At 40.8% G+C, this 503,064-nt stretch overlaps 11 protein-coding genes and 2 long non-coding RNA genes across 25 annotated transcripts; 7 read left to right on the top strand and 6 right to left on the bottom strand.

Moving 5' to 3' along the window:
- The first annotated feature begins 47,790 nt into the window (after positions 1-47,790).
- On the top strand, positions 47,791-241,413 carry LRP8 (LDL receptor related protein 8). Of its 2 annotated transcripts, XM_075759371.1 has the most exons (19): positions 47,791-47,954; positions 48,775-48,894; positions 162,254-162,376; positions 195,159-195,287; positions 212,583-212,945; positions 219,382-219,504; positions 219,850-219,972; positions 222,851-222,970; positions 223,100-223,225; positions 225,107-225,278; positions 229,072-229,299; positions 229,825-229,943; positions 231,401-231,540; positions 233,980-234,121; positions 234,550-234,702; positions 235,293-235,523; positions 237,525-237,593; positions 237,829-238,001; positions 239,017-241,413. In XM_075759371.1, the coding sequence occupies exons 1-19, from the start codon at positions 47,885-47,887 to the stop codon at positions 239,053-239,055; spliced, it is 2,763 nt and encodes a 920-aa protein (XP_075615486.1). In that variant the 5' UTR covers positions 47,791-47,884; the 3' UTR covers positions 239,056-241,413. The 2 variants fall into 2 exon arrangements, with proteins under 2 accessions (XP_075615486.1, XP_075615488.1); XM_075759373.1 differs by lacking the exon at positions 219,850-219,972.
- Positions 241,414-247,702: 6,289 nt separating this feature from the next.
- Positions 247,703-263,266, bottom strand: LOC142602723 (uncharacterized). The gene is made up of 5 exons (XR_012836494.1): positions 256,952-263,266; positions 253,685-255,910; positions 249,080-250,431; positions 248,180-248,346; positions 247,703-247,760 (listed from the first exon to the last, which is right to left on the bottom strand). It is a non-coding gene; the product is annotated as an uncharacterized LOC142602723 (long non-coding RNA).
- Positions 263,267-263,372: 106 nt separating this feature from the next.
- Positions 263,373-265,324, top strand: MAGOH (mago homolog, exon junction complex subunit). The gene is made up of 5 exons (XM_075759377.1): positions 263,373-263,562; positions 263,734-263,792; positions 263,964-264,074; positions 264,373-264,455; positions 265,040-265,324. Exons 1-5 carry the CDS (start codon positions 263,475-263,477, stop codon positions 265,137-265,139), a joined length of 441 nt encoding a protein of 146 aa, XP_075615492.1. The 5' UTR covers positions 263,373-263,474; the 3' UTR covers positions 265,140-265,324.
- Positions 265,325-266,494: 1,170 nt separating this feature from the next.
- Positions 266,495-273,744, top strand: CZIB (CXXC motif containing zinc binding protein). 2 transcript variants are annotated; one of them, XM_075759376.1, is made up of 8 exons: positions 266,495-266,629; positions 266,851-266,934; positions 267,390-267,446; positions 268,212-268,293; positions 268,767-268,798; positions 269,236-269,313; positions 272,600-272,665; positions 273,500-273,744. In XM_075759376.1, exons 3-8 carry the CDS (start codon positions 267,444-267,446, stop codon positions 273,575-273,577), a joined length of 339 nt encoding a protein of 112 aa, XP_075615491.1. In that variant the 5' UTR covers positions 266,495-266,629; positions 266,851-266,934; positions 267,390-267,443; the 3' UTR covers positions 273,578-273,744. The 2 variants fall into 2 exon arrangements, with proteins under 2 accessions (XP_075615491.1, XP_075615490.1); XM_075759375.1 differs by having other exon boundaries at positions 266,526-266,769.
- A 1,795-nt stretch (positions 273,745-275,539) lies between these two features.
- On the bottom strand, positions 275,540-282,696 carry CPT2 (carnitine palmitoyltransferase 2). The gene is made up of 5 exons (XM_075759374.1): positions 282,213-282,696; positions 281,179-281,259; positions 280,963-281,069; positions 277,474-278,778; positions 275,540-276,538 (listed from the first exon to the last, which is right to left on the bottom strand). Exons 1-5 carry the CDS (start codon positions 282,347-282,349, stop codon positions 276,207-276,209), a joined length of 1,962 nt encoding a protein of 653 aa, XP_075615489.1. The 5' UTR covers positions 282,350-282,696; the 3' UTR covers positions 275,540-276,206.
- A 1,174-nt stretch (positions 282,697-283,870) lies between these two features.
- On the top strand, positions 283,871-338,492 carry SLC1A7 (solute carrier family 1 member 7). Of its 2 annotated transcripts, XM_075759386.1 has the most exons (11): positions 283,871-284,230; positions 285,308-285,387; positions 301,362-301,577; positions 313,780-313,822; positions 314,719-314,938; positions 318,810-318,909; positions 320,499-320,732; positions 328,079-328,273; positions 331,439-331,573; positions 335,723-335,822; positions 337,937-338,492. In XM_075759386.1, exons 1-11 carry the CDS (start codon positions 284,090-284,092, stop codon positions 338,171-338,173), a joined length of 1,701 nt encoding a protein of 566 aa, XP_075615501.1. In that variant the 5' UTR covers positions 283,871-284,089; the 3' UTR covers positions 338,174-338,492. The 2 variants fall into 2 exon arrangements, with proteins under 2 accessions (XP_075615501.1, XP_075615502.1); XM_075759387.1 differs by lacking the exon at positions 301,362-301,577.
- Positions 338,493-348,408: 9,916 nt separating this feature from the next.
- On the bottom strand, positions 348,409-376,162 carry PODN (podocan). 5 transcript variants are annotated; one of them, XM_075759382.1, is made up of 12 exons: positions 374,828-376,162; positions 373,852-374,215; positions 371,086-371,345; positions 369,243-369,336; positions 367,578-367,642; positions 363,379-363,488; positions 361,311-361,467; positions 359,358-359,473; positions 356,684-357,341; positions 353,907-354,055; positions 351,862-352,063; positions 348,409-350,533 (listed from the first exon to the last, which is right to left on the bottom strand). In XM_075759382.1, the coding sequence occupies exons 2-11, from the start codon at positions 373,883-373,885 to the stop codon at positions 351,895-351,897; spliced, it is 1,812 nt and encodes a 603-aa protein (XP_075615497.1). In that variant the 5' UTR covers positions 373,886-374,215; positions 374,828-376,162; the 3' UTR covers positions 348,409-350,533; positions 351,862-351,894. The 5 variants fall into 5 exon arrangements, with proteins under 5 accessions (XP_075615497.1, XP_075615498.1, XP_075615493.1 ...); XM_075759383.1 differs by lacking the exon at positions 373,852-374,215 and having other exon boundaries at positions 374,860-376,162; XM_075759378.1 differs by lacking the exon at positions 373,852-374,215 and having other exon boundaries at positions 374,828-376,161.
- A 6,647-nt stretch (positions 376,163-382,809) lies between these two features.
- SCP2 (sterol carrier protein 2) lies at positions 382,810-404,593 on the bottom strand. 2 transcript variants are annotated; one of them, XM_075759384.1, is made up of 16 exons: positions 404,462-404,593; positions 402,322-402,376; positions 401,667-401,738; positions 400,085-400,216; positions 399,061-399,125; positions 397,035-397,161; positions 396,114-396,177; positions 395,771-395,857; positions 395,009-395,159; positions 393,969-394,116; positions 392,060-392,167; positions 390,307-390,460; positions 387,265-387,358; positions 386,425-386,554; positions 384,936-385,015; positions 382,810-383,709 (listed from the first exon to the last, which is right to left on the bottom strand). In XM_075759384.1, the coding sequence occupies exons 1-16, from the start codon at positions 404,501-404,503 to the stop codon at positions 383,614-383,616; spliced, it is 1,605 nt and encodes a 534-aa protein (XP_075615499.1). In that variant the 5' UTR covers positions 404,504-404,593; the 3' UTR covers positions 382,810-383,613. The 2 variants fall into 2 exon arrangements, with proteins under 2 accessions (XP_075615499.1, XP_075615500.1); XM_075759385.1 differs by lacking the exon at positions 404,462-404,593 and adding an exon at positions 404,087-404,301.
- A 23-nt stretch (positions 404,594-404,616) lies between these two features.
- On the top strand, positions 404,617-412,185 carry ECHDC2 (enoyl-CoA hydratase domain containing 2). Its single transcript, XM_075759388.1, has 10 exons — positions 404,617-404,888; positions 406,553-406,620; positions 407,245-407,332; positions 407,852-407,938; positions 409,022-409,114; positions 409,727-409,783; positions 410,167-410,354; positions 410,806-410,856; positions 411,186-411,233; positions 411,918-412,185. The coding sequence occupies exons 1-10, from the start codon at positions 404,768-404,770 to the stop codon at positions 411,993-411,995; spliced, it is 879 nt and encodes a 292-aa protein (XP_075615503.1). The 5' UTR covers positions 404,617-404,767; the 3' UTR covers positions 411,996-412,185.
- A 670-nt stretch (positions 412,186-412,855) lies between these two features.
- LOC104629868 (protein zyg-11 homolog B) lies at positions 412,856-434,568 on the bottom strand. Of its 3 annotated transcripts, none has more exons than XM_075759393.1 (14): positions 434,496-434,568; positions 428,205-428,370; positions 424,989-425,743; positions 422,236-422,376; positions 421,146-421,322; positions 420,914-420,978; positions 420,177-420,276; positions 420,044-420,094; positions 419,238-419,399; positions 419,083-419,130; positions 418,197-418,394; positions 418,051-418,103; positions 417,310-417,407; positions 412,856-414,857 (listed from the first exon to the last, which is right to left on the bottom strand). In XM_075759393.1, exons 2-14 carry the CDS (start codon positions 428,254-428,256, stop codon positions 414,667-414,669), a joined length of 2,091 nt encoding a protein of 696 aa, XP_075615508.1. In that variant the 5' UTR covers positions 428,257-428,370; positions 434,496-434,568; the 3' UTR covers positions 412,856-414,666. The 3 variants fall into 3 exon arrangements, with proteins under 3 accessions (XP_075615508.1, XP_075615507.1, XP_075615506.1); XM_075759392.1 differs by lacking the exon at positions 434,496-434,568 and adding an exon at positions 434,378-434,477; XM_075759391.1 differs by lacking the exon at positions 434,496-434,568 and adding an exon at positions 434,149-434,305.
- COA7 (cytochrome c oxidase assembly factor 7) lies at positions 433,661-438,399 on the top strand. Of its 3 annotated transcripts, XM_075759394.1 has the most exons (5): positions 433,661-433,807; positions 434,701-434,794; positions 435,672-436,617; positions 436,697-436,837; positions 437,805-438,399. In XM_075759394.1, the coding sequence occupies exons 3-5, from the start codon at positions 436,512-436,514 to the stop codon at positions 438,251-438,253; spliced, it is 696 nt and encodes a 231-aa protein (XP_075615509.1). In that variant the 5' UTR covers positions 433,661-433,807; positions 434,701-434,794; positions 435,672-436,511; the 3' UTR covers positions 438,254-438,399. The 3 variants fall into 3 exon arrangements, with proteins under 3 accessions (XP_075615509.1, XP_075615510.1, XP_075615511.1); XM_075759395.1 differs by having other exon boundaries at positions 433,685-433,807; positions 434,701-436,617; XM_075759396.1 differs by lacking the exon at positions 436,697-436,837 and having other exon boundaries at positions 433,699-433,940.
- Positions 438,400-450,820: 12,421 nt separating this feature from the next.
- On the top strand, positions 450,821-468,445 carry LOC142602725 (uncharacterized). The gene is made up of 4 exons (XR_012836495.1): positions 450,821-450,935; positions 452,457-456,389; positions 456,958-457,074; positions 467,988-468,445. It is a non-coding gene; the product is annotated as an uncharacterized LOC142602725 (long non-coding RNA).
- A 6,886-nt stretch (positions 468,446-475,331) lies between these two features.
- Positions 475,332-495,866, bottom strand: SHISAL2A (shisa like 2A). Its single transcript, XM_075759390.1, has 4 exons — positions 495,449-495,866; positions 487,079-487,218; positions 480,656-480,734; positions 475,332-475,787 (listed from the first exon to the last, which is right to left on the bottom strand). Exons 1-3 carry the CDS (start codon positions 495,628-495,630, stop codon positions 480,703-480,705), a joined length of 354 nt encoding a protein of 117 aa, XP_075615505.1. The 5' UTR covers positions 495,631-495,866; the 3' UTR covers positions 475,332-475,787; positions 480,656-480,702.
- Between the last annotated feature and the right edge of the window lie 7,198 nt (positions 495,867-503,064).

Here is a 503,064-nt window from a genome sequence, read left to right on the forward strand (position 1 = left end):
ATTTTTCTTGTTTCACGAGAAGCATGTTTAGCAAAATGCAGACTCCTCAATCATGTATAACAAGCCACTGCAAAAATTGCTAGGACTTCAGTTTCCAGGAAAAAGAGAAGAGGCTGCTTTTACTGAGACAGACTTGCATGCACAGGAATTTCCAGGGACCCTGTCCCTCAGACAGCATTTTGCAGCCCCTTTTCACTACTTTATCTCAGGTTTGGACTGACAGTACTACTGGAGTGGTCTGGGAAGAGTTTGTCTATGTGCAGTGCTTTTACCTGAAAGACCATTATGTCTTTTGCAAGCACATCATTTGCAAATGTTAGTGCAACAGGAATGCCTTGAAAAGTGCTCATCAGTATGCATTCAGTAGTTTCTGTGCACAAATATGTATGAAATTTTGATCATTGCTATTGAAGTGGTGATCCTGAATATAAATTAGGAGGCTTCTAAATATATCAAATTTCAGTTAAATGGGAGCCAAGTAAATACTGCATTTTAAAATTATAGCTGTCTTCCATTTTAAAAAGGGAAATCTGATGTTGGTTCTTCAGGCTAGCTAAAGCCCTTTAGGGAATGTAAAAAAATTTATTAAAATAACAGAGACATTTAAATTTGAAAAATAATTGCCTAGGCATAAGCAAGCCTTTTATCATGCATGTGAAGCTTTTAAATCTTTAGATGTTGTTGAGATATGGTAGATAGGACATAAAAATGCTTACCTGCAAAACCTTTCTATTATCTGCTCAGGGAATAAACTCCCAAATAAATTTTTTATCCCAAACAAACAAACAAACCAACCCTAAACAGAGAGAGAAGGTACTGTACCAGGTTCCAGCTACCACTTGTGAGGAGTTTGTCTTTACAGCTTGCTTGCTATGGCACCTCTCTGAAAACCACTAAACCATTGGACATCTTCATCTTCCCCCAACATTAAAGAAGAAGAGAGAATTCCTGTCATCAGAGATGTAGAAAGGCCAACATCAAATTTTCCTCAATTCCCTTTGCACAGGACCTGAAATGGACCTTCCCTTTGCGTTGTCAGCTGTAATCCTGCGAGCACCTCTTCATGCAGTCAATATAGAACCCCACGTAGGGAAGACACCAGTAATTTTTCCTTGCTTTACCAGCCCTCATCTAGCAAATTCTATTTAATTGACTATCTCTTTATCAGAAGTTTTTAATTCAGCCCGTGAGAAACACATCGATCTATAGTGCAATCTTTCACGTTTGTAAACAGTACACTTATTTATGGGTTTGAGGCAAATGTTTTCTATTAAGAAAATACCAAGAATTTCTAGTAAGACCCCAGTGCTTCTCCCTATTTAGGAACTGCTAGTGCCTTCATTCCAAATTGCACTTGAACAGCAAATTAGCTATGTGATATGACTTGCTGTGTTCAGTCATGGTCTGTCATTTCTGTGCATTTTCCTTGTACAAGAAACACACAGTATGTTAGTATTGCATATGTTCAAATCACCATGATGTAAATATTTGATTAGTTATCTGTTTATCTTAAGCCAGTCTATGCTTAACACATCAAATAGCTATGCTTTAATTGTGGAAAAAGAGAATGAAATAAATAGCAAAAAAATAATGGGAAAGCATGTCAAAAATTCAAAAATCAGTTGAGAGTAGCAGTTCAGAAGGCAGTACATTGCTGATAGAGTTTTATCTCAGTCTCCAAAATAATACTGGTACAAGGTGCATCTATGAAATAGAGCCACTATCTTTGTGGTGAAACTGTAAGTGTAGCTACTTCAAATATTTATAGTGTAGCATTGTTTGAGGTGTATTAGACTTGTTGTACAGCACACTGTTCTGCTGCTGTACGTTTTCAGTTGTGTACAAGCTGGGCTTCTCAAAAATTACTATTGCTTTCTAGTGTTTCACCATTCTAGAAGCACAGAGGATGTTGAGCATCCATAGAAGCCCAGGATGGGAACACAAACACTAATAAATCCAACAATTGTAGTTATCCTGACAGTCTCAGATACAGCCCATGGATCTGCTTTCAGCCGTATTCCATATTCCATTCTGGGAGAAGGGAGAGTGAATGCATTTTCATGCTCTGCTGGGTCCACACTTTCCTCTTACACTGCATGTTATTGTTGTGACCTGCTTGTGTTTTCTCTGACTTCCTGCAAACTTACTGGGGCCTGAGCATATTGTTTGGTGTTCACATTTCGTGCCATATGTCCTGCCACATGCATGTAATGCACATTAAGCGATGTGTATTTTGTATTCTGATACCTCCAACATGCCCCTGTTGTAGCATTTAACTGTGCAATTACAGTGAAAGGAAACTTCTCATTTTTGGTTGCCTCAGAAATCTACTTGTATAGGTATAGTCAATAAAAACAATCAATCAATGACTGACAACTGTCAATCAACAATTTTGACATGACAAATAGTTTTGAACCATATGGAGAAGAGTGAAGTTAGTGCTCTTTTATGTATCTTCAGCTGTCCTCCCAAATCACCTTTATCAGATGTCTAAATAGCTGTCCATACCAATTATATTGGAGACTTTTGACCTGACATCATCTTCATTTTATTCCCACCACAGCAAGTTACAAACTACGATCCTGACGAACATTCTGCCCTGGCTGCCAGTGCAAACATGGCATCTGAGACTCCTTATGTCATCAGTGTAGGTGGAGCAACTCCACTGAAACCAATGAAGTCATGTGAGTGCAAAAGTTGTGCTGGATTAGAACTGGTCTGAGAGCACTGCAAAAAACAAAAGGCAAGTTTTCCTTAACCTGATGCACCTGCTTAACCTCATGTCCTGTTGTATACTAATGTGTAGCTATGCCTTTCAATCAGGATTGTTATGTACACCATCACTTCTGAACAAAAGTCCTTTTTTAGTGACATGTAAATGACTTTTCAAAGGTATTAATTCTGTTTCATGACAGGGACTCTTACTTGCAGCATGAATGAGACTTCAAATAAAACTTTACTTGATATTATGAAGATTTAACAAGCAGCAATTGAAAACTTTTTTTTCTGCAAATCAGTGGGGCTGAGTTCTGATGCTGAGTATCTGGTCGTTGTAATATTTAATTTCCCAATATTTTATGACAATATATTTCCTCTTCCTAGTTGGTGCATTTCAAAAGGTGAATTACTTTGAGTTGGTGAAAATCATCCCTCTAAAAGACAAGTACTTACAAGCACAAATCCCACTCATGCCCTATTGAAAATTAGGCAACGCTGCAGACACCTCATGCTAGCCCTAGGAGAGCGTCTGATATGTATTTCTATGTGATTTTTTTCTTTAATGATGATAATATTTATACAATCTGTAAGCATATATAAGAAGAGAAGGCTTGGAAAAAAAATAACACTTCAGTGGAATGGCATTTCCACTTGCAGCTGACATAGTTAATGTTTTATTGATAAGATGCAGGTCTGGCTGACTATTATACATATCCTTCACTTCATTTTCTTTGCAGGCAGCAAGAAATCTATCATTCACATTTTTCTTTTAGCCTACATCTGTCTTAGGCAGCATTCTCAGTATATAGTACTCTAACAGCATCATCTCTCATTAAGTTGATGGCTAAATGCCTGGTCCTGTTGTTCAAGCTCTCTCAGTGGGCAGAGGGCTTTCACAAAATATTGGAGGAGCATGAACATGTGACACTTTTGAGTTAGGAAGGAAAAACTGCAGATAATCTGCAAAAGCAGTCAATTAATTTTGTACCCTGTCCCTTTTCTTCCTTACCACAGTGCAAGAGTGAAGGTGCAGACTGAACAATGATACAGGTGATAAAAATGTTCACATACAAAACACGTGCTTCTTTCCAAAGGTGCTAGGATGGACATCTAAAAAACAATGAAATAGTGCATTCACAATCTTCACTGAGTTAGCATCTATTCGCTTACAGTACTATTACTATTTCAGTATCCCTTGGGCTCAGTGTTGGCCCTTTCAGTGGGAATAAATATGTTCTTTCGTACAGTTACTTTCATTCTAATTTATAATTCAATGACTCAACTCATTGGTCACAGTCATCTTTTGTTTCTGTCTGGGCATCAGAACTATTCCTTACTCGTATGACACTCCTATTAACTGATCGCTTTTTGCAATAATTGTAGAAAATAACTTGTATTTTTGATGTGGGCATAAAGAGAAGCTTGACTTGAGGTACAACATGGAAAGTTGGGAATGGAGACTTAGACTTCTGCCACTGATGGGTAACTTGATGAAACTGCTTAATGGATTTTTCTATTTGTTTGTATCCCTGTCACTCTAAATCAAAACCAACAATGGTAAATGTACAGACTCATATTTTGGTTTTTCTTTAATTCATATATGTTATAAAGTTAGTTACTAATGTTGTGTACTTTAATATCATATCCTATATCTCACACCTGTTTTTGAGGATGTTAGAACCAACTCCATGATGCATAAAATCATAAGTAGAAATAGTTCGATAGAATACAGCAATGATTACTGCAATGTACAAACATGAAAGTGCCCCAAGGAGGTCCCTTAAACACATCGTTATAAGAAATGCATACAAATTGAGTTTTTCATGTCACTAAAGTCTACTGCTACAAAATATGCCATCACTCAAAGCAAAACTGGAAAGACACCTTCTGGCAGAGTGGAATCGCTCAAGAGCATGGGGATCGATTGTGCCCAGCCAGTGAAAGACAACAAAGAAAGATTTCTGCGTCCATTCTTGGTCACTACTGTTTTCCGATTAGCCAACAGCTCCAAAACTCTTACTTACTTTCATTAGAACTGCTTCCACTGTAAATTCTGTCTTTAGTCACATGTGTAATTTTAATTCCATATTTAAGAAGTAGATCTTGTGGCTCTGTCTTTGTTCATTGCTTTAAGGGTACAGTTGCTGAGGTCTTGCCTGGTTGGTAAATTTTTTCTCCAGTGTTGTCTTCGTACAAGTTACGTGTGAGTGTGTACGTGTAAGAAAGAGAGCAAAAGAGCAGATAGGCAAGAAAAAGAGAATGAACAAATGAGCATTAGTCCTTTCTTTAAATTACATTCTCAAAGATGCCTGTATATCTTCAATTTTATTTTTTTTCAGAAGTATAGCTCCTTTCTCAATAGTTTTTACCCTGCTTTACAAGTAGCTGAATCTTGTTTTCCCCTTCAAAGAGACAGAAAAATTGACAAACACACAGTTTCTCACAGTTATTCAGCAATTTCCCTGTTTTTTTTAAATTGTCTTATTCACCAAAAATATTCCCTCATCTAAGTCATATCTCTTAAAATTTCTACCTATGAAATATTTATTTTTGCATGGTTTGAGCTGTCTGTTGGCCTTAAAGTGTAATTCCTTTGATGCAGGGACTGAGTCTTTTGCAAAAAAACACCCAGGTGAACTGCCCAGTCAAGACTCAATATGATAATACTGTCTGAGGGAGACTTTGAAAAAAAATAATTAGCTGTCCTTGCTCCTAGATTTCTATTTGAATCTATACATTCCCATCTTCAGAAGTTGTAGGAAAGTTTAGTTACAAGTTTTGCTTTTCTATTGCAGCAGTAACTTATCACAAATTGATATTTTAAAGCGGGTCAGTAAAACTTTGATCTCAAATTTTCAAATATAGCTATCTTTTGCCTGACATACAGTAACTTAGAAAAGATATGATTTACAGACGGTGCATGCTCAGCACTTTCTGAAGGCGAAGTTCTCCTCTTGTCTTTCAAGTTGAATGTTCAAAAAGAGAAGCATCCCAAAACATCAGACATGTTTTGGAAGTCAAAGTGAATCTTTGCTATAGCATATTTGGTGTCACTGACTGATTTACTTTTTTTCTCTACTTTTTTCAGGCATAAGATATAGAGATTACTAAGTCTCTCTTGTGTCGCACATGTATGCAGAGTAGAATAGGTGGTCCTATAAAAAGAACTCTCATGTTTATGTTCATTATTTTCAAGAGCTCAAGCTATTTAGGTCTCTGAAAATAACCATTCAGCAGCATTAGAAGTTCTCCATGTAGCAAGTCTGTTACATTACACTAAAACACCCAGCCTGAAGGAAGATGCTCGATCAAACTGTCATCTGCATCTTTCAGACTTCACACCTGCTTGGAGTCAAGACAGTTTTCCATTCATCGACTTCCCCCTGCCCCCATCACGCTGGCCAAAGCAATTCTTAATAGTAGTACTGAGCTGCAACAGCAGGTAATTCATACTTGTAAATAAAGAACCAGCTTCTACTGATGCAGATGCATGCAAAACAACACAGTTCTTACACTGAAACCTTTTCACTGCTAATGCAGACTCAAAGACAGAATCTTACTTCCTGCCATAATATGCATTTACGCATCTCTTTATCACCACGGAGCAAAAGTGGTTTTCACATGTCACAGAACTACTGGAACTCATCTTCATGTGCCACTATCATAAGGGTTTCTTTGAAAATTTCATGGGAGAGCCATTTGCATGCAGTACGTTGTGGACATGCTCGAAATGCTGCTGCACCAGAGGCATACAAATGTAGAAGTCTTATAAAATAGTTTGTCGTGGCTAGTACTTGAGAGGCAGCATATTGGAAAGAGAAAAATAAATGTATTAATTGAGACCACAGCTATTCTTTCTTTATGAGAAGTGTGTCATCTGCCCTCCATTGGCAGTGCTAGTCAATGCCAACTTTAGAGACCTTCTCATGGAGAATCTCTGAAGAGACAAGTGGGACTGTACATGGACTTAAGGACTGATATGGAGTGACTGCCACATTTGCAAATAAAATTGGTAAGACCCTTTATTCAGGAGATGTAGATGTGCATATTAGGGCACTTATAGCTTAGTTTACAGCTAGTAAGTAATGAAGTGACAACAATGGGCAAAAAAGGAAAGGTCTTTTGTGACACAGAAAGAACTTGCATAACCATGTTACAGGACCCAAACAAATGCAGGGATTAATGGACAGAAAGACATATAGTTGAAGGGCATACTGTACATTTTCAGCATCTTGCTTTTTTGCAATCACAGATCCTGTAGCTAACAGAATTAACCAGCAGTGAGATTAATAATTTTGCTTTGTAGTATATCCTTTGCTTCATCTTCTTTCACTGATGTGATATATTAAAACTTGGTGATTCCTGGATATTTTGTTTTCTATTCAATAAAATATGCTTACTGTAGTCTCAAGGTATGTGCAACTTATAAGCAACAATTAAAACATAAGGAACTGACATAGCAGTTCAAAATATAACTTCCCATACAGCAGGGAAGACAAAAACTGTGTTCTTATCAGTTATCTAACTGGCATAAAAATATTTTGAATCTTTCATTGCCTACTCCTTGCCTATTTGAGCACAAATTCACTATGGAAGTGCATCAGTGGTTCCACTAACCACCAGTCAATAGGAACTAAGACTCTGAGATTGAAAAGGAGACACTATTACCTCTTCATCAGAAGAGAAAGGACACACGTATGGGTTGAGAATAGAGCTCTGAGTCAGAAATCCTGCACTGTTTCCTGTGGAATACGCTTCAGCTTGGGAGATCAGAAAAGGTAGTTAAAAAACCCGTTTTATCAGGAAGCTTAAATTTGCTGTACATGGAGCCACATCCCAATGTCAACCAGGGCTACTCAAGCTGAATATGTTGTTTAATAACTTCATTAATGATTTCAATGAGGTATTAGAGAACATGGTGATTAAATTTGCAGATTAACACCAGGATTGAAGGGCTGCAAGCATTTTGGACAATAGGATTAGTATTCAAAGCAATGTTTATAAATTAGAGAAATGAACTGAAAAAATGTGAAGACAACTTGATAAGAACAAATGCAACACAGGTAGGAATGATTGCTACAGCATCAGAAAAACAGGATGACTGCCTAGAGAGAGTTCTGCAGAAAAGAGTCTAAAGGACTTCAGTGGCTTATAAATTGGACTTCAGTCAAGTGGTGTACTATTGTGCAAATAACAAACATCATTTGAGCTGTCCAGACTGAAGCACAGCAGGTAAGGTATGTAAATGCTCCATGCTTCCTTCTCCTCTACTGCAACAATTTGACCCATTTGGCACATTGCACTTCAAGAAAGATTTAGACCAACTAGTCCTGAACAATGGTAGTCAGAAAGATCACAGGTTTAAAAAAAACGACTTTGAGGAAAGACTGAAGAAATTGGAATAATCCAAGGATGTCAGGGCTGATGGGGGTGGGGGAAAGTGAAAACAAATTGCTGTGTAGTAATAAGAATCTTCTTTCTTATATCTGTGTTCTGTCAGCAGTGTTCTATTATCATTGGACTTCTAAGGAAATATCTCTAGACAGCAGCATTTAGCTTTTTTAGCTCACCTACAGTATTAAAATATTTATATCAGTTTTCTTAGCTGAATAGATAGGATGATGTCAAATCAGTCCCATTTTTCTAGGCCAGTTTGACAGAAATAATTCAAAATTGCTGTTTATTGTTAGCCAGTATGGTTTTAAAGTTGAAATTCACTAAAAATGACTGACTTTGTGGTGGAAATATCAAAGTTGGAATTAAACTTTGTATTTAGCTGCCTGTAATAAAAGAGGTTTCCTGTACTTACTTTCAAGTATCTAGCTCAGCAGCAACAGGAAAATTATTAATGTTGGTAGTAGATGACCTGTTACCATTTCACATTTATTTTAACTGTTTATTTTATTTTATTGCTTAGATCATTCTGGGGTACACACCAACTAGGGCTTTAGCGCCCTTTCATTGTCTTTTCCAAAACAGGATAGAATTGGGGGACTTTTACAGACATCAAAGTGCTAGGCAAGCAAAACACACTTTGGACAGTAGCACTTAATTCTCCTCCTTTAACAAAAAACACACTTATTTTCCTTGGTTTATGTCTTTAAGTACAGAATGAAGAAAAAAGGGGGGAAAAAGGGAACACTGCTGCTCTGAGTCTCCATTACCTTGCTGATACTAATTTTCAGATTAAGATAAAAGATTTTTTTTTGGCAGGAGATCATGCCATTCTGTAGACATAGGTGGACTTTTCTCCCAGAGCATCACAGTCATTTTGCCCTTGACCATTTGTGTTGGCATGGGCATGTGGAAACATCTATGATTGTGCAGCTATGTAATTTTTAACTATTTTTAACAGAGTGATATGTAATTCATTTAACTATTTTTCAGCTGTTTCAGCACCAAATCTCTGACACTTATCTAGCATTTGAAGTATCAGCCCAAGCAATGTGGAAGGGCTGCAGAGCCAGCTTGTGTCTATCAGTGTCTATGGATAATCCTCAGCCTCTTCTGTATTCACTCACGTTACAGTTATTTTCCCAGCAATTAATTTGGCTTGCCTTCTCTTTATCTGATGAGCGCTGGATTGATGTCCGGGGTATTTAGAGTTGACTTGTCTACACAGAGATAGACAGTGCCCTTCATTGACAAACTAGTCATTTATTTTCAAGGTCACTTATTAGGGGCATAGATAACACTTCTACTTAGGATATTTTATTAAGAGCTGACTGAGTTAAAGTTTTAAGATTCAAACAGCTAGGAATGGATAATACTTTGCAGGGCATCTCCAGTAATTACAGCAGTTTTCTTAGAATAACATGCTCTTCCATGAAGTGCATCTGTAATTATTTATCTCATTAATTGGATAATCTGCTTTTATCAGCATGACCATGTGAAAATGCATTTCAACATACAGATACAATGCTAATGCCTTGTGTGTGTGTGTTTATTAATTTTTCAGCCTTGGAAGTATTAATGTCTTAAGAATGTGCAGCAAAGATACTAAAATAATTTTCTGTCACTATTCTGGGACTAGTATGCATACCATCATTACAGATGCCTCTGACTTCATTGTAGTATACTGCCGTGATATCTTTCATGATGCATTTACATGACGAATCTTTCTTTTCCCCAGTGCTCTTTTTAGGAAAATTATTCTTTTCTTGCATTATGTTCTGGTTTGACCTTTCCCCTTTTTTAGTCTTCCATGTTGCTCACTAAATAATCTTCAAGGATGAAATGAATCTAGATCTCGACACTGGATTTTGCCTTCCTGTAGCTGAATGAGGTTTCAAAATTTTACATGAGCAATTGCTAGTTCTTCGGTTCTTCCCTGAGACCATGCTCTGATATTTTCAGACACTTAAGTGAGGCTGACTGCCCTATATTTCCCTGAATCCTCCTTTGTCTTTTTTTATAGGTGGGTTTTGCCTTTTTCAAATCATTGGGGTCATAGGACTAGTCCAGCTCTTCTCCCAGTGTTTCACAAGAGGTCCTGGGAATCAGGTTGGCAATGACAGGCTATTGATGCCTCACAACAACTAAGGACCCTTGCTGGGATGATCTGGGATTACCCCCATTTTATACAGTGGGCCAAAGGAAGACTGCAAAAGAATCTGAATCTTTATTTTAAATTATAAATAAATTGCATCCATCTGGGTGTAAACAATGGACTCATGAAACTCCTTTTTGCTGTGCTTTAGCTGATGATCCAGCGAAGGCTCACTATGAGGATCTGGCCCAGGACAAACTATGTTTTCTTCAACCAGAATAGTAAAAAGGAGATCAATGTGTATTGGTGTCTGCTGATAGGGATGATAAGGCATGAAAGGAGATAGCAGCACCATTGGAAAAGGATATGCAAACTGCAAAAAAATGATAGCAAAAGGCAGCTGTGTGTGAACTAATTTCTTTTCAGGCAAGTACAATACTATGAAGGCAAGTTACTGAATGGAATAGTAATATAGGGAAATGTCTTGGCCAGTTACAGAAGGTAAATTGGAAGGAATGTCCCTAAACTATGGTGAACAATTTCAAGCAACTGTTTGTCTCATGTAAGATGTATTAATGTATTCCAAGGATTTTACAGCTTTCTGTATACATGAAGTAATTTGCTGGGAATAGCAGTACAAGGGGAAGCCATAGCTACATAATACCAATGTGAGAAACTGCTAAAATTGCTGGAATCACTTTGCCCCAAGGTACAGAGGAAATGAGACTTCAGCACCAGTGTGTGGTATCGTGCTCCTTTAGGAGGTAACTGTCCTTTGCTTAAGGTTTTGTCTTTCAGAGGAGACAGACAATACCATGAAACAGAGACTATGGAAATTTTTAAAATAAATTAGAAGAAATTGAGAATGGGAAGAGCTCGCTAAGAATGTGGTTATCTCTGGTTGTCACATGGGTCCCTGAATGTACCTACAGCCTCAAGGATCTGAGTGGAAGAGAACGGAATCATATTTAGTTGTGCTGACTTAAGCAGAGCAAGCAATTTCAACTCCTATAATAATCAATAATAATTAAACCATAAAAACTGGAATCTTTACTCAGCTCAATAAACTATTAGTTGGACAGCTGTGAACAAGCAGATTTCTAAGACATTCTGCTTTACGCAGTGTTATATTCTGACTTGTTATATACATGAGCAACTCTAAGGCCGTCTTAAATAATGTGCATAATCTTAGAACCTGTCTATGGTTCTGTGTCCAGCTCTACAATATGAAGTTGTGCAGACAGAGCTATGACAACATGGCAGTGTTACTAACTTTATAATTTTGGTTGGCATACTCAGAGTAGCAAAATCCCTAGTGTGAACACAGCTATTCCAGGAATGATTTTTTTTAGCTGACCATGTTGTTTAGAGAGGTTGCATAACTTTCCCTAAAAAACCCCAAACCCCTTCCTTCTGCCGTGATATGCTGTGCTTCTGGCAGCTCTATGTGCACAGTGGCTGCAGTAAAGGTACAGCTTGAGTCCATATGGGTTCAAGAAACATGATCCTGCTTCGTGCTGCTCTTAGTTTTCTGTGTAGCAACTTTTTGTATGTGTTCTCTGCATACTGCCTGCCACAAGAAAGAGTGAGAGTTCTCTGTGTACTACCTGCTATGAGCTGTTTGCTCACACTTATTGCTAATTCCTCTGTTCTCTGACCATTAATCCTTGCAGTTGTTCATCCTGTAACATAAATCAGCTGGTTTTAGGTCAGCTGTAAGTGGAATGAGGACAAGAGAGTGGGACAGCAGCCAGCTTTCACTGTAAGCAGGTTAACCATGTCTTCTCATTGCATAAGGCTCCACCAACTGATGCAGGTGGCCAGCTGGAGTCACTGGCCCCCAGAGACTGGCAAGAGAGTATGAGGGAGAAATAATTAAAGAATTGCTCACTCTTCCCTTTCAGCAGTGCTTGCAGGCAGCCTAACCAGGTCTGCGTGGGCTCAAATAGTGCAATGGCCATTGCACTTCATGTTACTGTAGAGATTGTTCTGGGCAAATACCTCAGCTGCCTTAAACTGAGAGTCAGTGGTGCGGGAGTGGAATCCTGGGAATTTCCCTCCAGCAGGATTCCTGCTATAATGCTGCATAAACTTGCTATTTGTCCGAAGAGGGGCTTATATTTTTGTTGCTAAAGACTGAAGAAATGCACAAAAACCTGTTTTGAAGTATTCTACTCTTAAGTACTTAACTGCCACTTTTTAATATGGTTAAGTCTGAGTAAGTAAAATGTCCTTCAACAGGCTATTTAGCCATCCAACAGCAAAGGAATAATATTTGCAAAGAGCATTAGAGCTGTTGCTCATCTCCAAGAGCTGCTCCTAAGGGAAGCTCTGAATTTGTATACTGGATGCTTGTCCACTTTGGCACCTTCTCATCTTTCCCTCTTTCCTCATATCTTTATCCCACAAAACTGATCCTACTGCAGATCAGTTCCTGTGAGGCCTATGCAAACCTGTCTCAAATAACTCAGGAACAGGGATTGGTATAAGAGATGAGGAAGATGCGAGAGTGAATTGAACGGATGTGACATCTCTATTCTCCACTTCTGCATTATGGCTCTTATTTTCCTTGAGGAAAGAGACAAATGGGGCTTGTTTCCAAGCTAGTGAGTATAAAGTTGAAGTAATTGCATCCACAAATATGTGGTCATGGTTTATACAGTTGAAATAAATGACATTATGTCTCAGTGTTCAGTGATGTAGGAAACACAGAGACAGAAACAAAATTCTTTTTTTCTTCTCCTTGATTAACCAACATGTCGCATCTTCCTTTTATCTGAACTCTACCTTATGTGATGATAAGCAGCTGTGTGTTCATTGGGGTAGAATCTGCAGCAAAACACCTGTGACACGGACATTTGCAAGGGATTTTAATGGTGCTCCTCCAACATTAAACATGGTCTGATTTGTTATTCACTTTGTGAAATCCTGAGTATACAGCACAAAGAAAAACATAAATTTGTTATGCTTTAGCAAACAAAGTGTTTTTGTGAAAGATTCAAAACAAGTGTGCTGCTAGCCATGTCTTACATATAGCTTGCTATCTCAGAAAGTATGGAGCTTTCCATCAGTGAGCTCCTGTAGAGTTTGAGTTAATACTTTAGTAGGTAAATTTTATTAATATCTAATACATACTTTGGCATAGTTCAATTAAGTTAAATTTCAAAGAACATTTACCTCAGTTTGGTTTGTTATTTTAAAGGAAAATTATCCTCATATTCACAATTCATTACTATACTTCCTATTTGATTCATGGCTGTGTTTTACGAATAAAAGCAGCGTTTCTCTCAAACTATATTTGGGTTGATCACCAAATTTAATCTTCCTGTTGTATACATGGGAAGGAGCCCTTAGATGCTATTGTAGTAAGATTGACGTGACACAGGGCAAGATCTGCCTGCTCTAGTAACAGGCTGGACTGATCACACCTCTTCTGTGCTCTGTAATGGGGACAGAGTATATCCCTTAGTGCAGGTATTTTCAAATCTGCTTGCTTATTTGAACTGGTGCCTAGGGTCTCAACTGGAGATTCAGAGTTTGCTGCCTGCTTTGAAACGCAAAGTGAAAGCACTGCCTGTCCCAAAGAGGGACACACATGGGACAGAATGTACAAATGGGGGACTTGGATACATACAGAGATGTAGTGGTATGTCCATGGATTGCTTTACTGAATTGCCAAACTGCTCCTGTAGACAAGCGTGCTCTGGGGGACAGTGGGGGAGAGGTTGGAAGGAGTGGTTTGGAAGGAGGCTTTTGAGGGAGAATTGCAGAATCCGTGTCCCCCTGCCAGTAGTAGGAGTGCCGGTACAGCCTCCTTCATGGTGCTGGCAGCTTCTAGCCAAAAGGAAGAAGGCAGCAAAAGGAAAAAGTAACAGAGAACAGGAAAGCACACGGGATTTGGAAATTGCTGACGGAAAAGGCAGGAGGCTTGTTAGGATTTAGGAGACATTCCCAGATTGGCAGAGCTGGGGCTGTCAGGAGAGAAAGTGCCAGGGCCTGGCAGAGAAGGCTGTTCAGGAGAAGAACAAGGAGAAATCGTAGGGCAGCTGAGACTTGAGTGCAGTGCTGGTGGTGGAGAGGGACACAGAGCAGATGATGTGGGGAATTCTCACCCCAAGAAGGAATGGTGGAGTGCAGCAAAGCAGAGATTGTGGGAATCAGTATAGGAGAACGAAGGGGAAAAAAGGATTAGCAGAAGGAGAGACTCATTTTTTTTCTATGATGTGGATCCTGCCTTGTTGTATTGAGAAAGCTGGGCTAAACTCCAGCAGGGATTCTGTGTTACAGGCCTTGCACCATTCTCATCCAAACTATGGAGTGATCTTAAAGCCTTCGCTAGCATCACAGCTGAGAAACTTTGTGGCCTGGATCAAGGAGGTGTATAAAAGCCTGTGTAGGGGTGATATATGATTTACATTCTTTCTAACCTTTAGGCCATTCTCTTTTCATGAGATGATTTAAACTCTGACCCAGACAAAGAAGGCAGGTGGTACCAACCAATGCACAGTCATTCTGTGAGACGCAAGTGCACGTGAGGAAGTTCTGCCATCAAGCTCAGGTGACTGCAGATTCACTTATTCAATGGAGCTTACTGCTTGGTTTGTGCTGGACTGAGCATTTGCTCAATACAGTTGCTGCCTGACCAGTGAGGAGGAAAACCCTAAGCAGCCAGAATTAATCTTTGAAACCATTTTCCCGGTTGCAGACATTTGCCACCTAACATACCCTCCCTGGATTGTGGGTTTATTCCTCATGCTGTCTGAGCACCTAGGCTTCAGCCCACCCACGTGAGCAGAGGTCCCCACTGGTGAGAGCAATGGGAAGTGGAAGTCTGCACAGCTAGCTGTGTAACAGTTACTTAAATGACTGATTAACAGTGAGTCTGGCCAGGAGGAACAGAGGTTTAACAGTGAACAAGAGAAGAGGAGAGCAAAGGGGTATCCTTTCTCTTTCTCAGACCGGTGCTAAAAATCCAGATGTTTTTCCTCCTCCTTCCCACCTGCCCTCTTTACAGCAAATGCACATAAGTCTGCATTCTGGAGAATCTTCTCTTTGCCTCTGTCATTTCTCACTCAGCAGTTCCTCCCACCTGGCCATCTGAGTCAATACAGTTTTGCTTATGCTAAAGTATACTGCTTTAACTTCAGCTGAAGAAATGGCTCTGTTTCTTCTCAGTCTTAGATTTTGACAGGAAATAAAGCCACTGTAAATTTATTCAAGTGCTACTATATGTGCTCAGGTTTATGGAGACTAGGAGGAGGAGAGTTGTGCACAGGTAACTTTAAAACCTCCTGCTTTTTTAGACCGTTATCATTTGGCACGCTATACTGCACATGCAGTTTTTATAATATCTTACCAATGAAGCTCAATGCAGTCTTGCATGTGGTCTAAAAAGAAACCTAATCTCAAGAAATGCTGTTTTTCCCATCACTGCTGTAGCATTATCTAGTGTGTTGGAGGTGCTGCCATTAACAGTGGTATATCAGCTTAAGAACTATGTAACTATTGAACTCAGATAGTGTGGGATTCAGGGAAGGTTGCGCTGAATTGCATTTATTTTTTGGACACAAATTCACCATTAATTCTTGAACCTTATACAGTAATTAATTAATGAGGATTCCCATCAGAATCCAGATTGCTCCATGTACTTAACAAAGGGGATTTCTGAGTCTTAGAAAAAGTTGAGGCATAGTTCTAAGTTTTTCTGCTTAAAAAGGAGCTCTTCAAGAAAATGTGTATTGGTAGCTAACCACTACTGACTCTGCCCTTAGGATCTGTCATAACTTCAGGTTATAAACAGAAGACTTTTTTGAGAATAATAGGGAAGAGCATCTCCATGTGGGCACACAGTTTACTTCTACACCTGTATGGTTGAAAAGGATTCATTGGAGTATCCTTCCATATTCTGTAGGAAGTAAAGGGTCATAATGTTCTGGATAAGAGATAGATGCACAGACAGTAATAGCTGTAGTGAAAGTACATTCCTCCATTTTCCTAACCAGTTTGCTAAAGACAGCTGGAGACAGTGCAGCCTGGGAACCCTGAGCACTTCTGCATAATTTTGCATTTAGTAATGATTAAAAATTTTCTCTTTTCCTGATTTTCTAAGGAGTCAGTTCCAGTTCAGCTGTGGTTATTTTTCCAGCTGCATCTAAATGATTGTTTTCATATTCAGCACCATGATTAATGATTTCAGAAACAATAAGAGAAAGTATAGTTTTCATAGGCATATTTCTAATCCTTGTGAATCTGAAAGTTCCTGTAAATAACCTAGTCTTATCTTTATTTGTGTTGGTTTCTTTCTCCTCTTTGTTGCCTTACCTGACCACTGTAAAAAGGCTTTTAGATGAGTGCCATGTGTTTAGCCAGTGTCCTAGTTTATACTGCTCATATATGGTGTAGTTTAAAGGAAGCCTGCCTTCAATGCAAATCTGGAGTAATCCCACTATTGTTAATGAAAGTACTCCAGAATTACACCAATTCAAATAAGAATAGAATATAGTGCTGTGATACAAATCCAAAGCAATCCAATTGAACTCAGCCCTTAAAGTAACCACCGTAAATGTACTATAGAGCTATGGCCACACAAAATCACTTCTCAGTTGTTGATTTTAGACCTGTTTATTTTTATTCCCAGCAAACCTAAGTGCTGTCAAATTGTAAATAAAATTCTTTCCATCAGAATGTGAAATCTTGAAATATTCAGCATTGCCATTTTGCATTCAAATACTTGATCCCAAATTGTTTAATTCTTCTTGCATTTTTATGAACAGGTGAAACTAGTGTCATGAATTAAAGCACCAGAGTTTGGTCCTGCATTCTTGGATTGCTCCTCTAAGTTCTGTGTGCTATGCGTCAGCTTGTATTTTGGCCTGGGCTGGAGAACTACAGCAAGCACATGTGAGGACATTCATATATATGCTTTGGACTGTTAGATTAGGAGGAGGAGATAGGTATATGATTAACAATGAAGACTAGTGAGAGCATTTTATTAAAGAATTGCCATTGTTTACGCTTTAGATTTGCTGAAGTGTCTCTCATAAAAGAAAGTGCATTCAAAATGGTGAGCCATTTGCTGAAGCCAATTTGGACCGATATGTAAGTTCAGACCCAGTGATCCAGTGATTCATTGGCAACTACACTGAATTTGATCCACAAAAGGACAGAACCCTATATGGCTCCCTGCAAAACACGGTTCTTCCTCATGTCTCAGAAGCTGGTTTCAAATGTGTTTCAAAAGGCTTTTACCAGAGCTGATAACTTCTGTCATGTCTTGTACATGGGCTTTTTCTAGTTATGGAGGACTTTGACCATGAGTTTCATTTCCAGGACGATTTTATCCTTGGCTTTTTCTGAAGATAATCTGAGTTCCTAGCACCATATTCATTATTGGTGGTATTTTGGGGATAGTGTGTTACTTTACTTAACTTTTACCTTACCAGGCAGTCATCATTAAAATAACTTGCCATACTTGGTTTTGTTTTAATAAATGCTTATTAGCACATGTATTAACATAGTAAGTTTTTTGGGCAAGCTGCAGGCTAAGTCTTACTTCTCGGGCACCATTCCTTTATTTGAAAGCTGTCCACTGCTACAGACTGAATTACTCTGTTGGCAGAACCACTTCCTTGAGCACCCTAGATAAAGGAGTTGTGGTTGACAATTTGTCTTCAAAATTCCCAGTTTTCTTTAGGAAGGCTTGTTATTAATAGATCCCTTAGCAGATAGTGAATCTTTTTATTGCCAATTTTCAGTCTGTAAAAATACTTCACCATAGCAATAGTCATCATATTACCTTGTAAAGACCTTTTGTTTGCTCCTGTCATGAGCTCATTGTCATCGCACCCATTAATCTGAATAGACTGCATGTTTTTTATCATCTCCATCATTTCTGCAAGTTGGTGATGAGCTCTGTCAGTCCCACAAATATCGAGATGAATGGGTTTCCTTGGAAAACCAATGCCAGGACAAGGAACAACAATGACAATTAAAAGAACAAAGCGCTGAATAAAAGCAAGGTGTAAAATTGAATCTCATGGATTTAAAAGTAAGATTAAAATCTCTTTGGCTAAACTGCTGGTAGCTTGACTTTGAATTCTTTGAAGTCAGTGGGAATTTTGGCTGTGTTCCAGGGGAGCAGGGTCCCATGTGAAAATGGGTACATATTTCTTACCAGGTAATTTCACAGCAGAAACAGAGAGAGAGTCCTTTGAGTTGGTTGAGCTCATTGATTAAGCTAAATACAAAATGAGCCTGCAGACCACTCAGTTGATCAGATACATGTGACAGCCAGCGTGGTGAATGAGAGCCCAAGGCTCTAACCCAGATCTATTTTCATCATGTGAGCAAAACCAGTGTGACCGATTTTCTGGTGAACCTTCTCCATTTCGACAGAATTGTAACGGGGCTGTTTCTTTGAAATGCACAGCTATGAAAGGATATACATTTTAATCAGGAAGGGAAGAGTGCTTTGTACACTTTTATAGCTATGTTCAGTGTGTATTTGGAGAGAAATTACAAATCAATAAATTATTACGTTAGACTGCACAAATTATTTCAGTGCGTCACTTTAAGAGGAATGGCTTTATTTTTGTTGTTACACTGACAGTTTAAAGTGTTTAATGCTGATGTGGAGTGGCTGTGAAGAGCCATTGGCACCCACATGCTCTTCTAAGTCTCGTTGCACTGAAGCACCTTTTAATAAATTGAAGCCCCTTGTAGTTGCTATGGGAGAATCACTGTCTTGATTCTTGCTATGTAAAGTGCAATGGAGGAAAGAGTGGAAGTGCAGTACAAAAATCCTTTGTTGAGGTTGCTGTGAATATGCAGAGATCCATCTCTAGCAGCAGAGAGGGAGAAAAGCTTCCAGGTTTAGTTTTAAGGATTGAATTGTGTGAAAAACTTGCTAAAGCTGAAAATCTTTGGATTCAGATAAGCTTTTCCCATATATTTCTTATCTCTCATGGCTGCTGATAATGACTGGCCTTTTCACCTGTGGAACTGCTCAAGAGCACATTAGAATGTAAAGTGCTAAATGAAAGCGGGCGGCACATACTCATGAATGCAAGCGATAGCTTATGTCCCAATTTCCAATGAGCAGTTTTATTTGATGTGACAGAAAGCATGCAAATTGGGATATTGGCAAGAACAAAAAAAGTTTTTTGTGCATACAGTGTTACAAAAGAAAGCATCGGTGTCTACATATATTAAAACTAATCTGTTTCTAAGGTAGCTGTACTGTGAGGAACAGCTCTTCTTGCATTCAGTGTTTTAAAAACAGAATTGGGATTACACAACAATTTACAGAGAGGGTTTTCATACCAAAGAAAATGTAATTCCTGAGGGTGACTGTGTCAAGTGGTAAGCCTACAACTGTAACTCCCAAACCACAAGTCAGATACAGCAGTGTCTGGTCATGTGCCTAATGCTAATTAAACACTTAGCTTTCAGAGATTTCTGACCTAAAACCTTAATTGGTGTTAAAAAAATTAAAAAAAAAATAAAAAAGAAACCCAAATCCTAGAGGTCAGGTAAATTCAGAAGGTTATTGGGTTGATTTTTTTTTTTCCTAAAAGCTTATGTAAATTTAAATGGAAAATGCCACTGTTGACATGTTTTCTCTCTGGGTTGTGAGGTCTTTGACTTAATGTTATAACTGACAAAGCAGAGGAATGAAAGCTCTGCAGAACAGTTTTGCAAAATATTGGCAGTAAGGAAATACTGAGGAGCAGAAATATAGGCAGATTTCTTAGTCCTCCTTCCTTTTTGCCTCTTTTCCAGCTCTATTTGCTTGGCCTCTTTCCTTCTTCCTTGAGGCACATTTTCATCTCATATGTTGTTGCTCACATTACAAAGCTCCACGTTGCACGTCAATTATACAAGTAGATCTTACAGAGTGAACCCAATGACTTGGAGAGAGAGGGATTTTCTTTACCTGTGCAGTAGCTGCTTTCTTTTCCTTTGGCACTGATTGAAAACCACATGATTGATCATGGTAGTATGTTCTCTCTCCTGTATATAGGTCAGCTGCAGGCATGTGTGGTCAGTGGTTTTGTGGTGGTTCTCTCCTTAGTGCTGACACTGTTACCAGTGCTTTGCTGAGAGGTTCATCCCTTTGTCCCATTGTTTGACTGCATTTTCAATTTCCTACTAAATGGCCTACTAAAAGCAAATTCCATTTATCAGTAGAATATCACTGCGACTTCAGATGTGACTTCTGGAGTAGGACTTGTGATGACAACTGTTTCCTCATCTTGGACTGTTGACTATTTGGTGATTCACTCCCCCAAATAAAGTCTGCCAACTCCATATTCAGACATACTTGATTACATATACATTGCTCTGTCTATCTCCAGACATCTGGTATCTGGTCATATCTCAAAGGGAGCCTCTGAGATGGAAGCTAAGCAGTGGTCTTATTGGGGAGGAGGTTCTTCTACTGGCTAGTTGCAAGATGATACGGTTGAAAAACTGAGGTTTTGTCAGTGTTCAAAAGTGGAAGGAGCTGGAGACAGAATGGAACTTTACCTTTTGATAGCTTATGTTCTGCAGATGAGTATCTTGGAAAAGGCTAATCTTATATTGTAATGCTGGACTATGTTCCAGATGGAGAGAATAGATTGAGCTGGCAGAAGGTATGAGCTGTACTTTGTTTCTATAACTGACTTACTGGCCTGAAATGAAAGACAGAAGAGCTGGCATGTGTGTACTGCAACCCAAGCCTCCAGCAATTTAGGGACACCTATTTCCCTGCAATGACTATTAAAGTTGTATGTGCCATGCAGGCAGGGCATGTTGAACTGCCCCTTTGTTAGATGTCTGCAGCAGGTGAAGAGATTTCCACCTCAAAAAGACAGGCTGTAGTCACAGCACCTGGAACAGTTCAGAAAGAAAAAATGTTGGAAATATTTTCTTTTCCTATTCCTTTTAACCTAGGCTGCTGTTCATGAGGACTTGATCCATGCCCACTGTCTTCCTCTCATTCCTGGCAGCTTGAAGCTCTTCATGTTTCTGAAATATTTGGCCATCTTCTTGCATCTCAGGGTTTTTTTCCCCTTTCTTGTTCCTTGAATAGTTTGTTCACAATTTTGATAACTGAATAGTTTTATAGCTAGTGTCTTTTCTTCACCTAGCTTCTCACTCACAGTATTCAAAAGGCAAGTAAAAATTTTGCAAGAAGTTTGGTATAGTCTATCCTGGCCTGTAGGACTTGCATTGTCTTTGTGTTTTTCTCTCCTGAGCTCATTTACACTTTCAAATGGTTTCTGGCTGTCAGCTTCACTATTTATCTCCTCTATTTCTCCTGGTTGCTTCTGCCAGCATTCTTGCCTGCCACCTATCGTAAGTTTGGAGATGTCATCGCTTTTCCCTAAGCCATGTTTGCACTGAGCACACACATTTAAATATGGATGAGCCTGGATAGATTCCACTTTGTCTTTTGCCTGGCACTGTTATAAGCTTGTCATAAACACTTCCTAAAGGATTGCCACATTGAAATATTTAAGAAGCTGTTTAATCTAGTCACACTGATTAAAATTATTTAGTTCTTTAATGCACCTCTTTTGCATGCTTATATCTGTTATATTTACTGTGTTAGTTTGCTGAGAAAAAAGATCAACAAATAATGATACTAATCTTAGCAACTTAAATGGTTTTGTCATGAAAGGCTCATTTTTTGCCACTTTCTGCAAAGGAGGAGTTGGCAGGAAAGAAATACACAAAAGAAATATAAATATAAAATATTTATAAAATATAAAAGAAATATAGTGGTGGGGGTGTTCAATAATTGCTTAGGCAGGAAAAAAGCTGCAATTGAAAAGACTTTCAAATCATTTGATTCCAGGACTTCAAGCCTGAATTATACTGTCAGTGGCAGCTATGCCACTTCTGTCATTAGGGAAAACTTTTTACTGCCCTTCAATGCCTGGCAAAATCAACAGTCATCTGAGAAGTGTCAAATTATTCGTGACTTTGGTTCTGAATGCAGTAAGCTCCTGCTTTATGTGTCGTTAGTTCAAAGCTGGTAAGAACGACCAGGTTTTGTCTGTTCTTTGTCGGTGATTCCCCTGGATAGCATGCCATATCTAATTAATATTTTGTCAGCGATCACTATATAAAGTTCTCAATGCTGTCTTCCATATGAAATGTTTTAATCTATTTTGCTCTTTGTACCATGTGTTGTATAACGGAGTCTAGCCAGTAGACAATAGAAGCAGCTGCCTCTGGTGCTAAAATGTGTGGCAAACATGGCCTGGTCTTTGCTGTGCTGCTTTGAAGCTCAAACCTCGTGGTAAAGCTCAAACCTTAGAAGCATGAAATAAAAATTAGTCTACAGAGACAAAAATCTCCTGTTATCACCAGCAAGTAGAAAGAGTTCACGTTACCTTGTTCATTGTTGTACGAGTCAAATGAATTATGTATGAATTGTTGGTGCTGAAGAAATAAATAATAGAAAATAATAAGTTAAAAGTATTTTCATGATACATATTTGTAAAAAGACAAAGCTCTAGGTTTGTGGAAGCTTTTATGAGTTTGGAGATAACCATCAAGGCTTTTTGGGTCTTGAAGAATTGGTCCAGGAGTCTCTCAAGGAAGAAGCTGCTAGTGAAAATTTTAATATTGTTTTTTCCTGATTTTTTTCAGAGGTTTATCTACTTGCTGCATATTAGCACTTCTCTTTCTGGTATAATATGACAGAGGGAGACACAAAATGTTACCCTGACTTATGGGAAGAAATAAAAGAGCTAACCTTGATCAAGGCTTTTGAAAGGTGCCTGTACTAATTTTTTCCCCACTTCGGTTAAATTTGGCAGTTTCCTGCTCATTCATAATGGTTCCAAAGATCTCTCCAAACGTCTTCCAGATGCGTCATGAGATTAAGGTGGGTGCATGAAATGCAAGTCTGCAAAAGTCATATGATTTAGCAAAGCACTGAGTGACCACCCTTTAAAATTGTTTAAGGTGTCATAAATTAGTCTTCTATTTTTTTTTTAAGTTTTATTCTAACATGATGGCTATAATTATTCTAAAATTATTGCTGATTTCTGCAAAATCTTGACTGACATGACTTTGACCAAATTAATTTCTAATTCTTTAAATATGTTACAGTGTTTACACGAATATTCCTGATCTACTTCACAGGTTTTAACAATACTGAGCTTGTTACTCTGGTATTTATCTCAGCACTTCCATGTAACTAATATTTTTGGAGCCAAATCCTCTATTTCATTTGAGAATGGGAAAGCAGAATGATTGGAAACAACTTACAGAGTATTTCTGCATTGTCGGGAAGCCTCAATATATTGTAAAGTATCTCAGAAGTGTCTGTGTGCCAACACTCTCTCTGCTTCTGTCATTGCATGGGTGATGGCGCACAGACAAGCTGTACTGACCTCTTAGAATAAGATCATTTATCTTTTTATTTATGTTGCCTACTTTGTGCCTTCTATTGTAGCACTTTACAGGTGGAGATATAGAAGCTTAACTGACAGTGAATTGACCTTTCCCTGTCTCTTATGTGGGTTTCCACAAGATGTTTGTGATTTAGCAGAAACCTGAATCCAGACATTCCACAGCAAGCTCAGTACTTTTTTATCTTTTTTGGGGGGGAATCCAACAGCAGAGGATAAGCCAGACTGGCATTTAGGCTGATGTTGCCTCCAGGGAGCACTTTGCTCAAGACGGCATAGTGCAGATGAGTGCTGGTGCACCTGCAGCTGGTTTTCCCAAGACTTACCTCCATGCGTTCAACTCCCTGACTCCTGAGCCCCATGAAGATGCCAGCATGCATGGGCTGCCCTCCGTGCTGTCCCCTTTCATGTATGAGTCCTGTGCCATGGAGCTCCCTGGGAGCCACTCAGCCTGCAGAGGGGCCAGAGGTAGCCTTCCCTGCTTGCCTACCAGGCATTTGTGCAGCTGCCTCTGTGGCTGGCTCCAGCAGGAGTGCTCTGGCATCACTGCAGGAGCATTTGGCGTGGAGCTGAGGCAAGTGTGGCAAACCAAACCTTAACTTAACCGGTGCAGTACTGCATGTGGCGTGGGCATGATCTAACCAATCCTGTGTGCAACTCAGCAGTCATTTTCAGCTCCCTCCTCCCTCAGTTGACTGAAGGAATTTTTTGTATTTTAGTTTTCCTTGGGAGAAAACTCCTTCAGAACTGAAATCTTGGAATATACTGTTTTGCAATTGATACAAATGTGCTTACATACCTTGGGCTTAAAAGGCACACAGACTGCGGCAGTACCTATCTATCGACTCTAATATATTAGATGACTAAAGTACTTTCCAAGAAAAAAGCAGCAGCAGTTTGACCTCTAAGTAATGCTGCACTCCTATGCATCCTGTGAACTAGGCATTTTCATTCCTATTGCTCAGAGACGCAGATGCTGGAGCGTGCAAAAGCAGAGAGATAAGAATTGCACCCTGCTGCTTCAGCCATCAACATTTTTCCTTGTCTCTCCAGCCCCATTTCAGCCTGATGTACATCTTCTATGTAACTGATAAACAGAATTGGAAATTGGTGAAAATAACTGGGTCATTATAGTATGAAAGCCTTTCCCTTTTTTAGTTGAGGTGTAAGAACTGCAGCCTTTGCTTGCCTGAACAGCTTTTATTTGGGGAAAGTCATAGTAAGATAATAAATTGCAGTTGGAGCTTCAGTCTAAAGGGGGCTAGAATGCCAAATCTCCTGCAAAAGGTGGCCATGGGGCCAGCTGCTCTGATGACCCCAGACTGCTTCTGGCTGAGGGACAGAAGGCAAAAACCATCAGGAATTTTTTTTGTTTGTTCTTTGAGGTTCAGATAATGCTTTCCTGTGGTTCTTTAGGCCCGAATTCTATTTGAAGCTTTTTTTTTTTTTTTTTTTTTTTTTTTTTAGGAATCTGTGTAGCAAACAGTGACCTGTATTATTGTTGTGTCACAAAAGCTATCAATTGACAGTGGGGCTATAATGTGGGTCCTACCATATTTACTGATAGTTGGTGGGTAGGTTAAGCATCAATGACACTTTAAAGCAATCTTTAGCTTTCAAAAGGCTTGGATGTCATTGGGATTGAAGAAGGATTTAAACTTTTAATGAAGATAGAAGGAACATTTAAACAAACCGGGTGATAACATAAAAGTGAATTGAGCAGGGTAAAGATGTCAAGCCATTGCACTGGATGAAACCCTTTTATACTGAAAAATACAACTGACCTCTTGGTTCTGTATGTTAGAAGCTGGGGTCCTGCTAGTGTGCTATATTAATTTTCTGGAATGAACATAAGGGTCTTTTTCTGAGCATAAAGAATCTTTCTTTTGAAGCCCTTCCTTGCTTGGGAGAGAAGGGCATTTCTTTATGCTTATGAAGCCAGATTTTACTATGCATACTACATAAGAAGTCCCACTAAATCAATTAAAGATTATATGTCATAAGTGACCATTCAGTATGAGTAAGGATGGCAAAATCTGGTCTTTAGATAAAGCACAGGAGGAGAAAAGTCTGTCTTAATATTTTACTTTTATAAATCCTGAAGAAAACACAAGACAGATTGGTGCAAACATGTTGCAGAAATTGAGGTGAGCAGGATTTCTTCTAAATAGCCTGATAGCTGGGTTGCACACTACAAGATTGATCTGGCGATGAATACAGAAATAAACTAATTAGCAGCATTTTCTGTGAGAGAATAATATCCTGCTGTATTAGCCCAAAGTACTGGGAACCAAAGAAAAAAGAGACAGATGAAAGGATGGAAAATAAAGGCCTTTAAAGGAAAAGACAAAAGGGCAAAAAAACCATTTCTGCCTCTGAACAGATTCCAAATGGATGATTGACATAAAGGATCCTGGTATTGTCTCTCACCTTCTGTTAGGGCTGTCTTATGGCTTGAACTGAGGAAATCTTAATTTTCTAGACTGGTGTAAAAGGAAAAGCATCTTGAATTCCCTGGCCTGATGCCCTATTGAAGCATCAATTCATATGCCATTTCAGACTGGGCCTGGCTACAAGTGCTTCTGTCTGAATCCTGAAAAGCTTTCTAGGATATGCAGTGGCTGTTGCCTGGCAAACAGAGAGGAGCTGTCTGTTGAAACCCATAGCAAGTGTACATCTGAAGAGCTGGACCAACTGAAAATCATACCTGCTCTACTTGTATGAAGAAATCAGCAGGTTGGTGTGGAAGGATGCAATACTAAGACAGAATTTGTGTAGGGTACTTAATTATGGTTAGTAACAGCAAAAGACTGACAAAGGGATGTGTTCACTTGTCAGTTAACAACTAAAACCAGAAAATGTAACTAAGTTATTTCTGATTTAAATTTCTTAAAAGTGACTGCTGTGACTATTGTACATCTGGATGACTTTTAAACAAAAGTACATAGTTGTAATTAAAATTATTATATTTAAAAGAACAGTTGTTCTTTTAAGAATATTTAAATAAAACTAGAGAATGCACATGCCACACTAGGAAGAGAAATAAAGGAGAAAAAAAAAGAAGGAAGAGAAGGAAGAAAAGGAGGAGGAGGAAAAGGAGGAGGAGGAAAAGGAGAAGGAGGAGGAGAAAAAGGAGGAGGAGGAAGAGAGGAGGAAAAGGAGGAAAAGGAGGAGGAGGAGAAGAAGGAGGACCAGTGCTAATGTAGGAAAAACACCTAACGCCCCACGAAATTCCAGGCAACCTCAGCCTTATGTTCTTTAAAGTGAGACAGCAGAAGGGAGCGTGACGTCCTAGTGTGTACCACGATGAGGTTACCAGTTATGGCAGTGTAAGGAACAGGATGTGGAAATGTTGAAGGAAGTGCTTTGCTCTGCTGGGTTTCTGTGCCCTGGCAGGGGTACCTGCACTTGGATCATGGTTTATACACACAGAAGGGTGTACTGAGATGTAAAGGTATCATTTTGTTAAAACTATACATGGCTAAATGTAATGAACTGCTGGTAGTGCTCTGTTCTAATGACAGTGCCTTTCATGTTCAAAGGATCTTTGTTCCAAAAATTTCGAAGTATTTCAAATTAATCAAGGACAACCTTAAATCTGTTCAGTTTTCTGTGATGCTACTTATGCAGGCTCCTGTGCCTCCCATGGTGAAGCCATCTCCGTTCGCTCACTGATGATTCCCTCAGATTTTATTGATCAGGCCAGGGCAGAGGACAATTCTTTAACTACTTTCCTCTATATGCTGCTTGGAAAGTTCAGGCTGCTCTTGGCTCCTGCAGCCACACTGGCAGATGACCAGAGCAAGGAAGCTAATGGTTCTGAATGGGAAAATGGGTTCTCCCCTTTGCTTGGGGAGTGGTGGGGAGGAGAGGGAGGAGGGATAAATTCCCAACTTACTAGACTCACAGATGTAGTCATTTCTTTGTAGTTTGTTTCTGAGATGTCTTTCTATAAATTAATAGGAAATAGACTGCAGCAATTTTTTGCATGATTAATAATGGTGCATATTTCATCTACAGTTTTAAACTCTACAACCTTATGTCCTGAGCAGTTTTTCCATATCACTTTTCATAGGACAGATAAAAATTACCTTGAAGTCTCCTTTGTGTGTTTTATTAGCGTTATTACTATATTTTGTTTCCAGTTCAGTCCCATTAAAGAAGTCATAACTTCAAGCACATTCACTGCTGAATATCTCATCAGAGAGAGCTGTATATTTATAATCCGTGGTAAGAGCTTGCCACTCATACAGTCTCACATTTTTCCTCCTTCAGAACAATTTCATTTTTCAGTTTATCAATAGCTCTGACAGTAGAAGTAATGGGTGCTCTATTCTGGACTGTTTGCTTCTACATTACTGCTCCTTAATGTGTTAGACAGTAGTTTCATCTTTCTGTCTCCTCCATTCCTTTGCTTATGGCATCACTGTAAATGTCTGTTCTATAACCTCCTGTTTTGTACAAGTCTGGGAAAAACATCAGCAATAAAAGTCCCATTCTCTCCTCTTCAGGGGGACATGCAGGCAAACTGTAGTGGTTATTAGTAAAGAGGACAAAAAGAGATTTAAAATGTACGTAGCTGGGTGAAAAGAATGGATACTTTATTATTCCATTAGGTAATTTGTGTGATAGTCACATTGCTTTATCATCCCACTCCTTTATCACTTCTATTAATAATCATGTTTATTTTCTATTAAATTGTTCCTGGAACTTACATCCCTGGAGCCATAAATTGTGCTGAAATATGTTGAGATTGTGTACTTGTTTATGCAATTTTGCTAAAGCCAAATCACATAACAATGGCTGAAAGTGATGCTCAGGATTTAATTCCATTGAATACTTTACCAAAACCATAAAATAATAGATAGCAATTAAATGGTGCAAGCAACTGATTAATGCTTTGTGAAGCTGCATATGTAGTCTGCCCTACTGCTGCTGGTTTCAAACAAAGGGCTATGACAGTCACTCTATGCTTCATTGACTTGCGTGAAAAAAACCACTTGTACAGCAAGGCCACTTGCATGGTCATTTCACTGTTGACGTCTTGATACAAAGCCCTTAGGGGTCTAACAGAGATCAGTTTATCAGTACAGTAATAACCTCATTAAGTGCCAGGGAAATCATAAAGCATTAATGCTATAATGTGTTCAGATTTTGGTTAGTATTGTGGTAGGCAAACGTTATTAATAATACTTTATGCCTGTTCATAAGAATTCTTATGAGCAATTTGAGATACTAAAAGGCAGGTGGGTGGGTCATGCTCTCTTTAGTCAGTGAGCTTTTGTATGAAAAGACAGGGACTCTCACACTCTCCTGTTACTGCAGCCCTCCTGTGCAGCATGGGACTAGTGACCTGAGCCAGTGCAGCAGCACTGACACTGCCTTACCTTGTAAGTCTCTTCATACACACATCGAGCATTCCTATCTGTTCAAAGCTCTGTTAAGAACTTCAGCTTTAGTCCTTTAAATATAACTGTTAAAGACATCCATAGCTGAATAGTATTGTCTTGTGATTCATGCATAGCTAAATTGCACCATAGGAAAGATGACTCATCCAAGTTTTCATAGATAAGGTCCTCCTCCATTTCCAGAATTGTTTTAATTCCTCTAAAGCTCTGTGACAGGTGAGCTGAATCTAACGTCAAGTATCTTAGCTGCAAGTGTGAGGGGCAGCTGTGTACTTGCATCCCCTCAGGAGATGTTATAGCTAGTATTGCTACCTATGGCTTTAGTTAACATCTGATGCCAGCTGGCACCTAGGGAAATGGTGATCAGTATCAGTTTCTTCAATTCTTCAGGAAAATAGCATATTATTTTATGCATATAGTGGCTCTTTTCATGATGTTCCTGGCTGATGGTGATTTCCCCTTAAAAAGGCATTGGAATGTGTTGCTAATTCTGTCAAATTAATGGGGGCCAAAGAAGATACCTTCTGGAGATTAACAGTGTTACGTCATTTTACTAATGGAACTATAAGGCACACCAAAAGCATTTCCAGCTCTTCTTCGCAGTATAACATTAGGAGATGTCAGAACTATGGGAACTGACATACTAAGCTTTACTTAGATTCCTGATACCCAACCAGGCTTTGTGTTTTAAAGCACACAAATGCATATGATACTCAGAGGTTTAAAGTTGGACACACAGGTACCCAGGAGCTAGTCACATCATCGAAGATGCTTTTTAGGACAGAATGCAAATTCTACTTAATCTGCTTTTGGGTTTTGGGTTTGGTTTTTGTTTGTTATTTCTTTTCTTTTTTTTTTTTTTTTTTTTTTTTTTTTTTTTTTTTTTTTTAATGAAGTGGTTTAGTGAATAAGGAGAACAGAAGCAGACTCTTCTCCCTGGTCCCCAGTGACAGGGAAAGAGACAATGGGCACAAATTGAAATTCCATACAAATGTCAGAACCTTTTTGTTGTGAATTGGTTGAACACTGGAACAGGTTACCCTGAGAGGCTATGGTGTCTCCATCCTTTGAGATACTCAGAATGTGACTGGACACAGCCCAAGACAACCTGCTCAAGCTGACTCTGCTCTGAGCAGGGGGTTGGAATAGAAAATCTCCAGAGGTTCCTTCCCACTTCAACTATTCTGTGATTCCTCAGAGGACAAAAATTTGGTGCAGATTATGTAATGTTGTGGAAATAAGGAAATATTAAATATAGCTATGGGAATACGGGACAGAAGATAGACTCTCCAAAAGGTATAATGAAGAGAATTTATACACTTATTATCACAGCTGATGTATATTAGCTCCTGGAGAGAATGTAGAGCTTACTATCACCTCTGAGAGGAAGGCCAGGATGTGAGCTAATACTCAAGTCAGTGCTTAATTAACCAAGGAAAAAATATCAATAGAGGTGCATCTGAATGTCACAGATAATATGGAAATACAGTTTCTAATTTAATGCAGTAAAGTCTCTAGACATGCCCAGCCCATATAAATGAGATCTAGGCCATTATTAAATAGAAAGGATGATAAAGCACAGAAAGAAAGGCTAATCTAAACCAGCTTGCTGCAACTTTATCAGAGACGTACTGATACGGATCATCTGTGTTTCTGAACAACTGTACTTTTAGTTTCATAAATAATTGTTTTAAAGGGGTTAATTTTTCGTTCGGACTTCTGGTTACAAGTCAGTGCTCCACTATGGTTCAAACAAATAAACAAATCTACCATCATTTTTTAAACTGAACCCACTGGATTGGTAATATAGTGTAGTTTGCAGAGTAGGAGCATCTCTTTCAGAGCTGCAGCAAGGCTTCCTAGCCAAACTGCAGCTAGAGAGGGTGCCCAGACCCTGCCTGGTATCTGAAGTATCTGAAGCAAAACAATCCCTTGCCTTTTCACTGCAGATCCTGTGCTGCTCCGTTCCTGAGAGTGGTGCTGGCATATGGATTTGGCCATATGCATTTACTTTGTGTTACTGGAACATCTGGAAGTAATGTACCTGGAAGTAGAGAAAGGTGTTTTCTCTGCTATTGTATTGGGAAACCCAGCATGGCAGATAGCTGACATTGTCATCAGCAAGAGTACCTGCTAACTGTTGAATCATTCAAACTGAGCTCAATCTCGATGTGTGTAATGCAGAGCTTTGTTGCCTTGAACTGAAATAACTCCAATAAATTGTGTACTGCTGTTTCTTAGGAGGTCTGTAACAGCAGGTTATTTCGAAGTCAGATATGCTTCAGTGGCATGGATTTACACTGAATTTCTGGGATGTCAACATTGCATTCTGAAAGGAAATTATTCTAAAGTAATATCCAAGATGCTATGTTTTCGTTTTCTTCTGCTGCCTAAATAATCTATCCTACTTTAGTTGTGTCCTTATTTTCCTGCACTTGAGCTCTAAGATTTGCATAGCAGCCACAATGCTTTCTGCACAGCGTATCAAATGGGTTGTGTAGTCCATAGCAACATAATCAGTTTCAGTTCTTGCTGTAAGCCTCCTGCATTCACCCAACTGCGTCCTTCACTGTGACTTTTGGGGACTTTTATGACAACAAAATAGTAAATCTTCTTTGATTTGATAAACCTCTCTGTAATCATGTGTTCTGTTCATGAATGGTTCTGGGTAGTCCTGGAAACTGTACATCCTTTCCTTATCAAACAAAGATAGCGCGGACAGCGATGATGGATATTCTTCTCAACCTCTTGCACAGTGGTCCATAGTCTTCCAAAAATAATGTTAATACCAACTAGGGGCCAAAGAGTTTCTGTAGTTTGGGTGCTTTTCTAGTATCAGTGGGAACATCCGATCTAACACTATGTAAATTAACAGTTTTACTTAAAAGTAAATCCACTGGTGGTAGTAATTATAACGGTCTAGGGAAAACCTGTAGACCGGGAATTCCCTGAAGTATTGTTTCTCCAAAGCCTATGTCAGAAAAGGATCTCACAGGTTATACTGTTTCCCCAAGGATCTGCTGCTGACCACTGCAGGAAGGGGATACTGTGCTATGCAGATTCTTGCCTGGCCCAGTGCAGAAGCAATGTCCTCAAATCAGCTGCCTGCTGAGGGTAACTTCTTGTTTCAAGTGATCTAAATTAATATGAGCCAGCAATTTAATTTTTAAATGCTCCTTTTTCCACAACTGTAACACATAGTGCTGTGGTTGTGTTAATGATGACTATATTCAGTAAAAAGAGTAGCAAAAGGAAATAGCCATGGAGAATGGAGAAAGCATGGGAAAAAAATCAGTATTTGTCAGCAAGAAGTCACCAATATTATAGAAAAAAATGTTATTTTTCAGACCCACTAATAAGAAACACAATAACACAGAGAAGCTTTTGCTCTCTTTTGTGAAGAGAGGAAATATATAGATGGCTGAATCCATTCAGTTAGGAGAATAAGTAAGCAGCATTGTCTTTCACAGCATGTAATTGATTTTTAACTAATTCTATACCCAGAGAAACTAATCCTTGTGTGAAAAAAAATCATTCTTATTTGAACAAGCAGGTCAACATCTGTGCAATCAAATATTGTCCCAGGGAAGCATATACTATAATACCACTGGACAAGGACATTAGTCTCCACAATTTTGAGTAAAGAGTGATTGTGTGCTGCCTCCACTGAAATCATTACAATTTTGTAGTGAGCTCACTTGACAAAATCACACATATGAGGAGAAGCATGAGCAGCAGTTTAGGGATGCCCAGTCCTGAATGTTGCTTTTTGTGTCCTTTTCTCTGACTGCCCTTGTCTGAAGATGTGACCAAGTTCCTCTTGGCCGTGACGGGCTCTGTGCTGTTTGGTCACTGATCCTGTTTGCTCTCACTCTCCAGACAGAACATGGCAAGCAGGCTTTCTGGCTGTCATGTTGTTTTCTGAAGACCCCCTCTTCTGATCTTAACCAACAACACCAACTTGCCTAATAAGGTGTCCTGCTGTGTGTTCCCTTTTTGTGCTTCGTGCCAGCTACCGGCCAGGAATATTGCATCACTGCACAGTAATGTTTCCATTAATATAAGTGTGATTTCCTGGTGCTCCATATCCCTTTATCTTGTGCTCATATGCACAACAGCCTGTATCTGTGCTGTGCAGAAGGATACATCCAGAATTCATTTTCTTTCTCATGTAATATGAAAGGTATTTCTGAAAGAGTAACTAGTGAAGCGATGAGAATCCTTCAGGCTTTGAAGTTTAAGCTTTGCTGGTGTGATTAGTTTAAATGACTTATTTGCCATATAGGGAACTGGTATTGATGGGTTTGGGTTTCTTCACACCCCTGTTCTGTTTTGAAATTTGATATCTCCCAACAAGTGCTATTTGGAGCGAGCTCAAAGCTGCTATTGTTTCCCAACAGAAGCTCTCCAATATATGTGCAAAGAGGAAATTATCTGCCATTTGTGAGCTGTTCTTTTGGTTGCCCATGCACTACTTTACAATATAGTATTTGAGAAGATGGTGGTGGGTGTATAATACAAGCTTAGTTGGAATCTTTCCTCTTCAGAAGCCTAGGGCACTTCTCAAGATACGTGTTTGTGATTCATAGAGTTAGACAATTGCAAATGCTTACAAGAGCAGATCCAGGTTGCCTATGCACCCAGCTGGACCTTTTCTGTAACAGCTATTCAGCTCCTCAGACAGTCTCCCATAATAAGGATTTATCTTGGTGCTTGTTGCCTCAGTCTCATCTCCTCCTCATTAAGATGAGCTCTCAGCCAACATAACCAAGACACATCTGCCATTTATGCGGTCCAAACTTCCCTCTGGCTGGATATTAAGATGGATGATGAGAAAACTCATTTATGCTGAAGACTGACTTGATTTACCAACACACAAACCAATCAATCCTAGAACTCATCATAAAAAACATTTTAGTCTCTCAAACCCTCTTGTTACTCAACAGCTCTGTTTCTGTGTTCAGCCTAGGAACAGAGAGGACAGTAGGATCCAGAGATAGCTGTAAGCTGTGGAGGCACTGAAGGACCAGCATATTTCTGTCATCAGTTAAAGTCTGGCTGGAGTGTTACATTTACACGTTTGAATTTTCGTGTGGATAGTCATCTGCATGCTGACAGCCCAACATCCGTATGGACTGGGTCCAAAAAGGCTTGCCAGAGCATCACTGTTGAAACCTCCTATGACTCTGTGTGCAGTGAGCATGGTCTGCTCTAGCTGAGCAGAGTTTAATTGCAATCATAGGATACTTTAAGTTAGGCTGGGCACTCCTACTCCTTCTTGTAGCCCAACAACTGCAAAAGCAAGCTGTCTGACTGAGAGTCTGAAGAAATAACAGCTCTATGGTTTGTGCTAAAAAAGAGCACAGACTTTACATACATGTTTAGAAAACCTATGACAAAGGAGTGTTAAAAATGACACAGTTAAGTTCACAAAAGTTGAGCTTTCCTATGTTTCCTGTGCAGCCTTGATTCAGCTATGTTACACACTTGAATTTAGTTAATCTGTAATTAGGAGATTCCACACTATATGGTGAATGAGCACCAAAGCCTTTCCTGTTGCAGAAACTGAAAGCACATAGCCAGTGATGCAATGATCTCTGCAGAAGGAAAAATGATGGGTTTGTGATGACGTTCTCTTGTGGCAAGTGAATAGCAGAGAAATGGATTTTATCTCCACATGTGCCAGAGAACTCTTGATTCTGAGCATCCTACTTGCATCAAACGAAACTTTTCAAGGCAGTTTTCTACTTGTGAGTTTGTCTTTTTTTGTGGTACACAGCTCAGATCCCTGGGTTGTAAACCGGGTAATTGTTGAGCAATCACAGTTCCAGCTGAAGCCACTGGGATCTTAATCTTGAATATATGAAGTACTGTATAATCATCTGAAAACATGGGTTTTAAATAGCTTGTGTTAGGTACCCAAGCTCAGCTGGTACTTTTTACTCAGTTCATATTCTGTAAAAATGGCAAAAACCATAACCTTAACATCCCAGAAAGTTTATAGAAATGAATGCATTGATGTCTGAAGCATTCACAGTATTCTGATAAGCACCACAGAAAAGCCTATGAAGAAATGAATAATTCTGTTTTCAAACCAGAATCTGAATAGCGTGCAATAAATAATGCCTGGTGTGAGTGAATAATGAAGGCAAAATAAACTATTGAAAGCTACACATTAGTTGAACGTTGTTCATTCTGTGCACTGAATGAGGTAAGGGTCTTAAGGAAAAGAGCATATGTGACAGCGTCATTTACAGTGCTATCGTGGTGCCTGTGCATGAAGCACATGAATTACTGTTTCACAGGCAACCACACCATTTTATGTGCTTGATTAGCAGCCTTTATAATGTAAGGATAGCATAGTTTTTGTGTGCAATAAATAAGTTACATGGTTTTTAACTCATTTGAAGTCCCTATTTCAAGATCTGAAGGCTCTAAAGCCTCTTCAGTTAAATAGTACTAGGGCTATTCTATTCTTTCATGTGGGGGAACAATATATTCTCCCTGCTTTAGTTCTCTGAAACATGTGAACTATTTTGTCTGAAACTAAGAAAAAAAAAAAAAAAGAATCAGCCCAGTGCAGGTATTTCACATGATGAATTTTATTAATATTGTAAGTGAAAACAGAATTCAGTCATGGAAAGTACTAGGCAGGGGCTAAGACATCCATTGGGGACTTCAGTGTTTCCTGTTCTACCACTGTTATTTAGGAACATGGTGGTGGTTCATGCATTTCACAACAGTAGTGACTGGAGATGCCAGACTAGTGTTTTCTTTGGCGAAGTTACCAGTCTTGTTTATATTTATGTCCTATGCTGCTGTTACTCACAGAAAGAAAAACGTGTAATTATCCACCTTCAAGGATAGAGGGTTTGGTTAGTTTCCAGGTGGTGAGGATGAATTGCCTGATTTTATAAGTGGTTTTTGTAAACAAATACTGGTCAACACTGATGGGCTTTCAAGGAGACTCTATGTGGAAGACAGCAACACAGTATATAGAGATCTGAACTAGATGGAAGTGAATCATGTGAGGTGTTCAGGTTGCTCACAAGGTTGTTGTGAGGTTGGATTTATATCAAGTTCACTGTTGCCTAGATAAATATTACTGCTGATGATGAAGGTGTCAGAAGATGGTGGTCAGTCTAACTTCCCATATGGCAGAAGACAGAGAATTTGGGATTTGCTGAAAGCCGTGAACAGCCTCAGGTCATTATGTAATAAGCTCCTCTGCCCACAGCAATAATTAAAGGCTACCATTCAAGTTAAATTTTACTTTTCCGCCTTTTTAGGGGTATTCTTCAGTTTTTGTCCACTGACAAATTCCCATTCTGCCATGCAGGACTCAGACACTGGTTTATTTCAAAACAAATTCTCTTAAGTAGTGGTATCTCTTCTATCTGAATCCTTGTGCACTTGGTTTAAAAAAAAAACAAACCACCATGTTGTAGTATGTTCATTGTTTACTCTTGCATTTAATCACAGGAACTCTGTCTTGCCCTTTGAGTTTCATTTGAAGATGGATGAATTCCCAGAGATGTCTAAAGCAAATGAGGGGACTTTAACTTAACATGAGAACAATGACAATTTAAAAATTTTATGAGGGTGCCAACCATGATGGTTTAATTTTTGATAAGGGATGATACTATGTTTCTGCATTTTTAATAAAGAGATTGACAAAAGAATCGTTTAAGCTACGTAGAGAGACAAACTTTTACAGCAGGACTGTAACCAATTCAAATGTTAATGGTAAAGATATTAGGACAGTCTGTCTTAAAAGACTGTAATGAAATACTCACTAGTGTTGCTGCATAAAAGTCAAAAGATATTACTTTTGATTTGCAGACACACAATACAATGCTTTCAGATTCTTAAAATTGATTTAGAAATCATGTTGATATTGTGAAAAACTGACATAGTAAAATCCGTGAAAATACCACCCCACACTGCAGGTAAAACCAGAGAGAACTTTACTGGATTTCTACTTGTTAAAGGAAGACTTTGATTTTATATTACCAGATTTTTTTAATGTATTTCAGCAAGATAAGTAACCACAGGTTACTAAACTCTGAAGATTATAATGTAGAAGAAAAGATTACTGCTGCCATTGATACAACTTTCAAGTGTATGATATGTGTTATGATCAATAGATCATAACACAAGCATACAAGGCACAGTAATATTTAATTAGTGGGTTTTTTTATTTGCACAGTCAAGCTTTACAGATTATCCTTGCTTAAGAAGAGCGATGTTTATCCATGAAACATTTATACCATTAGCACCAGTGCAAGAAACATGACTGGACACTTGTGCTCAAGATTGGATTTGTGCACTTTGGCTATTTTGGGGGGAAGTTGAGTCGTGAACTGAGACCTATCATCCTCTGTGCATCAGATATGGGTTGAATGGTAAGAAGAGTGGCTCAGTTGATGGGGAATAGGGCTTTTGATAGAGCTTCAGTGCCTGCAGAGCCCTACTACCTGCTACACTCCCTAGTTGCAAGGCAGTGCCATGGTCTACATACCAACTATGTCTTCTCCGCAGTGGATCACAGAGCAGTCTGACCATCTGCATCCTGCATATGTGACCACGGCTGGGGAGAGAGAGGTCGTGCTGCAGAACTGCATGTGGATTTGATGAGCCTCACTGTGGGGAGTGGGCAACAGGAGATAACTACATTGCTCTCAGCTCTGTGGGTAAGATGTAAAAAAGAATAGAATAGAATAGAATAGAATAGAATAGAATAGAATAGAATAGAATAGAATTTTAGTTGGAAGGGATCTACAATGATCATCTAGTCCAACTGCCTACTCGTACAAGGCTGTTGGTTGCCTTTTGTGGGCCTGTTCAGCCCTGTCTCATTTTTCTTCCCTCTCTAAAACAGGTCCTGCATAAATTTTCCTGGCCTGGCAAATTTTTGAGAGGCCAATAATGCTGTTAGACCCTAGATGAACATGAATAATAGCCTGTTTGCACAGCTGATAACTGAGCTGTAAAAACGAATCTGCTCCCAGATGAAACTTGACATGCAAAATTTAAGCTTGGGGAGCAATTCTTTGTATGATTTCTGAGAAAAAAAAAAAAGAAAAAAAAAAGGCTTGGACTGCTTAATTTTTATTCATCCTTAAAATAAAAAAAACACTACAGGAGGGTCAGCAGAGAAAGCTTCTGTGTTTTGACATAGCACTTGGAATTAGCTTTAAACATAAAATACAACAAATGTTTAATCTGTAATAAAGTTGAATCTGCTCATTTTGGAGAACAATGGCCGAGGGTCGAAGCTTTAGGTTCTGCAGTTGCCAGATGGGATCATTTCCAAAAGGGAATTTGGATGGTAATCAGTGTCCGCTGGGATCCATGCCCACTGCTCCGAGTTCATGTGCCACAAAGGAGAGATTAGGGGCAGAATGAGAATGTGCAGGGCTGGCATGAATCAAAGGGACTCCCTGTAAAACCTATTACATCTGTGCTCTAAAAAATGCATAGAGAAACTGACAGTCAGGAAAATGCAGTTTTGATTGTGCTTTGATGGCTGGGAAGCTCAAATTGTGTGGGTGGGTGGCTAAGTGTAACTCCATGTCCATGCCAGCTTTATTCGACTGAGACAGCCAGAGTCAGGCCAGTTTTCGTTGTCCTTTCAGGACTTTCAGAGCAGCAGGATAAATAAAGGAATGAAATAAGGAAATGAATTTATAGACTTTGGTTGTCAAATGATTAACAAAAGGCCCAAAACTTGGTGTTTTGTTCTATTGATTTTGTTTTGGCAAGGCAAAGATAAGATTGTGAACCTGTACAAAGGGAGGTGGCCTTTACTTCCCTCTGTGTCTTTGTGATGGTTGGGTGATTTGCTGAATTGAAGTTTCACTTTCAGACTGAAAGCAGGTGTTACTCTACACTGAATTACGAGCTACAAACACTATGCCACATTTTTGGGACCCACAGAGTTGGCTAGTATTAAATCAAAACAGACTCCAAATGTTTGGGTGGGAATATCTTAATTCCTCCAATGTCTGAACTGTAATGGTAAAAGAAACAATCCATTTCCCAAATCAAATTTCAGGTGAACTACATGCACTTGTCATGATCTTTGGGAGCCCATGTTAGTCATTGAGACCTGTGCCCTCTAGGAGGTGAGTGTGCCCATGGTTTGGGCCCTAGCCCTCTAAACCAGCTGAAGAATACGAGCTGCTTTAACCTGATCTGGCCACAGGATGTATCATTTTCCAGGAGAAAGGGAACAGCTATGCAGGGCTGTGATGTTGGCTGCAGCCTTTCAGTGCTCTCCTCCAGCTCTTTGTGTTGGCCAGGTGTTGCCCTTCTGTCTTCCTAGGGATCATGGGCCTCCTTCACAAGTACCAAGACCAGCCTTTGATGACTAATGGGCAACCAATATCTAGCAATCCTAGCAGGTGGCACAGGCTATATTGAAATAGAAAAGTTATTTAAAAAATAGTAATTCTGACATTAGTTTGGACATGTTTCAGCTTTGTAAAGAGTGAATGAAAGGGAGACCAGGTCTTTCTGAGGCAACAGCAGAACTGTCATGAGGAAAAATTAAAGTGCTTTGCGGTTGTGGAAGTCCAAACTGTATGAGTCTGACAAGATCTGTGCAGACATACAAATGCATAAATACTGTGCTTTATCAGAGCCATAGGAGAACCCAGGGCTGAAGCACAAGAGGTGCAGCAAATCAAGGACCAGCTGAATTAGTAGGGGTTGGTTTAGATTGGTTTAGACTACAAGTATCTATATGCTTGTGTTCTTTCAGGCTTAATCCATCTTGGTTAGAACTTAACATCTGTGGAACTGAGAGACACTTTTGCTTTTGAAGAAAGAATTGGCCATAGGGGAATATTTTGAAGGGTGTACTAGTAAGGGTAGGAGGAGAGCTGTTTTGTGCTTCTAGAAATGATGTCTCTAGGACATGTTACTCTGAAGTACATCTATCACTTGATGCTTTATGTGATATGACAAAATGCCACAGGGATTGATCCATCAACTGCTGTTGTTGCAACATGGTATTACAGGCAGGAAATCTGAAAGGACGTGTTTGCTGAAACTTTGTTTAAAAGAACTGTGGCTCTGTGAGTGCACATATGCACGTCTATCACTCATACAGGCATGGATTTTACACATGGTGTGAGCTCTGTCCTAACATTTGTGAGAAAAGGTTTCTCAACTTCAAAGAAACAAGTTTTTCACAACTCAGTTACATGAATAACTCTTCTCAAACGTATGTAAGCAAGGCTGCATTTGTGTGACTCTAATGTATGTCTAATGAAGCTATGCATAGAGATATCCAGAATAATTTTATCATTGACTAAGCAAAACACTGTGGAAATTGAGGAGATATTTGACCATCAGGTCTATATTTGCAAGGTAATAATCACATTCTTCTTCCCTCCTGGAAAAAAGATCTCCCAGTGTTTCCCTTTTCTTCCCCTACCCCCATTCCTCTTTCAGGGGGATTTTAAAAACTAGTTTGATCCGCCTTGAAAAACAAATAATTTCAGTCTAAACTCAAATCTTTTGGTTATGCACAAGACTCCATACATTCTCTTTTTATTTAGGAATTGAAAGTGACAAGATGGCAATATCTAATGGGACAACTTTGAATAAAATTATTAAATACAAGCTAGTAAATCAGAAGAGAAAGCAAGGAAAGAACATTCAGAATCCGACCTTGAAAATTTTGCTTTTAATTAGCTTTCACTTTAAAAAAGAAAACAAATGTTGGGTTCATATTCCTTCATAAAGAAAGACAGCCTTGTCAGGCAGCTATAAGAATTTACAAATTAGACAACTTAGGCTCTGCCTGCTGCTTAGCATGAAGGCAGTAGATCCAGCACTAGCTTGAAAGCAAGATGGGTTTTAAAGTGTTCTGCTGTCATACAAAATCCATACAAAAATAATGAGAAACGTTCCATGCAGACATCATCCTAAATTCCCATTTGGGTATTATTTTCTCATTGATGTTGTAATTAATGCTAAATAATTTGTGAGCCTTCAAGATGCTTAGAGCTTTCCAGAGGGCTGCTAGGAGCTGAGGGAATTTTGCACCTCACAGAACCAGGCCTTGTCTTTGCTTCCTCCATCCACACACAATATTCCACTTCTTTGCAGCATTGGGCCTAAACAAATAAGGTGTGGGAGAAAAATGGAGCAAGCATCTAGCTCACAGAATTTTTAAAGAGGAAGAAAAAAACCCCAGGCTTGGTGCTGCTACTAGGTTTCACTGTTTGTGTCTAAGCCCTTTGGGAGCCATAGAGCAAACAGCAGCCTGTGGTACTAATCTGCTGCTTTACAGCATTCGTATATGGTCACTGTAGAGTTACACGAGGACACTGTCAACTTCAGTTTTGCTCCAATTCATGATTCCTTTGTTAGTAGTAACAGGATAAATAGTTAGAAGTGAAACATCTTGAAAAAATCCCACTGTACTTGTTAGTAACTATGGCCTCAAGTCTGCATTTCTGTTAGCTTTCACGGTGATTAGTCACTGTACGACAGCAAAGAGTAGATCAGTCTATAGTGGTGCTCCTCTAGCATGCAAAAGATCTTGCCAGACACCTAATCCTCACTTTTTTTCTTCTTGGTCCCTTCATTCTTATGCTCATTAAAATTAATGGGAAGGATCCCTATTGTGACTGTAGGTTTGGTTGCACTCAAAGATCTATTGTCTAGGGATACTGCTACGGCAGGGTGTTCAGCCTTGGGATGGGAAAGAAGGGTAGAAGCCTTCTCTGTTAACTCCTCTTTAGCTGAATGAAAACTTAACCAATGGACTGCAAAGAATCTCTTATCTTCCCCCTACTCCCTTGAAAGAGCTACTATAGAGAGGCAGGAGTGAGAGCATGAAGTGGAAGAAGATGGATTTGAAGCCATACTGGACAAGTATTGTGAGTAACTCAGCACTCTCCAGGAAGCCAGGTTCGCAAAGAGTGGCTCTTCCCAGCTGCTTTTACACAGCCAGAATACTGCTGAATGCTGCTAGGTTTCAGTTGATTTGCTAAGGAAAACCAGGAGGTGGTAGTCAAAGTGGACTAACTTGGGTTTGCAGTTAGATATAGACAGACAGACACACAGATAGATAGATAGATAGATAGATAGATAGATAGATAGATAGATAGATAGATATAAAAAAAAGTTTAGGAGAGTGGTTGTAGTCAGAATTGCTCAGGGACAAGAATCCCTAAGTGTGAGATATGGACTGTTATCTGTGCATGTGTACATGCAATTAGTGAATGTGTGATGCCGTGTGTTTTACATTTGAATGGAAGCTTTGGTCACTAAATGTTGCAGTCTCATACCTGGACAATAAGTACCACTGAGATTTTGTTTGGCCAGCAGTGTGGCAGTGTTCTATCATACTGCTGCTTATGCTTGAATAAAGGAGAACTGAGTGACAGTTTTAGGACAAAGAAGAATTATGGCTATAGAAGTGATTCTGGCTTGTAGGAGAGACAATTCTTGGATGATATAAACTGATGGGGTCTGTAGTTTGATTTAAATCCAACTGTGTGATGTCCTCCTTTCTTTACTAGGCCGTGAGCTAACTAAAATAAGGATATCATTAGAGGACTTTGAGTGTGCTAAGGAGTTTAAATTGACCTTTTAGGCATGAAACAAGCAAAAGGAAAGTCCCCATGGCTATGAAAGGTCCCTAGAATGTGAAAGGGGAAGATTTATCCAAGAGACAAAGTAGTACAGAGCATAGACTTAAATAAGAAATACGAAGAGCAAACCAGCAAACAGCTGACTTAGGGGATTGGAGTCCTCTGGAAAGAAGTTGAAGTTAAAAGAGAATAAAATTAAGCTAAGAAACAAAAAATTATAGAAGATATTGAACAAAGCATTTTAAAACAATAAAAGCTGCAAAAATAAGAGCACAGAAAAGGGAGATCAATGAATGGACACCATTTAGTCAGATACAAATAAAAACATGAATTGGAAAAAACCTCTAAGAATCAGAGCCCTAACTTGCTTTCACACGCAAAAGAGGATTTGTGCAAATGAAAGGTAATATCACCTGTCATTAAAAATGCCTTTACAAAGAGTCAGATGGGAATGGCCACAATGATGTAATGGGGCTGGAGGGTAAAATGTTAATGGACACTGATTCTACAGTAACAGTGGTCAGATGCATGAATTAGAAGAAATTCCTATAGCCACATGGACAAGAGTAGAAGTATTTAAGGAAGTTAGTAGGGGAAAACTTTTAATTGAGTTGGAAATCAGTCTAGGGGAAGCTATGAAAAGAGGGGAAGTAGAAGAAACTTTTCTGTGCAGTTTAAAATCGGCAGATTTTGAAGAAATTCATCAAAAGTGAAAGACTAAAGTATCTTAACAGATAAAAACAGTAAGTAGAACATTTTAAAACAGAGTATTAAACAAGGTACAAACAAAAGTAGGTTTGGTAATCCCAAAAGTAGGAAGGAAGGTTATGAAAAGAGTCTTAAGGACAAGTCCTGATCAGAAGTGAACCTGTATTTATGCTCCGCTGAGTTTGTGGTGTGTTTTGTGCCTCACTTAATAGAAGCAGGAGAAAAAGAATTTTAGCTTTAAGAGTAATATACAATAGTACATATAGCTGAAAACTCACAGTAGTTATGGGAAAAGAATTTTATTTTAAAATGTAAGTAATATTGCAGGTATATTTGGCAGTTTAAGGAATATGGCTGCTAGTACATTGGTTCAACTGACTTTAATTAAAAGGTTTAATTTAAATATGTTTGCAAAATGTATTACATTAGCATATCTAAAAGCCATGAGGGGATTGAAGGAATTAGATTTGTCTAGCTGAAAGACAAGACTGAAAAAGTCAGCCTAATGGACAAGCAGTATTTTCAAACCTTATTATACAAATAGAAGAGGACAGTTTTTTAAATGTCCATTTCAAATGAAAAAAAAAAAAAAGATCGTAGAAAGACATTAAGTTGTTTTGGGGGAAAATGAGGCAGAGGGAGGGTGTTAGTACAAATAGCTTAGGAAACCTGGTCTCCGTGTGGCTTGAAGAATTTCAGCAGACAGACTAGAGACTTCCCAGTGGAAGTACACTAGTCCTGTTCTTTCCCTTCCCTGACTGACTTTTTTTTACATTTAGCAAATATTTTATTGACAAAAAAATGAAGCACCTTCCATTCTTCCATACTTGAGAGAGCTCTCTTTAGCTAGGGCTGTTTCTCTGATGGTGGTCACAAGGCAGGGGAGGTCCACAGCTTGTTGATATTGCTGATTGTGAGTGGCAGTAAATAAGCCAGGGTAAGTCTGATACTGCTCTAACGGCACCAGCATGCCCAGGTTATCAGTGTTAAAACTAGATGGAATCTGCTGCCCACCTCTAAGTCAATGTGGATGCTGTTGGTCATCTCATCTTGCACAGCTACTCTGTGGCCTCTTCAGTTGCTATGTGGTGAACGCTAAAATGCTCCTGGGTATTGTACACCCGGTGGAAGTGCTTGTAGCATATTACTCAGGGTGGACTTTGGTCCAAACCTATGTAGTGTTCTTCTGCAAAACAAGGGAAAGTGTACATATAGTAGACAAAAGCTGGAAACACCAGATGAACTTTCACTAAAATAAGTTTCGTGCATTGCTTTTGATATGCTTCTGGATGATTTTTCCAATTCAAATACAATCTGTGGTTGGGAGGGTGTGTGTTTGCACATCAGTGTAAGTAAACAACAGAAGAATCTGATATACTAATAGAAGCCTGCAGAAGATCCAGTGTGCAAGGTATCAATTATTCATCATGACACCGAGGAGACTTCTCTGATGTAGCTATCATGAGATACATAAGGATCTAAGTGACCAATTGTTGAAAAACATAAGTATGGAAAAAAGTTCTGGGTTCTGTGATAGGAAAAAAAAAAATCCAGCTATAAAAATCAGTTTGTGAAATAGATCAAAGAAGTGGTATGGATGATGAAAGACGCAGAGCTAGCTGATGGGAAGCTCTGTCTGAGTGGAGCTCTATCTATAGAGCAGTGTTTCACTGTTTTGATGTACCTGCTTGCTGTGTTAGTGATGGGCTGATTTGTGTTAGTGTTGTTTAATGTGCAGTGGTATGTGACCAGAGGTAGACGCAAGTTAGTGAATTACACATAGAGCAGGTTATTGAACTGTCCCTTCCTTCACAGCACTTTGACATGGTCTGAGCACCTTCTGCCCTCATCTTCTCTGTGCCCTGAGGCTGAGGCTGCCCCAGTGCTGGTTGGTCTGCCTGAACTTTTGGGATGACTTTGAATGTTTAGCTAGTAGAGAGAGGTAGAACTTACGAGTCACTCAGATGGAGAGAAAAAAGAATTGACACAGCAGCCTGAGCCTAATTCCTAAATAAAAACTATACATAACAGCCAGCAGATAACCAGTGTGCTACAGCAGGAGCCCTATAGTAGCTTGAGAAGTGTTGAATAAAGCTGGCTCACCCTTATGCTACAAATCAACCAAAAATAAGGAACATGCAGTTCTGCTCTGTGCTGGTCTTCTGAAAAATCCCTGGAATGGCACTGTGTTCCTAAGTTTTCGTACGGTACTTTTAAGCTGAAATATTTCCATCCATGCCAAGAGCACACATACTGTGCTATACACCTGCAGCCAGTAAGGACCAAGCAGTGGCAGAGCAATATGAACCAGAGGTACTTCACACACTTGTATAAGCAAATTCAGTTGCCAACTGGCAAATGCCGTATATTAGAATGTATTTTGTATATAATGGTTACTAAACGTTGCATATTAGCTGTTGGAGTCTGTTTGGCCAAATATGTCTGTGCTGTTGCTTTACAGATTTCCAGAGAGTCTGGATAAAAGAACCGTGAGTTCCTGTTCCAGTTTCTGACTCGAGGTGAGCTCCTGGAAGAGACACACTTTGGGAGGTAAATTAACAGTCTTAATTAACTATTGGAACATAGCGGATAAAACTAGATTTAATTTCTCTCACATACCAAATGGTTTCCCTTGCCCAATTTACTTCTTTAGCACCTCTAGTTTCCTTCTTACCTCTACAATTCCTTTGAGACACACATGTCCACAAGATGGTACTAGGCTACAAGTAGCCCCTACAATGGCTGGTCGGTGAAGGCTGTTGGGTCAGGTGTCATCAGAGTAAACCACTCAAAAAAAGCTTATTAATGTTGTTTTCTGTGAGAGGCATTCAGGCCAAAATACTTGTTTGGGTTTTTTTAATAAAACAAATTTCTGATAAGAATCGTAACAGATCATTGCTGTGACTGATGCTCTGCACACTCACACCTGCTTCATACCGGATAGCTTTGTTATTGCCTTTGGAGCCACTTTCAATTTATACTAATTTAGGAAAGAGAAGAATGAGGCCAGGAATTAGAGTAGCTTTAGGAATCTGTGTTTTGGCACATTTAAAAAAGAGAAATTTGACCTAATATATTATAAATACCTCATTTGCTTTAAGCAATTATTGTAATCTATTACATTCATCCAGCCAAAACAAACATGTGCTATGTTTTGCATGCTAAAAAATTGTTCAAAAAGGCTTGAATAAATTGTTAATACTCTATAAGCTGCTAGTGAAATAGCTCAATGATTAGCTCTTCTCCTCTTCACATGATTCAAACGCATCAGTGACACTACTGACTAATGACTTGCAAAATTTTTGTTAAAGGCACAGGTGCATTTTTAAATGGCAGACCAGTTCTGAAGTCAATGGTATTTCAGGGTTTGAAACAGAAAAGTTTCATTACATAGGTTTATATAAAATTAGTGCTTGATTTTTTTTAAAAAAATAACATTCCACATATAATCATGTTAATACTGTTGTGATGTTAGATTCAAGTTACTCCTGAAAAATATCTTTTCATGATTACTGAAATGCTCCTAATCCTGGCTGTATGAACAACACTGCAGTGTTAATTAAAAGACAGTCAACCACTTTCTCATCAGCACTGTGCAAAGTGATAAACACAGCCCCGATAGCTTGTAAAACATTTCCTTTGTACTTACTGATCAAACTCCATGTGTTTAAGCAGTACCAAGGGCAAGCCATTCCTGTGACGGGAGGTTGCCACTTTAGCATACTTGTTTCTTGTTTCACTAATATGAACACGATTAAGTGGAGATGACCACATCAGTATGGTCATAACGAAATCCCTCAGTGGGATGCCTGAAGTAATGAGGAGAGCACACAGTTTGTGACTCAAGGCCATTTAAACGAGTTCACGTGTTTAATTGACTTAATAAAATTAAGGTCATGAATGAGGCCGTCATCGTAACTGGGCATACGGAGAGTGGCTCACGACCGGAGGGCCTGACCCTGTGCGCGTTGTTGAGAGCGGCGCAGGCCAGTCTATCCCAGTACGAGCTCCAGGGTCACGGCAGCGAGGCCCGGGGCTGTCCAGCTCTCCCGGGGCGCTTTCGCTGCTGGCTGCCCAACACCGCCGGCCCGTCTGCCAGGAGGTGCCGTCATCTCCCGCAGCTGTGGCGGGGCTTCGCCCCTCGCCAAGCGGCAGCAGGTGAGACCGGCCGCCGCCGCGGCGAAGGCCACGATCCTCCGCAGACAGGCCTGGAAATGCGTGCCCGAGCGCCGCGGGTGCCATCTGCGGGGCTTCCGCTGGCCGCCGCCGCCGCTGCGCGGGGACTGCGAGGGAGGTCTCCCCCAGGTGTCCCTCCGGCCCCTTCGGTGCTCGTCCCTGCGGCGGCGCTCGGCGGGAGGGGCGGGGGCCGTGCCGAGCGGCGGCGCGCGGGGCCCGCCCAGCGGGGCGCGTCACGGCGCGGCGGCGGCGGCGCGCGGCGGGGCGGGGGCGGCGCCGGCCGCAGTCAGCACGGGGCAGCGAGCGGCGCGCCGGCTGCGCGCACCCCGCACACGGCGCGCTGCCACGGAGGGAGCGAGCACCATGTGCCGGCCAGCGCTCGCCCGGCTGCTGCTCCTCCAGCTGCTGCTGCTGAAGGTGCACCTCGGCGAAGGTGAGTCCGGCGCGGACCGGCGGCTTCTCCCTCAGCGCCGGGGCGGCCGCGGCGTGCAGCAAGTGCGCGCCTCGCCTCGGCGCTCCTGGGGAGGAGGGCGAGCGTCCTGCCTGCCCGGGCACCCAGGGGTGTGCGGCCACGGGCACCCGCTCGCCGCGGTGCCCCGCACGAGGGTTGGGGCCTGCGGAGGGCCGGGCACGCTCTTCAGTGGGCGAATGCAAGCCGACCGCTGGTGACAGGAGCTGCCACCTTTAATCCCTTTCTGAGGAGATTTGTGGCTCATGAAAGCAGCGCTGCACCGTGTCTGCAAAGCAGATTTGCTCCGTCCCGTTCCCCCCCCCCCCCCCCCCGCCTTCAACTTTAGTTGAGTCAGTTCCCTTTTTCCTGGGACCGCGTGGTGCCTGTTCCCCCCCGCGTCCCCGGGTATCTGTGCGTATTGCCCCGATAACGGACACGCGAGAGGTCCCAGCATCGGTGTACTTTATAATTTTTCTTTGTCTTTTCGGGTTTAACCATCTTCTATTTCCAGGCTTCTTTCCCCTCGCTGTTAAAACAATGCGGGGAAGCACGGAAATAGTCCCTTTTATCCCTGCACAAAGCAGCTTCGGGATCACCGCCGTCCTCCCGCGGAGGCGCATCTCCCCCAGCCCCGCACTGAGTCCCTCTGCCCTGGCGAGCCCAGCCCCAGCCCCCACCCTCGGCTGGCGGCTCCCGGCGCCCAGCTCGGCTTGTGCGCAGCGGGGAGGCGGCCCCAGGATGCCCCCGCCGCCCGTCGGGGGAGCGCGCCCCGCTGACCCAGGCGCGGCCCCGTGTCTCGTAGGCGCCGTCAAGGAGTGCGAGGAGAACCAATTCCAGTGCCGGAACGAGCGATGCATCCCCGCCGTCTGGAAATGCGATGAGGACGACGACTGCTCGGATAACAGCGACGAGGCGGATTGCCGTGAGTGTCCGTCCGCTGGCACGGTGGGGCGGGGAGCCGGGGACGGGGGCCCTCCCCGCGCCGAGCCTAGAAGGGCGCGTTTCCCAGCTGCGCTGCGCCTCTTTTTTTTTATGAATGAATGAATGAAGTCGCGCCGTCCCCGGCTCCGGCGCCGATTGGCTGCTGGGAGCAGCAGATCCGTGACGCGGCGGCCGGGCCCGCCGCGGGGTAGCGCCTTCTCGTTGCCGGCCGTGGCCGGGCTGACTCGGCCAGGGACACCCGAAGGGCCGTGCGGCAGCGCGAGTCCGGTGGACGCGCGGACCTGGCAGCTCCCTGCCCGCTCCAAGCCCGCCGTGAGGTTCCGCCCTTGCCTCCAGCAGCGTTTCTGCTCTGAGCGTTTAAAGGGAGCGGCACAGTTTGTGTTCTCAGGGGAGCTGGGAGAAATGTTTAACCCCGGGGGAGCTCCGTGTTCAGGGCCAGTGACAGGTGCTCGTGTGAAACACTGCTTACTTTTAAACATGACCACAAGATGTAGGATTGGTGTGGGTTTTGCATTTAAATATATGGTTGCAGTCACGGTGAGGAGAAGGGAGATGAACAAGTAGCACTGCTTGGCAGTGGCAGCCACGTAACACTGATTCCCTGGTAGTGTAAGGAAAGAGAGAGCAAGGAGATACGTACTTTCAATCCTGGGAAGCTGGCAGTCTTGCCTTCTCCTGTGATGTGACTCTGGTGCATGTGAGTAGCACCCAGTAAACTTTGGGTAGTTTGTGGGGTTGTGCTGTTATTACCTCTCTGTTATTTTGCTTGCAGCTTCTGACAGCCTAGGAGAATTTGTCTCAACCATGGAGTGTAAGAAGCATCTGTAAAAGACGTTATGAAGCCTAAACCTTAAAGAGAAGTATCTTGAATTCGAAGTTTAAAGTTGAAAATATTGTAGCAAGTATCACGTCTCTTGAATTATCTATGTAGGATAATAGACATTGAATGTGCATTAGGTTGTAAGTTCATAGACCAGCAGGATGTATCAAGAAAAGAAGAGTCATTTTTATGTGTGTTTCAGTGTGTGACTATCCTGTTAACAGCTTCACCTATAAATCTGTGTCAGATGATACTCAGAGTGAAGTCTAAGGAGTTTAAGGAGAGCAGCAATTCCCAAACTCTTGTTCATGGGAAACATCTTGATGTTGTAACAAAACATAACATTTATTTCTGTTGCTTTTGTATTCAGAACACTTGATAGGCTTTATATATGCCTAAGTTTATCATGTGGGGAGTTAGCAGCATTACTTAATTCAGATATACAAGTTCCTGCTTATGCAGGAATTATATTTGCACTAGTTAGAGGTAACTTAGACTTGAAATGTTTCAAATTACAAAAGACTCAGGGAAGCCATGGCTGACTGAGAACTAGCTAGGCCTTGTGTGTAGTCATAACTGGGCAAGTTTTCTCAGAAGTGAATGAGTTTGAGACATTAACCTGGCAATGGCAATGGAAGCAATGGCAATATCTGAGCAGACTGATAATGGTGTTCTTGAATACTTCTATTTAGAAGTCCCTCTGTGTGCTGTTATACAAAGGCTTGGTGAGCTGCAGGTGATCTATGGGCTGTGCTTTGGGAACTGCTGTTTCAGAGGCTGGCATCATGGCTGGAGCAGCATCCTGAGGAACAGATTCTGCACCCCACACTCCACACTGAAGAGTGTGTTTGTGGCCTGAGCTCCTTGCCTAGCACGAGTGAGTGGGTCAGTATCTGGCCTCCTTTTTTATCTTTCTCTTTTTGTTGTGATCCACCCTTTAAGCACTGTGTCAGAAAAGAGAGTGTGAAACAACATCCTGTTGAATATCAGCTCTGTGTGAATTGTGCTGTGTTAGAATGGTTAGATGGACAATTGCACCTGACTTAGTTTTATTTCAGAGGGTTTTTACAGTTGTTGGTTTTGGGGGTGGTAAAAAAACCCCTATTTATGTATGTAGGCGATGAAAGAAAGTGTTCTGGGAAACTCAGCATGCTGGAGCGGTGATGGAGAGGGAGAAGAAAATTCAGGTAGCCTGCTGGTAATGAGTACTGATATGGACCCCAATAACCCCTGTGATTACTTGCTAATGCTTTTTCTAGAGTTGGTAACGTATTTGTAATAGCTTATTGCTGCTTGTATGTATCCTCCCTTGTTGAAGAGACAGGATGGTCTTCTGCAATAAGAACTGGTTTATGAAACAAGCTTGTCCTTGTGGTAGACAGTCTATATACACTGGGAGATTTTGTAACCAAGAGTGTCTTAAACAGTTCTGGAAGGAGATAATTTTTATTTTGTTTGTGCAAAACAGGGACTTGATGACCTGGCAATGCTGTGTGCTTCCTACTAGAAGCCATCTTTTCATAAAGACTAACATTGGGGTTTTGTGGGGTTTTTTTGTTTGTTTCTTCCCCCCCCCCCCTTCCTTTAGAGCTTTGCTGGTATAATGTTGGCTTTTTAAAAGGAGTTTTGACTCTAAGGAGAACATCTCAGTAATCATCCTGTATCATCTCCTTGGAATTTGTTTTCTGTTCAGTAATTATTTTCTGTTGTGGTTGGTAGTTCAAGTTATCTGCCATAGGATTGATGTGTGAGTGAATATGGCAAACGTAGGAACCGAAGCATGAAAAAGTAGTGATCTCCACTCTTACACAAATCAGATTACCCAGCACTGGTTTGTAAGGTGTGTTAAGTTTATCCTAGGTTGCTCTATAACCTCTTGTATATCATAGGGTCATATTCTTTCTTGGTATGTGGCAGTTGACTTTAGAGGTTTTACTTGTGGGAAATGAATGAAATGAAAGGAATCTAGTTTGGTTTTCTTTAGAAAAAAAGAAAGGGGAAAAAAAGCGGTTTAACACAATTTTTTTTTTTAATATTAACTGATGTTGCTGATGAATTTATGAGCTCACTGGCCACATGGTTCACTTGTGATAGCAGTCAGTAGAGACTAGATGCGTATTAGAGAAATGGGATTTGTTGCTCGTGCTATTTGGATTATCATGCATTGGTTGGTTTTGTAAGATACCCACTGCAGTACAGACTAGACTATGTATATCACTTTCGTTCAATTTAAATTATTTTTACAATTTTAGCATACTCCAAGAAACATCTTTAGAGTTGAAACTTAATGCCTCTTTGGTCTTCCTCGTGAGCAAGTATCGGTTCTGCATATGGTACATATTTCATATCACATATTTCAATGTTATCAAGTCCTTTTAGTAATGTTCATGATTTAAAACAGAAAAAATAGATGACTCTCGCAGTATCAAGACAAAGTGCTGAGGAATTAGGGAAGAGCAGGAAAATAGGGATTGCAGAAAGTGCCTCACCTGTTGGGGAAAGGTAAAAAAAGAACCAAATAGGTGTAGGTAGCAAGCAAATACTAATATAGTTACTGCCTTTCAAGAAGTAAAAGGAAACAAATCCTGGTAGCAAAGAACTATAGCAAAGGAGGCTTCCAGAAAGAAAGGAGACAGTGCTCATTTGTCTGTAGGTGTGCGGCCTGTGAAGAGTTAACAAGAGAGGAGGAGGAGATACTAATTTGTGTGCATGGCGGAAATACATAAAGCTGTATGCAGATTGTTTAATTATGAGGATGCCTTTTTCCTGTCATGTTTTCAGAAAATTATAGTAGTTTATGGGAAAGAAAAGAAAAAGGGAGTAGGGAAGTTCCTTAAAATTTTCCTCTGTTATCTACTAAAAGGTAACTAAACTCCCAAGAGAAAAATAGTGAAAGTTACAGTGTTTGGACTGCTGGGGAAATAAATTTTTAAGCTCTGGAATTAGAAATCTTGGGTACCTGTTACAGAGTTTAAATCTGTAAAAGACTGTTGACTCTGCTCTGTGCAAAATTATTTGCTTGAGCTCAATCCAGTCTGCATAGGCCTGACAGGATAAAAACCCAGTCACAATTTACAGCTTGCACTATCATGGTCTGCACTATGTGTGATCCACACGATGAGGACAGGGCTCCAGGGCAGTTTTGAACATGATTTTTTAGATGCATTTTACTCCTCCCCTGTACAAGCAAGTGATGCTTTTTTCTCTCAGGAAACTCTGGAAAGTCAAGACTGACTTTTATAACCTATTTCAGAGAATATTTGCAGATACACAGTCATCGAGACTTTTCCCTAACGGTTTAGCAGCGACGTTATAAAACATCAAAGCTGTTTTTATAGTGGGAAAAATGTCCATTTTCTGAAGCACAGTGTTTTGGCAAAGGATTGCTCCTTGCTGAGATACTCAGAACGGAGGATACTGGGGTTTGTTCTGTCTCCCTGAGGATAGGTGGATGCTGCAGGGCGAGGTCAGGGGCCCGCAAGCTGCGTGCTCAGGGTGTCCGCTGCTGTGTGACATGTCACCCAGAATGGAAAATCCTAGAGAGCTGCTTTTATGGGGGAGTGGCTCTTGGAGACTTTTTGCCCAGTTTTGCAAGTTTCTTCTTGCTTGCCACTGCAGCCAGCAGAAAACAAGGAATAACTTGCAAATTGCAGCCAGACATGATATATTTGACACAAAATAAAAGCTCTTAGTTTGATGCTTGTGTTTTGATAGGATCTTCTTTTTCTGCTGCAAGTAGGGTTCACATGATCGTAACCCAGTCCTGAGAGTGGGTAAAAGACTGGAAGACCTCTGCTTAAGTGTTCTGCTGTCGATTAATCCTTAAATGTGGCAAGGAATATAGTGGCAAAAAGTAAGCAGTACCTTAACCAGTTTCCTAAAATGAAACAAGCTGCAAGGCTGCTTCAGCTTTGTAATACCTGCCTGCAGGGGGACACAGCCAAATGCAGAATTACTGTTTCTCTTTTAAAGCTCCATTTTCCATCTTTCTATTGGGATCCTTTCTGTGGTGTTGCTTTCTGGTGAGCACTATTCGTAGCGATATCTTATACTGGACAGGATTGAGGCTGCCTCAAGTATGAGATGCAGTCTGAAAGGAGTTACTGTTTCAAAGACTGTTCCTATGTGCCCAAAATTCAGGGTAAACATGTGGTGTCAGCAAACTTCCCCCTGCCTTGGGGCCACAGTATGTGACTGTATAGCTGAGACACACTTCCTTGCTTTCGGGAGGAAGACGGACTCCTGTTCTCCTGCTGGCTTTGTGCAGAGTTTGACTCCTGATGCCTATGTGGAAAGTCCAGGAGGCAGCCTAATATTCTCCTTGCTTTTCAGTTCAAATTTCACTGGAGATGGAATTTGGGAGTAAAAATATATCAAAAGACTATTTAAGAACTAAAATCTGGATGCTGTGAAGAGTTAAATATTGCCTGAGTGGCTTTGAAATGCAGGAGTATAGTGGTGTGCCATGCTTGCAGGTTTTGGGACGTGACAAAATGAGACGGCAGGCAGTCACAACTGCCAAATATATTCTGTAACTTTGTCCTCTGTTATCTGTTGCTCCAATTTTTCTTCATGTTCAGTGTTGAGACAGTATTCTCTGTGCTGAGGGATAGCTGCATGTTACTCTGGAGATGCCTGTGTCTTTTTGATGTGTACACATCACCATGTGGAGAGTTTTAGGTTTCCTTGACATATGCATGCTCATGTGCTCTTGATTACATCAGTGATAGTTCAGCTGAATTGTGTGGCCAGCTTGCATGCTCATCCCCAAACTGGAAGCACTGGGAAGAGTGGTACAGATAGGCAGGGCTCGTTTGCTTGCCTGTGTGCCTGCTGCCTGCCTGTCCTGGTCTGTACTGTGTTCATGTGCAAGTTAGGCTCAAAACCAGTTTACTGTTTTCTTGTGTTCCACCGTGAATGTTGTTATTCGCTTGTCCTCCCTTTTCCATTATGTTCCTATTGTTTGTTCTGAGAAAACTAACGCATATTTTTTGGGTTGGGGTTATCTTCCCTGTGCTACATCCTTTATGTAGAAAACTAATAATTAAGTACATATGGGAAACATGCCCTTCTCATTTCACATTCACTTGAGTTTTATTATCTCTAGATACAAACTGCTTTCCAGGAGGTGGTGTTTTTCCATCACTCCTGCTAATGGTCTGGGAAACAGAGAGAGAATAGGAATAGGACTGCTGAAAAGACAGAAGAGGGAATTTGGGTGCATGGGGTAGCCACTGGGGGCATTATGGCTACAGAGGGAGGAGAACTTGATTTTATGGAGTGCTGCTGTGCTGTAGCAAGAAAGCACATGGGTTGCTTTAGATACAGTTACAGGAACAAGGTGTAATCTGAAAAGCTTTCCTCAGGTCAAGGAGGATGGGAAGATTGAAAATAATGATTAAGAACAAAATGACAAAAGTTCAGTCAAAACCAACAGTGATTTGGTTTGTTAATCAAAGAAGTCAGACCTCTCATTTCAGAGGATATAAACATATTCTACATTTTGAGCCAAGGTAGGCAAGCTTCATCCAGAGCATTTTAATGTATAAAAAGATAAAACAAAAGTCAGTGTAGATCAGTTCTCTTTTGTCTGCAGTGTTACAGACCCAGGATTAGCACAGGTTTGAGATGTGATTTCTTATTGGTTGATGTTAGAGTGGAAAATACTTAGGAAAATTTAATATTAATCAGAAAAAGTTTAGAGATTAACTAAAATAAACAAATTACAGTGATGAGACTGGAAGAACCAAATGTAATGTGTTGGTGAACACATTAATCTGACATACCTCGACTAAGAGATTGCCAGTGCTAGAAATAATGAGTTTTCTTGACTCCATTGTCCACGTAAAGGACCGTTAAACACTCCGTAAGGCTTGAAAGTATCTGACAATTATTGATTCTCTTAGCTGTTTCTAATACAGCAGACACCCAGCTTTTGTTTCTGCTAGTTTTTTTAATGGCACCAGCTTTTTTTAATTCCTTGGCAAATTTACCCTGTCTTTGGTGTGCCTGAGAGATTGTGGTGGTGTATTAGAGATGTGTTTGTTGTGGGCTTGATTTGGCATGAAGTTCTCCTGCTCCTTGTACTGTTACTTCTCTGATGGTATTTTCCTCTACACAACTTTACCATTTACCTGCAGCTTTTCCCCGGTAATTCCAAGGATATTCCCAAAGCATGTTACTGCTCAGCTTTGCTATTCAGTGTCATTACATGCCTTATAAAATGCAGTAAGATGTCAATTTTTCTTTCTCTGCTTTGCCCAGGAAAACAAATCAGTAAGATGAAGTTGAGTGATGGGAATGAAAATTTGTGTTGCTGCTTGTTTTCTTATGCAGTGGCATGGCCTTGATAGAAAAACAGAATGCCTGCTCCAGCGTGCTCTGCTTCCAGTGCAGACAGCTGGTTCTAGCCAAAGGGAAGCCTACACTATTTTACAGTGCGTGTGCGGGAAGTGTTGAAAATGTCAAGTGTAGTTTTTCTAACTATTTCCTGTTAAAATTATTAATATTTAGAAGCCACAAGGGAAGGGAAGGAGGTAAAAGGCCCTGTGATAAAATTAACGCAGATTTTCTGCTCTGCCAAAAATTCTGGCTAAAATACAAGAGATAGCAAACCGATTAGACTTTAAAAGTTATAATAATGCTGTAAGCTAGTTGAAAACCCATCCAAACTGAAGTATTTTCAAAAGCCAGATTTTAACCTAGGAGAAGCCAGAAGACTTTTGAAGTGGGGATGTGAGAGTCTCTCAGGGTGAGATACACTCTGTGTCTTGCCCTAATGATCATGCCCTGATAGACTGTGGCTCTGTTCCTGGCAAGCACCATGACTTTTTCTCCAGAGCTGAGGCTGATCTGGCAGCCCTATGCCTTGCTCCCCATGAAGAGGTGAAGAAATGGTGTTAGAACTCTTCTGCAGGCAGGAGCTGGCCCTGAGTGACTTGTGGTTGTACAAGCAGTCAGCAGCAGAGCCAAGAACAGAAATGAGGTCTCCCACCTACCAGTCCAGTGCTCAATACGCTCAACCATATTGCTTACAGCAGAGGTACCTGTCGGACTAGTGGAAGTGTTTCAATTTTTCCTCCAGGTTTCCTGGCTTTTTCTAGTCTAAGCTAAGGCCTGGCGGTCAGTTTAACCTTACAATTAATGCCAAGAGCAAGTGTTAGAAACTAGGAGAGAACAGGATTTATAGTTGGCTTCGAGTAAGGCTAATAGCCTTTGGGCTGCAGCCATGTAAAGCGAGCTTTATTGCCAATTTTTTTTCCTGAGATGTTCTGTTCTTGATATATCAATATTATTTTTGCATTATTAATATTTATTAAATGCTTGAGAGCATGTGTGGCACTGTACCAGGACCAGAGCAGTCAGGGACTCAGTTTCCATGGCAGCAGGAGCAGAGTCCTGTACTTGCAGAACCAGAAGGGCTCTTTTTGGCAACTGCTCTCTGTGCTGTGATTACTTTTTCTTTTTTAAAGCTAGATATATATAATTTAAAATCTAATTCATTAGTGCTGCAGAATCTTGTCCATCCTGGGTGAGAATTTTGCCTGCTGTAAGTTCCTTTATCTTTTTCGGGAGTTCTACTTGATTTCTGTAGCTTCTGGGGGTGTAATTTCTTTTACTTGCAAAACACTGAAAGGGGGGAAAAAGAGTGTTTAAAATCCATTGAAATGGATGGAAAATTCCTCTTGATTTTGATTAAATTTGGAATATGTTATGTTGTTGTAGACTCCTCTCCCTTTCCAAGTAGCCTATAGCACAGTTTTATCCATTTAAAAAATGATTGTTGAAACTAGTGTGTACAACTGACAGTAAACTATTAGCTGTGCTTTTCTCCTCATCTAGATAACTGCTTCAGTTCCAGGTTTTAACTTTTTTTTTGGTATTTTAACTGGCCCTGTTTTGTACTTTTTTCATGCTTCCTTCCTAGAGACGTAATGTGTTGTATGGTGTACATTGAGGTGACATTTTACTTAATGTCAAAGGGTGAATTAAAATTTTCTTTTGATCCCACGTCTTTGTTCAGCTCTGCATTACGCAGTAGAGGTTTTCAGTCCGTCTTTGCTTTCCATGTATAAAGTTACTGCAATTAATTTCTTTGGTGGCTTTTCAGGATTTTTCTATTTTTGTTGATCTAGATGAGTAAGGTTGTAGGTATCTTTCCAGATGCGTTACATGGGTTCCCAACAATACCAGCTGCTTAGCTTGCTGATATAGCAGTGATTGTATATCAGTAAATCTTGCTGGACCTATGCTGTCCAGATATGATGCTACTTGGTCTGATCCGGGGAGTAGTTAAAAGCATAAAAATCAGCAATAGCAGGAGTAGTGAATATACTTGCACTGAGAATAAGTGACAGATGATGGCTGTTTTAGATGTAAACTTACAACTGTTCCTGTAGTCTTCTCATCCTGAATCACAATTGCATCTATGCAGCTACTTATAAACAGAGAGAAATGCCCCAGTTTCTTTGATAACAAACGTCAGTGTTGACTGATATAGGCCAAGAAATACACCTCCTGTCTCTGTAACTGAGTGGTTCTATTGTTAGTGTAGTTGTGTTATGCTGATTACACATTTGTCATCCAGTGGCTGGTTAGCGGTTTAGCTTTCTGTAAATCTTCGCCATACAAGTGGACTAAATATTATCCTTATGGATGTGAAAACTGATGCTTAGAGAAGTTATCCTTTGCCCAAGGCTGTAGAGTGATTCAGCAACTCATTGTGAACATTAGTGGCTCATGAAGAATGTTCCGAATTTCTTGTTTTCTGGTCCATTATCGCGTTGTTTTACACAGATAATCGTGTTCCTTGGATTAAATGACTGCTCAAGGGCTTGCTTGGCCTTTGTCATATACAGTTTGTAAAATACTCAGAAAAATCCCAACATCTAGATAACTCACTGTTTCAAAATTTTAGTGTTGGGTCAAGCGCAAGAAATACTTCAAATGAATCACTTCTTGTAGTTAGTATAAAGACACATAAAATACAGGCACTTGAGGAGGTATTAGCTTTGCTTTTCAAAATTGACTTCTGTTTGTAACAGAATAACATATCCTGAAGAACAATAGAGCGCAGCCTGTCTACAGGCAGTCATCCCTGCAGCCACCTCTTCAGCTGGCCAAAAGTCCCCATTTTGAAACTGCACGTGACAGATTTTTTTCAGCGCTAAAGAGGCTCTTTCCATTTCACATGGGGACACTGCCTCTCCTTTACCTCCATGCCCACACCTTGCTGTTACCTGAGCACTTACAATTGAAGTAATTTATTGTTAGTGCAACCTTGCCTTGATAAATTATTTGTAACATCTCCTTGGCTGGCAAGAACCAAGATGATTAGGGATGTTTAATTTGCTATTATATATTTTATTGCTGCCTCTCTTTTTCTTCTTTTCTTGTGTAAAACAATAAAGATACAGATACTCATTTCTGCTAGCTTGATAAGCAGGGCTGCATCCTTACCTTGGTGGCAATAACAGGTAGCATTTAAATTAGCTGGGCACTATTGGGTGATCCTGTTGGGCTCGTTACACAGTTTAGAAGGGGTAACCTATATGGGCACAATTGTTTGGTGGATGATAAATAATGAGTTTCAAAGGGATGCTCTGGAACAATCTCTGCTAGGATCACATTAGTGTATTGACATTGCATGCTTTACTTCAAGGAATTGCTCTTTGCTGGGCGATTTCTGCTTCCCTCTACACAAGAGCTCTTTAACACAGAATTTTGTCCTATTTTTTATAAAATAATGTGTTATGTATGTTTGCCCAAGGTGCCGGTGCATGTTGATCCCTTGAGTTAAATAAGGATTAAGGAGCTGTGTTGACAGGTGCCGAAAAGAATCGCATCCATCCAGTTCTTGACTGGAGGGATTCTGATTGTGGCATGGCACTTCAAAGAGTGTGAGTGCGGAGCAGAGGAGGAATCCAGGGGCCTGTGGTATAAATCCAGGCACCCTCTTCTAGAGGGAAATGATAAGTAATGTAGCTAATTTTTCTTCATGGTTGTGGATGAGCATGTGCGGCAATGTGGAGCCTTTCTGAGGCTTGCACGCAGCATTTCATTTGCCTTGCGAGAATTCTTTTGCTTCAAGTCCTTGCACATGAGTTTAGCCATTACTTCTTGTGGCCTTGTTTCGCAGAGTGCCTGTCCTCAACAGCAACACACAAAGCCTTTGTTAACACATTCTCTTGCTCAGGCGTTGAAGAAGACTCTGCAAAGCTTGGCTGGGAGCAGCAGGCATTTCTTCAAGTTTGATAATGCACACAAGCATGTGAATGCTGACAGCCTTATTTTGTGCAAATACGTGTTGAAAGGATTAATAGCTCCTGCACAAATGCTGTACTTCAGCTGGCTAGAAGCTGCTAAGTTCACCCTGCCTGGATCTATTTAGTTCATTTACCATATTTTTAAACTTTGAGACTGAAATCACCGTTGAGGCTGCTAGGGTGATGATGCTGGAGAGACTGGAGCTGACGTGGAGCTTCACACCTACCTACTGTTGACTATAATTCAGTTCGGGGCAGTTTTGCACCAAATTGTTGGGCATACTGTGAAGTGTATTGGCAAACGATAACCCAGAAGATGTGTGTTCACAGAACAAAAGCCATCACCTGTCACTGAGCAGTTCTGATCCTCCAGCTTTCAAGGTCAGGACCGAGTTATTCAGCACCATGGGGAATGTTGCATTCCTGCAGTGAATCAGATTTGTGCTGGGGTTTACAGGGTCCTCAGCTTACAGGGCTGTTGCCTGCTCAGCACACTGTAGGAGTGTTTGAAAAAAAACTCAAAACCAAAATATCCTTTTAGGAGACTGTGTTTTCTTTCCTTCCTTCTCCATGCAAGCTGGATAGCTGTCAATGGGTTGTCCATAATAGTAAGGGTTGAGCAGTGATCTTTGTTACTAACAGGTTCCTTTTCTGTACCGTGTTTTGCAGACTTCATTATCATATCACAGGGTTAATTTTAGAGTGCAAAAAAGATGCTTCTCTGGCAGTGAAAACCACAGAGGGGGAGGAAGGCAGCCAAGTACAGGACCTAATTTGCCCCCTTCCCACAAGAATTTTTTTTTTCTTTCTGTGGAGGAGTGTGAGTTTGAGCGTGGCATTAGAAACATATTCAATGACTGGTTTAAGGCAGAATCTTGCTGTATCATTTTTGAATAGTGTTTTCTCCCTGCTCCTTGTTTTTGCTGAAGTCTTATGGAATTCTTAGGTTTCTTGAGGGGAAGAACAAGCCTGATGAGACCTAGAACAACAAACTGAAATTTCCTAAAGCTTTTCTTTAAAAATTATGGCAACTTTTTTGTGACTGTGGTACCCTTGAAAGCTGGTGTCATCTCTCCTTGAGCTGGTTGGGGGTGAATTTCCTGTAGATGAAGTCTTTGGTGCATCAGCTTGACCTTTACCATAGAAAAAGGGCATGTGTAAATGTCATTTTTCTACAGTAATCAGTTGGGATTATGTGTTACTGTGTTGGGTTTGTTTTTTTCTCTGCTTTTATAATAGCAGAGATTTTTACAGCAGTTTGACATACAAGAATGATGCAGGTTTTACTGTCTTACATTGGATAATTTCTCATCAATAGATGTGAAAGAGAAGATTCATACCTGTTAGTGCTCTGTGTGTGTGAGAGAGAATATTTCTCATTGGATATGAATTGGAAGATCAAGGATCTCATTTCATTCTGAATTGTCAAAAATAAAAATATTAAGCGATTAGTATCCTGGGATTTGGGGAAGATACTTGCTGTGTATTCTGCTCTAATTAATTATGGCGTTTGGTGGGGTTTCCTTATTACTTTAATCTATGGACAGCACCATTCCCTGGTGTTGAAATTTGAAGAAAGAAAACATCTTACCTGTATGATGTCTCAGCCTGATCTTGCTGCTGCAGAAGTCTCTGAGGAAATGCTGATCCATTATTTGAGATTGCTGACTAACAACTTGGCCCTATAGCTTCATAGTGCAGGCCTGACCTTCTCCCTGCTGGCATAGCTCTGTTGAGATTTATGTCTTAGCTGGAAAAACTGCTGCCGTGGGCCCAGAAAGGCTGAAAGGAGATGGGTTTGTGTGGTCCATGAGGTTCTGCTGTGAGAAGAGCCCTGGTTGGCCTCACTGTGCCTGCGGGGCTGTACCCACGTAGCCGTGCTGGCAGGGACTCCTCCAGTGCATGCAGGGTCACTGTCTCCTGGCCAGGCAAAGTTTCACCTCGGGTAGGTTTTGTCTCTGAGGTGAGCCTTGTGAAATAACGGTGAGGGGAGCAATGTTGTCAGGGGAATATGCTGGATAAAACATCACATCATTAAGTGATGTTTGAAGGGATCTTTTGTCCTCCACAGTTATAAAGTCACAGCTGACAATGAGGAACCTTTCCGAACTCAAAAATCAATAGTTTCAGTCCTATTTTGTTCACAAAAATGTTTTCTGTAGCAGTTTTCACTAGGGTATTACCCTTTTTTGCCTCCAGAAGGGCATGGAGCATCATCATGGACCTACAAAAAAAATCAAGGAAGGTCCAATCCTGGTCCATGATGCATGCTTTGTAATGGTACAGATTGAAGTGATTTTTGCAGTACTGCAGACAGGAGTAATTGGCATGCAGAAAGAAGAGCAGGCTTGCTGTGGGGAAATACCGTGTTTGATGACTACTCCTTGATCAGTTCCCACCTAGTTATGTGCAGAGTAGACTTGGCAGTAATTTCTGGGCTTGGACCACTGTTTTGTTCCAAGCGAGGATTAACTCTTCTGTAATTCTGTCTTGGAAAAGAAAATACTGTTTCATCCCATTCCTGATCTCATGCATCCCCCAGCTACATCGTTGTGTACGGCCTTGCCATAGGCAAGCCATGAAAATAGAAACCATCCATATTTTGTTGACCATTCAGTCTGTATCCAGTACTTATTTTGCCTGTGTTCTCCAGTGTCCTGCTGAAGAGAAGATCACAGGCATACCTCTAGTTGAAGAATGGTCTTGCTTTTAATTTGGAGATTGTAAAATTGCCCTGTCACCTGCTGGTAGGCTGCATAGTCTGCATTTACAGCTCTGCTCTTTTGTGGAAGGGGCCAAGCTCACTCCAACAGATGGTGTGTTATTCCTACAGCTAAAGCAGGTTCTTCGTGTGCTAAACTTCAGGTGTCCCTGCTTTTTGGAGCAGAACGACCCAGAGTTCTCAGTGTAGTATATGTGTAGTGTGTAGGTCTGAAGTTTAACACAGGAAAGCTAGAAGATCAGGAAATCGCAAGGCTTGACGTAATATTTACATTGTATTGAGAGCCTGCTTGTGGCACTAAAATCCTCAGAGTTGCTTTGACTTGCTAGTGCCTCTGGTGTTCACTCTGCCTGAGAAAATGAGCATAGCAGTAGCTAAGGTTTCTCCAGGCTTGGCCCACAGTTTGCAGCCTTATCTGTCATAGCAGGGATAGACCTGAGGGAAATAAGTGGTGTTTCTCAGTCCCGCAAAGTGGTGTGCAGACTGTGCTCCTACCACCGCTTGGGTTGAGTATCCTCAGTTGAAATTCTTTCTCCTGCCTGACAGTCTTGTATCTTGGCCTGAATATGGCTTGCAAAGCCTCAGTAGTATTGCTTTAATCCACTTGCTTATAAAAAAACCTTTAAGTTCATGTTCTGTTTTGGATATTGTGCAATATATTCAACTGACAAAAAAAACCCCAAAACAACCCAACCCTGAACCATTTGGAGAGGTGGTTTCTCCTGCTAAGCCGCAAGCTATTAGGTTGCACAGCAGAACTCTTGTTGAGTTCAAAGCGAGTTTATTGTTGCTGTGTGAGTGTTTAGTGAGTCACTGTAAACCTCTCTAATTCTGTTACGTCAGTATTGTAACTTACATCCGGCTTTTTCCATACCCATTCCTCAGCTAATATTAATAGGATTTTCCTGTAATGTATAGATACTAAAACACCTGCAGAGTATTAGATTTTTAGTTTGACTGCAGAAAATGGCCAGGAAGAATTGCCAAATGTGAGTAGGCACTCTACATTTCTGTCCCTGATGTGCACTTGTTTATAAGTGTATGAACTTGATGGAGATTTGTTTTGATGAGTTTTTGCCAGGTTGGACTTCTGTTCAAACAGCATTATGTCTGAATAAATGAGTCAAATAAACTGCCTTTGCATTTTCCGGCATGCTGTCTCTCCTGCAGATGAAGAACAGGTAACTGTGGTTCACTCCTGCCAAATCTACTGTACTACAAAGTTTTTCTAGGAAAGTGGCTATAGAGTAAAATGGTACTGCTCTTGGCAAGGATCCTTGCTTGCGAAGGCTTCATGCAGCCCCTCTGGGGACAACATTTAGGGGCTGTGTTCTGAGGGAACATGCAAGTGAGAGCCAGGCCTGCTGAAGGGTGATCTGGGTGCTTTGGACAGTTACGCCTGCAGTTCTCCACCAGAAAGGTGCGTCCCTGTGCAGAGAGCTTGTACTGTAAGTTTGCCTGATCGGGAGCAGACACTGAAAGACAAGGGAAATGTGAAGAGAAATAAAATGTCACCAGGGCTGAGAATGAAACCTCTGTGCAAGGTCTGGTGAGCCAGCTGGAAACTCAGCCATGCTTGAACTTTGTGGTTTTAATAAATGGAGCTTGTGTGATGTCTGTTGAGAAAATATGCCCAATGTGGAGAAGCCATAAAGGGCAGAAAGAGGATGCGATGGGAGAGGCAGACTGAAAGCTTGACAAAACATGTCCCTGTTTCAGCAGGCTCTGTGGCAGGCTCTCCCCTCCTCACCCAAAGAAACTCTGTAAACTTAACCTCAAATGTCATCGGAGGAAGTCCTCATCTGGAAATGAAGAGCTGTTTGTGCTCAGGCTTGTTCATTCCTTAGCCTCACATTGCTGACAATAATTGTGACGGTGTGTTCTGCATCGCATAGACCTCACCAGCTCTTGGGGAGTGGATAGCTCCCTTCCAACATCAGATGATGCTAGTTTGATCCCAGTTGTCATGTTGTAAACGTGAGTGGCTTTGCCCATCTCATGACCAAGTGTGATGGGGTGACAGCACAGTTACTGAAACTTGTCGAGCAGCAGATACAAAAGAGGAAAGCAGGAGACCTTTGTGTTGATTTATTGTTGCTGTTTCCTGCGGACCTGGCTTTGCATACAGAAAACTATTGCTGTCAGTGCAGAGAACTGGAAGGGTGCAACTGCATGTCAGTAAGGTGTTTTTCTGCTGCAGTAAGTAGCAATAGGAAAATAAAAATGCCTGTCTTACCTGTTTGACTATTAGTGGGGTAGATAGGCCCCCAAAGTAATATTTAGGTTACCCAGTAAATGGCCTATTTTTTAAAATGAAAACAAGAAGTCTCATTATAGCCATCAAGAGATGCAGGGTACTTTGCTCTATTAAAATGTGGGCTATTTATTCGGGCAGGGACTTGGTATAAAATACCTTTTTATTTTATATTGGTGTCATTCTCAGTTTGCATTGACAAGCCCCTTCAGCTCTCATTTTCCAAATTTACCTACTTGTGAGATAGGGAAATGGTTTGTCTTTATTTTTGTAAAATAGTGCAGTTGATATATGGTCAAAAGAGTGGAATAGGAGCTTGGTATTGCTATTTAGTTAAATGTGTATGCTTGCAAACAAAATCAGCAAATTGGCATTTGGTCAAGAGAAGCAGCTTTCAAGTTTAGAGGGACAAATTTCTGAATCCAGTAAGAATATTGAATGCAACCCAGATGGCATCCTGGAGGGAAGTTTTGTGGCATCAATTAGCTTGTAGGTGACCATGCTTCTAGCCAACTGTGAGTTATTTGGCAGCTTGCCACTTGACTGTTAGTGAGAATTTGAGAGCAATGAGATGAAATAGAGTTCCTGAGAGACAAAGAGAAAGATGTCTTCACTTGAGAAAAGAGATTTGTGGATACGGTTTCCTAAATGATTTAAGCTATCTGCTCTTGTACAGCCATGTATCTCAGCCTCATTTATATACATTTCTTTGCCACGTTTGTATAAATAAACCCATTTAAAACTTCTCTCAAATTTCACATGTAATTTGTTCTCAGGAAGGAAACTGCAAATAAAAGGGCCTCCAATAGCTGCACCAGTGCCCTTGTAGCTATTAGAAGGTGAGCTTAATTTAATGTTTCCTTCTGGAAATGATGCTCTTATCTAGACTTCAGGACTCGGGTATTTCTATTGCACGTTAAGACTACATGAAGTTGTTGCACTCTGGACTCAAAAGGAGCTGCCAAATCCCTGAAAAAGTGGTTGCATTGTAGTAGATTATAGTACCTCAGTTTTGTAGCATCCCACTGAGAACTGAGTCTAAAGAGCAGTATGAGTAAACACCCATTATGGGACAGCTGTGGGAATGTGACTTATCTGATATTGGAATGAAATGGGATCAGGCTTTGTTGACTTACAGAATGTGCATCAGCTTACAGGAATATAGCTGCATGGCTTTCCTTTTTTTTTTTTTTTTTAATTTAAGTCCATTTTAAAGGGACTTAAAATCATCTCCATGTCTCAGGTGCTAACATTTCAGATGGCTTTTGCATCTATGCAATGAGGGATAATTAGGTTTGTAGAGCAGATGTTCCTGAAGTCTGCACTGCAGTATGCCTGGCTGTTTCTGGCTACAAAGAGTCACTCCTGGGTGCACTTGTTTCCTTTTTATGTGGGAGAACGGCAAATTCCCTAACAGTCTTCTGTATCCAGTAAGGACTTCAAGATCTCATACCAGATTTAATCAGTAAATGCTTCACTAAAAGCTTTGGAAAGGAACAGTTTTGCTCCCAAGACTTTATTTTAGCTGTTTAGTACTGAGTTTTTACTCTGCACTGAAATGTGTTATGGCTTTTTCAAAATGAGCAGAAGTGTTTCCAAAGAAGTAATGATGGTGAGATTTTTCACTCTGTTCTCCTGAGGCATAACAATTTAAAAAAAAAAAAAAAAGCCCCCAGGGAAAATAGAATTATACCATTATCCCAGAATTGCATTCTGTTGTGTACTACATTGTGCTGTACTGCCTGTTGGAGGAAGAAATGGGATTTTGTAAATAGCCAGAGAGGAACAAGGATATGAATTGTGAATATGAATGTATGCTAAGAGTGACCTAGGACTAGCTTTATAAAATACAAAATGTTCTCCATGGCACTTTTTGGTCTGGAGATGTGGTTTTGTTCAGTTTTATCACATAACACAAGGTTGCATGCTTCTCCCAGCGTAGCTGTTACAAAAAAGGCAGTGTTCTGTTTTTGAAAAGCATTAAATGCAAAAAACTATTAACTGGAGATAGCCTTTTTTATCAAGAAGTTACATCTGACTTTTTACTGAACAGATAATATTTATACGCAGCTGTGATTTCCCTCATCATTCCATCATGTATTCCCGTTTCTCATAGACAAGGGCTTAGGCAGCTGATCTTCTGCCTTTCAAAGGCCACCAATTTGATTCTGTTTCAGAGACGACAAGTCTCTTTCGAAAGTTACTTTGCTAGGTCATTCTTTCTGGCATTAGTCCAATACAGTGTGCCCGTTTGTTTTTACAACTTCAAAAAGATGTGGTACGAGAAACAACAATAGCTTCAAGGAAGGACCTGGAGACACAGCACTAAAAATAAAAGCTTTCAAAGCTTCACAGGAGGGTATGTATGGGGGAAAAACACTACGCATTCAAAGCGATACAGTGGGAGATGTTTTGGGGGGTATGTTTTCAACTGAGAATCAGAAATGGACACTAGTTTCTTGTTTCCATCTTACTGCTACTGAGTTGGGGTCAGTTACATAGCAATTCTGAGCAAACTCATCTCCAGTTTGAAATCAATGGAAATTGCAGGGATTTCCTCGGTCTAGTTCTTGCATTTTGTAGTAACTACTGAAGAAAGAACCACAAGCATGCACTGTCAGACATTGTACACGTAAAGCTAAAGCATAACGTTATTTTTAGATCTGATTTTTAGAAATGCATGCTGAAAGAGCTTTCTCTCTCTGCTTTGCATAAGAATGAACCTGGCAATCAGATCCTTATGTAAATAAATCTTGCAGCTCACTCAATCAATATTTTGTTCTTTACTTGGCACATATAGAATAAAACCACAGAAGAGCTAGTTAATTTTCACAATTAATGCTGATCTTGCAACAGCAGTCACAATTTTAAGAGTCACCTGAAATCTGTGTCTCTGCAAAATCCTGGTCAGAGAATTTTTTTCTTTCTCCAGAGGTCACATTGTCATGGCACTCTTCTGAGGATTTTAATTTTCATATCACTTTTGGCAGAATCATGTTTGAGAGCTGCACGTTTCTCCTCTCTAAATACTGCAATAATTAGGAAGACATCCTGACAACTGAGTCATCTGAGTGACTCTCCTCTCATCCTCAGTACAGGAAGAATCCTCCTCATGCCTGATGCACAGGAAGGTTCAATTCCTTCCTCTCAATTACCTCCAGTAGTTTATGCAGTGATCTATCAGCTGCTGTGTGCGCGAGAGAGGAAGCAATAAATATGGCAGAGGTTGCTATGCATATACAATTTCTGTTGCTAGCAAAGTTTCTTTCAATTTTCCCTTGATTCTTTTGAAAGAATCCCTCCAAATTGTTCTAATAGCTTGTCAGGGCTGTGCTCCAAGGATGCTAGATGAACTGTCAAAACCCAAAGTGCTACAGTCAGTGTTTCCCGTATGCAATGGCAGCTGCTGCAAGAAGAAAAGGGAACAGTGCACTGTTCCCTTCTGCTAGCAACAGCAGGAATATCTTGTAAGGGGCACTGTAGTATTTTAGTACCTGCTGGGACAGTTTATTTTCTTTTTATCTCTGAGGCAGAAAAGTCTCACCAAGCTGTATGGCACTTAAAATTTGAAAACTCAGCAGCTGATCATCAGCACTGAGAGCTGAACCTTAAATCTGATGTAGCCAAAGGTGTCTGAGGCTAACGCAGTGATTTTGAAGACATTGGGATGTTTCCAGACACAAGATCATTAATCTTAAGGGTAGACAAGACCTTGATTTAACCCCTGGGCCTTCTAAAATGTCTGCTGTTGTGTTGATGTGTTATTGGTCAGTATAATAAGTCCAATTTAATCCTCAGTCAGAATTTGAACTTCTGTGGCTTTCCTGTTTTGAAGTCAGCATGGTTACTCCTGTGGGATCATCCGGTGGGGGTTTATACAGGAGCTGGAGGACATTAGTTTTTCCATTAACATGTGGCAAATGCTCATGCTCTTCTCTCTCCCCAAGGTTTTTGGCATGGTACTGCATTCCTATCAAGTCATTGCTCTTTGGCTCGTGACTTTCCTGTACTCAGGGGACATTTTTAATTTAGTTTTTCTATTTCATCATGGTGGGTACTATTGGGTGGTTATGTTGAATGTCTGGTCTGAATTTTTTTTAAAATGCTTTTCATATTTTGTAGAAATGACAGAGGGAGAGCTCGCTTCTTACCCTCTGGTCTACTGGTGACTCAGCAACTTAGCAAGCTTGCACGCCTGCCAGGAATACAGGTCAGGTGGCCCAGTGTGTTTTGTGCTGGTAGTCCCAGGTGTAGGAACACCAGAAAGGATAATGAGTAGCCTGAAGAAGGACAGCTGTGTTCCTGTTCCCTGCTTAATTCTTACATTTAGAATTGTCTGGCCTTTGTGCCATCTTTGTCTTGATGTCAAATAGAGTGGTGACAAAATCTTCTCTACAGACTTGTTTTGGCAGCACCAAAACCAGAGGGAAAAATGTGGTTTGTTTTCTTTGCCTTTAAAATCCTCCTGCAGAAAGGGCACAAGCGTGGTGGCAGAACTTGTGAAGTGAACAGCTGTTGGGTGAGTTCAGGCTCTGACCATTCCTCTCCCAAGTAGGAATGCTATTTTTTGGTCACTGCTTGTGTTGACTTGAGATAAAGCAGGGATTTAAGTGTGAAATATTTCACAGGTAGTTACCGAATCAGAGCTCCAGCTATCCCTTTTGGGTGTTTTCTTAAGTCTTCAGTATGTGCTCCATCTTTCCAGTCCAAGTTGTATCACTCACAGCAAGGTTGCTTTTAAGATTTCTAATGGCTTTCTCTTCCATTTGATTTTTGTATTTTGCAATAAATTATACAAAAGTTTGATCTGCTGCCTCATCTGATTACCTCCTGTTCTGTATTTTTGAGATGAGCACCTGAAAAGCACAACCAATCCATGACACTAATGCCACTAATTATGGCTAATGAGTGTTTTTTAAAGCGTTCTCACAAGCAAATCCAAACCAGCCTAGCAATGTTTCAGGCTACTGCTTGGTTTTTATTGCTTTTTATATTTTTATTAAGTTTTAAAATTTAATGTTTCAAAGTTTGGCCGTAGACAATTGTCTTTTCTTTAGGTCTCTGAGCACCCTGGTCCTGGCTGGAAGCATAAAGTCTTTATGCCACACATCAACACAGAGTGAATCTTTTCCATTTTGCAAACTGAAAAATAAATTGTTTGGGTACCTACTCTCACTGTATCTTTGAAATTCAGTGCTGAATCTTCCATACTCAGTTTATAAGTCTGTCCCTAGTTTTGCTTGGTTTATTTGGTTTGGCCATTTATTCTGTTAGCTCATAGTTGCCAAGATCAGTGAGGTTAGGGTTTTTCTTAATCAGGAGGTATTTATTAAAGACAATTGCAGTTAGACATACAGCACAATATCTTGCATAAACACTCATCTTAACAAAATCTGAGCTACGTATTTTTGTCCTGTATGTTTTACATGCGATTTCACCCTCCTAGTCCCCAGCAATCAGCCTGATTTCTGTGTCCTGCTCTGAAGAGAGCAGAAAAAGCCAGTTACTCTATGTGAAGTTATGGATACTTGGATTGGGTTGTCAGTGCATCACTGACTGCCACCAAACAGGATGTGTGCACAAGCCGAGATTTGCTTTCCTTCAGTGAGGATGCTAATTCAGAGCTATCTCACACAGCTGTCATTTTCTGAATCTTTAGTAAAGTTCCTATAATCATCTTTGAGACCTATACTTTGTTTTCAGACTTGATTGAAATTAGTCAGCTAGTTTGATTAAACAGAAAACCAGCATGATCACAGAATCATACCAGTCTACAAACAGACTAGACTTCATTGGAGTTCCAGCTTTGTCTCTGCCAGTACCAGGGGTAAGTTACAGATATATAACACAGACATCTAGTGGCTGAATACCATACTGCGAATAGAGGTGCTACTGGCAGATCCTGGCTCCGTGTGGATGCCATACAGGAAAGATACTTCCAAAATATAAGACCTATCAATGCTCACAACTCCAGAATAACGAAAAATTGGACCTGCTTCATGGGTACAGTTGGTTGCACTCCGCAGAGTGGGAATCAATGCAGAAAAAATCCCCGTCAATACCCATGAAGCTGGTAGATTGCCAATAAGAGCAGATTTATTGCTTACGTTGTTGGTATTTGTTATAGAGAAGTAGACAGGTTAAGTTCAGGGCTTAAGGTCGCTGTAAGAAATGGAGTTCAGAATTGGAGGAAAGTGATGAGGTTTTGGCATGGGATATTAATTGGTTTACACAGTGCTGCAGATATCCTTTTATTGTTCATCTTTCTGTAAACCACAGGCATTTTTCCTCCTCTGATTTGATTTTATATTTTATCTTCATAATAGATACTTTTAATGTACATTTGGATGACATTTTACTTATCCCTAAAGTGCAGTTGTCACATATTGGCCCAAGGGTCACTTGTCAGACTGCTGTGAGGTAATCCAGACTTGACTTTGTTCAAGTTTGGATAGAGCAGCTTTTAGGCAGTTTCTGGCCCTTAATCCTGGAACATTTGCCCTGAGGCTCAGACTTGGTGTCTGTGACACACCTCTGGCAGCAGAGGCCTTGACAGGGCTTTGAAATTGGTACCATTTCATTGGTACCAAGTCTCAGGCTAGTGACTGTTCCCTTGAACTACATTTATTCCACTGTAAAGATCTAATTTATTTTCTTTTGATTCTGTTGATCTGGATTTCCTCATGGCAATGTGACTTCTTCAAGCTGTTTTTCCTTCTCTTTACTGTGCAAAAAAGAATCATCATCTGCTCTCCCCTGTGCTCGGTTTGGTGGATGTTTGCTAGAGGCCTCACTACTCCGCTTCTTTCCCAGCCCTGGGGGGCCTTCAAAAGTGCAGCCTTTGGTAATGGGGCCACAGTGCTGGCCAGGATGCGTCAGCTGTAGGTAGAGAAGATCTCTAACCAGTCACGGCAGGGAACTGAACATGCTGACCTGGTAGTTCAAGTGTTTTCTAGGATTCCCACCTGCCTACTAATGATGATGACAGTACATGGATGGCTTAAAATACAGTAAATTTATTGAAGCTTTAGTGTAGGTGAGAATTCTAATTCTAAAGGCTGTTTTATTTTCTTCCCTAATATTCCGTAGCTACAATGAAACTTGGACACATTGACTTTGAAATAGGCAACCAGCAGTTTTTCTTACACTTGGATATCAAGTTGAAAGGCTGGAACAGAGGACTATAAAATACTCTTTATGAGCAAAATCTTGGAATGTGTATGTACTTATTTCAAAAAATATAATTCGGCATGTTTTATATTTTTTTTTGTTCTGATTGTGTAAACTGCTGAACAGTTCCTCCTTTCATGTTGGTCTGATGGAGCCTTTTCTTCTCCAGGAATCTGCAGGACAAGTCTGTGTCTCCCACAGTAAATGCGATTCAGGGGTATGGGGTGTTTTGACACTTGGTTTCTGTGACACACATGTGTTAGGAATACCTGCTCATCAAAGCAAAGGGGAGAAAAGTGCAAGGATGGTAAAATCGCAGTAATCTCAGAAAATAAGTATACGTAGGACTCTGATTTCAGATTAAAAATGTAAAAGTCCAGTCTGCTCATTGAACAGAAGATCGAGTTGTATTTGAATCTGAGACAGAGGCCCTGGCAATTAAAGACTGTAGACTCTAATTTAGCCTTGGGGAAAAAAAAAAGGCTGGATTGGCAGTAGTGTTTGGTAGCTTGGGTCCGGGGCTGTGCCTGTCTGCTGCTAGGCTCCATCAAAGGGGACTGGTAACTCCATGCTGGGATTTTCTGGTGTCTGTCAGTGCTGAAACGTGTTCATTAAAGGAGATGGTGCTGGTGTCAGACGTCCACATGCAGGGTTGTCACAGTCTGGTTATTCTGCAAAGATTAGTTCTTTTATTGATTTTTTTGCTGAAGATTGGCATGCATTTCCTAAAGAAAATCTGGACACACAGCCCTAAAAATAGCTGAAGACAACTGGCTCCTGAGTAGTGTGCAGCCAGTCTGTGGCCTTAGAGGAAACAAATCTGTTCACGAGCTTCTGGTGAACCAATCCAATATGTGACTCTGTCCAGTCTTTCACATGTTCTTTTTGCCTGAGGTTTCAACTAGTTCACAAAATCACGCAAAATGCAACCTCTGTCACAAATTTGGGTAGAATTTAGGAGGTTGGTGTGGCGCTGTATCCTTGTGCTGGATATGGCTGCTCCAGGAAAAATCCCACAGTGGGATTTAGGATATGCAACCTATAGTAGCCCATGGCTCGGCCTGAGCTATCAAGCAGTTGAAGCTTTGCTGGACTGGGCTGTGTTCACAAAATTGTGATATGTCCCTGTAATCAATGAGGAAAATCAACAGGACTTGGTGTGTGTACACAAGTGGATAGGATTGATGGTTGTATAACTTGCTGTCCTGTAACAGGTCTGCATACCAGGGAAAGATAATAAGTAGCAGTATGTACAGTGAGATGTAGAGGTGTAAATCACTTGCAAAGTCTGTATCTACTAGCTTTTGGAAGAAGCGGGACTCCAACTGAGTGGGAATGGCTGTGATGTGATGGCAGAGTGATTTGAGGCAAGGTGTCTGTGCTTCGCTGCTTTTCAGAAACTGGTCTGTCCTTGGCTTCAGCTGCATTTTTATGTGACATCAGACAAATCGCTTAACCTCTCTGGGCATCGTTGCCTAAAATGGAAATGTCAATATTCTTGCCAACCTTTGTGAGCTATCACTGGATTAATGGATAAAAATTGCTGTATAAAATGTAAGCATCATTTATGATGTATTTTATCTCGTTTACTTGCAAAGCAGCTGGGCTACCTTGAAGTGTCACAACTGCCAAAAGTGTCAGAGGAGACCTACCATGTTTGCCTGAGTCAAGATAGCTACAAAACTAAGATTGGCTTTAAATGCTTGAGATTGGTTTAGAAACTCATTTTTAATAGGTTTTATTTAGTGTTTGAAGTTTGATGTAGTGCAGAACTCCATTTTCTCTAATGGACTCTTTGAGTTCCATGCTTTCAAAACTTGTTTAGGAAGATGACAGCACTGACACTGACAACCATAGCCGTCATGAGCAAACCTGCGTAGGCAGAGGGATAGAAAATAAATTGTCATACTTCCAAATAACCAGCCTTCTGCTTTATTTGTTTAATTCCTTGGATCTTTGTCTTTAGCCTCCTGTTTTTAAGGAAACTTTTCCTGTGCATTTTCATTATAATTACAATAGTTAAAATTACAATAAGTATAATAAATAATATATAACTACTTAGTTGCCTCTACGGAGAAAAAGAGCCTTAATATGAAAAGTGCAAATTGTTACAAAGAAAGAAAATGGGTTTTAAATGGAAGGTAATTCAGAGTCCTCCACATAGGAGGAACAGCATACACATGGACAGGTACTGAAGGTCAGTTGATGTGCTAGCATTTCCCGATGATAAGGTGTTTCTTTTCCCAACTCCAACATGCAAATTTAAGACAATAGATTTAGATCCTTAAGAAAGGAGGGGGGGAGTAATCTTGGATTCTGGTCAAGATGACATGTTTCTTTATGCACGTGTGTGCTTAAAATTAGTAGTCCACACTGAACCCTGTCCATTGGACTTTCTTGTTTCTGAGGGTGCCCCATACCCTGTTTTTCTTGTATGTAACTCTATCCTCTTGCTTTGCTGTTGTGGAATCATCACCCGATCCTCCTGCTTACTGCTGTGCTGTTTCAGTCCCTGAGCTGATTGATGTTCAGCCCTTGGACAGTTCTTGGAACCAGTAAGTTTTGCTGCCAGGTTGTTTCATGTCTACAGAATTTGTATTGAAATGGTTGTTTGCTGTGCTGTTCAGACACATCCTCCTATATCAGACAGTCACTATTTCAGAGTGACTTGAAAATCTCGCAGCATTTTTCTGGGGCACGGTTACACTGGAAAAATTGCATGGCCTATGATTGTCAGCTGTTCTCAGCCAAAACAGCCCATGGAAATAAGGACCCAGTTGGGGAGAGTAGTAAGCACTTGTCGGGGCAACACATCTGAGAAATCTGGCTCGTACGGTACCACTTGGCAGTTCTGCACGGATCAGGGCACCATGGCGTTGGGCACTTTACAAACATGTAGCAAAGACCTGGCTCTGAGGTTTTTAATTCTCTGCTAGGTGCTGATAGCTGAGAAGTGAGAAGCGGCACAAAGCTACAGTGTCTTGTAGGAGTAGAGTACAGTAAGGGCAGAACAAATGTCTTTGAGTCTCAGTCCATCTCCTTGTCTGCATGACCCTTTGGTATTTCTTCTTCAAACCTCTTGGACGTACTGGTAGGATCACGTGTTTTCACTTCTGGAAAAACTTTGTGTGGCAAATGTAGTGTGACTCGAGCTGTGATCGGCAACAGCTGTCTTGGATTGTCCCTCAAAAGCTTATTGAGGTTTGCCTAGGACTTGGAGAAGAATAACAGGGAAGAGTTGGTACAGGAAAGACTCAGTAGCCAGCAGTGTTGTCTTAGGCCAAGAACTGTCATTGCAAAACCCTTGCACTAAGCTAGGAGGAAGACATTGGGGTGTTCGTTTTGATTCCTTAAGCCACAACGGCTGTCTGCTTTTGTTAGCAAGCTTCCCTGTTACCCCGTAATCCCTTCAGACACTTGAATTTGGCTGGTTTTCTGCCTAGATGGTGGGGGGGGTGTTGGGAGGCTGCTTTTTTCAGAGACAGTAGTGGTCTTTGAATGCAACTTCTTACCCTAATGTGACAAAAAGGAGGCACAAAGCCAGAAATAGCATGCTGTGCTGTTTATTGCTTGATTTATTTGTGGCCATGTCTGTCACACAGATGCCAACATGTTTTATCTTCATTTACAATAGCCCAAAATGTTTCACCTGGATTGGTATACAGTCCTAGGCCAGACAGGGAGGTTCCATAGGGAGATTTTTCTTAGTGTGTAGCTTGTTGCTGTGTTTTTGGTTTTTTGGGGTTTTTTAACCCTTGTTTCCCTCTCCGACCTTAAGTTCACTGGTAAAGCTGTGCATGTTTTCAGTGCACAGTTTGGATAATTAAAAATAGCTGCTTGCGGCGCTTGGCTTCTGTGCAGTGTTTTATCAATAGTGCCTCTGAGAATACCTTGTGTTTGGATGAGTGATTTTAAATAGAGTGGTGAGAACTGCATGGAAGACAAATCAAACAGGCCTCTTTCACAGCAATCTTTTTTACTTTTGAATGCATAGAAATTATTTTTAAACTGAAAACAAAATATACCAATATTTGAAATTTAATGTATCCTTGTTAATCTTATTTTCTAATTACTATTGTCATTATCTTTTTTTTTTTCTCCTTACTGGTGGAAAAGTGGTGTTCACAGAAATTAGTCATTAGTGGGTCATTCTAGGAGTGGTGCAGGACATGCAGGACCTGTCACAGCAAGTCTGCCACAGGGGCCCATCCTCATTATTCTGTCTTGTGAAGAACCCGGTATGGTGGGCTTAAAGGGATGGTGCCAGAAGCCAGTTAGAAAACCATCTGTGAAAGCTCCTACATAATCTCCTTCACTGATTATCTTCGGCTCTGAAACTGAAGACATTATATCCCATTAAAACTAGAATTCCCATTTAAAAAAACCCTATGAATGTACTTATGGTCAAAATAATTGTCTAACTTCTTTTCTCCCTTCCCACAGAAACCTCCTTCCTCTCACCCCAAATCTCAGGGATATGTGGTCATGATTTCTACTGGAAATCTATATGGTATTTAAAATCTTTCACTGATTCATTTGTAGCTCTTCAGCTTCATAGTCTGTCATGATCCATCCATTGTAAGAGCCTGCAGAGTTCCTAATTTCCTTTTTTTCCTGTGCCATTTACTTTATTAAAATACTTTCCCATGCTTTCTCTTCTTCATCTCCTCTCTACATTAAACAGTTCAGGCTTGCTGGAGGAAATGGGAAGATATATGAATTGCTGTTGTCTGAGGTGTACTTAGCCTGTGAACTTCAACTTTCAAAGCCTTTGTTCTGGTACCTTTCATGAGCAATGCATAAATAAGGGCATGTAGATGTAAAGGAAAAACATTTCACCTCTTTATACACAATTTCTGGAACATACTGATTCTTGTATGTTACTTCTCAGAAAAATCTCATGTGGGTCTCAGTATCATATTTTTAAAAAAAAAAAAAACCAAAAAAAGCCAGGTGAGGCTCTTCTGAGCATGCAGAACATTGCACAATTTTTTTTTCTTCTTTTTTGAAAACAGGAATAGCCTCCTAATAGAAGTGGAATAAACCTGTGCCCCAGTAGTGTTGCATTGTAATCATGACTTGCAAATCTGCATGTGTAACATTGTCCAGTGGAAAGCTTACTGAGTTTCTAGGGAGCGTCTGTCCTGAAGAGCTTGAAATCAAAGGTGGTAGGTTTTCTTTAAATGTGTACACACACTCAAAAGTAAAGAACAGTGTTAGGTGTGTGTGTGCCTTTGTACGACAGGTAATTAAGTTATGTGTTACTGCAATATTGATTTTTCATCATTGACAGACTTGGTGATGTCTAAGCCATTGATACTTTGAGTCCTGGAGTTATAGATGGGTAACATAAGTTTGATACTGTCTGAAGTCATCATGATAATGCTTTCATTTTGGGTATGGTGAATTTCTGATGCTGACTTAGTTGACTTACTTTTCTCTCCCGAAGTATAATGTACATGGACTGAAGAGTGTTTGTAGAGTACCTGTGAAAGCATTGCTATAAAGCATGAAAGGGAAAAAAATAATGAAGCCATAGTGACATTTTTGCTTCATTTTTCTTCCCTGTCCTCTGTTTTGCACTCATACTGGGGAGAAGTGAAATGAGAATTTGGTTATGGGGGAACAGCTGCAGAAACAAATTCTCAGGGAGGGCAAAGTCTTCGTGTGTGTACAGATACACATGAGGATGTGGACCAGGCTATCTCTGAAAGTTTGCTTCCTAGAGAAAAGCTCATTAAAGTATATATGTACTCACTGATGGTAGGGCTTCCTTTCAGAAGTATCAGCTTCCCATTACTGCTCACATTCAAGAGCAGACAGTAGAATTTCAGGATGCCTGTGTTGACTCTTATTCTTGTGTTAATTAGCAGATAGCAATCAGTCTGGTGTGTATGTGGTTTTCAGTGTCCGTCTTTTTTCTGGCTTCACTGTTTATCTTTAATTTAAATGGGAATTCAATATATAATCAAGACCTAAAACCTGCTAAGAGCTGACATAGCAGCAATGCCCAGCTCTTCTCCTGATCTGACTGGCAGCATATAAGAAGCTAAATTAATATTAATGCCTTCCTGTCAACTAGCAGCTTGGTTTACTTGTCCCTTGCATCATGTGCAATGAAGTATGAGCTTTTTGGCTGGGTCATTAATAAAACAGCTAGTGGGTGATTTACTTCTCCCAAAGTACTAGTTGGCCATTGTGTCTCCAGTGTCAGCAGTGAATGGCTTTTCTGCTGTTGTCATGGTCTCCCCCTTAGTAATCACAAGGATTCAGGAGAATGCGAAGGACTAGTATCATGGGGAACTTGCTTACCACACGTCTTGCTCCTGTTTTTCTCATTGTGCAGTTTTCAGCTGAACATGAATCCTCTTTTCCTGGGAGACTCCAAGACCTCCTAGGCTTCTTGGTAAGAATGCAGGGACCTTGTCACATCCCTCATGGTGCAGGGCAGATTAGACTGCTGTAGTCTATACAAAAGAATTATTTTTTTTTAATTTTTTTTTTCCAGACTGCTGAAGATAGATGGTGTCTGCCCTTCCTGGTCTGGAGGCTGTCTTACCAACCATCTCTGTGTGTCTGATGTCTTCGTGACTCCAAGTCTTGGCTTGTTTGGGCTGCCATGAAAAAAAAATGCTGATTACCTGTCAGTCTTAGGAAAACGTATTATTTAGAGTAATGAAGTTGCTCTATAGTCTCATTTAAGTGTAAACCAAACAATTTTGATGCAGTGAGCAGAAGAACTTGATCACCTATTCTGAATGAATAAAAGATCTATTAAGGAGATCTCTAAAGCGTGTCAGGAATGGGCTTAAGTTAATTGTTCTGGATTTGGACCGCTGTTCAGTTCACTGAACTAAGTTAACTTCTTAGTTAACAGAAGAATTTGGTTCAAAGCTAAATAAATAGTACAGCAGTGAAATACAATGTGGCAAAAAGTGTCCTGGCATATCTAGACACATAAACTGAAACAGATCTGAAGACTGTAACATACATGTGGCTTAGACCAGCAGATTTTATTAGAAAAATGAATGGGCTCCCTTCCCCTGCTAACTGTGGTATGTAATAATCTTTATCACTTGTTTGCAGCCATTAAAAAAGGTCTGGAATGAGTCCTGGTTCTAGGACATTCATTCTCTCTTCTGTGGTTTCAGTGGAAGCTGCATATACGTATACTGGTTACTGCTGAGCTAGCCCTAACAGTTGTGCAAATTCTTGCTTGTGGATACACTCTTGCAAGCAGGTGGTTACAGGTCTAAAAAGACCAGTGTATACTCTCAAAGGCTTCTGTACAATGTGCATTTCCATGCATACAGATGATTTTTTCTGTTTTCTCCTTGTTTCTCTTCTCCTAATTTTTTTTTTTTTCCCCAGGCATATTTTGGCATCTGCTGTCAAAAAATTTGCCCCTTCATTAAGATGCCAACTTTAAAAGACACTGGAGAGCTGAAATAACTATTTCAGCTGGTATAAGCAATTACAGATATTTCCAGACAGCAAAATGACAACCTTGGTGAAGCTTGGACAATTGCTACATAGACGTTAATCAAGAGGGACACAGGCAGATTCCAGAATTATTAAAAATGCAATAACGTTTCTGAAGCCTTGATATGCCCTGATGAACCCTGCTTAGGGAACAGATTTTGCCTGTCCTAAGTTCTCTTATCTGGTGCAGTGGAGTAAGAACTGAGCAGCCTCCTCTCGTTGCCTTTCATCAGTTGGAACATCTTTTCAGCTTTGAATTTCCGAGGCTGTTTCATTGCTTGTGCTGCCATTCCCACTCGCACCCTTCTGCTTTGTTTGCTTGACAAGAAGAAAAGGCAGAAAGTGAAGCACACAGCCACATTTCCATAAGCTTAGACAAACTCTTTCTTTCTTTTTCTTTCTAGTCCAGACAGGGTGCTTATAATTAGTCATCCCTGCTGTGGTTGAAGCAGAGTTTTTAGAAGAAAGCTTTGGTGGTTTCTTACCAGCGAGAGTGAAAAATAAAATGAATGCAGTTCATCATTGATTTGGGGAATACTTGTTAGCCTCATAATCCAGGCAAATAATTTTCTTCAGCCATGTTTGTTAGAAATACTGGAGCAGAGACCTAGTGGTACTTTTCCCTGTCATGCTGAGATCAGAGAGTGCTGGCAGCATTTGGTGTCTTGAAGCTGAATACAGAATTAAAAGCTGCTTAAAAAAGCAGGCTGTTGAAGTGGCACTAAGAAAACTTGTTACACTGCTTAATGGTTGGGTGGGATAATCTGAGCTTCTGCTTTTAATTAAAAGTGGACCCACATTGCAGAATGCAGGCCTGGGTTGAGAGGGTGTTTTGTGTGTGTATTTTAAGTCCTCCTGAAACTGGCAGTATTGAGCTCTTGGGTTTTGGCCAATGAGCAGTTCTAATGTTGAAACAGAGAAGAAAGAGAAGTGATGAAATAAAATTTACAGGAAATTTTACTTCCTACTAGGGAAGTCTCGAGTGTAAATGGTATTGCAGACTCTTCCTGGTAAGAATTGTAAAGCACCTGTTTGGTGGTAAGATGTGAAATACATGATTATTAACCTCTTAGTCTAAATTATCAAGAGAAGTTTTATTTCTGTCACTGTTCTTAATACTTGCTGTGTCATTATCCTGTCTTGTAAGGAGCTAAGATGTGATCTACCCTTCTCTAACCCTGCGTAGCTCATTTTCTCATCCTTTTTTAGTAGAAAATGAAAGAAAAACATATACTGAAAAACATGTACATAGACCTGGGTATGAAAGTCATATTATGTTGGAGCAGCTAAAGAGACAAGTTCTTGTAATGCACAAAATTTCCCTTTGATTTCATTTAGACAGTTGGGTGTACAAAGTTGAGTGTACAAAGCTGAGCTCTAGATACAGCTTGGATGTAGTATGAATTCAGGTTTGTTTGCACATTGCAGCAGCGACTAGCGCATTATAATGTAATCTTTTTGTGCAAAAATTGGGCCCTCACTGCTATTTTTGCTATGCAATGGATTCTTAGAACTGTCGAATCCCATTTAATAGATGTAATATGAACACCAATTCATTAATCGTATTCATTAAATTAATCTTATTTCTTCCAGAAACCTGAGACAAGTTTGGTTATTTCCTGTTGTAAATATGAAATTGCTTTTTTAAGTTCTATTTAATTATACTGGAAAACCAGTTCTTTCTGGAAATTTATACCACTGTTGAACTGAGAAATGGTTCAGAATGGCTTGGTCATTCGGGGGGGGAGGAAAAGGATATTAAAAAGTATTTGACTTTCTTCAGCAGTAGAGAATCAGAATTTGGAAAGGTAACGAGCGCTATGCCCAGTGTTACTCAGTTTTAATTGAAGTAACTGAAATTCTCTTTTGAAGTCAGTCCACTACACAACAGATTTACCACTTAACTGAGTTTTAATTGACCTTTTTATTATTATAATGATGGGAATAATGCTCTGGTAAATGTATTTACCAGTTGCTGATTTTGGTAATAAAAACCAGCCTTAGATTGCAAAAGACAGAGAAACTCAGTTTCATGGAAATAGGTGGCACTTCCATTTTCAAGATAACAGGGTCTTCTTTTAACCTTGGATGGCACTCCCTAACTTGTTTCCTGTCTTTTCTTCATTATGTTGGCTCCTTGCCTTGAAGAGGAGATGGCTTTTTAATACAGCTACTAAATTCCACCAACTCAGAATCTTTCAATCCAATTACTATGGTAGATTAGTTCTTGACTTTCTCCCTCTCCAACTAGAGCACTTGTGAATCAAGTGTTTGTTTTTTATTGCAAGTTTTTTGCTAGAATCAAAAGACTTTCTTTTTTTCTTATGACTTAGCTCACATTGTTAGTACAGCTCTCAAATGTTAACGATAGCGGTTTTACATAAAGCATCAGCTAGGCACTGGCTGCTGTGCTTTGTAAGATAAAGCTTGTTGTAAAGTTGTGCTCGGAGACAAAGCAAATGTTCACATCCTGGAGCTGCGAACATGACTGGAAAAGGGGTAATCCTAGCTGGTGTTTAGAGCTGTCCAAAAGAACAACCCCTACACATCCCCCCCCCAGCAATAGTAGTATTAGTATAGTATAAGATTTTGTAGCGTATTCACCAGTTTGAGGACAAAGCATAGAATGATAAACATAACAGTTGTTGACCTTAGTTATAATCTAGGGAATGTGCCATAAATTCTGAGGAAAATAATAATCTTGTCTGGAAAGGATAACAATCCTTTATTCTAGAAATGCCAGTTTTAAAATAGTCGGGCTCAGGCTGACGTGGCTCGCTGATGAGCAGAAGGTGCTTATTAGAAGTTATTGTGGGATTTGTTTTTGAATTCTAACCTCTGAGCATTTCACTGAGTGCCTTCAGCACAGGGTGCAGAAGTTGGATTTGACTTACAGCACTTTTGTTCAGGCTCTGGGAAGAGAGGGTTTAGGCTTTGTTACGCTGATCCTCAAGTGGCACCAGAGCCTGGCTGGCTCCTGGCATGCCTTTACGGTGAGGGCTGCTCTGCTCTTTGCCATCTAGAAAAGCCAGTCTGCTGGCCAGAAATCACTGTAGTGCTATCTAGTGTCACTCTTGCACACCTCTGGTGTACCTGGTCTTCTCGTTTCCTTCTCCAGCTGGTCCCCTGCTCCTGAGGGGACTCCACAGCCATTGCCATAGTATGCATCAGCCTGAAAATCATTGAGCTGTGCTTGGACATGACCAGTTTCAAGATGTAATACTTGTTTTCTGTGACTCAGTCTAGTTTAATCTGTAAAGTTTAGCAGAGTAAACTGTCACTGTGACAAATTGTTTACCTACCTAGATATTTCTTTTAGCTCAGAACATGGTTTGCATTTAAGTGGGCAGATTTTTGCCTCCCAAGTACCTTGCTTTATGCTGGCTTCCAAATGGGAACTTTATTTCTAAGCCAGTTTCTGCTGCAACTTATATTGAAAAGTCTCGGAAGTAGTTGGGGCTGGATGCACTGTGAATACATTAAATCAAATCCTGTATTTGTACTCCATTCCCTGGTAAAGGAATTGAGCATCTGTTTTGACTGGCAAGTGCCCCTCAGCTGTATTCACACTTGTAACATGGGAGTGCGGGCAAGAGAGATGTGTGCAGACAAGATCTCCTTTACGTTCAAAGATGTGCAGATGTCTTTAATGCTGGTAATAGAAAGAAATGATCAAAATATGCCGAAAGATAGAGAATAAATTCCAGGTATGGTGGCAACTTTAGCAAAAGGAATATATCAAATTTTTAGCCTTCTGATGATAAATTGAAAGTTTTGAAAATCTCTTTTAATACATAAGTTGGAAGCTATCAGAGGGGACCTGAGTTCAGAGTAATGGGCTATTCTGCACTGAGGGCAGTCGGTAACCACTCGATGCCTCACAAAACGGCACTGCTCATTAGCGCTGTAGAACTACTACAGACTTTGCATTCTTCAAAGTGGAGTTTTGAAATCCTTCATGGATTCTGCAGTGGATTATACCATTAAAAATGTAATGGGAATAAACACACTTAATACTTGAAACCAGTAATGTGTATTTGAATCACTAAACATCAAGTAAATCTTAAAAATGTCTAGAAACAGATTTGGAAAAACTGTATAAAATTGATGCTTATGTTGTAAATGTACTGCAGTAGTTTCAGGAAAATATTTTAAAGTAAAGACTTAATTTAAAACTAAAGAAGTTTAAAAAAGATTGTATTTAACAAAATAAATCTTAAACTTTGAATATAACAAAATGTAAATTTAAGATAACTCAACAATGTTATTCCAAGACCTTATGTATAACTTAATTTCCAGTCTTTACACACATTTAATGTAGTATAGCCAGAGATCTATACGCTTCTAGTGTTCGCTGTTTTTGAGCAGTATGCTGCTGCTTTGTTGGATGAACTAGCGCACGCCGTTAGCTCACTTATAAGCAACCTGCCCAAGCAGGCCTCCCTGAGTTTCCTTTGAGGCAGATTACAACTTAGTACTGTCTTTTACTCCATGTCTGCATCACAGCTGCAGAAAAGTGTGATTTCTTTGCTAGTCTTTTGGGTTTGGATTTTTTTAAATGCAAGAAGGCACGATTCATTTTTATAGGGAAGCTTTATGTATACATGCAGTTAATCTAGCTCATAGGAAAACAAGCCCTTCGAAATTTTACGATGAAATGTTTCATCTGTTAACCATCTTGCATTGCAAGGAAAAAATATACCAATCATCTCACCTTTACTTTAGATTTTTTTTATTGTATTTACAGTGTGGATTAAATTCCGGTTTAAGCTTAACTTTCTGTGTTCCACTGTTTCACTAAAATTGAAAGGTTGTATGACATACTTCAAATACCGGTATCAAACTCTGTCCATTCTCCCTTTATGAGGGAGAAGACTATCCGTATATATATACACATACACACGTGCACATATACATGTACTAATTACCTAATCAGTCTGTTTTCAGAGTGATTTTGAACATGTGCTTTTCCTTGTTTTGCTTTCATTTAGTTTGTGTTTTCTTCTGGATATTCATCTTTACTGTGATTTTTCATTATTTTGATTTTCCTAAGAGCAGTTATAAAGAGAATGGCAGTAGCACACTGATCATTGAATTCTTTTTAAAAAGAGCTGTGAAAAGAAAGATGAACAAATGAATGTTTGCTCATTAAGTTTATTTTGTAGATTTTTCCAGGTTTTTAAGACCAGTTCAGCTCCATCAGCTTCTCCTGAAACTGGGAATTTTTATGTACCCGTTGTTTGTATTATACCACTTATTTAATCTTGCTGCTTGATGCTTAAAATATTAAGAGGGAGCTGGTACACTAAGGCTCTCAACATTACTAACGTGGAATTTTGAACAGTTGTTGACAGCAAATTGCACTAAGTTTCCCAGTTTTATTTAAGCCTATGAAGGGAAGTGTGGTTTAAAATAATGGGAAGCAAAGGCAAATATATGTTGGAGAGAAATCTGCTCTTTAGATAGAATTTTATTACACACTTTGTGGTAAAGAGAAGATTGGAGGGTCTGTGAAATCTCTGAACAAGTGTCTCGCCAGGTTCTGTGTCATGCTCAGATTTCTTTACCTTAGGGCATAAGCTGTCAATGCGTCATGGAGAGAGAACATATTCACATTTGAAAACATCCAGGAAAGAAAAACTTCTGTGGATGCATCACTATGCAGTTGACTTTATAATTTATGCCTCTTGCTTCATTTTAAGCTGCCTTCAGCTCTGGTGGTGGTGAGGAGCTGAATCCCATTTTGCTGCTTCTGTCTCGTTTGAGGCTCTGCTTTCAGCATGCAGTGATGGGGTGACCCAGATTCCCAGGGGTGTCTTGTGAATGCAGTGTTGATGCACTTCTTTCAAAGTCCTTGGTTAGCAAGTGTTATCCCAGCTAGACAATGTTATTTTCTTTCCTAGTCATCAGATTTTGACAGGTGCATCTACCAGTAGTGGTTTAATATAGTTAGCATTAACTAGCAGCATGTGTGCCTGGGTATTTGTATGAATACAAATAGAAATAACAGTTGGATGAAGGGGCAGACAGGTGTGTTTCATAAAATAGATCAGTGGGAGGGGGGAGAGAGAGGGGGGGAAAAAAAGCCCACAGGCATAGGAGGCTCATGGAGGAGCCTGAGGAGCCATGGAGTCAGGTAAGCTGGAGATGGGTGGAAAAGCCAAATGGAAATAAGGTGAGGGGGATGGCTTCTCCCTGGTTATGAGCAAAAGGAAGACGGAGTGGGAACAGATGGCTCTAAATTGTATAGCCCCCTGATGGTCTGTGCCTTTCTGGGATCAAACTGTGATTGACTTCTTATTTAAAGGTGGAACTGAAGCTTTTACAATTGATACATAGAAAATCAGATCCTGAAAAGGCAAGCCTGCAATTTTGGTAATTCTTGAAAAGGAGCTTGTAGGTGTGTATCTTTGTTGCAAGAGAGTGGGGCATGAACAGTCACGAGCCTTTTCTGATGAGTCATCATGTTTAAAAGACACAAATCTGTTCATCTTAGGTGGTCTTAGTTCATTGTGCTTTTTTTTCTTTTTCTTTCTTCCTTCTTTTTAGCAACAATAAAAGCAAGGTAGCTTGAGGGATTGTTTTCAGCAGCTTTCTCAGGTTAGGCACTGTATCTAGTGCTCTTTTACCAGGAGCCCTACTGCTGCCTGTAGGCTCAGTATGTTTAAAAATATTTTTTGTTGTTGTGGGTTTTTTCTTTTTGCTTGTAAAAATGCTTGAATCCTACAACAGAGACATATAATGATGTTGCTCATTAACACAGCAGACTGAGTTTATAGCTTAGCAGAGGAATGCCATGTGAGTGGGGCACTGCAGGGATCCCCAGTGAATCTTGAGATCCCCAAGCAGTTTTTAGTTTTTCTGTGAAGTAAATTATTAATGCTTTTAGGAAAGCCCACCCTGACTCAAGAGAGGGTAAAGGTGCCTCCCAGTCTGTATCTGGCAAGCAACTAGGAGAGCTGGAAAAAGAACTTGTCTGAAATCTCCGGTGACTGAGATCCTGGGAGGAGAGTCCTTTCTTGGACCCCAGTGCACAGTGTGTCCTATGGTCTGTCTTTTCTGTGTTCTACTTATTTCTGTTAACCAAAAAGACAACTTTTAGCAACTAGATTGTTTCCTGACTGTCTGTTAGGCAGAAAAACTTCTGCTTAAGTTCCAGGAACATACTGTATGATGCATTGCTCTCTGTGGACACTGCAAAACACATTCTTGTTCTAAAAAGCTTTTAATAGGGGCAGCTACTAGAAAAAAATGAATAGCTTTTAGTAAGAGACTGTAATCCTACTAGATTTTATACTGCTTCTCAAATATTTTCGCGTATCCAGAAGAATGACTTTTCAGTTTCAGGCTTCACCCCCCAGTCTCAGACATATACCTACTCATTTACTGTATGAATTTAGAGGCTGTGTAGGTCTTGGAAGCAGTGTCCTTTGGCTTTGGGATCTCATTGCATTTTGTGAGTGCTTCAAAACAAGCCAGTAACTACTGAATTTGGCTTCAAAAGCGTCCTATTTATTGTATTCCTTTTTTTATCATACCTTCTCTGGCCAGATCTTCATACCTATATTGTATATCCTGTGTTCCCCTGAAATATGTTTAATTCACTTGAGTCATTTTTGATGTGTATTGTTGAGACTGTAGTCAAGCCAAGAGGTTTTGTTTGTTGAGGAAAAACAAACCATGGAGTTTCAAACCCCACTGTTTTGAATGTACGTGGCTGAAGGGCATAAAAGCCTTACTGCTGTACAAGCAGCCCTGTGCTTGCAGCTGCACAGAAACATGGGTGTGCAAGGTATGAACTCTCAGGCTTTAAGACAATCCCGTATCTTCAGGCCATGCTGGGATGAGTTGGCATAACTACTAAAGTGTTGCTTTTAGATGGGCAGAGTTTTGTAGTCTGTATTGCAAACTATAAATATAGTCTGTTTGCAGGATTGCTGGTCTCTAGGTATTCTTTCCCTTGGCTGTCTTACTCTTTGCCCTTTCAGGGAGGGTTAACATACACCTGTCATGATAATCGGAGTTGTGAGAAATACTGAGGGAATTTCATGTCCTTCTTCACCAGCTGCTGCTTCTGGAGAGAACAGCAGCTTTCTGGGCATCCCTAGGATGCAACCTGGTGTTCGACTGTTTTGGCAGAGCCTAGTTGGTTGGAAATGGGATAATGATGGTTTTGGAAGAGCAGCATGAGAGGGCATAAAGTGCAGCTTGGTTAAAAATTAAGAGGACACCTTGGTTTCAGTTCATGGACTCTGTCACATTGGATTGGTGACGGATAGAGTGAATGGAAGTTGGCTGTGTCAGGAGACTGTTTTGGCAACCAGAAAGAAATCTGAGGAGACAGATACAGCCAGATAGGAGCTGGGGAAAAGGCAGAGGGTGTTTCACGTTGGAGAGGAGGGAACGGGTAGAGCACTATGGTGTCTGCAGCTCTAGTTAGGCATCTTGATGTTCCACCTTCTTGTGAAGTTCTTTGAGAATTAGAAAAATTGTGTTTGTAGTACTGTGCATTTGGTACAACTCTTGACCAAAATTTGAAAAAACCCTTGCAAATATTAAGTTAGCTGTTAAAAGCCAAAGGGAACCTGCTTGCTGTTGAGTTTCTGGGACTGAGTTACTTACTGTTCACTGTTGGATTGCAGTCCAGCCTTAGGATTTACTGAAAGGAGTTTATTCCAGGAAAATGCAGACAGGTGAAGGCAGTAGCAGTGACAGTGTGAAACACCTGATAACTTTGGATTGCGCGGAGTAACACATCTCAAGCTGTGGCCTACAGAGAGCTGTATAGTACTAAACTGTAAGAGCAAAGATGGAGAAACTATCGTGGCAGCTGGACAGAAAGGCTACAGAACACCGCAAGTCCGCGGAAAGCTAGCAGTAGTTCCTCTGTTCTGAATGCCTAATGCTTTTCAACTCAATTTAAAGGATTCCTGGGGTTTGTGGGAAGGGTGCTAATGACCTTTCCCTCTTCCTCCGTTTGTGGCAGGCATTTGAAATCTAACAGGAAGAAAGCCTGTAGACCAAGAAAGTCCAACTATAAAATTCTTTTCAGGTTTTGTTGAGATAAAAGTTGTATTTTCCTTTTGTTGCGCTGTTTTATAAGACTAGCAGGATGTTTCAAAAATGCTGGCCTATGTTACTGCCAAAGGAACAAAAACATGCAAGAATGTCTGTGTGCTTGTGAATGCTGCTTGCAATTGCATGTTCTCTTCTGGGACTATGTTCTTCAGTTATATGATGTGTCTTGATCTGCGCCATAAAATTCCTCTGTTCACTGGTGAATGTGTTGGATGCGTAAGAGGGCAGAACTAAGATTGTACAACTCTTCTGTGTGTTTGATGCTGCCACATAACTATTTTTTTTTAAAATATATTCTCTAGATAATGCAGTGTGTACTATTTATGGTAACACAAATATTTCAAGATTATGCCTGGAGCAATGAGAGCAGGAAGGCTTACTAGAATTTGCAGATTGTAGTATGCAAAGGTAGAAGATACAGTCATACCTATTACACTTAAGGGAAGCTTCATTGCTGGCACAGAGAGCTGAAAATTATAGGGACAAGATAGGGGTGGACCCTGATATCCCTTGAAATTGGTACTTGAAAGCAGTCATGTGTGAAAGGGAAAAGTTACTGCATCCTTGCCGGGAATGACAGAATGGGCAAACGTCACTGCTACTGACAGATCTGGAAGATGCTGGTGAATTATGAGGAAGCCTGTGGTTAGAGGTGAGTAACGGGTGCTTTATCTTCTAGTTAAATTCAGTTTTACATTAATTAATGATTAACATCAAGCAGTTGCTTCTGTCAGTGATGAGGATCTATCATGTAACTTCATTGGTCTAAGAGAAAGCTGTAGATGGTTCTTTTTTGAGGAATAGCTCATCTTTCACTAGTGGTCTCTGGTTGGACAGGAGAAGTTCTGTTCTCTGTTGGCGTGAAAACTGCATGAGGAAGGCAGAAGGATGTGAAGATGTGAATAGGTATCTTTTTTCTGTATCCTCCTGTGCAGGCTTGAGGCAGGATAAAAATTACAGCTGGGTAGAAGAAAATGATGTTGGCTTCCATACTATCAAGTCTTTGGTATATAGTGTTGAACACTATAAAAATAAACTTGAACAAATACATGCTCTTCTAACTGTCAAAAATTGCAAAAACATGCGCTGGGTTTGATGAGCAGTTGTCTAGGCATTGTAAATATATTCCGAAGAAACTGGGTTTGACAGACAGGGGAGGACATGCAAGCTGCAGGATTTCAGCATTTTTGAAATCTCATTTTCATTTCTGGACTCTCAGTCGTCTTTTGTGTGCACATGCACAAATACTCATGAAGGCAGCGATCCCATTGCAAACTAGTTTTCAACTTCAATAGTGTAGAAGTCTAAAATTGTGCTGTTCGCATTTCAAACAATATTAGATTTGCTGTAGCATAGGGGTACGTGAAGCAACAGTGTGCCCGGAGGGGTATCTCTTGACTGCTGCTGCTAGAAGAGGCAAGTTTTCGAGGTAACCCAGAGTTTGCCCAGCTAAGGGGCAGATTGTGTTTTAAAAAATCATTGCAGTAATTCTTCTGGTATAAGTGTTTTGGGAGCGCTGTTTTGGTAAACTTCCAAGTGCAGATTACTTCCAAGTACCTTATTTTCCTTCTCCACTAATTGCCGTAGGCTCCTGCTAACAATTGCCCGTCCCTTGCATATGGAAGGACGGGTGGGGGTGGAGGGGACGGACAGTGCACAGATCTGGTCGGCATTGCAGCCAGCCTGTCCGGCTGCTGTGCCCCGCAGCTCCCTGCTGTGCAGCTCTGCAGAAGGATGGGGAGGGGACCCCACTGGGAAGCTCCATGGGGCACAGACGGTGCTTTGGTATCCAATTCAGAGGATTAATACCACTTTCTGTTTCTTGGACACTGCAGCCAGTTGGCCTAGTGTTCATATTCAGTTTGCCCACTTCTTGAGTGCACTTACTTGTGTAAATCTGCTCAAGCGTTTAAGTCTGAAAGAGCAAACAAACAGGGAAATGAACAGACGGCTTTGCTGGCTCTAGAGGGGTCGCTTGCTTCTCTTCCCTTGTTTCCATGAATGTAGCCCCTTGCAGTACATACAATGCCGTCTGTCAGCTCTCCTTTCCCAGATGAGGGCTTTGCTGTGAAGTGTAAAGCGCCGTCTGTGCACCCAGCATCTTTGCTCCTTTAGAAATGCTCGTTGAAAACTGGACACATACTCGTTCCTCTCCAACACTCAGTTCCTCTGCTGCTGCCTACTTGTGCCCCAGTGCCAGGGGCAGGATGGATGACTGAGCCGCCCCAGTGCAGGCTGGCTGCCTATGAACACATGCACACATACAGAAGCTTACGTGTGGGAAGAGATCGTGTGCTCTGTACAAAATGGCATGTAGGGTTTTACCAAGGGAGGACGGAGGCCTTTGGCCATGCATATTCAAACACCATGGCTTGTCCCACAACTGACAGACCTCTACTTTATTAAGTAGCGTGGTGGGGATTGGCCTGCTTCACGTGCTGGCTGTACCATAGAGCCATTAATCAAGTCAGACTCATATCATCTAATAGTTTTGGGTTTTTTCTCATAAAAGTACCAGTGCTGTTTTATTGTAGGTTGTGGCTTGATTGGATACATGCATACACTTTTTACTGAAGAAATCTGACCATGTTTGAGATTCTCAAGGTTGTTTTTCCATTCTTTATTACTTCCGTTAGATTGCAACGGTTTTGTTAATCCCTTGCTGGTCGCTCAGTGAATCTCAATTTTTTTTGGATGCTTTGGTCTCCCAAGTTATTGCAGGGGTTCTTACAAACACCCTTCTCTTGTAGAGATCCTGTGGTAGACTTTAGTGTGTGCAGTATTGCACCTTCTGCATTTTGGCACAGTGCTTTCTGCATATTAACCTGCACACTTTGTCGCTTGTGTCCTCTTAACCTTCATACTTTTCAGTCTTGCACTGAATGCCTAGCTCCTGATTTGACTAAATTAGACAAAGCAAGTTTTCTGACCAAATTCAGGTCAGAGTCTCAGGTTGGATTTCTCATGGGTAATTTAATTTTGCCTATTTTAAATTTCCATGCAACCACCTCAGACATGACACTTATTGCTGTCTCTCACTCTTCTATGGCAAAGTCTGTACTGTTTTTAAAGGCTGCTGCAGTCCATCCTTGAGTATCTGGCATTATAAAGGTTAAAGAACTGACTTAGTGCAGAATGGGTCCTGACAGTATATTCTCAATTGAAGGAAAACCATAGTGACTGTAATTCTGTCTTGGAAATTCTGTGTTCTTCTTGTCAAACAGAGGAATGCCATCAGGCAAAAGGGAAATAAATCTAAGATCTGCCACATATTTTAATAGTAATTTGTAATTAAACCTGGTTTTACTCAGTTTAGTGCTATATAATGTATTTTGGGTGTTTGGTGACAGTGTCTCGTGGGAAGAAAAAGCTTCTTGTTCTTTGGTGCCAGCCAGATGTGTTAGGTACCCCCAGACAGCAGTGTAAGAGAGGGAACCAGGCAGATTCTGGACATTTCTGTATCTAGGGTCCATTTGCCCTGTCTGTGCTGGTCCTGTAAGTATCTGGTTTGGTGTGCCATCCATTTCAACATGTGCTTCCCTAAGCTGACTGGTTCATTTAAAATCCAAGGCTTTGTTGGGAAGCCGGTTCCCCAGGCTTTTTGCAGTGAAATATGTTTCAAAAGCTGATGGATTTTGCTTTTTTTAATTGAGCTATGATGTTAGTTTTTTCAGTGGAAGGTTTGTACAAAAGCAGCTCTCAAACTTCTTTGCTTATGTCCCCATTTTCTGTTGCAAACTCGTCTACTGCAGCTGAATTTCATCCAACTTGTGATCCCACCTGGGATTCTTGCCCCCCATCTGGGGAGCTGCTTGCCTAGACACTCATAAAAGTGTGTTGCTTTCTGCAGGCTCCAGCAGGAGCTGCTGCTGCTGCTCAAATCTTGAAAGGCGTTCTTTTGGTGATACTTATTCTTGCTTTAGATGCAGAATACTGGTCCAAAATCATTCCTGGCATGTCTGCATCGAAAGCAGGGACTTATTTGCTACTCTACTGATTTTAGTGTTATTACAGAGTGTTTGGCTTTAGTTTAAAATGTCAGTCCTAATCAAACACACAGATGTTCCTTGTTGACTATACCTAAGGTTTCCTACAAGAGGAGTTTATTTATAAACAATATTTGCAAGTCCTGTGTGAACTCCAGTGAAGATACAACACCACTGATTCTGTTAACTTTCCCTTTCACCAAGGTAACATGCTTTCTTTCTCTCTTTTTTTTTTTTTTTTTTTTAAAAAAGTGCTGTCAGACTCAGTCCTCCATCCAGGCAATGTGTTCTGCTGCTTTGTAAGACATTCAGGTTTCTATCCCTTGCTCTTAAACAGATGTTTAAAATGTCACGGAACTTACCAGCCTGCCTCTTGCACAGTTAATTTATGATTATTTATTTGCCTCCTGGTGATGACCTGCTGCAAGACTGGAGAGGAAGGGAAGTGGGTGAATTGCATGAGGCCTAAGGTCACCTCCCAGATGGAAGGTCACTAACACAGTGAGAGCATTGAGACACTTACTGATGGGAGCTGCAGGAGAACCCTGCTAGCATGAAGGCTTGTCTACAGTTCTCTCGGTGAAGAGGAAGACTGAGCCTCAAGGCAGACTGACCCTAAGGCCAGAGGCTTGTCCGGTGAAGATTCATCATGGGTAAGACATCCAGGCAGAGGTGTATGTTGTGGGACACCAGGAAACCTTGTCACAGAAGCTTTTATGGGTCAGGATAGAGGGCGAAAGAAGGTGGAAGACTTCAGGAACTGCCAGTGTGGTGGTGGTGCTTGCTATAAGAAGCATTCTTCTTAAGCCCTTGTAGCTCTTCAGGGGATAACCAGAGTGCAGGGTCCTGGGACAGAGAGATTGGTGGTTTGTTCCAGTCTGACCCTTTATCTCTTGTTGATTGTCATTGCTGTGTGAAGTCCGGTGACTAATTGCACCAGCAATACCTCCTATTCCAGATCAGGGAATTCCCTTGTGCTAATACATTGTTTGACTCATGAGTCATGTTCTTTTTTTTTTTCTTTCTTTGTTTTAGAGTAGAATTTTACATCCTCATTAAATGGGTTGCCAAATCCAAACTTGCAGTAAACTGAAGCTGGTTTTCTTTGGCTAAATTCTGCCATTGATCTTGGGTCTTGACTTGCAGTATCCTAATCCTAGACTAGGTGCTGGCGTTCAGTGTGCTGCAGAAGTGGCCTAGATTACCTCTTCTGCTTATCTTTGAGATAACTGGAACTACATCATTGCTTAACTGGCCCTGAACTGTGTCTTTGGGAGATCTGCCAAGGCACTATGTACCCCTTCTTTGACGTTTGATCAAATTGCTTCATTGTGTGTATGGATCTTGGATCTCACTTGTGTTGAAAAGTCTACGTCCTTCTGAGTTAGGACACTTTGGACAAAAATAAAAAGACAGCAGCATTAAAGCAGCTCAATTCACTTACATTTCATCCTGCCTCAAATTCAGGCTTCTTTCTGTCAGAGGAACACTAGTTCATTACCCCAGTGGAAGTCTCTGTACTTCTGCCTACCTCTTCTGTATTTTTTTCTCTGGGCTGCTCTGAAACAGTAATCAAATGTGTGATCCTCCAGCAGCATGCCAGTGCTCTTGGATCTTTTTTAGTTTTAGTTGGGCTTGGGGGAAAGCAAGATGCAGAGCCGATTCCTGGGAGCCCTTGGGAAAAAAAATATTGTGCCTTGTAAAAATGAGTGATTTTACTTATTGCAATTGAGGAGTCAATTAACTGGCTAATTAAAGCAATTTCTCATTACATAATTGAATTCTGGTTCATCGCTATTTCTACCCTGCAAGACTGCCCCAGAGAGCAAAGCCATTTCTCAGCATTCTGTCACAAACAGAAGAACCAATCACTCTGTCAGCGTTCAGAAGTAGCACAGAGCCACTCATGAGCCTGGGAAAGGGAGAGATGGTTGGGTGGGACTTCCCTTGATTGCTTGTGGAAATAAACAATGGGATGTCATCCAGATGGTTAAGAAAAAAGCAGTTTTCTCAGACATGTTTGTAGTGCCAAAGATAAAGGAAGAAAGGAGGTGACCAATAGTGCAGACCCAGTGCAGAAAACATGAGGTTTAGGGTGCCCAGGGTTGTGGGACTCAAGGTTATGCTCTAGAATATGCAGAATGTCTCAGTCTCAAAGCATTATGCTGGGTTTGGACATGCCACTGCTCATCAAATATACTCTTAAATTGGCTGAGAGGAGAGAGTGCTTTTAAATTCTGGCAGCTTCCTCCTGTACAGAAAGATAGACTGAAGATGAAGTTATTTTTTATTGAAGAATGACTTAGAAAAGTGTTGATGTACTGAAATGTTGTATGGTAATGGAAGGTATATGGAAAAAGCGAATGATAAGAATTTGAAATACTTTAAAATCTACAATATGTGATTTTAGTGGGCATAGTTAAAACCAAGCATGGTGTCAAGCCATGCCATCTGAAGAAGAGAAGGGGAGGGCCAGGTTAATGACACTTGTTGCTGGTGAGTCATGATTTGACAGTGAGGGATTGTGGCAGAGATATTTTTGAAATTAGGGTATAAGTACTTCAAAGCTCAGAAGAAATTTCATTTGGCAGCTGATGTGGACTTCAAAGACTGAATGAGACACCAGTAAAAGAGCTGCATTTAACATGTCCAGCTTCCCTCACTAGTGTGATACCCAGTGACTCTAAATGCACCTGGTCATGTTGTACCTTGGAAACAGGACCCAGGTGGAGCAGAAACCATCCTCTTGCTGAAGGAGGAAACTAGTTAAAATTAGTGAATGTTGTGGATTTAGTTAGCATTCAGGTATTTCAACAGATGTCTCATTAGTGAACACAAAGTACATGAGAGGAAAATTATCATGTGTTTTGGTTTCTTGGGGGGGGTAAGGGGTGTGTGTGTGTGTTTTAAACATTTTTTTCATGCTACAAACCTGGGCTCCTTCCTGTGTGTGAGACACGGATCAGGTACCTTGGTCCCTGAGCCCCAGTTTCTCATGTAGAAACTGAATGCATTGCCCCTGTGTCACAGGAGCGCTTTGCAGCACAGTCACTAGTGTTTGTGAATCCCTCATACCTTGTTGATAATGACCTCTAATAGAAATAACTAGGCTTCTAAAACTCAATGGGAAATTGTGTCACGCTTAAAACAGAAAAGGTACTATACTTTGAGAACTGCAAAATTTACTGGATAGGGAAGAGTGAGAGCAGAATTTTAAAAAACAAATAAAATTGGGGCCTATTGGTAATGTTAAACATATCCAGAGTATGATGAAGAGAGAAAGAAGGGGGTAATGATGGCTTTGCAAAGTGGAGTACTTGTTTCCTGTACTTTGAGACTCCAAAGTGGAAGAAAGAGAAACAATAGAGGCAGATTGCAGCATGAAAGCTGAAGGAAAGAAGAGGAACATTAGGAGGAATAGAAAATGCCTGTGTTAACATATGTTGTGAGGAGGGAAGGAGTGGCTATAATGCTGTGAAAGACTACTGTGAAGTGGGAAAGAGCATTAGACTGTTAATGACTGAGTTATATTTGATAAATATATTGCCAAGAAGAAACAGAACAGAAGTTGGGAAATAAAGTAGGCTGTTCTCATGGATTTTAAAAATATTCAGCCAGAAGCTGAAGTGTAAAAAGCCCTAGAATGTGTTGTAGGGAGCTGCCTAGCACTAGGGGAAATAGATCACCTGTAGAAGCAGATCTTTTGTGGGCTCGGTTTAGATCAATGTTGCTGTGGGTTGAGTGTGGTGGGATTTAGTTTTGTGGGTTGGGGTTTTCCTTGTTTGTTTTCCCTGTGGCTAGAGTATGGTAGGAGGAGAAAATCCAGGCAACTTTTTAAAAAAAAAAATAAAAAAATTTCACTTCCAACTGCCACTGCTTGGTATCATGACTCCAGTGGAGCTCAGTTCCCACCATTGACTAGCGGCATCAGCCTCCATATGTTCCTGATATCATGGGTGAAATGAGCATTCCTAATTTTGTACGGTCTGACAGATGCTGAGTTTTACAGTGGCAGTCTCTTCCTCTCTTGATCAAGTTATTAGTGTCATTGTCATGAAGCACTCAACATCTTTCAGCCCTTAGGGAAGAGGAGCCCAGTTTGGAACAGCAACCTGTGCATCCTGACAGCACACATTGAAGCACTGTGAAGTTAAAACGTACTCATGTTCGTTGTCCCTTAGGAAGCACTCTTATTCCCAGGCTGGCACTTCTGACATAATTCAATTATGGAATCATAAATAAACAATTGACATAGGCCACAGAACTTCAAAGCAATCAGTACAGTCATAACGGGTTCTACCTTGATAAATAAACCATGCTGATATAGTCTAAAGGATTCTTAAATTTTATTTTTTATCTTCTGTCTTAGATCAAAGCTTCTTCCTTGAACTGCAGCCTGGCAAGTCTCCCTAACCTCTTTCCTTCCCCCACATACCCTGCTGATCTCTTGGTACAGGCGTCATTACCCATGGGACTGCTTTCTTAGCAAAGTATATTCCATCTCCCCAATTAATTGGACCCTGATACACACTTGCATGTGAAGTAGTTCTTAGAGAATGATTCTTGGCCAGTGTTTTGTTTTGAATTTTTTTTTTGATTGAATTGACAAGCATAGCCTGGCTTCTTAGGTAATGAGGATCACTTTTATGTTGGTCATAAGTTATGTCCATGTTGTGGGCTCTTAGTTGCCTGTGTTGCAGCTTTGTACCTACATAGTGGGATCCTGTTCCCAAAAAGACCAGGACACCGTGAGGTGGTGGCTGAGATGGTGTTGCTTGTGCAGCTTGAGGGAGTTGCTGGGGCCCTTCCCCAAACCATTTATTACACTTAGAAACAGCCCGTTGATGCTTCTTGCCTTCACTGAGCCCAAGACTCTCTTTAAGATATCCCATTGTTACCAGACTGAAAACATCATGGGATCATCTGAATGACATGTGAATCAGTGGCAAGTCTGGTGATAAACTTGCTCCGAGTTCAACACCCTGTTTTTGTGACAGCCTTTTTCTTTGTGTGTCGTATGTGGCAGTATGAGGTGACCACAGGAAGGTATGGAGGAGAGCAGGTGCCTACTGCGCTGCCTCTGCCTGCACTCTGCGGCCTTTGCAGGGAACATGTTATGTAAAAATGTCCAGTCTAAAATACAGTGAGTCATATGTCTGAATTCATAGTTCCAACTTAATTTGTGAAGTGCAAACCCTGTTCATGACTATATCGCTAACAGCTTTTCCTGTTCGTATCTAGCAGTGGCACGATGCTGGCTCCAAGGAAAAGGTGCTTTTTGCTTCTGTGTCACAGTGCCTAATCCGGTGCTGCCTCTGGGACGGTGAGGGGGCAAAGGGGAGAGGGGAAAGCAGCAGGCACAAGCAGGCTCCTGCTGTGAGCATTTAAATGCTGACATGTCAGGGGCTGGGAAATTATGTGATAGACAGTTTTCCTGTGAGCTGGATCCTGAGAGCTTAAGGAGGTCTGCAACTTTTTTTTAACAAGTTGATGTATTAACAAGCCTATTGTGCATATGTGGGAGGGTGGCAGGTTTTTGCATGAGATGATCTTACTTTCTCCAAAATCCTGTGTGATGCCCGGGTGTTGATGCGCAAGACCACGTATTGCTGTGCTGCCTCCTGTCCAGAGGAGAAAGTTACCAGAATTTTCTGAGAACCACCCAAACAAAAAACCCCTGGTAACTCCAGATAAACAGAGTAGAAGTCACTGATGTTGTTAGCTTCCTAACAGCTGCATTTACAATGAATCCTGTCAGCGAGGACAAATAAAATCTCTAGTTTTGGATTAACAAAGAGAGTCCAATCTGCAAGGAGCTAATCTTTTCGGATGTACCAAGAGCTCCCTGGCCTGCCACGAGAGACCCATGTCAAAATAGTGCAGAGCCTGTGCCTGGGTCTTTGGCCTAAAATTACTTGATAAATATTTTATTGTTTTGCACATCTTGTTGCCAAAAACTCAGAGTCTAAAACCCTCTTCCAGGGAAAGAGATCTTTATGCATGCTCATGTTTGATTCAAGCACTTGTTCTTACTGTGTGTGTTGCAAAAAGGCAAGCTTTAAAATCAATTCTCTACTCCATTAGCATCCTCAAAGGATGTCTCTGGTCACATCAGAGGCAATCTGCTCTCTCTGTCTTTTATATTATTATTATTTGTTTTGTTTAAAACTTCATTGTCTATGAAATCATCTGACACCCTCTGCAGAGACCTGTCAGGGCACTGTGTGCGTATCTGCCTCTGCCTGGGAATAACAAAGAAGTTTCTCTGCTGCAGGCTGCCTGTCTGCCTCCCCTTCGACGGAGGAGTGGTTTGCTGAATTTTCCTGGCCCATTTGGTCCTTGGCCTCTTTGCTTGTGCTGCTGTTAAGGATGCCGATTAATGTTGACGTGAAGGTGTACGCTTCTCTGTTAGATCCTGGAGTAATGCCATCAGCTAGTCTTGCATAGGTCACCAAGCAGCTGACCAGCAATAATGTTTGTTGCATTTTTACTTCATATCCTTTACTTTGTTATTGATCGCCGTGGCTTATATAAAACGAATATAATTGACAAAATTTTAAACTATTGTGAAAGCCAATAAGTGAAATGTGGGCATGAGAGCAGAGAGTTTCTAGCCAGACACTTTTGACAGTCATTGGAAATACAGAGGAAGGGGAGACAGTGAAATTAATGGTAAATAAGGGTGTGTTTTGTTTAGACTTCAAACAGGAACCTTGGAAATTTTCCTTGTCATGTAAGGACGTGATATTTAGTAGCATGCTTTTAATTAATGTATTTTTATCTTTTCCTTAATGATGTTGTATTTTCTGTCTGCCCTTGCACACTCACCTCTGGATAGGAACAATTCTCAGGATAATATTTGACTGCTTAGGGAACAGTAAGATATGCTGTCATATTTATGCTGATCCTTAGGGGGTTTATATTTGTTTAACCAGTGAGCCGGACAACTTGGATCCAGTGCTGGTTAATTGCTCCCACATCATAAGTATCCAGTTCCTTATCAGAAGTATTATAGGGTAAATAAGGTAACTAAAGTGAAAGCAGGATTAGCCTGGTCGACATGGGAGCTCTGCTGTGGTGCTGATGTCCTCTCTGAGCACACCACAGCTTGCTCTAGCAAATCTCTGCAGCATGTGCCTGGCCATAAGTGGGGGTATGGCCCCGATAGCAGGCTTCAAGCTTAAATGAAGTGCTCTGTTGGACTCAATCCACAGGCCTCATTTTAATTGTTTACAATTGAGTAAGTCTGGCCTGTCCCCGTGGATGTTAATGGGATCAGTCCTGGAGTGAAACCTTGCATGCTTAAATCTTGCACGCTTAATACAGTCCATTTTTTCCTGTTTCAGATCCTTTACTCATGTGTCTTGCTTCACAAATGCATTCCTTTAAATGTGTCATGGATCAAAACTATAAAATACTATCTCTTAGCATGGGTGAAATCTGTAATCCCTGAGCTGTTCAGGTAACCAGCAAATTGACATTCACTTATTTGGAAATGGGATGCTTAGCCATCATACTGATGTTATGGTTTTGTGGGGTTTTTGGTTGTTGTTTTAGTTTGTTTTTTTCTCTTCAGATTAGTACTTACATAATGTATGGACTAATAGTTGCTGTATGGTTTACATGTAAGTTGCTTTCTAGAAGCCATGTGTAGGCAGGGAGCTCAAGATGACATAATGTAGGATTAAATAATTGTAATATTATGTTGTGGTGCAAAAGGGGGGGGGATGGCAGCATGTGAATGATGCTTCCATTTAAACCGCATCCAGGCAGGAGTGGTACAGGGTACAGATGGATGAGTCCTCCTTGACTTGTGTTCTCTGCAACTAAAATTCTTCCTGCCGTGTGTTGGATAGATTTGGGAGGACAGAGCTTTCCTAGTGATGCCACTGTAAATTGAGACTGAATTTATCCCAGCGTTACTGAGCTCTGAGCCTAGCTCATTGTACTGGTGTTTATCAGTGCCTTGTGATTGTGCATACCTTAGTTCGGTATCCCCTATCAGTAAATTTTGCTAATATTTCACAAAATAAAAATGTTTTGACTCCATTTTCTTCCTAGTCAGCACCAACCTTTTGGATCAATGGTTTGTAGCTTTAAATAAGCATCAGAGATTTTGTTGTTGGCTTTGTGCATTTGCTTTAATTCCACTTTGGAACCGTTTGTACTTAAGCTTGCTGTGACTCTGTGGGGTCTTGCTGCCTTTGCTCAGAAATGTATGTTTGCTGAATTCAGCTGGAAAAGATTTTTGTCGGTGGAGAGGTGCTGGAAAAATTCAGTTAACACTTCACTGCAGTGTTTATAGCCCAGCTATTAGCATGTCTTAGGGATGTGAAAATGTGTAGAGTATAAACAGCACAATTTTGTAATATCCAGGACGAGCCAAAAAGACTGGAAGCGTGGTCAGGTAAGTAACAACCAAAAATCACTTCCCTTACAGATACCCAGAAGTTCCTACTAAACACAACAAAGAATTTCTTTTCCTCAAGGAATCCTTTATCATTATTTATTTATTTAGCCAGAGAAACCCTTAAGGAATGTTGCTATGTCTTTGTTTCCATGAGGGTTGCAAGTTTCTGCTATGAGAACTGGAAAAACTCAAGCCCAGACAAATCTACAAGAGAAAATACAGGAGCGGAGACGCAGGTGTGCCTTGTCTCTACAAGTGTCTGCAGGCTCTTCCTGTGCTCCTGTCACTATGTGCCATGAAGTAATATGTTCGCTATCAAACTAAAGCGGTTGGAGTGGCAGAGCCTTTGGGCTCATTATCCTTTGCGGACAATGCAGTGTGACAGTGAAATTGCTGATGAAATCTAATGCTGTCTTCTCAGTTAAAAGGCAGCGTGATGATTACAGCCATTCATTTCCTGAAGGCAGCTGAGTAGCAGGGATTAACAAGAGCGAGGCAACTGTACTACGTTTAATGACCAAAGGTTGTACTGCAGCGTGGGGCTGACTTACCTCCTCAGCTGGCCTGAGCCCACGGGGTTTGTGGTGGCCAGTCCCTTGCTGTGATGAGTTGAGGTGTGAGAGAAATTCAAGGGAAAAATGGTTAATGTATGCAAAAAGCAATTAGGTTAACAGCACAGGATGATGTGTAAATGAATGTGCGTGGTTAATGTAACTATTTATTCAGGCCAGTTACTACCTTGTGAGTTTCTGTGCATGCAGGAGTGGTGAAGTTTCCCTGGCCTTTGATGCTTGTTTTGTTCTGCAACCTAGAGAATGCTGCTCTTGTATGGTTTGTGGCTACTGTTTCTTATGTGAAAGTGTCTTTATTCTTGGGAACTGGAAGGGTTAATTATAAACATTAGTGGCCATTAGAAGTCTGAAGACCAGCTGAAGGTCTGCGGGAGAGTCTTGCACTTGGTGCTGAGACTGTGCAGTGGGTTGTGGGGGGCATGCTTAGTAAGGTGCGCCTGGAGGCAAGATTGAATTTTTTTCTGCATTTGGTTGCGGCTATGTCACCGGTGCTGTTGGAGGGGGGTAGATAAATATATCAGCTTAAGTCATGTTCTTTCCTCAGTACAGATTTTCCTGTGCACTGATTAATCTGCTTTAGGATGTATTGCCAAACTGCAAATGGCACTGTCTATAGAAATGATCAGAGCTGGACACTGCACTGTGACTGGAAGCAGGTATGTGAAGTTAGCTAAAGTCCTGAGTTAGGGCTTCTCAGGCTTACTGTTGAGCATCCTCTGCTGAGGCCCCAGTGGATGTTCCTTGGGATCTGGTTTTGTCACTGGTTCTGTGCAAGATGGTCACGGGCAGTGTCTCTTATGCTTGAAGCAATTAAATCTTTGGTGATTTTAAGGATGCTTACATAGTCCAGTGCAGATGCATGTTAACTCCGCATCCAGCACTACCAGGGTGTCCTCTGATGAGCCAGTGCTGACATCTCCAAACAGCGAAGCGTCTGCATAGCTGCTGTAGTCACCTGGTGCTGCCATGCTGTCAGTCAAGGGGATGCTGACTGCTGAAATAAATGGTGAAATAAATGCTGTCCATCTAATTAGTATGTGTAGCAGCAGAAGGTTTTAATTATATGGTTAAATACACAGAAATACAGGATCGTCATATGGGATTGAACTATTGCCCTTTGTGGCTGACATCCTGCCTCCAGCAGTAGCCAGTGCTGGATATATTAGTGCATAACATATTTCTTTTTCCCTCAGAGTAATATGCACAGGCTGTTACAGGAAAACTTCCCCTCTTGCTTTGTTGAAACCAGTTTGTGTCCAGAAGAGTAATTCCTCCTCTGTGAACCCTTTCACTCTGCTGTGGTTCAGGTTAACCCAGGGACTTTATATTTTGTGTTTTCTAGGCAAAGTATGTAAGACAAATGGGATCTTTTATTTTTTAATCCCCCCCCCCGGCTTTAACAGGAGACTTGGTCTCTGCAGAATTTCCTGAAGTTTGTGGTTTCTCCAGATCTTTCAGTGCTTTCTTGCGCCTGGTGGAAATTCATTCGATAGGTGACCAAGTGGTGAGCTTCCAGAGTATTTATGCTCCTGTTACTCTTTCCTTCTTATATTATGAATATTCCTCATACAAATCAGTCTTGCAAGTTTTGCTAGTAATTTTAGGTTGTTAGGTTTTTTCTTATTATTTTCACTTTCGATTTAATTAGGCGTTAACTGCTGGCACCTAATTGTACAGTTCTGATCTAGAGATGTGTAAAATGGTAAACTAAAACTGTGGTTTGGTTCATATGGGATGTGCTGTGTGGTCTCTCTGAGCAGATGACTGTGACAAGTATGAAGAGAGCAACGCATTCTTCCTGGTGGCAATATCCATGCAGGGGATGCTCCACCATGTGGATGGTGTGTGATGGGGGGCATTGTGACTCTTCTGCCTTCCTCCTATACAGAAAGAAAGGTGTGAAGCAGCTATTGCCAGGTGATGTTGGAGGATCCTAGTCCACTGAATTTTGATTTTCTCCAAGTCCGTCTCCGGCCGTATGGAAGGCTTGCCCATTCAGCTATATTGGTGTTAGCAATAATGGTAAACTCACTAAGAGTCAAGAGGTCTCAAAATTTCATTCACAGAGGTTACTGAGCGTGTGAATACCAGTCTGTATAATAAATTTTAATCTGTGGCCATCTGGGAGCCTCAGACCACAGCTCTGTAGAGTCCAAATGACTCATCAGCTGAGCCTGGGCAGCCTTTGGTATAGATGCAGCTGTTGTCAGCAAAGGAGTCGCAGTAATTCTGATATCTCTCCAAGAGAAATTGGTGACGCCTGCAAAATTTACAGTCTTATGTGAGTTTAAGTGGCACAAGGGTTCTTCCAGAATACAAATATTACCATAAAGCCCCCATGGCCTTGGCACTTTGTGTTTCTCAGGTTAGAGACCAATAAGACATTTATCTTGAGGTGAGGGGGTCATACACCAGTGGTTGAAATGCAGATATAAAAAGGGTCATAGAAGGTCTCTGGAAACTGTGAAATGCTGTTGCTCCATTGGATGCTTACACACAAAATTCAGCACAGTGAGGATGCGGGAAGATTCTTGGGAAACTGAGTTCCTACAAGATGTAAATTCTAGTCACTCGGTGAATGCGTATCAGAGTATGTCGTAATCTGGGCTAAACAAGTGTGGGTGTTATCTAATTTTTCATTGTGAATGCTGATAGAGGAATTAGAGATCCCACTGGACCAAGAGATAAGCCTAACAGGAATTTTCCTGATTACTTTTTACTCTTTTGACACTAACTAAATTGAAACAAGGAGGGTGGAAAGACATTTCTCTAATGGTTTTTAGATTTGATTGGTTTAGATGTGGTTGTGGGGGTTCATTTCCCCTAATTTGGGAGATGTTGTTTAGGACTTGAGGTAATGGATATTCTCTATGTGTGTAATACACTGGAGGCTACTTGATTTATGGGCAAATTAAATGTTACATTTTCAGAGGTGGAAAAAATTACCTTCAGAAGTTCCCATCCTCCCAGGTTCCCACCCACTGTGCTAACCCCACACCTTGGTCCACAGCACCCTCCCTGCGGCTGCTGCAAGGGGCAGTGTTCTAACTGGCTCATCACAATGACTCTGTGTTTGGGGTTTTGTGGTTGGGATTTTTGGTTGGGTTTTTTTTTTGCTTTTTAAAGAAACAGCACTGGAGAAAATGTAATGTAATGCAAGACCATATCCTTTGCTGCATGAGTTTACGTGAGATCTCTGATAACAGTATTTCGTGGGCTGTATGTTGTGTAAATGAACTTCTCATCCAGTAGTGCAACAAACACATTGGTTTAATAGGCTAAGGTAAGTGGAGAGGTAGTATTTAGGAGTTGTAGTTTGTGGTCTGAGAGTAAAGGAATACAAGCATTTGTTATATTGATACATTTCTTTCTTCACAGGGATGGCGACTTTTCCTAGGTGGTGCATGTTTATACGTAGAGGTATTGGTGCATGCTTATACGTAGAGGTATTGTCTATCCAGTTATCCTGCTGGATATTTACAGAAGCTCACAAAATACACAGCTGCCTGTGTAAGTTTGAGGTTTTTATATGCAGTCTACATACAGCTCTCCTTGCGTGCCTTCACAGGAAGGGAATGATGAGAATGAGTGTAATGAAAGTAGCTGGATACTCTGTTCTTATTCACAGCATTTTTCAGTGGTAATTCACAAAAGGTATAGGAACTGTTTACCTTTCAATTTATTCTTTCTTTTCTCACAGATTGTTTAACAAAGCCATATATTCCTTTTCCCTTTTGTAGAGTTTGGCTTGGAAACTCTGTATCACTGCCACGGGAACTGTATTGGGATAAAATGGATCTAGCAGAAGCTTAAAACCCTGCTTTCAGTGTCCTGACTGAAATATACTTTGCATCTGCTTCAGACAGGTTTTGTTGATAAAGCGAAAGTTGAGCTATTTATTGGAGAGACCTAAGGAAAATAGTTTCACTTATGTGTGTGCGTTTGGTCTTCACTGAAGAACTTGAGTCATTAAGGGCTTGAAATCTGTCATGCGTTTGTGTTGAGGATGTGCTTTCAATAGCCTGATTAAAATTCAGCTGGGCATGAACCTTTATGTACATCTCTGTGGATGCATTTTAGCTTCCATCCTGGAATTGTAATTTTTCTGTCTGATTTTTTTTCTTCTTTTCTTTCCAAAACCTGAGAATAATCTTAAAGGATTTCTATTAAAAGAACATTGAAGGCATAGTCAAGCACTTAAAAATTAGATATTGTCAGAACTGACAATAGGAGCTGGGTTTTGCAACCTCTAATACTATTTTAATCTGACTCTTTATCTGCACGTTAAATATCTTAGATGTGATCTGAACCTGGAGACAGAGTTCCACAATTTCTGGCTCCTTAAAAGGAATTGTACTTTGCTACAATAGAGAAAATATGACAGATGATTTAGGGGGAAAAAAACATACAGTTAGACAGTTAGAAACTTTTGGTGACATTTACTTAAAAAACTACACTGTAAAAGGAAACATACCTCTAGCTTGTGGTAGCATGTGTTGGGAACCAGCAAGCTGCTTGTGTCTCTGGCCTGGTAATGAGATGGGCTCAGAGTCCAAAATCTTGTGAGTGGGTCAGAGTTGTAAAGAAACTTTTTAGCAATTCAGTCAATGTCTTTGCTTTTTAATAATGGATGATGTTATTTAAAAGCTCAAGCAGAGAACACATTGAACATAACCTTCGTATAATTTTGGCTAGTAATCGTTTACGAAGGGTATGTCTAAACAAAGCTATTGTGTTATTTGGCTTTATTTTATTTTTAAAGTACAATATCTGTTTTCTTTTTGAGAAGCACTGAGACAGCTATTCATAAGATTTTTTTTGTAACACCTGCTAGAAGGTATCATTTACTACCAACAGAAGCGATTGTTTGCTCTACCTCCCGTTGTAAGTGTAGGCACTGCCACAAATCTTGAAGCAAAATAAGATGGAGCAGCAAAGATGTTGTTGCCCATTGATTCACAGGTGGTACAAACCTAATTCTGTTATGAACACTTTTTATTTGCAGTGTGATTACTCTGATTCACTGTAACTTTTTATATCACTGTAGTTGAGAACAAAATTAGGCCCCCTGTGTTTACTGATGAAATAATGATTCCAGAATACAGCTCTTCAGCTCTGCTGGTATCCCCACAGTTACCCATATTCCAATTGTTTAGGAATTCCCATTGCTTTAGCGTGTGTTTCTGAGCATCCCCTGTTGTTGCCATACTGGGGGACTGGACCGCACCAAAATCCACTTCACAGTTGCATCTGCCCCAGGAGATGAGGCTTTGGGCAACATGGTCTAGCAGAGGGTGTCCCTGCCTGCAGCAGGGGGGTTGAAACTACATGATCTCTAAGGTCCCTTCCAACCCAAACCATTCTATGATTCTATGAACGTGTCTGTCAGACAATGAGGATTTCTCATCTGCACTCATATTAAAGGAACAACTCTAGCTATGTGTGATGCATACTTAAATGTCAAATCTGGCTGCCAGCAACAATTGGCTTTGTCTTTTTTAGTTCTAATGTCAGTAACAAGTTAATTTGTATATCTTATCTACTATTATTAATTTGTTTCACACTACATTTCATTTTCACATGGGGTACTAGAAGTAAAAAATCTTGCCAAGAGAAGCATTTGCACGGCAGGAGAGCTGGAGCAGTAGCAGACTACAGAGGCATTTTTGTAGCACTTGGAACACAGCAGAATTTCTAGCCAATCTGAAGTAGCCAGGGAGAAATTTCCTTCAGCAAACGATGCCTGGTCACAGAACTTGATTTCTAAGGTGGATTGTGTTTGTACTCTGCAGAATGCTTGGTCAGATGATTTGGATTTGGGAAAGCAGCTTAAGTGCTGACTTGACTTGTGAGTCATGGATCACATGCCTGTGGGGCTGGTGTGCATTTTGAGCCGCTGGAAGTGCGTGGTACGGGAAGGACTCAGGTGAACTCGAGGGGAAGAGAATGCAGTTTATGCAAGTGGAAGTGAGCAGCTCAGTGCAGGAACAGCCAAGGAAATGTTGCCAGGATCAGAGTGAATACAGGTTGTGTAACCCAAATTTAGTATTATCAAAGATAACACTCTGGAAAGTGAGGAGGAGAGAAGGGGGTGGCATTTTTGCATGTCCCTATCGAGCAGGATTGTGGAGGGCTAGAGGGCTGGAGTGGAGCAATAAGAAAGATGGGGATGTGGGTGAACTTAAATCATCGTGATTTGTAGGAAGGCACAGAGGGATATGTTGTGGAGATCGAGGGGCTTTGTGAAAGAGCAGGAAAAAAAAAACATCTTGAAAAGGAGTGGTAATCTTTTGAACATTGAATTTAATCTGAAACCAGCCTTCTAGACTTTGAGGCTCACTTTCTATGATCCCTTAGCTTTAGACTGAATACAATCAATTTTCTTTTCCTCAGAGAAACCACCAGGTTTTGTGTTGTGTCATGGAAAGCTGGCCCCTGTGCCCACTCCAGAGTCCCAGCATTATTTGGGCTGTAATGTCTAATCAGTACCCTCCTTAGGGTCTCCTGTCATGTTACGTCTCCCTTACGCTGTCCTACAGGTTTGTCTGCTGGTTCTTGCTTTTGCTATTTTGACTGTTTCAGGGGGCTGGAAAGAAAGGGAGAATGATTTTCTTGCTTAGCTCTTGAGAAATATTCTCCTGTTTTACTGTCTTGTTTGTTATATGGAGAATAAAGCAGGTGGTTTCTGCTTTCTGTTCCTTGCCTCTCAGTGCAGAGGACAGCTGGACTTGCCTTTCCCCAGTAGCTGGGCTTTGAGATGTGTACCTTTCACACTACTTTAAGTGACTTCATGACAACAAACCCCAGGTACCACAATGAAGGATGTGAGCATCCCTCCTCAAAGCAGAGACTTGTGTTGCTGAATTGCAGTTCCTGTTGCTGCATTAGGTGCCATCCAGACTTCACGAAATCATGTCATGGGAGTGTTTTGTAAGGTAGAAATTGTCAGCTTGCTATGAAGTTTCACTGAAAGTAGAAATAATAGGCTAAAAATGTATTATTAATATGAGATTCCTGGATACAAATGGAAACCATTTGACAGATTTCAAGTGTGCTGTGAGTTTTAGGTAGAGGAAAAGAGCAGAAAGCTGCCAGGGAGGGAAATGGGGGGAGACGTATACGAATCAAGGAGACATCACAGGTTGTGGTGGTTACTGTGAGACAGAATTAAAGATGTGCTCTTTGCTTCAGGTGACAGTGTGGAAGACTTGTCTTAATGCATTACAGACTCTTGTGCCATGGCCAGTGACCCTTTTTTCCTCCCAACTGCCCCCTTCCTGCCAAGGAACTGACAGCAGAATGCACCCAGCAGGCTGACCCCACTGAAAGGGACACAGCAGATCTGCGGGCGAGTGAGATACAAGGGCAGCGCTGCAATATACGTTCTGGGAGAGGAGGACATGAGCCTACTAAAGACAATAGCAGGCCTCCAGATAAAGAACAAATCTAGATTGTGATAGAAAGTGTTGGTTGCCTCCCCAGCACCCTCCCTTTGGAATCTGTCCTTTGGTGATGCCTGTGAAATATAGAAATGACCAGTTATAACCAATGCTGTGTGCAGAAAGGAGGGCAGTGGTTTTAATCAGGGAGGTGAAGACAGTCATTGTCCCATAGAACAGCAGCAAGTACCCTCCATGCAAGCTGGTAAAGCCCTGCCTCATAGATACATCTTTCTGTTTCATTGTCATGGCAACTCTTTCCTATTTTAGTATCTGTAAGACTCCAGTAAAAGTGCAGACATCCCAGTCAAAGTTCATTGCTGTGTTCCTGGTATGCTAACAGCTCTTGTGAGGTTCTCTTCACGCAGTTCACATGCTCTGCTCTTAGCTTTTGTTTTAATGTGGATCAAGGTTGCATGGGGTGTTTTTCTTGCTGTAAATTTTGATATGATAATATCTGATATGAATGGGAGACCAGCCTCTTGGGTGGATGAGTTGTTTTCATTGTAACATTTGAGTTGGCACTAGTGAATGCTGAGTACCCTTAGAAACTGAGAGCTGGATTTCTCTTTTGTTGGGGTATCACTGTTGTCTTCACTGGAGCTTGTTGTTGATTTACCCTGCAGCAAGTGAGAACAGCTCCCAGCCCGGGAAAGCAAGCTGAGCAGAAACAAGCAAGAGAAAGAAACCCTGAGAGAAAAATGCTAATTATATATTTTGACCTTGTTGCGTTAGAGATGGCATCACCCACATTAGCCACTATTCATGATCATTCCCCAGGGCCTGAATTGCTTCTGGACAAGGAGAGAAGTCTGGGGCTTTTATTGTGGCTGCCTAGTTAAGTTACAGAATGAAATATATACCATGTAATGCTTTTGGACAAATTCAGTGGTTCTTAGCTTCTTTTGCCTGCCATTTGTCTTCTGTAGCTGTAACTAACTTCTGTAGCAGACAACAATTACCAGACAAATAAAATCCTGGGCAGAGGATGGGAGTGAGCTGCCCAAAGAGGGCAGGGGTGGAGCACAGCATTCCCTTTGTGGAGGAGGAGGGAAGTTGGTCAGTAAATTCACAAAGAAATTTGTTCTACTCGTTTGCTTTAAATGTTGGCAGGTGGCTCAGTTGTGTGTGTGCACGGCTGGGAGCCAGAATTTGTGTTGCAGTGTTGTCCTGCTCAGTGATCCTTTTAAAATGTTCTTGAGCCCCCAGCTCTTACTCTCTGGTACCTTGTGCAAGGCAAGATTTCTCCCAAATGAGAGTTGGTAACAGATCGAGTTAAGTCTGCTCGTGCTCTAAGGGTAGGAAGGGAGTGGGCAGAGGCAAGTGGGAAAAGAGGCACACTGTGAAGAAAGGCGAGAACAAGTTATTTTCTGTAAACCTGCTTAGATTAAATCAGTGCTGTATTTGAGAGAGGTAGAAGAACTCGGTGGCCAGACATTAACATAGTTGGCATCATACGAGTGACTCAATATATGCTACAGCTTCCCTTCTTGGGAGAAGTGGTCTATCAACTATGAATCTGATTTAGGATTAGGTCCAGTTTGTCACAAGGTATGTTCAGCTGCCTAACTTCATTTTCCTGTAAAAACAAGACTTGTGTATGCTTAGTCTTAGCATATAGGTGTCTGGCTTCTTTTAGTTGTGGACTGATTTTAATGGCATTTGAGTGAGCGATGGAGGTCTCAAAGCTGTAAGGAAGTAGATCTCCTGCCTTTTAAATTTCTTGGGTTTTTTAGGGGATTGGAGAAAGGATCTTATGTAACTGTATAAGACATTACAAAATCTGCATAGAGTCGTCATGTTCTAGTCTCAAAAAACACTTTGTTATCTCTTGAACATCTTTTACACAAAATCCATTGAAAACTGAGCTTGAAGTGCAGGAAACTAATTTGCTTTCCACAACCAAAACCAAAGTTGTTCTTCCTGAGCAATGATCCATGTCCCAGTGGTAAGCAGTCAGCTTGACCTCAGGCAGCCACCAGCTCATCTTGCAGTAAGGAATGATGAGATTCACCATGGTGGTCAGTCCTTCAGCTCTGCTTCCACAAATCACAAACTGAATGAGCAAAACAAGTAGTTACACACAGGATGGAATACTGGGCTTCCTTCTTTGGGAATGTCTGTCTGAGCTTCCCAGACTTTGGAAAAGAAACACATGCTAAATATAAATTTTAAAGTAAAACTGTAGCTATATGGATTATATCTGCCTTTATCTTTTACGTGATACCCTTCTGTGCCAGAAGCCTGTTTCATTTTCATACATTAAGCACGCATTGTCCATCTGCATGGTAACAGTGTCACGGTCCAGTCTCTTGTAAGGGTACTGATGCTGTCTTCCCTGCGTGTAGAACAAGATGCCTCGCAGAGTGAGCCCACATCTAATTTGTCATCAGTTCATTTTGTTTTCTAAGACTATATTTTATATTGTGTTGTTTTCAAACCCGAACAAAGCACAGACACAGTCTAAGTTAATGCCTCATTTTTATTTATTTAAGTCCCATGCTGCCAACTTGACCCATTTTTTCCATTGTACCGACTGTTCAGATTTTACAGATTAATTAGTCAAGGAAGACGCAGCTGATCCTGGAGCGAAATCTATACCCACACATTCTGCCTCTCTGTGATCCAACCCTCTTGGTTTTTTCCCCATTCTGGGATGTAGGCTGTCAATATTACACTGCACTGTAATAGACCTGACTAGCCATTATCATTAGCAGTGGGTACCAGCTTAAAAACCCAGTCATCAAAGAACAAAAATGCTGGCAGCTAAAGTGAAAAATCCAGCCAGGAGGAAAACTACCCAGAGCATCAGCCAGACGGCTGCTACTCCCTGTACAGAAGAGGAGGACCGTGCAAGACAAGTCAGCTAAACGTTGTCTGACATTTAAAAACAACTGTTCTGTTGTATTTGAGAATGCAAATTGCTGTTAGCATTCCTCAAAATGACCACAAATAGGATGAATCCCCCTTTCCTCTGTGTGTGTATACATGTAGGCAGTTGTGTCATGTATTGTATGGGGGCCATGTCCCTTGTATATTAGAGCCCTAGGATGTCTTTAAGCTTGCTTCCTCAAACCTTGGCAAATCCTGTTACACCTGAGCGCCCCGTTTGTTCACATCCTACTGAATTTAGTTTTTTCTCTTTTTATCTCCCTCTCCTTTTTTTTTTTTTTTTCCTTCAAAAATGTTATTAACTAGAGCATTAAATGCTGGCCTCCAGCAGAGCCTCTCCATATGTTTACAACAAATGTTTCTTCCATAGAGGGAGGATGTATGTGTGTGAGAGAGCATGCAGATATAATGGGGCAGCTCCCAGATCCAGCCTCCCTGGGAGGCGAAGCTCAGGCACTTGAAAATGCTTATCAGTTCAAGTAATTCAGATGGAAACAGATTGTAATGTCTCCTGATGCACCTTTCACCCGTGGTGCGGATAGGACTGCAAGCACAACGACCAGATTTTTCTCCCTTGTGATGCGTGAAGATTGGCCTATCTCCTGGGGGAGCACAGACCGTTATTTGGCATGGCAGAAGCTGCTTTATCAGGCAGGTCGGACTTCAAAGCCAGTCGGACTGACTTGCCCCTCTCCGCTCTTCTTTCAATCCAAGTTCTGTGCATAAAACATGTTTCTTATCAAGCCATGACTTGCTTCCCCTGTGAGTGATTGGGAGGATGTAGAGCATCTGCCTTCAGTGTTCCTGAACATCTTTCTTTGCTGCTGGCTGGTGCAGCATGGAGGGCTGTGAGGTTACGTGGCTGCTGCTAGCCCTGAGCTCCAGCATTCTCAGAAAATATCCCTTTCTTGTAGGAGGCAGGGTTAGAGCCGCTGTTGAAAAGTGGCTCTTTTAATGCAATTCCCATGGTTATCAGTTGGAACTGGGCATCGCTGCATTGTTCCCTAGCGTCAGTACTTTGTAGATTAATTGTTCAGGTAATAGCAGAGTTAATTACAGCTGTTTTGAACTGAAAATAGCAAATAATATTCATCAGTTGTATCACCCTTTTGGCTGATAAATAATTCGTAAGCTGACCCTTATTTTGTAGTGGTGTTCACAATGATGTACTTTGAAGGACTTATTTTTATTTAGTGTATGCTCATCAGCTCCTTCACCTTCATAATTTGTTCTACTGTGTCTGTCACCCAACAGTGAAGGTTTTGTTTCTGCTTCCCACTCAGCAGTTGAAATTTAAATGGGGAGAAGCAAATAGAGTAACAAATAATATGCTTTGGTACACGTTTTCATGAGGAATAATTGTTTGAATAAAAGCTTTCAGGATTCATTAACTACTGGGCATTTGTGGAAATGCTATCAGAGCATTTATGAATAATGGAACATGAGTGACTATTGCATGCTGAACTCTGCCCTTTTAGATTATGCAAATATTTGTGACCCTAATTGTGTATATTGTAACATCTCCTGAATCAGCTCCTCACTGCTGCAAGGAGAGGAGTAGAAGCAAGAAAATCTGATTTTCCTCCTTTGTTAGTTCATAATTGTAAACCCACAGAAAACAGTTGTTAAAATTGAATTTTTAAATGTTAATTTTAAAACCTTTTTTTTTTTTCATTGGGAGAACCACACTTCCTCTAACTTTGCAGACTGTTGTAGCTTATATTTATGTTGTCTGACTTCAAAGTGGGGGAATAAAATGTGCAGCCTGTGCTATAGATGATATGTAGGACACTTTAGTTAAAATTATTTGTTTGGAAAAGTTGTAGATGATAGAAAGTCCAAACCACTATATACACACTGCACATGATGAAACATCGAGGTTTTATCAACATGCCTTTGGGAGAGTTACAATAGTTAATACATTAGCTGTAAGTTATGTAGGCCATTTCAAACAAGTTCAAGTAAAAATAACTCTATACTGTAACATACACACTTGTGTTCACAAGTTTTTATATATGTTACAGAGAAACTGCCTTAATGTTCCAAACACATTGAAAGATGAGGCAAAATGTAACCTAAAGCTAGCAAAGCCTCAAACATGCCTTTGGCTGTATTTCTGTATATCTGGGCACTGTTGATACCTATGGGTAGTTTTATTTATTTGGTCTTTCCCCAGAAATTCTTCATGGTTACCTGGCTAGTAGTTTACAAAGGCTGTTTGGTCTTTGTTCTGGAGCTGTGTGGCCTTGTTCTCGCAAAAAAACCCCTGAATTTTGCTAGGATTGGTGTCTGAGGACATTTTGCAGCATACCTGGTGAATAAACAAACATTCTGGAGGAATTCAAGTAGTCTGAAGCTGAAAGAGCGGCAGTGAAGCAGCTGAGAGGTGGTATAGAGACAATACATCTTGCTTGTGTCTAACCCAAAGATGTGCTTATTGTCATCTTTGTAAGTAGGCAGAAGGTATGTAACACTCACCGGTAGTGATTGTGAGCCTTTTCCCGCTGAAATCGATGGCAAATACCATAGTGGCTTCAGTGGAAGCAAAAATGGGCCGGTCCTTTGGAAACTCGTGTTCTTGAAGAATGATCAGGAAAGCGTAACTAAACTAAATGCATCATCTCTTGAATTACTGTCAGATGTTAACACTCTTGCTGTGTTGCTCCCTTTGCATGAGTCTGCAAGTATCTTAAGAGATCTCATTTCACTTGGGATGCAATGCTTCTTGAGCCTGATTCACTCCGTTGGTTTTATGGTTTATGGTCTGCTGCGGGGGCTTTCTGCCTCCTGCCCAGCCTAACATAACTCCAGCTTGGTCTCTTCTGCCTTTCTAAACATCACAGGGTGTATCAGTGCTGCTCTGCTTGATAATGTTTGATGGAAAGTATGGCAGTCACGACTATCATGTGTGATTCTCATGGAGATGCGTTTTCACCTATTTATTTCCCAGCTCATGTTTCCTGGGCGTTTCGATGCAATAGATGGTGACTTTTGCTTGATGAGGCTAGCTGGCTACTGCTTTGTGTAATCAGGGCCTGGGCTAAACAGTTGATTAGTTTATTTTCCAGTGATTGTTTCCTGACTACTTTGTTACATCTCAGTATTTAATGGCTTGTGCAGCATGCAAAATTTTGTAATAACTTCAGGACTTATCTTCATAATACCAATTTGCAGTAGCTAGGTAACTACTCATTTTCATTTTATTGCTTTAATAATTGTTCTAGAAGGTTAATACCAGTAGTCTGGCAGCACTAGTGGTGCATTAACATCTGTTCCTCATTGAAACGTGTGTCTTTCTGTCTGCAAGGGGCTGTTCTTGCCCTGAGTCAGAGTGTGAGCAGTCTGCAGAGGAAGTGCTTGTGGAAGTATAAATCTTTCTTGAGCATTTATTCTTATGTTTTGAAATGAGTTTGGGCACAGGTGAGAGCAGAGCTGTCGTCTGTGTGATTGCCCGGGATTTGCTCTTTGCTTCATGGACAGGTAGTTCCCCTTTCTTCTTTCATCCCTTCAAAAATCAGAATTTCATTTAACAGTTTATTGCTGCAGAACCGGCAGTGGGCTCTGTAACACTGTTCAGAGATTTATTAGCTCCTAGAAATGATGTTACATTTCAAGTCTGAACTTACCTTCAACCTAAAGTCACTGGAGCACAGTAGACTTTCCTTCTAGGCTAAATGAACCTTCCAGTGCTTCATTTTTGTTTGCTAGGTAGGTGGTCCCAGTCAATAACCAAATAGCTCTTCCCATCTGCTTTAATAAGCTACAAAACCTGATATTTCTGTAAGGCTCGTAGTGTGCTGAGGAAAACAACTGGTTAATTTGACAAGATCTCGTTTTTATAAGTTTATGTTGATTGTCTTAAAATTAAAGGCAAATGTAATTCATTTCCTTAGATTAGCTAGAACCGATATTATGTTGACAGGTCGATAAGCACTCACTCATTGTATTTAAATTCTGACATAACATTAACTTTCTTTTAGTCTCCTGGAATGACATGAGTATTCTAAGATTTAATGAAAATAAACAGGGGGTTTTTTATTGCCTCCCCTCAGCCAGCTCTTTTAAACTCTTGAGTGCAGGTTACTTGCCTTAAACAGCAGTTATTAAATTTAGACTTTTTAACAGCCTTGTGTTACTTGTTAAAATTGAAGCATTTTGTTATCTTCTGCTGCAGAATGGAAACTATTTTTGAGTGCTTTCTACATTATTACTGTCACTTTTAGCGTATTTTAAAATGTCTTTAGTTTTGCTGCCTGGAGAATTTCTTCTTGTATCATCTAGTTTGAACATTGCTTTCAAGAGCTCCTGCCCTGTACTTAGTGCTATCAATTCGCTTTCTGGTTTTCCTCTCTTCTGTATATATTGGATTTTTTCTTTAAAAATTCAGCCTGGATTTTTATTGAGTATGGAATGAGCATCAGGCAAAACGTTGTAGCCTTTAAGTGTGAGGCAAAGATTTCAGTTCATCTTTGGTTTCTAGCTAGTTTTCAAGCAAAGGGTCCTGTGTATTCTGAAGCAAGTTAATATGCATTTACTGCATGAGTTGGCACAGGGCTAAGGACCACTTTATTATCAAAAACATGCTGAGGATGGCATATATGTCCAAGGGATGCTAATAACTATTTCATTGTTAGTAATTTTCCAGTGAAGTGATTTAGTAACAGACCTTTACCACAAAGATAATTTAGCTGCTAAATTATACCTAAATTACATGTGCACTTCCACTCTGTACACAGCCTATTAGCACTTCTGTTGAAAACAGATAAAGTTGGAACACATTTTGTAAAGGAAAGCATATTGGAGAATAGAAATTAGTTTACTTCTGCTTGTGATTGGAGGAAAAAACACACCAACCCTTTGAATATTTTATATGTTTTCTTTTTTCTTTTCATTGTCTGACTTTATGCGGCTTCCCCCCCCCCCCCGCATGTCGCCTGAACTAGCAGGGCTGTTGCTGGTTCATCTTTTCTTCGTGGGATCCGTGGTTATGGATTAAGAGCTTTCTGAGCATTACTGACAGAGCAGTGTTGCTGAATACTTAGCAACAAGCTTTTTCTCTCAAGTGTTTTTAATGAATCAGAAGTTTCTTGTTGCCATCTAATAGGTTTAAATACTATTAAAAAGAAATCCCCTCCATTTCAGTTAATCAGATTTTGTTTGCTCCGCGTGATAGCATAAGCTTGCTAGCTCTGACATGTTCAGAGGGAGATGAGACTTGAATGTTTAATTTTACGAAGAAAGGCAGAAAAAAATGGGGTTTGTGTGGGAAAACTTCCTTTGGAGTTCATAAAACCACAAAGAGGGAGAAAAAGGGTGCAGTAATAAATTTTCTTCCTTTTACAGCTCATCTTAAGGCAGAATGCATGAAAAATACTTGCAAATCTATGCACAGTGAATGTGATTGTTTTTCAAAACACTCTTTATTACAGAAATTTGCTTTCTGTTTTTTAAAATTTCTTTAGAGTCCTATAGCAATGATATTGTTTGCCAAACAGTAGGTTTTTTTAACTACATCCCTAAAGAGCAGCTTGGTAACTCTCCAAGGATTACCATACTGCTGACTTCAGGAAAAAAAATAGAGAGCACAGAAAGAAATTCATATGCAACCCAGGCAGTAAGAGAAGAACAAATCCCAAGTGATTGTAGGAACTGCTGACACTGTATTGCCTAGAAACAACGTTTGGTGCATTTTGGGATTCTGCTGTTGTGTGACACTGAGAGCCTCTTGGGTTTGAAGGTAGAGTGAGAGTCCCTGAGCATCTCCCGTTGCAGGGGGCACAGCCATCTCAGCCAGGCAAGAGGTGCCCAGGAGGCATCTGCAGCAACAGTTGAAATTGTCTCTGCCTTGAATGATTAATAGCGCAAGCCTCAGGTCATCATTTTTTAAAATTACACATAGCTGGTAGTAGTTTTATGGCAAGGATTTCTCTGACACTTCCCATTTATACAACAAGTTGTTGGGGTGGTTTTTTTTTTTTTTTTAACATTTGTCAAACTGTGACCTTTTAGTCTGACCTTTTCTGTGTGCGGTTGATGCGTTTTTCAAGCAGTTTATTATTTATTTATTACATACACATTTGGGGTTTAAATGAGTTAAAGGCTGTTTGGGAGAGCACTATAAAATGTCACAAGGGAATTGCCAGCTTTGCATTCAGTGGAGAGGCTGGATAATGTTTACTGGAGATTGAATAACCAGATATAGAATTAAAATGGTGAAGAGAAATATTCAGTAATCCCTGCTCCATAAATGAGGCACAGCTGGTAGGGAAGGAAAATAGCCCAGGAATATATAAGTCTGTATTATACTGTAAATACGCAAGGGAGCTCAATTAAGGTTGAGGAACTCTTGCTTGACAGTTTGCTTTGAATGTGTGATTTTTATAAACTTAATGCTCTTTTAGAACAGTGGTTTCTAAATTGCTGTTTTCTAAGAAATGTTCCCCCTGAAGCAGGTATAGTATACCCACAAGCAAGAATTGTGAGATAGTCAGCTCACGTGAGGACTGCTCTCACAAAATGCTGATGTTGCTAACAGAGGAGTCTGAGTTGTGCTGGAGGCCAGTGTGTCCAAAGTCAATACTGATGTATGCAGGTCTCTGGCTGTTGGGAAAGGACCCGTCATGTGCTCTTTGATCATACCTGTTTCCTGCTGAGTGGAGAAATCTCGGCACTGAATTTATTCAGGCATGTCATTGTTCTTAGAAGCCTATGTTTTGTAGGCAGTATGGGGAATGGAAAGTGGATGTGAAAGGGACTTGCTGTGTAGACCTTTGGTGGTGGCAGCAATCAGATGGTTAGAGTAGTCCAGCCGCTGCTGCTGCTACCCCTGCTCCGTCCAGGGGATGTTTAAAAACCTTATGTAGATGAAAAATGGAGGCCTGGATTGTCGCTGCCTGCGTGAAGGCAGCAGTTTAAGGCACTCTTGATGCTGCAGCTTTGGCAAAACATGGCTGGGCACGGCCCAGAAGATCTGTACGCATGACGGTTGGCTCCAGCTTCTCCGTAGGAGCGTCTCTAGACACTGAATGAGGACTCTGGATGGTTTGTTTTCCAAGGCTCTGCAGTGACAGGTATGTTGGGCTATGTCTGTGATAGTTGCAATTGTGTGGGTTGTTTAAAGGTGACCCTGCCCTCTTCTTATGGGTTTCCTTCACCTGTTAACTGGAGGGGTAGTGAGAGGTGATACCATTCAAATCATTAATAACAGAGTTCTGTTACTGTAGAACAATACAGAATACCATGAAAGTATCACACGACCAAGTACTGTGCTATTGTCTTTTGGACACAGGATGACCAAATTGTCCAGATTCCTGCCTTTGGTACCCAGTCTCTGAGGTCACATAGGTCTTGGCCACAAAGGGAAAGTACACACACACATGTAAATATTTACATGTTTATACATGCGTGTTTTGAAAAAGTAGATGATTGCTTCCCTTAAATACAGTAGAGTTTTCTTCCTTTCATATTCCTGCAGAGAGAAGTGATTTGCTTGTGATCCAGTTATATGCAATGTAGTCTTTCAAATGGTTGATTTCTTTATTCTTATTTTGGTTTGGTTCTTTAAACTGGCATTTTGGAACTGGATGCCAGTTGGCATTCTGCATAGAATCATCTGCTTTGTCAGTATTTTACCCTAATGTATCTTGTTCAATGTAAGTTGAATTAATTGCCTTTTTCTTTCCTCCACAAAACCAATTACAATACTGTCATCTATTTAGGATTAATACTACTCAATGTATCCCTTTTTGCAGATAAATATTTCACTTAGTACGCAGGTATTCTACTTACCCTAGGCTTATGCATAGGCAGAAGTCGCATCAATTTCAATTAAATTCCTGTAGCCAATTGCTATAGAATTTTGTGTTTGTCCTTAATTTGAGTTAAATGTGGCTTATATTGATTGAGTTTAAATAATTTCCTCACTGAACATAATTAAAATACTGCAAAAATCAAGATTACGAACGTCCAGTCAAGTGATTTCCACACCACCACTTTTATACTGAGATATTGATACTAGATTCATTTAAACTTTTAAAATGCATTAAGACAGCGAAAAGGCAAGAACCTTCAGTGAAACTGAAGATGATGGGGATGGGAGGAGGAGGGATGAGGAATCTACTCATGCAAGGAAAGATGCTCTTACCTAGGTTTTGAGTACCTGCTACTATTTGAATATTTTGGGTGTTTTGAATGGACTGACTTTACTGATGGTGGGAAGGACAAGTTGACTAAGTACTCTTCCCCCCTCCACTCCCCCAAACTTCGTGTTTGGTTATATTTTTAGGGTAAAATTTTGGGAGCAGTGGGGTGGTAAGATAGTAAAGCTAAGCAATGGCCATTGAAACCAGACATGGATTTCAAATGTTGCTCGAGTCTGAGGATGCTTGGCTTTTCCTAATAATATGAGAAATATATGCAAGCCCCAGGTTTTATCACTTCCAGAGGTATCACAGCTTGTCAGAACTGCCACTAATTATTGTTCTCTTGTCCCATTGCCTGCTGTACTGTCTCACCCCAGGACCTCTTCTGGTCCTGAGACCTGTGGAGCACTAAGCAGGAATTTGTTCTGATTGTGCAGTATTGATCCATACGAGCAGGTAAAAAGGAAAATGCTGAAGGCTTTTGCAAGGGCTCACATCTGTCAGATTCTGTGGAGTTCTGTGATTCATTCTGTTTTAATTTTGACTGATTTTAACTCCTTGATAGGTTACCTTTTTTGGTTTAAGCTAAGTAAGTAAAACATTTGGCCCTCAGCCCTGAGTACTCTCCATTCAAGTGGACTGTGGTTTTTACAAGGCTGTGGTGTGAACTCCACAGTAACTGGTCTCAGTTACCAATATGGAAGATGTTTATTTTTTTATTTCCTCTCATGCTATGGAATGTCAGCCCTGGAGATTTTCCGTTTATTTTTAGTGTGGTCAAACAAGATGCAGGTAAAGTTTGCATGAAAATAGCCATATATAAATTAGCTATCTGCTGCTAAAGTGATTAAAAAGTCATCTAAATACTGCTGTGGAGGAAAAAAAAAAGTATTCTCTAATTTGTGTACACATTGGAGAATACTTCTGTTTGGCTCAGGAAAGCACTCAGCATGAACTCTATCCTACCCAAATACTCTTAAGAGCTGATGTTACACTGAACTATTCATGTGGCAAATTAAAAAGTCTTGTGGACGGATGATATGGTTCTGAGAACTCAATAAAACTTATTACCTACAAGAGTGATCTTTCTGTTCCAGTGACATATGTGCTGGTAGTTCTGCAACAGCAGGAATAATTTAAAAAAAAAAAAATTTTTTTTATTTTTAGGCTTCATTTTAATGGAGCAAAAGAACTAATTTCTGCCTCAATTTGTGCAGGGTTAAGTGGAAATCTCCCCTCCATTGCCTTCCCAAAAAGATGTGAGCTTCCTAATCGAAGTCATACTTGTTAAGCTAAAATGGTGATGGAAGCATGAATATATTAAGGTAAAACCTTGAGAGGGCTGAAGTAAACAGGAGTGATTTAACTTGCATTGTCAGGGATATGAATTTATCAGTTTAATCTGGAAAATGGTCTTGTTTTATTTAGACATAATGGCATCTGAGAAACATGCAGTTGATCTTCCCTGTGAGTTAGCTAACTTGTAAATCTTGTAAAAATTCTCCATAAGGTGGTTTAAAAACAGAGCAAGTAGCATCATGCATCTCTTATCCATGAACTATTTGGTGTTTGCTAGTGATTCTCCAGGATAGGAAACAATAAGGAAAACCTTCATATCCCAGCATCCAAAGTCAGGCAGGTTCCTGAAGAAGAGTTGTTTTGAACATTGAGGTAAGTATAAAGAGCAGCAATGTAGTAAATTGCAATTACTCTTCAAGAGTACTTGTCTGCCTCTTCTGCTGATCTGTCTTCCACGTGGCCAGAGGTACCAGTGAGAGCTGAAGAGGCAATGCTCTTTCTCTTCCATTCTGAGGGGGCATTTGGAAGTTCAGCCTGGAATAGGAGCACCAACATAAGCAGTAAAAACAGACTAGGGTGCCTACTTGGTCAGCCACTGTCTGAGCAGTGAGAAGGACCTGTAAGGTTGGTCCCTGAAACCACTATATCTCTTTCTATACTTTTTTCACAAGTGAATGTCAGATAACTCCTTGAAGTTGAAATTGCAGGCTATCTGTAGTGGAAACCTGCAGAGGCCAGCTGGCAGCCTTACAAGTACTACAAGCATCCTCCTGTTTCTGGGAGAGTATCAAATCATTTTAGCTCCATCTTTTTTTGATATGAGGGGATGTGTGTGTAGATCATCAGTGCTCTGAACCACAAATCTTACTGGATAGTTCTGTGATTGTTTGTGGGAATTGCAGAATACTTTTAGATCCTAGGGAAAAAAACTATTTTTTGTGTTAATATGGGCTTAGGCCTATGCTGGAGCATGTGCTTCTGCACAAGTGAATTCAAAACAATTGTTATTATTTGGTCTAGGCCTTAAAATCAATAGGTAATCCAAACTCTAGGCAGAATTCCTTTTTATTTCCATATGCAGCAGTGTTAAGTATACCAAGAGAAATTCTCCTTATACATTACTCCTGTTTCAGCATTTTGATGCCAGCAGCACAACTATATGTGTCCTTGGTCTTTTTCTTGCCTCTGAGCCAAGTAACTTAAGAAACATTTTGAGCTAATGATAACCATGCAGTAATAGTGACTCTGCAGTTGCAGGAGTTCTCAATTACACACGTAAAATCCCAAAGTGGACTGTAACAAATATTTTGGGATGTCCTTTTTTTTTCTGTTCACTTAGCTTTCTCCCCTCATTTGCTTATGTTGTCTTTGGAAGGATGTATTTTCTTCATTTGACTGGTTGGGAAGGCCTTCATTGCTGGATGTGATTCTTTTTATAGTCAATTCTGCTCTTCAGCACAATTTGCAGATGGAGTAATTGCCGTGCACGTGGCACTGACTGCCTTTGTTACTGCCCTGACAGGTTGCTTTTCGGTTGACTTGACTTTGAAGTTCTGAGTTCTCATTTCTAAGAAATGTATTGTGGTTTTTTTGGCATTATTTCTTCTATGTTTACGAAGCTTTCCATTCATATTCCTTTCTTGTCACTGCTTTTGCACTGACTGGTTACGAGAGAGATTTGGGGTGTTATAAATAATAGAACAGAACGAGACAGATCTATTCCTTGTTCAGTTCCACAAAGCTCTTGGGAAGCAGCATTCTTATTAATTCTTGTCTTTCTGCTGGTGACACGAGAGGGGGGGATGGCATTGTTGTGTGTTCATTGGTTTTGTCTGTGTGTGTTTGTGTTGGGCAGGGACTGGTGTGAGTTTTCCAGCTCTTAGACAAGATCATTGTGAAAGCAGTTCATGTCTGTTAGTTGTGAACAGATGGTAATGCATTATTTTTGGCACAGGGAAGGAAGAGAAGACCTCACATTGCATATGAATAGATGTCTCTGGAGATTGTCCTACCAAAATGAGGATGCGAAAGTAAAAGCAAAATGAAACTTACCTGGGCTTTCGTGCTCCACTGTATGGGACTTCTGTCAGTTCTGGCCTTATCTGTTGCTTCTGGAAAGTCTTTAAACTTACAGCGGATGCAAACATAGTAGGGCTGACAAGCATATTTCTTTTAGCTAGTCAAAAAGATATTACTTGTAATTTTTGGAGTAGTATTAGAAATGGGTAGGTAGATGGGCCAACGTGTTGCATGAGAGACATAAGAACTAGCTTGACTATAGTAACATAACTTCTGTCATTTGGGGTTTTTTATTGTTAGTCTGGTTGAGACTGTTGTATTTGCTGTTGTATTACTGCAGAACAAAAAGACTATTTCTGAAGCCCAGAAGGGCTTTCCCCCCAGAAGAGGAAGTGTAAGGAGATGCTACTCTGCTGAGGTCAGTGTAATAACTGCTAGAAAGAACACGTTACAAACTTACCTGTATTTAGTTTTTCTTAGGTGGTGTGGCAAGTGGCAGCTTCAAGGAAGTATCTGAAAACAGTAATATGGTTCCTAACAATTATGGCAGCTCCTCTGAAATGTTAGTGACCGTGTGAGGGAAAGCAAAGAAAGAGACTGCTTTGAAAATAGGCTGGAGAAAAGTTTGTCCCCTGCTGCAAGATGAGAGGAGTGTTAGTTCATCAGTGGAGGGATGCACAGAGAGGGTTGATGTGTCAAAGTGCTGGTCAATTTTTCATGTCATTTGTACAAGTCCTTGGCTGGACGTAGGTAGCCAAAACAGAAGTCTGCATGTATTCAAGGACAGAGAAAAGGATCCTGCAATGACTGGGACTGATGAGACAAGACCTGTACCTGTAAGTGGAGGTGAGCTCAGGGTGTGCAAGGTGTTATTTGCATGGGGAAAAATAGAAAAAGGTATCAGTCAAAAAATGGGCATAGACTACAGGTAAGTAGTATAATGTGAAGGTAGTTGCTGACTGAGGAATGAGTTTATGGGGAGTTTGGAGTGAAGATCAGAATTTTGTTTTAGACACACAGACTCTGGTGAAAACCCAAATATCTGCAAGGAGCAACCAAGAAGGAAGCTGATTCCCCTTCACCATAGGAAGCTTTGTGATTCCTCCATCCCCACACACATTTGCTCCATTTCCTACCCTGTTCACTCACTGGTCAGCATTCAGTCTAGCTCTCAGGCTGCATGAGAAGGACTGTAATAAAGCTGCCTCCAAAATAAACTACACAAAGCTCTATGGTGAGGAGCAAACCTAGGGAGTGAAAGAACAAGACCAGGAGATTTCAAATTGGGGTCGTTGAGCATTTAGGATGAGTGCTTGAAGGGCCACATCTTAGGAGGTGAGTGCTGGCAGCAGATGGAGGAAAATCTAAGGAGCTGTGGAATTTCAAGAGATAATACATCCTGGGTGACATGTGGCACTAGGTTCATGCCATCCAATGCTGGACTCTGAGTACAGGGCACTGATACCTGCTGATATCTGCATGTGCTGGTTTGGCTGGGTTAGAGTTACTTTTCTTCACGGTAGCTAGTATGGGGCTATGGTTTGGATTTATGCTGAAAACAGCGTTGATAACACAGGGCTGTTTTCGTTATTGCTAAGCAGCGCTTACACAGACTCAAGGCCGTTTCTGCTCCTCACACCATCCCACCAGTGAGTAGGCTGAGGGTACACAAGGAGTTGGGAGGAGACACAGCCGGGACAGCTGACCCAGGCTGGCCAAAGGGATATATTCCATACCATATCATGTCAGGCTCAGCATTTAAAGCTGGGGCAAGAAGGAGGAAAGGGGGGACATTTGAAGTGATGGCATTTGTCTTCCCAAGTCACCATTACGTGTGATGCAGCCCTGCTTTCCTGGGGACAGCTGAACACCCGCCTGCCGATGGGAAGTGGTGGATGAATTCCTTGCTTTGCTTGCGCGTGCAGTTTTTGCTTTACCTATTCAACTGTGTCTCAACCCATGAGTATTTTACCCTTCTGATTCTCTCCATCCTCCCTGGGGGAGGGGTGAGCAAGCGGTTGTGTGGGGCTTAGTTGCCAGCTGGGGTTAAACCATGACACTGGGGAAGCAAAGTATGAACTAAGACAGAAACCCAAGTATTAGAAACCTTTATTTTCTTTGTGTTTAATAACTTGCATTTGGCTTCGAATGCCAATTGTTTAACCTCTTAACAGCATTGTCTCAGATTGAGGAATTCAGGATTTGTGAGGGAAGTGGAAAGCTCTTTGCATTCTCATGGAGAGTCCAGCCCAGGCATTCAAGGCTGAGTGATTGCTCTCTAGCACAAAGCTGCACAGATTCTGAGATGTGTGTGGTGCCTGGTTCCCTGTGGTTTCTTAGTTGTCTGGCTTTTAGTTTGTTTAAATAAAACTTGACTTGCAGCATGAGAAAATTGTTTATTGGATGCATTTTTAATGAGCTCTTCTACAGTTGGTGGGACCAGAGGTAGTTCAGTGTCTTCTGCTCAGCGCTGCTGATCCTTGTCAGAGATGAATATTTGACAACACTTGGTGATTTTAAAAATACTAAGACACTGATTATGTCTTTTTGTTTTTAATTCTATTTTACGGTGGTAGGTTGGGTTTGTTTTGAGTCACTGCCACTTTGGCTTTGTGCTGCGTGTTTCTTCACAGAGCTGATGTGATAGCAAATGTTTTCAGGTCAGATCAGACTAATTAAATGGCAAGAGACAATTGTATGTGAGTGTCTGAGAAGGTTACCTCTGAGGCTTGCCTTTAGCCTTCTCCTGAGAGGGTAATTATATCGTATCTCACTCTTCGGGCTAAAGAGTGCTGCTCTGTTACCCAGCCCAGTCAAGTTAATCATGCTGCTCTGAGCAGACATGTAAACAAGGGTTGTACTGCGTATAAAAGAAAATTTGGCTCTTCTTGTGAAGACCACTTAAATATAACAGTACTTAGTACATGCAGATGTCTATATTAGCTTTTGACACAAGTGTGCTATTGCCTTTTTATTCTCTTGGTCTTAATGTAATGTACTGGATCATTGCAAGGCGTCGATATGCTGAGATGGTAAAAAATTATGCTTTCATATTTTTATTACAGTGTAATAAAAAAAGCTATAAACCAATAACTTCTGGTTAAGTTGCTTTTATAAATTACAAAAAATATGTACTCTAAAAATAATCAAAATTACAGCACTAGCACAAGAGCTAGGCACGTGTTTTAACCCTGTGATGAATGCACCTTGCAGTTTAGTTTGTGTTCAAGTGATTTAAGAGCTGTAATAGAGGTTTGATTTAGCTAGATTTCTTTGTAGCAGATATAACTTAACTTGGTCTTAACAATAGATGGGTAGGGGGAGAGTTGATTTCGAACCATGGGCAAAATTTTTTTGGACTAAAAAGACTCATTTGGGATCAAACTGGAGGGCTGGCAGCTGGGGGCTGCCAGAAGGGGCTGAGGTTGGGAGCTCCAACATCACCCTGAAAGCTTTCAGCAGCAGAGCTTATCCCAGAGCTGGGAAGCCACGCAGGCCCTTCTGGAGGCAGGTGGAACCCACGTGGGCAGCACACCCTTTTCCTACACCAGAGATAGCTGTACTAGATGACCTTTAAAGGTCCCTTCCAACTGAAACCGTTCTATGATTCTATGATTTTATAATATTGGAGGAAATGAGAAGAGAGCTCCCTTTGGTTTCAGAATGTCTTAACTTAGGAAGACTTGCTGGCAGTCAGATGGGCTGAACACCATCCAGCTTTCTAACCAGCCATTTAAAGTACTTCTGCACATACATATCTTTATTTATATCTTTAATTACTTGCTGTTGCTTGTGGCAAGCTTGTTTCTTCCCTCCCTGCTAAGTAACGCGTGATCAAGAGGGAGGGACTGCATGGTGATAGTTCAGAGTGATTTGGTGCTCTGAGAGAAATCTGGAAATCTCTGGGATGCTGCAGTGTAAATAAACGCAGCCTTTCACATCTCCTCAAAGTTTAAGAGGGCTCTGTGTCTGCTGATGTGCAGGGCGGATTTACACTGACATATTCTGCTTTCAGAAAACATTTAAAGTTTCAAAGCGGTATCACTTCCATGCAGATTTTGTTCATCTATTTTGGGTCTGCAGTTGGCCCAGGTCAGAATTTTGTACAAAAATTGCATGACACTTTAAGTAATGAATTAATGAAATGCATGTGTTTCTATGGCTGTCACTGGTGCTGTCTGGACAGAGATATGTGTTTATAACTTGTCCATTTTTTCTATGATAAATGTGACAAATGCTGGTTTTCAAGGGAGAGTTGATTGTTTTTAGCACAAATTCAGCTCACTCAGCCAAGTGGAAATATCAGGAGAGCCAAGGTGCACAAATCTTTGTCTCACGGCCTTGGAAGCAGAAGCTCTGTGCTTTTTGTCTTTCCATTGGGCAAAGAAAGAGTCAAATTCTCACCTGGTGTATGTTGACACAAGCTCTGAAGTCAGTGAACCTTTCCAGTGATCTCTGATTCATACAGTGTGACTCTGTAATAACTGTAGGCAAACACGGATGGTCGTCATCAGTTCCAGGGGCCATGATATCTGGGCTCATCAAAGAGTAGAATGATAAAGTTGGTTCTTGATCTCTGGATCCTAAAGATCAACAGGAGTAGTGACTGTATCCAGACCCCTTGTGACATTGGGGAGCTGTATGGCATGGAAAATTTCTCCTGGGTGGATGTGCCTATGGCTTTGTCGTTGCATCAGCAGAATTGGGCGCTATTATTTGTTTCTGTAGCAAAAAAGACATTGAGGTCTTTGTTATGAAGACCTTGGATTCTAGGAATGTAAAGCAAATGAAATAAATGAGTAAGATAATAAAGATGATGCAAACATAAACTGATATGATGGGAATTGACCTTAAGCAGATCAAACCCTCTTTTTATTTACGTGAAAATACAGCGACCAATCACTGTCACTGCATTTGTCATGACTGATGCCATGTTTATTTCAGAAGGTGATATTGTCATGAGTGCTTCAAGGAAATATCTGTTGTTGCAGAGTTTGGCTTCAGTGTCGGTAATTCAGCTGCCCTCCAAAGGAAAGCCTTTGGAAATTTCCTCTCCAAATCTGGAAGCAGCAGCTCTATGTGCCTTGCCTGCCTATAGACTAGCTGTGACTGTGCTGCGGCTTGTGGGGTGGTTTATTTACCCTGTAGAGATGACTCTGTAGGAGACATTAATGGAAGAAGACCTGCAGGAACAGTTTTGTGCGTGGGATTTGCAGGAGATTTTAAGTTTTTATTGGTCAGAAGTGGTCAACTGCATTGCAGAGGTGACTTTCTGAAGGTAGGTGGAGAAACACAAGTCAGTTAGTGGCTGCCGTGGAGCAGATGCGGTTATTTCTGCTCGTCGATGGCCTCAGCTGTAGGCACAAGGATGCGAGGCAACGTTTTGCAAAAACCTCCGCAGTACATCACTTGGCAGGTTCACGTGCTTCCTCTGAGTAGTTCTGCTCTCACTGAGCCCAGACTGACAGTTCCAGCTATTATTTTAATGCTGTGCATTAGTCTTTGTATTTCCAAGTGGGTTTTAGATTTTTAACAACAGTTCTTTCTGCAAGAGCTGATATTTCTCAGTGTTCTCGTAGTATCCAAAATGTCAAGCCCCTTGGGAAACAGCAACCCTAATGTATGGTGGTCAGTGCTAATTAAACTTCTAAATATTTTTTTGTGTGTGTGTCAGGATGTTGAAAATTCTTTGCTTTTGTTTTAACCTGCTTTGTGATTTCCGTGCTCTGGTTATTTTTATTCTTTCCCTGGTTGCTTAATGCATGCCGTAACCAGAACACTTGTTTCTCTATGTAGAAAACTAACTATTTCAGGGCAGGGAGGGAGTGCAGAACTTGTAACCAAAGTGCTTGCATCTTCTTAATTATACTTGGTTTTTATTTTAACTATTGTGGTCTCAACACTCACTGCTTAAATAGTGAGCTTTTTTGTGTTGTGGGAGAGGGTTGCTTAACACAAACAAAAAAGTAATTCTTTGTAATCCAGTGTTAGCTTTGGAAGTCAGTTTGTGCTTGTGGAATTGGCAGACTAACCTACAGCTTTCTATCGTTTCTTTTTGGTGTTTTGGCAAAGAACGCATCTCTGGCACGCTGGGCACCCTGTCCTTCCTGTACAGGAGGCTGATCTTCCTGAGAAATAGACCTTTTTCTATTCTTCTCTACAGCTGCTCTCTGCCTGACTTGCTCTTAAACTTGTGGAGACTCTTTCAAAGATCCAGTCATGTTGTTCAGAGCCAGTGGCATGGGGGTTAAGGTCATCCTGGGCAGCTGTGAGAGGCAGCCATCTCCGCATCCTTCTGGTAGTGCTGCTGCTTTTCCGTGTCTGCGATTCCTGTGAGGGTCTGGAGGATGTACAGGTTTCCTTGTTACTCCATAAGGATGCAGGTACTAGAGCCTGGCCATGTTTTTCTCTCTTTGGAGACTTCGAGGATGCAAGGGTATGAGTGTGTCACTGGTATTGGGAATCTGCGTGTCAGTGCTGTGGGATGACTCCTTGTGTGTGTATGCCTACTCTGCAACAAATATTTAATAAAACATTGGCTTAAGTGTCAGAGGAGGAGCCGTAGGCACCCACAGTGAGTTTCAGTACATTAGGACAGGTGCTGTATGTTAGCTGGAGCTGCGTATATAATGGGTAATTTTCATGAGGATATTTGAATGTTTTTCAAAGGCCTTGTATATAGCCCCAGGCAGCTTTTACTGAAGTTGTGTTTCTTCATGCAACTTTATCTCAAATAAGAGGATGACTTCTTTTGACGGTGATGGCAGCCAGCACTCGTGGGAAACTCCTACCCTGTTGCAGCACAGGATCTTTCTCTGGGCCTTTACATTTTGTTCCTGAGAGGTCTTGTAACGTGGCACTGAAGAGAGGAGGCAACAGTGAGTGCAGATGCTGCCAGGCTGCTGGTGGTTGCTGCTGGTGTAAAACCTGCTCATCTGAAGCATGAAGGTTGGCAGAAAAGACATTGAAGTAGGAAGCCAGGGAATGATTTGGTCTCCAGAAGTGGTGTTGATGGAGATCCGCTAGAACTAATGAAGCTCTTGCAGGATCACAGTGAAACAAGGTGAAGTTATCTTGGCTAAAAAGACTGTCGCTTATCTGATGAGCAGATATGGCATCTCTATGCTAATTTGGCCTGTCCAGTTAGGTACAGAAATGCTCTGGCATAAAATGCAGCAAAAAAAGCCTGTGTCTCAGCCCATGAGACCACAGTGGCTGAGCAGTTATCAATATCATTGTTCTTTATTTCTGTCCTTTCGAACTTCCAGAAGGCATGACTGTTAATTTACAGAACCTTTGTCCCATTTGTTTATGTCTGATATGCAAACATGTATATGTTTGAAGCAAAAAGGAAAGGGAGAATTCCAGGAGGAAAAATCATCCTGGGTTTTGACATTGGGAAGTTCAGCGTCATGGAGGATGTCTGACTTTGAGCAGTGAGTTCTGTTGTGACCCAGCGCAAACAGCAAAAGTGTTGGCCTTGTCATGGCTTCTGTAGTACTTTCTGAATTAGTCCTCAGAACTCTTCAATCTGATTGCTAAATGAAAATTTTCTGGGCCCTTTATGCATGTCACTTAATCTCCATCTGTTTCAGTTCAAAAGTATGGAAATCCATTCCAAATACACAAATGGTATGGGGGTCTACAAAATCTTTTTAGGGAAAGGGATATATTTGAGTGTGGAAGCTTAACTGCTCTTTTAAATCCCTGAATAGCTGTTAGAAAATTTGTCACTGCCACTTCTCTGGATTGAAAGGAACAATCTGCATTTTCTGAGATTCAGCAAATGCAGAAGATCGAAAGTCTTCCTTGTCACTGTCAGGGAAGTGATGCAACATTTCTCCAAACAAGCAAACACTGCAAGCAAAGCATAATCAGGATCCCAGTGAAAGTCGGTCATTAAAATCCTTTTGCATCTTGGGATCTACTTTATCACTGTTTATTTCCACAGTGCTTATTCCTTCATGCTGAAAGATAGCAAGGAGGAAAACCCCTCTGGTCTGGGACTGAAAGTCTGCAGGCAGCACCACCCTGGTTAGTAGATGTTTCTGTCCTCGTTCCTTTCCATCTTTCTGTTTTGTATATGACCCTTTGACATTTGCATATGGCAGGAGTCAGAGAAAAGATGGTGAAGGATTTAGCCTGAAGGAAAATAGACTCTGAAAAGAAAATGAGACTTTCAACCTGGGATATGTGCACACAGTCTGATGGGGGAAGACTGGCTGGCCCTAGTTATTATTCACTGTGGATATGCATGACACAGAAGTGATGGTCCCTGTCTTAGGCAGTGACAATGTAGATGGTCCCTGAAAGACTGGGAGATCCCTGGCATAGGAAAGAGTTTGTGTAGAAGCAAACTCTTCTGTGTGAAAATAAAGCATTTGAGACAGTAAACAACGTAATTCCCACTGCAGTTTCCAGCTGTCATTTCCTAGAAAGTAGAATTTTTTTTTCTTCTGCTTCCTTCATGGGATGAGGAGACATCCCCAGTGTTAGACTTGTTCAGATAATGACTCAGTGCCTCCATACTTCTGTTTTCCAGTTGGTTTTGTTCAGATAATTCAGAAAGCATCCCTGTTAGTGTTACTCTGTTGAGATCCCCTCAGGCTTTATGAAGTCTCAGGAACCATTTTCTGGGTCTGAGTCAGTAGTGCAGTTTTCTATCTGTTGATCTTTAGCACTTCCTTCCTAAAATCTATGATTTAGACTATTTTAACATTTTCTGCAAGAAAGACTCCATGACATTGCTAGGGTTCACTTAGCTGCAAAGTGACACTATATATTAGAAGAAAGAATTGGGAAAAGGATTAAAAACTACAAAGAGTCAGCATGTTTGCATTACTTGATCTTTTGTCTTAGTGCTTCCCAAACAGAAATGTCTCCAGTGGCTATGTCTCAGCAAAGAACAAAATCAGGAAATGTTTTTCTTAAAGTCTTTTTCTGATGTACACACACATGTGTGTGCCCATACGCATGGGATCTAGAAGCCTAGTAGATTAGTTGGTGACAATAACTGTTAATTTTATGGAGGCAGCCCGCAAGGGAACTGTCATGAAGTATGAGGACCCTGTAGTTCAGGGCTTCACGCAGGGATGTGATAAGGGTAATCTTCGTCCCAGAGCTGTGAGTGTGCTGGGGTGGGAGAGGGTGTAGGGACCGAATGACTCAGGCAATGGTGGAGGAGAAACAGAAGAGAACAGAGAATGAGGCTCACATTAAAACAGAATTCTCTCCTAATCCCTGTGTTTCTATATTGGTATGACAGAGGGATTTAAAGATAGTGCAGACATTGCTAATTTTGAGCCTTTCCATGTAAAGGAGGCAGCCGGGAAGATGAACCAGGTGGCTGTTATCCTTGCTTTGAATCCCCAGCTAGATTGTTCCTTTTTTATAACTTGTAATAGCTTTTCCTTCTAAGATCAGCTCTTCCTCTTCACTTCCAAATTGAGCAATGCGGCTGTTTTTGAAGCCTTTATGCACCGCTGTAATGCGTTAATGCAAGTCTTCTCCTCCATAATATCCCTATTACATAATATCACCATCCATCAAAGTGGTGGCAAAAGCAAACAGAATTGCGTTATGTTTTTGTGGTTGGTGCAGAAACCGAGTTTAAGTTAAATAGATTTAGCCAATACGTTTTTTTTTCTTTAAATTCTTTATTGCCTGTCAGCTTAATACATTATACAAATAATCATTAAAACAAAACCACAGGAAAAAGTCTTTGTGTAAGCAAAGAATGGAAAGCATTCCAACCATTTAATAAATTAACCTGTTCAAGGAATAATTTCCAGAACCATATAGCATATTAGGAAAGGCTTTGAAGTGCATAATAGTGCTGCATATTTGAGAAAATGTATTTTCCTTGCATCAGGGCTGCATGCCTGGTGGGATTGCTTGACATGGGTATGAACACAGGACTGCTCTACGGGAACGTACCTCAACTTACATTTGTAGAACTGCACCTGCCACAGTGGATCTGATCCATTACACCTCCATAAATGTGCTTTTTGTTTTGTTTCTCACCCAAACCTTTCCTTGGAGTGGCATTCAGGGCTCCACCAGGTACCTTGTTATTGTCCTAGAAGTATGTCTAGTTCTCAAAAGCATTTTTTTAGTGCTGGAAGGGGCCCTGGTATCTAGACTGAAGTTCACTTATATTTTCTTGCTCTTCTGTTCTAAAGAGGAAGGGATTTTGCTTGGGCTTTTCCTTTCTCAAGCAGCCCAACCACCACTTTCTGGATTAGGGGAGACTCCACAGCAGTAGAAGAGGAGGAATCGTCTCTTCCCTGAGAGAAGAGCTGTGATTTATTTTCTCCTTGCTTCTGAATGGTTTTAGGGATAAAAGAGCTGAATCCTAAAATAACAGTATCTACCTAGAGATATTCCATAGTTCCATTGTACTTTGAGAGTGAGTTAAATCCTGGTTCTAATGCTTGGTATCTTGTCCCAACATTAGATACAGCACTACCTTGATTGTGCAGGACAGGTCAAACTGGAGGAGATATGTGGAAGGGTGAAGAATTTGACCCTTTGTTTCTATTGTCTCACTTCTCACATTATTTCATTTAAACATGAAAAATAGATTCCTTTTTGCTTTAACGGTCTTCCTACGCAGCTGTGAGTCCATGAACAAGCTGAAGCATTTTGGCTAATATTTTAGTGAATCTCTCTGAAACTCAGGATGGAGCATGAGACCTGAGAACTGTCAAGGAGAGGTGACCAGGCTGGTTATGCATAAAATACGCAGGTACCTGCCTGTACCTCAGATAGCCAGGAACTGGAGCATTAAAAGAAGCTTGCAAAGTAACACAGAAGTCAGAGGCTGAAATGACTGTTGTGATAGAGGAAAAATGCTCTGGGGGGAAAAAGGAAAGTGTGTTAGGGGCAGGAAGACTACTGAAGGAGAATTAACACCCTGTGAGATGTGAGAGCAACTCAGGTTACTGGGAATGAAGTGGGCTTCTCTGGTAAACTTGCCCCGGTGTGACTTTTACCATTGCTGAGCTGTGGATGATTTTACAAAAATACAGCACATATAGTACACGTGCTTGTTATCTATAAGCTGGCAAAGTTCACATACTGCTTTTGCATGAATGATGTTGTCTGGTGATTGTATTAGAAGCTTTTATGATGACCATTTTAAAGCTTGTACACCAATAAACTTAAACAAGTCCTGTAGTGCTGTATGTTGTAAAGTCCCTGTTCTCAAACTGATAAGATATTAAAGGACTGGATTCTTAGCAGCAGTGAATGTAAACAGCTGCGTTGATTTCTGTAAAGCTACGCTGGTTTACACTGACTGGGGTTACGGCCTAAAATACTTAGGTATGTTTAGCACAGTGCATTTGTCCAAAAAAATATGATGATGAGTCTCTTTGCAGTGCCAAGAAAATTGTCCCACAAGCAGTGGAGCGCACTCAGTACATCATGCCAGTTCGGTCAAGGCTGAATAGGAAACGACAAGCCCCAGAACTGGGTAAATGCCTCTGTAATTTGTCTCCTGACATTGTACTGCTTGCAGCTCTGCCAAGGAAATGGAAAAATGTAGAGAGAGCCCTGAGCAACCCGTCACAACACAATGAATCCAGCTTCCAAAACTATTGTAACTGGGATGCTGTTCTCCTCACACATGCCAGGAGCTACAACAAATTAAACAAAACAAAAGCAATCCCCCCTTCTTTGAAAGGGGGGATTTCATTTTTTGTGAAAGTAGTGTGAACTTGGCAGTTTGTGCAGCAGGACTGGGTCAGTGTATGGAAACTACAGGCAAGTCTAGATCCATGTGGTCTCCTTGCTTCAGGCCCCAGCTGTCATATGACTCTGACCAGCAAGAAGTCAAGGAAGCATATAAGATGTTCCTTTAGGTCACGTTCTGCAACATGCACTTTATTATGGCAATATGTACCAATGCAGCTTTGATGAAGTGGAACCTACTTAAGGAGCAAGAACTGCTCATCCAGACAAAAAAAAAAGTCTGTTGACACCAGTAGATGAGGTTCTGACTTCACAGGGAAGGGTCTACTATGTTCTCTTAGGCATGAAGTTAGGGGATATAAGCAAAAGGCAAACCGTTCTTGAAGCTTAGGACCTCCAGAGTTTTGATGCAATACAATTGCTTGCTCTGGCTTGTGTCATGGACATGTAGAATCACTCCAGCGATCCCCGAAATCTCCAGGGTGCTTTGGAGAGACAATGCAGCTTTCTGATCCAGCCAACATTTAATGTCCAGGATCTTTTCCTGTTGTGCCGTGTTTCCTCTTTTTTTTTTTTTTTGGCAGACATGTTATTAAATACAATACTTCATAATCATATAAAGTAGATTTTTTCCAGATAAATACATTCTTCAAACAGAACTAAATGGCAGAAATTTCCTGGGCAAAAATAAACCACATCTCTCTGAAGTTGTGCTAGTGACAAAACATAGCCCTTTTCATCTTCAAAGCACTGTGCAAACTTGAAATAGTGGAATTGTTTTTATCAGGGCTGTGAAGTATGTATTAATGTTCCAGATGAAAGATGGGAAACCAAGAAGTAGAGGTTAAGTGATAAAGTTGTTGGGATCAGAGCCAGCTTAGAGTGGAGACTCTCTAGGCCACCTGGACCTAGAACATGAGATTCATGCTTTTTCACACTTCTGCCAGTCTGACATCTAGTTATAATAAAACTTAGTAAAGTCAGTGGAGATTCACTAGGAATAATTTTTTTTTAGTCTTATTCATGTGCTGTGGTGCTGCACCATTGAGCAAATAGTCTTAATTATTCAAGGGTAGGTAATAAAATGCAGATAAGAAGCTTTCTACCTGTTGGAAAGAAGGTAAACCACAGAAGCTTCCCATGTGCTTTACTCTACAACCTGAGACAATCTGCACACTCGCCCTGACAGACGCAGAATTTCATTGTAGTTTGTTATAGATTCTTGTGGTTATATTTTAAATTCAGCTGTATTTTAAATTCATGCTCATTGCCATGTACAGTATCATAAAGCTCCCACTGCCTGTGTACAAGTGTGTACTGTATGTGCTGTGTGGCAAGGGGGTAGGGGAGAGAGGTGAGTGGCTCCAAACTTGAGCTCACGTGCATCAATAAGGCTGGATCATCGAGGGGTCTGATATTGTCTGTGAAACACACTTATCTGCTTGATTTCATTAAGAAAATATTTTTTTATTGCTTTCATATGAGATGCTGTGCTGTCCTTTTCTACAGCAAAGACATGAATGTGGCCTTGGTGCTACATTAATGATCAATTTATGCATTGACAAGTGCAAGAACATGATATGTTGTGTACAAGAACTCATAATTGATGTTGGTACTTAGTAGAACATGAAAGTCTAAATGTCACTCATTTCTGCTAGCAGCATCAAACCATTACTCAGAACATCCTGTGAGTTACAGGGAGCAGTTCAGTAAATGTTTTCAATTAACATCTTAAAAGGGGAGAATGTGCTTGGGAGTGCAGTTAAACCTGTTTGGCTTTGCCATTGGTATTGACTGTTCATAGGAAGTGTTTCTAGGACAACGATGTCTCAAGGGACTTTAAGAAATAGAGTGTGTTTGGAATTTTCAGGCTTTGGAGGAACCTCAGCCTGTACACTTAGGAGTGGATGTGTGATACTGCAGTGTGGTGAGTTTATGATGGTCTTGATGACTGCTAGGGTGGCTCAGCGTGTTGCAATGATAAGGTCTATTTATTCCAAGCACAGAAACACAAGTAGCATTGTAACTTAACAGTTTTATGTATTTCATGATTCATTCTTGTGAACGTTACAATGCAAATGAGAAGGAAGTACAACATTAGGATAAAACCTGGGATAGCTGAAGTGAGAGATTTTTTAGTTCGAAATACTACGTAGATGCCAGATAAATATGAAAGCATTTGAACCAAGTGAAAAAAATGTTGATTTGTATAAGCGACTGTTGTTTATACACAGGTCACCAAAGGAGCACATTATGGAAATAGGCAATAAATTAAGATGAACTGAAAGCAAGAGATGGGTTGAAAGGGTAAGCCTACCAGAATAATTCAAGCACAACCCAGTCTAAAGGTCAGACTACTGAGTGGTAGCTACTGTTCCCATGAGATTAGGATAGAGGAAGGCAGACCAGATGCTTCCCCGTTCCTCATCGTTATCAAAAAGATTTTTCTTACTAAGGAGCAGGATTCCTATCTGCAATTTCAGATGGATGAGAGCGTGGTCAAATGCAGTACATAGTCTGAAACTTGCTTCAGATATTACTTGTTTTCATAAAGCACTGCCCACAGCTGCAGCTGGGCTTGGCTGTCCTTGCCCTCAGCACTGAGTGTATGTCCATTGAGGGGAGCGAGGAAGGAGGAAGCACTAACCTCAGGTCTCCCTGAATTCACCAGATTTGCAGCGAAATCTGATTTCTTTGGTGCTCAAATACCTACTGCCATTAGCAGCAGACCGAGGCTTCTGGCAGCCCTTTTAAAAGGTAAGTTTTAAAAATGTGATGTGTCACTTGGGTTCATTTGTGGTGTTAAAAATCAGGCTGTTCACTGCCTTCAGTGCTGCAGAAGGATGGCCTGCCAGCATGGCTCATAAGACCCCAGCAAAGTTTTTAATGGGCTGTCACAAAGACTGAATATTCCTACCTGCTGAGTCCTGACTTGTTTTGTGTGCAGCTGTTTGAATGAGTTTTGAAAACTCAGAGTGGAGCACAGGTTTCTGTTTGTCAGAGAATGATATTGCAGGAGTGGCTAGGAGGGTCTTCTGAAGCTTGGGAGCTGTGGGGTAGCAGGGAGGTTCGTTGTGTATCCTATCTCCGTCCTTTGGTCATAAGGTTGCACTTCTTGTCTGCTCAATCTTTGAATCAATAGGGAGTAACAGGTAATTGAGCATTATAAGCAGTGACCACCTATGTGTTTATTGGCTTGTAAGTAAATCGTATCTCCTGGAAAACAAGGAGATATAACCACGTAAGTAATGTTTCTGAGTTTGAGGATGCTTGGAAAGGTGTATTTCTGCTGGATAAGTGGTTGTAGCAGTTGAAGAGTTGCATACTTTCTGAATAACTGAGGATGGATAGTTAAGGCCGCAACAACCATGTTATGTCTGTGTGTACGCATATGTGCGCATGTGCAAACGTGCATGCTAGAAGACTGATTTCCAGCAAGCAGGTTAAAACTCTGCAGGAAGTTTTGTTTTCTGTTAACGGGTTGTTCCCCTTACAAGGTGTAGACAGTGCTGTCGCACAAAATGGTGACCATCCTCTGTGCTAAAGTTTGCAGCATTTAGTACCTGTTAGCAAATGTATAATGCTATTTGGATAAGACATTGCCTGAAAAGTTGGCATATTTTTTTGTTTGTTTGGGGGTTTTTTTTGTTTAAAGTCAACATCTGATTTGCCATGCCACCTTCTGCCACGTTTTGAATTAAATCTTTCAAACTAATCAGGAATGAACTAGTTACTGGATCTTCAAAGGGAGTCTTAAAAAAAAAAAAAGTCTTTAGGAAATGCCGTTAAACATTGTTTATGTGTTTCTGTTTTTCTCATCCTTTCCCCTGGGCAAATATCAATATTCCTTCCTTCTGGCAAGGGGGTGTAAGCTGTGGCAGGTGTTGGCTCTCCGATACATACAGCTGGAGGAGGAAGGAGGACTGAATATTTGGGATCGATCTTTTCTCAGAGTTTCAGATGAATGTGGTATTATTCCATCTCCACAGGCTGTTTGGTGCTTTGACCTCTCATAAATAGATTAGAAGCAGCTGAATTTCTTGTGCAGGTAGATTGATTTCTTTCTTGCTCCTTACAATTCACGTGAGAAGGTTTCTAGAGCATCTTACTACTTTCAGATAAAGGGCTGTATGTGCTCAAATGAGAGAGTCTGGTGTTAGTTGTGTAATGCACAGAAATTTAAATAAAAATTATTATTTTGGAGCTAAATTAGAAATATTAAGATATTACCTTTTTTAGCCTCTTTCTCTTATGTTCTTGACTTTGAGTTGTTGTCCTTGACATGGAATGTATAATAATTCCCTAGCTAGCATGCCGTTGATGCCCAGCCCTGTGGGATGGCCTAGAGCGAGTGGTTCCTAAAAGGTTTTAATAATGTATGAATAGCATTAAAGTAAATGCAGGTAGAGTTTTGACCTTTAGAATCTGTAGAATTATAGATGCACGCATTCTGGAAAAGAGGTTGTGATTTATAGGTGCCCTGGGGGCAGGTTGAGAGCATTGTCACCGTTGGAATGCAATGTTACGATGCTCTTGATTTATTATCTTGTCATAATATAGATTGCGAAGTGCTACAGTGTGGGAATGGCATCTCACCCCGCTTCCATCCAGCACCACAGAGCATTTGCTTGGGATGGGAGAGCAGCTGAGCGTGGCTGTGGCTGTTGGCAGAATGGTCAGCTTGGAGACATCTAGGGTATAGCTGCTCCAGAGGAGGTTTGTCCATGCAGAGAGCAGATTTTGTAACCCACAGGTGACATATGAATCCTGGCAAGGAAAGATGTGGGGGGAATGTGGAGACTAGCCTGACTCCTTTTCTTTTCCACCTCTCCCAGCTTATCTTGGAGCTGGCAACACATTGCTCCAGAAGAGCAGAGGTTGTGGGCTGGTGTGTGTGTGTGTGCTCACTCACATAGTTGTTCCACCTCGTTGGGAGTTCTTCCTGGGGACGTGTGGGGCCCAGAGAAGGAAGGAAGCCACGGGGCAGTGCAGCCACAGAAGGGGGGTTGGGCCAAATGTGATGCACCTCAGCTGCCACTGATTCAGGACTCTGCTGTGTCCTTGCAAGTTTAGAGGGTGGTTTTCATTTTTTCTTTCTTTGTCACTTTAATAATTATTATATTTTATATATACATAATATATAATTATATATAATATATAATATAATATATTATTATATTAAAAATATATTTTATTGATTTATAAATGATCATCACAAAAATGTAGACTAATAATAAAAGGACTAAGCTACAAATTAGAGCTTCATCCTGGCAGCCTGTGCTGCATGAATAAAAAAAGATTCTGTAGTGTGGCAAGTTATACAGTAAAATCACACTGAGAAACAGCAGTGAAAACAACTAATAAAAACTGACATTAACATCCAGTTTTAAGAATGAATTCAAATAAAGCAGAAAACAATACATACTTTTCAAGGTGGTGATTGGGAAGGGGATGGAAATATCACTGCAGGCTGTATATTTTCCACAATTTTATGTTTACATAAATCAAATTTAGTTTCTTATTGCTGACTATGGAAAAATATTTCAAATTGTAATTTTGTTGCATGCGTGTGTTCTGAATGTTTTTATTAGTTTTTAGATAATATGGAATCTCTAAGGACAGGCCTGAAGCTGAAATAATTGCAGATAAAAACTTGTTAACCATTCTGGTCTCAAAGCAAAAAAAATGGTCCAGAGAAAAATGGACTGTGACTGCAAGGGCAACAGCAAGTATCTGTGGCTTTCCACCTTTCTTCTTGTTTTACTGCAGCTAAAACACAGAAGACCAGATTTTGTTCTCCATTTGAGTTTACGTAAATTCAGATTAACCCGTTATGAGAGCTCTTCCAGGCTATGTTTGAAAGCACAGCATGACTCGGGGAAGCAGGAGGTTTCTATCTTATGACTTGGATTTTGATCCGTGAGGATTTCTTGAGACGGTATATTTTTTGAACAGTGGCCTCTAAGCAGCCAGTAGCCATCATCAGTTAAGTTTTAAATATTAGCAACTGGTCTCTATTTGGCCTTGGATGACTTTTGGAGAGGACAATGAGAGTTTGATCTAAATCATGAGCCTGTGTTTTTGAATTGAGTTAGCAAGGGACTTTGTGTTTTCACAGAAAACTGGCATGAGCCTGAAGACTTCTAAGCAACTATTTATAAATTCATCTGTCTCCAAAATAACTTTGTACCCTTGTACATAGTGCATCTGGCTTTAGGGAAGAGTCAAATTTAGTCTTCAGGAGACTGCCAGCAAACCAGTAAATTTTTGCTACACAGGACTGGTGACTGCTAGCAGTCCTTAATTTGGATTTGGGCACTGCTGTGTGTTGTAGCCTTAGACCTGTGGCTTGTCCTTATTCACTATGCAGCAGCCTTGTAGGGATGTGAGAGGCCCCTGTCCTGCACGTGCAAGGAGCACAACCCCTGTGGGGGGTCTGAGTTGGGTGCATAATTCAGATGTTGTGATTCTCACAGCCTGAGAGTCCTGCAGGGTTTCCAGGCATTGTATGCATTTACCAAGTTCCTCCTTGATAAACAGCTAATTCCACTGTTGGCAAACCTTGACATAGTGGCTTCCATGGAAAAGAAAAAAAAAAAAATCAGTGTAAGGCAGCTCCATTACATAAGAAAGGTTATCTGAAGACACAGATACTCTGAAAGTCCCCTCTGTTCTTTTTTATTCCCAGGGACAATCAACTTATTCTCATTTTAACAGCTTACTATCAGTTCTGACCCATTTAAAATTCACCTGCCAATTGAATTGTATGACAGGACCTAGCTGACCCAGGAACAAAGTGAAATGTTCATATCTTGTAATGAACTGCCACGGAATGGGAGCTGAGAAGAAAAAAAGGGAAAGAGTGGAATCAGCTTTGTGAGAAACAAAATGTCTTTTCACAAGACAGGGGATAGGGGCTTTCTTACTAAAATATTGTAAGTGGTTTTGTTCTGCTATCCGTTGGCACCTTCACATCCTTGAATCATTAATCCTTTCATGAGAAAGGAAGTTTGCAAGTTGGTGTACGTCCGTGCATAGGCCCCTTTCCTTCTTTAATTATTCTGCCAACCCACTCCTGCTTTCTCCCTCTCTCCCAATAACGAGCCAAAGGCAGAGGAGGGAGGATGGGTCAGGCTGTGCGTTACCTGCTTCTGCTGGGCATGTGAATGACTCTGTCCATCAGAAGGGAAATGCCCACTGGCCAGTGGCTGTAGTCTCAAGGAACAGGACTGTTAAGCATATGGCCATTTGGAGAAACTTCCGCCTTCTAAATTTTGCAGCTGCATTTGCTCCATGTTTGATGTCATTTGGGGTTTGGGTTTTTTGTTTGCTGGGGAGGGAAGTGGTTGTTTTTAATCTGTTTTCATTAATAATTCATTTCATGATGAATTGCCACGTGCATGTCCAGGGATACCTGTTAGGTGATCACCTGACCTGGAATTGAGCTGCTATTGACTTGGCAATGGGTTTAACAGCCAAGTCAACAGCCAAAGAAATGTGTGAGAAGCAAAGAGCATCAAAGCCAGTGTGAAGTTATTTCCCCTCCATGCAGATACACCCTTCCCTCTGTTCCTTTACCAGTTCCCTTTCCTTTGCTGGAGTCACCTAATGGCGAAATGTGCACATAGCTGAAAAGGGGGAAGTCACCCGCTGAGTAACGATGTTGGGATTGAAATTCCCAATGCCGAGTACTTACTGTAGGGCAGTGTCATTAGAACAAAATTATTTCTAACAATAGTAGTTTGTGGTTCTTGACTTCTTTAGGCTGAGGGATTTCTTTTTCTTTATTCCCATTTTCTGCTTTTGGGAAAACAACTACTTGGTAGTGGAGGGATGACATGAACCACATCACACAGCTTCTCCCTAACAGCTGTTCCTTGTAGCTGTTGCAGAGTAGGGAATCATGAAGATCTTTTTATGCTCTCTTTATTTTTCTTTTCAGAATGAAGATTTTAATTGATTCTGTTAAGTCTCGCCTTTATTTCTTAGTTTGCAGGAAACCATTGGTGCTTTGTACATCAATTCCAACTGGTACTAAAGTTAATCACATTCTTGCTGCGAGCTTATGAGCAGGGCCAGGTTAATATGTTACACCATGTCATAGCCGTGTTCGCCTCCCAGTGAGTTAGAAGTGTCTTTGGTTTGTGCATGTGCAGAAATAGCATCTTCTTCCCATGATGTGAAGCAGCATGTATTGGAAAAATCCTTCCCTCTCCGCTCTCAGAATAATTAGAAGGGGCCGTGGCCTTCAGGTAATGGCTGGTGAGCAGGGAAGTTATGGCTGAGCATAGTGCTCTTTCATCTTCCCACTTGACTTTGATTATTGTAGTTTTTAAGGACTGACAGAGAAGTGAGGGAGTCTGTATTGTTTTCATGTACTGACTTGCAGAGAGAATGTGCAACAGAGGTGCTTCCTGCCTCCATCGTGCCTCCAGTCTGAGAATGAAGGACTTGCCAGCATAGGGGGAAGAGGCGATTCCTCTGGTTAGACTTCTGTGTCCCTGTATCACACACCACTGAGCGTTTAATTACTGCATTGCTGTGACTTCAGCGCCAGCTGCCAGCATGCACTCAGCCTCCTGGAATATGACAAGTACTGTGAAAACAGATTTTGTTTTATTCTTGCCTTCCAAGATGATGCTGAAACCATTATTTTTTATTTTGGTTTTAGTGCTTCAGTAACTTTATGAAGGACTCTAGCTAATTATTGAAGAGCAGTATGTTTTCTCCTCAGAGCTACAAACACTTAAGATTTTATGATCTGAGGCTCTTGAACAAGCAAGCGGGAAAGTACACAGAACCTCAAACTGTAAATGCCTGTAATTGAGAGTGAAGGAGCTAAGAAAAATTCTAAGGAAGCTAAGTGTTGGGAATTCAGTAATAAGCTGCTAGTCTTTAGCAGTTGTTTCTGCATGTATCATTGTTGACGGGATGGCGTAGATAGGGCTAGATCTAAGTCTTGCTGTGTTTTTACTGAAGTTGGAGTTATAGTGGTTGTGCATCAGGCCTAAGGAGTCTGGTGGGAATTACTGTTCATCAAACTGCGTTTTCTCTTCTGAGTTGGTCGCTGTTCAGTGCTCTTGAGCTCCCCTGCTCCTGCTTGCTCACAGTGGCCAACCACTCCAGTAGTAAAGCATTTCTGAATGCAGCTTGATCCTTGGACCTGTTTCAAGCTGCTTCTCCCATATTCTAGGTGACCAAAAGGTTTCAGGAAGTCTCATTTCGCTCAGCTGGCCAGGAACCACAGCAGAGCAGAGTACTGAGCTGCATCTGGTTGGGAGTTAAGAGTTTTCTATTTAGACTCAGTTCTGCTGTAAAATGTAGTGTCTCATGAAACCAGGCAGAAGTGAGATGATCAATGCAGGTGTGAGATTTGGCCAGACTGTATTGCTTGGGCTAAAACTTACAACTTGATTTGAAATGGGAAAGGAGGGAGAAGGAGCAGATAAGTTGTTTATGAGATGGAAAGACTGAGGGAAATTCTGAGGTTTATCACCTCAGTCAGCTGCCAGATTCGTTTGAAGATGAAAAGATGGTGAAAATGATTGGCAAGTTCTGAATATCCTACTGATCTAGATATTCAGCCCCTTGAAAGCCCTGCAGATGGTTCTGGTAGGGCTTGTCCATTCAGTGGGCAGCTTCTGACAGTGACGAATGGTTGGGAATGATCTTTTGGGAGATTGGAGTTCCGTATCTCCAGGTTTTTTATTAGTTTTAATTATAATGTTGCCATCAAGGAATGGGTGATTGCTCAGCAAATTTGCCCTGAAACCTCCATTCATCTCTCCTAGCTCTGGTGATCACACGAAATAAGCCATAGACTGGAGTAACTGTGGGATTTGCAAAGGAAAGCCTGCATGGCGCAGCCAGTTCAGCACATTGTCATTAGAATTGATGACTATCGTACTCTGTTGTACTCCTCTTCCCCAGTTGCGCTTACCATCCAAGTAGTACTGGGTTCATGTAGCCCAACGTGGCAGTTCGATCCCATTTTTATCTTCTCTTGAGTTGTCACTAAAAACCTAGGTTTCCATCAGATCCAGCCTTACTGTCATGATGACCGCTGTGTGCTGGCACAACTGCTTTTCCTGGCTCCTTCCACAAACAGAAAAGAGTTTACAGAATTTGGGCAAATATAGTCTACTTCTTTTACTGTCAAGTTGAGCATCCAATAAGTTAGATTTTAATTGAAAACCATTTTTTTTTTCAGTATCTGTGACATCTCTTTGACCCAAAGCATCACAGACTTTCTGATGACTGTGTGCTGTGACCCCTTGGAGTCCTCTCTCATTAGCATACTTCATTATCTTTAGGCCAGCCAGCCAACATCTGTGGTAGGCCATACAAAATATTTTTCTGAGTGCTCGTATACTATAAAATGTGAGGGTTTTCTAATGCACAGACACAAAGAGAGTTCTCTTCATTTTTGAAATAGACTCTTCTGGGATTTAATCAATTGCTCCCAGCTAGGCAAGGAAAGGCCTAATAACAGGAGATCGTATCCCACGTCATCTTCTGTGGAATGATCAACATCTCAAGTGATTGTAGCTGCACCGAGAGTCCCACCAGGCAAGTTGGTCATACAGACTATCCAACAGTAATTTAACCTGGCAGGAGAATGAGAATATTTATTTAAAAGCTGCACTTTATTAATCTGATAGAAAGGACTTTACCTTAGCAAAAGGAAAGTGGAACAAAGCAGTCGAACTCACGTTGCCTTGCTTTTGCCTTTCCACAGTTGAGCTGCTTGCACTTCGTACTTTAATCAGTAAATCCTCTTGTAGCCGAGCACTTTATCAAGTGTCACTGTAAGAGGAAAAATAAAGGCGTGTGAACACTTCAGCAGCACCCAACCAGCTATGTGACTGTGGACAGCAGGACTTGTGTGCTGGCTTTCATTTGTGAGGGGGGATCTGCAAAGCTGCCAGAGGGTCCAGACCTCCTGTCAGGAATATTTCAAGAGTCTTGCTAGAGGAATATGGAGCCTAATAATAAATTTTATTTATTTATATATCTAATGTAACAAGTAACAACTTAAATCGCTGTTGATGCTCTGGTAGCTGAGTGGTTTATTTCGCTTACCTTTCTATCTTTTTCACTCTTCTTGCCCCACTGCTTGCTCTCAAGGGATCCAGTTTCTCATTCTCCCACCAAAATGCAGGATTTCGGGGGGTTTTTTGTTTGCTTGCTTTGTTGGTTGTTGTTGGGTCTTTTGTTACAGTCTGCATGAAGATGGGATGGCAGAGTGAGGAAGGAGTTTGGCCAGAAGTCTCTTGGCTCTTGCTGGTCATGAGAAGCTTCAAGTGAAGTTACCTCCTGGTAGAAGCCTAAAATTGAGGGCACTGGCAGTCTCCTCCTGAAAATCTCACTCTAATTTTTCTGGTCGTAAAGTGTCTGGGACTTTCCAGTGAAAAATGTTCTGACAGGATAAAAAAATTACTGTGTTAGCTTTAATGGGGAGTGCAGCTTTCAGTGTTTATCACCCATCCTTCCTTCTCAGATTTTGGTCTCTCAGCTTGTCATGCATCTTAAAATTCTTGAAATTATGTTACCTAAGTCCTTAGTTACACTTGCTGAAGCTATTTACTAACTTAATTTTTCAGGCCAGTAACGTAACTACTGCCGTGCTTGTTTTATCAGCATTTTTGCGGTACAGTTTGTGCATCCAGAGCATTTCTTTAGCTCTCTGAGTTTTAAGTTTGCCTCACACATCAGTGCCAAAGGCAAAAGAAGGTGTATTTCTTTTTTCTTCCTTTTTTTGCAGTTGTCAGAAATAAAACAGTTGAAATGCACAGCCCCAGGGTTGTTTATAACCGGGCATCTCTTGGCACCCAAAGCTGCCTGGCTTTCTTACATGTAAAGTTTTGCCCCAACATCAGGACTTATTTATAGTTGATATCCAGGACAAGAAGAAGTCAAAGAAAAAGTGATGTTTCCTAGGGAATGAGAAGCCCTTGCCTGGCACTCGTGAATTACAAGGCTGAACTTTTTAATGTGTGTCTCCTCCTCCTTCTGCTCCGTTTTGTTGCTGCATCCAGTAACATTTTTCCTGACTATAGTACCATTGACTCCTGTGATAGTTTCTGCTGTTTACACACTTGTCATTTAAATTGCTGTGATTTAAATTTGCATGCAGAGTTGGTAAGTGCTCAGAGTTTACCGTGGTACCCCAAAGGTAATTTGTATTCTGGTCGCTGGAGTTGTCTTGGTAACACTTAGGTGACTGGAAACCATTTGCAGAGGGGAAGTTTAATTCTGATATTGCTCACCGGTCCCAATTCTGGTGGTGACGGGCTGGACGGTGTTCAGTAGTAATGAAACCTTGTAGTCATAGTCTTCATAGGGTCTTACCTATGCTGCTATTGAGAAAAGAATTTGGAGGAATATATGAAAATGATTCCTCTGCTTGTTCTTTAATTTCTGGCATGATGAGTGTGGGAATGCTGTCCCTCCTGCTGGAGGCAGAATTCTCACCCCTGGTTCTGATGCTACTTTTTAGTTTCTAGAGGGTACTGATTAGCTGGGGGCTATAGATCATTCACTGCACTGAGGTGGTGGCCGCACAGTATTGCCAGTATATGTGATGTAACAGACTTATAACTAAAAAAAATCATTTTGAATTAAAATTGTACACGTAGATTAATGGGTTTGGTGTGTGTTAATGCTGGGGACCCAGAAAATTACTGAACCATTGCAAGTTTAGGACTCCATACTGTAATTGCTGGGCTTTTACAAACTCCTCTTTTGAACAGTCTAAACAGATAATGCTGACTTTCTTGTTAAAAAGTGTCTGGCATTTCATTCTGGCTGCCCTGGATAGAAGATGCTGGTACTTTATCATGTACAAGGACCCAGTACAGAATGGGCAGTGCTGGAAAAGAGAAAAAACGTAGTACAACAGTCATCTTGGAGACATTGTTATGGTCACTGATCTCCTATAAATCCGTTCGTAGCTGTTCTTATGAAAATCACAGTGACAAAAGACTTAATCAGGAGTCAACTATTGATACAAACTCCTGTGTTTCAGGGCTTCTTTTGGTAAAAAATGCCTCTTGTCTAGTATGTATTTAAATCTGGACTTAAATAATACCAATACACTATTGCAGTGCATCCTGTTGAAAGAGGCTTTTAGAGCTAATCTGAATTGGAGTGGCTACAGTGACTTCGGAGCAGATAAGCTATTTCTCACTCCATCTGAGGGCATGGTGCAGGCAGGTTGGGTATTTGGAATTACAGACTGAAATCTGCCGAGTTGCTTCTGCATCATGCAAGAAATGCTTTCTCTACTTTTTGCTTTCTTTCCTATTGTGAATGAACCACAGGAGAATAAGGCCAAAATCTACTTTTGTATTGCTGGAAGAAAGCTATTAGGCTTTGATAGCTTACTTTCACAGTTTTCTCCCTTTTATGTCTCATTAAATATGGTTTCATAGGTTTTACATAGGTAAGTCACTGGCCTCATGAAAAAAAAAGGGGAGAAACACATAGAAAAAAAAGGTAATAATCATTGGGAGAATTATATGTATGGATGTCTTGGGCTTACGGTACTTGATCTTTGAGCAGTGTTCACATGGGATTCCTTCAGCAGTAAAAAGTTCATGGTTCCGTAGAACTTTATGTTCCCTTTATTCTCATAAAACACCTTTGGAAATTGGTTCAAAGACACAGTAGACTTTGTTATGCTTGTCAGTCATACCTTCTAATGTATGTTTTAAGATGCTTTTTTCTTACAAAGTCAAGGGAATTGCTGATGAGCGTGACTACTTAATAATGGAGTAAAAAAAGAAAAACTCTTTCTGAAAGTAGAGATCTGTCTGCAGCTGATGCTGCCATACGAGTGACATGGGGATTGCTTATTAAGTTAAACTACACATCCTCCAGGTTTGCTTAGGGATTACCTTGTTACTGATGTTTGCCACAAAGCACTAACAGATGGACTGCTGGGTAGGACTGAAGGCAGAATGCTCTGTCCACTCAGCCTGGTTGCGTTTGGCTGGAAGGGGCTTGGTTTCTTAAATCAGGGGAAAACCTTATTCATCAACATCTCCTTGCACAAAGGGGGAGGGTTGTTTGTGTTTAGAGGCAGCAGGCAAATTGGTTTCTCTTTGTCTTGGCCTTCCTGCGCTATCGCCTTGCAACTCCTCCATCTCCAGTGAGAGACTCGCAGTTCTTTTGTTGCCTCCTGCCCATTTCCATGGCAGCCGCTCGCACCGTGGCAGGCCCGGGCCGAACGGCGCCGTGTGGACAAGCCGCAGGGAAAGAAATGGCCGAGTGTGGGAGCAGAGGAGAGCAAGAGCAAGAATGGAGCCTGTCACTAGGACTGACTGTACGTAATTGCATAAATTCCATCAAGTGCATCCCATGGTTTCAAGCCCCTGGAAGCTGTAAATAATGTGTTTTAATTAACGGGTTGCCAGGAGCTTTAAAGGAAATCAGATTGGACCAAGGGTTGCAGAATTCTGCAGCTGTAGTGGCTGGAGCATACGTGCAGTTTGACTAACTGCTGGTTGTTCATTTTATTTTAATTAAATGACTTACGGACCTGAAAGCTCCTGCCATCCTCACCTGGGTACCATTGAAATCCATGAGGTATGGAGCTGGGAAATTGGGCAGAACTGGTTGACAATAACACCAGAGCAGGCTTTGTGTGAAGGCTCTGCAGGGCTGTTAGTTCAAAGTGATATGAATCTCAGTGTTTCCTGTATTGTATTTCTTTGTGTGATCCTTCTGGTTTGGGTTTTACATTTTCTGTGCATCCAGTGCAATTGGTGGTGGACAAGAAACCTTTCATTCCTGTCCTGTGTTAGCTGAGCTTTAGGGCTGGTGAGTGAGAAGCATCAGAGAAGCAGTTACTCTTTGCAAATGTGTAAAGTACGTTGGAGTGACCTGTGCTGTGGCTGCGCTGTATGAGTGAATCGTACAGCATTTGGTAGCTCATTCTGCTGCAGAAATGAGCAGAATGAGCAGCGTAAGGGCCACCGAAGGTGTATTTTTTTTTTTTTAATGCCTTTCCCTGTCAGCATCTCCCAGCACAGCCAGGGTTAGAGACTGTTGTCTCTTTGCCTCGGTTTTCCTCTGTGTGCAGTGAGGTTAATGGTGCTGCCCTGCGGCATGGGGATGTGGTGGAAAGGAGGTGTCTGAAAGATGGGAGCTATGCCAGTAGAGGTGGGAGCACACGGGTACCTCATGCGAGTAGATAAAAGGGTAATGTTGATCCCTGGTGTGGTCCGGCGTATTGACAGTCTGCCTGCTGCTCCCCCATGACCTCAGTTCACAGCAACTTGAGAGTAAGGGGCAATGTGCCCGCTAAAAATGTTGACATGGTTCCACCATCTGCTTCTACTGTATTAACTTTCCTGACTAATTGCATGTGTGATGCTGTGCCACATGGTAGCTTTGTTCTTTACATCAAAAGAGAAAGCCTCTTTATGTTGCCTGTGGACCTTTGAACCACGCTTGCCATTGAGGGCCCTGTCAGTGTGACACAGTGGCTGTTGATGTCTTCTTGTCTTGATGATTGTAGAGCTCAGAATAAGTAAGCTTGGTCATACTTGTTAATAGGTTAAAGGGTATTGTTGCATGGATCATAATTTCCATGTTGTGCCTATTCATTTCCCGTCCCCAGGGTACTAGTATTTAATATTGCAATGCACAAAAGCATTTGACAACACATGATGATGGGTGAAGAGGTTTGCGCTTGAATGGAGGAGCCGCGTGACTGATGCCTAACTCTTAACCTGCCCGCTTCACTTAATGTAATGCAAGAGCCCATCCGCTCGTGCTTCCTGGCAGAATATTAATAGACGTTTGTTTGGCGCTGTTCCGCCGTAACAGACTTGGATCAGAGGATGAACCTGCTGTTCAGTCTGAAATAATGCTGGCTTTGGAGACGTTTTTGAAAATGCTTTTGTGTGTGATCCCTTACAATTCCCAGAGCTCTGATTCAGTGGTCTTAAAAAGCAAGATTCCTGGCAAATTAGTCATTGGATGCAATTCATGTCGTCTTTACAGAGCAGCTAACAGCAGTAGAAAAGGTATCTTCACAGGTACATACACAGGGACATCTGTGGCACTGGTCTGTCTAAAGATCATTAAAAACCAGGGTCTCTTTTTTTTTTTAATCATCTCGGACATTCCTGATGTGTTGCTACCCAGTTAATTCAATGCAAGTTCCTACACCATACATATTGGTATGATATAAGAATGCTTTTCAGTAGTGTTTATTATAGCACAGGGATTTCTCTGTATATTTTTTTTCTTCTGTGGCATACCACTTCTTACTTTACATTTTCCATTTCTATTTTTGGTGTATGAAGCAGTTAAAGAATTCAGGACAGTGAATGCATGGTCAGAAAGGGGAGCTTCTTTTAAAATACTCCTAGAAATACATTTTTACTCCAAAAAGTGCCATAATTTTGCTAAAAACAAAGCAAATGGAAAAAGAGGATAAAGCTAAAACCAGTGGATTAAGTTTTTTAGAAAAATCCCCACTCCTTTCATTGCTATTGACTCTTCATTCTTCCAAGACTGTGCAGTGGGTGTTTTAATTGTAGTATTTTAGCCTCCCAGAAAAGTAAAACATGGCACGTGGGGGGGGGTTTAACTGTATAGAGAATTTCTTGCATTTTTCACCCTACAGCTTATTGATTAAAGTAGGAAGAGGAGAAAAAGAGCAAACATTGATTCAATATTAAGCAACTGGACCGTGTATAGAGGTGACATAAAATGCAGTGTTGGGTCTAATAAAAAAAATAAGTGCAGCAGACCCAAGCAAAGTAACAACTTCATTTCCCCTGCTGTTGGCTGCCAAACAGAATACTCAGGTGTGTTACTACACATGTAATTCCCTAATTGGGAGCACAGACACATGTCGCCTTTCCTTACTGGCCACCCAGGTGGATTTGTGCACAGGACCGGCAATGCCTTCTCAGTCATCCCAGATCTGTTATGCTTCTCTTGTCTCTTCTCCCTGTTGCCTACCAACAGAAGGCATCCAGAGGATTGAGTCTTCAAGTATGTGATATAGGTCATTGATCCTGACTCCTTCAAGAGCCTTTTCTTTTTTCTTTTTTTTTTTCTTCCTCCTCTTTATTTTGTACGGGACTGTGAGGTTTTTTTGTTGAGTTCTGCTGGGTTTCCAGTGTGTCATTAGACTTGGGTAATTTATATTATAGGTCAGAGATACCTGGACTGTTAGCAACTAACACATTTTTGGGAACATACAATGCTTGTTCATGGGAATGGTGTGTGTGTGTTTTACCGTGCTTACAAACACAGAGCTTGCAGGTGTAAATATCAGGTTACTGTTTTTCCACACAGTTGTAGTAACAGTATGCAACCTGGACCCATGCCAAATTCTGCAAAACAAGGCTTAAATGGTATAGATTTCTCTTCTGTCTGTTTTAAGGCTGAGTTGCAGAGGAAGTGACTTTGCCTGCAATTTTTGGGACTCCCAGTGTGTAATCACACTGCTCTGCTTTCGGTGGCAAAGGTGACTGGTGAAATTGCTGCTGCTTCCCAAGCAGATGTTTCATTCTCTTGCAGCCCGTGTCGGCCGAGGGACCTGGGCTGCAAAATGCGCACGCAGCTGCGCAAGGGCAGACGCTAGCAGTGAAGTGGCAAACGTGCTGCCAGGGGCTGAGGATTGCCAGAAATGCCTCCCACTGATTTTAACCCCAAAAACAGCATGTATCATCATGCAACTACAGCTGGGGCATAACGGAATTGTCGTAACTGGGTCCACGCAGAGTTTGGGGGTCCTGGATTTACCTCCTGCATGTAAACTTGAGTTTCAGCAAACTTGGCATGAAATTCCGCTGAAGATGCCATGTTTTGCTTTGATGTACTTTAACCTTACAAGTATGTATACTAAATTGAGGCGATGAGAACTTAAATGTTGTGTCCAAGCTGCGAAAGGCAACTTCCACAAGATGGTGTCTCCCCTACGAACTCCACTGTTGTAATGCTTCCATGCAACGGTATAACCCAGGCAAGAAATAGTTGCCCTTCAGACTTTGGGGATGTTCTTTGCGATCCTCTCCACTGGTCTTGGAGATTTTGTTATCACCACCTATGAAAAAGGAATAATACTTTAAAAACATCAAATAGAGCAGAAATCCCCTCTTAAGGGAGGCCCTTCTTTTCCTTGTATCCCTTCTCAGTATTACTTAGTGAAAGGATCTGTGTTCACGTGTCTTGGTCTCGTCCTTTCCCTCCTTTTCTGAATAACTGAAGGCAAATTCAGCCTTAAAAGTATGGCTGTTCTGTTTTCCTGGTGCCTACCTACAAGCTATAGGCATGTTTGTAGGTGGGAACCAAAATTGCTCCATAAACTTAAATTAAAACTTTGGATTTTCTGTCTTAATGTAGTTTTTCACAGAAATGGCCTTCAGTATGTTTTGTCCTCAGGAAGCCTGGCTTTTTTCATCAGGGTTTGATTAATTAACGTCTCTATGGAGTAGGATAACCATTAATAATTTGGGGCTATCAAGAGTTTTCAAGCTCCATGGACTGCAGCACAGTATCAGCCTGGCTGAAGAGTCTGATGCTTGTGATCCCTCCCAAGTTTCAGAGTCTGGGGAGATTTTCACTCTTTTCACATCTGTCCGGGAACGTTGTCATATCTCTGTGACCATCCTGTTGAACAGCAGTATTTATAGGTGCCTCCTTGAGGCACAGAGCTCTGACTTAGGCAAGGGTTATAAAACATACATTGAAAACAGACATCATAGAGTGTCATAAAAACATCTGCATCCAATTTTGCACAGAGACTACTGAGGCCAATAATTATTCGTGGGCTTTGGTTGTGTTTCATCAGGATAAAATATGGCCCCTAGTGTTTAATTCCCAGAAATAGAAAGACAGAATAACATCAAGTGCCTCCTGGGGAATTTGCAGCCGTCTTTCATTGTGAAATAATGTACGTGTAGGTGCCACCCAAGAGCTTGTGTCTTGCAACAGTGTCTTGCTGCTTGTTAAAAGAAAGCAAAACAAAACCCAGAGCAGACAGACAAAGCTGGCAATTCTGTCAGCAAAAGTCAGTGGGGATGAGCTTTAGTCAAAGAAATATTTAGAAACAAACTGGAAACTCGGAGCATACCAAATTCTTTGAAGGGGTTGTGACTGCAGCAATATGGAGTTCTGGAAACACGTTCAGCTTCCACGGCAGAGTGATGGCTGCTCTTTTCTGTAAAGAGGAAATTTTGACTTGAGCTTAAGATACCTCACTAGCAGCTGTGGCTGAAAGGTGTGGGTCACATCCTCACCTGTGCCACAGATTTGTTGCATGACTTTTGGCACATCATTTAATGTCTCTGTGTCCATGTACCTGTAACTGCAGACGTGCATGGCTTGTGCATTTCAAGTCCTCAGATCTCTTAAGAGGAGCAGGCTTTCTGATAATCCTTTTGTCCAGTACTTTTGTACTCGTATAATCTTTGCTGTAATAAAAATTACATTTTCTGAAGCCTGACCCTGTCTGTACGCTTGCCAGCCTCCTTGTCACTGTCGCTGCTGCATGAGAATGAGTGTCAGTGAGATTTTGTCGGTGGGCTTGTTTTGACACTAAATGGCAGGTACTTTTTGTGCCTGCCAAATTGCCACATTTCAGTGAGGTTGATCGGTAGCATCCAGAAGTGACTGCAGGCTGGACAGGGTTGTCAGCCTATTTCTGAGCAAAGCCGGGGGTGTATTTAAGATGCTCGTAGGAAAATTTGTCCCTTCCTCTGCAGAAGGACGTGATTTTTCCAATTTACAAAATTGGAAGTGGGAGGTTGGTTTTCTTGTGGGTTCGTGTTTTAGATTGGGTTTGTTTGGGTTTTTTTTAAACTCAGGACACTCAGACACCGAGGTGATGTGGATTCCTGGAGAATAGCAATGAGATTGCCACAAAACCTGTTTTTGTACAGCTTGAAAGATGACTGATGCTTTACGAGTGAATCTTAAAAAAACCAAAAACACAAAAACAACCAAAAAAACAACAACTGAGAAAGCTAAAGGAAGAACGGAGGGAGCAGATGTTGGAGAGAGCCTTGCCTGAAGGAGTGTGGAGCATGTTCCTCTGATGCAAGGCAGCACTTCAGCTCTCTGCCCAGGCTGTTTCCAGCTGCAAAGCTCCCCAAGACAAAGCTCCAGAGCTCTTCCAAAGCCTGTGAACTCCAAAGGAGAATTTGTCTTGAATACCCAGGTAGTACATTTTACAGACTTCCAATGCCCTTGAAGGAACATGCCAGTCCAAGTGGTCATTTTGTCCTTGGATGTTCTTCTGGGATTCCTGCTTTTCCTACTGGTGAAGCATGGTTTGTAGGGATAAACGCTGCATTCATTAGACCAACTTGTATATTTGGAAAAAAATAGAGCAACTTTTGAGTGTACATCCCTGTAAAGTCTGAAATGATGGCAGCAATCTGAGGACAGGTTGGGGAAAAAAATTACTCATTTTTGCCTTGATTACATGAGTAAATTTAGCAATGAAGGTATGCATTGTTAGTTGAAGTCGCTTTAATTTCATACATGCGAACGAAATGCTGTTTCATGGTTCTGTGTTTTCCATAGGTTTCTGTAGCTTGCAATTAGGTGCTGACATTTTCCTCACATTAAACTCAACATTATACATGAAAATGTATTTAAATAATTCTAAATAGGGGCTTACACATATTACTATTTAAAATGCTCAAAGGTGGATACCTTTGCTACTAATGAAAATCACAGGTGACAGCTCTTTTTCTCCTTTTAATTGATTTGATTTTGATTGATCAGAAAGGGCTAGTTTAGGCTCAGCAGCTGCATGTTGATGTTTTGGTTACTGTAATAGCAGCTTCAAACAGTCCTGAACCCTCTGACTAGACTTCTGTCAGTCAGGCATTGTTTTCTGGAGGTGGGTCAGGGGGTCTTGGGGAGAAGTTTTTTAAAAATACATTTCTGGTGGAGTATCAAAGGGACTGTGGTCTATGTCTGAACACTGGCTGTTTGAGGTGATCTGATTAATCTTGCTTTATAAATGTAATTGCCTACTGAGATGGCAGCATCAAAAAAAGTGGCCAGATTCAGAGAGTGGTTAATTGTCCCTTCCATTACTTCAAGGTGTCCTTAGTTGTCTGAAAATTAAAAGGACTCGACAGTCCACATCCACTAGGATTTCCTGACATTTCAACTCTCAGATCTTATCTGTTGCCATTTTGTAGCTGCAAAACAACACATTCCTGGGATTTCCATTTCCATTTTCATCCTTTGGTTATGTAACCTGGCCAAAGGATTTGGGATGAATACCACAGACTTCTTTTGAAGGGCAGGGATTCTGACAAACTTAGTGGTTGGGGCTCAGTCTCCTGCTCCAAGAATTTGCTGTGTTTGGGAGTATATATCAAGTTTGCAGTGAACAAAACTTCAAATTAAAAAAAAAAAAAAATATTGCTTATTGCTGGGAATTTTTGGTTGGGAGTGGCATTTGCAATGTCATGGTGACTCCACGATCAGGAGTGGACTGAGGTTATAAGCTGAAGATGTTTGTTTGCTGTCAAGGTTTGTATAGCCCAGAATCTTTCTCAAGCCCCCGCAAAACTCATTGGACCAAGCAAATGGTTCAACTGGAGTGAATTTGGTCACTGTGAGACTGGATTAATTGAGGTCCTCAAGAAGTGCAGAGTGAGCCATAATAATGATGTATTTTGTTCTGGGAAGAGCTAACTTGTGTCCTGTGTTACACTCCAAGCTGCTGTTGGCACCTCTTGGGGCTGAGTGATGGTGATGGTCTATGTTAAGCTCCTGAACTCCTGTGATGCTGCTTTTCTTCTCATGTGGAGTCTTGTCAGCGGCTCTGATAAGCCACTGATCAAAGTTGCCATTGAAGTTTCCCAGCATGAAATGAAACAGTTTTATGAATTTAATTTTTTTTTTCTGGCCTACCATCATCTTCCAATTCTCACGTCCTATAGGGTTCTGCTATTTTACTGCTGCAGAAGGATCACAGCAAAACTTTCATTGTGTGGCCTTTTACTTTATTTTATTTTTACAGCAGCTTGGGTGAAACTAGTTTCTGCAAGAAAGCAGAATACTGGCTGCAAATGAGAACAGATACACAGTTTGACGGGAGGTCTGGTGTTGATTCAGAAGTTAAAATAAGAGCAGGATCTGTGTAAAGGAATGAGGGTAGTAGAACAAATGAAACCAAAGTTTTCAAAGGTTTAAGTGTCTGGGGTTTTTGCTCATTTGGTTTTTTAATCCCTAGCTGCTGCCTTCTCTCTGCAATAAACCTACCTTGGGTATAAGATACAGAAGCTACACAGCCTGGGCTGGCTGGCAGCACATGCCGGATACCAGCCCAATGGCCGCTTTGTGCCCTCATCTCCCTCTGCGGAGCTGTAATTTTGATTGTTCTCTATTCAGCTACCCATTTTATGAAACTTGTAGGAGTAGACGTATTTTTCACATCTTTCCCTCCTTTCAGAATTGGTGGAAATTGGCCACCACAATATACAACCCAGAGAGTGAACAAAACCCTTAATCTAAAAATCCTATGTTTAGAGCCTGTTATTACTACATAGGGGTTCATTCTCTTGGAGGGGGGAATCTTTGTATTAACTGTCCTTTACAGGCAAGCTGTAATCAGAAAATGTGCTTTTTGTATGTGCTTTTACATCACTATTGCTGTTGAACAGCTACAGCTTTGATCACAGAACTGTTGATGATAAGAGAGGAAGTATATTCACTCTGCTCTTCAGCTGTGTTTAGGAAAATTAGGAGTAGCAAAAAATCAAACTATTGTAGAGTGGTGCATTGCTTAGATTGTAGATGTGCAAAATAGGAATAAACAAGAGGCATGAATTGGAAATTGAATCACAGAGGGTCTGGTATCTTATAAAGAGTAACCGTAAAGATGTTCCTGCCCCAAAAAGCCTCTAGAACTGAGGCAAAACTTAAGCGAGGTTAAATGAAGTGACTGAGGGCTTGCGAGGGTGGTGGGAGGATGTTGGGCTTTATTAGAAAGAGGAAGAAAGAAAAAATCCTGGACCTTTCAATTAGATTCAGATACCTATTTGGCTTTAGGGTCAGGGATCTGACCTTTCAGAAAGGGTATTTTTGGAAGTTAGAAGTCACATTTAGATCATTCAGTCCCTGCTCCTAGCCAGTACAAGATTTGTTCCTTTCAGTATATATTTATTTCTTCTTTCCAGTCTAATTATACATACCCCCAATGATTGCTTTGGTTATTAATTCCCCCTATAAATTCATATTCTAAACCAATCTCCCTGGGTTCTCTTTGTTTAATTTGCTGCAGGGATGAACCCTGAATCCTTGCTTGCAGTTCACAACAAAAGATGTGTGTAATGAAAAGGAAAAGGGTATTTTGTGAAATGAGGGACCACATTGGTTTGATGCAGTTCAGTTTAAAATTCAGTGTGTTAGGGTATTTTTCTGTCATAGCTGGATAAAGTTGAAACCTTTTTCTCCCTTGCCTTTCTTCCTGGGCAAAGAGAAGCAGGAATGGCTTCCTTTGACCAAGCCTTCTTCTGGAAAGTTGCCCTGGCCAGGGCTCGTTCCCCGTGGAGGCCGAGCCCTGTGGTCGCACAGGCGCCAGCTTCCACCCTGGAGTTTCTGACATATCTGTCCAGCTGCAAATGTGAGAAAGGAAAAGCAGGTACCAAAGGCAAATCCAGCAAGAGTCAAAAGAAAGGCACTTTCTTTGGTGTCACTCTCTGCATCCAAGCAGTGGAGAAGATGAAAGGCTCTGTGTACGCTTCAGTAGCCGCCTCTTTTCTTGTTCCAGGTATCGGTTTGCCCCCCAAGGAGCAGAGGCGCAGTGATGCTGTGACTACTTACTCTTGTTTGTTTATGTTCATTTTGAAGAGACATGTGAGTGGAGCTGCCAGGGCTGCTTACGGCAAAGGAAATGGATCTCAGGGGAACAATTAATTTTGCTTGGCTATTTCTGAGCCAGGTGAAACCATAAAATGAACTTGTGTCATCCCCATTGTCTAAAAGGGATGTATTTATTTATTTTACATTTTAATGCACCACCGACAATTTATGGTGTGAGCCTCAATGAATTTTTAATAGAGAATTGATAGAAGAAAGGTGTATAACATGGGGGCTTAATAGAAAAGGTTATCGAACTTGAAAAAGAAAAAGAGAGCTGATACTTTAATTAACTTCTCCCTGCCTGTGTTGTGATCCCAGAGACATGGCGATTGAATGCCAGAAGGTGAATCTGGAAATAACATGATTCCAGTCTTGCATTAGAGGTGAGAAATGAGACAGTGCTTCAGTATTCTTGCAGGTCAAATCTGGTTGCTGTTTGTAAGACAAAGCAGAGTTTATTGGAAATAAGACAGACTGCAGAGCTGCGACCCAATGTGTTGGAGAGTAACAGTTGTGAAAAGTAATAACAAATAAAATATAGTACATAAAATATAAATAATAAAAAGCAGAAACACCAAAACCAAAGAAATAATAAAGTAAATATAATAATCATAGAAAAGTTTGAGCTCCCCCTCCCTTAATCCAGCTCCTTTAAGAGATTAGACAGCTTAGATTCAAACAAAGGACCAAATGCATTTGTATCCTGCTGATTTATCTGGCACCGGACTGTTGGACCTTTGGGTGGGCGTGCGTACAGGGATGATGCTTTTTGGTTAGGCCACCACTGATGAGCGGTTGTGCCCAACTTCATTTTGTAAAGACTAGGCGCACTCGGAGAGCACATAAACACCTTCCAAATGACACTCCGGGACTGTCAGTAATGCTTTTCTCCTCCTTTTGTGAATCCTGGCAATCTATTAATTGTGCTGCCGAAGAGCGGCGTCAGGGGAACAAAGCAATCAGTGCCACCATCTGCTGTGAGCAGGTTGGCCATGTTGAAGGGAATGCCTGTTACGCTCCTCTCTGTGGCTGACCCCCTTGCACTTGCATCCACATGTCCCGGAAATAACAGTGATCGGAGTGTTAGACTGACGGAAAAAGGGGACGTTTAGTCATGAGGTGGAAAAGTAGTTGTGTTGCTGTCTGGATCTCTAGAAAATGAGTCTAAGGACAGTTTTCCTATGGGATGCAAGACATTAGGACATTGAGAGAGCTAGTATAAAACTAAATACATTTTAAAAATTAAGATTCTGACATCTCCAGTATTATACTAGTCTCCGCTCTCTGGATGAACATGTGATTTGTAGATGCCATAACCTTCACCTAACAGCAGATACCAACATTTTACCTAGTCAGCTTCACAGCGAGCAGGGGAGTGCTCTGACTTTGCTTGTGCATGCATATCCCATCTGTATCTGGTCAGAGTTTCTGACCATTAAATACATCAGATTAATTAAATCAAACTTATATTAAATAAATCAGAAGTGACACTCGATAGTTTCACAAGTTTTGTGTTTCTAACCGGAGATGTTCAGGAGAAGGGTCCATCATCCGCTGATGATGGATGTGCAATGTCTTTGGAAGATCAGGCTGGATTATTAGTATGGCTCATCTCTTGTAAAACTCTTGGTCTGTATGGGGTTGGGTTTTTTTTTTTCTTATATTGGTTCGTAATATCTGGTTCTGAATGACCAAAGGAGAAAATTGTCTCCCCCACCCCCCGAATCTGGCTCATTTAGCAACAGAAAGGGAGTAAATGTATGTTCTCTTTGTAAAGTGCATCCCTAGACGTTGTACAGCTGCTTAGCAATGCTTTGCAATGTTTTCCTGCTGGATGGCTGTTCAGGGAAGCTGCCTGTTTTGTGTATTAGGAGTGCTTGATTTCAGCCATGTAGACCTCTCCAGTACCTCACACAGTAATGCTCAGTGTTTCCTGTGTGACCTGTATTTAACACGGCTCCCTCCCTGACAGGAGCTCGCGTAAGAAAAACTAGAAGGGGAGGGAATCAAACCATGGAGGCTTATTTGTTGTGTTTAATGCTTTGAAAATGTTTACTGGAAGAAATATTGATGTAGCAATGATGTGTGTGCATGACTTATATCAGGGAATAGCTATCAAGCTCAAACCTCACTATGAGGGCAGCTAAGCAGTGGAACAGATTGCCCAAGGAGGTTGTGCTGTCTCTATAGCTTGAGAGTTTCTACAGACCAGACTGGATAAAACCCGGAGTAACCTCGTCTGACCTCAGAGCTGACCGTGTCTTGAGCAGGAGGTTGGACTTGATGACCTCCTGAGGTCCTTTACTACCTGAATTTTCCTGTGATCCTATTAGGTTGTGAGCAGCTTTGCAGAGGGAGGAAACAAATCTTCTCCCACCACCACTTGCTATGTAAATTGATCCCTAACAGAGGTGGATGAGTCTTGCACTTCGAGGGTGGTAACGCTGAGCCTGAGCCATTGCTCATGATTCTTGTGGCGTGGCTTTTCAGTTCCTAGCAGAAAAGCCGCTAATGTCACTATTGCAAAAGCAGCGAGTGACTGGTGACATTGCTGAAGGGGCCAGATATCTGTGGATTTCTTTCTGCTGCAGTGAGAAGATGCTAATTTGTATTACAGGGCACTGGTTGTGCTGCGCCACCGGCAGATAGGAATAGACCGATTAATTGCTTGAGCTCATGTCTTGCATCTTTTTCAAGCCCTAGATTAATGCAAGCAAAGCAAATTGTGTGGAGTGGTTGACATTTAGTGAAATGAATTTTAGTGTTTGGAGGAGTGCTTTATGAGCATTACTATGCTGACAGATGTACTAAAAAGCCATGAATAGATTGCATAGATAAAAACATTATTACTTAGATTATAGTACTCCAAAGGTGAGACTTGTTTGTCTTACCTGTCTGTAAATCATGCAGCACACTTTCAGTTCCATGTAGGCAGCAGCATTTTGAGTAAAAGCCTTAGAAAATTATTTTGAAAAAGAACATCCCTGGTTTTTGAATGTCTGGAAAAAGACATGAAAGAGTGAATCTATGTTAAATAATGGAGAGAGAAGAGTTCTAGCGAGAAGAAAAGCCCATCTTTGGTACCTGTTTGACCCTGTCATGAAGAAGCTATGTTTAATGTGAAATGAATTCTCTCAATACAGGGCAATCAGTATCGTCCGTAGTGTGATTGGATGCAGTGGAGGTCGTCTGCACTGCTTATCTTCATGTCAAGCACTTCTTTCTTTTTTTTTCTTGCAGCAAAGAAAACTTGTGCCGAGTCAGATTTCACTTGTGACAATGGCCACTGCATCCCAGCGAGGTGGAAATGTGATGGTGAAGAAGAATGCCAGGATGGGTCAGATGAATCAGAAGCGGCATGCAGTGAGTAGCACAAAAAAGTGGCGTTTCTCAGACATGTCTTATCAAAGCATAGAGAAACTGGAGGTGTTATTCCCAGCACTTACAGGATGATCTGTCAACTTTTGCTTCTGTTAAAGCAGAAATTAAAGACATAAAGATTCAGGTCATTCAGATCAGATGGTTTCCAAACTTTCAAATGTACCAGTTTTCCAGACTATGATACAGGCAGTGCTATCTAGTGTGTATTTCTGTCTGTAATGGAATTGAAAACATCTCTAGCTTTCTTACAGTCTATCTGGTTGCAAAGCTCATGATCAGCAGCAGTGCATGAAGATTCACGCTCACCTAGGATCAGGCCTTTTGGAAATGCAGATTTGCAGCATTTTTTCATGGTAGCGTATTGGGATTTATCATCACTGCAGACAGCACTTCTGTCATTACAGAGGAACTTTGCAATGTTAGAGTGTTGCTCAATTATTTTTCATTATTTTTTTGCCTTTGAGAACAAATGAAGAAAAAGGTAGCAGATGAAAGATGAGGAATGTAAAATAACTAAAGCTCAGAGTAAGTATGACAGATGTTAACTGTAGGTAACACTTTTTAAAAACCCATTGATTTAGTCAGTGAAAGGACACGCTTGATTTTTGTGTAGTGCATTTAATCTTGTTCTTTTGATCTCTGAGGAGGTCCATTTGTGCTCCATTGTTCCAGAACTGCAAAGGGTCGTGGGATGTTGAGTTGAAGGGAATCTCAGGGATATTTTAATGAAAACATTAACTAATATGTAGACTTCTATTTGCGTGCTTACTTAAGTCTGTGGATTTGTTCTTGGACAGACCAAGAAACTAGTACCAAGCCATTCTATTGAATTTCCAGTCATGTACTGCGTGAATATATTCCCGTGAATCAGAAGCAGTGTTGGAGGAAGTATTTTATTGGATTTCACCAGAATGGGGCACATAGAGCACTTCAAAATTAACCATACTTTCATTTTTAAGCCTACTATCAGTCCTACTTTCTCCCTAATTAAGAAAGATGAATGCACTTCTCTTGCATAAAATGAATGGAATAATTTTTGCAGCCATATACAGGCTACAGAAAAAAATACTTCAGTAACTGCATTAACATATTTATGTATTGTATGTGTTTGGTCTTTCACCCTGCATCCTCCTTAGTCAAAAACTATCTTATTAATGCTGCTTCCACTACCTGATTGCCTGGAGGAGGGCTGAATAACTAAGGAGCTCCATTCCCTGCAGTCTGTGTCTGTAAATCTCTTGTCAGAGGCTGTAGCCTGGACCACGCAGCTCTAAGATCCCTTACAATTTCTCTTAATTGTCTTCCATTCCTTTTCTAGCCATTTCACCTTCCATTTTTCCCCCACTTACGTTCATCCTCTGGGGAAATCGGCCTTAAAACTTACATATCTTGACCTGAGCTGCTGATTGTTACAGTACAGAACTGACATCCTGAGAGGAAAGTAATTTGTTCAGTTTTGTGTGATTTTTCTGCTTGAAACCTTCTAAGAGACTGCAGTCTGCATTTCTGTGGTGGTTCAGAAAAATAGATGGCCCTTGAATGTCTCCCTGGTGCTAATGGGAGTGGGCCAGTGTCACCCCGACACAGGGAGATGTTTATTCCCATTCCGTAGTACATGCCTAACAGATGAATCAGAGATTCCTTGTGAAACTAGCAGTACCTGTATGGACCAATTCTTAATTTATTTTTTAAATACCAGGGCTTTGAAACCAGGTCAAAGACTATGGCATGTAACTATGCCATATTTTATTTGTTTATAGTGGTCTCACGCAGATTTGCCATGCTTTGCCTCAGCGTAAGATATTTAAGTTTTGTTATGAGCTTTAGCCAAAATAGATCAATTTTTGTGTGATGAATGTGTGAACTTGTATCTCGGCATTCACAGGATATTTGATACAAGCCTATGTCTGACTTGTGGCTAGCTCACAAGAGAAGCCAATGTTTGTCTGCACCTATTAAAAGCTTGCCTTCGAATCTTAAAAATGTCTGCAACTAGAATTTTGGAACTTCAGTTGTTCTATAGGATTATTCGGATCTGAAGTTCACACTTAATCAGATGAAGATCAAGTAGTTTTAATCTTATGACTGTTGATAGCTATAGGCTTTAATTTGCATGGTAAGGACATTCTTTCCAGATACTTTGTATTCTTGTCAAAGTATGTGTCATCTCAAAGGCTGATCCAATCTACTCTGTGAGGAAATGGAATCAACCTGATCATGCATAAATGCAGTGCTGGTTGTGGGGTTAATTCATGTATGTTTGCAGGTCTTCCTACCACCACTGGTCAAGACAGCAGTGAGTTATAAACCTGGTGGACTATTAAACAAGAAACTGGAGTGTTAGGCTTTGCTTTTAATTTGCACCCTTAACATGAAAGGGTACATAAAATTTGTACCCTAGCTCTTTGTGTGTGAAAATGTTATTTAAGGGCAAAGAAGAGGCTGTAATGACCCTACAACCGTCTGCTGTTTAGAAATGCAGCACAGCCCTTTGGAGGAGCCTGCACTGCAGAGTTTCCCTAGGGAAAAAGGGCAGGTTGGGAAATGGAAATTTCTCACCTCTGGCAAGATCAAACTGCTTTATAAAATCAATTGCTTTCAGACAGGCCACATAATTGCCAGCACCTCTGCCAGTATCTAGAGTTATCTCTCAATTAATGCAATGCTGGGACATTCTCCATAGTCCATTCAAGATAGGGAGGTTAGGAACATTGATAATGCTGGCTGTTGCGTTTTAGGAGTATTTCCAGGTTAGAATGTGATGAAAACAAGCCAGTTCCTCTCAGCATTTAGCCACTTGCTAAATGCCTTTTTATTTTCTGAATGCTTTTGTGACTATGTTTTTAAATACATTATGTGCTCACTTATTGGTAGTTAGCAATGTTGTGTCCCTATCTCTAAATGCTCAGTTAAAGGTAATAGTTTGTGTCTTTTATTTTTTTGATAACTCTGCTGCAAAACCAAAACAGTACTTTGCTTTTTCTGTTTCCCAGATTGCTGAAGTTGCTCATCTTTGTATCTAATCATATCCTTTATAGGGATGTTACCCATCTGCAGGTGTTCAGGACAGCATGACCTGTCTCCTGTCAGATAGGTAAGACAGCATCACAGCTGTCCTGACTTCTGTTGGACCCATGATGTCTGGGGCCTTCATGCAATTATTTTTTCTTCAAGCCCCTGAATGCGGCAAGGAGCAGTAGCTGTAAGGGTATCTTTTGAGTCCCATTGAATTCTCAGATGATGAGATCTATAGGACTTCTCCCTGTTGTGAATTTTGGTGCTAGTTAAAAGTTGATTAATTTCTAGCATAGGCTGGTTTTGGAGAAGATGGTTATCTAGGCTTTTGGTTTTAAATGGGTCACTACAAAGAAGAGACTGCTTCTATTTCTTCATTTTTCTTTGAGCCAGATCCTTAACCTAAACAGACTCTCGCTACCATAGGTTTGACCAAGTGAATTATTCATGTCACATGTGAGTGTAACCACTAAAACTCCGTATTCTGCCATCTGTCAGTTTTCAGTGCTATTTATCTGGCTGCTGAATTTATTTTGTCTCAACTTATATTAAGGTTTCAAAGAAATGTGTCCCCCTTTTCTGTGAGCTGATCTATTCAGGGGCATCTTGTGGGCTGGATCTGTTCTCTCTGAAGTCATCATCAGAAATATTGTCAGTTTGGGGGGGGGGGGTGTTTATTATATCTTTTGTTTCTGTGTGGAAGCAGAATGAGCCTCTAAATCAAGAGAAGCAAATCCATGTGAATTCAGAAATTAGTGCTGTCCACAAGGGGCAGAAGGGACTGAAATCATAGTTTTGAGAAGTTGAGTTGATTGAGGCTGGGGAAGGCAGGAGGAGAGGGAGGAGGAATTTAATATTGAAGAGAAGAAAGTTATTTTGAGAAACACACTTAAATAAAAAGAAGTGAGATGGTGGGTGAGAGGGAACAAAGAAACACCATTTATCTGTGCTGCAGAAGTGCTCCTGGTGAGGAAGGGGAAGAGTTGGTATTTGGGCATGCCAACTTCCAGCCTTGTCTTCCTTTACAAAGCCTCTTTAGGTTCATCAATTGCCTGAACTAGGTCTCTGTTCAAAGGTTGGGTGCTTGTATGTAAAGCAAATGAATCACTTTGGCCTTGCAGGATACATGCCAAGAAAATGGCTGGAGGAGAAGCAGGCTTGTCCTCCTGTTTGACATCAGCCATTGCTGCTTCTCCCTGCCTGCCACAAGGGAGATGCTGCAGTGGGTGCAACACTGCCATCGTTGGAGGGTGCTCTGAAATGATAACGGATTTCATCTTTGTTGTACCGGTTTGTTAGTTTGCAAGGAGCTCCCCACAAATCATCATAAAGGATAGCAGAGTATCTGGAAGTAGTGGGAGTAGAGTTAGTGCCTTTGTCAGCCCAACGCCTACAACTCCCACATACCTCACCAGCAGCTGTTTTGAAATACAGCAAATATTTTTGACCTCAGAGTAGGCTCGAATGCTGAGGATCTTATAATTTGCTGCAAGGTTACGCAGCAGTGTGCCTCTGCCAGCTGCAGGATATCTTTGGTAGCCTACACATACTCTCCCATTGGGGAGTCCACCATCGCCAGAGCCCTGGACTTATTTTTCATTGCTCTCTCTAAGAGCAACCCAGTGTGGCTCAGTGATCACCCTAGAGCTGTGGTGCGGCCGCTGCTGATATGCACAGGCTTTGCTTGTGTGTATGAAAAGATTCCTCATTATTTTTCTGTGCAGTTTCTTGAAGCTGAGAGAGGGGGAAGGGAAGTAATTTTTCTTACTGAGCTAATGGAGACCTCCAGCAAAATGAATGTTATCCACCTAATGTTGCTCCAGTGCAGGTACTGAATCATTCTGCTTTTTTACAAGAAAGAAATTTTAAATTTCCCTCAGAAGTATTTTGATTATTTAAGCCAGTGACTTTAAATGAAAAATCTCTAGAGGAAAATAAAAACGAATGCTAACAAACAGTAGCAGCACTGATGGGAACACAAATTAAAGGGATAGAGCAAGTGAAAATCTAAGCTGGCAAACTCTTGCCTTAGGACATTGTATATATAATGAGATCGAGGAATGCAGGCAGCGTAAACTCACCACTTTTTTTTTTTATCAGATATGTGACATTCTCCTAGTTAAGAGCAGAAATTATTATACGGAAAGGTATAGTAGGGTGTTATGAGGAAGAAAAAGGGGAGATCTGAACTCATATTGCGTGTAATAGAGAATGATTTAATAGGGCAAGTTTAATAAGCAGCAGTCCTGGAAATAGATTTTTAAATGGAATATAAAATCAAACCCTGGATGTTGGTTTGAAATACAGTACCAGTTCATGCAGTTCCTTTTATTTTGAAGTACATGTCATGAGTCGTTCAGGGAGATGTATCCAAACTTGACAGTTATATTTTTAATGGGTATTTTCCATGGTCCTAGGCACTTTGTGTGCTGCTGCTATGTATGCTGATCTCACAGTGGTGATCAGTTCTGTCCTCATTTTCTGATAGGTTGCCCAAATGCAAAATTCTGTAACTGTTGGTAGTGCTGATGGTATTGCTCACCCCCAAATGCACAGTCCTCTCCTAGCTCTCCGTTCACCCCAAAAGATATTATGTCTTTATTACTCTTCTTTGATCCAGATCTCCTGCATGACTAAGTTTGGTGATATTACTGCGCTTTTGTGGAAAGTGACAAACTGTTCCCTGCCCTTGCAGAATTTATCCTGGAGAAGGGTAGACTGTCTCATTCAGGGCAACGTGTACACTGGGCCATTGAACTTCAAGTAGCAAACAAAAAAAACCAGGCCAAAGCAGCCAGGAACAGCCTGATACCAGGTTTTAGGACCTAGCGCAGTAACGCAGAGAATTTTTTATTTTTATTTCTTCCTCCAAAAATTAAGAGCAGATCTGTCTGTATCTATGTGATAAGATGGTGGGGGACTGTAAATGCAGTGGAACATGTAAATGAAAGACCATTCTGTTGGATTAATTTGTTACAGATCATTCAGGAAATTGAATAAGATGATGTTAAAGTCAGGTGTACAGGTGTACATTTTAACAATACTCTCACTACACTAAGTGGCTATTGCCAACATAAAATAAAACAGCTTTGATAGTCTTGTCACTGTCCCCTGCAATTGTTCCCCTGTCACTGTCCTTCATGGACCCTTGGGAGCACTGCTGAACTATAGCAGCTGAGGACCACATCTGTAAAACAAATATAGGACAAGGTACAGGATATGGACTGCTTCTAGAGCTACAGGATCTTCCCAGTGACAAGGCCGTCTCATTTTCTAGATGCCCAGACTGGTTTGTAAGGCTAATGATGAAAGCTTTGATTTGTCAATGTGATCAGATTATTTATTGAGACAGAAAAAAATGAAAACAGCCCATGATCATCTCTCCATGAAGTCATGGAATAATTTAGGAAAGACAAGTCCAATCTCCTGTTCAAAATGGACCCTGTCCTCATGTTTGACCACCCTTATTAATGAAAAAAAAAATCCCTATATCTCACCAGACTTCCTTTTTGTCACAACATGTGTCTGTCACCTCCCATCCTGTCACTGTGCACCTCTGAGAACAGTCTGGCTCCATGTTCTCTAGTCCCTCCCATTTTGTAGTTGAAGGCGGCAATAAAATCTTCCCTTTAGTCATCTTTTTTGATGGCCGAACAAATGCTGTTCCTTCAGCCTCTCCTTGTATGTAGTCTCTCATTTCAGATTTTTTTGTCAGATAATTGGCAATGACAATTCTACAACAAGGATGCAGTTTTTGCATTGTCCACTTACCTGTCAAAGCTTTACCACATCCAAAATATAACTTTAATAATAATAATTTTTATGTCTTTAGTATGTTACTTAGCTTCCAGGTCTACTTAGCAAAGGGTTCCAGACTCTTGAAAATTCCTTTCCATGGAAGCGTGTGACAGTACACTAGAGATGGACAAGAATTGTTAAGGCCTGTTAGCAGACTAGTAGTTCCATACAGATTGTGGCTTGTAGTCCAGTGCAGATTTTTAGAAGTCCTTTTTATCCTAAGTGTATGTAACTCCTCAAATTCTCACGAATGTACCTTTACTCCTGACTTAATCATCCTGTCTCAACCAGTGTATACTTGCTTCCCAAGTGCCTCTGGTTCCTTACCCACTGTAATGGCTTTGAATGTCTCCGGGTGTGTCCTTATTGACCCAACCCCACGTTGACCTCAGTATCCCACAAAACTGTAGGAACTAACCAAGAAGCCTTTGACAGTGTAAGGAACTAAATCCAGTTTTTCCTGCATCCTGTTCCTTTTCTTGATGCATGAAATTATCCTTTTTACATCAAAGAAAATTCAACAAACTCAAAGCCCAGCTGTTTTTCCCTAGTAGTGGGATAACTTTATCTGTGGCTCATGGGCGGTGAATTACATCTCCTTTTTGATGATTACATGCGTTTGGTGGACTCAGCATTTTACATACCTAGAGATGTAAATGAATTTAGTGTACGTAATGATTGTGCTCCAATTCTACCAGTGCTAAAGACTTTTAAGTAATACCTGTTCAAAACAAAATGTGGCTTTCCTTTTAAAGGAAGGTTTTTAGAGCTTATATCTCAATGCGACCTTTTCAGAGGGCTGAGTCCTGTAGGAAAACCAATAGAAAATATCTGTTGGGTCTTTTCTGATGTTTTTATTGTTCTTTTCTTAAGCAATATTACAAGAAAGTCACTTTTTCAGGTAGCATTGCAAGCTTTGACATTTGCAGTGTTCCCATACCTCAGATAGACTTTGAGCTTTTGCTAGTTGACTGCTACGAAGATTTAAACACTAGCATTTAAATATTTTTCCTATTAGGCTAATACGTTCATGCAGTTCATAAACAGGAATGATCATAAAAGGGTTTGATGCTGCCTTTTTATGGCTACAATTAATCTCCTAGTTATTTCAATAGGAGAGAATAGCAGGAATATATAAGTTGAGCATGTGAAGCTCTTGTATGTGTAATTATTTAACAGGCCATAAATATTGAACTAGTAAAAACTGAAGAGATTTTCAGAAATACTCAAGCAGCTTTTCATTGCCTAGTGCTTTCGTTTTTCCTATTCTCTTGCCGCTTGCTTTCTGAAATTCAGATTACCTGATTTTTATATTTATATTTTTGCTATTTTATTGGTGGGGGGAATCATGGTTGGTTTATTTACCATGGCTGATGTGAAAAGGAAATAATTTCTGGGAATAATTTGAAAATTGAGATGTTTTGCTAAGTGAGTGAAGCAGTAGTGCATTGCAAAAGCACAGAAAGCAAACCTTTTCTCCTTTAGGTGTGGATGAATTATGGTATGAGGAAAACAAGTGAATATCAAATGACATTATTTTAACATTTTTCACATTTGAATAGTTTCTGTGTTTTAGTATGTTGTAGCTGTGATCCCTAGTTCCACCACTTTTTCCTTGATAGATATTTTTCCCCTCTCTTTCTCCATTTCTACAATTGTAGGATCATGTTTTCATTCAGGACAAACTCCCACTGAAATCATTTGCAGTTTTAATAAGGGCCTCATGATATTCCATCCTGCTTCCTTGAGGATTAGGATCATGATTAAGACTGGGTTAATATGCAGTCTCCGTGTGCTTTGGTAGATAATTTATGTAATTTAAACCTTGCACTGGAGATTTTTAATTCTCTGAAATGCTCCCGGTAAGATAGTGCTCTGGGGTAAGGCATGGTTGCTGACAGTGCTGTCTGCATGTGTGAGGGTGATGGGGATCTTCACCTGTGCCTTTGGGATGCAATGAGCTTCCATAGATGCCGAGAGCCTTAATCAGGACTTTGCTTTAGCACTAGTTTCTAGCCTCCTTTCTAGGGACGCTCTATTCAGTGGCTATATTCTGAGTGACATTTCAGCTCACCCTTTCTGTCTTGTATTTTACATGCGAAGAATCCTTTGCATTAAAATACAGAGGACTTAGTAGCTTTGTTAGACCTTGCATGCTTACGCGTTCCTATATGAATGGACTCATGCTACTTATTGCACCATTTTTCTGGTTATACTGCTAGGGTAGTCGTCTTACTGTGTCATTTGAGTTCTCTAAGTGTACTGTTGTACAAGACTCAAGTTATTGTATGGAAACTCTTAATTCTGTATTTTGGCATAGAGGTTGCAAACACTAGACATTCAGCACAAACATAACCATGCTTCTCCCCCCCCCCCCTTTTTTTTTTTTACAGAGAGAAGCATGTCTAGCATGTTTGACAGTCAACAATTTCATTTCTATTCATTGTGTGTGCATTTATATGGGTAAAATTACACATGTGTATTTAGAAATGCATGTATGCACAGACACAAAAAAATTATGGTGGTATGCCATTCAAGCATTTCAGCAGGTATATTGGCCCTGTATGGAATGTGAAATGAGAAATAGTGATTAACATACTGAATTCTGCTAGAATGTGTATGTTTCTGTTTCAGTTCCTGTCTCTAGACATGTTGCAAGTGTCAAACTTGGAGCTGTGTGAACCAGCAGGGATATTTGTAATGAAGTAAAGGTGTAGGTGGTGGGGGAAAGCCTTTTCTTCTCAGCCACAGGTCTACACACCACTATTCTTGTGCAACAGCCTGAACACTTTCAATTAAAATTGCCATCTAAGCTGCCTGTTCTATCCTCTGAAAAAGAAAACAGGTGGAGGTTTCTTTTTATGTATATAAAAGATGAAATGTTCACTCCGAGATAAGAAACACAATTATTTAATAGCAGCAGAGCCTTTTCAGACTTCCTTTTTTTGCACATATAAAAGCGAGGACATATTACAAATTGTTAAGTCTATGTTTGTCTACCGAATCCTTTTATTTTGCCACAAGTTCTTCATGTTCCGTTGGTCCCTTTGAGCAGCAATTCATTTGTTGATACCTTTAACACACCTCAGAAGCGTTGTCACCTTAGCATGAAAAAGCAACATCTTCACTTGGTGTGAGCTCGGATCGTGATGAAGCAATTGCCTCTTTGTGGCCATGCAGATGTTACCAGCAATGGTGCAGGATGGCTTCCTTTCAGCCGCCAGAGATGGCGTAACATGGAGTGGGACGCTGCACTCAATTTTTTTTTTTTTCCCTCTGCAGTATGAATTTTTAAAAAGTCCTGGATGTTCTTTGGTATACTCAATCCTTTGATAGAACAGAGGTTATACTGTAATGGCAGATACAAGGTGAAATAGCAATGTTGCAACATACTTAGGTCAGCTTTTCATTTGGATTAAAAAAGGTGCAGACTTCAGGTAGCAGGGAAAAGTGTTTTATGATTAACGCTGGCTGTTTTCTGGAGACCTGTATAGTTTTTCTTTCTATAATTTTTATCACTCATCTTGGCAGCTTGCATTATGTTTGCTCATCTAGGGACCTTTTGTGGCTTTATTTTCCCTATTGATAAGAAGCACTTTTGTGACCATCATCTCTTTTACAAATGGGTGTGGTCGCAGTGCTACTCAATTCCTTTATCCTTTGTGTAATTTTGTCCCCCTAGTGTTCTGTGGGGCTTTTTCCTCCCTGTTTTGATTAGGAGTAATCTCTGTGAACAAGAGAAAGAATATGAGCCTGGGAAGAGGGAAAATGAAGGAGCAGCTGCTGATACAGAGGCTCAGGCAGCCCCACGGGTGCGTGCTGGACTCTTAGCCACAGTTGAGAGACTTCTGAAGAGGCTGTGTTTTTATCGCCGCTTGTAACCAGCAAGTTCTCAATGGAGCCTAGCATGCGGTCTGTCAGTGTTCCTTCTTCCCAGTGCCCAGGGTACAGAATTGCTTCTTGATTAACCAGAGAAATAAAGGGAAGGAGCCCAGCATGCACACATGCACTTGTACATGAACCCTCCCAGTCTCATTTGTTCTTGAGTACCTGCAGAAGTGGGGCTGCCTTCACTGGACCTTGATCTCCCCTGAAATATTGGGACATGTGTGGCTATCCTGGGCTGGCGTCAACTGCAGAGCACCCGCTCCACTGACAAAACACAGGTGTTTGGGGAAAAGGTGGTGACTATTCAATTAGTAGCCTGACATGGACGATAACTCCAATATAGACTCCTCCCTACCACTGACCTCTTTGACCATGTGTTCAATGATATTCCAGCTTTTCACAGCAGGGACTGAAAAGTTGTTCTGCTTATCAGGTACCTGTAAGTGCAACTGCTGATGTTTCACTTCTATTTGATTGCTGGCATGGTTGGAAATGGCATGTTAGTCAAACAAATTGCTTCAGCTGAAAATGACTGGTAGGAAATCAAGATAAAAAGCTATTGGTAAAATTTTCTAATCTTCTAGATTTATCAGAGTACACCAAACTTTCGTATAGTTTATGTAAAAATAAAAAAAAAGCCCACCCTGTAATAATAGATTTAATTAAATTAATCTGGGAGGAAAAATTAAAGTGGGCTTTAGAAGAGGTAATTCAAATCTCTCAACCAGTCAGATAGTGTTTTGTTTTTTCACAAAGGAAAATATGTCTAAGTTTCTAGTAGGGCTTTTGATTATTTTAATCAATGGTGTCTTCCCAGCTTGCACAATATGTTCCTTTATAAGAAACAGCAATGCTGTGGAAAATCACAATAGAACAATCTATGGGGTTTTTTATAATTAAAGTTCCATTCTGTTTCCATAATTACCTAATTGCTTATCTGATGGGAAACTCAGAGAAACAGTTCCTGACCTATTATGTTCAAGCCAGACAGTAAAATAAACTGCTTTAAAGGGATTAAAGAAAAATTGTCAACTTTAAAATCACATTTTAAAATCCTTTTTGCACTTTACTACTACAAACTCTTTCTATATCATACTTCTATCCAATAACCACCAAGTACTTTACGAACTGTGATTAAACTCAGTGGTTATTTTAGCACCAAAAGGTGCTTGAGGGTGCTTCAGAAAAGCAGATCAAATGTGGGTCCTGTGTTAGCTTTCACCATTGCCTTTATAATTAAGTAATTGTGTTTGCAGCCGAGCATTTCCGAAGCCAGTGGGGTTCTGCCCAGGCCTGTGCAACTGTCTTCTAGCACAGAGCTTACGGCTGTGGTGAGGTTACTCATGCCGGGGGCTTGCAGAGTTGGTTTGATAGGAGAACAGACTCAGTTAGCAAGAAGACTAATGAGACAGAGGAATAGCAGCAGGAGTGAAACAGAGATTATAGTAATAAGGTCAGAGGGTCCCTCATCTGATGCCAAGCATTGCTTGACTGTTACCCATATTATATATATGGGTGTATATATATAAAATAGATACATAGATACATAATTGTATTAACATTATTACAGATTTGGCAAAAGCAGCCTCTAAGGGCAGATTTGGGTAAGAGAAAGAGCGTGAGCAAGAAGTATGAGAGGATGCTCTGTGCAAAGGGCAGGGCGAGCAGCAGTTAAGGTAGGGGGGTGAAAGGAAGGGCTGGGAGAAACAGGAGTCTGGTCCCAGTGGTGAAGCACAGCTGCTTCTGCTTTCCACATAGTGGTAGGAAATTAAGATGTTGGTACGTGTTTCTCAGGGGAATTGCATGACATTGCTCAGGAAAGTTGTTGAGATGCAGGTCTGGCGGTCAAGAAACCTGGGTTTGGGTTTTGGCTCTGCTGCCTCGTGGTAGGACCATAGGTGAGTGAAGAAGCGGTTCAAAGATCACCATCCGCAAGAGTGGAGTGGTGTGATTTTGTCAAAGCTGCTCACACTAGTACCACTGCATCTTACTAGGTGGTTGGAGTAAGTCTGTTGACTACATTCCTCTTTGATAGACACCAGTAAATAATAGGGCTATGAATTGTGGTTCAATTTTACCATGGGATTAAAAGCTCTTAACTTCAGTCTTGGTCTAATTTCTTGCCAGTTTGGGGTTTTTTTAGTAACTGAGTAAAAGATGAGAACATGGAGACATTTTAAGTTGAATGTTATTCTTTCACAATCCCTTACTTACATTTTCTTCACACCTCTTTAGTAAGGTATTCTCTTAACTTATTTCCTAAGTGAAGTCAAGGAGTAAAGCCTAGACTTTGAGAAGCGCACAAGGAAATTAACCGTAGGCTCTGAGCTGAGATCTTTGAAAAAGATTTCCAATTTTTAAATGCACCTTTTTTGGATACTTTAGCGTAGGCAGTTCTTTTAAGCTGAATGCCCTAAATTAATGGCTTCTAGGAAGCAATTTCTTTCGCAGACTTTACTTCTGTAGTGCTAGTGGGAAGGAGGGCATCTGGCCGTGTCCATGCTTTAATATCATGTGTACATGCATCAGTAGTTTAGTGAAGGCAGTGAGATGCACAGGTTCTGACAAAAACTGAGCTTAAGCAACTTCTTCAAAACCATCCATGTGAAAGGGGGGTTTTTTTGGGTGTGTGGGGGGGTGTGGGTGGTGGTGTTTTTTGTTTTGGTTTGGTTTTTTTAAAGTGGAAGTCTTGAATCTGTGTAGCCTTCAGGCACAGATCATCCCTTCCATATGTGCACTCAGATTTTGCATCTTGCTGTTCTAATGCATGCTATAGCTGGACTTTATTGTTCTAAAATTTAAAGGTCACTATTACTACTTTCAGCTGCTGTTGGACTGGGAGCATGGATTTTTGGGTTGTCTAGAAATCAGCACATCTTTGCAGAATAGCTATTTGACTCTCTGTACCAGTCACCCTCCATTGTTTAGTGTGTTTTGAACTATTCCTTGTTACTTTTAATCAGCCAGTTTAAGGAGAAACGTTTAAGCAGTGTTTAATGTCAGGATTACAGAGAAAAAAACAGAATTTTGATTGTTTTTTTCCCTTCCTTTCATTGCCAGACTGTGCTGGTGTAAACATCACACCTTGTTTCATTTGAAATGTAGAATTATCCTTTTAAATTATACTTGCAATAAAAAACAGAAAAAGTAACAGATCTAAACTGTTGGTGGCCTCAGATCGCTGGTGGCCTGAATTCTGAGCACAGTTTGAGTCCTAATGTGCAAGATTTTCTGTTTACCTAATAGTGGCCATTGCATTGTGCTTATGCATACCAACTGCTATACACACGTCTTGCATTACAGTTTCTTTCCACAGACTAGTAAGCAAGGAGTTTCCATGTGTGTGACTGTTTTCTTTATAAGATGGGAGCCCGTAATGTTTTCATCGTATGGTATAAAATATTTATTACTGTTTTTAAAGGTTGGCTTCAGGAGACAGTCTGTGATGTGGTGGCATTTAGTAACATAAATCACAGTCCTTTTGTTTTTGCATATATTTAAGAAGCTATGAGGAGTTAGTCATGGAGATTTCTAAATACCAGGGAGACGACCACTGTGAAAAAAATTCAAAGGGAAATAGCTTGAAGCTATAGAATGATGTTTAGAAAAGGCCAATTTAAACTAAAAAAAAGTAATCCCTGTTATACATAATAAATGGAGGAGAGATCTCTAAAATTGTGCAAAAGTATTTTAAAAAAAGTCTGGAATTCAGGTTCCTGAGAAAAGTGTGTTCAATGATTATGCAAAATCAGGAACTCCACAACTGTAGAATCAGTTCTTACCTTTTCATAGCCTAACAATTCTGCATATTCTTCACCTTCACATGGATTTTTTTCATTCATCTCTTATGGTCCTGGCTTGGAAGAAGTGTTTTTTTCTGAAGAGCGTAAAGCAGCTGCCACTGGAAGCTGTTGTGTAACATAGGTTCCAGAAGGAGTGAATACATCTCTATCTGCTCATCAAATATTATGAGAACTAGGGCTGATGTTTCTGGTTTTCAAGATTTTTCTCTCCTGCTGAGCCAAAGGAAAAATTTTGATAGTTCAAAGCTGCACATGTGCTGACTTACATCCTCTGTACTGTAATTACTTAAGCGCTTTCCCAAATGCTAGAGGTCTTCAGAGATCAAAACTGCCTGGATGGAGAGGATAGAGAGGCTTGAGAAGAGAAGGAGGAAGAGCAGTGTGCGGTCCTTCAGTGCAATGATTCAGTGCACAGTTAGGATAGCCATGGATGACACATGTTAATACATGCAATACATGGATGCACAAATCTGTCTTTTAAAAAACATATACTATGCCTGGAGCTCCTGTACATCATGTAGCATGTAGGTTTTGTCAGCTAAAACCATATTATGAACTATACTTAGACAGCAGAGAGACTGGACAGAGCAAGTCAGGTTGTTCTATTGGTAACAATAGCATGTTGTATCGTCTTCTTGAATATTCTCACAGAATTTACATTTGATTTTCTATATACCCTGTTTCATTGAGACTAGGCATTATTTCAAAATAGTGCTGGAATTTGGATGCTGGGCAACTTGTAGGCTGGTTTTATTCTTTTGTATGGCCTCACAGTGTTGCCTGTATTGAAAAGGTTGATGTAATCAATTAACACATTTGAACGTGGTTATGAGCACACTTCTCCCGTCATAGTCAGTCAGGATATTGGTGTTATTTCAAACAGTACGAAATGCTGTTTGATTTTGCTGATTTCACATGGCTACTCTTGTTTGTTTTGTGGGGTTTTTTTTAACCAAACAGAATGAAGAATTCTTTTAGACAGTTTTCATACTTTCTGCTATCTAGGGGGAATGTAAGAGGTTATTTCCTTTACATTTTGAAGGTTATACTGGTTCAGCTCAGCCTTTGCTATTAACTCCAGCCTGGGATCGTTAGAAGGGTATGTTGTTCCAGGACTAGACTGTAATTGCGACACAGATCAAAATCTCTACCAGGCTATCCTTTTCCCTCTTGTAAAAGCAGATTAGCAGACTAGCATCTGTTTTCTTCGGGGAAGATGGCGCAGATGTCCACACTGCAGAGGAGCTGACTCACAGCGGTATAGCTGACCTTTCTGCAAGGCGTAGGATGATTAATGGAAGGTGTGCGTGTGCTTGCCAGTCATCCCGTGTCCCTGATGTTAGCAGCCAGGGATGGAGGCTTCTCGCTACTCTTGACTTTAGTCTGAAGCAGGACTGGGTAGGTGCTGTGACTCCTACCGTGAAGCTCTTGCAGTCTGCTAGACCCTTTCTCCTTGGGCTCCATGTGTTTTCTCTCCTGTAGTTAGCAAGTGGAAAAACCTACATAAAGACAATTTTGTCTTGTCGTCAGAGAAGGTTTTGGAAAGGTTAGACACTGCAGGTGCAGCAAGTTATTTAAAGTTCTGACATCAGACTCCTGCAAGTCTTGGGTGGCTGCATAGGAAATTATAGCTGACCTGCATAGGAAATGAGGTGTACTTTCAACTTGAAAGTCATAAAAATTACTTATCTAGACCAAATGCAATTCTACCTACTACGTAGGCTACAGAACTTTGTCTCAGAGATCTATGCTACCTCTTTTAATTATACTAGGGCAGGAAGAAAGTCTTCCTGCTGAAAATGTTAACAAGCCATGTACCATCCTGTAAGAACCAGTGCATTATACTCTGTTTCTGTGAGCTTTTCTCCCCCTTGCTACAGGGGTCAGATTCTTGCAAATAAAGATAATTCAATCACTGGGTTAGCAAATAGCTTCCAGAGCACCAGAACTAGTGAAGTTTGATGTGGAGTTTTTTTTCATTTGGTTTTTGGTTTGGGGTTGGTTTTGGTTTGGGTTTTGGGGGGTTTTTTTGGGTGGGGGGTGGGGAGGGAGGGGTTTGGTTGGTTGGTTTGGGTTTTTTTTCCCCTCCTACCCATCTCCTCATTCATTTATGTCCTGGGCGTGATTGACTTTTTGGTGCAGAAGAGGATAATAATTCCAATTAAAAGTTTTCTCCAGTTTCCTCCTGCATGGATTCTTTGTCTTCCAATATAGGTTGAGCTTATGTGGCAGCCTTTTGTTCTGTCAGAGTATTCTGCCCAGGTGTGTATTTTCACTGACCTCACAGGAACTCTCTTTGAGACCCCTTGTCTTTTTTGTTATTTTTGTTGATTTGGTCACTGCATTTAGAATTTATGAGGGCAGAGAAATAGATTCTTGGGGGGGGGGGGGTAGTGGTAATCATATATGGAAACTTTGTTTCCTAGAAATCAGCATAAGAACCTATTATATTGGAAGTTGAAACAATTACAGTCTAGGTGCAAGGGGTAGTTGGATAAAGACATTGCATAAGGAAATCCAGAAGTATGCATGAAAAATTTATGGCCAGGTTTATTAAGGATCGAAATGAATTCTTTAGCTGTATGAAAAGCCAATCCATACAATGTGATACTGGTCAGTGAGAGTGAAACAGTAAGCTGCGGCGGGAGAAAATGAGAAAATGCTATTTCTAATTTCTGTTCAGACAGACGAGGAAGAAGATATATCTGCACATTTAACAACATGCCTGCTACTAAACAGCAGCTATTATATTTTTGTGTCTTTAAAACAGAAGTACTGGCAAACTCTCATTGAAAGACACAGCGAATGAGTTTTCTGATCTGTATTTTGATTTTTCCTTTTTTAAGAAACTTCTATTACTAATTTTTTTACAGATGTTGGAATATTGGGGAAGTTTCAGTAAGTTAGTAAAAGCTGGTATTTTCATGGTAGTTTAAAAGGTTAAACAGAGCACTGTACAGAACCTGCTGTGGAAGCTCTGCAGTTCAAGACTTGAGTTCCTAACTGCCACAGCAGTACACTATTCAGCTCCAAGAGCTGTATGTGCTGATTGTGCTGTTACTAGTTTTGGACAAACCCATAGAAAGGCTGATAATGGAATAGAATACGTCAAGATTTAAAAAAATAAAAATAAAAATCTGTGTTAACATGTTAGGGAAAACAGGAATTGTCTCACTTTGCATTTTCTTGATTGAGTCATGACCTTGTTAATAAGATACTGTGTGTGTTAATAAGCTACTACGTGTATTTTGTGATATGTGATTTGACTTCAGCATAAAGGTTATAAAAATACAGTTTACAAAATAATTAGAGGCCATATTAAACTGAAGAACAGGTAATTGAGAGGTGGTAGAAGATCTGGGTAGCTGCTATAAAGTGGAAAGGTTATTAGAGAAGGGGTTGTGGACAATCTTACAAGGTTCACATGATTAAAGAGTTGGAACATATGCTTTATTAGTAGGGTATTTGATTTATTGGAGAGGGTTGAGAGTTGCCTTTATCAATTTACACCTGTCTCCTTAGAGAAGAGGTTTCATCACACAATTGTTTCTCTAGCTTAGCAAGAAACAGTGTAATTTGATCCGGTGAACAGAAGCCGAAACTAGATGAGAGAACTAGAGATAAGGACTAGAACTAGAGATAAGATAAAGCTCTTAACAGTAGCAGTAAATAAACAAGTGGATTCACTTGTTCAGAAATCTTTACCAATTGAAGTCTTTAAATCAAAATAGATACCTCTTAAAGATATGCTGCCATTTCAGTGGTGTCTTGATGTAGAAATGACAAACTTTTGCTGTGCAAACATTCAGCTGATTTTAATGGTCCTGTAGCTTTTAAACATGGGAAGCTCTCTCAGCCAGTGCAAGTAGACGTCAGTGAGACTGTGCAGTTTATACATAAAGACATTTGGCCCAGCTGCCGCAAGCCGCAGTGAGCTCTGCCATCGGGAGGTACTCAATCTGGGAATTAGTCAGGCATCCGGATCACTGGGAAGGAACTTTCAGGACAAAAATAGCCTTGTTTGGTTAAGGGAAAATGGTTCGTTCATAGGCAGGGGAGAGCCACTCTCCTTCCTCCTCCCCAACAGTGGATCATCATTCGTCTATCTCCAAAGGCAGTTATAGGTATCAAGAAACCTTTTTTCTGTTCTGTGAGCCTTGGAGACCTGTCTTTCCTCAACACATTGAAACCAGGAAAAACCTCTGAGAGGGGACATGTCATATGGATGGAAACTGTAATTGGTGAGATTTTGCACAGTGTATTAGCTTGCTGCCTGATAGGCACAGTGATGGCAGAGTTTTCATGGAGTTAACTTCTGCTCAGTGAACAAAAATTATCTGATAGATATCTATATATACTATCTTATATCTACTATCTACATCCAATAGATCTCTATATACTTCTTTTCATCTCTGATCTGCACAGAATATCCCCAGAGGTGGAGATGCTATGTTTTAGGTAGAGATAATGTGTTTTCTGGCATTGGCAGGTCTTGTTGCCATCACCTGCTTGAAGTAGGCTTGCTGCCTTTCAGGATTGGGCCTGCTGGGAAGCTGACAGTCACAGTTAAAGCAGGCTCTGCTGTCTTGAGCAAACTCTGGCTCATTTTCTTCTGATCAAAAGGACTTGGTGAAAGGTGCAGCTTGGATTCTTTAAAGCATCTCATTATAGGTTATATTTAGAAGTGGGAAGAATATATTATTAATTACAAAGATGCTCTAAAGCAGAGAAGCTGTTTAATCCATGGCCTTGATGAACAGAAAAGTTACTGTACTGAAGGAAGGTTATGCAATTAACAGTATATTCATTAGGAGTTGATCAGTTATCAAACTACACTTATCTTCAAGATAGTACTAGAATATCTGACAATTTCCTAGTTGTTGCTTAAGTGATAAAAGCGAGAGACAGGAACTGCCACAGGAAAATTTATATAATACAGTTTACATATCTGTTATCTGCCAGTTTTTATATATATATACACACATACACATACACACACACATACATATATTATCTTACATCTCTGTAAGAGATGTAAGCTGTGTGGTGTGGTTGACATGCTGGAGGGAAGGGATGCCATCCAGAGGGACCCTGACAGGCTGGAGAGGTGGGCCCGTGCGAACCACATGAAGTTCAACAAGGCCAAGTGCAAGGTCCTGCACATGGGTCGACGTAATCCCAAGCACAACTAGAGGCTGGGTGAGGAATGGATTGAAAGCAGCCCTGAGGAGAAGGACTTGGGGGTATTGATTGATGAGAAGCTCAACATGAGCCGGCAGTGTGCGCTTGCAGCCCAGAAAGCCAACCGTGTCCTGGGCTGCATCAAAAGAGGTGTGACCAGCAGGTCGAGGGAGGTGATCCTGCCCCTCTACTCCACTCTTGTGAGACCCCACCTGGAGTACTGCATCCAGCTCTGGGGGCCCCAGTACAGGAGAGACATGGAGGTGTTGGAGCAAGTCCAGAGGAGGGCCACGAAGCTGATCAGAGGGCTGGAGCACCTCTCCTGTGAGGACAGGCTGAGGGAGTTGGTATTGTTCAGCCTGGAGAAGAGAAGGCTCCGGGGAGATCTAATTGCGGCCTTCCAGTACCTGAAGGGGCCTACAGGAAAGATGGTGAGGGACTGTTTATCAGGGAGTGTAGTGACAGGACAAGGGGTTTAAGCTGAAGGAGGGTCGATTTAGATGAGATGTTAGAAAGAAATTCTTTACTGTCAGAGTGGTGAGGCACTGGCACAGGTTGCCCAGAGAGGTTGTGGGTGCCCCATCCCTGGAAGTGTTTAAGACCAGGTTGGATGAGGCTTTGGGCAATGTGGTCTAGTGGAGGGTGTCCCTGCCCGCAGCAGGGGGGCTGGAACTAGATGATCTTTAAGGTCCCTTCCAACCCAAACCATTCTATGATTCTGTGATCTCAGTTTACAGGCTAAGTACTCTCCTGTTGCCTTCCTGTGGAAGTGGGGTTTTGTGGAAGAACTGGAGATGGAAGTTGGTTGCACGTATTTCTTGGTTTACAGGGTTGCTAAATGGGCACAGTGTATAGCCACTTGCTGTAAGGATCATTACAAGAGGGTTTTTTGTATCTTTTGTTCCCACAACACCCCTTTTGCCAAGGTAGCTGGCCAGCGGGTTCGTCCTAGTATTGTTGTAGATGTTTGCTTTGATCTGTTTAGTACTCTCAATTCCAGTCCATTTACTGCCCCCCTAAAACAGAGCCACCTTTGCATAGGCATTTCTCTAACTTAAGTTATTTTTGTAATTATTTTCAGCATTTAAAAAATATGGTATTTCTTCTATCTTCAAGTTCAGACTGACATCTGGAAACTGATTTTTATTAATTGTGTGATACAGTCTGGTGAACTGGTTTTTAAATTGTGCTTAAAAACCTGTTGTTGAGTTGAGCACTAATTTGCTTCAAAAGAAGTGGAAAAGTCGATAGCTTAAATGTGCTAGAATGTGTATGAAATAAACCTTCTTCTGGAATATGTTTCTAGATTTGCTGTAATAGGAATGGAGCACTCTATGCATATTATGGGGAATTCTAGAAATTAATAAGAGAAATAGATAAATTGGTCCTGGTGCTTCTATAAGAATTTGACAAGTGACCAAGGTGATTGTGGCTGGTAGGCCTGTACTAAGCAAGATCATTGCTAGTGAAAAGAATGAATTCTTTTTTTTAACAGTTTAGGGTCACAGTGCCACAGATTTGAAGAAAGTCTAGAAAACTCTGTCGTTTGTAAACCAAAACCAGTCAAATAATGTTTGATTCAATAAAAAGTAAATGTGTCTCTTGTCTAAAAGTATCTGTGCAGAAATTGTTCCAAGATGCTTTCAAACTGTTGAGTTACAAATCACATGGGGAGGTATGATTGATTTATTGCGTGCTGCAATCTGGAGTATTTTATCACTGAATCTTTAGTGAAGAAGGTTGACATTAATAAAGTTGCAATGTATTTAGATCAAAAGCCTCTAGGAATAAAGAAAGAAGTACTACTATATTACTACGGATCAGGAGAATATAGTTATTTACCTGTGTTTCTGTAAAGAATAGCTCTCTTGGTGGTCTCTGCTAAGTCAGGCCATGAGGGATAGGCTTCATAAGTCAAGGCCACAGAGTTGGGTCTGGTGTGCCCATGGGATGCCCAGGTAATGGGCATTAGGCTGTGCTACTTAGGCACACAGCTGATGCAACCAGGCTGATACCTGAATAGATGACAAAAGACTTGTAATAAGTCACACTTCAGTGGAGGAAGGCTAAAGCAGTCATTCCCCCATTGTGCACCTTTGCTCAGCAAGGCCATCGCAGGCCCTGAGAGCTGTATTCAGCAGCTAAATGCATCAATTTGTCAGCTGTGTGGCTGCGTGAGAAAGTTGGAAAGTTGTTCAAAAATCTATTTGCTCATAAGGCTTCAAAATCACTGATCTAGGGCAGTGAACAAGTTTTCCTTTCAAAAGTTGCATTTCTCAGGGTTAATTAGCTGACTTCCATTCATGCCTAGCTTGTGCTGCCTTAACCTCCTGACTCTCATTTCTTCCTTGACACTCTCCTTTCTTTCCATAGCATGTCTGTGTTTGAACTTGCTGATTCCCAGCTACGTTGCTACCACTCTGTGCTGGGTCAGCTGTTACCTTCGAGTGTTTTATTCTCCTGAGGCTTATCTGAATCAGAATTGCCTTGAAAGCATCATGCATCACAAGTCATGGGGGAACACAGTGGATGATCATAGATTTTAAAGGCTGGCTGTAGCCAGACTTAGGTTTTCACAGTAGGCATCCTTGGATATAAGCAGAGGTAGAGGATCTATGTTGAGGAACAGAGCTCTGCTCTCAACCATGCCAGAGATTGGAGTTCAGTTTGATTTCTGGGCTATAGGAAAGGCAAATAATTATAAAAAATAATTTAATTCCCCCCCTGCCCCCAACCTCACCCATCACTGTTAATGCAAAAAGGAGGGGAGACTAAACTGCATTACAACTGGCAATGTGTGCACAGACTGACAGGGTAATTACTGATGTAGACAGTGCTGGGATGGGAGGTTTGACAGGACAATGTTGTACATCACTCACTTTCAAACTGGCTCTAAAAACAATAGAGTTTAAAGAAGATGTTATGTTCAGGATAGAAAAAACAGGAGTATTTTAACTGACCTTCTTAAAGCCATTTCTTTGTTGGATTTTTTTTTAATCTTTTGAGCATTAAAAATGCCTCTGACAAAAGGGATTATTTAATAGCTTTGCTATTAGAAAGCTCTCTCTAAAGAAAACTGAGTCCTGGGTTTTGCAGATGGGCCTATGCATTTGCTAACTAACAAAGTCAACTGTCAGTTTATTAAATTATTAAACTGTTTGAGATCAGCAGTGCACTTTGCTACTTTAGGTACACCAAAACCAGGTTGTTCTTCAGCTGTTCTTATTTCTTACTGTGATGTCTAAGTTTTTCCCTGGGTTTATTACTGGTATCTTCTCTCCTTTCCTCGGTGCCATGCTAAGAGCATGACCAGCTGATCCCTGAGGTTAGAGGTGCTCATCGGTGAAGAGAAAATAAAATTTTAAGTAGTGCAAAATGATCTGGAGAATTCTAATATGGAAACTCAGGTTTTCAGTAGCCAGAATAATGTCTGAGTGTCACAAGTCCTCTTGAAGACAAGTTCTGCCTTGGCTTAGAGGTGGAGCAGAGAAGAAGGCAAGAAGGTTTGGTGGTTTCACAGGGAGGGGACCATGTTAGGGTTTCAGCAGGGCAGGGTGAAGGATCCAGCCACTCTGACTCTGTGCCCATTCCACCTGCTCAGCTACGCAATGGTCTTCAGTGGCATTTGTAGCACCCACCTGTTTGAAGTCTCTGACGTTGCACTTTTTACCTATAAATACCAACAGAGTCTACTTTTGTGCTGATTTAAATTTGTACTTTGAACTCTTCCTGTAAGCAGATACAAGTTAAGATTTTATCCCTCTTGAGTTTAAAAGGGCTGGTCCGCCTTATGACTGCTGCTAATACAAAGACAAAACTAAATCATCTGTATAGCTAGTCTTCTCTTAAAAATCAGTGTAGCAGTAATATCCTTTTGTGACTTAAATATAAGGAAGACAATGGCACAATTGGCAAGGATATGTTTTGATTGGCTTGATTGGCTTGATTGATCAGGAGACTGGCTGGGATGGAGCAGTCGCTGGACCCATTTTGACAAATTTTCAACATGATCCGTGACTTGATTCCTGATTCAGTTGAATTCAGCAGCAAATTTCTTGGGCCAGGATTTTTCCATATGTGCTTGAACATTTCTCCATTTTAAGACCAGGGTAAATCATGGATTTGTCTCATCCATAGAGAAGAAATGGAAAGGACCAAAGTTGGTACAAGTAGAGAGAAAAGTTGGCAGATGGCCTCAGACTTCAGTTTGTTGAAATCCCCTTTTTGTACCCCTAAACAATGAGGGCTGTGCTTCATAGTGGTTAAGCTAAGCACTAGTCTGTCATTACAGGGCTGTATTAATTTCTTCTCTGGATTAATCAGAGTGTTTCTAGTGCCCATATGGCTGTGGTGTCAGGAAAGATGTAAAACTCTAGCATTTTGAAGTGGCAAGTGGTTCATGGTATCTCATATGGCTACACACACTGTAGTAGTGTTTTACTTGGATGGAGTTGGACTACACGAACCTTGTTTCTATTGTACACCTCTTCTGCCTTGCCACACGGAGTCTTACCCTTCATGCTCAGCTCTGCAATAGGATCAACACCTTCTCACACCACAAGTAGGTGGTAGTCATAGTTGTTTTCTATGTTACTGTTCAGAATTGATAGAAAATGGTACTACGGATTGGAATTCCTGGGTTACGTTAAGTCTCATTCAAGTTTATTAAAGGATTCATGCATCTCTGACCAAATCAATGCTTAGAGATATTTACCTAACATCTAAGAGAGATCTAAGTTCTATTGATCCTAAGAAGCTGGGCTGAATGAGCTAGGTGGAGTAGAAAGGCCAAGACAGTCCAAGGACTGACCTTGTTAAGGAATTGGTAACCTTCTGTGTAGAGGTGGTGTGTCCCCTGGGAAGGGAACTTTTTTTGTAACAAGCTGCTTGGGCACAAAAGCCGCTGTAGGGAATGAGCCTTTACAATATGTTCTTGAATTCTCATGGTGGGCTGACCTTGGCCTGATGCGGTGTGCCTACTAAGCTGCTCTATAACTCCCTTCCTCTGCAGGACAGGGAAGGGGAGAAAAGGGGGGGGGGGGGAAACAGAACAACTCATGGGTCAAGATAAAGGCAGTTTAATAAAGCAAAAGGCCACGCACAGAAACAAAGGAAAACCAAAAGATTTATTCTCTACTTCCTATAAGCAGATGATGTCCAGCCACTTCCCAGGAAGCAGGGCTTCAGTTTGTGTAGCAGTTGCTCCAGAAGACAAACGTAATAATGAATGGCCCCCTTCTTTCTGTTAGCATTTATTGTTGAGCAGACATCATATGGTATGGAATAACCTTTTGGTCAGTTTGGTCAGCTGTCCTAGCTGTGTCCCCTCCCAAGATCTCACCCACCCCCAGCCTGCTGGTGGTGGTAGGGAATGTTGGAGACACAGCCTTGGTGCTGTGCCAGCACTGCTCAGCAGTAGCCAAAACACTGGTAAATCCGTGGTTCGTGGCTTGGATTTACCCAAAATGAGCCAAGTGACTTGAGTCAAAGGACTTCAGTTCTCAGCAGCAGGGCCTGTTAGGCATATCAGGTAGAGAACAGAAGTGCTAGCAAAACAATGTCGTGCAAAGCTATGAAATTAATTAGGTGAGACATGTTCAGATGCATCGCAGCAAGTGAGCGTTTGCTATGTTTACAGAAAAACAAAATCAGCTGAAGTCCTGCCAGTCTTACTGAGGGAAGGAAATGCTTTTCTTATCCAAGTTTGATGGTAGTTTTGATTTTTAAAGTGGGCCAGTAAGACATAGCAATCAGGAATCTAAGAAAAATGATGTGCTGGAAACCCAAGAGTACTAGTACTTTGTCCAGCATACTATCTTGAGCTGTGCCAATATTCAGTATTCTGGGAGAGGTTTAAAACCAAACCGTAAGTGTACCAGGATAGCTCTGAACTTGGGTAAAGAATCCCTTCCTGACCCATGCAGATGACTCAAGTTGTGGGACATGAAGCTTAGTTATTCATTACTCTAAAACCCAGTGCCATTTGTCTTTTCAGCCTACTATAAAAGTATTTTACTTCACACTGTGCTCAAATACAGTTTATATTACCTATTAAAACTACTGGCACTACTCCTGAGAATCATTTTCTTCATTGAGGTTGTTTGTAGTGTCTGTATTTGAAACATGCTTTTCCTGTAAAAGTTACCTCACTCTTATTCTGACAGTGAGTCTATATTTCAGTAATTAGGATTAATCCTGGGATTTTGAATTCCTGATTATTTCACTCTGATCTCAGAGGTGATAATCACCAATGTGATAATCTGCCCAAAAGCAAGGTACATGTTATCTATTTTAGACATGCTGAACCCTTTGTATGCTAGGCTTATTTTATCCCTCCAGTTTCTAGGTAGAGGAGGAGTTGGAGATTCATTGAAACCTAACCCATGCTGTTGTAAAGAAGCCTTTCTTACAAGAACGGACTTAAGTGTTGTGCTGTGCGGTGGGATGGAGTTAAATCTGTGTAAATCCTTTTCCATTCCCCTGGGAACTTCTGAAGTCACCATCAAACAAATCACACCACAGAATCTAACTTTTTATCAGGTGTATCAACTGTTAATGCTGTTTATGGTATGATTTCTTGACCTTTATAGGATAGTTGTAGTAGCCTTTCCTAGTTTGTCTTTTAAGTCACTCACAGTAATTTATATTCAAAGTTTAAAGGTAACAGCCATAAGTTAATTATACTTTGTGCGGAAAGCATATGTTTTCACTATTTCTCTGCCTTTGCGTGCTCCCACAAGGGTTATTGCATATAAGTGTGTTCTTAGATACTCCAAATTGGTAGAGTCAGGTAGCAGCATTCCAAGTTCCCAGGTCCTGGGAATCAGTGTTGTCAGCATGCCCCAATTCTGACCTGAACAGACCATCCTGTACTTGCAGATAAATGGGTCGGCCTCCTGTGTCAACAAAGGCATCAATTGTGGTGGTGGTTTGGTCTCACTCCAAGTCTCCAAGTGCTGTAATCTTAATTCACGTAAGCCACTAACCATGACAGTTGTTATGGCCTGGGCTGGTTTCAACTGGAAATGTAAAGTTGCCTTTATTTTCTCAGTGATCTTAAGTGTACGCATAATACAGATACAGTGAGCAAACCAAATACTGCTACTGGATGCAGTTGCACTAGCTTTAGAAGTTGCAAGTTGATGTACAGCTTGCCCATCCCAGCAGGCTGATGCTCGTAGTGTGTTGCTTTACGTGCCAGAAAGAGAAGTTCACTGCAGAGTCCTAACCTTTGTGGAAACAATCCTTCGATTAACATTCCCCATAAAGTGTTCCATCTCTGTGTACTGCTAATGCATAGATCCAAACAGGGGCACCCAGTGAAGCTGTGGGTTCAGGGGAGTTCCTGTGTAGTAGTCACAGTGTGTGTGCTCTGTATACCAATGCCAAAGGAGTTCCTGAGACACATCCGCTGTTGGATATTGCTGCCCCCACACAAATAGTTCTCACTGTAAATGAAGCTCTTGTTTGATATTGTTTAGTTTGGACCCAGCTTGGCACAAGGAGGAGATAAGGGAGATTAACTAAATATAACAAATATGATTATATAACACTCTTTAGCAGAAAATCTGATGTGTCTTGCAGGATGAAGTAAACTAAGGCAACAGCAACCTGTTCTGAGCTACGGAGTGAACTAGTGGGTGAATAGGGTAGGAGCCACTGTTCCTAGCACCCGCACTGAGGTGGGTGAAGAGGCAAGGGAAAGAAAATACCAGTGCAGACACACCTTCAGCTGTGATAGTAATAGTCACAAGATGGATTTTGAAGTGTTTCTTATACACCCTAAATACTTCAATGGGTGCAAGTCAGCAGTGGGCATAGACTGGGCTATACATTCCTCTCTCTCTATATATATATACACACACACACACACGTACACATAAAAAACCTGACTATATATGCAGACTTGTTACTGAGATGTTTTTCTGAATTGTAAATCTCCAGGACCTGGGAACACTGAGTTCTGCCTTTCCCTAAGCAATCTCTACCTGTCAGCTCCCTTCCTCTTTGCTTTACTCATTTAACAATTGTGCTTGCTTGGGCTGGAAACAGAGGTGCTAATCCTGTGTATGGATGAGTATGGACATTTATTTTGTTCTTCGTACGTCTCTGAGATAGGACTGTCAGCTATGACAAAAGAAGATTTAAGGGCAATATTTGAGGAGGGGAGGTCCTTATTAAAAACTATTCCTTTAAAAAAAAAAAAAGCTGACAACCATTGCTGGAGGAAAGAGAGAGGTAGGAATTTTAAGTTCCGTAATAAAGGTAGTAGTGGATGTTTTGCAAGAATGACTTATTGGCATGTCAGAAATTAATTAAACCATTTTAGTATGGTATTTTCTCTGTTGCAGAATGAAGTTTTGGGATTTTTCTTCTGAAGAACCTGGGAAAAACACAGGGGGCAGTCTGGAGAGGATGGGGAGTTTTTTCAGCAGATATAGAGAAACCGTTCAGACCTGTAAGATGATGTATTTTCACAAAGGGTGTTCTTTTCAGTCTGCTGATGAAAAGTCTTGTGGGTTTCCCACCAGTAGAAGCTGCTTAATTACATTTTGTGTATGCTCTTAGAGTACCTGTTTGGTGAGAACCTGACAAATGGTCTTCTGAAAGTAAATCAATTCTGTTTTCTTGAGCTTTCTTGAATATACATGATGTCCGGAGCCTGAAAAGCACAGCAGTGGCACAAGAGGAAGCAAACAGTGGGGCGCCAGTTAGGCTCTATGGTTCTCTGAAAGACTTTGTAGCCTCCTGTAAAGAAAAAGAAGAATGTGCCATTGGCGGTAGTGAGTAAATGGAACCTTCTTGTCTTCTTTGCTCTTGTCTCCTTATAAATAAACCATTGTTGTCCATCCTTGGCATTTGCAGTTCATTGTGATAAATTGGTCTTGATGTGTCTGACATTTCAACCAAGTTGTTTAATGGTGCTTTTCTGAAAAGGCAGATCTTGCTATAACATGCATTGGTCCAGAATATATCCAGGGTAGGAGCAGCCACCATCACGTACAGTGCTAACCCTTTCGTTTCTGGGTGGATGAAGAGGAAAGTAGGAAGTAAATATTTTGGTCACGTAAGTCCAAAAGGCCTGGGTTTGTGTAAGCAGTATGCAGAAACATTAAGTCTGGATTGCAGTTGCTAAAAGCCTGTTTCATAGAGTGGACAACAATATTGAGTCCACTTACACTGCTGCAGCATCTCGAGGGGAGAAGAAAAAAGACTCCAACAAATTGCTGAAATAAAGCAGAAGTAGTTTCATCAAAATTTTGCTTTGAGTTTTATTCAAGATCCCCAGGTATCTGCCAGTGCTTACAAGTTGGTGGCTTCCATGCAACAATTGCTGGGGTGCAGAAACCATTGGAATGCAGAGATTTGAAGAACTGTGACCAAAAGCAGCTTCTGTTGCTGCATCCCTGCAAGTTCAAGCTTTGATTTAAATTTTTTAAATGTCTATAATCACTCTGTCAGCAAGATGGTTAACACAGAGATTGCTTTCCATAAATAGAAGTCTTCTGTCCATACCTTTCCAAACCTTTCAGCTTCTCAAAGCTAATAAGCATCTGCCCACAGCAGCCAAGTAAAAGTAATACCCATACTTAAACTGTGACCAATAAATAATCTTTTTGCTGGTTAATGATCCCAGTGTGTTATACCATTTTATAATTATATTTCACCTTCTTCAAAATCAGGTGTGTGGAAAGTGTTCTCATCTGTTTTGACCCGTTTAGTTCTCAATGGAGATTTACTATGAGGAAAAAGCTGCTTCTACTCGGCATCAGAACAAATTTTCCTTTCTGTCACCATAGCAAGAAGAACTAGAACAATTTTTTTGGGGATGCGGACCAATAACCTGATTAACAGATGTCTTTGTGACTTTTCTTGGTCTCCCAGTTTTCCCAGTATGCAAATCTTGTTCTTGAATGCACTGGAGAGAAGCTTTCAAAGTGAAAAAGCATGGGAATCCGTTTGGAATAATAAATCTAGCAAGGAAAGTGATTTTTATCTCATGTATTCTAAACATGTGTTTGCTTACAGTAAAAACTTGGTTTAGAGCATGGGGCGGCCTAGAAGCAAACCTCATTGCAGGGCCCAACCTTGAATTGAATGGAGGGAGAAGAGGGGCTCAGTGGTTATGAGTGCTCTGTCTTGCGCAGGCTCGGGGGAGCTGTGACTTCCTTGTCCCAGCAGCAAACTCCCATCTGTCTGGTCCTCTGAGGCAGCTCCTCAGCAGCTGGGGTTTGGTGGTGAAGACATTTGGGAGGGGACAGCTGGGTTTCGGTGGCCATGGAGCTGCGCACCTCAGAGCTGAGAGGCTTTGGAGGCCTTGATGGAGGAATGCAAAGCCCAGGTAGCTGCTGGAGACCCCAGTCATAGAATCCCTCTCTACAGTATTTGTGGTGAAGCACCCTGTTTTCACCAACGCTGTTTGGTAGGTCCCTCAGAAGACAAGGCAGCCCTGCTGTTGGGATTGGGGTCCCTTCCCTGCAGCTAGGCGTTGTGCTGCTCTGGACCCCCAGGCCTCCTGTGCTGCCTCACGTGTGTAGCCTGTGGCCATCCCTCTCCCTTTCTCCTCAGAGTTGCCACTTTCTCCTCAGAGAGGCCAGTGGCAGTAAGGTCAGGCTTCCGGCACCTTCCCTCCCTGGTTCCTGCAGGTTCCTCTTGCCAGAGTACAGTCTGTAATCCTTGTGTGGCTCTCCTCAGAGGTTTGGGGGCTGGGGGGGGGGGGGGGAGTTATAGTGACTTGGCTGCACACTTTTATTTTTCCACACCTATGCATGTGAGGGCTGGGGAAGGCCAGCAGAAGCAGTATTTTTGAGGTGCAAGTCCTCTGCACTGAAGGGCTGTGGTGCTTCTAGGCCAAATGGACTGTTTTACCTCCCTTTTTTTCTTCTTTGAGGAGGCTGCTGATCGCCGATCAGCTGTCACAGAATTTGTTTTTCCTTCTGTATCTATGAATTATTTGGGCATGTTTAAAGATAGTGTGCCCTGGCATACAGCTCTGGGGACAATGTCCGAAGCCCTTGGCTGTGGTGAGGCATGCCAGCTTCCTCAAGGGTGAGGGCAAGCACCTTGTTTGACACCATTTTGCACAGTTGGCAAGCGACCTGTTTTTTGGACATGCTGTCTGGCTTCTGTGGAAGGATGCGAGTGCTCAGCGCCACCGAGTGTCCCTCCAGTCGTGCATTATAAACCTGCAGCTTAGAGGGACCAGGGCCATGAGGAAAATCTGGGACATAGTTACCGGCCTGTGGCAGGGCGCCAATCTGAGCTGGCAAACATGTTGACCCCAGGGAGGTATTGTTGGGGAGCCTTTCCAGTGTCAGGTGATTTTTATTACTGACCTGCTGTTAAAATAATTAAAAGCCTAAGTAAAGATCCCTTTTTTCCCCCCACTCTGTAGATCATGCAACATTCATAAATGTTATTTAGGTATGCAGTGAGCACATTTCAACAAAAGTGCTGTCTTGCTTCAGGGTTATAAAACTTCATTACATCTGTTATTAACTGACTGTCTGTTGCAGGACCTAATTTTTTTTGATATATTGGTTGCCCCCAGACTCTAGAAACTGCTTCTTATAGCACTTCAAGGTGCTAAGACAGAGAAATCCTGGGATTAAATGGCATTGCTTTCTAAGTGGCTGACTGATGTTTGGGGGCTATAAGATGCCCCTCTACAGCCTTCTTGTGCAGGTGGAAAGGAAGAGGTACAATTTTCATCCTCTCTTGCTCAGTCCTTGGGAAGCTGATTGACTTTGCATAAATACCTTTACCAGGGCAGAGTAATGTGAAAGATAGTTTTAATTCAGAATTTAGGTTCCTACCTTTTCCCTAGACCTGCAGCTGTATATAGCGTTAGCATCATTAATACCAATGGAAGAACTATTTGAAAACATGTAATTTTTTAAAGAGAAAAATTTGTCTGTTTCATAAGCAAATCTTGCCAAACTGGGTGATGATTCCAGAATGCTAAACAATTGTTTAAACTGTGGAACATTATGCATTCAAGCAGCCTTGTCACAATAAATGTAGGTCTGTTGCTCTTTACACTAGTATGAAGAAAAAAAAAAAAGGAATTTTGGCAATGCAAAGTAGTTGTAAGAGTATGAGCTTTCACAGCTTGCTTGGTTCCAGATAAATTTGGCAGAATTTTTTTCATAGCCGTATTCTTGCATGTACTGGGGATTTTGCTTCTGCAGGTCTTCCTGTGTTTCCATGTCTTAGATCACGGTCACCTTTAATTTAGGTAGTTACAGTTAAGACATGTGTGAGTTTATGCTTGTGCTTGCCACTTAGTTCCCAGGTTTACTGACCATAATCTTCCTAGATCATTAAATTTAGAAATTGCCTTGCAATACCAAACATATAAGTAAACCCTTAGTGTAAAATTAGGCAATTTGTTTTTTCTGACTTAATTTGAGGTAGTATTTTTAGACTAGTTTGCCCAGTACTGGGACTCTTTGGCTGGGTCAGGCACAGGCTGGAAGGATGGAAAAGTCCTTGTCTTTGGGGAAGTCTGTGCAAGGATACCTGATTCATGAAGCAGCAGAATGTTGCAGAGAGGAACGTCACAGCACAAAGCTGGGCACTTCTAGCCCACGCACTGACTGAGATGGCAAGGGGAAGGTGAGAAAGGGCAACCAGGCACCAAGAGTGTGTAAAGAGCTATGGGGCTTACACACAGTTTGTTGCAACTCGGCATGACTGGGTTGGCTAGAAGCAAGAGCCTACCTGCAAAGAAATGCTAGGTAGTAGAAGTTGCATACGAATCTGACTTCTGTTCCTCTCCCCTAATTCCTTTGAATTTAAAGTTAAGTTTCTGAGATTCTGTTGAAATAAACAGTGGTGCTTTTTTTGCCGCCTCCTTTTTTTTTTCTTCTTTCCTGTAGAAGTAGTGTGATCTCTTTTGGGGAACACATATGGGACATGTAAGCAGCCATACCTCAAAAATCAGTGTTGACTTGGGATTTCATCACAGTGTGTCTCAAGATTGAGCCATGCGAAATAAAAGTAACTTTAAAAGTGCAAACAATGTTAGCAATGTCTAGAATTATCTTTGTTTTTTTTTCTTTATTTTATTCTTCCAGCCAAACAAGTATGTCCAGCTGAAAAAATTAGCTGTGGAGACTTAAGCAACAAATGTATCCCGTCGTCCTGGAGATGTGATGGGCAGAAGGATTGTGAAAGTGGTATTGACGAGGCTGGTTGCACTCCTGGTGAGTTAGAGTAATACTTTAATATGTATGCAACATCTCCCTTTAGGACTATAGAAGTCCTAGAGTGACTATTACAAATTGCATGTGAAGGGATGACTTTTCCTGCCAACAAATTCATCCACTCTATATTTGCAATGCTAAGTAGTGAATTTTAGAAAAAGAGAGGAAAGAAGGATTCTCCAGTTGGAGCTGGCTGGAGAATATAAAGTGAACTCTATGAAGAATTAAGTATTCTTTTACTCCCGTAGTACAATATAGTTAGTTTGGAACATTAGGGTTAATACCTAGATGATGTGGTAAGCACTTAAATAACAATGTTCAAACCTTCCTCCGTGATAGCTCAGCAGCTTCCCACCACATCCTTCCTCCTGCAGAGTGCAGCCCTGTAGACTAAGGCTAGCTTCTGCTGGGATATAATACATAGGCCTAGACGTTTCTTTATTAATAGCTTATTGGTTTCACTGGACACAGAGAGAATGATATACTATTTACTGTAACAGTTTTAAATTCAGTCCCTAAATGGCCATTGCCTTTTATTATGCCTTTCTCTGCTGAATGAAAGAGCTCTTTAACAGCATTTTCCCTCTGTGAAAACTCCTACACTGTGTAATCAAGCCATTTCTCAAACTGTCTTTTTGATAGACTAAACATGTTTAGTTCTTTATGCTTCTTGTTGTCAAGTATTTTCTTTTGAATGAATGCTTGACTCATTTTTGTGGTTCCCTTTGGTATCCCAGCTGATTTTCCAATTTTTTTTGTACAGACCACCAGAACTTAAGAAATATTAGTCTTACCAGTCTGTGCAGAAGTAAAATCACCTTTCTAATACTGTTCTTATATAACTTTGTTTGTCGTTATTAAATTTTTTGTGTGCAAATGGTCCCAAGCTATTAAGAAGCTATCTTATGCTCTGTGTAGTTACTCACCCATCTATCAATATTTCTGGTGTTGCGAGTGATATCAGCAATGTTATTTTTACTTCCAGAGTACTGCTGAAAGGGTTGAATGCTTATGCAGGCACACATTGGTGTTTCTTCATTTGGAAACTGAATTTGGGGCTCTAATACCTAGCCAGTTCATAATCCCCAGCATATTTTCTTATTGAAGTTGTGTAATGAAATATGTTTTATGTGAACATTTTGTGGTTCTGAGTAAAACACTGTGGATAAATTTATTTCTTTGCAGTCACCTGTATCAAACAAAATCTAGTATTACCAAAGATTCTACTGTTTGAGCAACCTGTTCCAGTGTTTAGCTACTCATTGTAAAAATATATTTCCTTTGTCCTTTTTTACTTTTTCTTTTGTTACAACTTGTTTTGATGTGGTAAGTTGGTGATGTGCTTAGACCCCTGGTCCCATGTCCTTTAAGCTAATAATGTTTTGGCAGTTTTCAAAAGTCTTCCTTGTTTTCTGTATGAAACTCAGTGTTCCCTCTACAGCATATGCCTTTTTTCCCCCATTGAATGGGAGGCTTGAATTAGAGGCAAGTTTAAAAGAGAATTGTAACTGCTAGTGAAAAATTATTCTTTTCCCAATAGGAGTTAATGAAATCAAAACAATTTTTACACTGGTGGCTGCCTCCACTTAGTTAATGCTGCTGCTTACACCAGTAGGAGTTGTCTCATGGAGTCTTTTATTTATAATAAAAATCTTCTTGAAAGAGCTTTGAACTTCTGTTTTTCAAGGCTCTAGGTAACCCCCCAAAAGAATGTAAATATGTTCTGAATGCCACATAATTTCAGCATAATGATGCTGTTAATGGATTTAGAAATAGCTGAGTGTTTCTCTTCTGGATGTTTCAGCATCTCTAGTCTTGCTTATCTTCCACATTTTTAGTGCATATATAGGTTCTTAAAATGGAAATTTAATCCAAGAACAGATTACCGTCTTCTCATGGTTGTTGGGTAACTCAGATGAAATGAATCGGTGATTTCCATTTAGTTCCTTATGGATTGAGTGTTGTCCCCGTGTAAGCTGCCACCTCGGTGGGAGCACATTGGCAATCTCTGCCGAGAGGTTGCTGCTGAATCTGAATGTGGGATGGGTCATTCTCTGGCCAGGGAATTAGGCAGGAAGGCCCTGACAGGCAAACTTGGAGCTTCCTGGGTGGGTGCAAACGTTCAGCAGCTTTCAGTCCCTAAGATCTGTCGACTCAGTACCTTACAGAAGCATTAAAGTCACTTGGAGAAGGAAACAGGAAGCACTGCTGACTGGCTGTAGTGGGAGCATGATTCAGTGAGTTTGCTTGTCAAGTTGAGGTGTTTTCCTCATGGATGAGAACGTGTTAGCTGTTTAAACTCTGAGAGCTTGTGGAGGATTGATAGCTATCCTCTCTTTTATCCAAATCTGATAAACCTCACTAAGTCTATCCACTGATACTCTGTTAACATTCCCATTTCTCCTCTGTTTAGAATCAGTTTTTTTCTTATCTCAGCAGCACACAGTATCCTGACAAAAAAAAAAGTCTGTTCCTATGTTCAGATTTTTTTTTTTTAACCTCTGCACTCACATTTTTGTTCTCATTTTAAAAGAAGCTTCAGTGCTGACTGTCACGTGCAGCCCCTTGGAGCAGAGCACCCTGTTATAGCTAAGGCTGCACCTCTCTCAGAGCTGATCAACTTGTCTATAAATAACACATCTTTCTGGATAAATGTTTGGAATTTTAACTATGGTGTGTTGGTTTTGCATGGCAAGGTTTTGGTAGCGGGGGGGCTACAGGGGTGGCTTCTGTGAGAAGCTGCTAGAAGCTTCCCCTGTGGCTGATAGAGCCAATGCCAGCCGGCTCCAAGACGGACCCGCCGCTGGCCAAGGCCAAGCCAATCAGCGCCTCTGTGATAACATATTTAAGAAAGAGAAAAAACCAGCTAGAGAGTGAGCTTTTGCAGCCGGAGAGAGGAGTGAGAAGATGTAAGAACATTTGCAGACACCAAGGTCAGTGCAGAAGGAGGGGCAGGAGGTGCTCCAGGCACCGGAGCAGAGATCCCCCTGCAGCCCGTGGTGAAGACCATGGTGAAGCAGGCTGTCCCCCTGCAGCCCATGGAGGGAGGATGAGGGGGTGTAGAGATTCCACCTGCAGCCCGTGGAGGACCCCACGCCGGAGCAGGTGGAGACACCTGAAGGAGGCTGTGGCCCCGTGGGAAGCCCACGCTGGAGCAAGCTCCTGGCAGGACCTGTGGACCCATGGAGAGAGGAGCCCACGCCAGAGCAGGTTTGCTGGCAGGACTTGTGACCCCGTGGGGGACCCACGCTGGAGCAGTTTGCTCCTGAAGGTCTGCACCCCGTGGAGGAGACTCACGTTGGAGAAGGTCGTGAAGGACTGTCTCCCGTGAGAGGGACCCCACGCTGGAGCAGGGGAAAGATGAGAGGAGTCCTCCCCCTGAGGATGAAGAAGCGGCAGAAACACCGCGTGATGAACTGACCATAACCCCCACTCCCCGTCCCCCTGTGCCGCTGGGGGGGGAGCAGAGGTTGGAGCCGGGAGTAAAGTTGAGCCCGGCAAGATGGGAGGGGTGGGGGGAGGTGTTTTAAGAGTTGATTTTATTTCTCATTCCTCTACTCTGTTTTGCTTAGTAATAAATAAGATGAATTCCCTCTCTAAGTTCGGTCTGTTTTGCTCGTGATGATAATTAGTGAGTGATCTCTCCCTGTCCTTATCTCGACCCACAAGCTTTCCGTTATACCTTTTCTCCCCTGTCTAATGAAGGAGGGGAGTGATAGAGCGGCTCTGGTGGGCACCTGGCCGTCAGCCAGGGTCAACCCACCACATATGGATATTCCTATTTCTTGATAGGAATAACTGGCATTTATTATTATAATTCTTCAAAAGAACTTAATACGGAGTTTATGAACGTTACTTGAGCCTGCACTTCTGCATTGGTAATTTGTACCACTAGCAATATTCTGCTGGTATCCAGATACAGGAGCAGGCTTGGTTGTGCTGAGGCTGTGCAAGCCCTTTCCCTGTGTCAAAATGTTCACAGTCTGAGTTAAGGGAGGATCTACTGCAGGAGAGGAAAGCAATGATTATGGTAGTAGACTCATCCAAAACTAAGAACAGTGCAAGTGTATTATAGCTCTTTCTCCTATCTCTGCTTCTGGCCTCCTTGCTTTTCAGATAATATTCTGGATTTGATAATTCTTGATGGATTTTTCTTCTCAGAATTGTGCAATTGCTTTTTGAATGAATGTGAAATTTATCCAGCATATTCAGTGTAGGCACTGGCACAGCCAGCTGGAGGAAGAAGGCTGCTGTTCAGAAATTCGTGGACAAAAGTATAGAATATGAATAAGAGAATCTTCTGTTAGGGTTGGGTTCACCTGTGTGCTTTGTATCAGCTACGTGCTTGGTGCATCATCTTGCACAAATAGAAGCAAACTGGTGTTCTACATCTCTCTGCTTTTGGTCACTTGTGAAGACTTGCTGTTTTGATTGGTACCCTGTGTGATCTGGAAAAGGTTTGTCACAGCAGTGCTCAGAATATCCTTCCTTCAAGGAAGAAGAAAATTTGCAATCTTGTATGCTGTCCTTGTGTAACCTCTGTTACACAAAGGGTTCAGCTGCAGTTAGCAAGCTCTGGACTTACCTGAGTTCAGGTGATTTTTTTTTTTTTTTAGCAGCATATCTTAAACAATGGATAAGTCAAATATTTCCGCTGAGTTTCCTAATCTCTCCCTGTACAGTCTAGCCCTATAAAAAGCTAGCCTTAGGAGTAAGCAAAGCAGACTGTATTAATCTGAAATAAGGGTCCTGTTTTCCATGTCTGGAGTGAGAAACAGCAATCTGATGGGTGAAATTCATTAAAATAAAAACTTCCAGAGAGATGTGTGAAATAGCCTTTGCTGGGCTGTTAGGCCTGGTCTGGTATCAGCATTAGGAAAGCAGTTATCTCATAAGCAGTCCAGGCACTGACCCCAACATACTGTTTGGAAGCCATTATCAATGGATGGTAAGGGATTTTATTGTTGTTCACCCATGAACAAGGAGGAAAAATGGTGTGATTTCCACCCTGTGGAAGAACTTCCCAAGGAAGCAGTGGAAGCTGTGAATTATTTAATGTGCAGTGGATAAAGCACCAGTGATTAAGGATCCAGTTTTGTGTCTACACAGGCTGTAATTTCACCAGGGATTAATTGTGGCTATTAATCCTTGCATGTAGGTAGCTAAGTGCCTGTCTGCCTAAATAATTTGCTTCCAGCAGGTAGGCTTTAAGTCCACTGCTACCTTCCAGTGCACAAACAATTTTTGCAAATGGAAATATCTGCCTTTTTAAAATAAGAGAGTATATAAACAAAAAACCCCTTATTTTTCAGTTCTTTGGAGCAGAAGCAATTTGTGTCTTTACAATACTAAGTGTGCTGTAGTCATAGGTCAGGTTCAGTCCTCTAAAATAGACATCAACAGTTAATGAAAGAGAAGTCTTGAATTTACTGGCTTGAAGGTGCTGGCTTCCTCTCTCTTATTTCCCTGGTTGAGGTTTTCTGCTCCCAGCATACCTAACGTTTGTCACAATTGATTGGACAAGCTTAGGAATGTGTTTACTTAGACTAAAAAGACAAATTAAATATGAGAGACTGTAATTAAAGCATCACAACTCAGGGTCAGTCTGGACTTTACTAACTACTGCAGAACTTGTTAAATCTCTGCTAAGAGATATATTAACCAGTGTTTTGTCAGCTGCTCAGGAATGCAGAGAGCATTTCAGCATGGCTTTAGAACATTCTGTAACAGTTGAAATGGGCATTGCACCCCTTTAATGCACACATCACTTGTTCCTCCTGACGGGATTCTGGGATGGTCAAGAGCGAGAGCAAGGCTCTGGCCCCATCTCTTCAGATTGTGTTACTGGTTCTCACCTGGACCACTTCTTGCACCCAGTATGGAAATTGTGTATTGCAGATGAGGAGTTAAAGTGTACAATTTTCCCCTTTCCCAATAGTCAGATGCAGTGAAATAATGTATTTATTGATACAGTGATAGCATAATAAGCTATTTTTCCATACCATGAGTTACTCTGCTTAACTATAGTACAGAGACAGTGATCCATGGGAACTTGTGCAGGTAACAGACATACTTATCTCATAAAGTTGTCCAAGAGTGAGAGCCAGTAATTCCTGCAGGAGTCTCATGACAGTGACAGCTTCACTACCAAGAGCATCTTGTTTTGGATCCTGCTCTTCTGGCTTCTCATTGCTGACCATACCTCAGAATTAGTTCTAGATTTTCAGCCCTATGATACCATATGCCAGATTAAAAGTGAACAAACTGGGTAAAGTTTTTTAAATTAATAAGGGAAACAACAGTAAGCACGGTCTTGCTCAGCTGTAAGCCACATGTCTTTGCCATGGTAGCTCACAGCCTTCACATTTCTGTGGTATATATATCATTTACAAAATCCTCAGGGCAGGAGCTTTTCACTTACTCTTTCCTGGCAAAGGTCCAGGCACATGTGTGATTCTCCATAAAAAGCAGCAGTGCTTACAAGTGAGGGATCCTTTTCTTGGAAGGTCCAAGTGCAGAAAACTTTGAGTCAACTCCTTCCAATGCCCTGCTCAATAGCCCTCAAGTCACCTGAGAACCAGTGGCAGAAGGCAGAATTTAAAGCAGGCTAAAGCTGGTCTGATCCCTCCAGCAGATCCACCTGCTGATGAGCCAGCTGAAGTGGGGAAATTACAAAGCTGATTTAAAACCACCTTCCTCCACACTGCTCCTGCACCTACACTCACATGGTGACCTTCCTGTTGACAGTTAAATTGTTTTATCATATTTTACCATTGTCCTGTAGCAATAAGGAGCATCATGTCATCTTAGCATCATATTCTTCTTCATGCAATAAAAGGTACCTGTGGTTTGCATCCGAGTCATGCTTCCAGTGCTACCCAGGGGGATTTGACCATACTGATTCTGTTAATTCCAAACCTCCACGGATCCTACTGGGAATTTTTTACTTGATGATAATATAGCACTAATTTTATCTTCTTTTGCAGCCTGATTAATACATGCTTTCATCAAAGGTACGAATCCTGTTTGTTATCTTCATTTACAGGCCAGGTGCACAGTGATGTACTGTTCCTCAGTCAGGTCAGACAGAAATCAAACCCAAAGGATCAGATTTTGCCATATATTCTCCCCAAGAAACCCACCAAGTTTGATGAGGTTAAAGCCCATAGTATTGGATTCGTGCATATAGAGAAAATATTTATCTACTATCACTATTCACTATTATTTCAGCATGTGATGAAGAGAGACATGAAATTCTTGTCATTTTATAGAAGGTAGTTGTAACTTGAGTACGCTTGCCATGGTGGAGAAATCTACAATTATTTCCAAGAATGGAAAGAAAATGACTATAGATTTAACAAATGGAAGTCCTTCATAAATAAGGTAGCACAGCAATGATATCCTCTGGGCTTTACATGATGTTTAATTACTGGACAGCTGGAGGGATTAATGCTTGGTGCATTATGCCCTGGCTCTCAGAAATTAAACATGTACAGCTGCCACTTTATCACTGCTTAAAGTATTAGAGCTCCTTCGAAAGCAGTAGTAATTGCAGAAAAATCCCCATTGTTATTTTGGAAAAATCTCAGTCCATAATCATATTTGTCCTGAGTTCCTTTAGAACAAAACAGCAAGAAAAATGAGATTGGTAGTTACCTTTAATTTGCACTCTTACAGGAAAAATGATGGTAGTTGCATTTTTAATATATTGGATGCTTGTTGTAATTAAATATAAAATACTGCATGAACTTAATTAGAGGTAAGACAGTCATTGCGTAAGTCAAGAATTAAACCCTAAAGCCATGGCCAAAGCTGTGCCAGGGCTTGACCTGCAGAAGGATAGGGCAAAATGGCTTTGTTTTCCCTACTGCTGTCTCTTGAGCTTAGGTTTAAAAAAGAACAGAGACGTGTAACATTCAGGAAATGGAGTTTCCCAGTACTGAGTGGTGCCTTGCTCATGACAGCAGCCTTTGGTGGTGTTCTCTGTAGATTTGCTCTGTGCTGATCCCTCAGTTACAGATAAATTGTCCTTATCAGTATGTTCCATGAATAATTTATTCTTTAAAGCTTAATAGACGAAAACACAATATGAAAACAAGACAATTTAGAATTTGGTACTTTTGCAATGTTTCCCTGAAGGTACACTAGGAAAAAAGAGATGCAAAGAACACACTGCAGCACACACACACAAGTCCTACACACGCCAGATGATAATGTTTCACAGAATTGTGGAAGAGTGGTATGAAAGAAACAGGATTTATACAAAGATTTGTGCGTAATTAAAATGAAAGCCTAGTACTGCTGGACTGCACGTTACCTGTGTGCACACAAAACTTTGTCTTGCAGCTCTTTCTGTACTTTAGCTGGAGAAGTTGTCTCTGATTCTTCTTTCCAGTCTCACATGTCGTACTGTCACAGGAGCAAAAATGGGTCTGTAGTTACGTTTATCTTCTGGGCGGTCTATCTTTCAACAGTTAGAGCTCTTGGAGTTGAAATAGCCCAGAAATTGCATGTCTTATTGCCAAATATGACTGTATTTCATGTCCCTAAAGTGCTTTCTTCATAAGAATGGAGCTATAATTCTGAGCCTATTCATCCAAAAGGCAAGAATCTGTTTAGTTTTATTAAGGGAAATCTGTAGCTGTCAGTGCCAACGATCCTGTTACGATGGCAGATACGTGGGTAGGAGTTCCTTCCTTCAGTGGCCATGGGTACATATGCGTTATGCTAATTAACGAGTGCTTAACTGTTCTGCTTCCTGAGCATATGATCTGAAGACTGAATCAAAATCAGCTTGAACTCAGTACAGTCCTACGCAGGAGAGGACTACATAATGTTTGATGCAAAACCAAAAAAAAAAAAGCTGGTTTATGAGTCATGTTAATGGATAAAACAACATCTGAAAGTTATCTTAGTGGCTGAAATACGCTGTTTTCATACAGAGGAAGACATAATGGTTGGATAAACTTTGCTTATATTTTGCAAGGAAATTTGTTTATTTGATAAAATATAACTGGGAAGGTTTAGCTCACAATAAAATACACTTTGATATACTTCTTTTTACCAACAAGTTTAAAATAATTGCTCATGTTCTACAATTGATTCTTCATCTCAGCCCAAATCCAGCAAAGCGCTACCTTTTATTTCAGAGCTGTAGAAATTGAAACGCAAATCCTAATGCCATAGAAATCTCCCTGCTATTAAAATGCGTGCAGTTAGCACACGACCCTTACACTTTTAATTGCAGTGTCACTCAGTGCTTAAATTTTCCATTTGAGCAGAAAATGTAAGACATTTTTTCTTAAAATTTTTGCTGTTCTTTTGTGGAATTGTGGGTACATTATGAGGGTATTTGTTTATATCAAATAAAAGCTGCGCCCCCTAATATCACATAATTGAAAATAATTAGGGGCTGGTTGTTTCCTGAAAAGTCTGTCAATCTCTCCCCGTCCCAAAACCACCACAGTGGTCTTGTCTTTATAGACTTGTTCAATATAGTATGTGCTTATATTCATAATCTTGAATCTGGTTACACTGAATTCTGCCAATTGTATCCTCAATGCTTCTTTTTTAAGGTACTCTTCCCTTCAGATCAGTTGCCTTGCAAGCTGTTTTATTTTAAAAGCATCTTTTTAATTGTTATTGAATGTACTTTCAAACTTGCTTTGGATCGCTATTGCTGGAGAACTGTGAAAGGCAGTTGGGTAAACTGGAGGGGTTGAGATGTGACAACTCTCAGCGTTTCCTTGTTTTGTCTGTGCTCCAGAAGAGTTAATAGTGCCATGTTCTAAATGCAATGAATATTTAAGTCTAATAGTGAAGCAAACTGGAACAAGAAGAAATATCTCCTCTTACACAGAATTCCCATCAAGCAAAGTAAATTAGTGGAAGTGGAGATTTTATGGGGCAGTGAACTCATTGCTTGCAATGTGAGCATTGCTTTGTCCAACATTACTCAGCTGAGTTAAAACCTGTGAGCCCTCAGCTGCTGTAGCTACCAGATTATCATGCTGAAGCCAGGCTATTCTCTCTGCCCTACTTGTTTGGTCCGTTGGTTCAGAAATGTATCCTGAGGGTGGCCAAGGTGGCTTTTCTTTGCTCTGTTTTTTCACACGTAGGCCTGTGCAGTGATTCCATCAACATAGAATTCTACCTAAGAATTAAGATTTTTTTTTTTTTCTTTCTCTACAAGTGCATTTGTGGTGTGCAATTTTCATGACGTGAGACTAGCTGCACAAGCATTAGCAGTGCATGTGGCTTTGTAGTGTCAGTTGCTGCTCCCTTGTTCCTTATCTGTGTTCAATAAAGATAAATATTGTAGATTGTTACAAACCTCCAGGATTCCCTTCTTAGTTATGGCAGTGTAAAAGACTCTGTTGATTCTGGTGAAATGGTTCAGTTTTCCAACTGGTGGCATGCCTGTGCTTGGGAGTGTGTGGGTAAGGAGGAAGTGGCAGGCCAGTGACATAGCTGTGGACCAACAGGTATGAGTTTGAATTCCTTGCCTTTCCCAGTCAGAAAAAAAAAACAGATCTTGCAGATTTTCTGAGAATAAAACAAATTGTGCCGTCATTTGCCAATGTGACTAAAATGTAGCTTTTAAGATTCTGATGAAGTCTCTCTCCTGAGCTGAATGTAAGAAACCAGAAAACAATGGAGAAAACAGGCAGGTATATAATAAGGCAGTTTGTGTCACTTTATTAGCAGATGAGCAAAGAGTGGAAGTTTGTCCAATGGAAGGTGAGATCTGTGGAGTAGGCTATTCCCAGCAAAGCATCTGTGATTTAATTCTACGATGGCAAAATTAACTCCTGGTCATGCAGAAAGTTCTGTGCAGACAATCCTCATAACCACAGCGAGTCCTGCTGAATCCAAGAGGTCTGCATATGCAGCAATGTGGTTTTTGAGTGTACTGTCAAAGGAGCAAGGCTGTGTTCAGTAATGCTCTATTCTGGTTGCTGGAAGAACATTTATATATTCCTCAGAAATACAGAATTTTGTGTGATAATATTAGAGCAGCTGTTAGTTTCATTAATATTATCGGATGTTTCTGAGGGATTTGCCAAATTGGTGTAATTTGTAAAATTGCCATTTTAATAAGCAAGTCATGTCTGAGGGAATAGAATCATACAATGATTTGAGTGTCAACCATAGGCATTCTCATCACACTTTTCGTTTTCCCAAGCTGCATTATTTTACCCCTAAACCCTCTACACTGGACTCGTTCTTATTTTGAGGTCATTTTCAGTCATTTAACCAGAAGAACTTGTGATAAATTTCCTAACACTTTCCTGGTATGATGTAAAATTGAGGAGACTGCAAGTATGAGTTGGCAACCTTATTGCACATAAGAAAGATAAGACAGGGAAGAAATTCAGAATGTGTATGCCTTTTGTACATAAGCTGCTTCTCTCCATAAATTGTGGGGTCATAATTAATTCTATTTTCAGAAAATTAAACCACTTTGAATGAATGTATGATTCTCAGGAAATATTCTAAATCAGTAAGTATATTTTTGAACCAACTATTATTTATCAGCAGGGGCTTTGGCATCTGGTTGCTCCATTATAATTAACTAATACTATGCAAATGCTGCTGCCGAGAATGGAAAAATAACTCATTTGTGTTTGAGGGGAGCAGTGTGGCAAAGGCAGTGAGCACATGCAAATATTAATTTGCAAGAGTGCATGAGATGGCTCCTTAGCTACATTAGTGATTTGAACAATATCAGGAATTACTATTCCTTCTGCGGTCTATGTCTATATAGGCTTGTCGGTATCAATCACCATAGCAACAACCACCGTTAGTAGTGAGACTGCAATTCAGCTGCATTATTCCCTCCATGGGAGGCCTGTCATTTTTTCAGAGCAATGCGCTTCAAGGTCATCTTCATTTACCTCCATCTCTTTTGCTGCCCTTCCTGGAGGGCAGCTTTCCGTGGGAAACTTGTCCTTCTAGGCATGAATCCGTGCTTTAATGACTGGCATTTGACCGAAGATCTATATGAAATATTCAGATATTTGGTAAGCACACCAATTGTCTGCAGACAAAAACAAATAATTTAGATACAATTAAGCCTGAAAATAAATACTAGTTAAATAAAACTAACGTGATGGCAGCATTGATAACTGGCCTGGGAGTTCCAACTTAATTTAGCCTGTCTGGACTCTGTGACCTCCTTATGCATGGTCCAGCTCAGAGATTAATTTATGTGGGCAGTAGTAGCTGGGTTTGCACTTTGCTCAGAATACCTGGGCAGATGGAGCCCCAGGCATTCCACTCCTGCAGCCATGTGGAGCTCAGATCCTAAACCTCACAGCTTAGGAGAGGTTCTGAAGTCCACCAGCCTCTCCTGCCAGTGTTGAAGTGGTGATAAATGAACAGCAGATTTCTGCTTCCCCAATGCAAACGTTAGTATGCACAAATCATCCTTTGCCTTCTTTAGAAGATCCGTTATCAGATTTAAGCAAACAAGAAATTTTGAGCCACGCTTTTCTTAAGTTGCTTTGGGGAGAGTGTCAGAAAAATGCAATGCGATAATTCATCTTATTTTCTTGTCTTCGGCTTCAGTAATTGCTGTTACCCACGTTACCACAAATTTTACCAAATAATTATCTTTCTTTAAGCCATTCATGTAATTTCAAGTGGAACTGACTTTTTTGGAGGAGAGAGATGAATTAAATATCTGACTCTTGCTGAAAAGCTAGAAAATCTTTAATTAAAGATTAGCAGTGGCAGCAGTTACAGTCCATTGTACGTAATTCCCAGCTCCTATTAATGATGGATAACTTTATTTCATATTTATTTCATATTTTGAGTTTTATCCAGATTTGAGGATCCATGCTTGGTAGAGATGTCCATTGTAGAAATATTGCTATGTACAAATATATATATTTTTTGAAATTACAGTTCTCAAGGAGTGCCCTGTATCTTTAGAGCGTTCTACTTTTCTCTATAAGCACTTAAAAAGCATGTAGTAGAATTATGTTAATTTTTTGGTGCAGCGCCTGAGCTAAGATTGTCCCCGCTGCACCAGACTATTCACTAAAGCCTGTGGTTAAATCCTGGCTCCAGGCAAAGAAGAACTAGCCAGTACTGAAACACTTAACTCCACAACTGCAATCTCTCTTTTTTTTTTTTTTTTTTTTTTTTAAACTTCCTCTATCCAAAGACTGCTTCTGCTCCACTCTCCTCAAGAGATGTGACGAGACTGCAACTGGACACTGTGAGGCAAAAACTGTGACAGTTGTGCTCTATGTATTGGCATATAGTACAAGGCAGAAATTAACGCAGAACACCTCTGGTATATATTGTCTGTAGGCCAAAGCACATGTACACTATCATTTAGATGTGATTATTTTGCTTCTTAAAACTGTGAAGAACCTTAACGGATTACAGTGCTCTACAAAACTGCTTTTGTAATTATGCTTGTTTACTGATTTGAAGCCTGTTGGTTAAACACTTCTTGACAAACATTTCCAAGATTTCTACTGGGATCACTTCATATTTGTAGTAGGTTTTGCACCTTAGAGTATGACATTTAATAATTTCTTTGGCACTAAGGAAAGCAAGCTAATGCTTGTTTCCTTTGTTTTACATGAATAAGCTTACAATAGGACAGGTAGCAAAATCAGAGAATGCAAACAAAATGCTCAACTCAAAGAAAAAATACCTCAGTGATCGTGTAATTACTATTCGCACATTTTCTATTGAAATGCTCTGGAGGCAGTGAAATGCCGTAGTGATGGGACTACCTAGGTACCATGACAGATTTATGAAAGGAGATGTAAACTGTCCCTGGAACTTTACTTCCCCATCCTCATCTCTCCAGGTGCTATGTAAGATAATTTGTAGTGCTGCTTTTTATTAGGTTCGTCAAACCAGCACCAAACCATGCAGCAGGGACCCTGAAGAGCATGAGCGTGTTCGCTCTTGCCTAGGTACAGAGGGATTGTAAGCAGCTTTTCTCCTCTGTTGCCTGTTTGTGCCAGAGCAAGTCCCTGAGTGGCTGGAAGCTGCAGACTTTGCTTTATCCTGGCATGACCTGCAGATTGTAGCTGTCAGGATAACGGAAGGGTGAGAGGAATTGGGATGTTATCTGCCTTCCCATGGCCAGCAGGAGAGCCAGCTGCACACGAGGACGGAGGTCTCTGCTGGAGGCACGTGTGACCCAGAAGGAACCGTCACATTTGAGCTGGCCTGAAGATGGTCATTAGGTCCATAAATGAAGAAAAGGGCATTTTTATTTTTTGAGTTCATGAAGAGGTGCATAGAGCAGCCTTCTGTAGCAAGGGACCGTGTGCTCCCATTCGGCACTGCCACTGGCTGCCAGCACGTGCACTGCGGTGGCCCCTGTGACAGCTCTGGTTGCTGTCCAGCGGCCTCCTTGTCATGGCACACTGGTAGCAGCCCATCAGTCTTACTGGTTGTCCCAGCAGCATAAGGCTGCTGTAATTGCAGGCTCTTCTGCCTCCTAAGCTTTGTCCCAGGGCAGATGATGCCTTGTCAGTGCTGGTGCCACTGCGCCTGGCTTTGGCTGCGTGAGTGAGTTGCAGAGATTGATCCCCACCTAAGGACTGCTGTGGTGAGAAGGGGGAGTTAGCAACAGCCCAACTGCTGTGCTTGTTCAGTGGAGGGAGAACTCGTAGTCTCTAGTGCTGTCATCACACTAAATTTAATTTTTAAAAAGAAATAAAATAATCATGACCATGCAATTTTTCTAGCTTGTAATTCACAAGCTTCACTGAAAAAGTCCTCGTGAGAGCTTACAAAAGCTGAACTGCTTCTATTTTCTGGTTGTGATTATCAGTAATTTTCTATCTGTACTGGGATTTATAGGTGCAGAGGAGGAGCTTTTGTGCAAACTTCATTGTCTGTATCCCACACATGCATTTATCGGTCGCTAATTTGCCAATGCAGCAGATTTCTGAAGGGAAATGCATACAGACAGAAGGAGGGGTGGAAGTGGGAGACCAGGAAAACAACAAGGGAAAAAAAGATGGGCTCATTACAGTTCGGGGAAAGGAAATTAATGCACATTTGGAGTGTGCAAATCATTACAACCTTCCCCAAAAATTAGGGATCAAAGGACTACGCAAAATTTTGTTCACTGATCTGTTTCTGAGATTCATCAAAATAATGCCAGAAAAGCAATTTCTTCTCAGCCTTGATCTGTTACAGAAACTGTACCTAGCCCTGGAAAGATTCATGTTTCTCACTTCCTTTTTTAGATAGATTGGTACGATTACAACTATTACTTTAAATTTCCACTTGGCAGTTCCGTATTATGCATCATCTGAAGAGACTGATCAGTAGGGTTAACAGATTACTTTATTTCTAGTTATGGGATAAGAGTATGCTCATGGAAGAAAAAGAGCAGAATTTGTGTAAAAACCAGAGCATTTAAATGGTCTCATTTCTGCCATGCAAAAGAGGTTTTTTAGATACTTCTCCACCAGACTGTGCTCATATTTCAGGCCCCTTATAAGAGGGATTCATCACCTAATATTAGTAGTCTGATCTCAGGTCCCTCTGGAGAGGAGAAATGTTAGCCCCTCCAAGGGACAGTTCTTATCCCAAAGTAGGTGGCAGGAGTTGCCTGTTGAGGACATCTCTCTATCCAAAATACTCTACCGAGTACAGAAGGAGACTGAGCAACTCACTTGGACCAGATGATACTTTGATGTCTTCACTAGGGGCTGCTCTGGTGACCACACTCAGTTGCATTTAATTATTGATGTCAAGTTGGGCACAGAGCCATGTGCAGCTGAGGTTCTCTTTAACATTTATCCCTGTTGGAAGGAGCTTGGGTCATAGCCAGTGCATGACAGTATTGCACCAAGAAAGGTAAACCTCTTTTTCTTCTAATTAGGTAGATTGCTACTGTGGTAGACACAATAACGTGTGGAAAATCTGGGACTAAATGGGACAGCGCACAGGGCAGGAGAGAAGTATGTATATTGTCACGCTCTGATGTAAAACTACAGGCTGCTTAGTTTAACAGACAGACCCCAGCAAGTTTGCAAGCTAGAATGTAAATAAGTATCCATGTACAAGTGAACATGTTCTTAATTGCTAGATAAATAGAGTTTCATTACCGGGTTTAAAACAGACATGATATTTCAGTAGAATACCACAGGGTTCCTGTTGTTGGCTGAAAGCTGGGATATGACAACTCCTTTACAGAGATTCTGCTGCTTTCCAGATGCATGTGCCGTTGCAGCGATGGGTACCATCTGAACTGTGTGGTTTATCACAGGGGCTCTGCAGATATGGCAGTAAATAGTTCTGCTTCTGAAGACAAAAAGACTCCCAATTGCAATGTAAAAAAAAAAAAAAAAAAAAAAAGTATTTGTATATGTTTATTGTACTTCTAATTTACCAAAGCCATAACTTTACTTCAGATAACTGAAACTGCAGAAGCAGAATTCTTTTTTAAGTAACTAACTAAAAGTGTTTATGGAGAATTTCTTCCAGGGTTTTGGTTCCCCCACACCTTGATGAAGTGACTGTGACCTGCACATTGTTGGAGTACCTGAAAGTTTAATTTGAGCAGGCTTCTCTGGCTCAGCTGTCCATTAGGCTTGCAGAGGAGAGTACTCCACTCAGCTTCCTATCTGACAAAAGCCTCATTTGTATGTTAATGTTGAGTTGTGATTTCCAGGGAAGGCATTCAGTGTGTTGTAAAGGGCCTTACTGGCAGATTGCAGCTAAATTGATGCTCGACTCACTAAATATTTACCCTACACATCCCACTTAATATGTCCAAAACCAGGCACACTGTGAAATCCTGAAACCTGATTCTGTGCTTGTGAAAGTCAGGAAGCTGGTAATGTCAGCGCGGAGCAAAGCAAAGCGCTGTGTGAGTCCACCACCGTGTGCCAGCAGACCTCCAGCACACCCTGCTATCTCCCCACTCTTTCTGTGCTGTCACCCCCTACGCCAGGGCTTGCCTGGCTGCTCTTGCCCCAACACCAGGGCAGCGCTGCAGATGGCCCCCCGCTTTTCCTACATGCAATTCTCACAGCCCTGCTACCCCTTCTGCTTTGGGGCTGCCCATGGCCCATAGAGGATGCATCCTGTAGCACAGCTGGGGAGATGACCACTGTGTCTTCACCTGCTCCTTGCCATGTAGTTTACTGTTGGGAAAAATGTTTTGGGTTAGGACAGCCAAGATAATGCTTTTGTGCCCTTGCCCTCTCCCTGTCTCAGACATTCCTAATGTGCTAAAGCTGGCACAGTAGTGAGGGGTAGGTTGGAGACCTCACAGCTCACCTGTTTGTTTTTATTCCCAAGCCTGTTCTCCCAATGAGTTCCAGTGCAGTAACAAGTCGTGCATCTCCATCATCTTTGTGTGTGATGGTGACAACGACTGCGGGGATGGCAGCGATGAAAGAAAATGCTCCCCTCTGACCTGCAACCCCAATGAGTTCCAGTGCAACAACAGCGTGTGCATCCCAGAACTGTGGGTCTGCGATAACCAGCCAGACTGCGAGGATCAGTCAGACGAGTCCATAGAGAAGTGTGGCTACGATGCTAAGGCCCTCAACACCTGCGCAGCTCATGAGTTCCAGTGCGGCAATGGTGAATGCATCCACCTGAACTGGAAGTGTGACGGGGATGAAGACTGCAAGGACAAGTCTGATGAGCAGGATTGCCGTGAGTGTCTGAGGGGTAGGGCAGGGCTGAGGGCTCTCCTTTGTGGGGGAGAGGGACCAGAAGGCTGCTGTGAGCTGTGTTTTAAGGCAAGTCTTTGATGTCTGTGCAGCAACTGTGTGCCTGACAAGGAGCGTTTGTGTCCCTAATGGCATGGCTGCGTGCCCAACGCAGCAGGGTCACATATATTCCAGACCCCTTTTATGCTTTTTCCTTGAGGATTCGGAGAGGAGGTGCAAGAGCTGTTGGATGGTTCTGTGCCTCAGAAGAGATCTGTTTCACTAGAAAGACAAGGAGTGGAAAATGGGAAAAATGTTCAAAGCCCTCAGGCGGCATGGTGGAGTCACAGCCTGGAGGTTAGAAGCCGCAATGCTAAAGGGAATATATGATCAGCAGAAAAAAAATAATTAAGTTTCTGCCTCTGAAGTTAGAGTATATTGAACAAGGCAGTCAAGAGCAGCACCTCTGAAGAATCTAGTTTGAAATGCACTTTGAGCTTGGCTTGATAAAGGCACAGAGCTAATAAATAATGGATTTCTTTTCTGCTGGCTTTATGCATTTAACGTGGTGAGTTGTTGGTGTGCATGGTATTTTGAATGTTTCATCCATTTTTAGCCACTAAACTGTTCAAGCTGGTCACTTACCTGAGGAGGGAGAGACAAGAAAATATGAGCAAAATGTTTTGCTAAAATATTCATAACCACAAGATTGAAATAAAATAAAATATTTACATAGCTGTATATATTTAGCAGCTCTGACACTGGGCCACCTCCGGGGAGGAAGGCAGAAACCAGACATTTTTGCAAAGGTACCTAAGAAAATTTAACATTTTTGCCAGCACCATCTTTTCATACCCATGGCAACACTGAGTCCAGGCTGGTGAGCTCAGAGCAGCTGCATGGGGGAGAGCCCTTCAAGGAACAGGGGATCAGGGTCCTCTCTCCCAGGCAGAGGCAGATGTAAATTCAGTGGCTTCTTTAGTAAGAGGAGGAGGGTGTAGGAAGTCCTGGACACCACTGTTTACACTGCAGGAGAGCAGGTGGATGAGCCACAGGAAACAGTGGGACTGCTGTGTCTTTAAAAGAGCCAAGGACTCTTAGAAAAAGAGGTGAGAGCAGAGTAGGAGAAGCCAATTAAGTTTTGTTAGGAAGAGAGTAGCTTTGACAGCTGGATACGAGGATATCATCGCTGTCAACTCTCTTCTGAGTAGGGATGGATTAGGTAGGGTGTCTTTTCCTTCATCTCCAAGAAGGTGATACAGGACCTGACAGAGCTCTTGGGTAGCAGGTACCCAGGCAGTACTTCCAGGGTCTAAAGTGTCACAAGAACAGGAGACAAAGCTGGTTCCTGGCATCCATCTCAGTATGAAGTGACTGTAAGAAAGCCAGACAGGGGCATGTCCGTTGGAGATGTGCACTGCTAGCTGGGACAGCCTGTGTTGTTTGGTGCCTGTTTTAATTCTGAGACCTCCTGCAGACAGTCCTATACTTGTATCCCCCCCAAATCAGGGGGCAGTGGCTAGGTCCACATTGCCAACACAGATGAAGAACTGGTATCTGGCACAGGGGACTTCCAGCAGAACTGATCTCTGTCCCACAGGTTGCATTCCCTGCAGTGATGGCAACCTGGCAGGATTGCTGAGTTTAGACAACTCAGGAGAGGGAAAGGTGAGGTCCCTTCTATTTCCAAGTGGTAAAAGCACCAGCTTACAGATGGTGCTTTCCGATGAAAAGTCTTTAAAATTTCAATCCCTGTTGTTCAACTTGAAAGGAGTTTTTTTCAAGTCTTTCACAGGCCCTATTTGCTTTGACACTCTGCTGGGTGAGAGGAGTGGTACTGTGCCCATGTACCTTGCTGAGGCAGAGGGAGCGCTCTGTTCCCCAGATTCTTTCCTTGATCTGACAGACACCAGCAATATCCAGCTGAGCTCAAACTGCCAAGATGTGAGGCCTAAGAGGAGCATGGCTCTGACAGCATCCCTCACCTACAGAGCAGCTTCACCAAGTAGCACCTCCAGATACATCAAGGGCAGCCTCCCTGGGGTAGAGAGCACAGCTGGACACCTCTGCAGCACAGCACAGTGATGACAACCAGTGGAGGAAGGAGGAAATGTGGCACAAGTGACTTGAGACAGTTGTATCTCTGACTAGTGGAGATTTAGCACCCAAGGGTTTTTTTCCAGTAGGTCTCAGTACAGCACAACATGCAGATTATTGACCCAGGAGAAAAGAGCATGTGAACTGCTTTTGCTGCTTTCAGTCCTGTGGGCCAGGAGACAATGGGATTCAAAGCCCAATGTTTTAGCTACTGCAGTGCTCCTTTGTACGGAGTGCCTGGTTCTGCCCTTTACACCCGTGCAAACTAGGAGTCACCCCAGTGCCACAGAGGTGCATAAGCCTGCTGCTGTTTACACTGTGGGGAGGGCAATCTCTAAGGTAGTAGCCCGGAGAGGACCTGTGGCACTTGAGTGCTTGTGTAGCTGATGTGTTGACTGGGTCAGAGTCAAAACTAATGTTGCTTCCCCAGCTCTTCCTTGGGTGAACACGCCTGGGGTAAAAAAGTGACATTTGAGAGCTTTGGAAAGTCAGCATCACTGTTCATCTGGTGGACTGAAGAGTTTAGAGATTGACCTTTTTTTTTTTTCTCCCCCAGAAATTCTTTTTGAGATCAATGTCATGTGGCAGACGGAGTTACAGGTGTAGGACACTGCTCCATTCCCTTAGCAACAGGGATGGCACAAGTACCGCTAGGTTTGACTTGATTAAAACTGCAGATACCAACACTACATCATCTCTTGCAAATGGGAGTCGTATAGGGGTTGCATAGTATAAAATAGAGGAATGGGAGCTAATGCTTTTAAAAAAATGTCATGAGGCCATCACCAGTCATTTGTTATAATCATTTTGAGATGATAAACAAGTAGAGCAGAAATGAAGGGTGACAATTGGTGAACAGGTTTTGGCAGCAAGACAGCAAATAAATAGGAGGGAATGAGTCATTTCAGGAAAGCTCTGTGAGAACATTGAGTGGTTGGGGTTTTTTCCCTAGCATATATATTCAAATATGTATATGTATTTATGAAATGAACATTAGGTTAGATTTAATAGTCTCCAAATCTGGAATGATTATATTTTAAAATGTCCTTTACAACTCGCATTAGGGCATCCAGGAGGGAGAAAAAATAATGATTACAACAGACAGCTAGAAAACAGATCCCCTGAGACCTCACCTCGCACTTTTGTGCCTCTGTCTCCCCACCTGTAAAATGGGATTGATGCATTTAGCAAATGTTGGAGTTTTCTTGATATTAAGTTCATTTGGGAGGGGACAAAAACAACAGAAAACAGAAGAAACGCAGGCTTAGACTTGGAATCAGGAATATATCTGCTGAATTTGAGCAATAGAGCTTTGTGCCCTGTATTTGCAAATGGGAAGTGTGTCTGAGTGCACCTGTTAATTTAGCAGAGCTTTGGTAAATTGTTTCATAATTGATTTGCAGAGCAGAGGAGATGGCTATAAAACTGCTGAGATTTCACTGATTTAAACCTTCCAAAATAGCACAGCAATTTTGTGAACATCTTGTGCAAATAAACAGCACAGCTCTTCCCTCTTCTTGGGATATTGCTCTGCTTTGGGATTGGCCCTGATGTGAACCTGCTGTCAACTCTGCCAGTGGTGCTGAGATGGGTTTGTGTCCTGGCTTCAGGATAACAAAGTTCCTGGCCCTCTCCCCTCAAACTTATGCTCTGCAGGCCAGGTATAAACATAGCATTCTCTCTCCTCCTACTGAAAACCGCCCCAAAAAATAGAAATGCTGTATATGCATTTTAATATCTTTGTGATCGGTAAGAGTTGTTACTGTATCTGCTCTTTTTAGATGTCTGTTAAGAGGCTGAGGGGCCATTCCTCAAAGGTCTGAACTTCCACAGCTCTACTGGAGTGAGAAGTGAGCCGGGAAACGAAGCCTGGTCTCCAAACTTCTGTCTCTTCTTGTTGAAGCAAAAGCTTTGTTGTACAATCCCACATCTGTGTTTTGCAGTCCCTGTAGAAACCGAGCTAAGAGCTGTGCTGTCATTTTTCTCTCAGTTTTGTGGTGCTTGTGTAACATTGTCTTTGCAGTTCCTGCAAAATTCTCCTTCATTTTACTTTTTTTTAGGATTAGAAACATTTCTGTTCTTAGCATCTAGCTATAACTGCTTTTTAGAAGAGCTTTGAAGATTACAATTGAAGACAATTAGTAGGTTGTATAACGACTGCCTTCCAAATCTGTAGCTGTTGTCATGCAGATTAACTTGATAAACTGGAGCCTGTTCCTGCTTCAGGAACGTGGAGATTGCCATTGGCTTTAATTACATGTTACACTTCTGTGAGGGCTTAATATTTATAGTCAGAGGACCATCCTTTCCTGTCTCTACATATAGAAGCTGCTACAGTAAAGGTGAAGTAAACTGTTTTCCATGTTGGGGATGAAGACAAGAAATAAATGTGGCAAGGGAATTTTTGATCAGACAGTAGGAAAAACTTTGCAATGGCTAAGTTTTAGATTGGCAGAGGTCATGATTGCCTAGGAGGAAGGTGGTCTCCATCCTCAGGGCTTCTGCAGGCAGGTGGTTGTATACAGCAGGAACGGTTCAAGCAGAAGTGCCTCTGCCTCCCTTGCAGGAGCTCTCAGTGCAACTTCCAGATCTGTGGTCTGTGATTCTCCCAGACCACAGTTTTGTTTCTTCCTCTCCTTCATTTTTCTGCATTTAGAGCAGCAGTTCCCACATGCTTACTTTGGAGCTGCTGTCCCAGATGTCCCACTGGGGTTTCCAATTTCTGTGCCTGGGTTTATTAGCTGAAATGTGGCGACACAGCTGGTCCCATAACTATGCTTATTGCTTCGAATTTTTTTCTCACTTTGCAGCTTTTTATGAATATAGTGCATATGGCTTTCCTCTCCAAGGAGCAGTGCTATTTCCAAACTTTCCTCATGTGAATACTGTGTATTTCTAAAAGCAGGACCTCTCCCTTCCCCCAGCAGGCCTGCAGTTGTGGCTTTTCCTGTCTCTTGTGCCCTTCACCAGCTGAAGATGCACTAGAGCTAAGTCCGGTGAAGCAGTTATGAATCTAGATCCTGCATCCTGTGGGATGTAATCATCAATAATGCTGAGCCTTTGTGCAACTAATACTTTATAGTATCAATGCTAGCTCACTTCATGTCTGTGGCTCTTCCTGGATATCTGAAAGTAGTAAATTTTTTATTAGAACCAGGTTGTCAAATTGTCAGGGAAGGTCTGCCACATAGCTCTTGCCTCCCATGTAGTAACGTCAGCGCTGACCTCCTCTAGCTATTCAGAGGCAGTGATTTTCTGTCATATGATACCAGGACACAATCAGCAAGATGGAAAGGCTAGAATCAAGAGCTCTCCAGGGTGTGCTGCCTTAATAGGATTTTAAGAAAACATCTGTAAGACAGTCCCCTCAGAAGTTAGCTCCTCAGGAATGAGGAGCCTGTTTTGCCAGTGAACTACAGGCTGCAGCCCTTTGCTGGCTAGCGAGTGCCTGTACCCTTTGTCAGCACAAGTCTGGTCCCAGCTAGGGAGGTCTCTCACTTAGTCTAACCTTTTGGGAGGGAAACATGACCGCTTTTAGTATGGTCAGTGCAGCTGGGGTTTTTTTGTCCCCAACTTTGCTGTTCATCAGATCTGTTTTGAGTCTGTAATAATGTGACCTGGGCAAACGAGCTTCAGGCTTGAAACGTGGCGTGGCACAGTGGAGGTGGTTTTGGCCTGTAACCCCAAGAAACACCAAGCCGCAATGCAGCGGAGCTCTTCTGCCTTCCAGTGGTCTGTTCACACATGGGCATTTAGTAACCCAAATGATCATGTCTGTGTTGCTAGCCTCGTCCCTAATGTGACCACTTTGGCTTCGGCAGAGACAGTCAATACATGTCTCTTGCCCATGCCCTTAACCTGAACATGTTTTGAAATATATGTTAAATATATTTTTTTCTGAAGTAAGGAGAGCTAAGGAACAGTTGCCTTTGCCTGCCCAGTGCCACTCTGCACTCCTAGCTGGAAAGCAGCCTGGCCTCTCACATAAACTGAGGACCCCAGAGGGACTCCACTGCTGATAGGTTTGCTGCCTGTTTGCTTTCTTGAGTCTCACCAGAGAAGCTTTACTGCCTGCACTGATTCTGTTTTGACTAGATCTGCTCATATGGGCTTTGGGGCTCTTTTCCCAAGGATGTAGAGGGTGATCTGGGATGGCAGAGGAGAACAGGACAGTGGCTGAGGCAGCTGCTGCCTCTGTTGGTTTGGTGGGAGCAGCCAATGCTCTGTGACATTTGCTGACAGAGGGTGCAAAACTCCAGCAGTGTCAGAGGTATGTGACTTAAAGGTACCACACAAAAGATTCAAGTCCTGTGTGGCTAATGCTTGAATGTATTGTCTTAAAGCTCTGGTGACCTGCAGACCGGATGAATTCCAGTGTGGCGATGGGACCTGTATCCACGGAGCAAAGCAATGTGACAAAGTGCACGACTGTCCTGACAACAGTGACGAGGCAGGCTGCGTCCAAGGTAGGTACCGACAGCTCTGCACTCCTTATGCTCCGTGGCGTAAGCCGGCAAGAGCTGTGTGGCCATTGGAAAGGGTAGAGGCCCGTGCTGCTCCTCTGGGCCATGGCAAGCTGCTTCCTGTAGAGAGTTTTAAGCTACTGTAGCAGTGAGGTTGCTTGGGAGAGATGATTGTGGTGACCAGGCAGACTGCATGACTTGAAAAGTTCCTTGGCATGATACTCAGGCTTAATGCTTAATCCCATCCCATTTCTGCTAATGATACACTCTTGAAGCTGTATGTCAGGCCTTTTGTTGTCATGAGCTTCGTCTAACTTAGTTGCTTTCCTCTCTTGCCCGACATGACAGAGTCAGCATGTGAAAGTCCCAGCAAGTTTCAGTGTAAGAGTGGAGAGTGCATTGACGGAGGCAAAGTGTGCGATTCACATAGAGACTGCAGGGACTGGTCTGACGAGCCTCTGAAAGAATGTGGTACAGTACTTGCCTTCTATGTGTTGCTCCTGTTGTAACTGCTTCCCCTCTCCTCCATCTGGTGCTCACAGCTTTGAGTGTAACCACATGTAGCTGCTAATGCTATTTCTCACTCTGCTCCTCTTTCCTTGCCTTTATTCTCTCATCACCCTTCATATGAATATAATTAGTAGCCTAGTTTGATCATCTGTAAATTTGAACTGTGCCCTTCTCAGCTCAGCTTTTATTCTTGGAGGGATGTAGGAACTGAGCATGGGACTAGGAACCAGGAATTTCCCTCTCCCCAGATACTAGTGTCCTCCACAGCACAGACCGATTTATTTAACCTCATCGCCTAAATTATCTTTGAATTGTAAGATCATGATAACATCATAAAAATTTAGCATTGGGAACATGTTTTGAAGGTGAAAACACATAAAGTGGCAGCAATCACTGAGAGATGACTTCAGCCATTTCTGGGTTTTACATGTTGTTGCAGCTTCCCTTAGAAATGACAGCAGGTTGCTCTCTGCAGCCTGCCAGCTCTGGGCTAGCAAGGATGCACAAGCCACAAGAGCGGGGCTGTCAGAGTCAGCAGAACAGAAAGCCCAGGCCAGAGAACTGTGCCGCTCTCCCTAGGACAGCCCCTCTCTCACCTTTCCCGCCAGGCATTGTGGGCACCAGCCCCAATCTGGAGTATTACTCAAACGCATTTGTTTTTTTTCCCCAGTGCAGAAATGTCTCAGACAGGCATCCCTTTCCATGACATGGAGCACCAGTAGCACAGAGCTCAGTGCCTGCCTCTAAAATAACTCACATTCAGGAAGAACTGTCAGTCTCTCCTCTATATCAGACAAGAATGTGTGTGCATGCTTAGCGAGGATGCTCTTAACTTGTGCTTTCAGTATGCCCTTGCTTTCTTCCACACTAATCCACATCTCCCTGTCTTTCTGAGTGGTTGTTGCAACTTGTCTGTCTGTGGAGATCTCCCAACAAAGCTGGCAGCCCAGTTTGTCTTAGGAGACTGGGCAGTGGCACAGCACAGCTGAGCTTGGTGCTCAGCCTTACAGTGGTGCCATGGCTGACTTGGTGCAGCCCCAGGCTGGCTGTGAAGTGTTGTTTAAGTTAGGAAGCTGAGCAGAGAATAGCCCCCAAAGGAAACATATTTCTTTAAGAGTGCAGAATGATGTGGCTTGCTGTGAATGTAACACCCGTGCACAAGTAGTCCACGCAGAAAGCAGGAGGTGCAGGACATGCTCCTTATCTTGGTGTGTCTGTCTAGCTGTGTGCTAGACACTGCAGTGCCCTCTGAGATTCCCCAAAAAAGCGCGACAGAAGACAGAACATCACTTGTCTTATTTTAGGCAGGCAGTGAATATACACTGCTGAAGTTTGGGTAATGGGCAGCAGCTGCCCAGCAGAAAGAGAGCAGGCTAATGTCTCTGCTGAGCTCCTCCTCAGCTCCTATTGAGAAGTGCAGCAAGTGAACCAGCTCTTGATTTACCGTCTCTAGATCCGTTCAACAGAGCACCTCTGAAACCATGGGAATCATCAGAGTCGGGTTTGCTCATTAGTCGAAACAGCCTTTGTAGTATTTTGCAGAGAGCAGTTGTACATGTTTATGACCCAGTTTGCTAGAGGCTTATGCAAGCGTAAGAATAGGTGATATCCATTAATAAACATCATTGAACAGTGACATCACACAATGTGACTCTGTGAACACCTTCTTGGAGCCTGGTGAACTTGCTCTGTTAATAACATATTGAAACCTATATGTGTGTGTCATTGGTAGGAAGGTGAAAGCATCCCAGAGCTGAGATGGGGTTCCTTCTGGCATGGTATTTTAGTAGTCTTATGGACTTAACTGGCTTGTGGTTGGTTTCATTTTCTTCCAAGAGCACTGGTTTAATGGTGTTGCTGTGCTGCTCACCTGCAGTGTGCAAGGAAGCAAGAAATAAAAGATAAATGAAAAGTTTGCCTTTAAATTGCATTAGAGATTGAAGCAAATCAGTTGTGCTTGTTCTAGTGAGCCCACTATCCCTGAAATCCCACAGCATCTGTTAAGCAGTCTTACTTAGGGAGAGGACTTTCTCTTGACCTTGTGTAGGTTAATTACGACAAGAAGACATGTTATTTCTGACAGGAAACCAGCTTTCCTCATCCTCTCATTCAGTTCTAGTTACAAGGATCCATTTAGTCTGTTTTTCATTTCAACACTTGAAAGCAGGATCGGAGAGGTGGCCTTGGACTAGACAGGGACCCAGGAGAGGATGGGGGATGTTGCTTCATAAACTGCACACTTGGGCTGATGCAGGCTGCCAGCAGAGACTGTCATGTGGGAGGTGGTTGTGGGAGGACTGTATCTCAGTGCTAATGGGATCTCTCTGACAGACTGTACTTTGGTGTTTTCTGGAATTTTCACGTAGATCATTCCTTGGAGCTAGGTGAGAAAATAGTACAGTATTTCAAAATAGCTGGCCCCTGGGAGATGAGACTCCCCCAGCATGAATTATTAAAGCTCAGAGAGACTGTTCAGAAAAGTCAACATGAACCAGCGCACGGGGAAGGAGTCATCTCCTGGAGAGAGCCCTTAGGTCCCTTGGAAGTTTCTCACATGTGGCAGAACATGCTCAAAGCAGCAGCTCCCTGATGGGATGAGATGCAGAGATTCACATGCGCTGTATCCCCAGGGCTCCCTGTTCATTTAGCTGCTAGCTTTCAGTCCAAATGATCCTACAGTGTTGGTTTGGAATAATAAAGAGCAAGAAAGTGATATGGTGTTGGCTTCCTATCTGTGAGGCCAGTTCCTGACTACCAAAAGCTGATAGATATGGGAAAATTTCTGACAACCACTCTTAAAGCCCTCCTTTGTCATAGATAATCTGTATGTCCCTTCCAGGTATTAATGAATGCTCTATGAACAACGGTGGTTGCTCACACATATGCAAAGACTTGAAGATTGGTTATGAATGTGAATGCCCGCCCGGATACAAGCTTCTGGATAAAAAAACGTGTGGAGGTAATTTACATGCAAACAGCAGTCCCTTGTGTTTCACCATACAGAGATGTGATTATATTCACTTGAGCATTGCTCCATCACAGATGGTTTGATTTCAAGTTATTGATGGGTTTCAAACACTCCTTTCAGACATAGATGAATGTGAGAATCCAGACGCTTGTAGCCAGATCTGCATTAATTACAAGGGGGACTACAAATGCGAGTGCTACGAGGGATACGAGATGGACACCCTGTCCAAGAACTGCAAAGCTGTAGGTAAGACAACGCCACAGGCACTTAAACTCTGCTTGCTCAACATCACAATTCTGATAAGAAAACATGCTTGCAGGGCTGAGGCTAGGGGAACAGAAACAAAAGGAAACTAGCAAAGCAAGTAAGCAAAGATATTTCATTTCAAGCAGCACAGAACTGCTGCAGTGATAGCAGATGCATCTCTAGGCAAGAACTACTGATCATGCAGATCAGAATTTTTTAACAGTGTACAGAGCAAGATTACAGTCACTAGTTAGCTGTTTGAAGCTGAAACTAGAAAAGAAAGTCTCTTGACAGGTGTTATTAAAAACAGTGCAGCAAAAATATTTAGTGGTAGTTATACTAAAAGGAAGACGACATCCCAGTTAAAACACTGTAGGTTAGTTGCCTCTCCACCCTCCCAGACTCTTACGCAAATACCAATATGAACACCAGCAGTTTGCTCGACTTTATTGCAAAAATCAATGTTAATCTCAGAGGGATAGAAAGTTGAATTGTGCGAGACTGAGCATTAGCCATGCTGGGGTTTTCTTTAATGGAAATAGTGGGTGTCTTGAAGAAGGGTGGGTTATCTGCAGTACAAAATTGCTTCTCTACTATTATCCTGCACACCCATGTGGCCTCTTTCATCACAGGTTCTATATGGTATGCACAGTGTCCTGCTGTCCTCATAAAGTCTGCTAGTCTCACACCTGCAGTGAGTTAGGACTGACCCAAATCCTGGGACACTGATCTGCTTGTTGGTTAGAAAAGTTCTGTTGTGTTTGAGAGCCTGTGCTGGGAGCCATGCAGCACAACTTATTCCAGAGCTAGAACCTTGTCCCAGCTCTTCCCTTTCAGTGTCATGTTCCTCAATCCCCTTTTGTCCTTCCCAGTGGAACGACGGTCTTCGCTAGGATCTTTTACTGGCCCACTGTTGGGGACAAACCGGTCTAACCCACCAAAGCTCATTCTGAGGTTCCCATCCTGTCCCTATCCTCAAACAGGAAGGTGCACAAAGAGCCAACTAAAGCTTTCGCTGTTTGATTCGCAGTTCATTTTAGTGGCACTTAAGAACACAGTGAATCACATGCTCTGCTGCTTGCAGGGGGCAAGGAGGTGCACCTTTGGTCTGAGCCTAGAGACATAAGTGTCTGCCTCCTACAGTAGGAAACTGGCCTTCATGGGGCCCACTGTGAACAACTGTGGAGGCTAAGGTGCTGCCTATGGTCTTCTAAACAAAATAAGTATTGGGTTTCTGTGTGCCCTGCTTTCCTGTCTTTCGGAAAATTCAGGTCAACTTTATCCTTCTTGAGAGGCTCTAGCCTGGGCTGGCCTGAGATCACGACTGCAGTAGCAGTACCACCAGCACCCACAAAAAAAGAGATGTAAACTGCCTGAGCCCAAGTGCTCAGATGGACTGTGTGAGTTCTGCATGTAGGTGACAGCCTAGAATTCCTCCCTGGCAACCAGTCCTGGCTTTGCTGGATTCAGTGTGACCCTATCATACCTCAAGTCTGGCCGCTTCCCTTCCTCCAGCCAGCCCAGAGTGCTGTCTCTTCCTTGCCCTGGCCATGAGTCACCAAAATCTGGCCCATGTATTTTGTATCTGAAATATGTAATTGAAGGTGAGGACATTCCCCAGAGTTTTGCTTGCGGCTTAGCAGAATGGGCAGACCAAGGGCCATGCACATCTAGTGACTACAGAGTTGCTGCAGTCCTCCATGTCCACGTGTGATAGCTCTGCCTCTGGAAGCCGTTTACACTTGCTTCTGGTGTGGTGTAAAGCTTTCTTACGAAGCAGAACTATCAGTGACTGATCATTCTGTTGTTTGAGAAACAAAAGCCAAAGCCAGCCCTTGGGTCAGCTGCTAAAATGACAAATGTGCTTATTTTCTGTGGTAGGCAAGAGTCCATACCTAATCTTCACCAATCGCCACGAAGTCCGTAAGATAGACCTGGTGAAAAGGGACTACTCTCGCATCATTCCCATGCTGAAGAACGTCGTGGCGCTGGACGTGGAGGTGTCAACAAACAGAATATATTGGTGTGATTTGTTCTACCGAAAAATTTACAGGTAAGGGGCAAGAGAGGATGTGTGGTTTGGTACCTTTCCAAAGCTGTGGTTCAATCTGTACCCCTTTAGGACACTCTGCAGAGAACAATGCAGGGTACAGTGAACCTGAGGGCTTTTCTTGCCTTACCAGATTACCTGTTGTGGCCCAGACTTTGTAAGCTTTTTTAGAAATTGATAAAGAAATCAGGAGCTTGTGCAGTTTTCTGGTTTGAGAATACAGGAAGGTTTTTCATCAATAATAGATCCTGCTGCATTTGTGCAATTACACATAGACTCATTTACTGAATCATAGTATTGCTAAGCAATGCTGCGTGAGACCGCTGCTGTGCTGTGTGCTTGCTGTACATGAAACCGCAAAGGACTTAGCATCTGAAAGCACAAAGGAGGGCAAATGGTGGGAGCAAGGAGGTAGCAGCACAGATACTAGCTGTCCGCTGTAGTCCCTGGTAGACTGGATTTAAATTTACAGCACTTGACCACAGTACACATTCTGTAATTCTCATTCTCCCTCCTCCTTCAGCTATTTTTATGGCATGCATCACAATATTACGTACCAGGGGTTGTGAGTGTGCCTAGTCAAAAATGCATTTCATTTATGTGCTAAAAATCCCCCATGTATATTCTGATTTGCATAGTTATTTCACCCTATTGCAGCTTCTACAGTGATTGTTCTGGATTTTAGCTAATGATCAGGCAGAGGTTGATTGGTTTCAGTGGGTGGGAGCCCAGCCAGGGTTTCTGCAGGCTGCAGTAGCTCCCATGCCATTGGCAGGGAAATTTGCCCAGGCTGTGCTGAGTGTTTAACAGGCAGGTACCCTGAGCGGGCCTGTGGGGCTCTGAAAATGGGGAGATGGTTCAGAAGAAACTGGCTGCTTTCACTGTGTCTGATTCTGTAAGCACAGGCCCAGGTGGGTAAGGGCTTTGCATTCATACACAGAGAATTATTCAAGAGACACTGCTCCTTCTGCAGCTCTCTGACAGTGAACGCCCTGGGGCGCCGGGGGGCACTGAACAATGTTCATACCCTGAGCATGGCTATACCAAGCCTTTTTCGTTTTCCAAACAGCAGAATTTTTCTCTTTCTTACTCCTGCTTGCATTATAGAATCATAGAATGGTTTGGGTTAGAAGGGACCTTAAAGATCATCTAGTTCCAGCCCCCCTGCTGCGGGCAGGGACACCCTCCACTAGACCACATTGCCCAAAGCCTCATCCAACCTGGTCTTAAACACTTCCAGGGATGGGGCACCCACAACCTCTCTGGGCAACCTGTGCCAGTGCCTCACCACTCTGACAGTAAAGAATTTCTTTCTAACATCTCATCTAAATCAACCCTCCTTCAGCTTAAACCCCTTGTCCTGTCACTACACTCCCTGATAAACAGTCCCTCACCATCTTTCCTGTAGGCCCCTTCAGGTACTGGAAGGCTGCAATTAGATCTCCCCGGAGCCTTCTTTTCTCCAGGCTGAACAATTCCAACTCTCTCAGCCTGTCTTCATAGGAGAGGTGCTCCAGCCCTCTGATCAGCTTCGTGGCCCTCCTCTGGACTTGCTCCAACACCTCCATGTCTCTCCTGTACTGGGGCCCCCAGAGCTGGACGCAGTACTCCAGGTGGGGTCTCACAAGAGTGGAGTAGAGGGGCAGGATCACCTCCCTCGACCTGCTGGTCACACCTCTTTTGATGCAGCCCAGGACACGGTTGGCTTTCTGGGCTGCAAGCACACACTGCCGGCTCATGTTGAGCTTCTCATCAATCAATACCCCCAAGTCCTTCTCCTCAGGGCTGCTTTCAATCCATTCCTCGCCCAGCCTCTAGTTGTGCTTGGGATTGCACCAACCCACGTGCAGGACCTTGCACTTGGCCTTGTTGAACTTCATGTGGTTCGCACGGGCCCACCTCTCGAGCCTGTCAGGGTCCCTCTGGATGGCATCCCTTCCCTCCAGCATGTCAACCACGCAGCTTGGTGTCATCGGTAAACTTGCTGACGGTGCACTCGATCCCACTGTCCATGTCGCTGACAAATATGTTGAACAGTGCCGGTCCCAGTACCGACCCCTGAGGAACACCACTCGTCACTGTTGTCCACTTGGACATTGAGCTGTTGACCACAACTCTTTGAGTGCGACCATCCAGACCATTCCGTATCCACCGAGTGGTCCATCCATCCAATCCATGTCTCTCCAATTTAGAGACAAGGATGTCATGCGGGACAGTGTCAAATGCCTTGCACAAGTCCAGGTAGATGACATCAGCTGCCCTTCCCTTATCCACCGACACTGTAACCCCATCACAGAAGGCCACCAAGTTTGTCAGGCACGATTTGCCCTTAGTGAAGTCGTGTTGGCTGTCACCAATCACCTCCTTATCTTCCATGTGCCTGAGCATAGTCTCCAGGAGGGTCTGCTCCATAATCTTGTCAGGCACAGAGGTGAGACTGACCAGCCTGTAGTTCCCTGGGTCTTCCTTTTTACCCTTCTTAAAAATGAGGGTTATGTTCCCCCTCTTCCAGTCGGCAGGAACTTCGCCGGACTGCCAGGACTTCTCAAACATGATGGCGAGTGGCCTGGCCACTTCATCCGCCAGTTCCCTCAAGACACACGGATGCAACTCATCAGGTCCCGTGGACTTGTGCGCCTTCAGGTTCCTTAGATATTCTTGAACCTGATCTTCTCCTACAGTGGGGGGTTCTGCATTTTCCCAGTCCCTGCCTTCTGCGACCTGGGCAGTGTGGCTCAAGCATTTGCCAGTGAAGACTGAGGCAGAGAAGTCATTAGCTTTGTTGTAAGTCCATCTTTTCTGCAGAGCAAGCTGTGCAATAACTTCTTAACAATTAATGTTCCTGTTTAAGATACTACTACTATCACTAACATCAAACACTTCTAAATAAAAGGCCACCATGTCCTTTTAGCAGAGAACAGGAGTCATCTGGGGAAATGCAGTCTATAGTTGACAGGCTATTGCAAGGTGAAAACTATGGTACATGAGGCAATTGCTGGCAAGAAATCCCAGTTTCTGCTGTTCTGTAACTTTTTTAAGATGTACCAAGTTATTCTAAGAGCCAGACTAAGATCTTGGAAACAATATCTCAGAAGACTCCATTTCAGTTCACCCAGTGCAATTGATACTGATGCAGGGGCAACAGAGCAGAATCAGCCTGTGTACTCATAGGAGCAACATTGAGTTATTTATGAAACACCCATGTGGAGTTTGCTGCCTTTCAGTAGCATTTTCAAATATTTTGAGGCTGCCACTGATACTTAGTGAACATTTTCTTTGTATGTAACAAGATCGCTTGCCAAATCAGTACAGCTCCATGAATTCCTTTGATGAATCATGATTAGTTACACAGGTCCTAATTCTGCAATACATTTAAGTGTGTTTGTTTGCATGCTAAGTTCAACTCTATTCAGCAGAGCACTGGAGATTACATCTCTAATGTCCATGAATCCCATGAATTGATGCTATTGAAGTTAACATGCCTCGAGTCAAATGTTTTGCTGAATTGTGCAGTTACAGCAGGAAGCAGGTAGAAAAATAAAATGACAGTTCCCTATTCTGGAAACACCTGCCATCCAGATATAGGGAAATAAGAACAAGTTGTAGGAGAAAGCAGAAGGTTACAGCATGCAGCCATAGGGGTTTCTATGTCAATCGTGCTGCCGCACACACTTTCTTTCTGTGGGGTTGCAGCGGTGCTACCTGGCATTCAGCTGTCTGAGGCCCAACCCCATGCACATGTGCACAGCCCTCTCTGTGCCATGTGTGAGTCCAGTGACGAGTCTTGTCTTTGCAGTGCCTACATAGACAAAGCAAGCGACACAGCTGAGCAGGTGGTTCTGATAGACAGCCAACTGAACTCTCCTGAAGGACTGGCAATAGACTGGGTTCATAAGAATATCTATTGGACGGATTCTGGAAACAAGACCATCTCAGTGGCCACTGCAGATGGAAGCAGGAGGAGGACACTTTTCAACAGCGACCTCAGTGAGCCAAGAGCCATTGCTGTTGATCCCACACGGAGGTAGGTGTAAAGACCACAAACACTCCTTTTGCCAACAGAGACGTTCTAGTCGTCTTTCTGCCTCTCTCACAATTTTGTGGGTGGATTTCATCTCATCAAGACTTCAGATGCCCTTTAAGATCTTTGCAAGGCCACTGCTGCTAAAGTTCTGAAAATCATGGTCAAGTCATATGTTCAATGGGACTGAGCTGGTCCAGGCACATAGGTTGTGCTGGGAAATGAAGTAGTCTGTCTGACGTGTATAGGCTGCTTGGATAAGTGAAGTCCACATACCCAGCAGACACACCAGGAGATAGTTTGCACGGGGTTACTAAGGTGAGATTTTGCATTCTGGTGCAAGTTTTGTGGCAGAGTATCCTGTTGGGAGGGTATGTGGCTCCTCTAGGTGCATATCAGAACTAACTGAAGTGGCTGAGGGCCACTGATATAATAAGGAGAGAACAGGGCATCTCCTACTCTAATTAGTAGTGCACATTTCTTACACTGGAGCCCAATTTATTGTTTTCTTGCATGTGTCTCTTTCAGGTTCATGTATTGGTCTGACTGGGGAGATAAAGCTAAGATCGAGAAAGCTGGCCTGAATGGCGTGGGGCGGCAAGTGCTGGTGACTGACAACATTGAGTGGCCAAATGGCATCACACTTGGTAAGTGCCTAGGTTAGAGCTACAGCATCCACTGTGGCTGACTTAAATTTTTATTGTTAAATAGGAAAACAAAACTGTAAATGCGCAAAGGCGCCTGCACACAAAAATCCTGGAAATACTGTCACTTACTGCTCATCAACATAAGTGATTTTATTTCAGTAGCAAGCGTAGGCAGTAAGTCTTGCCACAGTCAGAACCTCATACTGCGGGAGCTTCGAGTTGCTTTTAGGTGTGTTTTAAGGCAAAGGGAAATATTGGGGGAGGATGCAGAGCTGCAACAACCATTTGGAAGTCCAGGAAGCATCAGAGAGTGCTTGGAGCTAGCATTTCTGGACCTGTCTCAGCAGCAGTGTCAAGATACTTCATTGGACTGATTAATGCACATCAAGGAAAGAGACACAGCCTGCAGAGCCCATTACCCATCCACACGTCTGCCTAACCGCTCTGGGTGGGGGTAGCGAAATGGAATCCATCTTGGCCCGTATCCTGCTGGCCCACCGAAGGCTGTGGTCGTTCTCACTGTCACACCAACTTGCAGGAGTGGAAAGGAGGTTCCCTGCCCTCATGGGGCAGCAGGGAACACCCTCCTCTGGAGTTACAGCCTACAACTGATGTGAGATTCGTTGCTTGGTTTTATATTTGAAAATTCTGCCCATGACAAGGATATAGGAGAAAATGCTGCTACCATTGCATAGTGTTGAAGTGCTACTGCTGTGAACAAATAATGTTATCCTTTAGTAATTAAGAAATTAATTAATGACTTGTTTAATTACAGAACTTGTTTTGTGTTGGCTCTCATCCAGTTGCATTCTGTTTAGTGAATCTCATCCAAAATGAGTGAATTTGCTCCAGGAGAGAAATTCAGTGCTTAGCATTCTAAATAACATTGGATCCATCCCTCCCACTCTTACCTGCACCCTCCCCAAAACCCAGCTGGTTGTGGTAGGGGTGTCCCCACCACCAGCGTTCCCCCAGCCTGCAGCACAAGGCAGCTTTCTGGACCCAGAATTCTTCACTGAAAACGTGTAAATCGCACAGCTCCTTTGGAGAGGTGTTTCATTTGAATCACAGTTACTCTCCAGCAAGAGGCCAAGGACTGAATAGCCTTGAGAAGGGATGAAGCTTCTCACTCAGGCACTGATGGAGTGACTCTGGGAAGCCCAAACTGCTGCTGGCCTGCTCCTCCTGGTAACAAAAGAACCTCATTGTACAAAGCTGTCAGTCAGGCATTCCCCACACACACACAACAGAATGTTCCTCCTTTTTAATCTTATTTATAGGGTCTTATCCCAGCATATCTGGGCACTGATTCAAAATCAGAACTAGTGTTAATAAAAAAAAAAAGGCCCAGTAATAAAGAGATTAGTCATGCTGCCAGCAGGAAAAACATGCTGGGCAAGAGAAAAAGAGTTGCAGGAGCTGTGTGTAATTTTGCTTCATTGTGTTTCACTTCTCAGATTTGCTGAATCAGCGTCTCTACTGGGTAGACTCCAAGTTGCATTCACTGTCCTGCATTGATTTCAATGGCAGCAACAGAAAAGTTCTAATCTCTTCTGTTGACGATCTGAGCCATCCTTTCGGCTTAGCAGTGTTTGAGGTAAGAGTCGAAAACGGATGCAGAACAGACTGGAGACTGCAAGAGGTCTCAAAGCTCTTCTTGATTGAAAGCTCTGCCTTTTGCATAGCACAGAAAGCTCAGCGAGGGCATTTGCTGCTATAGAAACCGATTAACCTGGTGTGGGTTCAGCAGGGAAAATTGTTTTCTAAAGCCCTTAATCAGGAGCAATGCGTTGTCTCATGCTTTTACCTGATGTAGTACCAGTGCGTCCATGAGGGGCAGGTGGTGCCCAGTTAACACCAATTGGAAAATGGGTTTTCCTTGATTTGAATTGAGCCCACTGTCCATGCAAAGGCCAAAACTATAGGCAAGGGAAGGGAAGAAGCCACTTACTGTGATCAGCAGGTGGGACAACCGTTCACTGAGTGACACTGCAACATGTCTTTGAAAGTTGTATCTTGAGGGGAGCTGCCTGGGCTCAGAGCAACCTCTCAGCCTGCAGCAGAGTGCTCTGCTGCTCTCAGCAGCTTTGTTTACACCATCTTTGCATACCTGTGTTGCATTTTCTGGTGCCAACGGAACCCTCAGGGGAGGACAGCCCCTTAAATTTTGCTGTGTTGGCTAGTTGTTGCTGTTGTCCATCCCAGCATCTGCAGAAGTATCGTCAGAAACACTTTCACCTGTCTCAGGAGTCTCAAGGTTCCAGCTGGGAGCATCAGTGCCAGCAAGGCACTCATGGGGCTCCCCCTGCAGTCAGTGTGCACCAGTGCATTGCTGAGGTTGGGGACTTGGCATGGAAAAGGTGCTTGTTCACCTTGTCCTGAAAGGGTCAGATAATTCTTTTTCAGACTAAGCTGCTCCAGTTATGACACATAAACCCTGCCACACATCAGAGAAACTTCCTTGTCCAAAAAAAGTAGAGCTGTGATCCTACAAAAACATAAGTCTATTTTCACAAAGGTGTTGGGTTTCCATCTCCTACTTGAGTATGTTCTATTGAAAACTGTTAGTCTTGTAGATTCAGTACTTTTGTACCATTCAGTGTCACACTGTAGCCTTACTAAGAGCAGTGCAATAATTAATTAAGTGGTACTGTTCAGATCCTCAAATGTCAAGGAAGAACTAAGACCTGCTGAGATCTGCCAAAATTACTATGTCAGTGGGCATCCACTTTTCTGCCATTAGTGTATATGCAGTTACCCAGTGGCAAGGCCCAGAGCTAATGGCTTCCTTCCAGTTTGTACCTCATGCTAAGCATGCGTTCGAAACTCTGCGTTCCACATCCTATCTCAGGAGTACTCCATGGAAGACATAATTCAAATCCTCGCTTTGCCTGGGTGGAAGCAGAGACACAATCCAGCTCTTGCTCCCCTGGTAGAGGATGACTATGTATCACTAGCCTGGGGCAGTGAAGTCTTCTGTCTTGTAGCTAAGCTCCTTTCTGTGATTATTTAAATGATTAATGGGAACAAAAGCTTCAACTTTGGCACCTCAGTCTCGGTAAGCTATAGCACAGGTGTCTGGTTGCCTCCCTGTCAAGACGTGGGTCACAGCCTCCTTTCTTTTCCTTTCACTTAACTAGGTTGGTTTTTGACTCAGCAAACCCCTCTTCCTTACAATCCTTATGCAACCTGTGTGATATCTAGGCATCTAACTTTGGGTGCAGGTTTCTCCAAGACATTGGTGCTCTTTAGCTTTAGCCTCATCGGCAATTTTTGGAAGGATCTCTTCGGTTTTTTAACCTCTGTACAACCCTTCCTTAGGTGAATGGCTGGTTAGAATAACAGACAACCCTTTTGCTTTTGATAATTTGCCCTTGTTCTCCAGCAATGTGGCTTTCCTTACTGAAATACATGTGTTTTTTAGCAGGCAGCAGCATACCTAGCTGACCAAGCAACTAAATACTGTTTGATAACTGCAATTCCCGTGTACCTCCTTCACCAGTTATCTTGTATATTCTATCATAGTATACCATGCAAAAATATTAATAAAACGAGGAAAATATTAATAAAAAAAGAAGTAGATACTCATCTTTCAGGTGTGCCGTAGGCACTGGCCTCTTTGTAGATACCTGCTTAATGCAGGTCTTATCTTTGGAAAGGAGAAAAAAATCAGCAGAGATAACAAGTTTCTGGCATGGCCCTTTAGTTCTGCCCATGATCCACCCTGACTTTAAAAAAAAATGGTTCAGAACCAAATGGATGCAACTCTCCTGTACTTACCCAAATTTCTGCTCCCTTGTCTGAGTCTCACAGCTACTCAGAATTACTATGCACTTTATAAATGTGTCAGTTTGCTGTGCTTTTAAACATTAAGAAATGACAGTATCCAAGAAAAAAGCTGCGGATAGAAGTAGCGTGAACCGAAGGTGCCCCAAGGTAGGAACACAGTGCGTTGACTTTGTGACTACTGGAGTTTAATCCAACTTGAGTTGGATTTGAGCAGGGCCAGGTCAGAAATCTGACACATTTCCTGCAGGACAGAGTGTTCTGGACTGACCTGGAGAATGAAGCAATCTTCAGCGCAAACAGGCTGAATGGCTTGGACATCTCCGTTTTGGCAGAAAATCTCAATAATCCTCATGACATCGTGGTATTTCATGAATTAAAGCAGCCCAAAGGTAAGACATGTCCTCGGGGTACCGTGGCCCTAAATCAGGTTTATTTAGTTAGTAAATTGCTTCCTGATGGTTCTTGATGAGACAGAAAGCACAGGTAATAATGTGAAATCAATGTCTCATGTTTGAAGTTCCTGCATAATTCATTCAGCAGCAGATTTATTGACAAGTCTGCAATTTGTTAATAGCTGTTTAATTAGCATCTTTGATAATAGTGAGTTACTCTTGTCACTGTGATGTTTGCCATTCATTATATATTTGGGCAGTTTTTATAGTCGTGTGTAATGTTTCACTACTGTAAAGATACTTAAGCAGCCTGATTAATTGAGGTAGGGAGTAGAAGAGCGTCATGTTACAAGACTTAATATTTCTTTGCGAAGAACAAGAAATAATTAGAAAAATAACTTGTTTTTTCCTCCATCCTTGAACAGCTCCAGACTCCTGTGAGCTCAGCCCCCAACCAAATGGAGGCTGCGAGTATTTGTGTCTTCCTGCACCTCAGATTTCCCCCCATTCTCCCAAGTATACATGTGCCTGTCCTGACAACATGTGGCTGGGTCCTGACATGAAAAAATGCTACAAAGGTAAATACAATCACGTCACTGTTCTGCTATTCCAACAAAATCATACTTAGGGTGTATTCCACATAGTTGCTGCATTGTGGTGTCCTTTATTGAAAACTTGCCCATTTTTGAAAGCATAACAAGAAAGGGATAATGCACACCACTGAAAGTGTGAGTAGTCAATAAATCATTAAAATTTGCCATGTCTTTGCCTATAGATTCTGGATCTGGAGAGGCCACAGTTGTTGCTGATAATATCCTGAAGAGAGGAGTGGTATCAGTGTAGTTGTCCCTAACATGTAAATAGTTCCTGGTACAAATTCAGGATCTTCTGAGGTACTGAAAAAAACCCTAAGTTTTTGAACTTCGTAACTACCTTCCATCCAGAGTGCTTTGTTACTTTTAATAAATAAAGCTTGACTTCAGGAAATCATGTCTGTAGCTTTAGGCAGAGAACTATCAATGATCTGACTACCTGGTGAATAGAACTGGAATTTGATTTCTGGTTCTAATCAGTAAACATAACAATCCTCCCCAGATTTATATCACCATTTGTGATTTGCTTTGTGTACTTACTTTTACCAAATTTCATGTTTGCTCTTGCTTTTCAGATCTTCCAACTACTTCAACTACTGTTCTGGCATCTACAACTGCAGCATCCCGTACTGCCGGTACCACAACCATCACAAGTGTAATCGGCAGTGCCAATAACACTGCTGAAGTCATCCTCAAAGCTGTATCAGAAGCTACTATCACCACCCCAAGTCTTCATTTGCCTTCAACCACATCCATCCTTATAGATTCTGAGATAACCACTGGAAACAGCAATCTATCACAGCACTGTAAGAGAATGAGATTCCTCTTTTTTTTATATATATATATATATATAGTATCACAAAAACTCAGGCATTGATAGGAGACCTGACCCAACATCGGAGTTATACACAGGTCAGATGCAGGCACGTGCTATTGCTTAGTGGGAGAAACCAGGTGCTCTTCCTGCAGACACCTCTGTTATGATCGATTATGTCATTCCAGCTGCTCAGGATGTTAAGGAACTTACATCAGGTTTTCATCCAACACACTTGAAGCTGACTCAAGATGAGGCCCTGAGAGTTCATACTAGTCCTTGCCTTGTGCCTGACAGTAGTTCATCCCAGCTTCAGTGCTGTTTGTAGTGCTGCATACCATAATATGGATGATTCTACATGCGCTTCACCTGTTTTAATTAATTATTAAGGTGATCCAGCACAAGTTGTGGGAGATCGATGCCTCCTGTCCAGCTTTAGCCCTGCTGGGCGTTTGAGGTTACAACAGCCCAAGCCAAGCTGCATCTGTTTTGTGTGGCTGTGCTTTGCACATTAATGTGGCCTGATCCATGCCATACCTTGGAAGTTTTGCATTACAATATCAGAGAAGTATCCCAATGGAGAGCACTACAAGGCTCTCCTAAAGTTCGCCCTACACAAAGAGTGTGTAATGAAACTCCAGCCTACCATCTCAGTGCTAACAGATAACCACTCAAGATCGTGCAGCCAAGCCAAAGCAGAAAAGCTGAACTGCTTTTCAAAAAAAAAAAAAAAAAAAATTCTAGTCCAGAGAGAAGACTTTACTCTTCAGGACTGTCATTCAAGACCTCAAACAGACCTAGACTGCTTTAAAAAGAATAAAGTACTTTTTTTCCCTAAACGTTTCACTGAGCAGAATAGCCAGTTCCCATTCCATCTGGAAAGCAAAAATAAACCGTCCCTCTTTGACGAGGGTGCCTTTTTGCAGTAGTAGCGGTGCAGAGCACTTGGTACTGCATGTCCTCAGAATCCAGTTTCTAAAATTCACTCTTGTAAGTTCTTTTTGTGCAAATTTCTATCAAATGCAATTAATTAATTTTTTAATAAGCAATGGAAGCAAGGTGCTTTAATTGTCCACATTCAAAATAGTCTGGTTTATTATTAAGTAAATAACTACATAATAGGGGAACCCACCGCAGGGAGCTATTTAAAAGGATAAATTGCCTTTTAAGTTCCATGAATTGGTGTATTAAAAGACAAAGTACAGTTAGTTCCTCCTCTCTCAATTCCTGATATTTTAGCAAAACTAAATTTTCTGAGATCATCCCCTATTATAAGAGCTCAGAGCAAACATTTTTAAGTATATAACTTTATTTTTTTAAATTATTTTTTCCCTATAATTGTTTTTTTCTCTTGTAAATACAGTATTGAGTTTTGGGGTCGTTCTTGCATGCTGAGACAGACTGCAGCAATGAGTGACATATGTGTTGACTAACTCCTTAGTTGTAAATAAATTTTAAAACTAACTAAAAAGAAAAGCTGTGCACATGGCTTTGAACTACATTCTTCTTCTGACAGCTCAATAAATCATTAATTGTGTCAGTACTAGAAAGTGTTCTACTGTGGATTTTTAAGAGCACTATTCACCATCCCCTGATCCATGCCGGAATCTCCAGTAAATGTCATGGGGTTTAAAACTGGCCTCCTTTTTTGTGCTTGAAAATTAGAGGCATAAGCACAGTCACTCATGTCTGCTTAAAGCTGCTCCCTCTGGCAACACTGTACCTTAACTGGCCACACTGCGAGGCAGCAGTGCTCTACGGCCAGGCTGTTCCTCACTCCTAAGAAGAAACAGCTCAGCTTAGCCCAGGTTTGTGTGTACGTGCTCTTTATCTTCTCCATAATAATGTTATTGCAAAACTTTTCGTAAACTCTTTGATTACAAATGCTTTCTGATGGGCAGAACAACATGGTTACTAACATAAAACATTCTTTAGATGTGGCTTTAAAACCAGCAAATGAGTTAAGTGATCAGAACAATTTCTGTAATTACAGATGCAAATAATGACCAAGGCTTTGATTCAACTGTGACAGCAGCTGTTATTGGAATTGTCATTCCTGTTGGTAAGCCAATTTGATTTAACCTTTGAAGGAGCTCATACCAAAATGCTACTGTAAATAAACTCTTCTGACTTTCAGGGTTGGGGGTGGGAAAGAGAACAGGAACTGTTGAAATGGGGAAAAGCAGCCTGGCTTCAAGAAAATCACGCAAGGGTGGATATCTACACTGGAACATCCCAGCAGAGTAATGCCTGCCCCAAAAAACTGGCTAACAGCCCTTTCTTTCCCCTTTCCTCAGTGGTCATTGGCTTGCTGTGCATGGGGGGATACCTCATCTGGAGAAACTGGAAACGGAAGAACACTAAAAGCATGAATTTTGATAATCCAGTGTATAGGAAGACAACAGAAGAGGAAGATGAAGATGAGATCCACATTGGGCGGACTGCCCAAATTGGACACGTCTACCCAGCGGTAAGTATCTGAGGAAATTGCTGATGGAGAAGACTAATTTTGTGGAGAGTTTAGATACAGAATTATCCCCAGCCAATTCCAGTGTTGGTTATTAGTCATTATATGGCAAAGCCCAGAACATCTCTAATAATCATGGAATAGGTAGAAGCCTGAACTTGTAGGCAGCGCATGCAGTTGTCTTAGAATATAGTGGTCTATATAATATGATATTCCGTCCAAATGAAGAATTATTGTCCTAAATCGATACACCTAGTAAGCTGGCAAGTGTAAAGCTCAGTATGTGAGAAGCTGATTACTTACCGTCTACTAGATTCCATGTTGCTGGGCTCAGATGGCTACCAAGTGTCTAAAGTATCTTAAGGATAACTTGAATTTCTCTACAAACCGAGGAGAATATTTTCTGTATACTATAACAGTGTACAGAAGAGTCAGATTCCTCACAGGGAGGAGCGAGTAATGTTCTGTGAGAAGTTAAGGAAATTTGCCTTGGCAAGATTAAGCTTTACAAAGAGCAACACTTATTTTGATAGTGAGTCGCGCATATGCAGAAGAAAGTCAAGCTGTGTTCTGCATTGCAGGCTGGCTGTGAAGCAGCAGCCCTGGTGACATGAAGCACTGGCAGTTACAACTGCATTGTATTTTAGAGGAGAGCATAAAGATCAGTAAGCCATGAGCGAAGGCAATGTAGCTCCTCTAGGCAGGCAGGCACAGAGGTAATGCCCTGTATTAACAAAAGATCCGGCTAAAGACCTCTCTCTCAAGGTGTCATCCCTTGCAAGGAACTGCATCCACGTAATACACAAGTGAAATAAAGTTTCCAACACCTCTTTAGGAACACTTGAGTGAGCGACCCCATTTGGGGAAAAGAATCAGATCAAAAACAGACTTCTGTCACCATTACACGAGGGACAACAATGAGATTTTTAACCGGAAATACAAGTTAGTATCAGAATTTGGTTGTAACGCATCAAAATTCACAAACATTCTCCTCAAGTGTTTTTTTCTTCCTTCCCAGCGTGTGGCATTAAGCTTAGAAGATGACGGGTTGCCATGAGGATGAAGTTGCTGCTCCAGACAACACACTGAACAGATTTGCTCTGGATCGCTGAACTTAGTTCTTCTTTTTAATCATTATTTATGTTGCAGAAGGGTAACCACAAAGTTATAATGAACTGCAAACATCCAAAGGATGTGAGAGTTTTGTATGTATAATCTTTTATACACATTTTAACTTGCTGCACTACCCATTTGTGATAGTGAATAAGCGACAGCTGAGCTACTAACTCAATGTATATAACCAGCCAGGCTGAAGGTTCAGTAGCTATTGCTTTATTTTAAGACTATATTTATAGATATTTTGTAAATATGTTGAATATGCTTTGTGGCTATCCATCAACATAAGTAAAACAAATTTTGTACAGGCAGGTTAGAAATATTTATTAACAAAATCTGGATTATAAGATCTGTTCTGTAAATATAGTAGAGGGGTGAGAGTATTTATTTTTTTGTATGTTTGGCTTGCTGTGCATAGATTATCTGTGTATATATCTATCTAGTCTAGATAGATATATAGGCATATAAATATATACATATATATAAAAATATATACATATATTTTAAATCTACTAGCCTACGTTTATGAAAATTAGGGATAATTGAATTTTTACAGGATTTTTGAGAAGTTTGCTTTGAAATCTAAAGACACTAAGTAAGAGCGAGCTGTACTGTGAGAGCCCTGACTGCTGAAGCACTCCCCTAACAGAGCTCCTCTTCCAAACTTGCTCGTAGTGGTTGCTTTTCCATTTTCCAGTCTACCCAGAACGACTCACCTGCAGTGCTTGTAACTGAAGAGCTATTGCTTTAGAGCATTGCTGTCAGGAGGAACTCCTACAGCGCCCAATTTTTTTTGTTCGTATCATTGCTTTTTACAGCTTGGAACAAATTTGATTTAGGTTTTTTGTTTGTTTCTAAATGTAAATCTAAGTGCTTTTCCCCACTGGGAATCTTGCACCTCTCAAATTAGCTTAGAATAAGTAGAAACAAAGATTTAGCTGTATACTTCCATACGTCCAAAGTGAGCGCTCTCACCTGGCTCATCAGGAAAACAAACCCAACACAGTAACAGAAGTGAATTCCTTCCCTCCTTGCCCTTTTCCCCTACACATACTGATTAAGAGCCTAGATTTAAGAGATGCTATGGGGCAGCATCTTAATTCCCTGTACATAGACTCCTTTGAAGCACAGCACTTCTCTTCCAAATTACTGCCAAAGGAACACTCTGCACCATGGTAGATCTCCCAGAGCACTAGGCAAGGAGGTTAAAGGAGGTAAAAATCCACAGCCGTAGCAATGCCTGTGGCTGGGCCATCCTGCGTCCTGCAGAAAAAACAGTCTTGTCTCATCTCATTCAATCAGATTCCCAGGGAATTCCATGGGAAGCAAATACACTTACCCATTACTGCGTAACAGGCTAGTACCTCCTGAACTGTACCAAAACCTAGAGAAATCTTCCCAGCATTCTTACATCAGTCCAAGGTTTTGTATTCAAGTGAGTAGAAGAAACTCAGCCTGAATAGGTTTGGGGTTTTCTTTTTTTCCTTTTGTTTTTCTTTCTTTTAGAATAAATTCAGTGTAATGTGAGCTGGAAGTTGATTCTTGACTGAGAAAAGGAAGAAAGTGTCTAAAGACCTAGTATGCATTAGAAACATAATACATACTCTCCAATACTTTGTGGCCTGCATAGACAATACAGAAATAATCAAGCATCCTTCTATTGCAATTTTAGATTTTAAGGCAGTGAAAAAATTGAGATACCCAGTTATTGTTTTAAGGTTTGAAGCTCTGTTTCTACAAATCCATGCACTGTGTGCATGAAGAAAAAAAAACTGAGAAAGGCTGTATGTGATAACACTGTAACTAACAGAGGAATGTAAATATATTTGAAAGTTCTACAGTTTTGATACTTTTTTAAGAACACATACACAGAAACCTGTATAAACCATGTACAAAAGGCTGCAGTTTTTTTCAAACCATTGTAAATGAACCCAGCGTGCAGTGCTGATTTCAACCTTTACAGATTTGTAACTACTGAGAAGTTAAACACCAAATTTGTTTTTTAAGAAATTAATTATTTTAAATAATGGTTCAGATTGTTAGGATGATATTTAACATTGTAATCATTTCTGATCTGTCTTGTCATATTGAAGTTCTGTTAGAGTAAGTTCTTGCTTGGTGCCTTTTGTGTTTCAGTTTTTATGTTACAGACAAAAGGACCAGGAAGGGGTGGGGGAGGGATCTGCTCCGTGTAACACTTGCTGTACTTACATCAATAAGGGTTACTGAAAACCAAATGAACACATTTGTAAAACAGTGCACTGTTTCTATAGAGAAGATTAAATTTTTTTATCTGGGACTACTGAACTAATTACTTTATAGTGCTTAAAACACTGGCCTAGACCTGGGACTGTATCATTTTGGTCTGAGTCTTCCTTTACTCTTAATTGTCCAAACCCAAACTATTACATGTTATTACATTATTACATGTGTTCAAGGGCTAGCTGCAAACCACTCAATTTCTTTGTACAGTTTTTGGTAAAGCAGATCTACAGAAACTGAAAAACTCGTTACAGCCAAATACGCACTCTTCTGCCATCCTGAGAAAAAGGCAGAAATGCTGCTATTCTTGGAGTGACAACAGGCAGTCTTACATTTTCTTTCTTAAGCATACAAACAATCTCTTCTATGGAAATAAATAAAGCTGAAATGAGATCCACTGTACTAGAAGTACAATGGTAGCTTTAGTTGGAGATGCAAGTGCGTCACAACTAAATGTCCCGGTAACTCACTCGCTCTTCCCCTTCTTTTGTGAAAGTGAACTCCTAGGTAAGAAACAAGGCTACTGTGAACAAGGAGGGAGGACTGGAGGCATTTTCTGAAGCGGATGGGCAGTTTCCTCCTGCACAAACTTACCTACAACATTTCCCTGTGCAGAGAGAGGCTTGAGCAGGTGCTCAAATGCTTGAAGACTTTTCTCCTTTTAGGTATTACTGTATGTCCCGTGTGGTCTGGCTTTGTGGGAAATCTACTGCATAACTTCACTTAACATTCTCGTAATCAGGCATGGGATAAAGTAGCCGTAAATACCAATATCCATTGATACGTACCAAGACAACCAAACTGGCATCAAATGACTGTTTGTTTTCCTACCCCAGGTAATTTGCAGGATATACTCAAGCATTAGAAATCGGAGCTCTGAAGACAATGCCACCTTTCACTTTCAAAAACTTTTGAAGCAGTGCATTTATTGAAAGGATCTTTTAGTCTGTTTTTTCCTCCCTAAAGGAACACTGCCAAGCAGCTAGCACTTCTCAGACACAAATAGTTATTTCCAAACTAATACAGACTTATGTACTGGCAAATATTGGTGGTTTAGTTTTCTATTTAACTGAAAAGAGGGTTTTGTTACTTTAAAGTATATCCTCATTTAAGTTAAATATTTTAGCAGAATAATATGGTAGCAACTAGAATAACCAACAACAAAAATCTCTCCAGGTCTAAATAGAGAGGACAGCACAAATGAAAAGAGGCAGAAGAGCCTCATAAGGGAGCCCAAGACCTGTCTGGGGCACTGAGGTTTCAGGTATGCCTGCCAAAACAACTACCTTGTTTTCCTTTTTTTTCTTGTGTCTCTATGCTGTATTAGCAATAAAATTTCTTAAAAATTAGCAATAAAACAATTTTTTTTTTCACTTTTTACACATAGTAACTAACTGTACGGTATGAGCTAAGCCATACTAATACTATGCTGCTACTTTAAGATGCTGTACAACTACACGTACTCCTATAAACACTAAAGGGATTTATGGAATGTGGTTACCTCTCTGCCTTCTGCAGGAGTATGTACATGTCTTGTCTTCACACTGAGTTTGTTCTCCAGGAAATCAGTCCTTTAACTTTGAGAAACAGTTTTAAATCTCTCTTCCTAATTGGCACTGTAGCCTTCAAGAAGGGTGCTACAGCCATGGTCTGTTGCAAGCCTTTTCACTGCTTCAGTGCGGTTTACTGAGCAGTGCTCATTTCAGTTGTCTTTTAAATGCACAGTGTCAACACTGGAAGGGTTCAAAGGGAGAAAGATGGCAGCAGAGATAGTGAATTTAGATGTGGGATATGTAACCCACCTTTCAGATTCCAGCCACAGTGCATTTGCACATTAACATGCTGGCTGCTCGGTGGCCAGCTCAAAACACTCATTAACAAAATACCCGCACTCACACTCCCTCGCTCTTACTTTGCAGGTCCTGGTGCCCTCTACTCAAACAGCTCCTCTAACAAGAGTGCTGTTTGTAACAACTTCACTGACCCAGGATGCCCTGAAACAATACACTGCTTGATTAAGGTATTGGTACAGCCCTAGGGGCCAGAGTTGTTTGCAATCATAGTTTGAGGGTTGTTGTCAATTGTCCTGATGACAAAAGTTGGGGCCACAGCTTTGCAGCTGTGTTTCTGCAACAATTTGCAAATGATCATCCGCATGGAATGGCAACAAGTGTGTCCTAGCCCAGACTCTCATTTCATGATGAGGTGAAGTGCGGTAAATCCAGGCTCTCAAAGGCTGTGCCAGGAATGGCACATAAAGAGCGAGACTGAACGCTAACCTCCTACGCTGAGCTGGAGGAAAGGCATACACTGGGCATCCTAGTCACAGGCCCCAAATACGCAGAGTCGTGCACTTCAGTAAATAATCTGAACTGCTTGTAAGAGAAAATGCGAGCTTGCTGTTCTTCAGGGTAGTGACAGAGACCGAACTGGCTAGGCTCAGCTAGGTTAAATGTGCTTAGTGAATAGTTTGCTGAGTTTGTGGCATCTTGCTCAGTAGGAAACGCACTGAGCTAGCACACCTTGTTTTACGTGTATGGCTACACGCATGGGCTCCCCAGCCTGAGCAAGTCTCACAGACTCAAATTTTACACAGATAAAGATGAACTTTTGGCTTTTGATACCATGGCAGCAGGCACAGTAACACAAAAGATGAGCTTTACAAAAGATTCCCTCACAACTGTCCCCAGAAGTGAGGCCATGTGCCTCAGGACACTGAACTTAGGTTTCTCATACCCGCAGTCATAGCATCTACCAGAAGAAACCAACAAGCACTAGTTAAGGCTATGTTCTTAGCACTTACAGGAGGTTAGTAATGCTAACATCTATCTGTACAACAAGCAGAATGAGCATTAACATGATTTTAAAAAATAATAATCTTTTTCAAATTATTTGTATTATTCAAATTTCACTGTGTACCTCAGTGAAAGAACATTTACTTAAGGGATTAGCCACAGCTGCCTGCTAACTTCTCCATACTATTAAGGAAGACATTGTAGTCTTGTCAATCACGAGCAGGCAGCCAGCTGAACAGGGAGCTGAATGATAGTGTAATAACCAACTCTCCCTGAGATGTTGATGGGCCCTAGCCTGCTTACATGGATGGCTTACACAGGATTACAGCAGAGAGAGGCTGAACCGATAGTTTTTTCTGTGTCTTCACAGCAGTTCAGTTCTTCAGTCCTCACTACGGGCTACAGCGTCCAGTGGAAAAGTAGAGGTTACAACTACAGTTCTTGGCCAGATACAACCGAGGCCAAATAACAAAGACAAAAATCCTGCATAAGGCAGTGTGAGATATCTGCTGAGTCTGCCAATCAAGGAATTAATTAGTTCCAACCGTAGTAATTTATTTTCATGCATATATTCCCCCACTGGGACTTAGCTGAAAGCACATACATTCATTTAATTCAAGCCATTACACATAAAGGATAATGGAAAGCCTTATGACCAACCATTCAAGAAAAATCCTCGAATCATCTATGTATTTTGCTAATAAAGCACAGACCTAAACAAGAGCTAAGCAAAGAAAATACCTTGCAATAATTCTTAGAAGACAAACAATACTTGGAAAGTAATCTTTAGGTCTAAGCTTTGATGACAGGAATTTTCTGACAAAGGCTAAGTTGAGGTTAGACTTCCTGTAATAATGAAAAACTGACATGAAATTACTGGAAATTTACATTAAATTATTATTAGCAATATCTGAAATGTGCACCACACTTAAAAGCCCGACCTCATGAATTGACTTCATATTGCTTTGATGCCAAAAGCATCAGTGGCAATAAAAGTTGTGAAGCAGTTAATAAAAAAACTTTTTCAAATGCATCAGAGGCTGGAAGCCTGCAAAAGAGCAGCTGAGGTTTAGAGAATCTGTTGCTGTACAGGAAACTCATGGTGACTATGTATTTTTAATTTTGCATACAACCTTGATCTTCCCATCTTAAAAAAGGCCTAATGCAGCTAGAAAAGGCACTGAGAAGGTCAACGAGGATAAGTGAGAAGGATTTTACATGTTTCAAAGCTTCAATATGGAAAGACACAACTGAGAGGATGTACAATACCTACGTATAAACCATTCGTGGTGCAGAGAAAGCACTAGGGTGTAATTATTTTCCTAAGCATCCTTACTAGCTACTATCAGATAGGTCCTGGGGTAAATGGAATTAGTCTGATCCAATATGACAGTCCTGATGATCAGATGAGTAATGTCTCATATTTGCTTTTCTTTTTTATCATTGCCATATTTACCATAGATCATGAAAAATATTTTTTAGAAAAGAAAATAACTGAAGCTGAACAGACATATTGCCCATATGAGCAAAGCAGTTCATGGACCTCAAAGGCAGCTCTGGTTCCATGTGGAGCCAGACCAAACAATTACACACTTTTCCTTCCTTTATTCCTTAGTATTTGTAGGAGAAGGAAAGAAAACCTTCACAGTGTACCTCTTTCAGGCAATACCTGACCAAAGGTCATTATCTCTAGGCTGCTATTAAGGTGACAGTAGCACTTCTACACCTATGTCTGCCTTTCAGTTCCTCTCACTTGCCTCTTGTTGTTCTTTTGGAGCACCCTTCTCCAATAAATACCTAATATCCCTTGTTTAAAAGGCACTATCAGTGGTGTCACTCTGATCACATAGTATTGCTAATCCTACCCCTGTGAGCTGAATGAGAAAGATACTCCAGCTGGGATGTTTAACTTCCTCTCTTCCTTTAAGACAGCCCTGTGAAACTGCAAAACTCATTTATGAAATAAGAGCAGTCTTCAAAACAGAAGTATCATCACCCAAAAAGACACCTGCAGAGTTGCTCAGGCACTAAAACTGACTGTGCTTAACAAACAAATAATTTAAAAAAAAAAAAATCAATGGTAATAATTTCAAAATAGTTATTTTAGGAAGTTTTGTTGTTCACACAGGTCTTTTTACAATCAATATTAGAATCTTAACAGAGTAAAGGGGAACAGCAAAATTTTAAGGGCAACGAACTTGAGAAAAAAAGAATATCTGTTTACTAAAAGGAATAAAAAAGACAGTCACTTGCAGTCTGTGCAATCTCAATATTACAAAACATGGTTGAATATGCACAGCAGAGATTTTACAGAAGTGTGTAAAATTATTTTCATTTCCAAAACTGACAGATAAACATGAGCTTCCAAGATCTGTATCATTGTACCATAAATACAAGCATTGTAAGAACAAGAAATTTTAAATAGTGCAGCTAGCTGGATAAGCTCATTCTGAAAATAAGTTCGTTCTCTCAGCCATATGAGATGCGTCAACAGACTGTCATCTATGAGCACTGGTCTTTTTGCAGGACAGGCCAAATTTCAAATCCTTTTGCCCTCTCGGGGTTGAGTAGATGTGAGCTCCATCCCAGTGTGGTGAAGCATGAACTCTCCAAAGTACATCTTCCGCTGTTTCTTTTTTTTTTTTTCTCTTCCTCTCTGTTGGTGATTTAAGAACTACCCATTAAGAACTATCAATACAGACTCTGATCATGAATACCTACTTTGTCTCTTGCAGCCTAAGAGACAAAAACACAGAGCTTTGGCTCGACAGTTAAGGTTGTTCCTTTGCCTTAGTTATCACTCTTTGCCCAGAACATAATACAAATGAACACTAAGGTCTTAAGCATTACAACTTATGTGGACAACCACCAAACACAGAACATTGTGGGGTTTTTCTGCATGCATAGGTACAGAAGCTCATATAACTTCAATATAGGACACCAAAACAATTAAATTAAAGAAGGTATGATATTCAAAGTGTGATCACTAGCCTAAATTCAGACTGTAAGTAATACAAATATACACAGATAGGGATGGACCCCAAGCCTGATTTATACACGACCAAAGATAAGACCTGGGCCCATCTGTAGACCTAGATAAATTAATTGAGAAGCTGTGACAGAAGCATCTAGTGATAATGCTGCATTTGTTTGTAGTACATTACTCCGGACTCTCAGCTATGCTGTTCCAGGCATTAGCTACAGTTATCATTTCCCATAGCAACAAGGTATATGGGACTAACTGTTCACAAAAAACCCACTTATGTTTTTAAATAAAAATATTTATTCATTCTTTAAGAGAAAGAATACATTGTTTGAAGTACCATATCAGGACAGTCCCAGGTACTTGCACCTTAAAAATGCTAGTAATCTGTAACAAGTGTGTATGTCAAAGTTACGACCTTATCTTAACATTAACCATTATTTTTCCTAAGCACCAAGCATTGCATAGTATGTAAATGCAGCCTACACACATCCCAATAAGCATTTAACATTTATTAGGAAAGGTCAAAACTTACACAAGCATCCCCATCAGAACACATTCTCTTAAACGCCTCACACCAGCCTCAAACAAACAAACAAATCCAGCCTGGGTGAACTTCAGCATAAAATGCTCAGTAAGTTATCATTCAAAACAACAAGCTGACAGTTTCTGGTTTCCCATTGTGCCTTCAAAGCAGAAAGCAAACGGCTTCATTTGGGATCCACTGCATGGGTGGGAAGACTATCTTGAATTAACTGAAGGGGGGAAAAGCATCAACTGACAAGAAAGATAAGGTGACAAAACCAAGACTGCAGTCACTATCATATGGAAAAGCAAAAAAATACATATACAAAATAACCATGCACAAAATAATAATTTCATCAAGGATTTCAGTAAGTCTTGAGCACATGAACTGTGCTTACAAAATCACTATCCTTCACTTCACTTTCCCTGCAGAGACTGGTTCTGGATTGATTGCACTTTAAATTGTGACTGCACAGCAAACTACTACAGGTAGTATGTACAACTACACGCAAATCTCTAGTAATATACCTGGTAATACACTGTCACTTCACAGCTGGCATCACCTTTGTTAAGAGTTTTCACCTTACAGAGCAGATGCGTATTTGGCAAATCCACCACCCGGAACTGAACAGGGCAGGGATGGGCCAGAGGAGCGAACTGGAGCTTTCTGCAGGGAGCACAAACAGCAAAGTGTCAAACATCCGCTCACATCTTAGCCAAAACCAAATATATATTAGTATATATCTTTATTTGATGCACTGTTATCTCCCTCTTTCCTGAGGGACCTATGCACTGTTTGTGCTACCTAAACAGCAGGCCACAAAAGGCTCAATTTAATCCTAAATACTGGAACAGTGCCTTTTAATCTGCAGGTATACAGAAGTCTTTTAATTTCAGTGAGTCAATTCAAGCCAAAATCCTAATGAAGACAACATAATTTGTAGCATCAATAGCTATTAGTGCTATGAAGGCTACAGAACACACTGAGCTTTGATTTAATATCTCCCTTTTAGGGCGTACTCTACCTTTGTAACAAGAGTAAGGCCAAAGAGGAGCAAACTGCAGCTACTCCTGCAGATCAGGAGTCTACAGCTATATATTATTTTGATTGACATCTTCTCCTTTGTGAAAAATCAACACAGTGCTATCAGAATATTTATGTCATCAGATCCAATGAATATCAAATAAGATGTCAGATTATATTCATACAATACTAGCTACTGTCTTTTCTCAAGATTTAGCAGTGTGGTTTCTCTCAGTCTCTTGAAGAAAATTCTATGTATCTCTTGCTCTTTTGGGCTGCAGAGAAGCTGTGACCCCGGTAAGCTATCCTTTCTGAATCAAAGAGAAATTTTGCTGGTTGATACCGATCTTATGCAATGTCAGTTTTGCCTACTTACCCCTACCTCTGCAGCAGCAGGCCTCAAGTATCTCCTCTTCTCTACCAGAACTTTTAAAAAGAAAGGAAATAAAAACTATCTAAATGATTATCAAAGTATAAATAAAGTTTGCTTTCAGAGAGGATCAGAGGAACTTATAAGAGCATGAAATGTGAGTGATCTGAGACCAACGGCAATTAGAAAAAAGTAAAGGGCAGCTGGGCTGGAACTCTGGGAGGGGAATGACCCCAGCTGACACTTATTCAGAAGATTTGATAATTCTCTAACAAGGAATTTTAACCTCCAAGGGCACACACACAGGTGCTGCTGACAGAAGAAACGCAGGCAACTGTAAGAAAAAAATACACAGGATAACTTTTTATATGTGAATTCATGTCAGTCTTTGGCACCTGATCATTAGTACTAGTACTTAGTATAAAGCAAAAATATTTGCCAGTTTGAAAATTGTGCTCACATATAATTATTGTGCTGGCATTTTCTATATTCAACAAGACTATGCAAAGAACTGCATGGTAATTTCTGATAAAAAGACAGGCAGCTCCTCAAGCCACTACTTTACGCTACTATGACAACACAGGAAGAACAAAGATGATTGCTTTCTTTCTGCCACTACCCTAAAATTAAGCCTTTCCCCAGTGACACTCATTTGGCTAACACCTCTGATTTGATGAGCATATTGAAGTAAGTCTTTTTTAGTTCCTCTTTATTCACCTCAAAGACTGCTGGAGTAAAACCGAAGTCAGACAAACGGTCAATGATGAGCCAGCTGTAAAGAAAATGCTATTTCCTTTGTAGAAGAGTCACATCATAAATTTCACGTCAGACCTCAGTATTTTTAAACATTTTCATTTGTTTTTCTTTCTAACTCCATGCAAAAAACATTGCCTTAGTCAAAGACCAACTGCTTTGTATTTAGCCTTCTTTAATCCACACTCATTCTAATTCATGTCATAAAGTCTCTACCCTAAACCATAAGTCTTCACCTCACTAACTTTAGTTTTCGATGTACTTGGCAAAAAATGCACATGGTTCTTTATTATATGCAAAACCATTATCCCTCTGTAGTCTTTAAAACCATGTTTATGAATTAATGAGTTGCAACATAAACCTAAGCATTTCAGGCTTCTGACTAATGTAGAAAATAATGTTCAACATACAATTTATTGAGCTGTATTAAGGACGATGTGCTGTTAGTACTTACAGGTATCTTATGATTTAATCTGTTCACTCTGACGACCAAACTATGCTCTCCAGCCACCAGTTTGTTCTCCAGTTTAGCAGTATCAGCTCCACATGCTGGTTCTGACAGATTCAGAGAGAGGATAAGTACAAAAGCATTTAGAAGCACTACACTACATGAACGAAAAAGGATGTTAGAGTGGGAATCAACATAGAAAAGAAACAAACACTCAAGTCAATAGTTCTAAGAACAAGAAGTTGTTCAGGCTAAGACCTTGAAACACCTAGTCTGGTATTACTTTTTTCATTCAGGGGATATACAAGAATGTAGTTTTTCTGGCACAAGACAGAAATTTTGCATGCCAGAGTAAAAGGAAAAAAAAAAAAAAGGTATCAGTGTATGATTACCAGCAGCATTCTCGAGAGTATACAAGGATAACACCTACCTTGAATAAAGAATTAAGTTTCAAGGATTACATTAACTCTTAGTAAAATGTGTTTCCTGTATATTAACAATGCTAAAAAATTGTGTTAGAGGTAGCTGCAGAGAAGACATTTGGAAGATTCATAACTTTATCTGAAATGGAACTGGTCATGATAAAGTCAAAATAAGTACAAATGCATTTTATCACTTGAAGGAATCTTTCCTTAAAAATTGTGAAACACCCCAGAGTATGAAAATCAAGCATTTCTATTTAAAATGCAACACCTATATTGTTAAGGCCTGGTGAAATACAGGTATTTCAAATACATTATTCTCCCTTGCATAAAGCTCTTTAGTGATCTTACAATATAACTACTACCCAATTCTTTACAACAGACAGACTGGATCAAAGGCATGCTACATGGGGGGGGTGTGTGTGTGTGTGTGTGTGTGTAATATATTCATAGAGTTACAAACAGAAGACTATGCAATATACACACACTTTACCACAGCTCTGTATCAGTTTCTTCCACAGCTACACACTGTTTGTTGAAAGTGCTGCCCATGGTTGATGGCCTGTTCCAGCAGAGTCTCTGACAGCTTTCTGTTCTAGCAGATTATTCTGATTACCATAAGGGTTATAAATTACTTTCCTATTGAGCCAGTTGCACTAACACCTAGTATGCATTTCCTTTCTCCTGCAAAAGTACGCAATCGCCTACCTCCTCAGAAGATAACTACCAAGATACAGAGAAAATTAAATGAAAGAAGGGAAGTCTTTATTTTAACCTGCACTGGACATTTTAATTGGTATTACTTTATCACAGACTTATTTTCCTGTCTTGGTCCACAAGGCAGATTATAGAGAGATACTCTTACCTCTCTGCAGACCTGTGAAGAAATCAGGTGGAAATGTACATAAACTGAGGGGAAGGGGGGAAAAAGAGAGAGAAAAAGGGAAGGGGAAAGGAAAGGAGAAGGAGAAGGGAAAGGGAAAGGAAAAGCAAAAAGGCTGCATAAATACTGTCATCTTCAATCCTAGTACGCAAATACTTTTCATCTAGACTGTTGTTTTTACACCGACTTGCGTACTTTGAACTACATTTAAAACTAAAGAGAACTTAGAATTGTAGTCACTGCATTAAGAACAAAAAAAGCCACCCTTCTGGTGAACAAAGATTTAATGTTTACTCAGTTTGTAAACTGCTCAAGACTGACATAATGTCTTTATCTGTTTCCATTATCTTTACAGATGCTAGTGTTGCCCTTCTATGTCAAAAGCAATAAAAAGGCCTCTAAAACAGTAACAAAAAATTCTCTTACCATATATAAATGCTACATCAAAAAGCCTCTCAATAACAACTAAAGTGTCATCCTACAGAATATCGTTATACTAACAATGGTAATATAGGGTTTTTTGTATTTTGTCTCTGTGATTCCAGGTAGTATTTTCTGAGTATACAGAGAAAATATGAAGGTTTGAGGAGACGGAAGGGTCACAAGGTTTTGGGTTGGGGGTTCTGACTTTCTTGGTTTGGTTTTAACTACTACCAGTCTTGCAAGTCCCAAACTGGTTCCTTCCTCCCAGATGCTTAAAATACGATATGTCCTCATATTTTCTTAGTTAGATCTCATCTAGAAATCAGGGGGTGGGGTGTGTGGGTGTATTAAAAAAAAAAAAAAGAGGAAATAGATTGAGTTCTTAGAACAGCTTTCAGTTCTTGGAGCAGCTTCATCTTAAGAAGTTAGAGGTCAATGAAACAATAAGAATGCCAATACTCGGTCACTGTCTTCTACTGACACGTCATTTTGAGTCAGATAATGCAATTCACTCCCCTAAGGAAAGATACTACAGAATGTCTTCCAGCTCTTGCACAGTGAATAAAATATGAAAAAAAGTCTATATGAATCTAAATGGCATATCAGGCTAGCACACCAAAGACATTCCAGTTTCTATAACCCAAATAAAACAAAGATATAATCATAAGCAGGCACCTCTGATAAACCAGACTGCATGACAAAGTACCCAGTTGGAGCTGGGCTGACTTGGGACTGGTGAAGTTAGGGGGGGAAAAAGAAAAGAGAAAAAAATGCAAGAAAAAAACCCTTAAGCTTTAGCAGAAATAATGCAGTTTTAGTGGACCATGGAATATCAGGTACCCACTAAGAAAATGACCTTTTCTCCAGTACTGAAATAACAAAGCCATAGAACACAAATGGTGATAAACCAACTTCAACTTTACAAAATCAGTTTATGTGAGAATAAAAGAACAAAAGACATGACCTTTTCTTTACTATTAAATAGACCAAATCCATTCTACTGAAGTCTTCTTTTTGAACATAAGTTATTGCCCGACCTTTCTTATTCCACTGCAGGATGCAAAGTGACTGGGCAAGCATTTAAGCTCTTTTGTTCTTCCTAAATCAGAGGGGTTTGTCACCACAGAGAAAAAAAGTGCACACCTTCCCTAACCTCAACACAGGAGCTTCTGTAGGTACCATTAGAGATCTGTAAGATCTCCTTCCAAGTTGGGTGAAAGACCACACAGGATAGCAAGCCACAAAAGCTGGTGCTGAAATAGGAGTGGGTATTTGGGCGGGGGGCCCAGAGGCCAAAAGCAAGGAAGGCTGAGCTATGGCTGGCCATCCACACCAGCCCTGTACCTCCTCAGGATCCTACAACACACAACTATCACTTCATGGCCTGCACAATGCAGATCACTAAAAGTGAGAGATGTCTATGGGATATTATATGTATTATGTCACCACTGAGATATTAGACCTAATACTGATACCATTGTGTATGCTATTCTCAAAGAATCAGAAGCACAAAATATATTTCCTGAAATTATCCTTTTCTGTGGTATTACCATGAGATGAGGTCTTAATCACTTAGTTGATTCTCTGCACAAACTGTTTTATAAACAGCATGAAATGAAAATATAATGCAAATGAATGATAATTACATAATTAATGTAATGATAGTTTAAACATCTTTTTACCTGTATTTCTTCTCTTGTGGGTGCAGTGCCCAAGTAACATTCAACAGATGGATGTTGCTGACTGGGATAACTGCAAAATAGGTTTATTGATTGAAAATAGAAATGTGTTATTGTTTCCAATCCTTCTGATCCCAAGAGTCATCTGTGGGCAAGATATTTGATGTAGAAAAACCCATATGCATATGGACTTGGAAATATGTAAGAATATATACATTAATTCATTCAGCTGCCATCACCACTCTGTTAAACCGTTGTCAATAAGGTCCTGCTTATGCACCATCCCCATGGTTTAACGGGACAGACTTATAGTCACAGTAATCCTGACTGACTGGAAATCAAGAATAATTTTCTGTGAGAGTCAAATCACTTTATTATGAGATCTACATGCAGATGTAGATTCCCTTGCTTCTGGAAGGGGATTAGTTTATTACAGTCAGTATCATCATTTTCATCTCAGTTTGGGTTTCCATCCTATTTTCTTTTTTATCTCTGAAAAAACATTTGCAGTGACATGAAACAGAAGCAATCTGATGGCTCCTAGGGGCAGGAGAGCAGTTGTGCACAACAAAGTAGACTCTTTGAAAAGATGACCAAGAACTCTTTGAGATCAGGGAAAGTGGACAGGAGAACAGCAGGACTGAGCATTGTATCTCCTAGCTATAAAATAATAGTGCTCAAAACCCAGAATCTGAAAATATATGCCCCCATGCAGTATGGAAGGGACAGTCTTGCCAAAAACCATAGAGAAGGCAGAGGGAATAAATACTGGTATAATTAAAGCTGATGAATAAAGAGCACTGCTAATTTCAGGGCCCACCTATCTATTGCTTCTAAGAGCTATAAGACCCCTGAACAAAAGTAACAGGCTACTGTGAAAGGGTACCTTTACTGAGAAAGCAGTCTTTCTGGATAAAGAAGAAAAGGGTTGCCATGGCAACCCTGAATGAATTCAGCACATCACCTGCACAAAAAGTCTGCCTGCAAGGGCTCTCTTGAAAGTTGAGGGTTTGCCTGCTTCTTGCTAGAGATCCCTGAAAATTATATAAAGGTTTTACAAACAAGGATTGCACAGGAAATGGATAGTACATCTGCATTCACCAGATCTAAGACTGCTCAAAGGTACAATTATCTATGCATGAGGAAAGCAATGTATTTTTCTTAACATAAGTTTTCAAATGGCCGTAGACATTGGAAAATTCGATGCATGCAGGGGATAAGTAAGGTCTGGCAGTTTTCTGTGAGAAGACAGGACATGCCAGAGGTCTCTACCTTTTTACTAATGAAGACTTATGTTTGGATTTCCTGACCTACTAGATTAGTTTCCTTCTTTATAGAATAAGGGAAAAAGCAAAGAACCAAATATCAGAATCAAAGATGTTGGAAGAATGTGTTTTTTAGAGATGACAAGCATGAGAAAAAGGGAAATGCAAAAACAATTTAAAAGTATGCAGAAACACAGGTTAAAATGGTAGAAAGAAATAAAATTCAATTCAACTTCATGTCAAAGCGTAACAGAGAACATGAGGTCCACTCAGAGCAGCATAAGCATGTCTCTAAAGGTAAAATTTAAAAGTTTCTGTTTTATACACACTGTCCCAGGTCTGTCACCTCTGTAAAGTTTGTGAAATTCTTCTGTGTCAAAAGGCTCTTTCAGATGATCAAAACTCGGATTTGGCAAACCACTTCAAATAAAAGAAAAAAAAATTAGCACAATGTTTATTGAACACAAAGCAAGGCCACATGGAAGCAAACAACAGCTGCTTAATAGCCCAGATCTGAAGTATCATCTGGAGCAGCTCGACACAAGTAAGGTATTGTTTCAAGTGACATGGACTAGAACCTAGACATTCCAATTAAAGGGGTAAAACGTTCAACCCTTTGATTATTTCCACAGACATACAGCCCTTTTGTAGACATAACCTGCCCCTATAGGAAGGTCGTGGGCTAAAGGTTAAATACCTTTGATCCCTTCCACTTGGGGAACCTTCAAAGAGTTTGGGAGATTTGTTTTAAAAAAATCGGTTTCCACAGAAATACATTAATAGAATACAGCACTTGGATAATTTCTAAACAAAGAGCTTGAAACATGCAGTGACGTAAGATACCTCTTTCTTATGTAACACCAACATTTTGGGGGAACTACTTAGAGGACAATAAACAAGGACTAACTTCAGTCAAGATATGCCAGATTCTTTCTGCATCTCAGAAGAAACCACTGCAGACAAGCTTCCCCATTGTGTTGGGTTTGTGTGGCAAGGTTTTGGTAGTGGGGGAGGCTACAGGGGTGGCTTCTGTGAGAAGCTGCTAGAAGCTTCCCCTGTGGCTGACAGAGCCAATGCCAGCCGGCTACAAGACAGACCCACCGCTGGCCAAGGCCAAGCCAATCAGCGCCTCTGTGATAACATATTTAAGAAGGAAAAAAACCAGTCAGGGAGAGTTTTTGCAGCCGGAAAGAGGAGTGAGAAGATGTAAGAAACTCTGCAGACACCAAGGTCAGTGCAGAAGGAGGGGGAGGAGGTGCTCCAGGCACCGGAGCAGAGATCCCCCTGCAGCCTGTGGTGAAGACCATGGTGAAGCAGGCTGTCCCCCTGCAGCCCATGGAGGGAGGATGAGGGGGTGTAGAGATTCCACCTGCAGCCCATGGAGGACCCCACGCCGGAGCAGGTGGAGACACCTGAAGGAGGCTGTGGCCCGTGGGAAGCCCACGCTGGAGCAAGCTCCTGGCAGGACCTGTGGATCCGTGGAGAGAGGAGCCCATGCCAGAGCAGGTTTGCTGGCAGGACTTGTGACCCCGTGGGAGAGACCCACGCTGGAGCAGTTCGTGAAGGACTGTAGCCCGTGGGAGGGACCCAGCAGGGGATCAATGAGAGGAGTCCTCCCCCGAGGATGAAGAAGCGGCAGAAACAATGTGTGACGAACTGACCGTAACCCCTATTCCCCGTCCCCCTGTGCCGCTGAGGGGGGGGGGCGGAGGTTGAACCCGGGAGTGAAGTTGAGCCCAGGAAGATGGGAGGGGTGGGGGGAGGTGTTTTAAGAGTTGATTTTATTTCTCATTCCTCTACTCTGTTTTGCTTAGTAATAAATAAGATGAATTCCCTCTCTAAGTTCGGTCTGTTTTGCTCGTGATGATAATTAGTGAGTGATCTCTCCCTGTCCTTATCTCGACCCACAAGCTTTTCATTGTGCCTCTTCTCCCCTGTCTGGTGAAGGAGGGCAGTGATAGAGCGGCTCTGGTGGGCACCTGGCCCCCAGCCAGGGTCAACCCACCAAATCCATGTTATCCCTTGTAAGTATCTCTGTAAAATTTTGAAGTGACAATTAACACACATCTATTTTAAAGTAAGAGCAAATAATGTTTTGTGTATGTTGAAGCCTCAGTTCTACCATGAGAAAAGCCAATTTAAATAATATTTATTTTTTTAATTATCTGTGGAAATAAACTATAATGAGGTGGAGTCATCTGGACCACACCCCTGTTACTCTTTACAGATAGCAGTTCTACTACACCAACTTCTAGCATTGCCAAACCAAACAGGTTAGAACCAAACAGATTCATATGGGTGCTGACTTTTCAAATGAGAAAGCAAATTACATTATACTTGCATTTACCACAAAAACAATCTATAGAAAAAGCAGAATCAAAATAAATCAAAAAGCTTCATTATAATTCACAAAAAGATTCACATGAGAGAGAGCTGATCTTGGCTGAGGACAGAGGGATGAACGTCGCAACTATGACAGTCCCTTCCAGTCTTGTTTCATATTAATTTCCACTAATCTTTCTCCTTTTCAGACACTTACACATCTGAGTTCATGCTAGGCTTAGGATTTTTGTTCTTCTAATACGGCTGTCAATACACTGCTTTTTTTTTTTGCTCAGGGAGTATTGTTTTGTAAGCAAGGATGTGTATTTGCAAAGAATATCTTTCAGTCAATAGCTGGCAACAGTGGCATAGCACAGCAGAGAAAAACCTGAACTCAGTAATAAAGTAATTTTACTTGGCACCAAAACAGTAGATGTTAGTTCTTACAGAGCTATATTTTTAACCAAGTAGATAAAACTCATCCATATCGCAGTTTCAAGATACAAAAAGGGACATCCTTTCTAAACAGCAGATTACAATGAATAGCTTAGTATTAACATAGAAACCCATAGTCAGTTTGTCTCTAACGGCCACAACAGACTGCCGACTCAGCTCTATTTTGACACTAATTATCTTTCACACAATGCAGAGGCATACAAATTAACATTCTTCAACGCTAGAATATAATTCTCTTCCCAGCAACTAAAGAAGTAACACAGGTATAACAGGGATCTATGTGTAAAGTCATGATCCACACCATGGAACACATTAAATGCTATCAAATATATTTTAAATAAACATTTTATGAATTTATTAACTTCCAAAGACTATACTGTCTTAATTCAGTCAGTGAAAGTAGTTTCTTTGATAAGGGAATCAATAAGAATTAAAGCTTCTGTAGATATAAGGAAAAGCAATTGCATAAAATTCTGCATGTTTAGAACATAGTTTCACAGCTTACAGGCATGAAAAGTATCAGAAAAGAACCTGACTTATTTGCAATCTGTGGAAAATAAATTTATCACTCAATTCTCCAAAGGGTTCAACATTTCTTGTGAAGAGAAAAAAATAGCAGAAATACAACTATTTCAATGGCATGGGCAGGATTTCAGGAAAATACAACAATCTGTAAATCTTGCAACCTTAAAACTTAGTTTTTGGATCCCTAAATTAGAGATCCAAAGTAGGTTGACTTATTAGAGCTTTCTGCCAGCTTTCACTGACATGTGAAAAAAAAGAAAGAAAGAAAGAAACAAACAAACAAACAACACAACAGAAATATTCAGAGCACGATTATCTGATTTCTCTCCTTTTGCCAAGTCCCATAGATACCTGCTCCCCACAGGTCAGAAGTGAAAATCATGTAAATTTTGCTCTTCTTAAAACAACAACAAAAACCCCCAAAAACCTAATAAACCAGTATCAAGATTTGATATGCACCTTGTTATATTACAGTCCTTCTATTGTATCTAAATATGCTAAAAATGTGTATTTATAGAGATATTTTCTTCAGAGACAGAACAATTACTGTTTGTATATGCACACATTTCTGTCTTTCACAAATACAACCCTAAGCCAATGCATTCAAGCATAGCATGCCTTTTGAGTATAAATGTGTCAAGATAACCCAAACACCACTGTCATAGCAATACACTATCTATTGTAATGCCATCAAACATGACATTTATTTTAAGAAGACAAAAAAAATAATACACACACAGCAAAAAACATTTTTATCTCACCCATAATATGCATTCATCAAAAAATATGTTAGAATTAGTATACAGAACTCAAAGACAGTTGACGCCTCCCAGATGAATTAAAATGCAGGTTCTCAGGATAACTCATATTCCAGTTTGATCTTCCTTCCAACACAGTAATTTAAAGAACAATGCATTAAGCACCGATATTCCTAAAAAGGTTTATAAAACAATTTAAACAATTACAGTGGAGTCATTCTCTCACAAAAAAAAAATCTGAACTTGAAGTCAAACCAGACAGCACTTGAGCAACATACAAAGTATGTACTTGGTATTACCTTTAGATCAGACAACTGAGTTCATATAATGAGCAGGGTAATAGTTCTGCCGAAAGTGCTTCAACCTAGTGTAATTATGAATGTTACTTTTTTTAGGCTCATGTTCTAATTTCTTTGCACTACCTGTAAACGTTAGAAAGCCATGGTTAGCTATTTCTGTATCAGTAGGACTCTTCTACTCAAGCCCAACTTTTAGTTATTTTGTAGAATGGAAATTCAAAAAGAATGCAGAATGCAACTGTGAATATTCAAGCCCAAAGATATGAAAAATAATGAATCCTTTTCACATTTATATAGCTATTACCAAGAGTCTGCCTAAACCCATGAAACTATGGCCAATAAATCAGTAATTTTAAACCACCTATTTTAATTATAAACAGCCCTTTGAGATTCCAAAAGAACACACTTATCTTGAATGAAAACACTTTGGATACTACTATAGACAGTTAAATTGTGAGAGGACTGGAGAAAAACTCAAAAATTTTACCAGAAAGGTGCCCTAAGTGACAGAATGACGGACAGGTAGGTTTATTGTGATGGAAAGATATGGGGACCTTTGCTTCAATAGCCCAAGCTACTAAGCCCAGCAGGACAGGCATGACTTTGTCCCAGTCATTTAGACAGAACTCACCCCAGAAAAGATTTCTCATCCGATGCCCAGGTCTGGCAAGGCTTCCTAGCAGCAGCTCCCATCTGTTTGCATCAGAGGGTTTTCCTAGCTGGTAGTCTGTTAGTTTTAAAGAATTAGAACTGTATTAAGTGATCAGTTTCAAGACAATATTCCTAGAAAAGGACAATACTATTTAAACAAAGATTCACACCATACATGGAGTGACACTGAAAGTGCTTCTGACTGGATAGACGCAACAGCAATGAACCGCATCAACTTCCTGTCAGTGCGAGAAGTAGACAGACAGTAACAGAATAAGGCAATATAACCACATTACATCTTTTTTACGTAGAAAAACTCAGGAAGAAGAAATGGAATAAAAAGGCATTTAAGTGTTTGATCCTTAAATGTTGTGAGAGACTGCAAGTCCAACTTACTTTTAACAGGAAAAAAGGAATTTCAACATTTCCTGCAAAACACTGAACCTCTTCTTATGCATACACTTAGGGCAAATATGCAGAACAAGCTAAGTACTAATTTTTTTAAATTCACAGAAGTTGAGGTCTTCCTTACCATAACTGCTCTAGTGGGACTATGACACCCAAAAAGACTGAGTGTTAGGAAGCTGTAAACCAGAGGAGTCCACGAGCCTTACAGAAAGTCATTTAATTAGATTAGTGTAACATCAGTCTTTGTTAAAGAGGAGTGAGTGCACTGTGTGAATATCTTTTACATATGCCAGTCAACCATGAGAAGCTAAACTGAAGTAAACTAGACATAAAGTCAGGCAAAGTAACTTCCTCGTGCAGGTCAGCTTTCCTTTACAGTTCTGACTTTTCCTCCCAGCATCTCTGCTGTGAACAGAAAAGACTCACGTACATTCTGACGTCAAATATATCTTCCAGTCAAACCCAGCCAGATTTAGTATTTCCAGTATTCCTAACCGTATAGTAAAATGCAAGAAGAAAAGTGATTTAGCATTTATTTTAGAATTTACACTCTTAAATCTCCCTTCATATATTGTGAAACTTCAAAAAAACCCAACCCTTTACAGTTTCTTTCGTGAACATCTTTAACCTAATGCTACTTCAGTTTGCCAAACTTCTGTCTTGTTTCGTTAACACCTTCTGAGGTATTTCTGTGGAGTTTACTTCAAAATGAACCACAGAAATAGAAAAAGCTTTAGCGTCAAAAGATGTCTTCACTTTTGTAATGACATCTGGCAGAACTCTGAAGATATCATTCTATTAACTTTAACTGCAGGTAAGGACTAAATTTACTCTGAATAAACACAGTACAACATAGCATGTCACATGCCACATCATACAGAACAATCAAACTCCAATACAAATGCAATGAGTACTTCCATATTAGACTTAAAAAAAAAGTGCTCAACTTCATCATGTAGCTGAGTTGTACATATTTAGTTTTTAATCTTTATTAATAAATAGATTTCTCTGGACTACTAATCATTGTCCCTCAACACCCTCCAATCCCCTTGGGAAAAGAACATAAGAGAAGCTGTCTAACAGATGCAGAGGAGAAGGAGTTTGACCTATTATCACACAGTGAATGACACTAGGAGTCCCATGATCTGTTCAACAGTGAGCCTTAAATACTTCACCTTCCTATACCTAGCTTTTTATTTTATTCTCTCACTCTTGGTGAATCTATAATAAATTGTTCTTTATTTTGTGTGTGTCCAGTGAATAGTGTCTTTAGGTCCAAGCAAATAGTAATTTAAGCTAAATGAGACAAAGATGCAATTTCTTTGCTCCATTATTTTAATCCAATGAAGTCCTAAAATATATCCAAAGCAGTTCATTAACCCTAATTTATGAGTGCCCACATTTAAACATTTGTATTTTTCCAGAAAATTGCCTCTCACTGCAATAATTTATGTTAAAAGAAATCAACCATCAATCCCAACATCTTTTGGTTTTGATTGTACTAGTGAAAGCTGAGACAGTACGTAGTCAGAAGAGGAAGCAAGATCACAAAACAAACAGCGCTCCTGAAAAACAAACTACAGCCAAATCTGACCTATCATGGGGGGGCGGGGGGGGTTAGTCAGTTTATGTATGAATGATGTCCAGATGTAGACACCTAGGGCTTTCCTCCATGCAGAATTAACTAAGATCAAAAGGTGTATTTGCTTGTTTACACAATACCATATCAAAGACTATGTTATTTCCATGGACAAATTCAACCTGGAAGCAGTTCATAATAGTAAATATTGCCAGACCTAACCTTGCTGTAACTCTAAAGTAAGCAGAGTGAACTTCATTAGACCTGCACTAACTGCCTACACCTGGGACGTAACACAGCACCACCTAAATGACATCAAATTCATCAGTGTAAAATCCATTTTCAGTACTACCACAGTACAAAATGTCCTCCCCCATTCACTGGCCTCAATAAAAAGTGCCCCTTCTAGTGATCAATGCAAAAACCACCCTATTTCTAAATTTTCCTTTCAGAAGGGAATATTTTACAAAAGGGCATGTGTCTGGCCATTTCCTCTCAGCAGTTCCCCAAAGAAAGAGCAAAAAGGCAAACATTACCACCAGTCCATTCACTCTCAGACTTCAGGCCACCAGTGGTGAGGCCTACTCAACAAACCAGTACTGGTGAGGAGAGCCAGGCGTGCACCGGCTGCGTGGGGCCAAACCCAGCCCAGGGAACCACTCAGCTGGGTTACCGCCTTCATCCTCAGGAGGCACAACCTGCTTCAAATTTAACTCTAAATGTTAATGTCTGGACTCATAGCAAAGGCCTAGCTGCACCTCATTTTTCTTTTATTACTACTATGTCTAAATATTACAAGAAAGCCTTTATTAGTAACAACTAAGTAACTTTCATTTTCCACCTAGAAAAAAATGGCAAGTTTTAGGGCAAAGCATGCAGTGTCTCCTTCACTGACTGCATCGAGCGGCCCTGACAGACAGACTGGTACTTGCATGTGGACTTTGCTCCATTCCATATTTCAGCGATGGCACCCAAGCCATCGCCACCACAGCTGTGGTGTGGGGAAAGCGGATACGATAATCAAGCACCAGCGTGACTTTTTTCTGTCAAACGTTGTAAATATTACTACGAGAAAACAGCTTTGTGTCACCTGCCCGGGCTCCAGGTACCCCATCAGGAGCTGCCTGGTGAAGGCCCAGACTTTTGCCCTGGGGAAGGCGGTCGAGGCGCGAGGCCCCTCAGCTGTACCGCATCGTGTCGATAAGGGATTCGGCGATGTCCGGGGCGCCCCGGTTGAGTTTTGGCTGAGGCACCGCCCTCCTCCCGCCGCCGGGGCCGCCTCCCGCTGCGGACGGAGGGAGCGGGAGGCCTGGCCCGCCCTCACGGTACGTGTGCGGCTGCAGCTACCGGCGCCCGCCAGGGGGCAGCCACAACCGCCGCCGTCGCTGCTCCGGCTCGCGGGGGTTGGCGCTGCCGGCCAATCGGAGTGAGGAGCACGCTCCGCTCCGCTCCGCCCCGCCCCGCCCGCCCGCTCGCGGTGACGCGTTTCGCCCGCGCCGCTGCGGTGCATGCTGGGGCGGTGGCGGGACCATGGCGAGCGATTTCTATCTCCGCTACTACGTGGGGCACAAGGGCAAGTTCGGCCACGAGTTCCTCGAGTTCGAGTTCCGGCCCGACGGTGAGGGGCGGGGCGGCACCGGGAGGGAGGGAGGGAGGGAGGGAGCGAGCGCGGCGGGACCCGCTCTTTCTGCTGCCGGGAGGATGCGGGGCCGGGCCGGGGGCCGCCAAGGAGCGGTGCCCGCCTAGCGCTGCCCTGGCTGGCGTTTAACGTCCGTCCTGTCCTCGCCAGGGAAGCTGCGTTACGCCAACAACAGCAACTACAAGAACGACGTCATGATCCGAAAGGAGGTAAGGGAGAGGCGGCCGGCGCAGCGGGAGCCGGCGGGTTCCCGACCCTGTGGCTAGAGCGGGTGCCGTGACGGCAGCCGGCAAAGCAAAGCGCTCGTGTGTGCCTCCTGCCAGCAGAGTCACGGCGGCAGCGCTTGGCCTCGGGTTTTCATCTTGGAATGTCGTTCGTAGGCTTACGTGCATAAGAGCGTGATGGAGGAGCTGAAGAGAATAATAGACGACAGTGAAATCACAAAAGAAGATGACGCCCTGTGGCCTCCTCCTGACAGAGTGGGTCGACAGGTCAGTGTACAGTGTCTGTTTGCTGTTTTATATTTAATACGTTAGCTCATTAGAAACATGACTGAACTCTTTCTTCACACCAGTACTGTTTCTAGCCAAGGGGGAAACAAGTAGTATTTTAAAACCTGAGCAGTGCCTAAATGGCAATTTAGTTGTGAGAGTTAATGCGATTCCCATACCCGCTGCATTCAATACCTTCGTAATAAAAATGGAAAAGCCATCATCGCAGTACTTAAGTATTTCTGAAACTAATACCATAAAGGGGTAGTCTGACTTCCTGTAATCTTTTATTTTTCAGGAGCTTGAAATAGTAATCGGTGATGAGCACATCTCCTTTACCACGTCAAAAATTGGTTCACTCATTGATGTAAATCAATCCAAGTACGTACTCCGCTTTTTTATGTTGCTGTTGGTTTTCACAGAACAATGGGTATTGGAACTCGCTGGTTATTAGGTACTTGTATTTTGTATTGTTTCAAAGTACAAATCAGTTGCTGGGGCACAAGTGATCCATGTTCCTGTGTAATGTACCAAATGCTTTTACACCTTGTCGTTACATGCTGTATTTTCAAACTCACCGAGCAACTAACCTTACTGTAGAACCCCTGTTAGGCGTGTTTGGAGTCTGAACTCAGCTGTCGTCGGCCTGTCCACACCAATGTCGGCAGGAGAACCATGACTTCTATAATTCACCTAAGCTGAAAAGACTGGATGTCATGTTTTGTAAATCCAAAGGAATCTTACTACCTGCTTTCATGATAAAAATGCACACTTGTAAACCTGTACTGTAGAATGTTTTACCAATCCATGCAAGATGAAACAAGTCTGTTAACGTCTAAGATAACCTCTGAAAAATCTCCCTGTAGGCTTTGGGGTTTTTTTAATGAGTTAGTTCTATAAACTGTTCTCTTAAAACATCAATCTAACTTTTTTTTTTTCCTCCTTCCTTCTCTTGTGCACTGCAGGGATCCAGAAGGCTTGAGAGTGTTCTACTACCTGGTCCAGGACCTTAAGTGTCTAGTGTTCAGTCTTATTGGACTACATTTCAAGATTAAGCCAATTTAAATCAAACAAACTAAAGTTTGTATTGCAGTGTCTGGGGCGGGGGGATGCTCTTTCAATTCCCGTTTCTGGCCTGAAGCTTTGATATATGTTAGGTTTTTGGGGGTTTTTGTTTGGGGTTTTTGTTTTTTTTTTTTTACAAACTGTCAGTGACTGTTTTAATAAAATGGTGAGATCTGTATTTTTAATTTATAAGTTCTGGTGGAAAACCTGACTTCCTAACACTTCTTTTATTGTGGTACATTGAGGGTATGTTACTTCACTTGTGTCACACAAAGCTATCGTGTAGCAGTGGGATGAGGGGTAATGGTTTTAAACTGAAAGGGGGTAAACTTAGAGATAAGGAAAAAATTCTTTACTGTGAGGGTGGTAAGACACTGGCACAGGTTGCCCAGAGAGGTTGTGGATGCCCCATCCCTGGAATTGTTCAAGGCCAGGTTGGATGGGGCATTGGGCAACTTGGTCTAGTGGAGGGTGTCCCTGCCCATGGCAGGGGGGTGGGACTAGATGGGCTTTAAGGTCCCTTCCAACCCAAACCAGTCAGTGATTCTGTATTTCACTTCTCAATCTATGCAGCAGTAGAAAATTGAATTAAGTCTTGCTCTGAAGTGAAGCTTTTGCCAGCTGTCAAGATAAACTTTTTTTACTATCCTGAGTTGGATATTCCCTTGGCCAAATATGCAAAACAACTGAAGCCCTGACTCTGTATATGATAACTGTTACAGCAAAGACCCATGTCAACTTCGTAACAACCTGCTGCTATGATACCCCACTTGCCTTCAGAGAAGTAGACAACAGGCCACTTGAGAGCCATCCAGGATCTTCACTGGTATTCCCATCCAGCTTTAGAAAAACTGAAATTAAAGTAGAATGTATTTAGTTAAGTTCTAGACTAGCAGATGTGTTGTGCAGAACTGGTAAGAGACTTAGGAGGACCAAACATGTCTCACCTTCAAGGCAGTAATTTTTGTAAAGCACTGTGGGAGACCGCTACAGTGATCCAAGGCTCCCCACAGGCTCTGAGGGTGTTTCCCGCCACAGCTCTGCCAAACTGTGCCCTTGCTTTCTCTAGCATCTCCTTCTGGTTGTCCTAAAACAGTAGCGACTGTGATTAAAAAAAGATTGTTGTTAAATTACTTTAAAAGGTGAAAACATCTAACCCCTATTACCTGTGCGAGCACCTCCTGCTATCCCTCCTCTCGCCACAGGCACCCTCTGCCTTTCCCGCCGGCATCCTTCTTCTGCGCCCTGCCCACCTGCCAGCCCCGCTTCCCTACCACCACCATTCCACTTTCATCCCCAGAACCGGCCGCCCCGCTCCGCGGGGCCCAGCCCGCCGCGCCTCCCGCCCGAGGCCGCTCCGGCTGACGGCGGGGCGGTGACAGGCCGCGCTGGCGGGCGCCATCTTGGCCGAGGGCAGCGTCGGCTTCAGCCCTGCAGAGAGCACCGGCAAGCCGCCGCCAGCTTGGCTGAGGGCACCAACGCGGTGGAGGGTGGGGACAAAAAACCCACGACGAACCAGCACGAAAAACACGCAGCTGCTCCCGCGAGAGGCGGGACGGGGTTGGGGGGGGGGCCGTCAGGGGAGTCACGATAGCGCGGCGCCTCCGCGGCCCCGGGAGCTGCCATGGGGGTAGGTAGGACCCGCGGCCGGGCCGAACAGAACAGAGCCGAGCCGAGCTGACGGCCTCTCTCGCTGCCTCTTGCCTTACAGAGGATCGGGCTGCAGCTGCGCGCCACGCTGGAGAACATCACCCGCCTGCGGGCCGAGGGGGAGGACTTCCGCTGGTACCTCAAGGTGCGGCGGGCGGGGGCTTATATATAAGTATATAAGCACTTACACATTAGTGTATGCATTGCATTATACATTAGTTTGCAATTACGAAAAGTCTTAAGTTCAAGTGTTGGTCAGTGCCTCCATTGGTGAGGTGGTTGGTAATCCAGTACCCATTGGCAGGTAGCCCAGGTAAGTGGTGAGATGTGCTATTCCCACCTTTTATTCCATGACCGTGCTTTGTAACACGTTTTCCATCCAGCGCGCTGAAGGGCAGACCCTCTGCGGCGAGCGTAGCTGCCAGGTTGAGCCAGCTCACGGGCCTGTCGGGATAGACAGTGACCAATACCTGCCTCCAGCTCCTCTCAGCTGTGCAACAGTGGGGAGCGTGAATCTGGGGGACTCACATCAGCTCCTTCAGCTTTTTAATCCTTGACTATTGGCAGCTTTAAGTTCTCTCAGTTATCTTTATTTTTCAGCTGAAATGTGGGAACTGTGGTGAAGTTTCTGAAAAATGGCAGTATCTGCGATTGATGGTATGTTTCCCTGTTGTAACCTGTATCAGAACAAAAATGAGAAAACAAACCTGCCTCTTACATGCAAGGGATATTAGCGTCAGGGTTATGATTAATTGCACTTTAGATGAGATAGTATTTTAATAGCTATATGCATTCAAGAAATCTTGTCATATTCCATATAAAAAAAAATATTTGGAGACTGATAATTGAAATATGCCACTGGAATGGTGACTGTGGGTGACAAAGTATTTACATCTGCTTTGAAAAGATGCTTTTCTGTAAAAATATAATTTGAAAACAAATTTTGAAGTGATATCAGAATAAGGTTGTGGCTGTAGTATATTTCTCTGATGCTGATGGAATCTTTTTGGAGAAGTTGAGGTAATTGGAGGTGAGTTAAGCATGCTAAATTAGCATTTGGAAACTGAAAAAGCAGGATAAAATTTGTCAGGGATAAGAGAAGGTTCTGTTCTTAGGAATAATCATCCCTTTTTGAGGCATATTACTGAATGGTAAGAATGTATTTTGAGGAATTAATGGAACATGCCTATATGGACAAGACATAACTATCCATTATTCACTATTTTAAGTCTAGAACAGAATTATTCCTTGATAATCACAGCTTTCTGAATTATAGATCTCTCTAGTTTAAAAAAAGCCTCTTGTTGCAATATTTTTAAAAAGTTAAACACCATTGTTGTAAAAACTCCTTTACCTTTGCAGAGGTTTCCAGTGGCTCAGCTGTGCAGTTAAAAATGATGTCTCTATTGTCCTGGCTTTTAGGACAGCGCTCCCCTGAAAGGAGGCAGAGGCAGTGCCACTATGGTGCAGAAATGCAAGCTGTGCTCCAGGGAGAACTCCATTGGTACGTGCTAGAAATTTAGGAGGCATCATCCATTTTGTTTATTTTTTAGTCCCCATTTTTGCTTGACACTGTAAAAAGTATTCACCAGGGATTTTTTTCCTTGTACACTGGTGCTTGAGTTTACAACAGGCAGGTACTTGTCATCATGCTCATGCAGGAGACAGCAAGGCCTCCTGGTGAGTTCAGGATTCTGCATGAACAAAACTTATATCCATAATGTAATTTTACAAAAGCATGCAATTTTTTGGGGGGTTGGTAGGGTAACAAAGTGTAAGGTAGACTTCTCAGGAGAAGTGAGAAAAATTTAATTCTACCTTTTGAGGGCCAACTGCAGGAACTCCTTTGTTACTTTGTTTCTTTTACTTTGTATAAGGAAATTTCTTTGAAAGAAGCAGCCTGTGCTTGGTTTGTGCTGAATAAAACTGAAGACATAATGCCACTCACTTTGACTCTTCTGATTTTATTCTTTTTAGATATTTTAAGTCAGACAATCAAGCCTTACAACGTAAGTTTGTTTTCTCTTTTATATAACAAGTGAAAGATAAATAGGCTTAGTAATATTTTGCGGGTTTGCTTTATTATTACATTCCTCTTTCAAGAACACAAAAAGTTGGTATTCTCCCGACAGAAAATTGTCTCTTGTAGACTCCAGTATAGTCTCAAGTGTAGAATAATCTGATACATTTCATAAGCAAACCACAAAATTGTATCACTCAGAGGTGATTATATAGTGCCCCTATTGGTTTCCTTTTGAAGGCTTCCTTGTGGCAGATTAAGAAATTCTAGTTAATTACCACCTATTAAATGAGCCCTAGGATTTTGCTGTCACTTGGGACATGGGAGTTGATAGTACTGCCTTTAAAGCAATTCATTCCCAGACTAATGCTTGTCACTGTCTTTCTCTGTTAGATGAAAACTAATGGTATTCTGCCTCAATTATAGGCTGAAGACAGTGAGAAATTCAAAACAATAGTGGAGTTTGAATGCCGAGGTCTGGAACCGGTTGACTTTCAGCCACAGGTGAGATCTTATTCGTGACTTGTTTCTCAGCTTTTAAGAGCACTTCGTATAGAGCGTAGAGTGATAAGACACACTATTTGAAATGGTACTGCTTTTCCTGAAACATCCTAGACGTACCCAGTTTTCCATCCTCTCCACAGTTCTTTATTTCATTTGACTCCAAAAAAAAAAAAAACCCCGCAAGCAGCTAACACTAACAACTCTGGTATTCTTTGTGCCAGTAAAATCTAAAATTAAACATGCCTTGGAGTCGTATTCAATTGCCTTAACAGGTGACTCGGCACTGCTCATCTGAATTCACTTGCAAGGTCTTCATTGCTCAGGTTATAGCAAAAGAGTCTTTCCCAAAATGGAACTGCGAGAGTGTATAAGTAGATAGCCATGTTCAGGAAAGCACCACTTTGCTTCTTGGTATGTTACAGGGAGTAAAGGAAGTTCAGGTTATGAACAGTCTTCAGTATATGGCCTCTAAAAAACATCACATTTTCTTTGAGATTTGATATCACCAAAGCCATAGGGAATGAGTATTGGTGGTATTCCATTTGAAATTTGATGAGACAAAGACTGAAGATCAATGGCAGTTACAGACTGTTGCAAAGCACACCTCAAGGTTCAGAGTTAAAGGATTTCTTCAGGGCCAAGCTAGTCTTCAGTGATTCATTTGCTTGTGCATGGTCATGCTGTATGCAAGTTAACTCCCTACTATATTTAACCTATTATTCCAGTCGGATTAGGTGTAAATAGACTGACAAATATAAACCTGTCTTATCCTTCCCTCAGACTGTGACGCTGCTAAGAAACCGACCAAAAAAGCTGATCCTACAACAAATTCAGTATAAATAAAATCATCACCACAGTATGCTGCAGGAGGTCTTTTATTTATTTGTATATTTATTGAAGCTCATCTTTTTGAGGAACAGAATGGTTATTAGTTTATTCCTGTCTGAAAGCTTTGCAGCCAGACCTAGGAACTTACACTTCAAGAAAAAATCTATGAGAAGACTACAAAATGTAGGAGATGTTTATAACTCTGCATCCTAGCTGACACTTTTATTTTTTCTGCAGAACAAAGACTTCACAGCTGTGATGAAGCTTTTAATTTAATATTCTCAAAGTTTGGTCTGTGCACTCTATTGGAGAGTACACTTGAATCCCTGAGAAGATAGTTCAGTGAATTTTGTGATGCCTAAATGAGCAAATATATAGACTTCTGCAGATCCAAACAATTCTCTAAACTGCTTTGTATTTGACATGATTCAAGCCAGCCTGGCTTCCCCACAACCTTGCATCTGGCTTTTGATCAGCATCATAGCGTAAGGCCATAGCATTACTGTATTTTCTTTGTATTTATTGATAGACATAATACAACCATACCTGAAGTCAATTTAGAGTGGCTTAATGCTTGCATGTCTTATTTAAATTACAGTAGTTTTCTCAAAAAAATCATTTTGAGTTTGAAAGAGGAGAAAGTATCCTTTGATTCCCTGATATAAGCCCTCTTTTCCTACCTAGCAGCAGCAACAAATTCAAACTAGGTACTTGTTCTAATAATGGGCAAGGACAATTTTTTTCCCCCAATTACTTATCTTTCTCGTTTAATGTGCTTAAGCAGATACATCTACTGCAAATCTGATGCATAATTTTTGGGTTTACTTGTGGATAGTTCAGCTCCTTTCCTGTCTTTGTCCCTCAAGTGAATGCTTCAGCTAAAAATTGGAGGTTTCTTTATAAAATTTCTCTTAAACCTCCTTAAGCCTCTTTGCTTTGTGGCACAAACAATAGTTTCATTGGTAACAAAAGTGTGACAATTCACCGTTTTGTAAGGCCAATAGGCATTGTTTGCTTCTTTGGCGTGTTTATGCTTTAACTGTTGGTCCTTCGCCAGTCAGCAGAGGGCAGAAAAGTCACTGCATGTCCCTTCTGCGGAGATTAAACGAGTCTAGGCTCTGACGCCTAAGCTGTAAGAATGCAAGTCCTGCTGGGTGTCCTGTACAGAAGCTTGTAATTCCAGTCACATGGCTTCTTTTCCCTTGCAGGGCTGGTGGATATCTCCAGGTGGCAAAAGCAGGGCTTCTTTTATTTTTCTAGTGTTTGTTTTATACTGCAGGTCTGCATTTTTGTCCCATGATGCTGATCTCTCCACCCCTACAGTTCCCTTCAGACTAGCTTCTGACAATTATATAAAGGCCATATTCACACTGAGCCTTGTAGATAACTCTCCTGTTGTTACGTCTGCCACACTCTGTGGTTTATTTAACTCCCAAGTGCTTAACCTTCCATTCAAATCACACATTCTTACAGTTAAATGTCTGACTGGCACTAGTGGGGATTTCTTTATGAAAAATGCAAGTGTAGATCCCTTGCAGAAAACCAGGAAGAAGCTACCTTTGCTCTTTAGCTACTTCTTAGTAAAATTCTATAGTTAGAAATGGCAATGTAAGAAACCTTTCTGTATTCTACAGAGATGGCTGAGATTTTTGAATTTACGTTGAAAACTAAGAAAGCTTAATTTACACCTGATAACTGTGAACCCTAGAATGAGCGAACTGTTCCCATCAAAGATAAAACAGAACACATTGTTCTTGTGCTATAGTCCACTGATACACTATTTCCTTGTACTATAGTCCACTTACACACTATTTCCTTTCATTGACCCTTCAAAAACAGCAACAGTAACAAGAGTGAACAACTCCCCTTTGAAATGATTGTTTGGGTTTACTAATCCGTTCATTCAGCCAGCTGATCCTCCTTTCAGGTAATGCTTGCTGGTCACTTCTGTACCTAAATGCAATACAGGCTGCTCCTTCTCTAGAGTGTCTTGGATTCTGACAATATTTAAGCCAAAATTATTAACTCTCTTCCACATTTTTCTATTGTTTTCTTGCAGTCTAAGTTGATTATGAAGCTGTTTTATACATAATGCCTGTATGGATTCTGAACATAAATTGAAGCTATTAGTAGCTGGATGGTGTGATGTAAACTCACGAAACTCAATTTTAACATTATCTGGAGTTCTTGGAAACACTTTTTTGGCAGGAAAAATAGAGGAGCAGTGTTCCTTCATTTTACTCTGTGGTTGTTTCATCTGAATTTTCCCAACTCACAGAGTCACAACCTTACACTGACCCTTAACCAGGAAGGAGCTTGACCATTCTTTCTACCTAATTTAGAAGAAATAAAGTAAAATTTTGTGCTGGGTTACTTTCTTTAAACATGTTTCAATTATCATATTTATTATTGTCTTGATACAACTTATTCTTAAAAACTTACTGCAAATGTGTTGCAGGCAGGGTTTGCTGCTGAAGGTGCAGAATCTGGCACACCTTTCAATGACATAAACTTATTAGAAAAGGTATGTTGTCTTAGTTTCATTAGTAAATCTATCTAGCTTTCTTGCCCTAAGTCACTAGTCCAAAGCACACACGCTGAACATGCAAGAGACTAGTTTTGCTCTTTCATGTAGGCATGGGAAGGTCACAGCTAGAGAAAGAAACTAAATCAACTATGAACAACCAGCATTACTAACAGTGTCATTTTACAAGTACACAGTTGATAGCTTAGCAGCTGACAAAGGTATAAATGCAACTTTTCTTTTAAGTAAGTCCCTCAGGAATTCCAGAGAGCAAACACCTGGAATACTAAATGGCTGGGGTTATTCAGAGTGGTGAACTGCTATTTCTAGGAAGACGCCTGCACTTTTTCTAGTGCACAAAGATATTAAAAAGTAATATAAAGACACTGTCCTTCAAAGCTCAGGATAATGACTCCAGCGTTGCAAATCTTCCTTGGCTGTGAGCAAGAATCTCAAGGTCAAATCTGTTCCCTGGTATCCTACTTGGCAGGGATCTGCTTGTCTGCTTACCCACGTGACTAGGGGGTATTGTATATGATAGCTAATCCTTTCATCTGCCGTGGTTGCTGTCTTATCCACTACAGGCTGTGGACTACATTTGAAAAAAAAAAAAAAATCATTGTTCAAACACTGAGACTGAAGCCCAATTTCAGATCAGTACTCTTGCTTCTCTCATATCAGAACTTAGCTTAGTGACTGCACAGAGCTTTCCACAGAAATCTAAGACCCAAACTTTGAGTAAGGCTTAGTTTCAGTTTGAATTCCAGTCAGTGGTTTAAACACTACTGCATTCTATCCTCTGTGACTAATACTATGAAATCTCATTTCCTATAGGATTGGAATGACTATGATGAAAAAACAAAGGAATCTGTTGGAATCTATGAAGTTACCCATAAATTTGTAAAATGCTAAAGTTCATACCCCTAATAATCTCAACATGTTTATTGATGAAGGAGCTGTAACCATCACAGATGCAGTTTCCTCGGAGTTACTTTTCACATGGCTATACTTCAGAAATGGAAAACTACATTGTACTTACTGTCCCCAGGACGTCCTAATAAAGTATTTTCCACAGAGCACTTTTGAGATGGCCTCAGTACAAGCTAAAAATAGTATATACATTTGACTGAACTGTACCATTTTCTTAATGTTGTCTTTTTCGGAATACATATGGTTGTGATGGACTATAGCGAAACTACAGTAACTATTTAGACAATTTACTGCCTTAAAGTTTTCAATAGCTTATCACCAAGAAATATCACATTTGGTTCTCTAACATAAGCAAGTAAGGTCTTTTCACTCACCATTCAGATCATCAGGAAATGGCTAGGGACTGTGTTAACTGGTCCAAGTGAAAAGGTACATCTGTAATAGCTTTCTGCCAGTTCAAGTAAAGACACTCAAGCGAGTTCACTGAGAACAGTTAATAAGCTTGACTGCTATTGACACTTACACATAGCTGTTAGATCTTCTGAAATTCTGACTAAGTCATAGTAAACCTCACTCATTTCTAGTTAAAGACAGTCTTTCTGCTTCTTGGCTCACAATCTTGCCAACTGTTCTTATGCTTAAAAAAAAGCCAATAAAAACAACCAAAAAACCCACAAAACCACAAATCCTAAAACTTTCTTTAGTGAGTTTAATTCAAAGGCTTTTGGTCTGATTGTTTCCTGATATATTATTTCCCTCATCCCCCTACATGATCACCTTCCTTTCTTGTTTAAATGAGCAAGAATAATCATGGTACCTTTTAAAGGAAGTTTTAAAATAATTCAACTTAAAAATAGGAACAGCACATTACAGGCTGCAGAGGAAACAGCCCTCACTAGGAAAAGTTTATAAGCCATTCGGCTTACATATTTAAAGCATGCCTCCACCCTTCCTAGCACTTGCACTTCATACTTCAAGATACAGTATGGCTTACACTTACTGTGAGAAAGAGAAAAGACACTGGGAGAACCTGGGAGCAAAGATATCCAATGGAAGAATAAAGGCAAGTAGGTCTCTGAGCCTCTGAACCTAATCTGTCACGTCCAACCAATGTGCTCAGAATTTATGTTCTGCTAATATATTAGGTTGTCAAGGTCACAGTAAGCTGTGCTGACAGCTGCAGAAAGAAGCAAACACTACTGTGCTATTTGGCTCCAGAGAAAGACTTGCCTTCCCAGAAGAAAACCAGTGGAAGACGTCAGGGTTTAGAAGGCAGAGGAGTTCAACTTATACCATAACAAAATTTGGGCCAAAAGGGCTATCTCATGCAAAGGGCATCTGTGCTGGAATGCCAGCAACCTTGGTTCCTTGACCCACAAAGTTCCCTTCCCCTTCTGCTACCACCGAGTCCCAGTTGTGAGCAGCACACAAGGAACTGTCTGCATCAGTTTCCTCTCGCATTCACGGCATCACTAAGTTTTATTGATGTCTACGCTCAAGCTGTCCTGCAATCCCTCAGAGTGTTCTGGTAAGTCTTAGTCTTTAGAACTACTGCAACAAGCCCCAAAGCACTGAAGACGCAGCTCTAGGCACTAAGACTCTGCCATTTGCTACAGTAAATGACATCAAAATTTCTAGCTAATAGAACAAGGAGGAAACAGTAAAATGTTCTGCTGAGGTTACTTTTCCACAGTAAGAGGAAGTTTGGAAAGAGAGAACCCCAAAAGATAAACTTCAGTGATTTTTTTTCTTTTTTAAGGCACAAGGGCACAGGTTTATGTAACAAAACAAAAGCAGATTATTGGACAGACTTCACATATGGAAGGGGAGAGCCAACACTGCAGCATGCTTTCCGTAGTATTCTTTTCAACCTTTACAAGAAACACAAGCTATTGATAAAGGGACTACCCATACTGTACTATTTTGATATGGCAACAAAAGAACTTTGTAGTTATTAGTAGATAGCTTTATTACAATACAGTCTTTTCCGGTCAATTTAACAACACAGTTGGTGATTGCAGATTACTTAAAACCTCCCACCTCATTTTTTGTTTCTCAAAAAGCTGTTACAGTGGAAAGGTTTCAAGCACTTGAGGCACAATCCATTTTGATATTGATTCAAGTTTAAAGAGAAAAGTAAGTGTGACAAGTTAGTAAGCAAGCTTACTGCAAGAGTGCAAATGTAACCACTCTTTCTATTTAAAATTATTGCATATATTTTTTAAAAATCAAACCACTTAAGAGTGGTATCACAGTGCTGTTGTCTGTCTGAACACTCATGGAACACAGATGTTCTGAGTTCATAAACTCAGTAACAATGCTTTTTATTTTAAATAATGTAGTTTAAGAACAGATGGATCTGTTGGAACAGATGGATGTTACTTAATTTTGACATTGTGAATGTATTTCCTGAAACATGCATTCAAGGTCTGTACTTGATTTCTTTACAATAGATACAAATTTCATAGTAAATCTAACAGTATTCAAGTTCAATGAAGATAAATGAAGCCAATTAAGCTGGGCAGTCTCAGTCATGTTGAACACTGATTAGTATGCCAATTAGACATAGTCTGTATTTTGTACTGCAACTGTAAAGTGTTCCAACTATGTTTTAACTACTGATTTTCTTGCCCTTTAAAACATTAAAGATATCTTCTAGTGACTTGTATATAGACTGAAGGAATTCTTTACCATTCCTAGTTGGGTAAGAGGAAACATTACAACCTATCCAATCATCATGTACCTGATATCCTACTCCAAAGCCATCAGATACCACTGGGCCAAACCCTCCTAATTGCACAGCAGGGCTAACCAATGTGCTGGTAGAAATGATGTTGTGATTAAGCCGAGCATAGGCTTGGTCTTGATAGAAATCAGGCAGTGCAATGCCTTTGGATAAGGCTAAATAGCGCAAGCCAAAGAGATGTCGGTCAAATCCCTGACCTGTTAAAATAAAAGAACAAGTATTAGAGAGATGATTAATTTCTGTGGGAAGTAAACTCATGTATTTTGACATCACATTGTTTTTCAGCTACAAAAGAGGAGGTCTATAGAACTGGGGTTTATTTTCATATTAGCAGGAATCATTTTTCAGAACCCAACATATTCTGCACTTTTAATGCACATATCCTAGGGAATGAGGGCTTGCTGGTTTACTGCTAGCCTCAACCAGGAATCATGATAGTAATCAAAAGCGCAATGTTAACAGACAATTTTAATAATACATTGCATTCTTTGATTAACTATTTATCTGAATATATCCAGGTTGTTTAAAACAGAGAAAGGCTTTCCTAAAATTTATTACTTGAAAGAGGAAGAGGATCTTGCATCAACAAAAGGCGGCAAATTTTAGACTCTATGTGGTAATGTTCAGTCAATTTTACTGAAACAATACAACAAGTTATGCTTCTGGGAAGGACAATTCAAAAGCAAGCATTTAGAAAAATACCAGCAGCAGCAGAGCCAAAGAACTGGTTTGATTTGGAAGTTGTTAAAGCCTTTATGCCCTGCAGGGTTACGGTAGTAACTCCTCAGACATACAGCCAAAGTTCTTGGCTGCCTTGGGGAGTACAACATGCACTAAGTATTTATCAAATTTTCAAATAGCCCAGCTGCTATAAGGACAAAAACTAAAGAATAAAAATTTCTCAACACGTTAATAGTGAAATGGGAAGCACAGAGGCATTCTCCTCCATCAAGAAACGAGTCTTAGAGAATGCCTTTTAAACTGCAGACTTCTGCTACCATTTTTTGTCAAGTTTACATTAACATTAGACTTCCATCAAAATTAAATTATTTAGTTGTGAAGTAAATGTTTACAGCAACCTTAATAGACATTTTAGTGCAAAAACAAGAGTGTTTAATACATTCCTACTTACCCATAGCAGCTTCTTTTGTCAAACGGCCATGGTACTTTGAGCACTCTGCTATCAACTTCTGAAGCTCTTCTGTGCTATGTTTGGACAGTTCCCTGACAAAAGCTTCCGAACATTTCTTTGTATGGATAGAGGCAGGACGTATAGTTTCTGTACGACCATGTTTGAAAGCTGCAGTACTACAAGACTCATATGTAGCAACAGTCTGATTGTATTGTCGAAAGAAAGCCATCTGGAAGGCAAGCTGAGCCACAGCATCTGGACTTAACTTCTTCTGCTTTAGAAGGTCCTTGCCCCCTTCGTGGAACTGAATCATATTAAGAGACAGTGCTTCTACACTGGCATCAAATTTCTGTTTGGCTTTGGTAATTCCTGCTTTTAAGGCATCATTCAGCTTAAAGTCAAGTTTCTGTACTGCTCTAGAAGAGTCTACTGAAGCAGGCTGGGACTGGGGGCTGATGGCTGGTGTCTTGGTGCTATCTTTAAAAACCTCATTCTGGAACCTGAGCACAGCCACACCATCTCCCCAGGAATGTTCAAAATTAATTCCTGCAGTGCCATCCTTAGTTATGATAAGATTAAAGGATTTGTCATACCAGCGGTTAGCACCATCTCCATGCAACATAGTATGTGACAAGTGCACAAAGTCTTTAACGGGAAAATCATCTAAACTTAAACAAAACACCGCAGAGTCTACTTTTTGAAGAGCTTCTTCATTGCCATTATCCAGTAGATGCTTTCTCAGCAATGCCCATGTATCTCGATTTTCACTGGAGAGGTAGCCAAGAGGGAAGGCCGGGGCTGGACTGTTGTTGCTAAGGATGTATTTCAAGTGTGCTTGTATTTCTGAAGGTTTCAGGATATTTCCATCTCTATCAATAACATCAAATACATAAAAATTCCCGTTTCTCAGTACCAGTAAATGTTTTGCCTTTTCATCTGTATAAAGCTCATCTTTGTGGAGTTTAGGCAGCCGCGTAGAATTGAAAAGCCTGAAGTACTGAGACATATCTAAGGGGTAAGCGTTGACCATGTAGGCACCAAACCAAGAAAGTGAAGAAGGCACAAATCGGATAATTTTTTTAAACATCTGAGTGTCACTTCTTTCCGGATTGAGGTGAAAAACCTCTGGTTCAAGATAACCAGCCCTGAAGGTCTTCATGAAACGTAAAGCAGAAAAAGTCATGTTCGTAGCTCGTATGAGCTGATCATTATATTCAGATTTCGGATCCGGATTAAAAGACATAAATGCATTAAAATTCAAAACAACGGGTTCACGTGATTTTAGGTACATGTCAAACCAGGGACCTGAAAATGGAAAGTTGAGAAATAGGTCAGAACATAAAAGCAGCTTACTGAATCAGGCCAGAGGTTCATGCAGTCAATATCCTGCCTCTAACAGCCATCATGAATAAACACCTACTGAAGCACATACAAACAAAATAAACATAAGCAGTAATTACCCCCAAGAATTCTCCCAACCTCCAATTATGAAGAAAGGTAGTGTTGGCTAATTGTAAAAATACTGTATTTGGAGCAATCCATATCAAGAGTGTCAATGTAGTGATGAGGGCCAATTTCTGTGTTTTCTATATGGCTCAGTGATAAACCATAACTCCCGCAACATACAATGCAGCTCCCCAGCACTGTGTTTTGGTGCACACCTTACATTTGGAATGGAACGTGTTTACCTGCTCCTAAACTATTAATTCCTGCAGCTCTCTGTCACTGAGGGCATGGTTCTCTTTAGAACCATCTTTATTTCCCTCATTCCTGGCAGCATTCCTCCATCTACATTTGCTGTCTTGCATTTCCACCTCCTTCCTCTTTCTATCCACTAAAACGATCAGCAGAGGACAAAACTGTCAGTCTCTCAAGTTGGCAAAAAGATGAGGTTAGAGGGGACCTCATGGTTATTCTTCCAGGCCCCGAACAGACTTGGGAAAGCAGAATTACATTCGATACCCACAGATCTTTTAGACAGTCTGTCAGCATATCAAGAAGCATGAATATGACCCAAAGGTTTTGTGCTTGCCAAAATCAAGGGAATCAATCATAGCTCTAAAAAGTAGTCACACCTTTGCACCTGCCTATGAGTAAATGAAAATCCCAGGGGCACTAGGCAAAGGAGGGACTTTTTTAAGTTCTATTTCATCATCATTAACAACTTCAAGCTCTGTAAGCTCTGGTATTGCACACTGACTGGACGCAGACCAAGGAAGGAGGCACACACCAACTTCATCTCAAGGGAGCTGATGTATTCATTATTACTTAAAGCCTGAATCAGTCCCAAGTAGAACCTTCTAGCTGGGCTGTAAAAGGGCAACAGGTAACTCAAGGATCTAAGTTATAATTTTAATTCCAGGTCCTCACAGGTGAATAACTAGCATTCATCTACAGTTTTAAAACCCCATCTGTCATCATCATGTAGCCTTTTACCTTGGACTTGAAAGTCAAGGGTGGAGGCAACTATACATACCTTCAGAAACCAATTTTAAGTGGAACAGGTATTTTAGGAGGCCTAAAAAAAAGACTAATAACAAAAAACGAATAGAAACACCCCACAGTTCATGGACACAAAGCAGCATGCTGGCTAGTGTTGACAAACACCATAAAGCTACCAGTTAAAACCCCAGATGTTGTTCAAAGTGAATGGAAAGTAAAAGATAACAAAGTGAACAGCAGCTTTTGTAAAATAATTCTCTGCAGAATTTGTGGTAGCTAACACCCTTATAGGTAGTCTCAACAGACAGCAAGGATAGAAGTGCTGGGCAACATGCAAACCTACTTCCATGGGTATCTGAACATTTCCACCTCTGTTGCTATCCATCCAATACTTTCATAAGCAGACGCTTGTATTTGGAAGTCAGTGGAAGCAACAATAAGGATAAATAATCAAAATACTTTATGTATACCCTCCATCTCTTAATTTTTCTTTATTCTCATCTTCCTCTTTGTGTCTCCCCTTTTCTTTTGCTCTTTCAAATAATATGTTTTTGTAGTTTTAGGGGGTTTTAAGTCTGGAGCACTGACCACACCTGCCTCCCGAAACTTAGTCATATCCTCCGATCCCCCTCAAAGTTCAGTTTTCTTGCTAATTAACTTGAAAATATTTGAAAATGATTGCTTTAGTTTCCTTAAGGGAGTTATTAGTTAAGCTCCTCTATTAACCTAAACATAAATAGACAGCAATTAAAAAGATCAATCTTGTAAATGCAAATTTAAATACAGTAACTCATGGAAAAATACTGTTTCTTCAATATCCATCTATCCAGAATTCTGGTTAGATAGATACAAGTTAGAGAAGGGGCATTCTTTCTACCACTCAGAATTTACTCAAACAGAGTGACAGTCAGTATTCACAGCATGTTATTCCAAGTTTATGGAGTAGAGAACTTAAGCTTCAGCCTATTTTATTTGTAGCATTATAAGCTGCCTGTCATCAAGCATGATGATCTACAGACTCCTTTTACATCCAGTAGGTCAACATACCTGTGATGTAACTAGTATGCTTGTTCTGATTGTCTTGAGCAACCAGTTGCTCATGCAGCTCTCTTCCAATTCCTTTTTCAAAGTGATGAGCAAGTTCTTCAGTTTTCCTAAAGCAATCAGTAAGAGAGTCACAATGCTGTGACAGGCCATATTTTTAATATGTAACACTTGGCTTTGAAGCAGCACATGATATTGCAATAGCATGTCTGTTCATACCTGAATTGGTCATCATTTAAAAGCGGCTTCTGGGCATTTAGGTATCTCCTAATTGTATCTTCTAGTTTGGGAACCGGCAGTCTGAAGGAAGGGGAACAGAGAGACATGCACTTTATGAGCAGTGGTACTAATGAAGCCTCAGTTTCTTACACAGTAGTCTCTCTTTGCCTCCCCTCTTTCCTATCTTTCCTTATATCCCATATTATCTAAATGGCTCAAAAGTTGCTTGTGGAAGAAGAGGAGAACAACAGGAATAGATGGACATACATCATCACAACATAAGGTTCTTGGAAGACAAGTTAGAAAACGAACTTGACTGTCTTGTTACAAAGGTACTGCAGTGAAGGCTCTTAGTACCTCACAGGGAAGCAATGACACAAACCCTTCCAAGAAGCAGCAGCTATACAGAAGGAAGGTTCAGCTCGGTAGCCACCCCTGCATCAGGACTTCCCCTCACTGCTGGGTGCTGAGCATTTACTTTTTGTTGCAAATTTCCTAATCAGTATCTTTGTCATCTTCCTCTCAGCCTAAACATGAGAATGCTCCTCTTACTATAAAATAATCCTATTACACCAACGAAGGTTACTTTGCAACCTGAAGAGACGTTTCAATAGTGGGTTTATAATCATATTTATGCTTTAAAAAATAAATCATTCCTCTCCACTGTGATTTGGGAAGAACACACACAACAAGAAGCGAGTTAGCACACCCCGAGCACGGCTACACAGAAACGGGAGGGAGGGCATTTTCTCCCCCCTCTCCTCACAGCGGACAACCCAGGGCCGCCGGCCCCACACGGCCACCAGCCGCCGCCGCCACCGACCTCTGCCCGCGTCCCCACGGAGCCTGGCCCGCCGGGTGCCCTCGGCGGCCGCTCCGGGACTGGCAGTGACGCTCGCTCCTCGGAGGACCCTCGCTCCGGGCCTTGCCCCGGCTCCCGCCCGGCGGCGCCTCAGAAGGCCGCGAGACGGGCGGTGCCGGAGGGCAGGGGGCCCGGCCGGCACACCAGGGAGCGGAGCAGCTGCCCGCCATACCTGGGCAGGCTCTTCTGGTAGTGCATGGTGGGCACGATGCTGCGGTGCAGGTACTCGGCAGCGCCCGCGCTGCTGTAGCCCCGCCGCCAGCGCGCCGCCACTGCCGGCCGCCGCAGCAGCAGCTGCCGTGCCGCCATGATGCCCGCGTCAGAAGCCGTGAGGCGCCGCCCGCGCCGCTCCCGTCGCCGCCGCCGCCCCGGGGCTGAAGGGAACGTGTGCTGCGACCCCAGCCAGCTCCCGGTAGTGCCGTTGAGCGGCTGCGCTACGCCCGGCCCCGTTCGGGATGAGCTCACAATGCGGCGGGACGGAGGTGGCAGTTAGACACCTCGTGGCGCGTTCACACCGGCGCGTCGGAGGAACTGGGGCTTGTTCCCCGAAAGCCGCCCGGGGAAGAGGCGAGCGGGGAGGGGGGATCAGCCAAATGGCGGCCAGGCCCGGCGGCACGGAGAGGTTCCCCTGAGCCCCCTCCTGCCCGGGCGGGCCTCGGGCAGCGCGGGCTCCTCCGCCCCGCACGGCGGTCAGGTGAAAAGTCCCAGCTGCAAAACTGAGCGTTGCAGCTAGCGCGGAGCTCGACGGCATTTCACGAAGCATTTTTATTATTATTATTTCATTTGGAAAGTATATTCGGTATCGAGATAGCAAAGTTATCTGGTATTAGACAGTGTCTGGAATGGGATGGTGCCACGTTAGTTCAGTCCTCTTCTACATATGGATTAATAAATTTTTCTGTGATTCTCTTATTTGACAGCGCTCTTGTTCAGTATATAGACTCCACGTATTTTTTTCTCTTTTCTTTTTGTGTGTGTGTGTCCCCCCGTACAGCATTCACGTCCTGCCTCCAAAGAGAACAGTTAAATCTCTCATGACCTTTTTTACTCATAGGTGAGCATGTAACAACAAATACAGTATAAACTATAATATTGTAAACACACAGTTTTGTTGTACTGTATGGAATATTTTCTGTAGAAACACTGAATAATCTTAGAGTAACCCAGAAACTACAGAAATGGTAAGAAAGTGTGCCGTGGTGAACACTTAACAGTGGTGTATTTTTATCAGATCCTAGCATCAACATCAGTGTTGGGATTGAATGCGGACATAGCAAAGGAAAGGAAAGCAATCCCTGTGGCTTAGTCTGATAATCCTCTGAAAGTAAATTGGCCCTACTCTAATCAACATAGTGGTTGGAGAAAAAGTGAAATCACTTCACTTCCAAGATAATAAATGCCAAATGCCAGAAGGTCTCCTTGCGTGTTTCAGTATACAGTTATTTTCTGTTTGATGTGTGTCTCTTAGGCTACTCATTCAGCCTTTTTTTGCTGTGAAAACAAAAAACCCAAGCCTGCTTTAATTAATGAAGTTCAGTTTCACCTAGCTTGCCCTGTTGTGATAGTCCAGTTCAAAATGTTACCTGCTCTGCCCTTTAGAAAAACTGCAGTAACATTACTTTTACCCATTTGAATGCATGACTTGCAGTGTTCCCTTTCTAGGTTTGGATATCCAGATCCCAGCCTGGGGAGACCGAGGAATGCACTCAAACACTGTCTTTCTCCCAGGAGTGTCACTTTGTTTTGAACCAGTCTTGTTTTAGAAATACTACTGCATTCCTGTTCTAATTTTCCAGAGCCCCTAATCTTCTTCCAGGCTCTTAATGATGTAGTCGATAATAGGATTGTTGGTATTAATTTGGAACAATAATGCCAGCTGCTTGCTTGGTGGCTATTGGCAGAGGGGTGACCTTGCAGGTCAGCTCAGCAGAACTGGAAGTGCTTTGATCTGATCTATACAGAGCTAGATCTGCCCACCCGAACAAGAGGAGCAAGTGAATTCTCTCTCCATGGGATGCTGATTCTTCTCCAAAGAGCACGGAGGACAGCATGGCAGTGGCTTTTGATGCAATCCTAGCTCGGATCAAGGATGTTTGTAAAAGAAATGGTTTGCTTATTCTCTCGGTGTTGTCGGTCACCATTGGCTGTCTTCTCGGATTCTTCCTGAGGACAAGACGGCTATCCCAGCAGGTATGTGTGGCACGGCAGTGTATCGCTACAGAGAAAATATCGTACTTATGTAACAAAAGACTTAGCAACTTGCAGAACTTCAGGTTGGACTTTTGAAGATAAAAAGCACATAAATGTGTTTGTTAAATTTGTTTGATTTCCTTTGTTTGTTAATCTATGCTGTTCTTTGGGTCTTTTCAGACATTCCCAAACGATACGTTTGCAAAGGGTTCTGGTCTTTAAGACACCTAATAAGTCTAGCATAAGCATATTATAATGTTGTAAGTATGGATAATAACAGTGGGTGTTTAAGCTAGATGAAATGTAGCATCTAATATAGACCTGTTAAAAACTGATAGCACAATATATTAATTGGATTTTTATATTTCTTTGGAACATGTACATCTAAAGAAAACACTGGGAATATTTTTCATCATCAGATGTACAGAGGTATAGATTTTTATATTACATCAACAGTATTTTGCATTAATAAATTTGAGATTTCCCATCATTAACAGACCATGTTATTAAAGTCATTTGGGGATTTCTCCTCCAGCATGCTTCAACTAAACTCTTTGCAGGTACTCATTTCTTTCTGATGTACTAGTCAGACAGAATATAGAAGACAACATGCACTCCTGAGTGCATTGTTTGAGCACAAAATATAAATCTCAATTAAAAAATATGGCACTTAGTAAATGTGACTAAACAAAACCATTTCTTTGTTCTGCTACTGCTCACTGCGGTCTGAACATTTTTTATGTCCAAGCTGTAGCTTCATACACATCTTGCAGAATACACAAAATGCAGAATGAAGAGATTATTCAGGGCAACCTATTAACAGTAGTCCCCAAGAGATGGTATATTTCATTTTTGTCTTCCTTTGTGAAGGAACAAACAATGTAGTACGTTTTTGTTGAATTACAACACAATATCTAATTAATTTTTAAATTATCTTTTAAAGCCTATTATCTTTGCCACCTGATATAGCAAAGTTGCAGATTTTACTAATGTTATCTGATCCACAGCTCTAGCAGGACTCATGAAGTCAGTCAGTCTTTATCTCAAAACAATAAGTGTCTCTCCATGTATTTCTAGGAAATTAGTTATTTCCAGTTTCCTGGTGAGTTACTGATGAGGATGCTGAAAATGTTGATTCTCCCACTGGTTGTCTCAAGGTAAGTGAGGACAATGATTGTTCCAATAACTTTTGAGGCTTCCTAAATGAGACTTATCGTCACCACTATTTCCGTTTTAACTGAATTAATATCAGAATGCCTGGACCATTACTGACTGCTGTATATTCATATTTATAGTGGAGATATCAACATATTTTTTAATCAATAACATTTATGCAATACCTTATATAGGTATTATTTTCTTAAAAACTAGTGGGTTTTTTAATTGATGTTTTCTTCTTGCCTTGTAACGGGAGGACTTTTTCCTTCAAGCTAACTAGAAGTTAAATATATGGAATAAATAATGCACCTTATCAAAAAGCATATCTTAAATCTAAACAATTTAAATAATACACTGTATAAATAAGATGAAAAAGCACAGTTAATTTATAGCTTCTGCAGTATTTTGAGAGATGTGCTGTAGTGTGATGAATATTGAAAAAACCCCGATGTGTCTCCAGTGAACTGGAGTGAACATAATATATGCCTGGCTTCACCTGGAAGTGAAAGTGATTTCTTAGTGCATTAAAGGCAGAACCTTTAGTGGTGCCACTTTGTTGGTGGCAGGATTAATGATCTAGATCCTGGTGCTGAGGGATGCTGCATGGTAGCTGCCTTTGTAGTGGTCAGGCATAATTTAGGTTAGCTTTTGCTCTCCTCTAAATTTGTCTTGTCTTCTAACTGACTACAGTCACAAATACCTGTTGGATGGCCAAAAGCTCTCAGCGCAACGCTGGGAGAAGAGATAAGGAGAGATGGAGAGTAACAAAGCTAACTTTACCTAACCAGATCTGAGAAAAAAATCTTGCACTCTTTGCTGCCTTTCCTTGAAGGCTCAGGTTCTGGAACTGAATACATATGCCAAAACCTCATCTTCCATTTTAAGAAAAAATATCAGTTTCTAGGCTTCAGATTGCTGGGAGTTACTGAAAATAAACACAACCCAGCACTAATTTTATTTTTCAGTCATCTACCTTTACATCTACCTTCTCATGGTTTTTCACAGAATGAAGCTGATTCATGGCACTTGCATGCTTAGAACTGGCCATAGTATGACCACACACTTATACCTGGTTCTGTCCCACGCAGCTAGAGAACATCAAGACAAAATAAGTTAGATTATTTTTTGAGAGGTGAAAGAGTTTTCCAAGGACAACAAGAATCTCACATGAGGAAGTGACACAGTAAGGACAGAAAAAGGCTGGAGCAGAGTCACATGCCCTTCCCTGAAATGTATAGTTCTTTAAATCCCCTTGTTTTTTTAGAGATGCCAGGAGGAGAAGCAGCACAGTAGGGAAGAGCTGGTCTGACACAGCCTGTGATAGTTCTAGGTTACCTACGGAAGTGTCAGGAGTGAGTCTCTGAGCTGCATTGTTAGAACTGATGGACTCATCCTCTGAGGAAGAAAGAGAAGAAACTTTACAGAACTTCAGAGGGATTAACTCTCATTGTAAGACAGTATGAGTCTATCTCCCTGTATAAAAGCTAAACATCACTTGCTATTGCATACTGATATTTCAGGGGTTTGCAAACAAAAAATACTCTAGATATAATTACATTCTTGTACAGTCCTTTTTTTTTTTTTTCCAAGCACTGTATTTCCCACACATGTATTTCATAAAATGAGTAAACCAGTGCTCTGTGTTTTTACCAGTCTGCATGCACATTTAAACTTAATTTCTTTGTGGATTTGGAATATTCTCAGCCTGTCCTGTGGGAGCAACAACATTTAAATTATCTTCTAAATTACTCCAGGGATAAATTAAGCAAGGGGTACAGCACCAAGCTCTAATTTTACTCTCCTAGTGAAGTTAATGCAAGTTTTTTTCTCCAACTAACAAGTAAAAAAATACTTGTAAAGAAAAGGGAAGGTGAGAAAGGAGGGTTAAAAGAGGCACTCAAAATACACTGTGTCCAAGTCCAGAGTTTATCTTGAAGGGTTGTGGCAGAAGTAAAAGGTGGCAAGTGTGTGGCTCAGAAGACTGATAATAGACTAGAAAATACTGCACTTACAGGTCACTAGCACAAATCCAACTTTAAACAGAAGTGGCTGAAAATTTGTGCTATTCCTCTTTTGACCTGTTAGAGTTAAAACAGGAACTTTGCAGACTGTATCCATTAGGAAGGAGAAGCTGATGATATCAGACTGTGTTTATTTTAAAAGTTCCTTGAATGCAGAATAAATCAAACAACAGGAGACTGTTTCTTCAATGTACAGTTCCTTGTCTTACCCAGCTCTGTCCCAGCACTTGGAATTGCTGCATCCCAGAGCTCCTGGACCTGTTTCTGATATCTCCTGTCACCTGTGGTCTTACTTTTTGTTTTCCCACAGACAGAAAAATCTTGAAAAAGAAACCACCAGTAAAACTAGCCTTCCAGTTTGAGCCCTTCATGAGCTTTTCTTTTTGTTGTGACATGGACCTTCATTAAGGATGGGGGTTGATATTATTTCAGTTATCTGGTTACATAAACAAGCTTCATAGCATCATACAATGACTCTAAAAGAAGTATATCTTGATTTCCTCCATCCTCTGCCTGAGGATTAGTCCTGTTCATACTTATTAGTATCCACTAAGTATCTTGTGTATAGAGTTTGCTCTTTTCAGTGATGAGAACAGGTACCCACATAACAAAGGATTCTGCTTCAGCTAGCAGCATAAAGAAAGAAATGGTAACAAATATCTGACAGTTTGTATCTGCCATAGGAATACTCAGTAGGGGTGTGTTACAAGATCAAATTTAGGCCCTGCAGTTACCAGATGTACAGTACTTATTATATGTATAAACATAGGATACTACTTTTAAACCTGGGAATGGGAATATTAAGAGAGTTCAGAGAGAATAGGAGCCAAACCTGAATTCATATACACTTACACTCTGCCTGAGCTCTTACTGCAGTTGCACAAGGGGATCTTCTGAACAAGCCTGAAACATCGACTGCAGCAGATCTGAAGTTCCCTGATTCTCTTTGGGACAGAGGCCTTGAGCCTCATACTGCAGCTGCAATGCAAATAATATGTTTTCTCCCTTATATGCAAAAGGTTTCAGCGCATATCTCAGGTTTTCAAACAGGCATACACGTACTTGGCAGTGACAGAGGTGAATCTCAGTGCATCCTGCCCTGAGTTCTCTGATATGTTTAAAAAACTTTGGGTCCAGGTCTTCAGACAGGCATCTGCTGATCGGCTGGCCCAAGGTGCTCAAGTTTGTTAACAATCTTTTCTTCCATCTAATGCATTTCCTGGCATGGGGAGGCTCAGTCTGTTTTATACCCTCTAGCCAGGAGGTGGCTCTATCTAGAAGACTGAGGAACCACGAGTTGTTAGGGGTGTTCAGTCACCCCAGTGCAGGGTGGACCTGTGCATCTGGGAGGCCGTTCAATGGAGGCATTTTCTAGTAGTGCTACCTACCCAGAAAATTGTAAAATATCTACTCTTTTTCAGTATGGTTAGTTATAAACTCTTCCCACTCCCCCCCCCGCCCCAAGGCAATGGGCAGAGACACCTGCACATTGCTTTAGTTTCTCACCACCTTAAATGCTTGAAATAATCAAAGCTGACGTCAATGGCTTTGTGCTCTGCACAAAGCAAAAAAAACAGGAGAGGAAAAAACACTCAACTTTCCCATTAATATCTTCTCACATTTGCTAAAGATAATACAGACCCTCTGACCAAACCCTGTCCGTGCCAGCAGTGCCAGGCATGAGCGCTGGCTCAAGCGCAGGCCAGCCATCCTGGCAGTACTGTGCCGTAACTCGTGCGCTGTCACCACCCTTCGGAGTGTCCTTGTCCTTGTGCCCATTCCCTGCCCCATTGTCTTCATCTCAGGTTACCAGTTTTGTCCTGATTGACTTCCAGTGGGCCAAAAACTTAATTTTCAGTAAGCGTAACTGCATTGACTTAAGTTATTGGGAAGGCCATTACTGAAACCTGATCTGTTACAACGTCGTATCTTGTTGTGACTGAGGTTTTGAAGAAGCTGCAAATTGACTGAAAAATTTACCACTGGTGAGGCATTTATAATGCTTCTTTTTGGCATGGATTCCTTCCAGTAGGCAGAGACCTTACGCTGTGGCGTTTACCCCAGAAAGGAAATTCAACTCTGTTCAAAACGCAGAGGTGCCAGTGAGCCCACAGCGGGGGAGGAGGAGGAGATCTGGCTCCCTGCCTGCTACAGAGCTCTGGGCAGGCAGAACCACCACGTGCCCCAGACCTCCTGCAACTTCAAAGACTAAACACAAAATGTGTGTGCTGCAGATGTGTAAGGAGTGTGGAGATGAGGCAGGGCTTGTAGCCCCTGGTTCTTATTTCAAGTTAATGCTGAAAGCGCAGAGATTATTTCTTTCCGGTATCCAGCCATATAGTTTCACAGACCTTACAGCAACCTAATTCTTTCTTTTGGAGCCTTCCAACCTCTCTGCATAATTTGAGAGAAAAATTAATTAAAATGTTATTATTGAGGGCTCTCACACACACAGAGTTTGACTGCATAAGCCTTGCTTCTTCAGAAAAGCAGGCTAAAGCCAGAGTTACACAGCTTTACACCAGCTGAACCTATTGAGTTCTCTTTGTCTTATACGTCTACCTGTATATGCAATAGAATATTGCGTCCTTTATTTCAGCGCCCTCCTTGTTTATATGATTAAGCTTTTATCTGGTAATAGATATAGGACCCAGTTTTCTAAGACTGTGATTTGCAGTAAGCACTGAAACTACTTGCGGGAAAGACTTGTCAGGGCAGAATTGAACTGTTTGGCTAACAGGCTTGTAATCCCCGTGAATATTCCTTTTAGAAAAAGCAGTTTATTTTGTTTAAGCTTAGGATAATTATTACATTTTTTTATGTATTTGCTACTAACTGTTTTCTAGACAATTAAAAAATAATGCTTAGCAGAGATCTGATCCTTTTCCATGTGCAAAATCTGTTAAAGATTGTTCCCTTTATAGTCAAATCTAAATAACTGACTTGACCTGTATTTTTTAAGATTATAAAGCTCGTTCTGCTAAGTATGTTGTGCCTGATACAAGCAAGTGCATGCTAATAAAATTTTATATTTATTTGAAGGCTCATTTGGGGGTAGTAATAAATACTTGTTATTATTGGGGTTTTGTTGCTGAATTAAATACGATATGCTATATATAGAACTGTCTTTCTTTAAGGGGATTCCTGTCCATAATGCCATCAGTTCTGGTAATCCCTTATCCTTCTGCTCAGATTCCTGAGTGGGTCATTCTTACTCATGCTGTTAAAGCCTAGTATTTAATTAGAACCTACTCCATTATAGTACCTTCTTCCCCCTGTCTTTTTTTTTCCACAGTTCTCTGATTTGGACAATGCATTGGCATTTTAACATGCCACTAATTAAAAATATTGCTCATTCTGTTTTAATGGAATTCTGTCATTGTTCAGGTGTACTGTGCCATACCAAATTTTGCCTCTCAGGACTCATTAGTTGCATTTGAAGAGTTGACAGCTATATAAACTCTGCAAGAGGATGTGGAGATGCTCTGGGTGCAAGCAGATGTGAATTCACTTAGCCCACAAGCCAAACTGGGCAGACCAGTGCCAGATCCATGCCGGAAGCTGTATAGCCGCATTAGTGTGGCTTTACGCCCAAGCTCGTATGTGAAGGACTAATGTGGCTATATGGCTTCCGGACCAGCCTTGGCAGCTCAGAGCGAAGGCAGAGCGAGTTCATGTCTGTCTGCAGTTGTCTGTGCAGACATACCCTAAATAACTTCACAGCAACAGTATATTCTTTGGGAGTTTAGGGTTTGGTTAAAAACATGCTGTGAGATAGACCATCAGCTTGGGTAAATTGTGTCATGCACTGTTCTGCTTGCTGTCAGCTGTATATGAAACTGGTAATAGACCACAGACTGGAGATTATTTGTCTGTTTTACTACTTAAGCTTACAATTTGTTAGGGATGAAAAATTTGACGCAAACACTCAGAGGCCAGTACTGAAATTTGCAATCTAAATCTTCTACCATGATTATAAATCAGTGCCTGATATAGTCAATATAATGTCTATTCAGAAGGAAAATGCAGATCTCTAAAAGGCTATGAAATCTGTCTCTTTTCTTACTTATCATTAAATTTAAACCTAGAGGACAGCCAAAATTAATTCACTGAATAATACTGGTTTACATGAATGACAGTATGTGCAGTACTATTTCTTCTAATCCGTTCCTGGAACTGAGAGATACTTGCTATGTTGTCTTGACAAATTCATGCAACTTAACTGAAGACTGAATGGGAAAAGATAGATAACGTAAGCTTCTGGTCAGTTTTGGCTTGGTCTTTTCCGCTGTGTATGAGTTAAACTATTCCCTCTGGTTGTTCTTTCCTAAATACCAGTCACTGTTCTTATGCTTGTGCAGCTGCCAAACTGGGCACAATCAAGTGCAAGCAAATTTATGCACGGTATGATCTAGTGAGGTGTTCAGGAGCAGCTGCAAAATGCTGCCTATGGGTCTCTAAGGAGCCTGCTCAGAACAATGTTTTATAATGTACCACAGCAGCTGTATTTTCCCATAGAATTAAATTGCTCTTGGAAACACAGGGCTTTTTCTTCACATTATTAGACTCTGGACTTTTCCCTTTATTCCACCTCTGTTACTTTGCCAATAGAAAAATACTGGCACTGAGGAACAGGTCTTCCCCAACCGAGGGTAAACCTTCTACTTGGGTTAGCATGGGAAAATCTGTGGCGTACCTGAATGATAACGTAAAGTGTATATAATGTCCTATTTCTGAACCACCTGTCATGTGTATCACTGTAATGTAAATAATAACAAAAATATGTTTAACCCCAGTGAGAACAAGCAGTTAGCCTTTTCCTAGGATATGCAATCTACAGTCTTTCTTGTGGAGAAAGTCAGTCAGGGATGTGAGTTTTAAGGAAATTACGAGAAGGGATAAATATATTTACTTTCACAGTGAAAAGCAAAACTGTACTTACATGAAACTGAAAGGGAAGGATTACCCAAGGGTAAGAAGAAGTGGTCAGAGAGCAGTCTCACTCACCATTATACTACTTCAGATTATCCATATCGCTATTATGTTGCAGAACTGATGTCAGATTACCCCCAAAAGTTCTCCAAAGGATGCCTTAAGATTGCCCAAGCCTGTAGAGGAAAATTCCATTCTACATTCTTAGGAAACCTTATTAAGAATTCCTCCTCCATGCCTCAGGCATCTTCAGAAGTTTCACTAGATTCTAATCTGTAACATTATCAATGTTCTTAGCTGTGTTTAGGAATACAGAGTCTAATGGTCAGATCTCATACTGTCTTCTAGTGTTTTCTTTTGCTTGTGCAACCTAGAAGTCCAAACTGTTTCAGTGAAAAATGACATGTTGCAGAGTTATGCATGTTGTAATGACAAAACTGGACCAACTCAGTACAAATTATTTAGGCAGTGTCAGTAGGGATCTAGTGAGGTGCAATAGACATCTATGGTCACAAAGTGAATGGGTGTGGAAAGCACTGCAGTGATTACAAGTGGGGTATGAGCAGTTTGTGACCTAACAGAATTTTTCTGTAGTCCTCTAAGAGCTCTAAAATACTTAGTGCCTGGCAAAAGAAACGGCAATGACATGTGAAGCTTGAGGGGCTGGCTGGGTTCCCTCTCTTTCCTTAGGACAGAAACATGTATGAGCTATAAATGGTTGAATAAGTCTGACATTTGTTTATAATCCAAATTTGTGTTTTGAATCCTTTTGCCCCTTTTTTAATCTAAAAACATTTGAAAGAACTGACAGAACAGAAAATCAAGTATTATTAAGATTCTTGGCTCTTTCCACAGACATGAAGCTGCACATCCATATTTACTAGGTAATTTGCTTTCATTTGCATCCTGACCTTTGAATTTAGGAAATACTTTTTTTTTTCAATCAGAACAGCTAAAGTCAACAAGCCAGTCTGAATTGTGCATGATATATACTATAATGTCTCACATATCCTTTATCAGTCAGTGATCAAAGGTTGCTGTTTGTCCCTTCCAGCATTCATAGAGGTATCGCAGTAGCCTGCATATTGAGCTGTTTGGGAGGAAGCAGTGACAGAGGATAGCTGTTGGACATTGATCTTCACTGTGTGCTGTACAAAGTCCTGCCTTGTTTACATTCATCCATAAAAAACAGATTTCCCATTGGACACCGAGAAAATACAATGCATGATGTGAATTTCTGGCAGGATTTTTCTATTTATGTCAGTTTATCATTAACAGTTAGAAGTGGTAGATAATAAGGATAAAGAGATCTCAACATTTTGGGTAAAAAAACAAAACTCTTACTGTTTTATAAAGCATTATTTAAAAAACTCAGAATCTCAAACGCTGCATGTTATGACATACTAGAAATGTAGATTTGTTTTCTTTTGTAGATTTCAGTTTCTTTTCCAGCAACCTAGCTGTAAAATTAAACACAATCACTGCAAATTGTTTATTGCAGACAGCGAGATCTAACATATTGTTAATTGTTTGAAGATCAAGAGCCAGATTTTCCATCATGCCTGACACCTTTGAGCTCCCACTATGTTTAATAAAATAACTATATATACTGAGGCTTTCTGAAAAGCTAATTCACATTTCAAGTGGTATTGATGGCTGATAATCTAACAGAAACTGCTGCAACAGTCCTATTTGTAAAACAGCTTCCACTTTTTGTATTTCTTTTTTTAGAGCATAGACACTATTTTCATTTATATCAAGATACCTAAACTTTAAAATGCTGTTTCCTATTACCAGATTTTCAAAGGAGATGAACCTTTGGGACCTTCAGGAGGATTCTAGACTTCTCATCTCCTTTGAAAATCACACTGTAATACTATGAAACTTATAATAATACATGACCTTGGCGATCATTCCACTGACTACAAATGATTGTGATTTAGTTGATCTGAACACAACTATTTCCTTAGTTGTGTTCAGATCAGCGGAAGCCTGTTAGTAAACCAGTAGTCTGGAAAACTATTGGAGTCTGAGTAAAATTCACAGAGAGCCTAGGTGTCATTTTATTGCCTGTCTGGACTGTACACGAACATACATGGAAAGGGTGTTCATCTGTACAAATGGGCTGCCTTTCTACAAGTGCACAACACGTACCTGATCCAGCTTAGTTCAGGGTGTGAACATGGATTTTATCAGGATTTTATCTTCTTCTGTACTCAGACAAATGGTGTCATGCCACATAAGAGGTCCTGGCATCACTCAAAAGTGGGTGGATGGGACTGGAGGCGTAGGGTGGCACCAGCTTCCGACCAAGATGCCACTTGATTGTAATATGTATAAGGTACAGACCAACAGATGTGCTAACTAGCTCTTTGTGCATGTATGGGCAGGAGGCATTTTTTCCTGTACAATGTGATATGACATCTGGAGATGAAAAAACTAAATGATAACATATCACTGTAAGGGCAGACCATGTAGGGTGAAGCAGAGACAGGAAGACGCTATGGTCCTCCCACCAGTGTCTTGCTCTGGAGCTATTCTGTCATGTTAGAAGAAAGCAAAAGAATATCCTGGAAAGAAAGTAATTCTGATCACTCTTTCTCACTGCTGAAATAATTTTAACCCCACTAGAGACTAAGTGCAAAATCAAGCATCAAACTATAGAAAAAGCCATTTCTCATTACTGTAAAGAGTCTTATTTTCTTTGTTTCAAACTGTTCCTCCGTAAATGGTACCTCCATGGAAGTGAAGCAGCCTGTCATGAAAGCACAGATAGCGGGGCACAGATGAGGAAAAGTCTGATGGTCCACTGCCTCACAGAGATCACTTCAGGCACATCTATCTTCACTGCAAATTGTTTGTCTTTACATAAAGTGCCTTAATTTCTCCGTTTCTTTGTCTGTAAAATGGAGATACTGCCTTATTGTATGATAGTAGGTTATATTAGTAAAGCATTTTAAGATGATTAAATGACTTGTGCTATGGAAATGGAGATTATTACCATGTTGAAACTTGAAGGCGCTGACCTTGACAAAAAGGTAAGCGACAGCCTGCCTGCATGATCAAGCAGCATTAGTGAAGCCAGCACTTCACTTTCATGATGCTCAACTGTAATATAATCATCTCTAATGTAGCTGTTAGAGGAGCTTCCTGGCCTCACTGGGAGAACTTGCTTAGAAAGGTCTTTTCTGCGGCATGCAATTACAAAATGAGAATGCAAGGGAGGGTACGGGATGAATGAAAACAAACATGATTCTAGGAACAACTGTTGGTGGTTAATACTTGACCATTACTTCTTGACAGGATTAATGTCTTTCTAATCACACTAATCCCTTCTGATAACTTTATCCATAATCCATCTATTTCAAAGCAACATCCAGATGGCTTCTGGTGGAGAGGAAGACAAAATAAACATGCAGAATGGGGTCTTAACAGCAGCTTCTTGTATTTTCCCTTTCTGGGGAAAATCAGAGACAGATCAAAAATATGTGCTTTTTATCAGAGAGCAATGAAAAAACTAGAGAATTGCAGAGAAGATAGAAAGTCCTGTTTTTCTTTGTAAATAAAATACTTCATAAGTACTCTGATGCTTATCAGTGACAGCCAGAACAAGCCTAGAGGTGCTCATAAGGGTTTAGCTACTTGTTTGCATAGACCTATTAGATTTCCAAGATATTGAAAGAATTCCCTTCCTCATTATGTCAAAATTGCTATAGTAATTTTGGGGGGTTTACACAGATTTCTCTCAAAGCAGACATGAAACTTACTACTTAATAGTTTCATTGGTTTGTAATATTATCAATACTTAAAACAACCTAGTAACTGACTTGGCATTTTTAATGAGTATTACGTAAGAATAATTCCTGGAGTTGTTGAGGTCTTCCTCTTCCCTTCTAGTTTCCCCTTAAAAGCTTAATCTAGGTTTCATTAGATCTTCCACTAATCCTGGCTTCGTTCTTCACATTCCTCCCTCAACAAGGGCCCCGTAAAGAAATAATTTATTGTAACCTTTCATAAATCACATGGAGACTGTCCAAAAAAAGTAAACAAACTTTAATCAAGCCATCCTAAGTAAAATAATTTGGCTAGGATTATTTTTACTAACAATCAATCAGCAATGAAACAATGGAGGTCTCAGTGAAATAATTGTCTTAAATATCTGCCCCACTAAAATGCTGCAGGTAAATAAACTTTTTTGAATTATTGGTCATATCCAGCTTTTCATCAAAATGCTGCTCTTTGGTTTACTGGCTTTCTGACTTTATTTCTCCATTAAAAATGTGGCTAGATAGTTCAGAGAAGAGACAAGACAGATTTAGCTGCATCAGAACAACTTATTTCCCAGAAAACAGAGTAGATATAGAATTACCTAAGTCTCAATAAAAAAGCTAAATACCTTTTACTTGTTACACAGGTTTGCATTGTGTAGAGATCTTCAGATTACCAAAACACAATGCTGAAGAGACTTGAAAGCCACTGATATATAAGGACCATAGGACAGATATTTGCACAGATATACAGCAGATGATAGAATAATTTTTGATTCTATTCTTCAAATCATGTGTAGTCTCTGAGAATGCACAATTTCATCCAAGATTTGTTGGGTAAACAAGATATAATAAAAAAAAATGAAGCAGACTGTTCTGGACAGCAGAAGGAAAAGCCATAGGAAGATCATTTTTACATGTAATTGGAACAATCTATGCAGGAGATAAAGAGGTCATGGGGCTACTTAGTTTATTATGGTGTCTGTTATTATATCCAGCACCAGATGTTTCAAAGCAAGGTGCAAGAAACCTCTTAAATCATAGTAATCAGAGATTTCGCTTAAATCCTGCACTGCAAGATTTAGTATCTTATCCAAAACTCATTAACACATATTTTGGAAGCCTTAGACTTGACATCATTTTTTTTCTATACAAACTAAGAAAATTTTCATGTCCCTGAACATGAAATTACACTTTTGTAGAAATTTTTTTGCCAGACTGATTAAATGAGTGAGATGTACTGTAGTTATTCAGAAAAGCTGCAGATTATTTTTCATTGTCTTAATCCTGTTTTGTCCATTTGGCAATCATTAAAACATGTTATGGAAGCTATGCATGAAACATATATGTGCAAGCTACTTACCTATGTAGTAAGTCAAATGATTTTAATCTATGAATCAAATATCTGTCCTATTATTCCAAGCCTAACCAGATTCTGAGGCTTGATGAGAATTAAAAGAACACTGTTTTTCATTCCATTGTGTTTCAGGAAAGTCTGGTAGCAGATGGCATGGGAACATCTTTGTTCAGTCTTAGAAGCAGCTTGGGAAACTGTTGGGGAAGTTTTTATGCAGCCAAGAGTCTCTGATGAAAATTAGATTTAAAGGGAAAACCTGAACATAACACAGTGATCTTAAGTTAAACCATCTGGAAGCTTATTGCTCCTGACTTCCCTGTTCCCTAGGAAATAAGAAAAGTACTGTTTCTTGTCATTCTTTGGCTACATTATGTGAATGTTAGAGCTCTGAAGATTAACAGTGAGGAACTCCTATGATGTAACTGTGTATTACTTCATACAATAACTCTAATAATCAATATTTGTCTCCTAATCTTTGTGTCTTCTGTCCTGTTGCCTAGGACATCAAACTTATGAAGCCAAATGAAAAACAGTTAATGAGTTATAGTTAAAAAAACTAGTTAATGAGTGATTACTGTCTCATACTAGCATTTCTTTCTGGAAATTATTCTGAGTAATTGCTTAAAATGACATGACCAGTGTTACTCCATAGCCTTTGGAGAACTGCTTCCACCAGTCCCTTCTTAAAACTGAGCATTGCAGGCCATGAAAAACACAGGGCTTTGTCTGAACCCAGACCTTTGTTCATGCTTCTGTCACACCACACTTACCCCTGTTGTACCTCCATAGTTAATTACTTTTGAGGACTTTCTCATCACAGCATGAACTGAGCATGACTTTATCTGGTGACAGGATAATCTCATTACAGATGATGATCTTGTTAATGAATATCCCCAAGACAGAGCAATCTCATTATTAGCCCCCTCAGGATTTGTCACCTAAGAGCCAATGTATGATTAGATTCTAGCTGCACAACATCCTCCCGGATCCTAACGGCCCAACATCTTGAGGCTGACATAGCACCCCTAAAGGCACATGTAAGCACTAGACAAATTTAATTAAGATTTTTGTCCCTAAGTACTTCTGGACATACTTCTCACGTGAACAATTAAGACAGTTCAAGTGCTATGTGCAGGGTTCATCTCCTCATTGTTCTGTAGAACAAACACAACACAGTGGCATCAAGGACAACCAAAACAGTGTTGCTTTACCACGTTGATAGTGGTTTCAAGGCAGTACCAGGAAGTGTACTGTCTGTCTCCTGGGTAGTGCCCTCTTCAAGTAATCACTCTGCATGGTGGCCTACCTACAAGTCACAAATCTGCTGGTCAACAGTCAGGCCTTCATACCACTGATGTCTGTTTCCCTGCATAATATATTTATAAAGAACACTGAAAATTATTACCATGAAAACATCCAGCTAGTTAAAAATCAACCTGATTTTCATTTTTTCTTTTTTTTCCTGGGAAGGTTAGGGTGCAGGATGGAACAGTGCTGAAGTCTAGTGCAATATAGGTATCTCCTTTGGGCATCAATGAGCTGTTGAACGGGCTCAATGGCCTGTGAAACCTCAGCCTGCGAGAAGAGTTTAGTCCTAGAAATCTAGTAACAACACAGAGATTGTTTTACATAAACCTCACACATTAGTTTGAGATAAATGTATTTAACTCAACTGTTTTATCAAAAAAAATGTTTTAGAATATTTACTTTTCCGTATGGACCCATCCAAGGGAAATGCGAAGGAATTTAAGTATCATTGCTGCTACTTTTTTTTTAATATGTAGTGCTGTGTTTGTATATAGTGCTTTACAGACACACAGAAAGGTGGAATTTTTATCAAATACAATTATAAAAGAGAGAGAAGAACAATGGTTACAAGAGTGAGAGTTATCAAGATGTTCCTTTTCTAAATGTCCATATTACAGTGCAACCAGTGTTTCCCCTTGCTCCTATAGTGTTAACAAAACCCATGCTAGATGAGAGATTGGCAATGCAGAAAAGCAATACATTTTCTTAATTAATCTAGTGGATAACAGGAACGTGAGCACTAAATCCCACCCATTTGATTTCATTATATCTACTATAAAGGTTAAGCCGCACTTTAGCATTAGCCCTAGACAGCCTCACTCAGCAGAGTGAGATCCAGGAGATCTCATTCAAGGAGGTGCAGCCCAGTACATGACTATTGATGAGGAAAGTCCTGATAAATGGTTCTGTTTTGATGAGAAAGCTAGACAGTGGGGCACACTGAATAGCAAATATGGTATTTTATTTCACCTGCAATTTTCTTGAGATGTATGCTTTGAAGAGTTTACAGAGAATTATTCATAGAATCATTCAGGTTGAACAGGACCTTTAAGATTATCAAGTCCAACCCTTAACCTAGCACTGCTAAGTCCACCACTAAACCGTGTCCCTAAGCGCCACATCTACATGTCTTTTAAATACCTCCAGGGATGGTGACTCTACCTGGGCAGCCTGTTCCAATGCTTGACAACCCTTTCAGTGAAGAAATTTTTCCTAATATCCAATCTAAACCTCCCCTGGCACAACTTCAGGCCAGTTTATCTTGTCCTATCACTTGGGAGAAGAGACTGACCCTTATCTCACTACAACCTCCTTTCAGGTAGTTGTAGAGAGCGATAAGGTCTCCCCTCAGCCTCCTGTTCTCCAGGCCAAACAACCCTAGTTCCCTAAGCCACTCCTCAGAAGACATGCTCTCTAGACCCTTCACCAGCTTTGCTGCTCTTCTTTAGACATGCTCCAGCACCTCAATGTCTTTCTTGTAGTGACGGGCCCAAAACTGAACACAGTACTCAAGGTGCGGCCTCATCAGTGCAGAGTACAGGGAAACGATCACTTACCTGGTCCTGCTGGCCATACTATTTCTCATACAAGCCAGAAGCCCCAAGCAACATTGGCATCACTGGAAACTCAAATCTCAGCTTTGGGTCACTTGGAAACAGTGTCAGAGTCTATGTCAAAGCAACCTGGAGCAAATCCAGGGACCAAATGGTGCCCTGTGTAAATTGCCTATAAAAGGGTCTGTGGGAGCTAAAGCACTTGACAGAGAGTTGTATAGCTTGGCAGAGGCAACCTATACAAGCAAGAGGTGACTACTGGTCATCTTCTGGCAGCAGTGGGCAGGGAGCTAAAGGGGAAAGAAAAGGGCGAAGCGACCATACCATTTTCTTTGCTCACCACTGTGCAGCCACACCTGCCCATGAAGGAGTTTCGTCTGCATGCCATACACTGTCTCTACTTCAGCAGGAAGCACACTGAATCACAGTCCGCTCCCCAATGTACCCCCTGGTAAAGCAAAAATATATTGTGCTTTGTATTGATTTAGAAAGGAACAAAAAGTTGTTCTTTTAGGTAAAAAATGGACTACATGACAAAATTACCCCTTAGTGTTTTTCATTTTGAAGTTGTGGTCTGGCTTCATACAGGAAGGGGTATGGGGCTTGGTCAGATTTCCTTCAGAGGTCCCTTCCAACCTGAATTGTTCTATGATTCTGTAAAATTATGTGTAGAGTTTCATACCTGAGTTTTATGACTGATTATTGCTATTGCTCCTATGAACTGGGCCATCATACGTGCAGGTCATGTAATACTATCCCTCGAGCTTCAACAAATAGTCAATAGGATTCCGTCCTCATGTGTGCAGCCTGAGCTTGCAAGTTCCTTCAAGTAACCAGGATCTCACATGGCAATTGGGAAATGTCCCTTAGACACAGAGGCTACAGCTTTAGTGTCACTGGCAAGCTTCTAAGCACACTGATGTGCAGGCAGTCCTCATAGAAGCAGGTAAACTGGAATAATTAAGAAATTAGGTTTTCAGATGCATTAATGTTATGAAAAAGATAATATATATATGTTGTGTTTTCTTTCCACAGCTTAATGTCTGGGCTAGCAGCCCTGGATGCCAAGACTTCCAGTCGGTTAGGTATCATAACTGTCACTTACTACCTGTGGACAACATTTGTGGCTGTGATTGTGGGAATAATTATGGTCTCCATTATCCATCCTGGTGGAGCAGCGCAGAAGGAGAGCACTGAAGAGGGAGGAAAGCCCATCATGAGCTCTGCCGATGCACTGCTTGACTTAATCCGGTAACTACATTCATTCTTTCTGCTTTCTGAAGGTAACATTTTGTACGTAACTGCATGAGGAACTGGGGCCTGAGGATAAGTTCTGAACCTAAGGATGAACATTTTGTTTGAATCATGAAAATTTCAGAAGATGATTTTTCAAGTTATCAGATGTTTATACTGGCTGTTTCTAGTAAAATTTAAATGAATGGCCACGAAATGTATCAAAAGTACTAAGAACACCGGGGTAGGTTTATTATTTTTCACTCCCACAGAATCACACGTAGCTCGTGGAACTCATCATGACATCTAAAGGCCAAGACAGTGCTGAATGTAATACTAATTTAAATAAGGGCAGACAGTTGTAATAGACAAAACCTTAAATATAAGAGCTGAAATACACATTTTTCAGGAAATAATTCTTAAAAATGCTCTTACAACTGCTCATAACAACTCTCAAATGAACCATACAATTAGAAAGACCACTGTTGGGATCTTTTTATTCCTTATTTTTATGGCATTATTTCTTCTGCTTCATGGCTTTTTCTTGTTTGTTTTACTTTGTCTGGCAGAAGGGAGAGTTGTTCTTTCAGACCAGCATTAGACTACTGATGGCATTTTCATAGCCTTGCCTGAATATCCCTCTTTATCTCGACATTTCAGGTGCTAGTGGGATTAGTTTCCTGACTGAACATAGTATGTGCCTCAGATTTATTTTGCTCATGCAGAAAGATAAAGTTTTGCCTTTATTTGATAGTTTCTCAAGCTGGTGATCTCATACCATATTGGGCAGAGGCATCTAGGCCCAGCATGTATCTAAAAGACGAAGAGTTCTCTTTGGAGTTTGACATTAAAATTAAAAATGTTGCACAGTTTGTCTTTCAAAACCCCAAATTCCTGACCCTGACAGGCCATCAGCACACCAAGTACTTTAATTAGAGTTACTGGACCTCAAATCAGAAGGAACTGTGATGAAAACCTTATAAAAATCTTTCTTTTTCTCCTCCAAGTTGCACTTAGCCAGGCCATCTGAAACCCACATGTTTTCCTATTGTATCAATGTCTTACTGAGAAGAGGACAAATTATATTAGTCATGGAGCAGCAGCTGAGTGGACTCTTTTTTGTAGCTTTCCACAAAAACACCATCTTCATCTGCAGTGGGAAGATTCCCGCTTCATGGCATCCGTATCTCCCCAGTGACTTTGCCATGACATATGTGCAGTAGAATTCAGGTGTGTGTGTTTGTGACATAATGTTAAGTCACATTATTCTGGTTTTGCTGCATAAAGGACTAATTCCTACACCAAGAGGAAGGAACTAAGCAAGTTACTGGAGCTTTGAATCCCTTAGTACAACAGAGTAGCATTAAGAAGTAAAAGGGAATTTATGAAAACAGTAATCTGAATGATTATCTTCATAGTGGCAGTGTTTGGAAACCCTTCCTTGCGTGCTGAGCTGTTTCTAAGGCCTCAGTCTTAAACAAGTAAAGGCACAGTGAGACCTATGGTGCAATGTTACATCCAAACTGACCTTATGGCTGTCTCTGGAAAGGGTCTCCCCATCTCCTTCCTTACACCAGCCCAGTTGCTTTTTGAGACCCAGAGTCTAGTTCATGGAGATGAGAAGTACTTGGGGCATGCAAAAAGTGACCTAATGGCTGTATGACTGGAACCTGAGATCTGAGTTACAACCTAATCTCTTAATCTCTGGCTAGTCCCTGTACACTGCAGATTTAGTGGTGAGGTTTGGGAACACTTTATTCTGCTGACCCTCATTACAGGTAAAATAGTATGTCCTGATCTAAACATTTGCAATTATCATCTATAATTTATTTCACTTCCTACAAACATTTACCTGAGAAAAGTATAATAATTTGCATGCATATTGCAGGTATTCATGCTTCCAACCAGGCATGTGCTTTTAGTGTGCGAAACCTTAAAGTCTTCACTGGTTTGGGCTGGTGTCAACAACAGGCCAATGAGCCACTCTCATTACCAAAGCTTAAAAAGAGAGAATAAAGCTCTCTCCTTTTGTTGTGCTAAGCAGCAGTCACAGCTGCAATCTTTCTACCCTGAGTGCACAAACTGATGGGTTTTATTCCTCCACTACAGAAATATCACATTTACTAAATAAGAATAACACAACTGTGGGGAATGGGCTTTCAGCCTAGGCAAACACTATGGGTGAAATCCTGGCTCTGCTGAAGTCAATTGCAAAACTCCTAAATATCTATGTGGAAGTCTGGATTAAATGTAATGATGTATCTGCTGGTTTGAGCTAGAAAAGCTGATCCTTTAGCTCAATGATAAATCACTTCCATTCACAGCTGGAGACCATCTTTTTAGGCCCAGACTGGCTTATCTTCTCAATTCATTAATTTCCTCTCAATTTATCAATTGCACATGTGCATAGAAGTTTACACAGGAAACATCTGGTATTCAGCAAATGAAGAATGCTAAATGCACAAGTGGAGAGATGATATATGTGACATAATTGTGGGGTTTATTTTAAAAGCATGAATCTTGGCATGGTGGTATACATATTCATGCTCACTGATTTCAGATTTGAAGACACTTTGAAATGATGACATACATTATTATTTCTTGTGATGTTATATATGACATTGTCAGGTCTGGAACTTTTGGCAGGGAGGATGTTGCTAGAAATTGAATTTCTGGAATTTTTGGGTGAGGATTTTGCTTTTAGAAGTGGTTTTAATCAAAAATTAAAGAATCTACTGATTTAGCAATAAATGAAACCAAGAACTACTGCAGAGCCTCATTGTCATCCTAAACACCTGCAACATTAATCAATAATCACATTATTATTCTGCATTATTTTGCAGATGGTGCTTCCCCTGTATATTTGTCTGTTATGTAAAAAAAGACCAGTAATAAAACCTCAGGTGTATATGACTTGATTAGGACATATCAGTGACACTGTACTGCATAATTCTGAAATGGCTCTAAACCCCACATCAAGCAGGACATACATAATCTCATCAACATACTGAATTTCATGCCTCGAAAATTGTATCCACAAGTCAACCATTTTTTTGCCGTGCTAAACAGAAGTACTTGAAAGACTTCCTTTCTAAAGGGAACCCTAAAAGACTGGGGACAAGATCTGTGGATGTGACTCTGCCCCTACTGATTTCCTCCTAAATTCAATCTGGACAGAGAGGCCACTGAATGCAGCATAATATAAGTGTTTTCAATGTTCAATTAGTCTTTATACCTAAAATCATTAGTGCCTTCTGGGCTTTAAATGTCTGAATTTTTGCTTTAATCTGATCCAGCTTTAAACCAAATACATCTTCTGCTGTCTGTAGAAGATATCCATTTAACCAGGTAGTTCACCTTCGTACCTGTGCAGGAATCTCCCCTTCCATAACTTGCCCCTCTCTATCAGCAGTGTGCTAGGATCCAGGCTAAGGACAAGTAATTCAGAAGGCAGCTGTGAGCCTGAAGCTGTGCAGGAGATGCTGTTCTGAAGATGCTTCTCTCTTTAGCTGCCACTTTGTTACTACATTGAGACAGATGTACAAATCTGCCTTAATTATATTCAAGGTTTCTGGTGCAAGCACTGCATGGCTCATTTTCTTCCATATTTAAAACTATAAATCCTCAGGCTAAGGATCATCTTGTTCTCTTTAACGCACCAAACTACCTGGTGCTTTATGAATTTTAATGGATTTATTCTCATGATGTGCAATACCTCTGTGAGGTAGGCAAGGACCATTTTCCTGTCTTACAGCTAGAGAACCAAGACATATGGAAAAGAAATTACCTCACTGAGGGTTGTTCAGAGATATCTGTGGTGCCCGAGGAAATATTCCCAGCTCATACAAGATCTAGTAGGGGTCTTGTTCTAGGAATGCGGCTTTTGGGGCACCTCAATGGAAGTAATAGCAATGAATCAACACATATCTTTACCTTCTTTTTCCTGTGTGAATTACTGAAATTAACTTTGTACTATGTCCCCAAAAATAAAAGAGTGAATTTTTAGTAGCCTTTTGTGAGTTAAGAAATGAATAAAGGCAAGGTATCAATTTTTAAAAATAATTTAGACTTTGAATGTTTTATTCAAAAGGACAAAATGGGACATACTCACAGGAATAGCGTACAATTTAAAATATTAGGTTTGTTTAATTCTGCAACATATATTCACCTGACAAGCAGAATAGAAAATGCCTATAATTTGGGGATTAACATTTGTAAAACAAGATATATGACTCAGGACCACACAGTTTCCATTAGCAGTTAATATTTCCACCACATTCTCCTGCCATTATCAAAATACCTTTGATTTAGAAGGGTAAATCTTGTTGCAACTTAAATCATGCTAGTCGCTTTTGTCACCAAGGGAAACAAAATTTGATTGATGAGATAAAAACAAAGAAGCAAACACCATAAACATTCACATGAGGAAACTAATCCCAGCTAAACTGGGGTTTTACCCTCCTGTTTTATGTGAGGCTGACTGTGTGTGCAAATCTGGGCACCAGCAAGTGCAGGGTTCACATACATTTTTAGCCTTTCTCAAGTCTAACCAAACAGCATGGCATTGCAAGCTTATTCAGTTCAAAAGCTCCCAATAAAACAATTCAGTGAATATAGTCAGAATCAAATCATGCCTTAAAGCTTGCCACACGAATTTGTACATTTCTGAAGTTTACTGGAAGGATAAATCAGAGCATTTTACCACTGAATATTCAGGATTGCATCTAATTTAATAGCAGGTACCTGGAAACTCAATCTGGCTTAACCAAGAGAGGGGCTTTTTTTTATACCATTAATAGTTAGAAGAGGATATAAACACTGTAGAGGATTTATGTTTTCATGGGAATCCTGAGCACTCTTTAAAATCATTTTCTTTCCCTCTTTTCAAGCTAAGGGCTATAGTCTATTTTATAGAAATTGTATTTCTTGAAAATAGGACAGGAGAAACCCAGTATCTGCTGTAGTTTGGAAAAAGTCCAGGCTGTGCAGAACCAGAAATCACACTTTAAGAAATTTACAGGTGAAGACTGAATTGTATATACACACAATAAGATATTTAAGACTGCATTAAATGATCAAGGGTTTAAACTATGAAAGAACTTTTTAAATAACTTTTCCCTACATTCATGTTTCTTTTGCCAAAAGCCACTGTGTACAATGATAGAAATATTTATCTGTCCACTATGGCAAACTACCATTTTTTACTCATTTCAGATTGCTAGTTTTATTTTATCTCACAGAACCAGCCTGGTGCCAGCACTGTTCTGCACTGTATGTGACCAGATGTTCGCTTCTGGTTAATTTTTAAGCAGTTCAAGCTGCACAGAAGCCCGAACCTCAAGCATTTACAAAAGACTCTGAAGCCCCTAAATGTGTGGTTCCTATTTGGCACAAAAGGAAACCAACATGGAAGAAAGATAATTCCATGATGAAAACAACTCTGTGACGATGGACAATGAAGTAGTTTCTGCTCTCTGGTCAGGAGGCCTTAGTCACAGAGATGGAGGTGCATGAGAGCCAGGAGTTAAAACTGCATTAGGAAAGCTTCAACCCTAAAGGCAAATGATCATCCATCCTTCTGACAATTGGCCTGGACATATTCCAATGTAAACATACACTTTTTATGAAATAACTTTGCCTTCCTGTAACCATAGTGGAAATGTGTTGGGCCTGTCATGCTACCTTTGATATGATTCAGCCTTTTTCAAGATTCCTAAATATGCGATGTACTTGTGCTTCCACTCCAAAGAATGATTTTCTCAGAAAGCCAGAGCCCTGTTGGGGCTGTGTCACCTTTTCTTTCAGAAGAAGCAGGGTAAGGAGGTTCATCCTCCAGATCCCTTACTGGAACTGAAAGGCCATGCAATAGTGTCACCCTCGGGACAGATAAAAAGTCCACATTTGCAAAATGGTTCCACAATATGAGTTCTGCTCTGATCTGCAAAAAAGACAAGCAAGACAAAATGGCTTAGAGCTGATTAGTGATTTTTGCATTCTGGTGGTATCTTGTATCGCAATAATGAGGATTTAAAGGCCTCATTAATTCTGGAAAAGCCTTCTTTGGTCCTTGGTGCAGAAGCCAGTAAGATTGATACTGAGGCTGATCAGTAGTCAGGTGACTACTGATGTACAAGATGCATCTTCCCGTCGGCCCTGAGGTACGTCATTTGTTCAGTCTTGCTGAATTAAATTTTGCCCTTGATCTCAGGAGTGCAAACTCTGATGGATCCCACTGACACCAGCAGGAAGCTATTTCACATGTACACCTATATGACTGAGGACAGGATTTGTGGTTCGTGTGGTACAGTAACAGTAGTCAGGAATCTACACGACTGATGTTGAAATCATGCAGAGGACAGAAAAAGCAAGGAATTTTTTGAGACTAAGCTTAGCCTATAGTGAATAGGAACCACGGTGCTGTTCATTCTTGTGCACAGCTGTAAAACCTTTACAGTTGTCATGTCAAGCTAGTCAGACTCCATTTTTACTCACTCTGTACCCTTGCTGTATAGAGTGACAGGGTAAGATCTCAAACACTGAAGTATGAGAATACTGTCAAATTTCCAGTTCTCAAAACAATGTTCTTGTAAGCTCAGCTATGCTCGTTCAAATTTGAGAGCAGAGTGTCCAAAGCTGTTCTAGGCCCAGTGCAAATATAGGCCAATAAAACATGATGAGCACACGTATGTAGCAAAACCCCAGTCTGGTGGCTTTAATTCCACAGCGTGGGAGACTGCAGCCAAAGTCTGTCTGGTGTGGCAGGGATTAGGTACTGATAACATCAAAGTCTGAGAGCAAAACCAGATTGCTGCTGCAGAGCACAGAGTGCCCCAGAGGGAATGGGTGTTCTAAGTCAAGGAATCGACATCTGCCATACCTGTGGCTGCTCTTACACTAGAGCAACAGGCCTAATTCCTTATTAAAAAGATCTGAAAAAGCTGAATGCTTTGAGTTAACAGATGTTGTAGTCAGGACTTAGAATGAGTATTTCAGATATTTAGTAGTATAACTGTAACCAGAATTTGGCCTATTATTTCTAATAGAAGTTATCCAGCAGCCATCAAACTGGCTATCCCAGTAGCTGTAGGCTAATGTTCTGTGGACAATTCAGCTAACAGCATGAGCAGTAAAACAGTTTAACAGTGCTGATATTTGTATCACTGCTGTAGTTGTCAGAGTCAGCAACCTTCTGAAGAGAGCAAGAAGGCTCCCACGTCCTGGGGAGAGTGCCAAGGCACAGCCTGAGCTGAAAAATGGCTTCCTAACACAATTCAGCTTCCTAAAGCAGTGGAAAACTAGAGGAGCAAAACAAAGAAAATAGTGTTAATAATTGGTAGGTTGATTGCTGGGAGACAGTGGAGAAGGAAAAAGGACCTCCCAGTTCTGTCAGTGATAAGGTGCTAAGTACTCCTACCTGTAATGGGAAGCTGCACCCTCAGAGCTGCTTCTTAGACCAGGTTGTGTCTATACTTGATACTAGTCTTCAGGATTTTCTTCAAATTCTGTGGCTATCAAATTGCAGAACGTATGTTGCCTTAGCCATACAGACACATTTCTAACTCGAGACATCCTTATGTCTGAATCCTCTTATCCCATACAGAACTAGGGAAGGAATCCAAAATTTGCTAGTAGAATAAACCAGCCCATGCATCACAGCAGGTTGTAGTCAAAGAAGGTGTTTAGTAGGTCACTTGTGCGTATGTGCTGCTATCACAGAAAACACAGGCCAGGCATGCTGTGCCAGCTGTGGTTCAATAGCTCATGACCTGTAGAAGGTTCACTGAGCTGATATTGAAGTTTCATGCACATTCACTCTTTTAACCTGTGTTGAACGCTCCTGCTCTGTCTGGCAGAATTCCTGAAGCAGAAGATGCTCTGGGAAATGTTCTTCTTCAGGGCAGGCAATATTTAGCTCTTAATTTTTTATGTAACCAGAAACCATATGTCTCAATTTCTGGTTTACAATCATATCCTTGTCTTAGACCTAAATTTATCTATGTTCCACACCAGCCTCACTTGCTGTTATTTGCTATATTTAATTCCCTATTATTATGTGAAATTATTTCTGCTAGGAATGCTGAATTGTGTCACTGAGGTTAGAGACAATGTTGCTTGTACTAGAGAAATGAATCCCAGATTACCTTAAGTTTCCCACACTGTTATTTTATGTTCTGTATCTTGTTAGCAATCTGAAAGTGATGCTGGAAATTTAGAGGTATTTTATCTATTTAGCTTTCTTAATTGAATAAACACAACAGCATTTATAGGCGGTGACAGCAATGAGTAGCTCAGCTTGAATTATTACTTTGTAAGTACTAACAGTATCTTTAATTCAATAGTTGTCAGTGATAAACACAGTGCCTATTCTGAGTAGAGAGACAGCCTCATTTTATGATCCTGATACCAGATCCATGTGGATAGATCTTTATCTTGTCCAGAATTGCAGTAAAGCTAGTAGAGATCTGCAGGGGCCAGTCTGATGGCAGGCTGGATGCCTGGAAGATAGGTGGGCAGCACAAGGAGAGATCAACAGGCTGCAACACCCTGCCATTCATTTTGTGCAGTGTTTGGGCAAATGCAAGTGTCTGGATCCTGTGCTAGGCTGAAGCTCCCAGCCCAGTGCTCAGGTGTGGTGGGCCAGAGACCTGCAGGAGGGCTGCCCCAAGGCAGCCAGGCTGGCTGGCAGTTATGAGGATCCCACCAGCCCTCCTCATCCCAGTTCCATGATAAGAAGTCAAATACCCCCCCACCAGTCTCACTTCAGTCTCTTGTTCTGAAACATTCCTAGGAGATCCCTGCCAAACATGCGGCTTATGGCTGAAAATATCAGCATGCAGCAAAACATACCCCTAAAGCAAGAATTTCTCAAGCGTTTTCGAAGAGGCCTGACTGAACCAACAAACACTCCCAGTCATCTCCCAGCTCTAAGTCACAGTTTGATACTTTCTTCTCATTATTTGTTTTTAGTCCATTAGAGTTCTCATCCATGAATTGCTCTCTTGAATGTTTTTAATTAACAAAACTAAATTTTGGCTAATACTGGATTTTTTCAATCCAAGTAAACCAGCTTAAAGTAAAAAATAAGCTGAAGCTCTGGCAAACACATTCAGGTCAGCCCTTCACTAGATAAATTGTGTAACTTTGGTAAGGCTAGTCTCAAAGATTGGATCACAGTGCATAATATATTAAAAAATATTGGGAGAATTCCAGTATCCAGTATTAAGTGGGTAGTTGTAATTCCTGCAGGATAAAGAATGATAAAGAAACAAAATGCTTTAATCCTCCACAAATTTGTCTAACATTTAATCTAGCTACTAACCATATGATATTTCCTTTCTCAAGCAGTCTTAATTTGTTCTTAATTCTACTAATTAGGAGTATAAAACTAAGGGAGAAAGTGGAAATCATCAGCAATTAAATTCATATTTCTTTGTAAAGCTAAAGCTCATAGGTGACATGCATATTCAGAGCTGTGCAGGAATCCTTAGCGTGGATCTATGCTTTCAGAATATTTCACATTCACACAGCAGGTCACATCGCAATCATCACACTAACACCATGCACGCCTGTAGCACCTTTCATCTGCTCATCTCAAATTTAATATTATTGAAGCCTTTAACAATCTGGAAGCAGAATTCCCTTATGAGGCATAATAAGGCAGTAACCGTCTTTTCTCTCTAGTGCTTCCCCCTCCTATAAACATCCTCTCTGTCTTCCCAGGTCCAGCTCCATCCAGCTGTTCTTCAGTTAGTCCCCTGTGTCAGCCAAGCCCCGGGGCTCAGGCAGAAGGTCGTGTCTGCATCTGATAGGAAAGGGATGCACAGCTGGCTGTTGTCTGTGTCTTGCTTTGGCTACAGATTCAACATTTGAACCAGAGAATCATCAGCTTTATGGATGATTTGCAGAGATAACCCAGTGCTTTGTGCTGTTGTTACCTGGGTGAAAGCTCTGTTGATGGCAGCACAGCACTCAGCCGTACAGCACTGCTTACAATGGTGTAGTGAGTGTTGTTCACTGCTAACCACATTGCAACAGTGTCTTCAGTGTCTTAAGCTAAATCATTCCAATTAAATGAAAGAGTGTACAAAAGGACTGCATTAATTTAACTAAACCCTGCTAACTTATGATCATTTCCTTACATGAAAAGATGGAATAGATGACCTTCCAACCCAAACCATTCTACGATTCTATGATTCTATATGGTCAAAGCTGCTGTCCTCTGCTATCACCTCCCCGTAGCGCACAGTCATCATCGCACCTGGGGCTCTTAAGCAGGATTAGTAAAATGGAAAGCGATGTTGCAGTGTACAGCACAGATAGTGTACGCTGTTACCCTGCAGGAATGCCAGGTAGCAGGTCACGTTGCAAGGGTGAGTAATCTGAACTGTCTTGCCTGCACTGAGGTGAGCAAAGGCCAGGACAGTTAAAGAAGAGTAACTGAAGTGCTGCACATCAACCTTGTATCTTGCCTGGTAGTAACTTGTCTGTGTAACACGTGTTTGCCCTAAAGCTACAGCCTTACCAAAATGACTAATGATGCCTTTATATGACTTGTCTGCTCTCACACAGAAAGGCCAACAAACCCCCCTCACTTTCAGTCTTCCGTTTCAATCATTAGACAGCACTACTACCCTTTAATTAAAATTCTTCTCCTTCTGTTTAGCCTGAAAAGGATAATTAATTATCTCTTTGTAGCAATTGCTCTCAGTGCCTGATGCTACTGAAACAGATTCTGTCTCATAATTTTAAGTGCGACCATAATGTCACATTATGATCCCTTAAAATAGCAATAAAATTGTTTCTTCTAAGCCAGTGCTGTACAGCATGCTATTGGTGCGACTCCATTAGCAGCAAGCATATGCTGCTGCTGCAAAGAGGAAAGCAGGTCTGGAAAATGTCTCAGTTCAGTATGCATTTAACTGTTCCTATATGTAGCAATTGGAATGAGAATGGGCTTTTCACGTATACTTAGGTGTTGTCCTGTCTTGGGGCTTGAGCTGAACTTTAAGTAAAATGTCTTTTGGTTAGAGAATTCAGGGGTTTCTCCTCACATAAATTTATGTATATGAAAGCATATAATTGGGTCATAGTCTGTCACTGTCTTCTGCCCATAGGTTCAGATGCTTTGGGCTGAAAATAAATCAGTTCTGAAAATGATCCTATTAGAATCATCACACAAATCTTGATTCTCCAATGCTTCACAGAAATGTATGACTTTTTAGCTTTTTTGCCCAATTATACTATGATTCCCCTTTGAAGCCTGTAGAGGGTGTGCTCTCCATTTCAAATTAGGATTGAATGTCTTTCTGCAAAGTAGTAACCTAGCTCAAACTGAAGTTATAAATTAGCTCCAGATATTATTGGGTGAAATGTTATGGACTGAGATACACAGAAAGTCAGAACAGATGACAACGAGAGTCGCTTTTGGAATTAAAAATCTATCATTCTCACTGCAGATCTCGCAGTGTATGGTCATTGCCTTCCTCCGTAGCTCAGCTGTGAGCAAAGATGAAGCTGTTTGCCTCCCTTCAGACTCTTGTTCTGAAGTCTCAGAACCATATTAAAATAAAGTTTAGCAGAGACTGTACAGCACTAATCTCAATTCTTTTAATCAGGAACGAGATCGTCTTTTTGAAAAGCAAACTGTTCTTGACCAAACCACTGCAAAGTCTACATCACTTAGAATTTTAGTGATGAAAGTGTACCAGGAGGTTCTACAGTTTATGAATTATCTCACAGGAGTACTTAAAAGGCCCAAAGTAGATTGCAACACCCAGAGGTCTCAGGAATACATCCCTGAACACTGACTCCGTCTTGAACAGTTCATTATCTAAGTAGGGAAGACAAAATATGCAATAAAGTGATATTCTTCTCCCCAGCTAGCAGATGGGGAAGGGAATGATAGCAATTATGTTGCCCTAGTTACAACATGGAGACTGTGGCAGAGCCAGAAACTGAAATTAGAGCTCCTGGGTCTCGTTCCAGGTATTTAGAGCCAAGTCCCAAACTTTAGTTTGGAGGAACCATGTCTCTGTTGAGTCTTGGTCAGTCAGGTACAGGTGTATGGCATGAATGGGAGAGAGTGACAGTCTTCTGCACCCATCCAGCCCTTGCTCTCTAGTAGGGTAAATAATTGATTTATCATGGGAGACCCAAGACACAGTAAACAGAAGTTGTTTTCAGTTCCATAGAAATTATTCTTTTATTTGTTCATTTTTAGGAACATGTTTCCAGCCAATCTTGTTGAGGCCACATTCAAGCAGGTAAGTGGCTATATTCCTTTTACCACTGATGAAAGAGGTGAGGCAGCATCACATAAAACATGTATCTTCGTAAAACAGAATCCATATATAGACATTGCATATTACTTCAGATACTGTTAGTACCTTCAGCATTTAGGAATTAATGAGTCCCTTCCCATTAGCCTCAGCAGCCTTGGTATCTGAAGGCAAAACAAACAAGCATAAAATGCACAGTGTGACTAGAGAGTAGACAAGCACACCTATGTCAACTCCACCTCCACCTGGAGGAACTTGAGAAAGGTGCTGTAGGGAAGCAGAACAATTTATGCCAGTATGCCTAGAGCATGGTTTCTCTTACCACGAGACTGTAGTCACAGAGTAGCTGGAATCTCTTTAAGAGCACACAGTAACACCGCACAAAGGAAGAACAGAACACCATGTCCAGTTAAAGCAACAAAATTATGTATTTGGGAAGAATCTAATTACTCAGATTGGAATTTGGTGAGGAAACCTCATCTAAAAGTTCTGAGTGAGCAAGAGGCATGGCTATATTTCTTTCACCTGAAGGAATATTTCATGGGAACCTTACCTCTGATGAGGCAAAGAGAAGGGCCCTCAGAACCTCTAGGGAGGTATTCCTGACTAGATCTTATAGGGAATTAGCTCTATCAGGAGATAATGTGTTTGTTGCACAAGGGTCTGATCATAGGAAACTGAAACTCTGATTTTGTTATGCTCTTCCAAAAATTCAACACTTTTTACATATTTTAGCAGCATAGGGACAGGAACTGTCATGCTTCTTTTCGTGCTTGTCCCTTTAACGTGCAGCCTTGTTGAAGCAGAGCACGTAGGAGGTCTCATTAAACTATAAATTCCTGCTGTGATATTATAATAAAAACTATTTTGTTTTCTTTCAGTATCGCACCAAGAGTATTCCCATCATTAAATCTAACAAAGCATCATCTGAAAGCACCACTCGTCGCGTTATAATATATGGAGTCCAGGATGAGAATGGATCCAATGTCCAGAATTTTGCCTTGGATATCACTCCCCCTCCTGAAGTGATTTACAAGTCAGAACCAGGCACTAGTGACGGCATGAATGTGCTAGGGATTGTGATCTTCTCTGCCACAATGGGTAGGTTTCAGACATGTTTGGTTTGTAATAATCCCAGTATCCATTTAAGAGAAGATGATAGGGGTTGGGTTGTTTGGTTTCTTGATCACCTTTTTTAACTGCTTCTATCTAAACTTTGTGGGGAAAAAGGCAAGACTGTTACAGAACTGTTCTTCCAACCTTTCAAAGATAAATCTTTAAAATCCTTGATGACTTTTGTTCCATACAGTTCTGTTTTCTGTGCATGCACTTACATTCTTTTTGTTTTATTTTTTTTTTCTGGATTATTTTGAGCTTTTACTTATGAACCATTGTTTCCTGACTGTAAGAAACACTAATACAGTGTGCTCAGAGGAGGTAGGAATTACTACACCAGGTCATATCTTGCCAATATTCTGTTTCACTCTCTGGCCAGTAGCACAAATCCCAGAGAAAGTTTCAAGAAATTCTGAGATAAACAAATCTGTAGCAGGCTTTCTTTCCAAATCCCAAGAAGTTTGTACAGTTGTAATGCCCAGAGCTCCAGGTGTTGTAATACAAGAACAAAGAACTTCCCACACTGCTCTTGGCTCAGGGGGCATCGAGCTGAGACACCCCTTGCTCTCATGGCTGGATGTTTCAGCCCTGCAGCTGGCAGACCAAGACAAACCTGCTCCCAAACCAACTCCTTGGCTAAAGTTCCCCCCACAAGGCAGAAAATTACTTTAGCCCTGGAATCTGCTCTGTCTGTTGCTCTTGCCCAATTTTAGTCACATTTTACCACATTATTAGTGCAGAATATAACTGTCACTTATCTATGTAAGAACACAATTCAGATAATGAACATCAGTGATACCCTGATTAAGTGAGCTACAAAGGTATATTGTTTTATCAGTTTTAAATCTGCGGATCTTCTCTTTGACTGAAACTTCTTGATTTTATTTTTGCCATCTTGCAATGCTGATAGTTATATACCATCTAGTAGCTTATCGCAGTGGACTCTAAGAGCTTCTGTCTGGCTACTTTATTCAGTTTCACTTGCTGGAGGAACTCAGTGGTGCCATGTGTGTTATATTATGTTTGTGGATTTGGAAGAGGGAATTCAAACAAACATGCCCTAGTTAATCATAAAGTTCTGATGATTTTTACAAGAAGATACTGATCAAATGTTCCTTATCTAAATCTGTTCTTGGAAGTTAATTTGGTCAGCAGAGGTAGTTCCATAAAACATCTTTGTTTAGTATATTATGGTTCATAGCAGCACAAGGGGTCAAAAAATCAAGTCTGGATTTAGCAGATTTCTCTCTCTTTTTTAGTTTCTCCAGAGGGTGGTATTTCACATGCAACATTGCTGGAAATTGACTGTGCCCCAGTTTGTTGTATTTTATAGTCAATTCCCAAAGTACAATGTCACAGCAAACACTATTCCAGCCGAAAAGTATTGGATATAAATGAATTAATTACATGTGCTTATTAGGATCAAGGGCAATTTTGTACTTCTGAGTACAGAAGATCATTCATTGTTTTTCCAGAACTGAATGTATTACTTTTACCATGCTCCTAAGTCTTGCTGGGCTGGGGCTCAAGAGATGGAAGCTGACAGCTGGTTTCTTCCTGGCTGATGTACAGAAAATGTACGGCCAGTACTGCCATGTACAGCATAGCCCCAGCTGCTGGGTCAGCTGTGACTGTTAACTGTGAACAAACCTGAGACACCAAACCCTCAAAATCTGTCATCTACCGATGACTATTTCAGACTGTCATTTTGAACAAAGGATGCAGCCAAGCATTTATCAGCTTTCTGCACCTCCCAAAAAAATGGAAGCAATGAGACAGGAGACATATGGTTTGAATCTCTGTGAAAGAAGAGCATCCTTCCAAAGTTTATATTTAGTGCAAAAAAATGGTATACAGACCTTCCTGCTTTGTAACAGTTTTGCTGGCTTTGGCTGAGTCTTACTTGTAGAAGGGTCTTTTTATACCACTTTGGCATAGAAAGCCAGCATTAGGGTGGGTATGAGTTCTTGTTACACCTTATTTAAGGTCCTTGAACAGCATCAGAATAGCATAAAGGGACAAGAATTTAGACTTGAGCTAACTGTCTTTTCCTGAAGTGGGAGCTGAATTCCTTAGTAATCTCAGTCCAGGAATAAATCCTGTACATGAACGATTGGACTTCTTTGCCAGTCATGCATTAAAATGGGCAACATTTGAAAGGAAGAGTGTGAGGTCAAAACACCTGAAGAGTCTTGATGCTGGGCTCAGCTGTGACTAGCTGTATTACCTCTTCTCACACAGTGTGCAGGAATTTCTGTTAGAGATTATCACAAGTGGCTAAGTATTTAAACATCTGCTCTTTTTATCTTGGAGGAGCACACGTTATTTATTCTCTACAAGGAAAATGTTTGCACTGAAATGGAACTTGGTACACCAGGGCTGCAGACAGAAGGCCCCAGTCCTGCCTGCTCCCCTGTCTGTTCCCACCAAGAGGCACGTGCCTACGTAGGACAGTAACTTATAGAGCAAATTACAGTTATTCCTGTAAAATTAAAAAGAAGGCATTTCTTCTTTTTGGCATTATACAGAATAAGAAGCCAAGACTTGTAAAACTGCCACCGACCAGACTAGAAGAGCTGAAATATACTTAATGGCCTATTACCAAAGATGAGCAACATACTTAATAAAGGAGTGTTGTCTTCTGATTTAAAAGTTACAGCTTAGATGAATATTAACAGGCTTCCAAATCCACATCTTGAATGCACTGTTATTGTGAAATCTCTGGATAAAACAGCTGAGAGCTCCCTCCCTGCCTCAGGAGGAGATTGCCCTGGAAGCGGTGCTGCCTGACACGTGGCTTGCAAGTGCAGCTGTGGTCTCCCAGGGACAGAGCCTGGGCTCCTGCTCAAAGCAAGGACGCTGCATATCCAGAGCACGCAGTGGCAGCATGCACCCCACTCATACCCCCCTGCTTCCCCATGATACTCTCTTCAAAGGCAGCTAGCTTTTGAAGTGCTTCCCTGAGCAATTAACTTGATCACTTGTAATCCTTTCAGGGAGGGATGGCAGCAAAATTAATAAAATAATAGAAAAATTATTTATATGCATTATTGGAAAGTAACACTATCTGGTGAATATGTGGTTAGATCACACATCACAGAGTTGTATTCTTTTCCTTTCTGAGCACTGGGTGCAGATAAATGGGTTTTCTTTGCTGGTTAGTCTGTATAGCAATTTGGCTTTTCTTCACGTTGCATTTACTTATCTCCCCCAAGTTTGCAATGCCTGACTGATTATGAGGGTTGGTTGTTATTATGTACACAGATACCTACTAAAAATAGGATGGAGACACCCCCCCCCCCCCCCCATCCTAACAGATACCTACTAAAAATAAGATGGAGACCCCCCTTATTAACTCCCTGTTACCAGAACAAACCTTAATACTGGCTTTGCCCCAGGAGTGCCTCATGGATGCTGCCCAGTTGTATGCAGAGCACAGTGGTAAGGCAGACTGCAGGCAGAGACAGGTTCCTTCATTAGAAAAATGTTTCTCAGTTTGTCTTCCATGGATCCCCCAGATCAGGCTTGCTAATAGGGGGGTAAATATACAACACACAAATCTATACTGCCACAGGGAAACTTTCAGGGAACTGCAAATGAAAAAACACTGAGCTAGGGGAGAGTGCCCTGTATGGAGTCAAAGCACAAGACTGTGGCCTGGCTCCCCCACAGTCTCATTGTGTTTGTGTGTGTAAGGTGAGATTTTCAGACAGCACATCTGTTTATACAGCACAAAGATCCGTATTCTTCCAGTTAACTCCCACTTAGTTCACTTTGAACTACAGCAGGGAGGAAGAGCACTGGGGCTTTGCATGAAGGCACCTGAGAAATTGAACCTGAATGCCTTTGTTTGCAGGTATAATGTTGGGAAGAATGGGGAACAGTGGTGTTCCTTTAGTCAGCTTTTGCCAGTGCTTAAACGAATCTGTCATGAAGATAGTGGCAGTTGCTGTTTGGTAAGTAACTGTTTTAGTAAGAAAATCCTTTTTTTTTTTTTTAAAGAGTAAGAAAATTTCAACAGAAGAGGATGTACAGAAATGTCATAAACTGATTTCCAGGGAAATAAATTAGGGTGAGCAATCCTTAGCTTTGCCCCAGCATTTGAAGGAAGATACAAACACACACATCCTGTCCCTGGCTTGTACTGTCATTTTGACAGAGGCACCCCATATATTACTCCCAAATAATGAAAGATGGTATAGCTCTGTGTGTGTGTGTTGTATGCACTAGGGTCACTGCCAATCCTTGAGCATGCCAAGAGGGATTATGATATATCCAGCCCTTACAAGGAAGGAGCATGATGAGATGCTCAAGCTGGTATTTCCATCCCTTACAGCACTGCTCCACTAGAAATACCAGCGTGGGAGAGGGCTGGGCTCTTGAGCTGACGGGACTACTGTCATTAGTGTGGTTGCTGCGAGCTTGGCTATCTCTGTACTGAACAGCACGGTGGAGATGATGTACCCAGAGTACCTGGCACTTGGGATGTCTCCAGTCAGCAGAATAGCCCTCAATGAACCATCTGGCCATGTCACTTAGGAAATGCCTTCAGAGCAATCCTAAATTACACTGAGAGGCAGCTAGACCTGCCAACCCACCTGCCCCAAAGATCAGAACAACAGTAAGTGACTGCCAACAACAAAAACTATCAGCTTAGCATCTTCCCCATCCTTCAGAAGGTCCCCAAACGTGGCTCTGCCCAGTGTGTGGGGATCCCGCTACCAGCACCCAGCCTTTGTTTCCAGCTACCTGGTCGAGTCTGACTGAACTGGGTCAGGGAATGATCACTTGGTTAGATGGGTCCAAGGAGGCAGTAATTTCTGGAAGGATGAGAGGGAAGGGGCAAGTCTCTGATGATGGCACAGCTTGCAAGTGGAAGATGGCTGGATGTCCCCAGATCTATTTTTATTTATTTTTTAATCTTAAGCTCTTTCGGCACCTATGGCTTTGTGTCCAGCCACACACACAAGCACAACAGTTTTGATAAAGCACCTATCCCACATCCAGTCCAGAGAGGGTTCATAAACAAGGTTATTTTTCTGCCTGTCTGCCCCAAATCAAACTCCCAGGCAGTCCAAGAGCATGTCTAGTGCATATTGGTATTTCTCCTATGTCTTCCAAAGGCAACATAAACATTTACTTAACAGCTTCCAACTAAAATCCATGAACAGGTACACGAGCACAATCACATGAGAGGAGCTTAGGATTCATTCCCCCTCTCCCCAGTAAAAGACCTGCCTTAAACTAAAAAGTCAGAGCTACATTCTGAACCAAAACATTTTAAAGCCATTCCCAACCAGCACCATAACCTCAGCTATGCTGAGGAGTACCCCACTTAAAACATTGTTTAGCCCAGTGCTTCAAGCACACTCCTCAGGTGTGAGAGAGCAGGGCTTAGTCTGATAAAACCACGGAACCCAGCTGTGCCGCTTCCAGACAGGCTGCTGTTACTGCACTGCTACTGCAAGTACAAGGATTTCCCGTCTCATACTGTTTGATGGAAGTGAGCTATCTCTTAATAATGACTGTCTGTCTTTTTGCTCAGGTATTTTCCATTCGGAATTGTGTTCCTCATTGCTGGTAAAATCTTAGAAATGGATGACCCTTCAGCCATTGGGAAGAAACTGGGTTTCTATGCCATTACGGTGGTTTGTGGCCTGGTGGTGCATGGGCTGTTTATTCTGCCAATGATGTACTTCTTCATCACTAAGAAGAATCCCATTGTCTTCATCAGAGGGATTCTTCAAGCCTTGCTCATTGCTCTAGCCACATCCTCCAGGTATTGTACAGTTTCTAGACAGATGTGACAAAATATTTGCTGGATCCTTACTACAGCTTTCGCTTGGGAACTGCACACTATAGCTGTACTGGAGCAGATATATTTGTATCTGAACAATGGCCTGTGTCAAATTTGTTGCTATACTTGTAAAAGATGCGTGTCTCAACATTTGGAAGTTATGTGTGGGAGCCATTTGGCAATAATGTTTGTCACATTGTTTTCCCTCAGTTTAAAAAATATTGGACAAAAATGTTCTTTCTTAGAGGACTAGAAAGGAAATAAGGGTATTTTTCCATAAAAACAAACATTGTGCCTCTACAAAGTTAATATATATAAGGGACACATAGTTTCTCCAGACTTCATTTATGGTATTAGTGGAGAACCTCCTAATTCAGCCATATGGAAACATTTTAGCCTTTCTACTCATGTTAGTCTTTGTTTCTTGGTACATTAAGAAAAGGCTGTAGTTGCAAGCTATTGTCCAGCACTGGGAAAGTATTTAGCTACTCTGCTCAAGGAATAATATATTTTGCATCCTTTTTAAGGAGGATGTACCCTGAGTTTTAACCATAGCTGAACAAAGGTACTGTGAAAGTGGGAAACAGCTTGTGAACTGGTTATGAAAATGACTCCCAACATGGATAAACTGGTGTGTGAGAAGTGCTTGAAAGGGCTGGAATTGTCTTGCATGGAGTGGAGACAAGAATGACAGCTAAAATAATATTTCCGTGTAGCCAATATCATGAAAACACAGTTTCATGGAATCTGTGGCTGGAGGCTTGTTACTCTGAAGTAACAAGAGCAGCTATACCTACCACTTTTTATGCAGTAATAAAATCCACAGTGCAAGCGGAGAATGCCAGGTAAATAGGTCTCTTTAGCACATCTTATATATTCATTATTTCTACTGTCAGCCGTAAACGAAGAGAACTAAAGAAAGGAAAAGATACATTTCTTTTATCGCATTTTTTCTTTCGGATTTTTAAAGTTCTTGTTACTTTACAGAGAGACTGGAAAATACTAAATTCTTATCCAGATTTTGAAATGATGACAGCTAGTGACAAACACCTAACTTCATCTACCTAATTTAGACTTCAAATTAGTAATTAGTACAAAATCAATGATAAATTAGGAACATCTATTTATAAAGAAACATAATGAAAAAATAAAAGGTTTTATTAACCCCAAAATATTTATTCTAATTAACAATAAGGACTGAGGAGTACTTCATCTAGTTATACTTAAATACTGATCCCTTCTTCCATCTTATAATAATTTCTATAATAAGTTGAGCTCTGATGACTAATGTATCCTTTCAGGCAATAGCATTGTACCAGCTTCTTATCCCTTGTGCCTCTAATCTTACTTTTCTCCATAACTTCCCAAGTGTAATCTCTCCTATAATGGAGTAACCCACATCATAGAAATAAAGTGCATTTGTAAATGGTGGGATTACAGAAGGAAAAGGCAGGAACGACATACAGATGAAAAGTTCTGGGAAAGCAGTCAAACAAATATTGATTTAAATAATTTGTTTTTAGTAGTCTCATAAGGGCTGTTATGTAATCAGCGCATATGGCTTTCCATAGGGCATCATCACTGATAAATAATTATGTGAGTTTTGCAGAAATCTGGAACTCTTACGCGAATTATCAAAGTAAATAAATACATGAAGAAGTAACAATGTAAATTCCCTGAACTCAGATTAGTTGATGTCATTCATTTTTGCTATAATCCTCTGCAAAACTATTTTTGTAACAAAACATTACTTTGCAATGCAGTAATTACCATCAATGCTAAAAGAGAAATAATCTCTATTTTACTGACGTGAGAATGACAAAGAGAAAACTTAAGTTGTACTAGACCTGTGCCAGACTTGGGAAAAGAGCCTAAAACTTTTATCCCCAGCCCATTGGCCTGATTAGGCTCATTACAGTTCTAGCTAGGTCCAGCAAGGTAATTTGGGGCAGGAAGGTCAAATGCAGATGGCTGTCATGAATATATGCACAGTGGTTAGGGCAGGAGTAAGCACAGCAGAAGGAATGTATAGGAATTAAAAGAAAGGTGGGGAGGGAATGATTATTTCAGTACATTTGGAAGGTATTGGCTTTCCACTATGTTTCATTTTACAAGGTGTTTTCATATATAACAGTTTGCTCCAAACCGACCTATAATGAGCAACACACTGTGAAATACAAAGTCAAGAAAAAAATCATGTGCTGGGTGGTGTTTTAAACTCTAGTTAGGTTTAAATAATTAAGGCAAGCTGTTTCATTAGAACAGAAAAAGTTTGTAGCTTGAGATGTTGTCACATCCCCAGATTCAAGTAAGATGCTAATTTTGCACTCAGAGATGTTAGTGTTGGAAAAGGCTCATCAGGTTCACATTTGACACGCTTGACTATCTGCCCTGCTCCTCTAAGAATTCTGTTTCTGAAGAACTCTGTTGCTGACAGCTTGGGGTTTTTAATCTGTGCCTTTCCATGCCTTCTCTTTTTCTAGAAAAAGAGCATTTTTCTCTCAAAATCTAATCTGAATTTTTCTCTTTTTAGAAAAAAAAAAAATTGTTCCTTGTTCTACCTTTAGCATGTATAGAAGAGTCTGTCCTTTTCTCTTCTTTGCTGTTAATAAGCAACAAAAATAACCAACCTTTTTACCAGTATAGTTCCCTTTATCAAGGGAGGTTTAATAAAGACTTAAAAGATCAGCACATATTTCCATCATTTTCAAAAACAGATTACTTATCTTAATTTTCCTTATTTTACATAAGCATTGCATTTTGATTTTATAACCAATTTACTAGTCCTTTACTGGTCTGGCAACTGTCAGGGCTTGTGCTTTTTTAAATAGTGATCTCCCATTCCTATCAAGACAGTTCGTTGTTTCTTCATTGGATCTCATCTCCTTACTCCGTCTCTAGATCTGAGAGTATCAAGCCACTTTAAAATCATGAAGAGCCCTCTTTGCAATTCATAATATATTCAGGTCCAAGTTGCTTATAATGTATTTCGAGGTTAGAAATGTTCCAATGCCAATATCATCAACCATAGTAATCATAGAATCATAGAATCATAGAATCATAGAATGGTTTGGGTTGGAAGGGACCCTAAAGATCATCTAGTTCCAGCCCTCCTGCTGCGGGCAGGGACACCCTCCACTAGACCACGTTGCCCAAAGCCTCATCCAACCTGGTCTTAAACACTTCCAGGGATGAGGCATCCACAACCTCTCTGGGCAACCTGTGCCAGTGCCTCACCACTCTGACAGTAAAGAATTTCTTCCTAACATCTAATCTAAATTGACCCTCCTTCAGATTAAACCTATTACCCCTTGTCCTGTCACTACACTCCCTCATAAACAGTCCCTCACCGTCTTTTCTGTAGGTCCCCTTCAGAAACTGGTAAGCTGCAATTAGATCTCCCCGGAGCCTTCTCTTCTCCAGGCTGAACAATCCCAACTCTCTCAGCCTGTCCTCATAGGAGAGGTGCTCCAGCCCTCTGATCAGCTTCGTGGCCCTCCTCTGGACTTGCTCCAACACCTCCATGTCTCTCCTGTACTGGGGCCCCCAGAGCTGGACGCAGTACTCCAGGTGGGGTCTCACAAGAGTGGAGTAGAGGGGCAGGATCACCTCCCTCGACCCGCTGGTCACACCTCTTTTGATGCAGCCCAGGACACGGTTGGCTTTCTGGGCTGCAAGCGCACACTGCCGGCTCATGTTGAGCTTCTCATCAATCAATACCCCCAAGTCCTTCTCCTCAGGGCTGCTTTCAATCCATTCCTCACCCAGCCTCTAGTTGTGCTTGGGATTGCGCCAACCCATGTGCAGTGGAATAAGACAAAAAGTCAGACATGGTATGTAGTCACCAAAATGCACAACCAGTTCTACAAAGGGATGCAGGGGTTTGAGTCTCTGTTCTACATATGAGTGCCTAAGTTATATTACTACTTGGAGAAAGTCCAACATTGGTTGGTTTGAGAATTTTTAGATCAGCTCTTTTTTCTGTCAAGTACTTGTAGAAGCATAAGGAAAGAACATGCATGCTTTCTAGCAAATTTTTTTAAAAGACCCGCATATCACAGTGATTGTCATTGCAAAGCCTAACTTTTAGGAAAATTTCAACCACATAGGATGCCTGTGGTTCATTTTGGAACTTAGCGCTTCATTAGGAGAGTTGGGGTCCTAGGAAAGAGCCCCAAAAGCCAGTGTGGTAAGGAGAGCTAGGCAGGCATCAGGCACAGCTATAAAGCAAAAGTCTCAACGTACAGAACTGGTGAGGGGGAGCTGTCTCTCTCTGCTGAGTCTCTCCAAGGTAAACCAATCTTTACTCAAGTTTTTCTCCACCCCCGTTCCCTTACCCCAAGATGGTGTCAGAGTGCCTGCTCACAGTGGGGAATACTCGGGGAATTCAGCTTTCCCTTAAACCTGTGCTGACTTTGACTCTGCTGGGCTCGACTCCCAGGAGACAGCCCCTCTCCTGGGGATATCCAGTACTTTAAGATAGCACTGTCTCCCCATCCACTGTGCAAGGAAAAATTACATATTTATAGGCCCAGAGAGGGCGTGAACAGATCTCTGGTACCAGCAGGCAGCTCAGCCTGTCAAGAATCACCAGCAGGACTTGCTACCAGATTTAGTATCTTTATTGTCAGAAGCTAATATACCACCAAAGTTAAGGTGAGTCCTGAGGAAAGGCTCTGAACTTACAGATTTGGGGTTTGGACATGTTTGATTGATTGAACTCTGTTTGCCTGTTCTTAACAGTTTGTATATTTTGCAAATCCAACACAGGTCCAGCATGGGTTTTAATGGTTTTCTGCTCAAATAGCAGTGCCTTCTCTAGAGATAGCTGAACTTTTCACCTTTGTTTCACTGAAAGGAATGGATACTGCACATAACTGAGCTGTTGCCAAAAGAATATGCACAAATAATTGGGGCTGGACAGGAGAGCTGCTTCTCCTGATAGTCAACACATCTGTATTTGGTTAAATAATACTTGCCACAGGGGCATTATATAACACTCATAATGTGGGTATTGGATTTTCAGATCATCTTAAACAAGAACAAAAAGTTGGTTTTAAGCATATTGATTTGTTTCTGGGAGATGTTTCTGTCAGTTCATGTCTACATCTAGAGATAGAAAGCAAGCCACAGATCAGTGCCCTGATACTCATTCCACCTACTTGGCACCTCTGGAAAACTTTCTTTTTAAGCTAAAAGTCAAACTGCAAGAATCAAAACCAATACCATGTACAAAACCCAAAAATGTAACACAAGGGAGCCTGAAAGCCCCTAAACAGCCATCTCATGGCAATGATTTTATTGAATCTGAGCATTATTTCAACCCATTTCCCTCTAGCAAAAGGTTCTGCACTCCATTCTCAGTCCCCTTCTATTTCTCCAGAAATCCCGGTCACAGCAGTATTTATGTTTGCACAGACATTACTGGAGAGGCAGGGACAGAGATCTTATTCCTTTGCTGCATCATTCAGGACATAAAGAACTCAATCCCTACAACTAGCACCAAGTCCCTGCACCAGGCACCTGGCCAGCCAGCCCCTGAAGCTAAACCCTTGGCCCCAGTACAAGCTGGCTTTGGCAACAGGCATCCATTGCAATGTACACAGCTCTTCTTTACTATATCAGTAAATTGTGTACTGCACATGCTGTCATTGCCCACCTAGCCCTGCTCTGTGGTGTTCAGGCCGCATAGCTGTAGATTTCTGACTTGCTGCTTTCTTTCTCCCGCATTGACCCTGATCTTGTTGCCTCTTACGGTACTGAAAAAAGCAGTATTTGTCCTACAGACAAAATTCCTCTTGATTTTAGCTTTCCTCATTCCAATGGCAAGAGGGAATTTTATTTTTCTAGGTCATCTTTCCATATCATTAATGAATTAAAGCAGCATCTTCTCAGTGGTACATCCCATCAAAAGAAGCAATTTTCATCTTCTCTGAAGACAAGTGAGTTTTTCAAGGGTTTTGCTGCTTATGAAACACTGAGATCTTGGCTATTGCACAGTGTAAATTAAAGGCAGATTTAGGAAAAGGGAGATGAGATCAGTTTGTTGATTTTTTTGGAGCAAATATCAAAATGCATTTGAATGATAAGATAAACAGAGCAGGCTGAACAGCTGTTCTTCCACAGTGACTAGCTGTCTTTGTGGCTCACACTAGTAAGAGCTTGGCCTGATCCAGCATTAGCTTATGCTCAGTCTCTGCAGCTGCAGCATTTTATCCCAAAATTGAGATAAGACTCTAAAAATGTATTCTTAATTGTTAGAGTTAGTGGTGGGAGAAGATACCTCTCTTCTTAGCTGAAAGCTTTAGGACAGTTTTTAAAAGACTTAACAGATTAAGATCAGTGCTTTAGAGTATTTTTTCCTCCTAATAAATGTTACACATCAGGCTTTCATGTTACTGCTCCACTGTTTAACACTAGATAAAGCAGCTTTCAAGAAAGCAAACTTCACCTAATTTAACTGGAAAGACAAATTATTTATTTGAGAATTTTTTCTTTTTTATTATAATATTTAATAAACAACAAAACCAACATCTAGTTATATGCCCTAGAAATTTTACTTAACAGCACAAAATTAATGAAAGAAACACCTGATTCTGTGAGATAACGCACAAGTTTAAAAGTTGAATTCATGCAAAACCAGTGTCATACATACCATTTACAACAGTGGAAATAGATACAGATTTTGCTGGTTGTGCCATTGGTATTATGGGATTGTTTTTCACAATGTTTGTCACATCTCAATCAAATCAGAAGATGTCAGTCAGTTAAAATTTATATGTTTCACAGCTCAGCTCTCTGCCCTCAGAACAGGAAGACATTTAGGTTTAAAATTCTGGTATATCAAAGTGTGGGCAAGGTGGAAAAGGACTTGTAAGATTACCTTTTTCTCCTCTTTTTCCCTCAAAGAAATTAGAGAAGAGTTTTGTTACAGAAAAGCAAAATGGCCAAGGAAAGACTGTCTTTAAAAATAAGTAACCCTCCACTAGCAAGGTTGTAGGAAGTAGCTGCAAGGAAGGAAGGCAATGAATAGTAAGTTTAGTAATTGCTTCCTGGCCATGCTGATAGTTAAGAACATCTAGAAGTGTTACTGTGGTGGTCTGCTCCTAGTTACACCTACACCGGGTGTTCAGTTCCACATTATCTGTGAGCCGCAGCCTCGCCCTTTTATGAACATTTTATGGTAAATAAGACATAGATAATTTCAGTCATGCACTGATGAATGTGTAAAAAATGATAGATATGCCCAAGAGAAATGACATCTAATATGAAGTTGGGGGGGGCATGCTTTGCTGTGATGGTTTTTGAAAGTTTCTGCTGTTTTGCAGCTCAGCCACGCTGCCTATCACTTTCAAGTGCTTGTTGGAGAATAACCATGTTGACAGGAGGATTGCGAGGTTTGTGCTGCCTGTGGGAGCCACCATCAACATGGATGGGACAGCACTCTACGAGGCGGTGGCTGCCATCTTTATTGCGCAAGTAAACAACTATGAGCTGGACTTTGGGCAGATTATTACTATAAGGTATAAACCTCAAATTCTACATGCTGTGTTTTGCTTGTCTTGTTGAGTCTGACACTTACAATTCTTGTATGTAGCTACGTTCAGAACGAAACTCATCTTTGCTATTACCAAAGGATCCATTCCTCATAGGATGGTTATTTTTAAGTAATGTAGAAATCACAGACAAAGGGAAATTGCACTGGTACCATTCAACAGAAACATGTGGACACCAGGAAACGTGTTTCTGTTTGAGGGTAACTGTCTAATTTTTGCTTTTAGGCAACCCATGGATCATTTACTAGGATCGGAACATTTTATTATTATTATTGGTGTTTAAAACACTATTTTAAATGTCAGAATGCTTTGCAACTTTAACTCTGGTTTGCATCTTTACATGAGAGGAAAAGGTTAAAAACCCACAAAACTAGAAGTCCTATATCAGATAACAGGGAATACTGTGTGTTAGGAAGCTCTTTGTCAAACCTTGGGGGAATAGGGGAATGGAGAAGGAGGACAGATGCTACTATCAGGGCAGGTTTTCATGAAGATGTCATATCACTCAGATATTTTTTAAATTTCTTCTCTGCTGCTTGTTAAAGCAGAAATATTCATAAACAACCGTGCTGTCAGTGGGTAGAGAGTGCTATAGCTACATATTTGGTCCTTGAAAGGTCTGTAATGGATTCAAAAGACTAGAAGATCCAGCTGAACAATTACTGCCAGAATAACTCCAGTGGCTGCCAAAGAATGCCTCAGGGACTGAAACCTGCAGGTTTCCAGCAGGGAACAAATTATTAGAAAAACATTTGTCATAGTCGGAGCCTTGTGCAACATATTTGAGATCTGCTTACCTACCCACCCAGTGATCTCAACACTGCCCTGTTTATTCTGCTGGGCCTTGCCCATGTTCTTCTGGACTTCAAAACGTTCATGACAAGAGGAGGAGAGTCCTGAAACTAACCCCAGATGACAGCTGGGGTTTGCTAATGGGCTTCTGTCAAGATCTGTGAGACTAGAAGCAGAAGAAATAAATTGTGCCCATATGAGCTCTTGCTTCAGGCTGTTTCTCTCTCTGAAAATTATTGGAATGACCCTGTGCTAAAATTTAGCCTTTTGTGATTTTGAATTTGGGGATGTTTTTAGAATGTGGTCCCAAAATACAGCCCAGAGCATGGACAGACATTACATACACCTTGAAGCAGAGAATAGTGATTTGGAAAAATTAAGGAGAAGGAGGGCAATAGTAAATGGATAATAGGTAAGTTCTAACTTTCTCTTAGCAGGACCCTATTTTACCTCTTTATTTTCACTGCCTGTATTAAGTGCTAGTGCATAAGAACCAGACAGATGTAAAGACAGTAGAAGGAAAATACAAATGAAGATTGGAACAATCCAAGAAAGGAAAAGAAATAAAAAGACTGACTGACTTACAAAAGAAGGAGGTAAATAGGAAATCACAGTCGATTCAGTACCTTGAGTATCTGAAGCCAAATTCTAACTGTATTCTGTGGGCCAAACTTGTCCCAGATCTTGATACTTTAGGATCTGGAGATTTGACATTCAAATATTTTTGAGTGCCAGGATATTGTTGTCAGAGGGGAAAATGTCAGAGGGGGAAAAAACAATCAGTCTACTTTGCTCATAATTTGTAAAATCCAGGTTGAAAATTTATGTCAATGTGATTATGTAGCAGAAAAAGAGAGTAAAGATCCTATTCCCATCAACTGAGCATATTATAGGAAGAAACATCTACATTAAGTTAAAAAAAATCAATGCAATAGCAGCTTGCATGTACAATCTTTGTTAAACATTCCTATTTTTGCTCCCAGTTAAGTTTTGAGACTTTGTGGCCTGAACTGTCTTAGGAGGCAGAAGCAGTCTTCATCAGCTAGCCAGTTTAGAGCACTAACTGGAGAACATTTTAATGTTCATTATATTTATCTGTTATTCAACTACTGAGCTTCTGTCCCTTCCTTTCGATCTATACTCTGCCTACTACAATGCTATGGATGTAGCAGAATGCTATGCAAGCTGACTTATTCAAAATGTAGTTTTAAATCTTTCTCGTTCCTCATCACACCTGCATGCAAATGTATTTTTTTATTGCAGGAAAGAGGTCTAGTTATAAATACTACTGTTGTATTGGTACACTGTACGGCTGTGAGCAAGATACTGGGTATCTCTGTGTCTCAGTTTCCGTATGGGTGAATATTGTTACCCTCACTTTCCATCACAGGAGGTTGATGAGACTTAACTGCTTGCCAAAAGCTCTGAAATTGATTGATAAATGCAGTGGATTATCAGTGTATATGCTTTATGTCATCCTTTTACAATTGTCAACATTCATTTTTTGTCTTTCTGCTGGATGGCCTAGCTCTTGGAAGTGGCCAGATGGGCGGAAATGAATATATCCAGTCACTTTTGCTCCTGGAAAAAGGAATGAAATCCCTCCCCTAAAAATAGCATTATGAAAAAAATGTTAAGCCTGCCAGGTCCACTCTTGCCCTGGTCTCCCATTCATTTCTGCTTGCCTGGCTGAAAAAATGGTGCGAAGGTCAAGTAAAAATACTTTCCAGAAACTGAAGAGGTACAGTCACATTCATACTTGCTTCGTATTTAGATCCAAGTATGCAAAGCCATGTGCTATGCAAGGACTTCACCCTTGGCCCAGCCTCTTTCTCCTTGGCCTAGCCTCTTGGTGATGGATTGACATTAAAGGCCCTAGTCTCAGCCAGCCACTGTTTGCCTGGCACAGGACTGACGATGATGACTCAGAGATGTGTGCTGGGAGCTCTGCTGCCAAGGGTGAAGCAGCGATGAGGAGTGCTGGCAGATTTGTGGCACACAGTGCTGCGTAGTGCCATGACCCACGAGAAGCTGACGTAACTCAGAGAGAGCACAGGCTGGCTGCCCCGCTTTGCCTGTACTTGTGATATTAAGAGATAACAGAACTGCCCCACCAGCACCAAGGCTGCAAAGGTAGAGGGTGAGAATTTAGCACTGGGCAGACAGTTCGACCTGTTCTTGCTTTCTGACCTGGCTTCTGTCCACAAAACACTGGCAATTCTGTGCAGTGACTGGTGTAAGAAGGATTATGGTTTAGGAAAGCTCCTGTAGAAACATGGTGTGGTTTCTTGCAGAGCAACCCATACTGGTAAAGCTTATTCCTTTCTTTCTTTGTTAAAGTATCACAGCCACAGCTGCCAGCATAGGTGCTGCAGGTATCCCGCAAGCTGGCCTGGTGACAATGGTCATTGTTCTGACCTCGGTTGGGCTCCCAACAGATGACATCACATTGATTATTGCTGTCGACTGGGCACTGTAAGTAACATGAAGTTTTTGAGGTTTCCAGTGTGGCAACATTGCTAAAAACACAAATGGTCTCCAGGAGTATAGTATTACAAATATACATAAAAGGTATGGGAAGTAATGCTTTTACTTGAAATGGTGCTAATGCAGCCTCAGATTAAATACACTGCCAAAGTGGGCACTATACTGAAAAAAGATGTAGGCAAATGAGAGAGAGCGTAGATGAGACCTGGACAATATGACCTACATGGAAAGGCTGAAGAAACAGAATTTGGTTAGTCCAAAACCAGAGCATGCTGAAAGAGGTCACCACAGCAGTTTCTGATGTAGATAAGATTGTCCTGAAGAGGACAGTGATCAATTGTTCTTCACATTCTCAGGGAGGGAAGATGAAGAAGTAGACCAAAGTAACTACCTCAGATCACAGGAAAACTTAATGATTTTTATCTAGAAGGATAGTCAGGCAATGGAAGTGGCTGCACCTAGCCAGGTTGGAGGATGACCTTCATGAGAAGTTTTAAGGTCAGGCCAGACAAATGCCTGTCAGGTGCAACTCTGGCACCTTGCCTTGGATATGGACAAGGGACTGACTTCTTAAGGAACGTGGTTTGCCTGCACTCTGATTATCACCCCACTGACACTTCAAGGACATCACCGGACACTGAAAAAACATCATCTCAATGTAGTGAAACACTCTGCAGAGAGGCATGAGCCAGTGCTAAAGCAGGCAAGTACTCCTGCACCACAGATACCACTCTGCCTGAAATAGCCCTAACAGTACAGTAATGGTTTGTGCTGTATATAGCTACTACTATAACTAGAGTATATAGCTACTACTGTAACTAGAACCATGATATAGTCAGCCTGAATGTAATACTTGCAATGCGCTGCATTAGGACTAATAATGTCTTCCTTTTATCACAGATCCTGATGCAATTCTGCTTTCTGATTTCAATGCTAAATAGGCAGCAGCAATTTGTATCCCCCAGCGTGGAGCCGTGTTTTGCAAGCACAGCTGTTCTGTAGAGAGGTTACTTTGCTGCATCCCTCATCACTGAGGATTTAACATCAGAGGCAGAGGCTAAAACTTAACACACTCAGAATAAAAGAGATTTGTGTCACCCGTGAGGAGAGTGACTTTAAAAATTCATAAGGAGTGGTTTATTTGAACTCTTAACTTTTATGTAAATGCCCATAAATCAATCAAACAATTTTGAATAGTCTAGGAAGATGAATTGTAAAATACTGGTCCTCAGCTCCTTAGCATTTGAATTAACTACATAACTAGTGTGTGCATCCACAAGGAAACAGTCCAAATTATTTTTTTATTTAATCTATATAAAATATATCTCCATTAATACAGTGGAGTTTCATTACATCAAGGTTCTGGGTAAAAATGTGTTACAAGTCCATTCTGTTACATATCCTATTTTATTCACCTTTAAGCCACTGATTTTTTGTACAAAGAATTGTGAGAAGAAATTATTTACTTTCCTGTTCAGTGTAACAGAATATTATTAATAGGAGTCATGAGTGTTGTATGCATATTTTAAGATCTATTTTATTTTATGAATATCAGGAATATTCTTCTGTGAAGGATAAATAATATCTGCTGTGAGCACCTAAATAGGAATGGCAATTCAAATTTTAATAAAGCTAGTCACTGAAGCTCAACAGTTAATGAAGCACAACAAAATCAAAGTATTTTAAGCTGTATTACAAAAGCCTTTTCCCTCTATATTGCTCCGTTTTCACCCAGCTCTTGCAACATCAACATTTCATTGTTTTTCCAGTAAGTCTTCCAGCGTATATGGGAATTATACTTTTTTTTCTCTTACAAAACTTTTCAAAACAACAGACAAAAAAATTCTCAGGCTATAGTTCCAGATGGTATTAAAAAGCAAGCAAGGAACAGACCCAATTTTCTGTCTTTTGCAGATGACCTTTCATACAAAAAGTATATTTCTATATTTTGGCACTTGGTGGTTTCAAGAGCCTGCAGATGCAAAGTGTCAACATGGTTGACATGATGAATACTTTCATTATTATTTTTGGAAGTACTGGAGTGTGAAGAATGCTTAAAGAAGGCTGGTTAGATGATCTCACGAGACTGAAATACCCATTACAATGCACTGCAGGTATTACAACTCATTTAGGTAGCCATAATATGTATGTGAACTTCATACCTTTAGCTAGTGCCTAGAGACATAAAGAAGAAAATAAAATGTTTCTCAGCTACCTTATTAAACACAAGGTAAAAGTTTTGCATCTTTAATAATATCATCTAAAGCTAAAATACCACTGCACTACCTGACTCTCATGTTTGCACCAAAAGAAATGCTACTAGCAGCAGGGTGGCCTGAGTGGAGAACTGTTGGTGATGTGCAGGGTGGTTCAGCTCATGCCTGGTACAGACTACTCCTTACACACAGGAACATGGCATAGAACTGGTCAGACAACATGCCAGGCAATCCATTTTCTTAAGAGTTTCAGTAGAAACTCTTAAGAAAACAGTTTCACTGTGTCCTCAGAAACATTCTGTCTTCAGAATAGATGCTAATCAGAACCCAAAAGGGAGTGCAGACTGGAGCTCTGCTTATACAGCTTCTTCTCTACCACAGCTGACACTTTGCACAATCCAAAATTAACAACTCAGAATATCTTTCCAAGAATCAAAATTTGATGATCAACCAAGGAAAAAAAAAAAAAAAAGCCTATGTGTAACAGGAACATCTATCAATATGTGCTCTAACAGTATTTTTCCCCTTTTAACATATTCTTGTGGGAATTTTCCTCAAGGCAAAACCCAAAATCAGAACAGTAGGAATTAGAAAAAGGGATTCAGCAAACAAGTGAGGACTGGGTCCTGGATTTCACAACCACATCTAGGTGTAGGCTGTGGAATATTATTGCTGAAGTTACTTGCAATTGCATGTACAATTTAGGTAACTGCACATGCAAATACCCTTTCATGCAGGAACTTTCATATTAATTAGGCAAGCAACCACATAAACATTTGGATGCACAGAGTACATGCCTAAAATATCTGAAAAAAATCAGCACACAGTTTCAATTCTTTTCTATATTAAGATACAGGATCAGAAATCTGGGCAGTGTTGATATTGGACGGCCACTGACTTTAATAAGCCAAACATCTGGAGATTTCTGAACCTCCATTTTATAACCCACGTTTATAAATTAAGTTACCAGTTTTCAGATGTGTATGTTTTTCTTGGAAAAGATGTGATATATTTCAGATTTAAAAGGTATATCACGTATTTGAAATTTCGTCAATTTTAACTAATAAATTCCAAGCTGTTTCAAATGTAACACTGGCCTATGACAACCATTTACTTTTGTGTATTTACAGTCTATATTTTAATAGATTTATGTTTTAGACAGTGGGTAGAAAGTGTAAACAGGGAATAAATGATCCTATAAATGAATAAATGAAAACCAGTGAAACTATATATACAAAGTACTGTCAAGCATACAAATAGAAATTGGAAAAGATGATAACTGAAAATGAAGAATCTTTAAGAGCCATTGATAGTCATAGCAACCATAGCTTTTTCAGAAATTAACATGATTTAAATATGGTCAGTGCCTGCTTAGTTTGTGAGTGTAGTTATTTAGCAATCTTCTGAATAATTTTGATTGTGTTCAGCACATTCTCCCAATACAATAATCTTAACTAGCACTTTGGTTGCTGAGATTGCAGTCTTGATAACTGGTTGTACTGGTTGCCGTCTCCTTTTACTAAGACATTTGCAGCACCAGCCTCCAAATCAGGCCATAATGCTGAACCTTAACATAAAAACTCAGACATAAATGCAATCTTGACCTGCTGTGTTAAACCTTTTTAGTGATGAATCAGCTTGCATGTGTAGGGAGGCACAGCTGCTCTAGTTAGCTCAGTTAGTTAGTTACAAATTAAAGTATGTGGCAGCACAGGGCACTGAGCTCTGAAAAGGCCAGAAAACCCAACTGAGCAGCTCAGTAACTAGTGGCTGCCCCATGCCAAACTCCCTACTACCATTTCTAAACTTGTTAGCTCATAAAAACAGCCAAACTGGCCTTCAGCTATAATTATTGCAGTGATGAAGGCATAGGTATGTACCCAAAGAGCCAACAACTTACCATTACTATTTCATTTTCCAGAGACAGGTTTAGAACAATGATCAATGTCCTGGGAGATGCGCTGGCTGCTGGGATCATGGCCCACATCTGCCGGAAGGAGTTTGTCAAGGATGGTGATGAGGTAACAACGCCATGAGCCAGGGTGTGCCAGCATGTGCTGTATTACGGCAGAGAATCTGTGAGCTCTCAGCCTCCCACATTTGTTTCATCTTGCTTATAAAAGGTGTTTCAGAGAGAGGACAGAATTAGGTAATGTGTTGCTTAGCCAGATGGGGTGGAGGGGTCCTTTTCCATGAGATCATGCAAAAAGCCACTCAAGTTCAAAGCTTGCCAGCCAGCTGTGCCTGGCACACTGGGGCTGGGAGCAGGAGAAGCAACTGCAACATCCTGCAAATGCACGAGATGCTAGAACTGTGAGTCTCACACTCAGTACCCAAGTCTGACTGGGCAGCAAGTTGTCCTTCTAAAAATGTGACCAGCAACAGAGCAGGGTGACAAATGTCCTTGAGTATTTGTGTGTAGGGGGAGGTAAAAGTATCTATGAGTGTGTATCTGCATCATCAATAAGCTCACAACAAAAGCAACTACCCTGGGTGTTTCAAACTTCTGTGTTAGCACAATCTGAAGCCACCACTGCAATAATTTCCTTTCTGACCTAGCACAAGCACATTGCTCCATTCTAGATTTCATTCTCAGGCATCTTCATGCCTTCTACATTTAATACAAGTCTCTCCTTACATCTTTGTTTTTCTTTCTCTGTATCTTGTTCCATACTCCACATGTACCTCTGTATTCTCCCCCTGCCTCCCTCCACTCCTATGCTTTTTTTCTTTCCTCCTTGGCATGCATCATTCAGTCTTTCCTTATACCAGGAACTCCTCATGCTCTTCCATCAAATCCTTGACAAAGGAGATTCCTAATTCCACAAGCCTTTTGTGCTTGGAGGTGCTAATCTCCAACCATTTCAGCTCACGGCAGACTCTCACTACCTTTCTTCCACAAAGACAGAATAGTTTATGCAGAAAAGTTTCTTCATCGGGACTGATTTTCACAAGGCATGTTTTATTTTTGTGCATAATTTATAGTATTCTACAAAGAACAGTATTAATAGCAAAGTTTTATTTCTATTATTACTTCTCCCATTTTACAGACAGTCTTTCTGGTAAATCCCATTCTCATGCTGTCCTGCAACATGTATTTAAAATTCCTGTTCTTTCAAGTTTTATATAGAAAGACAGTCCTTATTCTCTGAGGTACTTAGCACCTGCAATAATTACTGATGACAGGATTAGGCCTGAATATATGGGCTACACATATAGCTAGCTACAAAAAACCTAAACATACAACGTAATGGTAAGGTGTGTCATCCATTACAAAGCCAGAAGTGTAGTCTGAGTTCCTGCATAACACAGGCCTCCTGACATTTCATTGCTGTATTTAGAACTCAGTCAGAACTCAAGAAGAGATGTTTCAAGAATATAAAATCCCTCCTAAGGGATTATTTAGTCATCCATGATGAGATTTTTCTTTGCATCGTGCTCTGTAATTGTATTAAAATATACCATTAGTCTGCTATACGTTTTGGCTGCATAATTTGTGGAGTTAGTAATGTATACCCAAAGGCCAAATTTTCTCAACTGCAAGACCACCTCTTTTCTTTGCCAGTATTTACGTCTTATTTTCCCCATCAGAACTTCTGGTTTGATTTAAAGGACACTTCAATATTTAACTTATGAATCAGTCAATAAAATCCTATATTTCTTTTGAAATAGTGCAAACTGAAAAGACAGGTGTTAGTTTATTGGGTTAGCAGAAAAAGACGACAACAACAGATACTTACTGGTCTATATAATTCCACTCAAGAGCAAGCACTGCCCAAAGCTCATCATACTGGTCGTTGAGAGACCATATCTTTCGAACTCAGCACTGAAATTCTAGCCTGTCTTTACCCTATTTATATCGCTTTACTGATGCAAGCAGTTATTACTGTGGGTATAAGTTAAATTAGAGTTGTGACAGAATTTGCATTTTTACATACTTAGAGACATCTTTGCTTGATCCAGATGGTGCAAAGATGCTTTAGTGTATATGAGAAACAGGTCCTGGAAGTCTATGGAGGCCCTAGATAATCCTGGTGAATGTAAAGCAGACCACAGGCGTTCAAAGTAAAAATTCCTTTCCTGTTGTATACAGCAAACAGTGGCAGTATTCCAAATCTTAATGCTTTTCACATAGGTGCCATTGATCTGTGAAACTAAGCCTATTAACATCCATCAGATTGTGGCTTACCAGAGAAATGGCTGTGTGAAGACCATGAATGAATCTCGTGGACCAGAAACAGTGAAAGGGTTTCAGCACCACATACCTGTACAAGTGGAGCAAGAAGAAAGTCCAGTGGAGAATCAGACTAAGAAATCCAACAGTAAAGACCACTGCACTATTGAAATAAATGAACTAGAAACAAATGTGTAACTGCTACACTCAGTGGTATCTCATATCCCAGTGACCTGATACCCAATCTCTACCTCGCAGCTGGAAGAGGGACTCTTTGCCTTGAACAGGAAAATGTGGAATTATTGCCACCCTGCTTGTACTGGAGCTAGGAGACCAGCTGTGAACGTCAGGAAAGGCACACAGCTTGCAAGAGACATGGGCTTCTTTAGGTGGAAGATTTTAATACTGAAAAATTAACTAATGGACAACTACTGTTTTATTCTGCACTCATTTGACTCCAATATAGCATTTGACACTCCTTTGGCTTCTTTTTTTTAAAGTTTTTTTTATTTGACCCTTTTTGATTTTCTAACCAAAGCCTTTTTTTGTGAATCTCAGTAATTATGAACACTGTATTTATGTAGATTTTTTGCTATGCGAAACTGTTTCACCAAAACTGCTAAAGATACTAATTTTGTCTAATATTTGCTAAATAATAGAGTTTGTGCTTAGTTTTAGAACGGCAGTAAGAAAATCACACTGATTTCCTGATCTCAAGGGGTTACATATATTGCTAAATAACACTTCAAGCAGAGGTGAAGCAAAGCATGCATTTTTGCAAGAAAGCGCATTAAGGTAATTCTGATGGGCAGCTTTCAGAGACAGGCATTCAAGTGTGATACATAACACAAAGAATTCCTAGGTCACTGCAGAGCACAGTTTGCCTTCCAAGTGCCAGATTTATTAACCTTTTTTAACCTAACTCTTCAGTAGAGTCAGTACCGTGCACATGCAGTGGCAGAGGCGATGTGAGTCCTAATCCGTAAGCACTGGTGCTAATGTGTCCTCTCCCGTAATCTGTAGGCTCTTCTACTGTAAATATGTATAAACCCAAAGCTCAAGCTCTTGAACCATATGCTTCATCCTAAGGGCAGACTGAACAGAAACTGGAACGAGTAATATTGGGGGTTTGTGAGGTGTTTTGTGTGGAAACTGGCCCGCTATTTGTCATAATTCAGTGGTTGATTTACATTCACAGTTACTTCCTTTCCACTATCTACTGAATCTTTCAGTTACAATAAAATCTGCTGAGTATGTTTCCACTGTTTGTGATAGAGAACATTTTTAATAAACCTGCCATTTCAAAAACAGGCTGTCTGTGCACTTCTACTATTAGTGTTTTCTTATTTCTCTGCCAAAATGGAGAGTGGAAGTAAGGAGACCTTTTGAAAAGTTGGGATTCGATCCAGAGATTACGTACTAGTTCATACCAATACACTTGACATATTATATTTAGCTACTTGTGGCATATCAGTTTCAGATAACATGTGCCTGGTATTATAACGTGCTCCTCTCATCTGTAGAGAAAAAATAACCCAGTCAAAAAGGATAACTTTTGTACTCACCAGAAGCAGAAGTGCTTTGTGCACATGATTAATGGTTTTCCTGGGATGTGCATGTTCAACTGGTCTTTGAGGGATCCTGTTCAGACTATTTCTTTTGTCATGCACTAATTAGTTGCCTCAGAGGGCAGTAGCATAGGTAGTTTAAATCAAACATACATCTTATTTGCCTATAATTCCTCAGAAATGATGTATTAATTTGAAAATACATACAGTTGCTAACGGTACAGTTTGATCCTAGAGTGAAAACAACGAACACAGAACACGAAAAATAGGGAAGAACTGAAATTATTCAGAACTATTTGCTTCTGAACAAGTCCTATAATGGACCTGCTCTACAGAGTGTCATTAAAATGAGTGATTTGGGAGAGCTGAGGCTGGTCTGTTCCTCTCTGAATGGGCAGACGCACTAGCTGACAAACACGGCATCTGATACTTTCATCTCAGCAGCACTGGCAGCTCCAGAAGGTCCCCTGCATCCTTCTCCAGCTGTCCATTCCTCCCTGCACTGCCTCCCCTCCTCTCCCAGCTGTACAGACCCAATTATTTATGAGGCCAGACGAAGAATCAGATGAGAAGTATTTTTAATTCAAACCAGTTCACATATGTTTTTAGCAGAGTCCTAACAGACAGTTGTGTCAACACAAGTGGAAGGGTGACACAGGGACAAGAACAGGCAGTCAGGGATGAAACAGCCTGAGCGCATGTGGAGAAAACAGGACCTCTGCATCCTGACTTTGCCAGCAAAGAGAACATAACATAAAGTTTCAACTTCACACAATTACAGCTATGTGAAGTGATAGTAAAATCCTGCCAGTCTTCTGTCTCTTTACATAGACACTTTGCATAGACAGAAATGATGAAGCAAGAGGCCGAGTAGATCCAAGATTTGGAATGAGTAGTTCCAAACTAAGAGTTTTTGGATGAATTTGCCCACACACCATGCCAAGGTGCCATGGTCCACTAGGCAGAAAGTCCTGCTAGCCTTACCACCACCTTCTTCTCCAGCCACCTACAACCTTTGGCTAACTGCAAAGTGCAAATCCTTTTGCCTGCTTGCCTGAGACAGCTTACTTTGCCTGACACTCTTCAGCTTAGTCATGTCTCAAGAGGTCTAAGCCAACTCCAGAGCTAAGAAGCTGCAACTTCTACAAGGAGAACTTCAGATGAGATAAAGCATCAAAGACCAGAAGAAACAGCCAGTTGTGCTACACAAGTCCTGCACAATAAAGAACACCACAATTTTGCCCTTTACACTCTTTTGGCAAGTAGGGAATGCAGAAGTCTCATGTGTGAAGGCACGTTTCTATGGAATCCAGAGGCTGTTTTAAAATTAGCCTTCTGCATTCAGACCCTATTCAGAGACTGTCCAGTTTTGCTTTGCAAACTTGAAATGCAGGGTTTTGGGGTTTGGGTGTTTGCAGGTTTTTTTTTTACATTATATTGTTCAGATCTTTAAAACTTGGGGTTTATTCACCCTAAAAATTACACCAATCATAACTTACCATTATCTTTGTGAGTCACTGTCTCCTGTAGTTTGGAACTACTGTTTGGTGTCTTACATTTTGCTTTTACAAACTCTTTTTGGGGCAAGTTTACTTTCTGTTGATGTTGTATAGGAACTTGCACCAAAGTGGCAGCTGCAATGTGAACCAGCTGGGAGGAAGGCAGTGGTTCAGTTTCTCACCTGACCTTTATCATTTGTGGTATTGAATACTACTAATTAGAGGCCTACAGCACTTTAATTCTTTGTTCTGGTAAAGGTACGTTGCTTAATGTAGTGTGACCTTGACTGGAGAATCTGACTACTACAGTCATTCTGTACAACAACACAAGACACCACTGTTAAGTGTGGAGAGGTAAACACTGAAGTTAAAATATTTTTTATGGTAAGCTTTCCTCCATGTTAGCTATTATTTTCTGTGTTTCATGGTGTTTGTTGTCAAGCAGCTTGACACACGGTGCGATTAGGCTAGCTGTTGAGTCCATATCATATTTGGATGTATGGATCTGTTCACATTTTCCAGCTAGAATCACACTTCCTTCCAACAAAAATAATGAAGCTGTTGATTATCAAGTTAGAGTGCAAGCTTTGTGTTGGTAAATATGTTTCTCCTACGTTCAGAGCATAAAAACAAACATGTGACCTTTATAGTCTCAAAACTTTTATATTAAAAAAATAAATCAATCAACCTATCACTAATTACAACAGTTTGCATGAAAAACTTTCAAGTAGATGTGGAAAGAACATATTTCTTAACTGGCAACATTCAGCCTTATTTCGAAGTTGCCTCCCCCTGCTAAAAAGAAAGGGAACTTAGCCAATTAAAGTATATCCAAGACACACTAAGGGAGAGTGTTGAGAGGAGGGAGAGAAGATAATTAAGAAGGGTGGTACATTATGTACAGTTATGGTAGAAATAATTTGGGAAGTAACTCATAATTATCACAGTCATTTTATGCTGGTGAACTTGCAACTGCATTTCTCTAAAGATACTACTGAGAGGAAAGAAGCCACTGCAGATTGTTGTGGCATAAAACAACATTAAAGACATCTTAAAACAGTTTCTTGAGGATTTTGCTAATGCCAAGGAAGTTTTGAAGTGTTGAATTGCTGTAATAAATTGTTGTGCAAAAATTAGAACTGGGAGAAGGAGATACAGCCAGAGCACTTACACATCCCACTGACTCCCAAGAGCTTTTGGCTGCCAACTCAAATATAGAAATTTATGGAACTAATACAGTTACTCATATTCTCAGCTACTCTTAATTGATGCCACTTAAATGACTTAATTGCAGCTAAGCTTATTTGTGTCACCTGTATACATATCCCAACATACAAATAGGATGACCTAAATAATTAGCTAAAACATTAAATCATAGACTCCCTCCAAGCTATACTAGCAATTCTAAAGCACTTAGAAAATACAGTAGCTCTGTAACATCACCATTTGATGAGCTCTCTCAATTCAACAACAAACATTAATTTTAGTCCCTTTCTAACAATAGCATACTGGTCTTTAATACTTTCAAAGCAGACAGAAAGCTTAATCTTCAAGCCAGATGGATAGTCTTGGAAGTGACCTCAGTCCTTTCTGTGCTTTCCATAAAAATGAGGTAACTACTAGCAGGAGGTGGTTGATGTATGCAAGCAAAATGTGTAACCTGGGAAATGAATTGAATCTGGAAAACTCAGGCTGCCTTTGATCTTGCCCAGTGCTAAGTACTCCTGTGTCTGTGTCTACTGAATGACCAGGTGCACTTTTACATAAAGATAGCTATCTTTCATTACAGTCACAGTGGCAATGAGCAATGGCTGGCTTTCCCCTCCAGGCACTAAGCTGGCTGAGATCACAGCCCCCTAGCTGAGGACTAAATACAGTGAGGGGAGAAAGCAATGTAGGTTGTTCCACAGGGATGCTGCTGCTGCATATCTTGCAGTGGGGGAACACATCTTTTTGCAATCATAATGGCTAGAAAATATCTGACTTTGCCACATTTGAAAAAGAGGCCACAGAATAGACAAATGTAATGCATTCATTCACTAAGGGCTGAAGTGCAAATGAAATGCATTAAATTTCTCACTTTAGCCTATGATTTCATGTACAGCTAAGGAGGCAATATGTGCTCAAAATTACATTTCTAACTACTTTGGAGCATACTGATTGATGTTTCTGGAATTTATAACAGAGTTTGTTCCACAAAACCCAAAATGGAAGGCTGGTCAGTGCTTAAGTTCAGTTCATTATTCACTATCATCTCAGACTTCTCATGTGATCTCATGGTCAAGTGACCACAAGAATGCAGGGCTTGCTTCCCATCTATAAACAGAGAAAAAGTAGGTTTCTGATTCAACAGGGTGTTGCACGGTAAGGATAAATTGGCTGAAGACTGAGACAGTTACATAACACATTAAAGGGGACTCATATGATTACCTTGGATTAGCCACTTCTATCTCTCTGGAAGCATGGGATCACTACCCACATTATTCACACGAATTGCCAGGCTCCTGTTTCAAGTAACAAAACCTCAGATTCCATCATTTATAAAGTAGCAACAGTTGCATCTCCATTGCCTAGAAGATGATATATGGGAATGGATTTGGCACAGCTGAGACTTTTGGCAGATTTGTGTCACAGGATATTTCAGTTATTTTACAGGCTGTCAAAGTAGAATCATAGCAGTCTGTTACTGAGAGAGTGGTATTTTGGGGAAGGAATAAAGAAGGCTTCAGGAGGACAAGATGGTGAGTATTGGTAGGTGAAGAGGCAGAGTGTTTAGTCACTTGTCCTGCAATAGACTCAAACTTCCTTTCCTTGCTGGCTCCAAGATGAGAAGGTGCCAACAGCTGGAGATGTAGGGATGGAGTAAGCCACCTGTCTCCTCGCAAAGCTTCTGCTTGCGGACAGCTACTAAAGACAAAGCAGACAGGTCTGCAGGTATCCACAATCATCTGTGACTCTCTGGTCACCCCTTCACAGCTAATTATTGTCTACCTCTCACTCACTGAAAACTATTGGAACAGACTATGCAGTTAATGGAACAACTCTTTTCCTTCTCCTATTTGTTTGTTATACAATGAAAACTTATTTGTACTCCCATAAAGACTTATGGTGGTAGGGCATGCTGTCCTTCCTTCCTCCCAAACTAGCATACAGCATTCAGTCCAGCACAAGAACAAGTAAATATTGCTGCTGAAGTGTTTTCAATTAAGTCCCTACAAAACCCTAGACTTCCCCTGCCACTTGGGAATTACAGATGTGCTCACGGTAGGTCACAGTTCTGCTTTTTAGCTTCCATCACAGGAGTTTTTCTTCTGTAAGGTACAGAGTTCTGCATCTGTTGCTTTAAAAGAAGTCATCTTTCATCACAAAGAGGTATCTGCATTTCATTTAGGAATGAAACGTATGCTTGTATGTGTCCGCACACAATGCTAGCTGAAAGCCAGGGTTTGACCCACCACATGTAGTTAATTGTTGCTTTTGAACTTTCCTAATAAGGATATAATATCTCTAGCTTTTATTTTTTTCCCCAAAGAAGGGTATTTTAATAAGATGGAAAAAGCAGGGGAAGCAAAACAAGAAGTGTTTAATGTTCACAGATATCTCATATTACATCTGCTACAAATACTGTATGGGCTAGATGGCAAAACCAAAAGAAAAACAAGACTGACCTTGAGATGTTTCATTATGATTTCATTGCTTCTAGTGGTTTTATTGGGTTTTACCACTAGGCTATTAAAAACATGTGGAAATTATACAGAACTAAATCAAACTGAGTATTTTCAACCCTAATCTTTCATCTTCTTTTCCATTTAAATACTTTAAATAGTTCTTTTATATTTCATGAGTTTTCTTGAAAACAAACTTAAAGTACAGAGATTTGGGTAGTCTGTATTTTATTGATAGTTTAATCAATAAATGTGTGATCTTTGTTTTAGAATAAATAATCCAATTGTCTAGGGTTTTTTAATAGAAAAAAGCATTTCTCTGACATGAAATCCTTCTTAACCAAATACCTGGGGAGGGAGGAATCAGAATGGACAGGAGGGTATCAGTCCAGCACTGTGGTTGAAGCTAGCTCTAGCAGAAAGTTCAAAAAGGAAGTCTCAAAGCTCTCCGATGGAGAGAATTTGCACTGTGTCTCCTCATTCTCAGCTGTTGTTTCCTCACTGATGCTGTGCACATGACTAATGTACAGGTCCATACTTACTGCACAAGTAATCTGCATCTCTCCAGAGGAAATTTCACAAAAGGTATTAGATATTATCTGCATCCCAGATGTTTTGTTCATCCTCTCTCTGAAATCAGGTGGAAACAACCTGGAAGACTGACTTCAGTTGTTCCTGCCTGGTTTGGCATTGGAAGATTCACTTTGGTTCTTCCTACCTGCTTTACTGAGAGGGTAGGAACAACCAAAGTGAGTTTTTCAGTGCCAAATCTTTTAAACTGTGGATGACGAGGGTGCCTTGTGATGTAGCAACTCAACTGTCTTTAGGACATCAGTAAAGTGCTTTGGGTTTTATCCTACTGCTGCATTTAGGTTAAACAGCCCTGAAAGAGAGGTCAACCACAATGAAGAGAGATCTAGAGTGCTATTTAAGTAACCAAAGTTAATTTCAATCCTGAAAATATATACCCTAAGTAAAGATTTTTTTAAAGCTAATTTCTTTGACAACTGTCAACAAACACACAATTATCTTCTAAGTAATAAAAGCATGAGACTCATTCATTTCTTGTCTGCAACTGGAGCTGAGAATACTGCAAATCAATCTAAATTTTTATCGCAACATTCTCGACAGTATCATTATCACATGCTAAAAACAGATTCTGGAACTACCATGGGGAAAACTTGAGATAGCCTGTACAACTGTGCATTGAAACAGCCCTTGCCTGATTCAAAACCATTTAAAGAAGGACTTTATTGATGGACTGTTTAACATCCTTGGATACTACTGAAGTTTTTTTATGGAAACAGTTTGTATACTGGATTATTAGAACACATTTATCATCCACTGCCTCCACATATATCTCACAGCTGGCTGACTTTACAATAGCAGTATGAATCAGAGCTATGGGGCACAGCAATATTTTCCTCACTAAAGGAAATGGAGTTCTTTAGGGAATTTACTCGCTGTTCTTATATTAGCAACATAATAAAACAATTACAATGATCTCCATAAATTAATGCCATTAGAGAAGGAAATATCTTGAAAAAACAAGGCTAAATTCATATTATATAAAACTCTGTATATGTTTTAAGTTTTTAGGACAACTATTCCCAAACCCAGGGAGAAAGATTCACCAATATTACAGTATAGAGTGAAATCAATTAATAGGATATTGGACTATATCACAGAAGCTTTTCATCAGATATATTAGTTGTAAAATGTGTCTTTATTCTTGTTACTTTTTGTAAGCAAAATTTGTAAACATATTCATGGACTCAGTCAACATCGTGACAAAAAACATTGTAAACTAAATTCTTACTGAGTAGCAGGAATTACTGTCAAAAGAAAACAATCCTGAAGCTTCGATGAGACCCCTCCTGCCTCCCCTCTCTGTGTGGACCACCAAGGAGCAAAAGAAATGGCAGTTGTGTCCCAGGGAGCAGGACATTTCCCATTCTCATCCACTTTGTTATTGCATGTCCATAGCCTCCCTCCTGCAGGTACCTAACTTCTGCTACTCGAGATCTTCAGCCTTGTAAGGAAGAAGTCCCCTCTATCCCTCTTGCAAAGCAGCAGAAGGAGGGGGTTTGTACCACAGATGCCTTAGGAGCTGGCCTGCCAGCCCAACTCTTCAGCACCTGCAGAAGTCAGAGGATCCTTTCCCCAACAGCCCTTTTAATGGACGATCCTGTAGTATTTCTGGGAAGGAGCTAATGAAAATAATCTCCAAGTCCCCAAAGCTCAGAAGATACAGTAGATGTTCACCCTGACGTGGCTGTCTGAGCCAGAGCTGGCTGCAAGGAGAGCAGCTGGCAACCCTCGGAGGAAGCAGCCCTGCAGAGATCTTGTGCTGCTGCCAGAGGTCTGCAGTTGGCAGTTCATTAGGAGCTGCTGCTGCTCCCCCAAGGGAACACTGCAGACTCCTTCCTGCCCCACCACATCCCTGTTCAAATCTGGTCAAAAGTTTTTCTTTGGAGGGTTTTTTTTTCCTTCCTTAACTCATTTTTCCTTAGAAGAGCATCCACTTACTGTGTAAAGCACCTCTTTTTCATTAAACATAACACTTAAACCCCAAAGACCACAGCATGGTGTGGTAAGGCCCTTGAGGCAGAGCAGGAGCCCCCTCACCACACTACAAAGACCCCCTCTAGCCCCCCCAGCCCCTCACCCTGCCTCCCTCCCTGACAGCATGGCTGCTGGTGTCCCCCACAACTCACCCCTCCTGCCAGCAGAGGCTGGGGACTGCTGGTTACCTGTGAGGTCCTGTTATCCCTTGAGGCGGAGCTCGCAGGGCGCCATCTTGGAGGAGGGAAAGCCTCAGCCTTGTGCCACCTCCCTCTCCACAGAGGAGCCGCCTTGGCCAGGGCCTCACCTTGCCTCTCCTCACAGCAGACGGGACAGTGCCAGCTGCTTTGTGGGACCTTTTTGCTCGTTTGGGGCAGGAGGAGCCCTCCACTTCTATGAACATGGGGAGCAGAGGGAAACTGGCTCCTTGGATCCAGTCTGACCCCCGTCACCTCAGCGTGGGCCCTGCAGCCCCTCCCAGCAGCCAGGAAAAGGGGCCAGAATCTCTTGTGGGGAGATAAAACCTCCGGGGAAGATAAAATTATCCTTGGCCTTTTTTTCCCCAAAGCCCCCAAAGAACAAGCCCCTGGGATTACTCAGAGGGAGCAGTGCGGTGTAGGAGCGAGGGGAGGGTGAGCAGAGGAGGAAGCGGGTGCCAGGTGCCCCAGTCCTTGGGAGGGGACACCTGTGGGGGAGAGGAGACCGAAGGAACAGGCATGAGGGGGAGAATGGCTGCAGAACAGCCCATCCACATTGCAGACACAGCCAGGCTATGTGCCCACCATCTGAAATAAAAGCTCATTATCCAGGGGCTATTTTTGGTGCCCATTGGGTTCTTTATAGTTCAAGTCCTGCATTTGTACTCCTGTTGCTGTGAAAGTTACATGAAAACCACAGTTATGTTGGCTCTTTCTGGTCCAACTTTGTAGCCTAAGCAGAAGCCAACTTCCCAGCTCTCCTCATTTTCACTAAAGGGAATAAAAAAGGCCCTGTTCCTGGGTCTGGGTTGGACCTTGGGAGTACAGGTGCCACCCACAGCCAAGAAAAATGTGGGCATAGTCCCGTGGACTTCTGACTCTTCCTCATCTTCTCTCATGGAGCCTCTTATTCCTCTGAAAGAAAGAAACAAACTACCATTTTGGTTCCACAGTGTTATGTCCAATGTCATGGGTGCCGATGATACCAGATAAGCAAGGAATCAAGCCTGCGATTCTGCGTCATCCATCTCTTACGTGACAACCAAAAGACATTCCTCTTGGGGGAGCACTGAGGCTTTTACTGGGGGGAAGGGGTGGTTTTGGTTGGTGGTTGTTTTAGGGATTTTTTGCTGCTAGGAAACACTGTCCCCTTTAAAGGACAGATTCAGTGCACAATTATTTTGAAATAAACTTGGAAAAGGGTTGCCTAACTCTACTGTCTACAGGATATTCCCCTTTGACTGTAGGTGGGTCTCCTTTGGCAAAAGCTTATGTTTGATTTAAGAAGTTTAACAGTGTATGTATCACCCTGAATTTTTGGGCATGATTCTACAAGGTGTTAAAAATGTACCCTCACTCCTGCATTCACCACATCAGACTCTCAAGGGATTCAAAGGGGGTCTGAAGCACCTGACTTCTCACAGAATGTCAGCGTAAGGGACTGAAATTTAAAGATAATTGAACAGTTCTCCATAAAACCATACAAATCTGCATATTCTCAGCTTGTTCAGGAGTATAATAAATTGATCTGTTTCACCCAAGGCTGGCAAAACTTCCACTGGGGTTTGATGGAGATGATAGCTAATTGATTTGAGCTATATTCTGTAAACATTTTACAGAGAAATCTATCCCAAAAGTCAGCTGGAAGGCTATTTTATTGCTCAGCTGTATAGCTGATATTTAAAAATGTTGGGTTTTTTGCAATTTTTAGGGCCAAGCTTTTAGTTTTTTGAGGAAGCAATCTTTCCTTCTATGATTCCTGACTGTCTTTAATTGTCTAAGGTAGGAAATATCAGCCTGAAATTACTGTCATATGCTATGGGAACCCAAAGGGAAAGAGTACAACTAGGAAAAACAGGAAAAACAGCTGGTGAAAAATTAAGCCAACTGTGTTTCCAAGTAAATCCTGGAATGCAGTATGCAAAACAACACGTATTTCATCAGAAATCCTCAAAAGACCATTTCCTCAAGCAGATTAGCTACCTCAGATGAAAGACATTATAATCAAATAGGCAGCTTGTCATCCAGGTCTTCTTTTCCTTGCTTTCCTTATTTTCCATGATTCCAACAGGAGCTGAGAATACTCAACACCATAAGATAGGTGAGGCTTTAAGAGAGTATGACAGCAGGCACTGCCTCCAGACTTGAACTAAACAAGGAAATTTCTCTTGAGGCTTAACAGTTTTCTCCTAAGTCACCCCACATTCACTTATCTTTTTTGCTTCATTAGTCTCACTTCTGACTCTTAATGTGAATGATATACAATATGTGAAAAATTCTATGACATATATTAAACTGCATACTGTTACTCAATTATCTGGACGTACTTTCGGATACAACTGCCACATGGGCAAACAACAGCAAGACAGAAACTTTACCAAAGCTCTGGAAGGCAGACATACAGATTTTTTTATATATATTCACAAGAGCAATTGTTTTATCTTAAACTCTTTCTAAAACAGGCATATACTGCAGGCTTTGGCAGTAGAGATAAAATATTATGGGATCCAGCCTTATTTTGTTTTTCTCATCCAAATATACACATTGTTATAACAGACGAATTGTTGCATCCAGAATTATTACTGCTGCTTGATGACCAAAATGCCTCATATACTGCTCCACACATGAAACTACTGCAAATATCCATCTTGCCTGATCAACAACAGCTTCTTTGGGGTGGAGGAAAAGAAAAGCAGCATATACATGGTTCACTTAAAATGCAGTGACAAAAACAGCATTCGAAGGCATGTGTTCAAAACAGTCCCATATTGTTATTACAGATGGAAACAGCGAAGGAAGAGAAACAGAAGAAACAAAAGCCAGCTTTTGTGAGTTCCAGAGCAATCCCTTATGATCCTGGGTCTTGTATAAGATGATTTGGAAGCTTTGGAAAGGCATTCAGGGTCTCTCCCTGAATAAGGCACTGTAACACACTGTCTTCCATGACCCTGGCCCAGTGCCACGACAGTTTCTGCGTAATTCATTGCACGTTTTGCTAAGTGTTCTCTGTATATCTATATAGATATATACACATAGACATATATGTAATTTTCCATATGCTTTCCTGCAAAACATCAGAAAAACAAAATCAATTACATAATGGAACACAGAATTCAGCATATGTTAAACTTAGTACCTGCTGACATGCCACACGTGTCCCAAACCAAACTAGAGGTGCATTGATTTGGAAATTGTATGCACTCTAAGTCTGTAGATATAAATTATTTCTTCTCTCACAAAGTTCTCACATAGCCCAGCCAGGAGGTCTAATATTTGACTTTCCAAGTAGCTTCTGCCCTTTTCAAGCCCCATCAACTTTTCAGCATATCAGCACTATTCCTAGCACTTCCTTGTGTCATCCTCCATGACAAAATGTTGATTAGGAACAAAACAAGACTTTTTTTTTTCAAGTCTTAGTTTAGATCTCCAAAAGTAGAGAGAAGTGTCTTGAACCTCATCATCTTTGAATAAAATACTTAAGAGATGCATAAAGCAGATCCCTATTTCTCTCATGGCAAAATGCATACTCTTCAAACATCATTCTCCATCTTTCCTTCTGCAACTGAAAAGAGGTTCAACTAGAGAGATGGAGTGGCTGGCCAGATAGTTTATGGAATACTGAGATCTTAATTTCAAGATTACCAGTCTGGAATCAAAGTCAGCAGCAATCACAACCTGTAACTGGCCAGAGGCGTTTCACTGAATCTGGGTGAAGTGCCAATGAACCCTCAGCAAGACTTCTCAGTAGCGAAAGCACAGGCTGCTGTGAGAACTGGCTATCCTGGAACAGGCATCAATCCAGTCTTGCATACCATTTCCCAAAGTGACCTGAAGTAGATAATCTTTCCATAAGAAATATGCCAAATATAGTTTTATCTTCCCACTCCAAGTGGTCATTGATTTAAGGACTGCTTGAGACAGAGGTCATAATCTTAATGCCATGTTTAACAGACACTGATGGGTCTATCTTCCTTTAATTTGTCTGATTTTTTTTAATCCATTTTCAGCTCACATAGTCTTCTGCATCAGTAAGCTTCACAGTTTGTTCTTTTCCTTTTTAACTAGTTGCTTAAAAATATGAAATACCTTTTCATTTTTTGTTGTCAGAACTAGTAAATAATGACCTTCATATTTACCTATTGGGTCTGCTGTGGCTATAAGCAGAAGCCACTATGAACAGTCCACTGCCTCTGATAAAACAGATATATACTGACCGTTTCATTTTACAAAATAATGTATTTTCAACCCTTTTTGATTCTGCAACTCCCAGTCATGTTTCAGTAAAAGTCTTTGACATCCACTTGTTATGTTTCAATCATACTTGTTAATTGGAATTATTTACACTAGAGACTGAGAACTGGGTCCTTGAGTTAACTAAACTACAGTTGTTACCTCCCACATGATGTGTTTGTGTGAGTTCACATTTTATCTCAGTTCTTCTTCCTCTTCCTCATCCTCCATTTCCTCTTCTGAGTCATCCTTATTCTTTGAACTGTTGCTGAATTCAAGATTCCCTTCAATATCCAGTACCTGTAAGTGCTTTAGGTTTTGGAAGGTACTTTCCTTCAGTGCTCCAACGGCAATCTTATTAAACCTTTAAACAAACAAAAAGGCCTTCCTGTTAAAATAAACCCATTTTTGTATCCACCACAGAAATGAGAAGACTAGGAAGAAACCGTTCTGTACAGTTACTCTAACTTACACTGACCCAAGTTACTCTAACTTTACACTGACCCACAACAGCACTCTGGGAGTAGACTCCTCTGGATGGAAAAAGGAAGGGAAAGCAGGTTCTGATTAGCAAGCAGGCAAATGTAGTGATTGAACAAAGCTTGCTGTTGGCACTCTGCACCATCATAAAGGACCTTGCAGGAAAATAATGGGAAATATTAAGTATCTCCCACTACTTTCAAGTTCACTAACCAAGCTCTCAACTCCTACTTCCTCCACCCCAGCCCCTCTTTCTCCTTCTATAACTGTATTCTGCAAGGAAAAAAATCATAATATTGGAATTCCTCCCCCACAAATTCTTTCTCTTGGTATTCTGCTTTCTCCTTTCCAGAGAGGAAAGGCATCTCCTCCATAGCCCACATTTCAAAGTGTAACTTGCTTTTTCATGAGATTCTGTGCCATCCCTTGATATAGTTTAATTTTTCTCCCACAAAACTCAAAATACTGGTACAAAGTATCCTTTTAGAAACAAAGCAACATGCAGTAATTTTTCATCTGTTACTTGGGTTTCCAAGAATAGAAATAAATTAATTTGCAATTTAAGAACTTCTGACATATACGGCTTGGTCTGTTACTCTTGAACATGCTTAAAATCATATTCTGATATTCCAGATGTATATTATTGTTTCACAGCATTTCAGTTACTAATAGCCTCCCATTAAGAAATACATGGGTGGAGTTGCCTCCTAAGTATGTTAGCAAAACAGTTTTGCAAATTCCTTTTTTCTCTTTATATAGAAATATAGAATGTGGTATGTGGTTTCTGGTTTGCATCCAAGCATTCACTAAAATCTCATAAATGTGAGCAGCTGAATAGACAGACTGCTCTAATTTTCACCAGACTTTGTAATTTTATTTGCTTGGTATGGAATCATTCATCCAAAAAGGTATGATTCAGAACTATTCAGAACTACAGAACAGTTTAGTTGCATACAGACAAAATAAGGCCATATTTAGTCTTGTGCAGCAGGGGTTTTTGAACACATCCATGGGATCAGCTTAATCAAATATTCTGTAGGCGTTCATAAATTACTTCTAAGCAATATTTTCAATATTATTCCATATTACTAGGCCAGATTCTTGGTTCACTTTTTGTGCTACAAATCTCTGTTTAAATCAGTTACATTACTGTGAGTTTACATTATATGTAAAAAAGTCAGTATCTGTCACCTACAAAACCAAAGTCCTCATCCAACTGACACAGTGGGGAAAAACCCAGAAAAGCTTCTAAACGGAGTTACATAACTGTCACAGTTGTAACTTGTCATCTGTTTCTGACAAACCATCAAGGGAATGTGCACAACTTCAAGATCAGTCATGCACGCCTCGCTAGAGGGGGATTTTGTCAAAATCCAGGGCTAACAGCCACAGGCGAAGCTGTAGTCCTACAAGGGGAATGTAAACTTTTAGCTCACAGCTGAATATTGGAATATGACATAATGCTAAATATTACTTCCCAGAATTTCTAACAAGCCTAATCCATTCTAATAAGCACAGAAAGGACAAACTTTCCAAACAGAAAGAGCTTATTATGTGTATCCATGTCTTTTCTGAGCAGATGAACATAGTTTCATCATACATTGCTATAAAATAAAGTTGCTTATTTAGAAAGTTACAATTTGAAATACGTTCTAAAAAGTAAACAATTACAAAGTGGATGGAGAAGAAAAAAAATCTTATGTGTTGAAGCAGAAACCTGACCTTACCTGAGGTAAATCCCCTTTATTTTGGGTGTGGATTCAAATGCATTCTCTGAAACTGTTGTGATCTTGTTGTTCTGAAGATACAGATATTCTAGAGATTCTGGCAGGCCTGGTGGGATAGAAGTCAGCTGGTTGCCAGCCATGTCTAGTGACTGCAAGGAAGAGACAACAAGGGGTCAAATAAATAATTGAATTTAAATATTAGCAGCGCTCCAAAAAGAGATTTGATAACAAATGACCTTCCAAAGGTTGGCTCTATATACACCCCTCCCCCTCCTTTGGAAGTTTATCCATTGTTTTATATACACACACAAACACACGTCTATAAAAATACATATAGTTTATGCAAAGCTTATCCAGGATTTGTTGTGTTTGAAAATCATCTGGAAACGGGCTTTATTTTTCAGATGGTATTTTGGTGAGTCTGCTTCTGAACCTCTCCCTTCTGGTGAGGTCAGGAAAATGAGAAACACCATGTGTACAGTGGAGATTGTTAACTGTCAGCCATGCAGAAAGGTTCAGTTCGAGTTCATGGTGGAAAAACTGAAGTGATATTTATTATAACATAAACTAACTTAATCTACCTCTAATTGGCATCAAGGTAAGCGTGGTCATGATAATTCTGCTCTCTTACACTACTATTTAGCATCATGATTTCACATGAGACATCATGCTGTTTTGTTTAGGAGTCCCAACATTTCTTTATCTCTGTCCCCAGGCTTTAGCCTGTGCCTGCTTTAAGTGAATTAAAAGCAGACTGGGTTTCAGATATGCATGAGAATTCCTTGGAAGCTGTTACCGCAAACACTTCACTAGCTAAGGTTAGTGACTAGTTAGAGTTGCACATAAAACCACCTGGAAATATTCTAACACGGAAAATGTATGAAGACATCAGGACTAAAGGCCGTGGTAATTTCTCAGATTAATTTTACGCAAGAAAACAGATCAATAGAAGTGTTTGGTTATCCTGTATTGTAGCATTTTCATGGCACCGAGCTGACACACTAGTTACACATTACTCAAAGCCACACTTCTGCAAATTACTGTTGTGATTTCAGTGTTTTTATTCTCCACATAATCCCAGTCTGGCAAACAATTATGTAAATGTCTAGCTTTGCCGTTGCAGATAGTCGTCTGTGATTTCCATGGAAACAGTGTGGACTGAAGCATATGCTAAGTACACGCACAATCAGGATCTTATGTGATGGTTATTTGTCAAATCCACCCCAGTGCACCAACTCATAAGCCAATTGCACAGTTAAGCCCTTAATGATAAAAAAGATTCATATATATACTACCATGGAAATAACTCACAAGTAGTAATGCTGTTCCAGAAAAAAGCAACAGCAAAAAATGCACCATTAGTCTAACAGAATTTTAAGTATGTGCTACTATCTTTACCTTTCTTTACCTTCTTTAATATGAACAAGGGCTTGCTGTGGAGTAGGTACAACTGAAGGGCCAGTGTTTGATTCAGCAACACATTACTCTGGCTTGAGACTGACTACAAGGGAGTGACAGTAGAATAAAAGTAACGTGAAGTAGCTATGAAATAGGCCTTTCAAGAAGGAAAGCTTATCGTTCCAACCAACAGCTAAAGCTGCCTAAGAGGTCTCATGATCCATTTTTGTTTGAAAAAAAAAAAAACAACCCAGGTGACAGTGACTACATTTTATCAAGCTACTGCCCTGAAACAATTCCAGCATCTGTAATTCTCATCAGACTACTTTTCATCTTAGATATATTTGCATGCGCACACACACACATATACATATCAGTGAGGCACCAAAGAAATGCAAAATGTATTATTAAAGCCATGGACCAAATGTGCAGCTGATGCAAACCAACAGCTCTACAGATACCATTGCTGGATTGCTGATTCACATTAACTGAAAAGCAAGCTATTGTTTATTCCCAGAAACAACAGAAAGGGAAATGTTCACACAGATAAACATTTGGGTTGTCTGGAAACACACTGGGGGCCAGTGTGATATATGCTCCCTGATCTGCTCTGAGATGCACAAACTTTGCCTGGACAGTGACCTAGCCATATGCACCATAGATGGTTGCCATATGACATAGGTAATACCTTCTACTGCAGGAAACAGGCTGTTGCCTAAAAGGAAATGCAGACAAATCCTTCGGCCAGTGTAACAATTTTGAAAGGTCATTTTGCACAGCACAAATGTGATTGTTCCTGCCTGCCTTATGGTTTGTGTTTAACTTTCTCCAACAATTAAGCAAATGAGAAGACTGCTGATTGAATCCAGATCTCCTAGCTGCTATCCAGGTGCCTTAGCCAGCTGAGCTGCTAAATCCTACAGCTTGGCCTGTCTGACTGTAAGCCGATGGGGCTTTGAGAATTAAGAGTGTTTTTGTTTATGCATTCCTTCCTCCTGCTGTCTCTCTTCAGAGCTGATCTTAAATCTTTTGGGAGACAAGCTATTTGAAAGGCATCATTTCAGTTTTAATGACAACATTCACTAATGTTTATCTGAAAATACAGGACATTGTTAGGGTTCAGAAACAAAGATGTCTTTACATTTCCCAGAATTAGCAGTACATGGTGGACCACCACCCTGGTCAGCAGTGGGAGGAACCCACCTCTGGCATAACAGCATATCATTTCTACTCTAGAAACAGAAGGTGTAGCACTTAAACAATGCAAGCCCAAAACATGAGGACCAAGCGCATCTAGTATTGGTGCTAGACAAATGGCTTAGGCAGACAGACGAGGACATCAGCATTGCTAAAACAATTAGAGAAGGTGATGTTTCTACCTGGAGACTGCTGAGTTCTCTCCACGCTCTTGAATAAATGGAATTTACTTTCAGTTTATTGTTGCTCAAATACAGTTCCCGCAGCTTTGTCATCCCAGACAAAGTCCCTTTTGGGATGATGCTTATCTCGTTCTCCTTCAGCTTCAGAATCTGCAAATTCTTTGGAAAGCCAAAGGGCACTGTGTGGAGATTGTTTCCAGAAAGATCCAAGGACTTTAGTTGCCTCAGTTTACGGAAGGCCTCCCGATGGATCTGGGGACTTTTGAGCTTATTGTAGCTCAGGTTCAGCTCTTCAAGGAAGTAAGTGGTAGCAAAGTCATTCCTGTTAATCTCAGAGATCTGGTTATGGAGGATCATAAGTGTTTTCACTCGCCGGGGCAGCCCACTGGGAATCCTTTCCAGCATGTTGTTGTACAGGTGGACAGTGTGCAGCTTCTTTAAGCCCTGGAAGGCTAATGGGTGAATACCTCGGGCTTTTAATTTGTTATTGTGGAGCAGAAGGTACTCCAGGTTCTTAATTTGGGTCAAGACATCTCTGCCAATCACCTTAATTGCATTCTTCTCCAGGTGGAGGAGGACGATGTTTCGAGGTAAACCACTTGGGATTTGTGAGAGGTTATTGCTGGACAAATCCAGATATTCAAGACTAGACAATTTCCTTAGGAAAGCAGGAAAGAAAACACTCTCTATTTAGATTCTGCAAGGCGAAACGAAAACCAGCTTCCCCTAGGATTTTACAGTCTTTGCTTTAGAGTCTTTTTAGCTGGCACAGCTCCCACTACTGCCCCTTTTTGTCTCATGATATGACTGACGTGTACAGCAAAACAAGGAGCTCCCATGCTGCCATTAGGAGTTAGGCCTGGGCGCTGCCATTGCTCCCCGGCCACACTAGCAAGAGACCCTCCTAGAGTGCACAGACATCCAAATTGCCACCAGGCTGCCAACTGAAATCAGTTTTGCAGTCTACTGTTCTCTCATTTGACACCAAAGACAGCAACATTTGAGCAATTTCAGTGAACAAATACCACAAGAAAGATGACGTGGGAGCGCCATTAGAACACAAAATTTAGCTCTCAGTTTCATAGAAACGTAGCAGGAGTATTTCTGTCTCTCTGAAAGGGTATATTGGAACTGAAAAGCAGGCCTGCTTCTCAGATGATGAAATATTACTCTTATGGAAAGCAGAAATGTTAATTCATTGTCCTAGGCTAAGGTAGTGAACTTCTCCTGACCCTCCAGCATTATGGAAGTGAGTCAGAGCTAGAGCTGCTTTGTGTAAGCTACTGAATCTGGATTCCACAGACTCAGTTGAAGCTAAAATAAATCCTCAGACCAGCCACTTATACCAACTGGATATGGATCAATGGTATTACATGCCAGGACCGAGGAGCCCTCTATTCCCTTGTACTTCAAGTCAGTTTCTCAGTTCAAATGAGACTTTTGATCTGCATGGCACTACATAATCCACTGCAGACGACTAGGAAGTTTTCAGGAAATGCGCGATTTAATGCCTTACAGACATTACTTACTAGTTACTACACTGCTATTCACAGCTATCCAAGCATGGTCTGAATAAGCAAATACACTCTCTGGGTAAAGCACTTCAGTGCTGCAAGTTGTAATGCCCCCCCAGCTTGGGTACATCTTAATAGCACTATGCTGTGCTCTACAGACAGTATCAAGAGAGCAAGGAGCAATATCCACCCCCTCTGCTGACTGTGACTTGTGCCTTAGCTATAGCCACTGTATTCATCAAAATCTTAACAGAAATGGTATGTCCAACATGACCTGGAGGCGTACACCACACAGCTATGGTAAATTACCAAGGGAGGTTTCTAGGAGTGGGATGTGGAAAAGGAAAGCACAGTATGATACATTTTCATCTCTGAAGATCAGAAAAGTTTACAGAATTATGTTATAGGCAGGACAGATTATGTGATCTGGATTTTCAGGTGGAACAAGGGCAGCACTCAGTGCAAGCAGAGACACAAATTTCAACTTTTTGAAGTGCTAAGTCCCAGGCTAAATTTAGAACAGCCAAAGGTTATTTCCGTTGCACCAGTTTGTAGCAAAGCTTTTGCAGCCATCTGGCTATTGAGCAGTACCATTGCATCCCCTCCTGCTCCAGCAATCTATCTGCACTGGGGTACAGCTGTGCCACATGAATTCACAACTGTGTATCTGCGGCTGTTTTCAAGTCACCTTCACTGAAACATGGAAATGGCTTTAGGGAAGATGAAGGTCTGGCCTTAACTTCCAGTGAACTGTCCTTGAAACTGGAAGGTCCCAAGTAACCTCACATTTGACTGGTTTGGAACAACAGAGACCAGCTTTCAACATCGTTCTAGGTGGCCTTTTCTCAGAAGGCACTTAGTACCTTGGTGCATTGGGTCTGTGGCAATCAGGGAGCAGTGTAGGCTGACATTCAGCGTTGTGTCTTTTGTATAAAAGTATTCTGCAGTGTGAATTCAAACCACTCACTCAGACCTTTGCTTTTGAATGGCAGCATCTGAATCTAAGTCTTTTCATACAGGCTTAGTAGAGAAATGCATAATGTCGTACAGCTTTTAATAAATGTACTTTTTAAGATGTACTTTTTTCAGTAGATATACTACTGTACCAGAAAAGATAGACAGACACAAACAGAGGTGTAAACTACAGATCTCAGTCTCACCAGAAAGTTTCATTGTCCATTCCTTCATTAGTCAAGTAGTTATTCTGTAAATACAGCTCCCTCAGACCTGTAAGTTCACTGAAGGCTCCTTTGGGAATCTTCTCCAGTTTGTTGTTCTAGAGTCACCAGAAGCACAAAGCACATTATTTGGCTTGAAACAACATAGGACATTCAGGTTCTGCTCAACTAACACCAGGCAATTACACTTCAAAAGGGTGAGACATAAGATATTTCAGGGGGCGTTATAATTCTGCTTAAGAAATAAATACAAATACTAGACTGAAATATTACAACCTATTTTTATTGATTCCCCATGGAATCTTTGGGCTAAGGAGTTAGAATTTGCCCCCCCACCCCACCCCAGATGGTTTTATTTTGTATTTGTAGTCCTTCCACCTATGTGCAAACATATAACGTATGCAACTACCTCTGGAGTTTGCTCAAAATTTCTGGATTTTGTAAGAGAGATTTCACCATAAAGAAGAATTAGGTTGGAAGCTGGGAACCAGCCATCCTTCCAGCATTAATAGCATTCCAAATGGTACGGTTCCTGCAATGTAGATTCCAAAATAATTACTCCTATTGCCTTAGTATGGCTTTGGAGTAGCCAGCAGGCAGACACAAACAAAATATAAAACTAAATTCCACTTAGAAATTCTATACAGGAATTGTAGGAATTATAAAAGGATATATAAACCACTAGGAATTATAAAAGGCTCTATAAAACAAAGAGAAAAAAAAGATCTGTTACATCTAAAGTACACCTTTTGGACACTTTTGGTCCACTATTGGATGTCTCTCATTTCTTATTGTCCTGTTTTTTTTCCCAGTCAAAATATCAAGGTAAATGTTACTACTGACAGGCAGTGCACTTGAAAACAAAATGCTTGTTTCTCTCCTCAGCTTCTCTGCCCTTAACACAACTGGTGACAGCAGGGAAGGATACGAGTTCAAAGTATAGTCCTCAAAGTTTGAGACCCCTTTGGAAGATAATGATTACCTATAAACAGCAATAAAATGCAGGGGACTAGTAACTTCACACTTTGCACAGAAATTCCAGCAATTTAAGGGATCAGACTGTTTGCCTTCAAGCTGGAGAAGCCTATTTTCTGGAAGACTTTAATGGGAATTAGCAGTGAAACCTTCAAGGGAAAAGAAAGCTGGGAGGCAACACAGTACTCCCTAAGTCCAGGGGCTGATAACAGATACGTCCAAGGAGCTGTCAACACCAGGAACAAGCGGAACCAGGACTCCCCACCACTGCAGCTCTCCCATTGTTAACAAGGCTGAGATCTCTAGCACAGACATGATGAAGTGTTTTTATCAAAATCAGATGACATGGGATTAAAAATGCTGGAGATTAGTTAAGACCACAATTTCTGCTATTGCAATACTGCTGGAGAAGTTGTAGCAGTAAAGAATCACTGATCCAAATTTTCTCTGTGTTGTTTGAATTGCCAGTTCAGTAGCAAACAAAAGTCACTGATGCTAGGAAACAGTAGCCTATATGAAATGAGTTAGTGAGCAAAACCAGTACATAGTTGATAAGCAGCTGTCAGGAAAACCAGCATTGTTAGTGGCAAACTTAACTGGGAGGCCAGTCACTGGATGGCCATGGAGAATGATCTACCTTTGTGTACTAATATGTATTAACATCATTATGTGCAGGAAAGAGACCAACAATGCTACCATACAGACATGTGCAATACATTGCCCTGAAAACACAGAAAAGCATTTTTGTCCCCTGTGAGCATTCTGGTGTTTTGCAAAAATACACAGTTACTTATGAACAAAAATGGATGGACATGGGAGACAGCTACTGTTGAGGATATAGCAGACGGGCCTGGGAATGCTTCCAAGTGCATTGAAATGGCTTGGCTGTGTAGACTGAATCCCATACAAAACAGTACTTTGTCACAATCATGAAGGAATACAAAACTTTGCTGTTGTTACCTTTAAGTGTAATTTATATAGTGCTGGAGGGAGATTCTTTGGAACATACTTCAAGAAATTGCTGGACATGATGAGTATCTCCACGTTATCAGAGCCATTGAACATATTATCAGGTAATCCAGCATCTGAGAGTTTGTTGTTATGAAGATACACAGATCTGTTGGAAGGAGAAAAAAGATGAAGTTAAACAGATAGGGAGATCTGGGGGGGGTTTGTTTACCAAGAGAAAGCTGTTTAAAAACTATATTTCAATCTTTTCTTCTTTCCTTGAGATAATTAGATTTGTTTTTAAACGTGCCCTTTAATTTAGCAAGGAATATGGATGCAAAACCAAATGATTGGTCCAAATAATCTCTGAAATTTAGGTCTATTTGAAATCCAAACCTGCATACAAATTTCACAAGTAGCTTTATCTTCTTAACAAGAAACTGAGTGTAAGTCTGGGATTGTGCAGTGCTTTGAAACAAAGAATGTTGGTGTGGTAGCCTCACTTGAGAGAGTTAGAACTCATATCTGATTAATAGATATGCCCCAATTTTAACTTCTATTGGGAATCAAATCTGGGCTTCTTGTGCTTGCAAAATCAGTCTGTAGACCTCTTAAGAAAGGGCTGTATCTCACCCCTCCGTTCCTTTTTAACAAAAGAAATAGGATTTTACTTACTTCTATTACCCCTTCCTTTCCTGTGTTTACCCCAAGATGCAGCAAACAACTAAAATTGCACAGACAGGTTTAAACTTCAAAAGAGCACAGTATCAAAGTGTGCTTTTTTAACTTGGTCTTGGGTTCTCTACCAATTGCAAACAACTTGGCAACATCTTTCTGGAAGGAAGGAAAGGCTCAGTATGCAAACAGAATTGTGTGATCACACACTCCAGGGAGTTCAGAGCCACACTGAAAATATTGTTCACCCTGCATGGTCAGCTGTACTTTTAACTCACAAATATTTGCCTTTCTGAAAAAGCTGCTTTCCAAATAATCAGTCTGAGACCATGAACTCTACTCAGGGCAAATAAACCAACTGAAACAACAGTGTTAGGATTTTATATCAGCAATCTTGGAAACCAATGAGTTACTATTCTGATTAAAATTAGTGTTGGTATAGGATAGTGTGAAGATCACTTCAGAAGAGTGCAAGAATTTTAATATGAAATCAAAACACAGCAGCTTCTGCAACTCAAATTAAGGAAGAACACATGTATAAATCTAGCTTCTTTCACGATGAGATATTGCCAGAAATTAGTCACTGACTCAGCTTCTTCAGTTACCAAGAGCCTACAAGACTAAAGGCCTAGTAAGTACAGAGTAGCTTCAGCTCTTAACGAATTCAGGGGGAACCAAAAGTTCTTCAGTTCATTACTAGGAGCTTAACTGGGTCAGCTATTATTAACTGCTTCCAAACTTGGATGCGTAAATTGCTACCAACAGAGTCTGTGATCCTTTGCAGGATTTAGATGCTGCAGTGTCCGGTATAGATTACTCAAGATGCCTTTGGAAAAGACCGTATCTCACAGGAGGTGGTCTATGTGCATCTGAATTTGAGATGGGAGAACGTGCTACACTGGATCTAGCTGAGAAAAGTACAACCTAAAACTAGCAGAGACACCTTTGAAACCAGACCTGAGGGTATGAATCACTTCTGAAGGTGCTAAAGTGCTTAGCTTTAATATAGTTGAGTTATACTCAACTGCATTGAGTACTTTACTCTCTACCTGATTCTATTTTTTTCAATGAATGGACTATAATAAAACTAGAGATCTCTAAATAGTTAATCTCCATTTTGAGAAACCCAAGCTGTTCCTTTCAACTCATAACTGATACACGAATATAATGGAGACAATTTCATTTTTATCTATGCATAACTGTCTGGCAGCCAGTAAAAGCCCTTGGAATGTGTTTGTCTGAGAGATTATTTGTTCTTTCATGCTGACAATAACAAACAGTCCACTTCTTTCCAAAAAACATAAGTAGGCAATAACATGGTTTAGCCAAATAGTTTCTTATCACTCACCAACTGCATCCAAGCAGTGGCAGAACACTATTATTGTTTTACTTCCTGATCCCTTACCTCAAGTTTGGTTTCTGTCCAAAGGTGAGCCCATATATCTTAGTGAGATAATTGGCTGCAAAATCTGCACTGATCAAGGTATTTGGTAAGAATTTCGGAGCCACTGTTAGCTGTAAAAGAAATATACAGGGGAATTCCAATTAAATGCAACAAATGTTTTAACCAAGTATTAGACCAGCAACAAAACAATTTATTTTCTCTAAACCAACAAAAATAAATGAACTGTATGCAGATTTCATGAATAAAAACAAATTGTCCTCACTCACTAATCTCTCCAGGAAGGAGACAGACTTTTGCTCCAAGATATGTGCATGTTTGTTTTGGTTGGAAGAGTCCTGTCTCTTTTTGATGGAAGAAATCAAGAAATTGTTATTCAGAGAGCAAACATGTTGCTTATTATTGTTCCTAATTCCTCAGTCTGCTGTGCCAAAAAAAATCTGACCTATCTCACAGTGGCCTACTACTTACTCCCATATGAAAGTATATTGGGGGGGAAGTGTCACTTCATATGTCTGTTCCAATATTGCATCCATTTACAATGATCTTTTCAATAGAAGATTCAAGTTCCCACAGGACACGGATGCGTCTGAGCCAAATGACGGAGTATCAAATGGGACTTCAAAGCAAAGACCTACTGTACAGCGATACTTTGTTCATTGAATAAATGTATCAGAAACAAAATACAGAAAGGTCCTGTCTCCAAAACTTTATAATCAAGGAGAGGTATAGGATTGAATGTGTTTGCTCTTGATCTATTGCTATTTTTATCAGTGATTTTAAAAAATAATGCTATGAATGTCTGCATCTGAACAAAAATTGGTGGAATGAAAACTAATGATTAAAAAAGGTCAGCTTTAGAGAGTATCCAGACAATACAATAGCTAGGTTCACTGAGTGACTGCTAATACCCAAGTCATCAGTCTAGAAACCAAGAATACAGGTTATGATACAGGCTGGAGAACAGTTTTCTGGAAAGCATAAACCCAGAACATTTATGCATCAAGATTAAGCCCTTAAATCAAGTTCTTAACATGTTGCCATAGTAGACATGATCCTTGAGTACATAAGCAGAAGACTACCGAATTGCAGTATTTCTGGAGAGAACATCTTTTCTAGAGAGATATTGAAGTCTTTGTCATCTAAAGCTTTGAGATCAGGATGGGAAACTCTGAGCAATGGAAGAGAATTGCCTTCTAGCTTGAAATTCTTTGAATCTGTAAAGCTTCTTCCTCACAGCCCTGTTGTGTGAAAGAGAACTTAGTCCTTACAGCCAGCAAGGCACAGCAAGACTCACACAATGAGAAAACATATTTTTCAAATTTTTATTACAATAAAACTGCAATTGGTTATTTATAACAATATAAACCCAAAAATATTTAAAAGATAAACAATGTGTGAGAGAACAGACACTTTCTTGGAGAACTGCCTAACCCAAGCCTTAAACTGTGTACTTATCTAAAGGATGCCTAGATCTCTCTCTACTAGTTTGTCAAGTGTGCATTGATAGTGCTATATCCATGAACTCACAATTTACTGGACAGGCAATACAGTCCTATTTTTTAAATGATGAAAGTACATTATTTACTGTTTTTCACTTTCACCTGTGCCAAAACCTCCACCCTTAAGCTGTCTTAAATGTTTAATGGTCATAAATGCAAGAAAGATCTTTACCACAGATCACACTCCTATCAGTACTTCCAGGTAGTACATAAGCAGTAGAAATAGGCATTTTACATATTACTACAGTTGCCACAATTCTGCTCTTGGCTTTACTGGTAATCCCTCATCTCCTGACCTGGGAGATTTAATTTCAGGGAAGCGGATAAAGGCACTCATATCTGACTAGGAAGGTCTGACTGTGCCTCAAAAAGAAGTCTCTACTGTGACGTAATATTGAGAATTCAGACACAGGAAATAGACTTAATCACTTTCATACACTGTGGCACGTTAAAGCTTTTCTCCTGAAACACAGTCTATTAGGTCATAACTTTTATACAAACAAAGGGCATGGCTTGGATACGTGCAATGAAAGACATCAGAACCACAGGAAAGAGAAAGAGAAGTTTCACCCAAACAGTTTTTACTTGGTCAAGACTTTGCTTTGGCATTTCAGCACTTTTAGTCATGAGATGAACTGATATCCACTGGTTGAGTGCTTGAAGGATTAATGCTGGATTGTTGAAACTGTTAGCAAAAAGAAAGTTCACTCAGTAGCTTTATCTAACATATTGCCTAACAAGTAGCAATCTGCATTTCTCCAGCTGCAGTTTTCTTGCAGCTTTACTGCTGGATCTTCCTTTCCATATGGCAGATAGTGTTTCTCCAGTGTTAACTAATGAGTTAATTAATGAACTCATAAGGATTATACAAAAGTTATCACCAGTTTTGGAACAAGATTTCTTGCTTATAACAAGCTTTGATATAAACAGAAGTACTGGATCCATGTGAATCCTGTATCACTTTGGGGATACTGTCACTAAAATCACCAGCTTATAGTAAACAGTAAGGACAGCTTGGGACCTGGTCTACAGCTTGGTGGAAGGAATTTCCGTTATTAACAAGGCTTACTGTGGATACTACATGATAGATAGAAATGATGAGTGGGGTGAAAAATTAAAACAGAAACTACAGGATCTGTTCTTGAAGTACTTGTTTCTCGTAAGCCACAGAAGGCTTTTAGTCTATTAGGATATTTCTTTTCTCCAACCAACTATGTTAGTTTAAGGAAAGATAATTTAGCTACATGTGATGGGATTGCAGTTGAAGATAAAGCAGCATTAAGATAATCCATAAAACAAGGAGCAAACTACCAGCAAATCCCTGCTCTCCTCCAGACACCACAGTTACTTGATCTGCAGTGTTTCCTGCTGCAGACTGGATGCTGTTTGAAGCCAATCTGGTTTGTCCTGGCTTGTGATTTATAAAGAAATGTGTTATTTTTGTGGGTCCACAACTTCTCACTGTAACTAGTTCTGACATTCGCTGATGTTTGCATTTTCTTTTGGGATCTTTTTCTCTCTGCAGTAAAGCCAGAAAAACCAAACACTTTGTTTTGTCACACAGGGAAAATTGGAGTGCAAAGTTCTGGAATATTAGTCACAGTCTGGCTTGTTCCTTTTTATGGAGCTATTAACTGCCAAGATTGTTATATGGAAATGGTGCTTGAAAGGGAGAAAAGAACACAATGTTACTGTACTAAGGAATGGGTTCTATTCTCAATCACTCCATACGGAAATCTATGGAGTGATTCTGGATATGTCTTGGCCTGACTGAAACCTGAATGTGGCCACATACATATCAACAAAGCATCAAAAGGTCACAGATTTTAAGAGGATAATAAAACATACATGCAGATATGCCTATATATATATATAGAGAGAGAGGGATGGAAGGGCGGGGGTTTTGCAGACAAAAGAAGCTCTGCCTAATGTTTTAACTTATATTTTTCTGTGGCACCCCAGTTTCTTCTGTAGCAAGTATTTGTGGACTGTAACTGAGGAAAAAGAAAGCCATAATGGGAACCACCCAGATGTAAGGGTACGTGAGAAGTTATTTCATTTCCTAGCCTTGGCAGGAAAGATGTGCTTCTGTCATGACATCCAACTTGGGTCATTAATAGGAAAGCACCTGGGATCTTCTCCATTAAAAAAGAAAGTCAGCTCCTACCACTGCAGCTAAAAGAATAAATACACAACTTGCGCAGTTTCACCATGTATGGGTATCCCCCCACATCAAACCTAGTAAGAATGGGAGTTGGGGAAAACTGGATAGCTTTTTACAGCTTTTGATGGCCCAAAACACAGGTATCGTCTGGCCTCATCTGATGAGATATGCAGTATTTCACATCATTAACCCACATCTTATTTGCATACAGGCAGTTACCAAATCTGCATGCAGCTGATCCAAAGCCTACTGAAGACAGTGGTAATTTATAAATGCAAGGGCTCTCTGTACCTTCCTACATACTGAAAGGAAACTTTTCACCAGTTGCACAAATAAGTGTTCGAAATATTTGGGCATGTACCTTCTAATTTTTTAGCATACTGATTGTCTTGATCTTAGATGAACTTGCATTAGAATATCACTTTGGCACAATCTTACTTATGTAGGACATATATTTTAAAAGAATTGAAGACTTGCTTGTTTCACTTTCAGAACCCAGTTAGAAAAGAATTCTGAAAGTCTTGTGAGCCTCTTACCTTATTGTTTGCCAGGTACAGGTAATTCAGGTTCTCCAGATGTTCAAATGCTTCCTCCGGCAACCCTCAGAAACAGGAATAACTCTAATCAGTGACACTGGCACCTTATTGCCTCTCTGAGTGAAAATAACTGAAAGTAGCTTTCTCTCTCAGATAATATCTTTAATGTGAGATTTAAATATTTTTCATTGCCACTGAAACAACCTGGCTCAGACCTATTGTTGTCTTTGTTTTGGTTTTTTTTTTAAATTAAACCCCACCCCAGACTGTTAAGAGCAATGGAAGACCATAAAAAATCCTAAGCTTGCAAGGCTTGTGGCCAACCCCACTGGCAAGGGTCAGGTACAGAGCTGTGTAGACTTGCTGTACAGCTGATCATTGGTCCCCACAGCAAGCATGCTATCTGAGAAGTTTCTTTTGTCATTTGCTCATGAATCTGCAGATCATTCTTGGAAGGACATCATCTAGGGTTGTTTAATGATCAGATCAATCTGATCTACGACCATGATGTTGCCAAAACAACACCAGTAGCTGCATGTCATAACTGTTTTCTTGTTCTGCTCCCCCACAATCCAGCCAGCCAGGCAGTAGCCAGCTCAGAGAGCTAATCCAACTCAGAGCTAACCCTCCCCCAATAATTATTACTTTTCAGCTGAATCACCACATCCAGCTGATCACACAAGCACAATTGCTGTCACAATGGAAAGGCTGAAAATAACATTTTCACCTGGCACTTAGATAACCATAAGTCAAAGGTGAAGCTATTTCCCACGTCAGAACATATTGGAAACTCAGGGCTGCACTGAAGCTTGTGAAAGAAACATCAAGCCCCAAAGGTAGCAATGTCAAAGTCTGAATCTATTAAGCACAGCCTTCCCTGTGCTGTGTACAGGTGATGTGTTTTGGGTCCCATGCATAATATGCCCACGTTCTCAATAAAGGCTGTTCTCTATCATTGGAATAAGGAGAGCAACAGCATTCAGAGCAACTGGGTGACACACAAGTTAACAACAATTACATCTTTTGTATTGCATATCCTACTGTCTGATTATTTACTCCAATTCCTGTGTTTCTTTTCCTTTCCTTACTAACTCCTTGTCAAGTTTCTCTAATAAGCATATGACTTAGTAAGCAAAACCTGCCTACAAAAATCAAAATGGTTTTAGAAGAATAGCAGAAATTGCCTTAGTTGTAATACATATTATTTGTATCTACATTAAATTCGACAAGGATTGAACTGGACTAAACTGCACTGAGTGACTAGACTGAACTACACAAGTGGATTAAGAAACAAGGTCAGTCAGAAGGAAATCATTCAGCATGTAGACATTTCTGGTTCTCAAGTGCATTGCATTGATGTGCCTGGGGGACTGGAGGGAGTTTCCTGGACGAGAAGATCTCACGCCACAGTACGCAGTGCTGCTGCCAGGTCTCCTCCACTGGTTCAGTACGGCTGCATTCTTACACACTGAGTATTATGTTTTAGATGATAAAGTGCCTCCATGATCTGTGTGATGGCCAAAGGAGTGAGGCTTATAGCTAACCACTCCAGTCACATCATTCCATCACTCTGTGGCTTTCCTTATCAGCTGTCGCTGGCCTCACTGCATAAACTGGTGATGTGGAAGCACAGGCTCTGTCCACTTCACGGCTCTGCTGCCTTACCTTTTGAAGTTAGCCTGTTGTTTTGCAAATTGAGAGTTTCCAGTCTGTAAAGACGAGCAAGCTCTTCTGGAAAGATTTCTTCTATCTGGTTATTCTAAGAAAATGGAGAGTATTAATCATCATCAAGTAATCCAAGAAGGATCCCAAAAAACCCAGACTGTGAACTCCAGTAAAATTTGGAAATGAAACCACCATGTCAAATCATTGTCAAGACTTCTCTCTGTAATGAGCCAAACTCAGATCTCAAAACCAAGACATCCAAACCCAGCAGCATTCGAAGGCCTGAACCAAGTTTTGTAGCTTGTGCTCATCTCCAGAAATATCCAGCTTATGCACTGGTAGCACACAAAAGAGTGTGATTATGCCTGGCAAGGCCTATATGCCACCTGCCACCGCCAAACCTCGTAGCTGCAGCAAAGCATTTGCTACAAGGTTGGCACCATGCATTTTCGAGTTTATTACTTCTGTTATTTACGTGTTGTTTTAAAAACAACTTGTCATGGGCAGGGAGAGTCAAACTGGGCTCACTTTCTCTGGTTTTACTATCAGGAGTGACTGCCATCAGATTTTCATTAACATGCTGACTAACATTAGACCATTAATGAGTGATTCCACTGTTTTAGCATCTAGGGGACCAGTCAAGGACCCACTGTGCTGGAAGCCAGGCCAATACACAGAAAGTTGACAGGTGCTGCTCCAAAAAGCTTCTCTGCTTTTGGCAGTAGAGGCGGGAGCCATGGCTAGCACACGCCTGGGACAGATCTGCTGAGGAAGGTGCCAGCTTACGTTACAGTTTTTCTAAGTACACTGCACTTGGATGGAAAGCGCTGAACAAAATCTACAATTTATCCATAGAACACAATTAGCAAATGGGAGCAATAAACAAAAAGCAGTTGGTTAAGGGCCAAAGAGGCATTGTGGAGAAACCTGGAACTACTGCCATGGCTCAGAGGAGAAAGGGCCACAGGGCTGCCATGCTCTGGCCCTGCCCACGTCCTCAGGTGTCAGAGCACAGGCAGGGAAAGGATGCCTGCCAAAACGCTCGTCGTAGGGATCACTTAACTAACAGCAGAGCATGGAAACCTGCTGACCATCTAGGACAGGCCACTGCTTCCACCTGAATTTGAATCTTACATGCCTTTGTCCTGACAAGACGTGACGTCTCTGCAACATAACCATTTGCTGCAGTCATGACTTTCCCGGGTAAAATGACCCAAGAGCCTCCCGCCGGCAGGTCACCCAGCAAGCGCAGCACCAGCTGTCCGCATGTCACAGGAAATGCCGCTCCAAGTGACGGCTGGCTCCGCCATGTTACAGCCACTGCTCCTGGCTGAGTCCACGTACCACAGGGAGCCGGCTTGGGGGAGACAGGACCCTGAGGGCCACTGCCTGGGGCTGGGCCACTACACCATCTTTACAACGCTTTAGCTAATGTGTAGTGCTGACAGAAAATTTCTCATTAATGAATTAATTTTGCCCATCCTTTTCAAAGACACCTCAGAATGAAAAGCTTTCACCAGAGGAACAGTAATTATTACTTTGGACAAAAAAATATTTCCTCACAGGCGCAGAGAGAAAGAGGAGAAAAATTTCCTAACTTTTTTTCTCCCTGGATCTGTGGGGAGAGAATTAAAGCTAGCAACCAGGTGTGTTCGTCGAGTACAAGGGCCTGCTGCACCTCCTGCTTCCAACACAGAGCCGAGGAGCCACGGAAGGAAGCGGGAAGGAGCCGGGTTCAGGCGAAGGCAAGGACAGGGGCCTCCGCGGCCCGGGGAGACCCCGGAGGCGGCGGGGGGCAGCGTGTGGGAGCTGGGTGGTCCGCGGCCGGGCTCGGCTCCCTTACCTGCAGGGAGAGGTGGTTGGTCAGCTCTGGCAGCAGGAGCGGGAACTCCTTCAGGTCGATGCCGCCGCAGTCCACGACGCCCTCCTGGGTGCAGCCGCAATCCCGGGGGCAGGCGGGGGCCGGACCGGGCGGCGGCCGCCGCCGTTCGGGGACGCCCTCGGGAAAGTCGTTGTCGGCGGGCGGTGGCGGGCGGGCGGCGGCGCAGCCCAGCGCCAGGAGCCCCAGCGCCAGCAGCGCCCGGCCGCCGGCGGGCATCGCCCCTAAAAGCCGAGAGAACGGCGCGGGGTCGGGGTCGGGCGGGAGAGGGTGGCAGCGCCAGGGCCCGGCCCGGCTGCGCTCCCCGCTCCTGTCCCGGGAGCCCGAGGCGCCAGCCCCGCGTTCTCGCTTTCCCTGGGTGCTTTCACGTCCTTTCAAGGCGGTTTGGGAACCGGGATGAGACGGAGCAGCGCTTCCCGGCCCCAGGCTGCCAGCCTGGTGCTGCCCCGCCGGCCTGACCTGCCAGCGGGTCCCCAGCTAGAGCCGGCGGCCTGGCAGCATCCCCCACACCGTCCCTGATTCCTCAAGTTATTTATTGCTTTTTTCATATTGAGAAACGCCAGCTGATCCCGGACTTTATAGAGGAGGTTATGCAATGTTATTTCCATGTAACTCTCAGTCGTACTCTTCCTCACAGTTTTGCATCGGGAAGAAATTTCTCGTTAATGTAACCAAGGTATGCTGGAAAAGAGTGACTCAGGCTGTCAGGATGCCTCTTGGAGAGGCTGCTTCACATGCATCGAACAATAACAATGTCTCATGGCTACCGAAAACAAAACAGGCTTCCTATTGATTTTGGACAGTGCTGATCTGAACCTTAGAGGCCTGGCTAATGTTCAGCTTTTATCTTTCTGGCAGCAGGTTAAAATAATTCAAACAGAAGTTGAATATCTACTGGACCAGCCAGCTGGTCCTAATCCAGCCCCCTTGGTCTCATTTGTTGCCCTTCTCAGATTTCATACATAACGATTTGCAGTAAGGGCTGGTAATGGCTTGTCTTTTGTCCTTTTGGCTATTCTTTGCAGAAGTATTCAACAGTGATGAGAAATTCTTATTTAGGCTGATCTTTTAAGGTGAAAATACACAATGGATTCATGACCTTAATATGAAATAAGTACTCTCCATTCACCTCTGCCAGCCCAGGTTCCTTCTTTGCATCAGAAACAAGAACCTCCCAGAGCCAGACTGGCAGCCGTCAGAACTGGCACATCTCTGTTTACATCCATGGGGCTTTGCACCAGCTGAAACTCTCTGGGGGTCCCCTGGGAAACATTGGAGAGATCCTGCGCTCAGTCAGTGTCATGAAAATCTTAAATAATTTCTTTAAACATTGACTTACACTCGAAGAAATGGGAGAAGGTGAGACTACAGGACAGAGCATTCCGAGACATGGATGGGTTTGCTTTGTTCATGGTCTTTGCTACTGACATGCTGGGTGATTTTAAGCATTTAACACTGTTTGCTTGATCCCTCTTCTCCCTGCTCCGCTATTCCACAGCTTCCATATTTGTAAAAACTGACTATAATGAAATTAATCACCTTTATAAAACATTCCAGAGATCAGATCGTGTTCCTTATAAGGCAGCTAGATATTAACAGTGAGATCAAAATTGGCCATGTGAGTATGCCAACAGTGGATTAGTAAAATCCTTAGTATTTGGTGACCTAATCTCAGAAAATATTTTAGAAATCTTAGAGAAAATAATCTCAGCAAGTATGATATATCAGATCTCTAACAAAGTATTTTTCCTATATATCAGCTTACCCTTATAGATATTTACAAAAGAAACTAAAGAAAAAACCTCTTATACACAGGTGACAACCAGCCCTGCTGTAACAATGCCAACACTATTCCCACAGCACACAGTTACATCATGGTTGGTATTGGGTTCTATAGATTTGCAACATGCTGACTTTTCCACATATATGGCTGAAAAGATGTTAAAAAATTAACATGAAATAGTGCACACTAAAATTTCTGAGGCAATCTCACCCCGTTGTCACCAATACACATGCTTCTGCTGCAATGCCTTTGAAGTGAATGCTGCTTGGGTACCACAGGGAGACACTTTGGATACAGAAACATCTGCTTGCACCTGGAGTGCAGGCAGTAAAACCAGGCATGATTTTGATTTTCTTTTAGTTCAAAGAAAGTCTGAAGTAACTCGCTCCATTTAAACTCATTCCTGTGGGCCTGATCCAAAGCCTTATTAAGAAACCTTATTAAAGGAGTGGCTCAAAACCCACTAGAAAGAGTCCTCTTCCCTTGCTGTCAGTGGGCTTTGGATCAGGTCCTTCCACCCAAAGACTGAAGTTACACCGAAACCAGCTCAGGAGTGTCTATGGTTGCATCTTTCTGAGTCCAGACAGAACCACCACTGATTTCTGCACTTTGCTGCCACACAGCCCCAGAGGCAGAGTGCTACAAAAGGCACAGTCTCAAGAAGCAGCTGAAGTTTCAGGAGTTAGTGTATGCTTCTCGGTGATTACAGTTGCCTCAATAAACAACAGAATCATATTCAAAATATCTCATGTCTGTATCATTCTCTGCAGACATTCTCATAGGACACACGCAGATGGAAAAACATCCTCTCTTCAATATCAACAGGTTAACTGAGTTTATTACTTACATTTAATATCCTTTCTAAAAGCTGCAGCTGAAAGGCAGGCTGCTGGATGTTGTCTGACAACCCAGCATTTAAAAAAATAATGAAATGCCGTACAACTCACCTTTGCTGTCAGAAATCAGATGAATGAAGAACATTTCTCTTGCCCCCACAGGCTCTCTCGGCTCATGCCATGTCTGTTACATGAGCTGAACTCAGAGCAAGTCTCCCCTTTCCAAGCCAGATCCTTTCCAGATGTGAGCAGCAGAATTAGAGAGAGTAATAGGCAACCCTCTACCAACGAGAGTTTCCTGCACTTCCCAACGAAATCGGAGAGGAATTTTCCAAAGTCACCATATGGGAAAATGTGAGTAGGAAAGAGGAAGCAGCTATAGTCTGGATATAAAGACTTCAGGAAGAAACAATCTCCCATTGCTTTTTGTCAACATAGTTTGCAAGATCCGTAAGAGATGCCAAAAGCAAGCATGCTGGAATTGACAGAAGCAGAGACGGTGTATGCTTTAGCATTTCGTCGCAGGATACCAGAGCTGCACTATCTGTTACTAGATCTTTAATTTTAGCTGCATTCAACACAAAATCTGAATTCCAGGTGGGAATGTCCTCCCATTCCCCAGGGGGTCTGGTTCAAATTAGCCAGGAACAGACAGATCAGCAGTTTTTCCTGCATTTCATCTCCCTCCCCTTTAACTCCCCCTGGTTCAACTGATTTTCAGGGACCAGGGGTAAATCCGCTGAAACTACAAATGTCTTAGCGGCAAAGTCCCCAAATTTGATATAACACCCCATCTACCCAATCTCTTTTGTATCTTCTAAGCCCCATATTACAGCACTAAACATCAAAACAACCCTCCACCACACACACACACACTCCAGCCCTGGTCATGTTTAGCCCAGAAGTCTCACATTTCTTATTTTTCTTGGTAAAAAATAGAGGAACATGCTGTTTATAACACAGTATGCTCTAAGTGCAGCAATATTTCCAAGAAAGCAACACAGCTTTTTGTCACAGAGAGCAGCAGTACTATTTTAAATATAAAGCCACCTGTTTTGTGAATGCCCCACAGTGCCCCGTATAGTACCTCCACAAAATCTGCAGAGGATCTGTCCTCACCAAGAACACGACCTTCTTGCTGAATTCCAAAAAAGGGACACTGATTCTTTCCTCTCGACTCCAGCTGAACTGAAGTCTAAAGCAATTAAGTTATTTCCTCCCTCTCTTCTTCCAGGCTCATATCAACTGGAACTGATCCCCCTCTGTGCCACGTGTAAGTTTCAAAAGTTAGTGTGGGAAGTGTGTTTTTACTAAAACAAAAATAAAAACAAAACAAAGCTGGCTGCTTTTTCTTAGTGATTCAGAGATCCAGGATTTATTTGCCTGCTACCCTTTCTATATTCCAGTACTCTGAATTCATACAACAAAATTGTAAATTTAGTGTTACACTAGATTGTAAAGTCAGTCTTTTCAGGCAGGAGAAAAAAAGGGTGGTTATGTTGGAGGACCACCCCATCTTACCCCAGTCTGCAGGCAGAGCGGAGGAGAAGTAGGGTGATGACCTGGCTCACTATTGATGCCAGAGCAGCCCACGGGATAGAGGAAGAGCAGAATTCACCCTTCCCCACAAGTGCATTTTATCTGTGTTTTTGTTGTATAATTACTGGAATTAGTTGCAGGAAACCTTTCCAGTCAAACTTGAGTCTTTGTACTTTACACGTTCCCTGCTGATGGGTGACAGTGGTGGTGGCAGCATAAATGAAGAAACATTTTCAAGTTTAAAAACTGAAGCTGTAGACTCAGTTTAAACTTCGGTACATTACTTCTTCAGATCACATTGATGGCAGAGAAGCAGGTCTTTGGGCAAACAACTGCTACGGAACTTCATTGAACAACTGGCAGCTATTCCAGCCACTCCAGCCAGTCAGTCAGCTTCATCGGAGGCACACTTCAAGTGCCTCTATGCAAACACACGTAGCGTGGGCAATAAACAAGAGGAGTTGGAGATGTGTGCATGCCTGCAGGGCTGTGATCTTGTTGGCATCACGGAGACGTGGTGGGATGGCTCCTATGACTGCAGCGTTGGAATGGAAGGATACAGGCTTTTAGGAAGGACAGGCAGGGGAGACCATGGAGCTCTGCCTGGGGATGGATGGGGAGCTGACTGAGAGCTTATGGGTGAGGATTAAAGGGAGGGCAGGGACAGGGGACACTATAGTGGGGGTCTGCTATAGGCCACCTGACCAGAAAGACTGAGTGGATGAGGCCCTCTATAGCCAGATAGGAACAGCTTCACATTCACAAGCCCTGGTCCTCACTGGGGACTTCAACCACCCCAGTATCTGTTGGAGGGACAACACAACAGGGCACAAGCTATCCAGGAGGTTCCTGGAATGTGTTGATGATAACTTCCTTCTCAAAGTGACAGAGGAGCCAGTGAGGAGACGTGCCATACTGGACCTTGTTCTCACCAAGGCTGGTGGGGAATGTGAAATTCAAGGGCAGCCTTGGCTGCAGTGACCGTGAAATAGTGGAGTTCAAGATCCTCGGGGCAGCAAGGAGGGTGCACAGCAAGCTTACTACCCTGGACTTCAAGAGAACAGACTTTGGCCTCTTCGGAGATCTGCTTGGTAGAGTACCATGGGACAAAGCCCTGGAGGAAGGAGGGGCCCAAGAAAGCCAATTAGTATTCAAGGGTCACCTCCTCCAAGCTCAGAAGCGATGCATCCCAACAAAGAGGAAGTTGGGCAAAAACGCCAGAAGGCCAGCAGGGATGAACAAGGAGTTCCTGACAAACTCAAACACAAAGGGGAAGCCTAGAGGGGGTGGAAACAAGGGCAGGTAGTTTCTTTGAACTAGGGGACAGGCTTGAGAGGTGGGCCCGTGTGAACCTCATGCACCAAGTGCAAGGTCCTGCACACGGGTTGGGGCAATCCCAGGCACAAATACAGGCTGGGCGGACAATGGATTGACAGCAGCCCTAAAGAGAAGGACTTGGGGATGTTGGTGGACAAGAAGCTCAACATGACCCCACAATGCACGTTTGCAGCCCAGAAAGCCAACCATATCCTGGGCTGCATCAATAGAAGCATGACCAACAGGTCAAGGGAGGTGATTGTGCCCCTCTACTCTGCTCTCATGAGACCCTGCCTGGAGCACTGTGTCCAGCTCTGGGGTCCACAACACAAGAAGGACATGGAACTGTTGGAGCAAGTCCAGAGGAGACCACGAAGATGATCAGAGGGCTGGAGTACCTCTCCTATGCAAACAGGCTAAGAGAGTTGGTGGTGTTTAGCCTGGAGAAGAGAAGGCTCCAGGGAGACTTTATAGCAGCCTTCCAGTACCTGAAGGGGCCTACAAGAAAGCTGGAGAGGGACTGTTTACAAGGGCATGGAGTGATAGGACAAGCAGGAATAGCCTTAAATCGAAAGAGGATAGATTTAGATTAGATAAAAAGAAGAAATTCTTTACTGTGAGGGTGGTGAGACACTGACACAGGTTGCCCAGAGAAGCTGTGGATGCCCCCTCCCTGGAAGTGTTCAAGGCCAGGTTGGATGAGGCTTTGGGCAACCTGGGCTAGTGGAGGGTTTCCCTGCCCATGACAGGGGGGTTAGAACTAGATGATCTTTAAGGTCCCTTCCAACCCAAACCAGTCTGTGATTCTATGACACACAGCACATGCCACAGCACGTCACAGTGCTTTTGCAATGGGCCTGGCACACAGCGCATTGTGCAAGAGCCAACCTTCTCCACTGGGTCCAGCAGAAAAAAGCACCAGTGGTGGTCAAGGACAGACTTTACTTCAGCTCTTATTTTTCAAAGACACTCTTGCAGACCTCAGCACAAGGACATGTCCAGGGCCAAGCTGCAGTATGCAGTACGCTATATTCCACTACTATAACTGAGAAAACAGGATGACTTAACAGTTACACCAAGGCTGCACTGACCTCGTGGAACCACTGAGGATCAGGACAGCACAGAGGTAGTTCAAACCCAGAAGACTTGCTCAGCTCTGACTTTACAACTATTGTCACTGTCCTAAAGAGATTATAGGCTAAATTTAGATGTGATATGATAAACTCAAATAACAAACACCCTACTCAAGCAACAACATGGCAGAGAAAAGGTCTAAGCAGGTCTATAGAAGCATGAGCTCCAAGAGCAGTGGTTCTACAGGCATCAGCTCACTTGTGATCAGCATGGAGTGAGGCATGAGGCATTCGGGAGATTTAAGTTTTAGTTGTATCTTAAAAGGTAATAAAATGTTCTTTACTCTCACCTTTATTTATCTGATATAAATAAGACTCTACAGAAATACTAGCATTCCTGAAGTGTCCACTGCTATGTGCTGATACTGTGCCTTTGTTTGAAAGCAGAGAAAAAAGCCCATTAAAATTCTTTTAAGTAACTTGCTGTCATTTGCTTCAAAAAATGAATAATCAAAACACAAAGAGTAAAAGGGGTTTTTGTCTCCAAAGCAGGAAGGGAAGTATTTTTCAAACCTAAGAATGCACAACAGAGCCTGGCCATGAGCCTATTGGCATCTGTGTCTTGATCTGAATGAACTTTAAGATGTCTGTTCCCCCAGAGGATATGTACTGTTTAAAAAAAAAATAAAAATCCATGACTGCTTTTAATCTACCTGAAATATGGGATACAAACACAGCTTATTTTGTACTTATTTCATACTATTCATGTTCCTCTTAGCCTGCTGCAGCATTATTAGGGTATTTCTGTTCTTATATCACAGTATATAACTAACATTTCCCAGAGAACCCACCCAGGGCCATATAAAGCCATCTGCTTTTAAGTTAGCAATGAATTCTTCTTACAGATACAGGGTACAGAACAGCTCACGCTGTCACTCCAACAAATTACAGTGCTGTTTATTTAAGTAATAAAGGAATTTGTTCCAAACAGTTGGGTTTTTTTCCAGCATTTGTTCTCCATATGTGGTTTGCTTCCTCAAGTGTTGATTTTTCATAGTTAAGAGACTTTTTCCTGCCTTTTATCCACCAGGCTAATTGCATTCTTATTCTTTTCTGTTTAATGAGAGCTGACATCCAGCTCAGTGCTCTGTAAAACAGGAAGCGATGTAGTTCCTGTTCCAAGGAGGTAACAGTTTAAACTGACCTCAGATGAATTGGACATATGGGAAATGGACAAATCCAGCCTTGTGATTACTTGAATTTTTTTCTATTTTGAGAGGGAAGATGTAGTCAAGTCCCTTTGTCCAATCCTCCCACATCCTGAAATGATCTATCCCCCAAATAACAGCCCCTTAACCCAGCTGCCACAAACCACACTCAGCTGTTCACAGCCTCCTCACCTGAGCGAACTAATCTCTCTCTCTGCTGCTTACCAAAGGGATCCCAAATTACTGCCTACTCGGAGGACTTGCTTTATGCAAATAAAGCCATGATGAGCCACCTGCCAGATTCTCCCATTCCCCTTCTAACACTTGCAGTTATGAACACCTGTACTAGGCACTCTGTGTCACACACCCCCAGTTATTCAGGAGGTAAGGTCAGCCCCATACAACAACATACAGCTGGAGTAACTGCCTTCCCTCTAGACCGCCTCATCTGCCCATGGATATGCCCTCATTTATCCCAAATTCAGAATTTCAAAAAAATTCCTATTTGTTATCCTGATCAACATAGGAACTGAGATTTCTTGAAGTAGCACGGCTCTTTTCTTAAGGAAAGGAGCCATGTCCTGACCATCAGCTTTTCTTCTAATGACTCTAATTGTAAGAAAAGCAGCAATCACTTTTGAAAACACATATGGTATAAAGTATGTAAGTGTAATGTACTCCACTGTACCTATTTCTGACTAGGCAAAGCAGCAGGACCAAAACACAAAACTCAAAAGTTTAAAAAGATCTGTGGTCCAAACCCAAAGCATTCACTCAAATTCCTGCAAGCCAGATCTGCTGAGTCAGGCATCGCTCTGCTCCCTGGTTCCAACTCTGACAAATCCATTTGCTTCTCTTATAGCAATGAAATGTCTTTTACTTTTTTAATATGAAAATTCGTATCTGAAAGAATTACATGATTTTTACAAAAGAAAGTAAAGATAAGATATACCTGCCAACCTGACAGCATCTCTGGCTGTCAAACAATTAACACATTTATCACAGCTGGTAAAAAATGCCAATCCAATAGCTGCAATGAGCATTCACCAGAGTCCATGAAGGAAGAACAACCTTCCCGAGCATTTTAATGTCTAAAGCTGAAACTTCCCCTCATGTGAACTGAGAGTCTGAAAACACTAAACCCAGAGGATTAGGCCTTTAAAACCAAAAAATTTAAACTTTGCTATGTTCAGTGACTAGCCACGTCTTGGTACCTCTAGCTATCTTTCTAATTCTGCCCTCAAGGAATCAGTTAACATTACAGAACTGCAATAACACATGAACTTCAGAAGAAAGGCTGATCTAAAGTTACAGAGGATTTTAGCTGGAGAAAAGGGCTTAATGCTGCTTGGTCAAGAGAGCATTATGGAGTGAGAAAGAAAACCTTTGTAAAGAGATTTCTAAAATGGCGCAAACTCAGGTAATGCTTTGAGTTCTGCAAAAAATAAGTAAGAGAACTTAAAGATAATATCAAAATCTGCTCTGTATCACAGAGCTTTGCCTACTTCCTCTCATGATGATCAGGGCAAATGATTTATGTCCACCGTGGAATTTATTTACTCAAAGTTATCAGCCTCTAAGACTGCAGAATGTAAATGAGGGATCTGGGATTTTTAAAAAAGACAGCCCACGCACATATCTCACTCCCAGAAAAAGTATTATATTTTAAAAATTCTCTGCAAGTTATGACACAAAGAAGGTGCTGAAAATGAAGGAGTAACACAAGACAGATATCTAAATAAGACATTAACTGATAGATAGGGTAAATATACAGCTTTGTCCTTTATTCCATCTTCTTAAATACTGCAGGAGAAATACAAAATTGTCTAATTCTCTTACATCCAAGCAGAGAAAGTAGGCTGTACTAATTTCTGCTTTACTCCCTCTAGCTACAGTTGGTAAGTGAACTAAACTTCTGTATTTAATCTGGGATATGTTATAATGACATTGTATCTGTGCCTGTAAGTGCCCAAACCCAAAAGTCCTGGGCCTGTACAAACCTGGAGATGCCTCTGAAGGCCAGGGTCTCAGACTTGGATATTCTTTCTTGTGGTAGTGAACAAACTCCAAAGTTGTTTTTGCACTTTTTGTAGTTTGTTTTTTTTTTTTTTTAAATATTCCTGTGCGGTTTTTTTCATCCCTGAAAAAGTAATCTCAATCTGCACGTAAGCACATCTTAGCCAAATTTTTATTGTTATGAACTACTATGATCCATTTTAGCTCGTTTGCACGTCAAAATTCATTTGCTTTTTTAATTAACAGTGGCCAAAAATATGTTGCCTGTGCTCAAAATTCTTGGAAAAGAGAGGTTCTTAGCTTGCAAACAGACATCTACCTAAAGCTCTTCTGGTGGTATCAGTGATTCAAAAGGAGGACAAAGCTTGCTAATGAAAAGGTGCATATGCAACTGTGTAGAGAAACAAATTTTTTTCAGTACAGAATTACTGCTGCAATTCTGTAACTCCCCTTTAGACAAATGTCCCCACAAGACAAATGGCAAGAATTTAGGAAAAAAAGCAGTGGATACATTAGCAAATGTTATTTTGTAGAGAGCTAACACTGCTTTTGTTTGAGAGACATGACTTCTATCTGCTACAATTCTTTGGGTAAGTCAATAAACAAGTACACAAGAGAGGAAACCCGATTCATATGAGCAGATTGCCTTTTAAGAAGTTTTCATTGGAGCAAGGCTGTATCTGTCCTATTCAACACCAAACTAATGCTTTAGAAAAGAAGATGAACAGTGGGGATAAAAGTTGATTCATCCAGATACTAAAGATGAGGGCTGAGTACAAAAGCTGCAGGTGGGTCTGAACACTGAGTGCACAGACAGTAAAACAGACAGCTGAGATTCAGGATAAATAAAAATTATGCCACATGCATTGTTTTAAAAAAGTTTCAGCTTCACAGTGCAGAAATAAGCACTGAGTTAATATGAAAGAAATGAGGCCCTAGTTTTAAGATATCTAAGAAAACATTAGCTCAAAACTAGTAGGGGTCAGAAAAGCAACTGGGGAAAGAAAAGTAAAAGCAGAAAATGGTCTTGCATCTTGAAAGCTTTTTAACATAGGACAATTGGAATGCAGCATACAGGAAGGATACATGGATCACCAAAGGTTGCAAGGGCCTCTCTATGTGATACAGTTAAATAGAATGTCCTATTCTTTAAGCTGTGAAGCCTGAAGGTGATAGGGCAAAATTATAAATACCAGGAGTGCTTTCTTCCAGTAAAACAAACAAACAACAACAAAAAAACAATTAAAAAAGCAACTAAGAGGTATAAAATAAAACTGCAGTGTATAAGATAAAAAGGAATAAATTTAATGCCACATGACATGTAGGTAAGCTACAGAGATTGTTGACCCATGCTAAAAAGCTGTCAAGGATTCAAACAGGGACTGGACAAACTCATGAAAAACTGTCCACCAAGGACTTCAGATAGTGACATACCACTTCTGGCTCAAATTTGTGAGCTGGAAAAAAAAAATTAAAATCACTGGCAGCGAGGAAAGTATTCTGGGTAAACAGATGTTTGGGCCATCTTAATACTCGTCCCAGCAGTCAGAAAATATAGTGGGCTAGATCAATTTTAATCTGATTCAGTAGAGTTATTCTTACTGCTCAGCAATCTGCTAACAGTTCACACCAGATAAGCAGAATGACTGGCTTGAATTAGCTCATTTTATTATGATTTTAGTTAAACCAGGGAAGTGAAAGTTTTTGCCTAGGTTCCTCAGTCATGCCCCGCCTACATGAGGATGTGAGGTGTATATACTGGACTGAGATGTAGTTTGTGGAGTATCTACTGACAATGCCTGAGGAGGAAAAAATGGATGACTGCAGGCACCCTTCATGACAACCTGTATAAAATAGTCAATTCAGTGCATTAACGTGAAATCCAGGTTTACAAATCTGAGGAACAGACACAGAAGAACAGGAAGAGTATATTTAATTTTCTATTAAACTTCCAACCAGAATACATTTTCCCAAAACAGAAGTTAAAGCTTTTACATTACTGATAAGAATTTCATAATGATCAACATCAGATTTTCTCAGGAGAAAACTGGTAAAATGTTGGTTATACTCGCTCTCTGCTCTCCTGGCAAACCTAATCTTTTTTCAAGGTGAAGTATTTTCAAATTCTGTGAATCTCAAAGCAATGTTCTAGTTCCAACTTACTTCTGGATATTTATTTTTTAATTCCAAAGTAGTAATAAGAAAAGTATTTTATAGCAAATTCCTAAAGCCTGTTCTAAAAAAATGTTGTTAGAGATCCCCTTTGTAAGATCCTTTTAATTTAAGCAAATTTGTTAGACTGGAAGTCTGAAAGCATTTGTATGACCTATTACAGCTTTTTAAAAAAATGCAACTTATTGGATTGATATGTCAAACTATTTATAACCTTCCTCATTCCCTTCCCAACTAACCTGATCAACAGTAAGCAGCCTCATTCATCACTAAGTTTTTATAAAATTGTTCATATTGATTAAAATAAAAATTGTCACAAATACCCCCCATATACCATTTGTAAGAGTTAGTGCTTCAAGCTTAGCCTAAAAGTCTTTGCCACAGAGAAAATGATGGAATTTATTAACAGAATTAAGGTCTCTAACCACAGAATCTAGGTGAGAGAGGTCCAATCAAACCCAGCCTGTGCCATATTATTGATAATGTCTAGTTTCATTCTACTTATTTTTGTCAAGAATATCAAGAACTAACTGTTTACTCTAATGAGCTCAAAGTTTAGCTTTGCCTGGCTGAAGTTGTAGATTCTGAAGTTTCATTGCCATGCCCATGTTCCCAGAAATCTTTAATTTGCCTTGAAAGAATGCCTAAAAAGAAAGAAAGATTATATGAAATGCAATACAACACATTACCCCAAATGCACCCCTCCCAAAAGTTATGGGCTATTATGTATGTGCATGTCCTGGGCTGCAGTTTTATAATTGCAGCAGTTCTAGCAAGTATCTCACATTCATCAACAAATTTATTTTCTGACACTAGAAGGTAGACTAGTTAACTGAGAAAGTTGTACGCTTATTATATTTGTGACACCTAAAGAGAATAAACTTGGTATTGCTTGTTTCTTGGATTATCGTAACAATGGATCTGTGTATAAAGCAGGGCAGAATACCCAATGTTTTGGTGATGACAGTTCATAGAATAGAAGTTCACTATTTCAATTGAAGACAATAAAGCAATAGTGTACAGTAGATGCCACAAGTGATTTCTTACTCAAATCCCCCCCCAGCTATTACTGGTTTTGTTACTGATGAATTCAATTTTACAAGTCTAGTTTGTGAAGCACACACTACAGATTTGGGTTTTTTTCCTCCGAACCTTGTAATAAAATGTAAATGTAAATTATCCAAATTGTAGATGTAAAATTGCAATTGCTTCTGAATTTCCTACATGTACAACTACAACATTTCTATAATGTGTTTTACCTTCAGACTTCTCCTAGACATACTTTAGTTCGTGAAAATTCTTGTTTATTCTGTGATTACCAGATCAAAAACTTAAAAGAATGTTACCCAGAGCATTTCAAATTTAGACATACGGAACAGCAACTTAAAATTAACTTAAACTTCTGGTTTACTTGTATACTGTGGCTGCTTTTGACATACTGAGGAATAAAAACCCTAAATAGTCATAGTCATTCAGTGGATTCCTCAATTCCTATTTTTCAGCATCAAGAGCACTCCTTACGCTAATGCCAGCTATGAGCGTAAAGCCCTCTGAACACAGGGCCAACATTCCTCCTGTCAGGCTGCAAACACTAGTTTTCCTCTCTTCTCTGCAAACCAAGCACTTATACATCCCTTTGTGGATTACCTACAGGATGTCTGAGATGATCTGTACCTGTTCAGAAGAGTAGATACTGTCTTTCTTGATTAATCTTACTTGGGCCAATTTATTCAGAGAAAATCAAGAGTTGTCATTTTTCAGATCAGCTGTGACAGTTATGGAGGAGGGGATTTATTGAAATGATCTCAGCTTAAACACACACAAACCAAACAAACCAACAAGTCAGTCCTCTTATCTTTGCTATACTTACTGTCTGAGGATTCATTTTGCCAGTCATGAGAGCTAACAGATCAGTGTCAGCCATTGTAATTGTACAATCCGCCTTCTTATCTGTAAGACAGAGTTGACTATGAAGATTCAAACTGAGAGATGAAACAGTACTAGAAGCTGCAACTCCATGAAGAATCTGTTGATACTACAGGTTAGCAAGATGGTACTGAAGTACATACAAATAAGGGCCATTATAAAGATATCAGCAAGACATCACCCAATAGCCAAAAGGCATCTGGACCACCTTGTAGTACAGACCACCCCAATACTGAAGGAAGATGGATCTTTCTGAAAGGTGCTAAGCAAATTCATTCCTTGAAAAGAAATAATAATCTACTTCTAATCAGAGAGCATGTTAATTGCAAGCAAGAGAATCATCTTCAGTTTTATCAAGCTTAAATTTGCTAGTATTGAGATCAACTCAGACTAAATGTGTTTTCCCCTGTGACACTCTCTGAAGATATTCATCACTGAAATTTCAGGCATTTCCTGCCCTCTCCTTCAATGTGAACAACATGTGCATTCTAAAAGCACTCATTTGAATTAATTCAGATCCAGAAACTTTTAGGATCTTCTTACCAGAAATAAACTGAAAAATTATTTTAATAAGCTCTGATAGAAATATTAATGTATACAACAAAGGGCTAAAAACTGCACACATCTTTTCCTACACTCATTATTAAACTTAACTCTTCGATGAAATGTTGTCCATAAAACAGAAAACAGTGCTTTTCTTTTTGTAATAACTTAGATCAATGAATTCCAAATCAAATCCCCTGTCATATTTTTAATTCAAAGCTTTATGATGCAGGTTCATGGATATATGAGATTCTGAAGACAGACTGTTGTCTCTGGCTTTTTATTTACATTACTAGGATGTATGACCAGATACAAGACAAGCTGTTTTCACGGCAAGGGTACAAATCCTTTGTTTCCAATACTTTTATGGAGTGTCTTATTTAAGTCTGCCTTTTTTTAAAGCAGAACTTGAAGTTTATGTGGTACGGTATTGAAATCAGTCAAGTTGCATTGCTTAACTAGCTGCAGAGAAGAAGTAACTTGACAAGATAGACCACTTTACCGCCTACCAGCATCTTCCACAAAGCAACTGAAGAAACAGCTATGAATTACATTTCTGGCCCAGATTTTAAGAGGTGAGAACAAAACCCCTGAGGTTTGAATTTATTAATTTTTTTTAATTGTGATTCCTGTAAAAGTCATATGACAGATTTGTCTGGAGCCTCTACGAAAATATGCAATTACCTTAGACAGAATTCAGAGTAGAAGACATTTAATTCTTGGTCCAGAACATCATGGATTAAAAGTGTCAGTGATAAGAAAAGTTTAAAATTAAGGTAGCTCTTCACCACTTTTGCTCAAGGTCACTATAGCTTAAACAGAATATGAATTTATATTCTTTTCATTAGTTTTATGTCTTTCCTGCAATGACATAAGAAAATAGCACTGACCTGAATTAACTGCCACAGAGCCTTTACCATTTTTGACATCTACTATCCAAGTTGCTTCCTTCCCACCAGGACCATCTTTTATTTTGAAGGCAAAGACTCCACCAATTTTCTTGACAAATTGCTCTCCATCCTGTAATGACCATGTATTGTGCAAATTATTTGTTTACTTCAAAATAATTTTAAAGTAGTCTAAATTCATAGAATCACAGACTAGTTTGGGTTGGAAGGGACCTTAAAGATCATCTAGTTCCAACCCCCCTGCCATGGGCAGGGACATTCTCCACTAGACCAGGTCGCTCCATTAAATTAAGATTGCCCAACTAAACAGAAAGTAATTTAAAAACCTTTACCCTTTCTACTAACATAGAAATAACTATTTCCCTCTATTAGGCTTCATTTAAACAACCATTTAAAAGAACCCAAAACCAAAACACACAAACTATGACTATCTATTTTAAAATCTATCAACTAAGAAAAACGACTGCTGTCCTAACAGTCTTAAGTCTGACAAAATGAGATTTCTTCTTCTAATCACACTTAAAAAGCAAGCGACAAACACCAAACACAAAGTTTCTTGTGTTAGTTTGCAAGCTCCTCACGTACAATCTAAACTTGCCTTTACTGAAATACCCTTATGCAGATACAAACTGTCTGAAAAAAAAAGAATTAAAATCATGGCCCAGCACAGAAAGATTTTTGACACAGTGAAATTCAAAGCTGTAATATTTGTTTCAATGAGCAGTACTGAGAAAGTGATTGATGCTACTATATTCTCATCATGTTTCACACATGTTCTGTCACAAATTAAAATCCTGTTGTAGGTAGAAAGTAGACAAATACCTCTTGGAGCTTCTTTTCAATCTCTTTGAAGACCAAATGTGACTTAAATCCATCAACAGCTGCACTGAGAGGCACAGCTGCAATACGGCCATTGCTGAAATGAAAAAAACATTTATCTACATATCTTTAATCACATTTTCAGCATCTTCACATTATCATGAATAGGCCTAACACCAGTAAGAACAGCCACACTGAAACGCTTTAGCAGTATAGTGCAACTATATGACAGCAAAATGAAGCTTACTCTCTGATGGGCTTGACAGCTTGAATTACAATCACTGCAACTATCTAGGTGTTTTTGCATGTATGGACAGGACACTAATTTTATAGTGAAAGTAAATCATTAATCTTGTTAAGATAAATCAGCAAACACTATTGCTACACCTTGTGTGAAGGGAGAGTAACACACACACCATCTCAGAGAAATACCTTTTATTTGGGGCGGGGCAAGACAAATCCCCCTTTTCCCTCCCAATTCATGTGGGTCTCAACTGTCACAAGAGGTACTAAGCATTAATCCTGATTCTCTGGAGCAGTCACCCTGCATGGCCTGAATGCAGTGGGAAACCTAATTCTTCATTTCTGCAGAGGCACCCAGAGCCAAAGTTAAGTAGAGAGATGTCCAAAGAAATGGCAATTCAAGTAGAAAGAAAAACAAGTTTACAATTATTACTGTCCTTTGGCAGCAGAGTTCAAAACTGTGGTCAGGTTTGATATTGTTAAAAGTCAAGAAATGTTGCTAGAACTTATCGTGTGGTACTAACACTACCCTATATATGTATGCTAGGGTAGCATTAGCAGGGACTGTCTCATCTGAAGATGACACATCAATTTTTCCAATAAACTAAGGCTGTACTAACAAGATGTAAAATTGTAAGGTGTCAAAAAAGAGCATAATTGTTTTAAAGATCAACTCAAACTGGGTCAAGTCCTGCTGGAATTTACCTTGATGTGCATTCTTGGCAGCTATTACTAAAGGCACTAATTACAGGCTAGGTCCGAATCCAATGATTAAGTCTACATGCATTACTGTAGAAAAATTGGTATGAAATATCTTCATAAACATGAAATGCCATCACATTTCCCTTAATTACACAACAGACATCATCATTCAATTACATAAGTGGTGCCTGAACAGATTAGCCACACTGCTTCGTTCCAAAGTCTGATACACATTGGTGCAACTCCTGGTATCAGGTGTCTCCCACACACAAAGCCTTTGGCAGAACTAAAGGTTTTTAAGGTTCTCTAATGCAAGATGAAATTAGTATTGCTAAGATGTCTCTGTTTTGAGTTGTACCTAAGAAAGAATTAAAAAAATTGTCAATACCAATGAAGGTGAAGTGAGGTGTAGTAAATTAGACCTAATTTCTTCAGGAGAATATATTACCTATACATGCAAAGCTTTTCCTGAAAGGCAGGCACTACTTCTAGCAGTACCTCAATGTTAATGGTACACAAATAGCAACAGGTCCCCTGTTCCACAAAATTACAATATTTTAAAAGATAGAGCTCAAAGCAATGGAAAATAGTATATTCCCTATAACAGTCTTTTCCCCTCTGATCTAGAATTGTATACCAACACTCACGGCCAAGTTGTGTGAGCATGATTGAAGAGAATCCATGAGACATGATTTTCCTGTATCACACCTATTTTCTCACATGGTCTAACCTCTTACAGACTACAGAAGTGATAGGACAGGACACTGTATGACAAAAAGTTACTGCTGCAGCCCTTTGAAGTTCAATTGCTTCTCTCATTACCTCTTCCACAGATTATATTGTCACCTCACAGGAATTGTACAGGTCTAGCTAAAGTGGACATTACAAATATGAGTTGTGAGGGGAATGCTTCTTTCTGGAAGTCCAGCACATAATGAATTTTACTGCTCATAGGTTTTTAGAGCAAATACAAAGTATTGGTGTCAAGCTTTAAAACCAAAGCCATAATACCCACAAAGAGCAGATGAATCTTTCTAAGCAAGGTTGAAAGTGAAAACGTAAAAAGAATTGTGTATTTAAAAAGTCTCTCGTGAAATTCTGGTATATTTGCAAATTTTAAGTATTTTCTCTCAATTCCTGTCCACCCTAGCATAGAACTATAGCAGATTGCAAGACAGCTTCATAGCAGAATTCTCCTCTCGCTCTGAAGGATGCTACAATTGCAAGCGTAATTCTTTAGCCAGGACTGCATGAGTAACATGCCTAAATTCTAGCAAGTACTTAGAATACCACATGTAACACATACGTCTGAAAGGAATTCTTCATGAAACCAAACTAGTAACAATTTTAGCAGCGAAAGCAGTGGGTATCTCTATTCCCATGGATGTCTTGCTTTTTTTGGCAAGTCGCTAGTTTCACTTAATTCATTTTAACGTGGCCTGTTTTGTTCTTGGAAGGGTTTTTCATTTTATTTTGTTGGCTTTTTTTCCTCCAAACATTAGACTTTTCCTTACAGGAAATCACGTAAGCCATTTTTATGGGCCAGTTTTCCCTTTTTGATAACTTATAAAAGTTATCACAGTGCATATTGTTTATCAGGAATAAGATACTGTGTAAGTTATAATCTCTGTATACATCTGCAGCGCTGTAGGTACACAACAGTTCCAACTGCTGAACAAATGTTAGTTTACTGCACAATTTCTTCCTTGTACACAGGCAAACAATAATTCTAAAAAAAAATAAATTTTGAAACATGAAGATAGGGGAGTGCAGTTGACACAAAGCGATCTTAGTTCACGCTACTACTGAACCCACAGCGAAAGTTGCCAATGACAGTATAACCAAGACCTGTACAGGAATGCTGAACGTGCATTTTCATTCAGCAGTGCATTTTCTTGCTCTATACAGTCTGAGAGATGACTATGTTGTATGGTCTTTCAGTACCACAGTGCTTTTTATCTCCTCAAAAAGTCTGCTACACGCAGAGGGCAGACCCTCAACTGCCCCACCAGTTCTGCTCCCAGGGCACGACGCGGTAGAATCGGACCATCTCGTCTCGCCTAAGCGCTGTGGGCGGCCACAGCCCCGCGGGGCTCTCACCTGGCGGCTCCGGGGAAGCCCATGCCGTAGAGGGTCACCACCACGGCCCCGCCGAGGCCCAGGTTGTGCTGCAGCGCGACCTTTGCCCCCGGGACCTGCCTCCTCCCGGCCAGACCGCGCAGCTGCCAGCAGAGTTCGGCACACTGAGCCAGGCCTGAAAAATCGAGCACAGAGCTTAGCTGAGTAAATGGACTAAGGAACCTACTACAGGTATAGTCCATAAACTTCCTTCCCTAGTAAGATACCAAGTGAATACAAGCAATAGGATTTGAGAAAGGTAATTCTTGACAGCCCAGATACCTAGAAATATATTTTCTTGGGAGGCCCAAAGCAAAGCTGAATCCCTTTTCATTATAGTCCTGATTTCAGATTTCATTTACCCTCGGTCTCCCCCTACTATTCCTTCAGCTATTTCTGTGCTTATGATCCAGTTCCCCCGCATCCACATTTCTTCTTCCCTCCATCCTCCTCAGAACTCCATCCCTCCCCCTCTCCCTTCCCCTAGACAACCACATAGGCCTTGGGGAAAGGCAGAGGAGGAATCTGCATTTTATGCAGCAACGTTTACGCGTTGTCAACTGAAACGTTACAAAGAGGACGAGCAAGAAGTTTCATCATTCCAGTCATAGATGAGAATTAACAGTTTTCATTTATATTCTCTCAGTCTCAAGGAGAGAATGTGTACTGTGGTAGAACCTGCCCTGGAATGGTTTGGAAATTTAAGGCCACTTCTATGACCTCTGATTAGCATATAGCTAGCCTCAGGACTGGTTTATAGCGAAATTAAGCTGACAGTGTGTAGACACATCATTTTCTGCATTTTAATGACTTCCCCCCCCAACCCTTGGCAATAGAGGCATGAATACCAGCAACTGCCTCTACATTTATCATTGTGTAACTGACAAAAAATTAACACAAACCTAGCAACGTAATATTCTCATCCTGTTACACCCACAGTCTTGGTTACCTGGAACGTTTATCTTCCAACCTTTCCTACTATTCCCCCCCTACACTAACGGCAGATTATCTAGCTCTTACAGCTGGTTAGATTAAGGTTTGTTGTTTTACAAGGTTTTCTCTTCTTCAGTTTTCTGACAACTTCTCCTTTCCAAACAAGGAAGGTGGATTATCTTCATAAATCTAAACAGATTTTATTCAAGAGCCATCTCATTTGGAAGCAAGTGCAGCAGTTTAAAGAAAACAAAGAAACAAAACAACAACAAAAAAGGAAAACCTATGTTGCTGGGAAACGGTGACTAACCAAGCTTCTGTTGTAAACATCAGATAAATATTTTGACATCCAAGGCTAAACAGAAATAGCTTTTATTACAGCTAACAAGGGTGCAGGCTATTCAGATGCAGTAAAAATCTCCAAAATCTGAATTTTTAATGGATGACAACACATGAAAATAGTTATTCAAACTACATTCAGCAGAAGTTGTACTATTGAGCAATTATTTAGAAAAAAGTTAAGCTGTTTTGCAGGTTGCTTTAATAACAACATTAAAAAAAAAGCAACATAGAATTACATAAGTGCTAATGATCAAATTCACCTCCAAGTCTTTTGGTTTAGCAATCCTACACCGTCAACCTGCCCAAATGCTTCAATTAGTTGAAAATTAGAATCAACTCCAGAGCTTCCTTCTATCCTCACGAAGCCCTCGTGTTTCACACAGACAAACACAAGTGGAAGCATCTGCCTGCTCAAGAACTGTATCTCACAGGCATGATTAAATGAAATGGTTTTGCCTACCTGTAGCACCAAGTGGATGTCCCTTTGAAATCAATCCACCACTAGGATTAATAACCCATTTTCCTCCGTAAGTATTGTCTCCTCTGTCAATCAGGTCACATGCTTTTCCTATAAAACAGTATTTATAACAGAAAAATGTTCCTTTTTTAAGTGATTTTTCAATTCTACTGTCACTTACTGAAGATGCTGCATGTCAGTTAAAACCTAGGAAATACTACACCTCAGATTTTACAGAGAGCGGGCTGAAATTAGCCAAACTACATTAATGAGACTTGCTTGCACCACTGGAGAAAGCATAACATGGAAGAGAAGGGCTAGTGTTTGATACAAAAGCTTTTTTAAATTTGCTGTTGAACTGTTTTGTTGATACGCAGTATTATGATATAATCAATATAATGAAGCTGTTCATTATTCATTACTGAACCTGCAGCGATAACTATGTTAGAGGGGTTAGTCATAATTTGTGATCCCCAGGACACGGGGGTCCTGGTGAACACCAAGTTAAACATGAGCAAATAATGTGCCTTTGCCACAAAGGCAGGTAATAGCTTCCTGGGCTGTGTTAAGATCCACCACATTTCCTGTACTTATAACTTCTGACATTAAATGAGAATACCAGGTTACTCTTGCACATCTAAATCCACAATGTGGTTTATGCCATTTCACTAATCTCTGTGTCTAATTAGTCTACTGTTCCAAGATAAGTTTCATATACCATTAGGGTCAGACTGACTGAAAGGTGGTAAGAACTGCACTATTAAATGACCATACACAAGACTTATTGGTTAAATAGATGAGTACCATCAGGATTCTTCTATATCTTTGATAAAGGAATGAAGCTAAAAAGCTTAATGTACCTGTTTAAATAATGTCAAATATTTACCATTTTTACTACAGACACCATAAAAACACAGCAAAGATGACAGTAAAAAGCAAGCATTCAAAGGCAAAGATCTGAAGACCTACAAACACATAAAAAGTCTTCCTGAAGATCTATGAACTTCTCTGTTTCAGTAAGAAAGCTTAGACTGAATACAATACACCATCTAGTGACAGAGTATGATATTTTCTCAAAATTAGTTTAAAAAAATTAGAGAAAGATTACATCAGATTATTTATGCAAAGCAATAATATATTTAGAGTTTAAATATATCAAATAGTGAAGTAGCAGTTCAATGCATTGTTTATTTGAAATCAAACAAAAACATGTTCAGAAGAGAATTTTAATGGTTTGACTTACATACATAGAACTAAACTTCACTACCATTTAATCTGTTGTAAACCCACTCACTTCAATGAAATTAAACTAATCTGGACAGATTGTGCATTGTTACACAATTAACTTCAGAGGCATGTTCACCACTTGCTAACTCTGTTTTCAAATGCAAAAATGTTTCAAGATTTTTTAAAAAGTCTTATCAAAGATAAGTTACTTGGTTAGGCCTTCTATAGGCAATTCTTGTCCGATTTTTATCTTCTTAAAAGGCAATACAAGGATGGATGGAAATCTTGGGGTAGGTAAGTATATATCCCTGAAAAAGGGGCATAATACTGAAAAAGATCACAAGAGTCCTCAATTTCCGTGCTTTGCTTGCTAAGAGAGCCACCCCTGCACAAGCTAGCTGTATGATTTCACATAGCTGTCCAACACTTCAATTTGCCTTGTATACTACTTCAGAAATCACAGTAACACACTCATTTGTTAAACTAATTCCAGAGTTTGCAGGTCATCTTTATGTTACTACAGTGGTAACTTGCTTTTCCCTCTTAATGAAGTTGGCTAATAAGACTTCCAAATACAGAAGATCTGTCCAGTAGGTAACTCAAAGTTCTAATTATATGAACAGATAAAAAGGTATTAAAATGCTTTCCATTTTAATAAAACGATGATCTCCATTGATGCTATTACCTTCTGGACAGAGTCCCAGAGCTTCGTAGGTAATGAACTCATTAACTGAGAAACAGTCATGAAGTTCGATCACATCGACATCTGTAGGTTTTAGGCCTGCTTTTGCAAAACATTTTTCTGCAGCTTTTTTAGTCATATCATAGCCAACCTGTGACAAGAAGAAATTGTATGTTAAAATACCATTAAAGAAACATAGCTAGCAATTTCATTTCTACACTTAATTTTAAACGTGCTTCTATATATCCTGTAAATGAAAGGGACCTGTATGAGGTGGCATTCTAATTTATTTTAATGCATCACATACACAACCTTTAATATTCATACAGTATGAATTATATAGAAAGAAATAAAACATTCCAAGTCTCATTGTTCACATGCGGAAACTTTTCTGGGGAATATTCTCTATTTTCTCAACCTTGCTCACAAGCCAAATTGCTCCTTTGCATGACTCAGACCAACAGCCTTGAAACAAATCCACAAACTATCTTGCTACCTTTTTCTATCAGCCAACTGACAAGAATTGTATTTGAAACCCAAACAGAACATGATTGCAGTAGAAACTATTGGGTATTCTAAGGTTTGACTAACATCCAATTATTTTAGTCAATTCGCAGTGAGATCCAAATTTTGCAGTTCAGCTCTTTCCCTTCATTCTACTTAAGCAAGTAATCAAGACTATACCCAACAGGTTATTTCAGCTCAGTATTACACAGACATAAGTAAAATTGTTTTAAGTTTCATTACTCTTATAAACGGAAGAAATAAAGAAATGTGTTTCTTGCTGTTCAAATTGTTTAAGAAGTAGCCTTTAAATAATTTATTTAAAACTAGGTTTTTGATGGCCTGTTTATAAATTTCTTAGTGTTATTCCACAACCATACTTTTTGCTTACTGCCCAAATGAAATTACTTTTACATTCATCACAAAGTATAATTTGTTTGCTTACTGACATGGAAATGTTTACAGTATCATTAGGACTTGCAGGTATGTAAAAAAAAAAACTCTGAGGAGTATCAGGGAATGTGGAATTGTAAACCTACCATCTTTATACAACTGTTCTCTTTAAATGTGCTTGGATAATCAGTAGCCATCTCCTGGGCCAGAATTTCCACAGCTTTTGGCTGCAACTCATGCCTTTTCACAAACTCCTCACTAGCCAAAACTGCAGCTGCAGCACCATTTGATGTTGGACTGATTGAAAGAAAGATAATGATGTCATTATTCTAAATTAGCAATGTCAATCTTCCATAGAATTATCTTTTAAAACAAATGAAAAACCAAAAAGGACAAACAAAAAGTCCTTTTCTTTGGCTGATGCCATTGAAACTATAAATTCCATCAGTGTTTGCTGGACACTTTCAGTAATATTTATAAAAGACATTTGAAAAGCATGACATCAAAATAGAAACATATCATTAAGATTTTTGAATTTAGAAAAAAATCAAAGCTACTACTTGGCTATAAACATCATTAACAACAAACCTTTCAGGAGTATATAGGAAAGGCTGAAGAGAAGAAGTAACACTTAACAGCAACAGATGCACATTGGTAAAACATACAGAATGATGTGAGAGCCCCAAAGTAGAAAATGTATTTCAGCATACTGTATTATACTGTGAACAATGACCTACATAGTGTTTGGTCAAGACAGACATTCCACTTTTTTTTATTTATAAGAAGTTTTTCTTAAAATAATCTGTAAATTTTAATTTAAACACAAACAGACTTTTATTTAAGTAGATGTTCTACCATATTTGTCTTAACATCAAGACTTATTTCACAATGCTAAGTCCTCTCCTTACCAACACTGTAAGACAGTCAAGAAATCAAAAATTTTGCGAGAATGCAGAACTTCATCTAATGTGTACTCCTTTTGGAACTGGGAATACCTGAGAAAAAACATACAGATGCCATCTTAGTTTAGCACAGCCATTAGCAGTAGACATACTAATATCACAATATTAGGCAGCTATAGAGCTGTTCTTACAAAGTATAAGGCACTAGATAGAGAATTTATGCTGGGTATAATTCTCATTCCATAATAAAGAATATACTCTGCAAAGTATTGTTAAAAATAATATTCAGTTTTGCATGACTTTAACAGCAATGTATATGTTCAACATAGAGGTAGAGTACATAACTCACGGGTTCTTAGCTGAATGGCTATGATTCTTCCACGCAATTTTTGCAAAGTATTCTGGGTTTGTCCCTGGAAGGGGAAAGAAAGCTGTGTTGAAATACTCTGTTTACCTAAACAGTGCTAACATAGCATTTTAAATATTGTGTCATTAGAATTTGTTCTTTACAAGCATCTTTACAAGAGACTCATTGTTATCAAGACTTGTCTCAGAACTCAACTTAGGTCTAAAAATTAGATAAAGACTACTAAATATGGTTGAGTTTTAGCTAACAGAACATCCTACTTGGATATTTAACACTTACTAACATAAGAATACAGAAAATAAGTGCATTTTATTTGAGGTAGTATTATATTACTGAAACTTGAATGTTCACTTCCTATCAGTGCAAAACAGCTACAGTGAAATATTGGAGTCTAAGTCAAATAAGTGCAAATAAAAGATGCTCAGCAGGCCAGCCTGTTACCTTGGAGCCAGTTCCCTTGTCTGGCAAGGGGCTAAGAAGTGGCAGCAGCCTAGTACTATATATTGAATCAAATACCCGAAAGCTTTTGTCAAACACTTCAGTCCCAAGCCTATCTCCCCATCCTAAGACACAAGGAAAAAATGCAAGAAGTTATACAACCTTATCACACAGACCTTACAGAAGCACAAATCATAGCACTAGCATGATTACCAGATACTCTGTATCACAGCCTTAATTCTGTGCCCTGACGGTTTTGTTTGCCTACACATCACCAGCTTTTCTGTAGATAACTCTTTATCCAAATGTATTCCCATTTGTGTTAGCTGTAGATGTTGCAGTTGCCATACTTGGGTGAAAAAAAGGACGCTGAATGCTATCATTTTTTAAAAATGAAATCCTAATACTTTTTAAAAAAATCTCTTCATTAGAAGAGGACAATGAAAAAAATTTATTTTAACATACCATATTTCTCCATATGTTCTTTGCCAGCACTTGCAAACATCTGAGGTGCTACTGGAGCACTTGCTAGCCCATATTTTTTTATCATAATTTCCATATGTTTGTCTATTGGACTAGTTCTGTCTGAAAACTAAAAAGAAGAGAAATAGTTATAAAGCAAGTCACAATTACTTTTTCTTTACAATGCTGCCACAAAAGTGCCATGAATTTCAAGCAAAATAGAGGTTTTTCTGATAATTTAACAATCCCACTGGACAGTATGTTGCACTTCAGTAACATGTTTTGAAGCATTCAGAATTTCCCAACGTAAGAAAGAGTAAATAAGCAGAAAATGCTTAACATTATAATCACTGCACAGATTCAAGGCAAAGACCGCCCCATGTGATTTCTATCACAGCCACTATTTTCAGCAGAGGACTTCAGGTATTTTCCACCTCAGCTTAAAATCAGGTAGTTAATATAGTTCCAAGTTATAAAATTAATACTGTATTAGTATGTTCAATGAAGCTTAAATGAAATATCGTAAAGCATGTTAAAGCTAACTCTTACTCGTTTCAATCAGCTGTTAAATTTAACATTTCTCATTCCCCAAACTTCTACATATATTATCAAGTCTGGCAGTTCATAGAATCACAGAATGGTTTGGATTGGAAGGGACCTTAAAGATCACCTAGTTCTAACCCCCCTGCCATGGGCAGGGACACCCTCCACTAGCCCAGGTTGGCCTTGAACACTTCCAGGGACAGGGCACCCACAGCTTCTCTCGGCAACCTGTGCCAGTGCCTCACCACCCTCACAGTAAAGAATTTCTTCCTTTTATCTAATCTAAATCTACCCTCTTTTAGTTTAAACCCATTACCCCTTGTCCTGTCACTACACTACCTGATAAACAGTTCCTCGCCAGCTTTCCTGTAGGCTCCTTCAGGTACTGGAAGGCTGCTGTAAGGTCTCCCTGGAGCCTTCTCTTCTCCAGACTAAACACCACCAACTCTCTCAGCCTGTCCTAACAGGAGAGGTACTCCAGCTCTCTGATTATCTTTGTGGCCTCCTTTGTTCTCACTCCAACAGTTCCATGTCTTTCTTGTACTGGGGACCCTGGAGCTGGACGCAGTACTCCAGGCAGGGTCTCATGAGAGTGGAGTAGAGGGGCACAATCACCCCTCTCAACCTGCTGGTCACACCTCTTTTGATGCAGCCCAGGATATGGTTGGCTTTCTGGGCTGCAAGTGCGCATTGCAGGGTCGTGTTGAGCTTCTTGTCCACCAACACCCCCAAGTCCTTCTCCTTAGGGCTGCTGTCAATCCATTCTCTGCCCAGCCTGTAGCTGTGCTTGCGATTGCCCTGACCCATGTGCAGGACCTTGCACTTGGCCTTGCTGAACTTCAGGATATTCGCATGGGCCCACCTCTCAAGCCTGTCAAGATCCTACACATCACCAAAAAATAAGTGCCCTTCCAGGGACTACGGTTCTGTAGTTAAACGACATACGGACTCTAATATTGCTTGCCATAAGGCAAAATACAAACAAAACCCCCACACTTCTCCAGTAAAAACAAAGAAGAGACAAGAAAGAAAGGTTTGCAGAAGGCCTTAGTTTTTGGAAAAGTGTGTTAACTGGTCAAGCGAGTAAGCATCAAGCCAAAAGCCAGAAGACCCAGATTCTTTCTTTAATTTGCTGTGTCCTTTTGAGAAAGACACTTTGATTGTTCAATGCTTCAGTATTCTATCTGGTATTTTCATTACTCCCTATTAACTCTGCCTTTAATGTACTCTTGGCAAAATATTAAAAGCATGACATACTACATAAAATTAATTCTAAAACATTCCATGCAAAATTTCTATATCATAGCTGCAACCAGAATCATAAAACTAATTAAAGTTTCCATGGATCAAAATAATGGTTTATTTTGCAATCATCTACATCAACATCTTAAAGCAACTGATATTTATGAGAATATGTCTTAGAGAATATGGAGGTGTATTTCATCTATGAATACAATGAAATGTATGAAGTGTTTCAGACACTTACACCTGAAGCAAGGGATCCTTTTGCCATCCTCTCAAAGCCAAGTGCCAAAACACAATCTGCCAAACCTTAAAATAAAATTTGTGGCTATTTAAAACACAATGTAATTATAAATGACATGATGTACTACCAACTATTCAATTACAGGAAATATACATAAACACCTACCAGCTCCTCTTCTGCCTTTCTTCATTTTTGAAAGAGAGGCAAATTGGGGCGGGAATGGTATTGATACAAACATATTGATACTGAATAATGAGAGATCACTACACGGTTGGGTTTATTTTTAAACTGACAGCAATTACGTTAGGTGACCAAGCACTTACGTTGCTGCTACAAATACTGGAATAACCATCCAGAATGTTACTATAGTTTTCACTATAGAAACATTAGCATTTAGGTGCAAGAAAGTATCAAAGTCCACAAAGGAAATGCAAAAACAGAAGGAAACACACATCTGACAGTTCAATGCGTAGTCTGTCACAAGGCATTGCTCTCTTCTGCTCCCTTCCAAAAATGCATTACTCAAACACTTGTGTTAACTTCAAGTTAAAAAAAAAAACAGGAAAAAAAAAAGCTAAGCTTTTTAGCAGATTCTTCTCTCCTTTTCATCCTGCAGTGTCTTGCAGTGCAATAACGCAACTTGTTCTGCACTACTCCAAACAATTCTTCCAGAAAAAACTTAACTGGCTTTTACTTACCACATTCATACTGCTTATGACACAGGAAAGGACATTTATATCCATATACACCATCTTACTGCATCACAGACATAGTCTCTTAGGTGCACACATAATACTGTTGTTCATAGTGATAGTCTTACTCTTTTAAGTGCTTAATCTTATATTTGTATGTACAACTGACCAACCTTTTCAGCCGAGCAAGGGAGAAAACACAATTTTGCCTAGGAGGATAGAACATTTACAATTCAGAGTACTCACACATTCCTTAGTTCCATTCTTCATTCAAGTTATATTTATAGAAATATTGAATATGTATTACCCAGCCCCAGAGCAAAACAACTCACTTCCTTCTACTAGTTGTCTGGCCATGAACAAAGCAGTTGATCCAGTAGCACAGTTGTTGTTAACATTAATGATAGGAATGCCAGTTAAACCCAAACCATGATAGATGGCCCGCTGTCCGCAGGTTGAGTCACCTTTATAGAGACAAAACATTAAAATAAGGTACATACTCAAACTTCACTAGCAAAAAGAAATCCCACCATGTATGTGCAATGCTACCACTTAAACTGTAAACTTGAACTTTTGAACTGTCATCGTGAGAATGTCTCTCAAATATCCACAGTACAAGAACCTTAGAAACAAGATGAAAATAATCAGATTTTAAAAACAGAACTTTGTCCTGCTTCTGTGATAACAGGCTGTGAATCAAAGGAAAGTAACTGGACAGAAACATCTTAGAGGTGTCGCTTGGAAGCTGCTACAGGTATCACAGCTGACTGACCCTACTTCAGTTGCCACAGTACAGTCATTAGCAGAGAAACAGGAAGCAAGGAAATGGAAAACTCTTTTTGGAATGGAAACATATTTCCCTGTGATAGAAATCTGATTTTGACCACTTTGAGAAATACATCAGACATCTGTCAAGTCACAGGAAAAGGTTCAAACCAGTCATTTAACACCATCTCCTCTCACTACAACAAGCAGTGACTGCAAGTTAAAAGCTCCCGCTGAGAGCATCTACTAGAAATGTGTTTGAGGGTTGTCCTGGTTTTGGCTGGGATAGAGTTAATTTTCTTCATAGTAGCTAGTACGGGGATGTGTTTCGGATTTGTCTGTGCTGCAGCAGGTCTCTCTGAAGGGATTGTGGCCCATGGAGAAGGCCACACTGGAACAGGTGCACCTCAAAGCGTCTGTGGCTGTGGATAACTCTAAGCTGCAACAGGTACACCCCTGGAGAGACTGTGGCTCATAGATGAGGCTCTACTTGGAGCAGGTACACCCCTAAGGGACTGCAGTCTGTGGCTAAGTCCAAGCCAGAGCAGAGGCAAGGGGAGGAGTTCATTGCAATGTTAAATGCTATGACCTGGCCCAAAGGGACCAGAGGTGGAGATTTTAATGGAAATACCTTTAAATTGATGTAACCTGGAATTTGAGTTGCATGTTATGGGAATTACTATAGTAGGAAACCCAAGTTGCTAGCCAGGCTAGGAGCAAAGGGAGGAGTTAATTGCAATGTTAAAATCCTATAACCTGGCCCAAGGGGACCAGGGGTGGAGATTATAATGGAAATACTTTTGAATTGTTGTAACCCATGATTTAAGTTGCATATTATGGGAATTGCTTGAGAGGGAACCACTTGAACCAACGGAGAACAAGCCTTACAAGAAGCAGTGCAAGTGCAGCAGTGACCCAACCTGAGCTGGCTTTGGTCCCCAGTAACTCCACACAACACACAAATAAACAGACATAGAACTGTGAACCGTCTCAAACTTTTTCAGTGATCAAACTGACACAATTAAATATTATAACCTGAAATCGATGGGATTCTCCATACTTTATCCACACAGATGTGGATAAGCTTCATTGATACAGATGTCTGCAAATGTCATGGATGTCACATCCCAATCAAATTATATTACTTACCAAAAACATAACCCACACATGCCTGCTCCACTGCTGAATAAGGAATCCCAGCATCAGCTAAGGCCTTCTTGCCTAAAAAAAAGTTTAAAAGTTGAAAAAAAATAGTTTAGCAGTTGGGAAAAAAAAAATTTAAAAAGCAGCTCTCACAACCATAACAAGCAAACCTAGAGTAGTATGTACGATTCATGCCTTCACAAACAAGAAAGAGAGTGAGCTTTAAAAATTCCTTATTATATGATGTGAATGGTTAATATGGTTGTGCATCTTAATTCTCATAAGGACAATTTTGCAGTATTTTGAGTTCTAAACAAGCTCCTTTATCAAAAAATTTCATGCAATCAATTCTGTGTTCTTGCACAAAGGTTGTTTGTCCAAATGAAAGTATGTCTGAATAATATAGGTAGGTATGAAATTATTTAAGTGTCCAATGCAATTTTAAGCTATCCTTCTGACTTCAGCCCTGGAAGGCAGCAAGTTGAACAGTTCAGTTATGGATTTTGTGAAAGTGGGGTTTTTTTATCAGTTTTAGATTTGCTTTTTATATATATCTATTTACTGAACAGTAGCTGTTCCTTCATATGTATAAGAAAAAGATTAACTGTAAGACTTACAATAAGTGTCAGCAATCAAACAAAATGCTTTATTACTAAATTACCTGCCTCCTTAGCCATGTCAGGATAATCAACGCTCTCCTCATGAGGCTTTGCAAACTGACAAGAAAGAAAGAAAAGGAAACAAAAAAAACCCAAGAACAAATCACAGTGAGATTTAATGTATCTTTTGCTCAAATCAGTATATTTAAAAGCTTTATATTTAACTTAGAAACAGGTTTGTGAACAATCAGTTTTAAATAATACAAACAATTTAATCTAATTGAGCCAAAAGCGCATGCACAAAATCTGCACGATTCCCAAGTGCCAGACGCTGTGATGGCTAAAACCAGAAAATAGTCCAGTTTTATGGAAGCTGAGGGCTATTTTTGCTCAGTCTCAAAGAAGATCCATGACTTGTATGGAGATGGACAATAACCCTGTCCAAAGCCTGTGGGTGGGACAGAATAACTGTGGTCTTCACTGATTCATTGACATAATCTTCACTAAGTCTTTGAGAAATACTTCCCTTCTACTTTATTTTGTTATACTCCTATTTGTAACAAGAAAATGCTTGTTCTTTGTACGGAACCTAATTCTACATAAGCCTCCCATTCTCAAGCCTTATTCCACTTTGTTGCAAATCACATCATACCTCACCCCTCACCACTGGAGTAGAGGTGGTATTTCTCCTTTCTTTGTAGTATTACTCATTACAGTCCACCAACAAATACATGTGTTGCATCTTTATTAACAAAAAGTGTCACTGCTGAAAAAAATCCTCCTACTAACTCCTTAGAGTTCTACAAATTATTTGACGTTCACTGTTAGTATATAAAAGCTAATTTGCTACCTCTTTATGCTTACCTCCCCAACTCCAGTCTTTTGCAACACTTAGCTGTACTTTCTGCAGTGCCTCCTTTCCTTAATTTAGACAGAGAACCTTCATACTGAAGGTCATAAGAAAAATCAGTCAGTGAATCAATCAGTGTAAAAGTCTGTAAGAGTGACTATGGTTATATGGGCTAACAAAGATGGAAAAAAGAGTATTGATAATTTCTCAAATCACACTAAACTGGTAACTGAGATAATCCACTTCTGAAAATGAAAGGCATGGTTGGTGGAATTGACAGTTACACACAGAGGAAACATGGATTGTTGTTTTGAGAGGTATACCAATTTTTAGCAGACATTACATCATAAAGATTAAAAAAAGAGAAAATACTAAAAGACTTTATTATAAAATGCTTAAGATGCAACATGGTGCCTGACAAGTTTTAGTTGTCTTCCATGCTATCGTTCCTTCCTTGAGTACATCACAAATGATATTAAGGTGATGTCCAGTAACTTCCAAAACTACATTCTGTGATCCAGTTCAATAAGCACAATTAACAGAACAAAGTCTTTCACCTTTTATTTCCTCCCCTGTCACACCACATGCTGGAGAAATACCCATGCAAAAAAGTTATTTAAAAAGTGAGGGTTTTTTTTTGACTACTCTGGTAAATATCAAAATCATCTTAAGTTTTATCTACCAAGATAAAAAAAGGTTCCTCTAGCTTTTGCTCCTCTTTGAAAACGTGCCATGCTGCGTGAACTCTGTGTTGGCACCCGAGCGACCAGGTGCAGAACCGCAGAGTATCTGTAGGGCACCCGCCCTGCAGCCCAGGTCTCCCCGGCCCCTCAAAGCCAGGGGACGAGCCCTTGACCAGGGACTGCAGTGACACGGGGACACACTCTGGCTGTTGTAAGTCTGTTATATCGACCCGCTCAACGGAGCTTCAAAACGTTTGACTTGGCCGGCGGATCCGCCCTCTCCGACACGCCAACCAAAGGTGAACTTTGCGCGGAGCCGCTATCGCCCAGGCCTGACCCGCAGGCTGGCACCACGCGCCTCTCCTCTCTGCAAACGCGCTCTTGAGACAGCAACTGTATTTCGTGAGGGGCCTCATCCCCACCTGGGGAGGAAGCGCACGGCTCCCACAACGCCGCTGTCTCCCGCCCTCCCCTCAGCAGAGGCAGCCACCAGTGGACGCCCGACAAGGAGACGCCTCAGGAGCGCCGACGAGACGAGACGAGACTCGCTTAGGCCAACCCCCCTTCCCCACACAAGCGCCAAGTTTCGCTCTGCCCTGTCGCGCAGCCTCAGGGCGCAGGCGTTACTGGGGAGGGCGCCGGCCAGCGGCGCGGCGGACAGCCCCGTACCTTGGTCATACCAACGCCCACTACGAACACCCGGCGCTGCATGATGGCGGCGGCGATGACAGACGCCTGCGCCCTCCTCCTTCGTCCCGCTTCCCTCAGGCCGAGGCGACGCCGAGACCCCTCGCGCGGACGGCGGCGCGCGACAGCTGAGCGAAGGGGCGTGGCGAGCGCCCGGCAGGCGGAGAACGGCCACCGCCTCCCCTCCCGCCCCTCTTTCTTAAAGGCGCAGCGCCCCTCTGGCTGGTCCCGGAGGCCTGGCCCCTCGCTGCCCGTGCCCGGCGGCAGCGGACCCCGGGAAGCGGCGTCATGATGCGGCTGGGGCGGGCGGGGTGCGAGTTGCTGCGCTGGGGCCGCAGGGAGCTCCCCGCGGCCGTCCCGCGGCGGGGCGCGGAGGTGCTGGTGAGCGCGGCCGGCGGGGAGAGCAGCGGTGAGTGCGGCGGCCCCCGCCCGCAGCCCGGGGAGAGCGGAGGGCCGGGGTTAGGCCTCGGCGCCCACTTAACGCCGGTTCCGAGGCGTCCGTGGGTACCAGAGCCGGTTTTCAGGTGCTGCAAGGAGCGGGCAGAAGTCGGTTGAATTTTACCAATTCCTGGTAAAAACACCACGCGAGTGGGACCGTGGGTGTTCCCAGCCCCTCCCCGGCCTTCGGCTCTGCCAGACCTTGCTGTCCCTCAGGCGGGCCCTGGAAACACCCGAGCTGTCCCTGCAGCACTGCCCGGGCACCTCGTACTGGCCCCCGCGGGACGGGGGTCCCGGGGCCGCCGAGCCTCCCTTTGCTCTAATGCCCTCGTAGCCCAGAAGGTGACCGACTGCTTCCAGAGGCCGTAGCAGGCAGGTTGCTTAGAGTCTCTGCTTTAAGTTACGCCTTGATATTTTTCTCAAGAACACAGCTGCCAAATAAATAGCTAGATGCCTTGTTGTTGTTGTTTTTAAGTTATGTATGCAGGAAATCTTAATACAAGAAGTTCTGGTTTCCATACCGTAGATTTTTCTGATACCAGTGCGAAAGGTAGGATAGGACCAGGGCATGTCTGCATATTTATACATGAGAATCACTGAGCAATTTGAGTTTTGGTTCAGATTGCCACTGGAATTACTTTCTGGTGGGGGTAACTATTGCAAGAGCTTATAAACAGTTGTTGGTAGTTTTGCTGGTTACATAGGCATGACTGTAGTTACCAGAATTGTGAATTTCCGTTGCTGGTGCCCGGTTACCCGTGTCTTTGTTCCTGTGTGACACGTCTCTTGTTCACTGACTGGCTACTGGCATAGGCAGAGGAATAAAGACAGAGACCTTCTAGCAGGGCAGAAGGAACGAGCACGACAGATGCAAGGTGCATCTGTGCACCTACAGCAGCAGCAACAGCATCTTACAATGTTAAGGCCTGGGAAGTGAGCAGAAGTCCAGCCAAGGAAACTGGAGATGGGGTTTTTTTTTCTCTCTCCAAAGCATACAGAAACCATTGGATAGTAAATTACAAAGCACAACTGCAAGGGAGAAGTAGGTAGATGTCGTGGTCATCTTTTTCTGCTTGGACTTAGGAACTTCGGGGAAGTCCTCTGCACTGATGAGCTTATTAACTTTAAATTAAAGGGAGCTGCAATTTCAAAACGGTTCTGGAACATGAACTGTGAGTGACCAGTTTGTACTAGTCTTGTGCAAACAGCAATCCCAAGAGGATGGTTTTCTTCATTAAGGAATATACTTGAACACAGTAAGACTGTACAATCAAAACTGAACTAAGTAACATTTGAAATGGAAACCAAAGGTGAATCATTTGGGTTTTGGGGTTTTTATTTTCCATTCCTGCAGTGATTTTGAGACATACATTCTTGGATGTCATGTTAATTTTTTTAAAGTTTGCTTATTTATATTATTCACAGTGCTACTGAATATTACAGTTGTCCTGCATAACTAGGTTTTGTAGACATGGTCTACCACCTCCACTTTTAACATAACTGATTGTTTTAGAATATACTTTATATGCATTTTCAGGAGAGAGAAGATGCAGCATATGCAGATATTGTTCCCAGTTGAATTCCTGTGTCAGAGAATTAAATGAACTATAACTGAAATTGTCTCCTATTACTAAGGTATTGCTGAAATCCTAATGAACCGACCCCACGCGAGAAATTCATTGGGAAAAGTATTTGTAAATGAAGTGAGTATGGGCCTGGCCTGTAAACGTGTTTGGAATCATGGTCGATAACTAAATGCAATAAGAATAGTTGTGGGAAATCTGAAACAAACAATCTCTTGCTGAAGGTCAGTGGAAGACTACATTGGGGCAAGGCAGGTTAACCTGAAGAGAAAGAGATCATGATATGTCTATACTGCAGTAACTTCAGATGCAGATTGGACAGAGATACTGGAGTTACTTAAGTTAGCTAACTTGGATGCAAGTTCATGTCCTCACTTGCTGTTGTAATTACAACAAAAACATACTCATTGTCAGACCTTAGCAGATGATCTGTTCAAGGTTGATAGCTTCTAGAGAAAGTCTGGCTTGTGCCTGGACAGGAAGGGGAGTTTAAGGTACAGCAAAGGTTCATCTCTGAATGGAAGAAAATAAGAGATGGGGAAACATGTCATTCTGAGGCTGTCATGGAAGGATCATGAAGGCTCTACATATATGATTTCCAGGAGATTCCTGGCACCTGCAGAGGGGGAAAAAAAAAAAGAAAAAACCCCAAACTTTTATCATAGATTAGGAGCTTGCTATAATTTAGGTGTATACCATCCATATGCGTAAAGTTTTTCTTCTCTTGTTTGTATTCCCTCATAGCTGTTCAGCGCTCTGGAACAACTCCGCTTTGATGAGAATGTTCGGGTGGTGGTGTTCAAGAGTGAGGTGAAAGGTGTATTTTGTGCTGGTAAGTAACAAAGGCTCTGCAAACTATTGTCAAAAAACCTGATGGCTTTTAGGGCTGTGTGCTGATCAGATCATGCAGAAAAGCAGTTGGAAACACCTGCTAAAAGAAAAGTGGGCTGGCTTTTGTGTAGCAAATAACATTGTTGTCTCTTTTGCCTCTCTGCCTCTCAGTTTCAGTGATGAAGACGTGTGATAGAGTGAGCTGTACAGCCTGTGTGGTGCTGCTGCTTGTTTTCCATTTATAACCATCTTCAAGCACAGGTGCCTCTGGTATCGGAGTCCTTGTTTTCCTGTTTTATGGGTTATCATCCTTATATACAGTGATTGGTGCTGCTCTGTGAAATCTGTTCAAAGGGCGCAGAGGAGCACCATAGCTGCTGCTCCAGCCCAAGTGTCCACACTCCACCTTCCACTGACCTTACTTAATCAGAACACTCTACTTCAAGACTTGCAAAATGGCCTGTCCTCTGGGATGTCTTTTCCCTGTTCCTGGATTCTAACCTTTTTCTCCTCTATTTAGGTGCAGACTTAAAGGAACGTGCAAAGATGGATGATGCAGAAGTTGGACACTTTGTTAAAAGGCTGAGAAATCTCATGGATGAAATAGGTAAATGATTATCTCAGTTGCAAAATTTGTCCTAGACTGCCTGTACTGAGGCATTTAGAAATGGTGCAGGAGGGAAAGGATGCTAGCCCCAGCAGGTTATCCAGTTAGGAGTAGCTTCCCAAGCGGCTCCAGCTTCTGCCTGAAACAAAGATCTGATTAGAATTAAATACCAACTATCCTTCTGCTACTCCAAGGACATATCCTGCTGCTACTCAAGGACAAGATGCGTTTCAGTACTGCCTCTTCCATGATGAAGAGCAGCACGCATACATGCATATAATAAGTACCTGCCGTAACACAACATTCTGTATGCAGTTCTGTGTAATCCTTGGGAGGCAGTGCTAGACAAAATGAGCTACATTGGTTGTCCCACTTTCAATACATGCTCAGAAGCACTCATGATATGACAATGACCTAAGAATGTGGATTTGGATCTCTGAGGGGATTTGCTAAATGGATTTGTTGAATGTCAGGGGTTTTGTACCTACAACTCCCCCTCCACCTTTTTTGTTTGTTTGTTTTTGCAAAACAAATATAGACTTCTACGATTTATTTTCATCCCTTATTCATTAATTACTCTGCTCTCACTAGAGAGGAATACCAAAGTGAAATCTGACTAAAATACCAATGAGAACTGCAGTAATTAAAAAAACAAACAATAGTATAGAGAATGACCCTGTCTCACAAAGCACACACAGGGTGGCACCAGAAAAGGTAATCCTTGTAACAGTGATTAGGGATGGTGTCTTTGTTTTGACTGTTTAACTCCAACAGCTGGATATCCACATCATAAATTGGCAAGGAGACAATTCATCCTGTTTTGTGTTGCAGTACTTTGTATTTGCATGCTTCTTTGCACGTAAGAAGAATGTTTCCCGTTCCTACAGAGAAGGGAGAAGTGTGAAAAGACAGTTTCTACTATTTAGAGACAGTCAGAAAGTTTGTGGCAGAAAAAAATGAATTCTTGAACAATTTTGAAGTGGAGAACTATTAAAAGCTTTAGAATTTAAACATTTAAATTCCAGAAGCAAGTGGAACAGAACTTCTGGAACAAAACTATATGATCTGTATTGTCTTCTCTAGCTGCCCTGCCTGTACCCACAATTGCCGCAATAGATGGCTACGCACTGGGTGGTGGACTAGAACTGGCGTTAGCTTGTGACCTTCGAGTAGCAGGTTTGTGTGTTGCTTCATATAGGATTCTTCTTGAAATCTGTGACTGTATTTTGAAGAGAACGTACCATAGCTGATTGTTAATGGAATCCAGTAGGCTAATAGAGGAACTTAAACAGTTCAGGAAATGAGTAGGCATTTGTCCAGAAATTGTGACATTTAGTTACTATTGGGAAAGCAGTTTCCTTGCTTAAAAAGTAAAGCCTATTTTCAGACAAGATTAGGATTCCTTCAGAAAACTATTTATTGGTAGAATTAAATAGTTATTAACATGCAATATTGGATTAGCACTCTGGTTAGATCTTGCCTACTTACACCAGCTTGGACTGGAAGCCTTCCTCCTTCTGTTTCCATTCTTTCATCCATTACATTTCATCAACTATGGTCCCAAGGTTCATTTTTTGAAATAAAATTGCTACTAGGGGTAAGCAGCCATATTACACATCCCTGACTTGAGATGGACATTAAGCGCTGTAGTATTCAGACTTTCTAGCTACCTTGAAAAATGGAGTTCCAGTTCAGTATTGAGTTTGTAGTTAATCTTTTCAATATGGAAAATTTGTAGTTATACTGATCAAAAAGAAACTAAAACCTATTTTATTATTTTTTTAATAGCTTCATCAGCTAAAATGGGCCTTATTGAGACCACAAGAGGGCTTCTTCCTGGAGCAGGTATCCTTCATGAAATCTTTCTCAGCTGTATAGTAAATATTTTGCCATTAGAGCACTTGAAGTGTTTTGAATGTAAATTAGAAGTAGCATCTTACAGTGACCAAAGATATCTATGAAGCAAGAGTTCTGTTCCAAGCCCTGTCTCAGACTTGCTATGAATTTAGGAAAGTCCCTTTATATCTTTTCCTGTTTATCAAAATACTCAAAAGGATACTGAAGCCTTTCAGGTGCCTTGCAAAATGTTGACATATTCAGCTAGCTGTTATTAAAGAAACACGTGATCCCTTTATTTTTCAAACCTTGTTATATAAGGAGAGAAAATACTATTGGTTTTTGGGGCATTTCTCAGAAATGGAAAATGGTGTTTCTGCTGTTGTCACAAGGTGGAACCCAGCGCCTGCCCAGATGTGTTGGAATAGGTCTTGCAAAGGAACTCATTTTCACGGGTAGGCAGATTGATGGACAACAAGCCTTCTCAATGGGATTAGTAAATCACACAGTGCCACAAAACAATGAGGGAGATGCAGCTTACCAGAGAGCATTAACTTTGGCTAAAGAAATCCTTCCTCAGGTAAGTGTGTTATTCATGTGGTCAATGTAAAGAAGGCATTTCTACTTCCCTTAAGAGAGAGCAAACAAACAATTGAAATTGCTTTCTATGAAGTATTAAAGTCTTGGTTCCTGATGTTTAAGTCTCTTGACCCTGTCCTTTTTTTTGTGAATGCAGTTTCTGTAGGAACAAGTGTAACATCCAGCTGCTTAACCCATAGCACAGTTTTACCTCCCAGTTGCAGTTATGCAGACCTGCAGGACACACTGAAACCTTGCACCGCGGACATCTATTAACTGTAGATAACGCCAAATTGTTTTGTAAAAGTACTTGTTAACTTCCTGCAAATTTCTATAGACTAAAAGGTCATTTGGAGGTAGGATAATAATATAATAACTACACTATTATGAACTGATGTGGCTTTAATTATTTTAAAATGTTTGTTGTGGTTTGTTTTTTTTTTTTAATAAAGGCTCCATTTGCTGTGAAAATGGGAAAACTGGCAATAAACAGAGGAATGGAGGTAATAAAACTTTACTTTTTTTTTTAAATACTGAGGTAAATTAAGCAGACAGGCAGCTCTTAAAAATTACTACAGTAAAACTTCAAAACAGATGAGTTGTAATCCTTGTTTAGATGAGGCATTTAAAACCATTTCAAGGGTTTTAAAGATTTTCTTTAAAGACAAAATTAATATGGCAGGATTTTTTTTTCTATACATGCTAGCACTGTAGTTCTAGTACAGGAGCAAAGGTCACTCATGACAAGTGAATGTTTACCGATTTGAGGGATATGAAGTACTTCTGAGGGCTGTATTTCAGTCAAATCTCACTCCTTCCCTCTCACTCCCAGGTTGACATTGCGTCAGGGATGGCTATTGAGGGGATGTGCTATGCCCAGGTAGGTTACCTTCAGAGTACATTCCTGAAAGGAACAACGGTATGTTTTCTAAAGCCAGATATTGACAGTGTCCTCTTGTATTTTCCTCTCTGTAAGGGAACACTAACAGCTAAATCTAAAGCTTTGAGAACATACTGGAGCGCAGTTCCAGATACCTATTTTAGAATATCAAATGTGTCATGCACAGCTGCCTCTCTCAGCCTGCCTGAGACCAAAGTCCTTCCTTAAATACCCTTCTGCCTAAAGTAATTGTATATTCTTAATCTCAACAATATGCTAATTACAGGATGAGCTTTACAAATGGCTTTAGGTTTAACAAATTAAAAAAAAAGGATTCTTCTCTAGTCATTCTGACATGTTTTGAGAGCATGCACCTTTCTTAGCTAATGGAACAATGTAACTCCTGTGCTTCTCAGTCTGTTTTAAGATGGTAAAGTATTAATTTTATGGAAAACTGTTTTCCTATATTGTTCTCTGTTCTGCAGCCTTTGTCTTAGATGCTTTGTGCATGTGATTTACACTACAACCCAATCTCTTTATTTTTCCTAATCGCAAAACATGGAAGGTGGGACTTACCATTGAAAGAAAAGCAATCTTAGTCTTAGACAACTACTGCCAAATTAGTCAGTATTTAAAATACATTAGACTTTTCAATGAAAAACATATCACTTTTTTTAAACCCAGAATATTCCCACAAGAGACCGTCAGGAAGGGATGGCTGCCTTCAAGGAGAAACGACCACCTCAGTTTATCGGCAAATAATGCTTCCTAGCTTCCCCTTGATTTTTTCTGAAGGTAAAGGAGGACTGAAGAGGACCCACTGATTTCTTGAGATTATTTTTATGACTCCATTCTGTGTACTTATGTCCTTGCCTTGGACTGCATTTCTGAATACTCCACTGGATCATTTTGCTGTAAGAATTCCCAAATAAAGATTTAACTTTGTATAGGTGATCTTTTTAAAAAGTGTACATCTTGATTATGGCTCTCAAACAGATGTCAAGTAAGGAGTGTGGAGAAGCTTTGACTCACCCTAAGCAAGTGTTGTTTTTTGGTTTTTTTAAAAAAAAACAGAAAGATGCTTGATAGGAAAAAGGAAAAAAAAAAAAATCACTCTGAAGAAAGAGTCACCTTGCAAAGAAAGAAAACCTTCCTAAGCTTGCTTCCCATTAACAGTGCTCTTTCAACTCATCAGACAGAACTAGCGGTATTAACACAGAGCAAATGCCACAGGTAAAATAAAGAGTTTAAAACTTGCTTCCAGAATTATTCTACCCTAGTAGGAACTCCTGAAGCTGCACAGGAATGTGAAGAGACCTTTCTGCATGCAACTAAACTGAGTGGATTTATACCTTGAAGGCATTCATACTTTTCAGCTTAAAAAGATTCTGCTCACTGTTTGCCTGAAGCATGTGGGAACGAAACAAGAAGGGTATGGAAAAGTCATTTACAATTTCTGTGCTTACTGGTTGCAGAACTTCATGAAGTGACATCTTCACCATCAGGACTGATCCCCTTAACACATTCAGTTGGTGCTGCATGCAATAGATTATTTCTTTTTCCTACGGTTTTAGTTAAGATGTTTCAGCAAGTTCTCCTGTTGTTAGGAAAAACCAGTACTGTAAGGACAGTTGTCATCTTTATTTTAAAGTCTCGCAGCAATTAATTTATATTCATTCTATTAACACCAATTTTGACATGTTTTGTGTTCCATTTCATATAACAGAAATTACACAGTGGAAGTCCCATATCAGACATCTCAGAAGGGTGGGGGGTAAAGGCTTGCAGGCCATTTTTCATTTTTTAAACCATCTTCATAATTCAAAGCTACAACCAATTTTATTTCCTTCTGAATGAAGAAAAATGCATATAACCAGATACACACATGAAAATGCTAGTCAAATTATACTTTCGTACAAAAAACCAATTGCACAACATTGATTAAGTTACTGGATCAGTACCTTTTGAAGTTGCTGAAATACACAATAACTAGATTATTGAAGATTAGAGGTGATGTTTTTATTTGAAGGATGGGAGTTGGGAGTGGGAAGGAGTTAAAAATAGTAAAATATGGCCATCATGAAGAAGCCATCCCTGCTAGTAAGCTACCAAACGTAAGTTTTCTTTTTAAACTCAATTACCAATATATTTACAGAAGAATCTCTGAATATCAAATCAGTTGCCAAGGAAGTATGGAGAGTAACCAGATAAACAAAAACAATACCTGAAATTAAATTGAATTTGAATGGACATGCAGCATTGCTTCCATCACTTGTATTATACAGATGCCTGATAAATGCTGTGCAATATGTTTCATTCAACACATCATTTGAAACCCATAGGTAACCAAGAAAGAAGGAAGTTGTTACAATTAGCGTCTTTATGTAAAATTTCACACTCCATAAAACAATGCAAGTGACACAGGGCTTACATAGAACACTGGGTGATATTTTGTACTGTGATGACTTGGAAATATAATTCACTGCACAATACTGACAGAATATTTACAGAAAACAACAGAGCAATCATTAGTCGCTTATAAATAAGGTGACCAAATATCCTGGGCCTCCTATCAAGACATGCAGTCCCCTTCATGATGAAGGCAAGTCAGTATTTTGCTTTGATGAGCCTTCTCCTTTCCCTATCAGTATTCTAAAAACAAAAGAAAGATATCACACACAACCAAAAGCAGTCAAACAACAACAAAACCCCCTTCTTGTTATCAAGTTTAAAATCTCAAGCTTAGTTCATCCTTTTAGTATTGTGTCTCCTTTTAATCCTGTTTCTATTGCTTTACTGTAGTAGGTTTCCCCTTTCCCTGATGCAATGCTGATCACCACCTTACTAGGAGTAGGGAGGACTCAGAAGAGCTGAACTGCAAAACAGCATTGTTCTAGCAGTAAGGAAAACAAAACACAGCTTGCAAGCAAAAGGAAAAGGAAGACCCCATTTGTGTTTAGAAGGGTTATGAGACAATGGACATTTTGGTCGCCTTAGTTACAAGTCTCATTGTAACCTGCATGCATGTACTTGTTTTAATCTGTAAGAGTGTTGAATCTCACAACCACACACAGTTCTATTCAAACACCAAACTGGTAAACAGTGTTATGAACAGCAATCATAGGGATGAAGTAACTTTCTCTCCCAGAAGTCTTTTCCAGATGTGCATATTGATCTGTACAAGTCCCATCTCTTTGTAGCCAGCAGTAATCCTACAGGTATGACCAGCTCAAGCAGCAACCCTTTACAAGTTGCATATGTGGTTGCCATTAAAGTTGACATTCACCAAAGGTTACCGTACATGGTTCTGGGTACCACAATTATCGGCAAATCTCTTTAATGGTGACCACTATATTACAAGTTACTCCAACTACACACACATCAGAAAGGATTATTACAGAGACAATACTTTACTCTCCTATACCTGCAGCTTTCAGTTTGGTTTATTTTGTGGCTGTTTTCTACATGGCGGTGGTCTCCCATGACGCATAATATGTTTTTCCAAACTATCTAGGATGGCAATAGCAATCCTTTGGACATGTGGATCAGTCTGAACGTTTTCCTTGATGTTGTATAAGTGCTGTAAACCACCTTCTTCAATTAACATGCTGCAGTATCTGGCAGCTGTAATAAGATTAAGAAAAAGGGAATTTAAAAAAAAATATCTACGGTAAATGTAGCAGATACAGTAAACACTGATTCAAATCCACTTTCATCTCCTAGACCAGGTAGCATTTAGGACACTCCCTGAAGTGTCTGCAGAAGTGCATTTGTACTTAACAAGTGACAACAGAGTTGTTTGGACAGGACTCCGATTGTAATCAGGTCTGTTTCCATGTCTGTCTTAGCTGACTGCGAAGTGCTTTGTAATATGCATAGTATTCCCTCCCTCCCTCTCTTCCCCCCACCTCCTTTACAGGCCTTTTAAATGCACATATATAGATTTTAAGAAATGGGAATCAAAAGTACTATAGTATCTATGAGTATCCAGGTAAAAATATGACCTTTACCAAAAACCTCGGTACAGGACAGTTACCAAAAAATGGTATCAGATATACCACGTCATTTGTACAGGCTTGTAGAGTGAACAGGAACTAGTTCCTTCAAAAACAGTTTGCCAAATACTACTGATCGTGGCCTTTAGTTGTAAGTTCCTATGAATGCCTTTTCAGGGATAAAATTATACTTTTCTTTCCACTTCCATCACTGATTTTAAAAAGTTGAAAGCGCACCTACATCAGTTCCAGCGTTATTATGTGCAGGGACCAGGTATAAAAAGAGCCATATGTTTAATGTAACATGCCAGCTACAGAAGTTGTTACAAAAAGGTCAGGATGATTGTAATGCAATCCACAGAGCATTACCTCAGATGTGCCCAATTTTGCAATTCATATCAGTGAAGCAACACCAGAGTTATTTAAATGCTGATGTTAATCATTTCACTGGGGATCACATTTACTGCAGTGCTACTAATATTTTACTTAGGTTACCTCACTGAGGTGGATATGATATAGAGGAACAGCAAAAGGAGGAAAAAAAAACCCACACAACAAAAATCAATCCTATTAACTCCAGTCTACTTTTCACCCTCATCTAAAAGAAGAGGTCAAAATAAAATGCATCTCCTCTCCAGGACGAAAAGCCTCCTTGGTGCCAAGTACCAAGAGCTTAAGATTTTTCCCCCCAAATAAATTTCCAATTTCAGAATTAAACACGTTTTCCCTCAGAGTAGGTTATTACATTTGCTACTAAACATTTGGTTTCTCTGCAACTTTGTCTATTTGGTATTTCTGGCACCAAATACCATCAGAATTAAACTTCAAGAATACTGTCTTGATCTCAAATCAGGAGTATGCCATACAAGTATTTCCAGCCTCTCCGTTCTACAGAGCAGTTACTCACTGTCAATACAAACCTCTATGGCATGCTGAAAGCCCAGAGGTTAGGGCAGCACAAAATAAACACTAAAAATAAATAGAACAGGGCTGAGGCACAAAGAGGGGGAGAAAGTTTGCTTTAATTTCATTAACATAGAATTACAGGGTCTTAATCAAAAACTGTTATTCAGAGTCTGACCAGTAAAACAACTTTGTCAGAACAGTCCTACTTTAACATGGGAGAAGTCCTCACAGATCTCTGGACTGTGTACCCTGGGAACAGCGTCTCATACAGTTACAAGCTCTATAAAGAGCAGGAAAACAGTACTTTATGTGCAGTTATGTATTATGCCATGTTATTGTTTGGTCCTGAATAGATGTCTTTTCACTGTAGAAATAGTGATTTATGGGATAAATAGGGATAAACAAGCATAATGTAGTGCTGTCAAGAACATTAAAAAACTGGCACAGAAAATACTTTTAATACTTTAGAGGAAAGCTGCTTTGTTAATGACAATACACACATTCATGTCATACAAGTTTATGTCAAAAAAAAAAAAAAAAAGGACATTAAAAGCCAGGAGGGTTTGTCCAGTCTTACATTTAGGTATGCTCAAGGGATAAGGGATTTATTTCTTTTCCCATGCTCAGAGGATTTATTTCCTTTCCCCACACTTGTGCATTTCATCACATGCTCTCAAATCATTTTATGAACAAGATTTTGGTGTTCTCATTTTGCAGATGGGAAAGACAGATGAAGAAACTGACCTTCATGTCACAGCAAGTTATTGCTAAAAGGTGATTACAGATGGAGATTACCTAAAACTTATGTTCTGATAGTAAGAGATAGCTACCTGCTACAATCATTGTTCTTAATTTAAAAGAAATTTGTTGCCCATTATTAATATTTACATTTCTGAATAAAAACACCTGTGCAAGCCTAAAATGTAGTTAATCTTAACACATGTCCACATTTTGTAATTAATACTGTGCATTTAACAGTAAAATTCTAGTAAATAAAAAGGATATAAAGAACTCTCACTGCTCTCTTTTCCTGCCTCATTTAGTCAAAGCCTAATGTAGTTTCTCCAGAGGATTACGAATGAATACCCGAGGAATTCTTATTTTTCTCACTTCATGCCAGTGAATAATATGCTAAGAAATAAGAATTTTAAAGGTAATTTTATCTTAATACATACGATTTTTGCTGCAGACGTGCTGCATGGCCCACACTGCCCATAACTGGACACCAGGTGTCATGAAACAGCCAAGTAGAGGAAAAAACGGATTGAAAGACCTATTAAAAAAAAAAAAAAAAAGATGATGAGCAATTTGCTTTGCTACTAGATATTATTACTTAAGAGGTCATATGTTTTCTAATCATTCAGCCACAGGTTCAACTAGGAGAGACACATTTGATAACCTAGAGTTTTAGATGCAGCAGGCAAGCCTTTTAATGTTTAAGACAATTACTAGCAAAAATCATATACAGTGGGTATGTGGTATGCTTTTACCATAGCATTTGGATGCTTCCTACTGCTTAAAAACAGGAGTCAACAGTGGAAATTACAAGGATTAGATGGACAGTAATTATCTAATTGTACTTTTTGGCCTCCAGCTTCTTTATCTAGGACAGACAGTGCTAACCTAGTGCTACCCAATATAACCCTTACTGGTTAATCTTTCTCTCTAAATCTTTTAGACATGCAGCCGAATACCTTTAAGAGAAAAGCAGGCAGAACAACATTACATTTTTCTTTTACAGGAGTTCCTAACCTTCTCTGGTCACAAAAGGAAAATTAACACACTGTGTATTTTAAGCCTATAGGTGTTTTTCCACTGGACAAAACCACATCTGGCTAGCAGCTCACTCTGCTTTGGGAACAATTTTAAATCTAGTTCAGTTTATTTTCCAAACTCTAAATCAAGACAATAGTTACCTGTAAGCCACCATCTCACATTCTGGGGTTGGCCAATTCAAAATGGCAGAATGCTGCAAAATACAGAATCAAGAACACTCATTGTTAAATACAAACACTGAAAAAAATATAAAAGAGTATGATAAAATTCACCATCATTTCTGTACCAGCTGTTCAAGGAGAGATGTCCTCTGGCTGCGACTTAATGTCCAGGCCTGCTCTCCTCGAGATATCAAATGAGCAATAATCCCTGCTGCAAAGTAGCTAACTTCCACCTCCACACTGTGCAATAATTTACTGATGTGGTCTATAAAGTCCTTCCACATTAATTCAGAATGGAGTTCTTTAACTTCAGCTATATTATTCTGGAGGGGGGGGGGGGGGAAACAAAAAACAAAAAAAAAAAGAGAAAATATCAACAGAAAGAATACGATACGAGGGAGATAAACATAAACTTGAACTACATTTTGTAAGTAAACACATATAAAGACCAGGCTGAAATCTTCATATATCCAGGTGACCACCAGATGCAAAAATACTACTTCTGGTTTGGAAAACTTTTCCAGTCTAATGCAGAAATTTGCCTCAAAATAAAGAGGTTCTGTCATAAGTAATTTTAGGCAATTAGCATGCAGAATATACTAAATTGAAGGCTAGTTTTAACATTCTTAAACACACTCAATTTCAGTAAACTTCAGCAGTGCACAATTCTGAATTCCACTGATTTTCAACCTACTTTTTGCATTTGGACTAATCTGAAGCCTCACTCGCTGCCCTTTCTTAAAAGCTCTTTTTGTTTACTGTAACCACCAATTTCAATGTAACTAGTGCTTTTGGAGAACTGGTAAAACAGTCCAAAACAGTATCAATTGTGAATAATGCACACTATAAAGATTGAAGAACATCATAAAAAATATTAGGCAAGTTTTCAGATTAACATGGGATAAATAAATAAATAAAAAAATTTAAAACTATATATCTCAGGGTTTGGTTTGCAAGGTTTTTTGCTGGGTTTTTTTTGCTTGTTTGTTTGGGGTTTTTTGTTCATCTCACCAGAAGTCCAAGAACTTTCTGTTGGATGGATGATTCAGACGGAAAAGACTGTGGAAACATGAAACAAACTATAGGTAACCATTTATGCTTATTACTGAAACAATGTTAATTATAAACCTATGTTGATAATCCATCACCAAAACTGTACTCCTCACCTCTAAGACTCTCATGAAAAGTTCTAGCCCTTGATTTTCAATGAAGTGCCGACATGTTGTTGGAGATTCATCAGTGAGGTTCCAAAGTGCACTCAGTGTGAACTTGAGGGTAGTATCTACAAGATTCTGATTCGTTTTCTGTTTAACTATTTGTAGAAGTTGCTGGAAAAAAAATCCCAACGTCCCAGTTATGATCGCATATCAAAAAACATATTAGCTCCTCAGCTTCTTTCTGCACCAACTGGGGTAATGCATAGCTATCATTCATGTGCAGATTAAAGATCTACATGCTTAGGGTCAAACTATACAAAATAAAACAGCTATTAAACTTTTTGACTCCCCTTTGAACATGATTGCCTGCTAGAGAAATTCTTTTTTTTTCACTGTAATTATATGTGTAGTACTATTACAGATGGCACAAAGCCATCCACGGAACTCTGGACCCCATGTGAACACTGACAGCACTAACCATGCACTTAAAATATTCTCTTTGAGCATCTTTCATCTTATACAATGGATTTTAAATCAAGAGATATCTCACTATTTTACTTTGTATTAATTGTGTCAAGTTTTTCAACTTTGGCTTCTTTTCATCTATGCTAATACGTCTCATTGCCACTGTCTTTGATATTATTTCTGACAAGTTCTCTAGGCTTTTCTCTTCTAAAGAGCTTTCACATGAATACAGGTTAACGTGTTCTTAGAATTCTATCTACTTATGTTCATTTTATATCTTTAGGAATACCGTTAGCATGAATAGCTGGATGGTATGGTATTTCTGACTGTCGGGAAAGTATCTGACTTACCCTAACAATGAAGAGTTCTGCACCAAGTTGAGCTGTTTGCTCTGTTGAAAGCTGTAAACAAAACAAACCCATATCAACAATTTTTTAGATTTTAGAAATATTATCCTATTGTCTCAAAGCTTAAATTTTGTACCTTTGCAGCAAGAATGGAAATTATGGCTACAGCCATCCTTTGCATGTTTTGATCTTCATGATTACACAGCCACTGCATAACAAGTTTGGCTGCTTCAAACCTGGAAGTTAAAAATAGATTTAATTTTCAGAAGTCTCACAAGTCTTAGTAGAATAAAGGTGTAGACACACAACACATGAGATACAAATGCATGCAAGATAAAAGGAACTGGAAGAAGCATGCCTTGTTCCAAAAAAAGAGTAGAAATACACAGTGAAATTACAGGTATTGCATGAGTCTCAGTCAGCCTGAAGTTGTTTGCTCAGGGTCTCTTACTTCTAATTATGTATCAAAGTACACAGGAATCGCTTCCAAAGAAGGAAGAAAAATTTGGCACAATCTTCTGAACCATCAGACCAAAACACATCAAAGCATTTGGGGAAAACATTTAAGTAGAAAAATCTCTGCAAAAAGCAATCCCATAGATCCCCAGAGAAATCTTGACTTATGTTACATGCAATTAGTGATAGACCCACCCAGGTGAAGTAAAAAAAATACCTGTATACCAAAGGATTTTTGTCAGACTCATATTCAGTTGTGAATTACAGGGCCAAAATAATACAGGCCAGACAAATTCAGCACACTGGAATGATTGAAACTGGGCAAAACCAAGATCAGAAACAAACCTTCTGAAGGAACAGACAAAGAAAAATATTCTGCAATGCTACAACTCATTTCAACTGACATATAAACCTTGCCTGTTAAATGGGACATCCTGAAGGATTCTGTCACTGCATAGCGAAAGAAGGCAATTCTTTTGCAGCTATGAGAAATGAAAAGGAATTACTTCAGAGACATACATATTTCAGAACACTTTCTTACTATGAATCATGGAACATATTTCCATGAGGTCATGAGATGTGGAGAAACTCTTTGTAAGATCCGCCAGACAAGCAATCCTACAGAAAATAAAGAAATTTCATCTATTACCTGTTGATGATTTGGGAAGTGTTCCATGGCCTTCAGGAGCAAGTGAGTGACATTGGCCAGAAGCCGCACAGGCATGCCTGCTGCTAAATCTTGCTTGGTTAGGTTAAAGACACATGCACTCGCTGCCAACTGCACAGGCAAGTTCAGGGGGTGATTTCTCATTCCAATAACCACAAGCTGAAACACAAGAGTTTTGCCCATGTTAGTTACAAGTTTGTGCACACACCCCAAGAGCAATCCACTGCTGCTTGAGGCCACAACAATGACTCACAGCACCCAATTTCTGCCTCTCTTTTACTTAAATGAAAAATCCATCTGGTGTGATTTTAATTCTCAAGAACAACATTTCCTTCTGCTGTGATTCAAAGCTGACAACTTCTATTTCTCTAAGTCCTTTTGCACTGGTTGTGGCAGCCTCTCAAAGGAGATGCTGCATGGAGTGCAAAAGATTCCTAGAAAGATCCAAGGTTTGCTCTATAGACTGGAATACAAAAAAAAAAAGAAAATCACCAAACCCTTTCAGAGATGAATGAAGTAGGACAGAGTTTCTGCCAATACCTAGAATGGATTTCTAAGGAAGTTGCTAGGATTTTCCAAATTAGAGCCCAATATAGAACACTAATGATATTTATTCACTTGCTATCATACTGGAAGGTGACAGCAGAGCAAAATACCACTGAATGCCTTCCTTATTGTTGCTGATTCATAAGCATCAGCAGAAGGCACTGTTGTACCTCAGGAATAAGACTAGACGGACCTTTGATTTGATCCAGTACAGGTATGTTCAATGACAGAATTCAGCATCTGAAGAAAATTTCATGTCATATTCAAAATTACATGAAAAAAATTAGATGCTACTGAATTTAAATACTATACATTAGTCCAGATCAATTTTACCTAACGTAAAACACTACAGGGCATCTTTTACATTACTATTGTTTAAAAATACCTGTTGATTTTTATTTATTAAAATTTTAAAAATCACAACCAAGAAATGTAAAAATTTATAAAATAATTTATACCAGGGTTTGGGGGATGGGTTTGGTTTAAGGAACAATGCATGACAATCGTCAAAGCTATATTATTTTACCTTTAAAATTTCAGGCTTTGTTTTTTCCATTACATGCGTCAGGCTGAATAAATGGAAGAGTGCTTCTCTCACAAAGAAGGCCCGTTCACTGTAACGCTTCAGTGCTTCAGAAATCTGAGTTTCATTTGCTTCTCCTGACACCTATGAACAGAGAAACAATCTTTAGTTCACAATGTCATCATTTTACTTGAAAAATTTTGTTCTTAAAAAGTGCAGAATTGTTTCAAAGGTGGTGATTTTTTAGCCAAATCCTTCAGTAAGCAAATGATAACTTTATCTGGCCATATTAATCTGGAACTACAGTCTTCAAACATAAAGAAGAATCTACACTGTAAGCCAAAATTAGGCTTCAGTCATGTCTTTAATCAGAACTGTATGAAACCACCAAGTAAAAGTAGCACTTCATAACCAAAAGCTGCTTATGATGCACCAAATGCCTAAAAGCACTATTTGTCACTGAATGCTCTGTCAAGTGCAGCAGATAAACTGATGAAGATGGGATTTTGGCTTTTTGGCTGTAATTTTTTGGCTCTGGGTTCTAGTTCTGGCAACAAAAAAAGATTTCCATTCTTTGCCTACATCAAGTTTCCTATAAGCTGTATCTGTAGCAATAGCTTTCCAGCACCATATTAAAGAAAAAACTCATGCTGTCTGCAAAAGAAGTAATTCTTAAAATCAGACTTTAAATACACGTGAAAAACCAAACAATGAGCTAACTTAGGCAAAGACTGCATTAGAAGCTATGAGCTGTTGACTAATATGAGCTGAAGTGCAGAATATTAAATCAGCAACTGGCTGCAAATTTTCCCACTTCCTGATCTGCTGTATTTTCCATTTAACTATATTTTATCTACTTTATGACTGTAAGTTATATAACTATGGATGGCTTGTTCCTCAGTCCTACTATTTAATGAATCATTGCTGCAATCACTGTTTTCTAAAATTCTTGCATGCAGAACTTGTTCTACTTAGTGCATCACATAAGGGAAAACAAATGTTCCTAGATCAAAGCGTCACATTCTGCACATTCTGTATTGTGCAGAGCCAAATTTTTCAAAACTTGCTAGATCAGGAATACATTACAGCCTTGAGAGCACTGATACTGTCTTGGATTTTGTTTTATATTCTCTATTGATTAGGACAGGGCAATCATATTTACTGACATGTTTTGCAGCCAGTTATACACCATATGAAGAATTTCCACTTGGCTTCATGTTCTCAGCTATAGTATCTGCCTAGTGTTCAATCTTTCAAGAATTTTCTATAATCAAATTTTACAGGACTGCTGTAAAGACAGTAATATTTTACTTCTGCTGTCTCCATGAGTGCTGTGTCCTGTTTATTCTTCAGCAGTATCTAGACAAAGCAGCTGAATATTTCAGTATATTCACTAATGAATTTCAGGTTACCAAAAAAAAAAAAAAAAAAGAAATTAAGACAAAAATCACTGTCTACAGTCTCTTCTTGACAACTATGCCTTAAAAAAAAAAAAGCAAACTTTTTTGCTAACTGCACTGCTACAAGTCCATCATGATTTTCACATTACTAGAACCTTCTTCCTTCCTCCCTTTTCATAGCATGGTCACTTGTATGAAGCATGTATTTTAAATAGCAAGGATTATATTGAATTATTTTATACCAAACACGAGGTATTATTTCCTGATGCTATACATCACACCAAATGGGAATTTGCTTTCTCCAACAATGCATTTCAAAATTAATACACATTGCTATCAGCTGTGACAACTAAGTACTCAAGAGACTCAGCCATTAACAACTGTCAAAAGTTCCAGGGGAAAAAAAAATTACACAATTGTGTAGCTGTGTTACCTCACTTGCCTATAACAAGGGCATTCTGAATTTTAAAACTGTAAAACTCAACTTGCACAGGATACAGACTAAACTATGGACATGTTATGCAAACTCTTCCTCATTCCCTCTGCAGTTTCCATCATCCTCATGGCACAGTAAAAAACAAAACTCAAAGATGATATACCACTGACATATCTAAAACATCTCTTTTTCTTCTTTAATTCTGAGCCCTTCATAGCAGGGATAGAATAGGCTCATTCTCCAGTAAGTGCATGCATATTCTACAGAACAGGGAATGATGTCTTGTTGCCTGGCACTAAAAGATAAATAAATGCACTTCAGCAAACACCACCTCATCCTAAGGGGCTAAGTAATTTAGGATTTATTCAAGCAAAGGAAGTTTTTCATCCTAAGTAATTGCTTTTTACATGTTCATAACCAGAAGACATTTCAAGGTGGGTAGAAATACTGGAATAGGAAATAGAAGTGGTGATGGAGTACAACAGCAGTTATTAAATTTTATTGTATTGGCTGTGTTAATCATGAACTGCTCAAAGCTCATGCAAATTGTACCTCCACCTCTTACGTATTGCTGCCTTATGCTAGATACTGTGCTGGAATCCAGAGAATATTATTCCAGTAAATGACTTCAGACTAGACAAAGTTCAGCTCTCTTAGATTCAGTATGATACATCAGGATCTAAGGCTCACTGAAAAGGCACAGAAAATAGATGCTTCTTACAACAGTATTATGTAAATTTAGCAGTTTCTATGCCAGAATTAAGTAGGAATTTGACATAAAGTCAGTAATTACAATTAACAGTTAAAAAAATGAACCTACAGCCTCCTTCTGAAACACCCACGTACATTTGTTACAAATGATTAGTTCTATTTTTCCTGCACACTGTAATTTTTCAGTAAAATTAATTCTCCCACTTAACCTTTAGGTTTCCTTCTCCTGTTAGGAATTCTGAGTAGCCGGCATCAGTAGCTAGCAGTCCTACAAACTGCATTGTCGGCCGTTGCTGAATAAACGCTTCTACAGCTTTATCTGTAACATGTTTTCTTCCAGAAATGTCCAAAGACACAAGGTTAGGCAAGATATCTTTCTGTTCCAGTAAACGAAGTGCTATGTCTGATGTGAACTGTTTGTCATCTGAAATATCAAGGTGATTCAGGTATTTTAGTTCTCTTATAACATCCAGAATCTGGGTTGTGGTCATTTTCAAGCATTTCAGGTGGTGCATGGTCAAAGACTTGAGTCGGTCTTTGCAGGTGAGGAGTGCTGTTATGTCAGTGACAGACGTGTTCGATATATCCAGGCTTTCTAATCTAGGAAGTGAAGCAACATCTGCCAAGTCCTCATTGTAGAACAGAACATTGGTAATACTCAATGCACGAAGGCCAGACAACTGACTAAAGCACCTCTCATATGGGTCTTCCAAAGAAAGAGTTAGTGAGTTCAGCACAAGACATTGCAGATTTTGTTGGATCCATTTATTGCTGCCAAGTCCACTTATAATGTCTGTGATTGTTATATCTGCGTTCACCCCAGTAGCATCAAGTTCTACTAGCTTGTGATGGCAGAATGCTTTCCGGAAAGCCACAGCAGAGATTTTCGCTTTCCGGATACAAGCTCGTTTCAAACGCATCTGGTTGCCTCGGAAGATGCCCACAGTTCCATCATTCAGAAGCCCTGTTGGAAAACAGCATTAGTGTTTGGCTCCAGTATTATAGAACACCACTTTTATTTTAAGAACCCAAGGGGTACAAGGTATTAACAAAGAAAATTAATTGCATAGTTTGTCTTGGATCATTATGCCACGATCCCGAAGTTCTATATTTGAGATTCTACTTTTAAGATTATGATCTCACTTTTGGAAAATGCCAGGTTTAAGAATAGGACAGATCAATTAAGATGTAGTATACACACATTACCTGTTTGGTTCAGAACATGGAACATGCAATAAATAAAATGTGGATACGATTCAAAAACATTCAGACTGCTGCCTGCACTTTCTGGATTTTCTCACTGAACTGGATACAAAAATGCTAAAACCAGAATTTCAAAATTTCTGCAAGTTATTTGTCCCTGGTCACAGTTCCTTTAACCTCAAGATAGTACCAGCAATCAATAACAAGTTCTCATCTTGCTTTAACTCAACTGAATAATCTAGCACTGGACTGAATTCATAAGTAGGATCAATACACTAAACCAAGCTAATTAAGTTCTTCTATATATCCCTCATGGAGAAGGTAGGAGTGTTGCTCAGAAACAAGCTGAATGTGAGAAAGAAACCTAAAAAGTGATTCCAAGAGGAGAAAGAGGAGGACAAGGAAAGGGAGGGAAGGAGAGAAAGACAGCAATGAAAACAGGAAATGCAACAATTTAGTTTGAGATTATCATCTTTTTGCTCTGCAGCAAGATGACTGCATAAGTAGTCTTCTCTTGCAGCATACTGGCAACATCCAGACTGAAATACATTTAGTTCCATGCACAGGATTATCCAAAACGCACTGAAAACACCAAGATTTCTTATTGTATCTTATCAACAGAAGGATTACTGCATTATAGAAAGCCACATGAGAAGGGTATGGATGCACAAGCATGCATACAAAAGGAGTAGGAAGAACATGTCCTTCTCATTTCACTATGGAGGGTTATAAATGTCAACACTCCCGGTTTTTTATCTCCTATATTCAAGCATACTGCACATAGAAAAGAAACTGAAAATGCAATATATTTGAATAAAACATCATTGCCCCTACAGTTTGGATTTAAGTCACAAGCTAGTAATTGCCTCTGTGACAAAGTCAAATTAAGATTTTCAGACCTTTCTAAAGAGAAAATGGTTTAGGTGTTTCTGAACAACTAGTCGAGGCATTTCTCTTTTGCAGGGAAAGCAAAAACATGGGGTGAAACAATTGGTACCCAGCAGAAAAATTAAATGTGATAAATAATTATAACTTGGTTAAAGTATTGCTAAATTACTTCTTAATTTTTCCTCATCTTTTCATTTAAGGATCAAGTTAGGCTCTCTCCTTGGCCTACCTTAGCCACACCCTGTTTATCTGGCATGCACTTTTTTTCATGCTGCACTCTGACACAGTGTTCGTGATGTTTCGGTGTCTGGAACTGACTTCATCACTACTAGCATTGGTAATAAGTTTCTGGTAATTCAGCTTCCTTGAATCCGATTTCTTGGGACTAATCTGAATAATTACTTACCAGAAAGTAATGTATGTTGAAGATGAAGAGATTTTTGGGGGGTTGTTGCCTTTTTTTTTTTTTTTTTTTAGGACTATTCCTTCTATTATATCTGACTAGATCAACTTGAGAAAACTAGAACACCAGTATTTGCACAATAAGACCCAATCAAATCTAAAAACCTATAGGATAGGGTGCTTTGTCTATTTAAAGTAATTCTTCTAGTATCACGTCTCATCTCTAAATAAGTCTCCAGGATCTCCAGGAATGGGTCTCCTGCCTCTTCTCTAGAGTAACCTATTCAGTCACTCTTTTCATCCTAAGCAGCTTTCATTAACACATTTTCCTTTGTCATGCTGAAAGCAAGCAAAGGAAGAGGGCAGCCCTCTCCTCAAAGATGTGCTCACAGAGAACATGATAGGCCAGTACCTAAAACGTAAGAACATCACATTGCTGTGTTCACAGATGTTTATACTATTCTTGAAACCAACTGCTTTTGAGCAAATAATTCCACTTCGACAAAAGTGCCAAAAGAGATGAGAAACTATTTTAATGAAAATCATAAGATTAAACTAGGAAATAATCACAAGGACACACAGTAAAGAAAATTCAATTAATTGCTCTGTGGGAGATACTGAAATATTTGAATGCTGCTGGTAGTAATAGAATCAATTTTTTTTTTTTAAGTTATTGAAAGAAGATCTATTAAAGACTATTCAATTACAAAAACATTAAATTAAAATCATAAACCCAAGACAAAGAACTTTCTATTTAGAACTATCTATATTGCAATGCAACACTCAGCTGAAGCTGAATTTCTCTATTAAGAGATTAAGGAACATACTTTTAACAGCTGCAACATCAGATTTTACTAGAAAATACACCAGAACTGCAGTGTCACATTCCAATAAAATACTTTCACTGATGACCCATAAATAATTGGTTTTACCATGAAATGCCATCGTCTGCAGCAATCGATCAGCCACTTCTTGAGGGAACATCCCTGGCTCCTGCAAGCATAGCGTTCCATCTTGCCTTTCTGTGCAAAACTTCTCTAGGTTGGCAGTCAGAAAATTCAAACAGATATCAAGTAAAGAATAAGGAGAAGCTTCCTCCTGTCATACACAAAACACAACAAAACAAAGGAGATTTAGTCAAATCATTCTGTCTACGAATCTCCCATTCCTCTATAATGTTGGGTTTAGGCAAATCATTCTTTTTGTTGGTCTCATTCTCATTGGGACAGGCAAATAGTACAAAAGGAGATGTCCCCCTTAGAGCCACACAAACGTGTAAGTCAGGTCACACAATAAACAACTGGCCAAACTGATGGGCGGCCTCCTCTCGCAGTCACTCCCAGAACCACATCCAGTCTGGTCTGTTGTGCTTGAGCTCTGCTTGTGTTCACAGAGAAAGAAAAGTAATTGCTGATAAGATTATTTGAATTGGTGAAGTCTACTGGGAATAAGTCAATCAAGACAGACTGAAAGAAGATTTAAATCAAAATTTTACTTCTTGATTTAAACTATTTATTTTAAACTTTTGTTTAGGTCAACCCACATTTCAACTCTACTACCAACTTACAGGAGAAATGTAGATCAATTTCATATATTGTTTGGAGCAATTTTTGATACTAAAAAGGGCAGTTAGAGCTTCAGATCAAAAAAGGAAACTCAAAAAGAACTATCACATTGCTGCACAAAATTTGTAATTAAAGCAACAACTATTACGGTATTCCTTCTGATTATAGATACCAGTTCCCTCCTTTTTATGCTAAGCACCTGGAAATCATAACAGAACTCTGGGTACAAATGACAAGACAGAATATAAATGTGAACTTCGCCTTCAGAGTTTAAGATTGTACACTGATACATGAAATCTCAAAGGTTTCTTTTTTTTTTTTATTCAATGTCTAATAATAGCCTACTGTTTTCAGTTACACAGATTAATCAACATAAAGAATGACTCGCAGCACTGTGAATCATCCCCAGCATTACACAAAAGAAGGGCAAGTGACTGGTACATACTCCCCCAGACAATTTTGAAAATAACAGCATCAACTGTTGCCAGATCTCATCTGTAGGAAAAATAGTAGCTTGCCTTTTATACTGAAAGTTCTGGATAATTTCACCTTTCTTTCCCAGTTCATTTAACTTCTCTTCCATTGCTTCATTTGCCTAATATGCTCATCACAGAAGTACAGAAATATATAAAAGGTTATATAAAAGAAATATAATGAAAATGACAGAAATAAGTGTTATAAAATAAGGTGCATATATTTGAAGACTGGGAGGCACCACATTAGGGCAAAGATGGAACAGAGCTTATCTTTAATTAATTACCTATTGACAACAATGAGAGACTGCAGTTTAATAGCTCCTGAAGACTTAAGTACAGGTTTGGGAACCAGAAACTCCAAATTATTCAAATACAAGCTCCTTCTGCGGCTTTTGACATGCAACTTCCAACTCCTTTGACTTGATTTCACTAAGCGCTTAATTTATTTTTTTTAAAAAAGCTTGATTATTACATTTTATTGTTGAAGAAACAGGAGTTATTTTGTGACAAGACTTGCTCTCATTACCAGAAAACAGCAATTTTGTCTGCCTCCCACCTTAAGCTGATATGAAAAGGAAGGACAGAATTTGGAACTGTTAATGTCTTTTGTTTCTTTATAATGTGCAACAATGCCTGAAATACTTCTAAAGAGAAAAAACGACCAATTATTTTAAAATAGTCCTTTTTTTTGAAGGGAAGAAGAAAACTTTCTTTTTAACCTGAAATTAATACACACAGTCAGGACTTATATGACAGCTGCCGATTCAAAGAAAAATCAGAATCCTTGCTCAAAGGCATATGAAAATTATTCCCACTGAAGTAAAGACATCCTCATCTCCCATTTGATCTTGTGTTTCTAATTTGATGCTTAAAAATGACAAAACAGAATACTGGCTGTCTTCATTCCTTCTGGCACTGTTCCATAATTTCTGCCAGAAAAGCTAAAACACTTATATATCAGTGAGCAAACTCCAATGAGAATTTTTAGCTTTGCAGATAGGCTGTTAGCATATGACTCAGAAAACTATTTTTTTCAACCAGTACCTCTTACTGGCCAATCTATAGTTTGGAGATATTGTTTTAATTTTCATATAATCACTTTAGAACTCCATACAAGACACTTCCATACAATAAAGGAATAAAATCTGCAAGCAGGGATCAATAAACTTAAAAAATCACAGTATAATTTTTATTAACTCCATTTCCAGGAGACATTTGTAATGTTTTTTTCAACTTGCTACAAAAAGGCTGAAGAAACACTCCTAAAAAAGGCTCCTGAGGTAACCTGGGCAGATAGGCGAAACATTTTTATCTATATTTAATAAAGTCCCTTAACAAGCATCATAAAAACGATCCTAGACAGTCTGCTACTGAAATAGAACAGCTTGAATACAGCCTGTAAACTTTTTATGAGAGCCAGAGGCATTCCTTTTCTCAACTTTTCTTTACTTAAAGAGAATATTGCCCACTTAAAGACCTCACAGTAGAAGTCTGCAGTTGTATTTAAGTTCTTACTAGGTTAGGATTTAAATGGTTCCTTTCTCTAACTGTGTTTTTTTGAAAGTCAACTTGAAAACAAACCTGGCATTTGTTTTCATCTCATTTCACTTTCTGGTTCTAATAGTCTAATGGGATGCTGTAAATATGTGTCAGCTATAACACAGGACTTTTTTAATTTAATAAAGATCATTCAGCAATATTTGAGTAGAACTTTTATTATGTACATTTGGCTTTTTCATAGCCATCTTAACTATCTGATACTTCCATGTAACCTCATGGTTTCTTTCATTCTATCAAATTAATTCAGTGGCCAGAAAATAAATACAGAAATAAATTCCCCAAAACACAGAATTATGCATTACCTGATGCAAATCTGACTGTCTTCATTAGCTAAAACATGTAAGAGTAATGTGACACATCTAAAACCAACAAGCTTATGGAATAGTATAAAAAGTAGAATAATTTCATTTAGATGGGTGTTAAGGCTTATTTCAATTTATTATTTTAAAAAAGATAACTTTACAAGTGCTTAATATAAGCAAGGCAAACAAACAAACAAAAAATGTCCGAGTCGGGGGGGGGGGGGGGGGGGGGGGGGGGGGGAGTAAACTGCATATCTACTGGCATCTAACAGTAATCCAATACACTAGTGGACTGAAATGCAATACCTATTTCAATATGATGTTACCCAGCTCAGCTTATAGCTCATACACTAGTGCAGTTAGAAAGGTTCTCACAGACAACACTATCCTCCACCTTTTCTTTTAAAAGCTCCTTAAATCAACTTTAAATATTGCTAGAATGTATTTATCCTGTATTTCAAAAGGCAATTAAAAAGGAAAAAGAGCTTATGGGGACATCTTAAAGTACATGGAATAAGAGAATCTTAAGCCTAACATTATGTCTAGATTAACTAGCTGAGTGTAAGCATCAAATCAAAATCCTGTTCCTTTGGGGAAGCATCACCACACAAACACCTGCTTATACAACAATAACTAAAGAAGAGGCAGGTTTAACTCATGTTTTCCATCAGTAACTGCAATCTAACTTTGCACAAAACAATTCTGCTGCTGTGTGGGCTTTTTTTCACCATAGGTGGTATGATCCTACCAACTCCAGCCTGAAAGACTAAGTTCCTTCTGACTTTGTGTCTCAGACTCATTAAAAATCAAACCTTTTTTCCCCATAGGTAGTTTTTGGCGGGGTTTTTTTCCCCCCTCCCTCAATAAACCAGTATAAAACACTGGAAGACAAATACCAATTTCAGCTCTAACAGAACCACTTTATGATGGACTCCCCAAATTTTATACCCAATTGCTGACTCCATATGACAAACTCCAAATGCGTAAGGTCTCTGTATGCCAGGCCCATCTGTTATTTTCTCTCTGAAATATCCAAGAAGGAGATGAGGTACAGGATAAGGGGCTTTTCAAATCGTGGCAGTTATTTGTCTCAAAAAGTTAGCAGGAAAATAAGAGGTCATTTCGAGCATTAATCTTTGGTCTTGGATGTATCATGTTTCTCACTGTTTTCCACCTCTCCACAGCCCCAATACTTTACTTACTTTCTTAAAATGAACATTCTTAAAATGATCAAGAAATAGCAACTCAAGTAATGGTCATCAAAATTCTTCCGAGCACTAATAAAGGAAAGGCAGTGAAAAAAGAAACAGTTCTGTGATTTATGTTACAAAGAAAGCTTTCTGATTATGCTACTTAAATTAAATGGAACAAAACAGATGTAGGCAATTTATTAACCAGACTCAAGGAAGGATTATGCTCAAAACTCAAATTTAACATTAACTATTCCGGCACAACATTTGGGAACACGCTGATTAAAGTTGTTAGTGATACAAAGTTGGCAGAGATCATGACAGGTCTAAAATTAAATAGTGCCACATTAAAACTTCATAGTAAGGCCATGTATTTCAAGATTAATATCAAGAACTTCAAATATGAGTTCATCAATTAGAAATGACTGGAGAGAAGAACCTGAATGGTTTGCCTAACCACAAGAAAACAATATGAGGGAGCCAAATAAGGTATCAGGAGAAGCATCAAGCAAAAATAAGGAAGTATTATCTAATTTTCAAGACACTTGGAGATCTCATGAGGCTATTTATGTTAAGAGATACCCGCACCATTTCAGTTTGTACATAACAGCTACTAGAATGCTCTGGGGGAAAAAAAGCATGGTGGCAGTAGGAAACAAAACCAGCTTTTCTTAGCCTAGCAGATCAAAAGGTGAGAGATACGAATGCCGCCTATAAATACAGCACAGAGAACAAAAACTGTAGAAGGAAAAAAGTTATTAAGGTGAAGCACAGTGCCAACACCGCAACAAAGGTGCATAGAAATGCCATGAATTAGAATTTTTGCCATAAATGTAGAGGTCAGTACATAGCTCCAAAATATCAAACAATGAAGTTCTACTCTAGTCACTGAATAGAACAGCAGGCACAAAAGCTACCTACTTTTAAAATAAAGATCAAACACTTTATTAGAGAATTAAATGAAATTACGCTTTTAATACTAAAGGATGAGACTAGATAACCCAGGAATCTCCTGCTAGTCCTTTAAAAGCAAATATGCACACTCATCTCTCAAGCAGAGGAGCAATCAGAACAGCACCCATATGTTCTGCTCTGAGGCCTGTCGTTAACAGAGAAAGGCTGTTTCTCCACCGCCAGTTTTGGCCAGCTCCGTGCTGTAAAAGCACCCTACTGCACATTACACAGACCAGTAAGGCCCACGTACCCTGCATACCACAAACCCCGTGCTTTGGGTGGCACGGCTTTTTCCAGACAGCCCCTGGACAAAACAAGCCCCAGTGGGAAAAGTGTTGTTTGAGCTGGGGGAGGCATGAGCCGGAGCAGAGACGGCTGTCCTGGCCTGCCCTTCATGCCGGCCAGCTGAGGAGCTCTGCCCGCCGGGCAACCGGCGGCTCCTGTGCGGCAGGAAGCCGGCCGCAGCCGCTGGTCCTCGACCCCACAAGGTGCTGTGAGAGGAGCTGGTCAGCGGCCAGGCCGACCATCACCGTCGCGGCGCTGTGGAGATGCCAGGGCGCACCGGGCAAGGCTACCGCTGCCCCTTCGCATTACGACGGACTTAAACTTCCCCTCTGCCGGGTCTCGATCACCCTTTTATATAATCGGGAGGGCGGCAGCCGCAGCGGTTACACAACCGTGAGGGGAGCGAGGGTTGCCGGCGCGGCTCGGGGGTACGTGACCCCACCGGGTCGCTCCCGGCTCTGCCCCCTCAGCGGCAGCAGCGGGAGGAGGGGGGAAATGCGCGCCCAAGGGCCCGCCTCGCGCCCTCTCCGGCCAACGGCCTCACCTGCCCGGGCGCGCGACAGTCCCCACCCCCCGCCAGCAGGACTCGCGGCGCCGCCGCCATAACGGCCCCTTCCCCCGGGGCGGCGGCGGTTCACCTCAGCTCCCCTCCGCCGGGCCCTGTCACCCTGCGGCGGGGGGCAGCCTACCCGCTCGCACCGGCGCCACGGCGACCCTCCCACCCATCCCCTGAGCGGCTCCTTGGCCCAGCGCTGCCCGCGGCGCTCACTCACCATCGCAGCGCTGGGTGCCGGAGGCGAGCGCCCAGCTAGCCGGGTCCCGGAGCTTAGCTCCTTTTTTTTTTTTTTTTTTTTCCCCTCCCTCCCCCCCCCCCTTTTTAACCCCCCCGACCTGGAAGTGAATCTGCCTCAGCCGGCCGGGAAGCAGCGCCGAGCCCGCCTCCCTTAAAGGGGCCGCGCCAGGTACATGCTGTCAGGTTTAAGGATGGAAAGTGTAAAGTGTGAGGAGAAGGGCCTATAACTCAGCAAAGTGCATTGGCCTCGCGTGTTATGGTGTGTGTGAGACTTTCTCTGACGTCCAGTTGCTTTCATTTCAGAGCAAGGGTGAAGCAACACTGAAGCACCGGTGAGCCTGTCCAAGGAGAGGCTGCTGAGGACTGAAGCAGTTTTATAGAAGCTCCTTGTCTTTGGGTAACCTCTCACAACCAGGAATCCAACTTCATCTTTAGGCTTGCTGCTCACAGATTAACCCCTGTAATTTAAATGTTTCCTGCTCAAACTAGGTTCTTCTGGAAATATGAATAATGATCACCAGTACAATAGGTTTTGCCTGCTTCGAAGTTGGAGAGGAGCTTCATCATAAGCTTTTACACAAAATAATTTCAGGGTTCAGATATAGTAGTAGTAGTTATGAAAACCTGTGTCCCAGCAAATACATAGTATAATGTATTGTTGGTAAAGAGAATACAGTTATTTTTTGTTTCAGGATACAAAGTAAAGAGTGATACAATTACCTATTCCAAGTAAAATGAAATTGTGAAGAGTTAAATGTTTTCAGGAATTGCTGATTTTAAGTACAGCAGCTTTAAACAAAACTAGCAAAACACATAAATATTATGGAACAATTGCTAAAATTATTTATGTTTCTGTCATTAGAAGATGACAAAATATTCTACAAACATTATCAAACACAATTTTTCCTGTATAGAGACTATGTAACAAAGGTCAGTTGTAGTCTCAGTTCTTTAGATTAGGATGTTAACATAGAGAAAACAAATTATGTGGTCAGGATCTGACAGGAACCGAATCAAAAGTCCTTGTGTTCGGAATTTAACCACTTAAAAATCTAAGCTACTTAGAAAAAATAATGTATACAATTATGGACACAGAAATTAGCTTAGATTAGGGACTGTTAGTACTGTTATTCTTAGTCCTTTGCATGTTTCTTCCACCTCCTTGCATCTTTTGGAGCTTCCAAGCTGTTTTTTCCACACCTATTAACAAATTCACTCCAACCTGAGTATCACCAGATGTCTTGTCTTTACCTTCTTTCTCTCATTCCACCCAGTTTTATGATCGGAACTGTCTTCCTTTTTCCTGTCTGGGCTCAGACAGTGAAAACTTCCAAGCGACAGAGTGATCCCCTGCTCTCCGTGTCTGTTCTTGGCCTGCCTCGCCATACCAAAGGGCTGCAGCCGCAGGGGAAGCCTCGCTGTGCCACTTCGCTCCTAGTATGGAGAGGCCGTACGGCTACGTGGGCGCTGACTCAACGTTGGCATCAGAAACTGCAAAGGCATAATCCCGGCAAGAACGGACTCTTCAAGGATTTAAGCCAATAAACTCAAAGAGTTTCTACGGAGCCTGTGCAAACTGAAATTTTCCAAAGCCAGATTTTCAGAGGAACAGTATTGCTGGTACAAAAGCAGTTCATTTTCCAAGGGCCTTCTCCAGAACAGAGGACTTGACACAAAAATTCTCAGATAGCAGTCAGCATGGGCCGAACTACATCTATCTGCTTACGTGCGTTCTCACAGACAGGTCAGTGGGTTTGGTCGATTCAGTCTGAAAACAAGATTTTAGCTTCACGTGGACGATGTGCCTTAACTCCACCGCAAATACGGACAAGTCCGAGAAGTGTTAAGGAAATGCCATAGCCACAGTAACAGAAGTTGTAGGTGGCATTTCGGCAGCACGGCCGGCAGGCGGTGCCGTCAGTCCGTCCGGCAATCGGTCTCGCAATTAGCTCCAGCCGTTAATAGACGGCTGGACCCGGTTTCTCCCGTAGGAGCCTATCTGTGCACGGGAGCGGGCTCGGCTCCGGCGGGCCCTGCCCCATCGATCGCTCGGCGCTCGCGGAAGGCGCTGGATCGGTCGCTCGGCGCTCACGGGCGGCCCTGTCAGCTCCAGCATGGCCGGGCTCGTCAACTTCGAGGATGAGGAGGAGGTGAAGGGTTACTTGGAGAACCTGCACGTCGAGTACAGCTATCAGTGTTTCAAGGAGAAGGACCCGGACGGTAAGCGGCCTCACCGTGAGCCCCTGCCCGCTGCTCCGGGGCCAGCGGGAGCCTCAACCCCGTCACTGGTGCCTTACAGGGTGCCAGCGCCTCGCCGACTACCTGGACGCCGTGAGGAAGGACTTCGTGGCGGCGGCGCGGGTGCTGCGGGACAACTGCGAGGCGCACGGGCACAGCGAGAGCTGCTACAAGCTGGGGGCCTACCAGGCCATCGGCAAAGGTGGGCTGCGGGTGGGCGCTCGTGTCCGCTGCCTGTCACACCCGTGCCTGAGCCGCTGGTGGCTTGGGACGGTGGTGAGGGGGTGGCGGGTTCTTCTGCGGTGCTCCTGCCAGCAGCGTGAGCTCCTCTGTCTACGGGCACCGGGGCCTGTGGGGAAACAGCTCTTGCTTGTCTTCCTGGCATTTCCTCCTCACCTTGAAAGAGGAACTACCTGTCCTGTCGCTTTTATGGTCGGATAATAAAAGCTGGGGAAGGGTAAAAAAAACCTTAAATTACTTCCTCCTGAAAAATCGACTTTAGGTTAACCACGTGTCTTATTTTTTAGAATTATGTCTGTATGAGTCATAAGTATATCCAGTGCTGAATATTGTTGTGTGTCCTGTTCTTAAAATCCTGTGGATTTCCTCCTGTCTGGCTGTTTAGAGAAAGTAAGGAAGAAATAAACTTATGGACTGTAACAATTCTTACAGACATATAAGTAGGCCCCAACTCTGCCCAACATGTATTTGCGGGTACGGTAATTGGAAGCAGTTAAACTAGTGAGTCTTCTTCCAAATGACAATACTAGGAAGGAACATACTTTTTACTGTAGTTCAAAACTAGTAACACTCTCTGTACCTATAGGTATACTGGCAAAAGAATACTTTGTCTAGTGTAAGCTATTAAGAAATCCATAGATGTAGTAGTGGAAAAAGTGTTTTGTATTTTGGGTTTGTTTGGGTTTTTGTCTGCATCAGGTGTTGTGATTACTGGGGAGTGGAGGAGGGCTTCCTAACTTGAAGACATTAGCAAAATCTTTGTAACTGAGACAAGAAGAGTGTCTCTCAAGTCCTAAATTTTGTCTGTAGTATCTACAGTGAGGGATGCTGTATTTCCCAAAAAGCACAGGGAAGCGTGTTGCAAAGCAGAGAGCTTCCATCTGTTTTAGCTTGTCTTTACAGTAATCTTTTGGTTTTTTGGCCAACAGGTGGACTCGACCCAGATTTGAAAGCTGCCTACAACTCTTTTATGAAGTCATGTGAGAAAGGTGGGAAGAAGTCGATAAATGCGTGTCATAATGTTGGGCTATTGGCCCATGATGGGAGAGTAAACGATGATAAACCTGACCCTGTTGTCGCTAGAGACTATTACACAAAAGCCTGTGATGGCAATTATGCTCCTAGCTGCTTCAACCTCAGTGTAATATACCTCCAGGGAGCACCTGGGGTCCCTAAGGACATGAACCGTGCTTTGAAGTACTCGCTGAAAGGGTGTGAGCTGGGTCATATATGGGCTTGTGCCAATGCCAGTCGAATGTACAAACTGGGAGATGGCATTGAGAAGAATGATGTTAAGGCAGAGGATTTGAAAAACAGGGCAAAACAGTTGCATAAAGAACAGAAAGAAGCCTCAAGTTCTTTAACATTTGGGGAATAAAACTGTCAGTTGCAGTTATTGACTGCATTTTTAAATGGCAAGTGAACTTGTAATTTAAATTGTGAGCATACAGTTTTCACTTATAGTAAATAAATATCCTGTATTTGCATATGCAAATAAACTTATATTTTTTTGGATGCAACAAACTACTAACTGTGCTGTGCTTTTCTGCGTTTTTGAATACGTAAGTTCTTAAGTGTATTGCTTAGATCCCTCCTTTCCTTTAAGGAAGACAAAAACTCCTGGCCTTTTGGAAGTTTGTCCCCATGGTTTCAAGTATGAAAGGCTCTCTCTTGTGTATAGCACTTCACTGCTGAGGCTTGTGCTCGGACCAATTCTCACACACACACACACACAAAATCCCAGTTACAAGGTAATCTTAAGTGGACATTCAGAACTGTGCCATCTCTCTTACAAGCAGTTGCGGAACTTTGATAGTGTGTGCACCCGGGTGATCTGCTCTAAGGCTGCTTTCTACCAGGATGGCTTGAGAAACTCGAAAAGATTTATTTGCTGAAGGTAACATTTCTTATCCTAAGGTTGTATTTAGACTTGCTGATTTACTTTGTCATCATACCATCACAACAGCACTTCTAACTAGGAGAAAAAAAGAGATGGTATAGGGAGAAATCATAATTTAATATCTTGCTGATGTTTAAATTATATGTTTAATGTCATAATCTCATCAGAGAAGTTTTGATTTCTCAATTCAGCCTGTAAGTTTTACAGGCTGTTAGTATAATTACTTCATTTGTGCAAATGTTTATTATTTGATTGTAAATCAATGTTATGGAATTATTGGATATACTTTGATTTCTAAGTAATTAAGCATTTGGATTAAGCATTAAGCAGTTGGACCCAAACAAAAAATTTCTTGTCCAAGGACATCTTCAGTAAAAACCTGGGTTCGGGAAACAGTGTCATGTGGAAAGCAATGAAGAAACTGAGGGGTGGATCACTTCAGCATACACGTAAAAGCTGTTCTGTAGCAGTGTGCAGTCTGGAGATGGAGTTGTACCAAGCTGCTGTCTTCTTAAGTGGAGGTCCAGCCTACAAAACTGAAACAGCTTTCAGTTGGGTGACAGCTTCTGAATGCTGGGGCTTTGCCATTCACGATGTGAGCTGCATCCCTGTGTGCTTGTTGATTTGAAGTGCCGGCCTGTGCAGGCTGCTGCTCGGTGTATGTGCCTGGCTCACAGACCTCACTTTACAGGGAACACTGATTTGCGCAGGGAGTGCCCGTGCAAACCCCATTGTCGCTAGTCTCCTTCCTGCTTAACTTCATGCTTTGGTATTATGCTCAATCTGATGACTGCTTTTTGGTCCCGTCTGCCATTTTCATATATTCATTGATATATTGACTGTGCCAGTGCTGGATATTGCGCTCAGTTGCTGGGTTTGTGCTATGTATGTTCAGGACGCATCACAAGGTTCTGTTAGAGCTGCTAACAGTGTGGGCTGTCCAGTCCAAGGTGAACGTTACACTTGAAGGACTAGAGGATAGTTCTGGGTACTGGTTTATGCTACAACTGTACTGCTGAAAGATCATCAGCTTGTCAAGTTAGCACGAAGTACCTGCATTTGTGTGCTTCTGGGCGTGCCCAGCATTTCAGCTTGCACACAGCCATAGAGACAGCTGAAATTAAAGAATGATTTCTAACTAATTTTTACTATTTTTTAGGAGGAATAGTGAAGTATGTATGTTTCCTGCTACCTACCGCTTAAAAAACTCGATGTGACAGATTTGCACAAACAGCAGCTGGCTCTTCCTCCTCTTAGGCTGTGGCTTAAAAGTTTAGGGCCTCTTAGTTCTTTCAAAGCTGTTCTTAAACATCACTGTTGCTGAAGCTTCGCTATATCGAGAAAGCTTCAAAGTGTATTAATTGATTTATGCAACTGTCACTCTTCAAGGCAGCATCAACAAAGCTCACTACAAATGTCTTGAAGGATTTATTTTTTTTAAACTGAGACGTTTTAATATTTCTAGATCCAAAATTTAAATTTTACATTAATAGTGGATTTTGGATAAGTAAGGCTAATAAATCACCAAAAGATGCAAACTGAGAGGAAAACTGGAAGATTAATCATGTATACAAATAAACCTTGATACTGGGTGAGTTTGTTTTGCATCTGACAACCTGGAGAGATACAAGTGAAAGAAGGCCTTCACCTATATTCTACTTCAAATGTATTTAACAGTATCAGCAGCTAATTTCAGGATGGCTGTATGTGGGTTTTATTGTGCAATTATATTGCCCTGAGATTTCCATAGTACATGAAGAATATAGGAATAGTCTGTGGAATATAGCCTGGTTTATGAATATAAAAATCCATGGTGACCAGCATCAAACGGAGCGAAGAGCAATCATACACAGTGAGTTCTGAAAAATTAGTCTACAGCATCCTTCCCCCCGTCCCTCCCAGTGCAAATGTTTATAGCCAGCACCTGTAATTCTGTGCTGGGCTCAGGTTGAAGAGCTTGCTGCTGTCTAAATGTTTCAGCTCTTCAGAGACTGTCATGAATCCCACATACTTTCGAGCTAACCTCCTGCTGGAACAAACACAGATTTTGAGCTGCTTTCACATGATGTTTAAGCCTTACCACTTTCAAACCATGCTTATTTTGCTCTCTTCAGCCACAGAAATCCTGTCAACTGTGAGCAGTTGTCTAGGCTGCGTGTTGTCATGGACAGTCTGTGATGATTCCAGGTCTTGGGGGGGATGCTTTCACGCTTTAGGCGTGAAAGTGTGAAGCTTTTCCCTGGTCAGCTTTGCTCTAGAAACATTTAATTCATGTTCAGATGATGCCAAGCCCAAAACAGTGATGAGCCTGTATGGCAGAATGTACGTAGAGACATCTCTGCCTATAGACCTTGCAAATGAAATACGCAGGAGAGAAAGGAACTTAACGAGCTCTGCTGGGCAGATGAGCTACAGGGGCAGAGCTTGAGAGAGCTGCCCCAGGTTGTAGGGGAAATAAGGACTCAGAACTGGCCTAGATCTACTGAAGCACAGGTAAGCACCAAGGCAGGAGATTCCCTTTCAGATGAGGTGCGCGCACAGGTTTTAAATACCTTCAGCCCGAATGTTGTTTGTAGCACCTTGCCCAGAGGTTTGTCACTGTGACTGCCGTGTGTGCCTGGCTGCTTCGGGATTGCTCTCCCACACACAGTCATCACCTCTTACTCAATTACACACAAAGTGTTTTACTTTCCTGACAGCTGCTGAAACATTACGTTCTATTTTTTATAATACAGACTTAGGGAACAAGGTGCTAACTGATGAGATTTTGGACTCCAGTCCATAGCTTACATATATGCAAACTGTAACTAAACATACATATTCTGAAACAGCAGTCTAAATAAGTAGGGCAGTGTATGTAAATACATTCATGCACTCCAGAGATCTTTCAGAATTTTAGTGTTTATAAATATACGCAAAGTTTGTGGTATGTGTGTATATGTTTTGCTGTAAATTTGCTGCTAATTTAGAACATGAGTGCTCTGGCTAGGGTCTGAATAAAGAGACAAACTTAGTATTGAAGTAAATTAAGTGGGAGAAAAAGCAACACTAATTTGTCTAGTGGTACAATTCAAAGCAGAATTGTTAGAATCTCATTCCGTGCTGTCTCAGGCAGAGCACGTATGAATAAAAGCAGTTTTTCTGACTTAACTGCCCTTTTAGCAGACTTCTTGGCAGGGATACGCTTACTGCTGGAATAAAACCCCCAGCAGCACAGCGTAGGGATGACAGAGGTACACACTAACCACAGATGGCAGTATGAGAAAGACATTCTTGCATACTGCGGGTGTAGGGCCCGTGGCTCTTGTTTTCAGCAGCCTGCAAAAAAAAAAAATAGTGACAAAAGGGAGATTAATTTCTCTGTTAACACAGTTAATATTTTATGGCAATTCAAGAAAGTAAAGCTCTTTGGAGTAACACACTTGGCCTGATTCTTTGCTAGGTACTATTCTGGGCATTTGTTTCACTTGGGAAATGTAAGTAAATGCTACCTCTGCGGAGTGTAACAGTCTAGTAATAAAACAGTTTGGAAGCCATGTGTACAGAGTAAGCCGTTGCAGGTGGCTCAAGGCATTAGAGAATCGGGTAACATTTTAAGCCCTGATCTTCTTTGAGCTCATAATGCTCACTGCCTCTGAGTGGCTTGTTCAGATCCTCGGTCCCACCGAACCTGCCGCACGAGAGCAGGCTTTCTTCCGTGAGGACTAGTGACAGTCAGTGATTCCACCAGGGAACTTCCAGTCAACACAGGAAACAGGCACCTGAGAACGTCCTCAATAAAAGTGGCACACAGTGCAGATAACTAAAGGCACATATAAAGTGCATGTTGTGGGGAGGTTTTTCCATAGCACTTGAAAACTCGGAGACTTGGAGAGTTTAAATATTATAAAATGAACTGTTTTCATAAAAGCTGTCAGCCAGTCTCATTTCAGCATATTATAAATGATATGTTAGTGCAGTCTATAGCAGAGACTATAGACTCTACTAATCGCAGTCTGTTCTCAACCTAGAGATTATGTTCAGGAGACGTAATCAAAATCCGTCAAGAGATGAAAATTGTACTGCAAATCTTGGCTTATAACCATCTCGCTCTGATATTATGAGGGTATTACCAAAAGGCCAATATCTTCCTGCTCTTTCTTTTCACCTGATGTTACAAAGGCTAAATTTTATGTCCTCTTGGGAAGAAAACTGTTCCTCCAAAGCCTCTGAGGTCATAAAGAAAGAGTGATAGATATGTGATCATAATAGCATACTCGGAAATATGGAAGACCTGTTGATCTCTACAGGATTAGCGGATTGTCTAAGAAATAAAGAAATTTATCTCAGCTTCACAGCTCCTAAACCACTGTCTCCTTTCTCTTTCATTTCTTTGTATTGGGCTAAGCATACAGCCAATCTACAGAAAGCAGCAATAAACTTCAGAAGGAATGGTGACCAACTCTAATTAAACAGACTTATGAATACATGACTTTAAATGATGAAAGCATTCGCTGCAGGATGCTTCCTGCAGCTGTGAAAAGATTGCCAGTGGAGTGCTGGTTTTGTACTGAGATGTAAAAAACACCAGCACCACATCATGTTGTGTCCTTAAGCGTCATTTGGATTAATTCTGGACAAAAGGTGCTGGCCAGTAAAGAAGCCGCATGATGTCGTAGAAACAGAAAACCAGACTTGTTCTGGCGGTTCTGTTTCTGTGTTACACCGTAATAAAAGCGGTTTGGTAGCTTGCTTACAAACTTTTTGTTCAGTGCAGAAAGAAATTCACTCTATCGGCAATTTTTCACTCCATCATGTGAGGGAGAAGAACTCTCCCAGGTAGTTGTTCTCTTCTGGTAGATGGAGAGGGAAGAATTCCTCCCTCCCTTGTGCTTCCCAGCATCTCGTCCACTAAACCTCTGACTGAGACAGTTCTGCTCGGGGTTGGGCTTTTTTGAGGGTGAAGCAAGAAAGCAGAGGGAGGAAAAGAAGTCACGGCACAGCAAGAAACAGAATAGAAAATAAGCAATATCTCCAGTTATATTATTGCAATAATTTGTGCTGGGGAATACCCCAGGGATCCAGTTCAGGTCCCGCTATCAGGCTGTTTGTATGCGCCATCGTGACACCCCCCATCCAGAGAGCCACAATCTAAGCTTCAGGTCTGTACCAAGTCCACGGAAGATATTTCAGTATCAATCACTAGTATCCTGCTCTGGTTTTCCAGACACGGTATCAACAATATGGCCCAGAATCCACACAAAACAGATTTCTTCAAGACTCTTAACACTTTTAATTATCAATTCGGTACCAAATTTTCAATGTCTAATTTCATATGCTGTATCTGTAGCCTCCCAGTGCTTTCATTTTCCAGTATCCACACTTGAAGCAAACACAATAACCACTAATTACACTAATTTCAGACTATATCACATATTTGTTGTTATTGCCTTCTACTCTAGTTACAATTACCAATGGTATATTCATTCCAAATATGATGTTTTGTATTTCTTACATACGCACTTTGTTTTACAGTCTTGTTTGTAATATGGTTTTGTCTTATTTGTAATCCTTTTTTTCCCCTAGATCAACTAGTAAGAAATTTGTGTGATATGGAATTATAAAATTAAGGCCACTTTGGAGTGGTGATTTCAGATGGGGATTTGTGAACAGCATAATCATAATGCATATATAAACTCCAGTTCATGAGTATGGTGGGAGTTCTCTCTAAGATCTCATTCTGTCTGTACAAAACTGAACTACAGTGCTTTAAACTTACCCTGGAGAGTTTTTCTTAGCAACTGAGAGGTTTCTGGTAAAACAGAAGAAACAGAAAAGATGAAAAACCCACATGTTTATACAGCAGTTGTCACCCGCAGCATTCTAGTGCACTTCACCCCGCCAATCACAAGAAACACGGAGATGCTTTTCAGCTCACAGAGCCATTACATTTGGAGTTAGGGTAAGAAAGCCATAGAAGAAAAATGGTAATTGTCTGGCTGTGATGTGATTTCCTAACTTTAAGATGAGGCTAACTTGAATTTATGTTAGAAGTTCCTTATTCTGACAGCCCTTGTTTCACACTTGATGGCCTGGCCTGAGCATTTCATTGCCTCACAAAAAAAAACACCAAAAAGAAATGAGTTGGTTCCTTCCAGCTCTCCTGCAGCTGGAAACACGCCATGTTCCTATAGAGCTTCCTGCCCAGGGAAATCTCATTGCCTTACAACAACCTTTTTTGCAAACTCCTGAGAAGGAAACCTGTATTATCTGTGTAGTACAGGAAAGTAGGAGAAGGCACTGCATGGCTATTGACTTATTTCAGGTCACACGCTGTCAGTGAGGGCTCAAACATTATTTTCCAAACAATATTTAGCATGGCGAGGACTTGTCAATTCTTTACAAGCCAAGAAACACTAAGATGGGAAATTGGCCCTTGAATATTTTTCTGATAATATATGTGGAGTATTATTCCAGAAAGATGCAATAGCCACCTCAGCATGAGTGTTACTAATAACTGCTAAAGAGAAAATAAGAAACTGTGACACTGTCAACACTGCAAGCAGTCTTTTGTGTCTGTGTTACCTTCAGGGAAGTTATTTCGTGTGCTGCCTTAAGTGGAACATTTTCTCTACAGCATTTTTTTGCTTATTTGTTCTGCAGTTGGTACAAAGGAAACATACAGTATCTATCTGACTGGTCAGGTAGGCTGAGCTAGAGTGACGTTAGCTGTCGCAGGGACCCAAACCTGCCTCAGGCTGGCAGCTTGCACACCACGGTATTTACGATGAGCAGACACTGCCCCTCGGAGAGATTATATGTAATTTAAGGTAAAAAAGCTTTAGATCTTTTTGAAACTCTGAGCTTATTCTAAGCTCTTTTCTGCTGGGTTTTGTGAGTTTTATATGTTCCTCAGAACCCAGGGGCCGATACCAGAGGATGCCAGGGACAGACATAGTCACAAAAGCCACAGAACGTGTGAACAAATTCTTTACAAGGGATGGTTTCTATAGGAGCAGCACAAAGGTTTTGTTATAGCAAACAGTAAAACCTTCCCACACCATTTAACAGTTAACCAAAATGTCTCTGCAGTGTACTTGGCTTTGTAATTTCTGTTTTCTGGGGATTACAGCATGAAACACCTAAGTGTGATGTTTGCTGACTGTTCTGTTCATTGCTCCCACAACAGGCTACGGACATTTCCAGATCACACTATCACACTAGTGACAGTGCTGATCCACTGATGGTTTAAACTGCAACACGAGTTCAAAGCTAGTTAATATAATTCTATAAATGATAGGAGATAGGTGACCCCTAGTGATCAATTCTAATTCTCTATGAACTTTCTCTCCTAATCTAATGCCAGCCTAATATGTGTATTAAACTAAAGTCTCTGGTCAGAATGTATTTTCTTATGCAGTACCTGTATATGTCCCTAGTGATCTTTAGGTAAGAATATAAAGCATTCGGTCCTTTCAAATGCAGGATGATTTTGCCTTAGACACTGTGCAGTTACAAGTTGCAACCTATGGCTATATTTATACCATAGCAGAGTCCTGGAAACATTTTATACATACTATCTTCCCCATTATAATCTTTGGGGAATAATTTCAAGCAAGGGTTTTGATCTATGACTTGAATAAATAAGTAAGCTCTGCTTGATTTCAATTAATATTTTCCATCAGCATTTTGTAATACTGAGCCAGAATACTTCCTGTCATCCCCCAACCAGATACCTTCCAATAATCTATGAGAACTTCAAGCCAAATTGTGGAAAAGTTTTCCATCTTAGAAGCACCAGGCAAAACGTTGCTCTCTGGAGAGCCAAAGGCGAGGTCCTTTGCCAGACTGCGATGCCAGCATCGCACACACAACCTGGGAAAATGGCATATAGAGGCAAGTGAAGGTACCCGGTGCTCAGGAGCCTACTGCTAACACTGCTGAAGTGCAAGCAAGCTTCGGGCTGCTCACCCTTTGCCTAGTGCTCTTGAAAGGTGTTAAAGTAGCCTGGGGACATACATAAGGTGACAGAAAGAAAGTTAGTAACTTCTTTTGATGTTTAAATATGAAAGAACAAAGCTTTTTGATTCAGTTCCTGTTCGCTAGGCTGAATCAGAGGTATTGTGAGCCTGGGAAACAGCTGTAACCTTGAAAACTAATTGCATTGAACCTTACTAGTGGAAAATTTTCTTTCAGAAAGGTCCTTGTGCAATCTGGGATATGGGATATTTCTTCTCTGCTTTTGTCATGACACTGCAAATTGATCAGATGAATGTGTGGAGAAGAATTGATTGAGTACTCTTTGTGCTTGGAGGCTCAAACTAATAAGTGACAAACATAAATGCTGTTTCTTGTTAGAAATTGCTATGTGCAATACTGCTCAGCCTATGAATATGGTTAAAACCAAAGGGACTCTGCACACTTTTCGCAGCACCTCAGGCATCAGCTTCCCTCAGCTGGGACCAGTGAGGTTGTTTTAAAGGACTTGCTGGAGCTTAACTTAGCTTCGCCCAAAGACTCCAAGAAGAAAGCAGAGCTGTTGAAGAAAAACAGGATGAAAATACTAGAGAGTCTGAAAAAAAGAGTGGTTTCACAGCAAAAATGAGCCAGAATAAATTGCATAGCAGAGGGATTATTTCTAGCTACAACTTACCTGTCCTTATACAAAATGAGATCACTGATGAATTAATTCAAAGTGAATTCTGTTTTTCCTCATTGCTCAATCAGTAAAAGAAAAGGGCAAGTAATTCAATTTGGCCCTTGAAGCATCTCCTGATCCCAGGAAAGCAACATATCAACCTGCTTTCTTCCCCAATGTCTTGAGAGTGCAGCAAGATCTACAATAACACTTTGTGCAACAGATAGCTTGCTAGGACTCCTTAGAGATGCTCAACTAACTTGTTTACCTCTGGAGTTAAACGGATGAAGATTTCCAGAGCTTGGTCCCATGTATGTGTGTTCATAAAGGAAATCATCATGATCCTATTTTGCTAATTTGATGAAGGAACCAGATCCAGATCGTGGCATATTCAGATCAGGTCTTGCCTAGAATGTAATCCTAAACCAGATCAAATTAGCTTTCAGATATCTGCAAAGTGTCTGGACAATCTGAAACAGAAATCATTCCCAAGTCCAAGATCTCCTCTGTTAATTCCTCTACAATCCATATGGGGTGACACTGCCAGTAGGAATATGTCCTTATTGCATCAACACACGGCTGTTAACGTGCATTTATTAAATAAGGGCCTACACAGAGTTTAAACCCCTGCAGGGCAGAGGAGGTGAGGGCTGGGGCAGAAAGGTGGTTTTTCATCACAGGCTTCTTCACTTTCTGTCTGTAGCCAGGGCTGAACCAGTGGGTAGGTGCACGCACACACAGAGGTCTGATTTTTGGAAACCGAGCAAGTTTTTTAGTTCAGGCGCAGCTGTGCATTTATTTGATGGAACAGCAATAGTTGTTTGAAGCATTCCCAGAACCCATTAAAGGCTGAAGAGTGCCCCAGCACTTTAGATTGCAGGCGGTCTAAGTGCTCAGAGTGGATGAAAGATTAGAGCTAGCCATCTATATTTTAAAAATTAAAAAAACCCCACAACTCTAACCCCACAACAAAACCCAAATGTTCTCATCATCTGGTGAGCCTTTTGTGTGCTATCCTCTCTACATGCTGTTCAGCTGTCATTTTCTTATTTTCCTGTGGGAGGACTGTTCCCTTGGCTACCAGTGCTGGCCTCTAATAGTTGGCATTTGGACACTCAGAGCTAACAGGATGAAAACATTGCTGTTTTTCTTTCATTTCTTTCATTCCTGCAGAACCACAAGGAACATAACTGGACAGTTTATAGTAGGCAACAGGTCCACTGCATCAAGGTACATGATTTTGCCCTGCTGCACCTTTCCCTTCTGGGTGCTGCTCCCATAGATCTCTCTATTTCTGCTGGCCGCTGGCATCTCAGAGAAGTGCTAACAGGAGGTGAGGTTTGGGGCTTGTTTCTCTGCCCCTGTGCACAGGAGATCGAACGGGCTACCTTCAGTTGCTCCAGCCAGATGTATTTCTTTTTAGCCACATGCATCATCATCATCAGTACATCATGAGGCATAACATGCACAGCCAGTCTCATGCCCAGAGGAGGGGCAGGTCACAGCAGACACAGCTAATGCCTGGGAGCTGTAATCAGTGTCTCTTAATCTTTCTGGCTTTCTGTATTAAGGACATTGTTGCTTTCGCATTAGAGGAATGAGAATAGTCTTGTCTCTCCAGACCTCAAGGTCCCGCTTTCATTTGCCATCAAGTGCTCCATGAAACTCCATTTCATTAAAGCCTCTGTGCAGTGAACTTTGCACAATACCTGCTCTCTGTAGTCCCTCCACAGTCTGAGGCTGCTCTCATTTAAATTACTTTTATGCTGAGGGAATCAAATACATCTTTTCCTCTACTTAAGTGCCTGAAGCAAGCTAATGTCCTTCTGCATCATGAAACGCAACAAAGGGACCCTGATTTAGAGGGCAAGGTGAGGTTTGCTGTCTCTATGGAAACTAGAGACCAGTCTAATGACAGGGTAGATGAGCAAGCAAGAACAGAGGTCCATCAGAGGAACAGAAGCCATCGGATCTCAGACCAAAGTTGAGAAAGTGAGGCAATAAATGTGGCGAGTGGACAAAAAGTTGTACGCTGAGATAGTTTTCCAGCCCTGATCTGGTAAATGTGCCTCTAAAGGTTTGTTTGATGAGATAGAATAGGGAAGAATACATTGTCCTCTGCACAGATGGCTTAATATATCATGAAAACTCCCATTTCAGACAAAGGAAATTGGAGGAAGCCCAGTGAGGACCATGTGAAAACAGAACTCCCCCACCCACCCAGCCTAGTAAAAAGGCTCTTGGTGCAACCTGACAACTCAGCCCATTTCCTTTCAGGCAACTCATTTAGCAGAAGGCCTCAAACCCCTTCCACTGACACAATTCTCTTAGATTTCTAAGGGATAAAACACCAGATCTCATCTGCACGTCCTGCCCTTTTTGCATTAAAACTCTGAGCTGCCCTTTTCAGGTCAGTGTTGCCTTATCACCTTCCCCAGAAGGGATTTGGTCATATATATAACTGAATTAATATTCACTTTATCCCTCGTGTCTGAGGGTTCACAATTTAAAATCCCAAGTGCAGCTTCGTAGCTCCAGCAAACACTAGGAAGGATTGCCAGAGTCTCTGTAACTCCCAACCCCCCTTCTCTGGACCCCCCCAGGTACAGCCATGCTCCTAGGGAGCATCTCTGACCGCAGGCTGCTCTCCTCGGACGTAACAGACCGATGGCCCCAGTCAGAGCACCGGGGGGGGAACAGACCATAGTTTCCATTCAGCTCAACATCATGAGTTATTGACGCAAGTAACAAACGCAGCCTAACGAGAAGAAAAGCTGCAGAGACACATTTTATCATTGACTCAAAAGAGAGATCAATACATTTGTATACATTAGAGGGAGCAATCTCCATTAAAAAGCAGAGGGATGCGTCAACCATGTTCTTCATACTTGCTAGGATCCCATGGCTTTCAACATGTTCTAGTCTCTGCCTGAAGTCTCTCTCTCAAAAGCTGATGGGCTCATAAGAGAGATCAGCCCCATCCGCCCACCCTTACTGACCCCTGGAAAACCACAGGCAATTACCAGACCCTGCACCTTCCCCAAAAGTACCTGGGGGAGCTGCAAGGAAGACAAAGATTTAGAAAGATTTTTGGCTGTGAATGGTTCAGAGTGACTAGAAGACACAGTGAGGTTCAACGTGACCATACTGACACAGTACAGGCATGTATTTGCTCACTTAAGAAAATAAAATTACATTGAGGGGGCTTGTGGTTCCTCTGATTACCAGGAGATTGAATGCGGCTAATTGGGATCAAATGAACAGTTTTAAGTGCAGCACTTTGTGCAGGTGTTCTTTTAAAAAAAAAAATCAAAAGTAACAATGTGAGTCATTAACAGCCTCTTCGTCCTGCAATCGCTTGCGGTTTATTTTACTGAAATGAAAATTTATGGGGACATCACTGAAAGTAATTTCACTGTTTTTCTTCTAGAACCAAAAAATACAAAGCATTAAACTGGTGTGAGCAAAAACTCCATCAAAGAAGGCAGCAGACATTGCAGGAGTCTACACGTGGCACACGCTACCCTGGTTCTATGGAGGCCTGTGAGTGCAGATTTGCATGGTTGCAGTCTCCCCAAAACTGCATTTTCTATGGCAAACTCCACTAAAAAAAGTGAACTGCAACATTCGCTGCAAGAGCTACATGAGAAAATGGTAATTTTTTTTTTTACTGAAAACAAGGAACTCTCAAAGTGGCTCTGGTCATACATTGCATTTTGCACCTTAAACGGCTGCGGTGTCAGGACTAACAGTAAGTGTGGTGGAGAGAGGAGCGTTAACTGAGAAAAATCACTTGCCTACTGGAGACAGCAAATTCACCAGCAGACACTCACTGCCAAGTTTACAATGAGCTGGAAGCCACAACTCTACAAAGGTGTAAGCACAACACCTGTTTCTCATGGTGCATGATCTATAAAGCATCCCAGCAGCCCCAATAACACAAGAAATAGCAATGTGTTACCTAAGGTATGCAAGGTGTACATTAAGGGAAGACCTGAAGAAGGCAGGTCTACCTATGATGTCAAAGTAATATTTGTACATTTGCTAATACCCCAGAGAAAAGACTCTGGGGAGGAAAATCTTCTGTATTCGGGTAGCTACTCCAATGAACCTGGAGTACAAACCTGGATTGATGATCACAGCAGAGGGCAGGGTCCTCAGCACAACTTTCAGCTCTGGAAATGGGTTCTAGAATCTGCCCTCAACTCCAGGTTACCTCATAGCTTGTGGTACTCCATGGCGCTGCTGAAACACTTTCCACTTTAGCATTACTGCCTCAAAACTCTTATCAAGGTCTCTCCTTTCACCCACTAGTAAATGCTGTCTTGGGAAATCAGCTGTGGTGACATCTTTGCCGCTTGTTTGGCAGCAAAGTGCAACTGTGCTATCCACAAGCTAATCCACAAGATGCTGCAGCACCACTCTTCATACACAGAGGAGGCAAACTGGCACAGTGACACTCATACCTCAACTTGCAGAATAGATGTCACAAAGTATATAAACATTTTTCATTATATAGTCTATATATAAAAACATTGTATCCAATTGAACATGCTCTATCTAAAATCAGTTTTTACTAACTCTCTGCAAACTCAATGGAAGTCAGGATTAGCCTATCTGTTTTAACCCCTGAGAATAATATTGCTTCCCCTCTTTCATTAGCATGAGTTTATCTTGCCCTCCCTTGATCAGGAAATGCATCAGCCCTTAAGTCTGATTAGCAGTAATCAGAAAACATCCACACCTGTATGTAGGCAGTGGGAGGCTTTTTAATTAAAAATGGATTTTAAGAACATGATGTCTCTGTTTTGAAAGGGTAAATGCATCTTTCAAGGAATATGAGCTATAGAAGTCGCTTAGGTATTGTGTTTCTTCAAGGATAGTAATGCTACCAGAGAATGAAACATCTTAATAGTTAGAGGGATTAATTTCTGCTCTTGGTATATTCAATGTCACTAAAGTACTGGAGAGTTTTTCAAAGGCTGGATGATAGAACAGCCAGTGCTTATCATCTATCCAAAAACAGGTCCCTTTTTTCTTGCTCAATTTAGTTTTAAAACCCAGGTCCAAGGATTGTGGTGTGGGGACCTGCACTGGACACAAAAGCAGCCCAGGAAGTACTAAGGCAGGGCTGTGCATGGGGGAGCAGGATGATTACTTCTGAAGAAAGCAGAATGGCGAGGAAGCAGTGCCCAACTGAGATAAGTGATTTTTATTCCTTCTGTTTGCAAGTCTTTACTATCTTTAATGCCTGTTGAAATAAAACATTTGGAAGAAAAATCCTCCCTGACGGTTTAACTTTCTCACCTTTTGGTTAAATTCTAAGGATGTTTCTGCTCCTCATTTGTCAAGTTCCCAGTAAAGCCAAAGGAAGGCAATACTCCTGTTACACCGAAATGTAAACTGCAAGCAGAATTATAAACCACCTCTACAAGCCTCCTTCGTATGCTATAAAAAAGCTTAGAAAAGTACATCTTTGCACTTCTGTTTCATTTTCATTATTGTCTTTCACCTCTCTACTTCTATTTCTCTAAACAGAAAGATAATAGTATTAATCTATTCCTTGGGGCTCTTGTAAAGATTCATCAGTTAATGTTTATGCAGCAAAATGGAATAAGTGCTGTATAAGTGCTAAGCATCATTATTGTTCTCTCTCTCTTCATCAGCACATCCTGTACATCCGAAGTAGACCAGATAAACACAGAAATTAACTGTCCTCAATGTAAGGCAAGTGAGAAAGGTAAAATGACTGCTAGAGAGCCGCTAATTAAAAATGTTTGCTGTTGGTGATGTCTGTGTCTAACAAAACAACCCACTAAGTTTTAAATAATTAAATATATTTCTTTACTCATTTGAGCAAGTTCTGTCTGCAGCAAATAAGCTCTGAGAATATGTCCAAATTAAATACGCTGCATGTTTCCATGTGAGTTGTGCTTTGGAAACTGCACATATAGTAATAAACACAGGAAATAAATGAGATCTGCAAAGAATCACTGAGGAGTTTCGGGATTTTAGAATGCAAAACCTACTTGCTGCTTCAGTCAAATTCCTGTTTAAGAAGCAGCCGCTGTGGGAGGGGACAGCCATGGAGGAGTGGAGGGACAGCTCTGTGCTGGGAAACACCTGGAAGAGGAAAAACAGAAAGAAAAATTAAAATCAGAACAAAGACAAATTAAAAAAAAAAAGAAGCCCAGCAGATTGCATCGTGGCTGCAGATGGAAAAGCAGAGATGAGCAACAGCACACCCTTTTCGGTCGGGTGAACCCACCACCACAGAGCTGAGGTGTGCAGCACCCACGGCATGCAGATCCCCTCGCCCCACGGCTCCTGGCAAAAAAAAGGGAGGCCCAGGAGCTCCCTGCACTGGGAAAGCCACTCTCTGCTCTCTCCATCCCACCTTCACTTAAATGTTGACTCCCTCCTTTTCTTTTTTTTTCATTCCCAGCAAAACCACCCTTCATCGCCCCAAGCTCTACCCACCATGTGATCATTTACCTCTTCACGATGGATCTGTAAAATGCAGCATCCTGATCTGGCAATATTTTAACTGGAGCACACAAAACTGACACAGTGCAAAGCATCTCTCTCAGCTTAAACACATGCTCTGTCTTGGAGGAGTTTTGTCCTGAGCTGTAAAACTCTGAGCCTGATTTGCAAGCAGAAGCCCTTGCTCCCTGCAACAGCTGAGGGAGAGCCAGGCACCCTGCTCGAGCTAAACTGGAACACGTTGCAGCAGTGGCATTGCTGTACAGCACTGCTGTTTGCAACTAGCTCCCTCTTCGCAACTACTTATAGTAACTAATCCCCATTTCTACAGGTTTTTGATGCAGGAATTTAGATTAGTCCCAATATCATTGGGACTTCTCATTTGTCTATCTCAAAGTCTTTTCATCTGGTCCACCTCAAAGCAGAGCTGGTGGTTGTGGTTTTACACCTGTCCAGAGTATCTTGGCTTTTACTTTTGGAACAGCTTGCCCTCACTTAGACATTTTTCATGATGCGGCACAGTGTTATTTTCTAGCCGAGGCTGGCATGAACAGTGCACAAGTACTTAAGCTGAAATAGTCTAACAGAAATAGGCTTTTTATACTGCATCACAGTCTGACATAGAAAATTGCCGCACTTCTCTTATCAAAATATTGCAGGGCCGTAATCATAGCTGCTGTCTGCTCAACTGTGCATCAGCGCCCAGCTGGGTATGTCAGCATAGGTGCAAGGGGAAAAAGAGGGCTTCATGCAGAGGTTCTTGCAATTGAAATCCCTAGTTTGGGAAGTTAAAAACACATATGGGACTAAAATCATGCTAGGAAACCTGATTTGCTTTTCTTTTCCAGAAATAACAACTTCATAACAGCTTTCTACTGGACATGACCTTCATTTGAGGGGAGGTGACTTTTATCCCTGCTTATGCAGATGGACAGTTGAAGCACCTTTCCATGGAAACACCGCAGCCATTTAAGACTGAGTTTACCCAAGGGACTAATCTCCCCCATAACTAACGCCTGGAGTGGCTGAGCCCTCTGCACAAGCAGCTCTTCCCTGCATCCCTCTGCATCACAACAGCCTCCTGTCCTGCTCTTCCAACCTCCAGCTAAAGCTGCTTCCCCCCAGGCTGAACCTGAGGTGGATGACTTGCAAAATGGCAATTCTTGTCACTGAAGGATGCTAAGATGTGTGTTTTGTTCATCAAGGAGCATCTTCCAAACAAACCAAATAAAAGTGTGCAACTAGGGAAAGAATAAAGATTATGGAAGAAAAACAACTTCTCACAGCACCTAGAATTTAGGGATTTGGCCTTCCAGTTGGCCAGACTGAGGCCCTGTTTTACTAAGTTACAGTATTTTACTTCTTACTGTAGTAAAGCCTAAGACTCCTTGTCACTCACCTCAAACCTATGGTTCTGGGTAGTGCAAAGACTCAGTATAGAGCTCGTCCTGCATAAAACATTTGCCCTTTGGGCATGCCAAGATGGAACATCTCAATGCTAAGGAAGGATGTGTCAGTAAGAGAATGCTTGAAATGCAATGTGCCTGTACATGCACACACCAGCTCTCTGGGAAGGCTTTAAATAATACTGTTTCTCAGGCACAGCATTCTCCAGCAAAAAGTCCCTTTTGTCCATTATCACGGATAATAAGAATGGTCATTACCTTAGGTAAAAGGGAAACATGAAAAGGATGCAAAAGACTGTGCTTAAATCAGTTCCCCAAAGGTAATAACTTCCTCCGAGTCTGTGGCAGTCCTGCTAGAGGGAGCTAATCCCACCTGCTTCCAGAGCCAGACCTCTGGAGCAGAAGTACTGGCCTCAGAGAGCACAGCAACTCCTGTGGCCCTGCTGAGAACTGAAGGCAAGCTCTCTGCTACAGCACCATGGTGTAGTAATTCTGCACTTTTTAAAAATTATTAAGATCTCTGTAATGAGATTAAGTTTGGAGAAGTTTGGCTTTGTCTCTCTCAGAATGCTCTGGGGAGCTGCCAGATGGCAGCTGTGAGCAGTCGAACTGCTGAAACCTGGCCTGCTCCAAGCCAGCACTGGCAGGTAGGCAGTCCTAACAGGCACTGGGATCCTGGAGGAAGAAAAACACCCTTCAGAGTGTAAATTGTATTAAAGCATGCCAAGGAAAATACAGGCTTTTCATGTTTGCAGAGGCCTGGAAAGTCAGGAAATTTGGGGTTGTTTCCCACATCTGCTACAGATGTCTTACATGATTCCTTTCTCTGTATCTCTGGTTTATGTACCTTCTTCTCTCACAGTGGAGAAGAGGTTGAGATGGGCTGAGAACTGCCGAGGTGCTTTCTCAGGTCTGCTCTTGCTTGAGTCCCCTGGGCAGCGTTGCATTAACGGCTCTCTGCCTCAAATTGACACCCCCGCCGCTTCCTCCTGCATGCAGCTGTCCTGTTATACAACACCAGGATTTAGGCTTACAATGGAATTCCATCACCTGGGAGGAGGAGATGCTGGACTGCAGAGCAGAAGCAGACATGCCCTTCAGAGCAGTAAGGTTTTACAGTGATAACCCTTTCCATTAGCTCAGATTTCATCACAACGCAATTACGCTTGTTCATGAAGTGCTGCCTGTTTTAGATCAGGGTTTATGTTAAACCCATGACCCATTTTCATTTTGGGGCTTCAGAAAATAATTTGCATGCTTCAAATTTTGAATTATTGGAGATAAATTGATAGTTTAAGTAAGGGTCCATAAACTGTATTTACACAGTGGATGCTGATCCGCCCCTTCTCATTCAAATCCAGTCTCTGACCTAAGGGAATCTGGCCCACAGGTTGTGCTTCAAGTCAGAATTCAGCCTTCAGTAAAGACAAATCAACTTAATGCATTTTAAATGCAAGAGTCAAATCAGGCTGGGAAGAAAGCCCACGTCAGCTACCAATCTTTTATTTGGTCATATTACCAGACTATGTCCTACAAAATCCAAGCCAGATGTGTTTATTAATTACAAAAATTTTCTATCTGGCTAGCTGATAGAGTTTAAAGAACCCTGACACAAACAACTGTCTTTATAAAGAGTATTGAACCATTGCTTGTTCTCATCATTTGCATTTCAGGAATATCCTAAAGGAAAAGGAGGAAGCATTTGTGGTGAATGCTGTCCATTAATTTGCCTGATCTCCTTTCAAGAGGAATAATCACCCATGAGAAGCAGTGAAAACTGCAGATGGCATGTAAGAATAAGTGTAATGTGCACCTATAAAATAAAATGTCCATTTTGCCATGGACAAGAGCTAGTAAAAGAAACTCAGTGAAGCAGGCCAGTTTTGCTCAAAGGTTTTGCTCTGATCAACGTCGTCAGAATCTGACTGTCAGAAGACAAAATGTTCTTTCTTCGACCAGGCCATTACATTGCTTTTTACACGCTCTTTGCATTTCAGAACAACTCCGTAAAGCAGCCAAAACTTCTAGAGTGTTCAAAACTTTTCCAGATAAACAGAGAGACACTTTGCAGGTAAAGGATAATAGCAATTCTTAAAAAGGAAAATTGTCTTGAATTTTCATGTTCCTAGCAAATTAACTGGTTTTCTTTTTTTTCTATTTTTTTCTTTTTTTTTTGGTACGTGTTTCAGTAATGACTAAATGGTTTAGTGCATTTCTTCCATTCAGACTAGGCAAAAAACATTTAATCAATGCAATGTCTGGATCATATTCTGCTAAAATAGCCACCTCCAGTTTGTATGAACGTTTCAACCTTTCTGAGCCTGAGGCACCTCCTTGGACAACAGATTTTCATTATAGTGATGCCATCCCACAGCTCTGCTAGGATGTCACACACCGCTTGTGGTTTCAATGTTAAAAGCCTCCCCACAGCTCCTCTCAGTTGGAGACGCACCCATGTACCAGAGCCACCTCCCTCCTAGCACTGATCAAACGTTTGATGGCTTTGTTGGAGAGCAGTAGGAGCAAGGAGAGCATCATGAGGCAAAGTAACCAGCAGCTTTTATGATGGGTAGTTTTGGATCCTTGCTTACTCGTATCAATACCAACAGATGTTTGCTTGTGTGTTTTTCTGCTGATTTCAGTGATGTAGGATCAATACAGTATATTTAGCAAAGTGTGAGTTGATCTGCATTTGGCATCTTCCGTAAACATTTGTGGGAACTGTGAGAGATGGACAAAATCTTTATGCATCTCTTGGCTTTTCAGTGTTCACCTACTGCTAGTGGTAAGCACATTGCAGACTTGCCATTTGGGATTTGTCTCACCTGCCTATAAATATCTGAAAGGCAGGCCCCCGCTCGAAGACAGCTGCCTGGGTCCCTTCCAACAGCAAATGGCAGGAACACATGTTGCTACAGGGTGAAATATCTCTCCTGGGCCAGGATGAATTGCCAAGTGCTGGTTACTGTCAATTATTTCCATTGGCTACAGGAGAAGTGCGGACAAATAGCTGAAACCAGCTAATTTTTAGATAGTTAAAACAAGGTGAGACACATCTGCCCTTTGCAGCTGTGTCTGTTTTACTTTGCTTTTAAAAGATCTGCTTGGTTTTACAAAATATAAGCAAGATTCTTGCTTTCAGGACAAAGCCAGGAAGATTAAAGAAGAAACTTACTCCCTTCCCTCATTGGCACATTGTTGTTATTCCCTACCCATCTACCACTGTTTTTTTTAACCTCCTTCCTGCAAAGCGCCTGGTAGTGGGCACTCTGAGGTAGCTGCTGAATTGAAATGAACCTTCACATGAGTTCAAGATGGAAATTCAGCAATTCTGAATCCAGCAATTCTGATGTTTGAAATGAATACGGAATCATGCACAGGCACACCGCTGAAAAGTTTACATTTGTCTATTCCTTGCCCTTCCTCAATTACTAGTTTGAAAGAACATCTTCTGTTTTACCAGTTTACACTGCAGGGAGCCAGTGTAAAACTTGTGTTGGGCTGTTTTTCCCCTGACTGGGTTTTGCTTTTAACAAAAGAAACACATGCGAACCCCTACTCCTGTCTAGTGCTCTATTTATGTGACAATCCATAGCAGTCCTTAACTAGAACTGCAAACTGAAAGGAGGCCCCATCGATTAACATCATTGCTACCAATTATGCAATGAAGGAGAAAAACCCTAGTCTTTTAAAAAATAAGAGACTAATTGTAGCAGTAGTTGCTAACTGCAATTAATTTGCAGGACTCTCAGAGGAATCCATAATGGAAAGCCATATGTTATAGTCCACAACTGATGCTGGGAAAGATTTGCCTTTTACGCATATTTGCTGTGTTGCAACTGTTTTGCTTGTACAGCAGGGTTTGGGTTGGTGGGCAATGGTTTCAGTGGGGTTTTTTTTGCTAATGTAAACTTAAAATTAGCGTAGGGGGGTTTTTTTTGTTTTTTTTTTTACCTAGAACATTGTATGATTCCATCTTATTTCGTCATTTGTTTTTATTTCTTTCTGGCTGAAGGCAGGTGAAGGGAGTGGGGGAACATACAGGGAGGGGGGCAGCACCTGAGTGTGCCAGGGCTGTTCTCTGCTGGAGAGAATGTCAGTCAAAACTGCTCAAGTGTTTTACTGGCTCCCTGGTGAACAGCATGGTTTAAAAAGTATTCCAAGAGGAACTACAGAGAATTAAAAGACCGCTGAGGCTGATAGCTCTACCATGCCAACTCGTGGAAATGATTACAAAAATCCGAATCACCAAGTCTAGGGAGAAACATTGTTGAGTGGGAGACTGTGACTCTTGTACAAGAGAGGTGTCTCCTCCCAGATCTGTGCAAGCTCCTGAGAGACAAACCATGGCAAAGCATTAGTCAAAAAGAAAGAATGTGGTAAGAGGAGGGTTCCCAGAAGAGATTAGGAGCAGGGTTGTATAAGGAAGTTACCACATGGACATGATGAAATAATTCAAAGTCACTGAGATCATGCTAAAGAAATTGGAATAGTGAACTTGGTTCTTAAACTTCTTAATGTGTTCTTAACTATCCCAGTGTCACTGATGGTGATGCTAAGGATAAAAGGATGCTTTTATTTTAATGATTTGTTAGCTAGCCTCCTCACCTGCTCACTGGTAATTTAGATTAATGGCACTTATGTCTTTTCTTTAAATAAATGGTTATTGCAGCTTTCCCATGGTGCTAAAAGAAAGATGCCTATTGTTCTTCATGCTAATACTATCATTTTTAAAAGTCTAAGATGGTTTTTTAGTCACCTGAACAGGGAATATGAATAGCAAAAGTGAACTACATTTGCACTGCATAAAATAAAGATGAAATCACTTTTGTGGAGTCTTGATATACACTTAGCAAGCATTTTAAAAACTCCCATATTCCCAAAATGTACATCTACACATTAAGGATCAGTAGTTTGTTCAACGGATAACTTCGTTATGAGTTATACTGTTTGGCTACTGAAATGATACGCTTTCTTCTCCTTCCAGTAAGATTCTGGGTAATGTGAAAGGATCGTAGTCAGATGTTAGTTCCTGCGGATGTAACTCACTAGTCATCAGGTATTAGAAGCTTTCTTGTGCCTTTCCCCTAGAGGATAAGAATTTTATGCCCAATGTTAAAAATGGTCGCATTTTTAGCATAACTTGCAACAGCTCAGTCTTCATCTTTGGAGGGTGCTGGTTCAGTTCCATAGGAGGACTGCACATGTTCCTTTACGTAATCTGGCAGATGCATTAAAATCCTGATAATTAAAGCTAGTTTTATAAATTTAGGAATAAAGTATCCTACTTTCTGACTAGCCCTGCAATACTAGGTACAGTATCATACCCACCATTTGTGCTTCAAGTTCTTTATTTCGTTCTGGGAACAAATTCCACAATGGTGATCAGAAATCCCAGCAAATCTGGAGAATTTAGGTACCGAGAGCCAGTGGCCTGGTGTATTCAGGGAGGTAACTGGAGAGCAGTTGTCAGTGGTAAGTGTGCATGAGTCAATGGCAGTACCCAGGCTTTACAACTGGATGCCTCCTCTTGCAATCCTTTGGCACATCAGAAAGGGACTTTCTCAGTTTTTTCATCAGTGGTAAAATGGAGACGTGATCTGATTTGTTAATTGTCTGGGAAGAGGAAAAAACCCAACGCTGCTACAATTTTGTTGAACAATTTGGTTTTCATGATCTACATATCGAGATTGCTAATTAATTCACATTCCCAGCTGTCCTTCACATTTCCCATGAATTTACCTCACTCTAATAATTCAGTATCTTTTAAAATTTGACTTCAATGAAGCATTTTTTTTCCTCAACTAATTCTGTCTGTTTCGAATTTGGGAGCCAGATATGACTTAGCACGTCACTAATATCCCTCAACACTCTTCAGTTTTCATCATTTGGCCACTGGGGAATTCTTTAGTGGCTGAGTGTCAGGTTTTAATTACATGGCTTTGTTGGAAAAGCTGTTTTATTTCAGTCCTTTACCTTTCTGAGCCACATAAACAAAACTGGAGAACTGAAGTGCTATTTGAAAAATGGGTATTGGAAGACACTGTGCATACAATGCCAGTTCACATACTTTTTGTATATCACTTAAAAATCACATGGTGCCCAAACTTGCAGCATTGCACCATCCAAACCACCAAACCATTAGGAACATATTCCGGAATTGTGCTGAGGGAGTTATGATACAGTTTCTATGATAATTGGTATGTATAATTGTTATATTTCATTTAAAGAAAGCACCTAGCAAGATGAATTCTGACTCCAATCTCATTAATTCACATTAAGCAAGATTTTGAATTACATTCACGTATCTGAAGATGCAGCAAAGCACTTAATTCACATGGTTTGGTGGAGAAGTAGGCTACAGTCTGTTTCATAAACCTCACTTCAACTTCCTTAAGCCTGGCCCAACTTTCTTTTCTCTTCTCCAGCTCTCTCCTCAGCTCTCCCAGCCTGTGTTTCCAGCTGGCTGTGAGCCGTTCGGCTACGATAGCACGGTCCTGAAGCTGAGCAAACGCAGATATCAGCACAGAGTCAGGGCTTTGCTAATCCATTGTTTGGAGATGGTACTTTCCTAGCAAGCACAGAGTGAGATCATGTCTGCTCATAAAAATGTGTAGGCAGACCCTTAGATATCAAGGTATTGTCAATTATTCCTCCAAACTGCTGGCACATAGGGTGAACCAGAGATTAAAAGCAAATCTGGCCTTAATACTCTGTTTATATGTTGTGCTGTTCAAGGCTCGGCAAATGTTCTCAGCAAGCAAACCCATGGGGAATCTACTTAGTCTGGCTATCAGGCCCAGGACCATAAATCATTGTACTAGAAATAAGTAGCAGTGAAAAACATCAACATTAGTTAACATTGTAGAGCTCTCTCTGCAGGGAAAATACAGTTGCTATAGGGATGGATTTGGGATGTACTTGTGTCATGGCAAACAGAATCTGGGCTACCACGTACATATGGAAGATTTTGGTGAGCCAACTTAGTGGGCGCTCCCTGTTGTTTTCTTAGCCTGTGTATTGGGTTTGTGTGGCTGTGCTGACTCCAGCCTCCAGCTATGGATCGTACTTCTCTGGACTCCCTGAAGAACACTTCTGAATGTGGAAGCTTGGTGGGAAACAGGGCATCGATTCTTATCGATCCTCCATCTACACCTTCATCCTGGCTAGATGAAAGCATCCCTTGCTAGCATACCCCTGGTTACTTTCCAGTGCTGGTCTTGCACTGGAGAACACAAACAGAGCAGACAATGCCATCCATCTTTCCCAGTACAAAACAAGGACAAAATGTTTTCCAGTTTACTTATGTGAATGGCACAGTACCTTGGTAATTAGTAGTTTAGGGATTTCTCATTCTGCCAGGTTTAATGAACATTAGCGACGTTGAGGAATACTGCTGTGAATAGCCGAACACTGCTGTAGTTGTTTATCAATGAAAATTTTCACTCTAGGTCAGGCACATTGGATTAAAAAAGCGCATTTCATCAAGCAGTACTGGATAACATACAAGTCTTGCTTAAAAAACAAAAGGAACACAGGGGAAAGCTATTATACACGGTATTAAGTTAAAGAATTTGATCTTTAGACAGTTAATGTCTTGTGAGACATTTTAGTGCTGTTAATGCCACAGTATTTGACCAGTTTGCATAGTAACAATCATATGTTAACACAGCAAACAGTTTTGCCCTGTAATATTTTCTCCTAAGATTTTCTCCTAAATCGATATTTGCATAGGTACCTTCTTTAAAGTCCTTAGATAGGAAAGTAACAGCAACATAGTGGATTATCTCAAGTGAAACCAAGCCAGTCCCAGTTTTCACATGGATTCAAGCCGTTTCCCAGGCCCTCGTGTTTTGCATTTTTGTCTACACCAAGCTACCAGTCACAAATAAAAAGCAGTCCTAAGCCTCCCCTGACAATACAATGAGATGTTTACAAAAATCATGAGATTTTTAAGTAACTGTTTATGTCCTTGGGGAAAAGACCCTAGCATGCAGATTTGCAAGCCTTCCCCACCAAACAGCAAGCAATATCTGTTCTTTTTCAGTTTCCAGAAAGATGTTTGTTATAAATCTGGGATTAAGGCCAGGTGTGGTCACAAACAAATTTGGGAAGGTGAAGTAATTGCTATTTGCTGAACGTAATTGCTTCCTGTTATTATTTCCATGGCAATTAATGCAATTCTCTATAATACTTTTGGGAATAATAAAGTTACTGGAGAAGAACAGCAAACAAATACCTTTGCTCTAGAAAAGAGATTAGTACCAAACCTGGTTTGTTATATGGACAGCTGCATTGTCCTTAGCACTTCACTTTCTTGCTTTTAAATGCTTGGCATAGTCAAAGTTATGAGAGACAATTAGGTTGTTGTCACTTAGCAACCATGACTGGGTTCAGGAGCAAAGCACTTTGGAACAGACAGTACTTGACTACTAAACATTACCTCTACAGCATACATAGGATCACTCACTTCTGTTTAGAAATGGGGAGACCAGGGCACAGAAAAACAATCAAAGTACCTTTTAAAAGAGTTCACATCCCATTTTTCGAGCTACTAGAGAAACTTTATCTTCCCCTGATTTTCCACCATCCCATCACCCATACAGATGAGTTTTTGAAGAGATGTTTGAGACAGGAAGGACATAGGAAGGCACCTAAGGGTGTCTCAAGGCATCTAGGTGCTAATGTCCCCAAAGTCAACTGCAGTGAAACACCTACATACTGTGGGTGTTCCAGTAAACCTCTCCACCTGTATGTTCACATGTATCACTTAGGTGCTTTTGAGTTTCAAGTAGGTATTTAGGATGTCCTTGGATGAATAGGAAGTTCTGAATGAAAAGATTATTATTGTAATTCTACATTTCCTGTAAATTATGGGACTTTGGTACTTCAAAAGTGGTAGGCGCATCAAACATTGGTGACAAAAATATTATTCCTTTGTATAAAAAGTAATTCAAGTAACTCCTTTTTCCCTCTCCCCAAAAAACTCTATCTCAGTGGATTCATAAAAGCCCGACACTTCTTTCTCTGTCTACTCTTGTACATATTGGAAGGGTTGGGGAATGGGGTGGGACTAGACAGCACCAAGGACAACAGAGCGGACATTCTGGCCCAGACCTTGATACATCCCCACAGTGCAAATATGTGCTAAGAGTTATTTGAGAAAATAAAGCACAGGAGACAGAAAAGTGACTAATTTAGAAGGATCCCAATACTTAGTTAAGACGCAGAGCCATACCAGGAGGGTTTAAAGAACCAAGGCCAACTTACGCTGGTGCATACAAGGGCAGCATCAGGATCCTTCGTTTTACAGCTGCGACTTGACAGAAGCACTCCTGAATCACAGATGCAGAGTGGGAGGCTCAGGGCCACCCAGCATCGTCCAAGAGAGACTCAAGTGTGTATTTTCCTAGGAGTTTAAACACAGACTTGAAAAATATTTGACAGATATTACAGGAGCTCCCAATGGAAGCAGAAGCTCAGTGTAGCTGGTCTCAGTGCACTAACGGATGAGGAAGCTTTTGCTCTGATATTCCAGCATCCAGCTAAACCATTCAGTTCTGGAAGACTGAATAGATGTAGCCGAAAATACCAGTAACCAAGTATTTCTCATTACTTTTAGCTGCTGAAAAATACTATGGAAAACAGAGGAAATTAATTTGGCTGGGGCATGCGATGCTTGCCTGGTAGTCCTTAAGTATTTCGTTCAGCCCCAGTACAGAGAAAAGAAAAATGTCTGAATATATTCAGTGAGGGTCCAGCTTTCTGCTTGTCGCACTAGGCAGCAAAGCTGCGACTGGCTGGAGTGTGCTGCTGCTCTCTGGGGAAGAGCAGCTCTCTCTCGCTACGCCACCTTGCCTAATGTCTGGCACTAGTGACTTGCTTATTGATTGTGCCCCAGAAGTCCAGCTTTACAAACATCATCTGCCAAGGATGCAAGTACACAGCAGAAAGGGAATCAACATATATGAAGTAGAACCTGCAGCTACGAGCCCTTGGCAGCTGAAGTGCAATTGTCTCCCCTCAAAGCAACTCAAAGCAGGAAACAGAAGTGATCCACAGGAGAAGCCAGATTCCTTCCATTGTCATAGCAATAACCCAAAAGTCTACATTAACCTGAATCCCTCATTTCACCATCTCTAGCCCTCTGTCCAGCCAAGTTCCTGGTTACATACCAGCTATGTGTATCTTGCATGTATTTTTCTTGTTATTACCCATCCACAGCTGTCGGACTAAGCTGCCCCGTGCTGCTGGGGATCCTTCTCCACATTGAGAGGTCTGTGTACTTCCATTATGGAATGCTCCTTATAGAGCAAAGGATTTTGAAGTGCAGGAAAGGGCACAGAATCAATATAGACAATGGAAGTCTAAGAAATGCTTACAGTCCTGTCTAATGGCACTCTTAGGCTTTAGAATATGATGTTCAGGGCTCCTGGGAACCACAGTCACAGCAGAAGCAGTGAGGTGAGAAGTTATCGCTTCAGTGTAAGCAAGCGACAGTCTGTAAAACTGCTGAAAAGTTAGTGGGTACTTAGGGTTTCAAGGTTTCTATGTCTACAGTTCTTGTGTTTTGAAAATGAAATTAGCACAAGATCCAACAACATACTTGGTATATTAGATGTGTATTAATTATGTTCTATAGAGAAATAAGATGACATTTAAATTGCTTCTAATAATGTAATTGCACCATGAAGCTACTGTATTTCTTTATATTTTTGCTTTATTAAGAGATATTATCTTTTTAATCTTATGCTTCTCATTAGTACAAAATAATGGATTACACTCATCTAATTCTCAGGCTTAATTTATGCTTAACTGCCAGAGAAACGTGTGCTCCTGGGTGTTTCCTTCCAGTTCCTTTCTTAAGCAAGTGCAGCATTCCTGTCTCTTAAAAACTTGTTCTGTAAAAGGCTGCTATGTGTCTTTGATACTGTGGGATCCTATTCTCTCCTAGTCATTAGACTGGAAAGCCTATGTGTTACCCAAACATTTGTTAAAATATTCGTATTCGTAATCAGTTTCAAGACGTACCTTAAAAAAACGCGTAAGAGCTTAGATTCCAAAAGTTACCAGGAATTAGTGCAACATTTTCCAGTCAAACCCCAGAGTTTTAGGTACTGAACTGAACATAGTGTTCCTGAAAGAGAAGGACAAATTGGGAAAGTGTAAATGTTAGGGGAGGTATGACCCAGAAGCCAAAACTCCAAATGCTTTTCCCTGAATCATCTTATGCTGCGAGACTTGAAATCTGTACAAACACTGTTCCCTCCTGAGGCAGAAAGAAGGAAGAATTTGAAATCTGTAAGGCTGAAAATAACTTTCCCAAAAATCTTTCTTGTGCATTTCTCTTGCCACATTAGACACTAGAAAAGGTACAGAAGCGTGTGAATGTTTGGATGTGAACACCTGACAATGTGTCATGCTGTCGTGTGATCTGCCATTAAAAGCAAGTCACAAGGGTGACTGTAATGCAAGCGTTGCTGAGTATGATAGCAGGAGCTTTGGCAGTTGCAGGAGGATAACATGAAAGCAACCTGCATGGAATTCTTTTGCTCAGCGGCACATCTGCATCCTCCCTGAATCAATAAGCCCGGGGTGGAGAATCTTTTTGTCTCACCTGGTCCTTCTTTTCCTCTTTCTTTACGTGCTTTTCGAATAGCCCAAGAAAACAGATGGTGTACCCCTGGAATTGTGCCTCACAACTTTATGCCAAACAGGCCTGAACGCCAGAATTTTTTAGAGATTATGATAAAGCTGGACCCGGCTGTCTATAGCCCAGTGTCCTTGACAGGACATATCAGCACAATTTTACAGATTTTATCTCTGGTGTAAATAACCAGACAGACCAATGCCTTCCACAGGCTTTCTGTTACCTGATATATGCTGTAGAGAGTCCTTTCTCGCTCTATCCTCCCTACTGTACGTGCTTGTTGCTCCTCTATTTCCCTTTTCCTGTATGTTACTGGGTGCGATTAGCTGCGCTTGCTGAGCACCGTTCAGATACAGCTCAATGGTCCGCCAATGAATTCTCTCTGTTGGTGTTTGAATTCCCCAGGTGTAACTTCCAGATTTAATTTAGTCCCATTACATCACTGAAACAGAGATCTGCACTATCGTTATTCTCTGTCCTGGGATATTTTATGCTTACTCATGCTATTCCAAAACAACATGCAAGCAGCTGCACAAAGCATCATTTTTTGTGATGGTTTTATTTTTGCCTGCCTCAAAATTAACAGTTACCAAGTGAGTTAAAGTATTATTCCACATTCCCTGTCTAACACTACAGAGTGACTGCTCAGTACAGCCACTTTACCACTTCTTTTTTTAATTATTTAAGATATTGTGGTCTTCTGAATGAGTTAGAAAATTACTTTATTGAAATGTTACTGCTACCACTGAGGACTTTTCAGCACTTCATACCACTTACTGTTGCCAAGCTGATAAATATGAAACATCGCCTGTTGATAACCTGCAAGGAACATTATTTTCCTCAAGTGGAACAAGCTCTCCAGTTGTGACGTATTGGAGGGATCTTTACTCCAACTGCCACCCATATTAACGTGCTAATCAGCAGCAAAGTGAAGAGTCACAGCCAAACCCAAAAACTCATCAAAACTTAAAGGAAATCACTTGCATGTTACTCACCAGTAAGGCTGGCACAGATTTGCTGTAACTTTATGTTCTTTTTGTTTTTTCTCCACAGAGCAGATGACATCTATGTGAGAGGTATTTTCCGTACTGACTGGGTGCTTTAAATTCATACACAGAAGAAAGAATAATAGGAGACAATGGTGAATCACCACTCATGAATGTAGAGTCATAGGGGAAGACGATGTAAGAATTAGAGATTTCCTCTGCAGTCCCAGAATGCCAGCCCCATTCTCTGTGCATCCTGGTCACCTGAAGGTTTATAGCAACTTATTTTCCTCATAGTCTCATCCTTTCTACTTATTGCCTTAATATTGGACGTGGGGCTGTGCTGCAGGTTTGGGATTCATATTCACATCTGTTGTGATATAACCCAGCAGGCAGGTAAAGCAACCACACCACTGTTTGTTCGCTCCCTCCTCCCCCAGTGGGATGGGGGAGAGAATTGGAAAAAAAGGTGAAACTTGTGGGTTGAGATAAAGACAGTTTAATAGGACGGAAAAGGGAGATGATGATGATGATGGTAACACCAATGTCCCCTCTCAGCTTCTTGTGCACCCCCAGCCCCTTGCTGGCAGGGCAGTGTGAGAAGCTGAAGAGTCCTTGACTTGGTGTAAACATTGCCTAGCAACAACCTAAACATAAGTGTGTTATCAACATTATTCTCATCCTAAATCCAAAACACAGCTCTATACCCACTACTAGGAAGAAAATTAACTCTATCCCAGCTGAAATCAGGACAACACCTGAGAGGGAAAGGCTTCTGTCTCTGAAGTGGTAGTTTAACTCCTCAGAGGTGGAAAGTTAAACTTTGAGACAGGACTGGGTTTACCATGAGAATTTCTTCCAGTCCCAGGTTTGCTGCTATTGAAAGGGACAGACATGCTTTGGTCTGCATTATGAGCCATTACTCTACATCAGATAAAGCAAATCACATTTTAGACAATCAAAAATTGTGGGGATTTTTAGGAATGAAGTTTTCACATTCTTAGATTGAACTCTCAGATTTCTCGCCTGGACAGAAATGAGATGACAAATGCAATTGGTGCATACCATTTTTGTCTCTTACACAAAAGAAACATCTCTAATGTGTTGGCTTAGGTGCATTTACCTCCACATTTTCTCAGCATGAATGCAGCTTGGGTACAGGCAATGCTATGCAGGAGCTAGCATGCTGCTTCTTGCTGACTGCTCTTTAGATCTCCATCCTGGAAAGGCCTGAGTACTCTCAAGTCTCCATCTAGTCAATGAGAAGCGAAGTCACACATTATAGACCATATCTTACAAACTGTCTCTGCTATAAAATCATTCTGAGTGAATTTTGGCATTTTTTTCTCCACGTAACCAAAATGTGAAAACGGTGCCAGGACATGATTGAAACTCAAGAGCTGCTAGAAAGGAGTTTGGGTGGGTCTTACCCTGCCAGATGCTGAGTTCACACCCTGGCTCTTGTGGGGTAAGAAGTGGGTACTCACAGCAGTGGTTACATCTATTCCCTCAGTTCTAGCACAAACCCAGGCATTTCCTCTCCATCTGTGCCTCTCACAGACTCACACACACTGTTGTCATCAACACGGCCATGGTGTGTGGTTGTCAGACTGAGACTTAGAATGGTGGACAGGTGGACAGGGCTGAATTTTTCATGATGCTGATATCAAACAAGTGTCACACTGCTCCCACACTCTGCAGCACTATTACAGCTTTTGAAGAAGAGGTCAGTAGAAATTCAAAGGACTGTGGGTTACTTTCTTGTTTCACTTCTTTTTTCCTAACCAGTCCCACTGGAGGACTGCAATCATCCATGATAAACCCCAATCCTATCACAGGGAGACAATGTACTTGCTGGAAACTTCTCCATCTTGCAGTTACTTTTTAGCATACAGGATTTCCTTCTTGAGCACACCTCTCTCCTGGGACCCAACAACTGCAGATGAAGCTGTCAATTCTGCCCTGCTGCTTTGCTGGGAAGAGAGCAGGATGTGATGGGGAAGAGAAGGAAAGTGCTGTTTGCCTCCAGCCCTTCTGCCGCAGGTGCCATACGAGGCACCGCTACAGCCCTGCGGAGACAGAGGAAAGAGTGAAAGCCGAGACAGAGCAAGACCAAGGCAAACCACACCAACAGCCCCACATGGAGCATGAGATTAGCATCATGATACGGATACATCGTGATAGTATATATATCTTTAAAATCACAGTCCTACCACAGTATTGTACCAGCTTTGCCACCAGCTTGTGCTCAGGCTTAGTATGTCCATCCTTAGGTGCAGAGGTAAGGATCTGTAGGACATGTGTACTACTTTACCCAGCTCTTCAAAAGATTTAACCAGATCTCATGACCTTTGCTTTTCCCAGCTCCTGCCTTCCCATGCCAATGGAGAAAATAAAAAATAGGAAATATTCACAAATTACCAGACCTAATAACTTGCCCTTCAGAAGAATCACATTATTCAGAGGTGACCTGTGTCATTAGAACCAGTAACTTTAGTAATTGTTTTCCCAACTGTGGCTCAAATTGTTGTCACTACTTTTAAAAAACAACGTATTGCATGAATACCAAATGTATTTCTTGGAGTTACTTAATGTCTCCCATTAATTGTGGAGAGATTCTGAATTTGTTGCCTTCATCATAAATAAAGCTATTTATTTCATTGGAAATATCTGGCTTTTAATTCAATATGAAGCACTCAGATACAACCTCATGTGACATTAAAGTCACTGCACCTTATCTCTTATCATCATTAAAATAAAGAATTAGGTACTTACCTCTGCTTCAAAATGCAAAGAAAAATGATATTGTCTCCTCTGTAGAAAGGACTTTGGGGTGACTGATCTTCTTTAAGAACAGCAAAATGCAAAACAATATTGCATTGAACAAATATCAAGTTCCTTTACTTTTTTAAAAATCCAAATTCATTCTGATACTTCCTTTCCCTCCCCTCACTTTGCACCTAAAAAAACTCTTTAGCAAAACCAGTATCAGACTGAAGGGTGCAACCAGTCTATAAAGCTCAGAGGGGGTTTAAAATTGAATTTTGAAACTTTGCAAACAAAGTCAATTTTTGCTCTGAGTCAATTTTCCCACAGCTGAATCTGTGCTCTTGTCTGTTCTCATTTCCCACAGGTAGTTACGGCACTGTCAGTTTGAAGTATTTCATAAATAACTTGCTGGTATTCAGCATGTTGCTTTATTTCCTCTCCTATAATTGAGTTGTGCTGGTTTGACATTTTGATTCAACATTGTAAAAAGAGCAGACTCAATTTACTGAAATTTCTGTGGTTGATGCATTTAGGACAAAATACTGATTCCATTTTGCAGTGCATTCATTAAGGGAAATGTACTTACCTTACATTTGTTTGCAGAACCAAGCAGTCATCAGGAACAAGAGGAACATCTCGCTCTCCTCCCTGGGTTAAGTCACAACTTTGGGCAGGGACGGTTCTGACCTGAGGCCTGGTTTCCATAAGGTTTTTCTGGTTTCCCGGATGGAGTCCAGTCCCATAGCTATTTGAAAGCCATCTGGAGAGCCATTTTGGTACTCTCTTGACCCTACATGAACATTTGAAGGGTTTCCATCTGCTACACACTATGTGAAACAAAAGGGAGAACATAGAAGCAGAGATAATGGCAAAGGACCATGTCATTGCAAAGTGTTACCTGTGGAATCCAGATTATCATAGTAAACATGAGAATTGACAACATACAATGTTCATCAGCCACCTTCCTGCTCTTTCCTGCTGCTTCTCTCTAATTCTGGGGGCAAACCTTGGGTCTTGCTTCTGCACACCCTTTTGGAATTGATACAAATTTTGCCTGAATGAGGGCTCAGGATGCTGACCCATCAATACCTCCATGCCCCTTAACATTAAAGACAGTCACACACCCCCCCTATTGCCACTAGCTTCTTTTTAGCAAGGGGTAAAGGGAAGCTGTGATTTCCTAAAATACTCTTCAGCTAGAGTATTCTGAAACATCAGCTGCAAAAAAGGTGCTTATATGCAGCTCTTTGTACTTACACTGTTTCCACTAATCAATTTCAACACTGTGTTGCTGTTGCCATCAAAATGTACTCTTCTGTATATAAAAAAAGGCTCTTCAACCTTTTTTTTTAACACTTTGTATTACTGTAGCTATCAAAATGTACTCTTGTGTATATAAAGCAAGGCTCTTCAACAGTTTTTTCTAAAGGATGCAGATCGGAAAAAGCATAGGAATAATGGAGAAGACTAGAAAGATGTTTTTAAGTAGCAAGCATATAACATAACTCAAATGTAAATTTTAGTAAATTGGTCAGAGACTTATGGACTCAGAGACACATGGATAGATTCTACCCATATAAAGCCATTGTATACAAATGTGCTATATAGACACAAACACATATATATATATGAATCAATTATCTCTACCTGTAGACCACACTTTCATAGTCACTAAGGAACAGAATGACAGAAGGAAGCTAAGTGCAATAATCCTGTGGACCACTAGAAACCAGCACCTTGTTTCCAAAGATGCACTCCAGAAATAAATGGTGGTTGGAAACTTGGACAGATCCCAGTGCTGGTGGTTGTTCAGATCAGGTTTTCCTTTTTTTCAGTTTCTCACTGTAGCAAAGATCTCTTTTTTGAACCAGTAATAGCTTCATATGGCGAGGATCTGACTTTCCAAAAACTTGTCATTGCAGAATTCTCTCGTCCTTTGCTTTTAATGCAATATTTTAATGGATTTTTATCCAACCATTCAATATCTGTTAAAATATGAAGTCTATATTTTTTCTTAACTTTCTAAATTTCTAAACAAATGGCTAGGAAAAGAACAAGTAGATCTTCTACAGACACCTACTAATTGACCACTCCTCTGACCTTATAGCTATAATCACTTCTAAATCTATTTGAAAAAATTTTAAATTCCTTACCTCAAATTAAGAGAGACAGGATTTCTGTGAGTGTCAGGCTAACACATGAAAACTTAAAAGTGTCTCATTTGTATTCCTACAGAGTAGCAAAATCTTTATGCTTTTCCTGCCTCATGTTTTCCAAAACTTGAAGGATGGAACAATCTTGAGGATCTCTAGCATTTGTCATGTTAGGAAAACAATTAAAACAGGCATTATTTTAATTCAGTAAAACTGTAACTTTTCTTTGGTCTTTCTTCCACAACTTAGAAATTGCAAAGGCCAAAGCTTTCAGAAATTATACTTAAATAAGGTGATTAAATATGAAAGTCATTAAGTATTGATTGATATTGTGGAACCATTGATTTGGTATTTTCTACCTAGACCCAAAGTCAGATTAAAGATTACAAGTGGATAGCCAGTTATTATTACTGAAGTATCAAAAGAATGATAGGATGAGCAGGATAGACCATTTTGGAACAAGCTGCCATCTCTGCCAGTGTGACTCCCAAGACAGACGCAGCCAGTCCCAGAACTACCAGTGGGTCCCAACCAGCCTGGTCCCAGTGAAACCAATCAGGGGCTGCTGCTTGTATCTATAAACGAACAGACAAAAAAGCACACTTCCTATATCCCATACGTCGTGAGGCTTGTTGCATACTGTTACACAATTCTCCTCCCATTTTTATTTTGCCCTTACAGTTAGAAAAATTCCTTAACTTTGAAAAACAATAAAAAATGCTCATAGCAATTCCTGTGAGTTTTATTAGCTTCTGTATGGCTGACTGTAGCAGAACAGCCCTGAGTTTGCTTTACTATGGTCATTTAAACAAGTTAAGCTTAAAATGTTCATAGGGCAAAATTTAGGGCTTATGCCTAATGAGTACATTAAGCCTTATTATGTCTATTAAGCAGAGGGAGCCACCCTTGCTGTGACTACACATTACGCTTGAAAGCTGTTAAGGGCAGTGTACTGAATCCCCTAATCAAACCAGTGTGGGAGGTACTTTTTTGTGACATTTAGAAACCTTCAATTACAAAATAACTATCTAAAGGGCCAAAGAAATAGATGTTCCTAACAGTACCAGAAAACATAAACAGGCACCAGATGTAGGCAAAGAACCGGAAACATTATTTTTGCATTCTGGTTTTACTTTTCTTCTCTTACTTTGGTATTTTAAGATACTCAAAAAGAATAAAAAGCCCAATATCTGAGAGAAAAATTATCTCATCACTTGAGTAGCCAAAGATTTAAAAATTGCCCTAGAGACAAAAATAAAAGATAATTTTATCTGCAACATCCAAAGAGAGTATCTTTTATTACTTTACAATTCAAAAATTACAAGAGCACTAATTCAAGTTTGTATGAAGTTGAAGTAACTTAAATCCTCTTTTTTTTTTTTCTCTCATGTTCTGTAAGTCTTTTATCAGTGGTTTAAAATGAAGCATACACTTCCAGAAGGTGTCTCAGGACTGTGATCCTCAAAGAAAACCATATGGCAAACATCATAAATCTTTTTCCCTTCTGCTCTTTGACGGTCCCAGTCAAGAAAGTTGTAAGCCTGGAAGACCAGATTTATGTTCTATTGTTATAAAAATAGTTTCTTCTTGCATCCAACATGGTTTTAATTTTCTAGAAGTCCACAGTTCACAACTGCCAGTTTAGTGAGATAGTATATGCAAACAGCTGTAGAAAGAACATATACCAATTCTCTATTTCTTTTAGAGGCACCGGTGCATTATTTCACATACATAATGTGACTTAAGAGTAGCTTAGACTAGAAAAACTTGGAGTTTTTTGGTGCATACCACCAGATAGCTGTAAAGAAGTTTAAATTTCAAGCACTATCATGCACAAAGATGTTACTCCCAAATAGCAGATAAGAATCTAGTTTTAAAAAGTTGAAGTATAACCAGAGACAAAACTGACATAGTAGGTAAATATTTTAGGCTTCATCTGCAAATGGAAGATATAATCTGTCCACTACCTTCACATAAACAACATGGTTAAATATTTCAGAAATTCTTTCGATTGCTGATCTTAACAGACCCTCACAAGATAAAAAGAAATCATTAAAGTTCACAATTTGCAGCCTGAAAGCTCTAAAGACTTGAAAGCTCAAATACGAGACTTAAGACTATGTTGGTTGTTCCTAAGACTTCTGGGGAAATACAATGTGCAATTAGAGCTCTTTGATTACCTGAGGGAAGTTCAACACTTCATGAATTAGTGCTCCGGCCTTGAACACTACTGGAAAAGTTTTAGTTTGCTTCAAAACAAGTATGAAGACTGCTCTGCAAGAGGTCTGTAGATGTTTATTTCAATTCATTTCAGTGTTTACTGTTTCCTATGAAAACAGCTATTGAAATCAAAACTTCCCTACAAAAAATTCACTTTTTCTAACTTCACTTTTTTGTTGGAAAATTCTCCCAAAGTAATTTTAAGATCCATGAGAATCTTCTGAGGAAACAAAGGTGAGGGAAAATGATGCATTAAGAAAAATACAACAAACAAATGCCAGATTTTATTGAGGTACTGCATTCACATGTTTGTGCACTGAACAATCACATTTGGCTAAAGACAACCATATTTTTGACATGAAGACACCACATTAAGATGGTGCACAGGGAAAGCTTAAAATAAAACTTGGTCAACATGGTATGCCAAATTCTGCTCTGCCTGACAACTCTGTTACCTTACTGGAATTGCACTGGGTAAAGACAATAATTTGCAAATCAAAATATACTACTTCCAGTACAGTAACCATACACAAATACATAATCCTGGCACAGCTTCAGATTGGCCTCTGGTTGTAACAACCAGGAAACATCTCTGGAAGAATGAGTCAGGTTCTTGTGGCTCACAGTCACAGTTCATCCTTGTGGCTCACGAAATCTCTTGAAGCCACTTGGCTTTGTCAACAGCTTGTTTCAGTGGGGGCCTTGTAAAAGATGCAGCTTTGTATCTGCAAAATACCAATAACAGTTAAGAATTAGACTGAACAGGGGATTTTTTTCCTCTGCTGCACAACAGAGTTAATAAGGAGAGCCTACAAATCCAGAACAAACCACACATCTCAATCCATTTCACTGGGATTACTTCTTTCCAAGCATCTCATATTCCTAACCTTTATCATGTGAAGAACTACACCTCTGAAGGGCATCACTACAGCTATGAGACACTAAATGCCTCCTCTAAAGATGTATGTGGAGGAGTAGATCTGCTGCTGCTCCTCTGTTGTGCAAGTAAGGATTTCACCTTGCACGTGATAAAGGCTCAAGGCACAATGGTGCTAAAACAAAACAAAAAAGGCTTAGCAGATAAAGACAGAGTCATTCATCTAACACTTCTATGCAATGACTCTTTGAGAATGCACCACTAATATCTACATAGATCACATATTTCTTTATGATAGACATACTCACAATGTGTGCCTTTAATCCTGAAGGATACCAAAATATATTCCAAACTACAACTGAAGATTTTCTATACAAAGATACTACTCTACTGCTCACTAAAACAGGATTGCTTCTGAAGTGAAGCACAACAGCTGTTGGTACAGCTGAGTTAAGCAGATGTTTGTCTGGATATGCAAAAAACAATGGACATGCACTGAAGTTTGGCCAGAAAAATCTCAGCTAATTCAGCTACTGACAGAAGTTCTGAAGTGTGAAATCTTGGATTTCAAGGCAGATGGCAACTAGCAGCAAAGAGCATCCTAACCAGCAAAGAACATCACTCTGATACTGGTTCATTGAGAAGAACGATGCTTACCTGAGATACCAGTGATACTTTTTGTAGATTCTAGATTTTCTTCTGCTTAAGGCTCTGAGGATGGTTATACATTCCTGACCAACTTAAATCAAAATGTATGAGACACATATAAACTTAGACTTGTACCCTCCCCACCCAGTATTTTCATGTGGTCAACAGCAGGCTCAATAGGAGTCCGCAGTGTTCCCAAGAGGGCAAATTGCATCCTGGAGCGCACACAGTATAACCAGCCGCTCCCAAAGAGGTGATTATCCTGCTGTATTCAGGATTGGTGCTGCCTCAACTTGAATACTGTGTGCAGTTCTGGGCCCTACAATTCAAGAAGGGTGTGAAGGTACTTGAATGTGTCCAGAAGAGGGCAAAACAGCTGGTGAAAGGGCTGGAAGGAATGTCCTTTAGCTGTGAGGAGCAGCTAAGGACCTTGGGCTTGTCTAGTTTAGAGAAAAGGAGGCTGAAAGGCAACCTCAGTGCTCTCTACAGCTTCCTGAGGAGGGGATGTGGAGAGGGAGATGCTGAGCTCTTCTCCCTGGTATCCAGTGATAGGACATGTGGGAATGGCTCGAAGCTGGGCCAGGGGAGGATTAGACTGGACATTAGGAAGCACTTCTTTACTAAGAGGGTGGTCAAACACTGGAACAGGCTTCCTAGAGATGTGGTTGATGCCCCATGCCTGTCAGTGTTTAAGAGGCATTTGGACAATGCTCTTAAATATTTGCTTTAACTTGTGGTCAGCCCTGAAGTGGTCAGGCAGTTGGACTAGATGATTGTTGTAGGTCCCTTCCAACTGAAATAGCCTACTCTATCTCCACATACAGAATTTCTGATTAAATACCAGATCAGGAGGGAGCTCCCTAGGAGATCTTCCTGTTATGGCCATCACTCTTTCTCCAGATGCACACATAGCCTGACACAGCACCCAAAACAGTCTCTACTCAGACCAGCTTGACAGACATTTCCTTCCCAGATCTGGACACAGTCTAGCAAAAGCCAGGGGCTGCTGGTGTGGCCTAAGGGATGCCTGGTGCTAAGACACAGCCTCATGCACACTAAGGCTGTAGAGATCCTTCCTCTATCTCACCTCTGACATGTGAGAGTCTAGCCTGTTCCAGATGCCCTTGGAACAAAGTCCCACAAGTTGCCTCATTTGCTGGTCCAGTAATAGTTCTACCCTTACAGTTTTGGAAGATTTTTTTATTACTAAATCTGGATCTACTTCAATGTGAAATTCAGCACATTACTTACCCTGCCTACCACAGACATAGAAAATAATCACTGTCCTCTATTTTATATAACTGAACACTGTCACTCATCTTTCCTTTTCTAGACTCAAGCCAGCTTAAGCCTGTTCTGCCATTCCAAAATCTTCAGAATTTTCTTAGTTTTCTCTCTTCTCCAGTACATGAACACTGAAGAGCATTACTGCAACAGAGGCACTGCCAGCACTAACTGAAGCAAGTAATTACCTTACATCCTGTATACAGTTCCCCTCTAGTATTTCAGACTAAGAGAGCCCAGAACATCAATACTCTGTTTATGGCATACTGTAAATCCCCAGATATTCCCCCCCCATTACTTAGTTATCCTCCCTTAGGTATATTTGAGGATTTGATTTCTCCTTAAGTACAGTACTTTGCTTTTATCTTTACTGTATTTCACCTTTTTGATTTCAGATCATTTCTCCAGGGCACTGAGATAATTCTGAAAGGCAGTTTTATCCTCCTGAGTCTTGCAAACCTTTCCAGAGCAGTGTCATCCATAAATTTTACACATATGCACTTTACTGCTTCAGCCAAGCTCTTACTAGTCTTAGTACTGGGACAGAGTACTGATATCCTTCCCTCCAAAAACGTGCTTGAGAATGAGCCACTGAAAACTTTTCTGCATTTTCCTGAAGACCTGTAGGTCATAGCTACTTGTTCCTGTTTATCTGACAGGCAAGAGAAATTAGACTTGTTTGTCATGATTTGTCTTCATGAAATCTGTGTCAGATTGTTCTTGTGCATAACTTGATTGTTTAATAATTTGCTATATCATCACTCCAAGTTAGAAGTGATGCCTCCAGCTGCCTAGGTCCTCTCCTTTCCCTTTTTAAAGCTAAGAGCTGTGTTTGCCCTTCTGTTGGAAAAAAGCATGCAAACAAGCTTGAACTGTATGCTGAACTACATAAGTTGTAAGGGTGTCAGTGGTTCCTGGTTCCTAATTAAAAGCCAGTGAATTTGGCAGAGGAACTATGCATGCTAAATCAAATCTAATTGCTACATGTGGCTTTCTCACAGCAGTGAAGGTTTGCAGCCACTAAAGGACTCTGGCTTATTGCTGTATTGTGAAGTGGCTCCCCATAATAGGTGAGGGCATGAAATCTGCAACAATCAGACAGTATGAAAAGCAGCAGACAAAAAACAATTAGAGATCCTGGCATTCATTTTCATTTTCACAGAAAGTTCCCAGCTGCTCCATTCTGGATCTGGAAGCAAAAAGGCTCACAGGCTAAGGACAGTTTTCCTGATTTTAGAGGAGAGATCTCAAGTATTTTGAGTCTTCATGAAAATATCAGCCTCATTTTGCCAACAAAAATAATTGGATAATTCATCCACAAAAAAGCTTCTAAATTTTTGGTCTTTTATATAACGCATGCATTCAAACCCTATGAAAGTCCTTTGCAGCTGGCCTTTCAATGCTCTCCCTCTGTTTCTTCTTCCCTGTAAGCAATTGTGGTTAGAAGGCTACACTTCAGGGCACTCCATATACGTTAGTCTCTATAACACAGTGGAAAGCAGGCAAACTGAAGCATGAGGAAGTGAGAGGCTTATGGCCTTCAGAAAGCAAGGCCACATTCACAGACCTGAACTGAGGTCTTCTCTCAGTACTAAGCACTTGCTGCAGATATTTTTGGATTTTCTCACTACAGACGGCTTTCTGACTGCAGGATCCTTTTTAGTCTTCCCATGGCATTTTTCTCCCACAAGCGACTTCATTTGCAACAGCAGAAAAAAAAAATGTGTGGAGGTGGTTAGGAGTTTCAAAATGAGTTTTGCTACACTTAAGTATTTTCATGATGACAAGCAGCCCAAACCAACGTCTTATGCTGATAAAAAGTACTGAGAAAAATGCATTTGCACTTATGATGCACAGGATGGCTTTTTAAGGGTATAAGAAAAATACACGAAGCAGGGAACACTGATACATTTACTTTCCTGCTCATCTAAGAACAACTGTTGAGCAAACAGGCCCACTTTTTTTCTTCCTGTGACAGACACTGCTGATCTACAGCTATTCTCACATTCTGTGGCCATTTAGCCATGAGCTTTCACCCCCTGCAGAAAGTAAAATGCATGTTTCATGCTATTTGAAGTCTTTTGCATTATTCATAAATTCCTCTTAAGTCTGAAATACAATTCATCTGTACTGGTGTACATTTTAAATACTATTTTGCATGGTCTGTGCCATAGGCAGTTTGACCTTTAAACACAATTTCAGCATAAAAATTAAGTCAGCATGTGAAACTTCGTTTTTTGCAAGATAACTCCCTTCAGTTTTCTATCAGGCTTGACTCAGCACTCATAGGTAGCATCCCTGAGAAGCAGAATATGACTAAACTACCCACCAGATACTTCACTGCTCTTACCCTTTGTCACACAGGTGCCTTTCTAGCAGTTCATTGCTAAAGAATTTATTTTAAGTTACAATGGCTGCCTCCTTAGTAAGCTCTGGTGCATCCTGGACAGAATCAGGGAAAGGACAAAGATAGCATAAGGGGAATGTAATCTTCTCTGGCACATAACCATGAAGGAGTATTCATGTACAGTAAATCAAAGATTTCTCTGTGGAAGGACTCTATTCAAGTCTCTGCAGGTACTTCCCTGTGCACGGACAGCATCAGGGCAATGTATAAGTAAATCAAACAGGCAGTTTGCTAGTGCTTTTCAGAAAGCTAAAAACCCACACAAATAATCATGGTATTTTGAAAAATGCTTATCATAATCTGCATCACCATATAAAACAGAGCAGAGGGTATACAAATACAACAGAGTGAGATGAAAAGAAATGTTCTCACTGTACCTATTTTCATTACGGCATTGGTAGAATCCATCCAGTGCCTCTGTTTTTTAACATATCGAACTCCCTCTAGTCTCACTATCTGTAAAACAAAAGCATTTTTAGTAAAATAGCATTATTCTTCCTTCAGTTACAAGGAGTAATACATAGATGTGCCTGCTGCACTAGAAAAAACATAGTTCCTGGAAGATTCCTGAACAATCTTTAGAGGATGGGATAGACCAGAGCCATTCTACTTTCCATTCCTGAGCCTATGGGAGGCTGCAATTATTAAATTGCTTGTGTTAAAAAGGAATAAACATCAAGATGAAGAGCAGTTTAAGGTAGCAACACTGTGGTATAAGTAGGACTTGTAGCAGGAAATCAGTCTCCTAAAAGAAATGGGAGAAAAGTTTCCCATAGTCAAGAAAACAGATCAGAAATCTCAAACTTTCGCCCCTCTCTAAACATGATCAGTCACTATTACCTTCCATCCAGTGATCCCAAAGTACTGCGTGGGGGGGAGGCTCACAATACTTCTTTGCATGAAAGAAGCATCACCCTTGTTTTTCAGAAAGATTGAAAGGATGACAGGAACAAATAAAGCAATTTTTAGTTAGGCATTTCACCAGTTGCCAGAACTTAAGATTTTTCTGGGCATCTCCCATTTTTTGAGTCATTGGTTCTGAAGCTTAGTAGCATTTGAATATTGTTTTTCATAGCACAACTTTATAGGTTAGAATAAATAGTTCATTAAAATTCCATCAGATAACTAATAGACACACCTGCTTGGAGTAGCAGAGCTGGAACCTTTATAGTCAGGGCAGACTTGAGTGCAAACTTGAGTTCGCCCAACTGATCAGAATAACCAAAGCAAAAGCAGTCTGCAATGGATCACTGTCAGGAAGGGAAAAGGGAGATGCTCTGCCAGTGGTTTTCACTGATACCTGCTGACAGCAGAGAAAGCAAAGCTCGAGAAGGAAAGACTTTTCTGACCGCACTTTGAACTTCATTTCTGTTCTTTCTTACCTTACATTCATTCTTTCATTCCCTTTCTGCTTTCCTCACTGTTTCCAGTCCTAATTTTCTGCTACTATGCTTTCCATGCTAGTCTCCATCTTCATGAACAACCAACTCAGTTCACACTGAGTCCCATCTCTTTTCTCTGTCCTAAATCTTTAGTTATTCCAACCTTGTGCATGTTTCCCACCTGCAAGGCTCCCTCTTCATATCTCTCCCCAAGCACCCTGTGGGGAAGGGATTAAAAAAAGGTTCCCTATATCCAATAGGGATGAAAAGTTGAGAATTCTAATATTTTCATTCAAAAACTGAAACAAGGCAAATTGGGCAAAGGAATTATTTGTTTTTGAAGTGTTTTGAAAGTTGCATTTTATTGTTTGAATTGAAAACCCTACAGTTTTGTTTCAAAATATCAATGAGATGTGATAGTTTGACATTTCAAGAAAATCTGTACAATAATATTTAAGCCAAAATCTTTTCAGTAAGTTATTTCAGCTGTGACCAAAAAGCAAACCCAAAAAGTAAAAAGTCCTTATTAGAGGAAGACACCTTGTTTTTGAAGCCTGTCAAGATTTCATATCTAAATCAGCTTACAGCATCTACAGGTATCTTTGCAGTAAAAACCTGGTTCTTAATGAGCTGCAAAAATTCACTGCTACAAGAAAGTTTTGGAAATGTTTAAATTGGACTCCATATCTTTTAAATTTCCCAATTTAATCTTTCCTAGTGATGTAACTTTGAGCTAATGCTACTCTTCCACTAAATTTGAATTCCTAGTTCCAAAATAGGAAATTACTTCATTGCCTGAAGGAAAAAAAAACCCACTTTTTTTTTTAATAGTTGAGCCTATTTGGCTGATTTTCCCATATACCAATACCTGAGGTACATGGTTGGCAAAAAGAAAAGTGGCTTAACTCAGAAAAATTTAAGGCCAGCTGCACAAAGACCGTATAGTGGAAATTACTGATAAACCTTGAAAGCAAAGATATCAATGCATACTCCAAAATCCAAGCACAGTGTCTCTGAATTCAGACAGCGGCTATCTGGTTTCAGAACCAATAGAATCAGATAATTCTACCGAGCTAAGGAGGAGAAAGTCAGAGTTTGGTGATTTTTCATCAAAATATCTGAATGTTTCATATATCTGAATAGTGCCCCATGAGGAATTTTTAATTAAAGAGAGAAATAAGGATAGGAAAGTCATCAGGCTATTTTTTGAGTTGAGTTTTTCCTTATGTAATGAAACCATGAACTTTTGCATACGATGTCACTGCTTTGTCAGGACAAGGAAATCATCTCTTCTATTAAAGAAGATTTTTGCCAGCACTTATGAGTAATTTACAAGGCCACAGTTCTCTTCACACTTCAACTCAAAGGTCCCTGCTGTCTGAGTCTGAATGCATTAGAGGTCTTCCTATGCTAAGTTTTATAGCAAAATGTTATTTACCATTGTAAAATGTAATTTGCTATCCTCACTTTGCAGTGGTATAGGATACTTGGCCCCAAAGGTCTTTGCAGACTAATGCTGGCAGAAATACAAGAGCAACTCAGAAAATGTGTTTACAAGCTGTTTGGGTCACCAAGGTGGAGAGTCTCTATCTACCTTTTTACCTCTGATGGTAAAACCCATTTTAAGGGGCCATCACAGATGGCCACTCCTATCAGCTGCCTGTTCAAGGGAAGCATATGTACACCTTCTCTTGGAGCTGAGCAGCAGATATGCCTCTAGATTCCTCCTGTTCTGCCTGTTTAATATTCCTCTCCTGACAATTATGCAATCTGTACCCAATCATCCTCATCTTCCCTAGATGCTCCAGCATTGTTCACTCAGCCTTAACAAAACATGTGCAATCTTGTGACTCCCCAGTTGCCTACATTTTGAAGGGGATAAACCTTTTACACAAAGAGAAGTTTTATTGTTAGAAGGAGAACAAAGCATATAACCAAATTCCCTTTCATCTTGGGAAAATCCATAATATTTGCATTCTCTGGGCTTTGGATTTCTTTGGGGCCTTTGTTTACCAAGAAGGACTGTTACAGTTCTCCAGACTTTAAATGGGAGAAACAGAAACACCTACAATGAGTTCAATGAAAAATCCTTTCTCTCATAAAGAGCTTACTGAGCAACTTGTATGATTAAAAAGCCAGTTTGCTATGCTAGTAAGTATGTTCCAATGATTTGAATATTCACCTTGGTGTCAAAAAGCATAGCTCAATTCTCTGTACCACAGAATTGTGTCAAGCTAGTCTTAGAACTGTATTTTTAGAGGTATCGTAAGCAAAATGACAAAGGTCTTCTGGTTCAAAATTCCACTGGACATTAGTGTCTAGATTGACACACAAAGCATTAAAAATATTACACCACTTTGCAGTTCTGTCTCCTTGTAAGATAGGGCTAATAGTACCTCCCTACTTCAGAAAAGTGGTTGTGAGGTTAGAGGAAAAACTGTGTAAGACACTTCAGTAAGGCAGACCATTAACCAAAGAGCCAAATCCTAGGTGAACCTCACATTCTGAGTGCAAACAGTAAGAAAGCAATGTATAAAGATCCGAGATTTTGACTGTAAGAGGAGAAGATTTCATTGAAAGAGATGAAGTATGTTGCTGCTTTTTATTAATACTAGATCTGATAAGAAACTAGACTAAACTCCTTGAGATATGGGATTTTCTCGTTTGCCTGTACACACTGTCTTGCATGTAAGGGATCTGCTCTGCACTCCACGCTATGATACTTCAATGTATCTACACCACACCAGTGACTGAGCTCATTTTTCTTGAAATTCAGTTCTGAGATTAAAATGCTAATTTGTGCTATAGCTAGCAACATGCTCAGCTAACTCAGAAACCCTTCTATGTAATATCTGTTGATACTGAAGGTATTGAAAACCATTGGTTCAAGATTAGAGGCAAATTCCAGCTGATCTGCCTTTTGCAAAATCAGAAGCTTTAACAAAGGCCGTACATCCAGTTTATTGTTAGATTTATGATCAATCTTGAAATTATTTCTGTAAAAATCCAACAATTCCACTTCTATATTTAGATTTTGGATGAGCCCACAGAACAATGACCAACTTTGACTATTACATGAATGAGGAAAAGCATACAATCAATTGTGTGTTTAACGAAATACAAAACTCCAACTGAGCTGATTATGGGTGAAATTGAATATAACTTAAAATATTGCTTTCATAAATGAGTGCTCTCTGAATGCTCCAGGGGTATAGATGTTGCACAACACCTAATGTGTGACAGCCTTCATCTAAGGATGAGAATAGTTCAGAAAAAACAGGGTTAAACTGAGTTTACAGTTAAAACTCAGTCCTCATGCCTAAAATTTTCTGAAGCTTCTAAAAATTGGGGTTTTTTAAAATTCATTTTTATTGCCTATATATGATTATGCTTAAATCTCAGAAGAACAAAAAAGAGCAGGACAGAGGCTGGTTTTATTGTTCCTCAGGCCTGAAAGCAGCTAACTAGCCCTCTCAAGATACACAAACCTTGCATGACTTCCATGCAAAAGAAACCCTAGTACGATGAAGATAAGCACTCAGGCTTGTCAATGAAATCCTTCAACATTTTCAAAGATATCTCAACCTTGGCAAAGCAACTGGCTTTCAATTTCTGGCAGCCCACCTCATCAACAGCTAAAGCTATCAGAATTTAGATGTGAAATAATTGTCATTCAGAGCAGCCAAAGAAGCAGAATAATAAAAGTGAAAAATACAGAATGAGAGCAAAGTCAAAACAGTGTTTAAATACAAAGTAATGTGGTTTGAATAAAGCTCAAAACAACACAGGAGATGGTTAGGAAAAAGCAAAGATCTCTCAGCTTCTTGGAGGCCTAACACCTGGAATCATGAGACACAGGACCCCTACGTGAACACTGGGTCACCAGTGGGGGATCTTGGGGTGCTGTTCACCTCACGATAGGAAGAGAGGAACGATGTCTAATGCCAAAGCAAGATGTGGTTTTGCAGCAGGGTTCGAGTCCGGAGAGAGAGATGGAATCACTTGGCCGCAGTGGTGTAATAGCACCTGCCTCCTTCCCAGCTCCCCATGCACCAGACATGCCTGGCACTAAAATACGAAGCATCAGAAAAACAGCACTGCTATCCTAGCAATGGATCAAGAGCTGATGCCATAGCAGGAAAACCTGAGGGAAGAAGTTAAACAGCAACACATTCAAAAGCATAATGCCAATTTATAATTAGAACTCAACCATCTTGTAAAAGATCACTAGGCATGTTGTTCATCCCACCCAAGAGTTTATTTAGGCCATTCTAGGTAGCAGGTCTTATTTCCACTCTTTCACTCCACAACAGGTGTCAAGTTGTCAATTTGGAGATTAGTAGCAGTTTGCTGAATGCGTGATTTTTACTGTGGCAGCTTGCTCAGCTTATGTAGCTCCGAAGGAAGGCTTTGCACTTCCTGACAGCCCTATAAACCACTTTTAGGCCAAAGCCTGCATTCTCTGGAGAGCAAAACGAGACATAGGAAGTTTGGTATGAAGTGGACTGTGTTAAGTAGACACTCAGGAGGGGGCTTACTGCTGTACAATAGGTTATAATTACAGTAACTCATTGGTCATTTATTGCCATGCAGGTATGGAAGCATTTGAAAAACTAGTAAAAAAAAGAATTTGAGGTGAGGGGACTTTTTCCAAGAATTATTCCCCTTTTTTAACTTGTTCAACTTCTGAGGCCTAAGCACATAATATTCCCTTTACTTCCTACAACTTTACTGGCTGAACTACTGAAGCCGCATTTAAACGTTTAGGGAGTCCAAGACAAAGGGTGAAACTTACCACATCTCATCCCACCATCCCAACTTGCAGTCAGATTTCACAAATGTAGTGAAATGTAGCAGCAGCCACAGGTTTTCCCATGCCAGTGGGCTAGTGCTGGCTACATACACCATTCCCGCAGGCATCTGCTGATGCAGTTTGGGCACAAATGTATTGACTACTGGGACTGAAACAAAGAGTCTATTTCAAAGACTGAATCCTATGACACAAAGAAAAGAATGATCTCTCCCTGTCACAAGAAAATACACTTAAAATCTCTTGTGATTCTTATTCCTAGAATGAAATCACTACTATATATTTATGTACTCTTGACAGGAAATCCAGAGCAACTCATTAAGCCTCTTCCTGATAAAGGGACTTATTTCTTACACCTTTACTCAGTATTATGAGGTTTTACACGCTTCTGACTACCAAATAAATATACTGAACTTGTGTTAAGTTTTTTCATTTGAGTTTGGTACAGATTTCATTCAGAAGGTAAAACAGCAGGATAGCTTGACTACGTCTTGAGGTCCCCATCAGAAAGAAAATACACACTGCTGGATTCTTCCACATCCATTTAAAGACAGAGTAAGGCTTTTCCCCTGCAGGAGATAATATATGTCAATAACAACTGGGCTTACCTGCCATCTGGAAGCTTAAACCAGTATCCAGTTTGCTGCGTGGCTTTGTGCTGATAAACAAATAACATAGAACACACACAGTGATGATAAAAGCAAAGAGGACCACTGCTGCTATTGACAGGCCCACAAGTGCTCCAACACTAAAAGAGAAAAACAAAGAAATTAATTGTACAAACAGTCTGGGATGCCCATTAAAACAATGGTCAGGATGATGTCTGGAGGTTATTTGTACTTAGGCAGGGGAATGACTGTATTTTACTGTAAACAAACATTTAAAGCTCAATACTTAAGTTGCATAAACTGGAATTATTTCATTGCCCTCAGAGGGGTCAATGTCATTACATAGCAGTTGAACATCTGTCTCTCAGTGACATTTCATGTTACCTACGCATACTACTCCTGAGTCTGATTTAAACTGTGTTTATGAAAATCAGAAATAACTTTGTGTAGTAACGAGCATCGATGAGATCAAAACCTACTCCAATGCAGTGCATATTCCCAGATAAGCATAATATCACATAAATATCACATGTACACACAAAGAGGGATTCCAGAACTTCAGGCAGCCCATACATACTCCTTTTTCTCAAACATGACTATTAAAGCCATATTTTCGGTCTGAAATGCCATTTTTATTGCAAGAGCAGCCTACTAGAGCACTTTAAGCAACATACACCTTTGTCACAGACTTCTCACCAAGAATGCCATGCCCATGAAAAATGGGATAAAAACACACAAGCTATGTTATTCAATTCTGTTAGCAGCTCTGTAGAGCAGGGTGGAGTACTGTGATCACTGTTGTGCCTTTGTGTCAATGCAGTAAATCTCCAATCAAGATTGGAGGAGTTCTTCCATGACGTTTATCAGGGTAAAAAAACCCTAAAGATTCATTTACACACAATATCAAAGGCCTCAAAGGAGCAGGAACTGAATATTCAGAAGGCCAAACACACAGTAGTATATACAGATTTTATCAAGATACTACCTCTGCAGAATAGAAGCTACTTTATAGTGCTTCCATAGACATTCAGTGAGACAGTATATGTATATACAGAAATCTGTAGTAGTTTCCTTATTTCCACCCTTCTTTTCAAGTCTTTTCCTAATATAAAATTCTTACAATGAAATAAAGGACCAATTGCAATACAGTCTAACTCTCATTTGCTATCTTCTCCTGGGCCATTTAATGCCTTCAGTGTTCCAGTCCTCTGTTCCACCACTCAAGCCAGAGACACTGACTTCTGTTGAAATTAAACAGTGGGCTTTTGGTCACAGATGAAAAGAGTCCAAGGATTGAGAATCCTTATACTACTGCTGTGGTATTTACAATTTTGACAGATGTAAAAAGGACATAAGAGAGATTAGTGTCTTACATTCTATGAACTCCATCCTCTAGTGATAAAAATGCCTTTATATATCACCACTATGAGTGAGAAGTCACTTCTACTGTGGCCTTGCAGGGAGATGAGAAGAATTGTGCCTCAAGATGTTTTTATGAATTTCACATTCAAGCTACTGCAAAGCTTCTATATAAGCTCCAATTACACAGACAGATATGTCCACAGGAGAAACTCTTCATGTCAGCAGGATGAGAACAGATATTGGTATGACTTTAACATGCAGTTCTCATTAGTCAGATCCATTAATGAGGTCTGTGCAACATCTAGCTCCACACACAAGTAAAATCATTTGTTATCATTGGCTCTGGAACAAACAGCTTTATCCTTATGAAGATTTTTCATGGTATTTATCATCTGCATGAACTACAGTGTCCTTTTATATGTTTGTGTATATATGCATGTATTAAGCAAATTTTTCCTCATCATTTTTTTTGCTCAAGCAAAAAACTTACAGGCAAGCAGTATTCTGCTTAATATGGAATCTGAATATATCCTTACAGTCACTGATCTCACCTGGGTTCTGGCCTCATTTTTGCATTTTCACTTGGAACACCTTGACCCAAATGGACAGAACAGAAGAAATACACTACATTACAGGAGGCCGAAGTGAGCAGCCAAACCAAGAACAACCTTCACAGCTGAATCTATTTGAGGAAGTAATACAAACCCAAAGGCTCTTCAAGAAATAGGTATTTGTGCTTTTTTGGTCATGTCAATATTAGTCCTATTCTAAATTTCCTTTTAAATAACAGTCTACAGTACAGGACAAAACAGGTTGCTCACCATTATCCAAACATTAAGCAGAGTCACCTGTCCTAAAGCTGACTAGATCAAGTACATACCAATTATGTTTATTTCTATTCCAAAATCTATTAATTCTTGTTTATAGCTCTCCTCCATGCAGTTGTAGAAGATGACATTAACAATACAGTTGTGTATTGTACAGCACAATGCATCTTCAGTATCATCACATAACTTGTTTAAGATGCTTTGTAAGTTATAAATGGCAAAGGTAAGAAAAGCAGTTCCTGGGTAACTCTCCAGTATTTCCTACTACAAGTTAAAGACTTATATCACAGGTTATATGGTACTAAAAGTGTGTATCATGCTTCAGCAGCAATGTGAACCTCACCCAAAACATGGAGATCAGCATCACAAAACCAAATAGACACCCTGGATTCCACCTCCTAAATCAGAAATTAAGATTCAGTTTGTACTTACTCTTTTTAAACGTTTCAATACCAGACTGTTCTCAATGTGCTGAAGCTAAACCATCTAAGGAACACACGATTAATTTCTTTAAGGTTAATTTTGGGTTAAAGTTCAGGGGTGGGGGTGTGTTTCTTAATTTATTGAATTAATTCAGAGGAATTTAGTATGCCTTCCACAGCTCTGAAAACTGAAGATTTCTTAACCAGAACAATCTTTTCTTTCTTTTTTTAAATATCTAAAACTGTTACCAGAAAGAAAATACCAAAATAACTATGATCATTGATCATTTTAATGATCATTTAATGATCACCCTCCTCTGAAAACAGAGGCAGCCCTTCAGCATGTCACCTAGATACTTCAGCAATTACTGTGGTCCATATGTATCTAGAAAACCCCTTGCTAAAACCCACTTTGCCATCTTCTCATCTTTACCTTAAACACTGTTTAAAGTCCACCCAGCAGTCCACAGGCCTCAGGGTGTGTCTTCAAGATCAGTCTTCTGACAGTAGAGACATTAAACAACCAAACTAAAAAGTCACTCTTTGCATGCCTCATTAGCATGCAAAATTCTCTTCATTAACAACCCACCCACCCTCAAAACAATGATCTGGCATAAAAACAGCAATGAAGGCCTAGGGGTAACCCTGGTAGCATTTACACAACTCTTTGAACATGAGCAATGCTAAGTTTGGTAGAAGAGCCACAGACCAAACAGAACTTTCCCAAGTTACTTTCTACATACAATAAAGATAGTCACTTTTCACTGATGCTCCTACTGCTATCACACCGAGTGCCACGTACACATTCGCAGCACTGCCACACATCTCTGCACAGCCAAAGGCTTTACTGAGCAGAGAGGCTCCACTCTGTCAGCAGACTCTCCACAGCTCCCCAAGCTGCTGTCCATAGAGCTGCTTAGTGGGTTATTGACATTTCTGTCAGTGGATGGTCAGCATCACACACCTACAGTTATTTTAGTCCATAAAATTAGTCCATCCACACCAAGTACAGCTAGGAAAAATTTAAGTATTGTCTAAACAGATGCAGTACCTCCACAGATAGATTAAAATGAAGCTCATTAGTCATTTGGATCTGAGTGAATCAGATGTTCCTAATGCAATTGCTGCAGTGATGTGTTGTATGTAGTATATGCAAAGCTTAAAGAGATAAATATTCCCAGGAGATTGGAAGAATGGGCATACCGAAACAAGAGACTTGCTATTTTGAAAAGCCAAAACAGTCCTGGAGATCTGTACAGCTAAGCAAAGCTTGGCTACAGCATTAAGTCACCATGGTTTTATGGGTATTAATTAATAAAGCATTTTGAATACAATCTATAGTTGGTCTGCCAGAGTTTTAAACATGTAATATTACATGAAGCTTATAAAAGGCACGGATTTGGAATGGATGCTGTAATTCTACTTGATACTGAAAGAAGCTGTTAAATTTGCAAAGTAAAACTTAATTGAACATAATTCTAAGATATTTTAAAACAATGAGAAACAAAAGCTGACTGAACCTAACTGCATCACAGTTCAGTACAAATACTACACGCTCAGCATTTCTCCTCTTCCACTCAGCTTTGGAGGTAAAGTAGATGTCATGATGACTACATGTACATGCGCAGCACATGGCTCTGAAGAGTGTGTTCAGTGTTTTGCTCACTAGTGTTTTATAGCATCTTGTTTTGTGGTTTCAAAAGCTGCATAACCTTCTGGTCAATTTTGTACACCTCTGCCTTTTACTAATGTTCCCTTTCCTTTTCCATGGGCTCCTGACTGCTATAAGAGATAGAAAAAACCCACAACCTTCACTCTTCTTCGCTGAGCTCAGCTTTTCAAGAAATGTGCAAAAGGAACCTAGGCTGCTCTAACAAAAACAATACTATACTATCTGATTTTAAGTACCAGCAAAAAAAAAAAGAAAGTGAGAAATTAAATATTACTGATAATAAATTCAGGGGAAGTATGAAATGTGTTTGAGTTGCTCAAAGGTCAATTATTTATGGTTGTCCAGCAGCTGCTAGTACAGCGGGTGTTAGGATGCACTTAAAGACTGCAGTTTTTGCAGGAGTGGGAAGGGAAAAGATGGTTCCATTTTGCTAAGGGATAGTGTAGCCTATAAGTCTTAAACATAGTACAGGCGGCAGTGATTTGGCAAAAAAGAATCATGTAGATCTGCAAATGACTGTTGCTTTAGGTTGCCTAGGCCGCTGGTTTCCTCCATGAACTGCTTCCACCAAAGCTGGCTGCCAAGTGGTCTGGCAACATGTCTCCCACAGCAGGAAAAACACAGCTGAAATATGCAATAGCTTTCTGAAATTCTACTGGTGTGTCAAACAAGTAATCCCTGAGATATCACCAACCATTTGGTGGTGCATTCAGCCACTGCTTTCAAATTAATGGGGAGAGTCAAGCAAATGAAGATTTAGGATGAGAAACTTAAAGCTCTGGAGTAAAGCAAAACCTGCAACAATTGCCCCATTGGAGCTTTCAACTCCTTTCCCTTCCTCAGTACATTCAATCTCCAGACTTACCTTGTCTGATTTGGCTAACTTTTAAATACTTTTAAGTCTTAAGGGTTTCAAGTCTTAAAACTGTGTCCTCAAGAGCTGTAAGAAGCATTTGAAGGATTATTTTAACATATGGTTGTTACATACTGACATAAGTAAGTCTGAGACAAAGACAAGCAAGGCAGTGATCACCAAAACATTCTGAAAGACCAGAAAATGTTATTTTTATGTTTTCTTTAAACTCCTAATGGAACTATCATGTGAAACTGCATACAGTTTTCAAAGTGCTGTAATACCATAGGGTTTCCAGTGTTAGTAAAATTGTGATTTGATTTGTTACTGGAAAACACTTCTGAAAACACAAATTTCAACTCTAACCAATCAGTAACTTTGCTTAGAGAGGTAAATTGTATTTATTCACCTCTTTTCTATGATGGACATAGACAGTTATGGCAGAAATCAAGCACAACCAAAACTCCACCAATTGCAATTTCCTCGGATCCTCTCAGCAGCTTAGGGCCATGGTAGAGAGGAAAAAAAAAAGAACAAATCCTTAAGTTTCAAAGTTTTGGTCCAAATTTCTGACCTAGGCGGAGACTAAGCAGTCACACTTCTCAGACCCTAGAAAATCTTTGTAAAGGAATATCCTTCAGAGAGGTGCTTCATTAAAGCCTCTCATGGGATCCAGTTCTTTGAGGTACTTTCTTAAAAGATCAAGCTTTAACGGTCTTCACTACAACATCTCATCCAGATGCAAGAGCAAAACTTTTTTATCTTAATCTTTCAGTAGTTCTGTCATCTTGAGAAGGCTTCCCCATGACTGAAATAGTCAAAGACTATGCAAAAAAAATCATTTAACATTAAAACAGTATGGCTATTTGCTGACAAAAGTGTAAAAAGGATACTTGAGGATGTCTTCTTACATCAGTGAAACTGAGTTCTGTGTCAGTCACAGCTGCAGATGGCTGAGAGATTCCCACATTGAACCCACTATTTGTTCCAGACAAACTAAACTTTAAATAATTATACACTAAACATTAGACAAGATGAATTACATGACAGTAAGCCCAGAGTACTGGATAGCACTCACCCAAGATCCCAGAAGGAAACCATATGTAAAACTGCAAAACTGCTGGCCAAGGTGTGCAACCCATCATTAGATAAGGCCACTCTGCCGGAGGACTGGTAGCCTGGGAGTGTTACTCCCATCTATAACAGGGCTCTACAGGGGAACCCAGGAACTACAGACTAGTAAACCTGTCTCCCATCCCTGGCAAGACAGAAAGATCTGTAAAAAGAGGAATAATATCACTAAGCCAAGAGATTAACACAATGTCAGGGCGCTGAGTGCATCTGGGTTGCACCTGACCCTGGTTCTTATTCCCAAGCCACAATGCCCAGGCCTGCCCTGCTCACCTTACCTGGATAGGAGGGCCAGGTCCTTTGACGGTGAAGACACAACCCCCATCCATCTCGTTACCACATTTTGCCCTCAGGAAGCTGCTGGCACTTGCTGCTTCCTAACATAAAATCTTTCATTAGAGTCAGCATTACTATGAGGGAAAAGTACTGCCTTGTTAACCTGCTGGAGTCTATTAAGTGTCAATAAGCAGATGGATAAAGGCACCCAGCAGACAGAGGGAGATTTTTCAAAAAGCTTTTGACAAAGCCCTGCACTGAAGCTGGGACTAAAAAGACTAAACTGACACTGGACTGGGGAAAAGGTTCTGTTACAGATTCAAGGCTGCTTAAAAGAATAAGGAGCAAAGCACAGGGCTAAGTGGTCTCTTCACTATAAAGGTCACTAGAGGTCAGTGCTGAGACTGATTTATTCAGCATCTTCAACTACGTCCTGAAGAAGAATAAAATCTGAGTTCCTGATGATCCTTAGCCCCTACAAGTGATCAAATGCTACGAGGGCAAGGAATGTTAGAAGATTTGCGTAAAACTGAGTAAGCAGGAAAAAGTGATGTAGATAAGCTTCAGTGTACATAACGTATAAACAAAACCAAGCCTACATAACAATGAATTCTGAACTGGCAGTTCTGAACTCAAGAAAAGTTTTAGAGTCATCATTGACAGCTCACTGAAATCACAGAGTCAATGAGCAACAAAATGCTGGCCACCAACAGGAAGGATTTTGAGAGCAAGACTGAAGGCAGCATTTTACCACTGTGAAAAACTTTGCCATGCTCACATCTTGAGCATGCAGCTTCCAGATTATGCACCTCTAAGAATAATGCTGTGGAGTGAAAAATGGTAAAGATGAGAGACAACTGAAGTGATCAGCAGGACGTAGCATCTGCCTCAATGATAATCCAAAAGGACTAAGATTGTTCAGTTTGGAGAGGTGAAAGCTGAGAACTGATACACCAAACAAAATTTTGAACATTGTGCATAAACTGAACCTGCAATTGTTGTTCACCAGATCTCACAATACTAATACTAGAGAGCACTCCAGAAAACTAGTAGGAAACAGTATAAAACAGATAAAATTATGTATCTTCAAATAGTAGGTAGTGACTGCTGCCACTAGGGCTGCAGAAGCAAGTCTAGAAAGGGATTAGACAAAATCAGGGATAACAAGTGCATAAAAAGATAGTGAAAGCACCATGCAGAGGTGTACTAATGCCCTGACACAGCCAGCATGGATGCTGAAGAGCCTGAGGGGAATCAGGCACGGACAGCAGCCAGGCTGGCTGTGTGCAGCTTTCACTGCCACTGCTGGAGATCCAGTCAGAGCTAAATGGATCGCCGCGCTGACCCAGGAGAGCACAAGTCTGATTGTCTGCCATCTTCCAAGCGGAAAGTTATTTAGTGCTAGACCTTACCACACACAGAAAAGTAGCTGAAGTCATTGGGAACTTCATGCACGCAGCATCTTACACGCTCAGGCACAGACACAGCCGTTCCCCTCACACGGAAAGGGCAGAGGGACACTCCGGATGCTCTGTACACAGGCACTGAGCGTTTCCCAGCGCTTCCTTACAAAGACCACGATTTTTTTTCTTTCAGAAACCACCCTGGCACAAGCAGAAGTATCTCTGGGCAGCAGCTGCAGCTCTACCGCTACTCTCAGTGGGACAAAAGCAGCCTGAAAGTACCCGGCTACAAGTACCTCAAACACAAACCCGCAGGCAAGCTCGGGCGAACACGGGTCGCCCGCCCCACAGGGCCGCCGAGCCTCGCCTGGCCGGAGCCTCCCCACCGCCCGCCATGCGGGACCGGGAGCCACCGCTCCCCTACCTGAGCCACCACATGTAGCTGTGCTCGTAGGGAAAGAAGCTGTGGGGGTCATCGCAGCAGTACTTGACGTCCTGGAAGCCGCAGCAGTACACGGCGCGGACGTCGCCGCCCGTCCGCGGGCAGCTGAACCCGCTCACCAGCACCTTGTCAACGTTGAGGTAGCTGCTGCACTCGGCACTCATGGTGCGGCGGCAGTCCGCCGAGCTGCCCGGCGCCTCAGCTCCGGCGGCACCCGGGTGGGAGGTAGGGCGGCGAGCGGGCGGAGCTCGGGCGAGCAGGGGGCTGCGCCGGCAGCGGCGGCGAAGAGTGGGGCAGGCGGCGGGCGAGTCTGGCTGCGGGCGGGACCCGCCGCGTCCCCCCACCCCAGAGGTCGTCGCAAGGCGGGGAGCGGCGGGAGCCGCCCGCGCCCTGAGGTGAGGGAGAGAGCGGAACGCTTCCCGTCCCTCCGGGAGGGGCTGGGGGGGTAAGGAGAGGGCCGTGCGGGACTGACACCCACCCCCCCACCCCCCCCCACGGTTGCTCACCTCAAAGGCAGCACCCCAGCGTCTCTGGGGCTCGGTTTTCCCCTCAGCGCTCGGTCCCACCTCGAGGAGAGACTTCGGGGGTCCACTCTCACCCACGAGCCTCGGTGGGGGCTCAGGACAGCCAGAGCAAGGAGGTAATTGAGAGGCATCACATCTCAGTTGTGCTCAGGACCCCTTGGCGTTATGAGGGTTAAAAACCTCCACATAATAATTAATGTTTCTGAGAAACCAGTCTCCTACTCTTTTCAGAGGGCATTTCCTATTAGTATCTTAGATAATTATTATTTTTTTTTAAAGTGGGGCCCAGGCAGTCATTCTCTTACCTGTATGAAAGAGCCTCTCCTAAGGGAAAGGTAGGTAGATCTCAGATCAAGATAACACATGCATGTCATGTGCATTTCTCCATGTGATTAGGCTCATGGAAAGAAGAATAATAAAAAGCCTCCAGGAGAACAATAGGTAGATGCACCCCCCTCCAAGGACCTGGTCCTCAGTCAATTTCCTCTAGATTACAAGAGAGGCTGGACCAAGTGCTTTGCCACACAAGTGACCTCCTCACAGAAAAGTTCAGGCTTTAGAGAGAAAGGGAAGTTGTGCAGTATCAATAGAGCTTGACTTGAATTAATAAGACCACATTAGTTCAACTAACACTTTACATTTTAATTTCAGGTCTTGCCTTGAGATGAACTCCAGGCAAGTAGGAGTTTCATGTCTTCTAGCTAACTGTCAGGCAAGAGCCAGGATTGATGGCAGCTTAGGGAGCAACAGTGTCCTCACCAACCAGGGCACAGTCTTGCAGGATCTGAGCATGGCCAGGCTGATGACAGTGACAGATACCATCAGCAGTCCCAGGCAAGGTAAGATATTGAGTCACTCCAGGGTCCACTCAGGAGACAGGACAAGAAGCAAGTTACCTACAACATAGATCTGAAGTTCATCCAGGAGGACCAGCAAGCAATCCAGGCCAGCAGGAGACAGAACCAAGCACAGACATACTCTAGTATAGCTTAGGGGAGGTCAGGTTAGCCTGGTATGAGCTTAAATGTAGCTCCTGGGCCAATGAGCAGAGGGTGTGGTGAGGACCCAGGTGATGCTGGTTAGGGCCTGTTAGTGGTCACCTAGAGCCCTTGACACTGATATCTTTCAGTACTACATACAGTCCTCCTACATTAGGGTCTTTGACTGTACTTGCTAAAAAGTATAAATATTCTTCAGTGGCTTGGTTGATTTTATTCTGTGAAATCAACCCTGACTTAGCAGCAACTGAAATGAAGGCAGAAATTCAGCCAGAGTCAGTCTGCTGAATTACAGATTTGCCTTCCTAATATTTTTTTATATATATGTGAATAGCAAGGGAAGACTCAAATTATTCCACTCTTGGGTGCCTTAAGCTTGAGCAATTTGAGAATTTGTCTTTAGGGACCTCAAAAACAGGCTCAACACTTGATGTTGCAGTACACAAAGTGAGAGAATCAATGACAGTGATGTGGCTGGAGCAAAGACTCCAGAAAAGGGGAGACCATGAGGAATCAATAAGTATTGAACATTAACAAAGAAAAAGGCCAGATTACTATGAGATTTTATAAGAGTTGTAATTTCATCACCTGTGTTGTTCAGATGAAATCAGATTTAATCAGATCCATTGTTTTATGATAAAATTGAGGATGAACTTATTCAGAATATATACAGGAAAATGGTTATCAAAGTCCAGAAGGCAGTCTTTTTACCTCAGTTATGTCAATAGTATCACTACATGTTAGGATTTAATCATGACTTTTTTGATACTTGAGGTCCTGGTCATTTGATTCAGAGTGAGTTTCATTTTAATACAGTAACTTAGTCTTTCAAAGACATGAGGACTGTGTTTCTGTGATTGAGGAAGGAGTCTCCAGTGAGGGAAGGATGGGTGAATCTCAGCTCAAAAGCCATCAGTTGGCTGGCCAGATAGTGTGTATGCCATCAGTCAGCTAATCAACATGTGACATGGTTGAAACCATGAAAGCAGTGTATTCAAAATTTATTACTGAAGGATTGACAGACCCACAGACAGCATAACTGTACAGACCTTGTTCTCTAATTAAGTTAGGTTTAAGCAGAAGACATGCAAGGAGAAAAAAAAAAAAACCACCAACCAAACAAAACAAAACCAAATACAGATAAATGTCATGGTTTTGGAGACTGAGCCAAGACTTTGTGAGGCTGTCAGTACTGTGTTCAAAAGGGAGACCTCCTGTAAGTCCTACAACTTCCCAGGGTGGAGGAATGTCAAATTCTAGTCTAACAGGTATTTGTCTTTTGAAATGTCTTTATGGACCTTGTTCAGTTACTAATAGCTATTTTCTTCCAAAACCTGAATTCCCATCCTCATTTTTCTTTCTGACTCTCTTTATCCATCTGTTTTTTTTGTTTTTTTTTCCATCTTACCCTTTCTCTGTCTGTTTCCATTGAGGTTCTGTTCATACCAGCATTCAACAACCATGGCAAAAAGAGATTTATCAGAGAATCAAATCCAAGAGTGGTTCAATTCACCTTTTCAAATGAGGATTCTCAAATTAAGTGTTCAAGAAATGTTTAGGAATGTAGAACAATCTCAGTTATTTCTGTATTTTACCTTTTCTTATTTTTCAGAACTCAGATAACAATTTTCTACTCAGAAATATTACTACACTGATTTGGAACAAATAAAGTTACTTATCCCAGTTTTATGCTCAGTCTTACACAATCTTCCACACATACTTACTAAGGATAGGGCAGATCTGAGTTGGAGTTGGAGTGAGGGTGGATTCTTTCTCCAAACCTAATGAAGTTTGCCTTTGAAGAAAGCTGAAATGTTATGAAGTGGTAAAATATTTTTTTAGTCAGTCAGTAAACTCATATAGTGCAATTAATTTGTACTTGCCATGATTCTTGGGTGATAATAATTAGCATACTCTGTTGTTCCAATTATTTGGAATGATTTATATGAAACATGAGAAATGAACTTTTGAGTTATCTGAGTGACTGAATTAACTATGTAATTGCCAGAGGATTGAAATAAAAAAGCATTCTCTTTTGATGAGACATTCAGGAACAGGACTTGAAGTGGGAGTGGAGGGTCTTCACTGACCAGTGGATCATGTGCATAGTCTTTTATGTCAAAAGAAAACCGCATCAACTTGTTTTCCCATTCCAATTACAAAACACAGACCTCTTCTTCCAGTAAAAGCTAGTGGTTTGGACCTCGTAAAATATGTTGCCCTCTCTCTCCACTATTGTCAATATCAATTGAACTTACTGCACAGATGCCTGCAGCAGTTCTCTCCACTGAGTGAGGACTGTGTTCCAACCTAACAATGAGGTTATTCAGCTGTCAGAGAAACAAACACAGATCAAAGACCTTTGCAGAACACATGTAAGCAACAGACAAACTATCTAGGTAATTCAGGAGCAGCTTGCAGAAGTGTATCCAAAACAGGATACTTCCGTTCTCTGAGTGCTGAACTATCAGCCTTGTGAATATGAGTCTCTTGGGCAGTGAAGCTCTAGCTGAGCCAAGTCTAGTAAAACCTGCCAACTTTCTCAGATGCACGCAGCCCAGACTCTTCTGCAAATCTTTACCTGACTTACTGGTACTCATGTTGGCTTCCAAGAGATTGTTTTGTCTATACTTAAAGCCCCTTCTCAAAATACCATGGAACTATGTCTTTGGCTTTCTATTTCTTACAACTATTTTCAAGCCTTCCCAATGAAGTCATAAACATATGTATGCTGTACTATGCAATAATTAGAACAGTAGCTATTCTTGTAATCATTAAAAATAATTGTAATCTTAATTGAAACTACAATTAATGTGAAAAGCATACAGTCTCTTATTTAACTATCGTGACGCCACAATATACTGCCCAGCAGAACTGAATTGGTTTAATTTTCCAGCAAGTTAAAACAGTTTTTCTGACTGGATACAGCTTAGAACAAAGGGGACTCGAGGAAGAAGCTAAACGTTATGATTCAGCCATTTGGTTTGGAGACAACTCAAAGTGAATTGTACCTCTGCACTGACCACTAATTAAGAGCTGAGAACAAACATTCATATTTACAGTTGTGGGACACATTTCTACAAGCCAAGCTTCTAGGAAGCAGAAAATTAATTATGAACTACCATTAGGGCTGTCTGGATCAGCATCAATCCTCAGACCTACATGGAATGTTTTTATTTAAGAGCATAATTTAATTATTAATAAGCAAACAGCAGCATAAATTACCTTCAAAAGTAATTCGGTGGCAAATTATGCAATTAAACGAAACTGTCATGCCAAGATGGTGTAACTAGCCCTGATTAGGAGTGACAACTCAAACTGACATCAGGGTTAGTGTAGACAACATGTTTATCACATATGAGTAGTAGGTGCTTCAGGAAGGCAGATGACAGCATAAGATCCAAAACTGAAAGGGGAGCAGAAGTTTAAGGGGTGCATACTTGCAGTACAGTCAGATGCTGTCACTCAGAGGACTAAAAAAGAGAGACTGATGCTAGGATCATTATACAGTGGAGTATCTGCTTTGGCACTGTGTTATCTGACTCTTGTGCATTAGTGAAGGACTGAAATCTGTCAAGAGGACATGATACATCTTTGGTTCTGCTCTCCATTCAACTGATGTACAGCTGTGAGCAAATTGCTTTCCCAGTGCGTGCTTCAGTTTAACTCCATAACTTTGTGATAGTGACAGAGTTGTCTGACACTTGTTTGCAAAAGTGTTTCATAGAATCATAGAATACCAAGTTGGAAAGGACCTCAAGGGTCATCTGGTCCAACCTTTCTTGGCAAAAGCTCTGTCTAGACAAAAACACGATCTAGACAAGATGGCCCAGCACCCCATCCAGCCAAATCTTAGAAGTGTCCAATGTTGGGAAATCCACCATTTCCCTGGGGAGATTATTCCAATGGCTAGTTGTTCTCATTGTGAAAAAATTTCCTCTAGAGTCCAATCAGAATCTCCTCAGGAGTAACTTGCACCCGTTTACCCCTTGTCTTCCATGTGACTCCTTGTAAAAAGGGAGTCTCCATCTTCTTTGTAGCTTCCCTTTAAGTACTGGAACATGGTGATGAGGTCACCCCTAAGACTTCTTTTCTTAAGGCTGAACAAACCCAATTGTCTCAGCCTTTCCTCATAATGGCAGGCTTCCCAGTCCTTTGATCATCTTGGTGGCTGTTCTCTGGACCCTCTCCCGCCTGTCCGCATCTTTTTTGTATAGTAGGGACCAAAACTGAACACATTATTCCAGGTGTGGCCTGATAAGTGCTGAGTAGAGTGGGATAATGACTTCTTCATCTCTGCTGGTGATGCCCTTGTTGATGCAGCCCAGCATCCTGTTGGCTTTCTTTCCCGCTGCAGGACACTGTTCACTCATATTGTTGTTCACCAGGACCCCCAGATCTCTCTCCACAGAGCTGCTCTCCAACCAGGTGGATCACAGTCTGTGCTGCACTCCTGGATTATGTTTTCCCAGGTGCAAGACCTTACACTTGTCCTTGTTGAACTTCATCTATTGTTAAAGTTCTGCAGCAAGAGAGGGACTTTTTACAGGAGCCTGCTTACAATTGCTTCTTATCTTACCAAACTTTATTGTTGGGGCTGAAGTCTTCTATCCTATGTTTCTGTCTCCCACTAACTGGGGTATTTTTAGTTTCATTCAGGTTTATGTTGTGTAGCTAGAAGTCATAGAAAGGAGACTGAAACCAAATGAGAAGTCCAGAAAGAGAAACAAGGACACCAGTGGAAGGGAGCTGAAAACAAAGAAATGGAAGAGAGGCCTGAAGGCTGAGGTGGAGGAGTAACAGCCCACCTGATAAGACAGGACTTGAGTGAAAGATGTTAAGGCCAAAGGTTTGGGCTCTGACCCAATTTGGGAAGTTCCACGAAACTGGAACTGGCATGAAAAGGGATCAGGGGCTAGGATTTGGTAGTTATAGAGAACAAAGCTAGGATGAAGTGATGAGAGTAGGATAGAGTGACCAGTGGCAAACTGAAAGGACAAGGAAGAGGACTAGGCTTTGGAGTAACATGAAGAAGTCTATCCTCACTAGAGATCATTCACATATGAAGCTTGGAATAGAACCCAAGCTTCCTGCTTGTCTCCCTTCCTTTTCTGTCAGCAAATATGTTTAAATCCTGTGCAAAATTGTATGCTTCATTTAGATCTTTCACACATATGATGACAGTCACTGTTACTGATTTCATTAATCCTTTCATTAAACTTTTCTCCAGCACCGATTGAAGTGACTTCCTTTCAGTCTAAGAAGAAAAGATTTGACAGAGAATCTGTCTGAAACGTGCGGGGGAATTTCTCTAGTTGCTCCTGAGTAAAGTATTTCTATCTACTTTTCTCCACTTCTTGTGGAGAAATAGGATCTCCAATGTCTTCCTTCACACAGTGCTTTTATTTTGTATCTTGTGCTCCCCTGTTTCATTCCTGATTGTCTACTTCATATATCTCAACTATGGCAGATGTGTGGCTCAAGAAGAGACAAGAAATTGGCCTTTCAACAGAACACTTCTTAGTCAAATTTTATCACCTATCTGTTTGGCATACATTTTGGTCAGTGCCTGGAAGAAGTTGATGAGCAAGTGCCAAATTCCAACATACAGCTCTGCCTTTAGTTGCTCATATTGTTTCCTGGCCAGCTTGAGATATCAAAGGGACAGGGATCTTCCACATGAGGTCTTGTCTGCTTTCCTGCAATTAAAAAAATTTTTCTATACATACCGCCAGTATTTTTGCAGGAAGTGTTTCTTGACTTGAGGAAAAAAGACACTTAAACATGTCTGTTTCAGAGGAAGTGAGAAGGTGAATAGTTTGGGAAAGTGCCATACCAAAAGATCCAAATCCTGAAAAGGAATGTAGGGCATATCTTTATAACTCTTTCATTGGAGTTAGTCATCACAGAAGATGTGTTATCCATCAGCCAGGAGTAAGATACGGTTTAGAGTGTTCACTAATATAATATCAGATGTAGTTTTTCTTCCAGCCAAGACTAAGCCAATACACCTCTAATGAAGCCTCTGACATTCATCATTCCTCCATACCTGGAATTTGCACCAGGGTTTTTGATA

This window comes from Balearica regulorum, chromosome 8 (assembly GCF_011004875.1).
Source record: "Balearica regulorum gibbericeps isolate bBalReg1 chromosome 8, bBalReg1.pri, whole genome shotgun sequence".
NCBI classification, from domain to species: Eukaryota; Metazoa; Chordata; class Aves; order Gruiformes; family Gruidae; genus Balearica; species Balearica regulorum.

What these genes read in the sequence shown, in the direction of transcription:
- SLC1A7 (XM_075759386.1), top strand. Translation starts at nt 284,090, where the DNA reads ATGGCAGTGGCTTTTGATGCAATCCTAGCTCGGATCAAGGATGTTTGT. An exon ending in CTCCCACTGGTTGTCTCAAG is followed by an intron (nt 285,388 to 301,361) that starts GTAAGTGAGGAC and finishes TTCTTTCCACAG; the next exon opens with CTTAATGTCTGGGCTAGCAG. An exon ending in TTGTCAAGGATGGTGATGAG is followed by an intron (nt 335,823 to 337,936) that starts GTAACAACGCCA and finishes CTTTTCACATAG; the next exon opens with GTGCCATTGATCTGTGAAAC.
- ECHDC2 (XM_075759388.1), top strand. Translation starts at nt 404,768, where the DNA reads ATGATGCGGCTGGGGCGGGCGGGGTGCGAGTTGCTGCGCTGGGGCCGC. An exon ending in GGCCGGCGGGGAGAGCAGCG is followed by an intron (nt 404,889 to 406,552) that starts GTGAGTGCGGCG and finishes CCTATTACTAAG; the next exon opens with GTATTGCTGAAATCCTAATG. An exon ending in CTAAAGAAATCCTTCCTCAG is followed by an intron (nt 410,355 to 410,805) that starts GTAAGTGTGTTA and finishes TTTTTAATAAAG; the next exon opens with GCTCCATTTGCTGTGAAAAT.
- LOC104629868 (XM_075759391.1), bottom strand. Translation starts at nt 434,208, where the DNA reads ATGGCGGCGGCGCCGCGAGTCCTGCTGGCGGGGGGTGGGGACTGTCGC. An exon ending in TTTCCATTCTTGCTGCAAAG is followed by an intron (nt 420,095 to 420,176) that starts GTACAAAATTTA and finishes TTTTGTTTACAG; the next exon opens with CTTTCAACAGAGCAAACAGC. An exon ending in GCACGTCTGCAGCAAAAATC is followed by an intron (nt 414,858 to 417,309) that starts GTATGTATTAAG and finishes ATCTTATTACAG; the next exon opens with CTGCCAGATACTGCAGCATG.
- MAGOH (XM_075759377.1), top strand. Translation starts at nt 263,475, where the DNA reads ATGGCGAGCGATTTCTATCTCCGCTACTACGTGGGGCACAAGGGCAAG. An exon ending in GTTCGAGTTCCGGCCCGACG is followed by an intron (nt 263,563 to 263,733) that starts GTGAGGGGCGGG and finishes TGTCCTCGCCAG; the next exon opens with GGAAGCTGCGTTACGCCAAC. An exon ending in CTGACAGAGTGGGTCGACAG is followed by an intron (nt 264,075 to 264,372) that starts GTCAGTGTACAG and finishes TTTATTTTTCAG; the next exon opens with GAGCTTGAAATAGTAATCGG.
- COA7 (XM_075759394.1), top strand. Translation starts at nt 436,512, where the DNA reads ATGGCCGGGCTCGTCAACTTCGAGGATGAGGAGGAGGTGAAGGGTTAC. An exon ending in CAAGGAGAAGGACCCGGACG is followed by an intron (nt 436,618 to 436,696) that starts GTAAGCGGCCTC and finishes GGTGCCTTACAG; the next exon opens with GGTGCCAGCGCCTCGCCGAC. An exon ending in CTACCAGGCCATCGGCAAAG is followed by an intron (nt 436,838 to 437,804) that starts GTGGGCTGCGGG and finishes TTTGGCCAACAG; the next exon opens with GTGGACTCGACCCAGATTTG.
- PODN (XM_075759382.1), bottom strand. Translation starts at nt 373,885, where the DNA reads ATGTTCTTCATTCATCTGATTTCTGACAGCAAAG. An exon ending in ATGGACAATGAAACTTTCTG is followed by an intron (nt 357,342 to 359,357) that starts GTGAGACTGAGA and finishes TGCTTTCCTAAG; the next exon opens with GAAATTGTCTAGTCTTGAAT. An exon ending in ATAAAGGGGATTTACCTCAG is followed by an intron (nt 352,064 to 353,906) that starts GTAAGGTCAGGT and finishes GTTTGTTTAAAG; the next exon opens with GTTTAATAAGATTGCCGTTG.
- SCP2 (XM_075759384.1), bottom strand. Translation starts at nt 404,503, where the DNA reads ATGCAGCGCCGGGTGTTCGTAGTGGGCGTTGGTATGACCAAG. An exon ending in TTGACTGTCTTACAGTGTTG is followed by an intron (nt 395,160 to 395,770) that starts GTAAGGAGAGGA and finishes TCTTTCAATCAG; the next exon opens with TCCAACATCAAATGGTGCTG. An exon ending in TTGAAAAGAAGCTCCAAGAG is followed by an intron (nt 386,555 to 387,264) that starts GTATTTGTCTAC and finishes TGGTCATTACAG; the next exon opens with GATGGAGAGCAATTTGTCAA.
- CZIB (XM_075759375.1), top strand. An exon ending in AGACAATCAAGCCTTACAAC is followed by an intron (nt 268,799 to 269,235) that starts GTAAGTTTGTTT and finishes CCTCAATTATAG; the next exon opens with GCTGAAGACAGTGAGAAATT. An exon ending in ACATAAACTTATTAGAAAAG is followed by an intron (nt 272,666 to 273,499) that starts GTATGTTGTCTT and finishes CATTTCCTATAG; the next exon opens with GATTGGAATGACTATGATGA.
- LRP8 (XM_075759371.1), top strand. Translation starts at nt 47,885, where the DNA reads ATGTGCCGGCCAGCGCTCGCCCGGCTGCTGCTCCTCCAGCTGCTGCTG. An exon ending in CGAGGCAGGCTGCGTCCAAG is followed by an intron (nt 219,505 to 219,849) that starts GTAGGTACCGAC and finishes CCGACATGACAG; the next exon opens with AGTCAGCATGTGAAAGTCCC. An exon ending in TGGAATTGTCATTCCTGTTG is followed by an intron (nt 237,594 to 237,828) that starts GTAAGCCAATTT and finishes CCCTTTCCTCAG; the next exon opens with TGGTCATTGGCTTGCTGTGC.
- SHISAL2A (XM_075759390.1), bottom strand. Translation starts at nt 495,630, where the DNA reads ATGAGTGCCGAGTGCAGCAGCTACCTCAACGTTGACAAGGTGCTGGTG. An exon ending in AGCTACATGTGGTGGCTCAG is followed by an intron (nt 487,219 to 495,448) that starts GTAGGGGAGCGG and finishes TTTCTCTTTTAG; the next exon opens with TGTTGGAGCACTTGTGGGCC. An exon ending in TTTAAGCTTCCAGATGGCAG is followed by an intron (nt 480,735 to 487,078) that starts GTAAGCCCAGTT and finishes TTTGTTTTACAG; the next exon opens with ATAGTGAGACTAGAGGGAGT.
- CPT2 (XM_075759374.1), bottom strand. Translation starts at nt 282,349, where the DNA reads ATGGCGGCACGGCAGCTGCTGCTGCGGCGGCCGGCAGTGGCGGCGCGC. An exon ending in GCATACTAGTTACATCACAG is followed by an intron (nt 278,779 to 280,962) that starts GTATGTTGACCT and finishes TTCCATTTTCAG; the next exon opens with GTCCCTGGTTTGACATGTAC. An exon ending in GACAAAAGAAGCTGCTATGG is followed by an intron (nt 276,539 to 277,473) that starts GTAAGTAGGAAT and finishes TTATTTTAACAG; the next exon opens with GTCAGGGATTTGACCGACAT.